The sequence below is a fragment of the Rhinolophus sinicus genome, linkage group LG12 (genome assembly GCF_036562045.2).
Source record: "Rhinolophus sinicus isolate RSC01 linkage group LG12, ASM3656204v1, whole genome shotgun sequence".
Classification (NCBI taxonomy): Eukaryota; Metazoa; Chordata; class Mammalia; order Chiroptera; family Rhinolophidae; genus Rhinolophus; species Rhinolophus sinicus.
In genome coordinates this window covers 6,316,316-6,893,031 of record NC_133761.1, presented here as the reverse complement: position 1 = coordinate 6,893,031, position 576,716 = coordinate 6,316,316, and the positions used below count along the sequence as shown (strand labels likewise).

General features: G+C 44.5%; 6 protein-coding genes and 5 long non-coding RNA genes across 27 annotated transcripts; 5 read left to right on the top strand and 6 right to left on the bottom strand.

Annotated features, from left to right (window-relative positions):
* The first annotated feature begins 67,183 nt into the window (after nt 1-67,183).
* EFR3A (EFR3 homolog A) lies at nt 67,184-146,702 on the top strand. Of its 2 annotated transcripts, none has more exons than XM_019723947.2 (23): nt 67,184-67,421; nt 95,905-95,981; nt 97,792-97,919; nt 99,150-99,300; nt 103,682-103,803; nt 107,678-107,827; nt 108,422-108,559; nt 112,154-112,232; nt 115,966-116,101; nt 117,779-117,946; nt 121,150-121,264; nt 122,251-122,302; nt 124,101-124,273; nt 124,743-124,818; nt 125,480-125,641; nt 126,297-126,428; nt 127,598-127,665; nt 128,594-128,721; nt 133,698-133,789; nt 138,360-138,408; nt 141,870-141,973; nt 142,487-142,536; nt 146,300-146,702. In XM_019723947.2, the coding sequence occupies exons 1-23, from the start codon at nt 67,412-67,414 to the stop codon at nt 146,403-146,405; spliced, it is 2,466 nt and encodes an 821-aa protein (XP_019579506.2). In that variant the 5' UTR covers nt 67,184-67,411; the 3' UTR covers nt 146,406-146,702. The 2 variants fall into 2 exon arrangements, with proteins under 2 accessions (XP_019579506.2, XP_019579515.2); XM_019723956.2 differs by having other exon boundaries at nt 95,905-96,047.
* A 4,187-nt stretch (nt 146,703-150,889) lies between these two features.
* On the bottom strand, nt 150,890-180,132 carry OC90 (otoconin 90). Its single transcript, XM_019723971.2, has 15 exons — nt 179,850-180,132; nt 176,056-176,147; nt 173,068-173,133; nt 171,730-171,786; nt 169,176-169,350; nt 166,406-166,518; nt 164,082-164,210; nt 163,874-163,915; nt 163,085-163,135; nt 161,057-161,131; nt 159,206-159,259; nt 158,050-158,166; nt 156,842-157,013; nt 154,115-154,221; nt 150,890-151,438 (listed from the first exon to the last, which is right to left on the bottom strand). Exons 2-15 carry the CDS (start codon nt 176,099-176,101, stop codon nt 151,137-151,139), a joined length of 1,506 nt encoding a protein of 501 aa, XP_019579530.2. The 5' UTR covers nt 176,102-176,147; nt 179,850-180,132; the 3' UTR covers nt 150,890-151,136.
* Nucleotides 164,138-176,048, top strand: LOC109443507 (uncharacterized). Its single transcript, XR_002136691.2, has 5 exons — nt 164,138-164,266; nt 165,333-165,416; nt 169,183-169,356; nt 170,622-170,676; nt 174,063-176,048. It is a non-coding gene; the product is annotated as an uncharacterized LOC109443507 (long non-coding RNA).
* On the top strand, nt 179,171-182,636 carry LOC141567804 (uncharacterized). The gene is made up of 3 exons (XR_012490649.1): nt 179,171-179,223; nt 180,688-180,819; nt 182,504-182,636. It is a non-coding gene; the product is annotated as an uncharacterized LOC141567804 (long non-coding RNA).
* HHLA1 (HHLA1 neighbor of OC90) lies at nt 181,410-216,065 on the bottom strand. Of its 5 annotated transcripts, XM_074316311.1 has the most exons (18): nt 215,983-216,065; nt 209,717-209,816; nt 208,569-208,625; nt 206,659-206,712; nt 205,373-205,432; nt 202,233-202,313; nt 201,638-201,721; nt 201,449-201,532; nt 199,945-200,028; nt 198,262-198,318; nt 198,075-198,161; nt 195,372-195,614; nt 193,267-193,506; nt 190,443-190,511; nt 190,067-190,147; nt 188,015-188,171; nt 185,447-185,529; nt 181,410-183,874 (listed from the first exon to the last, which is right to left on the bottom strand). In XM_074316311.1, exons 2-18 carry the CDS (start codon nt 209,793-209,795, stop codon nt 183,831-183,833), a joined length of 1,644 nt encoding a protein of 547 aa, XP_074172412.1. In that variant the 5' UTR covers nt 209,796-209,816; nt 215,983-216,065; the 3' UTR covers nt 181,410-183,830. The 5 variants fall into 5 exon arrangements, with proteins under 5 accessions (XP_074172412.1, XP_074172409.1, XP_074172411.1 ...); XM_074316308.1 differs by having other exon boundaries at nt 201,449-201,721; XM_074316310.1 differs by lacking the exon at nt 181,410-183,874 and having other exon boundaries at nt 185,272-185,529.
* Nucleotides 185,550-192,772, top strand: LOC141567802 (uncharacterized). Its single transcript, XR_012490646.1, has 3 exons — nt 185,550-187,401; nt 189,887-190,773; nt 191,680-192,772. It is a non-coding gene; the product is annotated as an uncharacterized LOC141567802 (long non-coding RNA).
* Nucleotides 216,066-218,909: 2,844 nt separating the features above from the next.
* Nucleotides 218,910-437,010, bottom strand: KCNQ3 (potassium voltage-gated channel subfamily Q member 3). Of its 2 annotated transcripts, XM_074316306.1 has the most exons (16): nt 436,212-437,010; nt 260,341-260,431; nt 258,525-258,651; nt 257,077-257,249; nt 253,913-254,068; nt 252,691-252,801; nt 251,315-251,410; nt 249,905-249,999; nt 245,032-245,058; nt 236,347-236,549; nt 235,487-235,589; nt 233,438-233,569; nt 230,932-231,030; nt 229,353-229,437; nt 228,076-228,206; nt 227,383-227,886 (listed from the first exon to the last, which is right to left on the bottom strand). In XM_074316306.1, the coding sequence occupies exons 1-16, from the start codon at nt 436,595-436,597 to the stop codon at nt 227,532-227,534; spliced, it is 2,370 nt and encodes a 789-aa protein (XP_074172407.1). In that variant the 5' UTR covers nt 436,598-437,010; the 3' UTR covers nt 227,383-227,531. The 2 variants fall into 2 exon arrangements, with proteins under 2 accessions (XP_019567247.2, XP_074172407.1); XM_019711688.2 differs by lacking the exon at nt 228,076-228,206 and having other exon boundaries at nt 218,910-227,886; nt 436,212-437,000.
* Nucleotides 437,011-441,560: 4,550 nt separating this feature from the next.
* Nucleotides 441,561-476,170, bottom strand: LOC141567803 (uncharacterized). 2 transcript variants are annotated; one of them, XR_012490647.1, is made up of 5 exons: nt 475,973-476,170; nt 475,437-475,562; nt 473,477-473,653; nt 463,035-463,101; nt 441,561-441,781 (listed from the first exon to the last, which is right to left on the bottom strand). It is a non-coding gene; the product is annotated as an uncharacterized LOC141567803 (long non-coding RNA). The 2 variants fall into 2 exon arrangements; XR_012490648.1 differs by lacking the exon at nt 441,561-441,781 and adding an exon at nt 462,784-462,886.
* Nucleotides 476,171-481,126: 4,956 nt separating this feature from the next.
* On the bottom strand, nt 481,127-529,705 carry DNAAF11 (dynein axonemal assembly factor 11). 4 transcript variants are annotated; one of them, XM_019724001.2, is made up of 12 exons: nt 529,584-529,705; nt 523,905-524,072; nt 520,438-520,515; nt 514,934-515,106; nt 513,077-513,300; nt 507,185-507,376; nt 504,364-504,441; nt 501,636-501,701; nt 500,376-500,445; nt 499,561-499,656; nt 486,860-486,945; nt 481,127-481,480 (listed from the first exon to the last, which is right to left on the bottom strand). In XM_019724001.2, the coding sequence occupies exons 1-12, from the start codon at nt 529,591-529,593 to the stop codon at nt 481,303-481,305; spliced, it is 1,419 nt and encodes a 472-aa protein (XP_019579560.2). In that variant the 5' UTR covers nt 529,594-529,705; the 3' UTR covers nt 481,127-481,302. The 4 variants fall into 4 exon arrangements, with proteins under 4 accessions (XP_019579560.2, XP_074172500.1, XP_074172501.1 ...); XM_074316400.1 differs by lacking the exon at nt 486,860-486,945 and having other exon boundaries at nt 481,318-481,480; XM_074316399.1 differs by lacking the exons at nt 520,438-520,515; nt 523,905-524,072 and having other exon boundaries at nt 529,584-529,674.
* LOC141567821 (uncharacterized) lies at nt 529,703-566,230 on the top strand. The gene is made up of 3 exons (XR_012490664.1): nt 529,703-529,776; nt 535,291-535,431; nt 563,425-566,230. It is a non-coding gene; the product is annotated as an uncharacterized LOC141567821 (long non-coding RNA).
* On the bottom strand, nt 542,777-566,567 carry TMEM71 (transmembrane protein 71). Of its 7 annotated transcripts, none has more exons than XM_019724062.2 (10): nt 566,430-566,567; nt 564,755-564,836; nt 563,439-563,499; nt 561,639-561,845; nt 560,008-560,180; nt 552,725-552,910; nt 549,138-549,213; nt 545,896-545,957; nt 545,746-545,805; nt 542,777-542,954 (listed from the first exon to the last, which is right to left on the bottom strand). In XM_019724062.2, the coding sequence occupies exons 2-10, from the start codon at nt 564,798-564,800 to the stop codon at nt 542,917-542,919; spliced, it is 909 nt and encodes a 302-aa protein (XP_019579621.2). In that variant the 5' UTR covers nt 564,801-564,836; nt 566,430-566,567; the 3' UTR covers nt 542,777-542,916. The 7 variants fall into 7 exon arrangements, with proteins under 7 accessions (XP_019579621.2, XP_074172502.1, XP_019579641.2 ...); XM_074316401.1 differs by having other exon boundaries at nt 564,761-564,836; XM_019724082.2 differs by having other exon boundaries at nt 566,246-566,550.
* Nucleotides 566,568-576,716: the final 10,149 nt, after the last annotated feature.

The following is a 576,716-nucleotide window of genomic DNA, read 5'->3' as shown; positions in this document are numbered from 1 at the left end:
CCTCCTCTGTGAAGGCTCCTCTAACCTCTCACCTCAAAGTTAAGTGCCTCCCTCTCTGAGGTCCCGCTGGACTTCTTTTATGTATTAATTGAATAATATCTTATGCTGAATTACGCATTTGTTTACTTGTCTCCTTTATTGGAGTATGAGCTTCTTGAGGCCAGGACCAGGACTTTACGTTATTTGTCTCTGTGTTAACCAGGGTTATGAGAGGGGTTCAACAGATAGTAGAAAAGCAGGTGCATGCATACATGGACACATGGATATGATATGGAGATGGGTGAGTGAATGCTGTCCCAAGAGAAAAACCAATGGCATATACAGGAGATTCTGAGACTTGAGATTTCAAGTAGGTCGCTGGCATCAGGGAGCTACCTCTCTCAGTGGGGAATCACTCTTGCTTCCTAAATTGGGTTTTAAAGCCAAGTTCCAATGTCTGAGGGTAAGGCTGGCAAGAGTTGGTCAGGTCATAGCACTAAGAGAAGACTGAGGCATAAGTTAGGTCACCAGAGTAACAAAGAAGCAAAAGCAAAGGGTAAGTTCAGGTACAAAACAGAGGTTTGAGTGTGGTGGAGCCCATGCCACCACAGGCCACACATTAGGGAATCTTGAGGCTGCACAGTGGATGCCAGTGGCCTCAGGCTGCTGAGATGCATGGAAGAAAATATATTTTGGTCCTATTTGACACTCACCAACAACTCTGTGCATTTGGAACACAAGGATTATTCTTAATGACATTTTTTCAGAGGAGAAAACTGTGACTCAGAGAAATCTAGTGTTTTTCTTTATGTTACACCAAGGAGATGGGATTTAAATCGTAGGTCTCTGTATTGGGGTCCTAGGGCTTCTGTGACAAAATACCACAGTCTGGGGGGCTTAAACAACAAAATGATTTTCTCACAATGCTGGAGACTAGAAGTCTGAGACCGAGGTGTGTGCAGGTTTAGTTCTTTCTGAGGCCTCTCTCCTTGGCATGTAGATGGCCACATCTCCCTGTGTCATCACCCGGTCTTCCCTCTGTAGAGCTGTGTCCTAATTTCCTCTTCTTATAAGGACACCAGTCATACTGGATCAGGGCCCACCCTCATGACCTCATTTTGATTTAATCACCTCTTTAGAGACGCTTTATCAAAAGCCAGTCACATCCCAAGATACTGGGGGTTAGGGCTTCAACATGTGGATTTCATGGACACCTAATTCAGCCCATGACAGTCTTTAAGGTTCCAGACTTGTGCCTCTATCCAGCATTTCACAGAACGGCACAGTTACCACTCTGCAAGTGACACTGAACAGCAGAAGCCTACCCAGTATTAGCACCACAGAGGTCTGTATTCCTGCTGGCACAGGCCAGCTTCAAGAAGGAGACATGGGCAGAGTCTGGGCTGTCAGAGCCAGAGATTCCTGACTCAAGAAATTCTTACATAACCAGCAGTGAAACCTCCATTGTCTACCAAGCAACCTGAACTCAGAAAACAGATATTCTGCACTGAAATCAAAAGGGACCTACTTTGGTGCTTCCCCAGGAAGGGTTGCTCTCTGCTTCTCTGACAGGTGACCTTTAAGCGAACACAGTGCAGCCAAATTGAGGGGGTTCCCTCCCCACTGGGACAGTGAATGATGTGACAAATTTCCTCCCCACCCACCGTCCCCGTGTGCCAGCACAGACCCTGTCACGGTTGAGGGATAAACAGACAACCCTTTATAAATGTGACCTGGCCTTGTCAAGCAATTTTTCAGTTTGATTACGTTTTCAATTAAATTTTATTCTGAACAATATTTGGAAGTGATACCTGCGGTCCCTGTAAATGAAAAACCAAATTGCTTTGGCGGATTCAGATATTTCCTATGCGGACAAAAAAAGAAAAAGCATTTATGTTCTGGATGTCATAACCATTATGCCTTTAGGCAAAGACATTTTATAGTTCTTTCCACACCCTCCCAGCCCTCGTATTCCCAATATACACACTGATACATGCACACTTTCAATAAACTTAAATTCCTATTTCTGATTGAAGCAAACAATTCTTTCGCTTTCCTGAAAAAAATCAGTCCAAGTCCTTAGGTTGTATGTACTAGCATACAAGGCTAGTACATCTCAAAGACAAGGTCTGGGCTTTTACCAGAAGAAAACGGAAAAGGAGCTTTATTTGGAGAGCTATTCTTCAACCCTCTTTTTGCCCCCCATCCTTCTGACCAAGCCCCATGAAAGCCGAAAAGAGAATCACTTCACAAGAAGTATTAATAATGGTATTATTATTAGCTATAATTTGATGAGCACTTACTATGTGCCACCATTGCACTAAAATCTTCACAAGCACTTTCACATTTAATCTTCACAACAATTCTATGGTGGTGGTGCTGGTGCCATTGTTAGGCTCATTTTTCAAGTAAGAAAACTGAGACTTAGCAGTTTTCTCAGGGGAGCATAGATGGTGATGATACCTGTGGTAGGCAAAGTACTAGTTCTCCAAAGACATCCACTCCTCATCCTCAGAATTTGTGAAGATGTTATCTACAGGGCAGAAGAGACTTTACAGAGACGATCAAACTACAGATCTCAAAATAGGAAGGTTACCCTGGTTTTTCTGGGTGGGCCCAATGTAATCAAAGATCATGAAGGCTTTCCACTTCCATTATCTCCTTTGATCCTCCTTAAAAGAGGGAAAAGGGAGGCAGAAGGATCGGAGAAGACGATTAGACTATAGAAGCAGAGGCCAGAAGAATGGGACTGCTGTCTTAAAGATGGAGGAAGGCGCCACAAGCCAAGGAATACAGGCAGTCTCTAAAAGCTGGACAAGGAAAAGACACAGGTTCTTCCCTAGATACATTGTACTCATTATTTTCCCAAGAAACTCAGTCCTGCTGACACCTTGACATAAGCTCCATGAGGCCCATGTTGTACTTCTGACCTCCAGAACTGCAAAAGAATAAATGTATGTTGTTTTAAGCCACTGCGTTTGTAGTAATTTGTTACAGAAACAAGAAGAAACTAATAAGGTACCTGCCCAGCTCCCTCCTCTCAGGTCTCAAAGTTGAGCAAAGAAGAACAAGCTTCTAGGCTTGTTTGAGGACTGAAGTCATGGAGGCTTTGTACTTGCTTTATCTAATTTGATAGTCCCAACAAGCCTAAGTGTCCGTGGGACAATCTGCTACATCTTCAGACCAGCAGGGGTCATATTACTTAGTTGACACAAAGTAAAATGACGGTTAGCTGAGATGAGGGATGAGAAAGTCTGAAACCGCTAGACTGGGCGTTTTTTAGGGCCGTGGCCTTCTTTAGGTCAGAGTCTATCTAGACCAGGGTCTGACACAGAAGAGACATTCAATTAATGTTGAATGGTTGGATAAATGGATGGATGAATGGAATAATATATGTAAAGCTCTTTGAATATACCTGGTACGCAGAAGGTCCTCAGTAAATAGCTACTATTAGGACATAAAGAGAGAGAGAGAGAGAGAGAGAGAGAGAGAGAGAGAGAGAGAGAGAACATGGGAATCTAAACACTCAGAGCTATACAAATACCTGGAAGCCCAGTTCAGGACTATGGAAAAGACACATGACTTAGGCTCACACAGGACCTATTAGTCTCCTCTTCTTCTCATCACCTCACCACCACCACCACCACTCTCCTACCTGAGAAAGTAAACCTTAGAACCACAGACTCCAGGAAGATAAAGTGGGTGAAGCTAGGACCTGGCCTGTATAATTAGATTCTGGGTTATGTATCCACACAGCCCTCTATGAAATGGAATGGAACAGTAAGGAGCCACGGCTGGGCCAGACCTGAGGCAGGAAGTGGAGCTGAGATACCTTTCCACAGCCTGACTCAGTGCAGTGTAACCACAGACCATTGTGATGTGAACTCTGCCTAATCAGATCAGCTGCTGTTCTACTATTGGAGAGAAAATGCAAAATGCTTGGGAAAAGACAAGTCAGACAGAAGAAAATGGCAGAACTATTACTCTTTTTATCATGATGTTACTAGTTATGATGATGGATGGATGGATGGATGGATGGATGGATGGATGGATGGATCCTCTGATACCCATTGATGGTAATAAAGAGGAAGCAGAAACAGATGAAAAGGTAGCTTCTCTGGGGCAGTCCAAGGTTCTGATGAAAAGTATATACATGGTGTAACAAACTCAAGTGGGGGTCAGATGTATCAATGTAGAAAGAATAGAAGAACTGGCATTACCTGAAAACCTACTACGTGCCAGACACTGAATAACACACAATTTAAGCCTTAAAACAAAGACTGAGTGGAAGGTATTATCATCCCACATTAAAGAAAGGAGTGCCAGGCTCATGGATGTTAAGCAACAGGCCCAATGTCACTCAGCTAAGAAATGACAGAGCAAAGAGTCAAACACGTTTTCGAACTCCAAAACCATACTTTTTACACTGTTCCCAGCAAATTAATTTCAGGGTTCAGTTTAGGTGACAGGAGCCAGTCAAAGCCGGTTGTGCAATAGATAACTACTCTTCTTGTCTCCTCAGCGTTAATTTCCCCTTCCACAGACATGAGCCCCCAGGTTTCGTAAAATGAGAACCTTGAACTAGACCTTTATGGGCCCTTCCGAGATGCAATGTCTGATGCTATTTATGCTCTTGTATCCAGTATATTTCCCCAACCCCGCTTCCTCATAATCTCCTGCTATTTATCATAAAAAAATAACAAGTATGTTAAAATGCAATGAAAAACTTCCAAATGAGATTTTTCAAAATATAATGTTCTACCAGAGAACTCGTCAATAATGCTACCACCTTATTGAATCAGTAGCACAGTTTATCATCCCCTCCCAAAAACCAATCTGAACATGAAAGAGCCGTAGAGTCTTTTGAAATAGCAGATTGGACTGTTTGAAGGTCCTGACCTAATTCACCTCTCCAACTGTCAGAAGACATCTTCAGATGGTCTCTAGGATGGATGCAGCTCTTGCCTAGACCGCTGTGTTCAGTATCGCCCTCTAAGGGACAGAATGTGTCCCTTCTCACAGAGGCCCAGTGGAGGATCTGCCTCTCCGTAAAAATTCACAAGATTTGCAGCTTTCCATTCTTCTTTGTCAGAACCCTCAGTCAAACAATCCAGATTCATTCTGCAATCCATCCTCAACATATTGCTAGCCCAAGCTGACAGTCGGGTAGAGCAGTGCTGTTCAAAGATGGTCCACATGTGCGGGACGGGAATTGAGAGTAAATATTTAGAAACATTTGAAGCCAGTTGATATGTCACAACATCCCAGTGTGCAATCATTTCCGCAGCAATTCATTTTGTATTGTAAAGTACAAAAGTATTGGTCCACAGAAGATGGAAACTTAAAAAACACACAAAAAAGCCTAGTCCTACACTACCAATAGTTTGAAAAAACACTGGGTAGAGGATACCCAGATGGCACTGTAATGTGATGGAACAACTGTTGCAACATGCAGTTCCCTCACTCAGCGTATGTTGATCTGCCATTACATTGGAGGGCATGTCGAGTGACAGGAGCACAGGCTTTCGGGTCAGACTGCATGAGTTCAATCCTGGCGCTCACACTTACCCACTAGGTAACTTGGACAATGTCCCTATCTATTCTCAGGTTCATTTTCTGTATCTATAAAATGGGTATATTAATGGGACGTATGCAGTTGTTGTGAAGACTGGATGAGATAAAGTACGTAAACTTGACTGGGCACATGGCAGGCACTCAATGGTTCATGGTAAGAAGGAGGAAGGAGCATTCTGCCAGATGCTAATTTGGTGATTGAATAAACTGTAGCCCCCAACCTCTGGAGGCAGAAAATGCAAGCAAATAAATGCTATTAGTGGGGACAGGGCTAGGGGAGCACTAAGTGGATGCAGAGGGGATGGGCATGGAGTTGTCATTCTTTTTAGCTCCAATTTACAGATGAGAAAACAAAAGTTTAGTGAATCCAGTGAACCCCTACCCCTTCCACCTGGCTATCTCTCCCTTTCTTCTCCTACTTGCAGATATGCCTTGTCTTCCCTGAGAAAGCCTTATCTGACCCCCAAGCTGGGTTTATTCATTCAGTCACTTAACAGACTTTTGGTGCACCTCTGCTAAGGGCCAGGCACTGCGCTGAGCACACAGGAGGTGCCCCTCCTGGTGACTCTCTCAACACTACATGGTCCCCTGTATCACAGCATTTATCACAGTGTGTTATGATGGCATATTTACTGGTCTGTCTCTTCTAACAGACTGTGAGCTCTTTGAGACTAGAGACTGTTTTATTAAGCCTCTCTAGAACATCACCTGACACATAGTGGGTGTTCACTAAATGTTAGCTGAAATGACTAATGAATGAAGGAGTGAATGAATACGTGAATAATAGACAAGCACACAATCTACCAAAGGACATAAAGGTACACAGCTAACACTGAGATTGACTGAAGTGGGAGAAGGAAAAGAGCAGAAACAGACGTACTGTCACCTGCAGTCTCAAGACTCCAGATTTGAACATCTGTGATGTGGGGCGGGGCCACTTTGACATTCCTCAAATTACTTCAAAGATCCACATAAGCCTGAGTTTCAATATAAAGTAGTCCTCAGTCTGTGGTGTGGGACAAAAGTTCTTGGCTGTGTGTATGTAGTGGAGGAGAGACTGTGTTTGTAAATTGGAACCTTAAAAAAATAAATAACAGGATGTAACAGAAAAAGGAAGCCTTACTGTTGAGGAAGGCTGAACCAGACTCAAATTTTTGCTCTACCCTTTATTACGTGTGTGATCTTGAAGAATTACTTTATCTCTCTGCAGCTCAATTCCCTTCTCTGCAAAAGCAGGACAATAAAGGAACCCAGCAAAGAAGTTTGGCGTGAAGATTAAATGAAATCATGCATGACAGGGCTTGGCTTCGTGCCTGGTTCACAGTTGAGTCCTCGGTATATGGTGGCTGCAACGGTGATGATAAAAATTAAGATGAAAGAGGAGGAAGGAGGAGGGAGAACAGAAAAAGAAAAAGGGGGAGGAAGGAACAAGATTGGAGACGGAGGAGGAGGGCCATCAAGTTGTTCTGTGGATTGAGTAAGGGTCCGTATTTCAATGTGCCTAGCACATGCCCAGCACATAAAAGCACCTCCATACCTGTTAGTCACTTTTTCCTTCCTTCTTTCTTCCACAGGTTACAAGACATCATTCCTGAGACTGAGATCCCCAGAGCAAGGAAAAAAAAAAAATTGTCAAATGGCTCTTCAACCTAGAAAGTTCTGAGACATAGGCAATGGCGCCACCTACTGCACGGTGGGGGCACTTTTCCTGCTCCTCCTTGGGCCATTTCTGAACAAGTCTTGCTTCTTTATGCATGCTGCCTGATTTATCGCCTCTTAATCTGTGAGGCACAAGAGCAGGTGCAGAGGTGTGGATGGGAAGATATCGTGCAAAACATCACCTCCAAAATGCTCTGACTTTTTCCTATCTCACCACCTTTCCTCTTTCCCTAAAACATAAGTGAAGCTGACATCGCTCCACAAATTCAGTGATCTCAACAGATTCCTACTTTCCAGATAAATGTCTGCAAGGGGAGGGCTAGGGAAAGGACAGATGCCACATCCAATGGATGCCTGAGCTATGTCTCCTGTTCTGCCTCCCCGTTTAGTAACCCATGGGTAATCTAACCAGAAGCACCATCAGGTTTTTAGGGGTGGCTGGACTGCTCTCTTTTGCAGGAAAGCACTCCCTCACTCTTTTCCCCTGTCTTTACCTATTGAAATCCCACTCACTTTTCCAGCCCTCACTGGCTTCCCTTCACTTCAGAGACAATGCCTCTATGTCCTAATGTGACTGGCCCAAGGGAACCTAGGAGAACTTTGTACTTGAAGCTTCCTGATTCCTCCCCGCTTTCCTCACTCACCAATCCACTCACTCCCACTCATTTTGAGGGCTTCATTGTAAATGTCACATCTGAAAAACCTTTCTTGGACCAGACCCCCAACAGACTAAGCACCCCTACTCTACTTCCATGATCATCGTGTTTTAGAATTGTTTCTGCTTCCTCCTCTTTCATTAGACTGTGAACATGAGCTGCATGCAGCAGAGTCTATGACCATTCACTCTTCTATGCCACCCAGAGCACAGAGGCCCTTCAACCAATATTTATCGAATTATTATTATCGAATTATTATCGCAGAAGAGTTATTCAATTAATTAAATAATCAGCAAATCAATGAGTAGAATACCTGTGCTAATGAAGTCTCTGGCACTTATCAATGCATGACTTTTGCCCAGTCTCTTTGTATCTCTTGCCCTAGTTTCCTCAACTGTGAAACCGAGGTAGTGATATCTACTACCATAGATAATTGTAATTACAATGTGAGGTAATTTTGCAAGCCCACAGGCGGGGCTTCTAGGCTGCTCTGGTATTAGGGAAGTCTTCCCAGAGGATATGATGGGTAAATATATAAAACACAAATAATGAATGAATGCACAGCAAGAAAACAGAGCAAGGCAGGGGTATGGTGACTGCCACACTGGGAAGGGCTGTCATATCATGTCCAAAGTGGTCTCAACCATAAGGAAGTGAGGATGAAATAATGTCATTAATTGGAGAAAAAACATCATAGGCAGAGGGCATTGCAAGTGCAAAATATTAAACCTGCCCAGGCAATGGTACCCTCTGGAGTCCTTATCTTACGTGCTTTCTTACATTTACTCTCCATGGAGAGAATATAAGAAGGTCCTGTCAAATGCACAAGTTGCATCTGAGAACAACTTCTGTCCTCAGACTCTGGCCACATGCTCAACATGGCCGGCTGGGCTGAAAATCAAGACGATGCCTGCAGGTCCCCTTTGCCTCTTTTCACATCGCCTAGGAACCTGGGCAGCAATTACCTGCTTCTTCTCTTCTGCTCTCCATGGTTTTCATCGCTGACATCCCCTTAAGAAAATGATCTCCTAAGAGACAATGATCCTAGGGCAATGGTCTCCATTGATGAGGGAGAGAGAGCATGAGGTTTTCATCTTATTTTTAAAAATCACTTTGGCTGCAACATGAAAAATAGATTGGGGGGAATACGCTGAGTGTGGGGAAACCAGCTAGAAGGACGTTGCAGTAATCCAGCGAGCAATGACAGTGACCTAAATTCAAGTACCAGCAGTAGAGATAGGGAGACACCAGGGAGATACAATCGATGGGACCTGGTAACTGATTAAATGTGGACCCACGTAGAACAGGAGGGGGTTCAAGGGTGCTTCCTGGCTATTGCTTTCGCAACCAGCAAACTCTGGGCTGGCCACTCAGGGATTAGTGATGCCACTCTCTGAGATGGAGAAGAGGAGCAGAAAGTAGCGTGGAGAAAGAGGACAAATCCTGTGCTCTTTTTACCACATCCTGAACTGTCAGGGTTTGCTCAAGATCAATCGACAAGGCTATGAAGGAATCCATTGCTTACATAGTTGAAAAGCTACAACTTACAAATGTAAGTAATTATAGGACACTTTGAAGCAGGACATGAGTATTTGCAAAAAGGTGTATTTGGGATTGATGACAGGTACAAAGAATGCAAAAAGGCTTGAGGTCATGGGGGCGGGATTTGTAAGAAAAAACAGATGGGAAGATACAGTTGAGTGCAGAAAAGAAGGGACGAGGAAATTCTGACCAGGCTCACTGCCTGAACAAAACCACAGTTGCAGGAATGAGGAGGGTGTGTTTGAGAAGCAGTGACTCAAAGAAATGTATAAAAATCATCCCTAGCTGTAGTCCAGGCTAGCCTGAAGTTGGTGGAGGTATCACAACACTGAATGAACATACATCATATAAGTTGGGCACCATTATTTGTTCTGTGGGGTTTGGTAGAAAGACCATGCGTTTGGAGTCCGATAGGCTTGTTGTTACATCCTGGGACCAATACTGAGGTAGATGGTGTTGGGCAGATGAGTTAACCTCTATGAGTCTCAAATTCCCCATGTAAAAGTGAGAAAAGCAACACTTAACTGGCCATAGTCTAAGGAACAAATGAGACGGTACCCAGTAAACACTCAACATATGTTCATTCTTTTCTGCTATTGATTTTGAGTCTCTTCTCCTCTAACTTATCCAAATGAAATATCTGAACAGGGTCCCTGGATACCGGGCTACATGGAGCTGACACAAGAGGAGTGCTTCAAGTTCCGGGTTGTGAAAAGAAGCAACTATGACCTGATCTGTATATAGGGTTGACAGAGAGAGATCGAATTACAACCTGGAGCGTGAACATACTGAATATGTGGGAAAAATTGCCAATAATGTACCGAGGCCACGGCCACGTGACCATGGTATGAATAGCCTGCTGGTTCCTCCTCACAAGTGCGTAGCCTGTGGAGGCAGGACACGGGCTGCTCCAGCTCCGCGTCCGTTTCTGCAGCTGCTGTCACCCTTCTCCCTCCATGTTCCCAAGTCCAAGCATCAGCACTGACTTCAACTGCCTCAGCTTCAGCTCTGAAATGTACAAGCTTTTGGAATTGTAGAAGCAAATGAAATTCTGTTGTTCTTGTTTAAACTATAATGTGTAAGTGTAATAGCTTGCTTTTCATTAGTACAGTCTTTCTTTTTTAAAAATGTATTACTGTATTTATTTGGTGTATTCCTTTTGATCCCCATACCTACTCATATTCAGCCAAACATGCTTCCGATAGGCCACTATACGTTTTGTTTAAAATTTTTAAAGCACATCTTTTTGCATATCTGTTTGTCATGAAGGGACTAAGTGATAATACACTGGGTCATTTTTTCCTTCTGCCCTCTCCTTGACTCCCATCTCTCAGTGATGGGCCCAGACCTTACTCATCTGTGTCTCTCCAAAATCTAAAACAATATTCACACCGCAATTCTTAAAAATACATAAATGCCTATGGATTCCAATTCTACAATGTTCTAGAGACCTGAAGATTACACACGTGGAATGTTTGTAGCGCCATTCAAGATGATTTCATTATGACTGACTGCTGGCACAATTTGTGACTACGTTACCTGAACTCTAGACACACTGAATATTCAGAACCAGTCTGGGCCCGGAGAGAAGGAAGGCTGAGCAGTAAAAGACAGGGCTTAGCTACAGTGCAGGGGGATAAAGGCTTAGGGCCCCTGGGAGGGTACAGGTTTCGTATTGGTCTGCACAGAACAGATAGTTGTTGTAGGAATTCATTTTTAATTAATTCGTAGGCATTTATCTGAAAGGGGCTAGACCCTAGTGGAGGGCCCATACATCTTTTCTGAGTCTGAGTCTGTGAGAAGCTAGAAGTTAAAGACAGGTTGTACCACACACCACTTGTGACACTGAGCTTGGCAGAGTCTGTGGGCTTCTGGATGTTACACGGCAAAGAAGAGTAGGATTCCTAGTCTGTGGAACTGTTGGGAGACTGAGGTGAGAGATGCTGTGTGTGGGGTGAGGACATCGGGCGTGGGGCCTATCAGACCTGCTCCTCCACTCACTGGCCAGAGGATTGGGGACAAACCACGCAACAGCTTACATCAAACACCTCCCAGAAACTGGAGTTGGGGTTATTGAAAAACTGAAGCAACTCACAGAATCTGAGGCAAGCTCTTATATGGGCTGGACAGGGAGGGACTCTTCAGCTGGACCACCTGTGAAACTTTCTTTCCACAGCAAGGCCATGACATGTGGATTCCCCTTCGGTTTCACATTCCTATCAGGAGGCATCTGATTGGATTAGTTTTGGTCTGTCTTCCTAAACCAATCGTCCATGGTCCAGGGACAGTGGGGTGGGGAGAGAAGGGTTAAGGATCCCCAGCTTCACCACCCGGGCCGTCACTGTGGGTGCAGATCAAATGGCATAAAGAACTTTGCTCACTCCATGACACATAGTAGGCATTCAATATAGTATCACTGTGTGATAGCGTTTTACAAAGTGTGCAAAAAGGAGCTTATTATTTTCCTGTATGCCTATTGTTTTGCTGACCCTGGGCTACGCTCCACAGAGGAGACAGAAGTGTACGAAATGCCCTGCCTTCAGGAATCTTACAGTCTTGATGAGAAAAATGACAATAACAGGTAAGGGCTTGATTTTACGATACAGATCACAAGTGTCGAAAGAGAAAGTGAAACACCCTCGAAAAGAGACAGGGGTGCTGGTGAATGAAAGAAAATTTCAAGACACAAATAAAAGTTTTATAAGAAAAATAATTTGGAAAAAGATTGATTTTGAGGCTGGACTGGAAAGTGATTTTCTGTTTCATTTCCTGAGTAGGTCTCATACCCATAACAAAAGTAGACTTATTTATAAAGCCATTGATTGCCTTGTGTACAGAGCTAAGAATATAAAATAGGAAGGGGTATATTCCATTTTGACCAATGCAGAAATAATAAGGAAAGCATACTGATTATTCCTCCACTGCTCCCTCTGGATCTTTTCTGTTCTCTTCGACTCCCTGCCTTGGCAATCAATTAAGTTTTATCCCCACAAATAAAGCAATTTGCATGATCTGAGTTTGGCTTTGTTTGTGTTTTACTGAGAAATGTCCTATACCTCCACCATCAATTATCTTGAACAATAACATGAGGATATTTGAAAATAAATTTAAGAAAAATGTATCACACACACACACACACACACACACATCCATGATCAGACTATAGTACTAGGAGATAAATGAACGTTCCCCACTAATCTAATTCAGGCTGTTTGCCTATTTATAAAATGGTAATGGAAACATCTCTTAACATGATGAAAGGGCTGCACTCCGATTATGCACCAGCCTGTGGATTTTTGCTGGGGCTGTGCCTCTCACCTCCACTTTGTATTCTTTTTCGTGTGGGCATTTTAATATTGCTACATCCTGATTTCCTGCAGCGAGAGGCAATTTCATAACAAACGGCCATGCACTGCGGCTAGACCAAGGAGATAGGATGGAGATGACATCTGCAAAAGAGGTGGCTGTTCTATAGCTCAGAGGCTGGAGGGTGTGTGTGTGTGTGTGTGTGTGTGTGTGTGCACGCGCGCACGTGCACATGTGTATTACACTGAGGCTGATTTAAGCCTCTTTGTTCAAAGAGCTAGTTGATCCAGGAAGAATAACTCTGCCCCTGTTTTTCCTATACTCTACCAAAAGAAAAAATAGCCAACATTTTCCCTGGTTCATCCCAATATTTTATACCTATTCACTCAGTAAATCCTCAAAACAACTCAAGAAGGTACATATGATTAGTATCACTACTTTATAGATGAGACAACTAAGACGTAGAGAGGGTAAGAAAATCACCCAAATAAAATAGCCAGCACAGTGTGAAGACAGAATTTGAACTCAGGTCATTTGATTCCAGAGCTCATACTGTTAACCCTTTCATTATACTGGCAGACGAGATTTGGGGGACCCATCTACACACACACCAGAACCCAGGCGATTTTTCTTAAAAAGCCAATTTAAAGCAAAACCACCAATTAAAATATTCCATTTCAGATCCCCGGTTCCAGACACGATGGCTACACAGATCAACTTGATCTAGAATTGCAGTTCTGTGCTGTTCTTGCCCCTCTGTCTCACTTCCTATCAGTGAACTTACACTCATTTTCACTAATGAACTCCCCACCATATTGACAGAGGAGCTGTTATCCCACACCATTCTGCAGAGAAGTGACCTCACGGAGGGTATTACGGCCCTTTGTGGACGCTGTGGTTATTATTATTATATCTTTGTGAAGTATGCGGTATGTGCCAGGTCCTGTTCTAAGCGCTTTGCATGCTGTATGCTATTTAAACCATGCCACAGCTCCATGAGGGTTACTATTACTACCCTCATGGAACAGTTGAGAAAACAAAACTCAGCGCTCAAGGAGGAAATGAGGTCTTGCAAGTAAAGGCTACTGCTCAGTGCCTGCTGCATAATAAGCACCCCAAATTGTAGCTGTTGTTATTCCCACCATCGTCATCATTTATCACGGTACTTTCTACTGTTGCCATAACTGGTCTTTACACAGCTCCTAGGAGACGTAGTCCAGATGAGAACTCGGATCTATATGCTTCCCAAACTTTGCTCTTTATCATCCCATAAAGTCTTTCTCCAGAAACCAGCAACCAAGCCGGCGAGAGAGCTGAGAGCTAGCTCTTCTGAAGAGTAGTTAACAGATGCAGTGCGTTCAGCAGAGTATAGACAAGACTCGGGAAAGAGGAAATAAGTTTCTGTATACTCTCTGTTGCAATGGAGGACCTAACTGGGACCAAGAGTCGAACCTTCAGAGTGGCAGATGGTGAAGTCCCCTTAGGGTGCATGGTCACAATCCACACTGACCAGTAAAGCAGTGGCACTTCCTGCACAGAAACCTGTGTTCCTGTCCTTGGCAATCCTGAAGGAGAAGACATACAACCATCGTCAGGGATTCTGGGAAGAATTTCTAACTTCAACTCCCCCTTACAAATCTGAAATGCTATGGTTCATTAAGGCCCCTGTGCACATCCCTGAAACTCTGCAATTCATAAAGACCCCTTTCCGTCTGCACCAGGCACCCGGCCCCAAGTCTTTTCCTTTGTTCATCTTCCATTCCACCCTTTCAAGTCTCAAGACCTCAGCACTTAAGTGATAAATGAATGGTACTAATGTATCTGGTTTTCCGCGGATCCACAGATGTCACTCCTTCTAGTGAAAATGCAGGAAACAACTAAGAATCGTAATTGAACAAATTACATCTGTTTACTAAAGAAAATTAGAAAATATAAGAAGGGGAAAAAGAGACTACACCCATACCTCCTGTTAATATATGGATGCCTGTTCTTTCACATCTTTTTTGAACTTCTGCAATTTAAAATATGAATTCTTAAAATGCAGACATGGCTCTCAAGATAGGAATATTCTATACAGTGACAGGCTGGAAATGTATACATGTGTTTGCTGCAGTACCGCCAAAATTGAGAACTACACTGTGCCCGGCATTGTATCCGTTATCAGCCATGCACAGTTGAGTGAGTCAAGACCCCTTCTGTCACGATGCAAGATGCACACGGTCTGAAGCACAGAAGACCGATAAGTAAACAGAGCCTAAGACATGTGTATACGTGCAGTAACAGTTGGGGGTCACCATAAGCACATTCAGGTTTATTCGGCTCCTAAGAAAAATAATGGCCGTGATCACAGTACCTAGCAGCAATCAGAACGTTTACATTTCTTTCAGCTGATTTCAACCTTAAAACCACCTTGGGAGTTGGTAAGCATTTTTTTATTTTAACTTCATTTTAAAAAGGAAATAGAGAAACATAAGGGAAAGACCGTGGGCTTTGGAGCCAACCAGACTCACCTCCAGCTTTAGATTCAGGCTCTGACTAGCAATGTGGTAGGTCCCAAGCTGGCCATTTAATGTACTTAGTACCTTTCAGGGTTGATCTCAGGTTTATGTAAGTAACATCTGCCATGTGCCTGGTGCGCGGTAAGTACTCCCTAAAAAGCAGCTTGTGTTACTAACCAAAGCTCAGAATACACCCACGTCTTGCCCAAGGTCACCCAAGTAGTGAACAGAGCGGGAACTCTCAAGTCTCTGATTCTAATCCTGTCTTCCCTCTGGACCATGCCAATTATAGTGCTTAGATAATCGTCTATTGTGGGCAAAAATAGAACAGGCACTGCATCTGGACCTATACTTATCTGCTTCCCTATATATATGCACTTTATACATTTTTCTTTCTTTTCTTTTTTTCTCCTTAAGTGTCCAGGTAGGGGGAAAAGATTAAATAAAAGGGGTCTGATATTTTCCCCAACAAAATTCAGCTGCCCCAATCCCAGCTTCACAATCCCAGGGTGTCAACACTAGAGACTACAATCGGAAGAGGGAATTAAAGGGGCTCATTACACCTGTGGAGAAATCCATTCTAAAACTGCAAACCCTGCAAAGTTCCTCTGCTCCTAGGACATGGCCCATGTACCTTCCAGGTGATGACTTTACTCTCCTGTGGACCAAATTGAAGAACCCACCTGAGACCCCTAAAGCCACCAGCTTAGCATCCATTTCTGTTTGCTGGGCAATGAGTCTCTTCTACAGAAGATGCTCAGCTTCCTCAGCCCCTTTTAACACAGAACAGGGCTGAGTAAAGGAAACAAAGGGCAGTGATGGAGAGGAACCTCTTGGCCACCAGGGAACTGCCTGCTGACCGTGAGTCAGCAGGGTAACAGTGCTGCGTAACAGGAAGGCACCGCGCTGAAATGAGCCAGGGCGTCTGAGCGCAGCTGCAGAACCTGCCGCGGCACAAGACTTCACAGTCGTCTTCATCAAAACACCAGTTTTTTAATGCAACCCACAATCAGAAATACATTTTACAGTTGCCACCAACCACCCACATTCATACACAAATAGAATAAAACTTTGATGAGATAATTACTATCTTTAGCACAGGTGATGCATTCTAATATCACCCCTCCTAACCCATTCTATTATTTCCCACTTCCCAGTAAATTAATTTCTCAAGATGTTAATGGAGCATAACGTGTAGTTTGGAGGGAAAAAACCTGCTTTGGAGAATATCTCATTCAATCTCCTATGGAATGCCCAAGCAAATTCAGATTCACGCCACCACACTTTTTAAGAAAATCAAAGTCACGCAAGACAATGGGAGAACAATAACAATGATATTCACTGACCATTCTGAGCACTTACTATATATTAGGCCCCTTGCTTGGACTCCAAACCTACATACTATTTCATCCTCACAACAGCTCTTTATGTGTTTCTATTATGACCTCCATTTTACAGATGAGGAAACTGAGGCCTCTGCCAAAGGCTGGCTTCCTCTCACAGAGGGCAATCTAGTCCATTTGAAGCTCAGTTGTTTGCAGTTGAGAGAATATTAGGAACCAGCTGTTTGCTTTTCTCCTTCAATGTCATTTTCCCCGGGCACTTAAGCGCTTTGAGATCTCACCCTGCTTTCTGGACCAGGAAGTTCATGGGCATGCATACCTAGGTTGGCCTAGATGACCACCCTGATCCCCTGGCCTAGATGACATCCCTGAAACTGTATTCTGATGCCATTCTCTCCTCTAGCTTCCGCCTGCTGGTTTTTATCATCAGGGTCAAAAGTGCTACAGCAGCCCTGGGCATCATAAGCTGACTTGACTTGCATCTAAAGCAGAAAGAGAGGAAAGAGAGGAAAAAGGCTTTCTCTTCATTATTTTTAGGTTGAAAAACATGTCTGAAGGACTTCAAAGTTCTTCCGTTGATATCATTGGTCAGATCCCAGTCACCAATTCACCTTGGACCCACCTCTGCTGCAACTGCTGCAGCCCCTAACGTAGGCATATTGCCACTTGTACAAATCATATTCTGTTCCTAGGGAAAGGGCCATGGATGTTGGGCAGGCAACGAATGGTGTCTGCTAATTGGTTTTTTAGGGTCTGGCTCTTGCTCAGTTTTCCAGTATATCTCTCCCCACCTCTTCCCAAAGTTGAACTCCCATCAAACTTTACCAAACATTTTTTTTTTTTTTTTAGCTCATTCAGGGTACCCTGTACTGCTAATCTTAAATCTAAAACACTAATTCAAAAGAATATATGCACCCCTGTGTTTATTGCAGTGCTAGCCACAATCGCCAAGATACGGAAACAAAAGAAATGCCCATCGGTAGACGACTGGATTAAGAAACTGTGGTACATTTATACAATGGAGTATTACTCGGCCATAAAGAAGAATGAAATCTTACCATTTGCAACGATACGGATGGACCTAGAGAACATTATGCTAAGTGAAATAAGTCAGATGGAGAAAGACAAATACCATATGATCTCACTTACATGTGGAATCTAAAGAACTGAATAAATGAGCAAACTAATCAGAAACAGTCTCAGAGATACAGAGAAAAATCTGACGGTTGCTAGATGGGAGGGCGGTGGGGATGAGGGAGAAGGTGAGGGGATTAGAAAGTCCAAATTAGTAGTCACAGTATTGCCACTGAGATACGAAAGACAGTTTGGGGAATATAATCAATAATGTTGTAAAGATTGCGTAGGGTGTCAGAGGGGCACTTGTCGTAAATCCTTTGTTTTTACTTTTCCCTTTGCCTAGAACATTCCTTATCTCATTCCCACCCTCTCATGCCTTCCTCATCCCTACCCTGCTTCAAGATCTTGGATGAAATGTCCTCTCCTTCAGGAGACCACGCCTGAGTAAGGTGTGAGTTACGTGCTTCTCCTACCTGCTCTCTGCTTGGCTGAAATTTACGGAGTTCAGAGACCTTGTCTGCAATTACCTTTCTTGTGCCCCCACCCCCTACCAAGGTATCTAGCAGTCATTGTTTCTTTTTATAAATATTTATTGAATAAATGAGTAAAAGTCACATTTATTCAGCAGAAAGGGCACTGCATTTTAATATTATCTATTTTGAGTGTGCACCAGAGACTTTATCAAATATGCATAACCCACATAACAAAATGACAGGATGTATTCCTCCCAATTTCACTGCATTGGAAAACAAGATTCAAATGGATCAAGTTATATGTTCAAGGCCACACAGCTTGTGCATGGAAGAGACAGGATTCAACCCTTGTCTGTTTCCAGGGACTTTGCACTCAAGCACTTGGCTACCCAGTAAGCAATACATCAATGTGAAATTCTCCTCTCACCCTGGTTTGAAGGGTGACCTAGGGTAGGGTTGCAAAGACCAAAGAGTAAATATTTGAGGCTTTGAGGGACCTACAGTCTCTGTCGTAACTAATCTACTGTGTTGTTGAAAGCAGCCATAGACAATACGTAAACGAATGAGCATGGCTGTGTCCCAATAAAAATGTATTTACAAAAACAAATACCAGGCTGAATTTGGTTCACAGGCTGTAGTGAACCCTGTGGGAACCCTGACTTTGAGCAATTCAGTTCCCCTTACCCAGCTTTGGATCCTTCACCACTAAAACTGGATGACTTGGATTTAATGCAACTAAGATGACTTTCTACTCTGAAACTCAATTATTAATCATTGTTTTGAAGCCCAGAAAACATTCTGTTATACTCACTGTATTAGCAATAGGAAGAATACAATGTAAGGTTGTAGTCGACTAAAATATAAACATAAAAAATTAATGTGTGTTCTGAAAACAATATTTTAAAAAATAAAGTGAAGAGTTTAACCAATATAAACTTAAAGCACAAAGAAAGGGAAAAAAAATTAGCTACACGTATATTCTCATGTAAGAATTATTTGCTTTAGCATTTGTACTCTAACAACCTAACAAATTCTTTGAAAATACCCTTTCCATTTTCAGCCCCTACCATTTCTTAGAATGTAAGTGCCATAATTCCTCTAGTGCTTTAAATGTTGATTTTTGCTTTTAGAAGTTTATAATTGACACATGTAGAAATCATTGTGAATAGGGCTACTCATTATAAATCTTTAGGAATCCATAAATAAACATTCATTCATATCATAGGACTGTTGTGAGTATTAAATATGATGATGTACCTGGCACGAAACCTAACAGAAAGGAGGTATTTCACACACTGTGGTTGTTGTATTATTGACATTATTAAAATGATTTTTGTTTAATATTTATGTCAGAGTCAACATCTTATTCATTAGAGCAGTAGTCCTTCACTGGGGGCAATATGCCTCTTAGAGGAGATGCAGCAATACCTGGAGACATTTTTTATTGTCACAACTCAGGGTGCTGCTGGCTCCCAGTGAGTAGAGACCAGGGATGCTAAGACATCCTTCAATGCATAGAACAGCCCCTAATAATAAAGAGTTATCACTATGGCCAATCGTGCCAAGGTAGAGAAATCTTGCATCAGAGTAACTCCTGTCCCTGACACAATTCCAAACATAACACAGAGTAGGTTGTCAATTAAGTGTTTATGATTGAATGAATGAATAAATATATGAGTGGCTGGATAAAGACAGTCACTATCATAATATTTTGCGTCTGCCTTATACTTTGCTTAGGAAAGCTGGATCTATTGATTCCATAATATATAATTGATATATACAAGTACACTAGATTATATGCTTCGTGTCAGCTGGGACCCCGTAGGTGTTGCTCAAAGTTAAACCTCCAATGCACAGCACAGTGATGACATATCATAGCTGCTAAACAGATAGTGGCTGAATAAATGAGTAGTCAAGAAATAATTAAAAGTAGTTCCCTTTGCCGATGGTATGAAATTCATTCATTCAATCATTGCGTATTGAGCTCTGCGATGTCCCATCTCTGTCCTTGGTGCTGGAATGATAGGGCTTTCCTGGTCACCTTCTATCCCATCCTCATCCCATCCCCCAAGTGAAGGTTTGCATGTTAATATAAAATTTCATGCCACTCTCAGTTTTTCCACAAAAGGAGGGGGAAAAAAATCTGTAAAGCAAACCCCAGCAGCAAAGTACAGCCCTGCTTGCTCAACGCTGACAGGTTGTATGCATTTTTATGGGGTAGAAATAATATGTGGAGATAATTATGCTGAAGGAGCTGAGGCAGAAAACGCAGGAATGGCTGCTGAACATGTAAGCACACAACAACCAGAGAATTCCACTGAGCACCAAGCCGCAAAGGAGACTTAAACTCCCCCCAGGGGATAAAATGAGTGTTGTTTGTTGATGGAAGAGGCAGTTACTACAGAAGGTTTTTTGTTTTGTTTTGTGCTTTGGTTTTTGTTTTAAGCCATTTCCCTAAAGGAAGAAAGAGAAACATTTAGAGAATCATCAATTATAAAATCTCCCATCTGGGAGGTTCTGTCTTTCCCAGGAACTTTTCACCTTGGGTTTATTAACCGTCAGATGCCTACAGATGTTGGAATAAATCCTTAAATCCTCAGAAATTATGGAAGATTATTTTTCAGATCTCTGTGTTTCTCTGCACACCTGGGATCAGATTCATAAGTTAGTAACCATTGTTCTAGAACCCTTCAATTATATCAATTAATGTTTTTGACTACTTACTATCTGCCAAGTACTGTATTTAAGAATTGTCCACATATTTTCACCTTTAATTGGAAAAATAACCCTTGGAGGTAGGCACTTGTATTGTCCCCATATTGTAGATGAGGAGGCTGAGGCATAAGGAGAATACCAGACTTGACAGTGTGAAGGCCAGACTCTAAGCAGTTATAACTCCCACTTCAGCTCTTAACCACAACTCAACGGTACTACTTCTGACATGGGTGAATTCCACCTAGATAACTATCCATATAGCTTTGCGTTATTTCACCCCTCTCATCCTTGAATTCTACATCTATAAAATGGAGTTAATAATAAACATCTCAGCAGGTGTTCATGGGGATTGCATATAAAAAGTTTAGCACAATGTAGGCCACACATAAAGCAGGCAACCAATGGTAACTCCAAGTATATAGTCCTACTACTTAATTTCCTACTATTTCACTCATTCGACATCAGGGAGAAAGCCCTCTGCCCCACGCTGACAGGGGCCATTGAGAAGTGAGCAAATCCAGCAGTGACAGAAAAACAAACAAACGATCCTTAGTCCAAACATCAACACAGATATTTGTAAACTTTTAAAAATGATATTAAGCAGCTTCACTCCTGTTTTTTGTGTGTGTTTTTTTAATTCATTCAGTGGAGGTTGATCTGAGTGAAATAATACAAGGGAAGCGAAGTTGGTAAGGGAGAAATTGAATTGGTGTTGTCTATTAGAAAAATCCTGACGAAATCACTACCCGAGTCGTTCTCTCAGCAGAACAGGATGAAAAGGCCAAGCAGTCATAGACTGGTTTTGAAATTAGATAAATCCTAGCTCCAAACTTAGCAAGCTGTGTGACCTTGAGCAAGTGTTTTAGCTTCTCTGATGCTCACTGCACTCAAGGGTAGAATCAGGTGAGATGCCCACTTGACAGTTTGCAGAAGAGTCAGAGGAGATCACAACACACTTTGAAAATAGTTAAAGACAGGCTCTGAAGTTCAACAGGCCTGAGTTTGAATCCTGACTCGACCACTTATTAGCTCTGTGACTGAGCGAGGCACTTCACTTCTGTAAACCTCATAATCCTCATCTCTAAAATAGGAAGGATATTAGTATCTACATCACAGAGTTGTTTTAAAGATTGTGAGCTGATACACATGTAGAGAACTTGGTGAATTGCTTGGCAAAACTTTAGGTGTTCAATAAGAGCTAACTAATGAGTATAATAAAGTATTGTCCTTCATATCTTTTTACTGTGCAGAGACTACTGCTGACTACATCTAAATTGATCTGTACATTAATTCATTAAACATACATTGAGTAACTACTCTATGCCAGGTTTTGTGGAAGATTTTATACACCACCTTTAAAAGACTGAAACTAATACTGGAAAAAGAAAACACAGAATTTAGGGGACATAGTATGTGTCTTAAATATATGAAGAATTATCACACAAAGAGAATTTAATTTTCATCTCCCATCTCCAGAAAGGAAAATGAGGGCCAAGTCAAGAAAAATTAGAGAATAGAACATTTTCATTTTGTATAAGAAAGATTTTTCTACTGATAAGATCCATTTAACCAGGGGACAGTTAATCTTGAAACATAGCTTCCTATTATTGGAAACAATGTAGTTTCATAATCTTCCATTCACTGCCAGTGGACATACTGGGTTTCTGAATATGCCATGCCATTTCAGGTCTCTGGGATTTGCATATGCTGTTATCTCTTCCTAGAAAGATCATCTCCCAACACACGTAATTATGGTCATCTCCTAGTCAAGGTTTGAAGCTCTCAGGATCCTTCCCCAAAGTGATCCCATTATCTGGGATCCAATAAGAAGTTGTGCCTGGTCTATGACATCATTTCTATTGTTTCATTTCTTATCATCTGTGCCATCCTCATTTGGCTGCTTTGGGAACCAGATCTGTGTCTCTTTGTGTTCTTTTAGGGCCAACACTCTGTCTGCACATACAATCCTCAATCAGTAAGTGCTGAATGATAGTCACTTTTTGCTATATTCTGAGAATAGCAGAGAAGAAATGCTCTGAATCATATTAGATCGCTTACATAGAGGATCCGTACCAGTCAGCCCTCTGCTGAGAAACATACAGTTCAAAATCTCAAGTGTTAACCCCTAGTTTATTTCTCACTAACAGAGCTAACCCTTGGTCAGGTAAATCTCTGGGGAACTCATGCTCCATGATGTAACTCAGTGATCAAGGATGCTTCATATTGCGACTTCACCACCTCAAATCAAGGTTTTCATGATCACAGCAGCAAAAGAAAGATTGAAAAATCCCAAAGGTGCTTTTTCTTGCCTCATTAGGATGTAACACATTTCACTTCCACTCACATTTCTGGCCAGAACTGGTTCATTCCATGCCCTCACCTAACCTCAAGAAGGACTGGAAAATATATTTTTTTATAGGTCTAGATGGGAGGAATAAGAAACAGGATTTGCTGAATTCATAAGTATCATCTTTGCCACCTGGTCATTGGGAGAGAGTATAAAATATTTTTAGAGTGCTATTAATCAATACCGGCCACTCTTTAAAAGTAATGTCTTAGAGACATTTAAAGCATGTGCTAAATTTTATGAAAATTGCAGTGTTACCTATATACTTAAATTTTATATTATGCAGCAATTAAAAGTTATATAGAAAAAAGGTTTACAAAATATTAACATAAAAGTGTTATAAATTAATATATACAAAATGTCTTTAATTTTGTCAAAGATCAACATATGTGTACATGTGAATAAAAAAGCCTAGAAGGGACTTGAGTTTTCCAGTCAAGATGGTGAAGTAGATAAACACTGTGCTTGATTTCTCTCACAACCACATTATAATAACAACTAAATTACAGAACAACTATCATTGAGAATCACCTGAAGTCTAGCTGAACTGAAGCCCTACAACTAAGGACATGCACAAGAAGCCACCTCAGGACTGGTAGGAGGGGTCGAGACTCAGAACAGGTGAGCCCCACACCTGCATGTGACCATTAAAAATTGGGAGGGATATCTCAGCTGCAGAGGTCACCCCCCACACACACTGGAGCAAGGGGTCCCAGCACCATACCAGGCTCCCCAGCCCAGGGTGTCAGTGCCAGGGAGAGAAGTTCCCATAACTTCTTGCTGTGAAAACCATCAGTGATTGTGGCTGAGTGAGCCCAGGGTGGCTGCCTTCCCAGGCGTTCCTCTTAAAGGGCCCACGCAGAGACTTACTCGCTGATGGACTGACCAGCTTGGAGCTCCAGCACTAGGGCAGCAGCTCAAAAGATTCCAGGGACACACAGGGAGAAACTGAGTTGTCTGGCTTTAGGGTGTGGGCTGGAGGGGCTGCTTTCTCCCCGACAGAGGTGCTGGAGGGAGCCGTTGTTTCTTTGTTAAGCCCTCCTACTTCCCAGCGTGCAGACACAGGCAGGTGCCACATCAATCTGGCTAATACTATTTGTTCGCCCCAGCCTGGAGATTCTGAGACCCTGAGCCAGCCAACTTGCAGGTACACCCAAACCACATCCAGTGGCTTTTCATACAAACCGCCTGTCTTGCTCATGTTGCAGACATTCCTAAAATCTCACAAAGGTTCACAAAAGCTAAACAAGCAGCGTCTGGCTTTAGCATACCTCTGGCTGAGCAGCCCTAAGCGAGGCACTAGCAACAGCTAGCCTTGGTTCGTGGCTAGGCCTCTCAAGCCACCTTCAAAGTACAGCACGGGCAGTGAATTGCTTTATGGCTCATGTGAGGTGGCCTCACACAGGCTGCAGCTGAATTTGGCCCACAGCAGGTTTCTTCCCAGGAAGCCCGGGGCTGGCATGCCCAGTGGCTAGCTTCAGAATGAGCTGGAGCATCACCCTGCCACCTCCAAGAACAACACACCCATAGGGCGGACTGGGCAGGCACCACAAAAGCAAAGCCTTCTCTGTAGGGTTAGCCCCTGCACCACAACTTCTCCACCGTAGTCATAGCCAGTCCTTACAACCAATCAGCCTGAGCGCCAATCCCTCCCATTGATGGGCAAGCAGCAACCAAGGCTCAATTATAACAGGAGGACACACAGCCCACACAAGGGACATACCTTGAGTACATGGCTCAGGTGACCAGAAAGATTGCACCACTGAGCCCACAGCACACCTACCACATAAGGCCACTCTACTAAGACCAGCAGACATAGCAGCCCTACCTAATACATAGACACAAACACAGGGAGGCAGCCAAAATGGGGAGACCAAGAAACATGTCCCAAATAAAAGAACAGAACAATGCTCCAGAAAAAGAACTAAACGAAATGGTGACAAGCCATCTATCAGACAGAGTTCCAAACACTGGTTGTAAGGATGCTCAATGATCTCAGGGAGAACTTCAACAAAGAGATGGGAAACATAAAAATGGAGATAGAAAAATATAAAAAAGAAACAGTCAGAAATAGAGACTACAATAACAGAAGTGAAGAATACATTACAAAGAATCAAAAGTAGATAAGATGAAGCAGAGGATCCAATTAGTGATTTAGAAGATAAGGTAGCAGAAAACACCCAATCAGAACGGCAAAAAGAAAAAGGAATCCAAAAAATGAGAAGCATTTAGGGGGCTTCTAGGACATCAAATGTACCAACAATTGTGTTATGGGGGCACCTGAAAGTAAAGGGATGGAAAAAGATATTGCATGAAAATGGAAACAAACAAACAAAAAAGTTGAGATAGCAATTCTTATACCAGACGAAACAGACTTTAAAACAGACTATAACAAGAGACAAATAAGGACCTAGTAATCCCACTCATGGGTAATTTACCTGAAAAAGAACCAAAACGCTACTTTGAGTGGACATGTGCAACCATACGTTCATCGCGGCATTGTTTACATAAGCCAAAATATGAAGGCAGCCTGGGTGTCCCTGAATGGATGAATGGATAAAGAAGAGGTGGCACATATATACAATGGAATGTTACTCAGCCATAAAAAAGAATGAAATCTTGCCATCTGCAGCAACATGGACGGACCAGAGGGTATTGTGCTGAGTGCAGTAAGTCAGACAGAGAAGGACAAAAGTCATATGATTTCATTTACAAGTGCAATCTAAAGAACAAAATGAACAAACAAACGATATAGAAAAACTCACAGATAGAGAGAACATTTTGATAGTTGCCAGATGAAGGGGGTTGGGATGGGTGAAAAAGGGAAAGGGATTAAAAAGTACAAATTGGTTGTTACACAGTAGTCATGGGGATGTAGGGTATAGCATAGGAATATAGTCAATAATATTGTATAACTATGTATGGTGTCAGATGGGGACTAGATTTATCAGAGTGATAGATGGGAAGGGGGTGGGGGTAGAGTGAAAAAAGTGAAGGGATTAAGAAGTACAAATTTGTAGTTACAAAATAGTCATGGGGGTGTAAAGTAAAGCACAGGGAATATATTATATACGGTAGTAACTATGTACAGTGCCAGATGGGTACTAGCCTAGTCAGGGAGATCACTTCTTAAATTATGTAAATGTCTAACCATTATGCTGTACACCTGAAATTAATATAAAATAATATTGAATGTCTCTGTAATTCAAAAATTTACAAAAGGGGTGGGAGGTAAAGGGGAATAAGAAGTCCAAATCTCTAGGTATAGAACAAGTAAGTCATGGGGATGTAATGTACAACATAGGGAATATAATCAATAATATTGTAATAACGTGGTACAGTGTCAGATGGTTGCTGGACTTACGCTGATCACTTCTTTAGGTATATAGACATTGAATAACTATGATGTACCCCTGAAACTAATATAATATTGTATGTTAGCTATAGTTTAATAAAAATCTTCAAAAATTACTAATAAAAAAATACAAGCACACACACACCAAAAAAAAAAAAAAAAAAAAAAAAGAGTAGGCTAGGCACCAATGAGTTAAGCCTGGTTATCTCTAGAAGGTGCTATTATGTATGTTTCTATTTTCTTCCTTGTGCTATTTTTGTAAAATATATATTACTTTTGTTATCCTGAATTAGCAAAATAATGTACTTGCTGAGCTAAGAAACTATTAAATCACTCAAGAGTGGAATGATCTTTTAGTGCTTTTCATCTGGATACTCCTGGGAATTCATGAAATCTGCCCAAAGGGACCGGGTTTCTTGCCTTCTCCTAAAATGATAGTTCTAAAAATAATACCCTGCAGAGTTCAGACTTCATATGTGAGAAATGCCAACCCTACATTTCAGAAGAAAAATCACCAGGTTGTGTAGACAGTACAAGCACAGTCTGTGCCAGGTTCTGGGTGAAGGGATAGAGACCCAGCAATGGTCGTCAATCCACCCAGGAAGGCATGTCGAGAGCCTTGCAAAAGGTCAGGAGCTCAGGTGCACTTTCAGACAAGGGTAAAGAATACAGGAGAAGGTGGAAGAAAGGTAGGCAAAGGGAAGGAAAAAGACTAGGGAAGACTAGGAAGAGAGAATACGATTTCTGACAAGTTCACAAATTCATTGCAACGATGTTGCTAAACTTTTTTGATATCAGAGGGATCATTCATTATGAATTTGTACCAATTGGACAAACAGTTAATCAAGTTTACTATTTGGAAGTGCTGAAAAGGCTGCGTGAAAAAGTTAGACGACCTGAACTTTTCGCCAACAATTCATGGCTCTTGCATCACGACAATGCACCAGCTCACATGGCACTGTCTGTGAGGGAGTTTTTAGCCAGTAAACAAATAACTGGATTGAAACACCCTCCCTACTCACCTGATCTGGCCCCCAGTGACTTCTTTCTTTACCCTAAGGTAAAGGAAATATTGAAAGGAAGACATTTTGATGACATTCAGGACATCAAGGGCCATAGGATGACAGTTCTGATGGCCATTCCAGAAAAAGAGTTCCAAAATTGCTTTGAAGGGTGGACTAGGCACTGGCATCGGTGCACAGCTTCCCAAGGGGAGTACTTCGCATGTAACCATGGTGATATTCAGCAATGAGGTATGTAGCACTTTTTCTAGGATGAGTTTGCGAACTTAAATATCAGAACTTCATAGGTGACAGAATATGGGAGAAGGGATCAAGGAAAGAGAAGAAAAGAGAGAAGGGGACAACGGGGAAGAAAGAGAGCCAACAGGTGGGTGTTTTTTTAAATCAACTGCACCTCAGTTCAGATCTTGGCTGCCTCTTACTACCTGTGACCTTCATTTTGACACTGAGACTCTCTGCTCCTCATTTTTATTTAAGCTACTTGTTCTTAAACCAAATAATGCATAAACATAAGATGTCGAATAGCCTCACACAGCTAACAACTGCCCATCTTTCCTATTCTGTGCCCATAGTCCTGAACCTTTGGAATCTGAAGTTCAAATTTCATTTCCGCTACTTTCTGGCCATGGCCACATTCCATCACCTCCATCAGCTTCAGTTGTCTTCACGGTAAAATGAGATTAAAACCTGTCTCTACACAAGTCTATGTAGATTAAATCCTTCTATATAGGTGGAGAGGGGTAAAGCAACCAGAGCCTGAACTCAAATTCAATGGACCATCCCCCAGAGAAAGACTGAGCCTATTCCCAGCTGCCAGTTTAGAATCTACCGAGAGAGGGGATTCACAGATCATCTAATACAACTCCCTCAAAATGCGAAAATATAAACTCAGAGAGGTTATGTGAAAAAGTTAGACTACCTGAATCTCTGTTTGTGGGCTCCCTCCTGTTTAATGTTTGTTTCTGTTTCCCATTACATTTTACTACTTTAGAGACCAGTCAGAAGGTAGATGACCTGGTCCTTGTTTAGACTGCCACCAATCACCTGTGTGACATTGGACAAAGGTCCAATCTCTCTTAGCCAGCCGAGGAATAATAACACCTGCCCTACTGTCTCAGGTTTGGTGAAGGTAAATTGATCTAATGGATAAGAAACAAAGTATGTTTGTATTTGAAAGAAGCTAATGACAGCACCATGGCATGGATATGCTAGTAAGCCAAAGAGGTCCATGGGCTGAATTCTACTCAACGCAGCAGGATGCTGCTAAATTGAAACGCTTTTTCACTGTTACTGACTTAGATTCTCATAACTTCTTGCCTCCTGCCATCCCTGTACTCTTCCGCCGATACACACCTTTAGTGCTGGGAGAATGCTCCCTGTGAGTGTGAGGTTGGCCTGCACAAGCTGCCCTGGGGCTGTGGTTCATGGTGACGTTTCTCAGAATGTCCGCTGCCCCTTGCGAAGCACCCCCGTATCTCTCGCCTGGCAGGAGCTTAGCAAAGTTCAGTTCGCTGCGTGAGGGTTAGAATGCAGAATTATGGCTCCTTTCAGGCATCGTTTAGCCAAATACTTATGGTTGTATAACTTTCATTCGTTATTTTTTTATTTTTTCCTCTTCTGAATTCCAGTCCCAAATACTGTTCCATTAACTTTTTCTCTAATGTAATTGTCATGTGCATGCTCCCTCCAATGTGTCTTACCTTCGTGAAATAATGTTTTGTGCAGTCCTTTGGCAATGCAGTTTCAGTGACATCTTAGCAACAATCACAACATAAGTGCAGCCTACTTTAAGCAATATTAAAATGCTGTCCATAATTTAACTGAAGAATATTATCCTATGAGCCAGTGATGTTCTTAAGTCCATGGCCACAAACCCTACAGTTTAAAAGATTAAAATTGAATGTCTAACTCATGAGTGTGTTGGTTGGATCCTCCAGGAAGCAGGGCTGAACCAGAGTTAGGAGAACAAGAAGTTTATTTAGGGGGATACTTGTGAAAGATTAAAAGGGGTGCGCAGGGAGAAGGTCAGATTCATGATGGAGATCAGATAAAGTCTCAGCCAACCCATCGGAAGTCGCAGAACAAAGATCGCCCACTAGAGAAGTCCCACATGAGGCAGGAATGGCCAGGCCCTGGTACCCCCACCATATTCAGTCTTAGGCTGGGGCTGCCTGAGGAGAACGTAGCCTCGGCTGAAAGGTGAAGGCAGATCCCGGAGGTGTTGACAGCTAGGAAGCAACAACGTGTCACAGAGAATACAACGGGACATGTGTTTTAAAATTGCGCAGTTTTAAATACAATCAACTCAACTGGATTTATTAACCAATTAATTTTAGTCGTATAAGTCCTTTCTTATATCACCCCAATACGGAAACTTTGTAAGCCCAGTTTCCTCCTGTCCACCTCAGGGCTCACCTAGGAAACACGATGACCTCAAAGCCCTGAGGAGAAGAAGAAAAGCCCCGAAGTGGTCGTCCCTGGATCAAAGTTCTCAGACCAACTCCTCACCTCAGGCTTGATCTCCTAAGACTGGGTCATCCTCAAGATGGGGATCCAGGACCTGATAATAGGAGACTTCTTGAGAAGAACCAGGTCTTCTTCCCTGGCCAGTATATAATCATGAACCTGTTTCCCTGGGGACTTTACACAACCTGTACCTTTATCATGTTGACTTGTTCTTATATAAAAGTTTGTAGCAGACTGAATGGTATACCCCACCCCCCGCCCCTGAAATATGTGTCCATGCCCCAGAACCTGTGAATATGACTTTATTTGGGAAAAGGGTCCTTGAAGATGTAGTTAAGAATCTTAAGATGAGATCATCCTGGTTTACATGAGTGACCCTAAATCCAGTGATAAATGTCTTTATAAGAGACAGAGGAGGAGAAGGCCATGGGTCAATGGAAATAGAGATTAGAGTGACGCTGTCACAACCAAGCCACAGAAGGCCCAGAGCCTCTGGAAGCCAGAGAAAGCAAGGAGGGATTTTTCCCCAGAGTCTTTGGAGGGAGGGTGGCCTGTTCACACCTTTGACTTTGGACTTCCGCCTTCAGAGCTGTGAGAGAATACATTTCTGTTGTTTTAAGCCACTCAATCTGTAATGATTTGTTATGATAGCCACAGAAAACTAACACAGGGCGAGACCTCAGATCTGGCAGAAAACAGGTTGGGTAGTAAAGTCTTATACCTGACCTAGAAAACTGTGCTTTCTTTCAGCATGAAGTCTGGAAACCCAACAGAAGAAAATGTCTGCTACCTCTGTGTCTGGGGACAGGGGTTTCCTAGCAGGCAGGAGACACAGAGGTTAATATGATGTACGTTTCTGTGAAATTCTTGCAAAAGGTACAATAAAGGTCCACAGATTTGGCTTCGGAACAAGCAGTCAAATGGTAGTTATATTCGGGGCAATGTGTTTTTTTCTCTGGAACAACAGAAAAATAAATCCCTTAGCAAGAGCCCCAGGAAAGCTTATTACTTTCATAAAATATTTTTTTCTTTTCTTTTCAGTGCTTGGTAAAGATTAAAAACAGAAGACAAATTGCACTTCATTGCTTGCTTTTATGTGTGTGAACCAAAAAAAATTCTATAAAGATTCAATTAAAAAAATCAATAAAGTTTCTGAAAGAGCTCTGTAATCTGAAGTTTCCCCTCATAGAATCATAATTTGGGGGGAAACACAGAAGGCTGGCAGAATTGCTAATTAAAGAAATCGGCTAAAATGAAATCATATTTCCCTGAAATCATTCTGAATCATCAAATCTGGGGGCTGGAGAAGAGACCCAAGAGATCATTCTGTCATCACCCAGCTAAAACACTAGACCAGAAAAATCCTTGCCTGTTCTTTTCCATAAACCTCCAGAAAAGAAAAGAATTTTCATTCTCCCTTGATAGTGTTGCCCATAAGCCATGGAGTCGCTATGCAATGAGCTTTTATCTAGCACGCAGTTCAGTACTAATTGGAAAGAATAAAATTATTCTTGGCATAACTTGGGCATGTGGGAGAGACAAGGCATTCTAGAATTTCAGCCTAGTGGGTTCTCAAGCCTTTGTCCTTGTTTCCCTGTTGTATCATTTTATTAGCCTTTCCTTCATTAGAAAAATGGGAATAAACTATTGCTTGCTTCACATGATTGATGAGAGGATTACAAGAAAGAATATGGGCTTTGAAGTTGGACAGCCTTGACCAGGATTTAGATCCTCGCTTTGCTCTTTTATTGTCTGTGTGATATGGTCACGGCTCTTTGCACCTTTCAGCTCAGTTTCTTCATCTGGAAAATTCCTAAGCAAAGTCCCTTGAAGGGCTGTGGTGAAAACCACAGACAATTGACACAGCATAATGGGCACACATTTAAGAAATGAGTAACTGTTGTCGGAAGCATTTCATTGACCGTGAGGGTCTGTTAAATTTTAGGAACCCCTTGCTCCGTCCAAAGCTTCCATTGTAATCCCATGGAATTAATGATGTGAGCTGTCTCAACTTGTTTGGGTATCACCATGAAAGAGTTTTCTTTTTCTTCCATCACTTCCTCTTTCCCCCTCCTCCGCTCCAACCAGCGGTGGTGCAGCTCAGAGGCTCTTACTGCTGGCGTCCTCGTGCCTGGCTGCCAAAGCCTAGGACGGGCTGGCTCCACTCTGGTTATGGCAGAGGAAATCCATACAAATTTGGATGAACCCACTGCCTGACAGTTCTTTCCTGCTCTCTTTCCACCTTCTCAAGTAGGCTCAGGCCAGACCAACAGGCCCACTGCCTAAGCAGATACCAACCAGCACATGAGATGCTACAGTCTTCCTCTCTTGCCAACGCCTCTGCCTCTGCCAGGATTCTCTGGAGCCCTGTACCACTCAGAAGTGGGGAGGCACTGGGCTGTAAACATTACAATCCCTTCGAGGCAAAACTCATTTCACCTTTAGCAGTGTCTTCTGAAAGATGTCTTCCACTTGTACCCCATCTTTATCTAGAGAGTGGGAAGGTGAAGGGGGTTGCAAACACACTGGCTGGTGTGGCAGGTCCCCCTGAGCTACCTCTTACTAAGCCTGAGATAAATGTGTCACCCCAATTTCTGTTGGCTCCTTAGCGCTGCTCCACCTTCATATTTTTGTTGTTGTTGTTCTCCGGTTTGTGTCCTAGCCATCAATCCAGTCAGCTTCCTGTGATACCTGACTCACTCTCGATGCTCTCAAGAGATACCACATATGTTGAACAGACTATGAGACATAACAAGTCCTAAACATTGTGGCAATATTGATATTCTGCTTTGGAAATGGCAGCGGGATGGGCACGAAGGATAATTCCTCTGAGGATGCTTATATCCAACATGGCCATTTTTTAACAAAGCCAGAGCTACGAAGCATTGTTCCTTTCTTCCAGCTAAACATTACATTCAGAGTTAACATAGGCTTGAGTCTAAGTCCCCAAAGAAGTCAGATTCTTTGCCAACATCTACTCTATCTTTGGTCAGTTTCAACAAACTGGGGTTGCGAAGGCATTTGCTGACAGCTCTGATTAGCAGTCAATGGGCAGGACGCTTCAGAGCTAGTCTGTGATTTAGACATTGTTACTCTTCCCTTCTTATGAATAAGGCAACAGAGCCTCTGAGAAATTAGAAAGCTAAGAAATCACAAACCTATTGCATGAAATCCAGCTTTTATGATTCCAACCTCTATGTTCTTTCTACCTCACGACGTGCCTGCTTCATGCTTCCAGATTATTCTCAAAATGTGCCCTCTTGAGACCACAGAGTATAGAGAGGGCAAGGTTATCAGAGCTGCCTTTCGAGGGCTTGTGGCTAATGGGGACTCCACCACCCCCCAACTCAGCCATGGGAAACCGTTTGAGCTCATGTGAAAAATGCTACGTAAACGGCAAAGCACTCTATGAATCCTACCTACTGTTTTCATCTTCCCCAAGGTACCTCTCCCCTCTATATTGTTGTGCCTCTTAAAGCAGTTACTTCTCTCTGCCTGACCCCGTTATTATGTGCTTGTATGTCTGTGACTCTGATGAAACTCTAAGCTCCTTGAAGACAAGCACCTCATTTTTTTTTTATCTCTCCACCCCAGCAGTGCTCAGATTAACACCGTGCACACACTGTGTGGACTTTCAATACAAACACAGCAAATCAGCTAAAGGATGGATGGCTCTCTCATACACGGCTCTATAAATTGCACGCCCATGTTGGAAAACAGTTTAATAGTATCTGTTGACTTTGAACATACATGTGTCCAATTATCTAGCAAGTCCCTTTCTCAGGGTGTATGTGACAGAAACACCTATATAGACTCAGCAAAATATATGCTCAGGTAGCACTGCTTACCATCGCCCCAAACCAACCATGAATTCAATGCCCATCTATAGTGAATGGATAAACGCGGTAGGATGTGTATGCAATGGAATATTACGCAGCAATGAGAATAAGTGAACTAGGATTTCATGCAACAATATGGATAAATCTCCCAAACGTTATGTTAACTGAGAGAAACCAGACTCAAAAGAGTACAGTGTACAATTCCATTTACAAAGAGTTCATAAGCAGTTAAGATTAAGCTATGGTGTTAGAAACCAGGGTCGTAGTTATTTTTTGTGGGAAGTAATAAATAAGAGGTTTCCAAAGAGAGACTCGGGGTGCTTTCCCTGTTCTGCTTCTTCATCTAGCTGCTGTTTACATGGGCCTGTTAACTTGTCCAAATTCATCCAATTTTGCATTTTTCCATGTGTATATCTTATATCAATAGGAAGGTTGAAGATGTGAATAAATCAGTTGATGAATGAATGACGGCATCCAAAAAAAAAAAGGAACACAGTACAAATAAGTTTTGATAAAGGTGAGGAGTTGGGAAGCCCTAGAATGGTATACATGAGACCTCCATAATCTGGCTGTTTCCCACTTTTCTAGCCTCATTTCTGCAATCTCTCCCATAAGTTGTGTCCATAATTATTTAGGGTTTTTTGTTTTTGTCTTTGTTTGCATTCACTGCCAGTTCACTGCAAATGTCTCAATTACCTTACATTTCCTGACTCCTTCGTATATGATGCTGAATCCATCTGGATGTGCCTGCTAAGAAATCAGGTCCAAATTTTGGGTTTAACCTATTTCCTTCCTTTCAGACAATGTGGGTTTACTTTTCCTCTTAGGAGTAAATCAAGAAACGAAAGAATCCTAGGCATTTAAACCTCTTAAACGAAATGAACTTTATTGTTTTTAACTTAAGAGTGTTTTTACACTAAAAATATTAAAATACAGAAAAGATATGTCCCTACTTGTTGGTGTCATACCCCCATCACCTGTTCCAGCCATTACAGTATAGGAGGTACTATGTCTGCCATCTATTTCCCAAAATGCAGCATGAAAGGAAATGCAGAAGCCAGAGCCCTGTGGAGGATGACACCAGCATCCCAACCAATGTCTTTATCTGCACCTTTGATATCCTTTCTGCAAACCCGGATGGCCGTCACACAAGCTGACCCCTGGACGGTTATTCCTTGATCACCTGAAACATGTGCTATCATTTTCTTTCATTTGCCAGCAAGCAAGGAAGGGGTATTCAATCAGTCATGAAAGATGTGTATTGACAGCGACCCTCGGTAGAGTTGATTGATTTCTTACGTGGGCTTGTAAGAACGCCATATTAATCAAATGATCAAAGAGGTCTAGGACAGTGCCCCTTCTTGGTGGGTGGGTTTCTTTGTTTTGTCTTTTACTAACCATCTCGCTTTATTTTCTTGGGCTGAAAACTATGGCCATTTCTCTAGTTACAAAGACCAAATTATTAGGAGCTGGAAGAGAACAACAATGCTCTCCAGGGTGTTTTTTGGCGGCGTTTGCATGTTCGTGTAAGGGTGCCAAGAATTAGAGACAAATGCTTTTCTCCGAACTCTCAAGTCCCGAGCCCTTGCTCTCTGATCAAATTTCTAACTATTGCTCAAGCTTTTCTTTATTTGCAGGAGTTTTCCTAGACCACCTCAGAGAGTTCTAGAAGCTCTAGATTTGTGCTGCCGTAGTACCTTGCACATCATTAGATTAAAGCCTGTTAACCCTGATTTTAGTTGCCCACTTATGTCTTTCTGCCCCCAGAAGAGTCTCTGTCTCTCACACATGGAGAATGGTCATCCCAGCATATATGTTTCCTAGAATATGCACTAGGCATTCCAAAAATATCTGTTGAATTATCCTCTTCATTGAGGGAAATTCTCATCAAGACAAATCAAAAGTCTTAGCAAAGTCCTATACTGTGTGCTTCCATTTTTCTACCACTCTGTCACAGAAAGGAAACAGACTAGTTTGATGATATCGATTCTCCACAAAGCCCTGCTGTTTTTCACCCCAAACCCTGTGCTCTTATGGCTGCTTCGGAATTGATTTCTGGTGAGATATTCGGTTGGTTTATTTGTCTTGCAGTGTGACACATTGATGGATCCGTATCACCCACACTGTCCTCTCTCTCCTTTCAGGAGAATGTTCTTTAATTCGCTCCTTCCATTCACTTTGACCACCTTCCCCAATCTTCACGAGTCATTTATAATCTTTGCTCTTGGTTGTAATGTCCCAGCTGAACCTTGGGTAAATTCAATCTTGTGATGAAAATGCACGCATCCCACTAATTTGAAATGTAACCAAGACTTCCCCAGGCCATACCAGCATTATGGTTAAAAACATGGTTGTCCTAACACTAATAAAATAGTCTATTTCAGCTTCACAGGCTATGATGACACTTTCATGGGATTCAAATTCCTCCCCACAGTGTTCCTGGGAGTCTCATGTTTGCAAACAAATTGTGATTTATTAAAATAAATACATATGGTCTTTGTCTTGTTTCTGGCACAGAGATACTAAAACCCTTGGAATTTCCTAAGTGATGAGAGCATTAAAGTGTCTTTTGTATGTTAATGAGGTGACTTTTGGAAAGCTACTAAGGATGGGGACTGTTGCCATGAGAACCAATCCTAGAATTACAGGATTGGAATTTTCAGGCCAACCCCCACCCCTGACCTTGGAGAGGGGAGAAGGTCTGGAGGTTGAATCTATCACCAATGGCCAATGATTTCATCAATCATGCCTGTGTAATGAAACCTCCCTTAAAACCCAAGAGGAGAGGATTCAGAGAGCTTCCAGGTTGGTGAACACCTGGGGGTTCTGGGAGCGTGGCACCTGGAGAGGGCATGGACGCTTCAAACCCCTCCTCACATTCCTTGCCCTATGCATCTCCTCCATCTGGCTGTTCCTGAGTTACGTCTTTCCATAATCATCCGATAATCTAGTAAGTCAAATATTTCTGAGTTCTCTAACAAATTAGTCAAATCCAAGGAGGAGGTTGTGTGAACCTCTTCACATTGATAATTGAGAACTAGCAGCTACATCTCTATGTTGCGTCTTCTTTTCTCCCATCCTGTAGGTTGTCCTATCCATAGATTACAGGTGACATTTTAAATGGTTCTGTTTCTGGGACTTCTGTTAGCTGGTCAGCTCAGTTAAATTTAACATGAACGTATTGAGCACCTCCAACATGCCAGGCATTTGCCCGCCCTAGGTATGCAGAGATAAACAAAACGGGAACCCTGTCCTCCAGGGTTTCCTAGCCTACTGCAAAGACATAAATAAATACTTCCCAGGCAGACTGATCCTGTTTGTGATAAGGGCTAAGTACAGGTAAGCGCACAAAAGGAAGAGCTCTATGAGTTTGGGAGTCAGAGGAGGCTTTCCAAAGGAGATAATGCCCTTTGGTTTAGTGCTAAAGGACAGAAGGGTGCCACCTGGGTCAGGATGGAGGCTGTTGAGGGCAGGAAGAGCATGATGAACCAGGGGCTGTTGCATGCAGCCTAGGGTGTTCTTGGGAAAACTCTAAGCAATTGGGTATTACTGAGTCACAGGTGAAGGATGAGGGAGGGCTCGTGGTAGGAGGTTGTGTCTATTTGTGGCTGCTAAGTCTTATGACCATATCGTTATATTTAGTTTAATCTCCAGCTCCAGACCATGAGAATTTGCATCTTCTGCACAGGGTTTGCCAAAAGAAAACGTTAACAATCCTAACCACCTGTCACTTACACAAAAGAAGAGGTAGTTCTTTAAATTAGGCAAATGCTTGTAACAAAAGAAAACTAAACATTTAGCAAAGATAGCTTCTGCTGTACTTTCTCCTCTTATTGGTGACTCACCTTCCAAGGTCCTTTACTGTCTGTTTCTGAAGGTCTTTGGTGGTGGAGCACCTACGTCTCAGAATGTTGCCAAGAAGAAAAATTCAGAGGCTGGTACTCTGGGTGAGATGACACGCAAATCTCCCACCTTGAACCCAAGTGGCTCCACTAGCTTTTGTGTTTGGTCAGCTTTTTCATGTACTTAAAATTGGAAGGCTGTCACTCAGTGGAGGGGTGGGTCACTTATTAATCTGTTAGTCCAAATATGTATATAATGTTCCTCCCAATAATACAAACAAGAAGGGTGGCAACATTAAATATATTAGGATTGACTAAATAGTGTAGCAAAAGGCAGGTCAGTGGATTAATATAATAATTACTTTTGTTTGCTCACCTCACAGCCCAATACAGGAGGCAGAAAGCTTGGTTCCACACAGTAATTTACACATCCAGGCTTCGTTCATTTGTGGCGCAACCATCTTCAACAATTGGTTTTTAAAATCTCTGTGAAAGAGAAAGACAGAATAGAAGATTCCATGGACAGGGAAGTATTTGGCTAGGCATGGCCGATGTTAGTTTTGCACACATTGTGATGTACAAAACTCAATCACATACGTAGTAGCCTCAATCTAATTGTAAGGGAAACTTAGAAATATGGTCTTCCTGTGTGCCCAAGAAGAAAATGAAACAAACAGTGGCGGTTGAAAACATAGCACTGTTTCAGACACATTAAGGAAGGGGGGGAAAACTAGGGTTGATCACTGTCTTTTGTAAAATTGATTACAGACACAAAGGAGCTGAGAAAACATGGTTCTATTACTCCGTTACATCTTTGTATTGAACCCCTCCATGTTGACATGTAGGCCACTTCCATGTGATAAAGTCAGGATGGACATACCATTCTGAGAGAATGGTGGATGACAAACTTTTGTACTTTTGCGCCTGGATATTTATGTGTATGAGCTAACCATTGGAAACAGGCCTTGCGAGCTGCTAAAGTAAACTAGAGAATGAAGCATGGAATTTTCTAAGCTCTCAGAGTCTGTGAGTTGACTATCAACTCCTATAGTCTGAGAAATGGTCTTTAATTCATTTTCTTTCTGAGGTTATACTTTTAAGACTGTTGGCAATTTCTTTCCCCATGTAAGAACACTGTCACATTCATTAGATCACTTGGCAACACCCATCTCCAAGGACTATTCCTCACTGGCCATGGCTGCAATAGAATCAAATTAAATTTGGGAGAAAAAAAATGTACCGTTTTATCATCAAGGAGCAAATATCTACCTAATGAGAGCCTATCTAACATTCACACACAGAATCTAAAACACAATCATCTTGGGGAAAATGACAGAAAATGAAGAAGGTCATTTTGGTTCATTATATCCGGTTCTTGCAAAGCTTCACAGACCTTTGAGCTAATTCTACACTTTTTATGTTTACCATTTCACTACTTAGATATATTTTGTGGAGAAATACTTTCTTTAAGACTCATAAAAATAATCACAAAACCTCTTCTTATGAAGCCTTAAATATTATATGGGAATGTAAAGCAATAGAATAATTTGTGGAAAGACCTTATATGCTGGTTTGGGAGTGGTATTAAAACTCTTCTTACAGTCACCATTTTGTGCAGGAATTTTGGGTCTCAACCTTCTTTCCTGCCCTCCTTCTTCCACCCTAGAATAATTATTATCATTCATATTATTATTCTGACAAACAGGATAACAGGTCACTTTCTGACAGTGTGGACATAGGAATCGAATGATGTAACATACACACAAGCATTTTTTTCAGTAGGAAAATGTTCCAGCTATCATATTGCTTGGTCCCAACAGGCAGAAACAGCCCTCTCTCCACCACCCTGTGTGCACTCCTCCATGACAGTCTTATCCTCTGTGATTGTCTGTCATGTAGTCAGGACTCTGTGGCAGAAGTGTATTTGTGGTTGGCTGGGCAAGGGGTGCTGTAATAACGTGGTAGACATACATGATACATGGGTTAGGCATCAACTATGATATTAAGACCAACCCACGCCCCATCTGAAGATAAATAGTTGTCAATGTCTTCCATCCTTAGCCAGGAAGACATTGAATACCTCTCAGCCCACTTCCCTACCTAGGCCCATGGGCCGACATGGAGACTTGCACGTCTCTCTCAGCTCCAGAAGGGTTGAAGAGAATACATCTGATCTGGTTTCTTTACCTTTTGCCCACAGGAGGTCATAAGATTAGGAAGAACATGATGTATTTTAGACCATAGCTACTTATTTTCTAACTTTTTCTTTCACCCTCTTTGTTCTTTGTTCTGCCTAAAAATGGATCGTGAGAAAAATTAACAATTTTTCATATACCCGATGGAATGGTGCAGATCCAATCCAGGGGTAGGTCCCAATGTTTAGAGGGAGGGAGGGAGAGAGGGGGAAAAGGGGTGAGGGAGGGAGAAGGAGAGGGGGAGAGAGAGAGAGAGAGAGAGAGAGAGAGAGAGACTGATTAATTGGTTGATTTAAAGGAACACGATGATAGAGGCTGAGAAGTCCCAAGTTCTGCAGTCAACACACTGGAGATGCAGGAGAGCCGACTGCAGTTCCAGTCTGAGTCTGAAGGCATGTGGAGCAGGACTGAAGACGCTGTAAGTTCCAGCTGAGTCCAGAGGCAGGAGAAGACTCATGTCCCAGCTCAAAGACAGTCAGAGAGAGAGAGGGAATTCTTCCTTACTCTGCCTTTTTGTGCTATTCAGGCCTTCTGCTTTACTCAGCATATGGATTCAAAAGTTAATCGCATCCAGAAACACCCTCACAGATACAACCAGAAAAATATGTAACCAAATATATGGTCACCCCCTGGCCCAGTCAAGTTGATGCATCAAATGAACCATCGAAAGTCACAATCTCTTCATTCTTACTAGGGAGTTCCTTGTCCTATATAATCAGATCAGTATTGTGAAACTTCTCCTTTTTCATCACATCCTTAACATCACCTCCTATAAGCTCATTTTTAATGGATGACCTTGCTTTCCATATTGAGAAAATGAAGGTCATCAGATGAGATTCCCCACACCCTCCCATTCATCTGCATCTTTTTCTTGTGTGTGACCACAGATGGACTTTCCGTTCTCCCATCTAAAGCAAATTGCTCCTCTAGATGTCATATCTCTTACCTGCTCAACACCATTGCTCCAGTTTCTCTCCTACAATTTCTCCCTCTATCCTAGACCACTCCCATCAGCTAACATCCATGACTATGTCTCTCCCATCTTTATTTAATGACCCTTCGCTAGACCCTTTACCCTGATAGCTCTGTTTCTTTGCTTTCTTTCATAGAAAATCTCTTTAAAATGTTCTCTATACTTGCTGCCTCTGTATTCTCCCCTTACATTCTCTCTTAAATCCAGTCCAGCTTTCATATCCATGCCTTCCTCCCCCACTCCCCATCAAAAGTGTTCTTTTCAAGTCTCCATGAAGACACATTACTAATCCATGGTCAGTTCTTAGTCTTCTTACCTGTCCCATCAGCATCATTTGCGACAGGTGGTTACTTCTTCCTGTTTGACTTTGATGCCTCTTTCTGCATTTGGCCTCTAGGACACCACACTCTCCTGGTTTCTGCCTAACTTGCTGATCATTCCCTTTCAATCTTCTTTGCTTATTGCTCCCAACCTCTTCTTACTGAAGTGCCCTTGTGCTTGGACTTTAGTCTACTTCTCTCCTCTATCCACATTCACTCCCATGTGATCCACCCTATCTTGTAGCTTTCAATAACAACTATACGCCAGCAACTCGCAGGTTTCTATGTCTCACCCAAACCTCTCTTCTAAACCCTGGACTTGGAAATCTCCGATGATTTGCATAAAGATTTCTCAAACTCAATATGTCTATAACTCAATTCCTAATCTTTCTTCCCCCCAAAAGACCAGAAGTAGTCAAGTGAACAGTTTTGGACGTCCTCTCTGGGTTTCAGTCCCAACAACTCCCACTTTCTAGCTCAATTGTTGGGCAATTTATTTAACATTTTTGAAACCCTGTTTCCACATCCACAAGTGAGGATTAAAACAGTGGCTATTTTATGGGATTTTTCTGAAGATTATAAGAGTTCACACATGGAAAGCACTTTAAACAGTGCCTGGCACACAGGAATCCCTCAATAAACATTACTTATTCACTTCTTGGGTGAACAAATTCTGCTAAACATCTTCTTAATTTTTTCCTTCCAGCATTATTGAGGTATAATTGATAAACAAAGTTTGTATATATTTAGTGTGTACAATGTAATGATTAATATGCATATACATTATGAAATAATTATCAAATCAAGTTAATAAACACAATGGATAAGTTCTGGGGATCTAATGTACAACATGGTGACTAGAGTGAATGATTTTGCATTGTGTGCTTGCAATTTGCTAAGATAGTAGATCTCAAGTGTTCTCACCACAGTAAAAAAAAAAAAAAGGTGATTTAGTCTAATAATCTTTTCAAATGTGTCCCCTTCTCTCCATCCACACCTTCTTATTTCCTCCCTTTTGTCCTCCTGCAATCCATCCTCCATGATGAGTGTCGTATTCATCTAAAGAATGTCTCTTCACCCAATTTAAAAACCAATGTTTCATTGCCTTAGAATGAGGCCTTCCCACATAGCCCAACATTACCAGTTTTCTCTCCTACCACTCTGATGCCTGTAGCCTTTCTCCTTCTAACGACACTGACTTTTTTCCTACATCTGTGCTTTCCCTGCCAGCAATGCCCTTTGCCCTCACTTCCTCACTCTCTAATGTAGTCATAGGAAGAAATGTTCCTGGCAAGCCATGCTGAAATCTTAATGAGAAGCCACTGACAGAAACCTCATTCTCAGGGTTTTTTCTGCTTCCTTCTGAAGTAAAAGCGGTTGGGGAGAAAGGCGTGGAAGCAAACCCACATCAGGTAAATTGCTTTTAATAAAGTCCTTCTCTACAAGCACTTTACATGGACCAATTTATTAACTCTTACAGGGCTACACTAACCAAGCCCTTTCCTACCTCTACCTGTCACATCAGCTGTGGAGAAAACATCCATCTGCAGCCAAACACCTGCACCGGTTCCTGTCTCCTTCTCTGGAGGACTGAGGATAATAGCAAAAGGCAGGGAAGCAGGTTCACAAAATGAATCATGATAATAAGGGAAATGTGGATATTTCAATTGTTTGTGCACATATTTGTCTCTTCTACACTAGCCTCCTTGACACCTGTTCAGATACACACACACGCACGCACTCACCAGAGAATGACATTGTCACTCCCTGACATACTATGTATTGACTTTTGTTCTACTCTCTGGCCCCTCCCCATCCCACCACTGAAATACAAACCCTCTGGGACTTAGCTGTTTTGCTCACTGTTACATAGCTAGTGCATAGTTTCGCAGCAACATGTAATAAGTTCTCAACAAATAGTTGATGGATAGATGTATGAATGAATGAATGAATGAATGAATGAATGAATGAATGAACGAACGAACACATACATGCATGGTGGGTGGATGACTGAATGGTGAAAACGACTCACTAAACTTACAATAGTAGAAGTGTTGCTACTTACTAATTACACAATCTTGAGTCAGGAGTTAAATCTAATGACCGCGTGAAAGATGGATAGATGGATAGATGGATAGATGGATAGATGGATAGATGGATAGATGGATAGATGGATAGATGGATGGATGGATGGATGGATGGATGGATGGATGGATGGATGGATGGATGGATGACGAAATGGTGGAAGAACTCACTAAACTTATAATCAATTGAAGTTTAGCTGTTTCCTAACTTCACTTAAGTTAGGACTGAAACATCTCTGGGCCTCTGTATTCTCATCTATAAAAATATAAGCACAACAGCATTTTAAAAGAAAATAAATTACAGAAGAATTTACTCTACACATACCACCATGCCCACTTTCACCCCATTGTCTCTGTGGAGCCTTTACTTGTTCCTCTGGGCAGGGTCTGACACTTCTCCAGATCCCCCCCGTACTTGTATGCATAGTTATTAAGAATGATCACTGAGGTTCAAGAATGTACTTTGAAGAACAGAATTTAAAGACTAACTGAAAAGAGACACACCAGAAGATGAATGGGGGACAGTGGCGAACGCTAGAAATGCACCAACGCGCATGAGGACTTTTGGACAAAATTAAGACAATTCACAGGAAGAAAGAAAAATACAGAAGGCAGTAAAGGGAGAAAAGTGGTACAGGCAGCCCCAATATCCATGACATCGGAAAATTATCAGCATGGAATTGGTGAATTTTTTTAGGGACAGGAAGACCCTACAGCCTGAGGACAGCTCAAAGCTCCATGATCATTAGGTCCCCATGGAAAGGATAGGAGGGACGTAGGACTGTCATTTATCACATTGAGGGCACAGGAAGGATGCCCACGTGTCAGTGATTGTCCTGCATCCCAGTAAACATGTCTGTACTTATAAGGTGAACAAATGATAGGACCTTAGAGATGGGTCTCCGGACTCAGCAACGTTGCTGCAGAGGGACTCATTGGTGTCCTAGTTGAAGAGGAACAGTGCCACCCAGTGCTCTGAAGCCTGCACCTGCCTCGCTGTTAGCATTTTTCACAGCTGAAAGAATTTGAGAATCTGTTTCAGCTAAAACATATTTTGGGCTCAAGTATAAGCAGTTGATTTATTGCCACGTATAAATGACCCAGTCGTTCATTTTATGCTTTAAGAGACGGAGAATGGATGAGGAAAGAAAAGCAAGAGGGTAAGAGGGTGTTGAGGGTATCAATTATGGGTCAGGAGACCGCCCTGTGGAGACTGTAAAAAGAGGAAATGAACACAGAGGGCAGCTCTGAAAAGCTAATTTTGCAAAGGCCTGTCATGCATTTGGGGAAAGATAAACAGAAAGTATGTGCGAAGCTATCAGTTGTGCAAAGGCATGGAGGACTCCAGCAGGGAATCTATGTAACAAACCCCACAGTAGAAGTAGATGTCAAGGTCTGTGGGAACAGAGGAGGGAGCAATAAATCTAACATGTGTAGGAGAATAAGATGCTGGCCAACCAGGATTCTAATCCCAGCTCTAACATTTCCTCACCATGGGTCCTAAGACAAGTTATCTTAAAACTCTGTGAGTCTGTTTCCTCTGTGCAAATGGGGGTGGTGATAATGACCACACCATACTGCAAGGATTAAATAACTGAAAGTATTGCAAGAGCCTAACGCAAGGCTTAACTCCTACAAATATTCACTAAAGGTGATTTTCTATCATAGAAGAGACTTCAGGGAAGGTTGTGTTGGAAAGGTGACTTTGGGGCTAGAGGCCAAAGAAGTAAGAGTTCCATTTTCTTAGTTGGAGAACTCATATCCGCCTTAATTGAAGGGATAGCTCATGATGGATATGCATGGATCAGTGAGGACCAAGGCTGCTATCCCTCCACCCAGCCAGATAAATGACTCATTGCAAGAGGTTAGCGAGTGATGGCTGTCACAGGCAGATCACCCAGACATCCCAAAGAATTAGCAGGTTAGCCCCAGGTAGAGAGAGCAAACTCCCAATTCCCAAACAACCCTCTGTGCAGAGCGGCATTTAGAGATTGGAGCCTGCGGTCTGAGGCAGTGTCCCTAAGGCTGTTTCATAGGCTGTGGCTGAAAACTGTGGGCCAGGGAGGTATGTATTACAGACAGCAAGAAAGGTGATTCGTGTACTTTATGAGGGCAATCTGCTGCTTTTCTGCCTCTAAGCGATTCAGAAGGCATTGTTACTGGAGAAGATTAGGCTTATTCTATCCCAAAGATACTGGTTCTCAACACCATTTGTTTTCCTGGCTGGTGGGTAACACACATTTAAATATTTCTCACCTCTAACGCTGGAATTTGCAGATTCTTCCAAGTCCTGCTCAACAATCACAGCAACACTTCAGGTGAGAGGAAATATCTGTTGTGAAAAGGAAAAGGCTTCTTTCCTCCCACGCAGCAGTGTTGTTGGATAACAGTTCTGCCCATCTTTATGCCTCGCTTACAGCGCCACCTACCGTTCGGAAGTAAGTGACTTCCTAAACAGGAGATAACTTGATAACTTTCCCTTTAGGAGCCTTACAAAATTGATGCTGTTTCGCCAGCCAAGAAAAATAGAGATCAACACTGTACAAGGCATCAGAATATGCCAAAAGAAGTGAAAGTGACACATGCAACCAAAGAGATATTTTATTTCAAAGTAGGAGGGCAGGGAGCGACATCAGGGCAAAGAAATAAATTTGTGGATATGTCCAAATTAAATTGAACTCAACATGAAATTAATAATTGAGCCTAGCAATACCAGTATGTGCTTAGCACAGCTAGGTGCTATGCTAAACTAGGTGATACTTCAGTGCTAGAGAGGATACGACTTTTGCCTTCAAAGAACCAACTTTAAAACACAATTAATATACAGAGGAATTAAGTATATGATCAAGTTATAAAGAGTATGGGAAGGGAGCCTAAAGCAGACACACCTTTGAGAGTCTGTGAATGGGGGGGGTGGGAGTGTCTCTGAGTGGAATCTTTAACAAGCTAGCGAAGTAAAGGCAAGAGAGACAGGAAGAAGTGTTCAGTCTGCAGGGCTTAATAGATATACCGGGGGTGCCAAACAATGTACACATTTTAAGAGATGTCATCTATGTATTATTTTTCAAATTTGAATTGAATTATGGTAGCAATACGTAGTATGATGTTCACTCAAAAGATGGCATTAATCAAATGAATGGTAGCGTCCTTCATTGTATGACAATTTTAATAGTTTTATTCTTTCTTAAAATGTGTATACATTTTTTGGCACCCTTTGTATTTAGCTATTTAGTGATGTCAACTAAATCTGGGGGTCATCCAAGAGCTGCCCTAATTCTCTGATGGGGAGGGGCCCTCAGCATTACCAAATTAAAGAGGGCTCATTTGCCTGAGCACATCAAAACCAAATGAGACACGAACAGGGGTTTGCAGCAAAGAAAGTAAGGGTTTATTTCAGGAAATGGCACCACACCCAGAGACACAGGTGAGCTAGCACTCAAAGACCTACTTCCCTGATGGCTTCTAGGGGATGGGTTATATAGGGGGTGTCGTGCAGGGCGTCATGCAGGGTCTCTGCTCCCGCTCCCTGCACAAGAACGCAGGATATGGTGAGGCCAAAAAGGAACACCCACGGAGCCATAAGTAGGGGAGTCACATCATTATATTCTCGCTGGCAGCATCCGCCTCTCTGCAATCCGCTCTTGCTAGCTCAGCCACCATCTTCTTGCTAGCCCCCATTTTCTGTTAGCATAGCCACAGCAGTTATATTAGTGGCTCACTGGTTACAGCTGACAGCCAAGTAGCCACAGCTGATGGCCATCCAATCACAGTTGATTGCCATTTACTACCTGAGCCAGCAGCTTTCTATGTGAGGCTGAGAGCCTGGAAACTGCTTTCTGGGGCTCTGTCCCCCCACACTCCACCCCTACAGGCTCTCGCCTGACAATCTACACCACAAGCGTCTTCCGTGAGTGGCCCTGTGCGAGGAGCCTGGAGGTGAATGCAATATCCTGGACACAGCCAGGCTCTCTGGGCACAGCCAGGGTTTCTCAGGGCACCACCAATGCTTCTGGGTACAGCCAGACTTCCTGGGCTTCTTAGGGTACCACTAGTCTTCCCGGACACAGCCAGGGTTTCTCAGGGTACTGCCACTCTCTCTGGGTACAGCCAGACTTCCTGGGCTCAGCCAGGGCTCTCAGGGCACTGCTGCTCTCTCTGGGCACAGCCAGGGCTCTCAGGGCACTGCCACTCTCTCTGGGCCTCTCAGGGTACCGTGCTGGAACAACAGTGGCTCATAGTCAAGGTCCTCACATATTCTCGATGGTGGCCAGTCAATACACAAAAGCAAACATCCGCCAGTTCCACTACATGGTGGTATGTTCCCAAACAGTCAAGTGGTCCATTAAATTAGGGATGGAACCCATTCCCCATAGTCCACACTCATTCGTCAGGGGTGAGGGACGACCTTGACAACACCCTCATCACCCACGGAGGACTCAGCAAGCGTTTCCTCCTGGGACTACAAGTCCTGCATCCAGGCTGCCTCGGCAAGCACTTCCAAGCCCACAGGGCCACAACAACCTTTGCTTTCTCTGGCCTGTGCTGGTTGGGGAACCGTCCATGTCTTCCCACCCCTCCACAGGGGTCCAACTCTTGAGAACAGTGGCCACCGGACACCATACACTGTGTGGGGGCCACACATCCTCCTGCCCAGAATCAGACTCCATTCCTACCTGGTCAGAATCCTGCTAGCTGCGCCATGTGTCGTGCAGGGTGCCAGGCGGGGTCTCAGCTTCCACTCCCCACATAAGAACGCAGGACACGGTGAGGCTAAAAAGGAACACCCACTGAGCCATAGGCAGGGGAGTCATACTACTATATTCTCACTGGCGGCTAGGTTGGAGAAACAGGAAGCAGGAGCCACACTGTTCGCAACCCTCACTGCACCGCTTGCAGGTCCAGCCACCATCTTCTTGCTAGCCCCCATTTTTTCTGCTAGCGTAGCCACGGCAGTTATCTTAGTGGCCAATGGCTCACTGGTTACAGCTGATGGCCAACTAGCCACAGCTGATGGCCATCCAAGCTGATGGCCAGACTTCCTGGGCTTCTTAGGGTACCACCAGTCTTCCTGGACACAGCCAGGGCTCTCAGGGCACTGCCACTCTCTCTGGGCACCGTGCTGGAACAACAGTGACTCACAGTCAAGGTGCTTACATATTCTCGATGGTGACGAGTCAAGACACAAAAGCAAACATCCGCCAGTTCCACTACATGGTGGTAAGTTCCCAAACAAACCGTCAAGCGGTCCATTAAATTAGGGATGGAAGGCAATTCCCCATAGTCCATAGTCATTCGCCAGGGCTGTCCTGGGGATGAGGAATGACCTTGACCTCACCCTCATCTCCCATGGAGGACTCAGCAGCATTTCCTCCTGGGACTACAAGTCCTGCATCAGGGCTGCCTCAGCAAGAACTTCCCAGCACACTGGGCCGCAACGACCTTCGCTTTCTCCAGCCTGTGCTGGTTGGGGAACTGTCCACATCTTCCCACCCCTCCATGGGGGTCCAGCTCTCCACAGCTGCTCCTCCTGGTCTTCCTGAGACTGAGTGTTCACACACACAAACTGCTCCTCCGTCCTTCGGTGAGCTTCGGCCGGCACCGTACCCTGCTCGCCGCTCCATTTGTTGTGCAGGGTGTCATGCGGGATCTCTGCTCCTGCTCCCCGCACAAGAACGCAGGATATGGTGAGGCCAAAAAGGAACACCCACGGAGCCATAAGTAGGGGAGTCATACCACTATATTCTCGCTGGTGGCATCCGCCTCTCTGCAATCCGCTCTTGCCAGCTCAGCCACCATCTTCTTGCCAGCCCCCATTTTCTGCTAGCGTAGCCACAGCAGTTATATTAGTGGCCAATGGCTCACTGGTTACAGCTGACGGCCAACTAGCCACAGCCGATGGCCATCCAATCACAGTTGTTGGTCATTTACTACTTGAGCCAGCAGCTTTCTATGTGAGGCCGAGAGCCTGGAAACTGCTTTCTGGAGCTCTGTTCCCACAGGGGGACATCATTAGTCATGGTAGCTAAGGGACAGGGTTGTCGGCTCTACTGATTGGTCAGAGCTGGAGTAGGAGGCAGTTGATCGTTGAATCAGGACCTAATGGAGATGTTTGTCTGGTTTTGAGGTGATACGGCAGGTTCGTTCAGCCTTCACAGGTCTGGAGCTGAAACACGACTGAGGTCCAGATGTTATCTTTAGTTTGACTGAAACTCTGTTTCAGTAGTTGACAGACCTGAGGCTTTGTTTCTAAGACTAGAATCTGATGTCTTAAGGGCTTAGTGATGAAGGGAGTGGTCGGTCTTGCAGTCTGTGTAAAAGTGGAAGGATCAGGAAAGCAAAGAAGCGAGCCATGGTGCTATGCGACCAGACAAGGCCAGTTTCGGTCCGGAGAAAGAAAAGAGAAAACGTCATGTGAAAGAAGTGAAGTGTTTGCAGGTTGCACTGGCTGTTCTGCTTGTACTATAGCCCCGTATGCCCCGGGCACAGCTGAGGGCACTCAGGGGCAACACTACACCCAACCTGAGCTGGGAATTTAGACCACAGACCAGCAGTCTCTGGGAAGAAAAGTGACCCCTAACGTCGGGAGGTGCAGAGAAGCCATAATGTGCTGTGGTGATAAAGCAGCAGAGAAATAAAGTCTGCAGGAGAAACAATACAGTTGCATTACTGTTTACCACCTGTCTGTTACTATCATCTCTCTCCTGGATCATTGTGAGAGCTTCCTGGTCAGTGTCCCTGCTTCTGTCATTGCTCCTCTTGTTACTGGTCCAAAGTCCACTGCCCGACGCTTTGAAAGACCAGAACTCAAAACGTCAGAGTCTGGAGTAAGGAAAGCTTTGTTGATTGAGAAGGCATCCACCGAGAAGATGGACGCCCTAGTGGTTCCTCAAACCCATCTTCCGAAAGCAGAGTTCAGGCTTCCTTCCTGTGGAGGAAAGGGAAAATGGGAGGGGCTGTTGTAAAAACTGGAGCCCCAAGCAGACTTCTTCTCATGATAAGCATGTCTAACTATTAGCCTGAAGGCCATGGAACCACGCAGGTCTGACCAAGATGGGGTCAGAGAGATCAAGCATTTCACCCTGTTTGTTACACTCTCAGTCTATTTTACAGCAGTGGGTGATTCCATTCAAACTTGAATGAGATCATATTAGTTTTCTTCTCGATTGTCTAATGACTTTAGATCTCAGAGTAGAAGCCTATGTATTTAAAATAGTTCAAAAAACCCACATGACTTCTCCCAGGTTCACTATCATCTTTCTGATCTAATCTCTTCCTAACTAATCTTCCATTTTTATTACTCTGCTCCAGGCTCCCTAGCCTCCCTGCTGTTGCTCAAATGTGCTGCCTCAGAACCTTTGTATTTGCTTTTTCTTCAGCCTAGAATCTCTTCCTTCAGAGAGCCATGTAACTCACTTATTTACCTCCTTCAGGATTTGCTCAGATATCCCTTCCTTCCTTCCTTCCTTCCTTCCTTCCTTCTTCTCTCCCTGTTTTTGTTATAGCACTCATCAGTTATCTGAAAATGTCTTATTCATTTGCATGCTTAATTATTTATTATTTTTCTCATCCACTATGAGCTCCTTGAGAGCAGAGATCACATCTGTTTTTCTTTATTCTTTCATCTCTAGTACCTAGAACAGTGTGTAGAACATAACTGGTGTTCAATAAACACTTGTCAAAACAGGAATGTAAAAGAATACACATCTCTGAAAAAAATTGACCAGCCTGAATCAGAGGGAGCCACCCATGAGGCCCACAAAATACATGTTTCTGAAAAACTACTAGATTATTGGACATCTATTAAAATCCTGAACATATGCTTTTCTGGAAAATTACTTGACTACTAGGAATATACTAAAAACCAAACTTTTACTATAAGCCATTAATACCACTTCTCGGTGATATGGACACCTTTTTTCCATCAATTTCATTCCCACCAACAAGTCTCCTTCTAGAGAACAGAAAGAAACATTTTAAAAGCATTTCTAAATCCCAACATACTCAGCAAATTCTCTTTATTCTTGTACTAAATTCTGGGAGATTTCCATTGTTGAACCATGGTCAAATTTCATTTTTGTTGTTTATGGTGGAATAGTACTGTAGCAAGATCGATACATACAGAGGATGCCAAAAACAGGTATACACATTTTAAGACAGGAAAAAAAACTGTATTAAAATTGTAATATTCTATATACACTGATAACAAAAGATGAATGCAAGTCATGTGTATACATTTTTTTGGCACCCCTGGTATGTAGACAATCTAAAAACATCTTTGAAAGTGGTTTGGAGATATATCTTCAAGAGTATCCTTTGAGACAGCCTTCAGAGTAAAAATGATATGGGGCTGTTCTTTCATTGTTGTGGTTTTATTCCTTGTTCTTATTCACACAAAGGTGAGAACATACTGATGACAGAGATGTCCTTAGGCTTTTGTATTTCTACAGAGATGCCCCCATGGAGTTCAAGAACTCTCAGTGAATCATATAAGACATTTTGCTGTTTAACTTCCTACAGCATGCTAGGGCAATGCTAGAGATCTTCAACATCTTTTTAATATCCCAACCATCTCTCATAACACATGCCAGCTGTCTTTTAAGAAACACAGAAAAAAAAATAACTCTAATACGTACAAATACTGTTAAGAAGAAAAATATAGTCAATGGCAAGGGGAGATAAAAATTGCTAAAGACAGCCTGTAAAGTTTTAATTAGATCCAATTTTGTTGAATCTGGAATGGGAAGAGAACAATGAGCTTCTATTTTTGGAGGTTACAATAATCAGAAATTCTGACAACATTGATTTACTATAAGGTGCGAGAAAAACGTAGCCTCAGGTGGTGGGGTCAAAGTGCATCCTGTTCCAAAATCTCTATGAGAAAGGGATTAGCGTTTGACTAATACACTAAAACTGTGTATTTGAGATCTAGTGCTTGTTCAGTCTGCAGGGACGCAGGCACAGATTTCTGGTTTTTCCCCCACTTTCTTTGGTGTTTCCAAAAAAAAAAAAAAAAAAAAAATCTACTCGTTCTCACAGTGGAAAAGAATCTCACAGGACATGACGTCCATCTCTGTCTTCCCACCAATGGGAGTATTGAAGCAAAGAAAGGGTTTCTCAAGTTCAACAACCAGGGTCGGCCCACAAAATGACAAGGACCTTTTTCACTTTTAATTGTTGAAACAACAGAATAAATTAGCAAATTATAAAAAAACAACTTAAGAAATCAAATTTTACCACCCTGCTTGGGGAACTAGTTTCATCCATGCATGCGTAAAGATTTTCACAATTGGTGTGAGAAGAATGGGTATTTTCAATGGAGTTGACATGACTTGATCACGAGATTGGATTGGGAGCAGAAGAAAATAGAGGTTGCAGACTTCCAGGAATCTGAGCTGGGCAATCTGACACAAGAGAAGCTCGAGCAGCTCAGGAAAGAAGGTGGGGTCTCGTTTTCACAGCCTCCTTTTCAGCTAGACTCAGTCACGTGACCTACCTATGCTCCACCAATCAGATGCACCGGTACAAGATGTCTATTCAAAAGTGAGTGACGGGAGGAGGCCACGGGCACGTGGAATTTATTTTTCCAGAGAGATTTGTGAGTGGAGTAGTGGGAGTTCAAGCAGTAAGAGGCTGGCATCCTGCGTCTGTGCCCAGGCATGACATCAGTGGGCTCTCCAGGTGAACTTGGCTTTGAGGGTTGGGCACTGTTCTGAATATAGCGCTTCTGTCAAAGTAAGAAACAACCAAATCTGTAGAGAATTTTTATGAGTTTATGTGAGCCAAACTGGCGACAATTGCCAGGAAGCAGAGTCTCAACAGATTGAGAAAATGCTCCAGAGAACAGCAGTTTTGCAGTTGATTTCATATATTTGAATCAAAGGAGGAGACGTGAGGAGGATTACATGAAATCCATGGGTTGTAGATTAAGGGGACAGGAGAAAGCAAAGCCAGGAATCTCTGGGATTGGATAAAAAGTAAAACATGAGTCAGTACAGGATAGTTAATGATGAACATTTACAGCACATAGAGATGGTATGTGACGAACAAGACAACAATGAGGGGTCTGTGCTCTCCTGCGCTGGTGACAGCAGCTGTGCCTTGAGTGGACTGAAAAAGAAGATTACTCTGACATTTCAAAGGTATGTTATCTTAGATACACAAAGACAAGAGACAAGCTCACTAAGGTAAAGACTAACCTTTGTCAAGGAAGCTACAGGCCCAGGACGTGACTACACACCATAACTTGCTTTTAGTTAGGAATTTTTACATTCAGACCCTCCTACCTGGTTGCTTTCGGTCTCTGAGTTTGTAGGGCCTGCCATGCTGGCCTCCCCTGAGCCTGTCAGGTGTAGTGTGTGGCCCCTTTTTCATCCACATTTCCAAGCCTGATTCTTTTGCTTTGCTGGAAGTCTCTAAGTGATCTGCTACTTTAAGCACACTTTTCTCTTCGAACCTAGAGAGCTGGTACAGTAGCTGGTCTCTAAAGATGACTGCCCTCAGAGCCTCCCCTCCTGGTGTGTTTGCTCCCCTGCCTTCTGGGCTAGCCCTGTGACTGTCTCACAACAGAATGTGACGGACTGACTTCCATCTGTGTGACTCCTAAGGCTAAAGTATAGGGATCCTTGCAGTTTCTGCCTGCGTCACGCGGGCAGCTCCCGTTTGGAACACGCGTGCCGTGCTGTGAGAAGTCTAAGCCCCGGGCAGAGGCTATGTAGGGTAAGGACAAATCAAATCTGAAAAAAGAACCTTAATTCTCCCTCTTGAATTTCTCTCCCTTTCTTTTTCTCAGAGCATTTAGTTTAGAAAATGTGGGATTATAAGTATCTCTCTTTGAAATGTATATAAACCCTTTGGAACACTAGAGAGGTCTTTTGTCAGCTTTATGATCCAGGAATGTGTTCCTTTCTCAAGGAGCTACTTCTTTGAAATGTAAACATCAAGATCTCTCTCTCTCTCTCTCTCTCTCTCTCTCTCTCTCTCTCTCTCTCTCTCTCACACACACACACACACACACAGTTTCTGTGACACAGTAGGAGTCTAAATTGAGTGGGTGCCTTGCTCTACGTTGCAAAATAATCCTCTGTCATAAAGATGTCGGAAGTTTGTTGTTTTCCTGGATAAAACCAATTAGCTAACATAGATGGTCGCCCCAGCTACCAGGTGAAGTTAGAATGAACTGTGTGCCACAAATGATGCCATCAGGTCCTCTTACCTGAGGGCTGGTTATTGTTTATCTTGAGAACACGCGTGTAATGGGTCGTATCTGCTGGGCTACAGAAAAGGGTGAGATTTCTTTCTACGTGATCTCTTAGCAGATTGCCTCTAATGTGCTTCACATCCTGGTTTAATGTTCATTCAATAATAAGACTGTTTTGTTTCCCTACTACCTTTGTGGAGAGGTGTTCTGGGTTGAGAGCAGATTTTGTTTTTAATGATTTGTCCCAAGAGGAGGCACTCTGGTTGTCAGCTCCAGCTGAGGTCCCAGATGACAGCCAGCACCAACTACCAGCCATGGAAGTGACTAATCCTAGACATTTAGCCCCGGGAGCCCTCAGGTGACAGCAGCCTGGCCAGAACCTGGCCACACCACACGAAAGACTCAAAAGCCTCCTGGGTGAGCCCAGTGCATTGTAGAATCGTGACAGGTAACCATGAATTATTGTTTTAAGTCACTAAGTTGTGGTGTAGTTTATTACACATTGAGATAACCAAAACAAATGACTTGTGTTCTTTCAACTAAGAACTCTGACTGATCCCCCATGACCTCCTCTCTCCTATGTGGTAAGTATTAGTGACATAAGAAACATCCAAACCTGTAGAGAATTTTGATGAATTTATTTGTGCCAAACTGAGGGCAATTACCAGGAAGCAAATATCTCAACGGATTGAGAAAATGCTCCAGAGAACAGCAGTTTTGCAGCTTATTTTATACATTAGAATCAAAGGAGGAGACATCAGGAGGGTTCCATGAAATCCATTGGTGGTAGATTTAGGGGGTGGGAGAAAGCAAAGCTGGGAAAGCCCTGGAATTGGATAAAAAGTAGAATAGAGAGACACATACTTTTTTTCACACAGGTGAGTACAGGAGAGTTAATAACTAACATTTACAGCACACAGAGGTGGTATGCAGAGAACAAGATAACAACCAGGGTTCTATGGTCTCCGTTCTAATGCAATGGGTCCAGAAAAGGGATGACTCTGACATTCAAAGTGGATGTTATCTCAGATGCAAAAAACAATAGACAGATTCACTTAAGGTACAGATAGACCTTTGTCAAGAAAGTTACAGGCCCAGGACGTGACTACCGGCCATGACCCACTTTCAGTTAGGAATTTTTATGGTTGAACTGTCCTATGTGGTTAATTTCTGTCTCTGAGTTTGCAGGGCCTGCCATGCAGGCCTCCCCTGAGCTTGTCAGGTGTAGTATGCAGCCCCTTTTTTATCCACAGTAACTTGGGAGATGGAAGTACATTCCATCTCTGATCTCCCTTATCAAAACTGGTGTTATTTTTTGCACAAAGGAATTACCAATACATTTTCCTGCTTACATTGTGAGGTGTTTTTTTTGTTTGTTTGTTTTGTTTTTAGGGTTTTGTTTTGTTTTGTTTTTGACAGATTGGGGTTTAAATAAAATAAAAACAAAACTTGGATGTGATACATGTCAGTTGAACTGAATTAAACATTTTTATCTAACAACTGCCTCTAAAAAGCATTTGCTTCTGTTTGTTTACACACTCCACAGATAATTTCCCTACCGTTTAAAGCCAGTACACACACAATTATGCTTAGGGAGCACCAAAACTGTGGCATTATTCCAAAACGATTTCTAAGCTCTGCCCGGGGTTCATTGGACATTTTGCTATTATGTCCACTTCAGGTGACACCATTTTGGGTTCTGTGCCTACCTTCCCTCCACCCCCATTTTAACGGTGTAATTAAAAGCTCTCTGTCTGTGGAACTTAGGGACCTCTTTCATGAACCTCCACAGAATATTGTCAAGACTGAAACTAAACAATAAGGCACAAAAAATGTTATCTGCAGGGACCCATTGTTTCTTTTCTCTGGAGCATCAGCCCATGTGTGCAACAATGATTGTATTATGTTTCTGTAGATACAGGCTGTCTGTTGCAATCTGACTTTCTCATACTTTTGACAGATGACTGACTCCCAGGTTTCAAGAGAAAAGCAATCCAGACATTGTCTTCAAGCTTTTTCCAGGACTGGTAAATGCCTTTTAGTTGCAATTTAAATTGAACTTTGGAAACTTAAAGCTGTTTTCCATACTTGATCTACATCCTTTCTGATGGGATAGTTCTCGAAGGAGAGGCTCAGGAAACAAGGACTGGCAGCATCAATGTCCCGGTCTTCCCCTTACCCATTTTGAAAGGTCTCATGTGGCAGAAGTCAGCAGACCATCCGTGTACAGGAAAAAAGGATTGTCGTAAAGGAGATGTTGTGAATGAAAACAAGACTACTACAAAGTCTGTTCTAGACAAGCACTTCATGTGTGGGTCTGACATGCTAAAACCCCCATCTTCCCTCTGTTTTCCATAGATCCTGGGATAAAGACCTCAACACAGGGAGTAAAAAGTACTTGAGCAATTTGGAAGAGTCCAGTGAGAGAGTGAGGGTTTACTCAGTCTCAGCAACTTCAGCGGTAAAAAGACAAAATGTTGGGATGTACCTCCTGAGGTTGCTGAGAAGCCTGACAATGTAAGGAAGCCTAGAAATGTAGTGTTGTGTCCCCTGAGTGTTGTGTCTGGCTCCTTGCAAAGTGCTCAGTCTGTGTCACCTTCGATCTTTGTCATGTCCAGGGCAACACTGGGAGCAATACATTCTGTTCTAGGCACTATGCTTGAAGAGAGATGCTGCAAAATGTAGAATTACAAAAAGAGAAGGAGGAGGGAAAAGGAGCTGAAGAGAAGGAAAAAGAAAAAGATAGAGGAGGGAGAGGAAGAAGACCAGGAAGATTAAGAGCCCTGACATAACGTCAAATGAGAATTCTGCAGGAAACGAGATATCACGCCTCGAGAACAGAAAGCACAGAAGTCATGAGAACCGAAATGCATCATGGTTAAGGAAACAGACCCTGCTCATTCAACAATGACATGTTTCATGCTTACCTTGTCCCCAGCAGACTTCTTAGCACTGGGGATACAAACGTGGTCCCTGCCCTCATAGAACTTACAGTGTAGCTGAAGTGACAGCTAATTTAAAAGGCCCCCGCTGTCCAGTGTGTTGGGGTACTGTGACAGTGGATATGGTAGAACAGAGCAGGGGCAAGTAAATAGCTTTTGGTGGGTAAGGGGAGGGTGTCATCTGGAAAGGCTTCTACCTACCACGTAGGAGGATGAGGCTACTGAGAAATGACTTAACCATTGTCAAGTCTCAGATGCTCATCTATCCAATGGGAATAATAGCAGTCCTATCTCACAGGGGTGCAGGAAGAATAAATATGACAGTCCTTTACAAGGACTTCCCTTGGACTAGCAAGGAATTCAACCTGGTGGCCTCTGGGGACAAATTACCCCAGCACATGTTTAGTCAGCGATTCAAAAGGAAATGATGTGGCCATACTTAAAAAACTGGGAAATTTGTGTTTCTAGATTCTCGTGAAAAAAATAAGAAAATCTGGCAATTCTGCTCTCACGGTTCCATATGGCAACAGTTGGCTGGAACTGAGTGACAGCTGCTTTTCTGGGCACAGTGTCTGCCCTTCAGTTGTCCAAGGCCCCAATAGCCCCTTTCTTTTTCCTGTGTTACCTGCCTGGCCTCGCCGCCTTCTGAATTGACCACTCTTGAGCTACCAGATACAACTTATGCTCCTTACCCCAGTTGTGCCCCTCTCTCTGCCTTTCCCTCTTTCATTGCAGCAATCCTAAATAGCTTACAATCTCTCCAGGCTCTCTGTGCTTCTGTGCTGTTTTTGTGTTGTTGTTTGTTTTTGTTCCTTCTGTTCTTTCTGCCTGAAAGAGGAAGACTACATTAACTCTTGCTGAGGTGTATTTGAATTATGTTTTCAAGTGCGGAAGGATTTGCCTGAACAAAGCCGTAGGATAAATGGCACATCATTCTTTGGGTAATTTTAAACTATTCATTCAAAAGAGAAAAAAAAAAAAAGGGCTGTTACTGTTAAAGAGGAATATTTCTGCTCTACACCTGTTGTTTCCTTAGTGAAGGGAAATGCATCACAGTAACACACCTGGCTTCTCCCAGCTTCACTCACTCTCCCCAAGGCAAGAGTGCATTTGGTGAGTTTGGAAGAAAGAACTGGAAATGCACAGCCTAGCCCTTTTCTCTATCCATTTGCTAGTTTGCCTACATAAAATGTATGTTTGCTTGGCCTCTGTCATGTGATAAAAAGAACCTGCCTCAGTAATGGATAGTTGTAGGTTTCCAACTCCATCTGTGTCTAGATGAGTAATGAAAATTACTTGAATGGTAATTTATTTGCAAAAATGGCCACAATTATTCCTTGCCCTGAATCCAGCCATTTTAAGTCCAGAGAGCTGCTTCTGGGGTCAGAGAGCTGGGGGTTGGGGGAGGGAAAGTAAACCTGGGGGGGGCAGGAGGGACATCACCTTTCATTTCTAATCTCCTTTATTGTTCAGCCGCTTTACATTTTTAAATTCCTCCTTCTGTAGAGGACAATCTTTAGTCTTAGCAATCCATCATTTGACCTCTCCACACAGGAGATAGGATCCACCTCCCAGTCAGGAATCTGAAAGAAAGACCAGAATTTTTTTTCCCTACCCTCACATGCAGCAAGAGGGCCCTTCCCACTCCAGAAATCTCCTGGAGATTCATTCCAGAATCTGAAAAGAAAGGTTTTTCCTGAACACAAAGGTTCTGCCAGGAGATCCATGAAATTTCTCAATGCCTTATTCGTCATCAGAGTATTATTGCAACATGGCTTCTGAACAAGACCCTCATTTTACAGTGAAAAGAAAAGTAAGCGCTGGAAGACCATGGGACTCACTAATCTTGTCATGGACCCCATCACCCAAAGACTCCTGGCCTTCTGGAACAGTGGACAGGCTTCTTGAAAACTCACTTGTGATGCCAGTTGGACTGCTTTCCAAGGCCAAATTACAATTGTGCATATAAAAATGTAGTATATGCTTGGAGCCAGATAATAACATGGCGGCTATTTCTTCTATAGCCAGAATATACTGCATTCTGCTCCCAGAGCCCGGGACTTGAATGATTTAGAAAATTTCGTGTACATGGGAAGACTGTTTCCTTTGGGATGCATAGCACTGTTTTCTCTGAATGGGGATCTGCCTTGTCAGGCTGCTCCATTAGAGGAACAGGAAAACTCTGCACTGAGGTGTTGGCTGGGCTGATGAATTCTAGACAGTTAGGAGGGGCTGGGTTGCTTATTCCACAATGGCAACATGGAAGGGTATGTCTGAATCCCAGGAGATCTCCTGTGATGACCTTTCAATATGATTGCCTCATCTAGTGGCAAAAGTTAGTGGACAGTAACAGCAACCCCATGCAGGCAGACCACAAAGTACTTCTCCTCAGGAATGGAAAGGTGGGTCACTCCATCAGGTAGAGAACGTCAAACAGGTGAGGAGCTGGCAGGAGTCCAGGGCAACAGGAAACGCTTTAGTAGAGAGGTCATAAGTTCATAAATACCAACTGCAGCCTTAGGAACAATTACAGTAGTTAGCACTTGGCATTGATGGGCATTTTCTTCCTCATTGTCTTGATGTACACAAATCAAATGGATTGACTAATTTTCTTCTTTGTCTTCCTTCTTTTTTTTTTTTTTTTTTTTTGCTGTGTTTGACAAGGTGTTTTGGTGGTTTTTATCATAACAATTTATTTCCATGGGACACAGAATATTGAGATGGGATTGCGACTGGACTAGAAAAAGGATGAAAAACAATCAGATCACCCGGTCCTAGAGCTGGATTTGGGAACTCCAATGACTTTCTGTTGGATTCCTTAAGGGAGGAGATGAAAATATTTTTTATTTTATGAGGTATATTTGCATTATATTAAGTGAGGGTTTTATTGGTGTGTGTGTGTGCGTGCCCGTGTGTGTTTTAATAGTGTAAATGTGGGGAAAACACAATGGACATGTGGATGTTGAGTACCCAAATGGTGGTCATTTGCCATGATTTTTGGCTGCGCAGCATGTAAACCCCCTTCCTTTGTGTGGAAAATGCCCCCCACCCCTGCACTGCTGCTAAGGCCAAACCCTTCTCCCACTACAATCTGAAAATTCCATGTATTTGTTTTCCCATCCCTTCTTGCAGCGGGGTGCCTGACTCACCCTTGCCTACCAGGCACCAAACTTTGAATTGGAGGGTAGTGATGAAAAAGAAAAAAGGGCCAGGACCTCACTGAGTCTATTTTTGGGAAAGGTGGCAGCAGCCCTGAGTGGCCAGAGGCAAAAGTAGGGTTTGTGTGATTTGGGGTGTTGTTGCAGGCTGTCACCTCTGGGCTGAAACCTCAGACTTTCCTGACTATCCTGTGAGCACTCAGTCCTCTTTCAATGAATTCATGTTCTGCTTAGATCATTCAGAGCTAGTTTCCGTTGATTGAAACTTTGAACCCTGACTGATTAATTTTATGCATTCATTGAATATTATTTCAACACTTACCATGTAAAAAACATTGAACTAAGTGCTATTAAATACCATGGATACAATAGTCAGCAAATGCACATATGGTTTCTGCTGATATGGAGCTTACAGTCTAGAGAGGGAGATATTATTCAAATAATAATGAAAATACGTTTGATCTTGATTCTGTTGCCTTTTTATATTTATAGTTTTGAAGTCCATGACATAGCTTTCTCCAGATACTAAAGCAAAATGTTATTTCTGAGCAAGAGTGAGGTGAGTTAGCCATAACTGCTACTTTCTTTGTCAGAATTTCCCAGATTCTCTGTAATTGGCACATATGTCTTTTAAAAACATATGTTTTCCATTAGACAGATTGCATTTTATTCTCCATCTGAAATCATTGGAATCTGCAAAGAGTTTTGGTTAATGCAATAAAAAATATTTTCCATTATTCTGCATTGTTATAACTGCATTTGGAAACTGTACTTGGTGAGATTATACCAAATTTATTAACATAATATGTCTTGATATGATTGGGAAGATGTGCTTTATTTTATTGTTAGCACAATTATAAAACAAGTAAAGCAGGTCAGATTACATTAAGAACAATTTTACTGAATATTAGAATAAATACCCATGGGCAGAAACTATTCTTAAATTAGGCAATTTTAAAATTGACTTATTAAATGCTTAAACTCCAGCACCTGCCTAATTATGTAAAATTGTGTTACTTTACCTTGTTGGTGAATGAGCTGTCATATCAGCAGAAATGGATGACATTTTTTCTCTCTCCTTTTTCCCCACAGCTTATTTTCATGCTGTGTTTGTTTATCTGAGTCATCGGATGGCCCCTTATGTTCAGAACTCTACATCCCACCATGCTTACCCTTTCTGGTACCATTTAAAAGTGTACAAATGTCACTGTAGTTTTGGACCATTAGTTTGAAATTAAATTTAATAGCAAATGGGGAGTTCTATTTGCCATATTTCATGAAGCACTGGGTTTTCCTTTGGCCAACTAATCCTTTCTTTGGGAGAGTAGATTCCTGTTCATTTCACTGCTAAATGTTTATTCCTATAACTTTCTTTCCTCCCCCATTTGTTTCTTCTTCCTTTATTTGTAAACTAGGTACTCAGTTAAAACTGCTCTCTATACTGTTATTAGTTACCATTTATCACCAAACTCAAGAACCTATCCCTTTCTCCACTGAAGACTTCTGTAAATTAGTAAGGTTGCCTTCTTCCTTAAAAAAGCAAACACCAAATCCTCTGAGGTTGACAATTGGAGGGGAAAACTTTACAGGGAAAGGGAAGCTGGACCCAAAAGTCCCCACCTTTGTCCCCACAAACTTTACCTTTCTCTTTGAGAGGTTCTTGTCACAATCACCACAAAACCTGGCAGGATTGCGGGTACAGTAAAAGAGGGGGGACATTACTCAGTACTAAGCTGTAATACAAGATCCTTTCCTTCCCTTCCCCTAGTACAGGGGTGTCCAAACTGCGGCCCACGGGCCAACTGCGGCCCGCAATCCATTGTTAATTGGCCCGCAGCAAATTCCAAAAATATATTTAGTTTACTTAAATAAACCAGGTGAGGCAATACGTACTTCACCTCGAGTGAGTGGCCGGGCTGTTTGTGTGTTTTACCGCATATGGCCCTTGGTGAAAAACGTTGAAAAAAGTTTGGACACCCCTGCCTAGTACCTCACATAGGCTGTTAACTTGTGTTCCAACTTTTGGCTTTCTCTGTATTTCCAGCTCAAATTCTGGGTGAAGAGGTGCACTGATCTGGGATATGGTGTCCCCAGTGTCCTTTTCTAGAGCTGTTGGGCTGCCCACACAGAGACTCCTGTGTGTTGGCCATCTGGGCTGATGTCTAGCCGGTCTTGGCTAGACTCGCTCTTGAATACTTGAGATGCTGAAGGGTCAGCTGGGGCTGGCTGGTTTATGGTGGCCTTAGCTGAGATCATTGGGATGACTGGTGCCTCTCCAAGCCTCTTCACATTCCCTATGTCTCTGCTTGCATAATGTTTGTCCCTGTTCCACTGGCCAAAGCAAGTTGCAAGGCCAGCCCAGATTCAAGACTAGAGCAAGCTTGTAGCTCTTTTGGGAGGAGTTACAGAGTCAACTGCAAGAGTGTGCATACAGCCAGGGAAAGAAAAGGAGGCCAGTTTTTCCAATCTGTCACCAAGAGCCTCTTCCTGTACTTTGATTTACCTATGTTTGCTTCTTGTCTTTATGTCCTTTATCTCTTTCCTCCCTCTCTTCCTCCTTCCTTCCCTGTCTTCCTCTCTCCCTCTCTTCCTCTGATCTTTACTAAACACCTAATATGTTCCATGTATAGACTATATGGCAATAAAAAAAGATTTGATGCCCCTTGTCATAGAAGTCTTGTAAAGGACCTCACTGCCGAGAATGCCACTATATTTAAAAGAGCTTTCCCCCCTCCTTTTAGCAGCTCTACCATACCCCCTGTTAAATGCTAAAGCTAGCTAGCGTTTTAGTAAATAGCAATGAGAGATAATGTTTTTCTCTAATTGTTTAAAATGATAGTGTTTCCAAGGAAGAGTTTCCTGCTGTTTTGTCTGATTTAATCAAGAACACTTAACCTTATTATCTCCGGATTTTGCTCCCTATCCATTTGCAGTTCTCTTTATAAAGCACAGATGACTGTGACATTTGGCTGGTGGGATGATAAGGAATATGTGCCTCGCAGTGTCCTAGTTGGCACAGAAGGGGTGGAGTAATGACCTGGATTAGAGGCTTATTATTTTAATTTGTTCTCATGAGTGTTTCCAACTACTTTGGCCAGCATGCGAGTGAAAAAATTACTCTGGGATTCAGAGTGCAGTGATGTCAAAATACATGAGCTGAGATGGCAACAGAAATGGCCTAATGAGGTGTAGGAGGTTCTGAACTAGAGTCTCCTCTTGATCTAGTTCTTTCCTAAAGCAATGGAGCTTGAGGTCAGCTGCACACAGAAACACCCGAGGAGCTTTCAAACTAAGTCCAGGCCCAGGCCACGCTGCACATCAAATTACATCAGAATCTTAGGAGAAGGATGGGATATTTTTAAAGCTCCTCTAGTGTGATTCGCAGTCCAGTTGGAGAACTGCTGCCTGGAGGAGACTCAGAGAACAGTACAACACAAGGCGATGTCTCTGAATTCTGAAATTGAGGGAAATTAAGTCCAGAGAGGTCAAAGATTGTCAAGAGGCCAGGTAAGGGGGAAAGCAGGATTCAAACCCCGGTTTTCTAAGTCCCACGTTTGTGCTTCTTATGCCTCAGAAGAACTGAAAGTCTCCGTGTCACTATTAAGCAATGGCAGAAATAAAATGGAATGAAATGAAACAAGAAGGGCGTATTACTGACATAAATATTTAGTAAAAAAGAAAACTAAGCAATGAAAGCATCAAATTGCATCATTATGACCTTTTGGAAAAGAAACTTTTGGGAGAAGTAAATATTCTCACAGTTATTTCCTATCATCTGTGGCAATTACCTTTGAACAGTAAAATGTGTACTAATTAAAAGTGAATCATCTCAATGCCTGATTTAGAAATGGGAACAAATACTAGACCGAACTGGAAGCAGAGCTATTTTGGGCAATTTGGGCTAAAAGCTAATGCTCTAATAGGATGTTGACAATGATCTAATATCATCTTAATCGATATTTTTCAGGCAGGCGTCCTTTCTGGAAAAGGGACCTAGTGGCCCATCTCTGTGTGGCCAGACATAGTGTGCTGGGCAGTGTGGGGGCTGCAGAGGTGGATAAAGCCTGGTTCCTACCAGTCCAAATTGGACTTCAAGAGAGGAGCACTGGCAGAGGAGGGGATCGGAATGGTGTTTGCAAGAGGGGACAGAAAAAGTGGTCCAGGAGAGGCAAACACTCTTAGGTCATGGTAAGGTATAAAATCAGCCCTCTCACAACTGTGCACAGGAAGAACTTGATCTAGAGGATTTGATAGGGAAAGGGGGTCCACAGTGTCACCAAACGCCTATGTGTACAGGCTAGGAAAACACTTAGGTGTCATATGTGTGATCCATCAATTATGTTATTATTCCTGACTTTCAGCTGTCCTTCCTCAGACTCTTTGGCTGTAGATTTTATTTCTGGCAACAATACAAAACCAAAAGACCAAGGGGATTTAAAAAAAGAAGAAGAAGAACCAAATCCATTATGGGCCACACTACCTCAGGGCCTTTGGAATTTGCATCTCTTCTGACAAATGTCATATCCGCCCTTGGCTTCCGGGGCACAGTGCCCTCTGGATCTCCTCTATCTCTGACTGTCTCTTTGGCTCCACACTCTCCTCTGCAGGCTTTCTCTGACTCCTGGCTTCAGCTTCTGTCCCTGCGCCAAGGGTTCCCAAATCTCCCACCTTGAGTTCCCTGGTCTGCCTTCAGCCTGGTATGCTCAGCTGTCTTCAGATCTATTCACTTGGATGTCTCCCTTGGGTGTCACCTCAAGCTTCATATGTCAAAGAGAAACTCATCCTCTTTTTGCACTCCCTCTCTAAAGCACCATTCTTTCCAAATTGTCTGCTGCTCTCCCAGCATCATCGATTTCTTTATTCCAACCTTGGCGTTACATAACTAACAGATGCCGCACTTTCGCTCCCAAGTCAGTGGGCAACACTTCTCACTCATTCTTCTTCTGCTAAGATTCAGCTCTTCCCTTTTCTGCAGCCACTACCAAGACTAGGCACCTAAAACTCCTTTCTACACCACTTTTTCTGTCCCCTCTTGCAAACACCCCTCCATGATTTCTCTGCTACACTGTCCACTCTGCAGAGCCCTGCTTCTGATAATTTAATGCTAACTGTCCTGATAAAGAATCTACAATGGTTTCTTAACGGACAGATTCCAGGCTTGTATGTAAAGTCGTTAATTATTTCTGTTTTACCTGTTTTGTTTTCCTACTCATTGGATAAATATGTACTTACATTTATATAGTTATTAAATTAAAATGTGCTAGCCCCTTCCTGTGGGCCAGGCGGATATATAAGTATGAACAGAACATAGTTTTTGCCATTTTCTGAAAAGGATATACAGTCCAGTGATGGATTAGGAGAGTTTGATTAGGATTCAAAGGGAAAAGGACTACTGTGGAGACGAATCAGGAGACCTTGAAAGACCTGAAGACAAAACTGGGAGCAGTAAAGATTTGATTGATAATAAAAATATGCAACAGTGCTTTGGAGGCTACATAAGTGTTGGCCAAGTACTTTGTAGTTTGGCCTTGACAATTAGTGAGACACTCCCCTCTCACCAGCTTCTGTGACTCACTCTGAATTGTCGTGCCTCCCCCCCCTCCCCCAGCCACTTTAAGGGCTCCCCAGGTCTTTGCTAATTTGAATTCTGCTTTCTTCCAGGTCCACCTCACGACAAATTTCCTCCAGGCCCTTCCTGGCTTGTATCTTCATCTTCTTTCTCTTCTCCACGCAGTATTGCACAGTCTCATTTCCTAAACAGGTGAGCAGTACCTTCTAGGACAAAGGTTCTCAAATTTAAATATGAATCATCCTCCAGTGTGAGTCAGTAGGTTTAGCCTGGGCCTGGGAATCTGCTTTTTAACAGGTTCCCAGGCGATTCTGGAAAGGTTTCTGAAGCAGTTTGAGAAACAGTTTCAGACCTCTGTGGCTTCCTTCTAATTTTTGGTACAGGCTGTCCTCAGTGCCTACAAAAGTGCATGTTCATTGCCAAATGCCCCGTGTCCGCTTAGCGGCGTGACTATTTGTTATATCAATTATTAATGACACTCAGGGAGTCGAGAAAAATAGCTCAGCCAAGTGGACAGAACTCTCTCTAGAGGAGGCTAACTCCTGAGTGGTAAAAAATCTCTCTGAAAGTCACCCCGTAGATCAAAAGGAAATGACATTTTCTTTTCTCTCCAAAAATGTGCAGCCATCACCCCAAATGACCTCAGCGCGTCTCAAAAAAAAAACAACAACACAAAATCATGCCAGCCGAGGATACAAAACGCACTGTAAGTTCAATAGGGCATAAAAGACAAAACCTACAGGCATAGGTACTCAATGCCCTGAAAGCAATCCAGCTTACCCTCGCAAACATCATAAAGCGGTGCAACTGTAAGAAACAAATATTGCCAATGCACCTCGAATAAGGATTAATGAAAACGAATATTACTGAAATCACGAGGGTTTAACAACAAGACGCCCTAAGCGGTTCGAGCGTGCGCCGTCCTCCCCAAGCCCTCCCACCCCATCCCCTCTGCCCCGCCCACCTGCCTCCCAGACCCGGAGTTGTCCGCTCCTGGGCGGAGCTCGGCCGCCCGGTGGGGGCGGGGCCTGGTCGGCGTCGACGTGATGACGTCAGGGCGTGGGACGCCCAACGCCTCGTCCGGCGCGGAGCTGGGCCGGCCCTGGCGGCTGTTGCGGGTTTCGTTACGTGAGCCGCGGGGTCCAAGTCCATTCCCTCCGCCCTTCGCCCTTCGCCTCCTCCGGGCATCGGCCCGGCGCCGGCGCGTCATGGTGCCGTCAGCGCGCCCTGCGCGTCCCCGCTGAGCCTCTGCACGGCGGCGAGTGCGGCTCGGGGTCACCATGCCTACCCGTGAGTGGCCGGCAGGGGATCGGGCCGGGCGGGGGGCGTTGGGGCGGCGGCCTGCTGGGCGCCTGCTTGGGGGTCGTCGCCGGGGCGGCGGGGAAGCCGGGAGAGGCTGGGGAGAGCCAGGAAGCGGCCGCGACCGGCCGAGCTAGTTTCCTTTTGGCTGAGCCTTCCGGGGGTGGAGGGGGTGGCGTGAGCCCGTTGCACAGACGGGGAAACTGAGTCCCCGAGCGTTAAGGACGCAGGGTTTACAAGCGGCAGAACTGGTAGTAACCTAGATCTGGGGGACTTCAGAGTCCAAGGTCCTCCCCCAGCCCTCTGCCGAGCTCAGTGGAACTTGATGGAAATGCTGAAAATAACCGCGGGCTCTGGCTTTCTCACTTCCTCGGGGACCAGGCGTCGCCTGGTGGGACGCACCGGCCCGGGGTCCGGGCCCGACCCGGAGTCCCAGCAGCCTTGACTTTCTCGCTCTGTAACACGTCCGGGGTGGGTGAAGCAGGTGATCTTTGGGGAAGTTGTTAGGCTTAGATGCCCCCAAGTGTGGCTGTTGGACCACCTGCTTCCGAGTCACCTGGCAGCTCCTTAAAAATGACGGTTTAGGGCTCCTCCCCAGGCACTTCGAGTAAAATTCCGGAGCTTGGGGTCCCGGAATCTGCATGTGTAATAAGTGTCCCATATGTTATTCAGGGACCCTAAAGTTTGAAAATCACTGGGTGTTGCAGGCATTTTGGACAGACCGGGTGCTACCGTACTCCTCGTGACCCATTTTAAAACGATCCAGAGACTCGCAGTATGACTTTAAACTCAGCGTGGAGTATATTCTTGGAGGCTAAGCAATTGTGTATCTCATGAATGCTACTAGTACCTTAATTGGAGTTATTTTGGGGAGCCGTAGACTCTTTCAGAAAGCACCGTCCAGGATGGACGCCTGACCGGAAGCTGCTGAGACACATTCTGTGGTCCCGTCACTTACATTCGTTCAAGCAGTATTTTTCAACATTCACTCAAGTATGGATTTCAAGATTGCTTCACTAAATGATCTTTTCAAACCTACAAACCTTTAATTTGACACGTTTCTCTAAAACCCTTTTTTATCCTCCCCTTTCAAAGAATCAGTAAGAAGCGTTTTGATTTTCAAAGCCTGAATGAGAATGGAGAGGAAGAAATGTTGAAGTTTATTAATCCCATCGTTTTATTTTATTTTGCGTGTCAGGAGGCTGAGCCTCACTGAGTTTCAGTAATTTGACTAAGGTCACATGTGGAATAGAACCGGGACTTGAACACAAATTTGGGTGCTATAACCCGTGACCACAGTGAGCATAGATAACGTTTACTTTCCCTCGCACACTATTGGTGTGTGAATTAGGTGCTTGGTATATAGACACAGACTTAAACTTTTTAGTAAACTGTGTACATGAAAGGGCTCTTTATTTGACAGGTAACTTGCCTCAAAACAGATCCAGTGAAATGTGCTCTATATGAAAAGTTACTGGGTGTTGGCTAAGGGAAACGGAAACTCTTAACCATTGTTTACTGTTAAACTATGCTTTCGGTAGAAGTACAATTTGTGGTTAATGCTTTGTCTTCTCATTTGGATACTGGCATTGACAGCTGGCCAGGTTTGTTAGGTTGTGATAGTGTGGACACGCCATGTTTGTTCTTTTTCTATTGATGACGCTAATTTTTTTTGACTTTTCAATCCATTCTTAGGAAAGAAGTGTAGAATATAAATCAATTTTGGAGGGAAGGCTGGATGCGGGTTGACATGCTTCTGTTTAGAAACACATGACAAGTAAACTTGACCTACTACAGGCTGTTGAACCTTTTGTGTCTGTTCATTCTCTCTCCCTCTCCCAGCACCCATGTACGCTGCCAGAGTTACAGCTGAAGAATTTTCTTTCTTACAGTGACCTTTGGCTTGACACTGTTTTGGTTGCTACCAGATCTCATTTTTTAATCTGTCCCCACTCTCGGGGCCATAGGTCTGCATTAAAGATGATGTAGGTGGTGGGAGATAAGGCCAGAGAAAGAGATAGGAGCCAGACTTTGAAGGATTTTATATGCCATGCAATTCACTTGACTAAAATTGTGTTCAAGGTGTCACAATCCCATTACAGTGATTCCTGTTTTATAGGCATACTAATAGTTTTTATAGGCTTAGGAACAGTTTCCAACTTACTGGTTACTTTATAAAAACTTAAAATTTGCTATTAGTAATAGGAATTATTAAATACTGATTGTGTGCCAGGCAGTATACTTTGTACTTAACGTGAATTATCTTATTTAATGATCTCCCACTTTGAGAGAGTCCCTATTTGACCTACTGTAGAAGCAGAGATTGAAGTTGAAGGAAGTTAAGTAACATGCTTACTGACAGTGGCAGAGCTGGGATTGCAACTAGATGGGTCTGACTTCAAAGTCCCGCTTTTTATTTTCATACTGCACTGCTCTGAGCCAGGCAGGAGTTGAATGCACAGTCATCAGATACTATCTGTTTCTTTTAACACTGTCACTTTTGCTTGCATTGTGCCTTGTTACATAATAGGTGCTTGGTAAATATTGAATAAGGGATCGATTGAATCTTAACTAGTCAGAGAAGTTATTCTTTAGATACCATAACCGGAAATAACTTTTTCCCCATAAAAACAGTGTTGTAAAATTTTTATAATTTATGATTAGGTTCTCAGCAGGCCTGCCTGTCACGTTTGCAAGGCCTGAGACAGCAGCACAAACGAGGAGGCCTGCAAGTCAGACTAAATCAGGGTTACTCAACCTTTACACTCTCCGTGTCTTGGAGCGGATAATTTTGTGTTTGGGCGGTGAGGGCCCGTCCTGTGCATGGTAGGATGGTCAGCAGCGTCTCTGGCCTCTACTTCATAGAAGCTAGTAGTAATCCTCCCTGTCCTCCAAAGTGGTGACAACCAAAAAATGTCTCCAGACATTGCCAAATGTTCCCCTGGGGGCAGAATTGTCCCTGGGCGGAGAACCAGTGACCTAAATACCTGAATGTTATAGATGAAGCTGTGCCTGCAGCCTGGCCTCTCTCCCACCTGGGGTCCCTGCAGGCTGTTGCCCACAGATTGCCTTCTCCACCTGGCATCCCAAAGAGCTCGCAGGCCTGAACCAGTCAGTCGTGACCTGTTGGGTCAGGGCCTGGTCTTACCTGACCCTGGACTGGCATTGACTCTGTCACGCTCCTTCGGGGAACCAGAGTGGGCAGATGCCCCTCACCCCATACCTCACTTGGTCATCTCAGGAGTTCCAGACAGTCCCAAGCGCCTCCCCACCTGATTAGAGAGGCTGGCGCAAGGAGGAAGCTGGCTTTCTGGGGAACTCCATCTGCCTAGACTTCTGCTTTGAGTGATTTGGAGCGGGCAGCTTGAAACAAAAATAGCTACAAACATCTTTGGTTTTCTGGGCTGTGATTTTCACTCCTGTGTCACTGCCCCCTCCCCAGCCCTTATAGCCCTCTAAAAGGGAAGAAAGACTTTTGTGTTTTGGGAGGCAGAGGCCCTTTTTCCTGAGTCAGATGAAGGTACTAGTTCTTAGGGGAAAGCCACGTTTTCCCCATCACATAGCTCAACTTTGATATGGAATGATCGAGTTGTTTACAGTGTGTCTGCGGTAGTGGGATGGGTGCAGTGGACAAATCTGATGCCCTGCGTTCTGTCATCATCTCCCTCCTGCATCTGTATTTACTGCTGTCCATCTTTAGGTATTATTAGCTAGCAGGATTCCAGTTTTTATTAAAGGAGGAATCGCTATGCGGGTATTTTTATTGTACCTCTGATCTTAACAGTGTTTCTGTGTGAACACTGGTTCCATTACAAACTCCATTTTCGTTAGTAGCTTTGTCTTCTGGAGAGCCCGTGTAGGAAGCGAGTACCCCTTTCTCCTACAGTGGTAGGAGAGAGGTTTTCTCGATGTCATTGAAGGAAACCAGTCCCTGCTATTCTCTGAAATGGAAAGGAGAGCCCAGAAAATCCCAGTTGTGGGTCCCGCTGCTTTTAAGGAGGGAGGGTAGACCAGAAGGTAAGACATGAGCTGTTTTGTCTAAGTTAGGGGTTCTTACATACTTTTGCAGTATGAAACCTGTTGAGAATCTGAAAGCCATGACTATTCTTCCCCAGGAAAAGGCAGATTTTTCACACACAGTTTCACGTAGCGTTTCAACAGTTTCAAAGGCACACTGCAGTGCATCTCCTGGAAAAAATGGAGCTTACCAGAGCGATGGTTGGTTGGTCTTTGACCAAAGGATGCTAATTCAGGCTGTAGAAGAATATCATTGTCTGCCAGATACATCCTGCATTCGAAATGCATCTTTCCCCTGCTTTTTAATTCCCCCCCGAAGTTTTTACATGCTTTTTTTCCCTTACATGTCTGCTAGCCTACTGAAATCTTTAAATTATAATATAGATGAATATTCAGTAAGGCTTTTCTAAAATCTTTATCTATGAAGAGAGTTAATTTAAGAATCTTAGGGTCACCAGCGAAGGAACTTAAGAAAGGGAAAAATGAAATAAAATTGAATTTGGTAGCTGAAAAGAACATTTAGTCCAATCATTGAGAGGAAGGTGACAGTGAGTGGGTCCTGTGCCCTGCAGCTGGGTAATGGTGTGGGGATGGAACCCGGCTCATGTGAATCCTGGCTGGGCCGTCTCACAGCGACACACTTCACACTGCCTTTATGGGGGACAGAAGGAGATGGGCTAGAGTAGTATAAAAATCAGTGGAAGGATTCAAAATTAATATCAAACATCAGAAACATTTGCAGCATTTATACAAGTCAGAAAGCAAAACACCACCAACCCTGCGTGGTTCAAGTACACACTTACACTTTTGTTTTTTATTTTATTTTGTTTTCCCTTCTTCCACCAGCAGCCCCCTCTGGTTCCAGCCGTTGTTTCTCAGTCTAGTTGTGTAGGACCCAGCTCCCTGGCCCAGGCTGGTATTAGGAGGCTTGTGCTCCCCCGGCTGAGGTCGGCAGCTCATGGCAGCTCTTGCTGGCTGCCGGCTGCTCACGCTGGCTTCCGACCACTCACGCTGGCAGCGGGCTACTCCTGGCAGCACACTGCAGCCCACGGCGGCACACAGCAGTCTGTGGCAGCTCACACCAACCTCCGGCTGCTCACGGCAGCCCAGCTCCAGGGAGAGCCATTGTTCACAATCTTAACTGTAAAAGGTGCAGTTCACTGGCCCATGTGGGAATCGAACTGGCGATCTCGGCGTTAGGAGCATGGTGCTCCAACCACCTGAGCCACCGGGGCTGGCTCCTACGCTTTTAAAAGTCTACAAACGCTTGATAAAGATTTAGGGGGAAATGGTTCAATTTCACTAATAAAGAAATACTAATTAAAAGCTGAAATTATGTTTGGATTGTCAGATTCCTGCAGACTTTTTAAAACAATAACAGACAGAGGCAGTGAGATGCAGTAGAAGAGGCAGAAGTTCACATTGGTACAACTTTTTAGGAAAGTGATTTGGCAGTATTTTATCAAGTGCTCTGACAATGCTCCTGCTTATTACCCCAGTAATTCCACTTTGGGAATCTGTCCTTTATGATTAAAAACATGGACTGCTCCAAGATTTCTGCACTGAGATGTCTGTCACAGTACTTTTTAGAAAATAGTGAAAACCCAGAAAAATTCAATATCCAATAATGGGGAAATGGTGCAAATTGAATATAGAACATCGTTACCACAAAATATCTTGTAACCATTTAAAATCATACTTATGAAGGTGCTGGGATTATGAGTTTTTCCGTCTCTATAATTTGTGTTTTCCAGATTGTCTGCAGGTAGCATATATTCTCCAATCAGATGCTTAAGATTTTGCACAGCTTTAATGTAATTTTTTCAAAATTTCCATAGTTCTTTTAAAAACCTGAAATGAAACATTACAAATGTTATCCCGACCTTGTGCTTCCTTTAGCTCATGGAAACTGATGAAACTGATGCAACGGACCTCACATCTGGCTTAGGAAGACAGTGCCTTTGCTGTCTGCCTGCTGTTGCTGCCTTGCCAGGAAGTGTAAAATTCTGTGAATGACTTTGAGCAATAGTCGGTGAAATCTGTTGTTCCTGAGTAAGAAGCAAAGAAATGGGGCGTTTTTCCCTTATCATTGGTATTTTATTCTGAAAGGAGAAAGACATGATTTCTGATTTATTAAGTGATGGTGTCAGTGATGAAAATCTGAAAGGTTGAGGTGAATCATTATGTGTGGGTTCATTTTATTGGGAGTTTGTAGACTTTGGGGTTTTTTTTGGAACGATTGTGTATTGTAGAATGAACACAATTCTGGGGAAGTATGATCACGAAATGAATGTTGGCAGTTCCTCCTGTGATTAATATGTCAGACCTGTCAAAATTCTTATCATTTGTGTTTGCCAGCTTCATTCAGTTCTTGAAATGAACCAGCTCATGTACGCGCTAAAGCAAACGGAGCTACTGGTATTCTCCCTCTTTCCATGTAGGCTGTCTTACTCTCCCTCTTGCATATTAATTAACTGCTCTCTAACTTTAGGTTTTATTAGATAGCATGATTCTAATTTTTATGAAAGAGAGAATCACTACTTAGGTTTTTTTCATGGTACCTGTGAATCAAGAGTTTGGTATTTCGTAGAACTAGGCTTGAAATCTTGGGCTCTACATCTTCAATGGGACTGCTATCCTCCTAAACGCCATTAATTTTTGTTTTTATTTTTAGTTGGTGACTTATTCAATTTTACCATTTTCTTTGCATTACCTGAACTCCACGGTGTTTCTGCTGCAACAGTTTTCTGGATAATACTAAGTGTTCTTCACACCCCTGCTATTTAATTGGCTTTTTCAACAGCCGTCTTGGCAATTTGCTGCAAAGTTCTCTGGGCTGTGCTTGCAATTAACTTTAAGAGGATCGCACTCCTGCTGGGCAGAGAAAATGAAATGTAAGGTGTTCAAATTTGCCCTTGTCAATTCCTGGGACCACTAAACTTTGCAGAAGGTATTCTGCCAGGATAAAGGACTGGCCTGGAAGTTGAAAGGAATGGCCCATTCATGACATCTGACTGAAATTGATTCATGAACTTAGTGATTTTTACTAGCTATTTGGTCTATTAAGTGAAAAATGATAATACTTCTCGGGGATATTGAGGTGTGGTAGCATTTATGTAATTGTGCTTTGGAGGTAGAAATACTGTATGAACGTGTTATTAGAATTAGATGTTGTCAGGACAAGATCGTTGTTTCTTGGATCGTCGCCATCTGCTGCACCTGCTTCCAGAAGACTGGCTGCCAAAAGGACACTCCAGGCAAATGCATAACAGCTGGGGTTTGGGGTCTAAGTCCCTGTGGATTTCTCCTGCGCTCTTAGCTGGGCTGGGCGATGTGAACTTCAGAAGACTAGTTTCTTCTTTAGTTTACAGCCCAGCTTAGAAGGAGACTTAAGTGACTTCTCTATCCAGGCCACCTTTTCCCTTGTCTCCCTCCTGGTTTTCTGCTTGGTCATCCAAGGATGGGAACACCTTTGGGAAACCGTGCCATGTTTGTGTTAGTGCACCAGCTTCATGAAATGGAACAGTCAGGTCTAAGAGCGGTGGAAGAGGCACGGATGTCTGCCCCAGCTCAGTTCTATTCACGTGAGCTTTCCAAAAGCTCCAGTTCCTGGCACAGGGTTCCCGTTGTTACCTCCTGAGAACTCCATGTTCTTGATCCACATTGGAGGGTGGACCAAGGAAGCTGGAGCTGCCTGAGAGCTCACGTTTTAAACATGTCTCCCACGGAAGTATAACGGATTGTCAAACGCGGAGAGCGTGCTGGAGAGACCGAGCAGGTGGGCCCGTCTGCCCCACCCAGCTTCAGCTGGAGTAGCTCTGTTTTTGTCTGTTTTATTTGTTGGTGGGATTCTGCTTCCAATTTCAGTAGGGGAGTAATATTGAGTACTTCTAAAAAGTTTGAAATTTATACTCATAGACATTAGAATATACCCTCTGATGAGAACATAAAACTTTTTAGAATCAAAAGCTTAGGAACCTAGGGGCGAAACCCAAAGCCGTTGAGCTGATGGTGTGTCACCTGTTTTGCTCTAATAATCTCCAGGAATGGGGTCGTGTAATTTGTTTGTAGTCACTTCAGTCATGGGCGCTGTCAATATGCTCTTGGAGTCACAAATGTTCTCTTTCAGCTTTTCTTGTTTTCCTGTTGGATTTCTCATAGGCATTCATTCATTCCACAGATTGTTTAGTGCCTACATGTGCAAAGCACTGCTAGGTGGGGAATACAGAGGTGAGGAAAGCAGCCCCAGCCTTGAAAAGCTTGTATAATGGCTGTAACACAAATAAGTAACTGGCAGGTGCCCCGAGAAGGGTGCTGCAGGGTTCAGAGGAGAGACTGCAAGGGGTGGGTGAGTGGAAGGTGACATTGTAAGCCTCAGTGACCTAAAGATACGAAGTGATCCGAAACGGGGATCATAGGAGAAACGCGGGTTTGGGGAGCATGTTGGAGGTGAGTCATACAGGGGAATGCCCAGCAGCCAGTTGAAGTGAGTCATTGGTGCAGGAAAGTGACCACTTTGTGTATACAGTACACTCTGTGTCACTTATGATGCTGGCCACGGAAGGTGCAGCAGTATCCTCATACTGGACATAACAGGAGTCATCACGGACATCGGACCTGCTCTCGTGAAGCTTAGTCTGGTGGGGAGACAAGTGCTGAGCCCGTAATTCCACTGAGCAGGCAGCGAGCTGTGCAAGAGCCTGCAGCTGTTTTCCTTGGCGCTGTATACACAGCTTTGATACAGTGCTTGGCCCATGGTACACAGTCAGTGTATACTTGTGGGGTGACTCAGATTACGAAAGGGGAAATGGGTTGCTATGGAAACATGAGGGGGGAGCAGTCAGAGGTTATGAAAGTACAGTTGTGGGGGGGGTGGGCCCTGCACTTGGATGGTGGTCGCGGGGCAGATTGAGTGGAGCCTGACTGCTGCTGAGGAAGTACGATTGATAGGATGAGTTGGGTGAAAGCGTGAGGGAGGAGGAGGAGTTAGGCTTCACTGCCAAGTGCAGGCTGATCGCTGCTCTGGAGGAAGAGCAGTTTCGGGGGGATGGAGATGGAAGATGAGTCCACTTTAGGGTATGAGAAGTGTGTAAGCACATTCAGGGTACATTTTCAGGAATAGCAGTGGATGAAATCACTAAAGGATCGCTTGTAAAGAGAATATAGAGGCTTAGGGCAGATTCTGGGCGACCAAGCCCGTTTAAGGATTGAATAGGCAGAGGAAAAAGAGGCAGCCGGGGGACGTCATGCAAACCTCTACCACTGCAACAAATACTGGCCCGGCGAGAACTGTGCCCGGTTCAAATGGAGGTCCATTTACTTAGTCACATTCGAAACATTTCAATGTGGCAAGTAGAAGAGAAACAAAAGCTGGACATTCTTACTGTTTGGTGTTATGTCAATAATGACTTATGAAGCGTTAAGAAAATATCTTATTTGAAAACTTCGGGACTTAAAGGTGATCGGGTGTCCTAACCATGGTGTAGGGTCCTGTACGCAGGTCCTTAACTCTCTTGTCACTGTCTCCAGGCAGAGGGAAGAGAGTGTCAAATGGTACTTGCTTGAGCGGTTGTGTAAACCGTTCATAACTCCTGGGTGGACACGCTTAGCTGTGCAGTTTGCAAGTGGAAATTCGGGCGGCTCCCCATATGGAACCTGAAGTATTTCAGGCAGAAGTAAACTCTTAGTAACTTACCATCCCTCTGCTGTCTTCTTTGAGTCTCATCATTCTGTGTATTTGAAAGAACTGAATGACTTTCTGGCAGCAGATACAGTGCTTATGTAAACTTGCTGAGGAACTGCTTTATTTTAGACAAAGAACGGAGGGGCACGTAGAGACAGGAGCTGTCACCTGAAAGCATCAGTTAGCTCTGAGTTTTCAGCATGACTTGCTTTCCTTGTACAGCTCATCTGCCTCCTTTTCCCCTCCCCAGCCATTGGTTTCTGTGTATTTGGCCCATAGTATTCACTGTAATGCAGTAAACAGGCTCTTTTTTCAGCAACACAGAAATATTGCTGCTCTTTTCGTTGCCGCCCTGATAGGGTACATGCTGGTTAATGGCTGGACAACTTTCAAAGCTCTGTATCCAGCACATTAGGGAGGGTGAGTATGTTGCCGTTGGTTTGGCTGCTGAGCTTTTGCTGGAATGGCAGTCGATTCCACCATTCTTCATTTTTTAAATCTGAAATTGCACTGCTAACCACTTGAGTATTTGCATACAAGTGAGATGCTGTTTTTCATTAATCCTTTAAAATTTTCAAGAGTAAATAAGTTTCCTTTTATAGTTGCAACAATAAAATGAATGTATATAATTGTATACATCTACAAATGTATACAGATTTCCAGGTTCTTTGTATGTAAAGCCAAAGTTGCTGTGGGTTTGTTTTTTCCTTCCAAGCATTAATGCATTAGTAGCGATAAGTCTTAATGTTGAACTTGAGGAAAGTTTAATGATTGAACTTGAGGAAAGTTTAATGCACTGAAATACGGTAGCATCAGATTTTGGTTTATGATTCATTTAAAAATATTGATTAGAAAAGCTGAGATTGCCTTTCTAAACTTTTGATTAACCTAAAAATCAATTGTGTATGCAAACTGTGACCGTGGCATATACTTGTATGATAAATTAAAAGAATACTTGAAAATTTAAAGAGGTCTTAGGCTTATGACTTTGGGTTATCAAAATCTCATGTACGGAGTGAATACAAAATGTTTGGTATCTCTGTGCTTTAGTTAGAAGTTTGGGGAAACTATATCAAGTGATGAACCTTAAAAGTTTAAATTAGTAGCTTAATATTTTTTTAATTAAATTGTTTACTTATCTAGACTTACTCAGCAAGTCCTATGTTATATTTTCCTATCTTCAAACTTTGGGTAGAGAAATACCTTAAAAATATACATTCTGTTTAGATACGTAATTAGAGTGTTACTTATTTTTTCCTTTACTGTTTGATCAGAAAACTTAATCATTTCAATTCAAATGAAAATCTTTAACATATGGCGTAGACACTGTGGGTGTTTTTAAATCTATAAGAAGAATCAATGCTGTTGGTACATTAAATGGATTTGTTCTAAAAATAATTTTGGAAGTTGCAAACACCCCCACAGATTTAACACTTGTTAACTTTATGACTAATGAGGAAATTAAACTTTGCTAAAATTTAAGTAGTTGGGGAATTTTAAAGCTGTTTTGAATTTTGCCTGAAATAACTCATATCCTACTTGTGACATATTTTGAGGATTTTTAAATAAAAACAACTCAAATCAACTTTGTTAACTGAGAAAAGCCACAGTCATTGCTTATACTCATAATGGTGACAAATTAATATCTATAGATTTAAAGGTTTATTTTCCCAGACGGTAGTGCCTTAGTTTGTTTAAGCAGGAATTGCATTTGTGGCCCTTTCTTTTTGAAGAGCTTAACTAAAAAACTGCAAGAACCGCCCCACCCACCCTTATCTTTTTTTCTCATATTAAGGTTTTCATGGTGAACACAGTAGGATAGCAGTGGGGTTTTGAACTTTGACCTTAGTATTACAACCACATATTAAGGTCGCAGTAAGTATAATGAAGGGAAACAATTGATTTTTAAAAACAGCTTCATTGGATATAATTTGTATACCATAAAATTTACCTGTTTCAGTTTATGGAAAATACTAGATTTTTATGTAAAACAAAAACCCTAGGAGTTACCTGAGCATTGATGATAAACATGAATTCCAGATGCCTCACCTTTCCTTCTCCCAGATGGTGACTCAGGAGGACTCACACCTAAGTGACTATTAGGAGACTCGCTAAAATTAAAGATACTGAGTGGTGAGATTGTGAGATTCTGAATTCCAGTTCTTTTTAACCCCTTGATTGTTAAGAAGATATTTTTATCTCTGAATTTTTAAACTTACATGGTGTGTTTTTAAGTTTAAAAATCTGAGATCATCCAGTGTCAGATTACCATAGTAACAATGTAAGTGTTTTAATTTGTGGAGGGGAGAGTCCTTAAAGTATTTCGAACTCATACTCTTTCTGTTCCTTTTGCCTTATATAAACTTCACAGCCTTTTCAGAGGGAGTCTGGAAAATGTCAGCTGGTTTCATTTTTTTACTTTCACAAATTGGAAATGCCACATTCAGGCAACTTCTAGGGGAGGAAGGAGGAATAAAAAGCTGTTCTTGTGAGTCTAGCTTTGAACATCAAACATTCATCTAGTTTTAGTGTGAAGTGTTTACCAAGAATTTCAGTAGACTTTCTTATTACCTGCGTGGCAAGTTCGTTTGGAAGGGAAGTATCAAAGCATGCAAATGAGAAAAAATGGCAAGCTACGTTAGCTACCTGAGGTCCTGGTCCCCTGCTTAACCTTCCTTGCCAGTGTGGGAAGAACTGCTGCTTGCCAACCCCGGCACCTTCAGCTTTCAGTACGAAGCAGCCTCCTTTTACTTAGAAAGAAGTGGGAACTGGGGTAGGTGTGGATGAATGAAATAGACTTCGAAATTGTCATTGGGAGACTTGGTCGGTTTATTCTGTCCTTGAGTGATTCAAAGTCTCAAGCCTGCAGCACAGCGATTTCCATTTTGGACATTAATTTGGGTTCTTAGTCCCTGCTGACTTACTTTACGGCAGTGGGTGTGTCCTGCTAAGAGCTGCTGTTCAGATACCCCTTCTTAGGCCAGAAAAACAATGTTTATTAGACTATTTCTCATGAGAACTAAGCGCCAGTGTAGAGGTTATTCACTACCAAAGGACTAAATTAGCTTTTTTTGCAATAGGAATCATTTTCAAAGACTGCCCTCAATAATTTTATAATACTTAGAAATAACATTATGCATCTAATTAAACTAATTAAATCTATGCAATAGAAATCTGAAGAGCTGATTACATTTTTTAAGACTTTACTCTTTGTGCTGTCTTAGGTACATTAAATGCTTTTAGGCACAGTTGTCTTAAACTAGGTTTTAATCTAAAGATCTCCATACTTTGTCCTTAGCTGTTACTGTGATTATCTGACAGTTTTTCCCCAAGTAATTTTTCACCATTTGACACAGTCAATAGACTAAACTCCTGATTGCATTATTTTCATGATGGCACTGCCCTCCAACATTTCAGGTTGTTCATGTGGCCTCCTGCAAAGTGAAGTCAGAACTTCTCTCTTCTGGGCACCTAAGATCGTCTATCGTTTGAAGGAAACAGAACGACATAGTAGCATATACATTTGTACAGCTACTGCTAATTTACCTTTCCAGTTGTTTTTTTCTCCTAGGTTGAAAGCTGAATTAGCTAGGCTAGTCCAGAACATGCTTTGTTCTCCTCAGCCTTTCTAGAATACCCCATTCGCTCTGTTCATTTTCTTCCTGTTGTTCAAAGGCTAACTCATAGCTCATATCTTTGCCGTGAAAATATTTGCCTAATCAATCCCGCTCACAAAATTCTTCTATCGATCTCTAAGAAATTACCTATTCTACTCATTTTGTGTTCATGCTTGGCCGAGCTCATTTTTCACATCTTCTAAGTAGCTTTTCTAGACTTTTCCAGTTAAGATCATTTCATTTCAAGACTTTCCCAGAAATGAGAGCTTAATTTCTTATTTCTCTTATGTTTTACTAATATTCTTTTGTGTGGATCTTATTCCACCCTTTCAAACATAGGAGTTTTTGTAAACAATGTTTTCCATTGCTGCTCTTTTCTGGTCCTGTCACAGTACCTTGTATATAGTACTTTCCACATAATGGTGTTCATTAATAGTCCTTTGCATTTGAATTGGAACGTCCTGTGCATTTATTTAGAGTTAGAAGGAATCTTAGAGAAATGACTTAATGGAACCTCTCGTTTGAGTCTTCACATTAACTGACAGATGCTCCTGTTGGAAGCTCTCAGGGGATTCCCCATTTGGAGTACTCGTATCCAAGTTCCGTCCTTCAAGGGCGTCACAGACCAGTCCATTTTTTATGTCATGTCCTTTAAATATTTGAGTAATACCTGATGTTTTAACATGTACTATATTACACATTCTACGATAAGCATTTTTTTAAAACCAAAAGAATGAAGATTTTTATTAAGCATTCTGAATTGCATTTACTAGCCTGCAAATATTCTGTATCACAATCCTTCCCCAGTTAGTCAAACCCAATAGCAATTCAGTTTTGCAGAACATGAAGTGGGGCAAAGCTCCCTTCATTTGACAGTAAGAATACGTACTTACTTGTAGGTAGGTAACGCATTGCACTCAGTTTGTGACCGCTAATGTGTGATGAAGAACATCCAGGTAATTCATAAAAATGATTATGAAACATTTAGATTTGATTTCACAGCACGCAAAATATGAAAACACCAAAATGTAAAAATGCTATGAATATACGTGCTGATACAGAAATCTGAATAGAGAAGTTCTCAAGAACAAGTCATTTGTTTCCTGCGGTCAAAGGGAGGAAGTCACTTAAAAAAACAACAAAGGCCTCTGTCCCAAATTTTGCTGTCAATGCATAGAACAGAGAAGAGTAATGTACACAACAGTGAACATACCAGGGTAATGTTGGTACTCAGCAGGACTTGAAATTAGGTCTGCTTTAAAAATTATGAAACATGCGTTCAAATGTTAGTTCTAAGGGCTGCTTCAGGGGCTTCCTGCGTGGTCACAGATGCAACACGTTAGTCGCTAGGTTTCCGAATGTCTTGTGTTGATTTGAAAGGAGCGTTTGTATCGTCTATGATTCAAGTTTATTTAACCTGAAATGTAGTTGTAAACATCTATGATACGCTATATAGTTGAGATCAACACAGACTACAGTACGACCGTTTTTAATGTTAAGGTAGCACGTTTTAAACACAAGGACCACACCAACGAAGAAAAGTTTAAGAAAGTTGTACCTTATGTTTTTGTACAATCGTGAAATCAAAGCCTTAAAGCTTTATTGTGACGCAGTAGAACTTTCCTTTTGCTGTTGTCTCATTCTAATCAGTTATTCTATCCTTCATCATTTGCTCAAAATTCTAAATCATAATCTAGTTCTATATTTTAGATAGAAGACTTGTAGCTTACTAAAAACTGATTAAAATAATAATGAAGTATATTAGTAGATCCTTATAAGGATATATGATATTATCCATTGGTTTATTTTTAATAAGAGCCTATACTCATTGTAAACTATATGATCAGACTCTTTTTCCACATCAAATGTGGAATCTATGGAACAGTGATTTTCAGTCTGGATATTTTGAAACTGCAAACTGCTCTGATTTATTTTTAGTCAAGATAATTCATCTTGAAATTTTAATTTACTATAAAATCTGAGATTTTCACATGTACTTGTTTTTCTAAAAATGCTCTTAATTTCTTTTTCTGATGTTTCTTCATTCTTGGAGTAATTTGTAAAGTTCTTATTTCTTTTATCCATGTAATTGGTACTTTTGTAGAAAGTACAGGATTTGAAAAACTCCTTTTATTGTGTAACATTTTCTTTTATAGTTTTCTTCTTATTTCTTTAGCGGTCTTCTTTTTCACTTCCTCTTCTGATCATCCCGTAAATATTTGCTTTCCCAGGATTCTCTCCCTAGCTCCCTCCTATTTTCCTTGGGTGATCTCAGCTACTCCATCCAGCTAGTTGCTTTTTGCTTATCACTTACATGCTTTTGGTTCTGAAATTTATATTTCTAGTCTAGATCACTTGCCCCGTACAGGATATCCCACTTTCAGTTTGTTACCTCAAGTTTATCATGTGCAAAATAGAATTCATTCTCTCCTTTTTGATACCTTCCCTCCACAACCAAATGTGTCTTCTTTGTTCCTTGGTCCTCTGCAAGCAGCAGTCTGTCCAGCCATTTCGCTCATGTGGCACAGCTTTATGCTGGTTTGCAAATTAAAACCGCACTGTTTAAAGCTCTGAGCTTTCCCCTCTTTGTGTAATCCCTACTTTTCTTTAAGACTTCATTTAGTCATTGCTTCTTGGAGGAAGGTTAGGTTTCATACTGCTGTTCCCCTGTAGCCACCCGTTCTGTCGTAGCTGTTGTCACACAGAGTCCTAGTTCTCTCTGTATGTGATTGTCTTCTCCCTCCAGTCTCTACTGCAGACCAGGGACTGTGGCCGGTGTTGATACTCCCTGCTGTAGCCTCGGGCCTGGGCCATGCTGGTCCTCAGGAAAACGCGCTACAAGAATAAACGGGGTTGGGTGTAAGTGTTTTTCATACATTCTTGACAGGCACCTATTTGTTGCCTTGAAGAGGGTAGTAGTTGCACGCTTGTCCCCCTGTGAGTTTGGCATCAATTGAGAGACATATAAAAATCAATCTGGTACAAGTCACAATACCCGGGTCAGAGAATGTGGCTTGGCTGTTGTCTGTCCTCAGGCTTCCTGCTTACTTTTCCTCCCAGTCGAAGACTTTCCCATGATGCGTCTTAGGGACACTCCAGATTGGCAGAGCCAACACGGTTACCCAGCCTTCTGCAAGGCACTGACTCCAAGTTCTTGGTAATCCCAGAGTGGGCACGCAGGCTTCCAGACCCAGACGTGCTGTCACACAGAAGCAGGAAGACGGAATCACAGAAAGAGAAACGCTTGAGAGTTCCTTCCTTCCTTCCTTCCTTCCTTCCTTCCTGCCTTCCTGCCTTCCTGCCTTCCTGCCTTCCTGCCTTCCTGCCTTCCTGCCTTCCTTCCTTTCTGCCTGCCTTCCTGCCTTCCTGCCTTCCTTCCTTCCTTCCACAAGTACGTATTGAGCTCTCACTGTGTGCCCTCCCCGTGTAGGTAGGTGCGCGGGATGCGCATTTGGAGCGTGTGTTTTAGGACGTGCTCAGTTCCTCCTTCCAGACTCACCAGTACAGTAAGTCACTCTTCCTCTTACACGACAGCAGAAGTCTTCTCTAGGGTGGGGGTGGGTGGGGGCAAGAGAATACACAGTAGTTTCCTCAAAATGTGTAGGTCTTTCTCTAGCCATTGCTGGTAAAATAATTCCCAACAACTGTGGTAATTCTAAGGGCACCTTACATACATGAGACGCGGAGAGGCATACCAGGCAGTCTTCTAGGGAAAGGGAAAATGTCTAAGGTCTGGTCACACTTTAGAAAACGGTGTGAAAAGTCTGATGATGGTAATTTGTTTTCTGTGACTTTCTGCAAATCTTAGGGGTTTAAAGTCCATTTAGTACCTCACCCTGATACCCTGATTGATTTCCAGCATGGGTCTGCCAAGTGTTCATTTATCCGCGTTGCTTACACATTCTAGTCCGCAGGGAGATACGGTGGCAGCATTTCTAAGTGACGGGGAAGTTCTAGAGATCTCAGCCGCAAATTCCAGGGCTTTTATGGCTGGTAGGCCTTTATCACGTCAGCATCTTCTGTGAACTTGTTCCCGAATACCCTAGCGTTTATCATCTCTGTTACTCATTTGGGCTCATATATAGTGCTTTATATGATTCATTTATTGTAATGTATTAGACAATCTTAAGGTACAGCCTGCATTAAACTTTTTTATTTTTTTAACGATTTTATTGGGGAAGGGGAACAGGACTTTATTGGGGAACAGTGTGTACTTCCAGGACTTTTTTTTCCAGTCAGGTTGTCCCCTCAATCCTAGGCGTGGAGGGTGCCATCCAGCTTCAAGTTGTTGTCCTTTCAGTCTTAGTTGTGGAGGGCGCAGCTCAGCTCCAGGTCCAGTTGCCGTTACTAGTTGCAGGGGGCGCAGCCCACCATCCCTTGCGGGACTCGAGGAATTGAACTGGCAACCTTGTGGTTGAGAGCCCATGCTCCAACCAACTGAGTCATCCGGGAAACTCAGCGGCAGCTCAGCTCAAGGTGCCCTGTTCAATCTTAGTTGCGGGGGGGGCAGAGCCCACCATCCCTTGTGGGACTCGAGGAACCAAACCGGCAACCTTGTGGTTGAGAGCCCACTGGCCCATGTGGGAATCGAACTGGCAGCCTTCGGAGTCAGGAGCACGGAGCTCCAACCGCCCGAGCCACCAGGCTGGCCCCTGCATTATAACTTTTTATTCGTCGTATAACTTAGGTATAAGTACAGTGTTCCAAGTACCTAAAGTACACAATAAGAAAAAGGCATGTGCTTGGTTCTTTAAATCCTTATGTAGCGGAGTGGCTCTCCGGAGCTGTGGTTGCAAAACTTGCGTGTGCATGACGGTCATAATAGGAAGGAGGGGTGGATTTAGAAATAGGAATTCTGATATCCTGTCCTGAGAGAGTGACTCAGAAGGTCCTAGGGCGTATTCAGTTTAAAACATACTCCAGGAGATGTTTCTTCAGGTGGCTCGTAGAGTGCCCTAAGAAAGCACGGTACTATGAGAACAATGTTTGCTTAGGGAGGATGTCTTAAGAGGTAACCTTTACCCTAAGAGAATAAACACATTCACACAGAACTGGAAGACTCGTGAGTGGTGATTGTGTTAGGGAAGTGGATGGTGGTAGTTGTTCCCTGGAGATGTGTTGAGTGTGGTGGGGAAATCAGCCTAATTAGGTATATATAATTAGGTATATATAATTCGACATAGAGACCGAGGGTGAATTCAGTCATTTGCCATTGCTATGATTTTGTTTGCGTCAGTCTCGTTTTTAGTAAAGGAATACTTGTTTTCCATAACATGGCTTTCTTCCAATGTGGTTAGATTTTAAGGACCATAATGTCAGGAGCCAGTTGGGTCCCTTATTCATACATGCCACGATGCCCAGCTTAGTACCTTGACTATAGTAGGCATTTTAGAAAACACTTACTTACACACGTCTGGGTGATTTCTCACTTAATGATCTTTCCACAAAAATTGTTGCATTATTTGATATTTTAAGATGGTAGTTGTATACCAGAAAGGTTGAAGCTTAGGTAAACTCTTAAGTTATTATTTCTTTTTACCAGTCTTCATATTTTCTTTTTTTCTCTCCCTTACCTCTCTCTTTATCTGCGCTGGCTGGATTGTTACTGCTTTTCCTCATTTTGTATCTGTAACTGAAAAGTTATTACTTTGTTTGATGCCGTTAGACATATCCCAGTACTCAGTCTAAGAGAATAGTCTAAGTAGGATAATCCTGGGTCCAAGGTTGCCTGGGACCGTCACGGTTGGTGCTGCTGGTCCTGGCATCATTATTAAAGCGCCCTCACTCACTCTGTGATGCTGAGTTATTTACGCACCTCGGACCTCGGCATCATCTAAGTCTTCTAGATCAGTGATTTGCACATTGAGTTCTGGCCTTCACTTGTCCATCAGAGGTCCTTCCGGGGCTCTACCAGCCATCTTTTGTGGGGTTACTGTCAGTGCCTCTTTCTGGGTTTTTATTGCTAAGTGAGGGTTTATACACCCCAGTCTTTGGAATCCTCTAGCAAGTAGCACTAATAGCATCCTTATTTTTTTATTTTTTATTTTTTCCCCTTCTTCCGCCTCCCCCCTCCCACCATTCCAGTTCAAGCCGTTGTTTCTCAGTCTAGTTGTGTAGGACACAGCTCCCTGGCCCGTGCTGGTATGATGACCCTTGCGCTCTCCCCCACCCCCACCCCCCTCCTCTGAGGCTTTTGGTCGCCTGTCATCGGTTGGCTGCTCACAGTAGCTCACACTGGGTGCCAGCCGCTCATGGCAGAACACAGCAGCCAGCGGCAGTCCAGCTCAAGGGAGAGCTGTTGTTCACAATCTTAATTTTAGAGGGTGCAGCTCACTGGACCATGTGGGAATCGAACTAGCAACCTCAGTGTTTGGAGCAGGGGGCTCCAACCATCTAAGCCACTGGGCTGGCCCCGCATCTTTATTTTTAAACAGAAATTTTGCATTTTTTATGTGGAATTTTAAGTTTATTTTAATCTTATTTTTGAACTATAGAAAGTTTTTTCTGTTTCAAGAAATTTTTGCCCTTTCAGAATGGTATAAAAATAGTTGAGACTTCCTGGGCCATTAGAGATCAACCCCTAGGTTATGTCCAGGGATTGATGTTTTTAACAAAAACAGTTTTCAAAAAGACACTTGAAGGCTGCCGGTTCGATTCCCACATGGGCCAGTGGGCTCTCAACCACAAGGTTGCCGGTTCGACTCCTCGAGTCCTGCAAGGGATGGTGGGCTGCGCCCCCTGCAACTAAGACTGAAAGGACAACTTGACTTGGAAAAAAATCCTGGAAGTACACACTGTTCCCCAATAAAGTCCTGGTCCCCTTCCCCAATAAAATCTTAAAAAAGAAAAGACTCTTAAAGAACAATATTCCACGCTGTTTCAAGAAATTTATACTAACAATTCTAACTAAATTCTAACTAAAGAGAGAGTTGTAATTTCAGTTCTTTTTTTTCCAATTCCAAATTAAAGGAGATTGTCACTAATCATTTGGCTATACACTGATGTCAGTTTTTGTTTGTTTTTGAAGAACACCTTTTCTTGAAGTGAGGTACTCCTCACTTTTTGGCTAGCTTTGTTATGCAGGTGACCCTTGAACAGCACAGGTTTGAATTGCACAAGTCGTCTTCTATGTGGATTTTTTTTTCCAATAAATACTGTAAATAAATACTGTATTTTCTCTTCCTTATGATTTTCTTAATATTTTCTTTTCTCTAGCTTACTTTATTATAATAATACAGTCTATAATACGTATAACATACAAAATATGGGTCAATCAACTGTTTTTGTTATTGGCAAGGCTATCAGTAGTTAAGTTTTGGGGGAGTCAGAAGTTATACTCATTTTCGACTGGGGGGGTGGCATACCCAACCCCACTTTGTTCAAGGATCATTTATATTACATATATTTACCAGGATTTGCTCTCGAGAAGTAGAAAATAAGTTTTTATAGAAAACTCCAAAGATTGATTTGTTGAAATATACTCCAGAGATGGAAACTTTCAGAACCGTTACTGACTGCCAGCTGTTTCCCTAGCTGGGCATTAGATCTCTTTCTGAAGATGAGGGAAATTTGTTTTTTTCTCTTGTCACTAGAGTTTTTGTTAGATTATGTTTTAAGTAGGATTTTTATAACATATTATTCCTTAGTGTCTTATTTTCTCAGTTCCGTTGTTAAGTTCTACATAATCTGATTTGCCTTTCGCCCTTCCTCTATTTTTTTCTCTCTTAGTCGTGGTCCTTAAATTTATTTTCCACCGCTGCCTACTTCTCCTCTCCCCCCAGACATACTAATTATGAATTGTGCCAAGTAAATCTCAATATAATCGTACCATGGCTTGGGCTCAAGAGGAAAGTTGTTGCTCACATACTTTTCTAAAAAACAGTTACACCTGGAGAAAATGTGATTTCTTTTTTAATTCTTAATAGTGCTCCTGACAGTATCATAGAGGGCGTTTAGTTAACATTTTATATATTAAATTTAAAAAGCGGATTGCATACGATTTCAATGCCTCATCTAATTACTTACCTCCGGAGCCTGGGACACAAGAGTGCTGTCCTCCCCTTCCAAGACTGCCACCTGGGGGCAGAAGAAGGCGTAGGCACACGGGGTCCAGGTACCGCCTTACAGAGGGGTGAACCTCATGCTGTGTCCTAAAGCTGGTGGGCAGAGGTATGAGGACTTTTCTTACCTGCTTGCTGCTCTGGTTTCTGTGTCATCCACTGGATGGTTTCTTATTTGTTTCGCAAACTAAGCCAACAACATATGAAATGGCTAGATAATGACATATTTTCTGATTTTAATATTTGCAGTATTTTTTTCCCTATGATGTCTCCAGAAGATTTTCATATGCCGTCTTTCAGGATAATATTTTCTAAAAGCCAGGATTATTCTACATTTTACTGCTCTTGTCCTTGGGTAATTCTGCTGAGTAATATTTAATTTTTCTGTTAAGTATGATAGCATGCATTAAAATCGAGGTATAAATCTGTAAGTTGACTTTGTAAGCAGGAGAATATCTGATACATATTTTTCTATTAAAAATTATAAGCGTGGGGGGAGGAAAGGACGTTGAATGTAGACCAAACACTAGTTGCCTGGAAGAAGCTGTTTTTCCCCTACAGACAGGAAGTCAGTAGTTTGGAAAAGTGTAACAGTTTGTCTGTGTCGTGCTGTTTTAGAGCCACGTGTTGCAATGCAGTGGGAAGACCCTCCTTTCGAACAGAATTGGAGCTTCCGTTGTACTTATTGCCTTTGTTGTCCTTCTCTTTTCCATGCTGTTTATGTGCCTGGGAATAAAGAACAAGTAGTGAACTTGATAATGAGAGGAGAGAAGGTATAGAATAACATGTGGAAAGAATCGTGTAATAAAATACCCCTCTAATGGATTAAAATCCTTTTAAAAGAAACACTTTCCTGAAGATAAGTTTATTTCGTTCCTGTTCCTTTGACCCCCCGTCTAATTAGTCACTTGACCCTCTTGATGCTTCCTTTGTGCCACGTATCATTCCTTTCTTGCTGAGCTCTGGGTTATTAGAAAATGCATTTTGGTTTTTCCACGTGCCGTCCTCCCGAGTGATGCTTGTGTTGTTCCATCTGACTGTAATCGTCCTTCAGTACCCTCAATTTATCTTTGTATTAGGTTGGTGAAAAAGTAATGGTGGTTTTTTCAATTATTTTTAACCTTTTAAACCACAATTACTTTTGCACCGACCTAGTATTTCAGTCTATTCATTCTTCAGGGTGGCCCACAGCTCAAGTTCCCTGTCCTTCCTAAACCCTCTCTTCACTTGAGCTTGAAGTGCCCTCTCTCTCTCTCTCTCTGAACTGCTGTGGCTCCTTTGGCCATGTGGTCCATTTGACATTGGATGTCCCTTGTCTTCAGATGTTGTCCAAATGTTATTTTAAAATTCAGTTTTTAAACCTTTGTCTTTTCAGATTGTTTCTTTTTAATCCCCTGTAGTTCTTAGCACAGTCCCCTGTACACATGGCTCAAAGTACAGGAATAACACCCATGTTACAGGCTTTGTATATGACACATGTATATGTAGATGGCATGCATACATTTATATATTCAGTATTTGCTACTTGGGAGGGGGATGTGTAAATGGGACTGTGATGTTATTAAATCTTTTTAATTGTATGTTGTTCTGACACTAACTATATGACTAACTTGACTTTTAGTTTTAACCTTGAAGGGAATATATGTGATGCGAACTCTTAAAGCGTTTTGGATACCACAGAGCCAGAGTTCTTGAAGTGATGAATTTTTTAAATCTTCTAATAGGAAAGCAGTCTGTCTCTTTTCACCTTGATTACTGATGGCCTCCGCTGGGCCTAAAAATAAACCATTAATTGTTTAAAGTGATTCAGTTGACATTGTCATCTATGTGTCGGAGGGTTCATATGGTTCTGGCATTTATTTAATGGACAGTGTACTTTCTTTATCATTATTTGGATTCTTATAGGACATACTAGAGCAGATATGAAGCTCATTTTATCCACCAGTGAACTTTGGGTCTGCATTCATTTAGTGCAGGAACGTTTTTGTAAACGTCTGCTATATGGCAGACATATACAACAATGGGCTTTATGTTGGAGTAACGTATTTTCTCATGGTAACAACAGATGTGTGCATAAGTAAGTACAATAAATTCTTACAGGTGCTATGATAGAAACAAACAGTGAGGGCATAAAGGACCAAAACCCAGTAAGCACAGCCATTCCCATTTTAAAGAATGAAATTTGGTGATCCCTAAATATGCCAGCGAGTTCTTAATCCATTACAATTAAGAATTAATTGAGATACTGTAATTGCATCATAGAAGGTATAGATGCCATTATTTTCTGCCTTTGCAGGTCATGATAGTTGGTTCCCGTATAGGATCTAAGCATTCTTCAACTTCTGTGATGACTGTGTTAGTGATTTTTTTGTTGTTTCTTTTAGAGGATAGTTTTATCCCAAGCACCCAGTGCCATGGTGGTGTTTAATAATACACATTAATAGTTTAATAATGGGGACATTAACATTTCCAGTTAGGTTCAAATTATCATTGGGTAATATAGTTAGTTGGAACTCCAAGTGGCCTATTTTAAAGGAGTCTTTATTACTTATCCAGACGCCCAAACTTACAGAGCTGCATCGCAAAGCAAATGTCATCCCAAACTAGGAATACTTAGAATTAAGCGGAATTCTCCCAGGACCCCTGTGTGCCCAAGCGCCTGCGCCATGCTACCCTCAGCTCAGCGTGAGGTTTCCTGTGCCGCTATTCAAGTCCTTCTATGAGTGGGTCAGGACGGGTTGGAAATTAATTCTAAACCTGGCCACGAAAGAAGGAGGATGCTGGAGTCCATGCAGCTGACCCCTGTGGGAGGTGAGGACGAGGGGACGTTGGTGAATCCACAGGAGAATGATGTCGGGGGCGCTAAGGAGAAGCAGTTGTCTCGGGGAGTCTTTAAAGAAATGGTTAATGAGAAGGATGTAAAACTTCCTCAAGTACATTCGTGTTTTTAAGATTCCGGGTGATTTTTATATTAATTTAGCACTCCTACCGAACCCTGAGAGGTAGGGGGAAGGATTTTCCTGTTTACTGACTAAGGCTCAGAAAGCCTTATTGAACATGCTGCCCCATGAGCCCAGCCCTTTTTTTTTTTTTTTCAGTATAATTTATCTTTCCAACTCTGCCCCAGTTCCGTTTTCCCATAGTTGAGTGATCCCACTTGAGACGGGGCGTTTCTCCTCCAAAGTGTATCATACGCAGGGTTCTGAATCCCACGTGCTGTGGAGGAGGACAGTGGGTTGCTTTATGTGCTAGAATTCAATTTAAAGGAAGAAATCATGTTGCTCAGACTTGCCAGTTGCTTGAGGCTTTTGGTGATATGCTTAGCGTTTCTTCCCTTGGAAAGGAAAAGGTTGGGAGGAGACGGAAAAGTGAGGAGTGTGTTGGAAGGAATCAGGAGCTAGGATGAGGTGGAATCCAAGGAATGCTTTAAGGAAAAAAGTGTAAGGAGGTTTATTTCCTTATGTAGACTTTATGAAAATCTACTCTTACTAAATTAGCAATACTCGAATACTTTATAGGGTCTTGTGTAAGCGATTTGACCTTGCCAGCAGAATTCGATATGGATATTATCAAGTTCTTATCAAGCTCTTGGTAGCTTTATATTTGATGTCAGCAGCGCCTTGGGTAAGTTACAGTACATTAGTGCCCTGTGCTAATGATTACAAGCGCAGCGAACTCGGCACTTCCTGCACACTAGGCAACAGGATGTAGACGCAGGACGATCCCCTGGAGAAGAGTTCCTGACACCATGAAAGAGTACGTGCAGGTACCCGCCGCCGAACCCCAGGAGCCCTACGCACTGACTGCCACGAGGGAGTCAGCCACGCTGCTGTGCCTCAGTAGGTCCACTGATTCCATGTCGCTTGTTCTCCTGCTGTCCCTAAGTACAACGTTCTCTTATTTAACATAGTCGGTAGCTATTTCTTTTGTCGTTACTGTTGTCACAGTCATTTTAACCTTATAGTATCTTCAGTGTTCTCATTTTATAGAAACCTGAGTAAATTGAACTTTCCAAGCTTGATTTCATGTGTCCTCTCTGTGGTTGGTAGCTTTTTGTTTGTAGTGAGTGGTTTCCTTTGGGGGCTTCTGGAGAACCGCGCGGGGATCATTTATTTTCCTGTGTGAGAGAGCACTCCGCATCTGTGAGACTCCTTCCTGCAGTCCTGTGCCTTGGTCACGGTGTGTGGGCCTCCAACATGTTTAGTCATTTAGAAATTGTCCGGTACTTGAATTTGGTGTGGCAGCTACCCTTTGGGGTCATCAGATCTGCTTGGCATCTGAGCCTTCTCCTTACCGGCCTGGGATGGGACAAATGAGCCTCTCTGAGCCTCTGTTTCCTCATTTCTCAGAGAGGATAATACCACCTCCGCGAGCTGCCGTAGGAGTGAGCGAGCACTGCTGGGAAGTGTCTAGTATAGCGCTCGTGTTCAGACCGTGGCAGCTGTGCCCACTGCTGCTGATACTGGTACTGAAAGCTTCCGCTGAACCATCTGTAAAATCGGTTGTGATATTTAGAAGATTAGTTTACAGCAAAGGTGTTCACATTGTTGGGAATATTATCTCAAGAGCCCTCAAGCACCTTGGTTGTCCGTTACGGCACTTCTTTCTCTTGCTTTGCTAATCAGAGCTACCTTTTATGGAATGTTTACGGTATGTTACACCCTTAATAAGAACTCTATGTACAATTTTATTTAATTGTCCCAATTAATATGAAAAAGACATGATTACACCCATTCAATCGATGAGGAGACAGGTGAAGTGAGAGAGCGTAACCTGCCCACCCAGCTGGACAGAGAGGAAGCGTGGGTTGACCCCAGGTCTGTCTGACGCCCGAGTCCCTACCCCTTACACCATGCTGTCTGCTCGGCATTTGGCCTTTTTACTCAGCTGTCCCCACGAGCAGACCTACACTTTCTGAAAGTAGGAGCTGGATATCAGGTGTATTCCAAGTTCACGTGTTTTTGAAGCCTCTTTAAACTAAAAGCCATATAGGAGTATAACATCAGAAAGTGTCAATGTAAATGAAACTTAATAGCTTAATTAAGAATCCTTTCTTTATATTGAAAATAGCACAATTTCCCATTCTCATGGGAAACTTGAAACTCAGACTTGTTTCAAGTGCCGTCGCCAGTCTCTTTGCCACCACAGCAATTTGAATGTACTATTTGGCCTTGTAGTGTTGGCAAACTGTTCATCTTCATCTTCTCAGCAGATTACAAGCTTCTTTCATCGTTGCAGTACCTAGCTCAGGGCCCTGTATAAGTTAATCACTCAGTACATATTTGATTTTAATTTATTTCACTGGGTTCATATTTATCTGAAGTATAGTTATATAAGGTATAGGAGAAACAGAAATAGGACTTTTGCTTATTTGGCTGTTACTCTTGTTTTTCTTTCTCATAATCAGACCTGTGTTTCACTTTTAGACTCTGAAAAGAATTCAGGTATGTTGGTGTTAATCTGAAAAAAAAAAAAAAAAATCCTCTGATCGACTCTTTGGAGTTTTTTGCTTCTATTAAAGTAGAAAACACCCTAAACAACGGGTAGCATTTTATGTTATCAGCATATAGTGCCTAAGTATATACTGCTGAATTATCCACTGTTTTTTATACCAGTTTGTAAACTTCGCAAGGGTAAACATCCTGTGTCTTTTATGCTTTCTTGCATCTGTGGTAGCTAGCATGATACCACACAGTGGGTGCAAATGCAGCAGTTGGGTGTTGATCGATTTGACCACTGACACCTGTGGCGTTGCACAGCGAGACCTTGGAGTCTCACCCAGTCATTGCTGTTGTGTAAGTAAGTTATGTGGTCAGTTCTATTGCAGATTCCACTCTTGTAAAGTGGTAAAGATAATAGTACCTCACTCGTTTGCAAGAAATGGTTCAATAATTGATGCATCATTTATGTAAGTTTCTGTATGTATACATGCATGTATGTTTTGTGATCACTGAAGATGCTGTACGAATCTTAACTGCCTTGTTTTTTTTATCATGAATGGCTCCACTGTACTGCAAGTCCGGACTCAGTCTTTGCTGTTTAGGCCTGTGCTGGCACTCCCTTCCCCTGTGGTGTATGACTGCATGCGTGAAGGAAGCATAACTTCCTGCGCAAAGTGAGACCCGGAGCGCTTGGCTCCTGCATAACGTTCCTCGATAAGATAGTAGCAGATGTCTGCTTAGATCGGAGTCCTCTTAACTTCCTGCTCAAGTGTTCTCTTATCCCATAGTTTTGTTTCTAAATACGTGCAAATCACACTTACACAGAGACATGCAAACCCCGGTTTCGTAAATCATGAGAACAGCTTTATAATGGCTCCAGACCAGCACTCCTGTGCAGGTGGGACTTTGCAGGACAAGAAAACGATCCCCCCACTTAACAAAGCTTTTCAGATGGCTCATGTGCCGTACCTCGGGCTCCTGGAGCCACTCAAGTGAAAGAGCTGGAATGAGCCCAGGTCTTCCGGATCCAAATCCATTGCTTTTTCCAAAACACCAGCAACGGAAAATATACAGAGCAGCCCTTCAGCAGCTTTTGAAATTTCTGAACTTTCCTTTGAGCTTGGTTCCACTTCATTATGTAAATACGTGTATTATCTGTTTTTACCAGCTATGCTAGGAGTGAGCTGTCATTCTAAGACCATTGTGGCTGGAGCTGAGTGGATTGGGTCAGGCTGGGGGAATGGGCCATGGGGGTGCAGCAGGGATGGGGCATACAGAGAGTAGTATGAGATGAGATGAGAAAGGGGGTAAAGGGGGGTGCCAATTATGTGTTTGCCTCATAGGATGAATTCGGTAGGGGTGTGTGTGTGTGTGTGTGTGTGTGTGTGTACACACATGCCCCCAAACAATTTGGTTTGGAACTTCGGAATAATTCGTTAGTGTATTCATTTTGACCTGGTGTCTTTGGGGAGGGGAGAAGAAATTTAACTTTTTCGTTTCTTAATCAGTAATTGAATTTGCGTGACTTTTTCTGTTTGGCAGTTTGAGTTTTTACCCTGTACTTTAAATAACCCATTGAAGTTTAGAAACTTGAATTTCTAGGTCAGTTTACAATATGAATAACCTCTGTCCTTTGTGATCTTCTCTTTTGAACAGGAGTGTGTTGCTGCTGCTCTGCTTTGCGTCCTCGCTACAAACGTCTGGTGGACAACATATTCCCTGAGGATCCAAAAGTAATTTGATCTCCATCTGATCCTTCTCTTTGCTGACCCATCCTCCCCCCCGCTGACCTCCCGAAGGTTTCCCTAATTTCATTTCTCTACTTTTACCCCACTCTCACTGTGCCCACCACTATTTTTATACTTCTCTTTTACGTCTAAATGGTCCATGTTTGCCTGTCTAATTTTCATATCCTTTTCATAGATAAAGCATAAACTTGGAATGACGGACAGGTGACATTCTTTTATCCAAATAGTTCCTAAATTTAAGTAATACTCATCAAAACTTATGGACTAGTGCCAGCTTATTTGTACGTAATGCTAAGAAGACAACTGTGAACGCAGCCATGAGCTGTCACCAAGCTCATAGACAAGTAAATTGGCAATTACGGTATTGTGTAAGAATGCTGTGACAGAGAAACGAAAGACAGGATGCTGCTAGCGTTGGGATGATGTCTAATTCGGGTTTGGAAGAAGAAAGGCTTGAAGGAAATGAAATCTCAGCTACGAGTCAAAGAATAAATAGGGCTGGCCACACAGTTTTTAGAAGAGAATTGAGGTGTAAAGTAAGAATATTCCAGGCAGAGTTTGTTCTGTTTTTACTAACATTCTTTCATTTATTTTTTTTTATAAAAGTTACTTTACTGTAGAAGATTACTGGTTTCAAAGCAACTGGGTTTAAATGGTTTTGTTTGACACTCTTTAAATTTTCTAAGATTCCTTTAGTCTAGTGTTACATGGATATGAACCAAAATTGTTACATGGGTTTGATTCCCAGAATATTCTTTATTTTAAAATGTAGCCAACTATAGAAACCTTTTGGTTATCTTAACATTAATTTATATGTCTCATGACATGAGCTATATCTCATTTTTACTCAAATCTGATTTAAACAGCTATTTAGAGGAGGATAAGTAGTAATTAAATACTGTTTGCTGTCAGATATCCTGCATAATTTGTGGCATAGGGAAAAAAAACAACCCTAAGATGTTTCCTGCCCTTAAGGAGCTTCCCATCCATTGACTGATATAAAGCAAAAGTATATTAAATATTAAATCACAGTGCCTACATCAGTAAGTGAAACGTTACGTAAAACAGGTGGTAAAGTTTTTCCTTTAAATCACGGGGGGTATCACTGTAGGTTGGCAGTGTCTGGGAAACATTCTCAGAGGAAAATGAGATTTGCTGAGCTTTGAAGGATGTACACCACCTGCAGAAGTAAAGATTAGTCTGTTTGTTGCAAATGAGGGGCCAGGCAAGAGAAAAGGCATGGCAAAGCAAGAGGTACATTTGAGATCAGACCCTTGAAATTGTAGCGTGTGATGGGTGTGATGGGTGGTAATCGTGTTGACCACAGTTTCAGAAGGATTAGTTAATAGACTGAATATTCACATTGTTACCCTCGGTAGTCTGCAGCGTCTGGTCACTGAAGATGAGGTAGGGGCCATGTGAAGGAGGAATATGAACGACAGACCAGGTGTCTACTTTACCCGCTTTGCCTTGTAGGCAGTGAGGGAGCGGTGAAAGCTTTTGTTGGGAATCTTTTCTCTATGTAGGAGGGTGTTAGAATAATTCATTGCTTATGAAGGTATATTTAAATATTTTGCCTAAATGGGTCATTTTCAACTTTTAAAAAATTCTGTCTGTCCACAGTGGTGAATATTAGTACTAAGGGAGCTACATCCAGAAAGATTCAGCATAAAAATGGATTAATCACCAAGCCAAAAAGGGGAAATGGGAAGCAAGCAACACTCAGAAATACAAAAAAAAAAAAAAAGCATGAAAATATAGATAACCTGTTTATCTTGTTGTTATTGTGTTTTAGGATGGCCTTGTCAAAGCTGATATGGAGAAATTGACGTTTTATGCAGTATCTGCTCCAGAGAAACTAGATCGAATTGGTTCTTACCTGGCAGAAAGGTTGAGCAGGGATGTTGTCAGACATCGTTCTGGGTAAGGAAACTAATTGCTGGTCATATTGTATCATTGGAAACTTCTTCAGGCTCAGTCATCCTGTAAGTTAGTTTGCCATCTAGTCAGGCAAAAGTGATATGTGAGGGTGAAGCATTGTAATATTATACAAGGAAATGTGTAATACTAGATAGATGCTGCAGCTTTCACTTTCCTTGTGGTCAGATTTTAAGAATAGGCTCATGTTAGTTAATGCAGTTGCCTTTAGCTTAAGCGTCCCTTCGTTTTTGAAACTTCTCTAATGGAAATAGTGAAAATGGACTCCCTTAGTCTATTAGTGCGGTGCTGTAATTTAAAAACCAGTCTCTAAATTGAAAACAAAGAGGAAGATTCTGTTAACCAATTGATTTGTAACACGACTTCAATTTTACCTGTCGGAGTAATAGAATAGAACTATTGTTAGGCTTAGATATTAAGGTTCGGAAGGTGTAAGCATGCTGGTTGGGGATGGTGCTAGCTGCACAACTACCTGTGAATAAAAGTCTACTGTCTCAATCCATTCTCTGTGCTTCAAAGGTAATGATTTGGAAAATTTGGATTACAAATTGCCATATTGTCATTTTATGATCCTACTTTCTTAGAGTACTCCATTCTACAAGTGAAATATTGGCTTTCTCCACGTCTCTGTTGTTAAGCACTTAGAACATTTTAGTGAGTCTTGATACACATAGTTTTTTAGTTCATTGTTGAAGCAAAGTTAACTAAAGTCTTATTTTCAATTTTTTGTATGAGCTTTAAAATCTGATGAGTTGTAAGGTAACATTTACGAGACCCTTTCTTAGGATAATAGTCTGTTGTTGCTGATAATGTTTATATATTGATGTTTACAAATAGATTATGTTGGAAATTTAGGCATGTTGCTTATAACTATTTGGGGTCAGGTACAAAGAAATGTTAAAAGTTTGGAAAACAGAAAATGTCCATGTTTACAAAGAAAAACACACACAAAGCTCATGTTAAGGAAGCTCTGAAAGAGCTTTTGGTGAGAAGGAGAAAGTGGAGTAGTCCAGTACAGTTTTTGTGTACTTCAGTTGAGAATTATTTTATAATGTAGATCATCACTGCTTGTGAGAATTAAGAGTCTACTGAGAAACCACTAAATTTGCCTTCCTGTGTTTTGTTCATTTTAATAAACTTACTTTAATCCAGTAAAAAGCACTTAGAGTTAAGAGAGCTAGAAATGCTTTGACATTATTTTCCTCTTACACTCAGGTATGTTTTAATTGCTATGGAGGCGCTGGACCAGCTTCTTATGGCTTGCCATTCCCAAAGCATCAAGCCATTTGTAGAAAGCTTCCTTCATATGGTAGCAAAGCTGCTGGAATCAGGCGAACCAAAGCTTCAAGTTCTTGGAACAAATTCTGTGAGTAAACAATTCTCTTAACTAACTTTGAGTTTCATTAGCATGTACAGAAGAGGCATTCTGAGAATATCGTGACCTTGTAAAGGCAAATGCTCTGGTGAGGGCATTTGGACAACCAGTATAGACACAGGTGGTTAGAACACTTTGTCTCTAGCTTTTGCATCCTTGTGAAGTCTGTGCTATTAACCAACCACAAGGAGCAACAGAAAGTCATTGGCCATCAAAGTCGGGGTTATTTCCCCATGCCTTCTCACACTACTTCTGAACTATTTGTGCGGGCCACACACATTCTCTCCTATCCTGAACCATAGTTCGTTAAACATATGTGGGGTTGGGGAAGGCAAATCTGCAAAGGAAAATAAAATACAGGGGCAACCTTTTTTCTCTTGTCTTTAGTTTTATTGTACAGCTTCGCCTCTGAGGAAGCTTTCAGGCATTCAGCCAATCCATAGGTTCCCATCCAGATTTTTATCAGCAACTGACAGAGTCACATATCGCCTGCTGTTGTTTGTGGGCAGTTCTTTTATAGTATAGGGGAGAAAGTATAGGTGGTGACCGAACATGAATTGCAGGATCCCACTGCCCTGGTTTGAATGATGCCTGTACCACTTTCTGGCTGTCTACTGTGGGCAAGTTAGTTAACCTCTCCTTGCTCAGCTTTACATCTGTGAAATGAGAATACAGTAGTACCAACCTTATAGGCGTGTTGTGTAATATGAGTTAATATGTATGAAGCTGTTAAAATAGTACGTGACACTGGTAGTCATTATTGGTAGTAGTAGCATGTTTAAGAACAAAGCAAGAGTATGTAAAATCCTCTATGATTTCAAGGGGGAAACTGTTGCATATTTGCAAATGCAGTTAGTGGTGTGATGGGCTCAGTTTCAGGCAGTGTAGCTACTGAGGCTTCTCCTATTTCCTTTATAATTAGTGATAAAACTTGAGGGAAAATGGTTTCCTGGTTGGGGTGGAAGTTTTAGTGCACACTCCCAGAAGTTTCTCTACTTGCAGCCAGCAATGCCATTAGGATTTCTTTAATGAGTCATTTGGGCAAAAGACCAAATTCTTCAATTACCTACTTTGATTTGAGTGAATTGTAGTAAATGAAATTCTGTGTAATCTTGACCAACATTGTTTATCTAGTATTCCTGGGAAATCTAATTTTAGTTTTTAGTGGTGCTGAGTTGTCAAACATTGAAAATTGATACATTGAAAATTAAACATTGAAAAAATATTGTCAAACATGACTGGTACTGATTAATACATTTGTATTTATTAATGATTTTTGTACATTTTATTTTAATTTATTGACATTTGCCTCTGTGCTGATGCTGACCCAGTGTGACAGTGCGTGATTTATTCAGTTTCTCTTTCGTTTTAGCAATTGTGCTAGGTACTTTTCCTTAGTACCCCGTTTTTATTGTGAACTATTATTTGAAATACAGAAAAGTATAGAGCATAATACAGTGTATCTGTTTGTACCCTGATTCAGGAGAGAAAATTGCTAGGTAATTAATTTATCAATAAGTGGTAATATATAATCATTGTTATAAATAATAATACATAATGGTAATAAATATTAATATTATATGCAACACTGGTTCAGATTTTTTTAAGGAAATATAGTTGACCCTTGAACAACAAATGTTTGAAGTACACGGGCCCAGTTATACATGGATTTTTTTTTTTCAATAAATATGTATAGTATTTTCTCTTCTGTATGATTTTCTTAATAACATTTGTTTTCTCTACCTTACATTATTGTAAGAATACAGTGTATAATACATATAACATACCAAATATGTGTTAATTGACTATATATTTTATCTGTAAGGCTTTTGGTCAACAGTGGGCTATTAGTAGTTAAGTTTTTAGGGAGCCAAAAATTATACACAAATTTTCTATTACGTGGGGGTCAGTACCCCTAACCCCTGCGTTTTTCAAGGGTCAACTGTGATACAGTATTTACTAGATGCTTCACATTTATTATGTCGTTATATTCTCACAACACCCTTCAAGCTCAGAAATATTATTCCCATTTTATAGATGAAGACTTGAAGCTAACGTGTCCCAAGACACAGTGAAGTAATGCTGTATCTAGGGGATTCAGTGCTAGGTCTTCCCTACTCCAAAGCTTGCATTTTTGCATATAAATACGCCATCATTATTGTGGATTAAGATCTAGGAAAGCATACATTATTTTCCTTTTTTGTTCCTCCTGAGTTCAGTTGATCCATCTCACTTTTTTTAAGCCTCATTGCTTTTCTTAACCTTTTCCTTTAAATATTTTTTACCAGTTGTCCACATGGGCCAGTGCTTGAAACCATTCACTACACTGAAGCAATGATTCTCATTGGGGGGCACTTGTCCCCCCACTTCCTGAGCGTTTGGCAATGTCGGGAGGGTGTTTTGATTTTTCACAGTGCAGGATGGGAGTGTTAGCGGTATCAAGGCTGCTGCTAAACATCCACATGTAATACGGCCCCCACAACAAAGAACTTACCAGGCCCAACATTTTAACAGTGACCAGTGGGAGAAGCTTACATCTAAGGATTACATTGCTGCTTCCCTTTGTTGTACCTTTTGAAACATATCTAATTCTCCACTTAAATTTTTCAGTGACAAAGAAGTAGGACGTATTTTTTATTGAGTGCATACCATGTATGAGGCCTTGTGCCACCTTTTATTGGGTTCTCGTTTGAATCTGTTTACAACCCTGTGAGTTAAGTATCCCATTTCACAGGCCACACATTTTGCTAGTAAATTCAAGATCCAAATCTAGGTCCATCTAGCAGTCTGTCCATAATCCCTGCACTCTGCTGTGTCTCATTTCCCCCATTTTTTTATCCTGTTCTTTATGCTCGTGGACAATATGAGATGCTTCTGGAAATGATCATTTTCATCTATACTCATATTTGTCACTCTCAACAGATGAAAAGAGAATTAAGTTTCTCCTCCTGGAAATTTTTCCAGAACCTTTAACATTTTAATGGCCAAATTTTTATTTCTGATTAATTTTTTTCTGCTTTTAAAATACACGTTTATTGTAGCAAATTTGGAAAACGTTAGAACATGTGAAAGAATAAACAGGTTAAAGACATCTGTAATACCAATATTTAAAAGTTAATGCTTTAATATTTTTATTTCTTTTTAATATATATTTAATATTTTCTGAAACTATACAGTTTGTACTCAGAGAATCTTGAAAATTAGACTCTATCCCCTGGACTGTAATGCCAATTTCACCATTTACTGACTGTGTCACTTTGGGCAAATGATTTAACCTCTGAATTTCAGTGTTCCGATCTGAAAACGGGGAGAAATGACAAAGTCTTTAGAGGGTTATTGGGATGATTAAATAAGAACTGATGTGAAAATACCTAGTACAGTGTATGGTGTAGATTGGTAATTAATGCCACTTTAATCTCAGCGAGGTACAGTATATGTGGCCCTTTTCTAGATAATGTGAATCATATAAAATTTAAAAACAGATGACTTGGCTCTGGCTGAGTTAAAGTCTTTTTGGCATCATAATTTCATTTTTTCAAATTTATTCTATGATATTTCAGTTTTATTTCCAGGTGAGTATCAGAAAATTTGATTGAATAATTATTTTGGGTATAGCCTTTTAAAGCCATCAGCCTGTGTCCTGACGGGTATATATATGTATTTAATCTGCAAGGAAACGAACAGCTGATTACTTTAGGCTACTTGGTATACAGAACTAATAAATCACCAAATGAATAAGAAAGCTAATGAGAAAAGATAGTGCATGTTAAGGACTCTTAGGGCCAAGTCTGTGATTCATGTAGGATATTTAAAATTTCCTAGACATATGGATAGTTTTTTTTTTTTTTAATCTTTTGAAAGGAGGTAGAGTGATTTTACCCATCTCGGTATTTTTCTTCTCTGCTAAGTTTGTTATGTTTCTTTCAGTTTATGTCCCCTTTTCTTATACAATCTTATTTGTATAAATATTATTCATTCATGTGTTATGTAACAGCTGTCAAGGAAGATTTCCTGTTTATAATTAAGAAATAAAATTGCCTGTAAGTTTGGGCCTGAGGTCATCACTGAAGCCAGCATCCAGGAAACGAGCTTTAGAGTAAGACCTTTCCTTCTAGACAGCCAGCTCACTCACTCAACAGGAATTGCGTTAACAAGTTATATTTAATATTTATAATGCTGTGTCCTTGGTTTTCTAAAGTTCATTATTCAAAGATTCCTACTGTATATATGTGGTATTTATGATATTTCATATGTCTCATTTGCTTCTTTCAATATGTCTTGTTAATATAACAAGTAATAAATGAAAGTACATATGTTTGGTCCCCACTTTCAAAAAGGCAGTAATACAGTTATATTGTGTGTTTTTTTCCAGTTTGTCAAATTTGCAAATATTGAAGAAGACACACCATCCTATCACAGACGTTATGACTTTTTTGTATCTCGCTTCAGTGCCATGTGTCATTCCTGTCACAGCGATCCAGAAATACGAACAGAGTAGGTATTATTTAACATTATGATTTAAAGTCATAGTGATTTATTGGTGAATATCTTGCTTGCATATTGCATAATAATTACCAACGGAAATGTGCAAATGTATGTGTTATTCCTGAACTACCACTTTTCATTGCTGTTAGAAGAACCAACTGCAGTGGCAAAATTGGGAGTGGTTTCCCAGCTCACTCGGTAAATTCAGTCTTTACTGTAACTCAATGCCACATTGTGCACCCCTACCGTACCGTCAGGGCCTGTCATCTCACCATTTCCTCTCCTTCCGCTCTACTGCAGCCATGGGGGTCTCCTTGCTGTTTCTTAAACACATCAGGCTCACGTCTCCCATGGCCTTTGGACTAAGGGGTCCCTCTGCCTAGAATAACTCCCCGGACACCCACATGGCTTCTTTCCTTACTTGGTTCAGATTTCTGCAAATGTCAGCTTTTCGCGAGAGTCTCCCGGGCCACCTTTTAGTCGGTAATGTCAGTCCTGCCATCCCATCCCCAGTTGTTCATCTTCTTCTCATAGCTCTTACCTGTTCTCTCACTCTTCTGTGGAATATGAGCTCCAGGGGGACAAAGGCTTTCTTCTGAGGTAGCACAGGCACTGAGTAGTGCTGGGCACGTAGTAGGCTCTTTGAAGGAATACACAGATCATTTGAATAAAGGAATGTATATTACAGAATCATTGTCAGTCTCAGGTTACCATGACAACTTATTTGGGCAGTTTTCAACATTTCTTTCAGATACATTGTAGTAGTAATCTGGAATCAAATACTTACTTGTAAGCACAATCTGTAGATTGAGCTCTACATGGAGATGAGAACCTTTAAAGTTAAGTAAAGTCATGCTAGCTTTTAGTATGCAAGTTACAGTGTTGGTTTACAAAAACAAAAACCAGTGCAAAAGTTGTTTTTAACTTGGAGAAAGAAAGCTGAGAGGTGATTTAATAGTTGTTTTCAGATATAGGATTTGTGTCTGAGATGTAGGTAGTGTAATTTTTCCTCAAGGCCATTTAGACTCCTGATGTTATTCCTTTATGATGAGGGTTAAAGCCTTACAAAGGTAAAGATAATTGTAACTATCTTATAATACTTAATTTTCTGTTTCTCCCAGTTGCCACTAAAATCTTTTTTTCTCCCTAAAGGACATTAAAAAATGTTTTATGAAACTGTTCCCTGTTCTCAGGAGCTGACATTAACTTGTTAATGGAGCACAAAATCGTAAAGACTAGCTAAAGAAAATGGCAATTTTTTTTCAAGATTATAACAGTTTTGTTTTAAAATGCAGAAAATATCCTAAAGGTACTATTTTTTTTCCAGTTTATTATTATGAGGATTACTAAACTACACCTAGAAATTTCTCAAATTTAGGTTGAAGTGAGTTTCACATATAAACCAGTGTAGGTGAAAAATGGTGGTATCCATATTATTTATGAAAGGATGCATTTTAGAAATTCAGAATTTTATTACATCTTATTTTTAGGTATTTAGCGCCCCCTAATGAAAGGTCTTATCTTTTGAACATATCTTCATGTAACATTAATGTTTATGCAAAAACAAACTTGAAATTTTCTGTACACAAATGAAAGGCCTTATAATAGTTTTTACCTGAATTCCAGGTCTTTACAATGTCATATGCTATTTGAAATTCCAAAATAATAATATTTTATTTGAATTATTGTAAAACAAATGTGTTAACTAAAATGCTTGAAGATCTTTATAGAGGACTTGATTTTTTTTCCTGCTTTGCCTGAAGTAAAAGCCCGTTTGGTTTTCTTCAGGCATGTTTATATTCCCTTTTAGGTTCTAATTTAGATGCTTATTATCTGTCCCTTTATTTTTAGCGAAACCCTACAAATAGAAATCAGGGCATGGGCAATAGGAAATGGGGCTGATCACTGTTGAGATTTTTTAAAATATTTGCCTTGCAGCAACAGTTCCCACTTTTAAAGTTACACATCACATTGTTTAAGCTGTAACTGTAAGTTTCTGAGCAACCTTCATCTATGGTGGAAATCATCATCACCATCGTCACTGTCACCACCATCATCATCACCATGTCACCATCATTATCACCACCATCACCACCATCATCATCATCATCATTGTCATGATAAACAGCATGAGCCACTAATGCTTATTGAGTGCTTACTCTGTTTAGCACTTTGTTGGCTAAACACTTTACATGAATTAACTCACTTAAATCCTTACAATATTCCTGTGTGTCAGGTAAGATCATTGTTCTATTTTATTGATAAGGAAACTGAAATTCCTTTGAGGTCATGGCTGAAATATGCTGGTTAGGCCAGATACTAGATCTGAATTGGATGCTACCTGTGTAGCTGTAGTAGCTATCGGTAGTCGCCACCTGCCCTGAGCAAGGGGGTCACCAGCTGCTGGCCTCTATTTGGGCTTCTGTATCATGAGGCATGAGCCACTGTTCTCGTGTCATCTTGTTTATTCATGTGTTCTGTGTCACCCGCGCTTGGCCTTCTCATCACCCAGGGAGTAGCAGCAGGTCCGTAAAGCAGACACCTTTGTGCTGACGCTAGGCTTGCCCATTTGTGATGGCTGCACCGAGTCTCTTGGCATTTTGTAGTTTAGAAAGCAGCATGTGTAGACACAACTTTGAAATACCAAGTTTCCCCGAAAATAAGATGTAGCTGGACCATCAACTCTAACGCGTCTTTTGGAGCAAAAATTAATACCCAGTCTTATTTTAACATAAGACTGGGTCTTATATTAACTTTTAGAGCTGATGGTCCAGCTACATCTTATTTTCAGGGAAACGTGGTAGGCAAGCTTTGTGGCTATGTCTTCCAGTTCCCTTTCTCACCTGCCCGGTATCATGTTATCACCACACCCCGTTTTCCATCTGCTCCTCCCAAATGCCTGCGTCATGTCCCCCTTGGTTTGTAAAGCAGTACCACCCCCTTCCCCGTATCTTCCGTTCTCTAAACCTATTTATGGGTTGGGCAAACCGAATAAACCTTGAAAGGTGAGTATTTCCTGTAGTAGCGAAAAAGGAAGTAAATAACAATCAAATTTGGCCAGAGGGAACGTGTTTTAGGGCAAATGGGTGACCAGGTTAACTCTGCTTGTGAAGTTGTTCTTTCCCATCTTTTGTATGCTGTTTTCTAGTCACTTTCTTTCTCATTCTTGAATGTATAGTTTTTGTTTGTTTTGTTTTTTAAGAAGAGAGGAAGAGCTTGAGGAATTTGGGGACATGGATTGTGAGGGAGGGTAGGCTAGCACTCACTGTGGTTACGTCTTAAGTCACAGAGCCACGTGATAATGTATGTGTCATTACACACAGACGTATAGGGCTGAGATTATCTGTACTCCATTTGGATTGTTCTTATTCGTCACCGTTAAGGAGCCAGCTTAGTCTTCCCTGTAGGTGGACTAGCGGAGGCGAGAAGCCCCGGGAGCAGCAGTGGACGCAGTCTGAGGAAGCACTGACGCGTGTGCAGAGTGAAACCGTCTTGGCTCAGCTGCTGAGACTTCTGGGCAAGCAATGGAGATAGCTAGTTCACATTAGTTGGAATATTGTCATCCTCTTAGGAAAGCCGAATGCTTTTGATTAAATTTTCTTTTATTGAAAAATAATATAGACTAGATAGTACTACATTTTTACAGTCCTTTTAAACTTTAAATGCTGATTTTAAAAAGATGGTATTGAAGGTGAGTCTCTTTTGGAACTGCCTTATCTCTTTGTCCGTCTTAGATTTTTGAGATTTTAATTTGACTTATTGTTGTGTTATTTTTATTTTATTGACTTGAGATGATATTTACTTGGCATTCATTCTCTTAGCTAAGCAAGCAGACTTGATCAAATAACTTTTTTTCGTGACTCAGTTTTTTTCTTTTTTATAGAATTCGAATTGCCGGGATCAGGGGTATTCAAGGCGTGGTTCGCAAGACAGTTAATGATGAGCTTCGGGCTACTATTTGGGAACCCCAGCATATGGATAAAATTGTTCCATCCCTGCTGTTTAACATGCAGAAGACAGAAGACATCGACAGGTACTGATACAGATGTTAGGCTTGAGGCTGCCTCATGTTTGTAAGTGTTTGTGTGCTTGCTAGGGTAAGAAAGTGTTGTCTTTACTATTATGTAAATAGTGGTCTCTCAGTAAACTCGAGTAAGTTTAAATATGTGCCCTTTCTGAAAAGTTACTCGTCTTTAGTATAATCACATTAGGCTTACCAGACCACAGATTTTTTACGCATACACTTAAGGAGTTATTTGTTTTAGAATAATTTTATACTTTTATTGCTGCTTATTATTCAGCATCCAAGTTGCTGTTTGAATTAACATTACTTAGCTGCAAGTGTAAGAAATAGAAATTATAACTGGACTTCTGTTATTCTTTAGAGATCCAGCATGCTTTTTCAGAGGAAGTTAGAAGTAACCAAAATAACAATAATAACAACAATAACGGCAACTATTCACTTTATAATTATTTTCAACAAAAAGAGTTTGACTGTGTTTATTTCTTCTAAGATATTTTGGGATAAAAAGAAAACGTCATTTTAACATTTCTAGAAGTAAAATCTGTTTAACTGTTAGAACTAGCGTTAGAATTCTTGCGTTCCTTTTTTATTTCCCCTCTTCAGTCGCATAGGCCCTCCTTCTTCCCCTTCCACCACTGACAAAGAGGAGAATCCCGGTGTGCTGGCTGAAAACTGTTTCAGAGAGCTGCTGGGTCGAGCCACTTACGGGAATATGAATAATGCTGTTAGACCAGTCTTTGCGTAAGTAGTTGGTATTTTCCTGGTTATTTGTGACTGTGCTATATTAATTCTGTGTTAATTTACTTACAGAGGACAAGGGCTTTCTTCTTATATGAGGGAGTTATTAATGGAACAGTGGAACATTGTGGGCAGAGTACAGGATTGAGTCAGATAGACGTTTGAGCGCTGGTTCACCCACTTCATCAGCTTTTCCCTTTCAAAGTGAAATGCGGGCCTGTGCGTGGCATCACGGGCTTCATGTACCTTGCCTTTCCCCCACAGACCTGGAAATGCATATGCACAGTAAATAGTAAGACAGTGTCTGAGCGTGTTGTGACGTAGCTGGGTTTTTTAACTTCTGTGGTCACTTCCTCCTAGTCCCCGGCTTCTACTTCCTGGCTTTCTTTTTGCCCTGGCTGGACTACTTTAGAGCATGTTCGGTTCTCTGAGTAAATTTCTTCTTGTACCTAGTGAGTAAGTAGAGCAGGAATAGTGAATATCTCATTGGTACTTACATTCTCCCTCCGGCAAAACATATTTGTGAGCTTTGAGTTTCTCCACATAGACATTAGCTTTCCAGCCTTGTCAGGCCTTTGTGTTCCAGCTCAATCATCAGATGATAGATCCACTGTATAATATTCTGTGTAATTCTGGTACATTTTTGCCAGTCTGTCTTTTGTTAATCATTTGCCTTTGCCTTTTCCTTCCTGACTATAATATCGCTATAGCATGTATAAAGTAGTCTAGATGTAACATCCAGAAGTCTTTATTTTTAGGGCAAATGTTTGGGTTCAAAGTTGAACTTTAGTTATATCGTAGACTGTGTAGATGCCTGACCACTGCACTTTACACCTGAAGCTGAAGTAGAATAGTATTGAATGTCAACTATAATTACACACACACACACACACACACACACACACACACAAACCGGGGGTGCCAAAAAATGTATCCAAGTGGACACTTTGGTCAACGTTGCTCAAGCAGTAGTTCGCCGTCATCAGAAGTGTCTGGATGCTGATGGTAACCACTTTGAGCACCTCTTGTAACTGCAGACGTCAAACGGGACTTGTATTCATCTTTTGTTATTGGTCTATATTGAGTATTACAGTTTAATACAGTTTTCCTTTCTTAAAATGTGTATACATTTTTTGGCACCTCCATATATATGGTCACAGGATGGAAAGTACAGCATGGGAATGTGGTCAATGGAATTGTAACAGCCAGAGGGGTAGGACATGGGTGGGTTATGAGGGGTGTAAATGTCGATTACGTTGTTTTGTACACCTGAAACTAATAAAAAAATAATAAATAAAAAATCTGTGAGCCACAAAATTACATTAAAAATCAGAGAATCATCAGATTTTCAAAAGGATCTGTGATTTTCACCACCCACCCTGAAAAACTATCTACTGTTTAAAGACTCTAAGGGCTTATGAAAATGCTGCCGAGAAATAATCAAAATTATATCTAATATAATTAAAGGCAGATCTGTCTTTTAATGTCCAGACATGTTGATTTAATACCAGAATTCCAGTTTTTATCTTAATACTCTTATTAACTGAGAGGTAATCTACAGGGCCTTAAAAAATCTGAGAGCTAGTATGGAAGAAACAAGTTCCCCAATTAACTGCACATGAGTGAGCTACGTTCTTAATGAGCTTAAATCTGGATCACGTGTTAATTACATTATATGTTAATTAAATACTAAATGCCCTCTGCAAGTAATGTACCAGGTATTTTGGGGAATATATACATGAATAAAACGGATCTGGTCCTTAACAAACTTGGTGGTTAATTGACATGCACTTGTTATTATTAGTATAATACAATGCATAGGTAATGAGAAAAGGCCAAAAACGTGCTATAGCAGTTCCATGCAAAGACTTCAGGTTGAATTTGGGGCACTGGAGGCGATTTCCTTTGAGGGACACTCAGGTGGATAAGTAGGCTCAGCTGGTTGAGATGCGTGAGCAGAGGTGGAGATCAGTGTGGACTGAGTGAGGGGCAGAGATTGGTTGATACATTGGCTGGAGGGTCGGACATAGTGAAAGGGTTATAAGATAAGAAGAAGATGGTTCCAGCTACACCGTAGAGATCTTAATGTTTTTGTAATTCAATCTGTAGGTACTGACTTTGTTATTCGTGAGTTTCTTGTGAATCTAGTTATATTCCTTTTAGTCTGTTTATCTTCTCTTTATTGGACTCCGAAGCCTGAAGATTAGGGTTCTTCTTGGTCTTTGGTCGTTTTTAATTAGGAAAATCCTCAGTCATTGGCTCCTCAAATATAGCTCACTCTCATTGTATGATTTCCTCCTGACGCTCTCATCAAAAGTGTTTGTCAGGGCTTCTCCCTTTTCACTTCATGTCCCTGGAGCTCTCTTACATAGTGTTTGTTCCTTTTCTTCTCTGTGCTACATTCTAGGCAATTTCTCTCTTTATGTCTAATTTGCTGTGTAAGTAAACGTAGTGTTTCTAGTTTCAGTACTGTATCTTTCATTGGTGAAAGTTGGATTTAGTTATTTTTCAAATCTACTTGTCATCTTTGATCGACTTTTATTCAGTTGTCGAATTTTAACACTTTTTTCCCGTTTAAGCATAAAAATAAACTTATTTTAAATTTGAATCCATTCATTCCAATAATATCTCTCGTTCTTAGTAGCTCTTCACCTGTGTGTTCTAGGAATTTTAATTTTGAGCTCTCGTTGATTGTAACTTTATTTGTGGGAATCCTTGAGGCCTGGATTTATGGTGTGTTCTCCATAGGAGGCTCTATTTTGCCTCTGCTGAAGGCATGGGTGGTGCAGTGTTATTCAGGCACCACTTTGAACTACATTCTTATCTTCAGTTGTTTGAGCCACAAAGATTCTGTGAATTCTGTCAAACCAAGGGAAGAGCCTGGTTGGATGCCATGCAGAGACTGCCATTTTTTGTGGTTCCTCTCAGAGCCAAGACCAACACAGGCTAGCCTTTTATTTTTCTTTTCTTTTTTTTAAGGAGGGCGCAGCGCACAGTGGCCCATGTGGGGATCGAGCCTCGGTGTTATTAGCACCACGCTCTAACCAACTGAGCTGACCCGCCACCCCCACAGGCTAGCTTTTGACAGTCTTCTGCAACAGAACATTGCCCCGGATTCACTGAGGGTGTCATCTTTTGGGAGTTCCTGAATTGATGCCAGGATTTCTGGTCTGATAGCCTGCCTTTCCTGGGTGCGCTCTAAGCTTCATCTCTAGTCTCCTGTGTATACAGCCCTTTACACCACTACCTGTCGGCCAGCAGAGAGCCTGCGACATGCCTGGGACAGCTGCCGGCTTCAGTGGCCACGTACCTCTCTCCAGACTCTTGCCTTCTTGTGGAGTTTGGACTGAGGGGCTTTGCTTTCTTGCCAGCTCATTAAGTATGTCAAAGTCTTGTATGTATTCTAGCCTTTTATTCTTGTTTTATGAGAGGAGATGGCAATTGGAAATATGTATCATATTTCTGAGAACGAAAACACTGACTTTTGGTAATATTCTTCTGCTTGCTAAGCTTTACATATTGTTGAGGGTTCTAGAGGAAGAAAGCACCATAAAAATAAGGAATTATTAAAAGTGATTTTCTTATTATTAATTACAGGCATTTAGATCATCACAAACTATGGGATCCCAATGAGTTTGCAGTTCACTGCTTTAAAATTATAATGTATTCCATTCAGGTAAGTCATTTTGGTTCCATATTGATACGCATGTCATCAGAGATACAGAACACTGTAAGATATAAAACACGTTCTTAATTTAGTTGTCTCATTTGTTTTTATTTACTACTTATTTTCTTATTTGCCAAGATGCAGCGATATCTAATAAAAACTAAATGATTTTACAATAGTGCTGTTATTATGTATTTATTTAGTACATTTATTGTGTATATTTCCCTGATAAACTGGTATTGGCATTGATATTTCTTACCAATCAGCATATAGCTGATGATAATAACTACCACTTATTGAGTATTTACTATGTGATAGTGCATGTTTCAACTCCTTTAGTTTTTATGGAACCGTATAATGAGACACTTTTATCTCCTACAGAAGACCATGTTGGTTTACATCGAAACCTGAACAGACCCGATTAGCTCTTAATTCATGTGGGATTTTAGGTCTTTTTATACCGTGTATATTTTTAAAGCCCTAAGAATTTATAATTAATTTGAAGGAGATAAGGAAGCAAAAAGGTGCCCAGCTTTTAGTATAAATCATATCACTATCTTTATCCTAGATGTGCTGTTCACTACTTGTTGTATGAACTTGGGCAAATGATTCAGCCTCTGTGAGCTCCAGTTTCCTCATTTCTGAAAAGAGAACTTGGATGGCATCCATCACATGGTTCATTTATATGTTACAGTGGGAGCTACCATTTTTCAAGTGCTGGCTGTGCCTGTGGCTATGCTAATAGCCTCACATGCTCTATCTCATTTCATCCCCTTATTTTATGAACTAGATACTCTTATTACACCCATTTTTACACCTTGGGAAGCTGACCTTTAGAGAGGTCAGAAGGGGAAGTAACCTTCAGAGGTCAGAAAGGGAAGCTGACCTTTAGAGAGGCAGAAAGGGAAGTCAGGATTCAAATTCTGGTCATTCTATTCCAGAACTTTTGAACTAAATTAACCATTAAGCTAAGGTTAGTATAGCATGCCTAGCATGATGTAGGTTTTCAGCAAATGGCAGTAGTATAAAGCGGGTGTAGATGTAGAAGGATAAAAAAACATTGTTTTTTCCAGTGTTATTGAGGTGTACCTGCCATGTATAAACCTAAGATGTACAGCATAATGATTTGAGACATGTGTGTATTGCAAAACGGTCATCACAGTAAGGTCACTGAAGCTCCATTACCACACAGTTACCTTTTTTTTTTCCCCTCATGATGAGAATTTTTAAGATCTTTTAGTTGAATTTTGATTTAGTAGATGAGCAGTTGATCTGGTAATCTCTGGGCATAACTAATGCTGTTCGTCTCGTCTTGTGTAGCCTTGTCTTTCTTCATTTGCCTTCGTTTAGATTTAGCTACTTGATGAAATTGTGTTTTGCAAGACGTAAATTAATAAAATAAATTACAATGTTAAGGAATCAATAAATATTTGTTTATTAAATATTTCAACTTCTCCATAAAACATTAAATTAGCTGGTCCTGACCAGGATTTTATCCCTAAGGGATTGTGTAGATATCATTTCAGATGGTTGTAAATATAGTAGGACATTTGTGGTAAAGGCAAAATATTTGGTTTAAAGCTTATTTTTTTGTGCTAAATTGACTTGTTGAAGGTAATAAGTGTGGGATTAAGAGCTAGGCTCTGAGTTCAGACTCACAGCTAGGCCCTCCCTTAGTGTTTCTGCATGACCTTGGGCAAGTTACTTCACTTTTTAGAACCTACCTCAGTTGCACTGTGAATTGCAGTGTGATTGAGTTTAGCCTCCATCCTAGAACGGTTTGTGTGGATCACATGTGATAATACATGTGAAATGCTTAGAACAGTGCCTGGCACCTGGTTACTTTTGGATGAAAGGTGTTTTTGTTTCATTTACTTTTTTATCATCATTACTATTATGTTCAATGTTGTAGGAATGTTCCAGGAGTCAGCAGTTAAGGATTAATAGTAATAGCTAGTTATCGAGCATGTTTCATTGGATAGACCCAGTTTTAGATGCTGTACACAAATTAATTTAATTGCCACAACAATCCTATGAAATAACTATTGGTATTTTCTAAATATTGTAGATGAGGAAAACTGAGGTACAGAGAGGTTAAGTAACTCTCTTAAGCTGAAAGCTATCAAGTGATGGAGCCAGAATTTGAATTTGGGCAAATCTGACTCCAGGGCTTACATACTTAACCACTATATTACGTTGCTTCTTAAAGCTGTTCATCCATTAATATTACTTTAACCTTCAGTAGTATTAGGGTGAATTTTAACTAAGGTGAATGATACTAGGTTGGTGCAAAAGTAATTGCGGTTTAAAAGATTAAAAATAATAGCAAAAACCGCAATTACTTTTGCACCAACCTAATACCTCAATAAAGCCGAATTAAAAACCATGCAGTGTTAAAGTATGACATCTTGGCAGTTTCATTCCTTTCTTTTTCCTACATGGCGCTGTCCTCGACTTGCTGTGAACATGTGCTGTGTTTGCTTAGGATAGCCCTTGTTATATGTCATTGTTAACAACACTCGTCCACTCCTGAAGTGTCCTGGTGTGGACAGTCATTCAAATTGCCATCCTATTTACAAGACAGGCTCTATTTGCGTCAACTTCACACATCAAAAGCGTATGGTTTCCTGGGCAAGAAGTTCAGTTTCAGATGCGTGTCTGTCTGTCTGGCATTCCTCTCTTCTAACATAGCTTTAAGTGAATAAATGAAATGAAAAGTAAAGAGGAAAATGCAAACTTAGTTTACTCTGGGTTGTCATAAAAGTGATGTATTTGACAGAAATGCTAGAAATACCTGGAGATGAAGTTGGTTATGTTGATAGAAGTGGAGGCAATTTTGTGCTTTTGAGCAGAATAGCCGTTACATGTTGGACACTGCGTATTTATATAAAACCACCCATTCCACAGCAGAGAAAGGCAACCAGCCTGAAAACGGGGTCGTGGGTCCTGTCCCAAGGCAGACGGGGATCAGTGCCACGGGCCCTTTTTTCCACTGGCTTATAAAGACAAACTTTGCTACTCTGTTGCAAAAATCAAAGAATAGTCACTGGAGTTGAACATTTTTCTAGTTAGGCTTTTTAAGATTTAGTGGCTGGTAGTGGGATATCATTCACTATGAGTGATCAAATTTATTTATATATGATAAAATTGCCTTATAAATTGCAAATTTCATATATTCTAGATTTGAATTTCATCAGGCACACGTTGGTAAGATTTTTATTTTGATAGTCGATCTTGATTAGATGAACATTTTGACTGTTTAGCATTGTTAGGTGTTCATAATAAGAAATAGTATTTATCTAATTTGGGTAGGAGAGAAGTACTGTGAATGTCATAAGCTGTTTATTTTTAACATTTTGTCCTATTATCAAATTATTAGACTATGTAAATGTTCTTTGTGAAATTACAGAAAAGTATAAGGAAAATAAAAATTTCTCATAAATCTCCCTCTCAGAGTTGGCCAGTGTTAGTATTTATTAGGTATATATAATTCTAGTCCAGATTGAATTGTATTAAACATAGCATTTTGCAGCTTGCTTTTTTCACTCAGAGTATCATAAATATTTTCCAGTGTCCTTATTTATTCTTTATAAGAATGGTTTTTAATGGCTACATGTTGTTCTGTAACATAAGTACCAGTCTCCTGTAATTGGACATGTGTCACGTGGTTTTTCATTCTTATGAATTCTGCTAGGATGCATATAATTGTTCATACCTCTTTGTGCTGTTTTGTTTGTTTTAGGCTCAGTATTCTCACCATGTGATCCAGGAGATTCTAGGACACCTTGATGCTCGTAAAAAGGATTCTCCACGGGTTAGAGCAGGTATTATTCAGGTTCTGTTAGAGGCTGTCGCCATTGCTGCTAAAGGTTCCATAGGTGAGTACCAGGAAAAAAAAAAAAATTAATGCCTAAATCTATTTCTGAATGTTTTGTTCAGTAGGTATAGCAGCATATGGGAACTCTTCAGAAGTATTTCTAACATTTTTAAATGTGCTGTAATTTCTCTTGAAATTTTGGGTTCACGTGATTATTCTCAGACTTCAGTGTACAGTTAGCATTTTCCTCCCAATCAGTCTCTTCTTCCCTTCTTCCTTTTTTCTAATAAAGATTTTTGAATAGCAACTATATGCTAAACATTTGGGATGATACAGACATAAGACACATAGTTTACTTGGTGTTAGACAGCTCTACTTAATACTGTAATATAAGGGTGAATTTGGTTACATGTAAGAAAATCAGAGTTCAGGGAAAGGAGGGAAAATGGATTAGCAAGAGCAAAATACGTAGCGTGTTCAGCTGCAGTGTCTGGTAGAAGTGTGGAGGAAGTCACAGAAGTGGCTTTCAAGTTGTGGCCGGATTGTGGATTAATTTTACAGCTGATTGACAGTCTTTAGATTTACTGTGATCTTTATGGGAGATGTGCTATAGAATGATCCATATGGCTGCAGAACACAGGACACAGTAGAAATACCAGGTGGTCAGCACGAGGGAAGGGACTTAACGTTTGATGGCTGCAGGAGAAATGGGAATAAAGTCATCATTACTTGACAGCAGACTGACTGTAGCACTAATAAGGAGAAGGGACAGAGCAGAGATCGTAGTTTTTTTACCTACATATGATTAGAAGAATGAAAGGGTCCGTAACAGACTTACTGAAGTTGGGAGGAGAATCTGGTTATAGTTATTTTTCTTCAAAATCAAAGTGGCAATATATCAGCTACTGAAATAGTCTCACATTGAATGAATGTCAACTAAAAGGGCATTTTGGATATGGACTTTTTATTACTTATCTCAGAGATGGAAGCAGGTGATATAATTGGAAAGTTATTTAATTTGAAATATGAAATAGAACATAGATGATACATTGAATCACTATACTTACTGTCTATTATGTGTGAGGTACTATGTGCTAGACTCTGTACATTCCGAGAAATGTTTGAACAGCCCTGCTTGTCCTGGAAAAGGGTTGTAATCGAGAATAGGAGGCAGAAATAAAAAAATACTGATTCAAATAGTGTGCGATAGATGCTGTGACAGAAACACGTGCAGAGAATTTAGAGAACTTAAAGCAGACAATTTGGTTTACTGGAATCTGCTAGTTTCTGTCTAATAATTGAAGCATTCTTCCTTCTTCAGCCTCAAAAGATGCAAATACATTTCCTATGCTACAATGTGTGTATTATGATAATTCTATGGATTCTGACCCAACAGTCAAATTAAATGTTGTCCCAGTATACATTGAGTCACAAGATTAGGTAGGTGGAAAGTTTTTGGTAATCTTTGTATGCACACACACATCGTGTGCGGTTTCGACCAGAGATTCAAACAACGAGTTATTCAGAGATGCCAATAAATGTTTGCTGGAATAACTAGGAGACTTTCTTTTGTAGGTAGTTCTCATTTACTTTTTTAATGAACGGGTTAGTTCATAAATTATTAAGTATTTCCGGCTACTTGGAACATGCCCAGAAATCTCTGTTGAGGGAGATGAGGATTGTTGTGCGGGCCTCGTGCTGGGAAAGTGCCTCTGCTCATCTCAGTGACCTTTCACAGGGCCCACGGTGCTGGAAGTCTTTAACACTCTGCTGAAGCACCTGCGACTCAGTGTTGAGTTTGAAGCAAGTGACATAGAGGGGGGATCTACAGGCAGTGCCAACCTCAACACAAGTGCCAAAGACAGCGATGAGAAGATTGTGCAGAACGCCATCATCCAAACAATCGGTGAGTGCGTTTCACTTTTGAAATCTATTATGTAATAAAACGGTGGTTAAAACAGCTCTCACAGAAGGTGCTTGTCTTACAGTACATTCGTCAAAGGTGAAGGATAGCTTAGACTTTTGAAAACCTTTATATTAGGAAAATAGAAAAATATAGGAACAGGGCAAAGAACACTGTATACCCTCCACCCAGATTCACCTATTAATATTTTATGCCATTTATCCATCATTTACTTTCTCCGTCTTTCTCCCTCCCTCTGTGTTGCATGCATGTGTGTATGTATATGTATATATACATACAGAAGGCGCCAAAAAATGTATACACATTTCAAGAAAGAAAAAACTTTTAAAATTGTAATATATGTACCAATAACAAAAGATGAATACAAGTCATGTGTATACATTTTATTGGTACCCCCGGTATATAAATACTTATATACACAGTGATAGATTTTTATTTTTTTATTTTTTGGTGTTTCTAAATGTGTTTTATTTAACTGACAGTAACTTTGTGTTGTATTCCTGGAGTTTGTACCAAATTTCTAATGGTAACTAATAGTTTCTGCTAACAATAGAGTTATATATCATATTTTTTCTGGAGCTCAGCTTATGCCTTTCATCTGGGTAATTTTCCTACTTATTTGTAATAGTCCTTTGGAATATTTAATACAAAGTTTCTCTTTGTCATCTTATTTCTAACGTTTCATAGATATGCACATATGCATTATGCATGAACACCTATTTACTGAACATATATGTACCCCAGGCCCTGTGCTAGGGCTTCATGGCTCCCATCTCGTGGAGGCATTTGGTTGAGCTGCTTGGTGCAGTACCTCTGTTTTACCCAGTTACAACTCCATCATGTGCATAGAAATTGTCCTCATGAGGGTAAAGTCCCAGCTGTGTCTTACTCAACACACATAGTAGGTGCTCAAGATTTTGGGAGTGACTGAAAAGGCAAAATGTGATAAAGTTCAATATTACCCTGGAATCTCAATAAAGCGAGACATTCTAGCTATTGCTTAAAATAATTAGTATTAATGTATGGTAGTACACTAGCTTTTATGGTGACTCTTAAATTTATTTGGATTATTGATGGATTTTCTTTGATATTTTAAGATGGTATATCAAATCAACTCATCTTGTTTTCACAGTTACTACAAATTGCTTTAGTGACATCTAATAAATTCAGTATTACTGTTTCACTTTAGAATGTTTAATTTTTTTCTCAAGTATTTTATTATAAAATATATACGCATATACAGCAGACTCGAGCAATGTTTCTTTGACAACACATTCAGGAATAACGTGAAAATTTAAAAATGTCAGAAAAGAAATGCAGTGTGGCAAAGTGAGTAAGATTTGTGTTTCAGTCACACCTGATTTCCTCAGTATTTTCTTTTGGAAATTCACGGTAATCTGGTCGCTGTCAGGTCAGATGGCTATTGCTGTTGGTGGGCCACGGAGTAGGGCTGCTGTCGCATTTTCACTGAAAGTTAGGAAGCTGTTGGCCAAGTTCTTTCTATAAAAATCATTAAAAGTATATAAAATAGAATAATCACAGCATCTTTCCCCACTGTGTGTTTGGGGATGGGCTCATTAGCACTTTCATTCAGCAAATACAGAGGTTGGGTGTAGAGGAGTTACTTTCAGGACGGTCCTCATGGCCCATCCTGCTGGAGACGGTCTTGTGGTAATGACTGACTTGCTCGGAACAGAAAAGTCAGTGTTCGGTTTTGTACCGCGGTTACCCTGTTTCCCCGAAAATAAGACCTAGCCGGACAGTCAGCTCTAATGCGTCTTTTGGAGCAAAACTTAGTAAAAGACCCGGTATTGTATTGTATTATATTATATTATATTATAATTATATTAAATAATTGGCTATACTATATTATAATTATAATTATATTAAATACCTGGTATTAAAGTAAAATAAGACCCGGTCTTATATTAATCTTTGCTCCAAAAGACGCATTAGAGATGATTGTCCGGCTAGGTCTTATTTTCGGGGAAACACACTAGTAATATTTCTAATTGAGTTCTTCAAAAGTTAAAAAGTGCCATAGAATGAGTAGAGAGTAATTATAGCGTAGGTTTTGGAAAAGAGTAACCCTCACCTCAGGCTCTAATATTAGCTGTGTAGTTTCTTGTATGAGTTCTTAACCTTCCACGAGAGGAAACTGAGGCCAATAATAGTACCTAGTCTCCTCAGGTTGTTGTGAGGTCCAAATACAAAGTAGTTTCTTACCCAGAAATATGTGCTCCTTAAATGGTAGCTAGAATAATACACTTTATGTGGATTGAGTCATATTAAGATCATGAGATTTTTTTATTGCTAAGGTTTGTGATGATGGGAAATGATTTTTAACCCCATGTCCAAACAAAATGATTAGAACAATTTGAGTTTGTGTAAATACATTATTAACTCCAATAATAGAAGCTAAAGAGTTAAATTGAAAAGCTAATTTATTCTTAAATATTAAGTCAGAAGGTTTCTGTAATGATTATGTTACATTTTAAGAAATGAACAAAAACAACCATGATTTGATATCTGTTCTGCTCTTTCAAAGAAACAACAAAGTGTGAAGTTTGAGTAAGTGATAATTAAATGTAAATCTTTTATGACCAGAAAGTAAACCTTCAAACACTGTAGCAGATAAATTTAAAGTATCCACAAAACCCAAGAGTGCATGAGAAAAATGACAAATAAATAAGTTATTCTTTTTTAACATCAGTTGAATTATGCATGTTGAATGAACTACAATGACATTCTAAAACGTTTAACAAACCTAGGAAACCAAAGGAGTGACCTAATTATTGACTTCTTTACCAAAATGTGGTCTCGTTACTGACTCCCTTACCAGAATAAGAATTTAGGCCCACAATATGTGAACAAGAATATCATCAGAAATACTACCAAAAGGTTTCTTTTTCTTCCTTTTTCTAAAACTCCTGTCAACTCAGATTGATGATGGTTTGTCACTGTTAACTATACACAAAAGACTTTCAGATTATTTTATCTGAGTCCATTGTATGAATCTTATATTGTATATGATTAAATGATTTTATAACGTCATTAGCGTTATATGTAGCTTAAAGATACTGGTTTACCACATATTGAAAACTTTGGTTAAAAATACGTTAAAATTTTGTATTACATGGAAAAATAAACTTCAATTTGTAAAACTTATCTTAACATTTTCATAGGATTTTTCGGAAGTAACCTACCAGATTATCAGAGGTCAGAAATCATGATGTTCATTATGGGGAAAGTACCTGTTTTTGGAACATCCACCCATACTTTGGATATCAGTCAACTAGGGTATGCATGTGTAGTTTTCCTAACTTTTCAAACTGTAAAGTTGAACTTAATCTTGGGTTAAATTTTATTTTAAAGAAATCTAGAAAATGTTCTATTGTATTTTTAATCACTAATAATACAGGTCCTATGGAAAGCAGTATTGTTCTGGTATTAGATTGCTAAACAGTTAAATTAGCATTGCATGCTTTTAGAATCAGCTTGCAGTACATCATAAATTCTCTAACTTTCTTTTTTGAATTAAAATTTATTGGGGTGACAATGATTTAAATTCTCTAATTTTCTATATCTTATATTGACCAGGTAGAAGGTTTGTTTAGCCTGGGCATTGTCTATGTACATACGTATTTAGGGTAAAACTTCAAGTTTCCTGTAAAAATGTAATAATTAATGTCGTGTAGCAGGAATGTTGGTTTATTCCTAAAATTCTAGAACTGAAAGTGATTTTAAAGATCATATGTTTTTGTGCCCTCATTCTATAGATTTGATTTGATTTTACAACATGCTAAAGCTTAAGTTTGTGAATGTTTTGATTTTTGTTACTTTAATAAGGAAATAATAGTCTTATTTGATATATATTTCTTTAACCATTAGGTAGATAACCCTTTTTGCATTTGCTAATTCTTTTTGAATCATCTGTTTTTACATAAATAGACATTATATTAGTCAATTATATTTACAGTTAAATATAGTCTTCACCTATAGTGTCTTTTAATTTGTGTTGTTTTGTTGTGTATTCAAATGATTTAATTTTCATGTCATTACATTCATAGGTCTGTTTTATTGTTTGTTTGAATTTGAGTTTTTTTTATGTATAACTAATTTGTATGAAATTTAGAGTATGAAGTGAGCCATGACCTTAGTTATTATGAAAATGAAATTAGTCAATATGAATAGAATTTTCAGATCAGTAAATGATAAGTAAAGGGAGTGATATAAATGCTCATTACATTAAAAAGATAATGCTAATAATATGTTATATATTTTAGGGATTTGGGAACCAGGCGGATTCAGATAATGCTGCTGAGATCCTTACTTATGGTAAGACCTCTAAGACAGGTGCAGAACACACTTAACCGTAAATTATTGAAGAATGTAAATGAACAGCCTGGTGTTATGAGCTTTTTTTTCTTATATAGTCAGATACTATTTATGTTTAGTTTTTTTCTTTGGTTTATATACTTTAGTATTATGCTTTCATGTTCTTTTATTATACTATTACTGCTTATTCCTCACTTCTCCTGTCATCTTATTTGACCTTCATAATGATGAAACATACAGGGGGCACAAAGTATTGCTGTTTTATAGATGAAGATGCCTGGGCTCAGAGACTTTCAGCCGAAGGAGTGGGCGAGGTTCACTAAGGTCACGACGGAGCTAAGCAGTAGATCTTGGACTTGAAATCCAATGTTCTTTCTACCTATCGTACTGTTTCTTTCACATACTGACCAAATAGTGGCTTCTTATTTGGAAAATAATTTAGCTATAAATAGCTGAAAAGGAAAAGCGTCCCTAAAATGTGAGGGCTCCTGTGTTTATTTTATAGTAATTATGTCCATCTTTGATTGAACTACACCTAGCATAATGCCAAAACAGAGAAGAGGTGCGCTGTTGGGAGTGTGTTCTTTCCAAATTAGTATCTTTAGAATTTATTCTGGAAATCTTGATTGTACATGATCCCATTTTTTAAAAGAAATATTTCATACCTAGGGAGAAGTGCAGAAATATCTTAGGTCATTTCATATTTAATCCTGTTTATGGTGCTTGTCATAAAGAAATTTTAAATTCTAATACAGCCAGATTTATCAAACCATTCCTATGTGTTTTGTTCTTTTTTAATTTGTATCTTAAGAACTCCTTGCGTCTTCTGATGATGTAAACATATTTATTGATATTTTCTTACAAAAGTTTCTAAAATTTGGCTTTCTACATTTAGAACTTTGATCTGAAGGTTATTTTTGTATGTGGTGTGAGACATACTTTACATTTTTAGGTGGGTAGCAGTTGTCTCACCGATTTCTCTGCTCACTTATAAAATCACCTCCATCCTATAATAAGTGCCCAAATATAAATATTAGATGGTCCACATGTGCTTGCAAATATAAATACAAATTGACGTTACCCACCTGAAATTTCATTTGGTCCTAAACTTTTTGTTAAACAAATTCCCTGAAAAAATCATCTGAAGGAATGCCTGTGTGGTATGATTAAAATGTTTAATAGCTGGTAAGTATACGCTGTTTAAAAGCTTTAAATGTAGAATATGGGGATGCACTCATAAATGTCAGGTCAAGTACCTAATTACCTAATAAAGTACAGCTTTCCAAACCGAAAATGTATTCCAATTAACCAAAACTACTTAATTTAAAATAAAAGAATAGTTTACAAATTCAGATTAAACCTTTTCAGCTCTTGTTTTACTATTTGCCACCTGATCGCCTTATATTTGTTTAGTACTGACTACCTATCCCATATATTCTTAACCTCTCTGAGCCTCAGTTTTCTTTATAAAATAGGGATATACTAATGCCTATTTCACAGGGACGCGGTGAGGGGGAAGTTAACACTCAGTCTCAGATTTGGGTCTGGCACATGGTAAATGTGTCCTACTATATGAAGTTTATTCTCCTTATGAATGATGCTTTTGGAAATTCAGTAAAATCTTGATCACCTTACAAAATTCTTTTTTGTTTTTCCTTCAGGTTTATGTCCATACTTTCTGTTTCCCTTAGTTTATGGTTCCTGTGAAACAGTTTGAGAATTTCACCAAAGAAGGACTCACGACAAAGGTGTTTTTATTTGTTTCTTGTTTTTTGCTTTTCTTTCCCCCTATAATCAGGTCACCTCTGGCTATAAAGCGAAGACAATTGTGACCGCACTGCCTACATCTTTTCTGGATCCTCTGTTATCACCGTCCCTCATGGAAGACTATGAACTGAGACAGTTGGTCTTGGAAGTAATGCATAACCTCATGGATCGCCATGACAATCGGGCAAAGCTTCGAGGGATCAGGTAATGTGCATTTTGAAATAGGCTTAATGGTCACGTTTTTAAATTTCTACATTCACGTATGTAACTATTGTGATTTTTTTAATCTAGGGTTTTCAGGTTATACTCATCCATAGTTTTACTTAATTGGTATTGAGACAATTTAATTATTAATATAGTTTAAGACATTTGGAAGTCTTTTAATGTACTTTCGGAGGTCTCAACTACTAGTGATCACTAGTTACGTGAATTTTATTTTGGTTTTGTTTTAAACTTAGGAATGGCTTGAAGAGTCAGGATTACTTTATGCAATTCTTCTTAATTAAACTTGGTAATTCAGTAGTATCATTACATATAGACTTATTTTAAATGCTCTTTAAATTGAATGTTGCATAGTTCAAAGTCCTAAGTATAACAATTGATTTGCCATATATGACATGATGTTCTAACTAAATGTACTATTCATTAAAGATGATATATTGATTATCTCTAGAATAATACCTGATGTAGCTGACCTAAAGATCAAAAGAGAAAAAATTTGTAGACAAGACACAAGTTTCATGAAAAAGGTAAGATTATCTTCTTCTAAAAATTAATGCATACTATAAGTGATAGCCATTTAAATTGTTAGGTAGTTTTATTTTGATATATGACCTTGAAGTGATGCCAGACTTTATTAATACAGTTAGATTGGTTTGGTTGAGGGGGAAACCTCAGTACAATCCCTGGGGTGTTTCTGTAACCTCTCCCCTATTTGTAGGCTTCAGATTAGCCTTTGGGGTCTTCATGCCAGAGTATAGCAGAACCTACAGATGCTCTTCCCTGGACGAGCCCTAGCATGTCTCCCCTCACCCAGATGTCCTTTATCGTGGCCAAGGCTCCCATTGTCCAGCCATCCATTTCATTTTTTCTCCTATCAATCTATCACTTGCTTTTGTCTTTTCAAATTATTACTAAAAACATTTACATTGTTGACACTAGAACTATTACTTGCTGTTTTTATGTAAGGTTTGTTCTTCAACTTTCATGTTAGTTTGTAGTTGTATATTGGTATTTGTTGATGTTAATAGTTGGAATGCAATTTGACCATCTGATTATTAACTTAAATTTCTCATCTCTGGTAAGTTATATAAGGCAGATAGCCACTTTGTAGGCGGTTATATGCGTGTGAAATCTGCTTCTACTACATTTTAAGCAAAATTATTTTTTTCTTCTCATTACCCATTTCAGAACGGGCAGCAACTCTATCGGCACATATATTTGGGCTGTAAAGAGGAAGACAATGTTCAAAAAAACTATGAGCTACTTTATACTTCTCTTGCTCTTATAACTATTGAATTGGCCAATGAAGAAGTGGTTATTGATCTCATTCGACTAGCCATTGCTTTGCAGGTACGCTTCATTGAAGAAAACATTTTTGTGTGAATCCAGCACCATCTGTAAAGTGTTGTCACGTTTATCCAAGGACATGGATTTTAAACGGGAAGTGTCTAGTTTAAATCTGAAATACTCAGAACAACGATCCCTGTCATTTATTTCTCTAAGAAATGTTGACTGAGCATTGACTGTGCTAAATATCATTCATGTCATAATAATACTGTGATGAAAAAGACAGCATAATCTCTGTGCCCACACTTTGAGCTTAGTGGACAAGATAACTGTTAAATAATAATTACATATACATAGTTGTTTGATTGGAATGTAAGTGTTATGTAATAAAAAGGACAGTATGCAGTGTGAATATATATATGTATATGTATATATATACACACACACAGGTACATATATATATATATACACATATATCAGAGAGCTATATCTTTGTTACGTGTATATACTTCTTTTTCTTTAAGAAAAGCTTCCCTGAGGAAGAGCTATTTGAGTTGAGAGGTTTAATGTTCCTGTAAATGGGCATTTTTTCTCCTTTCAGAATTAAAAAATCATAACTTTGTTAGCCTTCCAGACTACCCGTAGTTTTTCAGTGCAGTCATAGAGAATACACTGGTGGAGCGTGCGACCTTTTGCTGTGCTTGACTTTGTATCACAGGACAGTGCCATCATCAATGAGGACCACTTGCCGATGTTCCACCGCTGTGGGATCATGGCGCTGGTGGCCGCGTACCTCAACTTTGTCAGTCAGATGATAGCCGTCCCTGCCCTTTGCCAGCACGTCACCAAGGTACGGTATTCAGGAAAGTTCTTCAACCTGGTTTTTATACTACAAAAATGGCTCATTTCCTTTCAGTGATGGTTAGTTTTAATTTTGATGTTTGTGTATCAAATGAAGATAACTCTATAAAAGTAGGCAGTGACTAAATTGAAACTAAAGCTCAAACGACAGCTAGTGTTTATATTTTCTTTGATGCCTGTTGTTTTGTTAGAATTTTTGTTTTATTAGATTTTATTTTTCAGCTTGTTAGAATTTTTTGTTTTAAATATTTTGGTTACAGTTTTCTTCTAGAATACTTCATGCAATTTTTTATTTAATTTTTTTTCCTTTAAAACCATTATGAATCTTAGTACCTAACGTTTCTGAAATTATGCGGTTTTTGTTGTTGTTTTAAACCAATCTTCTTGAGCTGGATCTCAGAAGTTGAATAATTAATGTGCCTCTCAGAGATTTCTCCTGTGTCATTCAACTGTATTTACATTTTTCAGCAGTAACTTGTTAAGTAGTTACTTTTATGATTTAGTATGCATTTCAGAGCCTTTAACTTACCTGGCAGAAAAAGGCTCCTGTAATTTATATTCTTTAAAGATATTTGTCAGGGAGAACCTCATTTTTATGAAATTGGAAGCACATCCCTCAGTTTTTGCTAAAATGGAGGTTTTTAGTGCATTTTAAGAACTAAAACTCATTCATTCACTAAACAAGCATTGGAGTGAGTATTTGAGCCTGCCATCATAGATAGACATATTATGGAAGCGGCTCAGAGCTGAGTGGAGGGTTCAGACCCCGCAAGGGCACTGAGGCCGGTGTGCGTGCTGCAGAGGGGAGTGCAGGAGGGAGTGCTGAGAGCCCAGTGCTTCCAAGTAGTGGCATCTGCGAAAGTAAGTGTCCCTCTCCTTTGGTCATAGGTTTACTCAGATGTAATATGTCATCATTTTTCACTACATGTATTGTTTTGTTGTCATGATTCTGATTCCTGCTGAAATTTGAAAATAATCAATGTGAAAATGAACTCTGCCTTTGGTCTGTAAGCGTAGCTTAAATTCTAAAATAAAGTAATGGTAATTCTTACAAATGTTTAGGTTTTGTTTCTGCTTTCTTTGGTTTTCCACATTTTCATAGCAAGGTCCCAAGAAGTGAGGTTTTTGATTTTTGTTTTGTTTTTGGATATTTTTCAGGTTATTGAAATTCGAACTATGGAAGCCCCTTATTTTCTGCCAGAGCATATTTTCAGAGATAAGTGCATGTATGTTAATTCTTTACATTTTAGGGGCACTGACTTGAGAAAACAATCAGTGATAAAGGAGTAAACTATTGTTAGAATAATTTTCTGGTGTTTTATAATAATCACCTTTGTGTTTCTGTCATTTAATTCATTTAACTTCTTTCCCTTGCTATACAAGTTCTTGTTCATTATAAATTTAGGCTCTTGACACATAAAGTCAATCTTTGATGAATAACATATTTATCTTATTTTTTTAATATGGAGATATATCTCTTAAATATAGCATGTTCTCATATATAAATAAACACTCCTTTAAGAGAATATAATATCCTGTTTAAGACTTTTAATAATAGATAGCAATACTCATAAAATTATGAAAGAAAAAATATAATAAGGAAAATTAATGTTATACCCTTCATTTTCCTTGCTGTCCAAACAAGAAATGTATATATGAACAATATTTTATTCACACTTTTGGACTCTAAAAGCAGTTTAGTACTGAAAGCATCAGCCTAAGATAGTATCAGGCAGTTTGAAAGGGAAGTGAAACCTTACGTGATTGGGCAAGGGTTTCTTATCACTTAGCCGGCTAATATGTTTTTCATTAACTATCAGTCAGCTGCATTTTTATTTTCTTCTCTAAGTAGAGTTTTGATTAGTGTGGAAGTTAAAGCTGGGCGTAGTGTGAATACCAACAGAATGATGTAAGACTGCCTTCCCCATTGGAACGTTATTGGGGAATCACAGAAGCATGGTTCATATAAGGGACTGCATACCTTGTGTTTTTAAAGAGCTCGAATTAGTCCCCTAAAGTATACTGTGTCTACTACTAATTACAATTTAAGTTGTGTTTATAATATTTAGGTTTTGATCTAGAATGTTTGCATGTTAATTTATTTTTGCTCAGTAATTTACACACTAAACAACTTTTGTTTGATCAACCTGACAGGCTTCCAAAGTCTTTAGAGAAGCATGACAAAAATTTGTACTTCTTGACCAACAAGATTGCAGAGTCACTAGGTGGAAGTGGCTATAGTGTTGAGAGATTGTCAGTACCGTATGTACCACAAGTAACAGGTAAGCAGAGGATAATTAGCACTCTTTCTCTAGTGATATGTTTCAATAATTTTACATACCCAATTAGCAATGAAAATTAATTCTGTTTGTGTACTTATTGTATCACAGCTTTTTCAAATGCTTCAGAGGGTTTATTTCTATTTTAAAATTTTACTCTTGAAAACTGTTGGTAAATCTCTAAAGATACATATAGTGGGGATGCCAAAAAAATGTATACACATTTTAAGCGATGTTAACACTTTGGTCAACGTTGCTCAAGCAGTAGTTCGCCATCATCACAAGTGTCTGGACACTGGTGGTAACCACTCTGAGCACCTCTTGTAATTGCAGAAATCAAACGTGACTTGTATTCATCTTTTGTTATTGGTATATATTAATACAGTTTTTTCCTTTCTTCAAACGTGTATACATATTTTTGGCACCGTGTGTGTGTGTGTGTGTGTGTGTGTGTGTGTGATTTTATCATGAATAAATTGAGTCCTTGAGCGATTATTATTGTTATACTAAATAATGATAATATATTTTAAACAAAGAAGCGAAGTGAGGTCTTTTCTCATTGACTAATATTGTATTTAAGTTATGGAAGTTGATGAAAATTATTTAATTAGTGATTTGTATTTATTGAGTTTAATGAATTAGGCAACTTTTGTTATTTGAAAGCGTACAGACCATGTGCTATGTAAAGAAATCTGCAAACTTTTTAAGTTAAGAATATGTTTTCCTCTACACTATACTTTTCCTTCTGTTCTTTTCATTGACTGAAATAATTCTGTTGTGTTTCAAGACAACTGGTGTCTTGCATTCAACTTTTACTTTTAAAACTAAAATCAAAGAATTTCTGTCTTCTGTCTTCATTTTCATTTGATGATTGTGTAAGTATTAAATTTGGTGGAAGAACTAGTTCTTCCTTTGGGGATCAATGGGGATACCTTTGTTCTATAAGAGAACTATTTGATTTCAGTTGGGTGGTTTTCTGGATGAATCACATTATCTTTCTTTATAATGTGAATCCAAAATACGTACATATATTACAGTGATAGTTGTTCACAGTAGTCTGAGATGTTAATGAATTCTTTTACATTTTCTTTTCAGTTCCATCCTATGAAAGATTTTATTCCTCATGAATTCTTGGGGGAACAAAAGTGCTAAGAATAAAGTATTAGTAGAGCTTTGTAATTTAAAAGAATTTTTTTAAAAAGACTTAAAATATTTTAATCTTATTATTTGGATTTAGCTCTTTTTCCTTCAGGCAAAAAACCTCATAAACCCAGGCACAAGTACAAAGGTAAATCCAAGTGTCAGTTCGGCCTGCCCTTTCCCTCGCCTGTCCTCTAGGAAAATAGCCTAATAAAACGTGCCTTTTAGAAAATGGAGCCAGTGCCTGTATATTTTATATACTTACAAGTTCAATTGTAATTTTGCGCTGCCTTTCCCATAGCTATAGTTTTTTTTTTCACCCCTTGTTATTTCCTTTTACCCTGTTCCTTTAACTCTTAACAATTTTAAATGGAAATTCTGGGACTTTTTTTATTTATTTAACGGGTGGCTTGCTCTTCCCCATTTTCCCCCACCCCTGAAAAAGATGTGTTCTCTTTCTAAATGCCTCTTGATCACTGACTGGAAGAATTCTGAACATTTCAATACTTAATTCTATAATTGCAGAGAAATCCCTTAGTCAGAATAAGATTCTTCTGATTTTAGAGACCCTGGTAGTTTAGAACAGTCTATTCACACGTGTCCTGCCTTAAAGCAGAAAGACGCAGAGGTACTGTGACACTTCATGGGGTCACTTCAGGCGGCGAGTTCTTCTTTATATAACCATCAGATACTCATTTTACAAAATCAAGAATTTAAGAGCAATATGTCAAAAGAAAAAGCAAAACATTTCGTTTATTGTGTATCATGCATATCCCCGTCGTCGTCAGAATAGGAGCTGCCACTTACTATGCACTAGCTGTGTGCCAGGTCCTGTAATGAGCACTTTGTATTCATTTTCTCATTTAATCCTTAAAATTGTTTGGTGAGGAAAGTAGCATTATCTCTGTTTACAAATGAGGATAGTGAGCCTGAAATGAAATACCTTGGTTATTACTTTATATTGCATGGTGGCTATGATTTTTGGTTTGTTTTTATTCTGTAAATATGCATTAACTCTAGACAGAATTTTGTGTTTTCTATAGGACCAAAAAATGTATATCTGTATGAGTAGCATCAGCATTAAACTATGACATTTTGAAATTTGTGTCGCTAGATAATTTGTGATATTTCATTTTGCCCCCAGTTCGCTTTTTAATTGAATCTGAGTAGTATAGAAGCTCTAATCACATTTATGATTCATTATGTACAGTTGAGTCCGTTCCTGTATCTCATTTTTACATAGCCGTAGGAAATTCTATGAAGAGTAATTTGATGTCGTTCTGTGCCATACTTGTACTCAGACTGTTGTCTCTGTTCCTTAGCCATCTGAGTGCCATTATGTATGTGATATGTAGCTACACCAGGTGGCAGCAAAACATCACTGAAGGAGGTTAGGCATAGCTCTCTCTAAGTGTTGCTTCTGAAATTCAGGTTCTAGTTAAAAACAAAAATAAGAACCAAGGATTACCGTTGCGGGCAGCAGGTATAGGAAGCTGAGGGGGAGGTGGGATGGACCATGGGGGGGGCACAGTAAGTAGTGGCTGGGACTCCCCAGCCCGACTTGGGGAGCAGGACTCTCCCCAGGGAGTGTGCCCATCAGACACTGAGGTGGTGGCAGTGCAGTCCACTCGGGCTGCAGTGACGCTGCGTGTCAGTCGGCTGGCAAAGCAGGCCAGGCACAGACGGAGACAGCCCACGGGAATAGGGGCGTTCTCTTCCCTGAGCTCCATTTTAGAAGCCTGACGTTTGTGTAGATTTGTAAGATCTGATTACAGCTGTCCCTTGGCTTTCCTGTAGTCACCTGTTACTATAAGCAGGTGATTATATAGGGCAAGAGAAAAAAAGTTCTGAGAATATAGTGTTCGAGTTTCCCATTAAATTTCATTTTCTTCCCTTTTAAAATTTCACGTCTTGCTTCTCTCTCTCTCCTCTGCACTTCCCTTCTATTCGCATTGATTTTTGCCACTCAGTGACCCCTGTTCTGCCCCATACCTCTCTTTTCCTTTTTGTTCTTATCCTAGGCTTCAACTTGATGCTTCTGCAACCCATCAGCCTTTGTATGTGAACCTAGAGATTCTTTTGTGATGTTCTTTGTGAAGGAGGCTATTATGTATTCCTCGTTTAGAGTTTGACGAGACCTTGGGAGTTGGCCTGTTTGGAGGGTAAAAGCGAGTCAGCAGTGATGACTGTGCTATTTTGTAGCGCGTCTATTAATGTCATTATGTTGGATAATTTATATGATTATGAAGGAAGAACAAAGAATACAGTGTGTTAGGTTAGCTCAGGAATAGCCACATGCAGGAGATAAAATATTCCGACCTGAAACTAGAGCAAAGCAATATGTAGTGATTTGTCACAGTTGAGTATGTGTTAGTTCTATACAACCAGCCTTCACAGAACCTGAGTGATTTCTGTAGGATGGATGCAAAGCGCAGAGTCTGTCACTGAAATGCTGCTGTGGTTGGGCGGATAAGGCATTAATTCAAGTGTCTGTAGCACAGGGCCCAGTAAATGATTGAAGGGGGATAATGTTTGAAGGGCGATAAGGGAAGGTCAGTCATAACTGATAGCAAATTTTTATAGCTAGAAGAAAAATGGGTAAGTAGAAATAATTGGAGTAATATTAAGATTTTTAAGGAAGTCATATAATATTCAACCAATCTTCGAAAGATAAGAATGTTTATAGTGGGGAGGACGTAACGAAGGGCAGGTAGTAAGGTGTTTCCAGTAAGGGTTTCTGTTTGTAGAAATGCGTGGAAGGCAGATATGCCAAAGCATGCGCAGAGTTGGAGAACAGGTACACGTGACTTGAACACTATGTAAATTAGGGAGCAGTTGAAGTTACTGCTGTCAAGACCTGACTCGAGAACCCAGAGTGCCTTTCCAGTTCAAGAAGCAGTAGGTAGGATTGTTGGGGGCATGATGTGGTTGGTTAGTGTGTTAAGAAGCTTATAACACGATGGTGGCATGTAGGGAAAATTGTAGGAAGGCCTACCACCAGTCAGGATGGACTGGGTCTGTGGTTCTCAGCCAAGGGTGGTTTTGCCCATCCCAGGGAACATTTGCCAGTCCCAGAGACATTTTTACTTACCATCACGGGCAGGCAGAGGTGGGCTAGGCCTACTGCATCTAATGGTAGAAGCTAGGGATGCTGCTAAACATCCTGCAATGCACGGAACGGTCCCCACAGTAAGAATTATCTGGCCCAAAATGTCAGTGATGCCAGGGCTTAGAAACGCTGGCTGTTATGTTGTGCTCACCAGCGCAGGTTCTCGGTGGCCTAAAACAGGAACGGCTTATTTGGTGCTCAGACTAACTGGGCAGAACTTGTATCATCCATATCTGGAATCCAAACTGATGGAACTGCTCCTCTGTGGAACATTGCTCATTCTTTATTGGCCACATAGTCCCTCTTACTCACAGAGAGGCCAGGACTTGCTGTCCTACCATGTACCCAAGAAGAGGGTAAACGACCAAGTACAGTTTACAGCATCTGTTGCCACCCCTAAGGCTACCTGAGAGTGGAGGAGGACTCACCAAGAGAGAAACCGGTTCCTTTATGCTGGCCGCCTTCTGGGTCTTCATTCTTTACCCTTCGCTAGAATAAAATCCCAGTATGTACACAATGGGATTAGAAAGGGGGAGTGTTGCCAGATCATGAAGTGACTGCTTCACGAAATTTAGAAATCTGAGAACGCAGTGCTTTGTGTATTTAGAAAGAGCAAAAAAGGACAAGTTGTTGTAATTTTCTCACATTTTTTGAAATCTGAAATATGTAGAGCGTATAAGTGACATACCATTTCTAACTAGCATGTAATGGAGAAAACATTTTATTTTAGATGAAGACCGGCTTTCTAGAAGAAAAAGTATTGTGGACACCGTATCCATCCAGGTGGACATTTTATCCAACAGTGTTCCTTCCGATGACGTGGTACGTTGCCGCACGTTTATGGCAGTGTTCTGTCTTGAGATAGACATCAATTTAACAGAATTCTCGCCCCTCCACAGTTTCAAATAGCAAATGCAACTGTAAATTTCCCCAAGTCGACAGAATTGTTCATAGAAATTAATCTGATTTAGTCTTGAACTTACTTATAATTTATTTTACTGAACGCTTGTCAGCTATCTATAAAGACATAAATTTAACGTGTGATGCTATCGTTAGATTTCACATTGTAATTTAGTGTGATAAAAGGAAACGTAAAACATATTCAAATAAGATTTTTGTGTGAGAAATGTACATAAGGCCTGTTACTAAATTTGGAGGACCTCGAGATCTTATTTTTAAAGATTTATGAAACATAAATTTCGAGAATAAATAGAATTATATGCTGTAATGTGAAGGCAAATGCTCACAACTTTTAGAAAGTTTCAAAACTTCATCTATGAGGGAAAACTTTTTTTTATCATTTTAGGTAGTAAATATAATGAATTTAATGCAGATTCAGCTGTGTCTTTCACCTGTGTACTCTAAGGACTGTGATTTATTTGAAACAGCATAGATTTAATGCTCTCCTCTTATTTCAATAGAGCACAAGCGTGTACCCTCCTGAGTATAGGAAGAAAAAGCAGCCCGTACTCTCTAGGACTCACTCCACACAAATCACCAGAGAATTTTTTGATAGTCAAGTAAAAATGCCGAAATACCAGCATGTCAAGTCAGCCTCCTCGTGATTTATTCATTGTTTGCCTTCCTAGGTATTTCATTATTCTCATTTGGTGCGATATAAATAATTAAAAGAATATCTACCTAAGTAAAGAGGAAGGAAGTTGTCTGACTTCGTGCTTTCTCAGCCTCCTCACTCCTCCTCCCTCCCGATTCTGCTCAGTTAATTTGTCTTCAGGAATTAAAATTATTTGGTGGCCAGGGTACATCGACTAACTTATAGTATCTTCCTTGCTATTCAACTCATTATGTAGAATTAATCAGTTTTATTGAGAAATTAACAGTAGAGCATCAACAGTAGTTGAAGAGGCTTTTAGTGTTCATTTTGAAACTGAGAGCGTTAAGGTTGGTTTAAAGTTTCTTGCCAATTTAAGGCTCAAGAAAAATCATCTTTCCAAAATTCACCACCTCAAAGCCATTGTAATTTCTATACTCATTATTGGTAAGCAGGGTATCTTGCTAGCTCTCTCTTTTAATGATTGTGAATTTTGTGCTGTTACCTTTTGAGGGAATAAATTCATCTAAAGCCTTAGTTTATATACTTTATTTTGTCAAGAGTGCAGTATATTTTATTGACTGGTATTATTCCATTCTCCTCTTGTTAATAATTTTTATTTATTTTAAAGCACTTCAAACTATTGCAAAGAATCAGTCTATTTTAATAAAATGAACTGAAAAGACACTTGCATAAAGACAATGTAGGAGGGTGATTGTTGAACATGAACTTTACATTAAAAGTCCATTAATGCATTTGTTAACTTGTTAAAGATCCTGTTTTTCTCTTTGCTATAAGTCCTAAGTCAGGTGTGCCTTACACTGAGCATTTGAAAATTTAAGTAAATAGTTTAGTATAAGATTTCCTTGAGCACGTTGGACTTTCAAACCCATTTCCCATTTCCAAATTAGGAATTATTGTTCTGATACCAGAAGACAGAATAACATTACCTTCTAGGCTAGAACTAATTAATTTCATGGTATGAACAGGAAAAATTCACAGTTAGATATTCACCAGTTAATGGAGACGAAATATCAAACTATGAATAAGTATATTAGCTAACAATCAGATAAAAAAATTGCTCATTTCAAAAACATTACTCTTGTATTTGATCAAAATTAATTGAAACTTTACATACATAATCCCAGTCTTCAGAAATATCTGATACCTGTTTTTAGAGCTTATAACTTAAAAAGTCAGAAGATCGTTTAGATGGAGATCAAACTTGTGTATTCCCTAGACCCAACTCAAATTGTTACTACAGTCTGTTAAAATACCTGGTCCACTTGAGGTACGTCAGGAACAACATTTGTGGTTCAAACCTTCGCCCACTGGGAATCACTTAGTGAACTTTTTCTAAAAATCGCCCTGTCTACATATGAAGATAACTAACTTAAGGTATTCAAGGAGATGAATGGCTGACATAGAATAGAGGCGTCTGCCTCCTGAGATAAAATGGTCACCTTGACTAACAGAGGCACACACTGTGGGTGAGCCTTTGACTTCTGGTGCTCTCTGAGCGTCATAGGTGTGATTGAGGTGCATAATGGATGTGAGTGAAATCTGAAATCACCACGCAGTTCTTCTCTCTGAAAGGTGATAGTCAGTGTTTGTTCATTTGGGGGAAGAGATGGGAGGTTATGTACATCCAGTTTTGAATACATACTAAATTTTTCTTTGTACAAAATTAAGTCACTGAAAAGGCTGAAAAGGATAGTTGTTTGTTCTAGGACAAATAACAGGTCTTTGTTTTACACGTATGTACACTTGCCTTTTTCCCAAATATAGCTGAAGGAACCTGCATTTATGTGCTAACGAAACAGTAATTCTAGCATCAAGTCAATATTAGTCAGAAGCTGTTATGCTGTCAAATCACTAAAGTATCAGTGGAAGTAACGTAGCAGCTAGTCTGATTGGAGAAAGAGGAAGAGCAGATTTGATGCAGGCCCAAGGATGTTGTGCAGTCGAGGTTAGAGTCCTACATCCACGAATAAGGCCAAAGTCATAAGGAGGAAAGGAATGTTGAAACTCTAGGATGGTGCCTTGCACCATTTCTCCAGAACTCCGACACGACCAGTGTTTCCTCTAGAGTTGGAACAGTTCTAGTTTAGTCGAGCACTGAATTGCAGTAGGTGGCTTGTGTCTAACAGCCACACTGTATGAAAAAGATGAATCATTAAATACTAATGTAAAGCAATCGGTCTTTTTAAAAAAAAAATAGGATTCACAAAAAGGAATCTTAGGAAACAAGATTGAAGCCAAATTATAGAAATTCGGTAGTGTCATTATCAGAGCTTTGCTTTCATAAAGTGAATACCAGGAGTGTGACTAGGCTGAACTGGAAAGAAGAGACTGGAGGTAGAGAGGCCGGCGAGGCGATCCTTATAATAGCCTGCACTGAGGTCACAAGGGCCCAGAGTCGTCAGGCTGGAGATGAGGCAGGGGCAGGAGGGCAGGAGCAGCCTGTTCTAAAGGCAGCATGGGGAGGACCCGCAGGGGACTGAGAGTGGTTTAGCGAAGGGAGGTTAAAAAAGGAAAGGACGAGCCCGTTGACGTGGTGGTTTGATGCTGGGAGACTGTATCATAACTCTCTGAATTAAAGAGAACAAGAACAAACAGGGGTGAAGAGTTATTAGGTAACGCACTTTATTTAGCTTTTCACTTATCCAGATTGGACAGGTAATAAGTAATAATTATATGTAACAAGAATATCGGCCTTCTGTCTTTCCCAGTGGTCTTTCTCATGCACTACAGTTGTTTCTCAAAAGTCTCAAAGCTCTTAATCAGTTATAAAAACAACAGTGGAGTTTTTCACTGACGTACTAGATTGTTAGTAGATACAAACAATTAACCAGCCAGAGCCTAATCTTGTGTATCTGCTCCAAATATCTAGAACAAAGCAACGGAAGACTCCCAAGTTTAATCTGACTTCAACTAGAAATGTGAACCCTCAGTAGAAAAGCTGAGGTAGTGGAACCCTTGCTGCTTGATTTCCAGCTCAAGCCTTTGTATTGCAGAGAAGCTAAGGTGCAAAGCATGAAGTCTTGCTTTCGTTAGTCTTGCTGCCCTAGACTTAGCAAAAGAAGCTCATGAGCTAAAATTAGGGATGACCAGAGTCCCAGGCAAGTACTCATGTATCATTTCTTAATTTTTATTCAGAGATGCTGTAGTAACTGGGTATGTTATTCCTACCTTGTACATATCTCAAAGCAAGAGAGAGGGCTGCAAACGCCAAGTGAAAGGGTATTTCTGGAGAATAAGACTTGGTGGTTGACCTTAGAAGATCCACAGTGTGATTATTTTAAGCTGTTGATTAACTGTTGAACACTTCCCAAAGTAGTGATTGTTTTAAACCATTTTAAGTTTTAGATTATTTCATTTTTGATGTGTAAACTGTATGTGGTGCCAAAATTATAGAGGCTATCGAGTACTTAGTTTTCTTTTGTTACATGGCTGAAACTATATTTATGTGTAGTCTCTGCCTTGCATATTTCCCAGCGTTGTTCACTTAGGAAGCATAGTTCCCCCGGAGGGACTCAACTCTTGTTGCACGTGACATGACTGGTAGGTGACTGAGTTCTGTAGCTCAGTCGTGTTGGGTCGCTTAGAGGATGCTAATTCTGCCAGCCTAAGTAAGGGTAGCCTGTAGATTGTTTGGGAGCCACTGCAGTAGGCCATTGTCACAACCAATGAAAACACAGAATATTGGACACTGTGGAGTATGATCACAAATCAAGCCAACACAAAGAAGAAAAAAATGTGTAAAAATTCTTCAGATGACTTGTAACTGGGTGAAAGTGTTCTTAACTCTGTATTTTACTTCACATCACTTTTTTCTAGGTTAGTAACACTGAAGAAATCACCTTTGAAGCATTAAAGAAGGCAATTGGTGAGATTTTTGTACTTGTTAACTCTCCTGTTTTTCTCCATTGTCTTAGTACTTGTTTAGATGCCACGTAAATAGAAGCAGCATGACAGAACACACACATAGTGTTGATTTCTGTATGAATGTGTAACTGATTTATTGAGCTACATTCTATTTCTGTATGAATATGTAATTGATTTATTTAGCTACATTCTATAGGCTTTTACAATTATCCTGTCTTGTCACAGATACTTCTTTTCCTTGATATAGACTGACTTTCTGGAGTTATGCGAGCAAATCACAGTGTATTTCAATGCCATCCTATTGGGTGGCCAGCATGCAGGCTGCATGAACTTATGAGAAATAGTCAGTGTATTTCCTAGGAGATGTGGAGATGAAAATTCTGAGAAAACTAAACTGAGTGATTTTTAACAGGTATAATGGGGTGTGTGTGTGATGGGGTAGGAGAAGAGAGCCGGCCAAGATTATCAGCAGGCATGATGGAGTGTCACGTTAATCCTTACTGTTTTATCAATGAAAACACGGAGGCAGAGAAATTAACAAATTCTGCTGAGCTCACATGGCTAGGAAGTAAACACTGGAGCCACAGTTCTTACCCAGGTCGGACTGTGTAGTCTTCACTTCTCTTTGTATAAAATATTAATCTGATTTTTTTCTCCTTACGCCTTTATGGAAATAAATTTTACCTTACTTACTTTGTCTCTTTTCTATTTTAAAATGGTTCTTTCAATTAAGTATTAATTACTACTAGAGTAATGATGTCCTGATCCCAATTCATTTCTAATTGGTAAAGCAATTTAGGGTGGAAATTGGCTCTCATGTTTTCAGGGATATTACAGTAAGAAAATCATTATCAAAGGACGTGAAGCACTCCAGCACCCATTGTACATGAAACAAAATCTGACCCCTTTTGGCTTAATCCATTAGAGGATTGTTTTTCCCTTACTGTAATGTAATAGCGAATTTGCCAAAATAAAATTAAGTGAATTTAGTAAGCAATTTTTGAATGCCCATTATGTGCAAGATACTTTGAGACATTTAAAGATTAATAAGACGTGTTGAGGAATGTACAGTCTGGGGCATTGGTTCTTACAGTATGTCTGTGGGCCCCTGGAGGCCCTGGAGCAGACGCCTTCAAGGATCCATGAAGTCAAAAGGATTTTCTTCCTAATCCTAAAACACCGTTAGCCCCTCTGATTAACACGAACGAGGGCAGAGGCATCAAACCACCCTACAGGTCATCATATTCTCTAGCATCACAACCCGCAGTTATTTTAAAAGCAAAATTTACCTAAGAATGCCCTTGGTGAGTTAGTATACATTATTAATTTTATTCATCTCAACCCATGAGTACATGTGTCTTTGGGAAGTACATATAAACACTTCTTTGATTGCCTTGATTTGCAAGCTGAAATCGTTGTTTTTTACAAGAAGCACCATTTTTACTTAAAAAAAAAAAAAAGACTGACAAAAACTGTAGTATTTGGCATACATTTTCTGGAAAATAAATGAAGTGAGGCTGTCGCTTCAAGAGAACAAAACAAAACACACTGACAGTATTTACTTGCAGTGATAAAATTAGCACTTTTGAACAAAATTAGAATTTTGAAACAGTCTGCCACTGTGAGTTTGACAGCTCCCCAGTATTTAAAGACGTTTTTTAATGAGATCAGTGGTAATAACTAACGTGTGTGATTTTTTAAAAAATGTTTTATAATGAAATGTGTCTATGTTTAGAGGCTCTGCGTAAGTCAGTGGACCAATATTCCAAATGACCATTGCATGATGTTACAAAATCATGCGTGAGTAAAGATCTATTCAAAGTGTAAAATAGATCAGTAGATTTTAACATAACCAATCATAAAAGGTTTATCAGTAAAGTTTTAAATTCCATATTGCAACTAACTTTTAAGAAACTACCACTTTCTGAGTTTTGCTGTGGGGTCCAAGAAGAAATATCCACAATTCTGTGAAAAGACTATTAAAATACTCTTTCCTTTATCAATCCCTGTCTGTGCAGGCCTGGGTTTTCTTTATATACTTTCCCCAAAATAACATTCTGCAGTGGGTCGAACACATTTGCAGATAGAATCCAGCTGCCTTCGATTAAGCCACAATTAAAGAGACTGGCAAACTTATAAAACAATGCCACTCTCTTCACTAATTTTGCTTGTTTTGGAAAATATAGTTATTTTTTTCATTAAGCATGTTATTTATGTTAGCATACTATGGTATCATTGTTTTTAAATGAATTAATAAATATCTTCAAAGTTTCTCAAGTTAAGGTACTAATACAGAAAATATCAATAGATATAACATACATTTAAAAGGCTATTTGGTTTTCTCAATAATTTTTAAGAGTGTCAAGGAGTCTTAAAACCAAAATTCAGGAAGTGCTGGATTAATAATGCATGGAAAGCAAACATGCTGCCTGCAGGCCAAATTTAGGTGGAAGTATAGTTTTCATAAATTGAATTTGAATCCTTAAGACCTGATTGGCTTGGCTTGCCCCAGTCCCTTATTTCCTACTGCTTTACCTGACCTGATTGAACCATTTCTGTGTCCTGCCTGGGCCCTGGCACATGGGAGCCTGTGCCCCTGGTCTAGTGAACAGTAGAGAGGTGGTCATAATTATTATAGTCATTCAGAAGGACACAAATTCTTCCACTTCGTTAATAATTTCAAAGGAAAAAAAATATAATGCTTATTTCCACTTCTTAACACTAGCTAATTGTCACTTACAGTCTAGGCAGCTTTGCATAAGGGACCTGGGACTAGTGCATTTCATCCTGTGACATTCTCAACCAGGAGAAATGAAACCCTGAGGGGTCCCTGCGTTGTTGCAGTAGACCATCAATAGAGAAGCCACAGATTAGCCTTCTTTTCATGTTCTTACGCAAACAGTTCTGTTATCAGTAGCTCAAAACAGAGACATTTATCATTTTACTATCTCGCAAACTTTAGCTAGAGCACGCATCATCTTAAGATTAAAAAATCCCTTTTCAAATTGTGGAAAATCAATGGAAAAGACTAAGCCAGTGTGGTTCCAAAGGACGCTCTCTGTTACGCCCTTCAGTGCCAACGTTTAGCAGCCTTTTAGTGTAGCTCCTTGTCTGTGCAAGGGCCTGGTGACTAATAGAACAGTCCTCCTTCAGGAAGGGCCTGGAAGTTGTTGGACTTGTAGGAAGTTATGCTGTGCTGATAAGAGAGAGAGGTAGTCTGTGAAAAGCGGTCTTGTGTAGTTTTAACCCTTAGATAAAAACAAAAAAACTTTTTACATATGTGCTTTCTAGCCTTAACTAAGACATTTCAAGGATGTTATGTTTGTTGCTTTTTTTCTTATAAAAGTAGTCCTATGAATTACCTTTGTTTTTGGTTTAGAGATCATTTGCTCTTACGGTCTTTGGCAAGGTTCTCTGAAATTCTGTATTCCTTTTAACGGGTCTTCATACACATTTCTATAGACACCAATGGAATGGAAGAACAGGAGAAGGAGAAGAGACGGCTCGTGATAGAGAAATTCCAGAAAGCGCCTTTTGAAGAAATAGCAGCACAGTGTGAATCCAAAGTAAGTGAACAGATGGTGAAGGGGGTGGGCGTGGAGTGCGATTTGGTGGAAACTTTCTTGGTAATCGGTTGGTTGGTAGGTTCTGAGCTTCAGGCAAGTGAGCAGAACACAACGCCCTGCATCAGATAGGGACCGGAAACTTGGAAGGTACAGCTGTGAAGCCTCAGCCGTTTCTTTGTGTAATATAAGCTGCTGGAAACAGCACGTCCCAAACTACATGTTAGTGATATTGTTGCTTTGGTCATTTTTTGCAGTGGTTTTCAGTGATTTTGTTGTGGGTATTTTGTTTTGTGTGTCTATCGGTTTGTTTTTACCATCGACACTAGGAAAGGAATGAGAGAGAAACTTTATATTAAATTCCAGTATGAGGCAGATTAAACTCAAACATGAAAGCATTCTGTACCGTTGGCTTCATAGATACAGTGATGCTTTGTCTTTAAATTGCATTCACGTTACTACATATGGGTATTTGGGAAATACATCCGTTCTTAACATTTTTTTTCTCCTTCATAGGCAAATTTGCTTCATGATAGACTTGCTCAAATATTGGAACTCACCATCCGGTAAGGGTTTTCTTACTGCACTAGCAATAAAATGATGACAAAATAGAGACTGTTAGACCCCTATAAATCTGTGGCTGGTTATAAGTAATTGTGCTTTTCATTGAAGGTAAACACAGGTCATGAAGGTCTTAGTTACTTAGGTCTTTGTCTTAGTCACTCGTTTCCTAGGTACAGTCTGATACCATTTCTCGTATAGGTGTCTTCCAGTTTTTCTAGCTCTCCTTTTTAGATCATTCATTTGTTCTGAGTGATTCTACAAGGACATCTGGGAAATTTGGAAGACTTGCATTCTAATGATATGTTTAACCAGGTAATTTCTCATACTTAACCATTTTGACCTGCAAAAGCTGCAGTTTTTGATGGTTCAACCTCATGGTTCTTTCCAGGGCAGTCGCAATTCGGCTGTGCAGACGGCTGTCTTGAATTATTAAACTTCCCTTGAGCTTTCCTAAATCATACCCACTTGAGTCCCGTTCTGAGTTGTTTTATGCTCTAAAGTATACGGTATCTAACACATTTTAGCTATTCTGTGTCTGTCAGTTATTAAGTAATGAAGCGCATGAGACAGGGATTGGCAGACTCCAGTTCCATCTAAGAAAAGCAGGCTTCTGTTCTCCGTGTGGAAGCTTTCCTTTGTGTGAGGCGGCAGAGTGCAGAGTGCAGGAGCCGTAGATGGAAGCCATGCTTTTGGGATTCTTTTCTACATCAGCTCTGTCTTTTATACTTTTAACTCGATTATGAAAAAGTTTTGTTTCAACCCCAGTGTCCTATAAATAGAAGAGGCAGGTGCATACTCTTTCTCGTCCACTTCCTTTTTTATTTCAGCCTTTCTTCTGCCTTCATAAGCAAAGAATGTTTTTCATCAGTCTCACACCTTACTCTAGGCCTTTCCCGAACATTCCTGCCGCCCCTCCACCTCCCGCCTGCGTAAATGAAGAATCACTTATTTACAAAATTTCCGAACAGAGACTCAGACTAAACTAAGCAATGCGATGTACGTTAGGTTCAGAGAAAGCTGCTGGGTGTGGGCATTTACTTCTTTGATGCTTATTCGTTATAACAGGAAGTGTCTACTGTGTACTTGCTCTGATGCTGCTGCTTAAATGTGGTATTTTTCCTAATCCTCACCATAGCCCTGAAAAGTTAGGGAGATGCTATTTTGCTTTTCATTTTCCAGGGAAAGACACTGAAGCTTAGAGAAGTAAAGTAACTTGCTGAAGGCAGGTCATCCAGCTAGCTAGTGAGTGGAAAAATCAAAGCTCGAATTCCTAACCCATGTTCTCTTAAAGTGAATATTTCAGGGGACTGCCACGGCATGTGTAGCCATGCCATCATACTGTAGACTTAGCATTTTAGAGTAAGTGTTCGGACTCATTCTGTTTTGGTGGTATCGCATCTACTACCACTAGTTAGCGTCTGTTGAATATTTACTTGTAATAGTTATTTATTGAACACTTACGGTATTTTAGGCGCTGTGCAAAGAGCATTAGTTCATTTAATATTTACAATAGACCTTAAAAATGAGTAATGATTATTTTTATTCTACAGGTGTAGAAACAGAGGCACATGGAAATTAAGGAACTTACCCAAGGTCACGTGGTTAGGAAGTAGCCATTCTGGATAGGTTACATGGCACAGAGGAATTAGACAGACTTCTTGGTGCCCCTTCAGTGTTCAGTTCTTGTTGGATATATTTCCTCTTGTTAATTTGCCTCACTCTAACCACCAGCCAGCGCAGTTTGTATTTTCGAGAAAAGAAACAAAACAAGCAATCTTATACTTCAGTCTCCATCATTGTTTCATTCACTTAGTACAATTTAAAAAAAAAATTACAGGAAATCAAAGAAGCAGGAAAATACAGTAGAATAAGCAGCTGCACAGACGATCCAATTAATGGAATTAGTAGATGAGGACCTTAACAAACATACACACACAACCCACCATCCCAAATAATGTAAAGGAAAAGACACGTGTATTTTAAGAGAGAAATGGAAACTCTGAAAAAGAACCAAATGGTGGTTCAAGAATTGAATAATACCGGAAAGAAAAAAATTTCATTGCACGGCCTTAACAGTATATTGGACCTTATGGAAGAACTTGCATACATTGCTCACGAGAGTTTTCAATGGTACAAACACTTTGTAAAACTTGAGCCGTTAAAGTTAAACATGTACCTGTTCTTGATCCTGTAATCCCACTTTTCAGTTGTATATCAGGAAAATATAAGACAACCAGCTGGAATAACTTAATTGAGAACCGTTTACAGTTAGATAATTATATTTATACATAATTCATGGAAATCCATTGCTAAGTGAATTACATTCATGACATGACTCTAACATACTAACAAACTCAGAGAACTATATGACTTATATGAAATAACCACAAGTCTGAAATATACATAAGAATACTTAAATAAATGGAAAACTCACACCTTGTTATTGAATAGGAAGTTAGTGTCTTACATACGTAAGTTCTCTGCATAGTAATTTATAGTTTTACTCAAAATCTTCACAATTATTATTATTTTTACCTCTGAACAAATGATGCTAAAGGACAGCGTGGAAGAATCCACATATAAAGCAGTCAGGAAAATGCTGTGGAAGGAAAAAGCAAGGGAAAAAGAACAAATGTTGACTCACTCTTGTTTGGTCAACTGCTAAAGACTGTCCACCCGCAAAGGAGGGACAGAAGGAGGACTCTCCACTTCTTTTACCAAAATAGAAAATTTTAACTGTTTAGAAAAATACATATAAATACTAGAATTTATACGAGAATATTTTTTGTAATCTTGATTTGGGGAAAGTTTTCCTTAGCATAACATGAAAACTAGAAATCATAAGAAATGAGTTGAGTTTTTGTAAGGTTTTTAAGCGTTTGGCAAAAAACAAAACAACAACAAAACCCTAACGTTGAGAATTAAATAATGAATTGTGGAAAAGCATTTGTATCATATGACAAAAGATTAATTTCCTAAATCGATAAGAAAAAAGCATCTGAGTAGAAATATAGGCAATGGACTCAAATAGACAATTCATTTTAAAAGAAACATAAAATGGATATTAAATCTACAAAGATATTTAGCATCAATGGTATCCAAAAATTGAAAATAAGAATGAATTCTCATTTGCTTGTCAGATTGGCAAAGATTTAAAACACAAAAAGATTGATTATATCCAAGATTTATAATGGTATTAGAAAATAGGTACACTCAAATGTTAAATTACTGGTATTCTGGCAATGTGGTCCAAAGTCAAAATTGTAAGTACACTTTGATCCAGAAATTCTGTTGGTAAGACTATAAATCAACAAGAGAGGATAAAATTACGTATATGTAAGACCAGGGAGCATTATATATAATTTTGAAAAATCGAAATGAATCCACTGAATTAAATCAATTATGATATATCTATAAAATGAAATACTATGCTGTCATCAAAAAAAGAATAATATGTATATATGAAAGATTTTTTACAAGTGAAACAGCAAGCTTACAAGAATGGGTATATATTATAAACCCGTTACAAAAAATTGTGTATATAAATTCAAAGGAAAATGTCTGGTTTAGACTTAAAAACAACTCGATACCGCCATGATTTATTTTCCGTGCATCCATCTAGCTAGCTGTCCAGTAACATACATCACGTGGATCCCTGCAATGAAGGCATCGCATTCAGCTGTTGGCAGGTAGTCATTAGAATGCTTTGTGGAATGAACAGCTTTTCAATACACCTGTTGACAACGCCTCCTTCCTCTTTTCCAGCCCTCCTCCCAGTCCGTCGGGAACACTGACCATTACTTCTGGGCATGCCCAGTACCAGTCTGTCCCGGTCTATGAGATGAAGTTCCCAGACCTTTGTGTGTACTGAGTGCTCAGCAAGACTCAGCATAGGATTTCACAGCCTACAAATGAAGGTCAGGCCGTGTTCAGGGTGTGCTTAGTTTGTTGTAACTACTTCTTGAAAATAACGAGGGCACTTAACCTTGAACCAAATGCTTGGCATACCGAATGAGAAATTGTGAAACTGTATTTGATTTGAAGATAGATTTATGCCACGTTAATTTCATTTGAGGTTCCTGTTGGCTTTTAAAGGTGAACATGTGTTGGTCTTGCATTATTTCATTGTTAAACAGTATATTTTAAACTTTTCACAAACATGTAATTTTTTTAAAAAAATGAAGCTTTATAAGGGTTGAAGATGTTTGAAGTATGTGCTGTATTTCTACACATCTACACAAGTGCTTAGAAGTAAACTTGCTTTTGATGCTGGTTATCTGCAAAAGCAAAAACACACAAATATATTCTAACCCTGGGGCTGCAAAACTGCTCTGGCTTTTTCTGTGTTTTTGACGTTGTGATGGCATCTGTGTGTTTATGTACCGTGATAGTATGTGATAGGCAGTCAGCTTGTTATGGTGACAGTTGCTGAATGATAGTCCTAGAGTGTGACCCTACAGTCGCCATACTGTAAAGTGTCTGGTCCTTGTAATACTGTATTTTCTGCCGAGAGTTTGGCCGTTCTTCTTAGGAGGCCTGGAGCTTACTCTCGGAACACCGAACTGTGCAATATTTTTTACGTCATGAGATGTATTGGTCTACAGACTACGCTTTGAATTTATAGTAGTATTTTGCTGTGGCTCCATTAATTAAATGAGCTATATATTTAGTATAGAAAAAGAAAAGACATTTAAAACAGCGAGTAGTTCACCTGTGAAGACTGTACATTTTGATTTTTATTAAGAACATGTTAATTTACCTTTTTATACTCTACATTGTCTTAAATCCTCACAGTCAGAAAACGACCAAAATATACTTTTAATTTGTAAGATTTGAACTGTAGCTTGTGTGCATCTGGTTAGCATTTGTGATACTACATTTGAAAAGGGTGCCGATGGTTTTAGCAGTCAAGTGTGCTGAGGCTCATTAGTGTAAGCTTCTGTTGATTTAAGCGCCTAAGATTACACATACTGACGCTCTACGCGTGTGCCGGCAAACCTTTGGTGTTTTCTTAAAGCTGTGTCTTTTAGTGAATTCCATTACACAGCAAAATGAACAACTTTCTTTGTAACTCATAACATTCTCTTAGGACATTTTTATAAAATAAACCTGTTTATAGTTCTGCCTTTTCAGATTTCATTTCTTTTTAGATAAAAATATACCTATCAAAAATTGTAGCTCAAAAACAATTCAGTGTTTAGATTTTGTTCTTGTTTGAGAAATTGCAGTGAAGAAAGACATGTTATAACTTTCTGTTTATGATGAGTTGGGCACCTGTAGTGGAAACAGAAAAAAGTAAGGAAGCATACTCGAAATGTTTTGAATATTTAAACCAAAGTACAGCATCTTAAAACATGTTGCAAACGATCCTAGTCATTTGAACCTATAAAATGATACTCAGACATCCTGGGCGCTTTATCAAACGTAGGTGAAAGAAGACCTTGTTTTCAGAGTAACAGTGCAGTGGCTACGGGGGGACAGGGGGGGTGTTAAGTCGCCATATTGCAGCTGTCACTGTAACTTTGCCTCTTGATCAGCTAAAATGTTTCACCATTTAATAGGCCAAATATTATCTTTTTTATTTTCCTTTTTGTCTTCTGTGTATTTAAAGAAGAATTTAATTTTTGACTGCATTTAAAAAAAAAATCAAAGCAGGGGGACATGCAAAAACAATCATCATCCACTTGGATGCCATTTTATAGATTAACACTGTGTGCTTTTGTATGAAAAAATATATATAATTTAATAGTATACGAAAAGGAAATATATATTCGTTTGCACTCATGCAGAAAAACTTTGCTCTACAAAATTTTATGTTTCTCTGTGATTTATAAATGCATGTATTGCATGCAAAGGAAAACCATTTCAATTAATGTTTATCATGCCTTTCTCTTGGTCTGTTTGTAAACTGTTGATTTGGGTTTTGTGGGTTTTTTTCTTGTTGTTTTTAAATCACAGTAGACTTCTATATGTCCTGTGTTACTAAACTGGTCTTGTTAACAGTGATTCCCTAGAAATGGATCTTTGCTTTGGCTAGTCCCTTCCAGGAGATTGCAGGAGACCCCCCAGGTAATAGGTGTCATACTGGATCCCAGCCAGTGTAGAGACTGAAAGTTTAGGATTTATTGAAGTTTACTGTATTGCTATATTTTTATAGCTATTTAAAACTCTTAGTAAACTGTTGGTCACTCTCTTTTCGATGTATACAGTTGCTTAAATCATTCTTGTTTTGTTGACATTTAAATGGTTCTCCTGTACTTGTGTTGTCTTTGCTTATAGTTTGTCATTGGCGTTAACCTGAACACACACACACACTCACACACACACACACTTCGTTAATCCTTCACTCATTATCTTTAGAATAATACTATACTTTACCAGCAGTTTACTTCCCCTCCTCAAAATACGTCTCTTCTTCCTGTCTGAAAATGGAACTAATTTTCATATTCATGCCAATATATGTAATAAATGTAATGAAGTGAGTTTTTTTGAAATGTAAAAATTCACTGTGCAATTCATATGTAAGCAATAAAACAAAATCAAAATACTTCTGTATAAGTATGTTTCTATAATAGTTATTATTACGTTTATTAAGGTAACTTTATTCAATATTCTGCTTTAGTTCCAAACGGAAAGTTTTAGTGACAATCAGCTTGCCAGGAGGGTTCCATCCTCACAGACTGGAAGTTTCCGGCCTGTGACTGCCGGTCATGCTGAGACAGGCAGAGGTAAAGCTCACGGCGAGAGCCATCTCTGCCCTGCTCTTACGTTCCAACCCTCTCTCCTCACTGTATAAATTACACAGGGAAGCCTTGCTCTAAAATAATAGCGACTCTGGTTTGCCTGCAGCACTCACATCGCAGCCTGCTGGGCTCCAGGACCCTTGAGGCAGCTCAGCAAAGTGGTTCCAACCCAGCCTCCCACTTCCTGGCCGAGTGGCCTTAGGCAGGTGACTGGACTGTGAGCTTTGAAGCCATCGTCTGGAACCCAAGGGAGAGGTCTGCGAGGAGTGAGTAAGTCACTGACATGCCTACATGGCACAGGGTCAGCATTCAGTATATGCTCGGTGCTGTTCACAACCCTCCTTGGGTTCCCTCTGCTGGGACCTAAGCAGCCTGGGTGGCTGTCTCAGTTCTGTGGGCTGAGGCCGGTCACGCCATGTTTCGGAACCCTTCCTTTAGGTATAAAAGGAGCAGTCTGTAGCATTTGCCATCTCATGCTTTCCTTCCAACTCTGATGACATGTTGGATCCTGTGACCTATTCTCTCATCTGATAAATTATTGATCTCTAGTAGCAAGTTCCAATGAATGAAAAAGGAAGACCAAACCACCTCTTCATTTTGCTGTATTTGCCTTTTACTGACACTTTGAGTCAGAGGCAGACGATGACGAGGGTACTATCTTAGCCTGGGTTTTCTAAAGCAGAGCCGAAGACCAAAGCTCACATTCAGGTGTTACTCTGGGACGTGATCCCGGGGAACCCCTGAAATGGAAGGAGGAAAAGCTCATTAAGCGGATTCAGGTAGGGCTTGGCCATCACGGGGTGACAGGACCGCCCTACGGGCCGTCTAAGGCTTCTCACGATAATCAGAGCTGTGCCCCAGGTGACAGAAGTCAGTGAAGCACGGATCCTTCAGCTTCCGCTCATGGTCAAAGCCCTGTTATCACGAACTCCCCCGCATTTCTGGATTGTGTGTGCCTGAGTGCTAAGCAGTCTCCCAAGTGGTCACCTCTTTCTGAGAAGTCCTGTGTCAGAACGCAGGAAGCGTGGAAGCACGGAAGGCAGGCCGGTCAGCCTGCATGGAATGGTGATCACAGCGGTGTCTGGGGAAAAGGTGGGACTAGCGGATGTGGGGCCAAGCAAACGACGTCCAGTGCAGCATGGCCCAATCTGATGCTTACGGACAGGACCAAACCTAGACGCATCAGATCAGTGTCACATTTCTGCCATCTTGCTTAATGAGTCAAGGAAGGGGTTTTTAAAGATGGGGTAAAGCCAAAAAAAATAAAATAAAATAACGTCCAGGACCCAAGACATGGTGGGTAGTGGTTCCTTATTTGGTGGCCATAGCACATGACCGCTCTCTTATCTAGAATGGCAAGTGTATTTTTAGGGCACATCCCAAAAAAGCTGTCATCTCAGTTCTTGGCATACATTTTGGTGGGTTATTGGTGACCCATAGGTCATCTCATAAGATTAACTAAAGATATTCCCTTCTATTTTTTTTTTTAATAGGAGAAATTAGCTTTCCGTGTTTAGGGAGTGGAGATATTTTTTCCCTCTGTTGTTGCTGCTATGTCACTTTTGCAGTCTATTCACCGATATCCACAACGTTTCTTAAAAACAAAACAAAGTAAAAGTTGATCGGAATATTTATTGAACTTCCACAGTGCACGACGAAGTGTGGAACCACAGCTCGTCCGCCTTCTCCAAATGCACCTTTGAATATGAGCTCACAAACAGATCGCCGTGTGCAAGCGTCTCGCCACCTCTCTTTCCTTTGAGCCTCTGCTCAGAGGACAGACGAGGAGACTGAAACCCGAAGAGGTTACCATAACGGGAGGAACAGGGCAGGATGTGCCTGTCGTTTTCTCGGGGGATCTATTTGGGGCCCTGTGGTAGCCTGGTCCCCATGGGACCAAGTGACTGCCCCAGAAATCTTCTGGTCCTTCTCAGGTGCACCGTCCGAGGCATGGCCTCCTCGCTGTTCTCCTCAGAGCTGGAGCTGAGGGAGGAGGCCGCAGGCCCTGCGTGCATGCCGTCCTCGCAGGGTAGCATGTTGCCCTGGCACTGTTGGCTCCCTGATGATTTGAGACTCTGGTTAAAGGCAGCCGAAGCCATGCACTCGGCTGCTGTGTGGTCACAGGCACAAAGCAGCTTCATGCACAGGCTCTGCCCCGCACCTAAGAGGGTAGGAACAGAGTAGCAGACATGAGACGGGGGAGGGTGGCAGGTGAAGGCCTCGTGGTGGCCCTTCCACCCCCCATCTTGAACTTCTTGGCGTCCAGCACACACTGAACGTGCAACTGGAAATACAAACTTTCTCCTGATGAACTCATATGTCAATACAGTGGTACCTCGGTTTTTGAACGTAATCCGTTCCGGAAGACTGAGTTCTGAAACGTTGGAAAACAGCCGAGAGCTAGGCCTCAGGATCTTGCACTCAGCGGAAGCTGTGTGACATGTTTGACTTCCAAGGCGTGTTCGAAAACCAAAGCATTTCTGGGTTTACTGTGTTCGTAAACCGAAATGTTCGTCAAGAGAGGTGTTTGAAAACTGAGGTACTACTGTACTCCCCTTAGCGTCACCTCCAGAAAGTTTCCCTGAGCCCCAGTTACAATGGAGTATCTTTCCTGCAGGTTCCCATCCAGTCTTAACCTATGGTTCTATGACAGCAGATTTTTTAAAATTTTCTATTTGTATTTTTATTTGCTAGATCTGGCCACCCTGCCCTATTTCCTTAACGTTTCAGTTGTACACAATGGGGGTGGCCATCGATAGCATCTGTGTGGCTCGAATGAAATAATGTGTTTCAAGGTGCTTAGACACAGATAAGCATTCTGCAAATATTATCCTTGTTATCTGTAGTTTTCAAAGACCTTTCCGGTCTGTTGAATTTTTTCATCTTGATCCTACCACCAGGAAGTATTCATCCAGCAGATCAGATTTTTCTCATTACACTGACCCTCCAAGTCTCCCACACTGGCCTTCACGTCAGCCCCAGACACACTCGTATTTCAACAGCAAAGAGAGGAGAGGAGAAGCAGAGCAGAGGGGACACATACGTCGGCCAGCTCCCCCCAGAGCAGCGCAGGCTCCGGGATGGCCTCGTGTCTTGTCACCTGACAGCTGTGCCTGGTACAGGGCTCCGAGCTCCGAGCTCACGGGGTAGGAACTGGTCACTGGAACTCTGTGGGAGCTCAAGCTGCAAATGCAGTGCCCTGGATTCTGTGACCCAGAAGGAATGGGGGAGCCCTCAGCTGAGCAGGTGACACCTCTGGCATCATTACATCATGTGACAGCCATAATCTGATCCTGCCAGCCATGGGTTCTAAGCCCATCCCTGCCCCTCGTCCCCTGTAAATGTGACGGAATGTGAATGTGTCCATCTTGGGTTCATGATCTGGTACCTGTCTATCTCCCCAGCCTGCCCCGGAAGCACTGCAGCCTCCCCCCCTCAGCCGCCCTCCCAATGCCCACTTTCTCTTCCGGCAATACAGAACCACATGTTGCTCCTAAACTGCCAGGAGACCCCAAAAGGCCACAACTTTTAATCTTTTCTTGGCACACCCATACCCAGCATGGCCATCTGGAAACCTGCTAATGTCTTGTAAGAGCTCACCTCACTGCCTCTTCTGACTTCTCCCAAGTTCCCCTGTCCTCACTGCTGTGCTCTGCAGGCTCCAAACCCCCCCCCCCCCCCAAGCTCCCAGGACACCTGTCTGCTCCATGAGATTAGAAAAGTCCTGGTTTTTCTCTGGCTGCGAGGGACTTGAGGCAGGGATCCGGCATGCTCACTGCTTTCCTAGTTCCCGGTGGAGGTTTGTTGTATAAGTGGGTAAGTGAGTGAAGGAGTGAATGAATGAGTGACACATAAGCACAGAGCTCCTGGGAAGGGAGCGGCCCACATGATCCCACAGGACAGGACAGCCTGGAGGTGCATGAGACCTGCTGAAGGACTGCAGAGGAAGGAGGGGGGACTGATGGAAGGACCAGCGGCTTCCCCAGATGAAATACGAGGATGAGAACAAACCCTCGCTGAGCTCTTGTGAAATGCTGCAGTGCAGGGAGCATTTCCCTTTAAATTGCAAAGCGTTTAAACTGGAAATGCAGCCACTGGTGTGGGGGAGGAAGTGGAGCCAGAGGAGGCCCATAAGGCCAGTGCTAAAAGCAAGCCTGGATTTGCCTTAAGACTGACGCTTGGGACCTGTGCCCATTTCAGGCAGGCGTCCCCGCCTGAGGCCCCGAGTGGTCAGAGAGGAGCCTCCAGCTTCCAGGGTAGGGGAGAGTAGAGCTGCAGCCCCATCTCTCCCTCCAGCCAGAGCCACTCTCCTTTATGGGGTCCCTGGGAATCTCTCACTTGGGAAAACATTTGCTGCTTAGGAAAAGACATGCACGGGCGCAGACTCTTGGGTCTAGGTCTGAGGCTGTGTGGTTTTACAGTCGCAATCCCAGCTCTGTCACTTGACTTCTGCCTCGGTGGCCTCGGGCCCCGGCCACCAGCTCTGCATGATGGGGAGACTCCCTGTGCTCTGTCCCAGGGTGGCTGTGAGGATACATTCTGCTAATACATAGCGAGAACTTAGAGCAGCACCCAGTGAGCACTCAACAAGCACGGCCTCTGTTGTGTCGGGCCTGCTTCTAACCAGCTCTGGGACTTTAGGCAGCTGACTTAGCCTCTCAAACTTGAGTCTCCTCCCCCGTGGAACGGGGGTCCTAACAGGCACCTGAAAGTTCAGAAGAATATTAGGTCACAGGAGAGACGAAAAGTGCTGGGGACAGCAGCTGTAGGCAAGAGCTGTGGTCCCGAGGCTGACCTGAAGAAAGACTAACTCACTGTGCAGGCCCTCAGCACTTACACTTGGGTACACCGTCCACGCACACCACCGCTGACTGAGGAAGCCTCTCGAGCAGGCAGCCCAGCCTTCTCACCTGCTCCAGGCAGCAGTGATGGGACAAACAGCACCTAAGACCAAGGAAAACCCTTTACTGCCCAGAGTTCCCAGCTGCCCCAGGCTCTCCCTCAAGGCCTGCTTCTCCCACACGCTCTTGCAGTGAGAGAAGCCAGTGCCTTGTTTCCAGTGCACACAGCACTGATTTATATGCACGCCGAGAGCCACTACGTACGGTTGTTCAGGTTGTGGACTGCACAAAGGTACCACAGCAAAGGCAGTATCAGTGACACTGTGCACAGCTTATAACTCAAATACTTTGTTTATATTTTCATTATTATTCTGTTGACTGCAAAGATGAAAGAGTATCACAGTCATTGACAGGAATTTTCCAACCAATGGAAATAAAGGGTCTTGAGGATGGGGTAACTGTTTTTAGTTTACAGCAAGGTATGAATTAGCGGTGCCCTCACTCCCTCCAACCTTTTACATAATAGAACCATTAATCGCACATCCACAGGGCACCACCCTTGGTCCCCAGCCTTGAAAGAGTGGGAGCGGAGTAACTATCTTGAACATCAATACAGAACTGTGTCTACAAATGTGCCCGGCATGACCTCAGTAAACATATGGGGATGAGTCAGGGTCTTGCTTTGTAGACCCAGCCATCTGGCCTGACAAAGCCTCACAATCTCCAGTGTCCCTCCAGCCAGAGGGAGGGATCTTGTGATGGCCCCAGCCAATCAAGGGGCTGCCATTGCTCCTTAAATCCTCGCTTTTCAACTCTTGCCTGTCCCTTAATAACTCTCAGTCCATCATGGAGACTACAGCCAGGGCAAGGATTAGTCATAGATTCTTGCATCTTTTTGATAGAGCTTGTACTCAGCTAAGTACCAGCTTTACCAAACTTTCCATGTTGCCAGCAATGGGGGAGAACCACCCCACATCACGTGTCACATTAGCCAATGGCTGCAGGTTGGTGTCAACTGCGAACGGCAGCCCTCATTCAGCTGTCATTGCAGCAGAGCCACACTCTTGTGTGCATTTGGCTGGGGTGCGTGGCGGTGGATCGTTAATACAATAGGTTAAAGTCTGAGTGAATCAGAAATCACATATGATCAAAAATATAATTGAAAAAATCACTCGAATTGCCCAGAATGTAGTGTATGCATGGTTTTGAAAAGACACCCTTGCAGAAAATGATTACCAGTTTGACTCACTCTTGCTTAGTGTTTTTAGTGTTTTAATCCACAAGGCTGTGGATTTTAGTGTTTCAGTTTCTTATGGATCTCAGGGGAAGCCATATTGTAACTGACTCGATTGCCTGGTCAAATCTCATCGTTTTGTGAAAGATGGTCTGTGGTCAGAAAACCTTTTAAAAAGCATCCCCACTCTCTTTTCTAGGAGTGCAGCAGAACACAGTGACTGCTGCTGCCTAAATTTCTATGCCTTGTCTTATCTCACTGAGGGCTGTGGACTCAGGGATGATAAATTGCTCCTGTCGTGGAGAGTGAAGAACAAGAAATTGTTCTCTGTGTTATCGAATTTCACAGTGTAAACATGCTATGATTCCACAGTGTGGTACACACTTTGCTAGAATAAAAACTTGTTTCGTGTCACTCAGTGGAAGGTACATTTTGAAGGGGCAAGTATGACTGCAGTAGAATAGGAGGAAAACCTGTGGTGGCGATGGTGGGTGGGTGCATGGTGAGTCCTGCAGCCACCAGACGCCATCTGACCTGCGGATGACACATTCCACACGCCCACCATGACTGCATCCTTGGCGTTAACTACAATAGTCTTTGTCTCTCCTTTTTTTTTAAATTTCAGCAATAGTTGTTGATTTTTCTTTGGGAATCACACCCTCTGAGAGGGGCATACCCTTCAATGCATGGCTCGCAGTTGACCGGGGCTGTCTCCACGTGCAATCCGTCTTTCAACATTATCAGCTCTACTCTCAGAATATTCCTCAAACTCATCTCCAGGTCGACTTCTCCATCACTTTCTCTGGTTTTTTTTTTTTTTTTTTTTCCCCACTGCATTGATTATATTGGGTGGGATTTTTGTTTAGCTGTCCACCTCTTTCACTCTGCAATCTCCTATTGGGCACAGGTCATTGCTTTTGATCTGCTTTGTTTGGGTTTCATAATTTTTGTGTCTTTACCAGCGTAGTGGCTGGCACAGAGCAAAAGCTCAAGAAATGTGGGTTGAATGCATATCTAAATGAATGAATGAATGAAATCAGTGAAAATTCTCCCGAGAGTGGTAAATATAAAATTTAGCAGTTACGCTTCAAAGTTGTGGTGGCCTCTTACAGAACAAATCAATTGCGCACCCTCATTCTATGTTGTTCATTGCAAAATAGGCAGATTTGGGGTCCTCTGAAGTGTCTTTGCAGGTTTGCCCTCTTCAGGGAGCGGGGAGGTATTTGTGATGGGGCTCTAGACCCCCAAATCAAAAGATGTGGGGCTGTCTGACTCTGTCCCTGGGTAGCTGAATGACCTCAGACAAGTCGGAGCCTCGGAGGCTCATCAGGAAAATGGGCCTATAATGGTGATGGGCCATCCTGGGTGAGACCGTGCAAGCAACAAGCTCTTTGTGAAACCTAAAGTGATGTCCGAGGTCGGGGAAGGCTATGACCTCTTTTTGCAGGCCGCCTCCGTGCTGCAGGCCTGACACTGTCGCCGGCTATACCTGTCCAGGGCGTCCCTGGGTTCGCCCCGTCCTTCTTGCCCGCAGTAACAGCCGTAAGACTCGAACTCCTCCGGGCATCGGGACGTCAGACAGAAGAGCATCTCTCCAAGCTGGGTCATCACCTGTGCGTTGTCCCCATTCCCCAGGTGCAGGAAGGTGAACCTGTCACAGGCTGATGAGAAGCAAGGACTCAGGGTAGTGAGGAGTGTCAGAACATGCCTCAGAAGGACGGCAGTGTCCCCTGTGGCACTGCCCTGGTCACACCAGGAGCGTGTCCTCCATCTCCCGTCGCCAGCTGTCTGGGCAACTGTGCTGCGGCTCGCCTCCGTCTGGGATGAGCTGTCGTTCAGAGAGCAGGCCTGTGCTCTGCGCAGACTCCTGGCTAAATCCCCCCAAGCATGGGGACTCAGTCAGGACCAAAGATGCCCTTCGGGCCACACTTTTTATTACTGAGAAGAGTGACTGTGTCCCACTCAGACTGCTGGGGGACTCCTGGCTGTCCTCAGGCTTTCTGGCTCCATCACCTAAGCACACGCTGGCAGGGATTGCCTTTCAGAACCTTGATTTTCTTTCTCTGCCTCTGTCTCTGTTTCTCTCTCTGTCTCTGTCTCTGTCTCTCTCTCTCTCTGTCTCTCTGTCTCTCTCTCTCTCTCTCCCCCCCTCCTTCCCTCCCTCCGTCCCTCCCTCTCTCTCTCTCCACTTCCAGCCCACCCCCAACCCCCCCGCCTGAAACTTTGGGTAAGTTAGGCTAAAGTCTGCTCAGATGCAGCTGTCTCCGTAGCATCACACACTGTGGGAAGCTGGCATGGCGGTGCCAAAGCCCTCCTCTGTGTGCAGCCACCCGTGTGTCCTTGCTAAGGCAGCCCAAGGGAGGAGAGCCATGGAAGGATGAAACCCATGTGTGTTATTCTTTCCAAGAAACCACGGGGTGGACAATGCCAGGCCCTTTCCTTCTGGGCCCATGAGAGTGGGGAGGTCAGGGGTTTCCTTCCCCTGGCCCAGCCTCCCGGCAGCTGCATGCCTACAGTCAAGACACATCCTCTCCAAGTCTCTCATCTGCAAGGGGGATGGCACCGTCTAGTCGCACCAGCACCAACGTGACAAGGTCACTGTGATAAGTGGCCTAAGGGTCTTTGCTGACGACCTAACCAAAGGATCTCAAGGCTGGGAGAGGACAGACATTTCTCAGCCCGCCTGCTTCTGCTCACCTTTTCCAGTTGTTTCCTCAGGACCACTTTTGATGGATGACACGGCCAACCCCAAAGATTGAATGCCAGAGGGGACAACAGTTGCACTTCTATCTGCGGCACCGATCTCTGCAGATCCTGAAAACGCACAACCTTATGGTCCCTACTTAAAAGGTGGTTCAAGAGGGGACTTGCAGGTGAGCATATGGTCAAGGCCAAGTGCAGGCCAATATTTCAGAGCAACAGCATCAGGAGGGGGCCTCAAACTGGGGTCGCAGACATCAGGGCAGAGTCTCAGGGATCCATGAATGCTACATGGATCCCACGTTTTCTGTAACCTTCACACGGGCAGGAGTCTGTGCTAGACTGCGGATGATGCCTGGATGAGAACGGTCACAACCACCCAGGCCCATGTTTGGGTCACATTCACTGTTGTGCCTCTGCCCAGTGCAGGCCCATCATGGTGAAGAGCTCAGAACGGTGGAGAAATTAAGCCGACTCCTGGCCCACAACAGTGTAGGCCAGCGAAGCATCTCAGACCCCTCAAAACACTGCAACAGCGTCTCATCACACTCAGAATTAAGTGCAGCGTCCTCACCATGGCCAGCAAGGCTGCCGGTGAGCTGGCCCTGCCTTCTCACGCAGGCTCCCAGCCAGGTTCTATCTCCCTTTGCTCTCGTGTGTCCGTCCCATCTGCCCTCTTAGCTGCAGGCAGCCAGGTCGCCAGCCCACAGGCCAAATCTCCAGCCCAGACCCGTCCAGACAAAGGAAGCAGCACTTGACCCTACCCCACCCATCTGCTGACTCAGGCCCAGTTCAGAGCACTGGGTGAACCCTGGCCATCTTCATAGAAATGCTTGGGGGGGAGATGATAAGAAAGCATCTTCAAGTACTAAAAGTGTCTTTATAATGTGGAATTGTGGGTGGTTGGCATAGAAAACAAAATACGGCTTTCTGTATTTTTCTAAATGCATCTCTTTAGCAGGTAACCTTCCATGTCTTCCTCCTAACAGATCTAAGTTTTAATTTCATTTGTCTGCTTTTGGGGTGTGGGAAAGCAAACTGGCTTCCTGAGTTTGGGGTCTTTTCCCCAAGGCTCCTTTGGAACACACCTGATGTCATAAATGTATAGGGGACAATGATATATACAAAGGTGGGAGAAACTGAGCACGCTTACCTGGCGGGGCTGTGGTCCTCGCTGCTTCTCTGCCTTCCTGCTCTTGGCTTGCTTCTGCCCCCCAGAAAGAGAAGCAGGTGAACATCAACCCCAGCCTGTCCCACCTTGTTTTCCAGAGGCAGCTCCATCCCATAGGGCGCAGGAAGCAGCATGGGCTCTGCCCCTGGTCACCTCCCAGGACAGCTGGTGATGGCAGGGTCACTGCTGAGCCAGAAAGAGACCCCCTCCCCCTCCTCTGCACACAGGCAGGCTTGCTGACAAACTCAGCTGTGTGTGCGTCTGTTGAAATACTTTGGAGAAACAGATTTCTGCAGAACTTAAACGAGAAAAATGTCTTCGAATCCTATGCTTTTGAACAGAGAAGGAAGCAGTAGAGTTGTGTGATTCCAGTTGCTTGCTGTGTCCTGGCTGCAGGAAGGTTGCTGAGCCTGTTTTTCTATGAAATTTGTTTGTTGTTTAACCGTAATTAAGCTCATTCTGTGCTATAGCCTGAGTATTTGTGTCCCCTCAGACTCCCATGTTGGAATGCTAACCCCTAATGTGACGATAGTGGGGGTGGGGGCATTAGGAGGTGGTGAGGTGATGAAGGTGGAACCCTCATAAGTTGGTTTAATGCCCTATAGAGACCCCGGAGAGTGCCCTGACCCCTTCCTCCATGTGACGCCACAGGGAGAAGACAGCTATGACCCAGGAAGCGGGCTCTCACCAGACACCGAATCTGTTGGTGCCTTGATCTCAGACTTCCAGCCTCTAGAACCATGAGAAATACATTTCCGTTGTTTATAAGCCACCCGGTGGGAGGTACTTTGTTGTAGTACCTTTAGTACTTTGTTACAGTACCGAACTGACTAAGGCTTCCTACATGCCACATACAGCGCTTATATTAACTTAGTGACAACCTGGTGAGCTAGGACTATGTTTGCTCTCACTGAGAGATGAGAACGGGGACACACTTGTTCAAGGTCAAGAGCTAGGCACTGGCAGAATGCAAACGCAGATCACCTGGCTAAAGCTGACCCTCCGAACCATGACCCCACGTTACTCTCTCACTCTGGCTCTACCACCAAGAGCTGGAGAAGGTAACTTCACCATGTCTGGGAAAGGAAGGGGACTGCCTGAAATGCAGTGTGTCACAGACCCAGATTATGATGATGTGACATGAAAATCAGGCTTTGACACTGACTGAGGGACACAAGTGCTCCAGCACAGGGAGCAGCTGAGCCGTTCTGAGCTGGGGCACCAGGTTCTCCTCAAAGGCAAAATGCATAGATTCAAAGGAAAGGAACGCGAAGCTGTGCTACGCCTGGCACATGACCCCACCTCTGGCAGCTTCTCCTTTATCTGTAAAATGGGATAACAATGGACCTCCCAGGCCAGGGAAGGGCAGCCCAGACAACACAGAGTGTAGGGGCTTGGACACATCTGGTACAGTGAGGCCTTCACAAGGTCACTGCCCTCAACCATTCTTAATAATTAGTAGTAATTATCAGTGATTCACACTTACTAATAAAGGAACCATGATCATTCATCACCACAGGCAGAGTATCTGGTTAGGTTCATGCTTCCAACGACTTCTCAGCCTAGATATTTTTAGGGAAGGGGCTGTTCTCCATGAGTCACTATTGTGTAATAGAAAGAAAACAAGTCTTGCAGCCTCAAGGCTGTGGTTAGAGACCAGCCCAACAAGTCAGTCCCTTGGTGAATGACGTGGAACTTTTAACCTCCCAGAGCCTCAGTTTCCTATTTCCTCTGGGCCCTGCCAAAAAGTGGTCACCAAACTGAACACAACTATTTAGGTGACGTTTCTCCACTGGATTCCATGCTGTCCCTTGTGAAGTCCCCTATTCTTACTTGTCCTGGAGAGAGTGGTTCCGTGATGTGTCCTGGAAAGAGTGGTCAGTTGGTCAGCTCTGGTCTCAGCAGCCACTGTGAAAAGAAACCACCCAACTTCAATCGTCCGTTCAGCACCTTAGCCAGGCCTGGGTCACCTGCAAACCAAACGGGTTTCGGGGCGGAGGGACTAAGGAGAGTAGGCCCATGGAAATCCGACCGGGGAGTCTGCACATTGGTGCTCAATTCAGTCTGGATTCAGTGGACAAGGGGCCAGATGAGGGTCAGTCCTGTGTTCAGGCAAAGAAACCAGCAAATGGGAGAAAGGGCCATTATCTCCCCTGGCTGGATCAGGCACCTTAAAAAGGGAGTTTAATCTAGCAGTAAGGACGAACCCTCAAATCTCAGCCTTACTACTCAGGTCTGTACCTGGGACGACTTCTCTCATCTCAATCTACCACCTCTATGTGGAGGTTATAGCAATTATTTCATAGGGTTGTGTGAGCATTAAATGAGATTACATATTTTAAGCAAGTTGTCCAGTATCCTGTATATGATTTGATGGTACGTGCTGTTTTTATAGTCACGCTAGAATTCCTGGAAGAAGATGCTGGTCCAGAATCTTCCCATGCTCTCTCTCCTTTAGTCCTTCTGCCACCTTAAAAGACAGGTATAATCATCCCTTTCCAGGGGCTGGTATCAATGGCCTGGCTCTTGGCCTGTTTCTGTATATAAAGCTTTATTGGCCCACAGTCACACTTACCCAGGTATGAATTGTCTACGGCTGCTTCCCTGCTACAATGGCAGAGTTGAGTCGTTACACCAGAGAGCCTGTGTCTAAAATATTTGCTCTCTGGCTCTTTATAGCAAGTTTTCCAACTGCTGCTTTATGCAAATAAGACATGGAAGCTTATTTGCTTCAGTGTGGTAAGCCACTTTCCCAAAGTCACACAGCCGAAACATGGGAGAGCCAGGATTCCGTCCCCAATCGGTCTGACTCTAAAACATAATTGTTCTAGGACATGATGGTGGCAGCATTTACGAGCCCGATGGCTTTTCCTCACAGAGTGTCCCACCTGTACCTGTGTGGTTGGTTTCTGACCTGCATTCAGGCCACCGCCGCCTCTGAAGGGCATTGGTGTGCGTGAGTGCGTGTGTGGGGGGGTGAAGGTGTGAGTGAATCCACTCCCTTTCTCCAGTCAGTCTCTAGACTCCTGGAAGACCCTTATTTCCTTGGCGTGTTTCCCACAGTCATGCCACAATGGAAAATGTACCGATTTGGGATTATTCTGTGGTTGTCTGACGGGGCCATGACGTCCACAGTGTATCCTCAATTTAGAAAGGAAGTGGCGCTGCCAATCGTGCTGGGAGTGGTTGTTTGGTGGAGCTTTGGTTTGGTGTAGGTGCCATTTCCTCTTTTCTCTAGACCTGGGCCCCAAGGCACGGGCTGTCTTGGAGCTGTTGGGAGTGAGACACCCTTGGACATGGACATGGCCGGGGGTAAGACATACGAACCATGAGCCTCTGCTTCTATCATCATAGTAGCAGCAGCAGCAGAGAGAAATAGATAAACTTCTGAGGAGATGGTTGTGCACAGTGGTCTTCCTGAGGCCACTCAGAGAGGCGTAGAGTTGCCAGAGTTAGCAAATAAAAATACAGGATGCCCAGTTAGATTTAGATTTCAGATGCACAACAAATACTTTTAAAGTAACGTATAAGTATGTCCCAGAATGGGCATGGGACATACTTACACTCGAAAGTTATTTGTTGTCCATCTGAAGTTCAGCTTCAGATGGTGGAGGGTGAGCGTCCTGCATTTTATCTGACAGGTCTACTGAGTCGGGAGTAGGGGTGTGGGAGAAAGCTGAGCAAGCGAAGAGATTTGGGGTCAGGAGGAACAAAGAGTGGCTCTGGAAAGTCCTTGAGGCCATTCCAGGGAAGGCCCAGCAGGGGCTGTTTTAGGGGAGTTCATTCTATAGCAAGTAGGTGATGGTACAATTAAAATGTGGGCCTTTGGGTCGCATGCCAGTTCCCCAACCCCGTGCTCACCTTCTCCTGAGAGGGCCGTCAGGCTGCTTTCTGTGGGCTCCACAGGATCCACTGGAAAAAGAGAGCCCCCAACAGCAATGACTGATGGATGCAGTGTCAACAGCAAGTGCCGAAGGTCTCAAATGAGAACAGGCTGGGGACCGTAGGACCCAGGAGGAGCAGGCTGTAGAAGACGCTATGAGGAAAGGGCTCTCCCTCCTGCCTTAGGAGCCCCAGCCTCTCGTGCATACACCTCCCATAATGCAGGGGTGCCCAGCAAGGCCCCAGCTCAAGAGGGACTCCAGCTGGCTCTGGGTTCTGGTGACAGTATCGGACACGGCCTGTGACAATGAAAGGGCTGCAAACCCCAAAGGTTTGTGGCCGTGGAGTATGGTATCTCGACTTGAGAAGACCTCTGTTCAAAGGGAGAGGCAGAAGGCAGAGAAAAAAAGAACGCGGGACTCAGAGGATACATGGAAATACAACGTGTGTACACCCCCCATACACACATGTATACATGTGCCCCCACACACATACCCACAGCCACACACACACATCAGCTTCTTCTTTACCAAAAACTGCAGGACTCATTCTGAGAAGGAGATCCCAGTCCCAGGAAAGGAGGGGTGCTCTGCCAAGGTGTACCTCTGAACTTCCCAGCCCAGGTACCCATGGTATTGGGGCTGAGAGATCCTGGGAACTTTGGTGAACAAGGAATGACAGGCATGAATTGTATGTGTGTCCACTGGCTCCCATCAGGCGTCTGGCCCCTGTGGTCTAAGTAAGAGAAGCTTCCCGAGGAGGCTTTACCTCTGGGCAGAAGGGTCGTCGGCTCCTTCCTGCTGGTTGTCTCTGAAAAACAAAACAAAAACAAAAATGGAAAGTCTCTTCAGAGCCGTGGGCTTGGGGATGTTGGAAGGTGCTGGACGTGGCACCTGAAGATACACAGCGCCCCCTTGAGGTCCCCCACCAGCTCCTGCCCCTGATCCTCAGACATGCAGGGTCCCGTCCTTCCTACCCGGAGGCTGAACCAGACAGAAGGAGGCGTCCAGGAGGTTCAGCGAGGAGTTGATACTGGACTCGGCCAGGCACTGGATGGCAGCCTTGTCGCAGGTGCACAGCAGGCGCTCGCAAGGGTCTCTGGACGCTGTGCACAGAACAAGGGCACAGCCGGTTGGACGATGTCACTGGGAATCGTAAGAGGTAACTAACACAGACTCCCAAACTGAACTCCCCATCAGCCCCTCCCAAGCCCCAGGCCTCTTGCAGGCGTCTCTTCTCTTGTGTCAGCTCCATGTCCTGTGTCAGCCCCATGTCCTGTGTCAGCCTCATGTCCTGTGTCAGCCCCATGTCCTGTGTCAGCTCCATGTCCTGTGTCAGCCCCATGTCCTGTGTCAGCCCCATGTCCTGTGTCAGCCCCATGTCCTGTGTCAGCCCCATGTCCTGTGTCAGCCCCATGTCCTGTGTCAGCCCCATGTCCTGTGTCAGCCCCATGTCCTGTGTCAGCCACATGTCCTATGTCAGCCCCATGTCCTGTGTCAGCCCCATGTCCTGTGTCAGCCCCATGTCCTGTATCAGCCTCATGTCCTGTGTCAGCCTCATGTCCTGTGTCAGCTCCATCTCTTCAGTTGCGTGGGTCCAGTCGGGGAGCCGACACACTCCTTTTCTGTCACACTCACACCCAGGCCATCTTACTGGCTCTCCTTTCAACCTATTAACAGACTGACACGTCTCCGCTCTCCATTTCACTGCCCTGGGCCACCCCCATCATCTCTTGCTTGGGTTATGAGAGTGGCCCCCAAACTAGTCTCCCCGCTTCTTCCCCTGATGCCTGTCCAGGGGGGCAGAGCAGTTCTTTGAAAACCCAGGTCACACTATCACACCATGTCTTTTCTTGTGTTCAGAATCCCCCAGCCACTCCCCAACTCAAAGTTCCTTCTCAGATCTGCCTCTGTTCCTTCTCAGAGATCATCTCCTTCCCCCTCATCCCTCCATTTTTGACTCACAGACCCCCTGTTTCTCAAACACCTCAGGCACCTCGAGCCTTGGGGTTTATCACGTGCTGCCTCCTCCCTCAGCACTGCTCTTGTCCGGGATATGCCTCGTCTCTGTCTTTGCTCACTGTCACCTTCTCAGAGAGGCTCCTCTTGACCTTCCTGTTTAAATGGACACCCACCCCAGCCTCCCTATGCCTTTTCCCTGATTTATTGTCTGACACAGCTCTTGCCATTACCTAGCATACTCTAGCATTTGTTTTTGGTATTTTCAGTGTCAGACAACCATGAGAAAATTCCGGAAGGTCAGGATATCGCCGGCACCTTGATGCTTATCTTGCAGTTGGTGTAGGTGCTCAGTAAGTATCTGTCGCATGAATGAATAAATGAATGAATGAATGGTGCTTTGAGTGTTCACTGTGTACCTCGCCTAGTGATTCACGCCCAGGCCTCAGCTCATGCTGCTCCTAATGCTCCAAACTCCAGCCAATCCGTGTCACCTGGACTGTGGAGTCATTCTCACCTGGGTTCACACCCTGGCTCTGTGACCTAGCAGCGCTGTGACTTTGGGCAAGTTATTCAACTCCTCTGAGCTTTCTTCTCCTTGTCTGCACACTGGGAACAATGACCCCCATCTACCAGGGTTGTTCGGAAGATCAGAGTTGCTTTGTGAAAAGCCTATGGCACATAATAGGCACTTTATTGAAAAGGGTAGCTCCAACATGGTACCCCCAATGCGCCATGCTTTTTTCCTCTAGCCTTTGCCTGTGCTTCTTCTGCCAGGGTTGCCCAGAGACCTGGAATAAAATTCCTGCAGTCACACAGCGAGTCAGGTGGGGCCGGTGTCTGATTCTTACAAACAACCACTATAGCCTTGTTCATCCATCACAGGTTCCGCCTCCACTTCCTCATCGACTCCTTAATGCACACCAGTCACTGTGCTAACTGTTTTATGAGCATCAGTGCATTTTCCTAACAAATCTCTGAAGCAGGTGTTCGCCTCCCCATTTTGTGGTGCAGCAGAGATAACTGCCCCAATGTCACACGATGCATGAGTAGCAAACGATTTGCCCTTCCCAAGCTCCCACGGTTGCTACAAGTATAAAATTAGAGAGACAATAATCTGCTGATCAATATTTCTCCAATTCAAAAAGCATCTATTGTGCCTCAGCCGTGCAGGGTGTAGGTGCCATAGAACCGGCCCTCGTGGGGCTCCTCGTACAGAGGACGGCATTGCCAGTGGCGGTGGCCATGAGCGTGGACCCCAGGAGCCTTCGGCCTGGTCCAGCCTGGCATCTCTGAACTGTCATTTCTCCGCCCAGCCCCCAGGACACCTGGGGATGCTCACCACACGTGATCTTCTTGCTGACGCAGTTGACCTCTGTGCTGAGCTTGGCAGGGTCCTGGAAACAGTCCATCTCAGCGGCCTCCTCGTAGCACCGGCGGTGCTGGAAACAGCAACTGTGCAGGGTGGGGAAGGGTCAGGAGACAGGGAGGCAGCCTGTGATCACGCGTGTCTCTGGATGGTTCCTGGCAGTGGTCTGTTTGTAATACTCAGTACACACAAACGGTTTGAATGATATTATCTAGGCAGCGGGTTCTGTTATTATTACGAGCCTTTCCATATGTGGGACTGAAACACACAGGGCTCTGTAACTTGCCAAGGTCGAGGCTGATCACAGAGCGTGGCTGACACTCAATATGGGAGGTCAGGCGGCACCTGCACACAGGACATCAGTGGAGAACAATGGAAAGAAGAAAAAAAATACACAGGCAGCTGGTGACCTTGGGCAACTTACTGAGTTTCTCCTACTACGTAGCTCATAAGAATTTTGGGCATTCAAGAACATGTCTGTAGATTCTGCCACGTGGTGGGCACTCAGGAAATGGTAGCAATTATTTCTGCAATCTGGTGTACCAGTTCCAGGTGGCAATAACCTGTCCTCCAGGAATTTGGAAATCCCCATCTCCATCAACTGAACTGTATAAAGTAATTGAAATTGGGTGTGACCCACAATTCTGCCAGTTTCTTGCCATCAGTGCTTTGATCATTCTTTTTGGGTTGGGGACAGTGATGAATTGCTGCTTCATTTCTTTGACTTCTAGGTTTGCAAGGGGTTTGAATAATTACAGGAGGTGACAAGGGAGGGCCTGACAGGAGAACTTGTTCCCAGAAATGGCTATAGCACCAGGCCCCATACAGGACCAGCCTCTCCCTTTCTGAATCTCAATGAGCTGGCTCCAGGGGTCGGTTTGCTCTTGGTCCCAGAAATGCGAAGCTGCCCTGTAGGTCCAGAAGTGACTTACAGCCTGTCTTAGAGATTTTGAGATGGGACAGATCTATTGTCTCAGTCCAAAGCTATTATTCCTTATCAGTCAGGGAGATACCACTTTTTGATTGATTCATTTATTTATTTTTCATCTCTAAGAAGCAATTGGAGGCTGACCACCTAGTCCATCAGTTAGTTTACTGAGCTTTATGTGCCAGAGGCTGTGGTCCAGGCTGGGGGTGCAAAAAAATAATACTGTGCAGACCTTCCTTAGAGGCCGTGGATTGGAGCGGGAGACAGGCCGTGCGCGCAGACTCTCCCAGGTGGTAGTAGATGCAAGAAACGGAAGCACAGGTATTTGGGAGCCCAGAGGTTGCCCTGTGCCTATGAGGCAAGGCGTTCACAGAGTGTCCTAGAGGAGAAATGCCAGGGGAGACAATGGGCTGCCCGCTGGATGACAAAGGGGAGTCCTTCCGTCCCTTCTAGGAGTCTGTGTAGCTGACAGCACACACGCCATCACACTAGATAGAGGCACCAGCCGGAGGGGGACATGGTTCCTGGAGTAGAACTGAGACCAGGGTTCAATTTTCTGCTTTCATACGATTGCTGCTGCTGTTGCTATGGTTACAACTACTGGTACTGGTACTAGTACTGCTACTACTGCTAGTGGTATTGAGCTGTTGCGCTATTACCACGCTTACTACTATTACTACTGCTGATACTGTGACTACTGTTACTACTAGTACTGTTACTCCTACCCTACGGCCCTACAGGGACTGTTACTATCGCGCCTACGACCCTACCTACTACTATCGTTACAATCACTGCTCCTACTAGAGCCCTCCTACAACTATTACTGTTGCTTAATCACTAATACTCTTGAATACTTAATGCACCAGGCAGAATCCCAACCAATGTAACTTGTATTTGGTCATGTAATCCTAAATAATAACTCTAGGAGGCAGGCATTGTTATTACCTCCATTTTAGAGACGAAGAAACTGGAGCACGAAAAAAATGGCCTAAGGCCACGGAGCCCATAGAAACAGAGAACTGGAATTACTGGGTCGTAGGCGATATGTGTTAAAACGCTGACAGATTCCCCCAAATCTTCCTGACTGGTCTCCCTGCGGCCAGTGTCAGTTTGGCATGTCCTTGCTAACACTTGCTGCTTCTAAGGTTTAAAATTTGAGTGCCAATCTGATGGGTAAAATTGGTATCTGGTTTTAATTTACTTCCCTTGTATGTAGGGAGGGAGCACATCTTTACTGGCCACGTGTATTTTCTCCATGTTCCCTGCTAGGCATTTACCTCTTTGAAGCAGGGACTGGTTATATCGAGTACAGTGTTCACATATTATTGGACTTGGTGCGTGTTTGTTGAAAATCAAACAGAAACCTCCATAGTCACGTTGAAGCAGCCATGGTAGTCCTAGTGTGTAGGACTATCCTGAATAAAAATAATTCTCAGATATTGTTATGCTTAATGGTCACTCAGAGAGCTTGTTGAAAATCCAGACTTCCAGGTTCTACCTAAAGGTATTCCAAGTCCATAGGTCTGGGAGGGGCCTTTGGAATCTGCACTTTTAGCAAGCGTTCCGGTGGGTCTGACAGGTGGACCCAAACTTTGAGAAACGAAAATGAAGATTTGCGTGTCAGACATAACATAGGATCATGATAACTTCCCAGAACATGAGAAGATCACAGATCGCTCTGCAATTTAAAGATGAGGAGAGCAGTCACCCAGCGGGTAAGTCGTAGAATTCAGACGCCTCGAGGCCCCAGTCCAGGGAGCTCTCTGTGTCCCATGCCAGCCAGGCCGCCACAGCCTCCCTTTTGGTCTTTCTCACCTGTCAGACTCGTCCACGGGCAGCCCTTCCATCTCAAACCTGCAGGCACAGCCGTAGTCTTCCAAGTCTCGGGGGCAGAGCCCAGCCACACACCTGAGACCACTGACAAACTGGAGCAGCGCCGGGAAGTTGGTGAAGATGGCCTGCAGCCATGTGAAATGGGAGCCCAGGCAGTCTGCAGGTGGGACAGCAGGGAGGGCGCTGGGGCCAGGTCGAGGAGGGAGCCCCGTCCCCAGGACTCCCTACAGCATGAGCTGATGGTACCTCGTCAACCTACTAAACACCTCCTGAGGACTCAGGACTGTGTTAAGCAATTAAAGTGAAGTAGGTTTGTAAAATGGGGTCCCTGGTGATTGCCCACCTAGCAGCCAATATCCCGTCTTCCTTACCAACAAACCTGAAAAGGCCTCCAGAAAGGTGGGCCTTCTCCCCAAATCCCTGGGGTGTCACATGATCATTCTCAGCTGAGCATGGTATTCCCATGTTTCCGTGATGGGCTAGGGCTGAGCGGGGACCCAGATCTAGCCAAAACAACTTGAGGGGGCGTCCATTAGAGGCTCTGGGGAAATATTTATTTCCTAATAAAGAACAAAGGCGTGAAGACGATCCTTTAGATCTACCATTCTCCTCCCTTTAATGTGGGTGAGGATACCCTGGCTGGAACTGCAGCAACCCCCTGGCAACCTTGAGGCCCCAAGCCTACAGATGAAAACCAGTGGGGCGAGATAGAATGAGCCTGCTGGCTCTCAGATACCCGTGTTGAGCTACTGCACCAGTCCTGGTGACTTCAGACAGCTTGTGTGAGATAATTTAATGTCTTTATTATTTAAGTCACTCTTAGTTTGCTGAATGGATCCCAAATGATACAGTACCGGCACTAGAGAACTGTAAGTCAGTGCAGGGAGAGAAGAGCTATAGACATTAATGATTTGGGGGCACCTTCTATGTGCCAGAAACTGTACTATGAGCTTTAAATAACACCACAGTGACAATGGATAGAGCGACTAATGCTTTAGAAAGCATTCGCTTTGTCTCTTATCCCATAAATCCCATGTTAATCCTGCAAGGTAGATGCTATTCTGTCACCTCCATTTCACAGGTAAAGAAACTGAAGGTCAGAGACATGTCCAAGGTACCCGCCAGCAATGACGATTTATATAGATATATAACCCTAAACAAAAATGCTCTTGCAAACAAAATTGGCAAGAAGACAGTATCCAGATTTTGGGGCTGCTTTGTGCACACTTTTCCATTCTCTGCCTTTCTGACTGGGAGACCACGAGGAGCCACGTGGGCTGGTCTCACAGCCCTGATTTAAATGCACAGGGTCATGAGAGGGAGCTTGGGGGCATCTCAAGTTGCCTGTAAGGACCAGTTCCACCTCTGACGGTTCTAGCTTCTTTCTACCTCAAGCAAACTTCCTTCTCATGTTTTGTTTCCACACAGCGTAATCAGAAACATGAAGAAATGATTCTATGCTGATGGAAAAAGCCACTCTGAGGTATGGGTGTGTCTATGTGCACGTGTGTGTGTGTGCAAACATGCATTTTTGTTCAAAAACTTACAGGGACCCTGTACTTAGTCATATATACATTATACGTGTACACACACACACGCACACATAGAGGGGGGCCAAAAAAACGGATACACATTTTAAGAAAGAAAAAAACTGTATTAAAATTGTAATATTCAATATATACTGATAACAAAAGATGAATACAAGTCTCGTTTGACTTCTGCAATTGCAAGAGGTGCTCAAAGTGGTTACCATCTGTGTAATTTTAATACAATTTTTTCCTTTCTTAAAATGTGTATACTTTTTTTTTTGCATCCTGTGTGTGTGTGTGTGTGTGTGTGATATATATATATATATATATATATATATATATATATATATATATATATATATATATACACATTTAAGTATTATATCCACCATTGTCTAATCCAGTAGCAATTCAGAGTCTCTTCACTCATGTCAATCATATTATAAACTTATTTTTTGGGCACTTTTAGTAATCACTGATAAGATCCATTGTGGTGTCCTGCAATCGATAGTTGCATGATAGATATATAACTGATAAATGGCATATGATTGCACAATCGATACATAACTGATAAATGGGATACTTGACACTCTGAAATTCTTCGGCTTCATGTATATTTACTAGTCAAAGAGGAAAAATAAAATTGTTTTCGTGTAGGGCGACTGAGCTCTGGTCTCAGAGGAAAATTTCTCCCTTCTAGTTGTGTGGCTTTGGGCAAGTCACTTAACTCCCTTAGGCTCAGTTTCCTCATCTGTAAAATGGGGATGCCATTTCCCTCTTGCCAGGTTGTGGTCAGGACTAATTAGTGAAGTCACCCTGCAACTCAGGGAGGCACCCTGCATTGAAGGCAGCACTGCTCTCATCAGGGTCACATTGACTGGGGCTTGCTGGGGAGGCCATGGGTGCGCAGAGGGCAGACACCCCGGCCCGGTGATTTCCTTAGATTTCCCACACACACTCCATGTCCTCACACCGGGTGGATAACAGCAATTTCAGATTTAACTTACCAAAAATTTCTGTCGCACTTTCCACATTTTTAAACACCCCGTTGAAGAACGTGATATCTAAGTGGAAGGAAGAGAAAACAAATTACAGCGCTCTGGTCTCTCCCCTGCCCCCTCCCCATCCACTGGCTGGGTAAAGAGTAAGTAAAACCCTTTCTCTTTCTCTAAGGATAGATTTGACCTTGGGCTAAGTGTCTAGTAACACAGGTTACCATGGAGACCTGATAAGATGAAATAGGACTTGTGTTACCAGGCAACATTGCTCCATGGTTAAAAAAAAAAATAAAGTAGACCCCTGGATGGTAAGTTGTCTCTGGACTGGCAAGAAGTATGGATGAACTATAAATACCAGGTGGGAAGTTATTGTTTTGGGTCTCGCTCAGTGTGATGACTCCAGCAACTGGGCATGTCCCTTCTGGGCTTCCTAGAAATTATAGCTATGAACTTGGTATTAGAGGTACTGATTCCTGTGGAGAATGAGGCTGCGAGGCCAGGCAGGTGCTGTGGCTGCCCCACGTGAGCCCCGCTCTCTTGCACCTGACTCATTACGTAGGGCTTCTGGGCCACTGTTTTGTCACTGCCAAGGCCACTCTCCCTGCCTGGCACACTGTGTTTCCTGGCCTGGATCCTTCTAAGTGCCAAGCGTGGCCTGTAAGTCTGAAAGTCTAACACCTCCCGGTGGTCATCGGACTTCCCAGGGAGATTATACGTTTTGGAGAGAGGCCGCTTGTCGTTTGGACCTAGATGGGGCCGATCACTTTGCTTACAGGGGCTCGTGCACAAATAATGTGGTTGACTCAACTCACCTCCCTGAAAGGTCGAAAATGAACCTTTAATTCATGAGCTAGTTCACTGTGTATTAAGTTCTTCAGCGATACCCATAGAAGAACCCACTTGAGAAATCTTTATCATCCATCACTAGGAAAATGTTCCCTTCCCCAAGGAACATTATACATCCTTCTTTTTAATAACTAGAGCCCAGCAATCAATCATCTATCTCTCTTTGTTCTGCCCTAGGAAGCTCAGAACTCATTTGAAGCTAAAATACAGTTACCGTATAATCATTATGATCAGCCCATTTGCTTCCTTCTCCTGGTTTCCCCTTCCAGCTGACATTTAGCTTTTGACGGGAATTTCTAGTACTTTGTCTCAAAGGAGAGACCCGTGGTGGGTCAGACACCAGGGGAGAGGCTTTTGAATCTCACCTGAGTCCCTTTACCTATCAGTATCATAGAGTAAGTGGCTCTAGGGTATATTCAGAAGGGCTCATTTTCTCTGCCAATATCCCAGACAACTTTCTACCTGGCTAGGTCTCCGAAGAAAAGTTCAACGAATACATACTGAGATTTGTTGAGAGTCCCGGAGGCAGCACCTGTGGGCGGTGTGGGGTGTCCAGAGGGTGGCCCCCTATAAGGAGGAATGCAGGATTAGTACAAATGCTGTCACAGCCCACTTGCTGGGCTGAGGCTGGAAGGTGGCAGACAGGACATCAACATGGAAACACGCAAATTCAGGTCTGTGCATATTTTTCTAGCACCTGCTATGTGTCAGGTCTCTGTGCGAGCTTCTGAACAAAATAATGCAGACTTTCCAATGAGGAGGGAAACTCAGGACTTCCATTCCACCTGAAACCTTATCCCAGAGCCCACGTAATTTCTCTGGCACGTCTTACGTTTGACATGACTGCCTCAGAAACTATTTAATAGCATGCCAGCCAACAGCTAAGAATACTTAAGCAGCTATTGAAAACCTTGCCTGCTCCTTGGGAATTATTTCCATGATAATTCCTTTACAGAGGTGAGAATGAAGTTCCTGTCCTGGAGGAGGGAGGTGCCCCTATTAGTGATATGTGCTCATAGGGGGTGTTTGCTCCCCCACACTCCTGCCTACTCTCAGGATGTCACCACCCACACATTTTCATTACCGTGTTTCCCCGAAAATAAGACCTAGCTGGACCATCAGCTCTAATGCGTCTTTTGGAGCAAAAATAAATATAAGATCCAGTATTATATTATATTATCCGGTCTTATATTATATTAAAATAAGATCGGGTCATATATTAATTTTTACTCCAAAAGACGCATTGGAGCTGATGGGCCGGCTAGGTCTTATTTTGGGGGGAAACACTATAGCAACCAAAAAAGTCACCCTGGATTTTAAATTGCTTTTCCCAGGGGACTGAGTTAGTTCATTGTCACGGTCCAGAGGGGTGGGGTTGGGCGAGAGAGTGACAGGCAGAGGAAATATAAGGCCAAAATTCAGCAGAATAAAACTGATTCTGACTCAGCTAGAGTGTCGTCGTGAGCAGAAGGTGACTAGCATCCATCTCGTTCCAGGCTCACTTTGCATCACCTATCTCATCCTCTGCCCGGTGCTGTGAGGCACGTATGGTCATTACCTTTTCATAGACAACGAAACTGAGACTCACTGATGAAGCTCTAGCATCTTCTGACCAGGTACCTAGACTTTTCTTGATCTGGCCCTTGACTGGCTCTGACAAACCATCTCTTACCTTGAACCTTATGCTCCTGCGATGCTGAAAAGCCTATCATTTTCTAGACACCAAACTGCTTCTTGCCATCCTGCCTTTGCTTGTGCTGTGCCCTAGGCCTGGGGTGTCCTCCTGTTTGTCTGTTCCCCTTTGCATTACTGACTCTCACTGACATTTTAGGGCACCCCTCTAAGTTTAAGGAGCCCTACCTCACCCCCAAACTGGGCTGATAGGGATAACTTTCCTGTGCTCCCCTCTTGCCAGACAGACTTCTCTCATTGTACTTATGATCCCAGGTTGCAATGATCTGTTTCTGTAACTGTGTCCTCAACTAAACGAGGCACTCGTTGTGTGCAAGCGCTATGACAGATTAAAGCGCACGTTCAATGGACCGTTTAGTGAATGAACGAGCATTCCCATGGTTGAACTATGCCAATGACCAACTTACGAGCCAATGAGTGATGCCCCACTAGAACCATAGAAACCCTCGTCTAGTACAACTTGAAGCAAATTTACGAGATGTCATCTCTAGAAAGTAGAAGGAGATTTCATAGTGAGTGAGATTTCATAGTGTTAAGTATTCTACCCTGGAGATCAACCAGCATTGTCTTAACTTCTGACTCAGATTGTCCTGGGGGCAGCCATGAGAAAGCACTGAAAAACTGTAGACTATTTCAGAATTTTGTCACCCCAAATGAGGCGAGTCAAGATCGTAGTTGCAATTTGATCAAGTTGAGTTGAGGTCTTGGTAAAGGTTTAGCAGCTGACCTACCAGTCCCAGTCACACTAATGATGGGGACCCCAGTCATGACAAAAATGTTTTAATAAGGAGGAAAATCATATATGGAAGAAGTAATGAATCAGTAGAAACCCAGCCACTTCTGGAGGTGGTTGATCCACTCTGCCTTGGAAAGAAGGTCTGGGATGGTGTTTGGAAGGGTCTGGACCTGAGGGAAGACTTTGTGTCTTATGTAAAGTGGTTATACTCTAATTTCAACATACAAGTTTCTGGGTGACATGTTAATTTCTTGCATTATCTACTAGCTTGGGTCATGGTCAAGATAAATTATCCATAATAGTTGTGGATTCACTTTGCCTCACTTTACTGCTGTGTTTAGAAGAAAACCTTACTTAGAGAGGGGAGGATAAGTGTGTTGATCCAGAGTTTACCTGAATATGAGAAGGGAAGGAGAAGAATGTCTAGATAAATGAGTGATATCAATTACTAGTGGTGCCCAATCCATTGTAGGAAGGAAAGAAGTGGGTTGGGGTGTTTGATAGCTGCACAAACATGCAAACAAGAAAGAAAAGAGGATGGGGCAAGAAGTCTCAGATTTGAAACCAAGACTCTTGGGAACTTGAAATTATTATCCCAGGCTACCAAGAAGTTTGCTTTGATGACCAGGTTTTGGTAGCATGAGACCCAGCTTTAGAGTGTGGGGGTGGAAGAGTTTTTCCTTTCTAATCCACGTGCCTGCAAAAGGGGAAAGGGGGCAGCTGCACATCTGTAAGGTCAACCCACTCCAAGGACATCAGCAAAACCAGGTACCGCGGCCAGTGAGCCAACGGGGAGGGAGGTTACTCACCCGCCACCTTGTCTTTTGCTCTCCCGGTTCTCCACCTCATCTCCCTTCTCACATTTTCATGCACTCTACAACTTGCTCAAAAATATCAGTTGAACTAAACCTATTAATTATCATTAATGTTTGATTTCCATCAGTCATTAAGCAAGGGGATAAAGTACTAATAAGTGCATCAGATGAAATTTGACAAGGCATCCCAGTGTTCATGTAATTATATCCTGAGACAGAAATACGGTGTAAAGTACCCATACTCACCGACATGGGGGGCCATCAGCATCCCTATGAGAAGAAGCACAACCATAGCAAGAGAGCACAGGGTGGGAATGCAGCCTCAACAGGAACAGCTCCTGGGAGAGAAGTCCGCGGAATATGATGAGTGTGTTTTCAGGAATAAGAACCCACAGGAGCCCTTCATCCCATGAAGCAGTGAGGTAAAAGGAGAAAGCCTTGAAAGGGTTTCTGTCCAGCTTTGCCACTAACTAGCAGTATGACATTGAAGAGACCACGTGCCCTCTGTGAGACTCAGTTTATCCATCTGTAACATGGAAGCTTAGCTGCGTGCTCCTTGAGGACACCTCTGTGGTCTCCTTTATTTATTCATTAAGTCCATGGCCATGTATTGTGTGTCAGGCATGTTGTAGGGGTGGGTCCAGGGATGCAAGGTGAGGAAAGCACACTCCTTACCTGTGGGCTGTTTGGAGATTACTAGGGAAGGGAGGCAATCGAAAAAGTGCTATAGTTTGACTTTTGCGAATTAATATTTGATTTCCATCACTCATTAGGCAAGGGGATAAAGTAATAATAAGCAAATCCGATGAAAAGTGACAATATGTCCCAGTGTTCATGTAATTATATACTAAGACAGAAATACAAATTGAATTTTAAATAACCCGTAAGTTATGATACGCCAGCATTCCGAGTAACTACTGAGTAGGCTGACTTTGCACCCTCTTACCTACATCTCTTGATATGAATACATTTGGTGATCACACAGAGTGCTGCCTGCCAGCAAACTATGCTTTTCCCGCAGCAGCAGCTCCCTCTTTCTTCTTTTCCTTAGTTTGTAAGCCATTTGAATACTTTGCTGCTGCCCTAGGAGTTTGAGAGATGTATCTCAGGGGCTGCCGTGGGGGGAAGAGGCAAGGCGGGCAGGGTCCGGGAACCTACCACATTCCATTGGTGGCTGCCTTGTGCTCTGACGAGCAAACATTTAACTTCCTGCATTCAAGCAGGTCAACCATGTGTTTGGCAGGGAAGGGAAAAACCTGAGGGATTTAGCTCCCTGGGAATATAACTCCCTAAAGAATGTTAGATGGATAGTTGGTTTGTGCTTATGCTGCGTTAGGGCATGATTTTTAGGACAAAGTATGAAAGATAATACAATGTGATCAAGCTTCCCCATGGCTCACACAAGGCTGCTGTCGGGTTGTACATGTTTGCACTGTGCAAAGGTGTTGCACTGAAAGGGGCAGGGAGGGGCTGAAAGGCAACCAGTGCTCAGCTCCCAAGCTTGGCCTCTGCAGGGCTGCAGCAACCTGGAGGGAGGAATACTTTCCACAATTTGTCCTCCCAGAGCCCAGTGCGGCCCCATGTCCTGATGGCCCTGTGTATGTACCCAGGGCCGTGGTGGGCCACTCTACCTTGTACGTAGGGCTTGGTATTGGGGAATGTGTCCCAGAGGAGAAGACAGTTGTAGGCTGTTGGATCACTACTCTATGAACCTGTCTCAGGGCCTCGCACAGCTGCTGGTGGCTGTAAAATAAATGTTTGTTGAATGAATGAGAAAGAGTAGGGCATGAGTGCCTTGGGAATCTCACTCGGCTCAGACATTCTCTAATCCTCTAATTATTTCCTGATTTTGCTCAGGCATAATGCTCTGCTTATAACCTTTTGTTAGCCACATGCATTCTTAGAGCAGGTTAAAGGTCAAGGTTAGACAGGCTTTCTGATTCTCCTGTGGAGATTCAGATCTGAATGACTCCTTGTCAAGGCCATGAAGCCAGACTGACAGTTAAGGCCGAGGCCTGGGACATCCCCAGATGGAAAGTGGCATGCCCTGGGAGCCCCATGAGTGAGCAGCTGGCAGCGGTTCAGAGGACCCCACTGAAGTGCCCACACGACTGTGGCCAGTGTCACCACCTGGCAGTAAGTCAGGGGTTTTATTGTTGCCATCATGTAAATGAGAGAATGCCAGAATGTTCGAACTCAGGTGAGGCACTGAGATCATCTAGTCCAAACTCTCACGTCACAGATGAGATCATGGAGACTCAGAGACTGGCAATTTATAGCAAAAATGCCCCACTTCCCAGCTCCAGGGCTCGTTATAATGGCAGTGCCTGCCTATTAGGTGGTTGTGAGGAGTGAAGGAGCTAATCCATGCAGGACACTTACAACAGAACCTGGTGGAGAGAAAAGCCTCAGAAACCTTAGTCATTACAACCACTGTGTCTGACACTCAATAAATAACAGGTACTACAAGAAAGACCCCGATTCCCTGTTTGAGGAAAAGCCTCTGTCTGGTGCATGAGGGAGGATGGACCGTTAGCTCAGTGGATGTTTTTTGTGTTTTCATGTGACACTCCTGTCAGGGAGACGCTCCCCTGGGTTGAACTGACGCTCAGAGAAGAGAAGCTGATGGTGACGTTCATTGAAATTGCAAATATGTGTATTGGATTTTCAAGCATATATTTATTAGAATGCAAATAAGCAAAAGTGACCTTATTACAGACATAATATATATATATATTACGTCTAATATACATATATATATATATATACACACACACCTAATGTGTGTGTGTGTGTGTGTGTGTGTGTGTGTATTTTTAAGAAGGTTAGAGGGAGGAGGAATGGAGAGTTCGTGTTTAATGGGTTCAGAGTTTCAGTCGGAGAAGATGAAAAAGCTGTGGAGGTGGATGGTGGTGATGGTTGCACAACACCGTGAGTGGGCTTCATGCTGCTGAACTGCACACTTAAAAATGATTAAAATGGTAAAGTTTACATTAGTGTATTTTACCACCGCTAGACACAGAGGAGTTCAGAACCTCATTCCTTTAAACACCCCCTTTCTTGGTTGGGTTGTCCTTCATGCCCAGTGCTACCCCGGGCATTCTCCATGTACCAGCTTGTAAAGAAATCCTGGACTTTTACTGTCACATGCCTCCGCTTCTAGGTGGGGGCCTGAGGCTCAGAGATGTCCAGTGACTTGCCAAAGCTGCCTTCCCCATGATGTGCCAGACGCAGGATTCAAACTGAGGTCAGCCAGCCTGACTTAAGTCTTTGCTCCCTAAACCGCCATGCTGGCCATGAAATTCATAACAAGCTGTAATTGTTCACTGTGTCACAATCATGATTTTTGGCAATTCTTTCTCAGGAGTCCCCCCCAAAGCTGCCAGCTCGTCGCTGCAAGCAAGGCCTTTCCAGGTGGGCAGACCTGGGGTGGGGTGGGGTGGGGTGGGGGGGCTCAGGTTCTGCCTTTCATATGAGCGAGTGCCCTGAACCAGGCACTTGAAGCTGCCTGGAACCGTTTTGTGGCCAGTAAAATGCCCATATGGTGGTTCTTCACCAGGTCACCATGAGGATTTAACGAATAATCCTTGTAAACTTGGGGCACTGTGCCTGGCATGTACTGAGCAGTCAGTAAGGTCGGCACATAATTAGTGATTATTATATTTGCACACCAGGTGCCCTGGGGAGTACTCACTGGCCCACACAGCTTTGCAGGACCCTCACTGATGTGGTGTGGTGGTTTTGTCCCCAGATAAACCCACCAGGTGAGGTGTGTCCCTCTGGAATTGCAGCGCCTTGTACAGGGCTGAGTGCCTTTGGGTTCCTAGCGACATCCTGGAGTAGCATCCAGGTCTCAGACACCCCTTGAGAGCAGCCCCCTCCCTCCCTCCCTCGCTCTGTCCTCCCCGTTATTTATTTTTCCCTCCATCCTGTCATCCTCCCCTCCTTTTTCTCCCTTACCCCCCCCCGCCCCTTCCTTCTCCCATCCTTACCTGCCTCCCTCTTTGGGTCCCCACCCCATCAGGAGAATGGGTACCTACCGTGCAGGTCCCACTCTAAGGCAGTTGGATGAACGATGCTCGGCTTTGAACAAGATGGGAACCTAGTCCTTTATACCCCAAGGAAAGACCCTTGGTCACATGACCCCCCTCCCTCCTCACATCAAGACAACAGCCTTTCATGAAGTCGGCAGGTGGGCTGCCTCTGAGGGGGAGGAGGCATCTTAATGCTATGTGACCTGCTCCATGGTGAGAGGCCCCATCTTGAACCTCAGAGGACACCCAGGCTCTCATTAGAGAACAAAGGCTCCCCTGTGCGACTCTCCCACCTCACCTCAAAGGCTTAGAGGCCCAGGGATTAGGTCTCAGGGTCCTGAGGGGAACTCTGAGGGATGAAAGACCGATGAAAGTCACACGGGCTCTCCTGCTAAGAAGAGGGGTGGCTTTGTCTGCTCGAGTTAATTCTTCAGCAAGAGGATCTCTGGGGTGATTCTTCCTACACGTTTCTGGCCTCAGGCCTAGGAATGTGATGCCTCTTTCCTTGCGGGGTTTTCTGCCCAAGCTGTGTGGCAGGGCGAGATGCACCTTTGTATTCAGACGTCCTAGATTCCGGTGCCAGCCATGCTTCCCCATGACCTACGGGACCTTGAGCCTGTCCCCAATCAGTGTCAGCTCCCGCGTCCATTAACTGGGAGTCATCCCACGAGGGTTGTGAGAATGAAGTGAGCCAAGTCGTGTGTGGGATGGTGGTGGGGCTAATAAATCCTGGTTCCTTCATTCCCCCGCCCAGCCCCCTTGAGAACTGTGTCCTTTCCACATTTTCACAAGGAGCGCTAACATTCATTGAGCACCCATTTTGTACCACAAATATGTTTTACAGGATGTCGTCCGTGTGATCCCTACAGTAGGGGGATGGGACATTAGTTCCATCTTGCAGACAGGGCCAGTGGGGTCCTCGAGGTGGAGGCGTGTGTCCCAGCTCCCATGTGATGGGACCATTTCTGGGTCACAGGTGAGTCTGGCTGCGAACCCTGTGAGATGTTCACTGTAGCGCTGCATCCTGGCGATTACACTGGGGGAGAGCTGAGCCTTTACAGACTCTGCTGAAGGGTTTCTTCAAGTACTTAGCTGTGCTTGTGCATGGAGGCTTTCGTGTCTAGGGCCTGAATTATGGTTCAGTAGCTCACGTACGTTGCGGAATGAAGCTACGTGCACCCACCCTTTCTGACCAGCACAGAAGAGGCACCATATCTGAAACCATGAGGTCCGTGGGGCAAAACTCATCCCTCCAGCATCTCCACAGCATAAACCCTGCTCACTGCCTGATACCACGCTGGTTAGGCATGTTGTTCTGGACAGTTCACAGGATAAGAAGCTTCATTTTCTCTCCAGAGCCCACAGCAGGGTAGCTCAGCCTTACCTCTACTGACATTTTGGGCCAAATGCTTTGTGGTTGTGGGAGTGTCCTGTGCATTGTAGGCTGTTAAATGGTCCTAGGCCTTTACCCACTAGATACCGGTAGCAGACCCTGTCCCCAAGCTGTGACAAATAAAAATGTCTCTCTCCATTGCCAGATGCCCCTTGGGGTGGGGGGTGGTCCAAATCACCCCTGATGGAGAACCGCTGGCCTACAATATCCACGGAACTCGGGCTTTTCACTTCTCTGTTGGTGGAGTAGGGTGATAGTGGCACTTTCTCAAGAACTCAGGCAGAAGAGAAATGGCTGTTGTATTAGAGTTCAAAATTACAGGTGGCGTCATGTAATCTCCCTCCCACCCCGTCTCCCTCTCCCTCTCCCTCTCTTTCTCATGCGCTGTCTTTTGGGCATGAATGAAACAGACAGAAATGCACCTGTGCCTTTGTTTCCAGGGAGAATCCTGTTTAATGATGATACCCGTGCAACTCCACAGTCGCCTTCATCAGCTGGTGGACAATACTATCCCATCTCTTTCAGCTCATCACTGAGCACTGGTGGCCACACATGCACAAATAAGTAGGAACTCCAGTGTGGGAGCACCCTGAGGCCTCCCCATTGCCCTAAGCACCCCCAATCAGGACTTATTCAGTCAAAGGGGCAGGAAGCCCCCCTTAAACTCCAGGAGACTGTGGATTTCAGGCTCTGATCTGTTGGCTCTCAGGCCCATTTTCCTCCTGCCAGACCTGCTGGCATGACCCTAGAAAACCAGTCCCGTATGATCCTCTGAGCCTTTGTCCCTGCTGCGAGGTCAGAGCCCTGCACGGGCCTCCGAGGTCCTCCACATCTGGGCTCTTACAAGTTATAGTTGTGCTCAGTGATTATCCCCAAAGTATGAGGAGGCTGGGTGCACACAGGCCGTCCCCCAAGCGGACAGCTGGGTATTGGGGCCAAGGCATCAGCCCGCACTGTCTGCTGATAAATTACTCTTTGGGGAACATCCAGAATCCTTTCCTGCTAGAGGCCTTTGATTAATATCAACTTCATCCGTCAGATTAACCCACACACCTGATGAATGGTGCTGTTTTCTTGATTCCCATCCAGATATGCGTCCCTGGTGCCCCAGCAAATTTCCTGTACTTTCTGCAGCTTTGCAAACTAGAGGGCCCATTGTTGGGCCCCCAAATCATGACAACAGGTCTTTATGTGCTTGATATTTGCATAACTCTAAAGTTCTCTCAAGTGCTGGAGACTAAAAAGAAATCTTTCTGTGTTTGACCAGACAGGGAAGCGGCTGGCTGTTTCTCTCTCCAGAGTTCAAGCTCTACTTCCTCAAGAACCTACGTTCCCAGTTCAAAGACACTGCAGCGTCTCCCGATGGGGGAACTGTTTTGACTTTTCTCACAAAAAGGCAGGCACAGATCACAAAGGGGTGGAACCTGGTGGCCTGGCAGCACTAAGGTGAGAGATTGCACCAAAAACTCCGGGCCATCTGGAGGGAAGCTATCACCATAGTGAGGAACTGAGGGGTCCTTGCAGGGCCCCCGGCGAGAGCAAACCTGGGGCTTTGGGCCACGGCATAGTCTAAGCTAACAGTGTGACTTATGGGGGGGAAGGGGTCTTGAATCACGCAATGTCAGTCTGACCTCTGGAGTCCCTGAAAGTTGACTAACTAAGGTCATCCAGGGGGGTATTTAATGCGTACATGGCCGACCCCTAGTAAAAACCCCCGACAACGTGGCTTGGGTAAGTCTTCTGGTTGACGATCCTCCATACGTGTTGTCACGCATTGTTGCTGGGAGGATAAATGCTGTCCATGCGACTCCACGTGGAGAGGACAACTGGGTTGTCCTGGACCCTGCCCTCTGCACCTTTTACCTTTTACTTTTTACCTTTGCTGGTCTTAATCTGTACCCTTTTGCTATAATGAGTGGCAAATGTGAATATAGCCACTTTTCTGAGTTCTGTGAATCCTATTAGTGAATCATTGCAGGTGGGGGTCCTCTTGGGGACCCCCAAATACAGTGGGACACACTGATGAGAAATCTAGGGAAGGTTCTCTTCCCCTCTGACTCTGGGGGCTTGGAAGATTATCTCGCTGCCGCAAGTCTGATCAGCTGCACAGACCAAGTTCAAGTTAACTGTGTAGAGAAATCATATGTGCGTGTCTGCAGAGTATGGGGTCAGTTTTCTTCTGAAAGTCCCAAGTTGAAGTCACTTAAGCCAGGTACTATGTCAGTCCCAGTGCCCAGACTGGTTTGTTGTTCACGCTAGTGTGTCTCCCTCCCCTCCGTTTCTACATTCTTATGATTGCTGCATTCATCCTGGATGTTTCTTGAGCATAGATATTAAGTTTCTGTGACCTTGGAGCAGGCAGGGGAGTTAGCATTCCTGCATTCATTGTGATGCTTCTAACATGTGGCCTTCCACCTTCCATTGCTTCCACAGATTCACAGGACAGAAAGAAAGGCTATTTTCAAAAAGAACCACTTTCAATTAATAGATGATCTAACTGGAGCCTAGGTGAATTCTGCAAATGCCGCCCTCTTGGGCCTGGGTGAGGTGATGTCATCCAATCGACTGTTAGGTCCCATTGTTTTTTCAAGGCCTCACACAGACTTGCAGATATTCTCAAGGCATATTTGTTTTAAGGCTGAAAAAAAAAAAAAAAAAAAAAGGAAGAGGGAGCTCAAGTTGTGAGAAGGAAATGCTACAGAGACATCAATTCTGACAGCACCAGTGGGCCAGACTCTTCTCGAGAACAAATGCGTGGCAATGCACCACCCCGGGGGCTACCAGTCAGTTCCTTCCACTTGCATACTTAGAAAGAACTTGTTCTTAGAAAGAACCTGGGCAAGACCACCTTGCTAGGGAGCAGCAAAGTCAAGTTGGAAGCATTGCTCCCCCTCCATTCTCTGCCCAGTGATGTTTACCTAATACCGAGCTGTGTCTACTTCATCGCCCCAGTTTGCACCAAGCTAATCTAAACTCATTATTATATTGCTCAGTTAATGTAATATGTTGTTTCTGTGGCAATTTTAATGTGGTAAGGGAGAAGAAGAGCTATTCAGTTATAAGTAGTTTGTAAGATTTCCTATTCCTTCTGCCCACACTTGGTAGAGGGACTGCTGTATTTGATGCTGAGCCCCTCACGCCCCACTTCCAATGCCTGGCTTTTGTGTGGCAGATTAAAAATGATAACGGAAAGAGAAGACAGGATAAGTGGGGTGATGGATTTGCGTAAGTCAGAAGGGAATGCATTGGAGAGAGAAGAAAGTATTGAGGCAAAACGAAATGGAAATAAATGGAGGAAGTATAAGGAAACCAAGTAGGGAACCAGAAAGCTTGATTTTAGGAGAGTTATTGAGTGATAAGTTGGAAAATACAGCCTAGATAGATAGAGGCTTTGAGATGGTGGCTTGTGGGAAGTGAGGGATACTGGAGGGTAACAGAATAAGAACAGTTTCTAGGAAGTGTTATGATTTCCATTTGCTGTTCTTTACATACTATAAGGAAGGACAGAGTGGCTAAGCTTTTTTTTTTTAACTTTTTTTTTTAAAGAAAAAAAAATGGACCATATGATCTCCTACCCTATATTTGGGTTACATTAAAAAGGCGTTTTTCACACTGTTCAAAATAGTCGCATGATTTTGAGAAGGCCAGACTATCCTTGATCAGATATGTAGTCTAGGTAGATATATAATAAAATGGCCAAACGGACTGACCAGCTGCTTTTGTCTGCAGGACTGGGAGAAAAACAAAGACATCTGATGTCCCTGAGATCAAATGGGGTGCTGATGCCATCGGGAGGAGCAGAGAGGTACCATACACCCACCTCTAGCACCTCACACTGCCTTCCTTTTCTTGATTTATTTGTGTACATTTGCTTTGGTCAGGAATTTGAATGGATATGTAGGGTCTGTCTTCTGTTTAATCTGTCTTTGTTTGTTTGTATTTTTAGCTTGCGGGGGTGCTCCGCAAGGGAAAGGTCACACAGAAAGCTACAGCACTTGGTCCATCTGACTGCTGCTTTTTTTTTAATAAATACTACATTGCCAACATCAAGCTGTTAGGTGAAGAGGAATCAGACTCTTTGTCTAGAATTAGTGACGACTAGATAAGTTCATGGCCCCCTGCTGAGGCACTAGAACCTCTCAGAGTTCTAGAACCTTTTCATAGAATGCATTTATTGCCAAGTTACCACATAGTCGAGCTGTATACTCACTGTGTGAGTGGGACACCCTTTTCACCCTCTGACAGATGTATGTCGCATTCTTCAGAAACCAGGAATAGTATTCAAGACAGTACCTAAAAATTTAAGTCACAGTTGAGAGCAATCACTATCTTTTGTGGCTGTTGGAAGGCAACCAGAATTTTAAGAAGTGATAATGGCCAATTATTCACAGCAAGGAACCCCCTCACCATCTTTATAGAGTGTGGGAGGAAAGGTACAGAATGAGGCTGAGTTGGAAAGTGCTCAGACGTTAGAGTCAGAAAGGCTTACTTTTGGTCCTAGCATCATTACTTACTAAAATGTGTGACTTCAGGCTGATTACTTAATTCTCTGGGCCTTAGCTTTTTTATTTACAAAGGAGAGGCAATAATAGAACCTGTGATAACTCATAGGTTATCATGAGGGTTAAATGAGATAGCATTTGCAAAGCTCCTGAGCAGTGCCTGGTTTATAATAGGTGCTCGATAAATGATGATGTCCGTTTTTCTATTTCGTGTGTGAGATGGAGTGAGAGTACAATGCTGTTATAGTTTACAATGCAGCAAATACTTTGCACAATAATATCCTGCTCTTGGCTGGTGACTGCGCAGATTGCTGCAAGGGGCTGCAGTAAAAGGAGCCCTGATCATATTATTGGGAAGAAGAGGAGTTTTCAGGGCAGGCTGTGTCACTAACTCATGGTAGGACTCTGAGGATTCACTTTCCTTTCAATGCCTCACTTCGGGGAGAGGGCCCTCAACATTCTCTAATTTCTATTCCATCTCTATTATTCTGTGATTCTAACATACTCTGGGGAGCTAGCTGTAAAGATTTCCCAGGTTTTATCACCCTCAGTTTATGAGATACTGTCAACCTGAGGAAACAGGCACAGAGATGAATGGATTTGCCCAAGGATACGCTGCTTTCAAATGGCAGTACTGGATTTTAACCCAGGTTCTCCTCTCCATATGCTGCCATTCTAACAGGCAATAAGACCGATATGAGTCAGGACCCAGCCAGAAAAAACAGAACCCAGGTGGTTCTGGAGAGGGACTTTCATACTGGGAGTTAGTTATAAAAAGGGTTAGAAGAATTCTAACCTATAAAAAGGTTAGAAAGAACCAACAAGGGAAATTCCATTCAAAGTAGAACTAAAAGGGGAGAAACCCCCTCGCTTCTCCCCTCTGCTGCCCTGTGATTTCCTGCAGGCATCTCTCATTGGATAAACTTACAGGAAGCTGGCTGGCCAAGTATTCTGGGAAGTGCAGCGTGTACCAGTCAGACCCCCACATTGCAGCGCAGACTAGAGAAATAACAGAGAGTGGATCTGACAGTTGAGTGGAATGATGACGACCACCAGAGCTACTTTTGCTGTGAGGCTGTGACCTCCTGCTCTCAAGGTGACATCTCAAAACCCTGGTCAACAACTGACATATCAAGCTTGGTCAGCAGCTAACCTGACCTCCAGGTATTTCATCACCACAGCTACAACATGTCAGGGATTCTGGAGACAGGTTTCAGACTTAGCTATGAGAGTGGAAACGAGAGCAAGTCACCGACGACCACAAACACATTCATCCATCAGCCACCACTGAGTGCAGCTGTCCAGGCACGGTGCAGGAACACGTAAGTACATTATTCCATTTCATTTCATTCTCACCACAGTCTGGAAATATAGGCAGGAATGTTGCTATCTTTCTACCTGAATGAATGCCACCACCTTGCTTGCTAACACCCTCAGGTCTATGGACATTGCTCATTTCCCTCTCTGGGTAGAGGAAATATCCATACCCATCGAGGGATCGAAGACCAGGGCCAGAAAGGCATGATGGGAATGGCTGAGAACCTGAACTCGGGGCTCAAAGCCAATGGATAAGGGAGATTTGAAAAGCTGAAGGATCTTATGAGTAGACCTGGAAAATAACATTAAAGATCTGAGAGACGGGCCTCGAGCCACTGGAGCAGAGGTATTTATCTACGTTGCTTGGTTCTGGGTGTATAGCCAAGAATAAATTCCAGAAGAAAAGATAGTATGCCAGCATTCCAGAGCAGGAAAATGTCCACATCGAGACTTTCTTACTATAAGATGGAGTCTGCCCTCTAATTTTCTTTTTACAGCCTTCTCATGTGTCCTGCAAATGACTGCTAGGGATTTATGAAAGAACTGGAATTTAGATGGACACATCCTCTGATTATTATTAATACTTTCTAGCAAATCTCACCAGGCTGACAGCATTTGAGCTGGGGGACAACTCAATATCCTCTGTAATCATTCCATCAGATATGACATAGTTCAATTCAACTCAACTTGACTTGACTCAACTGGACTCAACTCAGCTTGACTCAATGGCACTTATTATATCAGGCTCTGCCCTTGGTTCTGGGGACCCAGAAATGAATGAGCTTCCATCCTGGTTCTCAAGAAGGTGACAATCTAGTAGACGACTCACCAGAGAGTCCACCCCATTGAGGTACCCTGTCACCTCTCTGTGGATTATGTAATGCCCGGGTGGCCTGCAGAGAAGCCAGGCAGAATAAAAGGCTCTAAATACTGGCAAGGCAGCAACTGGCCCAGGTTACCACATGGCCTCCATCCTCGGGTCCCTCCTGTGGCTCACGCAGAGGCATTGCTGGAAAAAGCGGCAGAGCTCCATCAGGCAAGGGTTGAGCTTCTGATTGGCCAGGGTGAGCGGAGCAGCTGTCATGGCCCCCTCTTTGAAGAGCCTCTGAGGACACCCTACAAGACACAATCCCAGACCATTCAAGTCAATAAGAATTTACCAAGTATCTTTCCTTTGTTAGGTACCGTGCTAGGTGAACACAGGCCTGCCCTGATCTCAGGTTGCTCTGAGACAGACAGGTGAACATGGTGTTGCTTCACCATTGCCCGGTAGAGCTGCTGTGAGAGTTCTGAGAGAGATGGAGGGGATCCGGATCCTGGAGGAAATCAAAGATGATTTCACTGAGCAGGAAATATTAAACAAGGCTTTGGAATTAGACAGATCTGGGCCTCAAACGTAGTCACTTTTGATCTGTAGGACTCACTAAAATTGCTTAATGAACATAACATTACCTACCCTGCAGAATTATTACAAAGAAAAGTAAAAATAGGCATAGCACAGTGCCTGACACACAGTAGGTGCTCAATAAATATTTAGTGAGTGGATGAAGGAGTGAATGTCAAGACTTTGTAGTATATATTTTTTATAGATGGGCAGAATCATTTATTGGAAGATGCCACACCCCTTTATTTTATACTTATATTTCTCATTACAGGGATGGATGGATGGATGGATGGATGGATGGATGGATGGATGGATGGACAGATAGAGCTATATAGGTAGATACAGATAGATAAATATAGATTCAGATAAAGATATATAGATACAGGTAGATGTAGAAAGCGGGGTTCTTTGGAAAGACAGAATGCTGGGGAAAATTGAAGGAAGCAGGAAAAGCAGAAGACCAAATATGAGATGGATTGACTCCATAAAAGAAGCCGTAGGCTGAGTCTCCAGGAGCTGAGCAGGAGTGTGAGGACAGGGCATGTGGATGTCACCCATTCATAGGGTCTCCAGGAGTCCGAGCTGACAATGTCACAAACCACAAAAACATATAGTCAACTTGTTTTCTAAAACGCAGCCTGACGTTAGTCTGTTTCTTTGGAACCCCTGGGGGGAAGGGAAGGGCTATAATTTCCGATGGGAGCAGAATCCCGTCTTTGTGTCTGAAAAGCCCATTCACCATTCACTGCAGGTTGAGGGTGGGGCTGAGGCAGATGTGAGGTGATGTGAAAAAGGAGACTGCTGATTCCTGCGATTTAATAATGCCCCGTTGACAGACGACTGGATGCACCGGGGACATGCGGGAAAACTAGTATAGAAAGGCCTTCAGGACTGGGAGGGGCCTGTGGGCTCAACCAGCTTTGAAGGACTCGCTTTGTATCCATTTCTCCCTTACGGAAACTGGCTCAACACAAAAGAGGAGAGTGAGACACCCACAACCTGGGAGGATGCAGCACAAACCACAGAAACTCGAAGCCCTGAGTCTCTGCAGACGTCCTGAGAACCCAGGTCTAAACCCAGGACAGGGTTTCCTGCAGAATCCCATAGCAGTAGTATGCAGGGACGGGGAAGGCCGGCTGTTCTTTAAAACGGAACAAAAGTAATGCACCTGGTGAAGGAGGGTTGAATTTTGGAGTCACACTTTACTCCTCTCCCTCTGCTGACATCATGCCCATTATAAAAACATGGTAAAAACTTCCAGTTGCAAGTAAGTGCATGGCACATGCTCAATAAATGGTCACTCAATAAAAGTTGACTGAATTAAATTATACGGAGCTCTAGAGTTCCAAATCACTTCCACACACATTATCTTACTTAATACAAAACCCCGTGGGGGGAAAGGACCTTTTCAGTGCCCATACTAATTGTTATTATTCTTGCTCTACAGCAGAGGACACTGAATTCTGGAAGTTGAGTGCCGGAGGTGACCTTACCAGTAAATGGTAGAGCTAAGGTTTGAATCCCAGCTGTGCGAATCTACATTTATCAAACGAACCTTTTTATTATGCTGCACCACCTCGTCCAAAACAAATAAAAGCAATAGGAGTGACAGGGCAATGGTACATACTTGAAACTTGAACTTGGTGGGGTCCTGGGACCAGGGCTGGCTCTTCTCCAGGGGTAAATGGCCATGCTGCGGGGAGGTCACCTGCAAGGAGCAAGAATAGCCTCAAAAAATCAAAATGAAATCGCCTAGGGTTATACAGACGAGCTGAGAATCATGACACCTTAAGGATAAGAGTTCTCGAAACCTACGGGGAAGTTGTGGCCGAGAAGGAGGAAGCGATTTATCCAAGATCACAGGGCAGTTTAACAGAAGAGCAAGGCTTAGTTTTCCTGCCTCTTTTCCTGCTAGAAACAAAGTATAATAACCAGCTTAGCCCTGCCCCTAAGCTACATTTCTTGTCTGTGGTATTAGGTTCCTCTTTCCAGCACATTCTTACCTGTCTGTGGATATTTGGGGGCTGGTGCCTTGGTTGGACTTGGAGTCTGTGTGCCAGGGGTGAACGTTCCTGGGATAAGATGAGAGAGAGGTGAGCCTGTGTTTCTTCTCAGGATGCCTAATTGGAAGAAGAGGTCCCATGCCATCAGTCCTGTCCTATTCAGCCAATGTTGCTTTTTAAGCCAGGTACCAGGCAGGGTGTTGAGGATTCAGAAATGCATAAGAAATAGAGCCCACAGTGGAGGCACTCTCAGTGTTGAGGAGGAAATGGGCAAGTCGCATTAGTAACTGTGAGACCGTGTGTTGGTGCCCTTGGAATAATGTTAATACCGGTAACTACATGGGAGCGTAATGGTGCTACTCAGGCAGTGAGTGTCTGAACACGGCTACTCCTGGGCAGAGAGAAAATGATACGCTTCTCATTCGTGGAGTCTGAGTGCACACATTTACCCCACGCCCACCCCTGTGAATTGCCTGTCCATTTCATGATAGAGCATTTCTTTGGATCATGTTCACAAGCCCTGGTTTGAGGACCACTTCAGGATGTGCTCCTTGCTCTCAAGATTCTGGCCTCCGGCAAGACCAGCAAAGTATCCTCCTTAGAGGCAATGAGAGGGAGGACGATAAAACAGGTCATTGCACACATGTGGCTAAGTGGAAGGAAAGGGGTGAGGCTGGCGTGCAATGTGAGCAAGGACAGCGGGCACCCAATTCAGCTGGGGCGGGGTCCTGAGGGACAGGTGACATTGTCTCTTTGTCTCTGAAACAGAAGAACCACAGAGAATTGAGAGGGAGATAGTTTGCCATGGCTGGAGTCTAGAGGATGACGTGGAGGGGTGAGGGGAGGTGGTGAGAAGCAAGCAGGGCCTCAGAATGTAGGACACTGGTGTTGTCACACTGCTCGTTCCTTATTATGCTCCCAGTAACATGATTATGTTACTAGGACTGTGGCTCGCAGTGTCACTTTAGCATGGCTTTTACTCTACGAGGACCACTGCGTTAACACCAGAGATGGGCAGTGTAACACATTTACAGACAGACGACCATGGGCCTCTTGTTGTTTCCTTAGAGTGGGTCAGCATTTGCTGTTGCTTCCTTTTCAGGCACTGGACTGTGAGCCCATAAACACAGAAGGAGGCGCCCGTAGACCCTTGCTGCCTGGGTGTGTTTTTAGAAACTGAGCAGCCTTAACTACAACCCAAACCCAGAGTTTACTTCTCTGTCATTGTTATTTACAGTTTACCTAAGTCACTACAGAATCACAGAGGAGCAAAGCTGAAAGGGACCTAGGTGGAAGCAGACCTGTGCTCTCCTCTCACGGGCGTCCTGTTTGTCACTACCCTTCCCAAAGCGTGTTTCCTGAAGCTGGCCACGCTGCTCTGCTGTGAGTGCAATGGGACAGGTTGGTAGGGGGTGCCACTGATGGATTGATTCCAAGATGCTACGTGCTGAGCTGAACACTTTACAGACGTCACCTAATTTAATCATCACCGCCACTCTGAAAAGCAAGTATCATCATCCCCATTTCAAAGATAAGAAACCTGGGACACAGAGAGGTCAAGAAAACTGCCTAGGGACACACAGCCATGGGAGAATCAGGATTTCAGCCCTGCTGTGTCTGAAATAAAGACCAGAGCTCATTGCCTCAGGGCTGTGCTGGTTGCTGCTGTCCAGCTGGCCAAACCCAAGCATATTAGCCTTCATTTTCCCCCATGCAATTATGTCAGGTGTTTTGCTGATTAAAGCTATCAACGCTGTATTTCCAGATCTGTTTGTGCAACTGAGATTTTGCTCCTAAAGTCAAGACTTTACATTTAAGCTCATTAAAATTCACCTACTCCTCTCCCCCCCCCCCCCCATTTCTTAAGAAATTCAGGTAATTCAACAAACTTTTAACTGAAAGCCTACTGTGTTTCACGGGAACACAGGCCCTTGAGGAGAGCCTGGCCCACAGGGGAGGAAGGTCAAGTTCATGGACCTGAACAGTAAAGCGATGATGCATTGACTGTGCTGAGCATGGAAGAAGGGCCTCTGGCTGCAGGTATCAGATGAAATGATTAAGATAAATAAGCCGTTTTTGTTTGATTATAAGAGTAGAGAACATGGAAAATTCATAATGCTGAGTGAAGAAAAATAAAAATCTTATCTGCTTCCCAGAAATAGTCAGGGTGAATATGTTGTGAATTTCTTTCCAGTCTTATTTTGTTTTACCTTCTATTTCTATGTATATTTGTTACACACATGCACACACACATAAGTACATGTACATACAAAATTGGGATCACAACTCGACAATTTTTCTCCTGCCTTTTAGAATTCAGGCCTTACTCATATTACAATCATGTATATACTATAATTATATTTATATATGTAATTGATATATGTGTTACATTACATTGCATATACTTAATGTATATGTAAGTAATATAATAATATTCATACATATTAGCACTATGTCAAAAGGCAGTTGAATTATCTGGGGTGAACAATGTCAGCTTCTTGTGGTCACTTGTTTAATGAACAGTGAAAAGGGGGAAAGGAGAAAAAATAGTTAGGAGGGTACATAAAAGAGAGAGGAGGTGAGAGATTCCGGTGAAGAGAGAGTTTTCATTCATTCATTCATTCATTCATTCATTCATTCAAAGGTGGGAAAAGGGAAGGGGGTAAAGAAAAGGAGGCCAGATGTTTAATTATGTTGCTAACTTATGTTTTATGACATTTCTATACATGTATTATATTTTGAAAATTTGGAAAAGGTTTTAAAAACAGACAACGCTACATTTAGTTGAAAAGTGGGGGTGATGGGAGAGCACATTCTGTCTTACCTGAGGTTGGGCTGGTCTGGGATGGGCTGCCATGAGTGGCCAGTGTCCTAGCAGGAGGCCCAGAAGGGCCGCTTGTGGTCATGGCCTTCGCAGGCAATGTTGACATAGAGGAAAGTATTCCCCAAGGAGGCCCTCCAGCTGTTTTCTCACCGTCGGTCTGAGTCCAGGGCACTGGAGCAGTAGAAGCCCAGGCCTGCCTGTTGGCTGTCACCCATGGAGTTCCGGCAACTCTCCTGGTAGCTGCGCAAGTGATGGGAACAGGGTGTTTTATGCTCGACTCAGATATAAAATGGATTCAGATATGAAATTGACAAGACATTGAAATGCAGTCAAAAGATAAATGCAACGGGCATGCATAATGTAGGTAATGCGGGAATTGCAACTCTACCCTGAACTGGAATGAATGGCCAAACTAAACTTTATTTTCCTCACTACCAATTAAAAAAATTTCTCCAAATCTCTTGGACACTCAAACAATCAGCTGGGGTGTGTGTTTGGGGGACAGTAGGTTCTCTCAATATTAAGAAATACATTTCTAACCATGCGACACAGTGGAAAGGTTATGGGGTTTGTGGTAAGGTGACCTGAAGAGGTAAATCCTGCTTCTGTCTTTTCCATGCTGTGAACTTTGGGGCAAGTTACCGAACTCTTTTTAGTTGTATCATTAAAATGGAGATGATGATGATGATAATTAATAATAAAAAATAATAATAATAATACCCTACAATATCACAGGATTCTTATTAAGACAAATCTTCCCTCATTGGTCTCTTAAACAACTACTAGATATTCTTACTTATTTATTCTCAAGGTAGGAATTAAAATCCATTTTTCTCAAGCTTTACAAAACGAGTCCCCTTGAAAGACTTTAAATCTCTAAGATAAGTTGGGAACAATTGCCATCTTTAAAATATTCAGGTTTCTCATCCAGAACACAATATACCACTTCGTTTATTTGAATATGCTTTTATTACTTTCAGTAAAGGTTTGTAGTTTTTCTTACACAAAACCATCACTTTTTCTGTTAGGTATATAGTTAGGCATTTTATTAATTTTCTTGCCACTGGCAATCACATCTTTGTGTGTTTTTTTATTTTCCTATTATACTGGAAAGCTTTCTAATTTTGTGTCATTTTCATAATGCGGCTATTGTGCTAAGGACTTTTCTAGATTGCCTTTCTCCATTCTGTCTCCCTGCCTACCTGCCTCCTATCACTTCTTGCCTCCTCGGGGAAACCCCCTCCCTGGGCGCTCCAGGACAATAACGCTTTGTAGGCTTGGTCATAACTATCAGTTTACTTGCCTCTGTCTCCCTCCCTGGTCTGTGAGCTCAGGAAAGAAAGAGAACATTGGCAGAGCTGTATTGTTAACAGCTCGCCTGGTGTCTGGTATTAAATACATGTTTTGATGAGTGAATGAATGAATGAATGAATGAATTCTGATGACTGGTCCATTGTTGGAACTCGCTGAGACAGGACTGACTCTGAATGAAAGACTTATCCCAATTGTATCTTATTTCCAAATATAAGCACACTGTTTGTGTCTTTAGGGACCACTGATCGTGTCCACAAATCATGGGGAAGGGGGATCCTCTTGGCACACCACCAGCTTTTCATCCTGGCATTAAGTCATTAACATATTCGTGGCGTCATTATTCAGCCAGCTACAAAGTAACCTAATCCTGCCATGAAGTGACTGCATTTCAGCATTTAGTGTGAATTTCAGGAGAGATACTGGTAAATGCTTTGCTGAAATAAAACACCTTATGCTATAATATACTTCAAGTACGTAAGATATTCTCAGTGGGGGACGCTGGATGGAATACCAGGGAGCCCTCTGTACTGTAAGTGCAATGTCCTGTGAGTCTGAAGCTATTTCAAAATAAAAAATTATACAAACGAATGTTAGAAGAACATATACCAGTGGCATGTGTTGTCTTTGTGCGGAACCCATGCTGCTCCCAGTGATCTCTTGCTTAAGGGAGGCTGAAGAAGAAAGGGGTTGGGAGAGCAGGGTTAAAGGAGGATTTCGCTTACTTACGTGAGCCTGGAGGGAACAGGAGGGAGAAACGGGGCAGGAGAGGGAAGGGTGAGAAAGCGTCTTACCCAAGGCTGGGTGCGTGGTCCCGGCGCTGCCTGGCACGGCCGTGGTCCCGGCGAGAAGCTCAGGCAGCCTGTCTGTGCTCACGGTCTGCTGTCCTTCCTCTGAAGGATGAGTTGGTTCTGTCCAGGGCGAGGTTCTCAGAACAGACACACTGGTGCTCTGGGCTCGGCGTGCAGGGCTCGTCCGTGGTGGTGTCTCCTGGCTGGCGGGTGTGAGCTTCGAAGCCACGGCTGTCCCCCTGGTCGCTGCCCATTCAGGGAGACATCAGTGACAGCTTTAATATGCTGAACAACGCTTTGGACACAAACAACTGCTGTGCCCCTGAAAAGTCGCCACACAGCAAATATTCAGAATGCAGAGATTCAAACCTTTCTCGGACCAGCACCCTATGTTCCTACAGTAAGGTTTCTCCTTCACTGGCAAATGAGTCTAAAATATCAGTCCCCAAAAAAGCTATGTGAAGAAGCACTGTGAACAGAATGCAAAGCTGTCAGACCGAAAACTATCAGGCATATGACGTGATTCCTGGACAGGACCTGAATCCTCAGAGTTCTTGGCCCACTTTTCTGCCCTCAGCCCCTCCGTGGCTCTGCCACTTGTCCCTGGAAATAGTATAGGGTGGCTTCATGTGCCTTGCCATTGCGACTGGGGACCAGAGGTGGAATTTAGGGGCATCAGGGGCTGCTAGGTGGCAACCACTTCAAAGACAGCCCCACAGAGACAGCAGGAAGGCTTAATTCAGAGGAAGCTCTACCCAGTGCCCGTGGATGATCCATGAAGAAATGGAAGAAGAGGGTCAAGTGTTCATTTTACCTCTATCTCCCTTCAGGAAGGCTTAAGAGATGGGGGCTGGATATCAGGATGACAGGCTCTCCCTAGCCCATCGGGTCCCTTCCTCTGGGCGGTCGAACGTTGGCCTGCAGACCAGGGTGATTTCGGCCCCCACCTGCCCTTTCTGCAGGTAACAGTGTGTAGGGCACAGCCCGTACAATTGTAGATGGCTCCATAGCCTTATTTCCTCTCTCCTGCTTTACTGCTGGGCTCAGTAACACTCCCATGCAGTGGAAGCCTGGTCCTTGCGCCAAGATTGATTGCACCTGGGACTAAGAGCCTCCCAATCAAACAGTCACTCCGCCAGGTGACTGACTATCAGGCACAGAAACCTGAGTGTCCCCTTGTTCTCTCTTCCCAAGCGTTTGCTGCTTGGAGAGCTTTACTGAAGAAACACCCAAGAGGAGACAGAATTGAGTTTGGGGGAGGGAAGGTCATGGAAGGAATCCCTTAGAAGTGAGATTGATTCAACCATCAGGTTTGTCCTCAGAATTAGATAGGTGAAGAGAGCCCACAAATGCCCATTTCATCGCCTTATCAAGCAGCCTCGTTCCACACAAACTGAGGTTCTTTCCTCAGCATAACTAAGAGAGCCCTACAATAAAAACAGATCGAGGTAGCCCACAGCAATGCGATTGGAGATTTATCATAAACATTACTTTGCTCCAAAACATTCATAAAGAACCTACAGTGTATAAGGTACTATGCAAAGCACTGAGGGGGAAGGCCGACTTAGTCTCTGCCTTCAAGTACCAGTCAGTGAGGAGACACACATATACGGTCAACTGTGATGTAATCTGGGGTAACACAGAGTCCCGACGACAGACAAGTGCTATGATGTCGGATCATAGAAGATTCATTTTGATTCGGGTGGGTTTTTACGAAACAGGAGGCGGCAGCTGACAAATTAGAGACCACTTTAGGTTCTGAAATATGGCGAAGTAAAGAAGGAGCTTGAGACTAAGATAATAGCATGAGCACAGCTGCAGGGGCAGGGAGATGTAGGAAGGAATGTCAGTGTAGTTTTAACAGAAGATTCATGGAAAACGAGAGCAGGAGATGAGGGTGGGCTTGATGACAGTAAAGGTGTACTCCACGCAAAGGACTTTGGACCCTCTGCTGCTGACGGGAGTTCTGAGCAGTGAAGAGTCAACCCAATTGTATTTTAAGACAACCCCTCTCTGGCAATGGATGGGTACTTTGGAGAAATAAGAGACTGGGTCAAGAGGGGCTGGTTAGGAGGCTACTGCAGTCAGTCCAAAGGGAGATGGCGAGGGCCTGAACTTGGATAATCACAGCACCGGCAGAGAATCTTGGAGGACCACCCAGATTCCAGAAACTTCACTCAGCTAGAAATGACAGTTCAATGTAGGGGAGAAAGAGGGCTTACAAGTGATTCCAAAAATGCCAACTGGTGCCATGGAAAAGACAGGAAGAGTAGGTGAGTGTGTGGAGGGGCAGAGAATGGTTGAGCAGGGGCTGATTATTCTAGAGGGTCCCACATGCAAATACAAACAAAGCCAGGTAGTTAATATGAGACAAAAGTTCAAGGTAGTAGGGAGCCGAAATGACTATGGAAAATGGGAGACAGCTGACCCTCCTCATGGCGGGAGGGGAGCAGTAGTTAGTAAACTCCAGTTGCTTGATGCCATGTGTGTGTGTGTGTGTGGGGGGGGGGTGGTGGCATCCAACATTGCCAGGTCTTCTTTTGCAAAACAATCTAGAAATTTAAAACATTTTAAAACTGACAGAATCCTCTGATTTTAACACAGTATAGCTAAATAAGATACCTGCAGGCCACATTTACTCTTCAGGTTGCTAGATGGGACCCTGGTCTGGAGAATTTAGAGCAGGGTTTGGGAGGAGACACTCACCCAGAACACCAGACAGGCTGCTGGTAAAGGTGTAATTGATGACAGGAGATTTCTCCGCCATCTCCCAGAAGTCAGAAAGGTTCCTTCCTGCAAAAGTCCCACCAACAGGATGAAATCTCGGGCTTGCCTGCTGGAAGGCTGTGTTTAATTCTCCAGAGAGTTGGTCAAAGAACGGCTGAGGGCTCACCTGCCTTTCCTGTCATCACACAGATGAAGGTGCAGTCGGATTCATTCGTCTGACTCACTGTAGACAAAGGAGCACGCAAGCCTTAGCAATGGGTCTGCAGCAGAGAAGTCTTTGGTCGAAATGAAAATTAAGCTGGAAATCCCTACCTTAGGATGCTCTAGGAAAATGGGGCTAACTCCTTACTTTTGAGGCAACCCTGATTTCCTGGAGTTTCTGGGGGAGGTGGGATGCAGTACAATGTAATGGCTAAGGACACAGCCTCTGGGGTCAGCTTTCCTGATGACATCAGCTCTGTCACCTACTATCTCTATGAACATAAGTGAACTGCTGACTTCTCTAAGACTCAGTTTACCCATCTTTAAAATGGTCAAGATTTGAATACCACAGTCCTTTATTTGCCATTTCCAAATCCCCAGATCTCTGTAACTTGGAAGGTTTCAGGTGAGTTTGGTACCCAAACTATTTGGTGGCCAAACCTGACTTAACAGAGGTGAGGCTGTTTATCTATCCCACTTGATGTAAAGGGTCAACCATTCCGCTAAATGACTATGAATGTGTGTGATGACAGCACCCTGTCCTGGATGCTGCTGAAGGTGTTATATCACGTACGGTGCGGACACCCTGTCAGACCTCCAAAAGTCGGACAACTTCTGAATTCCTAAACATACTCCTCCCTGAAGATGCTGCCTAAAGGATGGTGGACAGGTGGCCATACATCCCTGATAAGACGGCTATGACGGTCCAATGAGATCATGTGTGTGAAGACTACGGATGGTGCCTGGCAGATAGATGATCTTAGTAAATAGTCATAATAATACTATTGTTACTGCGAATGTGCTGCTATTATTATATGTCACTATCAACGTAGTGACCAAGACCATGGACTTCAGACCCGGATCCCCTGGGGTAGAAGTCTGTCTCTGCAGAGTGATCGCAGGCGGGTTACTTAACCTCTCTGTGCCACAGTTTCCTCACCTGTAAAGTGGGGGATAAATAGAGTAGCTACCCAGTGAGGTTGTAGTGAGGCTCCAAGGAGAGAATTCATGGAAAGCCCTTAGAAGAGGCCCTGCCACTTAAGAGCATCTACTCAGATTCCTCTCGGTCCCTATCTCCTTGCTTCTAAAACAGTAGTTACTCTACAGTGTAGCCGATGACACCAAGTGTTGGGCTGCTGACTAGATCTGTGCTTTGTAAAGTGGGTCCTCAGGGGAATGTGAATTGCCTGGAAGTTGTACGAAGCCATCTTAGAAAGGAGGCATGTCTGTCTCAATTGTCCATCAGACATGGGCATAGTCTGGCTCCATGTAAATCTAAAGCTGAATGCTGAACGATGTTGAGCAAAAAGCCAACCCTTCTGAACCTCAGCTTTGTCACACTCAAAATGGGAGCACAACTGTCCATCAGAAACTGTTTTCTTGAGTCTGCCTGGATTTCCCCCAACATTGAGCCTTGGACTCTCCCTCCAATATTCTGGACACCAGGAATAGCTCTGCTGGGAAGAAGGAACCTTCAAATACTGGTGGTTGAGACTGGACCATATTGATGTCTGAATAAAACTTACACTAACGTTCCTGGCAGCCTGGTCTATGGCAGGGATTGGAGTGGGGGGTGTCTACTGGTTTGGTAATCTTCCCCAACGGATGCCAAATAGCAAATAGCCAAGCGTTTTAAAGATAAACATACCTGAAAGGATAGAGGTTGACTTAAAAATCTCTGTGAGGTAGCTGGTAGAATTTCCAATGATGTCCACCAGTAGGGCTGTGAAATCTGCAAGACAGAATGAGGAGGCTTAAATTTCTGAGACTTGGTAGAGGGGGAAAGTATATTGCATTTGGATTTTTCAGAGTAGATTTTACAAGTTTGATTCAGTTCGGTGAATGGAGGAAAATTAACAGTCGTATACAGAAATATCACTACTTATAAAAACAGTCTTAACTTCAGGCAGGCAGAAAACTTTTGGGCCCCCTACTATCATCCCCTTTCTTTTTCCATCACCGAAGAGCCGTGCCAGACCATATTATGGAATATTGGTTTTTCTGATTTGTTTTCCTGTTATCCTGTAAACTTCTACATGATCTGCAACACCCTTCCTGCCTCACCCCACAATTCTGAGCTCATTTTCCAGGACGCTCTGCCCTGGCTCACCTGCACCAGCGCACTGGCCTCTGCAGTTCTCAGTCTGCTGACTGGGCTTTGGCCTGGAACACTCTGCCTCCAGGTACCACAGGGCTGTCTCCCCACTTCCTGCAGGTTGCCCCTCAATCGTCATTTCATTAGAGAAGACTTCCCTGAGTATCGTACACACGGCAGCTCTTCCCACCATCACTTCCCTCCTCACTCTTTCCCCTGCTTTGTTGTTCTCACTGTCACACTATTAGTCAACATACTGTGTGTGTTCACTTTATTTATTTACTTGCTGTCCCTTCCCACGGAATCGAAGTTTCATGAGAGCAGGGGGGAGGGGTGTCCCCTTTGCTCAGTGTGGTAACCCCCCACAGAAGCATGTCTGGCGACTCGTATTTGCTCAGTAAAGAATTGCTGAATGAGGAATTAGTGGTGAGAGTAATTTTCATTTTGATTCCCTCAGTATAAGGAACATGTAATATTTTTAATTTTTAAATTATAACTAATACACAAATATACTCTCATTGAAAAGAAATCAGATAACACGAGCCCCCCTTAACCAACCCTCCAAAACCCCAATCTCCTCGGAGGTAATCATCCATCCAGTGCCCACATACGCATGTGTTTTTCATCAGTGACGTTGTACAATTCTACATATTATTTTGTAACTTTGTTTTTCTAATTAAAAATATGGACATTTTTCCATACGTAGACCAACTCTGGCCACATCCATTCACTAATATTGTCTATGGCTGTTTTTTCTGAAGCCTGTTTATATGGTAGACTATTGAACCATGTTCCCAAAGATGGATATTTTAGCGTGTTCTCAGATCTTGCTATTAAAATAGAGCTGCATACACATTTTGTTCTTACCCCTCTGTCTCTAGCGTAAAAACCAAGAAAAGAATTCTTTCTCTCGGACGATGAAATGTGTACACATTTAAGCATACTAGAGTTTGCATTTTCCTATCTTTGCTCTGAGGAGAAAAAATTGATTCCAACTTATTTAAAAGAGCACCGGCAACATCAGAAGAGTGTCAAAGTCACGGTTACTTCCACCCACCTGACAGATCGTTGGTCCGATTGTTTAAACAGTAGCAGTACCGTGTAGGGAATTTGGCTGGGTCCACCGTCTTCAGGTTAGAAACTGGGAAGAGAAACAGTCCACACAGCAACCTGGACTTGGTGGAGGGGGAACGTATATTGCACCACTCACCGTTAGCGCCACCAAGAAGAGCCGGGTAGCACTTACTGTTGTAGACAGTCACAGAAAGCTTGTGGAAAGCGAAGGAACTGTAGGAAGTGATACTCAGCAAGGAGAAAAATTTCTGGCTGGCTGCCAATGAGATCAGATAAAGAAACAGGCAAATTTGTATTATGAACGATAATGTAAATGAGTACATGGGTGACAGAAATTCATAATACAATAAACAAATCATAAAAATCAATAACAAAAATAAACAATACAACAATAGAAACTGAAAATAATAAACACAAGCAAAACAAAACCAAAAAAAAGCAAAAATACATGGATATCACTTGGCTATGTTTCCCGATCGGTCCTTAAGCTCTGGCTGTTCTCTCACAATATCGTTATGATTAGAAACACCAGCAAATATGCCATATTTGGAATCTAGCTTGCTCTCAAAATGCTGGCAAAGCTCCTGCTTCACTTGGGTGTTTTCAGTCTCATCCTGATTTAGGTAGGACAAACCACCCTCCACTCTGAACACGGAGAAGCTGGGACACAGTGGTGTGAGGTGTCTCACTCAGGTCACAGAGCGTACAGAAGCGAAACTGCTACAAGACAAAAATGGGCCTGGGTTGTGATTTTCAGAAAAAGTTACCTTTCAAGGCCCTGCTCAGCATCCCGTTCACCAGCTCTGTCAGGTTCAGTTCTGACAGATCGACCGACCTTGCAGGCAGCTCTGAAAGAGATTCGAAGATAATGTCCCCAGCTGGCTTTTGTTGGTAACAGAAAAAGTTCCTCGTTTCCAACATCCAGGCAGACGAGCCACCTCTTTGGGCATTTACTGAACTCACAGCCTATTCCAGGCACACGGAGATTGAAGATAAAAGGCAGTCCCTGCTCTCAGCGGGAGGCGGCCAACGGCATACATCGTGACAAGACAGAGCAGAGGGAAGAAGTCCGGGTGCAGCACAAGGACCCCCTATATTAGGGAATATTGGATCTCTGTGCACATATAACGGGGAGCCCAAGGAAAGGGTAGGATTCTCGACACGCTGTGTTTGGGAATAAGCACCTTGTCTGACAGGCGCTCACACCTGGCTGGGCACTGGCGTGACTGGAAAGATCATTTTAATAGCATAATTCTGGTGACTGGGCTCCAACCTCAGAGACTCAGATTTAGTTCAGGTCTGGGATGTGGCCCAGACATCAGGACCCAAATCAATCATCAATTAATCAGCCATCGTCCAGATATGGGTAATGTGCAGACAAGTGGCAAGACACTGCTTGGTTAAAATCCACCCTTATGAAAATACCTTGACATAATAAAGGCCATACATGACAAACCCTCAGCTAATCTCATAATTAACGGTGAAAAACTGAAGCCCTTTGCTCTACATTCAGGAACATGACAGGGCTGTCCCCTATCACCTCTGCTTTTCAACGTAGTGTTGGAAGTCCTTGCCAGAGCAGTCAGGCAAGAGAAAGAAATCAAAGGCATCTCAATTGGGAATGAAGAAGTTAAATTGTCACTCTTTGCAGATGACATGATGCTATATATAGAAAATCCTAAAGACTCCACCAAAAAGCTATTAGAAACAATCAATGAATACAGTAAAGTTGCTGGCTACAAAATCAACGTACGAAAGTCCATTGCATTCCTATATACTAACAATGAAATCTCAGAAAAAGAAATACAAAAAACAATTCCTTTTGCAATTGCAGCAAAAAGACTAAAATACCCAGGAATAAACTTAACCAAGGATGTGAAGGACCTTTATGCTGAAAACTATAAGACATTTTTGAAAGAAATTGAAGAAGACACAAAGAGATGGAAAGAGATTCCATGCTCATGGATTGGAAGAATCAACATAGTTAAAATGGCCGTATTACCCAAAGCAATATACAGAGTTAATGAAATCCCCATCAAAATCCCAATGGCATTTTTTAAAGAAATAGAACAAAAAATCATCAGATTTTTTAGGAACCACAAAAGACCCCGAATAACCAAAGCAATCCTAAGAAAAAGAACAATGCTGGAGGTATCACACTCCCTGATTTTGGCTTGTACTAAAGGTCAACAATAATCAAAACGGCATGGTATTGGCAGAAAAACAGACACATAGACCAATGGAATAGAATTGAGAACCCAGAAATAAAACCACATAAAATATGGACAGTTAATTTTCGACATAGAAGCAAAAAACATACAATGGAAAAAAGACAGCCTCTTCAATAAATGCTGCTGGGAGAATTGGATAGCCACGTGCAAAAGAATGAAATTGGACTGCTATCTGTCACCATGTACCAAAATTAATTCAAAATGCATCAAAGACTTAAGCATAAGACCTGAAACAATAAATTGCATAGAAGAAAACATAGGTACTAAACTTATGGACCCTGAGTTCAAAGAGCATTTTATGAATTTGACTCCAAAGGCAAGGGAAGTAAAAGCTAAAATAAATGAATGGGACTATTATCAAACTTAAAAGCTTCTGCACAGCAAAAGAAACCATAGACAAAATAAAGAGGCAAACAACTGAATGGGAGAAGATTTTTGCAAACAGTGCCTCCAATAAGGGACTAATATCCAAAACATACAAGGAACTCATACAACTTAACAACAAAAAAAACAAACAACCCAATTGAAAAATGGGCAGAGGACCTGAAGAGACATTTCTCCAAAAAGGACATACAAATGGCAAATAGACATATGAAAAAATGCTCAACATCACTAATCATCAGAGAAATGCAAATAAAAACCACAATGAGATATCACCTCACCCCAGTCAGAATGGCTATCATCAACAAGACAAATAGTAACAAGTGTTGGAGAGGCTGTGGAGAAAAAGGAACCCTCATACACTGTTGGTGGGAATGCAGACTGGTGCAGCCTCTATGGAAGGCAGTGTGGAGGTTCCTCAAAAAACTACAAATAGAATTACCATATGACCCAGCAATCCCTCTCGTGGGTATCTACCCAAAAAATCTGAAAACATTTATCCATAAAGACACGTGTGCTCTAATGTTCATTGCAGCTTTATTTACAGTGGCCAAGACATGAAAACAACCAAAACGTCCTTCGATAGATGAATGGATACAGAAGTTGTGGTATGTATACACAATGGAATACTATTCAGCGGTCAGAAAAGATGATATAGGAACATTTGTGACAACATGGATGGATCTTGAGATTATAATGCTAAGTGAAATAAGTCAGAAAGAAAAGGCAGAGAACCATATGATTTCACTGATATGTGGCATATAAACCAAAAACAATGAAAGAACAAGACAAGCAAATGAGAAACAAAAACTCATAGACACAGACAATAGTTTAGTGTTTACCAGAGGGTAAGGAGGGAGGGAGGTGGTAGATGAGGGTAAGGGGGATCAAATATATGGTGATGGAAGGAGAACTGGCTCTGGGTGGTGAACACACAATGGGATTTATAGATGATGCATTACAGAATTGTACCTGAAATCTATGTAGCTTTACTAACAATTGTCACCCCAATAAACTAATTTAAAAAAAATCTGCCCTTCTTCCAGCTATTACCTGAAGCTTGCAAACAACAGTTGACATGGTGGAAATAGCAGTGGATGCTCTTTATATTTTTACAAACAGTGGCTTTCACAACTTTTACTTAATGTTCAGATCATTGTGTGAGTAAGGTATTCAGAAGACTGGAAAGATGCTTTTGTCTCGCTGTGGGGGTTTCGAGTGGGGTCCACAGAAGTGGGAGAATTTGCTCAGCACCCGAAGCCCACCCACGGAGCCCCAGGAGGGCAGGGACTCACCTGTGGTGTCCAGAAATGCCACCCCCTTTTCCTTCCTCTCCTCTCCTCCAAGGTCAGACACTGGGAAGAGAAAAGACTTCAGGGGAGAAGTGGGGGGCTCCACCTCCAGCTACACGTTGTTGGAGAAGCCTCAGAGGTCTCTACTGCAGTGACCCCGAGAATCACTTAATAATTAGGTCAGGGGATTTGGAAGCAGCGGGGTTAATCTAGCCCACCCCTTTACTGGGTAGGAAAACTGAGGCTCAGTGAGAAGAAGAAACTTGCACAACTGCGTCCTGGTAATGAAGGGATCAGAACCTACTTCCTAGAGCGGCAGAGCATGGGCCCTTCCAAAACAGCAGGCCACTTGCCCACTCGGCAAAGTTTGTGGTACCAATGAAGAAAATGACAAAGGAAAATTTGAAATGCCAAAGGTGTTCATTCATCCTTTATCATTCAACAAATACTCAGTGAGGGCCAAGCAATACGCTAGGTGTTGGGTTTAAAGAAGTCAGGGGAAAGTACCAGGTGTTCTCGCACCTCCGTGGAGCTTACTGCCTGTGGCTCAGGTAGGAGGAGGGAGATTTACATGTAATTGCACCTGAGGAGCGTCAAACAAGGAAGACTGGGATGCTGTGAGCACCTGTCTCAGGGCACCTGACATGGCCTGGGGGATACAGAAGCCCCCTGTGGAAGGGATGTAAAGCTGAGACCTGAAAGACCCACTGTTTTGGATGAGATGCCGTTTAATCACTCAACCTTTGTTACTATTATTCTTATTGCAATGATTCTTTTTCAGGTTACGTTCCAATGGAGGAGATGCTTGTCATGTGGGGTCTCAGCTCCCGCTCCCCGCACAAGAACGCAGGATATAGTGAGGCCAAAAAGGAACACCCACAGAGCCATAGATGGGGGTTCATACCACTATCTTCTCTCTGGTGGCTGGGTTGGAGACACAGGAAGCAGGAGCCACACAATCTGCAATCCGCAGTCTCCTTCTCAGCCAACCAACCAACCCCTTGCTAACTGCACTCCACGCTTGCTAGCTCAGCCATGGCAGTTATATCATTGGCGAATGGCTAACTGGTTACAGCTGATGGCCAACTAGTTACAGCGGGTGGCCATCTACTACCCGCTCCTTTCCACATGAAGCCGAGAGCCTGGAAACTGCTCTCTGGGATTCTTTCCCCACAGTGCTTTATGCCCATTTTACAGATGGAAAAAACCAAGTCACAAAGAGGCTGAAAAATGCATTCCCGAGTCACAGTGTTACAGAGTCAGCCAGGATTTAAGGCTGGCCTAGTTACCTGTTGCACTAAGGAGCGCTCCAGCTTTCTCCTTCTTAACTTCATTTCCAGACACTGAAATAAAAGTTTTCATGAATAAAGTAGTATTGTGGAACCACAGCTTCACACAATTTATAACATCCTTACACGTCACCTTGTACACCACTCCCTTTGAAGGATGAGGAACTTGAGGCCCAGAAAAGGGAAGTGGTCCTGTTTCCCATCCCCACAACCCCTCACAACCACCTTTCTTCTTTCTGTTTCTGTGAGTCTGACGATTTTAGATTCCTCATAGAAATGGCATCAGGTAGTATTTGTTCTTCTGCTGGCTTATTTCGCTCAGCATAATGTCTTCCAGATGTACCCATGTTGTTGCAGTTGGCAGGATTGTCTTCTATTTCAAAGCTGAGTAATATTCCCCAGTATATGACTACAACACTTTCCACCCACTCACCTGTGGATGGACACTTAGGTTGTTCCCTGCTTGTCAAGTACACTGTTGGAACTCAAATCCAATTAACTGTTGTCAGCTAATTTGGCCTTTCACTGATTATCAAGCTTTCTGGTTAAATATCAGAGCTTTGGGGTTAGAGGTAGATGGGGGGCTATGGATTCCCTTCCCAACAATATGGCTGCGAGGGGTGGTGGTTATGTTATGACAAAAGGAAGTCTGGCTTGGGAGAGTCTGGCTCTCTACCCTCAGGTGCTCTGAGTGACACTCTGCCTGAACGGTCCACCCTGACATGGCCGCAGGGAGATCGGAGATGGACCTTGCCTGTTACCTTGCCAGGAATCAGAGTCTCCATACAGGTGAGGAACTAGGACAATTGGGTTCAAATCTCCAGGCCACAGGGATGCTGAGCTCACAGGACGCCTATACCTGCCAAGCCAGAATGATGGGCCCTGTGCCATCTTCTTAACTAAGAACGTATCTTGAACACCACTCCTTTCACGAAGAAAAAACGATTTCTGCCACTCCTTTTTATAGTTACAAACCCATGGATGGGTTTTGAAAACAATATTTGACGTGTGAACTAAACACACCTGAAGCAGGACTTTCTGAATAGGACACTACACAGAAGCGTTTTTCAAATAAATTGACAGATCATATAAAACGATTGTTCTCTTTTTGGATAAAAAGACCACCATCGAAGTATTGTTAAAATAGAAGGTATTGGTACTTTCCATACTCATTTATGCTTCGTATTTTATCATCTTTTATCCTTTATGACGACCTGTAGAGCAGGAATTGCCGTTCCCATTTAAAGAGGAGAAAATTGGAGGCTCAATTACGGGAAATAGTGATTGAAACGTACTCTCCTTAGACTCAAGAAATTGGTACAACTGGTTTCTGGTGGGGAAGGAAGTGGGGGAGCATTTCAACTTTGCATCCTTTTGTACCATTTGCATTTTGAACCACATGCAACTACTAATTATAAATAAATAAAATGTTTAAAAAATAAAGAGTAATCCTCATCTCCCTTCCCAAAATGAAAAACACACCAAAAAAAACTATTCAGTGTGTTTACCAAAAAGTTAGGAACAGAAACACAAGCCCCTGACTCCTATGTCCTTCATGTTGCAATGCATTCCCCATGTCGCTGCACAGCCAGTTTTAGACCATCAGAAAAGAAACAAAAAGGCAAAGAAAGATGGCATTATTACAAAAGTGATGATGGCACACAACAATACCTCCCATTATGAAATCTTCTGTTGCTAATAGAATGTCACAGTCTTTGGATTTAATAAGATTACGAAAATCCAGGTGTTCCATGAACCATAAAGCAGTGAGAGACTCATAGGAACTATGATTGTCAGAGCTTGAAAGACAAACACAATCTCCATTTTACAGATAGAGAAAGTAAGGCTCAGAAAAGCCGAGGAATTTGCCCGAGACAGAGTGAGCCAGAGAGGAGCACCTACCCATTTACCTGTTGCAGGTAGGAAGGTCATGACCTTTTCCTTTTTTGCTTCTTTAATAGCAGACACTAAAATAAAAAAGTTTTCATCAGAACGATTATAATCCAGACATGACTCCGAGAGAATTTATCCAATATACTCATTTAAAAGATGAGAAAATTATGATCTGGAATGGTGAAGTAACTTGCTTAAAATCCCACATGTGGTTTGTTCATTCATTCGATCATTTAGTCATCAAATATTTGTTGACCAACAGTAATAATACTGATAATCGATAACGTTATTCAGCATTGGGCTTTAATAGACAAGTGTGTTAGATGCTGGGATAGTATGATGAATAAATGGATACAGACTCCATCCTTTTGGAGCATATAGTCTAGTTGGAAAAGCAGACATCAAGGAAGTGAAGACTCAGGATATTATTACAAACAATATTAGATACTTAGAGGGGCATGTTGAGGGTGTGTAACAGGGAGTTTGAAGTAATCTCAATGATCCAAAAGCTTTCCCTGGGATGACATTCAGCTGAGATCTGAAGGATGAATGGCATTTGCGTAGGTCAACTGGCTGAGGGGTTATTCAGCACACAGATAAGAGGATGTGTCCAGGAACTGAGATGCGCAGGAGTATTACTTTGAAGAACTGAAAGAGGCAACAGTGGTGGAACAGGAGCATGCAGGTGATGGGGGATTGTAGGAACTGGAAGAGGCAAGGTGAGCAGGGTCATGTAGATCGTGTAAAGGACTTTGGATAGGACCCAAAAACAAGTAGGGCCTCATTGAATACTTTTTTTGAGGTGGGGAGAGGTGAGGGAAGAACTTGGAAGGTGATGTAATGAGACTTACAAAAAGATCCCTCGGGCTGGTGAGCAGAGAATGGATGATGGAGAGACAAGAGGAGAAGCCAGGGAGCTGATTTAGAGGTCCAGGAAAGAGAAGACAACGGTTTGCACAAGAGTTGTAACAGTGGAGGATGCAGATAATTCTGTTGCATAAATGGGACTCACACTCAACAAGTCAAAGGACAAAACCAGAAATCGGGAATTTATTATTGCCATTTCAATCAAACTCATTTAGGATTCTGGCCTGAGACGTTGGCTGCCGCCAGTCTCTAAAGCACAATGAATACCCAAGCTTAGAACAGCCACTTCTTGACCCACCTGTGTTCCAAAGGGACAGGACACATGCTACGCCCATGCATAGCCTCACCGGAGGACCGTGTACCAGGAAGCCTGGCATATTCGTGATATTCTGGACCACCTGGAACAAGCAAACAAGCACTTGGAGGAAACAGGCTGGATTACTCTCCACGTGAATGCAGAATATCCTTGAGAACACTCACGGGTGTCATTAGAAATACAATCTATAAAAGGCTTTGTATAGTTGGGATAGGTTAGGTTATGCTGAGGTAACAAGTTAACTCCACAAGCTCATTGACTTAATTCAACAACAAAAGGTGATTTCTTGTTTGTCGACCACAGTCGCTGCAAATTGGTGGGGAACTATGCTCCAACAGTCACTTGGGGACCCCAGTAAATGGAGGCTCCACTGTCTGAGAGTTTTCCATCTGGTCCCTATAGCCTCCTTAGTCGCTGATTCACTGTGCAGTGGAAGGGAGAGAGCTGGAGGATTATGCACCAACTCTTAAATGCTCTGGCAAGAAGTGACACACTCACTTTTATTTACAGCCCATGCCAGAATTACTCATGCGGCCCTACATAACTGCAGGAGATCTGGGAATATGAGAGAAGCATGCGTGCATATTCAGGGAGAATCAATGTCTTTTCCATGGTTTTTCTGGTTGTGTAGAAAGGAAATGCCCTCCAAATACAACATCGCTGCTGCTTATAAATAGGAAAAAATTAATATACGAGTGTATGTGAGTGTTCACACCTTCTTTCCTTCTCTGCAGCAATGTGTCCCAGCAATTCTCCTGAGAATTTGCTGTGCAGAATCAGCATGACAGCTAAAGCTGTAAAGCTGAGACTAATAAGAGTAATGGTGACAATTTCCCGAGTGCTTTCTGTGTGACAGACACCACACAGAATGCTGTCTGACGTACAATGTCACTTAATAACTACAAAATCTCTATGTGTTGGTATTAATGTAATGCTCATTTAACATGCGGGCTGCACAGACTTGATTTGAAAAAGAGCTGAAAGTTGCCATTGGTAGAGAATGAAATAGATCTGGAAGGTGAACTGGGGAGGGGATAAAAAGTCAAGAGAAAGTGGGGTTGAGGATAATGTCTTAGGAACTAAGCATCTTCATGGTAAATTAAATTTTAAGAAGTTCTGCTGTCCATTTGCGATGGACCCACCTTTGGAATTTTATTGAAAGATACTTCAATAAACACTTAAAATGCTTTTTAATTATTGGTAGATAGTCAATGGTGTTTCTTCTGGACAGAGACAGGACTTACAAGGGAACTAGAGTCTTAAACATTTTCTTCTGTAAATCTGTATTTTGTCAGTTGAATCTGCAGGACCCCAGTCCCTAAACCTCAGAGGGTACAGGAAACTCTGTTTTTCCTCTCCAACAGTATAACGCATAGCCTTCAATTTGGAGTGTCATCTCTGTTATTTCTTCTTCTGCTTTTTGATTCTTCTCTGTTATTTTACCATCTCAATCATCCTGTGAAATGATTATTCTATTATACAAGAGAAGGACCTGGGGAGCAGAGGCGAAGTACCCTGTCATGGTCACACAGCTTCTAAGCGGGACATCTGGGACTTGAACTGTGGTCCCTCAGATACAAAAGTCTGTGTTCTTTTTCACCATGTTCTACTCTACTCCCCTGCCCTTCAAAATACCATCCTGGATGGCCACGGACAGGTTTGATGTGGAAAACAAACAGAATGGATCATCTCAAAGCATTTTGGTGGATGGAAGGGGTTAGAGAGCCAGTCCCACTCCTGGAAGAAGGGCTGAGAAGTGCTGTTGTGATCGATAAGCCAGGATTCTGCTCAACAGTCGGAAATAAATTCGCAATACGTGTGTGTGTTTTATTGGCAATAGCCCTGGAGCTGGGAATGTGAATGGTAAGAACAAAGCTGTGAGACCCTTAATTCAACATTGTGTTCCTTCCAGGTAACAAGGATCACCAATCAACCAAGGTTAGGTTAGCCTGCCAAGTAAACTTACCTTCCACACTGTACTTTGCAGCTGAAGGATGCCCAGTCAGACACAGAGTACAACACTCAGTAGAGAGGTGGACACTCACGGAAGTTCTATCTCATTTGGGCCACTCACAGGAAATGCTACGCCTTATGTACAGTATGGTGGTCCATTCACTCAGCAACCCTCAGCATCAGTATCAGCTCCCTCTTCCTGAGAAGGACTCAGAGGCTTGGGGATGACAGACAACTTGCCCAAGTCCTCAAACAGCTGAGTGGCAGCCAGACTTCACACTCAGGCAGTCAGCTCCAAGGCCTTTCCAAGGATAGTTAATGCAGAAAAAGGGGTGCAAAACCTAATATTTGTTGACCATCTGCCGTATAAGGAATTTTCCATGGGATAATCCACTGGTCCCTGAAGAGACCCTACTTAGTTGTGATTATCCTTATTTCATAGTTTGAGGAAACCAAGGTGTCATGCAGGGTCTCTGGTCCCGCTCCCCGCACAAGAACGCAGGACATGATGAGGCCAAAAAGGAACAACATGGATACAGAGCCATGGATAGGGGAGTCATACCACTATATTCTCCCTGGCAGCTGGTTGAGACACAAAAGCAAACATCGGCCAGTACCCCAACAGGGGGGTCTTCCTGCACCCCAGTCTCGCTGGCGGCCGGGCAAGACACAGGAAGTAGGATCCATACAATCCGCAATCCACCATCCGCACTTGCTAACCCCACTTGCTAGCCGCAATCCGCAGTCCGCTTCTCTGCCAACCAACCAAACAACCAAACAATCCCCTTGCCAGTGTAGCTATGGCAGTTATATTAGTGGCTAATGGCTAACTGGTTATAGCTAATGGCCAACTAGTTACAGCTGATGGCCATTTACTACCTGAGCCAGCACCTTTCCACGTGAGGTCGAGAGCCTGGAAACTGCTCTGCTGGCTCTGTCCCCACACAAAGTTCAGACAAACAACTGGCCCAAGGGAACACAGCTGGAGAGCTCAGATTGGGACCCCCATCTGCTGGCAGCCCAAATCCCTGATTGGTTGGCCACTGACTAAGAAAGTATGACTTTTTAGCTGCTGCCTTGCTGCCAGCCATTTTTTAGGGCATTTCTCAATCCTCATTCCAAGTCTTGGGATTAAAGATCATGTTTCCTTTATCACAGATGTGAGGACAAGCCATCCTCCCAGCTGATGACTATATATTAAGATTCTAATCAATAGCTTAAGAGGAAAAAAGTAAATAAAAGAAACAGACTGTGGACTTGATAACAAGATGGTGCAGTAGGTAAATACTGCTTACCTTCTCTCACGACCACATCAAAATTACAACTAAACTACAAAACAACCATCATTGAGAATCACCTAAAATCTTGCTGAACTGAAGCCCTACAACTAAGGACGTGCAGAAGAAGCCACCTCAAGACTGGTAGGAGGGGCAGAGACGTGGAACGGGCTGGCCCCGCACCTGCATGTGACCATTAAAGATCAGGAGGGATATTATCTCTGTGGAAGTCCCCCCGACCCCCCAGAGGAGCAAGAGGTCCCAGCCCCACCCCAACTGCGGGTTCCGGTGCCAGGGAGAGAAGTCCCCATAATTTCTGGTTGTGAATACCAGCGGAGATCGTGACTGAGGAGACTGAGGGCAGTAGTATTCCCAGGCACTGCCCTTAAAGGGACCGTGTGCTGACTTACCCACCAATGGAATCACTCGCTCTGAGCTCCAGCACTGGGGCAGCAGCTGGAAAGGTGGCAGGGACAAATGGTGGGGAACTGAGTTGTCTGGCTTGGGACGGGGGCTGGAGAGGCGGCTTTCTCCTAAACAGAGGTGCTGGAGGAGGCCATTTTTCTTTGCTGAGCGGTCCCCCTTCCCAGCGTGTGGACACAGATGGCCACCATATCTGGGTCTCCGCCGTTTGTTGACCACACCCTGTCGATTCGAGACTCTGCCCCACCCAACTTTCAGGCACACCCAAGCCACTTCTAGTGGCTTTTTCGTATAAACTGCCTGCCTTGGCTCATGCTGCAGACTTTCCTAGGGTCTCTCAATGGTTTGCAGAACCCAGACAAGTAGCATCTGGCTTGAGCGTGTCCTGTACGTCTGGCTGAGCAGCCCTAGGCCAGCACTAGTGGCAGCCGGCCTTGGTTCGAGTCTTGGCCTCTCAAAGTGCTTCCAACAGCACGGTGGCAGCCATCTGTAGATTCCTTTGTGGCTCCTGCTGGGTGGCCTTGGGTGGGGCACAGGCTGTAGCTGAACTTGACCTATAGCAGCAGATCCCCTCCAAGGTGGTCTTGGGGCTGGTGCCCCCAGTGGCCCGCTTCAAAAGAGCTGGAGCATTACCCAGCCACTTTCAAGAATGACACACTCAAGGGGCGGATTGGTCAGGCACCAGGGTCCTGCTGAGGCAGATCCTGCTCCATAAGGTCAGCCCCTGCACAACAACTCTTCCACTGTAGTCAAGGCCAGTCCTCATAACCAGTGAGCCCAAGGGTCAGTCCCTCACATTGATGTGCAGTTATCAACCAAGGCTCACCTACAAGAGGAGGGCACACACAACCCACAGAAGGGACACACCTGAAATGCCTGGCTCAGGTGACCACGAAGACAGCACCACTGAGCCCCACAGCACACCTACTACATAAGGCCACTCTACTAAGACCGGAAGACATAGCAGCCCTACCTAATACATAGACACAAACACAGGGAGGCAGCCAAAATGGGGAGACAAAGAAACATGCCTGAAATAAAAGAGCAGAACAAAGCTCCATAAAAAGAACTAAACAAAATGGTAACAAGCAATCTACCAGATGCAGAGCTCCAACTGGTTATACGGAGGCTCAGTGATCTCAGGGAGAACATTAACAAAGAGATAGGAAACATAAAAATGGAGATAGAAAACATGAAAAAAAACAGTCAGAAATAAAGAATACAATAACAGACGTGAAGAATATATTACAGGGAATCAACAGTAGATAAGATGAAGCACAGGATCGAACCAGCGATACAGAAAATAAGGGAGCAGAAAACACCCAACAAGAACAGCAAAAATAAAAAAGAATCCAAAGAATTGAGGAGAGTTTCTCCTTCTGGGACAACATCAAGCGTACCAACATTCGCATTATAGAGGTACCAGGAGAAAAGAGAGAGAGCAAGGAATTGAAAACCTATTTGAAGAAATAATGACAGAAAATGTCCCTCACCTGGCAAAGGAAATAGACATACAAGCCCAGGAAGTGCAGAGAGTCCCAAACAAGATGAACCAAAGAGGCCCACACCAAAACACATCAAAATAAAAATGCCAAAGGTTAAAGCCAAAGAGAGAATCTTAAAAGCAGCAAGAGAAAAACAGTTAGTTACCTACAAGGGAGCCCCGTAAGACTGTCAGCTGATTTCTCAACAGAAACTTTGCGGGCCAGAAGGGATTGGCAGAAAATATTCAAAATGATGAAAACCCAGGACCTACAACCAAGACTACTTTACCCAGCAAAGCTGTCATTTAGAATTGAAGGACAGATAAAGAGCTTCCCAGACAAGCAAAAGCTCAAGGAGTTCATCACCACCAAACCAGTATTAGGAGGAATCTTAGAGGGACTTCCTTAAAATGGGAGGGGGTTAGGGATGGGTGACAGGGGAAGGGGTTAAGAAGTACAAGTTGGTTGTTACACAGTAGTCATGGGGATGTAGGTTATAGCACAAGGAATATAGTCAATAATATGGTAATAACTGTGTATAGTGCCCGGTGGTACTAGTCGGGGGATCACTCCCTAAATTATATAAATGTCTAACCATATGCTGTACCCTTGAAACTAATATAAAATAATATTGAATGTCAACTCTAATTGAAAAATTTAAAAGGGGGAAAAAAGATCAATAATATTGTGACAGTGTGGTCCAGTGTCAGATGGTTGCTGGGCTTACAGTGATCATTTCTTTAGCACAGGGAATAAAACCAATAACGTGGTAATGACACTGCATAGAGCTAGGTGGGTACTGTTGAATAACTTACGATGCATACTTGAAACTCATATAATATTGTATGTTAACTGTATTTTAATTTAAAAAATCTTAAACAACGAAATAAAAAAATGAAAAGAAACAGACTGTGACTGAGGCGTGGAGTTCAGTTTAAGTGCAATGTAGATATTGGGTGGTAGAAATGCCCAGATTCCTCCTACTCACCTCCTTCTGCACCCAGGAACCCAAAGCTTGGGAATGCTAGCGGATGCATTCCTCAGCTGGCTTCCTTCTTTGGGGAGGAGAGGAAAGCAAAGGGTTTAAAAATATCACCAATATAGGACTTACCTGTCTCCTGAGCAGGATAAATGACTTCAGAGAATTTAGCAACCAGAAAGATTAATAGCAAAGTCAGAGCTGTGAGGTTTATATGAGTTTTTAGTGAAAGATACAGAGGGTGGGGGTGGGAAAAGACGTGATAACTTTGCTTTAAATCCTCTGGGGGGAAAAAATGGAATAATAATCCTACCAAGAACTCAGGGCAGTGAAATAGGATCAACATCACTGGAGAAACATGCCTGGGCTATGGGCTGAATAGAAACTGTGAGCCGCATGACAAAGCAGCGATTCAGCGTGGGATGGGAAATCTCTTCTGACAGTAATTATGTGTATTGAAGGAACAGAACAGGATCCCTAGGTGATGATTTCCCCTTCCCGTTGGAAAGGTCTGTGAGCCAAGCATCACCGGGCATGTGGGTCAGCGGAAGTCTTCTGAACAAACGGTGAGGCACTGCCTGTCACTTTTAGCAGGTGCCCAGAGCAGGGTGGGCAAGTCCGGCCCTGCTGCCTCTTTTTATAAGGACTGAAATCAGTTTACATTTTTAAAGGGTTGAAAACAATCCAAAGAATAAGAAGAGAATTTCGTGACATATAAATGTAACAGGCCATTTCAACGTCCACAAATCAAGTTTTATCTGAACACTGCCAGGCTCATTCCTTTATGTACCCTGCAAGGCTGGGTAGAGGCTACCGGGGCAAGGTTGAGGAACTGTGACATGGGGACCCCAAAGCCTGAAATATTTACTCTCTGGCTCTTCACAGAAAACGTTTGCCAATCCCTGGCCTAGAAACAGTCAAATTCCTTCTGCTTGTACCACCCAAGTTCAAGGTTGCTCGTTCTTGTCTGAGCGACTGGAATTCTTGCTACCTTGTCACCGGCTATCCATCACTATTGCTTCCGTGAATAAATTTCCCGTGTATCAGGCATAGAGATCTTTTTCTAAACAACTTTGTTGAGGTGTAATTTATAGACTATTAAACTCATCCATTTTAAGTGTACAATTCAATAACTTGTAATAAATTTAACACGTTGTACAACCACCACCACAATCTAGTTTTAGAACATGTTTGCCACCCAGTAAGATTCTTGGGGAGACACCTTACACGTCTTCAGTGTGGGGAAGCGACTGGGTCCCAGGTTAACCGGATGCCCTAGGCTCATTGTTGGAAGCTGACATTATTAGGAACAATAACTGTTCCCAGGAGTAATTGGGATGTGAGGCTATGAATGGGCTTTTGCTCTATTTGTGCAGATGGAAAGGGATTTTCTCAGGGATATAATTTTTAGGCTCTTTGTCATGCAGAGACTGGGGAGGGTACGTTTTGTTGGGGGAGGGGTGCACGGTTGCAGAACTGATGGTCTCCTAACTGCCAAGTCAGCTTCAGGCCTTTGCGATGATAGATGTGACCTTGGAGCTGGATGATGACCTTGTATCAGCAGAGCAGTTGTCCCCTCTGGTTCCTACAGGCTACAGGCACTGTTTTAACAATGAATTATGTCCATGGGCATCATAACCAGCCTGCCCCGTGTTGGCCAACGTTGTCCTTTGACTTACAGAGTGAATAGCGGCAACTTGCATGGGTTGTTGCTTCCCTTTGTGCACGTAGGGTTTTCCAATGCGCTCGTGTGTCAGATGATGCCCCACCCTGTATGCTCTCTGCCCACCTCTGAGTTCACCTGCAGTTGTAGCAGGCAGGTCCCCGCACACTGGCAGTTCCCCACTCCCACTGGCCATAGCTTTCTGCTCCTCTGCCTTAGGGCTTTGGCACCTGGGAGCTTGTTTAGCTGTAGCACAGGGAAACCTGATAGAGTAGGGCATTTCAAGCCCCAGGGGCAACCCTCAACCTAAGAAGAGCAGGAATCAGTGGATGAATGGCTGACTCCTGTCCCAACGTAGAACAATTCTTTGGTGCATTCACGTGGGTGCTTAGAGGGTTCCTGGTGTAACTGAGCCCCGTCACCCACAAGGGTCAGCTCACTCTTTATTGGCTTTCCTCCCTCCTCATGCCACTCTCCTGCTCTCTCAGTTGTATTTCCGGGGATCGTTTTCCAAACAAACTATCTGTACCCAACACCTTGTCTCTATTCTTCTGGAAACCGAATTAAGGCAGTTTGGCATGTGGGCACAGCATAGAGTCAAAGCCGTCACTCACTGAACATCTGCTGTGTGCTAGATACCTTGCTAAGTTCTCTGCATCAATCCAGATAAGCACCTTTCAAGGTTGATATTATCCTCCCCACACGACAGATGATAAGTTAAGGCACAAGAAAAGGCTAGGTGATTCTCGGAGTTTCCCCATCCCACCTCCCTCTTTCTCATGACAAAACATGCCTTCCTCCTATACTGGTGATAGAGAGAGGCAATTGGATGAGCTTTACCAATTTCCTTCCCATTGACTCACAGTCCCTCCGAGTCGTCCATTCTTTCTTCCTCTCACAGGGTTTAGGATGTGAAGCTTCTCCAAAGGAAATAACAGGAGGCTTGAGGGCAGGTGGTCCTGAGTTCTATTTATAACTTCCACTTAAGAGTTTCTGACATTGCGCAGGTCTTTTTATGTTTCTGGGCCTTGATTTCCTCATTTATAAAGTGGGAGTGATGATGTCTTATCACTGTAATGATTGGATAATGTTTTAATAACTGTACTTCCACAGCCTGTATAGTGATGGTTTCTAAGGAAACGTGCAATCAACACCAAGCTTTCTTCATGGCTACGAGCTTTACTTTTGCGTTTGGTTCTTTTCTTCCTCTGGGTCGTAAGGTCATCAATTATTTTTCTTTCTCGTGTCTTTATTCTCTCCCTCCCAACTGCTTCCTTTCTCACATCTTACAAATATACTCAAGTCTCCTCTATCCCCCCCTCCAGCAACCAAAAACAAACTCTCTTTACTTGTCACTCCATGTCATCAATGAAGCAAATAACATTCTGCCACATAATCACAGAAATGTCTATTTATTAATAAGTGGTACAGTATTTACTTTTTAAAGATAGAACATAAAAAAATCAGGTAAGAATTATTTGCATAAGATATATGGAAATCAAACTATTAAAGTTCAAATAGTGGACAGAGCCAGAATATAAATTACACATACAGTTTAAAAATTACAGGAGATGATATTATAAAGAGCACTAAAGGCCACTTGTGGAATAGTTGTGTTCCCGTGTAAGCCAGGACGTGAAGAAAGCCTACTTGTAGCATGGAGACAAATTCAAGGAGCAAGGCACCAGAATTCTATGCCATAAGAGGGGGTTAAAGAAAATACCGTCCAAAATCAAATACAATGGATTCGTGTCATTGGAAATTTGCTCTTTAGAGGTTGGTGTTTTCCATCATCGTTACGTTAGAAAGAGAAAAAAGAAAAAGAAGAATAGCATATCCGATTGGAAGCAATGTAGAGAGCACTTTTCTCTTTTAAACAGGGAATGATCGACAAATCTGGTGAAGCTGGCTCATCTTTCTAAGGAGATTTTCAAGATGGAGCCTGCCTCACGTTTCCAGCAGCAAAATCTCTGATGCTTGACAAAATATCTGCCACCAATCTTGAAACTTCGCCTTCCAGGAACTTAACTCTTCTCCTAGGAACTTGGGGGGTGGAGCTACTCTTCCTTGCTCCGTTGAAAAATTATTCAGAGGGGAAAGAAGGGCTCCATTACTAGATCAGGATGGTTTCCACTGGGAACCTTGATCTTTTAATACCAAGAGAAACACAAGTGTTCTGCATATTTGGCTTCCCAAAGAGTGTTTCTGAAGACTCACCTGTTTCTGCAGGATTTCAAAGACCTGAAACAAAGGTACAGTCTAGAGACAAAAGACCAGAGTCAGGAGAGACGTTATTTGAACTTGTTCGGTTAAAACAATGACAGGACATCCTTGGGGGCCAAGAACAAGGGGCTCTTATGGGATTATCTGCAGCCACACTGAACCCCCAGAGCTAAGGGATCCCAGTATGAGCCAGATGAATCATTTATGTGGCATATATTCTGCCACTGACAGCTGGATTGCGAAACCACTCAAAGGAAAGGCAGGACGCACCAAATAGCTAACTGAAGCAGTCGGTGCAAAAATCACTCTTTTCTCCAGGGACCCAAAGGGTCAGTGATTATTTTTCTATAAAGCTGACTGGGCAGAGGTGGGCAGAGCATGGTGGAGGACCACAGGGCACAATTTGAGGGCATTTCCATTGACCTGGGAAACTTGGGGGTGGGGGCAGAATGAGCTTTGGAGGTACATGTGCTTTGGTTATGATCCCCGCTCTACCTCTGATAATGAGTGACCTTTGCAAGACATTTTCCCTCTCTGCTTGTTTCCTCATCTAGAAGATGGAGACAATACACTCCCTCGTGGAATTGCGATGAGGACTGCATCAAGTCAAGAGACAGAACTATTATGTCACATGCAACTCATAAAGAGAGCTGAGAGTCAGTTTCTCCCCCCTCCCCTGGCCTCCATCTTGTGGGCAGAGGAGGGGACTGGAACATTGAAAGAAAACACTCTCCCAGTTTTCGTTTCTCTTAGGCATCACATTGTAGTTCATCTGACAAGTCTAAGAGGAATCACAAATATATTCATAATCACTGGGCTAGGCTTTTCACCAACATTCAGGTTACTCTTCAAGAGACCCTATTTTGATTTATTTCCCCAAAACTTATTTTAAGAACAGTGCTAACATGGGGGCTAAGAAGACGTAGGTGGAATGATAGTCTTTAAAATCAGTGGGTCAACTATTGCCATCCAAGAACTCGAACACCTTTATATGTCTTAGGAGCTTCTGGTTCAGTCAGATTCAGGAGCACTGAGCTTCCTGCTACTGGGTTTAAAAAGGGCTGTTGGGGAACCTGCTAGATTCTGGCAATTCTACCCTAAGAGGAACATAAGTAGAAACCCACTGTGGAAATCCACATTGGAGCCAACAGAGGCCTCTTTACTTCCTAAAATAATTTCCTAGTTACACAAACGTAAAATGTCTTCTGAGTGGGTTGAATCCTGTTTGCTTCTTTGTAGCTTTTGGTGAAGGACTTAGCGAGCTGGTTGTGACCTGGCCAAAACGGGCATTCTCTGGAACAAAGCCGGAGGAACCAGGCTGTGCTCAGGAGAGACCCAGAGATTACAGCACCAAGGGACACCTTTAGTAGAACTGGCAACGTGGGGTCATATAGATCTCAACAGAAATCACATCCTAGTTCCTAAAATCAAACCCATAAACTTTTTTTTTCAAAGAAAAGTTCTGCTAAATTGACTTATAGATGCGAGGACAATATGAAGCATGATTCTGGAACTCAGTGAGTCCAAGTAACGGACTAAAGAGCTGAACCAGTCCAAGCTTGGCAGGACAGGGAGGAGACAAAAACAGAAGAAGTCAGAGGAGGGGAGGGGAGGGGAGGGGAAGAAGAAACGTTGTCATCTTTCAAAGCATGGGGTCCCCACTCACATTCCAGAGAACAAGTCCCAACCAATGTGTGTAGTTTCACAGTTCTTGAGTGGCCAGGAAGTTTTCCTTCATCTCCTGGTCTCAACAACAATACTTTGTTCTCATTGGTTATTTGGCTTTTAGTTTTTGATCCTCAACATCTGGACCAGGATTTGGGGGCCTTGGGTTCTCAACTCACTCTGCTAACCGATCACTCACTCCGTCATTGAATATGATTCTCTTCTCTTGAGCCTCTGCTTCCTGATCGAAAAAGAGAGGTGGGTGCTCTGGGCGAGTAAGGTTAACTAAGGTCTCTTCTTGCTCTGAGCATCTAGGAATCTATGAGTTTGTATCTCCCTGCATCTACGCTAATAAAGCAAAATCCTAGTCACAATTTGCCGACATGGATGCTGAACTTGAGGCTGTTAAAAGGCCAGGAAGTAATTCCCTAGGGAAGGTTTGGGCAAGCTTGAATCTTTCTTCTGGAAGTTCTCCATTCACCATCAGGATGTTGTCTGACAGACGTCACGGCACGGTGGCTTTTCCTCGTTGGAACCCCTAGCTCCTTTGGACTTAATTATTCCTATTATTTGGCTTTGCCTCCCACAGAGGGTCCTTTGAGAGAATGGTGCAATGTCTGGTATTGTATGTCCAATGCAACTGCCACAGCCCAGTCCCTGGGATCCAACATTCCTGCTTTTCCTCATTTTAATACAAAGGTAAGCATTCTAATTTGTAGAGATGTATTTACTTAAAAAGCAATTGCAAAAGCGCCTGACTTTGTTACGTAATAATTGGGATTGTCTCCACCACCCTTTTTCTGCAAAAATATATTTTTCCAGTGTAAAATTAGGGATCATAAGTAATACCAAAGAGCGTGACAATGGAGTCCACACATACTGTAACAAGGAGTATGTTTAACAGCTCCCAGTACGTGGCCATCACTGTACTAGGAACTTTATATGTATTGATTGTCTCATTGAAAAATGAAAACAGGCCAGAAGCGTCAAGCACTTTTGAATGTTCTGAAACTCAAATTCATCCAGGTCACCTCTATGGCCATCTTTTCTGACATTTCCATTGTTGGTTTCCAAAACCACTAACGCTATGCAGGTAGCTTGGTTCCTAACGTCTTCTAACCTGGGCATCGGCGAGGTGAGACCTGCTGCCTTGTTTAGAGTACTACTGACTTAGTTTTGAATAGTGTAATACCAGTAACACAAGAAATATGGGTTGATTTGGATACAAAAAAAAAAAAAAAGAAAAGAAAGGAAGAAAGGACTTACAGTCTTTTTAAAAGTTCATCCTGAAATAAACAAGCCTTCAAGGACAAGTGAAGACCTGGGGGAAATTCCTAAGGTGCCTGGGGTTCAGAAAGCAAGGAAAGCCCTTGTGGTCCTAGGTGCCTTGGAGACATATGCATGGAAAACAAAGAGCAGCTCTGTAGCGTCTCCGGGGGAAAGCCTGGTGCGCTCGGCCACACTGCATAGTCAACTTCGTAGAGCCCTGGACAGACGTCTTCTCTTGCCCCCGAAGAATCGGATCAGCAGATCCCCGCAGGCAGACTCATGCCTCCCTCTTGAAATAGATGCTGTGGCCTGGCCTGCACCATACGCTGCTCTGAGTCCACGTGACGAAAGGGAAGTAGCTCAGCTCCTTGCCTGAACTCAAGCCTGCAGGAGTTTAGGGAGAAGTCGGGTGTGTTCAAGAACCTTCCCAGAAACTCGAGAACTTCCTTCTTACACAGCTTATCTGGAGCCATAAAGTCCAAAGCATTGAACCCAAACTCAGAGTCCCCATTCAACCCACTCAGTCTTCCCTGGGCTGATGGGGTTTTGATGCAGAATTTTTGCTCTCACATTACTCCACGTTCAGTCTCTTGATGACGCCAAGCTAAGAAGCACTGCAGTCAGTATAGTTGTTTTCATGGATGAAATCAGATACTGGTCACTCCTCGGGAGACTAGTTGAAGGGACCTCTCATATTTGAGGCCACTAGATTCCTAGCTTTTTGAAAGCAGGAACTGTGGTTTTCTTAACTGAATTTTTCATGCATTGTACAATACCTAGCAGACAGCTTAATAAACTTGTAAATGAATAAACACATGTTTTTATTACACTGTCATTAGAGTGGAGTTGAATTATGAGAATAGTCTTGGCAAATTATGAGTCGATCCTATTATATTAGAATTTTCTACAAGTAATTATTTCTCCAACTTACAGTGTTCAGGAACTGCCCTACATAAAACAGGGAAGTCATAATACATAATTCTTGATTAATTAGCTAATTTTGAACTATAGTATACCTTGGGGTTTTCTAGATACATTTTTATGAAAACTAGAGCTTCATAACATCAATGTCATGTCTAATCAGTCTAAGCTCTCAGTTCCCAGAAAAAGTACAGTTAATGAATAGAACTGTCTCAATTTGATGATTTTTTTTTTTCTTTTTCTCTTACAATTTTTTTTTCTTAAACTTTTTGTGTTTGCTTGTGTGCTGGTATTTGATAGTCAGAACTCACACTTGATCTCAAGTACTTTCTTCTCAGCCCAATAAGGATCACCTTTCACCTAACATTTCAAAAGTAGATTTCTCATTCATTTTGATCCTGCTGACACATGACCTCTCAAAATTTTCATCGATCCCATTATGATGCACAGATGCTGAATACGTATGAGGGGATCATAGCTTCCCTTGGAAAAATCATGCCCAGTTTTTATGATGGAATCGATTTTAAGGGAGTCTGTCAAAACTGCAATTTCCCGGCCAAGCTTCCTGGTATCTCTGAAGGAGTATAATCTTGGGCCACATTATTAACCAATTCTGTTGGATTATTCCATTATGCTGTTCTTTTGTCTGACAAAAAGATCTTTGTAGAAGCATACATTGCTTCTCCCCATAACTTATGTTTAATCCTAGACCTTGAATTTCTGTCTCATCAGTGCTAACCGTGTGGGTGATACTGTCTATGGTCTGATTTGCTTTTCTGGAACGTATGTTTTTATTTTTTTGAATGTATTTTTTTAAAGGGGGATATCAAAGCAAAATATTCCAGAAGACCATGTTTCTCTTTTCTTAGATGGAAAAGAATAGACCTTAAGTTCTATCATTTATTCATTCATGAAAAATGGATTTTGTCTTTGTACGGATGATGACAACTTACCACACATTGGACACATGGTGGCAATGAACAGAAACACCGTCCCTGCCATCGTGGCCCGTGACCCAGCAGGGAAACGAGCCTGCCCTCCTATGGTTTGGGAAATAACACAAGCTCCAACCCTTTGGAGGTTATTAAAAGAACCTAAGGCAGCCCTCTCACTTTGGATCTGTGGTGACTAATTTTAACCTGAGGATGAAAGTCTCACTGTTCAGCTGAGAACTACACTGAGTTCTGGGCAAACACCTCTATTAAGATGCGGAGACCAGTAGGTTCGGTAAGAATTTTAACAAGTTAAAAAAGTAATCGATGCATATGCGGAGAGTTTGATTCATTCTTCATCTTTTTTGTTTTAAATAATCCATATACATATAATAGAACAGAGTAAGATGTCAGATGGTGGGTGGCTTAATCATTTCTGGTGAAAGATTCCAGGAATGTCAGAATTAAGAACCAATCCCTACACAAGGGGCATAGGGATTCTTAGGTCATGAACTCCAGTGGCACTTTCTGGGACATTGAAGGACCAAATGATCCATGCCTTTTGCTCTTCATTGCTGGAAGGTCAAACGGACAACCATAGGACAGGGGGCTTTATGTCTGATGTGTGCGATCATTCTTGTGTATTCCCCTCCTCAGACTTCAAGGTCAACACCCATCCATTTGTGGCACTGTCCACCTAAAACTCCCTTTCTACCTCTTGCGGTGCCTGCCCTTGGCCAGGGACTTCAGATTTTGGTTGTAAGTTCCTAAAGTCAGGGACCAACCATCCATTATTACTGTACTCTAAGCCTTTTGCACGGTACGTGTTGACGAGGAGGTTGAAAGGAACCAAACTCTGAGGCAGTAGTTCCACTCTCCAATATAGTTAAATGCAAGACCACTGCATTAGATAACAATGAAACCATCAACCAGATGTCTGCCACACATATGATGGCTCTTGACAAGACTGTGAGAGAGAACTTGTACGTAGACATTCGTTTAGGTCATTTCGATCACCTTGATGGTTACCATGGCGACCATTCACAACTAGAGCTCAGATGTGTAAAAAGGTGTGACAATAACACTATGGAATAGTCACTTAGCTAATTCAACCCAAACCTAACAGAAACTTTTAACATCAAACTGTTTCAGAGAGTAGCGGTGTCCCATATGAGATCACAGCTTATTAAGCTTGTCCTTAATATATAATACTTAGACAGTTGGGCAGTGTTCTCCCGGCTGTGTGCTTACACTTCATCTAGTCTTATTAGTTACGGGCGGTTTAAAAACTCTGAAGGAGTGAAAACGGATGGTTCTGGAAATTTTGCCCATTTGCATATGAATACACGTTATAGCTTACTTGTATTATTATTTTTTTTTTTCCTAGATCCAAAACGCAATGCATCAGTAAGCATAGTTTGCAATGAAAGCAGACATCCTTCTCCTGCTGGATAAACTGTGTGGTAAGTGATTTCCACACGACACAGAGTACTGGTATCTTGGCACACTTTCTGGGTCCCATCGTGTAAAGGGCAGAGTAGTGAGCTCAGGGGAAACCAGCTAAGGAAGCAAGTCAGCTGACTGGGCTTTGAGTCCCAGCTCTCCAGGAGACAATGGAAGGACCCCGGCCGGACATGTCTCTTTACTTGAGCCAAAGGTTTCTCATTTTTACAAAGAAGGATGTAGACCAGATAGTTGCTGTGCCCTCTTGACTTTAATTTCTATTTGAGATGGATATTTTGTACAAGTATCATGGGGAGGAATGGGACTTGGAACTGCATTTTGAAGGCACTGCACTTAGCTGCTGCCCAGTGGGACACCTTACTTCTGATAAATTTCACAATCTTTGGCTACATCAATTGGGAACTACTTTAACTTGTATAAGTGTGTGTGTGTGTGTGTGTGTGTGTGTGTTTTCTCCCCATCAATTCATAACTCATCTGAAATGCTACACTTGGGACTACCACCATTTTTTCCAGATGAGGAAACTGAGGCATGCTATTAGACAATGGCAGACTAAGGGGGCTGGTTCCCTTTAAGAGCTTTTAGAAGATTTTGCCAGTTTTTCTAATTAATAATTTTTAAAATTCTTGGTTTTGGCGATGTGGTGACCCTCTCATTCCTTTCCTGACATTATAGCTCAGAAGGCCACCTTCTAGGTACGCAATGCGTTTTTGTGGAGAAAATGATTTCTTTGCTTTAGAAAATAGTTAATCGATCAGTGGAGTGTTTTACATAAAAGGGCGGTGATCTGAGAAATAAACTACTTTCCCTGCTTACCAAACCAAAACTCAAAGCGACCGACCAAACAGACAAAGAGCACAACTCATCAATAATTTCTCCCTGTACTGGTCCAGCCGTGATGAAAAGTAAGAAGAGCAGGTAAATGTGCATCCTAGAGAAGATTAGCAGTACCATTTATATAGTGTCAAGTCATGCAAACCATGCTGCAAAGGAAGCGGCTTCGTTGTGGTGACATGGGGAAGACGAGGCTATGACAAGCCCCTGTCTGGGTGTGGGTCCACTGCACACATGCATGCGTGGGGTGCAGCCACTGGTGATCTCACTGCTAAGTGTCGGGCGTGAGAGCAAGTGAGCTATACAAAGTCTGTCTACAGTACAAGGAGGGTCAGCCCATGGCCCCTTTCAAATGGGCTTGTTGGAAGGGGTCCATATGGAATCAGAAATCCCGTCCCCTGTAGATGACAGAGGCATGGAGCCACTGGGGGTGAAGGGGTCTGTGTCTGTGTCTGTCTCACCCTCGGCGAGATACCGTTTCTCCCTCATCCAGCTGGATCCCCCATTGGGGCCAAACACGTCGTCTCTGTCCTGGGAGATGCTGAAGCCACTCAGAGACCGTTCCAGCTCCTCGTGGTTGACGGACATCAGGGACAGGGGTGTGTCACTGTCCCTTGTGATGCTTCGTCTCTGCCGGGGGGAGGCCCAGTCTGAGTAGGGCCCATGCAGTTCCACCTGGGACTGGTAGCTCACTTGGGAGTCGAGAAGAGTCAAGATAGGCAGGACCGTGGGCCTTTCCATATATGGTGCTGCCGTGGACAAAACGGTCGCTTGAACCTTTCCAGAACTGGGTCCCCCTCGGGGCGGGTTTGCTGGGTCATGGGCAAAGAACCCATAGGGGCCCACTTTGTCCACGGGCACCGGGTGGAAGCTGTAGGGGGGGTTGGGGGCTCCTGTCTCAGAATAGTTGCAAACGATGGTTTGCAAGTTCTCTTTCTCATCTGCCTCGGCTGGTGAGGGGGTCCCCTTGGGCGGGAAGTCCTCCGTGACGGGCACCCACATTCGTTCCATGTGCTGTGTATGCATGTCCACGAGGAAGTCCAGTTTCTTCCCCATGTCATGGACCTGGAAAACACAAGGAAGCGGGAATCACTGCTTTCTCGGGGAGGGGGGGTAGTTGTTGGCAGCGTTTACTTCTCAGAAGGCAAGAGGGCTCTGACATGTCCTCGTAACGACCACAGCTAATGATCTCGTGCCTCCTAATTTCGAGCCCTGTGCGTATATTAGTGAGAATCTAGAAACAACTTAGGCTACCTGAGCCCAGGCTGGAAGCAGAGAGACAGTCCGAGGAGAAGGGCTAGCAGCCTTCCTTGTTCTGGAGGACGAGATGGCCTCGTTGCTGGCTGTGGGTTAAGGAGCGGAAGTTCTTGATTTGCATGTGTCCCCTTAGACAGAAGCATGTGGACTGTTAGTGTCCGTTTCTCCTATGTGGTGATGGAAGCCCCAAAGATGCAGGGCAGTGGTTAGCAAGAATCGAGCTTCTCAGAACGGGACACCCTACCTAGCAGCCTTGGAGGCCAGTGGGAGTCCCACTGAGACAGGCTGCGATGTAGTCCTACAGATCAAACTGGGAACTTATTTAGTACTTGTGAGTGTATATACACAAGTGTGCGGGTGTACACATGTGTGCCCAAGCATTAATAGCAACTAACACTTACATAGCAGTTAGGAAGTGTCTGACTCTGTTTTATGCACTTTAAAGATATACCTCATTTAATTTTCACAACGACCCTACGAGGTGAACACTATTATTCTCTACTTTGTAGGTGAGGAAACAGATGCACCAAGCGATGAAGTAACTTGTCAAAAGTCCCAGAGCTGGTAAACGGAAGAGCTGAGATTTTTTTTTAAAAAAATACGCAAATTAAACTTTAAAAATGAAAAACGATGTTCTTGATAAGGCAAAAGAGAACAATCATTCAAATTTTCTCTCGCTTCTCCTGCATAGATCCAATTTTGGGTTATGAATAAAATACAAGGATGGATAGCAACCCTAAAGGAAACTGACAGTGCCATTTATCTAGGGTAATGTTAGGCAAACTAGGCCAAAGGATAAGCTTTCTTTACCACGGAAACGAGAGGTGAGCGACCATTCGCTGCGAGTGAATGGCCTTCAGGCCTCTTCACACAGGCCACACACTAACCTGGACTTGGACGGAAGGAGGGCTAAGGACACAGGAAATGGCGGGAATGGAACTAATGTTTCTTAAGCACGTGAGAATAGTAGCTACCATCTTCCCAGTGCTTCCTCTGTGCCAGCTACTCTGCTAGGTCATTTACATGTATCAACTCATTTGATTGGCACAGCTCCCTGATGAGGCATTAAAATCTCCCATTTTACAGATGAGGACACTGAGGCTAGGACGAGTCATTAACCTTAATCACCCTGCCAGGAAGTGCTAAATCAGGGATTCAATTTCTACCTCCTTTCTGGAATGGTAGATACTCCATATCTCCCTATGGAAAAAACAATGACATTTGAAAATAAATTTGATATACTTGTTTGTGGTTGAGGGAAAGGACAGACCTACCTGTCTTTCGACTTTCACAAACTTTCCCATCATGCTTTGGTCTTCAATTTCTGAGGTGGATGCTCTGGCGACAAATGGTTCATTCCTAGGACAGAGCCAACAGTGCTGTAAGACTGTTGTTATCTATTCCCGCTTTGCAAAGTCACTGCAGCTCAGCGGGCCAGGGTCCCAGGAGCCATCACACTCATACACGGTCTTCAGTCTCAGACGACGGGTTGAGCATGCATGGGGGGGGGGGCATGGGGAAGAGGCTGCCTCATCTCTGAAACGCTATACAGTGGGTATCAGTAGTTCATCTGTTCCGTTTTGTTAATAGTGGAATGCAGATGCTGAATCCAGAACATGATACGAGAGGCACGCGGGTGAGAATGGGATTGAGATGTGTGCTGGCCTTTGACCTTCAGCTATCCTCACAGGTGACATCTGCCTAAATTCCCGTTAGTTTCAGTACTGTCACAGTCTGTGCAGAAAGGCACTTTCAGGGGAGCCCAGCTAGTACTGCAAACCACGAACGTTAACCACTTCCTAGGTACTTGATGTTCTGTGCTAAGTCCTACTGGCTCCTGCTAAGTCCCGCAGTCTGTCTTTGGGTGAACAGTCTTGAATCAAAGCAGATGCCAAAAACACTGGTGGCCCATGTGTTCAGTCCAGCCCAGCAGTGTTTTCCTTATCCTGCACAGGGTTTTAAAAACAATGACACCATCTCAAAAATGGGGGCTTCACCTAAAATCTGGATCTTCAGCTTTTCTTGAAAAATTAGACTGTCTGGAAACACAATCTTCATTCCTAAAATCAGCTACAGCAGAACAGACCTCCTTTATATGGGGCACGTGCCTTCCAGGTCCCCAAAGACCACCACTCCCTATCCCGAATCCAGGACTGATGCTGAAGATTGATTAGATGCCTTTACCATCTTGCTTCTACCCTTGTTTTCTTTATAATAAGAAACCTGATTGTTAGAAGGTGCATAGTATTTCTCGTGCCTGACTTCCTTTGCTCATTTACATAGTCGCCTTGAAGGCATTTGGGAATAAAGCAGCATCAATTCAGGCAGTGCACGTTCTAAAGGCTGCTCCTCGTTCATCAGGACCTATAAAAGGAACATTTCCCAACATTTTGGGGGGCAGAGGGAAGGTCGAGCAGAGCTGCTCTGCTGAGGGACAGAGTTCTACCTGTTACCATGTTTGGGGGCCCTGACATCTGATTTCTTTCTCCAGTTTTGTTCTGGAAGAATCAGTCAATCATGGTGACTATACAGGATAAAGCCAAAACAGCTGACCACGAAGGTCTTGGGTCCTGCTGACCGGAAGTATTCTTTCAGTTCCAATACAACTCAGAAACCTTCTCTTATTTTATAAAAAGGAAACTATTATTTTCATTTTTCAATAACCATAAAAATGTGTCACCCACGTGATCTGGGTAGAGGGGCAGTAAGTCTTTTGCACAGAAACCCTTCAAACGGCCACAAACCAGAACAGGCTTCAAACTCTTTCTCTCCATTTCATCTAGGGGACTGGCCACCTCCCCCAACCATAACGGAACCACACTGAGCCTGTCAGCCGATGTCCACAGGCCCCACCTGGGAGACTGCTGGGATGGGTAGGTGAATGCTGCCCCTTTCTGAGACTTCTTATGTTTTGGAGTAGATGGCGGTCCGGGGGTGAAAATCATGTCTATTCTGGAAGAGAACACACAAAGAGGGGGATTACATCGCAATGAGCTTTACATGTGCAGAGAGGAAAGCAATTTATTCTCTTCCCTCGTTAGTCAGGAATGGGTTTGGAATATATAAGAGAAGGGGAAAAAGAGAGAGGGGGAGGAAAAGGGGGAGGGAGAGACAGAGAGAAAGAATTTAGAATCTCAATACATTATTATCTTATTTCTTTGGTCTGGTGGTACCGAGGGCATCTCCCCATTCCAGGGAGAAAGAGGGAATCAGATCACTGAGCCTGGAGAGGGTCAAGTCTCCTTATTTCTTACAGGAAATGTCGTATGTGCTGCACGCCTGTCTGGTCTTCCAGCTCTCTTAGTCCTCTCCACAGCATCTAGTTAGGCAGGTAAACCCTGCTAAACCACAGGCTCTGTGCTTCTGTGGCCACTGGAGGCCTGGTTAGATGTGACACTAGCTCCCACACCCCCTTCCTTTCCTGCGTGAGGCCCCAGCTCCCCATCCCTGCAGCTCTGAGCACAATAGGTGACAAATGTCCCCCCACGGAGCTGCAGGGCTGGGGCCGGGGCGGGACATGGAGCAGCCTGAAGGCTCACCACAGGCCCAGGTAAGACCAGGCTCCCAGAAGTAGCCATGGGTCCCCCAGTTTCGACAAAGCTGGCTGCTCCTCCACTGACACCACCATGGACCAGGTCGCCCCTCCTTTGTCTCTGGCCCACTCTAATATGAGCGTAGTCGGGGATATGCCATGAGTCATCCCAGCCGTCAGCCTTCAGCCATGGCTCATGGAAACACATTTGCCGGCTAAACATCAAAAATGACGGCAGTGTAAAGGTTCACTACATTCAGACAGGCCAGTATGTTGGAGTTGTGTATGTCCTAGACACCACGCGTCCTCCGTCTCTCAGACAGCCGTAGCCACATAAATAACAGCATGTGAGGTTCAGAAATCGTCCACACGTCCTTTGTTAAGCAGGCAGTGGGCATGGACTGATTGCCTGCCCCTATGCTAGGCAGCCGCACTTGACATTCCAGTTACAGATAAAGCAAGGTCACAAATAAGCTTTCCTCTCACCCAACAGCATCGTTCCAACTCATGGAGTGTGGTGGTCCTAGTACCTTTGCAGGACACCCCAGTGGGGAAATAGTCAGATGAGGAGACCGAGGTCCAGAGAGGACCTGACTCACGTCCATGTGAAATTTCACACAGGTCAGAGAAGGAGCTTCAAATAGGACTTCGGTTTCCTGACACCTGTTCTATGACTTCCTGACAGCACGTTTTCCTTTACTTTCTAAATGGTTTTTGTTTTGAAAAAGATATTACAATTCAGTAAAGAGTCAATAACTTTAATAAAAAGTCACACATGGACTCGTCATCTCAGTATAGCGACAGTAATTGTTTGGGGCAGGCCTATTCCTTTTCTCTAGGTCCCCTATATGGGAGAGTGTGTGTGTTGTGGGCATTTCTGAGCACACACATGTGCGTATGTCTCTGTGGTCATATTGTGCATATATATTAGTCAATATCATCACAAGATCTAGGCAGAATATATATATATTATATAATTCTAATTATATATATGTGTATGTATATACATGTATATATCTGAGTATTATTAGTAATCATATTATGGATATAGTCATAGGTCATACAGTTTTTTTATATTATATACATTTTTTAAATATCATTTGATGGATACGTAACTTTTTAAGAGAGCAGGTACCATTCTTTTCTTGATCACATTTTATAAGTGAGGAGGTGTGCTTACTAGAGAGAACAGGAACTTTGTAACCAGTGGGACCTGTTTGACGCCCAGCTCTGCCACCTCCTAGCTGGGTAATTTGGGGAAGTCCTTTGCCCTTTGAACTTTGGTTTCCTCATTGATAAAACGGCTCCTATAACACACTACCTTTACAGGGTTATCAGGGACTAGACGCATATAGGAAGAGTACCCAGGTGGTCAACAAAAATGGTGGCAATTATGAGTTGAACGCTGATGCTGCCTCCATATTTTTGTTATGATAAACAATAATGAACTTTTTTTAACACGGTGAAAAATTTATATTTAGAATTAGCCAGCTGGACTCAGTTTAGATGATTCCAGTTTTGTTGGCAACGTCCAAAGCCTCGCAGCCAGCGGCCAGTTGGACTTGTGCCTGCCTGCCTGCCATGAGGCCTGATGAGGGTGTTGACCTTGGCCACGTCAATGTCACGGAGCTTTCTCCCAGCCGGTTTGATCTGGAGCCAGTTGGCCTCGATATCCATCATGTCTGATGAACGTGATTTGTTCTTAAAATTCCTCCCCTGCATTTTGGATGATTTCTGAATGCCTTTCCCCCTCAGCTCTAAGGTTCACCTGGCTCTGATTCCTTAGCGGTGAGGCGAGCGTCGCCCTTCCAGATGTGACGGTCTTACCTCGTCTGAAGGTACTTTATCCTGGAAAGCATGTCGAGATGGCCTGCGGAATACTGCTCAATGACATCCTTCACGTCATAAGGCCTCAAAGTCTCCTTGAATTTTTTTTTATAGAGACGGAATTGTAGAATTCTGTGAAACAGAGATATTGGTGGGTCACGAATAGAGAGTGAAAGAAGCTATAATACAAGGCTAACAAACTCAGGGGTGGGAGGAGGTAACAACCAAAATAGAAAAGAACTTGATGGGGAGAAGTTCCAACTCTGGGTCGTGGGTCTAGCCCTCCGAAACACACAGAATAGGCTGCTTAGAACCTCTCCCTCACGACCACCTCCCTTCACTCATGTGAATAACAATAACATCATAGTAACAATAAGAGCTAACATGTACTGAATATTCATTACAGACATTGAGCTAAGTATTTTATGAACCATCTGCTAATATACAGCACATTCTCCCAGGGCCATTTGTTAATAAAGTCAGAACTTTCCTCAGACCCCAGGTCTGTATGCTGCTGACAACGGTCGTGCTCTCCATTACTGTGTCTAGATGAGGACAGCTCTTCCGGAATAGCCTCTCTAAATCTTTGGCTTGTGAGCTCCTAGAAATGAGAAACTATTTCTGTTCCTCGAGTTTTCTCAGATTCTTAGTAAAGGGGGACACTCAGAATCACAGATGTCAAACCCCCACTTCCACCTTCCTTCTTGGGAACCAATAAAGTCACCCCAGATGACTAATGCTCCTTGAAAACCCCATCCCGAGGTCCACTCCCGCTGAGCACGGCCTTAATTAAAACCCCTAATCACAGGTCAGAGAACTTTCGAAGTTCCTTTTGTTTGTCATCACCCATGGCTCCAGCCTCTAAACACTACTTTGGCGTATTGCTTCCACCATCCAATTGACTTGCCACCCTTTTCTAACTTTGTGTCATTTTATAAGCCTGCCCGTTGCATAACTCCCTCTGAGGTAGGTGCCAGCAAATGATGGCTCGAAGGCCAGATCTGGCCCACTGCCTGTTTTTGAGAGTAAACTTAGGTTAGAACACAGCCACAGCCATTCATTTATGTATTGTCTACGGCGCTGCAAAACTCAGAGTTGAACACTTGCAACAGAGACCCATGGAGCACAAAGCCTCAAATATTTACTATCTGGCTCTTCATGGAAAAAGCTGTCCCACCCTCAACTAAGACATCAATGAAAATGCTCAAATGGACAGGGCAGGAGCCAGACAACGGAACGTCCCAGCAGAGACCTCCTTCCAGGCTGACACAGGTTCAGCCACGGGTTTTCTCTGAGTAAGATCATTCAACCAGTTATGAATGCAGGTCGGTGTGCTTTATCCAGGTGTATTTCTGTCCACACATTGTAACAGTCGTGTGCTTCCCTGATCTCTTGGACTGGGGACCTTGCTGAAAACATCATGACCAGTTCTTGGAGAATCCAACTTATTTTCTAGAATTCACTGCCACCATTGTGGAGTGCTTTTAACTCCATGACCTGCTCAGCACTTGTTTGAAGTGGTAGCAAATTTTCATTTCCTTATAGAATTCTAAAGCAAACTAGAACTAGTCAGGGTAGATTATAATCTCATCTGATATAGACAAAAAAATCCTATAATTGATTATCTTGTTAAAAAATGCTAATTAAAAAGAATGAGATGTATGAAGGCAGAGGAAAAGCTACTGTGAGTAGGAGCTTATACAGGAAGAAAACTTCATGTTAATAGATCCCCTGTCCCACTACCCTGTAAAAGAAATGGTGGCCAAAGCCAGACAAGAGCCTGACAGTTGGAAATATTGTCAGGAGCCTGTGAGAGCATTTGTATAAACAGGACAGCAAGAGTCACCCGTGATGACTTGTAGGACTCATTCTTCTCAGGCAGCATCCCACACAGAGTACTGACACACTCTTTGGATCTGACTCAGGGGTTCCTCGAGGGGCTTCCAGCCCACCTTCCCAAAGCCAAGAGCACTTTTCACAGGCATGTCCTGTGGAGTTGAGCTGGGGCCTGGGGAAGCCCACAGGTAGGGGGTGGGCAGGGGGCCTTACCTGACGGCTCGGATGGCGGCCTTCAGGGTGGGGATCATGTCTTCAATGAGGAAGTCATTCCCATAGCCCCTGTCTTCCGCCAGGGGGTCGCCTGTCCCGGCATCTGGGAGGGAGACACGCATCTCAGTGGCATAGCCACAGTGCTTGGAAAGGCTCGGGACCTCGTTCAGTCCCAGCCGTCCCAGCTCCACCTCCAGGGACTCTGTTCCACCTCCAGAAACCCTGCAGCGTCCTCCAGTTGTGACGTCACCCAGCCTTTCTTAGCATTCCCCTTCTATTACCCAGGCGTCTGCACCAGAGGTGCCTGCTGTTCAGGACTGTTGGTCCGGGCAGGGAGCTAGAAGGGAAGTGCCATGAGTTCCAGGGCTCCCGAGTGGCCCTTTGGAGGCAGCACAGGGCACACATGTGGGCGCTAGACAGACCTGAGTTCAGATTCTTGCTCTATCAGTCATTATGCTCGTGACCTTGGTTTGGCGGGGGGAGAGGGGTCACTTTCTGAGCCCTGCTTGTGCCCAGCTCACTCTGCACCTGGTCCCTCTCCATCTTTCAAGTTGACCTCCAAGAGAATACACTGATCACGGCCACCCTTAGGAAGGATGGAGATATGTCCCAAAGGTCTCTGAGGCATCTGCCCACATAAATGTGGTGGTTATGGCCCAGGAGAACAGCTGACTTGGTGGGGACATATCACAGAAGCCTCCAGACCAGGGGATCTGGACCAGATGAAACGAGAAGTTGGTTCAGGGAGGGTAGGGAGTGGGCTACTTTGCAGACTGTGAAGGGAGGGAGGAGAGGGAGGAAGAGGGCCTGGGAGAAGCAGAAGTGGGGGGACTCAGGGTGAGGGAGAAGAAAGGCCTTACCTTCAGAACTCTGCCAGAAAGCGTAGGCTTTCATGCGGAAGGCGGTGCGAAAACGCTCTTTATTGTTTAAGACAACAGGCTTTGGCTCTTTAGAAGGACTTTCTTCTATGGCATCTACATTCAGAGGGGTAAATAGCTTTCCTTTAGTATTGCTACCACGAGGATTAGAAAGACGAACCCGATCCAAGAGACCCAGCTTTTGGCTACAAAATAAGCAAAAGTGAACAATTTTCCTCCTTGAGTGCAGGCTTTCGTATCTCCCCGTCCCTCTCCATAAAGACTCACACATTCTCCGTGAATGGGACAGGCGTGCCCTCAATGCTAAGTCTGATGTAGCCGCTTGGATGGGCGGGGCTTGGTTCTGATCCTAGCTCGACAATTTACTAGCTATGACACCTCGGGGACGTTTCTTAACTTCTCTGGACTTCATTTTCCTCTTACACTGAAGAGGAGCTCACACGAGATGCAGGATGTAAAATGCACAGCTCGTAGTACATGCAGCAAAGCTTCGTTCCTTCTCAGTCCCATTTCCTTGGTATCAGTGCCTTTGTACCACTCTGTGATGCCCAGATAGCAACTTACACACACAAAAAGCCTGATCAAATGTTCCCTGAGCAGAATTAAATGACATAAGTTACATAAAGCAGGTATCCTAACCTGGTGCCCACAGACACCTCCCCTCAATCGGTAGAATTTAGGGGGCGTCCGTGAGCCTGGTTGGGAATAAAGCATTACTCCTTTAATTTACTAACCTCTAACTGAAACTTAGCATGTCTTTCTATGAAGAATGTAGGTAATAAACCCCAGGAATATCGTGAGTGCCCGAGTCATAATCTGGGCTTTCCACAACAGAAATCGTAGATTATTTTATGTGCTATTATCTCCAGGTATTGCGATGCCGGTCACTGCCTCAAAGTTAGGGTGGTGTTCAACCTGCCATGAGGTCTCATCATCAGATTCATCACAGAGAAGCACACACATGACCGCCTCTCAAATGCTTAAAAGTTCTGACGATTATGTTTCAATGCAGTGTTGGCACAGGTTTTCGACTGTGAGGTCTACTAATAGACGGATTGTTTTCTCAATAAATATGCAGTTAGCTCTCTGTTTCCCCGAGTTCTGTACCCTCAGATTCAACCAACAGTGGATCAAAAAAATATTTTGCCTTTGTGGTGGGGAGTCCTCAGAGGTGGGGGGCAACTGTATGCACCGATCTTTGCCATTTTGAGTATCCGTGGATTTTGGTATCCAAGGAAGTCCTAAAACTAATCCCCCACAGATATTGAGGAATGACTGAAGGTACATTTGGGGGAGGTCAAAAGTTACATGGGGATGTTTGAGTGCCCCTAACCCCCGTGTTGTTCAAGAGTCAACTGTAATAGTTTCTTCTGTAATTGGATGCATTCTATTTGATGCATCAGACCACCAAAAGTGTCCTTGGCACAAAAAACAATTACGAAGTCCAACATAAAGTCACCCTGAGGCAAAAACCAACTGCAACTGCACCTGAAGTCCAGCTGTACCCGTCACCATCTGTGACCTTTCTGAGCCTCAGCTACCGCGTCTTTAAAATAGGGAGAAGCACTCCCCGCTTCATCTGATTGCTAGGAGATGGTGTTGGTCAAGGATTTGGCATAGAGCTGGCACACAGCAGGTGCTCTATACATATTAATCTCTTCCCTCTAGTTCTCAGCTTCCACCCCTCACCCTAGTGGGACACGAGGCACGAAGGCCTTTTTGTGTGGTATAGAAAGAAGCCACGTTGCATGTTTTTGCACGTACCGGGGGTGCCAAAAAAATGTATACACATGACATGTATTCATCTTTTGTTATTGGGCTATACTGAATATTACCATTTTAATACCGTTTTTTTCCCTTTCTTCATATGTGTATACATTTTGGGGGGCACGCTCTGTAAAATATATTCACGTCAGTGGCTTTCTCTCCATCATCCCACACAGGGCTTTACACTCACTCAGTAGGTGCACCATGTACTGGTGAAATAAATGCATGAGCGAATGTATATGGGTTTTCAAATCAGCTCTGCAGTGAACTGAGACAATTTAGAGTTTCTAAAGAGCATGTCTGGTTATGACAGCCATGCGCTTGGCGCCTAAAGCAGCTGACGTCTGCGGTGTAGTGTGGTGTGGTGTCGTGAGGGGGTCACGGGTGGTGGAGGCTGAAACATCCCCCCGGCCAAGAAGTGGCTGGGACCCTCCTCCCCACAAGTTGAGCAGGTGCCCTATGCCCTCTGAGCAGCAGGTCTTTCTGGGTTCAATGAGTCTAACACCACCTGCTTCCTAGAGATTTGGGGAGCATTACACTCTATAATATCGGTCATGTTTCTTGCCTTCACCCTGGCAATGAGAAGACACTAGGTTTCTTCGGTTAACAAATAAAGGAGTGAACATATGGCCGAACAATCATCCTTCCTGACTCCTCCGGACTGTTCTCGCTCACCCAGAACCGCTACATTAATAAGCTGCCCAGGGTAAATTCAGAGAAACTCCAGTACTTAGATCGCTCCATTTTCCCTGACCTGAAGTCACAATTTTCAGAACTGCTTTCCTCACCAGTACTAGATAAATGACTAATAGGACAGAGAATCTATCAGGGTCCGCGGGCTAAAAATACTAGACAAGGCAGGAAGGGCTAAAAATATTGGACAGGGCAGGAAGCTGACTGAACACACACAAAAGACTTTCCTCCCTAGGAGCTACATAAAAGGGGGACTTTAGGCCAGACTCTCAGGCCCCTCGTCTTAGTCTGTCTTGCAGATCTGTCCTTCTCTCCACACCAAACCCCCTGCCCATCCCCACGTCTCCTGCATGTCCAGGCCTCCATCTGGCCATGCCTTTTCCTGCCTTCTCAGCTGACCTCAGTCCCAGCTACCCTTTAAAACGCCCCCTATGCCCCAGACACACCTGTGGTTTTCTGTCACAGTGTTTATCACACTGCACGGAGACCATGCATTTCCATGCCTGCCCACCCCACTGGATTGTGCAGTCCTAGCGACGCAAACACTCTGCCTGCTTATCTTTGAGCCTAGCACACACGCTGCTCAGCACCTCCCCCGTTCATGGTAGCGGCAAAAGTCATGGATTTGGGGGCAACCCCAGCCTGGGTGGAAACGTCCTGAGAAAGATGTGCCCTAGGACACGGGACTCATTCTCTCTGGCCCCCAGCTTCTTCTCTTGCACAGTGATGACAACCAGCCCTCGTGACACATGGTGGTTGAAGGGTTCAATGAAGGAATGCACGGCCGCTGTCTGTGAGACAGAAGCCTTCGATAAATGCTGACTGTCATCATTACCTCGGTAAATGAGCCTCTTCCCACAGAAGCACCAGAAAGCTAATGATGTGTGAAAAGCATGGATAAAATTTCCACGGACACAGGAAACTTTTTTTTTCAAATGAACTGAAAGGAGTTCTTGGGATTTGTATATTATTTTACAGTATAATTAAATTTTTTTTCAGTTACAGTTGACATTCAATATTATACTATTTTACAGTACTTCTGAATGCTAGTCTCGAACACTCCCCTTTGTCCCTAAACTTGACCTTGGCAGGAGATAAGCAGACAGGGAGCTCAATTCCAGATCAACTAAGCAAAAGTAATGGCAGCCCCTCTGTGCTGACTTGAAATCTCAGCGTAACTGCTGCCTATTAGAAAGATAATGAGAGAACTCTCAGGGCTCTCTGTGTGCTGGATTTAGGCTTTGCTTGTTTGGCATGTAAGTGGTGCGTTTCCACCGCTAACAGTCTGGCTGGCTTTGGCTATGTTCACTTAATACCCCTTTGGTCACAGAGGATGGTTTCTAAGAGATGGATTCTGCCAGCATTAGGAACCTAGATGGGCCAGACGCAAGTCAGAAGCCTCAGCTCTGAATTCCTCACAGCCATTGCACCTAAGAGGCTTATGGAATTCTTCCTCTAGTAAAGTGGGTGATCAGCTTATTTCTTAATTGTATTACCTGAAAGCCAAGACCCCACAGGATAATCAAACGCAAGGCCAAGTGCACCCCTGAAACCTGAAACCCATCTCTGCTCTTCTCTGTATGGATTTCTAGTGCGTAATTCAGGCCTTGTGCTTGGAGGTGCCGTAGATCTAACAAGATAAACCCTACTTGCAGCTGATACAAAACCTCCTTGGAAAGCTGGGGTCCCTGAATGTTTAAGTGCAGATAATTTTCAAACATGAACTGGAAAAACTAGAAATAGCTGGACTAGGGACGGGAAAGTGAAATTAAGGTTGATTTTTCCTGGCAGAAGCAGACCTTGCCCTGAGCTTCTGCCTCAAGGAACCCCAACCATATTAAACTCCATGTAATTCCCCAACGTTCACACTCACCAGCCTTTGCACATTCTGTGGCCTGTACCTGGGAAAACCTGCGTCCCTTTTTTTTTTTAACTAAATGACTGACTTAATTGTCTGAAACTTGGTCCAAGCATTAGCCCCGAGGCTCACTTCCACTCTTGGTCCAATTAGATATCTGTTCACTGTGCTTTGTTTAGGCTTTTCTCAACCATGACTCTTAGCCACCATAACGAAACACTTGACTTATTCGGGACTCTCTCACTAGCCGCCCCCATCCAGACACAGAATGAGATGGGGTGAGTGGGGATGTTGGGGAATCTGTCAATGGGGATGTGACATCATAGAGAAGTTGGAAGGGAGGACACCCAACAGGTGAGAGGAAAACCCAATAGGTGGAGGAATGGGTGATGGAGACAGGTCAGAGTCTGCAATGCATTCTGTTTGCTAAGGGATGATGTGCTCCTAGCTAGAGAGGAGGCTACACGAAGGGGAGGAACAGCCTTTTTCACAATTTTGCAAAGTCATAAAAACGGAACTTCCACCCTCTTAGAAGCATTAAGAAGAAACCTCTAGCCCTTTACTGGCTTCTCCCCAAGTGAGGAGGTGAATTGTCTGACTGGCCTATGGTACGTGTGCAATAGCTATTGGCTCATTTTCTTGGTTGGGGGGGGAGGGCTCCATATTAAAAGCCAATTATGTGTACAACGTCACACATGGTTTCTCTCTGGCTATCAGTGCCCCTTGGGGTCAGACAGGTCATGACCCCGTGTGGCTGGCTGGGACAGTGTGTGCTCTGTCCATGTGCTGGTCCCAAGGCAATCTTAGAAGCGCTATGAAGCTCACGGTTGCCTCCAGAGTCAATTCTGCTTTCCCCACCAAATGTAGCCTATATTTGGATCCTTCTCTGAAACCCCTATGTCCCTTGTCAATTGGTTCAAAAATCAGAGGGAAAGCGGTGCTGTGCATTAGCTCGCCCCCAGAGTCCAAAAGGAAAATTGAAACCAAGCCCATAGGACATGGCGGGGATCACCCTGAGGTTAAACACAATTGGTCCAAATCTCATCTCTGCATCTCAGTTACTCTGCAGCCTGGCACCAGCCTTGCAGGGTCTGGATGGCAGGAGAAAATATGAGCAACAATGGCATTGTGTCCAAGGCTCTTATTTTGCTCTGGGTAACAATTTTCTCATCAGTAAAATTAGGGGATTGGCTTAATTGAGCTTTCAATTCCTGCATGCCATTACCAGTCATTGATTTTATGGCACGGAAGGAGATTTACTGCCAACATCATCCATCACCCTGTGAGGTGGATTTCACGTGGCTGATGTAACAGGGAGAAGGCGAAGTGTGAATTACAGCGTCTGACCAATGCTCCTTCACTTCCCTGCCTCCACTGCCCCCCTCTCACGGCAGGGACTCCAGCTATGTGAGCTAAGAAAGCGTAGAGGAAAACAAAACAACTGATTAGTAACTGTTCCCAGCAAACATGAGACCAGCATGGTGGTCGGGACCATGAACTACGGAGCTCGAAGCCATTGGATCCATGTCCTGTTCTTGCTACTTTCTTAGCTGTATGACTTCGTGCAAGTCACTTGCCTCTTTGAACCTCAGTTTTCTCATCTGTAAAATGGGGATTAAAATAGTTTCGACTTCGTGGGGCAGCGATCTGGGCTAGATGTGCTTAGAACTATACCTGGCAAACAGGAAGCATTCTTTATACATTATTGTTATCCTACCTGAACTCTTTGATACAAAGAACGACCGTCTACTAAATTTGACAGCTCTGTAACGGGAAGGGCAAAATACAAGACAGGAGAGAAAGAAGATGCCTGGAACCAATTTCTTCTCTCTCCAAAGAGGAGACGAGTCCCAAGGGCCGCTGTTCAGATTGAATTGTTTGAAAATATAAAGTGGACAACTGAGCTCAAGCGAGCAGTTATCATCAACAGCAACCTGTCTTGAAAATTCTAAAAACGCTAGCTTCTACCGCACAAATGCCCCTACCTATCAGCACTGCTGCATGTCCACTGTGTAGCTATAACTGACGTGCAGGATGATGACCCTAACACAAAATGCCAATCTTCTCTGATTAATCGATAGAACAAACAAGGCTCGGCATGGTTTATTGTTGATGTTCTGTGATGCAACATTATGTTTAGGGATTTGCAAATGTATGGGTGGAGTTTATGCTTGTCATGGGCAACTCTGTTTTTTATCCACTCTGTGTTTCTTCAGGAAAAAGAACCCAGTTCTGTTGGGGAGCTGACTCCTCCAATGTCACCCAGGTGACTGTAATGGGGGCTGCCAATCATAGCATCCTGACCTGACTCATGCCGACAGGTGGACGCACGACCCAGAGTTGGGCTGGTCGTAGCCTCTTACTCTCGGAGCCATGGAGATTGTCCAAGACGTGACCCAACGGGGCCAATCTAAGTGCTTCCCTGGGATTTTTCAGGCTGGAGTTGGGTGAAGGATAGGTGGACAGAAGACAGAGGGAAAAACTATGATCCTGGGGCTGCTTGCATCCACACTTCATCAGTGTGGAGACAGTCAGGAGAGAGTGAGAGTGAGAGAAAGGGAGGAAAGAGAAGCAGAGACAAGAGAAGAAGAGAGAAATCCTAGAAGGTCCCATTTCTTATTTCCGAGGGTTCCCATTTGCTCTGATGGGTGACTATTGGGACACGGCATTTTCGTCCTAGTCCAAGGTAGTTTAAGTTGGGTTTATGACATTTGTCATAAAAAGTTTTTTGTTTTCTTTCTTTTTTTTTTTTTTTTTTGCCATAAAGAGTTTATCCATCCACCCATCCATCCACTCACTATTTCAGTTAGCCTTAAAATGCATCTACCTGGGCCCTAATTAAACCGGAAGTGCCTAATCCAATGCATGATGATAATTTGCTTGTAGGTTCCAACTTGGCTGAATACTGTTTATGTCTGTATAGAAAATGCTCTACAGGTAGACTTAGTACCTAACCTGCAGTATCAGTACCTGCATGAGTATAAACCCTGTTGGTCATGAGAGGGGGAGGGGAGAGAGCTCCCCACTGGGAGCCCTGAGACCTGGGCCTTGTAACCCCTGGAGCTCATGGGCTGTGTAACTTGGGGTGAGCCTGCACTCTTGGGAAGGAGACTTGGTGTCTGTAAAAGTACCTGGGAAAGAATCTCTGAGGTGTCTTCCCACTCTGCCTCTGTGAACTATGAGCTGCTGCAGGTTCTGTAGCAAATGACACTGTCCTTGGGAATTGTCCAGCCCTTCTCTGCAATCTCCCCAAACACCCACTACCATCCAAACTGGGTCCGTGAAGAAATGCTAGGTCCATTTGAAAACATGCACAGGAGAGGCAGAAAGGCTGTATGTGTTTCTGCACAGGAGCTAACTGGCGCTGTCTTTAACTGTTTCTTCAAGCTGGCACTACGTAGGGGATGGGGCATCATGGCCCCCATTCAGGAAGGTTTGCCCAGCTTCCCAAAAGCCCCTGTCCTCAAGTGCTTCCACTACAAGGCGGACCAGGGTCCCATCCCCTCCTCTGCCCCAACTCTGTCAGCTCTACAAGAACAGCAGCTGAGCGTAATGTATAGGAGATGGACTGCAAGGCTTCCCAAGTGGTTTGCCCACCACCATAGATTAAATATGCATTTGATATATATATTATATATTTATACTTCTAAATGTATAAATAGTTTAAGCTGACATTTGCGAGAGAGGGCCTTTCTTGACAATCTTGAGCAGGGTCCATAGGCTCCCTCCTATTGTGGCATCTTCTCGACAGGGAGGGGTAGAGAAATGCTCATAATCCAGAAGCTCCACGTGCTTCTGCAGCAGTCTGTAGTGAGCAGGCTTTACTGGGGAAACCTCTGCAATTGTGGGGATCATGAAGTATAGTCTTGATTCGCTTTGGGAAGAACCATCTGTGAGCCCAAGAAGCAAATGAAGTGACATGTAGTAGAAGTAATATGGTCTTAATATTTGGATCTGAGTTCGACTTTTGGTTTTCCTATTCAGTAGCTGTGTGACCCAGGGGGAATTACTCAACCTCTCTGAGCCTCAATCTCTTCTATCCACAAATGGGGCTATGAGGGCCTGTCTTACATTGTGGTTGTGAGGACCAAATGAGATAACATACATGGACTCTAGGCACAGAATCCAGCCCTAAGGAGAAACTCAGTAAGTGCCAGTTGCTATCATCACTATTAAGGTGTCCTTCAGCAAATTACCATGAAGATGACAGAGAGCTATGGTGTCCCCAACCTCTATCTGTGAGCAGCATGGCTGCCTAGGGGCCTTTATCGGGCTTTATACCATGTAGACCTGGACCCTGTGTCCCCACACAGTGGTGAAAGGAAGGGAATTCATAATCAGAAACATACCTGGCTGCTGCCTCCAGCTGTTCTTTCCTATAAGGAGATGAGGGAGAAAAAAGTGAACATAGTGTAAATTATATGGAACAGCTTCCCCTCTCCCCAACATTGGCCCCCAAACTTCCGTTTGATGAAGAGAAAGGAGCAGAGTGGAACTCTAGGACAAGATGGTGAGTATGGAGGGAAACCACTGAATGAGATCTGGGTTCCTTCAGCCAGACCCCAGCCTCCACTGCGGCGATGGTTCGCCTCTGCGCTCTCAAGGTTCTCCTCAGCCATTCATTCATGTACTCATCCAGAAAATGGTTGCCGAATACCTACTCTGCCCCAGGCCTCGCGTGGGCTCAGGGGATTTATTTAGCAGTAGGGACAGACCAGAGAACCAGGAATTCCATAATTTAGCAACCACACACCCCGTAACCCTGTCACGACCACCACCATCATCATCATCTTCGCAAATATTACTGAGCAATAATTAATGGGCAGATACTATTTTAAGTGGTTTTTATGGATCAACTCATTTAATCCTCATAACAACCCTATGAAGTATTACCATCCCATTTTCCTGATGAGAAAATTAAGGCACAGAGAGGTTAAGGACATTGCTCAAGTTCTCACAGCTAGGAAGCAGCATGGTCAGGATTCAAACCCGAGCGACCTAGCTCCTGAGCCCACACTATACAATCGGGGTTATGAAAAATGGAGTCATCCATCCTACGTGTCTTCCAGGACATTCTAAAGATGAAATGAAACAGCATGTATGAAAGCAGATCCAATGGTGCTTGCCCATAGGGGAAGATAACTGCCTGTGGTCCCCACTCTCCATTTCTAAGCACTCAATAATCTTGACCCTGGTCACACAAGGAACAAGACCTGGTTACACAAGGAATTAACTGGGACATTTCGGTCAAGTAACTTCTGCTTCTTGGGCCCAAGTCTTCCCATCTCCATTTTAGTTCCAATAGCGAATGATTCCAGAGCTTCACTGTCCAATATGGTAATCACGAGTCCCACACGGCTACTAAGATTAAAATTAAATACAATTAAAAATTCAGTTCCTCAGTTGCACTAGTAACAGTCAGATACTGAGTAGCCATGGGAGGCCAGCGGTTACCGTTGGACAGCACAGCTGTACCCCATTCCACATTCCACCACCACTTTTAGGGAACCAATCGGTATGCATGCTCTTGTTGATGGAAAGTAACATCTGGTTTCTAACATCTGCCCTTGTCTCTGCTTGCATAGAGGAATCCATCGATCGTCCCCACTATCTTCTGGCACCTCCTCAGACTCCTGCCACGTAATTGCACCAAGAAGACACAGTCCACGCTGGCCAGCAAATCAGAAGACCTGGGTTTGGGTCTCAGCTTTGCCCAATGTGATGTGCGGTCTTGAGCAAGTTCCTGAACTCCTGGGGACCTCCGTTTCTTTTCATACAAAATTGACTTTGGACTTGAAACTGAGTTCTTTGCAATTCAAAAATGAACTGATCAATTTAAGTCATAAGAAAGGAAAAATAAACAGGGAACACCGTCAGCCACCACAGCTTGGCCCGAACACATAGATACTTGCAAACTGACAAAGGACGACCCTGAGCTGGAAGCTTTCACAGGGCGCCACTCCTAGGAGTGGGCTATACAACTTCATTCTTCAAAATCTTCCGGAGGAATGTAAAATGGTGCCGCCACCATGGAAAACAATCTGGAAGGTTCTCAAAAAGTGAAAAACAGAGTTGCCAACTCGACTCCTAGGTATATACCTGTGAGAACTGAAAACGTATGTCTATACAACATAAACCCAAATGCTCATGGCAGCACAACAGCCAAAAAGTGAAACAACCCAAGTGTCCATCAATAGCTGATAAAGAGATAAACAAAATGGGGCATAGAAGACAGAATATCAGTCAGCCATAAAAAAGGGATAAAGATCTGATACACATGATGAGACAGGATGGTTAGCATGTCCCTAGGTAGACAGGGAGGTCCCTGGTGGAATAAACAAAGACAGCCATATCCTAAAACTCTAGGTTTTGAAATCTCTCCAGGATAAACTGTAACAAGGTTAATCATAAAATTCCTTTTGGCCTGACAAACGGAACAGATCTGATAGATAAAGTGGGTTACTTTGCTAATTCCTCCAGGATGGGCAAGCAGAACAAACCTGGTAGATGAATTTCTACTATTATGTGATTCTGTTTTCATATGAAACGTCCAGAATAGGCAGAATAGAGACAGAAAATAGATTAGCGGTTGCAGGGGCTGGAGGAAAGAACCTGAGAGAAACTGCTACATGTATATGGGAACGTAACTAGGAACACTACTGAATTGTCTACTTGAAAAAAACGAATTTTATGGTATGTGAAATCCTCTTATGGTATGTGGAACGTATCTCAATAAAGTTATTTTTTTTAAGCATAAATAAAAAACAAAAACACTCAGGAGGCAGGTGAGGCCACGCCAGTGTATTATCAACCATGTCTTTGCTATGAAACATAGGGAGGGGGCTGGAATTCAGAGACTTTCTTTTTCCAAGGGCCTGCCCTGTTTCAGAATGTTTGCTAAGTGCATTTCTCTAGTGACTTGACACGTTTGCCCTTGAAAAGAAGTAAGCCAGAAAGAAATGTCCTCTCTTAAGTTTCAAAGCCATTGTCAAGTCCCAGCAGCAGTCTGCAGCACAATGCATTCCTTCAAGCCTCTGACAGCTAGGACAATAGCTTGTTTACAACAAATCAACCCCACAGAATGGGCCCATTGCCAAGACCTTGGGATGCAAAGCAAACGGAAATCATCTTGGTTCTGCATTCAATGGCATTGCACATTCCTGTTTCTGAGTTCGAGGTCACTCTGTTCTCTTAAGGGGAAGTCACTTGCTACCCAAACGAAGACTGATTCCATCCAAAACCCAAAACAGTTATAGCAATGACAGAATTTTACAATCCATCGGAACCACAGAGGTCATCTTCTGAGCATTTGAGTCTAATGAGGAGTAAGACACAAGCAGTAAACCACACATTATCATTTACTGAAGCCTGGCTTCTTCTCATCTCAACTCTTCACAAGTCCTCACTCCCTAAGTTGTTCTCCCTCTTTGCTTACCCCCTTTCAGTTCCTCTCTCTCCTCCTACTTCTTGCTGATATTACCTTGGTCCAAGACCCCATGGCCTCTTATCCTGAGTCCTGCAATCATCTGCTGGCCAGTCTCCTCGCCTAGAACCTTGAGTCTGTGCAGTCCACCCTCCACATGCCTTCCTGTCACCTTCCTGAAACACAGATCTGAACATGTTGTTCCGTGGTCACATGGCTTCCCTTTGCCTTCAGGACCCAGGTGACATTCCTTCACAAGTCACCTGCGACCTCCCATGGTCTGGCCCAGCGCTTAGCACAGACAAGGGGCTCAAAAATATTAGTGGACTGAGTGCCCTGAACAGAAAGAGGCGCACGCCTCCAGAACCTCTGGAGAGTGACAGCACGGCAGGAGGGAGGTGGGAGCAGTAAGCATGGGCCGGGGCTTTCAGGCCGTGTGGGTCATGGTCAGCGTCTGGATCTCATTGTTTATCATGATCACTGATACGTAGGGTTTACGCAGGAAAATGAGTTAGTAGAACCCAGATCTCTTGGATTTCCTTCAGTCTTTACTATTATCTGTTGCTGGGAATATTGGGGTAATTGAGGCCACATTCAGATACGGGTCTCAGGTCCCATAATGAGCATGTGGGAGATGCGATGGAGACTGAGGGAGCCGTCTGTCTAGTACTGGGTCCTGCTCCAGTCCATGAAACCAAAGACACGTGGCAGACACACACTTCGGAGCAGCCCCCAGCTGCAGGCCTGATGCGGGGGTCCCTCTGCTTTCCTCCCGACTCAGGAATTTCAGCAGTCCAGCTTTCTATGCACACGCTTACAAATCTGAGCTCAGGACGGCAGTATGAAAACCTGCAGAGGAGCAGCCTGTTCCTGCAGCCCCAGGAGTGAAAAGACCGAGGGCCTGGCAGCCTGTGGATGCGGCTGACACTGGCCAAGATGTCTCCCAGTTCTGAGCCACGGTCCTCTAGTCTGTGAGAGGAGAGAGGTGATGGCGGCGTGTCCCCCGGGCACACCGTGGCCTTTGTGTTAGATGCACACCGGGTGTCTGTGTAAGAGGCTTTTCCCAGTGTGACGCCACCTGGGTCTGCACACCACCCACTGAGTTTAATGCACCTGGACCTTTGGAAACCTCTGCTTTATTTCGTAGGGTGCCTGTGAGGATTAAAAGACCCTGCGCTTGGATACCTGGGACGTATTGGACATCTAACAAATACTAACTTCTCTCTCCCTTTCATAGGTGCTGGTCCTGGAAAGAGGGTTTTTCTTGTTTGTTTGTTTTTTGTTTTTCCTGAGGCTTTTCATTTCATCTCCCTTCTCTGAGAACACAAAACAACACAGGGGCCCTGGAGGACTCCTCTTGTTGCTTCCTCTGCCTGCCTGTTCCTAGCATCCAAAGTGGTCTGGGGCATCCAGGATTGCTAGGGTGGCCCATTGCCCTGGCTCCCCACTTCCTGGGCCACTGATCTGGCTCAAACATGGATGGGACTGTCCCTTATCAGCCACTCTACATTGTCTAGCTGGTAACCCCTGGTGGTACCCTGGGGTCATCTGGAGAGCTTTAAAAAATACTGATGCCTGGGCCCCCTCTCTGGGATTCTGATTTAATCAGCCCGGGGTGTGGCCCGGGAACCGGGATTTTTAAAGCTCCCAGGTGATTCTAATGTGCAGCTCAGAGGGGACCCACTGCCCTGAAGGATGACCTTCAGCGAGCCATGAAGGCCACAGGCACCGGGACAGACCCACAGAAGGGATGGTCACTCACGCCCGGAGCACTCCAGTTGCCTGAAGTCACCACTTGCCTGAAGAACGGAAAAGAGACGACCGATTCATAGAACCTCCATGTTGCCACAAGGTCCATCCTGCTGGGGTTGGTGGCATAGTACCTCCAGGCGGCCTGACGGGGAGAGGAGACGGCAGGAATGAGCCGGCATCGCCCCAAACGGTCACACCGAATCCTGTTAGACACTGTTTGAGCCCTTGACTCCTGAATGTTCGAATGTGCATTGAAGCCGGGATTCTTGGCTTTTTGTAGCACCTTTGAGAGAAAAAACTTCCGTACCCCATCATGTCAGAGCTGAAATGGGAAGGGGTGAACTGTAGTGCAGGGAGAGCGGGTGCTCCGTACAAAATCCCTGAGAGGGGCGAGGATGACTTTTGCTGCAAGTTCCCTGAGACTTTGCCAATAGGTAGGAAGACAAACATCGTTTCTGTGCCACTTCTGGGCACAAGAGAGAGCCCGGAGATGAGGTTTTGATTCTGAAATACTGCAACTGCTAGGATAGTCTGATGGCTGGGGATTTAGGGTTTGGGGCAGCCTCTGAGAGTGGGAATGACCTAAAAGCTATGCTATGTAGGATAACATCCCATACCGCCCAGTATCAGACCCACAGAGACACTCACGACAACTGGCAACACGTTCACAAGTGGGTGGTCGTGCAGACATTCAGTCCCACGTAGCTATAGCCAGAAAGCTCTACTTTCCTAATCTCTGTGCTCCCAGAGGCCCAGAAAACCACGAAGCAGGATGTCCCTCTGAGGTGTAGGAGGGGACACCTCTGCTGGTCTCACCACCTCTCACTACTGTCCCCAGCCCCAGTCCATGGTGGGGGGAGTGATGGGAGGGATGCAGAGTTGGCAGCCACCCAACTGCTGTATGACTGTCTCCTGGGCAGGGCAAAGGGGCAAACCCTTCATCATTCTGCACACAGAAGACATCTCTTCCTCTCTTGGCTAGTGGGCCCCTAGCCGTGGCAGATGTGAGGGGCCACATCTCCTGGTCGCTGAATGGCCAAGGGGCCGGATTCCAGGTAGACTCTTCCTCCTGGGCCCCTCAGCCAAGACTGGGGTGGGAAGCAGCAGGAGAAGCCTCGTATAGACCCATATTCTCCACTCCAACACAATTAGAAAAACAGCAGGTGGGCCGGTCCCTGTCCGAGTTCTGTGTCTATTTCTTGATTGGCTTAGAACCAGAATGGGAGAGTGATAGGATTGTCACTTTCAGTACCCAGAGACAGGCCATATAGACGGTCACAGAAACACCCAAGCCACCCACAAGCAAGCATGGTCCTGGCTCCCGTCCCAGTTCATGGCTATGACCATGCGTGCACACACACACACACACACACACACACTCACACTCACAGATACACACACACTCACACACACGTGGGGATCTTAGTCCCTTGCAGTTCACCCCCAGGCAGGCAGACCTGAATGAGCTCAGCAGCCGGCTTCCTCCTTTTCTCAAAGTGCTTCTGACGATGTTGTTCCTGCACCTTGAGCGCCAGCCCGGACCCCAGGATGCCCTGGAGGGAGAAGTCAGGCTCTGAAGTCAGCCCCACCCAGGCTTTCCCGGCACCCCACCCCACCCCAGGAGCACAGTGACAACACCGAGCAAAGGGCAGATGGGGGGAAGGACCTCTCCCTTCTCTTCCAGGGAGTAGCTTACTGGGGTAAGTGGAGCCCTGAAGTCAGGGGGGCCTGACTCTGCCACTTGGGCAGCACGTTGCTTGGCCACTTCTGTTACTCTGCCATTTCCTGACTCTGCCTCTTTCAAGCCGTGATATCCTGGGCAACCCTTGTATCTGCTATAGCTCAGTTTCTTCCACACGGAAGTGGGATAATAGTGCACACCTCATAATGGGGTGAAGGAAAAAGTAAACTATAGGAACTGCCCAGTAAGGGGTAGGACAGAACGGAATTTTAAAAACATCACCTGTTTGAACTGGCATTTGAGACTTGGACCATACCTGGAATTGCCCAGAATTGTAATCTGTTTTGATTTACAGGTCAGACCTGCATGTGGATTAAATGGGTAGACGTATATATACCCTTTTCAACTTGAGAGACCTTAAGAGACCATGTCGCACTCCCACAACCCCTCACCTGTTACAGAGGAAACTGAGATTCAGAAAGGTCACATGCCCAAGGTCAAACAGCATAGAAAACAATAGACAAGGTAGGGTGTGCAATGGAAAAAGAACACCCCAACTTCAGGATGGCAGGTGAAGTGGGTAGAAGTGGATTGTTATATCAGAAGGGGTTTTCCAAGCTTCACCAGTAAGCGCCAGGCTACAGAACCAGCAGACCCTGGGTTTTGGGGGTACTTATTATCTATCAGGGGTTAAGACTCACTCTTGAGGGAAATACAGTTTTTTTTTTACACAAGCCAGGAAATGACAGGGCAAGGGGAGAGACTCACATACACGAAGGATCTACCACGTGCAAGACACACGTGGGTAAAAGACAGCATCCATCCTTGAGGAGCTCACAGTTTCCCATGGAGGTAGATATGGAACCATGCAATCCCAGCACGGTGTCAGAGATGCACAGAGGAGGGAGGGAAAACTCAGCCTAAAGAAGGCAGCACTGAAACGGGGTCTCGGAGGAGGAGATGTGTGGAGGAATCACTCCTGGCAAAGGGACGGCACAGCCCATGGTGGGGAGGCAGGATGCTGTGCTTAAGGGGGGGGGCTAGTGCACTGACAGGGCTGGAATTCAGGGTATGGGAGGAGGGACGGTGAGGCGGGGGCCAGGCAGCGAGGGTCCTGCATGTCCCACGAGGGAAAACACTGAAGGTACTTACCGCTGGAAGGGCAAAAAAGGAGACGCCGATTAAGGAAAAGGTGGCTGCAATCAGACGGCCTTCCCATGTTTTGGGAGTCTTGTCTCCGTAGCCAATGGTGGCCAGTGTGATCTGAAGAGAGAAGAGTTCAGATGTGAACTCTCCCAGGGAGAGGGAAATCGGGGTGTGTCCACGGAGCTCCACCTATCAGCCTTTGTACTAACATGGGGGCTGCTCCCATTTAGAACAAGATTCCCATGGGAGGAAAGGCACCAAGTCAAGGAACGTATACGGGAGCCTTCAAACCACACCTGTTTCTGAGTTAAGGATTTCCTACTTATTGTCGATCACTCAGCAAATATTTCAATAATTGCAAATGTGTATGTGCATGTATGCACACTCGTGTGTATTTGCATGTGTGCTATCCATGATCCATGTTTCCGAATATATGTGTTTCCGAATACAGCCATGGTTCCAAATACATGTATGCCCTCATTTATATGTATTGTGTGCATACGTGTGCATGCTTAATGGCTGGTGTGTGTTGTATATTCCTGTGTGTGTTTACATGTGCAGGCTATCAGTACACATGTACTTATGAACATGGAAGGCAGGATATCAGAGCAGTTAACAGTGTGGCCTCTGGAGCCCAACAGCCTGAGTTAAAGTCCCAGGTCAACCACTAAGTGGCTCAGCAGTCTTCCTTGAATTAGTTACTTAATCTCTTCATGCCTCAGTTTCCCCATTTTTAAAAAGGGTCTAATAATAGGAGTTACTTGAATTTAAAATATGTTAACAAATGGGAAGTGCTTAGAACAATGCCTTAGAGCCAAGTAAGCCTTCAATAAGTGCTAATTTTAGTACCACGTATCCTGTGGGTGTGGAGATGTGTGTTTGCAGGTGCATTTGAGGTCTGTATGCACATGTGTGCATCTGCCACTGTGTCTATTTGTATGTGCATGGCTTGGCTGGTAACAGCACACAGCTAAAGAGGTAAGGTCCCCTGGGACCAGCCTATTCAGAGCCATGATTTCTCATAAACACTATGGAAAAGCCTGTTCCAAGTGCACCTTCTGTGGGGGGAGTCTCCCAGTGGCATGTTCAGAAATGGAAGAGGCCCAGCTCTCTCCTGTGACTGCAGAATGCAGCTGCCCAGCTGAGCTGCCCATAACTCCCCCCCTTTCTCTCTCAATCACAACAGTCAGTCCCCATGGGGATGGGGGTCTTCAAGGTGGTGACTCACCAGGCCCCACCAAAGGGCATCTGCATAGGTCTCAAACTCCTCTTTCATCTCTCCTCCTTGTGCGTCTACCTCCGGCACATCTTTCTCAACCAGGTAGACAAGAAATGAAGAAAGGATGAGCGTCAGAAACCCAATGTACCAGGCGGTGATGAGCTCCTAGGAAAGCAAGGAATGGACAAGGAAAGTGGTCATTGGAAGCTCATTGGGAGGCAGGAATCCAGGTTTACCAGCTGTGTGACCATGGGCAAGTTGCTCACCTTCTCTGGTCCTCACCTCCCATCACTGTAAAATGGGGTTAGTAACATAGTCATTATTTTCATCACTAACAGAAAGAGTCTAGGAGGAGAAGACGATTTCTGCCTTAGGGTGATCTTGCTATTACAGCTCAAGAGGCTTCACAGGAAGGCGAGAAGGCAGGAGGACCTGTCTGCGGCCTCTGAGACAAGGCTCTGGACTCAGGAGACTTGGTTCTGTGCAGGACTGGGCAGAGCAAGGGTAAAGCTCAGCTCGACTGGAAAACCGAGCACGTGTGGGGCAGTGGACAGAGCTGTGGACCCTGCTCCAGCCCTGCCACCGACTGACTGTGTGACCCTGGGCAAATGACCCCTCCTCCTCAGCCTTGGTTTCCTCATTTTTAAAATGAAGGAACTGACCCACAGAGTTCCAGAAAGTGCCACATGTACAACGGGTGAAATGCTCATAGATCGCTTTTATGTTAGTCACGTATTGATTTAAACCATATGAAAAATGAGCACAAATCACGCGTAAAACCCACTGTGTCATGGAGACTACCACTCGGTAGACTAGGACATATAAGTAAGTAAGTAAGAAAAAGACGACTGGAAGGAAAGTGTGAAGGAATGGTAAGGATGGCGCCGAGATATGGCAACGATCGGCATCGCTGAAGTTTCAGGTGTCCTGACCACGACAGCCCCTCAGGTTCCATTTATCTCCCTCCTTCCATTTATCTTCCAGTTTCAAGGTTTAGCATGGTATGTCGGGGAAGAAGAGTCACGGCTATTGGTGCACACGATCTGGAGATGAGGCCTGTCGGGCCTGCTGAGTCATCATAGAGAACAGAGTTGTTCACGTGGATACACTTCATCTATCTGACTGTCTGGCCCGTCAGTTGGTCTTAGGTTAGCAGGGTCTCGCTGACACGTGGCCTCCTGCCTCCCTCTGCACCTTGGCTGACAAACGTCTTGCTGCCTGAACTGCCCTTCTGCATGGGACCAACCAGAGCCTTAGCGAGTCATCTTCAGACGCATGTCACCTCCATTATGAAACTTTCCTGGATGTTCGCTCCCCCATCTAGAGACACGGTTCATCGCTCGTTCTTTTCTGCCGCTGCTCCTTTCTAATCAGACTTCTCTAAATCTCTAACACTTCATTATGTTCACGTGCTTATAGGTCTGGCTTCCCCACAGCCTCGTATGCACAATGCATTTGTGTGAGTTCACTCTACAGCAGAGAGAGACAGGTTAGCTTCGACGGCGCAGGTAATCCAGCCAGCCATTCCCCTGCAGCGGGTTTGAGAAGGGAACCGGGAATTGGATTCGTCCCTCCCCAGTGGCTGTCTGAGCAGCAGCCTCCTGCCTTGTTGAGTGTGGTTCTAGCCTTCCCATGTTTTCTCCTAACCCCTGGTCCTCACATGCGAAACAGCTGTCTGTTCATGTGTACACAGGAAAACGGGCTGTGTTGGATTATGAAGAGGAGATAAATGGTCACCAATGAGGAGTGAAAATGTGTCCCAATTCTGGGCTCTGCAGTCATTTAAAAGGCTATCCAAGGTAATTCTGACTTTACCCAATTTTCGCCAGCAGCTCTGTGGCTGCACCCTGATATCCACAGGCTCCTGCACACGCCTGAGCCCCACTGCCGTCAGGTTGGGGATGGGGGACTTGGGGTCCACCTAATGTGGGGGAGCGATGGAAGCAACTTCCTGACTGTTCCTTAAATCCATTCTGCAGGATGCTGCAGGCCCCTCTGCCTTTGCCTTGGTGACTCAAGACTCATTTTCAACACAGACAAGGGCCACCCAGGACACATCAGTGAACAAGAAGATGGCAGTATTTTTGTGTTAGGTCACAGAGATCCCAGGGCTTTGTTCTGGGAGCAGAGCTGGGCCTATCCTAACCCTCCCACGCTTCACCCCTGGGCTCCCCTGAACGACGCCCACCCTGGAGGTCCTTCATTCTGATTTCTCCTGCACTGGCCTCCGAGGGGTTTGTCCTGCCCGAGCTGAGGCACAAGGTTCTCCTTCATGGTCCAGAGTTCAGCTAAGCCAGGGATGTCAAAACAAAGGGGTCCCAATGGTCCAGGCTAACAACAGGGAGTAGCATCACGGCTCCAGATACACTGGACCCTGCCTGGCTCAGGTGCCACACCTGCTCAAGCCCATGGGAGGGGATCAGACAGAGTCCCACCTGCCCTAGCTTCTGACCTCCCGTCGTGCGCTGAGCTTCACCATGGCCCGCAGCAAACTACTAAACACAGACTCTGGCGCCCGGCTGCCTGTGTGTTGTTCCACTGTGTGACCTTGGGAAGGTTACTTCCTCTTTCTGTATCTGCTTCCTGGTCAGTGTAATGGGGAAACGACAGTGCCCCTGTCCTGGGGTGAGCCAATCCACGTTCTAGGCTCTGATCAATAGTAATTGAACAATCGCTATGACTTGGGTGTATTCCAAGTGCTTTTCTCCTACGAGGTGAGTGCATTCTTCTTATTTCATAAACGCAGGAACCAAGACCCAGAGAGGTTACAGAACGTCTCCAAAGTCAGAGCAGTGAAGTGTGGATCCACACGGTCTGCGTGACTCCAGAACCTTCGCCTCCCACCCCACGCTGCCTTGCATTAGCGCGTTTCATTCTCTCAGTAACCGAGGTATAGGCAGCATTATACCTGTTTTAAAAATGAGGCAACTGAAGGTCAAACAGGGTTGAGCGACAGGTCATTTGCATCGGGTGGAGCTGAGACTTGAGCCCAGGTGCAGCCATTTCTGCTCACTGCAGCACACCTGCTTAGGCCCCGCCCCCTCTCCCTGCTCCTCTTGCTGTCATCAGTGGTGGCAGAACGACCACCCTTTGGGGACACCACATGGGAGGGGACAAAGGGCACAGGTGGGTGAGAAGCCCACGTGGTCTCGTGGCTTCTCCATGGCACCTACTTTGCTGTGGGCGCAGATGGCGGAGCCCAGGAGCTTCCAGGTGCCGCCCCTGCGGTCCATCCGGAGCATGCGCAGAATCTGCAGGAAGCGCAGGCTCCGCAGGGAGGTGGCCAGGACATTGCCCTGGTTGCCCACGGCGACCACAGGCACAGAGGCAATCAGCACGAAGATGTCTGGGGAAGAGAACAGACAGAGGGCCGGTGACCAGTGCTGTCCGGACCTGCAGTGGAGCCATCGCAGGCACCGTCTGCCAGCACCTGAGCGCGAGCCAAGCACCGTTGTGTTAAATCGTGCCATCAGCCGCACACACGTGGTGAGTAGGCTTATTCTCCTGTGACAGAGGAGGAAACGTGGGATATAAGGTGTCGTTGAAGCCACTAAGGACATTTTTTCTGATTAAAGGGGAATCTGCTGGAATGGAGAGGAGGAACAGAATGGCTGGACTCAAATATTTGGAGAGCAGTCAGAGAAGATGAAACAAATAAAAACCTTGAGAGGTAGTGAGTGCCGCATGACTGGAGGTATGCAAGCAGAAAGGTGACTGACTGAAGTCTGCTGTGAAGGGAACTGGAGCATCAGACAGGAGGGCGTGTTGGACTAAACTCTTTAGGAGGGCCCTTCCAACCCTGACATTTTATCATCCTGCAACTTGAACCATTCCTAGAGATTTGACACTCTATAAGTCCCCTAAGCATCACTCACTGAAGGCAGGTTTTGTCGTGTCACTATGATTTTAGGAGGATCTTCAGATGGGAACATGTGGATTCATGCTGTACCAATAGGAGTGAGAGCTTCCACCTTCTCTGCTATCAGAATGCCTGCCCCCGAATGGAGGGGCTCAGTGATACCTCTCCACATCAACTTTTGGGTCAGGACATGGCAACACGGTGGGGTTGTGCACAGGTGCTAGGTTCTTCCAGACCTGGGTGTTAGGATGGACTATGCTGCTTATTATCTGTGTGACTGGAACATGATTCAGCTCAGTGAGCCTCAGTTTCCACCTCTAGAAAATGGGCATAACATGGTTCTCTAGAGGTAATTCTCAACCTGCAATGGTGTCACGCCTCCCACCCTTACCACAGCCAGTCTGGAAATGTATGGGCAATTTGGCTTGTCACAATGACTGGCGTGCTACTAGTCTAGTGACCCGAGATGCTCAACATCCTGCAACGAGCTGGCTCCTTCACAGTCCAAATGCCAGAGTGACCCAGTCCCCCTTAAGATTCATGGTTTTGTGGAGTCATGATGAGAAGGCACAGAAGGGAGAACTCAGCACCTGGAAGATGCAAGCTGTTCTTCCTCACGGAGGGATGGTGAGAGGCTGGGCTGGCCTCTGTAGGGGCCCATGAGTTCCCAGAAGAACAGTGTCTGTTTAAAATTTCCACCGAAATTTTAATGCACCAAAAGAAGGAGACACAGGCCTCCCTGGACTCGGGGACAGGGCTTACCCAGCATGCACAGCGGCTTCCTGGCAAACTTCAGCCGTCCCCGCCAGCCTTTGTATCGGCAGCAACATCCGGCAGCCCAGACCCTCAAAGCAAACTCGGCTCCAAAGATGAAAATAGCAAATGTTTCCTGCATTAAAGAACATATGGAGAAACACTGATTAACCGGGGCCCAGTTGTCCGGAACCAGCAGTTTCTGTTCTGCAGTTTGGAAGAACTGGAATTCTGTCGTTCTTCTGGGCGTCGAGGGGAGAGAACAGGTAGATATCTCCACTCAGGTCGGATGGCTCCCGTCTTCATTCTGATGCACTAAGTGTCCTGAACATGAAGCCTTGCAAAGTGATTACTTGTTCTTTTTCTCTGTGTTTCTGTTTCAAAGGATCATTAAAAAAAAGAGAGACAGAGAGAGAAAATCCCTTTCATGTACTAAAAGCTCCTAAGAAATGCAGTTGGGTTGAAAAGAGAGGGAGGTACCAATGAAATCATCTGCTTACCAGTCCCCCCTCCCCCCACTCTGTGCCTGGCCCCTGGTATTGCTAACAGTGGCCAATGGTTACTGAGCACGGCTCTTGGGCCAAGGTACCACCCGGACAGAGGGTTTCATGATATTATCTTCATTTTATGTTTTGAGAAACCGAGGCAAGGAATGGTTAAACAAATTTCTCAAGGCTACCAAGTGGCAAAGAAAGAATCCCAGGCTGGGACTCTGGCGCAGTGCCCACATCTTCCTCGTAAGCACCATGCTGCCTCCTGGGACACCAGGGCCGCTGCTTCCTTCCTGTGCCTCCTGATAGGTCAGACACTGACACCTCTGCCTCCCTCTCTCTTTGGTGATCTCCCTGGGACTCTGGGAGAGTCCACAGTAATCCTGGAAACTTGGTTCCTAAAACTGCATGTCTTTCCAGGATGCACCCGCTCAGGTCTCAGCTCAGGGTCAGGGCAGATAGATTATACACTCTTGGCCTCAGAAGGCACTTGCTGATTCTGGCACCAAGGATGGCATGTCAGTGTGAGTCAAAGATTCTGTTCTTTTGTGAAACCTAACTGGTGGGCTGGCACCCTTTCGCTGTGTGAAGGGCGGGACCGCACCCTAAAAAGGTGGGCTAACTGCTATTGCAGCAAGGATGCATCACTTAAAGGGCCAGTGGCCAGTGCTGTCCGGGTTGCAGAAGGAACCAGCCCTTCCTAGGGGCCCCCTCTCTGCCTGGCGCAGAAGAGGCTGCACCCAGCCCATCAGCATTCGCTCCTCACTACATTTTTCACATATTTTAGTCACTTTACATTTTTCACATATTTTAGAAGATGTGAGGAAACCAAGAGTCAGGGGTGTTAGGTAACTTTCCCAAGAATGCTAGGTAGCCCCACTCTCTCTCTACCCCACTGGAGGCAGAATGGAGTGAAAGCAGGCAGAGGCCCTGGGAAGGAAAAATTAAGAGTTTTATGTAGAAATGGGATTTTGTACCTGGCCTTGAACGAAGTGAGAGATCCTCGGGGTTCAGGGAGAAAAGGTTTTAGAATGGAACATGCCTTTGTTAACGTTCAGAGGATTGGGAAGCTGTATTTTATCATTAACATGTATTGGTTTTTGCTCTGACTTTGTTTACGTCTCTCTTTAATCTGAAATAACAGTGGAATAACAATGTGTCCAGGGAAGACCTGACCAGTTGATCCAGACACTGCTTTCTCATAGGCCTGGACTTGGTCAGAGACTCCAGGAAGCCGAAACCAGTTGGGCAGAACCACACCCAAAGGCAGACTCCTGACCTTGGCCGCGAAAGTCCAACCAGAGGCTTTACCCAGAAATGCACCACCATCTTACCAGTAACAGCAGCCAGTCTCCCGAAACGGTCTCGTACTCCTTGAACGTGGTCAGGACGGCAAGAATCAAGCACCCCAGGACGATCAGGAACCTGGAGGGGAAGAAAGAAGGAGACTAAGGAAGAGTCGAGGCCTGACTTGCTCCAAGGCTAGACAGGGAAAGGCGACAGCGGATGAAGCTACAACCTCCATCAGACATGGGCAAGCACTGTCTTATCCCATTTAACCTGATAACAAACCTGTAAGGCAGGTAGGGGTTAATAACCCAGTTAAAGAAAACACGGCTGAGAGAGGTTAGGCACTGGGCATACTTCTGCTTTCGCAGCCAGTTAGTTGATTCAGTCAGAATTCAAACTAATCATTTGGTCCCAGCCCTGGGGACTGCAGACGCTCAGAAGACCGGAAGTTGTCACAAGCTTTAGGACATCAACAGGAATGTGAATACATTAATAATGTGCCCTGCACATATAGGACGGTGATTTTCAAATATATGAAAATGTTCTCAATGTAAAGAAAACACAAACTCGTTCCAAAGATTAATAAATTCAGCAAAGGCCTCCAGCACCGTTTCTTAAGACATTTTTTTTACAGCCAACAGCTCCTCAAGGAAACAACCTCTTTCAATTGGGAATCTTCAGAACTGTTTTTGAAATTACAAAGCATTTTTCACGCTAGAAAGAAGAGAAACCACCATGCTGAATGCCAGTCCTTGGAAAGTCACAGGGGTCAGCTGGTCTGTGCCCCTGCCTCGGGCAGGAGCAAACTGCAAACGATCCTTTGAGACTGTTACCTTTATAAACTTGGTAGGGGGAGTGTGTGTGTGTATATTTGTGCGCATGCTGTATTGTTTCAACAAAGAAACATGGTTCTCCTTCTCTCTTGGTGGAGCGTGTGTGGTTCAATGGTCAGCATCAGGTTCCCTGGGTGCCTAAGAGGGAATTTATAAGCCAGGGTCCATGGGTGAGGCTTGGTACCATATACCCAAGCTCTCCTACTCTATGTAATCTGGCTCTTTGACCTACTAGGTTCTAATCCATGCTTTTTTGGCTTGCTTGTGTGAGTACCTACTTGTTCATTTGTCCGTCCATCCATCTATCCAATATTTATGTGGCAGACATTGGGCACACACAACTGGACTTCAACAGTGAATAAGCTGGGTCTGTCCCAAAATGTTAAGTTTGTGGTCCTGCAATGCAAACCATCAACCACAGCCTTGTATGAGTGGCTTTGTCTTTAGTTGGCATTGACCAAGGGAGCTGAAGCCCATGGCTGGGGCAATGTGTGGGGAGGGAGAATAGCTTGGTGTCCCATTGCCGAACTGATTCAGTGAAAACTGGAACCAGGCTCTGAAACTCTACCTACGCTCTGTACTTGGAATACATAAATCTTGGGAAGATTCTACAAGGCGTGTGTATGTTGGGCATGCCCTAAGGAGGGAGAGATTATCCTGCTGGCCTTGGAGCGAATGGCTCTGTTGTGAAGGGTCTATGAAAGCCACAAGGCAGGAAACTCTAGTGGCTTCTAGGACCTGAAAGCAGCCCCCAGCTCACAGCCAGCATGTAAGTGAGACCTCAACCCTACAACCATCATGTGAACTTGGAGGAGAAAGGAACACAGCCCGGCCCACACCTTGACTGCTGCATTGTGGGACCCCGAGCAGAGGACTCAGGTAAGTTGTGCCCAGACTCCCAGCCCACAGAAACTGTGAGACAATAAATGCATATTTTTATAAGCCACTGAGTCAGTGGCTATTTGTTATGCAGCAATAGAAAACAAGTGCAGTGTGTCATGGGAATCTGTGCCACGTGCACCCAGTTTTTACAGAGCGGGTTAACCCCCCTCCCCCAACCCCATTCATCAGATAATATCCGGGCTGCACTTGTGTTTGGTCTGTGAGACTCCATTCCTTGAGGGCAGAGCCTGTCTTGTTTCTCTTTGTGCCCCAGTGAGTATCTCAAAGCCTGGAAATGAATAAGTAGCCACAAGTGTTTATAAAATAAAGAAAAACAATCAAAGAGATGAGCAATTGCCCTGTTGTTGGAATAAAAAGCAAAGGATATAAGGTGAGCCTGGAAAGACAGGCCAGAGTAGCATATGAAGCGCTTTGTAGGCCAGGGGAAGAAGATTTAAAAAACTATACAGCTCCATATGATATCTGCATCACCTATATCTGTATCTATATATCCATCTACATCATCTTTACATATCCATACCTATACCCACATTCATCTCTCTCTATAGCCATATCTATAGGGACAAAGACTGCCCTCTGACAGGGCGGGAAGCTGCTGTCACAGGCTGAGGAGAAAGGATGAGGGCTGAACTGGAAAGATGACCGGGGTCCCGCGAGAGAGTCTTCCCGGTGGCCTCAGCAGGATTTGTAACTAACGGGATGCAGAGGCTGAGCAAGAGAGCTTCTGCAGCATCTCAGGGTGGGTGACAGGGTGGACAGTGCGCTGGTCACACACGTCGGAGGATGTGCACGGAACCAGCAGACCACAGCGATAAACTAGGCTGTGGGCCTGCTGAGTTTGAGGTCCAAGTGGAAACAGCCAGCAGGCGGCTCGAAATTCAAGTCTAAAGCTTAAGGGAGAGGTGGCAGCGGGAGAGCTCAATCCCGTCCAGCTCTAATAACCTGTGATTCTAGAGCCAGGAGAGGGAGTAATTCAGGTTTAACCAATCACCTAAATGCAGTGTTAGCCTAGTTCCCATCTGTGGGGAGCATGCAGAACCAGCCTGTAGCCAGCAGGGGGCAGCAAATGCACAGCGGAGCCCCGCACTTGCAAACCCATCAAAGAATTACAAGCACCAGCAACCTCAGGAATTTACTTTCTGAGATTTGAGAACAATCATTCATTTATAAAGCTAAAATCATTAAGGAAGGTCCTTTACCTAAGAAGGGGAAATGCTCTTTGGTCTCTCGCACATTTCAAGGTGTACTTAAAACATGAATTTGGTTTCAGACAGTGTCAAGGATGGAAGCCAGATATGGGTGGCTGGACACCGTTTTCCCTTTTCCCCGTTTTGGCTGCCTCGCTCTCTATGCCAGAGCAATTATTATTTTCCTTCTCCTGTTACGTCGGTTTCCTGCTCCGTGGCAGTTTCCTTCATCCCACTTTCCTCTCACTGTCCCGCCTTCCCTGACTTCGTTCTCTCTCCTCCCCACCCTCTCCCTCCCTCCACTCTTCCTTTCTCCCTCTTCCTCCCACTCCTTCCTCTGCTCCCACCGAGTAGTACCTCTGCCTCCCTTCTGCAGGTGTGAGCCAGGGTTCATGGTGGGAGTCTTGGGGACAGCCAAGAGCTACGCTTCTATCTGCACTGTCACGGCTGTCTTTGCAGATGAGGCCAGAGTCAAGGGCCTCAGACCTGCCCTCCAACCAGGTACTTCGCCTTCAGGCTTCCACCCTCCTCCTTCGCCATCTTCCACCCAAGCCAGGGGAGCAGAGGGTGAAAGGTAACCGACGCAGGAGCAGCCGCTCTGTAGCTACACTTGGTGTCTTAAGTGTAAGGTCCAGGGGGCCAGGACAAACCATTGCGTCCTGTCCAGGACCATCTGACACTTAACCTGGGTCGGGCAGCAGCCAAGAAGGTGAGGGGCTTTGCACAGGTGACAGTGAGATAGAATCCGCAGTGGCACCTGAAATTCCCCATCACTCTCGTCTCCCCCAACCTGGCCTCCCTTTAGAGCTGGGCCCACTGGAAATGTGAGACCAGGCTTCCCAGCCAATATGCCCTCACAGGCTTCACACGGCGAGACAAAGAGGACGGGGAAAACCCCAGCATTTGTCTCATAACATCTTTTGCACACGGTTTTCTCTTTTACTCCTGAGAGCCACACTGTGAGGCAGGGGAATTGTCAACATTACGCCGCCTCCCCATTTTACAGGTGCAGAACCAGCTCAGGCAGCAGGGTGACAAAGGGAGTGAGGGGGTAGCACTGCGGGGACTGTGCCCCAAGGCTGAGGGCGGCCACAGGGTGCTGAGTGAGAGGCTGTAGACAACAGGGCAGGTCAGACCCAGTCGGAGAAGAGGGAGGGTGGATGGCTCTCAATTCAGCTCTGAGAGGTCACTCCCTTCCCTTCTCCTGGACTCGCAGGTTGGGGGAGAAAAGCTCACTTCCATTTCTGGGTAGTTCCCTGAGACCCCGCTGGCTCCTGCTCTAACTACAGCTTCTCCTGGGCAGCTTTCAGAGCTCCTGCAGCTCCTAAAGGTCCTAGACCGAGGGAGGAAGGCAGCAGCTGACGCCACTGGACTCTCCTCCTTATGCTCCGTGTCATTAAATAGGGATGTGCAGAAACACCCTCCCTCGCCAGGCGAAGGCAGAACTGAACCCTCTAATAGAGCAGGTGTGACTGACGTCATAGGGAGCCCACCTGTCCTGATCTTAGCCACCATCACCGGTCCTTGCTCTCGAGCACAAGATGAAACGTCAGGACCCTACTACTCCCCATCCAAAATGCCTCAGAAGTAAAACACCTACGGTGTGCTAGGGATTTCCTTATTTCCTAGGAGTCAGCCCAAAGGCCTCTGGGAATCATGGTGCCCAGCACAGGGGATTCGCTGAAGAAGCTGCACAGCTCAGTTCTACTTCCAGCTGTTGTTTACTCGTGGAGGAGCCTGGAGACGGTCCTTCCTCATCCCAGGCCTCACTGGAACACTGGGCTTGACACAGCACAGAGGTCAATACCTCTTAGTTACTGTGGGAGTGAGTTTTAACTGGATGAGTCAGGTCTGTGACTGAGTCCCACCTGGCTGATGGAACGTTTTGCCATTTCTTCAGATCTGGGATTCCTTACTTAGAATGGGCGCATCAACTAGGATTTGGAAGAAGCCCTAGCAAGATGCTGCCTGGGTCCCATGATGCACTGCACCATGATCACCAGTCTGAGTCACCACGTGGCTACCTCTGCAGGTCAGTGTTCTCAGGTCCATCCAGCCTCCAAAAGAAGATCATAGTTATTATTATTATTATTTTTTTTGGTGGGGGGAGGTAGGAAGGATAGAGGCTTCTGCCTGAAGACACAGTTATCGGCTTCTCCAGACCAAGTAGGTCTGTTCCACACTAAGAATATCGTCAGATGAGACATATAACAGCCCCACTAACACTGCCGCCCTCTCCAGTACCCCGTCTTCATGTGACTATCCAAGCACTGGCAGGTCACATTCTTTTCTCCCACCAGGACAGAGACAGGAGCCATTAGCTCTGCACTTCCGGCTTCAGCAGGACGCCTGGGCCAGGCTGAGTGGCAGACATAGTGGGGAATCTGGGAAAAGCACGTGGGGTGCCACAGGCAATCTCTGGCAGATTCCTGTTTTATTCCGCAGAACAAGCCACATCTCCGATACATCCTGAGATGTGAAGGCCAATCTGGCCGCCAACCCCCTCACCCCGCCCAGTGGCATTCATCACGTGTGCTGTGATTCTGATGTGTCAGGACTGTGTAGAGGCTGCAAAGCCTGGGCACCAACAAAGAATTTTTATTCAACTTCTTAAAGCTGCATTCCGGGAGAGGAGATGCCACAAAGTGACGTGAGGTTGTATTATAAGCACCTTCTTCACGTTGCAAGCATCTGCCATAATAACCAGTAGAAAAAGGAAAACAAGCAAAGGTTTTGGAGTCCAGTGGTGGCTAGCGGACTTGAAGATGGCCTCCAGTGATCCTTGCCTCTTGCTGTTCACACACGTGGTAAAGTCCCTCTGCTGAAAGGGACCTGGGACCTGTGTCGCATTTGTGATCGTGTCTGCCGTCTTGCTAGTAGGTTCTCTCTTGCAGGCTTTGGTGAAGCAAGCTGCCATACTGGAGAGGCCCACGTGGTATGGAATGAAACGTGGCCTTCAGCCAACAGCCAGCAAGGAACCGAGATTCAGTCCAACAGCCCTCAAGGAACTGAATTCTCCCAACAACCACAAAAGGGAGCCTGGAGAAGGATCCTTCCTCACTTGTGCCTTCAGATGAGACCACAGCCCTGGCTGACACCTTCCTTGTAGCCTCTGTGTGAAACCTTGTGCACGAGAACCAGGTAAGCTGTGCCTGGATTCCTGACACACAGAAACTGAGATAATGAATGCAAGTTGTGTTAAGCTGCTAAGTTTATGGTAGTTTTTTAATGCAGTAATAAATAACTAATACTAGTTAGCCAGGATCTGAATCTTGGCTCACCACCTGGAAACCAGATGACCTAAGGTTTATTTTTCTGAACCTTAATTTCTCATCTATAATACAGGAGTGACAAATCAAGGAGGTTGTTGCTATCTTATTTTTTATCCCAGTTTTGTGACTAAGAGATTGCACAGAGCAGCAAAAAGCCTCATAACCAAAGACCACTTCTCTAGCGAGGTGTCCATGAAAACGTCCTTGATGGTGTAACATCAGCCAATATCCTCAGCATGCACGGTTTCACAGGTCAGTCTCTGCCTCCCCATCTATTAGAGTATCCAATAGCACAAGGGGAACTGTTTGCAAAGTCAAAAGGCAAAGCTTACAATAGATTCAGGATTTCATGAAGTTGGTGGATATGATGATGGACAGCTGTTCTAAATACAGCAAACCATTAACAAGCGACAATCTTACCAGAACAATTAAAGACAAATCAATTGATACCACAAAGGATTAAAAGTCTCATACCATCCTTCCCCAAGATGTTGAGAAAATAAAACGTGAAGTCATATTGTATTATCATATAATTTTGGCATGGAAAATATACCCCCAAATTAACACTTGATTCAGTCTTTGTTCATTCTAACCATTAGAGCATAGTTGCAATTAGAACCTAAATTTTGTTGACTGTGAGATACAATAAACATATGTTTGTATTTTCATTATTTTTTTGTGATACAGTACTATTAAGGTATTTTTCTTCACTGCTTGGTATGAAGTTTTGGTTCCCATTTTCAGCAGATTCCCCTTGAGTGGATAGTCTGTGGAATAAAGGGACCTTCTAAACCTACCTCATGGGATAGTCATGTGGATTAAAAGAGAACCAAGTGTGTAAACTGCCAGAATTCTGGCAAATAGTAGGCACTCATCAGATGCTAGTTTCTTATCTCTTTCCTTCTCACCTTCTGCTCACAGAAGAGAGTACAAAAAAAAAAATATGCCCTCAATGGTACAGTTGGCCCTTTGTGGCCCCATCTGTGGATTCAACCAACCACAGATTGAAAATATTTGAAAAAAAAAGCTACATTGTTGCTGACGTGTACTATGTAGTTAGGCCTACAATGGTTACGTCTCTACTTTTGTTTTCTTGTCATTACTCCCTAAATGATATAGCCTAACAACCATTTACACAGCATTTACATCGTATGAGGTATTATAAGTAATCTAGAGATGATTTAAAGTACACAGCAGGATGTGTGTAGATTATATGCAAATACTGTGCCATTTTATGTAAGAGACTTGAGGATCCTTGGATTTTGGTGTCTGCAGAGAGTCCTGGAATCAGTCCCCTGCAGGTATAGATGTATATATCATATCTCTAGAGATATACATATATGTGTGTGTGTGTGTGTGTCTTTATATATACATATATAGTCTTTATATACATATATATACATATACGTATATATGTGTATATACAGTCTTTAAAAACTCCATGTTCTTGAAATTAGGCAAGAAAATCATACTGATAAATAAGCACACACAAATCTGTATCTTTATCTTTCATTATGTCCTATCCATGTCAATTTATAGATACACAGGTGTAATGGAAATGCAGGTTTTGACCATCTACACCAGGAGTTAGCAAACTACGGCCTGAGGGCCAACCAGCCAGCTGCCTGCTTCTGTAAGTAAATTTTCTTATGCCACAGCTACACTCCTTTGTTTATATACCATCTGTGGCTGCTTTCGTGGTCTGAGTAGAGTAGCTGCAACGGAGACCATCTGGCCCAGGAGCCTAAAATATTTACAACCGGCTCTTTAAGAAAAAGTATCCTAACTCCTGACCTCAACTAATAGCCAAGGGCAATTTAACTCAATCAGCATCACTAAAGACGCGTTACATGTCCAATGTAGTACAGAAAAAAAATATTTAAGACTTAAAAGGGACTTCATCTCAAAAACACCTATGTTGAGTTGGATTCCAGAATATTTAACACAAAAAAAAGGAATAAGATAGGGGCATAGCAATGCTTGTGGAGGAAAAGAAATGAAAATTTAGGGAAAATATAAAATATGAATAAAAATTAGTATAGGGCCCGCAGTTTAAGCTTTTTTACTTTCACAGTAAATATGCCTCTGGAAACATCTATTTAAGTTTCATGGTGTGTTACCATGCATTTCTTCTGATTGATGTTTTTTAAACAAGTCAACAAGTTTGAACTCACTGTTGCTGCCCCAGGAGCATATCTGTGGATGGTACTGTGTTACTTTAAGCTGTGAGGAAAACTGGTCCATGACCTGACCACGGGTCAAGGGGACCTCCAGTCAGGGAACAGCCAGGGCCCTGGGGCCGGACACATGAGGGTCTCAAGTCCAGCCTCATCACTGGGCTTCTGATTCCTCATCTGTAGAGTGGGAATGAATGCCTACATCCTAAGAGGATTCAATGAGATAAGAGATATAAAATGCTTACAGGCGGGCAGTAGGCACTCAGTACTTGGTACTTTCCTTCTAAGTCTGCTGCTATACATATCCAGTTACAAAATATTTATAATTGGGAGCATAAATTTGGGAATCGGACATGGAATAAGTTAAACTTTTGACTACACTATTTACTGCTGTGTGGCTTTGGGTAAGTAACTTAACCTCTCTGATCCTCCAATCCCTTGCATTCACTGTGGGGATAATTATTCAACTTCACAGAACTGTTGTGAGGATTATGTGTGTCTAAGTTTCTCCATCTGTAAAATGGGGATAATAAAATGCTTAGGCTAATGCTTGATAAATGTTAACATTATTAGTAACATGACTTACTTTTTATTATTCTATGTAACACAGTGCCTGGGAAATTTGTAACTTCTTAATAACTGGAAGCAACTGTCATTATTACAATACATTTGGAATTCATACAACACATATCATCTTTGGGTAACTCTCCCAAGAAATACTATACTATTTTATTAGCTCTCAACACCATTGTCAGACATTATAACTGTATAAACTAAGAAAGGGAAACTGCCAATTAAATTATTATAGTCATTGATTGTATGTCACATTCATTCTCATTTTAGAGATGTTAAAAAGGGGAAACTATGCATTTAGCACTGATGAAACAGAGGTAGGTAAAGCTGCCTTGTGACCAGGTCTTTTAGGACAAACGCTTTAATGGGACGAGGCGTTAGAACAGGACTCTGGGCGTGTTGGGGGACTGGAGGCAGATCCTAGGTCCCCAGCACCAGCAGGGCACACGCATGAAAGTGGGGCTCCACAGTTTATTTGGCCCCAGCTTTCTATTTTTATCAGAACTGTTACAGCTCCCAGTTTGAATCGCCACACATTTCACATCTTTCGTTTCACAGGAACGAAAGCTCCCCTATTTTCCTGGAACTAAACTTCCCTAGGCTCCCTGAAGCTAGCAGACAGATGAGAGCCACACGCTGGGAGCTGGGCATCCCAAACAGGCTCCTCAGAGCTACAGGTTTTCCTTCTTTCCTGGATTGATCCTACTAGGCACCCCTACTTATAAGGACCTGGGTTTGAATCTGAATTCTCCTTCTTGTGAGCTATATGACTTCCAGGAAGATACTCCATCTTTCTGAACTTCAGCGCTTCCACTTAAAGAGTTTGAAACGATGATGCAAAGGGCTGCCCACAGACTTGTGATGAGGACCCAATGAGATCAAGTTTGTCAGGTGCCCACCCCGCTCCGCAGCCAAAATGCAGAGAGCCCTTCTGATTCCTCCCATCCCCCACCACAGCTGTGCCCCCTGCCCGTCCAGGCATACCTAGTCCTTCAGCAAATGAGTTCCATCTTCCTCTGAAATAACACCATACATCTGGTCTACCTCTCTCTGTCTCTACACTAACGCCCTAGTCAAGCCACGTCCTTCTCTTGGTTTGCTCCACTGGCCTCCTGATGGTCCCCTATAGCCTTCCACGCTATCCTGGAAAGTCCAGAGCAACATTTCCCCAGCCTCATTTCTGTCACTGCCTACCCTCTCTGCCTCCCTAACCCCTTGCTTCAACTCTACAGAAAGGCTTTTTTTGGCTCCCCATTTCCTCTCTCACCCTTCTCCTTCTGACCCATCATCACCCCACCTCCACACACACAGAGCCAAGCGTCCCCTGGACAACTTGGTTTATTAGAAAGAGAAGGGTCTTCAGAGGTAGGCACATCTGGGTTCGAATTCTGGATCATATTTCTAGCCATGTACACTTGATCACACTGTTTTGCTTCTGGGAACCCCAGTCTCTCTCTTTATAAAATGAGGCTAACAGGACGCCACCGTAAGCACATACCAGAGGCTGCTGTACCAGTGCAGGTGAGGCTAGAGCGTCAATCAGAGTGAGGAACTTTCAACTCCCTTCCCACCACTCCCGATGCCAGGAGTGCACACTCCCACCCATTTTATCAAATTTCAACCATGTTGACAGGGTTGTATCACCTTACAGAACTTTCCCATGTGCACAGTACACTCCCGGGGAAAAGCATGAAGGTATTTCTTTTACACCCAACTAGGAAAGCTGGTCCTGGAAGGCTGGACAAAATACAAAGCTACACCTTCACTCAGCCCACTCTCACCAGGACCATTTTTATGGACTTTTTCATACTTGCAAGGCCTTGGCACAGGACGCATTGTATTCGAGAGCTGGATGGGGTGAAGGATTTGTGCTCATCATCAAAAGAGATAGAAAGTAAACCTTGAAAAACCAGAAGAGAGAAACAGCAGGTGCTTACTTGCCTTTGTTGCAGAAGTCTGCATGATATTATAGGGTCAGAAAAACAAAGGCATCATTGAAAATTCATAAGCCTCAACGGAAAGTCCAGTCAGCTTTGTACACAAAATATTCCTTGTTTCACACTAGGGCTGGTATTGTTGAGGTCTGAATCCATTCTTCCATGGACACCCACTCTGCACTGAAATGAACTTCAAGAGGGCGTTTCATTTAACAAACACTTGCACAGCACCTACAATGCAGTGATACTGTGATTTATAATAAGAAATATATATGTGATCTTTTTCCCTGTTTCTGGCATGGAGCTCCTAAAACCCTTGGAATTTTATAACAGAGGAGAGTCATAAAGGTGTCTTTTGTTATGTTAATGAGGTGACTTTTGGAAAGCACCAGATGGATGGGGGCTGGTTGCCAGGAGAACCAACCATATAATTAGAGGGTTGGAACTTCCAGCCCTACCCCCTTTGCCCCCCACCTTTGAGGAAGACAAGAGGGGCTGGAGATTGAGTTCAAGCAACAAATGGCCAATGATTTAATCAGTCATGCCTCTATAATGAAGCCCCCATAAAAACCCAAAAGGATGGGGTTCAGAGAGCTTCCAGGTTGGTGACCACCTGGAAATGTGGGGCGAGTGGTACCTGGGGGGGCACAGAAGCTCCGTGCCCTTTCCCAACCCCATGTCATGTACATCACTTCTATTTGGCTGTTTCTGAGTTATATTCTGTTATAATAAACTTGTGATCTAGTAAGTCAAATGTGTCTCGGGGAGCCGTTCTAGCAAATGAGTGGAACCAGAGGAGGAGCTTGCTGGAACCTCCACAGTCAGTTGGTCAGCAGCCCAGGTGACAACCTGGACATTCCACGGGTGTCTGAAGTGGGGCTGGCAGGGTAGTCTTGTGGGACCGAGCCCCTAACCTGTGGGATCTGATGCTATCTCCAGGCAGACAGTGTCAGAACGGAGTTACATTGTAGGACACCCAGTTGGTGTCAAAGAATTGTTTGGTCCTGTGAGAAAACCTTCCCACCCCCCAAATCAGAATTTGGTGCAGAATTCTTATATGCACATTTTGAAGCACCTACTGTGTACAAAGCACTAAACAAGAGGCAGTACACAGTCGTGCAAAGAGCATGCACTTCCGAATCAGACACTGTATCTGACCCTCAGCCCCTCCTGTTCACATTTCTGTGACTCAGATGAAGTGATTTCATTTCTCTTAGCTTCCTTCTTTGAGCATTGGTAATTCCACGGTCCACTTTGCGAGACTGCCCTGGACGGGCAGCAAAGGAGGCCAAGTCCCCGGATACACACTCTGGTAGGTGGGAGGTGTTCCATTGGGGTCCCTGGTAATGTCGCTGTGGCTGCAGGAACTGGGCACAGCACCTGCTTCCAGCAAGGCCAGAGCAGAACCTGTCTAAGTGGCCATATTTACAGAGGTCCTCAGGTGGAGGGTTACCTCTCTCTCCTCCAGAGGGATGGGAAGTTCCAGCAGAGGCTCCGCAGCCGCCCTTCCCTAGGCCTGCGTGGAGAGGGACTTTGGCCTATGAAGGTGGATGGTGGGAAGGTGATGAAAAATCGTGAGAAGGCTGCATGGTTCCCCGTGACCCTGCCCACCTTCCGGAAGGAGAGAGGCCATTTTCTCTCCAGTGTGCCACCTGTCTCTCCCACCGAGGCACCGTCTCCTGAGAGGACTTGGGGCTTGTTGTCCAGAGTCTAGAGTCTGGACACAGGTATCCCTTTCCTTCCACCCCAGGTCACCTGTGCTCCCATGCTCCTCCTGCCCTCTACTGCTGCCCTGACCGCCTTTTCTTCTGCAAGTCTCACTGTAGGTCCAAGGGGTTCCAGCTTCGCACTGGTTCCTGGTCACGTTGCACGCCGACAGATTTCTCAATCCTATGCACGTTCAGTCCTCTTGGTTTAAAAGACCCAATTCACAAAAAAAGACATTCTAAAGCAGACAATGGCAACCAAAATAAAAGAACCATCGTATTTAATTTGAAACCTAATGAATCAACTACTTTCATTTTCCCCTGCCTCCTTCCCAGCACAAGGACACAGGACATAGAATTTTTACATATTTGCTTTGTCACGGCATCATGTCCCACATTTTCTTATTAAAGCATAAATGTTCTCCCACTTCGCTGTAAAATATTCAAAAACAATCTCGTTTAATGAAAGATGAGCATTCTGTGACATCAGTGCCCTGAAATATAGACAGCCATTCTCTTGTGGCTAGATATCTAGGTTTAGGTGGCTTCCAATTCTGTTATTACAAATCATGTTGTACGGTAAATATCTTTCTGCATATAATTTTTCCTTGTTTACGATTAACTCCCTATAATAAATCTCTGGAATATCTGGGCTTTAAATGTATGGAAGGATTCCTGATACATTCTGCCAGACTACTGTTCTAAAGGGTTGTAGGACTTGAACCTGTCCCCAGGAACATATGAGGACCCCATTTTCACCCAATTTCACCAGTATTGGCAATTAACATTTGCTAATTGACTTGCTAGTTTAATTAATAGGAATAAAATGGCCCCTGGGGTTTGCATTTTAAAAGGGAATAAAGCTTTGCACCAAAGGACTAAGGTACTTTTTATGGGACCACCAGCGGAGTCACAGAGCTCCTAGGAGAAAAAGGGAGCAAGTCTTCCCAGCAGCTGTGAAATGGCCCCAAGTGGCATTCACCTTCTCCACCCACGTGGTAGCCAAATCAGAGAGCAGCCTTTTCAGCCGCCTTCAGGCTGAAGACAGTGGGAAAACCGTCAGTGTATAATTGGTGTATTACTTACTTTTCTTAGCATGCCTTGGAGACTTTTCACATTCAGATATAAAAATTAGTTTTCTCAGACCCAAACCAAAAGGTGTAAACATCTTATATTTTTCTTACCCCATTAGCACCTCCCTACAAATGGCTTTACTGTTTCTTTTGAGGGCCAAACACCATCACAAAGTAAGGTCTGGGTTCCATGCCTGTTTTCCCCTCAGATGTTTTCTTTTTCTCTCCTTTTGGAAATCTCATTAGAATGGAAACATTTAGTGGCTTCAAGTTTCAAAAATGAGAGAGATTCAAAAAAAAAGAGTGTGTGCCTCATGCTAGCGCTAGCATGATGGAGACACATCTGTTTGCCCAGCTGCTCTTGTCGACACAATAGCCATCACGGCTGATTGTTTTTCGCAATTTCCTAGCCTCCCTATGCTCCATGTTTATCTTTAAATGCTCCTGGAAATTTTATAGTCACTCACTCCATCCTTCATCCAATACACATTTACTGAGCAATTACTCTGTACTGAGAGCCCTTTGTCAAGGTACAGAGGACCCAAGACTCAGTTCTGCTCCCAAGATACTTGGTCTCATAAAGAAACCAATGATTCCAGTGGAGAGCGCCCAGCATTTAGGTGGACATGGCAGAGATGGTCAAGAGCAACTTACTCAGCTCACAGGGCTTATCGGCTCTTAGTTATAATTCCAAAAATGCACAGAATCCTGGGGCTCAGAGACCCCTTTCCTCTCACCTACTTCTAAAGTCAGTCACTCAGGGGAAAAAATGCAAGATCATTCACTGGCCACGGGTATTCGGAGTTACCTCAAGTTTGGGCTCCCCTGGCTCTATTGTCCCCACTCCTAGCACCAGTGTCAAACTTAGTGAATCGAGACACCAGATTTATCTGGGGGGAAGGGGCTGAGAAAGTGAGGCACAGGTTGCATGTGTTTTGATATGTAGGAAAAGAGGGATGGGGGAGGGAGGAAATACTAGGGTCAGGAAATCAGATTAAGTCTTGCCACCAACTACCTGGGCGGTCTTGGGCAAGTTGACTCTGTGTCTCAGTTTCCTCAGTTGCAAAATGGGTCTAACCATTTTGGAAGATGGCACCAGCCATCTTCTCCAAGTGCTCTGACAAATGCTGCTGGACTGGAAAAAGAAAAAGCAGAGAGGGATGGTGAGAGGTCAGAGAATGAGGAGGACACTTCACAGAGAGGTCAGAGAGTGACTGATGAGTGAGGCAGACAGGGCCAATGAATGTGAAACCCTACTGCCTTTCACCCTCACAAGGAATGGGGCCTGACAGAATTACTCCCAGTGTGTCTAACAGCCAAAACACCCACAAGGGGCCCATCTCTGTGCCCACACAGGTAAATGGTTCCCCAGGAAGGGCCTGCCTCCTCCTGCTCATCACCATTCCCCCATAATTGAACCCCACAATTGAAGGCCTGTTCTGAGCTATATACTCTGTCCTGTCCGCCTTCTCTCCAACAGCCTGAAGCCCAGAATGTTCCCTCCTAGACCCCGAAGCAAATAAGTCACAAACTTGTTCTGGTCTCCAGAAGGGAAAGCCACGGAATGAACCTGAGCTGAAGACCTACTATGCGCTGGGCAATGTGCTAGAGCAGTGCACGCGTGCTCTCTTGACTTTCCCACCCGGTGCCCTAAATCTCTCTTTCACAATCATGTTCTTTAAACCCGCCTCCTAGGACAGACCTTCAAGTGTCTTTGCCATCCTGATCATTCTCTTTTGGACATGTTCTACTCTCCTTGTACACTTACTAAGTGGTCCTTGGATCTACACATAGGGCTGCTCTTATGTAACGTGAAAGGCCCCCCATCTGTATGTCCAGGCACGGTCCCTTTTAGAAGAAGACTCTTCTTGTGTGAAGACTCACTCTGGGTACCTTCTCAGGCTTTGGTCTTCAGGCTGCAGACCACGTGCTCCTCCTGGAGACAAGTCCTCCTCTCCTCACTCTGCTCGTCTCCACCGATGTCACCTCCCATCCCCCTGGGCTGTGATGCTGGCCTTTCCCTACCTAGGTACGAACTACCTGGGGTAACGCCCTCCAGGTGAGCCCGCCCTGGCCTGCTCCTGTCCATACACAGCCCCACAGGTAGCCACCGCCCAACTGCCCGGTGCTGCAGACAGAGGTGGCCTGCTCGGACAGCCTCTGAAGTCACTGGGCCCCATGGGGGCACGTACATGGCACTGCTGACTTTTCAAAGTGAAGTGATGGCAAACCGAAACACAGCCTTCTTCTCACGTGTGTCATGAAATCATGAATCATGTATCAGTGCTTGTGTAACTGACTTCTGGCTGGGCCTACGCACAGGCCTTCACGTGAACCTTTGTCCAATTTCATCTCCTTAGACCCAGCCCGGCTCTCTCGCCGTTGCCGCCATTTTGGAAACTCAGTGCTGCTGCCGGATCATTAACTGTCCCTTCCAGCCTTCCCATCTGAACGTCTGATCGTCCTCCCAGGGGCTCCATGGTCTCCACCGATGAAGCAGCCACTCCCCTCCACACCTTCCCATGACTTCCCCCTCTTCCTACCCAACCCCTGCCCAGGGGGAAGAAGGATTCCAGCTTAGGTTTCCCACTCCCCTCCGCCCCTCCCCCAGCCCCAGTCCATCTCCCAGAAAGACGGGCTGGCAAGCCACTGCCAGTTTGCCAGTTTGGCAGAACTGGCCTTTCCATCTTTCTCTCTGAGAGCAGCTGCTGGTAATGCGCCAGGATCAGGGCTCAAACCAACACCACTTACACTCAGCCCCTGCAAGGCGCATATCATCCATCCCCTTCACCCTGAGATGGCGGTAGAGCTTGGCCTTGGTCTCTGCCTTACTCAGGCACAGGCCTCAGGCTCAGAGGATGTGGAGAGAGCTTTCTGAGTAGACCCATCTGAAGGCCAGCCACTGATGTGGGAGGCCATTGCAAGCTCTGGTTTGAAAACCATCCTCACCACGGTAATGAAGACCCCAGATCCATTTATCAAGGTCCCCATGACCTCACGGGGCTCTAATGGGAACAGAGTGATCAATGCTTCTTGGACGCTGAGGTATGGGGCTGCATGGGAAATGTGTCATGAGGAAAGCATTTCAAACGGGATTTTTTTTCTCTTTGTCTTTAGAGATGAGGACGCTAAGTTTTCTCCTTGAAAAGAGGGCAAGGGAAAAAAAAGAAAAAGAAAACCAGACACAGAGAAGGAAAATACGCAGAATGACTCAGAACTAAGGAGTCTAGCTAATGCCTTGTACGTAGGTACACGTGTCTTCACTATAAAGATAAAGCAAGGTGCGCAGGGAGAGGTCTCCAGACCCCTCTATTGTCCCAAGGACTGGGGCTAGAGACCTGAGTTCTAGTCCTGGCTCTGCCCCCAACTACCTGGGTGGCCCAGGGCAAGTCACTTTACCTGTCTGAATTGTAATTTCCTCCTAGGAACTAGATAATTTCTTTAGATCCTTTCCAGCTCTAATACTAATACAAAGACCACAATTTATGTAATAGATGTGCTCCTGAAAATATGTGGGTAAACTTTTTACCCCACAACAGAAGTAGATTTTAAATAAACCAGGCTAATACTTCTTTCTCTTTTTTCCTTTTCTCCCTCCCTCCCTCCTTTCTTCCCTGTCTGCTTTACATCCTTCTTTTAGAAGCAGAATCCTTTCTTCAAGAACAACCTTATGCAGAAGTCAAACAACCATAACAGGAAAAACGGGCGGTGGCTTTATGGGAGGGATGATACCTGTTCGCCTCCCACTTCCCCTCTCCTTACTCCGTCCTTCCACACACACAAGCAGTCACACCATTTGTGAAGCACTGAATTAGACTATTTCCTTATTTGAAAGAGTCTTTGTTTTGATGAATGTTCTACCTGGAAAAACAAAATGGACTCTGTCAAATGTGGGCTAACAAAATACTTTCATGCCATTTTCTGGTTTGCTTTTCTCTAGAAACCCACCAGGCTGGGTGATTTGAGCCATGCCACAGGTGAGGAGACTTGGGCCTAGATGGATGACACGTGGGACGTGTCATTCTTGATCACCTGGGGGCAGTGTCTAGGGCACAGCCGGTGCTCGAGGAATAGATGTTGAATGAATGGCAGAGGAGTTGCTGACCCCCCTCAGTCAATCCCTGCCCAGGCCAAGAGGCTCCAAGTGCTTTTCACCTCTGCTGGTTCAGAGGCACTGAGAGTCTCGTGAAACATAAGACCGGTTCCAAATATCACCCTATAAGTTTGGATTGTCGGTGGGGCATGGCTATCCCCACTCTCACCCCCAAACAACAGCGACATAGAATCTAATGGGCTGTACCATCATTTATAGCAGAGGGAAATAAATCGCTATCCTAATTTCTTCTCTTTGTAAAGATGATTAAGGAAAAAAAGAGAAAGACAGGTATTCCAAAGCCTTGAGCAGGTCTGTTTTGCCCTGAAAGATTGTGCTTGTGCTTTGCCCAGGTGCCCTAGCCAAGGATCTTTAACTGTTCCCCAAACTTCTGCCTCCCATGAGCTTTACCTCCTATTCTGCTTTGGAGGAAGTAGCCCCTGGGCTGCTGCAACTGTTTTATTGGTGATCAGGAGCACAGGGCAGGAAGTGCCTGCCAGGCGGGGGTGGAGCTTAGCCAATGACTGATGGGTGGGGTGGGCTAGGTGAAGGCTCTGCTTCCTGTCTGGAGTCAGGACAGCTCTGAGCTGTAACCCAAAGGCTAGAGCTCTCTGTGGGATAAGGTGGAAGCTACCCTCTATGGGACTTTGCTGAAATTGTCCCTTGGTTTATATTCTGTACCTTAGAGTTGGGTTTGGGGGAACCTGATATAAGATAAAGAGGCGACTTGGAACTGAGGGTCCATCATTCAGTAAATGTAATGATTCTGAGAATATGCAAAAAAAACATAAATAGCCACATTTCTCTGTATAATGAACTCCTCTGATGATCCATGGAGAGGAGTTGCATTTCGTGGAAGAGTTGTAGAGGCCAGAGAAAGGGAAAATGGGGAAGAGAAAAGAGGGCCGAACCACATGGGAATGTAAAACGATGACAACAACAAAAATAGCAATAACATGACACAACCTGCAATAGCCTTGAAGCTCAGGAAAGTTTGCTGCTTGCCCAACTGCCTTATGGACGTGACATTCTGAGGGACGTCAGGGGAACGGGTCGTGTTCTAGTTCTGGGACGTCACATGCATCAGTGAGGAAGCGCTGCTCCTGTCACAGGATGGTATCTGTGCAGGACTTCTCGGCTAAAGGACAACAGGCAAACGTGTCCATGTTCCAGCCCGGGCCATGAGGAGCAGGCTCCCACCAGTGGTGCCAACAGGCTGGAACCAATTCCACTTGGCTCCCAAAGGACAGGGAACTCCTGTTGACATCTGGGGTTCACGATTTTAATTGCAAAGACCCCAGTGGAAGGGACAAGTACACACACAGCTCTTAACATGCACGCAAGAAAGTGAAAAGTGCCACTCAAGGCATGCAAACAGAGTGATTGTGGAGCTTCTTGGAGGGAGAATATAGATTCCATCATTTGGTTATTTGCATCTTAGGAAATGCTTATTAGCTCACAGTCCTCTAGACAGCACAGAGAGGGAAGACTGAGAGCGGGAGAGGGTGTTACTCCAGAGCAGGCAGGTGTCAAACGGAAAGAAACAGTGGTGTGCTGGAGCCAGTTCTCAGGACTCCCGAGAGCTGACTGTTAGACCCTCAGGAAATTTTCAGGCCACAGTTAAACACAGCTGGTATTAAAAAACAAATTACATAAACTGACAATAAAATAAATTATATTAAAAACAAAGGTGAGAAAGGCTCAAAATGCATCACTATCTAATTATTTTGCATTTCACTGTTCTCTATGCCCTTGAGGTTACGTCTTTGGTTATTTGTACAGTAGAAATATAATGGTGCATATTTCTTTCCTGTGTTCAGTGGTGTCACGCTGGTAGTTTGAAATTGACCATGGTGGGATTATTTACACCACAGAAATCAGCGCACACTGCAATTTGGGGTTCTTCCTTTCCCCTGCTCAGAGCTGGTTATTAATCATTTAGCAGCACACCACTGGAGCAGAATTCTAAAAGAATGTGCAGGGAGTATGCAGAGGAAATGAATGACTTCATCCAACACACCTTATTGATCACCTACTATGTGCAATGTACATGTAGTCACAACTTCTTCGTGGCTGGCTGTATGTACCTCAGTCAAAACTGAGTGAATGAGCCAATTGGGGCAGAAGCCCATGTAAAACACTGGACGTCCCAACGATCGGGCATCTTCAATAAGTGTGTTTTGATGACTATCCAACTCATGTACAACAATGGCTCCAACTAATGGCTGATGAAGAGCTGCCAAGGAGGGGTTTGGAGAGGCTTGCTTCAATAAATAGATAAGGATCATTTAAAAGCAGCCCATTAAGTGTTTGCATGCAAATGGCTCTTTGAGAAACAGTTTGTTCTCCTAAGGAGGTTAAATATTTTCAGTCTTGTTTGTGTTATTAATTTGCTTAGCCAAGTGTGTGGTTCTTGATGCCTTTTGAGTAGGGGATGCAAAGACCTTGCAAACTGGGCCTTACCCTTGAAACCTAGATGAGGGAAGTTTTATGTATCCCATCAAAATGACCACAGACTTTGCGGGTATCCCAAGGAGAATACATCTCTGCCCCATTCAGGTCAGGGAGCCCTGGTGTAACCTACAGGATGGGGAATGAAACGGAAAAATGAATAAACACGAGGCGTGCTGCACCTGGGAAGCACCTAGCACAGGTGTAACCCATAGGATGGGGCACATAATACGAAAAGGAACAAACCCAGCCATGGGCATCCCTAGTATCTGAAACAGTACCTGGCACATGCTGGGTGCCTGGCTAATTTGGTTAAATAAATGAATGCCCCTATGCCATCATTTTAACCACAGTTTTGACCAAAAAGGGTCTTCGAATTATGGTAGACGGAAAACAGCCATAGAAGAAAAGGAGGGAGGAAGGGGGATTCATAAAAAGAGTTAGACACTTTTCATACTATAGCTCATTGAATCCTAACAAACATCTGGAAGCTTTTATTTTCCCATTTTTACATGTGATAAAAACTAAGGTTAACCAGCCTACCCAGCCTCCCACAGGTAGGAAGGGCAGAGGGTGGTCAAAATCTGGTCTGTTTCAATTCAAAATCCATGAACCACGAAATAGTGACAATCTTCCTGGAAATAGTCAATTTCAAAAGAAAATCTTTCTCCACCCTCCGGAAAGTATGCATTTCCCTTCCTGGAGAGGACAGAATATTGAAAAGTGAAAACTCACACCAGAAACACAATGGTGGCCCAGCAACCCCTCCTCACTTCCTTTCCTCTTTCCTTGACCACGGTGTGTGTTTGTGTGTGTGTGTGTGTGTGTGTGTGTGTGTGTGTGTGTGTGTGTGAGATTGTTGATCTTTATTTTCTTGAACACTGACTTTTCCTTCATAGTGATCTTGGTTCTAAACTCTACTTGCAGCACCTCTGTCCCACAAAACTCTCTGTAAGGTAACATGGCCTCCACAGGGTGGATGAGAGAAGTCAGAAGAGGAAAGCGATTGGGCCAAGCTCAGTGCCAGCAAATGGAATATCTGGGAATCTAGCACAGACTTATCTGTCTCAAAGCAATTTTCCTCGAACAGTTTTCTGGAACTGCAATGTACACAGCAATCACATGGGAACCTTACAAAACGCAGATTTGATTTGGCAGCTCTGGGGTGGGGCCTGACAAGTTGCCAACTGATGCCAAGGTCCCAGGTTGCATTTGATGAGCAGGTCCCTGCAAATTCTGCCTTATTCACGTCCAGGTCAACTGATTTGTTAGTTTCCTAGAACTCATCCCATTTAACCTCATTTAATGCGGGGTCAGTTCTCACTTCATCCTCTTGGTGAAGTCTCCTGCTCACCAATCATACCGGGGACCTGACAGGGCCAGGAGGGCGGCCGTCTGTCCCCACTGGAGTCTGGCTGTCTGTCTTCCCCTACCTCCTCTCTGTTGCTGGGCCAGCCTGCCCACACACAGCAACTACCGCTATGAATAAATGGTCTCCGAGCCTGTAGCCTCATGAATCAAGTTTTCATAAAACAGTCATTGTGAGCTTTAAAAACGTAAATCTAAGGATGTCACTCTCGTTCTCAGACTCCTTAGAAAGGGAATGGGACCGAGCCCCTTGCCCTGCACCAAATCCACCGGAGTTTTTATCTGCTGTGGACAGGGTAGCTCAACCCAAGGTTTAATTTAAAAGAAAATAAAAGGTTTTGCTGCTAAAGAAAAGGAAGACTGTCTCTGACCACCCCAATCTATTTCTTCCGTTTTACAGATGAGGAAAACGTGTCCCAGGAGGTCCAACGCCATTCATGAGGTGCCTAGGAAGGTAACTGTGGAACTAGCGTACATCCCAAGACCCTGCCAATGTTTTCTTTGGGTTCTGCTTACCTCTCCACTGCACCTCGCTCTTCCTCACAGACCACCTTCTTTCCATTTCCTCTCAGTATTGTTTTCCTCAGATCCACTAAGTGAGTTCCTTTATTGGCGGAGAGTAAAATACTCACGCCTGCATATTTCTTCAAATCTGCCCCCTGCAATTCCAAGCATGAAGCAAAGCAGAAAGACGTGCAGACTCTGGGTTTGTTTTCATAAGCAGCCGTCGCGGACTAGACTGATTGCTTGGCCAGGAGATCCTAAGCTCGGGGACAGTTAGGACCAAATACGCAACAGTGACCACAGCCACCACTTTAGAATCTTTAAAAGCTTTTCTGAGGTACCATGGCCCAGGAAAACTGAAGCTCTTTCAGCTTCAATAAAGTGAAGCAAAAGCTGATAGAAATGAGTACTTCCGGCCCCGGAGCTGATGGACATTTCCCCCTAAAGTACTATACTTTTTAAAAATATCAAGAATATTTTGTGATGAGGGAAATCCTTCCTTTAATCACAAAGTTCACCCAAAAAGCTTCTGTTTTCCAATTTCATACAAGCAAACAAGGATCCCTAAAATTGGTGAATTGCCACATCAGCCTATTGCTCTCAAAACCATCCAGGACAAGAAGCTGAAAAGCATATTCACAGTGGCTTCACAAATAATATTCCTGGAGTGAATGCGTATGTAGTGAAGCCTACTGTTGGCAGGAAAAACAAGTACTCGGCATATAATTGCTTGCTAAGTTAAATGGTCTACTTAAGTCCAGAGGAGAGCGGGGGGTGGGCTGAGAGCAAGGGAAGGTACTCGAATTAGGCTCTGGGTTGATGGTAAAGAGAAGACCCCCCCCCCCCCAACAGGAGCAAAGTCTGGAGGTGGAGAGGTGTGTCTCCTGCACTCGATACAGAAAGAGGGCATCCTGCCGGAGGAGAAAACCAAGAGCCACGAGGATAGCTTCAGATCTGAGCCAAGAACTCGAATGTCTTGTGCAGTCAGCCACGGAAGGCTTAGGGCAGCGTCTTTCACACGGTGTGGGATGTACACGCGGGTGGTATATGAGGGAACGTTTAGTAGGGTTAAGATTGTTATCTGTTTAGTGTGGACCTTGAAAAAACATGTAATTTAGCACATCAGATACACGACTTCACAGACAGTATTGCTTCCGACTGGGCTAAATTTATGGGAGTAAGAAGCAACGAATGGACGTAGAGAAAAACAATAAATCAATACCAGGTTGGATGTGACAAAAATCATGCAGGAGCACAGGAGTGATTGGTAATGACAGACACTTGGCTTTTGTTTAGTCCCTTTTGCCAGGTGGGACTGCCATTTGTATTGATTATAATTAAGGTGTTTAAGGAATTTTAGTGCACGATTCTCAAGAGCCTGTGACCGCTTCAAAAACATAAAAGCAACCTATGACTATGTTTTCTGCAATGAATGGCATCAAACTTTAGTGTGCGTGAGAATCTCCTGTAGCTCTTATTTTAAAAATGCACATTTGGGGACTCGTCCCTGTAGACTCTAATACTGTATGCATGGAATGTGGTTGGGCTAATCTGAAATTTTAATAAATTCCGGGAGAATCTGATGTGGTAGGTACACATTTTGAGAGACTAACTTATAGAAAGAAGGAATCTTAATTACTTTTGACATCTCAGTATGGAGCACAACACGTGACATACAGCAGGTGATGAAGACATGTTTGGTAAACACAGAAATAATTAATATCCAATAACAAATCTAACCCCCCCATGCATTTAATTTATTGATTTAAAATGTACACTTGCAACCTTCCAGAAAGCAATGGAGATAGCCCATAATTAAAATTCAGACCCACACAAATATAGGCAGGATGATGAATTGCTTTTTAAAATTTAATTTTATGGATTGATTAGCCCAGGCACAAGCTTACGGCTGGTGGCCCTCCCTTCTGGTCGTGGAGACTGTGAGTGTCTATATGCCCTTGAAAGTGAGGAAATGTTCTGAAGAACATTCTGCCTTGCTCCTCTCTCAATTCTGACCTGCCTCCCTCGCCTCAGTTAAGTGTGGTCAGATGCACCAACTTGTTCATCAGCAAGAACATATCGTACCCTTAAGTACCAAGCCCAAAGCGTGCCTTCTCAGTTTGCCATTCTATCTCCAAAAAGTGTTAAAATTAGATTCATTGTGGTTAATTGAGTCAGAGAGAACAGGACGATCCTTTTTCTAAGTGGCTGAAAAAGCAAGCCAATCTCCAGTCCGTGCTCAACTCAACTATCTCGATTCCAAGACTTCTTTTAGCTCTCAAGGATGCTCGGTCCTAACTTTCCATTCTGTTCGTTGGACTCTGCTTTGCCGAGCATCAGCTATTAATGGTAATTCAATTAACTGGAAGAACGAATGCATGGATGAATAAATGAACGAATGAATGAATGCCTGAGAATGGTCAGGTTTCATTATTGAGTATCTACTGTGTTCCAAGCATTATGTGAGGCACTAATAGGATGATGGAGAGAGTAGACATGGTCTCTGCCCTCCCTGGGCTTACAGCTTACAGGTTGCATTAGGCAGGTATTTATGGTAACGATGGAAACAGAATGGACCCTCCAGTTTGTCCTCTGTTTGCCAATCAGGATGTGATCTGAATGTGATTCTCAGCAGATCTTGTTCTGTGTGAGCCCCTAGAGGAAAAACTGTTCTCTGTTGACAGAAGCAATCGTGAGGAATATTGTGCCTAAATGAAAAGAACTTGAAAAGTATCTTCACACTTCATATAGGGATGGGATAAGACAAACATAAAAGTAGCTAGTGCTGAGTGCCTGTGGTGGGAGTATTTACACCATAGGAAGTGGCAAATGCTATCCATCACGGCTTTTCTTTGAGCGAAATTATTAAATATTTCCTGGCACGCCGCTGGTTATGGAGTCCAGGCTAACAGCCGAAAGGACCTGCATGGAACCAGGAGTTAGACCAGAGCTGTACTCAGGCAGCACTGGCTGCCTTGGAGGCCATGCATTTCCCCTCACTTGACATCAGCATGGAGATTCAACTATCTCCTGGGGGCATGGAATGGATGACCTTGAAGGCTGCTTGTTACCCTGACAGTCTGCATTCCTAGGCTAGAAATAGTCATGAAGGATTTTATGACTATTTCATGAGGTGGCAATAACAATACACATGAGAATGAGATACCATACGGTGGAATATTTTCATCCACTGTTGGTGGAAAAGGGTGTGTGTGTGTGTGTGTGTGTGTAGGAGTGTGGAGGCAGGTCAGCGGAATCATGGTTTATTACATGGTGGTGTATCTAAAATAAACAAAGAAACTGACTAGTGGCCAAGACCCAAATTGGAATAACTTCCAAGAACTACAGAGCCAGAATGCCACGATTTCACACAGTAGGCACGGTGTCTTTAACGATACACCCGAGTTTACTGTAGCTATGAAGGATTGTACCATTTTGCAGACGTGTAAAGAGAGGCAGACTGAGGCTAGCGCAAGGTCATCCTAGGAAGACAGCAGGGTATCAAGTATCCGTGAGCTCCTAGAGCTGCAGTCTACGAGCCAGCGGAGGAAAACGGGTTTCACTGCAGGGCCTGCCAAGACCAAAGCAATTGATACAAACTAGGTGAGGAAAATATCATTATGTGCCCACATTTTGGCAACACTCTGAACAATAAAAATAAAAATAACTAACATTTATGCAAGGGTGTTGAGAATTTCACATCCATTATCCTACTGAGCCATCACTGCATCCTTGCAGGAAAGTATCACTGACTTCAATTTTCAGACGACAAAACCAAACCTCAGAGAGGTGACGTCCCTTGACCATGGTGGCAGAGAAGGAAGTGGCACACACAAGTCGGTATATAACCAAGGACTGAATACATACCTCACTCCCACCAGACCTACGTATGGCTCTTATTCCTTCCACTGAGAAGGAGCCGTAGTCCTCACACCTTTACTCAGAACCAAGGATGTGTAAGGCCCGTCACCACTGGGCCTCCAGGTACCAGCCCCACTCTGCCCACAGCTCTCCAGGGAGAGCAGCTCCCGTCACACTGTGCTCTCATTTCTAAGATGTTTTCTAAATACTATGACTTGTACAAGCTCTTCAGCCTGGTCCATATCCCCTCTTCCCAGTCTCTGCTCTTCAAAACTTTAATCACAAAACATTCAAAATTTAGCTCCACTGTCCCCTCCTCTATGAAGCCTTCCTTAGAATTCCCAAGAGAATGTTATTCTTTTCTTCCCCTCTGTCCTTCACTTCACTGTGATCCCATTTTGACAACTGGGGACAGAGCTGCTCGGGGTGTTATGAGCTGAAGTATGTGTTCCTCCAATTCACACGTCAAAGCCCTAACCCCTAGCACCTCAGGATGTGACTGAGTTGGAGACAGGATCTTTACAGTGGGATTCCGTTAAAATGAGGCCCTTAGTGTAACCCTCATGCAATCTGCTGGTGTCCTTCTAAGAAGGGGGGATCTCGTACACAGAGGAATGTTCATGTGAGGACACAGAGAAGGTGGCCAACTACAAGCCCAGGAGAGAGGACTCAGGAGAAATCTGCTAACACCTTGAACTTGGATGTCTAGACTCCAGAACTGTGAGAAAATAAATGCCTGTTGTTTAAGCAACCCGGTCTACGGCCTTCTGTTACAGCAGCCCTAGCAAACTAATGCAGGGGGCCTACTTGACTGGATTTTGTGGGACCCTGCACCCATCGCAGGCTGGTAATTATCAGGGCCCCGTGCTGAAGGGCATCTCTGGCATATTGGCTTGGTCAGTGGCAGCTGACACTTTTCCAGCATTCTCGGAGGAAGCTATAGTTTATCTCTATTTTTCATTTATCTCTCCTATACTTGGTGGTTCTTCCATATCTTTTTCTATATTTGGGTTACAAGAAACACGCCCTCATCCTAACTGCTGGGCTCCCTGGCCTCTCCGTACCTCCGCTGCCGTGGACTTGCTTTGTTCTTGTATAGAGTCTGACTACTCTCCTTCTGTACTTTGATGTTTATCGCTCATCAAAAGGCATCAACCCTGTTAAGAGAAGTAGACCTTTTTCTAACCTTTCAAGTCCATAGCACTTACCACTTTACATACATTCAGTATTTGAGAACATACATTGAAGTCTGTTTTTTCTACCTCTGTACATTGTGCTGGGCATGTAACAGGTACTCAATAAATAAATGAGTGATTTTTTTTTTTTTTTTTTTAATGAGATCACTGGCCCAAAGTCCCCAGCCCAATGTTTATTATACGGGAAGTAGCCAATAAATGTCAGATTTCTCCTCTTGATCATGATGACTGATACTGAAACCTTGGTCTTCCATGATATTAGAAGGGAGTTCCTCTTTAGCCCAACCCCACTGCCAGTGGTTTTGTGGGAGACTTTAATATTACGTGTAGGAGATTGTATACCATTCCTATGTGGCCATTTGCCCTGAAGAAGATTCCATACTGACCCCCCATTGCCTGTATCTTGCAGTTACCTTCCTTGCCCCATGAACTTCAGATTATTGTTCAGACTCAGAGAAGTTCAGCAGAAGCCTGATCAAGTTCACACAGAAGTTAAAAACAACCACAAGACAAAACGCAACGGGATTCTGTTTCGTTCCTTCAACAGTGAATAAACTGCATTTGATGAAAACTCCTCTCTGCTCTCACAAAATCAAGTTGACAACATCAAATCTACCGCAATTAGCCAGAGGGGGCCCCTATGAACTCATCATACATTTAGCAAAGACCCAGGCAGTTTTGCCTCCGGGTAAACTTTTTTGATTTACACAAATGAAATTCACATGATTTCTCAACTAACGGAGACTTCTCTTGTCAGTGTAATATGGACACCATATTACACTGAATAAATTCACTTATATATCCATCTGGTCATTGACTTATAAAGGCAAAATATTTATTGAGCACCTACTATGTGTCTGGTATAGAATTAGCCACAACAGATACATAATTACAAGAGAAAAAGTCCTTTCTTTCAAGGAGATGGAGGCCAAGTCCTAAAGAGTTTGGGAAGTCCTGTTAAGGAGTTGAGCACTTATCTGGCAGATAACAGGGAGCCATTGAAGGTGAAGGCATCCAGAATATATCACTGTGGCATTAAAAATTATTTTGAGCTGAAGTCATTTGAGAATCAAAAGATGGAGAAAAAGGCGTTGTCTGAACTCTCCCCAACCCCCAATATCCACCTGCCTATAAGCAGAGCCTTCCCAACTGCCATAAATCCCCCTTTAAGAGAGGCTTCCTATTTGGGGTAAAGACTGGTTCCAATCGAGTCAGCATTGGGATAAGAACTCACATGAACAAACATTGCCACAAAACCATCACCCCCACCTCGAGTCTCCTAAGGGCCCACTTATCTTTCCCCAAAGTCATTCCTTTTTCCATAAGTGCTTTTTCTCCCCCTCCCCTTCTCCTATTAAAATTCTATTATAAGCCCCAAATGTTCTTTGAGCCACATTTTCTGCAAGCTTTCACATACACACATGGATAAAGTTTGTCTTTTCTCCTATGAATCTGTCTTTTCTCAGTTTAATTTGCAGATCCCAGTCATAGAACCTAAGAGGGTAGAGGGAAAGTTCTTCCTTCCTGACAAAGCATTTTAAACAGAGAGAGGGAGGGGAATTATGGTCATATTTGTGTTTCATAAAGACCTTTCTGGATGTGGGTGAAGAACGGCATGAAAGGTGCTCCCAGTGTAGCTTTTCCCCGGGCGATGGTTGATGAGGGACTCAACCAAGCCAGTGGCAATGGACGGTAGCAGGGGGAGGCTGACTCAGAACACACCGAGCACTTGAAGTTTCCGTGGCTTCTCCACTTCAGTGGGATGGATGGGGAGTCAAAGACGACAGGGATTGGAGGATGGTGCAGCTAGCAGTTGCCCTTTGCTGAGTTTTGGTACAGAAGCAGGTTTGGAAGAAAGCTGATGAGTTTAATCGTGAAGGTTGTGTTCAAGGTGCCTGTGGGGTGATCTGCAGGTGGTGATGGCTAGTCAGCAAACACAGGCTGAACTCCTGAGAGAGGATGACCCAGAGCTAGAAATGCTAGAAATCCAGAGCTAGCTTCCACTCTAAGCTAACAGGTGGTCAGTAAACCATGGCAATGGAGCAGACCATGCAGGGCATTCCAGGAGAGCAGAGGTGGGACACTCCCAGGCCTTCCAAGAGGTGAGTTCTTGTCACTAAAGGGAGCAAATACAGCATTGCCCCAGGGCAAAACATGGCAAGGAGAGAGGAGCCTTTGGCAGAATGCATTAAGACTTAGAATATGCCACAAGGAGACTTGCAGTGGGGGAGCTGGTAACCACATCAACTCACATAATTGGCACCTTTCACAGAACATGGTGAAGAAGAGCTGCTGTCTCTGGGTGGGCAGGATGGGGTCTGATCCACCTGGGAAGCCAGCTCTGTCAGTCACATGTTTGTTTCTCTGCCTCAGGGCTATGTTGGAACTAGCTCACCTGTTTACAGGTAACAGGACCAAACACCCCTCCCAGCTTCTCCCCAAGGCTGCTTCCCCAGGGAGAGATCAATCTGCATTCAAATCGGCCCCCTTCTAGTGCTTCCAGCAGGAAGTGCCCCTGGAGGATGCAGTCCTCATTAGTGCCCCAACAGCTGCTCCCTCAGTTTCCCAGGCCAGGATAAAAACAGCTCCATACCTTCCTGGATGAAGCCCCTGAGAGAGAAAAGAGAAATCACACCCACGCCCAGCTGAAATACATCTTCCATTTTCTCAGCCTGTCACTGCTGAGAAAGAAAGAGACAGCTGCTGCTGCCAACACAGGCAGAAAGGAAAGGGGGGAAAAAACCCTCCAACCTCTCACCATATTAAGTCATAGGAATTTTCTTACAATGTGTCTTCCTGCCACTCACTCTGGAAGGTCCCTGCAACATTATTTTGAAAGTTTCTACAGCGAGCAGGGAGATGAGAGTTTATCCCAAACCATAGGCAACAGAGCAATGGGAAGACATAATTCTGAAAAGCCATGCCCACACTAGTTTTTGGAAAGAAAGCACTGTAATTCACCATTTGTTTCCAACCTGTCTTTTTTTTTTTTTCCTTTTTCCTTAACATTTTGCTGTGGCCATATATACAGCATTAGGGTTTTCCCCTGTAGCTTCAGGCACCCCATCCTCTCCAGAATTATATCCATTTCTCACCAAGAACCCTTGTTTAGTATTCTGAGTGTAATGTTGTTCCCTTTCCCTTAAGGTATGTTGAAGGTTTAAACCCACTACCTCAATTGGTGACCCTCTTTGGAAATAGGGTCTTCATAGACTTAATCAGGTTAAAATGAGGTCCTTAATGTAATATGACTGGTGTCCTTAGAAAAAGGGGGAATTGGGACACAAGAGACACGCAGGCACAGAAGGAAGACCATGTAAAGACACACAGGGAAATGATGGCATCTACAAGCTAAGGAAGGCCAAGGCTGGCCAGTAAATGCCAGGGCCTGGAAGAGGCAAGGAAGGAGTCTTCCCTAGAGCCTTCACAGAGAGCACGGCCCTGCCCGCACCTCGATTTCCGACTCCTGGCCTCTAGAACTGAGAGAGAATACATTTGTTGTTTTATACCCAGTTGATGGTACTTTGTTAGGCCGCCCTAGGAAACTAAGGCACTTAGATAGGGGGGTCTCCTTGCAGATGCCTTTAAGCCTTTCCTTTGACTTGTGATATCCACCCCAGTTCTCTACCGCATTCCAGGCCATGGCACGTTTTGCGTGATGGCCCGAAATCATAACGCCCTTTAGCTCTTTCCTCCAATCCTTACCAAGGTGATCCTGACAGTTGCACTTCAGTTCTAATCTTGAATATTCTTAGAAAGGAAATTCACATTGACTGAGCTCCCATAACATACCAGGCAAGGTGCTCAACACTTCAGATGTCCTGTCCCGCACAATGTCCCGTTAGGAAACAGCCACAACCATCCCAAAAATTTCCAGCAGAGGTGACTGAGCATCAGAGACCAGGTAGTTGATGAAAGTGGCCCCACTGGGAAATGCAGAGACCTCCATTTAAATCATAGACAAACGACTCCTTAGCATATGCTCATTCCCCTGTATCTTGGGAAGATGTCCATTTTTCTTGTCCAAGTCTGTGTTCCTGTTCCTGCAGATGTGGTCAAGCCACTTCAAGCATCACTGTAACACCAAAGCTTCTCAATATTCACTGTGCACACAGATCACTGGGCAGGGCGGGGAGAGGGGTCTCGTTAAACAGCAGATTCTGATTCAGTAGTCCTGGGAAAGGGCCTAAAGAGATGGCATTTCTGACAAGCTCCCAGACGATGCTAGACTACGGACCACACTTTGGTGAGGATCTATATCACAGGACTCAATAGCCAGGAGGCCCATGCTTTCTCATCTCATTGTCATGTGCATAAATTCTTCAGGGTTTGCTATGCTTCTAGTACTATGCTAGGTAATATGGACACGCACCAAAATTAAGAACTTTAAAATTCCTTAAGGGCATTGGCTACTATTTGACTTATTTTCCTTTGAACAGCCAATACAGTGGGCATATGGTAAGCACTTGGTCAATACATGTTTACATCTCGACCTCCTAAAATACAGCACTCAAGTCATAAAATCATGCTGAAATTTACCCCTGTGGCAAACGTTCTTAGTCAACTATTAGCATTCATCTTCCCTTCTCTTTATTCCTAATGGATACCCATTTTCATTAAGAACTGCCCAAAGCACTAACTCCCATGCTTTCCCTTGTACGTTGCATTGTCATGTGATATTGTTCTGGCCAATGAGATGTGTCAGGAAGGCTTTTAGCTTTTCCTTATAAAAGGCTTCCTGTATCTTCCTTCTTCTGTCTTGTACATTGGTTTAATGCACTGTAGATGCAGTGTTTTACCACAATGAGGCAACTAACACAATAATCATTTAGACATCAGCTCTGGCATTGTTGAGCGGCTGAACAAATGTCAGCAACTGCCTGCCTCATATATCTTGTTATGGGAGAAAAATAAAATGCTCTCCTTTAAGCCAATCTTTTTGGTGACCTGCACTGCTGCCCAAAGCATTTCTAACTAAACCTCTCTTACCCAGGAGAGGACATGCCACTCATAGCACCAGCTGAGGCTCAACATTAGTGTTGACTCAGAGCTAATAAATCACCTGGACAGCCTACTTTAAAAGCATCAATGGAAGTTTGGTTTCCCTCTTAGATTTTTGATACTATTGGGAGGAAAGAGCAGAGACCTACATCCTGCTTTCTTCCTTTCATCTCACACATGAATACATCATTCTTCTTTACTGCTTAAGAGAGATTCTAATTTACACAGGCCCCTTTGTTTACCTGTTTCAGCCTAAGGACGCAGAAAAAAATGTTTGCTTTTGTTAATATTTTATAGAGACCAAATATAGATATATAAGATGAATTAGGCACTCAGGCATATACGATGGAATTACATCTTATATTCTAAAGGCAGAAAAGCAGGCAAAAATTCCTTTAATAATAATAATAAACCACCCTTGAAGATCTCCAAAATTGCTCTTAAACTGTCAAGACCTGGCACTTTCAGTATTTCAGCTGAAGCAATAAAGGAAAAGGTCTACTTTGACCTGTGGGAAAAGTGATGAAGTGAATAAATTGAGTGACTACATAATGTATTGTCCAAACCAGACCACTTTTGACAGTAAAAGGTGGAGCTCTAACAATTATGCTGGGACAGCAGGTGTAAATGAAAGCAGACCTGGCCAGACCAGGACATGTGGTCACACTATAAATAAGGACTGTCATCTGTGGCTTTTCCCTAAGTGTACACAACTGAATGCTGATCGTGGACGTGCACAGAGCAGGTGAATCCACTTTACACTTGCAGATATGAAAGAATGCAAGTGTGTCATTGCATTTGTACAGCCCCTTGTAATTCCTACGGCATCGCATAACCAGGTTTCACAGGGTCTTCACTTCCTAAGGTGGGTGTTAACATCCCCCTTTCGTAAATGGAGAAACTGAATCTCAGAAGGGTTGTGATTTGCCCAAGACCACATAGCTTGGTGGCGAGAGCGTCAGAACTGTGCACAATTCTCCCATCCCCACAAAAAGTGGTTTTTCCTTGGTAGGTGGAAGTCCAAGCAGCTCCTCCATTCCAGGTTTGGGAAATTAACTCTATGTAATAACAGGGAAAACCCTGAACAGTGTTCTTGAGAGCCAACCTTAAGGTGAAGCTTCCATCTGAGGGTGGGTGGGGGTAGGGGGCAGAGAGACAGGAAGATTCAATCTGGGAGATTTGAAAACAAGAAAAATGACACTTACAGAATACATATTGCATCCTGGGCACTGAGATAGGACATATATGTGTTTTATTTTGTTTGGGTTTTACAACAAACACATGAGGTAATTATTCATGTTCCCATTTTTCAGATTGGGAAACTCAGGCTCGGCTCAATTGAGTGATTTGCCCATGGTTAGGCAGGTAGCAAGTGGCAGATCCAAAGCTAGGTTGTCCAACCCCACACTTGTGCTCTTGTCACCACATCAGGTTGCCCAATTTGGAAAATGGGAAGCCTCAAGACCATCTGCTTCTCTTCATCACCACCACTGCCCTGGTCCAGCCACCATCCAATCTGACCTGGACCACTGTCAGAACGTCTTTACCTTGCCTCATGCAGTCCATTCTCCACACAGCGACCAGAACCATCATTTAAAAAAGTAACTTAGATCTAATGGTGATGGTTGCACAATCTTGTGAATACGAGATTGAACAATTAAGTTTGCGAACTCATCCTAGAAAAAGTGCTACATACCTCACTGCTGAATACCACTACAGTCACCTTCGAAGTACTCCCCTTGGGAAGCTATGCACCAACGCCAGTGCCTACCTAGTCCACCCTTCAAAGCAATTTTGGAATTCTTTTTCTGGAATGGCCATCAGAGCTGTTGGCGTATTACCCTTGATTTCCTGAATGTCATTTAAGTGTCTTCCTTTCAATATTTCCTTTATCTTCAGGTTGCAACAAGTTCACGAACTTAATTGTCACACCTCGTACACTAAAACCACTAAATGGTACACTTGAACATGGGGAATTTTGTGGTGAATGAATTATATCTTGAAAAAAATAATAGATGCTGGGCAGCCATAAAAACAACAAACTGTATTTTGAAAGCTAGTCAGATCGCACCATTCTCCTGCGTAACATTCTCTAGTACCTTCCCATCGCACTGCATTTGGAGAAACACTCGGTGTCTGGATGTCCGACGAAGCCCTACGTAATGGGGCCCTGCCCAGTCATCCACAGCCTCGACTGGCCTCCTCCTGTTCACTCACTGTGCCGGCCAGTTCTTCATCACAGGTTCAGGATGTCTGCATTTACTCCAATGGTGGCTGCGGTGCTCCACTAGGCTCTGTAGGGCTAGCTTCTTTGCGTCTTGGCCAAATGTCATCCCTTGGACTGGCCTCCTTCCTGCTCCATCTAATACATGCTAGCATCTGCCTAAGACACTTGCAATGGCATCACCACGTTCATTTCTTGATGGCACGTACGCCTGTCTGAAATCATCCGACGTATGGGTTTACGTGTCATCGTCAGCTCACCCAACTTGGCAGGTTGCCCAAGGCCTGGCAGGAAACAGAGGATGAATGGAATTCTTTTCTGGAAAAATCCATTGAAAAAACACGATTCTACTGTGTACGGCCACCTGCACTAACGTGGCAGTGGGACTGGACAAAACCAGAAAGAGGGTAATTATCTATGTGGCTCTTCTTAACTCCATTACTACTGGCAAGAGTTTTCAGAGCTCAGTTAGAGAATCACAATTGCAAAGGGCAAACCGTTTTCATTTGGAAAATATCTGATTCTGCCTGAGAGTGAACATTTTGAAAATTATTTCTTAAGGGACAACTGTTTCCCAAATGATTTCAGCTTAACTACGACCTCCATCAACTTATTCAATCCAAACAGACAAAAGAACTGACAAATCTTTGACACTTGCAGAGATTAAATGCCTTCTTGTAACAGAAAATAAAAGGCAATACTGACACTGAGAAAGCAGAGGCCTGATTGAGAATAAGACTGAGATCAATGCTAATAATAAAAACAACAAAACAACAATGGCTGCCACTCAGTGAGTATCTACCCTGCGCTAAGAAGCAGGCTAAGAGGTTTAGTCACATCATCTCTTTATATGCCCATGATGGCAGGTAGAGCTCTAGGTGGCATCTAAGATACCTGGCTCCTGCATAATTCCAAGGACTGCAATATGATGGCTTTCACCCCTGTGATAGCGTTATCTTATATGGTACAGTTGACTTCGAGAATGGGAGCTTATCTGGGTGGGGCTGACCTAATCACATGAGCCCTTTAAATCTTGGGACTAGAGGTCAGAGGAAGTCAGAGATTTGAAGCATGAGAAGGATTCAGCACGAGTGAGATTCTCCATTGTTAGCTTTGAAGATGAAGGGGACCATGTGGCAAGGAATGTGGGTGGCCCTGAGAGCTGAGAATGGCCCCTGGCTGAAAGCCAGCAAGGGGACAGTGACCTCCACCCTACAGCCACAGAAAATGAATTCTGCCAACCACCTGAATGGGCTTTGAAGAAGACTTTGAGATCCAGGTGAGAGTGAAACTTGTTCACACCTCGATTGCAGCCTTGTGATTCCAGCCACACTATGTGCGGACTTCTGACCCTGAGAACTATGTGCTAATAAATGGATCTCATTTAAGCCACTGAGTGTATGGTCATTAGTTACATAGCAATGGAAAACTAATACACTCACAGTAACCTTACAAAGTACATTCAGTCAGATGACACAAGGGTGAATGGATGATGATGATGGTGATGGTGATGATGGTGGTGGTGATGATGAAAGTGACGATGGTGACGGTGATGGCAACATCTACTGAGTAGTTACTATGTGCTCGGTGCTGAGCACATATGATCTCAGTTGATCCTAACACTGAACTTTATAAGACTTTGAAAATGCTAGAAAATCTAAGGGTGCCCATGCCCTACTCTAGCCCTCCCTCCTATTTAGTTTGATTCCATGGACTGATTGCTCTTCCAAACACACTCTGCTCTCGACAAATTGCTAAATCCAAGAAGATAGAATCAGCCACATTCTAACCCATGTATACATAAAAGCCATGTAAGAGACTGAGGGAATTTAACACCTCTGTAAGTACCTCTAAGGTTAATGCTTGGAGAATTAAGGCACATTTCATGTCATCCACTGGTTTAGGAAACCGATAATGTTGGGGATGACAAAATGACACCCAAAGCAATTTGAGAAAGGAGGCGGCTTTGCTAGTCCCCCAGGAAGCCTTGGATATTATTACAGAAACTGACAGAGTGCAAAAACTAAAGACCACGCCAGGGCTGCAAAGTGCCAACCAATGTCATTAGTGACCCCAGCAATGATTTCCAGTGAAATGTGATATTTCACACAGGCTCAAATGATTGAGCCAGATCCTACAGAAGGCCAATTATAAATCAATTATAGAAAAACTCTCAGTTAAAGATAATACAGCAATTCCTGTACTTGAATTTTAGCTCTATACCATAATTGATGAGTGATCTTGGCCAAGTCATTTAAGTTTTCTGAGCCTGTTTCTACGTTGAGAAAATAATACCTGAGTTGTGACTATTTAAAGTTCCAATGTCATGACACAAAGAACAATCTTTGGCACAAGGTAAGTTAACAAATATGTACCAGCTTTCCCATCTCCCATTTCCCTTCAAATCATGGCCTCTGAGGCCCTCAGACAGGCATTTAGATCCTGGCTCTGTCACTAATTTTATTGCCCTGGAAATGACTTAGGTCTCAAGGAAATTTTAAGGTTTAAGTATAACATACCATTTCCAGCTGTGCTGGGAAATGCTGCCTTTATGACCAACTCTTCATGTTACAAAATCATGACACAGATTCAGAGAAGGAAACCAGTAGCCACACCCCGTGATATTTAATTCCAGTCACCTCCCTCCTCTACTATGCTCACCTCCTCTGTGTACTAATCCCAGAAAATAAAGCAGACTTTCCTCCAAACAGGCAACCAACACCTGCTTCATGCCAAGGCCATCAAAGACAGCCCACGGGCCCGTGATTAGTAAGTGTCCTGGCACGACCTTCTCATGAGGGCAGAGACTTTTGTGGGTTTTCTCCACCGATGTATCCTCAGCACCTAGCGTTGTGCCTGGCACGTGATGAGCTCTCCATAAAAAATTGTTGAATAAATGAATTAGTTGATGAGAGTCTACAAAGTGCCAGATGCTGTAATAGAGATTTTACATATAGTAACTTCTTTAACTCTCACAACACTCCTGTGGAATAGCTGTACTTGTTATAATCATTTTATAAATGAGGAAATAGACTTAGTAACGTGAAATTAGTTGCCCAAGGTCACAGAGCTGGAAAACTGCCAGAGCTCACCTCGCTGTATTTATCTGCTTCTAAGTATAACGTAAGATTCTTCTTACTTTATAAAGACGCCATGAAATGATATTATTTCAAATAGTCATTTTATTATGATAGTTATTATCCATTGCCTTTCTTTGTCCTTAGAAAAACACGGAGTGGTAGAAAGGAAAACGATTATTCTCATGCTTTACAGAGGTAGGAGCGGATGAGGGATTTGAACGAACTTTACCAAGACTACGTCCAACACTGTACTATCCAAGGCATCTGCATAGAGCAAAGATATTTTTACATGCATAGGAACTTAGTCTGCTCTACACAACCACTTAACAGCAACACCAAATTTCTTCTGAGGCAGGAAGTGAACTCAGCTCATTTCTTTTTATGCATTAGTGGGAAAGAAACACCTATCTAGGCCGTGGAGAATGGCAAATACCTCGTATGTGGGTGAGTCAGAGCAGCTGACCTCAGATGGAGTGAATGCATTTGCTTGCTTCTGTCCAGTAACTTTTTACTAGTCAATCAACAGGCATTCACAGGACACCTACTATGTACAGGATGCTGTGTAGGGAATTACGGGGTGGGTGGTGGAAGGTACTCCCACCCTGTGTAGGAACTGGGAGGGGTGCTGATATCCATGGACCACCTACGATGTGCTGGCAACTTGCACAGCTTGTCTCATCTGACCACCAAAATGACCTCAGGATACTGGCCCTGTTTCTGCTTAGAGATGTCAACGGACCTACCCAAGGCCCCACAGCAGGTAAGTGGAAGAACTGGGATTTGAACCCAGAACTTGTTGATGCCAGAGCTGCAAGTTTAATTTGTGTACTACACTACCTTCAACAGCATAACATCTAGCTGATAATGATGTGTTTCCTTGTTCATTTTCCTCACCAGATAGACGGTAGAAAAACTAGATAAATATGCTAAAATTGTAAACTCCATGTCTATTTCATTCACTGCTGGATCGCCAGCACCTGGCAATGCAACACACTGTAGATACAAAAGAAACGTTTACTGAAATGAATGAATATTTGAATTATTTTTAGTATTAGAATCTCCCAGGGCTTAGCATACCTCCTGACATTGTATTTGGGGGGGGGGGGGCAAAACAATGTTTACTTATTTATAGGCACTTTGTTTACCCAAATCCTATGGAATACACCTCACTGTTCTAGTTTTAGAGATGAGAACATAAGTCTCAGAGAGGAGTTTGCTCGGGGACAAACGACGTTGCAGCAGAGGCTGGCATGCCACCTCTGTTCTACCATGATGTTTTACACAAGGAAACTGGCAGTCTTTAAATGCTTTTGAGGAGGAATTAGATAATCAAATCTGTGTTGCAGAAGAAACTCTGGCAGGAGTGGATAAAAAGTGTCAGGATGGGAAGATACTAGATAGGAGAAATAGAAGAGTCATCTCACCAACGTGCCTGTTCAATTCTGATATGTGCTACGAGATTTAACTCTCACGGTATTGAGCCCATTCTACAGATGAGCAACCCGAGGCTCAGAAACATAAAGTGACTTGTCTAAACTTACAAAGCTGGTATGTGGTAGAGCTAGGATTTGAACCCCCACATGTGAGAGAAGATACAACCTCACACATCTGACACTTGTCTCTAGTCTCACAATGTCACTTCCCAAGAGGAAAGAACAATGTGATCTGGAATTGTGCCCCACGGCTCTCTGGAGGAGGCGGCTGGTTTGGGAAGCAAAGCAAGTGAAAAGGGAGTAGGGAGGGAATTCTAGGTAGAGGAACTGCAAAGGATTGGGGGCCAGAAAGGAAACACGTGTGGGGTCCTGAGGGGTTTCAGCCTGATGAGAACGCAGTAAAAAGTAGTCAATAAAAAGTGAGGATTTTTCTTACTCAGATATGAAGACTGTATCAGACTCCCCATCAAGTGAGCCAAGAGTTACTTCATGAAAAGAGCAATAGCTTTGGAGTCAGACATTTGGTGTTGGGTCCTGATCTCCGACTTAACAGCTGTATATTCCTGGCTAAATTACTTGACCTTCCTGAGCCTCAATTTCAAAGCAAGATCCAGTTACTACTGGTTCACTGTGTACAGTAAGTGCTCAATAACTGCTCATTTCCTTTTATCCCTTCCCTTCACTGATGAACCTGTAAAGGTAGAAATGCCCAGCAATTCTTCCTGTATCCAGATTCTAAGCTCTTAGGGTAATATGCTGATTTCATAATCTAGGTATTATCGTTTTCATAACATACATGCGTGCCCGTTCTTTACTGAACACCTGATGGAGACCAATGGCAAAAGCATTTACTGAGCGTTCAGATGCCGGCTGCTGAAAGGAAAGCCACAGCCTGGCAGAGAAGGCAGGTGTCCTGGATGTCACCGTGCAGATTCAAGCACTGCTGGGGACCTAGGTTCTTGGTTTTCCTACACCCCCTGGAATCTGAGAACTGGACAGAACCCGAGATATCAGCAGGTGCAGGAGTCTCAAACTTTAGTGATGATTTCTCCATATTTCCTCACTACCGGCACCATCAACTACTTATTTTTCTTGAGCTTGAATTTTTAACGTGAAATATATTTTCATATGTATTTTTCAAAGCGAAAATTTATATTATTACCTTCCATAAATAGAAGGAAGCTGTGAAGCTAAATACAATGGGGGGAAAAAAGACTGACTAAATAGCCACATACTGCTGCCTGGCTAATGCTCTTTTTTTGGTGTTGTTGTTTAAGAAAACAGAGGGAGGGAGGAAAAAGGGAAGGAGGAAGGAAACAAGAAGAGAGGGAGGAAAGGTAACTAGTAAGTGATAGCGAGATGTTAAAAATATACTACAGTAGATGCCCCTTATCTGCCATTTTGCTTTCCATGGTTTCCGTTACTTGTGGTCAATTGTGGTCCAAAAATCTTAAATGGAAAATTCCAGAAATAAACAATTCATAAGTTTTACATTACAGCCATTCTGAGTAGTGTGATGAAATCTCACACTGTCCCGCTCCATCCCACCCTCGACGTGACTCAGCCCTTTGTCCAGTGTCTCCACGCTCCTGTCCCTTAGTCACCGTCTCGGTTATCAGATCGATACACTGTCAGGGTATTGCAGCGCTTATGTTCAAGTCACCCTGATTTTACTTAGTAACAGCCCTGAAGTGCAAGAGTAGTGATGCCGGCAATTCAGATGTGCCAAAGAGAAGTGTGAAGTGCTGCCTTGAAGTGAAATGGTATGTACACAGAAGGGAAAAGATACTATATATAGGGTTCGGTACTATCAGTGGTTTCAGGCGTCCACTGGTGGTCTTGGCACGTACTCTCTGTAGGTAAGGGGAGAAGACTGTATCATTACAATGAGACTTTCTCTTTTTAACCAGAAAAATTCAAAGACCAAAAAGGTAAAATCTCTTCTACTATGTGATTCTATGTCATCTAGTGTCCTGTTTCTCCATTTACTTTTTTAAAACATCTCATGGACTGAATCCGTATTTGGGAAAACACGGAACCAGTTGCTCATTGTGCAACTGGGAGGCTGGGGTCTGGTGTGAGGACGCTGACATCCAGTCCCATGGCACAGAAATGAGGCTGGCATCCTCTCTGCTCCCTTCTGCACAGAAGCTCGGGATTCGGTGCTTCTCTCATTTCTGCCTGTGTCATCCCATAATCATTTATTGGAAACTCCAGAGCCTTGAGATAAAAATCTTTTCATCATTTAGAGAAGGATGGTTTTATTATAAAAGCAGATTGGGGGGGGTTATCACTTTGTGAGGGGTGTAAATGTCTAACATTGTTTTGAACACCTAAAACTGAAAAAAAATAAAAAAAGATAACATAACCACAGCACCTAACTTAACCGATGAAAAGATGAAAAACCTACCCATAATCCCACTGCCCTATAACTTTGGTATCTTTTTGGTCAGCATTCCTTTTATGTATTTATTCACATAATTGCAATCACAATATGCATACATTTATTCTTTAGCATCTCGAATGGGCCTGTCTTATCTCCTGAGGGACGTAAGGTGTCACCTCAAGCTATATAACTTGTGCCTGTCCATATCAGAAGCCGTGGGAAAGAATTGACTTTCCTTTGATTATTTTTCAGTGTCGTCTGTCCTTCAGTTACCTCATTTGCAAAGTGGGGATAATATTAGCATACTTAGTCACAGGATGGGTGTGAGGATTCAATGAGATCACGTATGTAAAACACTTAGAACTGGGACGTGCATGCAGAAAGAGCTGTATGTAAGTTTCTCCTGTATCACTCTTACTCAGTTTACCTTATCCAGGCCAAAGTTGGAACCGACCCCACTTCGGAGCTCTCTGCCAGGACGTAGGGCTGACTTCTGGAAGCTGAGATGAGTTCAGGTCCTGCCTAAGCCCTTCAGCACTGCTTTCTACTGTGCCCCTAATCTTGGCACCCCTGGTCCTCCAGGATCTAATCCATGCCCTCTTTTCTCATGCCATCCCCTGCAGTCTGTTCCTACTTGTAAGCATGTTGTTCAGTTTCATCATTCTGGAAATCTCCCATGCATTTGTCAAAGATGTGTTCTCCTATAGGAAAACCTCCCTTCTTTAAACTCTCTCTTTTATATTATGACTGCAGCCTATATATGCATCTAATGTTGCATTTAGCAGTTGAACTCTAAATATACAAGTGCTATATGAATCGATGTATTGGTTTAAAAAATTACAGATCAAGTTGAAAATTTTTGAAGTGTTTTAACCACCTCTATTCATGCCCACCAAGAAAATAACTCAGTTGCTTGCTTTCACCACTCACCTTCCAAGTGAATCATGAATGTGGCCATGGTTTATATATGTCTCTGATATAACTGTTATCATACTTGATGTATTATTTTCCTACCCAGCATGTCTCAGAAATTTAAGATAGTAGAACATATAGATGACCCCGTTCTTTGTAACTACTGCATAGTACTTCATGGAATAAACTTGTCACATTTGTTTAGCTATTTCCCAACATACACATTCCTCCATCCTTGTACACGTTTTCCTGGGCAGATACCATTTATTTGCTTGTCTAGTCTACAATTTTATTTATCTCAGTAATCCTTTAACCTAGTAGAGTGTCTTATTATAAAATGTGCAATGACTCGTTGAATGAATGTAGGGATGAACGGATGAATGAATGGAGAGAAAACTCTTAAGGATCACTCCAGAATCTTATCTGCAGACGAGAATTCAGAGCATGGGCAGTTTCCACAGAGGATATGGTCAGGGGCCCTCAATTATTTTAGGGGAGGTCAATGGCTTACAGGAAACAGACTGCCTGGCCCATTTTTTGATTCTTGTACAAATGCCCAGAGCCCTTTGGGCAAAGGCAAAGGGGATTTAAATAAACCTAGGAAATAAATGTCATTGCTTCAAAAGAGCCAAATGGGATATTTCCAATAAACTATTTCTCTATAGGAGAGAAGGAACCGGGGGAGAGGGGGAGATGCGCAAAGCAGCAAATTTATGCAGAAGCTTTAAAGTTAACAGAAATAGGAAGTTTTAGGGAGTTTGCAAAGAGAAATGTGCTGCTTTAGCATTCCATCTTCAGGGGATTGCTGGGGTGCTGGTTTCTTTTATGAGGCAGTCATGGAGTTGGAAATATCAACATTTTAAATCATTGTTTAGCGAAGGGGAGAGTAATTGCGAAGGGGAGAGTAATTTCTTTGCTTAGGCAAGCCTGATCACTGCCTTGATAATGTCCCTTGCTCATTTGTTCTCTCTCTCCAAGAAGCTGGAAGTATTTGATAGATTGTTACAGTCTGTGCATTTCCTATGGCAAGCCATTACGTCAGATTATTTAACAGATTGTTCCATTTCAGAGTTTTGGTTTTTTTTATATTTAACTTTTTAATTTATTTTAAGTGTGTTTTTCCGGGACCCATCAGCTCCAAGTCAAGTAGTTGTTTCAATCTAGTTGTGGAGGGCGCAGCCCACAGTGGCCCATGTGGGGATCGAACCGGCAACCCTGGTGTTACAAGCATCGTGCTCTAACTAACTGAGCTAACTGGCCCCCCGCCCTCCCATTTCAGAGTTGAGCATGTTCCCTCTCCTTTCCTGCCTTTACTCATGCTGGCCCTCCTACCTGGAATTCCTTTCATCAATGCCCTTTTCTAACCAACTCTACTGAGCCGTCGGACCTCAGCCCAAACACCACTTCCTCCAGAAAGTACTCAGCACCTTGGAGAAATGCATTGTAGGGCTGTATGGAATACATACAGGCTCTATATGTACGTGACTCTGTGCCCATGCTTTAAACTCTCTGAGTCTCACTTTCATAATTCATAAAAGGAGGAGGTTATCGGTACCTGCCTCATCAAGTTCAGGTAGGCAAGGAGATGCTTAGAAAGTACTTGCCAATAGCCACTGTCTAAGAAATGACAGGCATTGTAATAATAACTGCTTAGACTTCTTATCAGGTGGTGTTCGCTCCTTCAAGGCTGAGGTGGGGTCTTCCTCTCTACTCCCTCAGCACCCGGGGATCCCCCCATGGTGGCTCCTGCCACACTGTCCTGCGGTCATCTGTTGAGCTTTCTTTCCCCTCGCTGTGATCGCCTGCAGAGTTCAGGTTCTCTATGAATTCCAACAATATTCTAACCTTAACCAATGGATATGTATTGTCTCTCCCCTATCTTATTACATAGATGAGGGACCTAGAGATTAAACTGGGCAAGTTCTCTATTTCCTTGAGAGAGAAGAGAAATGAGGTGCAAAGAGGCTGACTGTCTTCACCAGGGTCCTCCAGGTAAGACAATCTCCAAGACCATGGCCCAACCGTATCACCACCTGCTAACTCCCATTAGCCACCCCAACTCCCAGTTTGCTACAAGGCAAGGGAAATGCCCACGAATGGCTGAAAATGCCCTGTTCAATGGGACTGGAACAAGGAGGGAGAAATGAAAATAACAGCAGCAAACACTCCCATACCGCTTACCAGGTGCCAGACACGGTGCAAGCGCTACACAAACACAACCTCACTTGGTTCTAACCCAAACCCTGGAGTAGGTACTGTTATCCCTACGCCACAGAGGTGGAAACGGAGACCGAAAAAGGCTGGACAGTTAGTAAATGTCAGCTTTTCCTACTCTTCCGATACCAGACTCTACTTTAGTTGCTCCTAAAAGCTAATCCACAGACCTCTTTCAGTCTATATATTTCCATATATAGATACAGATATATAATTGATAGTGTTCTTTTTCCAAGTAAACCCACGACTCAGTAAATGAGTATATGTATATATGTGCTATATATTCATGAATATGTATTAATATATATTCATGTGCTTGTCCATGTACTTGGAGAAAGAGAACACTGTCAATACTGTTAATGTTAATTCACAAACATCACCTGCCCAATTAAAAACAGGAGACGAGCTAGAGCACCGATTCCTTCTTATCAGCCTCTAGGGGGAGCTCGAGACCCACTCTGTCCGGTTCAGATCTCACTCATCCAACACCATGGGCAAAGCGAAAGCTCAGATTCCAACAAGATTTGTGGGGTCGTTTCTTCTAATAGTGGTGCCCGGATATTCTTTCCATGTCCTTCCACTGCCATCTTCTTGGCCCAAATGAGTCACATGGAGCTGCCCCTTCTCCTACCAGGCGTGGGCACAGGCCCCAATTTAGGCAACCAGCAGATTCCCTCGGCTCCTGCCATGGTGATTGCAAATTAGTTCCGTCATAGGTATGCAGGGATGGGGTTTGCTGGATCTATTGGGGAAGAGGAATTTCTCTTCTCTGGGATGGCTCATTGCTAAGACATCACCCTGGAGCTGCTGGTTGTGGTCTTGCTTCCACGTGAGAGAGTCTAAGAGAGAACGGAGCCTCCATAGAGAAAATCAGGGCCAAGAAACAGAGAAACAAAGAGGTCCCTGACAACACCATTTGAGCCCCTGGGCTCTGCCTGGCTGGCTCTTCAGCAATTCATGCATGGAGAGAAAGAGAAAGGCCGACACCATGGGATATGACATATGAAGGTGACCTGCATTTAGGCGGAAGTTAACTACTCAGTAAATAGTCAGTGGTTATCCTTTTATATGGTTGGGGGCATATGTTTTTAAATATTTCACGAAGTTGCTGAGGTGGGCTTAAGTATGGTTACACCTACTTTAAAATACAGAGTAGAGGTTTGGGGCCTCAATGGCCTCGTCACGTGTTCATGAACAGAGTATAAAAACAATCTCTAAGGACCACTGGCACATCTGTGGGCCATTTCGCCATCTCCGAGAGGATCCCTGGACCTCAAGTCAGGCCCAGGCGCTTTGAGACACTTGCCATCTCACAGAAGGGCACCAGCTCCTCCTAAGTGGTGAAATGCCATAGCTGCCCTCCCAGCATTCAGGGAGGAGACCCCAAACTCATCCCTACCCACTATCTACAAAAGTTTCAGCAGAGGAAAACTTTAGTAAGGGAGGATTTTGTGAAGAACAGTTCATCAATGGCCCCAGGTGTTTTAAAATCAACCCCTGGACCGGATGACATCAGTAGAAAGACCCCTGTCGGTGTTGTGCTCCCCAAACCTGCTTTCACGGGATGGTGTGGGGATGAACAGCAGACAGGGCTTTGCTCCTGATCGGAGGCCCACGGCTGCCACACAGGAGCCAGCTGCTATTGTCTCTGTCGCCAGGTCCCCGGGGATGCTCTCGAGTGTGCTCTCATATGACAGATCCCAATGGCCCGCTTTTGATCACAGCTTATAGGAACACCGGGGGTGACACTGCTCCAGGTACAACACTGTTCTCTCACTTTGGCCTTTGCCTCTGGTTTTGAAGAGGGCAGCCATTCCATGTCACCGTCCTCATCAATGGAATATTTAGACCATCTCTGGAAAAGCTCCTTTCTACTTCTTCACAGAAAGATTTTAGAAAGGCTCCGACACATCTCTTTCTGGAATTCACACACACACACACACACCTTTTCAGGCAGGAGCACATATTTATGGAGGGTGTTCTGTGTGTTAGACGCTGTTCTGGGGGATAAGACCTCCCGCCTCCACCCCCCAGAAGTTTGCATTCAAGCAGAACGTGGGGTTCACTCCCAAAAGTAAAGAGAGCAAAACTCGGAAGTTAGATGTGGGCACCACTCCTGGCTTTGATCCCAGCTGCCGACCTTGCACAGGTCACCTTCTCTGGTAGTTTGTGACCTAGTCTATAAACTGGGGTCACCATGGCTCCCTGACAGAGTTAAGAGAATTAAATGACATAATGGATGACAAGGGCCTAGCAAAGTGCCCCGTGATAAAAAGAACATAACAAAGCATCTACTGTGTGGCAGGGCATTGCCTGTAGGTACTAATGTTATCCCCAACTTACAAAATAAGAAACTGAGGCACAGAGGAACTAGGCCCAAAGTCACACCACCAATAAAGGCGAGCTCTTGGGTTGGGACATCGGCTGTGTGACTCTGGACACAAAATGTGTTCGCACAGCTCCTGAAACGTAGTGGCCCTCAAGTGTTTGCATTCTCGTTGCCTCTCTGTACTCTGCTTCACTCACTTTTTCTCTTCTTTCCTTCTCTCCTCAGTGGGCTTAGAGAAAAGGTATCTAAGAGACACCTGGCATGTTTTGCAACCATTTAGTTTCTCCTGGCTCCCCCTTCACCAGGTCTAAGCATGCACAGCGCTCAGAAACCAACCACGATTGATTTTACAGTGACTTGGACATCTCCTCCATCTATTCCTGGCCTTTGAGCAGAACTTCACAAAAATTCACTTACAGGATGAACTTTTCCACTCTAAAGGCCCCCAAGAAAATCCCACAGGCTTCCTCGATGACCTACATTCTAAAGTTCAAGTTCATAAACAGCCCAGGTGGAGAAAGCAGATGGGAGCTTTTTTTTTTTTTCCCATCAAGGAGATGCAGGAGGTGGTGGGCTTTGGGAAGCCAAAGCTGCTGAATCTTTAGGACCTTGCTACCCAAAGTGTGGTCCACAGACAAGCATTACCTGAGAACTTATTAAAATCAAGACTCTCAAGGCTCACCCCAGAGCTACTGAATCCGAATCTGCATTTTAATCAGGCCCAGGTGCCCAGTGACATGTAGGGCTATGGCATTAGGGAGAGGGGACAGGGATGCATGGACGGAGCAGGAGAATGGATGTCCCCTGCACTCCTGCTGACGGGGAGTGCATGCACTTCCTGTTAAGCAAACCAGTGACTGGTAAGCAAGTAATACAGAAATGACAGTGGCCTTTAAGGAACAAATGAACAATTAAAAAACAAAAAAACACTTGCTTAGACAAACTAGGATTGCAGAGAATGCATACAGTGAGATGCGCTGGCCTGTCTCCCAAGGATGCTGCCGTGATCACAGAACTATTGGACATATCATCAAAGTATATACTTCTATTAATGCCTCACAATGTCACATTATATTATCATTACATGTTATTATCATTACATACCATCCTCTAGACTGTGAGCTTCTGAGGAAAAGGAGAACATAGTACGTCTCTCTGCATTCCCAAAGGCTGACAGTAACGGTTTTAAGACTAAAAGAACAGAAAAGACTGTTCAGGAATAGCAAATAAGGACCTCCCCCCTCCCCCGGCCCCAGCTCAAATCCTCTCCCAATAAAGGTAGTGAAAACTGAAGTCAACTTTTTAAGAGCTCTGGAAATTAACCAAAGGCTTAGAACAATCCAGGAGTATTTATTCAAGGAAAATGGCTGACTCGCAGCAGTTTTGATGTAGCTTTGTTGCATTGTGTTGCATTTTAACTTGCCTTAGTCCCATTTCCCTTCCCCAGTCCCATGATAGCCTTAAAAACCAACAGCCCCACAAATCAGAGTGAAAAACAGCAGTCTAGGAGTCTCTAGAGGGGACAGAATGGGGTTGCAGTGCCTTCAAAGCCCAATTCCCAGATAGCTGTCATGACTCGATCTGTCTAGAAGTTCCCTGGAAAATACCATCTGCGGGGCTTGTCTTTATTTGACCTAACTCAGAGCGTGGCTGTGAGAGCAGCTTTTTTTCAAGAGGATTTTTTTTTTTTTTTTTTAGATAATCAGTGGGAATTGTTAAACGCTGCAGCTGACCGAGGTGGCAATAACCATTGGGGAAAACAAGAAGCTAACAAAAACCTTAAGGGAAAATCTAGGGGGCCGCCTGGGCTCCTGAACAGTCCTGGGAATCCAGAAGACCTAGCACGCACATAGGCCAATGCACGTGGCCAGGAAAGGCCTAAGAAGGCTCTACGCTCTCACTTCTGGCTGGTTTTGAGGTTCTCGATAAGCATAAAGTGAAGACTAAGGTGGAGTGATAAACTGCCTCCCTGGGCATTAAACGTATGTCCGAGCACACACAGAGAACCCCCCAGCAAAGACAGGGAGATCTACTGGTCCCAGAATTGAAGGAAATCCTTGCCCAATCAGTAGATGACCACTAAGCTCATGGAAGACTTAACTAGCCATCCATGAAAAAGAATAGATTTTATAGAATTTAGGAAACTCACTAAACAAACACCAGCAAAAAACAATAAATAGCAGCAACACAACAAACCCTGGTGTTATCTCATTTCTAGAGTTGCCACATTTTATTATTTAAAATGTCCAGTGTCCAATTAAAAAAATAGGAGCCACAAAAAGAAAAACGAAAGTATTGCTCGTCCACAAAAAAACAAACAAAAACAGTCAATAGAAACTGTCCCTGAGGAAGGACAGGTATAAGACTTACTGGACAAAGACATTAGGTTTGCTATTTTAAGTTCAAAGAACTAACAAAAACCATGTATAAAGAAATAAAGGAAATTATGAGAACAATGTCTCACCAAATAGAGAATATCAATAGAGATTTTACACACACATACACACACACACACGTGTGCATGCACACACATGCACATTTATCCAAACCAGATAAAGAAACCACATGAAAACTACAGATCAATATCCATTATGGATATAGATATAAAATACCTCAACAAAGCAGTAGGAGACCGAACCCAGTAACAAATGACAAGGATTATATACTGTGACCTAACGGGATTTATCTCAGCAATAAAAAGTTGGTTCAACATATGTAATCAGTTAATGGGATATACTATATTAATAAAATGAAGAACAAAAAAATACCATATGATCATCTCAATAAACATAGAAAAAACATTTGACAAAGTCTAACACCTTTCAGAAAAAAACAGCGAAAAAAAAACAGTCAACAGAACTACAAATAAAAGGGAACTGCCTCAATCTGATAAAAGGCATTTACAAGAAACCCTACAGCTAACAACGTACTGAATGTACGGTGAAAGATGAATGCCTCCCCACCCAACAAAATCAGGAACACAACAAGGATGGCTTCCTTCCCCACTTCCATCAACATTGTACTGGAAAAGTTCTACTCAGGACACTTAGGTAAAGGGGGAAAAGAGGCATCTGAATTGGAACAAAAAAAATAAGCTATTTTCAAATGACATGACCTTGTATGTAGGAAGTCCCAGGGAGTCCACGAAGAAACTATTAGAACTAACAAATGAGTTCAGCAAAGCTACGGGATACAAGATCAATACCCCCAAAAACAACTGTATTTCTATACACAAAAATCAATGAACAATCTGAAAATTAAGTTAAAAAAATAATTCTACTTGCAGCAGCATCCAAAAGAATAACATACTTAGGAACAAATTTAATAAAAGAAGTGCGACCCTTGAACACTGAAAACCACAAAACAACATTGAAATTTTTTTTTTTAATTTAAATAAATGTTAAGATACTCATGTCCACGGACGAGGGGGCTTAACATTATTATGATAAACATAGTCCCCAAAACTGATTTACAGACCCAATGCAATCCCTATCAAACTCCTGGCCACATTTTTATAGACATTGGCAAGGTGAGACCATCTGGTTCCCAATTGACCTGTATTCCCAGTTTTCTTCTCCAATTACTCAGGTGGGTTCCAAATATACAGAGGAGGCTGCACCAAATGCACGTTTGTTCATTTCTATGCTCTATGTTCTCTCTCCTATCGGGACTGTGGGGACAGAGAGCTGTGTCATCCTTTCCCACAAGGGACAACAATATTCATTCGCTTAGCAATTATTTGCTGAACACACACTATATGTCAACCATTGTTCCAGGAGCTACACATCCATACAGCCATGAAGAGAGCAGGGAAAACTTCTCTCCTCTCAAGGAGCTTTCATTCCAGTAGGAGTACAAGCAATTAAAAAATGAACAATAAATGCATATGATGTCAGATTGTGATAAGCGCAACAGAGAATAACTAGACTGGATCAAAGAGAAAGGGGGGGACTATCTGGTGGGGGGCATGAAGACAGTGGGTGGCTGGGATAAGCACTGTCTGGAAAATTGCTTCCAATAATGTGGGAGACTTTTAATCCGTAATATTTTCTTGCTTCTCACGATGGAATCCTCCCCAACATGCTCCCACCTTTGGTGAAACAGCAGCTAAAATGAGGTGCTACCTGCTTGGAGCTTCCACCGTGGTTCACTTGTCCATTTTTGCTTTCACCCATATCCATCCATCCATCCATTATCCATCCATTCAACCCCCAACCCTCCATCCATCTAATTATATACCCATCGTCTCATTCATATATTCTTTCATTCTTTTATTACTGAGATATAATTCACATACCATAAAAGTCACTTTTTTAAAGTATACACGTTGTTGGCTTTTAATATATTCTCAAAGTGGGGCAACCATCACCACTATCTATTTTGAGAACACTTCACTACCCCCAAAAGAAGCCCCATATGAGCTCATCATTCCCCAAAGCCCTAAGATGTACATCTTTGCTAACAGGTCAGAGGCAGCAGAGGGACTTGGGTCTAGGGATATGCATGCAACTCAGCTCTGTATCAGGAGTGGGTTGAGAAAACGAGGGGGTGGGTAGGGTGCTCTGAAGCCATGAATCCGTGCTGCTGGATCGGTTTTCTCCCTGAAGACTGAGTTGCCTTGTTCTTGTCCTGCGTGCTCCCTAGTGCAGCCAGCTTCACCCACGCCTGCCTCTCTGGCCCACTGCATCACCCAGCAGGGCTCCGCTTCGCTAAATGGACTGCACGGGCCCTCGGACCCAGCTGTCATTCTCATGGTGCACACACGGTCCGCGCCCCCAGCCTGCTCCACGTCCTCCTCCTCAGCTCTGCAGCGGGCTTCCCAAAGGGTGGGCCATGTTTGGAAGCTTGGAAGAGGAAGGCAAGACCCAGTCTTCCCTCTGTTTTCGGCAGAGCAGACTGGCAGGATGTGTGGGTGGCGAGCACAGTGGGGACCCAGCTGGCAGCAGCAGATGTGACCTGCAGAATGGGGAACAGTGCAGTGGTGACAGTCTCCGGTGGAGGTGTAGGGGATGAGGGTCACTGTTGACCTCGCTGCTCGCTCTGAGTGGCCCCTTCCTGTTTGCAACCTTCACCTGCACAGTCCCTGGGTGGTAACGTCACGCTGCTCTACTGGTTTGCACCGCAGCCACAGAATAAAATCCTTCACGTGTTGTAACGGGGCTGGAACTCGGGCGGAGGGGAGGGAGGCACCTTCTCTACGCCAGGCCCTGTGCGCCCGACTGTGGATTCATGGACGAGCTGGCAAGGCTCCGGCCCTCAAGGAGCTCACTGTCTCACCTGGCATACAGGTAAAGGGATGAATACACTGTGGTTTATGGCCTGATAGGGCTACGTCCTCAGTGGGGGTGTCAGCTAGGGCTTCTGTGGGGAAGTAACCTCTGAGCTGAGGGGTTCGGGATGACCAGGTGTGGGCAGGCACGCAGGCAGCGGGAATCACGAAGATAAAGGGACCAGCAAGGGGGTGGGGCGTCTTGCAACCGTCTTGTACCATGACCTGCTCTTGGGGACAGAGACGTGTGCTAAGGAGGGTGGAGGCAAAATATAAGGCGGTTTGCGTCCCATTTAACACCATGGAGCTGCCACACCAGAGGCTATGTTCAGCCTTCATGTACACAAGGGGACAAGAAAATCTCTGTTTTGTCACTTAGGTCTTCTTTCATACATCAGAACCTAAACGTAACTGAAACACCGACACTCAGTTTACGGAGTTCTCACTGTGGATAACCAGTGAGTCCTCTGGATGAACTGACTCGTTTAATTCAGCCAGTGACCCTCTGAGTGGGTACAATCACTGCCCCCATTGTAGTCCAGGGACCTGAGATACTGAGACTGAGTAACTTGCTCCCCAGGTTCTGCACTTTCTAGGAGGTGGAGCTGGGATTCATCTCCTATCTGACCCCAAAGCTGATGTCCCTGGCATTCTCCTGTGTCCCACTGAGACTGAGCTGAGCTGACACATGCCCTTCTCCTGCTGGTGTGGTGCTGACCTCATGGCTGGTTTACATGGTGACCGAGGGCCCCTTGGCCTGGCTGCTCCAACCCTCACAGCTCAGTCCTGGGCCTGGCATCCGCCTGGTAACTCATGCAAGTGCAGGCCACGATATCAGATCTCAGTGTGCTCTCACGGGGCTCGCCCAAGGGCGGGCTTCCTGGGGCTGGGATCCCCGCTTCGGGCCTCAGGCCCTGGTTTCCATAGAAGGAGTGATGTGACACTGATTGCTGGAGCCTGCGTCCCCTCTGCTCTCCAGGTCCCTGCACAGAGGAGGAGCTGCCCCAGGGGCACTGACCCAGCAGGTTGCTGCTAATGTGCCTCCCAGGGCTGGGGCTGGTGGAGAGGACCATTAGCTCAAATAGCCAGAGGCAGATGGAGGGAGCCACAGGGCCACCTCAGTAGACTGCAAATGTGAACTCGGCCATCAGGTCCCAAGAAGACCATGTTGATCAAACCAAGGTAGACAAATGACTGCAGAAAGCCAAGAATAGAGAGAGAAGTGAATTCAGAAAGGAGGAAAGAGGCCCCAGGGATTCTGCTGGGAGCGGGGCTGGAGCTCCCTTGTATTGGGTGCTGGCATGTGGTGGCTTTCTGTCTCTGTTAATGGCTCAGGTGACAGCAGCAGGCTCGGTGCTCAGCTGGCCTGCGGGGACCCCTGTGACTTCATCTTGGCCTCCAGTGCTGACCCCTCACTTTGCCTGTGCCAGAGACGGCCTCATGGCATGGACACTGGGCGCTGTGTCCACACTGGGCACGCCCACCAGGCTGGGGGCCACCCCTGGCACCCCATGTCTCACTCTAGTGGCTCCAAGGCAGATCCCAGCCCCTTTACTCCACCCACCTCTCCCTCTGCAACCTGAGAGTTTACCATGTGTTACACGCAAAGCCCAGCACCTTAAGGTACTAATATAACCGTCACTCTGACCTTCTGGGGGAAATATGATCAACCCCAGTCTGGGCCCTAAAGCTCAGAGAGGCTGAGTGACTTGCCAAGTTGACACAGCGCGCAAGTGGTGAAACTGGGATTCCAGTCCAGGCCCGTGTGCCTCCCAAACCCACACCCTTGACTCTTAAGCTGTGCTTGCGCTTCATGTTCAAATTCCCCCTCGGCCAGCCATGGCATGACACACCTAGTACCTGTCCACAGGTGTCCAACGGGCTGAGCTGGGCTGCCTCCAGGTAACTATTAAGTACTGAGCTGCCCACAAAAGAGTCAGCGCCCACCTCCACTGCCCCTAACAATCAGGAGTGGCTGTGTATGGGTCCCATCTTCCCGGTCGTCGCTGGTTGTGATAACATCTGGGTCCCTGAGACTCGTGTACAGTGCGTCCAGTGAGCTGGCCAGAGACGGCCCGTTAGGGGAGCTCATGTCGAGGGGAAGACTGGAACGCCGGGCACAGGGCTTACTCCCACTCTGATCGGAATCTCCTGTGGGACTTCATAAAACACGGCATGTGCCAGAGTCCCACCCCAGAGAAGCAGATGCCATGCAGGTCTGGGGGGCAGCGTGCTAACGTGCGTCGGCCCTGGGGTCCCCTTGTCTAGGCTCAGATCCATGCTGCACCCCTTACTAGTTGTGTGACCCTGGGGAAGGCATCTCACTTCTCTGTGCTCAGGTTTTCACCTACATGTCAGGATAATGACTACCTACCTGACAGCATTGCTGTAAAAGTTAAAGGAATATAGCCTGACCTTCAGTAAGCATTCAATGAGGGTGAGCAGTAATAACTGCTTACTAGCTATTGCTTTAAAAAGCCCCAGAGGTTAGAGTTGGCAGAGGTTAGAGAGGTTGGCAAAAGGAAAAAGCTGACATAGTAGAAAGAACCCAGGCTGGGTCTTAAACAGACCTGTGAGCTGTCTGACCTTGAGCAAGACACTTAACCTCTCTGAGCCATAATTCTCCCATTTGGAAAAATGGGAATAGTTCCCTTGTTGGAGACTGAAAGGATTGGTAGTCATAGAGGTACAGGGCCCAGCACAGTGCCTGGCACATAGTAGGTGCTCAACAAATCACAGTTGTTGTTGCTGTTACGGCATTCTAAAATAAGAGGGCTTCACTAATTTCTACTGGATCTGGGGGCTTGCGGATGTGAGTGGCCATTTATCCTCCTTTGCCGTGAAACAGGTCCTCAGCATTTCCAAACAGGAAATTCGTATTTGCTCGCAGCAAATAGCGAGGCCACTCTGCATCAACCGGTGTGCTTAGCACCTCAGGGGTGTTAATGGCGCAGCGTCAATTCTTTGGCAACGAGTCCCCCCATCACCTCCCCGCTCTCCCAGACACTCAACTGCTGGGGAAAGGAAACGGAGCATTGCAGTCGGCACAGGCCCCACTGCTCCCGGGGGGTTTGCTGTCTCCGACGCCTCTAGCTGTCCTTCCTCACCCCCAGACAATGTCTGAGACACACAGCCCATCGCCATGGAGACGGGCTTTCCCCACTGAGGCTTGTGTGTCACACACTGCGCATCAGTGCGGCAGATTAGAGCTGTGACACACGCAAATTGTTCAAACTGACGTCAGAGCACATCACACCCTCTGTGCTTATGGCTTCTCTGGCTGTTTAATGGTGTTGTGTGAGTCAGTTTGCCTTAAACCTCTGGCATTGTCTTGTCTTATTAGAACAATGTGAGCAATGAAGCACACACATACATATCAGTGTCTCTCTGTCTCGGTCCACTGTCATCATTGAGACTTTGAGCTCCTTGGGCTTTGAGGCCTCACTTCTCATTTGTCTGTCTCTCCTACAGCCCAAGGTGGCCAGCCATGGAGAACAGTCAGGCAGCCTGCCTCAGCTGTCACATACCAGCTGGGGACCTGTGCGTGGCAATTTATCCCTCAGAGCCCTGGGTTTCTCCTCTGCAAACAGGGGGCTAGATGCCGACTCCCACAGTGGAGGTAGGAATGGATGACACCATTTATGTAAAGTCCTTTCAGACAGTAGGTCCTCATTCAATGCTCCCTTTGAGTCGTTCTGTACAGTCAAAGCATCACTGGATGGAAGTGATTGGTGGACAGATCTCTCTGGAAGCGTTCTTTGCAAAGGCAGCATAAATGATGGAAGACCAGTCATCTTCTGACCCTCTTGGGGGCTTGGGGCAGGATGAGTAGGGGACTGGTTTACTGAGCATCTCTTCTGAGCCAGGAGCTGAGATTATATTTATCAAATAATCCTCAGAGTCACTCTGAGAATGAAGCATTATTGTACCCATTTTACAGAGAGGAAAATGGGGGGCCATTTATCACAATCTGTTTTTTATTCCTTTTGGACACTTGGACTCCAAATCCCAGCCTGCCTTGCAGTAGGTACAGCCAATGGAATGGGAAGGAAAGTGACCTGTATCCATCAGGACGTGGCGCACCAAAGCTGCTAGACACATCTCCCCACCTTTCCTCTTCAGGCAGGAAGCAGAGGGCTCAGGGGCCTATAACAGTGGTTCTCACATGTGATCTGCTCCAGAAACCCTGGAGGGTGTGTGAAAGCCCAGATTTCTGCGTCCCATTCAAGCAGGCCTGGGGCCAAGCCTGAGAATTTGCCTTTCTAACAATCTCCCAGGGGATGCTGCTGGCCCAGGACCACACACTGAAAGGCTCTGTTCTAGGGACAGCAGCGCTACAAGATGAAAAGTGCCTGGGGCCCTGAATCACCATATGGAGGAAAGCATCCCTCTGTATTTAATATTTGAAATGTTGTGTTCCGGGTCTGCAATTTGAGGGTTAATTTATGCCAGCTGCTAGAGGGACACTAGGTGGTTTTGTAGAAAACAGAAGCCACTGGCTGGGTCCTGAGGACCCCTGAGTTTCATATTCAGACAACACTTGCTCAGATCCATCAGTAAACTCCAATATGATTTCTGTGACTACAGTCCTGATATCAAGAGCCACCTTCAAATGCCACTGAATATAAAGAAGTGGCGACAATCCACTGTGAGGGAAACAAAGAAAACAGCCCCCTTAACCCAAGGTCCCTGATTATGTTCACTCCTTACGACTGGAATTCAGCCGTACCCCTTCTTCTCGCTCCTCACTGCTCAGGAGTAAACACTACAACAAAAATGTGGTTCCTACTTATTCTGTGCCAGGCACCATTTAACCTCTTTGCATGTATCGTCACACCGCATCCTAGCATGTATTCCCCGGACGTGTGCACTGGACGTGTGTAACTCACAGCTGGTAGGTTAATCTTCTCAAGGCAACGCTTAGAACATTCTCCTGATCAAAACCTTCGGGGCCTCTTTACAGCCTACAGACCAAAGTCTAAACTCCCCAGCATGCCCTGAAATGCTCTCTAAAAGCTCACGTATAGCTGCTTGTCAAGCCAAACCTTTATGACAGCCTGCACCAGTCACTCCTGCATGTTAGCGTATGTCAGGATTACTGGGAAAATTATTATTGACCCTCCTTAAAAAGCAGCCGGTGATGGAGCCCAGGGATCTGCATTTTGGACAAGCTCTCTCCGTGATTCTGGTGCAATTGTTCTACGGGCCACGCTTTGAAAAACACTGGTTTTTACACAAGAATTTACTGTTCCCCACAAGCAAGGACACGACCAAGTCCCTACTCTCTATTGCCAATTGGACTTTATATCAGAGAGAAATTACCTTTTAAGTTAAAGCCCTACTAAGTAGCCAACATTTCCTTAAGTAATGCACACATTTTGTCTTCCCCACTAGACTAGAAACCTGTGGAATACAAGGGCCTGATCCAGGTACCTCTTGCATATTTCTTTCCTCCTCGCTCCATCCCAGCCAGACCCTGATGCAGAGCAGGGCTCAGTAAATACTCATTGAAATGAGCAAAAGGACAGTCTCCCTATGCAGGCCACACACGTCCAAATACAGAACTTACAGTTTGATGGCCACCTCTGAAGTGGATGATTTATCAAGCAGTTTCCATGGGGCCCATTATCGGAGACCACGTTCTCTAACCTTTCCACGTTCTTATTGAACACCTTGCAGCTTCCCTAGGACTTCTAAGCTTTATGAATTTTCTGGGGGAAAAAAAAATTGGGCAGACTTTATCACTCAGCTTTGCTAAAGTAATCAGAGAACACTAACTCAGTGTTTCAATTAAAACTCTGGCAGTGGGTACTGATATTGCCAGATTGAAAACTGATGGTTGGGAAAAGGCCGTTTTTCTAAAAATACCAAGTCAAGAATTCTCCAGTTTCCAACTACTTGAAAGAGAATCTCCATATGCAGGGAGTCCTGGTCGCAGGCATTTCAATGCAGAAACGGGCACATTTTGTTTTCCAAACAGCTCCTCTGAGGCTGTCCTTCCAAGAGCTGTGGGCAACAGAAGGCGAAACCTACACCACCTCCCTTTTCACTCTCCCCCTGGGCCAGATTTGGGGCCTCTCTGGCTCTCAGTGTCCTCATTTCTAGAATAAGGAGGTCTGGACACAGTGATCGGAAACTACAGCCAGTGGGCCAAATCCAGATGTTGTCTGTTTTTTTTTTTTTTTTTTCCTTCTTAAAGTATTTTTTTTTTTAATTAAATTTATTGGGGTGACAATTGTTAGTAAAATTACATAGATTTCAGGTGTACAATTCTGTATTACATCATCTATAAATCCCATTGTGTGTTCACCACCCAGAGTCAGTTCTCTTTCCATCACCATATATTCGATCCCCCTTACCCTCATCTCCCACCCCCCACCCCCCACCCCCGTTACCCTCTGGCAACCACTAAACTATTGTCTGTGTCTGAGTTTCTGTTTCTCATTTGTTTGTCTTGTTCTTTTGTTGTTCTTGGTTTATATACCACATATCAGTGAAATCACATGGTTCTCTGCTTTTTCTGTCTGACTTGTTTCGCTCAGGTTGTCTGTTTTTATAAATAAAGTTTTATTGGAACACAGACACGCCCATTTGTACTGTCCCCGACTGCTTTCACAACACAAAGTCAGAGCTGAGCAGCTGCAACAGACACCCCCTATGTCTGAAGTATTTAATATGTGTATATTTTTATAGAAATATTCGCCAAAGTGTTCTCTTACAGAATATTTTTCACGGAAGAATATTTTTACAGACTATTTCTTTGCAGAAGAGATTTGCCAGGTCATGGAGTAGACGATCAGTCTGCATCCTTTCCGTTATAAAAGATTAAGAGAACGTCCATTTATTCATTCATCCTGAATGTGACATCTGGGGTAGAGCCCAGGACTATTCTTTTTAACAAGCTCTCTGAGAGATTCGTCTGCACGTTCAAGTTGGAGAAACTCTGGTCCCGACAATTTTGTGGCGGTGATTTGGAAGCCATTCATTGTGAAAGAGTGACCAGGTGAAAACAAGAAGGGGCGGCTTGATTGCACACGTCAACATGCCTTGTGCCCTGGTTATGTATAAGCCCAACGCTTTTTGGCACTGGAGCTACAGAAAGAATATCCTGAACCACCCGCCTGCTGTCGGGAAGCTTATGCTGTATGTGGGAGCCTCTGGGGGTCTGTTACTCTAAGAAAGAACCGTGTCCCAGGGCCTGGTCCCGGGCCTGACTTGGAGATGGCACTGACGTGGGTTTGTGGAATGAACCAAAGTATTCAAAGGTCACACTTTGTCACTGACATTGCTATCTAAGCCTGGCTCTGCGCCATGGCCTAAAGAAGGAAGCAGGTAAGCCCTATGGAGTGCAGGGTAGAGAGGTAGGGGGCTGAGGGCTGTCCCTGCACAGAAGCCCTGAAGCCCAAGAGAAAAGTGTGGGGCTGGTTAAGAAAATGAAAAGAGGCCCATTCAGTTGGAGCCAACGCCTGTGAGAGCAGAGCAGGAAACAAAGAGGTGGAGAGGAGGCAGGGCTCACACCACGCAGGGGACTGCAGGCTAAGGTAAGAGGTGTAAGTGTAACTGAGTGTGCAAGGAGGGAGAGGGTCACTGGAGGTTTTAAGTAGAGTCAGGACATGAGCCATTTCATTTCAATGAGACCACTTTGGAATGGCATGTGTTGAGGTCAGGGTAAGGATCCAATTTTTCTTTGCCTCCCCAGGGCTGGCACAATTCCTAACACATAGTAGTCACTCAGTAAATAGCTGCGGACTGAGTGAACCAAGGAAAAGACGAAAGGGCATATGGGAAATGCTTTCTAAACTACAAAGCCTTGGGAACACAAATGGATGACTGCTACTGTTGAAAAATTATTTACATGCTCTTTCAAATCAAAGAAAAACACACTCAATGAATTCACTGTGTGATCTCTCGGGGGGGGGGGGGGAAGGGAGGGGGAAAGCTAGGACAGGGCACCAGAGCAGTTCTACGCACAGTCGGTTTTCCCCAAGCAGCCTGCTGGAGCTGGAAGGAACTGTGAAGGCTGATGACTGCATCCTACAGGCCCAGCCCCTGCCTCACACGCTCCTTACAGCGTCAAGGAATGCCCTACACGTGCACTCACTGTCACTGGTGACATCCAGAGGCCCCCATGAGAACCACCTACTGAAGCCAAAGAATAAAACTAAACTACTACGACGACCACGCTGACAACCACTGTCTACTGAGCACCCAGGAGCCCTCGGTGCTGCCACTGCACTGAGCCCGTGTGGAAATGACCTTGTCTCGTCTACACAATAGCCCCATCAGGGGCCACGGGTGTACTTATCTAATAGGCTTCCATTCCAGGGCTGCTCTTTAGGCAAATGAGCCAAATCCTAAAAGGACTCCAGTTTTATTTTTATAAGCTTATTTGTCGCGGTGACAGTAATGCTAGCAGCTACATTTATTGTACCTCGCCACACGTCAGAAATGGTTCTTGGCACTTTACAGGGATGATCTCACTTACTGCTCACAGCCACTCCAGGAGGCGGGTGCCCTTTGTCCGTTTTACAGAAGAGGAAATGGAGGTGCTGGGGTGTAAGGAACTCGGCAAAGGTCACACGAGGAGGAATGGCAGAGCCGTCAACGGAACTTCAGGAAAGTCCAGTCACAGACTCTCTCCTTCCCAGGGAACCCAGAGGTCTCTGGCTTTCCCTGCCCCGCCTGGCTTCCTGCTTTAGCACTCAGTGGTGGGGAGCCCATGATGCCCCAATAAGGCAGCCTGTTCTGATTCCAGGAGCGATGGATGTTTACATGTCCTTATATTGGCTCTATTTCCTATATTGGCTCAAAATGGGTGTCGTCTCTTGCTTTCTGAGCTGGGGCCACACCTGCATTATTGGGGAATGTCAAAACACCTTTCCACAGTCAGCATCACCAAGGCCAAGACCAAGACCATGAAAGTAGTGAGGAGTACGTGGGCCAGAGAAAATCAGACCGGACCAGGCTCAAGTCTGAGACGCGCCACTCAGAGCTGGGTGACTGCAGGAAATGACTTAACTCCCACGGGTCTGTACAACCGGGATAATAACCCCGACAATAATGCACTGCTCAGAGCAGCGCTGTGACACCGAGATGCCATCTGTCTACACAATGGTTGGCACAGGGTAGGTGTTCAATCAATGACGTTTCCACTTTCTCATTTTCTGAGCACAGAATGAGCATGCCACATCAGCGTGAGACAAAAACTTTGAAGAAAAATGCAACAGAACTGGCTTAACGATGGCAAACATGAGTCAAGCAGACAATATTTTTAAAAAGTGAAAAGAAAAGAAACTTACTATGAGCTAGGCAATATGCTCACTGCTTTTATGTTTTCTATTCAATGTCTGCAACCTATAAGGTAAATGTCATCAGCCTCCTTTCAAAAAAAACCCAAACATCTCTGGGACTCAGAGATGTCGTGCAATTTGCCTGAAGTTGCACAGCTTTTAAGTAGCAGATGCAAACTCAGGACTCTTGACCAAATCCTTTCCTGTTTCCACTCCCAGTCTTCTTCCTACTCCAACATCTGTTCAAGCCAACGTTACTATCAGTGTTTGCTCAACCCTGGAACTGACATGGACCCGGCTGAACGCTGCACATTCCCTGAGGAGCTAGATGTCCGAGTTTGCAAAGTGAATCCTGAAAAGTCTTAGAGAAGGAATTGCAAGGCTGCCAAATGAATCCAAAGGAGGACTCAGTAGAGAAGAAGGGAAGGGGAAGACCGGCTGGGGAGACAGATTTGTGAGCGTCTTTTCGCGAAATCTAAAAATTACTAACCTTCTACATGTTAAAAGATTTTTTTTTTTGATTTTTTTTTGTCAACACATGCAAGAACGCCCTGCTGAGAAGAAGCCCAAATGAGCAGATGGGTGAGTTCGCAGACTCACAGATGCTGGAGTTGGAAAAGTCCCTGCTGAGAATCTCCAAAGGACAGTTCCAGAAACCCCACCCCCGCCAGGACCCCCTGTGAGCTGGGCTGGGTTACCTACCCTCCTGGGAGCAGGCTCTCTGAAAACCTGGGTGGACAAAGGTCTTGTTGCTTCTTCAAATGATACTCCTGCCCCTGCACATATCTTACTATTGCAAAACTGGTTTGTTTTGACGTAGGTAACTATTTTTTCAGTATAACTGGCTTCTTTTGGAATCCTATTAGTTTTATTTTACGCATTTAAATGCCACAGGCCGACTGCCTAAAGGGTCCATCTCAGGGACAACAGATAAGAATGCTGATTGAAAGAGAATGGCTTCCTAAGATCATACTGTGGAAATGGTGTTTTCCTTGAGATTTTTCTTCACTTCCCCAAGCCCTGGGGATTTCGAGTAGAGACGTGTGGAATCTGAAATCGGACCCATAACTGACAATCTCAATTTGGATGGGAAGATGAGCATCGTTCTCACGGAATCAATGTCATGACCACGTCTGCACTTTCCCTCTCAGCACCTCTGCAGTCATCAGGAAGGTGATTGTACAGATGAGGAAATGGATCCCTGAGGCTCTTATTGGCCCTTGGCCATTTCTGGTCAACAGGGGCTGTGGCCACCACAGTGTGAGGTCAACTACAGCTCCTTCCAAGGCCAGGGAGCGGCCATGACCCACCCCTCTCAGCTCTCATCTCATGCCTCTCACTGATGGTCCTGCAGCTCTGAGAACTTCCCTTTGACCTCTCCTCCCTGGGTGCTCACACACGTCTGCCCTCTGTCTCAATCATCCTTCTTAAACTCTTCATCTATCTCACTCCAACTGCTCCTTCAAGATATGGCTCCAATGTACCTGCATTGCAAGGTTTTTTTCTGATGACGCCAGGTCGTGGCAATATGTCCCCACGCACACTATATCCAACGCACCCTGTAAGACTCACCAGGAACACCCAATCTGTCAGCACAGGAGATCAGGGACTGGGTCTGTCTCGCCAGCTTCTAGCGGAGTTTCAAAACAACCCATCTGCCTACGTGAATCGAATGGTGATTTCCTAAATAACGGCATGAGAACAAGGCCCACTGAAGGTTTATCGTGCCGCCCTTCATTCTGTTCTCAAGCAGGCTGAGCAGGGCCACGTCCTTCTTCTGAACTGTAACAGGATGAGAACCTACAGCCCTCGCTCAGAAGGGAACCAGAGGAACGGAGCAGGCCACCATCTTCTTCCCGGCCCAGTTTTAAAGGACTGAACACAATTTTGTTCTTGGCACACTCCCGGCATCTCCGGGGCTCCCCCTCTCAGGAGTGCAGTACTTGGGGTATCTTTCTTCTCTTGTCTCCCACAAGACTTATTCCTCCTTGCTCCCTGCCAACCATCTGTTGCTGTGTGCATTTCCCCCTTCTGCTCCCCTCCACGAGAAGAATTCCATTTCTAAGATTTATGCTTTGGCAGGGCTGCTTGGCACAGGGTTGCCATCTCCCCGAGATGTCTGCCAGGCCACCTCAGGCACTGAGCTAGGCGCCACCAAGCCTTCCTTTCCCCTTGGCGTCAGCTGTCAAGGGCTCTGCTGGTCTGAAGCTTCCAAGAAAGAACTGTGCCATGACTTCCCCTTAACAAGTTGCTCTCCTGGTGGGCAAGCCTGCCTGTTAAATGCCAGTGGTCTGGCCCGATGGCCGTAAGGCTGCTCAGAGGCCAACAGGGCCCCAGCAGAGTGTGGGTGGGAGGAGGGAGCCAGGATGGGCAGAGAGGAAGCTAAGGGGAGCCTGGGCAGAGCGGGGAGAAAGGGAGGCAAAGGCTTGGAGGCAGTCCCAGATGGGAAATAGAACATAAGAAGGAATGAGGGAGAAAAGACGCAAGCAGAGCTCTCTGAAATTATTTTTCTTGGTGGAAGACGGCTATAGAAATTCTTAGTGAAGATCTGCTCTCATTGTCTGCCTGGGGCTTCTTTCCAGCGAGGCATAATCATTAATTCCCATTTCCCAGAGGAGGAAACAGAGGCTCAGACAGACAAAAAAAAACAGTATTTATCTATGACTCTCCAGCATACAGTCCAGTGTCAGGGTAAGAAGCAAGTTCTATCTAGAGAAGTGTTTATTGCATTAAAAAAAAAAAAAAATACATGAATGGATTTAGTATATCTGACTTCAAATCATGTTCTTTTACTCTGATGTCTTCCTGCATTTCTCTCAACAGGAAACACATATATGGAGGAAAGACCAGCTTAGTTCAGTGAATAAAAGTGTTTGGTTCCTTTCCACATGGGTCTGCATTTTGCTGGCAGGAACTCTGGGCTGGGCAGAAGAGTCTCTTCCTGGTCTCATGTGAGTCATCAGCAGGGCAGGTCAGTGTGGCAGGTGGGCTCCCCAAGGCTCCTCAGGTGGCCTCTGCCACCCCCTGTCTTCCTCACCCTCTGCCAGGTAGAGTGATGGTGGATAAGTCGGGGATACATCAGGCTGGATTTGAAAGGGCTCTGACAACACTGAGAAATATACCCGTGTGGAAGGTGTAATATACACCTGTGACATGTGAAATATACGCCTGTGACATGTTCAGTTCTATGAAGGAGGAGCTGGGGCCTGTCTGGGGCCATCATCCTTTTGCAAACTGGTTCCTTCTAACATGAAGAAAACGAGGGCACAGGAGCACACGATGAGTAGGATCAGGGCTGGAATTCCAATCCTTTGATTTCTAGTCATTATTCAAATATCTGTCAGGCATCTACTTTTGTGCCAGAAAGTAGCCATCCAGATGGGGCCCCTATCTTCACGGAGCCCCGAGTCAGAGGAGGAGAGGTACGTTAAACAAGAGGGCAAACGAGAATTACAAACTAGACTGTGTGCCATGAAGAAGAGGCCAGATGTTAGGAGATCCGCTCTGCTGGTGGCAAGAGGCCCAGGGTGGGTCTCTCTAAGGAAATGGGTCTGCGAGTTTTCAGGTGAGGAGGCACAGGGAGACCTTCCTTGTCCAGTGATGGGGCAGTAAACACACCTAGTATTGGAAGTTATACCTCCAAAATAAGAAAATGCCAGGTCTACTGTACCTCAGTACTAACAACCATTAACACCTACTATGGATGAGGCGCTGTCCAGGGTGACACAGCGAGGGAGTGGTCACCATGGTCTGTCTGCTTCTGAAGCTCCACAGATTTCTTTACGTTCTCTGTTGAGATGAGTGCCTTAACCCCTGTAAATGTGAGCTCTTCTCCAGTCTCCAGACCACCTGTTTTCCCCTAACTCCATAAGTCAACCTCATGGCCTCTGCCCATGCTTTTGCTTAAAATACTTTCCTTCCTCCTTCACCTGGTAAGTACCTACAAATTAATCGAGACCCAGTTTGCCCACTTCACTACAGCACTCTGACTTTCGCATTGTATTGTTTCCATGTCTCTACTCACAAAGTATGCTGCCCTTACCTCTTTCACAGGACAGGACATTCATTGCATGAGAGCTCTTTTCTTAGGCATCTATTTTGCTCTCTGGGTTTTGAGATCCTTCCCTAGATGTGTAAGTCTTACACGAAAGCAAGAATGTGACCTCCGATGTCTTTTATTCAATCTGTGACGACATCCTTGGTAGCAAGCAGAAAAATGCCAACGTCTCCAAGTAGGGGTAAGTCCCAAGGACATGACCCTCCTCTCTGTATCTTTTTCATAGACTCCTCCTCGCTTGCTTAGAAGCAGCCTCAGTTTCCATGATCTGTTGAAAAATGGGTTTGTATAAAGGTGGTCGGGGAGGGACGGCATTCAGGAGGGCAGTTGTCCAGACTTGAGACTATGGTAGTTTGAACCAAGGGTGACATGGAAGATGGAGAAGTGGGGACTTCAGGAGACATTTGGAGGTGGGGCCATGATGGGTCGCAGTGGTCAATCAGACATAGACGACGAGAAAGACGAAGGCTTCCAGGATGTTTTGTAAGTTTCTGGCGGGGAAATGGATGGAAATGCCACCCACAGGGTTAGAAAATACTGAAAGTACCAGATTTTAGAGAAAAAATGAAGTTATCTAAGTGGCGTAACAAGAAGGCAAGATAAGACGAAGGTATTTGCTCCCTTCAGACCGAGAGCAAATGCACAGATACAAAGCTGGGGGTGACATGTCCATGGAAGAGAATTGGAATCCTCAGCAGGGATGAGATTTCTTAGGGACAATATTCTGCTTGGGAACGACGGGTACCTCCAAGATGACAGAAAACCAGCAGAGAGAGAGAGAGAGAGAGAGAGAGAGAGAGAGAATATGAATCCAGGATATGTAACATCATGGAAGACAAAGAGAGAAAAAATTTCCAGAAGTGCTGAATGAGACTGAGGTGTCAAATAGGTCAAAGACTAGAAAACGTCCACTGAATTTACTGTCATGTACTAGGGAGCTTGGCAAGAACTATTTCAGTGGATGGTGGTGGAAAGAAGCCAGAGTGGGGTGAGCGAGAGGGGAGGAAGTAGAGGCAGCCAATCCAGACAATAGTTTTGAGGACACATCGGAGCTCATCACGTACCTCATGCCTCAGCACAATGCGAACACCCGAGAGGAGCACGAGGAACGATCTTTTCTTTGCCTCCCTCGTCTTGAACACAAATAGACTTTCCCTTTTGGATACTGAGCGAGATGAACACAAATGTTCCTTTCACAACTTGGGAAAGTACCAATAAAAATGATTCTCCATCGCCCAAATATACCCTGCTCCTGTGAAACGTGCATAGAAGGACCATTTACTATTCTTGTTTTCCAGGACGTTCCCAATGGCAAGTCATCGAAATCTGTACCATAATAAAGGTAATTTGTTCATTATGGCGAATTCATGCTTATACCTCTGCTCAAGTTTTCAGACATGTTTCTTGATCACATGCAACCACCCTTAGTTCGGATAATACTGCTGCCAATGTATTAATACACTGATGATTGCATATAAGAGTCACGTTATCTATTTTACTTATTAAAAATCCACATGAGATTCACTTGGGGAAAATGAAGGCTTTCACTTCTTGAATACAAGGTATGAAAAATACCATCCATACATAACTGGATGCAGAGTGATGCATGCCGTCTATAACCGAGTATTGGAAGCTAGATGAGTACCCTAAAGGAAAAATCATTTAAAAAAGAAAACGAATGAAGCCTGTCTTAGAAGATAAAAATTTAAAACAATCACTTGGCTTCCATGGGTTGCAGACAACAGAAGACAGATAATAAAGGAAGCAGTGGAGACAGTCCAGAGCCCAAGTGACCCAGACAGAGCAGGGGCTGCTCCTTGGGGCACGTTTAAGACCTTTTGTCCCCACAACAGCCCCACGCCACCCTGGCCCTGTCCTAATGCCTGAAATTGTTCATTACTCACCTATTAAGAGTTCTAGGCTATCCTTTACCCATATTGAGTTCGAATTCCCAAATGATATGCTGGACTGATCTGTTGTTACTTTGAGGGTTAAATGTTGATATCATCAACTACAGAAAAAGCAGAAAGGGTTTTTCTCACCGGGGCACAGAGCTCGCTGCAGGTGGCTAGACCCTGCACGTCTCGGTTTCCTCAGTGTCTACAGTGGGTGAGTAGTAACAGCAGCTGATTATCACGATACATCAGGAAGTGTTGCTGAGACTTTATATGCATTATCTCAGGTAATTCTCACTCAATTCGAGGAGTATGAGGTAAACATTATTAGCCATCCCCACCACGCAGATGAGAAAAAGGAGGCTCAAAGAGACCAAGTCACAAGGTAGTAATTCATAGAGCTGGAATCCAAACCAGGCAATTTGACTCTCGAGAGTAAGCTCTGATCACCACATTACAAATGTTCGTGAATGGGTAGGTGGATGTATGGGAGGAAGAAAGGGAAGAGGGAAGGAAAGAAGGACAAACAGACAGAGAGGACAGGTGGAAAGATGGTTGAACAGACATGTGCGAATGAATGAATAGTGAGATGGAAAAACAAAGAGATGGATGGATGGATGGATGGATGGATGGATGGATGGATGGATGGATGGACACATGCATATTCATTTGTCTTAAGCTCAGTACAGACCATGAACTTCCTAGGTGACCAGCGACAGTGATTTAACACTGACTCTCACATTGTTTTAATCTGGTTTCATGTGAGAGAGTGATTCATCAGTTACTGCAGTGCTGTACCTCTTCTTACATGGTGGCTGGGTTCTGTGGAAACACATTCACATGGCACAGAGTCCAATAGGGTATAGAATAAAGTCTCCCTCCTGCTCTGCTATTTAGACAACTGTTCCCATTTCCACTGGCAAACAATGCGTCTAGTTTCTTAAAGATTCTTCCAGGCATGTTCTGTGCAGACACAAGAAAACATGCACATGTTTTTCCTCCTCAAACTATTTCCCACACAAATGTTACCTACCAGTCTACACACCGTTTATCATTTTGCTTTCATCCCTTAAAAACCTATGCTGGAAACGGTTCCAGAGTGTTTGTATCCCTATGGAAGCTAGATCCTGAGAGATTCTGATGGGCGTCCAGACCCACGAGAAAGTCGGTTATTTATTCTGTGTGTCCCTTGTATTCATGGCAAATTCTGATTGGGTGGATCAGGAGAATGAATGAATAAATAAATGAGGTGAAAAAAGGGAAAATGCATTTTAAAATGTGATAAGGATGAAACAGAGGAAAGAAGGGGCCTATTACTATTTAATCCCTGGAGGCACCTTGCTCTAAGATCTGAGAAATGGCACGTCCTTGTTTTGGAAAAAGGAGTTGTTGGGGTGGGGGGTGCCCACGGCTTTATCCTGCAGGTCCCATTACCTCTTCCAGAATCGGGCACACGACTTTTTAAAAGTCTCGACCGAACAATACTTTCCTGCCTCTCTGAAAAATGAAGCAATTTGAATTCTGTGATAAGGTCACACAGAATTGAGCCCAAGGCCAGGCAATAGTGGAAATGCTTTCGCTTTTGGCAGAGAGAACGTTGCCTTATAAAGAGGCTAGGAGCCCCCTTTTTTTTTGCCATCTCAGAACTCCCTAGACATCCGTCTGTCCCAACACTTATGAGCCCTGGGTTGTCTACTTCTGTGTCTGTTTCCCTTACTAGTGGGAAGCCCTCTGTGAGCAGGGACTGCATCTCATCCATCATCTCCTGATACATGCCTGTGACGTATTAACACATGATAACCTGAGTCCTATTGCAACGGGGTTGGGGGGGGGGGGCGCAAATGGAAAGACAGTGTCTATTAAGGGAAGGAAAGAAAAGGAAAGACACAAATAGAGTGCAGATTCCAGAAGGTGACAGTTTTTGCATTTCCCCTTCCCGACAGGGAAAGCCCTTTGCTGCCATTTCACGTGGCAGAATGTTGGAAGTGACGGGTACCCATATGACAGGAGGGCCCTGTACAGAGATAAGAATGCATGGACTTCTGCCATGACTTCTATTTTTGTTCCCAGCAGGAAGGGCTATTTCTGAATCAACTTTAAGGGTTTGCTGAAGGCAGGCACACAGCAGGCGCTCGGGCTATCAGAAAGTAGCAGGTTTTAAAAATGGGTACCTGCGGAGAGACGCCCCAAAGGCCTTTCAGGGACATGAGATAACATGGGGGAGTCCGGAACTCTGGGACACATCAGCGCTTGGCGCCATGACCCCAGAACCAAAACTTCAGAGCCAGGCGGGTCTTCTGTCCAGGCTGGGCAGGGGAGCTCTATGGTTTACAAAACTACCTGGACAAGTGAGCCCCACCCACCATGCGCTAAAACAGAAATGCGGGGAACTCCCCCCCCCCCCCGCAGAAACTCTGTTTTAAATTGAAAGTCAAGTAACGGTCATGTAAAGGGGCTCCCTGCCTGCCTGACCTCTGGTATGTTACTCCTCCAGGACCCGGTGGCCATATCCGAAGGGGATCAGGACAGGCCACACCAATGATGACCCGGTATGGGCATCAGAGAAGATGCTGGAGAAGCACTGTCGTCTGGAAAGCGCGAACCGGGCTTCACTAGCGTCCGGATGGTGGTAATGAATGTTATCAACTGGCTGCCATAGCTAGAGATTAAGCGCGCCAACGAAGAGTGAGAAATACTGCCAGCTTAGCCATTTTTTTTTTCTTCCAACTTTGCTAGAGAGAAAGCTCATAGTCAGCCAGTGCTTCGCAGTTCAGACTGCAAGGCGATGGGCTGCACTGGTCTCGCTCCTTCTTTCCATATACTTCATGCCCCGTGGATCTCCAAACTCTCCCTCCAAACACTGCTCCCACCTGGATGTACGCCGGTGACCAGGTGCCTTGTGGGTGCCCAGTTTCTAATGAACCTCAAGCCCATAGCCCGTGATCTGAGCCTTGTGCCCCCTCACCCTTTGCCTTTCTTACACCCCGTTCCTTCCTACCTGGGGCAAGTAAACACAGATCTCCTGCTCAAGAACCAGCCAAGGCGCCCTATTTCTTGTTGCATAAACTCTAAATATCTTCTCCAGCTTGCAAGCCCTCCGCACTGACCCTGACTCATGCATCACACCTCATCCCCTCGACCTCCCCATCCCATAATGCTCCACTTGGGTCGGGCTAGCACGTCCTTCTTGCTGTGAAATGGTCTCTGCTCACACCAGCCACCACGCCACCCTCCCTGCCTGTCACACCTTCTTTTGCCCTCTACATGGCCCCCAGCTACTCAGCCCATAAGGCCCCGCTCGACCCCATTTGCTCAGTTCCATTTTCCTCGGGGAGTCTTCCTTGATTGCTGTAGTCCTCACCATGCAACGTGCTCTGAAGTCCCACATGACAACAAGCCCCTAATTAAACAGTTCTCTAAAAAAGCATTTACTGGCCACCTCCTAAGTGACAGGAAGGGCCAACTGAGAGAGCCGGTGAGTAAACGGCAAGATGGAAAGGGAGTCTTGCTTGGTGATTAATAGGATTAGGAAGGTGAGGAAAAGGAAGGACTCTCAGAGGACGCCCTCGATTTCTGGCCTGATAACTGGGTGAAGGTGCTGCCATTCACTGAGATGGTGACCTATGGGATGGGAGGGGGACACAAATCGGCTCCAATGGGGACACGAGTCTGGGCTGCTGTGGAGCACTCAAGGAGGGGCGTCAGCACAAAGCTGGCCATGTGAATGGTACCGCCCCAGAGCTCAAGAGCTCTCCAATCATGGAAACCCACAGTGAGCCCATGAAGTAGGATATGGGCGTAGTGACTGCAACAGACCAGATGGAAACAGAGCTCAGAGAGCCCGAAAGAAGGCACAAATGCCTTCAGATTTCTAGATGTGACACTTGCGCTGGTCTCTGAAGGACGAGTCTGGGCTTAATATATAAGTGGGAGGGAAAAGGATTCTGGGATGAAGGAAACTCATATGCAAATGTACCGAGGGGCGAATGAGGATGGAGTATTCCAGAAGCAGCAAACTGTTCAAAATGGCGGAAGAGTAGAGTATGTGAAGGAATCTGGGGCAATGGAGTTGGAGCAGGTGAAAGGGGACAGCCCTGGGACCAAATCTGACCTACAGAGATGCTTGATGAGGTCTACAGAGTAAGAAAATAGCTCTTTGCACCAAAATCCAGATTTCCCTCTTCTATTGAAAGAATAAGGAGGGGATCAGTTGTCACATTCGCATGTGACAATGGCCTGGTGCAGTGGCTCCCTGTGAATAGCCACGGGCTTTCTAGTTTGCCAAATCCCCCGAACGGCTACTTTATACTCTTGATATCACCTGCCTGGCCCTTGTTGGCATTGGAGACTTGACCTGTCACCATGGCTGCAAAACAATGCTAAGGAGTTTGGACTTATCTCTGAGGGCAATGCAAAGCTGCTGAAGGCAAGAATGGTCAAGCGGACAAAATCATGAAGACATAAGGACAAGGTCATTTCCTTTGAGTCCCTTCTCCTGGAAGGGTTGACTGCAAACTAGTTCTGAATAGATACCATTAGAACATTCTCTGGTCTTCAGAATCAGTTTCCCAGGACACAGCTTTTCCTCTCTCTCCTGCCCTCTCAAATCCATTTGTAGCATTGCTTTGTCCCCAGTATTGAGTCAGAATGCCTCGATCCAATTTGACCAGGGAATTCACCCACCCCCTAACCCCTCAGCATGGTGGTCCTTTGGCCCGTGGCTTCCCTGGACATCTAGAGACGTCTGTGTCTGTCCAGAAGGTAAGCGAGCCATTTTTGCATGCTGTTCAGGCGAACCTATTGAATTCTAATGCGATCTCCAGGCACCGCTGGTCTACCACCCTGGTGGGAAATCATGCTGGGAAATGTACGAAGGCTGGAAGAAGAAAGACTCAAGTCAAAAGGACAGCAGGCTTAAAATACTCCAAGCCAGAGCTATCGATCACCCAAGAACAGGAGTGTGGAAGGAGCCCAAGAGGGAGGCAGGCAAGCCAGAATTTTATCTCAGCAAAGATCTTGTTGATTTCCAGAATTCAAACTTATGAAGGAAAAAGATGAGATCAGCCCCAGCTCCAGCATGGCCACTTCCGTGCTTCCGGAACCCATGAAGGCCATAAGGATGATAAAAGCACTCACTGATTCAACTTTTCTTCGTACCCAGTATGTGTCCCCTCCAGTGGTCCGGCTCCCATCCTCAAAGACCTCACTCTCTGTTCAGAAGTGAAACAAATCAATGTCATACGACGTGACAGTGCACTGGTTGGGATATTTACTAAGTACAATGTTGACATGTACGCAAAACTGTGCTTGAAGATTCTAGACTTCCTGGAGGAAGAGACAGTTGAAGTGGATCTTGGAGGAGGAATAGAGAGAGGGTATCCAGGCAGAGGGAGCAGTTGTGTTATCCAGCTGCGTGTCTCTGGGCCCACTGAGAACTGGGTTCCTGACCTGGCTCCATCACTTACCAGCTGGGTGACCATAAGTTGGACTCAGCTTCTGATATCCAAAATGCAGATAGTAAGAGCAGCCCTTACAGGGCTATGTAGAGCGGCGCTGTCCCAAACAGTGGCCCTAGCCTCCTATGGTTATTTAAATGTCAATTGACTAAAATTAAATAAAATGAAAAAAATCCAGCGTGTTACAACACCCACAGTACAAATGCTCAGTAGTTGCATGCGGCAAGTGGCTACCACATTAGACAACACAGATTATGAAACTTTTCCAGAAAGTTCTGCTGGACAGTGCTGATTTAGAGGATGAAACTTCTGGGTCTAAAAGACATTTTGCATAGTGATGGCACACAAAAATGTTCAATAACATAAGTATACTGTATTAAATATTATGTGACATGATATCGTATTGTGTTTACCCAATATATATATATATAAATATAATGTGCAAAGGCCAAGAAAAGTATTTCTAGAAGTGCGCAATGAATCGAGAGTGATAGGTTGTAGTGACACAGATGAGGAAGAATTTACATCCGTTGGGAAATGAAGCAATGGGGGGAGGCAGTGAAGAGAGGAAAGGAAGCAGGAAGGCAGAAAAGGGCGCAGGCAGGTAAGGCTTCTTCTGCATTTGCTCCCCAGAGCCATTTCTCCTTTTACTGTCTTCCTCAGTGCCTGGGAGGCTGACCCCCACAGACCAGACATTCTCATCTGGGCTCCCTCACTCCTTGCCTTCCGGTAGGGTTTGGCTAATGGGAGTGAGAAATAAAACAGAAACCAATTTGCACAATGAACGATGCCCTGAAGAAGGGATACACTGAACCAGCCATGACATGTAACACAGATTAAACTCAAAGTGTTTTAAACACAAGCTCCTTCAGTCCCCTATGTTCCAAGATAAGACCACAAACTGATGTAACAATAACTCCACATGTTCCTGAGATAAGACCGCTGACCTAGTTCACAAATTCTGCCCCATCTCTGTCCAGATTACGTTTCCTAACTTTGGCCCTAAAACCCTCCTATGACTGAGCTCAGCACCACAACTTTACGAGTACCTTCCCTAACAGCTCTCCTTGGAGCTATTTGTGAAATTCTGTGTCAGTGCTGCTCTTCCTTGCTCATCACCTTTAATAAACCCAGCTTGGTTTATTAAGCCAGTTTTCCCTGGGGGTGGGGGCTTCAACTGGAGGCAATGGCTGGAGTCAGGAAGGCAGAAAGGTGGGTCATAACATCCCCATTCCCCACCCAGTCTCAGCACTGACTTTGGCAGTAGCTGTACCCCTAACCCAACTATAACTTATGCTTGGTGGCCCGTACTTTAGGAGCTCCAGTAACACACTCTCTTCCTTCTGTGCCCTCAACCTGGGGGTGGTAATGGCTTTCAAAGTTGCTAGCCTCTGGGTGACTTACTATCCCTTATTTGTCCTCTTAACCCTGCTCATGATCTACACAATATCCCTTCATTATTTGGGGGCTAATTGAGTTTCCTGATGACAGTGCAGTGTACTGTGCAGGGTATTTATTGTCAAACGATGTGCTAAGCTCCCTTCCCTGGGTTGTCGCCTTACACCTGCACAACAGGCACTCAGCCCTATTTTACAGATGAGGAAATTGACTCATAGGGTTGAGTGACTCACCCAAGGCCACGCCAATCAAAGGAACACGCACCTTTCAAATTCCAACGTCTGTGTTCTTTCAACGACTCTGCACTGAACCCAAATCTGGGCAATTGAAAAATGGATCTCTCCTTCCCTCAGATGAATGTTTTGTTGGTTCCTGGAGTTGTTCTCAGCGTGACGGTTTTTGTTTCTGTTTTTTCCTCCCGCTCCCAATCCTGGTGATACTTTCCATTAAGCTTTCATAGCTTCCCCTCAGGAGCTGACATATTTCCTTTACTTCCTCTAAGAAACAGCCAGCCAAAAGAATCATTTATTTTCCTTGCAGATCCCTGACCATCCATCTCAAAGTCGGCGTCAGCCTTGGCAGATGCCAGATGCCAGTACTCAGAGCCACAGAAACCATATGATGACTTTTAAGGAGGGCAGGGTGCCACCAGGGAGTCTCAAATTGGTCTTTCTATCCAATACACAAATCTGTCCCCAGCTGAGTGTGCGTGCATAGTCCTGACACAGCTAAATCACAACGACCTATGCACATCAGAATTTATACCAAAGAGAAATTACTACAGGAATCAGACAAGCTAGGAATCGTGTGCATTTGAAGTTAGCGTAGAAGATAACAACCTTTTCCTAGATAGACGGAACAGGTAACCTTAGAAAGACTGGCACTTAGGGGAGAGTCTAATGAGTGATACCCTGAGTAATACACACACACAAATTGCTCTGGGAGACGAGGATAATGGGATATGAGCTGGCTTCACAAAGGCAACCCCCTGACACCCTCCCTTTATATCTTGAGCCTGGGAGATGGTGAAAGAACCTGCAAAAAGAGTCTATGGGATTCTAGACGGGAATAGCCCAAGACAGGACACAAAGTGACTCAGAGATTGTGGGACTCTTAGTCAGTGACATTGATTTACTACATGGGCCACAGAATCTGTGGGGGGAGGGTGGTTCCAGACTTACAGGTAGCTAAAGCTGATCCAGCCACCTTATCATGGAATTGATTTTTATCGATCAGTGGCTGAGCATACAAGCATGGAATTAAAGAGGTGAAAGCTTCGAAGCCAAGTTGGTGGCACCTTGGAAGCAAGGGTAAGATTTGGGCCCGGCAACAGCTCCTATGCAGGGTAAACAAGCAGTCACTGGACTGTGCCAGACCTGTGTTCAACAGTGACACCAAGTGGCAGTGAGAAGTTACTACAAGAGTGGCCTGATGAGATGTTGCAATTATTCTCACAGGGAGCATTAAAAGCAGGACTGGCTCCTTTTTGAACTACAAAAGCCACTTGAGATTGTGGTGAATTCAAGAGGGCGCTGTGGTCTTCCTGCTAATAAGTAAGAAACTGGGAAAATAGAAGTGAAGTACGTTAGAGCAATCACTTTGGGAAATCCAGGGTTCTGTTCTAGGAATATCACTTGCTGTGTGACTTAGACCAAATCCCGTTACTTGTCTGGGTTTAACCACCTCATGTTTAAAACATCTTCTCCAGATCTAAGACTCCTCAGAGGGCTGCGAGCTCCATAACAACAAGGCCAATGTTTTGTTCAGGGCAGAATCCCCAGAGCCCAGTGGATGGCACAACGCACTCACTTACAGATACTTGTTTAATTGAATTGAATTAATGACCTCAAGCATGATATAGCATTCCTCAACAGGCTTAGCCTTGAGGTAAATGCAAAAAAAAAAAAAAAAAGGAAAATCAGCTTCAGGCCAGGATGCTGGGCACTCAAGGATTCATAACAGTGATGAGTGTCAGGAAGATGGACGATAAATGTCCATCCGTTCATCTTCTTCTCTTTTCTGTCTTTGTAAACTTTAGTGTGATTTTTAGTGTCAGACATTCTTGGTCATGGAAAGAGACATAGAAATGTCTCTTCAGAGGCATTGAAAACTATTTAAAAGCCACATAATCCTATAATATAAAAAAAGTATAGAGGAAATCTTAATATGTACAACATTTGAGTCAGAGCTATTCTGACTGGCAGTACAAGAAGGGAGAAACCTCTGTGATGAGCTGAGAGGCATGAGAAGGGGAGGGGTCTCCGTGATTGGCAGTGTGAGAAGGAGAAGGGGCCTCTGGGATAGGCAGGGTAAGAAGGGAGGGGCCTCTGATCTGGAGAATTCGCCTGGAGAATGCTTTGGACTCTGCTGAGCACAGTTGGACCACTGCTTATCTAATGCAAGTCTGAAGTCTTCCAGCTGAGGAAACAGAAGCTCAGACTTGCTATGTGGCTCTCAGGGAGTCACAACACCCCCTCAGGGTTCTCTTCACTCTCCCGGATGACAGAAATGCACTGGCCAGCTTTTCTTCCTGGGCTGGCTGCTTCCTCCCATGAGAGCCTGTTTCCTCTGGCCCCCTGAGGATAGCGACACTCGCGTCCTGTCCCAGGAACAAGCACTGAGTCTTTCTAGGGCTTCCTAAGAGTTTCCAGACCTCCAGGGAGCCATCCACAGGGAGGAAGATGAGAGAATGAGGAAAGGCAAGGCTTCTCTACGGGACTCACATCACCAGCAGGCCCAGGTTTTTTTGTTGAATAAAAATAGGGCCCTGCTCTGTGGCTCCAGAGGCTCTAAGCAAGGTCCCCCCTTTCCTCTATGGTCTCCTGGGTCCCTGGGCTTTCATTTTCTTCAGGACCTCCAAGTTCAATCCTGCCCTTGACAAACATTCCCATGAGAAGGCGAGCAGAGGTGACTCAGCATCCACAGCGACAAGCCCCACTGGAGGGAGGGCTGCAGGAGCAGAGAGAAAGGTGTGACGTCCTCAGCCTGGGGAAGGGCTGGACGAAGGACCTGGTTCTGGAGGGAGAGTGAACACGGAGAGGTGAGGAGGCATTTTTGTGGAGAACACAGTAATGGAGGAAAGCAAAGTTCCCAAAGCTACTCCCTGAGATATGTGGGGGGCACACGAGGCATCAGGCACTGTAATTTGGGGAGTGCCTGTGTATATTTTTATGATCATTATTACCATCAATGAGAGTCATAAGAACCAAAGAGGTAACATTAATGGGGAGGCATGGTGATTGACATGGTTTCCTTGATCACGTAAGTCACAGAAGTCTCACAATACCTCTATGACATTAGAATGTTATTGTCCCCACTTTACAGATAGAGAAACTGAGGCCCAGAGAGGGGAAGTTAATTGCTTAAGATCTCACAGTTAGTAAGTGGCAGAACCAGGATTCTAGACCAGGTCAACCTGACTCCAGCGTCTCAACCGTTAGCTATTATCGTCTGCTGCTGCACACCCATTCATTCCACAAATACTTATTAAGTGCCCCCTCTATGCCAGGCATTGTTCTAGATTTTCTTATGTTGATACCTGATACTTAATTTAAAGGCAAATTGCCAGGGCCTGGTTACTGCATGGAGCAGTGTGCACGCTGGCAGAGCTGTGGAGCTAAAGAATGACTCGGCCCCCCTCAGGGCTGGCACCCCGAACACACTGGCCTGCCTCATAGGTGTGCCTCAGAAAATGCAGCCAGCTTCCGGCATCCATGCCAAGCAAACTGCAAGACCAACCAGCAAGGATCATGCACAGGAAATCCAACGACCACCACATTCCAGCTAAAGGAATGAATTGGTAACTAGGAAAAGGATTTTGCAAATGAAGAAGTGAAGTAAAGAAGCATAAGGAGTCAGGAGAACTCCACATCCTCCTGATCACCGAGTCTGGAAACACGTCCCTCTGTCTCAAAGAGCACGCGGAGCCGTGAAACACTGAACTTGGACGGGCCCCAGAAACCTCCCAGACTTTCCTAAACGCCAATGGTCACCGTCTTCGGCTTATCCATACTATTAATGTATATAATATAATCCCCGTATTATTAATGACTTTATATTTTTAAAATCAACTTTCTTTCCCACTGAAATGCAATTACAGCATAAGAAAAGGAAACTCTCTATCATGACCTTTACTAGGCGAGCCAGATCCCCTCACATAAATGAGTTACTATAAGAAAACGCTGTGCCGGCCCCAGAATATTAGGTTCAAAGCAATTTGAAAACTGAGGTAATGAATCCACGTGTCCCGTGTTTGGGGGGAGGACGCTGAGCAGCACAGCAGGAACAGACCCTGCTCAGGCCACCGCACGGCCGCTGCCTCGCCCGCCCTGACTCGCCATGTGGACCTTGTGTCCTCAGAGGGTTCCTGCCACTGCCACCGGCCTGCTGGGTGGCTGCTCTTGCTCATGTATCAGCTGTTTGTCTAAATAGCTGTGCGCCCTCAGGCTGGTCACCATTTAACATAACCTGCCCCCGCCCCTCCACCCCAGCTTCCATTTCCATTGCAGGCTTCTCCCTCTCTGAGCTTGACTCTGTTACCCAGGCGTCCTTTCACTCTGGTCTCCATGGGGAGTGCAGGGTGGGGCGCAACATGCCCCCCCCAGGAATCACCATGGTGAGGGCCCGGGAAACAGGCGTTTGTACGAGGAGCAGGAGTGATAGGGTGTCAGGAGGTGAACCCCACTGCCTGGGTGGGACGTTTGCTCCTGTAGCTGACGGATAGAATGGTCGCATCCCTCCACCCCCAGCTCAGTCAAGTGTGGGGTCAGACAGCACAGCCGCTTCTCAAGGTGGGGTTGGGCTTCACAGGCAGCACAGCTGAACATCCTCATTAGGTGGTGAGGACGTGTTTGCATTAATGGCGTTGGGGTGACTCAGGCAGGGGAACCTGGAAGGTGAGTCCAGAAAACCCATCCAAAGGCAAGACCCAGCGATAAGGTGTCTGACCCCAGGCACAAGCAAGAGCCCAAGGATGGAAGACCAAGGCCAAGGGTGGAAGGGCTCCGGGGTGTCTGAGGTTCAACTGAATGTGTTTAAATCAAACTCATCTCTCTACACAATACGTAATCTACAGTCTTACAAGTGGCGTATGAGCTGAGCGGCATCCATGTTTAAAAAAGGGTTAGAAGTGAACATCTGAATAAGTCTTGAAATTGATTCTTTGACAACTTCTCCATGGTTTGTTTAAGTGATTGGTTTTAGACAATGGGGGGAATCACCCATCACTGGGAACTAGCAAAGGTTCACGATGAACATTTGACCCTAGGTCTGTCTAACATTTTCTATTAGCTATTTTTCTCCTCGATCCTTAGAAACTAAAAATATGAAACCATAAGTATGGCTCCCCTCACCAGGGAGATTCGTGGGCGTCCTGGAACTCAACTGAGCAGGGAGGCGACTTCTTCATGTTCTAGCCGCGAGGTCATGGCCGGCAGGGTGAGGCCTGTCTGTCGGTGGGCCTGCTTTTATCCTGCATTCATGGACTCCCCGAGGAGGGACCTGGTTCGCATTCATCTTGTCTCCCAGCACCCAGCAGGCTCAGTCCTTATTTGTTAAGTGAGTTGAAAGAATAAATCAACACGCAGGCGCCCTCAGAGCAGAGAACAGGCAGATTTCTCACACTGAGCTGAGGCAGGCTGCCTAGGATGGCAGGACCCCATGGTTGGTCTGCCCCTGGCCTGATGGCCCGCTGAGCACACACCATGAAGCAGCTGCACTGCCCGGAGGTGACAGATGACAGCTACACGTCCCTCTGGACTCCAGCATTCTCTCGCGCTCATCTGTAATCCTTGGATCATTGACGCAGCATGATGTAATGGGCTTTCCATTGCTCTAATGGTCTGGCCTGTCAGTGTGGATTTATCACAACATACACAGGGACACACGGGCCTGGTCAGGACTCTGTGATGGAAGACTCTTAGCAAATGAAGAGTTTACTTAGGCCCCTCTCAAGCTTACCTCCTCCGTTCCCCAGAAACGACAACCCCCCCGACAACCCCCACCTCCCCCTCCCCACAGCGCCTATGGTGCCCCCACTCCTGGACAAATTTAGCTCCCTTCTTGGTCTACATGTTGAATGAACAAAATAAAAATGAATACATGCCTGTTATGATTTCTAATGAACCCACAAGATTTTACTTCCAACAAATAGGAAAGCTGTCAATGTTGATCGTACAAGCCTTAAAAGAATGAATATAGGATTTGATTTGTTTAGTTCCCAGGTTCAGTCATTAGGAGTGGACTCTGAAGTCTGAATGCTACAGTTATATTCCTAGTTCTATCATCACTATCAGACATGGGACCTTGGACAAGTCACTGAATTCTCAGACCTCAGTTTATCCATCTGTTAAAATGGGGATGATAAGGCCGAGAGGCACAAAGCTGATGCATGGAAAGACTGAGACGAACACGGGTCAAGAGCGTCATCATCACGTCTCACTGGAATGCTGACCTTGTGTTGTGGGAATGGCATTACCTGCCTATTTTACAGATGAAGCAACTGAGGCTCAGGGAGATGACATGACCTGCCCAAGGTCCCAGTGGCACGGAAACGTGGGACAGCTAGGTTCTCACAGTACACGGGGCAGAGCCTCTTCCCAGTCTGGAATTTACCCAAATTGTTTGCGACCCCAGGTATTCTCTCTGACCCTCTTCACCTATCTGATTGTCAGGGCAAAAAGCAACCCCCACTGTACTTGGAGGAGGCGCTGGGACTTGATCTTCCAGAAAGCGATCTAATATAGACTGACAGCCCCACTTGCCCAGACGCAGAGCCCCTGAAATTCCATTCAGTACCGAGCAGAAGAGGGAAGCCACAGAGAATCCATGGGCTGCTGTCACTTACAAGCAGATGAGGAAACAAATTAACTCTGGTGGCCGGTGAAGCTTCAAAACCTGCACAATTTACTGGTACCTCCATCCACACCTTCTGAAGCCCCTCTATCCTCTTGCAACTGTCAGAACCACCTCTTTAACCCACATTCCCTCTCATAAGTGGTTCAAAACCATGGCCGCACAATAGAATTACCTGGGTAACCTTTGAAAAATAAATAAATAAGTAGACCTACATGAGCCCTACCTACAGGGAGGTCAGATTCAAGTGGTCTAAAATAGAATCTGGTCTTGGAGTTTGGAAAGCTCCCACATGATTTAAACATGCAACCTGGGTTGAGAAGCACTGGTAGGTCACAGCTATTGAGTGGTCAGTTGGCTTGAGACATAAATTCATCCCATTTGGTAGTGTGCAGATATACTCAGGAGTCAGTCACAGACACTCAGGATGCCCGATACATAATTTATCATCGCCCAAACTGGTCCCCACCCACTTCTAGGTCTTGCCAGGTTCTTACCACCCTACGAAGACCTGGTAGAGCCCTCCATTTTGCCCTGCTAAAAACTGGCTTTGGCACCACTATGTCACCCTGTTAAAAATCTGCCTAGGTACCACCATCTTTCTCTGCTAAAATGCCATCCATTGTGTCCTGCAAACACCCGGCTTTGGAGCCGCCATCACCCTGCTCAGACTTGGCCATGGCACCACCCTCTTGTAGGAGCCCCAGGTTTGCCATGAACACCAACTACCTTCTCTCTGGGGCCCTCGTCACCCCTTCCCTGGGCCATTGTGTGTCTCCTTGCTTCCATCTGCTCTCCCTCCACACAGACACAGAAAGATGCAGAAAATCTGTGCCACTTCCAGGCTGGACTCTGACTCCTACAGGATAAAACGCAAACTTCTCAGTCTGTATGTGTGTTGTGTGTGTGTGTGTGTGTGTGTGTGTGTGTGTGTGTGTGCATGTGTGGCTTTTCCACATGATTTACACGCGAGACAGACTCATCTACATCATCTATGTTCCGTTTCTAGAACACACCGTTCGTCACCATACCTCTGTGCTGTGGCCCAGCTTACTCTGCTCACCAACAATGGCCCCCCACACCACAGAAATCCTACTTGTACTCTAAGATCTATTGCACATGCAGGAAGAATGCAGCAGCATGAAAAGTGCCCTGGGTGGGCATCCCCAGCATGGCCCTGTGCCAGCCAAACCCTGGGCCACGTCTCTTTAAGCATTTTTGCTTGAAGTCCCCCTACAGCCCTAAGGAGCCGGTGTTCTTATTATGTCCGCATTACAGGTGGGGAGAGAGGCCGGAAGAGGTTTTTTGTTTTGTTTTTAAGCACATTTGCTGGACAATGGCTTGGATGTGGTCTCCGGGCATGGTTTGGTAGGAGTGAGAGACCTGAGAGGGGAGAGAGAAGACTACAAATCAGAGTCACGTGATAGGCGTTGGGAGGGAGGCGCTGACGAAGGTAGTTGGCCATTGAGACATTCTTGGGGATGTATTAACGAAATAACAGGTTTCCAACACTCAGCTTTCCTTGAATGTGTTCTACAGTCACGTGCTCAGCTCAGATATGGCTGCACAGGAATCAGGGGCAGACAACGTCCACATCCCTTAGATGCCCTCTCTGACCTGGGCAGGTTTCCAGGCCTCCCCATCAGCAATTAAAAACAGGCCCGTGGGGAAGGCCCTTGGACGCAGGTGGCGATGACCCATCTGAGAGAATGGAACGTCCCCACATAATTACACTCCTCAGTGCAGCCCACGGACAAGCCCAGACCACGCCACGTGGGAGGCTATTAGGTTGGCACCAAATCAAGTGCCTCGGGGGACCTCTGTTTCAGAGAGCAGTGATTATGGTTGCAGGAGACCCCATGCTCTCACGGACCCTCTCACAGATCGGTGAGGTTCCATCTGCCCCCAGGAAGCAAGGAGGCCACTTTCCATTTACACCAGACCCCATACTCGGTACAGAGGCACACCGTCTTAGCCAACTACTCAGACACCTGCCTCCTTCCTCCCAAACTGAAACCTGATTTTGGTCACTTAAAGATGGAAAGAAGACAAAGAAGAGAGCCTGTGGCCTCAGGAAAGGGGGCATTAGGTGGACGTCCTAGTCAGGGGTCAGTAAACTATAGCCCACGGGCCGAATCCAGCAAACCCAGCCTGCCATGTGTGTTTGTAAATAAAGATGCACCCGAAGTCAGCCACGTCCATTCACTTCTGGACCTTCTATGGCTACTTTCATGCTCCAATGGCAGAGTTGAGAAGCTGTGACAGAGATCGGCTGTGGCCCAGAAAGCCTACAATACTTATTTACTACCTGGGCCTTTACAAAAACAAAAATGGCTGATTGCTGGTCATCTGAAAGCGTCCTAATATAGGCACTTACAGCTGCTTCTCATGAAGCCTCACAACCTACGTTGAGCATTATTGTTCCCATGACAGAGTTCAAGTTACGTAACTTGCCCAAAGTCACATGGTTACCAGGAGTTGAAGCCAGGATTTAAGCTCGGAGAAGCACTGGAGTTACAAAGATCCCCCAGACTGCCCTCCAGGCAATCCCAACCTCCTTAGGAAAAAGAGAAGAGAGAGTCTATTGAAAGTTGGGGCTGCAAGAGGCCGCTGACTGAAACAGCTGGACATGACAGATGTCCAGCCTTCCCTGGTGTCTTTCCCCATCCGCGTGATCAATTCACTTACTCTCCACCTCCACAGTTTGCACATGCTTCACTTTTCACACCTTTATAATATCTTTCATTGCATTCTCTCTTGTTGGCAAAAACTATACAATTCTTGAGAGCAGGGACCTGATTTACTTAACTCTGTATCCCTAATCGCTAAACACAAGGTCTCTAAGTCCATAGATGTCTGTTAGTTGGATTAAGTGAATAAATGCGTGAATGAACAAATGGATGAATGTAGACACAATCTCAGGATCTCCTGTCTAAGGGAAGTCTGTCCCCTCTTACTCCTTCCTGACCCCCGTAACTGTGTCTCTAAAGAAGGACCACATTTGAGGAAAAGGAGAGTGAACACAGTTTTGTGTGAGGACTTGGGATAATTACCAAACAGAAATTCCCTTTTTACTGAGGAGCTATTTATTGAGCACCTACCACATGCCAATATTGTGCCAAGTTCTTTACATATATATTGTCTCAAACTACCACACCAGCAGGATAAGGACAGTGGGTTACCAGCTCCATTGTTACAGGACAAGAAAACTGAGGCCGGGTGCTGACCTTCCCAGGTTCTCCCACCTGGTAAGTAATGGCACAGAGGGTGGTCCCCAGCTCGCCTGGCCCCAGAGCCCAGATATTGTCATGATGACATGCCACCTTCCTGAGCTTTCCTGTAATTGAGCTCCACTGTCATTTCATTGTTTTGTGAAGCAAAGTTAGAGGCTTCCCTGCCTGAGCAAACCCAGAATAATGTATTCACTGTCCTACTTACATTTTTTTTTTTAAGAAAAAAATAAAGCAGGGCAGCGTGTTCCCTGGCCACTCTCCCACTGTTTCTAGGATCACCACACACCACAGCTCGCTAGGAGCTCGGGAGTGGGCAGAGCTGACACCCACACAGTGACAGGCTGGCTTTCTCCAGCCTTTTCCTGAGGCCTTGGAGGGACGGATGGGGGAAGACGGGTACTCAGGCAGTAAACGGAGAAGACACCAGCTAATTGGGAGAACAGTAGATGGGATTCAGGAAACATCGGTCATGAGGACGGACAGGGGAGAACAGTGTGCTGGAGGTGAGAGGACTGAGTCTCTCCTCAGCTCCAACACAGACGTGGGGCCTTGGTTAGGACCCTTCCCTACTTGGGGCCTCAGTTTCCGCATCTGACAAAGGAGATGGTGGGCTGGTGCTATGGGCTGAATTGTGCCGCCTCCCCGCATTCATATGTTGAAGCCCTAACCCCCAGGACCTAAGGATATGGTCATATTTGGTGAAAGGGTCTTTACAGTGGTAATTAAATTAAAATGAGGTCCCTAGGGTGGGTCCTAATCCAATAGGACCAGTGTCCTTACAAGAAGAGGAGATTAGGACATAGACACATACACAGAGGAAAGACCACGTGTACACACAGGGAGAAGATGACCCTCTATAAACCAAGGAGAGCGGCCTCGGAAAGAACCAACCCTGGTTCTTTCAATACATCAGAAATGTATTGTCTCATGATTCTGGAGGCTAGAAGTTTGAGGTCAACCCACCTTGATCTCGAACTTCTCGCCTCCAGAATCATGAGACAATACACTTCGGATGTTTAAGCCTCCCAGTCTGTGGTGCTTTGTTAAGGCAGCCTGAGCTGACTGGAACAGCTGGACAGGACAGATGTCCAGTTTCTGCTCCAGTTGTGACTCGCGGTGGCTGTGTCCCAGCTGAAGAGAACAGGGTTACGAGAGGCCCGGACAAACTGTAAGACAATACATACGTGTTGTTATCAGCTGCTAAACCTTGGGAATAGTAGTTAAGCGGCAATAGGTGACCTAGATAACGAATGCAGGTCAGAAGGCATGGATGTAATGATCCCAGGCTGGGGAAAAGCACTCCCTCGGACCCACCTTCAGAAAGTCACCGATCTGTACGCCCGTCATTCTGATTGCCCACCGCACATCTGGCTGATGCTGTGAAGTAATTTTCTCAACACACGTTGAGGTCAAGGTCGGAACGGGAGATTAGGCAGGAAGACGAAAAGGAAATTCTCTCCAACTGTTACTTGGCTGTGAAATTTGGGCAAGTCACTTAACTTTTCTGAGCCTCTGTTTCCACATCTGTAGAACTGAAATGGTGCCAGGACCCATCCCGGGATTATTTTAAGTTTCAGTGAGATTGGGACTATGACGATACCTCACAGTCTATCTCCCGAGCTCTGCAAGGCTGCTCAAGGGTCAGGGGCTGAGGTCAGAGGTTCACGGGGCCTGCCCAAGATCACGCAGGGGAAGCGCCAGGATCTCAGGCCAGAAACCTAGAGAACCCCATCAGAGAGGTCAGCCAGCTCTGTGTCACTGTGTTAGGAGGTGACAGGCTCCTGCCTTCCTAGGTACCTGGCCCACAGCTGGACAGCTATGATGTGGGAAGTGTGCCATCTCCCACCCCAAGCTCTACTTCTACCTGCTGGGGACACACAGAGAAAAGGAACCAACCCCTCTGCCACGTGAGAGCCCTTCACCCGTCTGAGCTGGTGATCTAGTAGTCGGTTCCCTTATTCCACTTATGTTTTTCCAGCTGGTTCCTGAATCCTTTTCTCTCCTTGTCTTTCCCCACTCCAGCATTCACTTAGGTTCTTATAACACTAAGAAACATAGATTGTCCTGCTTCTGGCCACCGAGCCGCTGTTCAAGTTGTACCCTCCCCCTGGAATTCCCTCCATCCTCCTGGTCTGACCCTCGTCGCCATGGCTTGTCCGGGAAGCTATGCTGTGATCCTGAAGTCAGAAGCTACTTTCATATCATGACTCCTTTCCACATGGAAATGGCCAGGTCCTCGGCAGTGACTTGCCCTCTTGGGGCGTCAGTGTCCCCGTCAGTTCATCTCAGGTACAAGGTGAAAATGTGATCTGATGGGGAGGCAAGGACGGGGTTGGAGGCTAATACTAGGGAGCTCTAGGTAGGGAGAGGCAGAAAACACATCCATTTGAGGACCTTCCACTCCTTGCCAGGTACTGGCAGACCCCACTCAGAGAGCGTCGAGCCCTGACAGGGGATCCAGGAGGAAGGAGGCCATTTTGGTAACAGATCTGCCCCGACAGGAGGCTCCTTTTACAATTTTTTCTCCTGAAAATGTTGGGGGTCACCTTTTTCTAGTTTGTATAAATGTCCCCTATGAACTAGTATCGGCCATGGCACTGACACATAACTCAAGGAGAGCAGAAGCCCCGGAAGCCATCCATGGACCAACCAGGGGCATCACGGTTCCTCAGGCCAAGTTCCCGCCTATGAAGGTCAGGCTGGTACCGACAAGCCCCGTGATGGTCAGCTTGGGACTCAGAACACATTTCTACACACACGGAGTTCACGGTGGGTCGAGAGCTCAGCACAACCCTGGTGGGTGCTGACTTTGCAGTTCAGGAATCTCAGTGCAGACGTCATGGCTCCAGATAAATGCGTTTGGGGTCAGTGTGAGGATTAAAACCGACGTGCCTAGGCCCGTGCCTGGTACATAATAAATACTCCATTCACACAGCCGCCCCCACCCTTCTGATGGTTGATGCTGGGCCAGAAAGCTGAACGTAGAAGTCTCTGACAGTATAGAAATAAGCTTCGCAAAAACTCTCACCAAGAGAGAAACCTCATAAAACGCACATCGTGTTCTTAGCATCCAAGTATTTTTCCAAATCAGCCTAACAACAGGGAAGATGGGACCATCTCTTCCCAGGACCATCTCAGGGCTCTGGAGGGATGCCAGCTAAGGGGACAAGCGTAGTGGCAAACTTCAGAGGGTCGATGGGTTAGAGAAACAAACGGTGTATGTCATTCTCTTTCTTTGCAAACTTACTGAGAGCCTTTGGCGTGCTGCGCAGAGCACAGGGCAGCACTGTGCACGTGTCATCCCTTCTCACTCACACAACGACGCTGGGAGAGCGGGGATGATCACGCTGAGGAGACCCTGAAGGTTGAGGGGTGGGTAAGTCATGGCCCCGAGGTCACTCACCAATGTGTGAGGCAGAACCGACCTTGACCCCAGATGCTTGGCTCCCTAGTTCCCCTGCCCGGCGGGGGGCACAGATCCAGGAGTCAGACCACCTGGATTTAAACCCCAGCTCTGCCATTTCCTCACTATTGGACAAGCCCCATGGCCTCTTTGAGGACAATAAAATGTAGATAATCATGGCACCTACAGCAGAGGGTTGCTGGATGATGATTGAGTCCCTGCTAGCACTTCAAAGAACGCCTGGCACTTCCGCACTGTTCATTTCACTAGCATTGCTGTTATTTGTATCACAGCTCTTTGAAAGTCGGTGGTTTCTCAGTGGTGTGCGGAGGGAAGCCGAGGGGGTGAGGGAACATGTGCACACATCAGCCTGGATGGGGCCTGCCTGTCCAGAATTCCCATCTGTGCTACGAGGAACATGCCGCCTGTTTGTCAGCAAATGCCCTTTCCTGTGGAGGGGAGGTTGACACAGAAAATGGAGCTACTTCTGGCAGGAAACAGCCAGGCAGAGAACGGCTCTGGGGCTGGGTGATGGCCCAAGGGGGATCGGTGGTGATGGAGACCTCACGGAGATGTGGGCCCCAAAGCCTCCTTCATCCCATCCATGAGGAGCTTTCTCCTGGTGGGGCTTCTGTGAGGCTGTGGGGAGGCTCGCTGGGCAAAGCTCAGGAGAAGGCAGTGGAGGCCATGAGGAGGGGCCATGGGGCCAACCCATTAAAGGAGCTGCGTACCAAAAAACCCCATTCCCAACATTCCAAGCGCGCCTGGAATACGATGGAAAGGTCGGAGAACCAGAGTTGAAGCATCTAGACTCCAGCTCTTCTCCTACCACCAGTCAGGCAGCCGTGTGGGCTCGGGCCAGTCTCCTCCCTTCTCTGGGTTTCAGGTGCCTCCTCTAAACAACGTTGGAGCTGGACCAGAGCCCAGACCAGACCCTTCCAGATACGAAATGATGAATTTGTCAAGAGAACGAAAATCTATGTTTCATATTATCTTTTAACTCTTTGCCTTCCTTCATCCATTCGCTCATTTATCCATTCATTCCACCAAGTCAAACTGGGCAACCCAGAGGACCCTCCACCCCTTAAAAATCCAAACTGAACGAGCTTGCCCTCGGCAATTCCAGATGCCTGGGAATCCCACACATTCCCTCCGAGACCTGCTGCTGTGGTCTGAACGTGTGTGTCCCCCTCCAATCCACGTATTGGAATCCTAACCTCTAAAGGTGACGGTGTTAGGAGGCGGGGCCTTTGGGAGGTGATGAGATCATGAGGGTGGATCCCTCAGGAATGGGATTCATGTCCTTATAAAAGGAACCCCACAGAGCTCCCTTGTCCCTTCGGCCATGTGAGGACACAGCGAGAAGTCTTCCACCTGGAAGAGAGCCCAGCCACGCTGGCACTTTGCTCACGGACTTCCAGCCTCCAAACTGTGAGAAATACATTTCTGTTGTTTCAAAGCCTCCCAGTCTGTGGTATTTTGTTAGAGCAGCCTGAACGGACAGAGACACCTGCCAATCCCCGGGGCTTCCTGCTGGGTGGGGGTCTCTGCTTCGCTCTGCACCCCGGTACAATGGTCAGCCCCTTCACTGGTTTCTTCAACAACAACAAAATCCACCCCCATGAAACATTTGATCAGTTTGCATCTGGAAGATGTGGAGGAGGAAGGACTTATGGGGAGGGTTAGATGACAAGCAAATGACCCTGTGTCCTGGCTACACGCTGTCCCTTTGTCCAGTGCTTTCTCATCACCACACAGCCCCGTTTTTCTCCCCTTCCCCCAAAGCCTGGGCCTCTGGCTGCACCCAGACCTTGGGAATATGGATGGGGCACCTTCTACTGCAAAGAGTGGAGACAAATACGCAGTGGCACAAGGTCTTCTCTGTAAAGACATTCACTCTGAAGAAGCAGCTTAGATTGTGGGCAGCGACTAAAGTTTCCCTCATCACACCTTTACTGAGGACCCACCCAGCACAGGAACTGAGCTGGATGCTGCTACGTGAAGAGCGCCGCCAGGAGTTCTCAGCCTAGGGCCATGCTGTCCTGTACGGGAGCCGCTAGCCACACGTGGTGATCTAAATGTAAAGCACCTACGATTCAATCCAATTTAAAATTCCGTCCCTCCGTCGCACTAGCCACATTTCAAGTGCTCGGTAGTGGCTAAGGCTCCCATATTGGAGAGTGCTAATATGCAACATTGCCATCACGGCAGAAAGTTCTACTGGACAGCTCTGGTCTAGAAGGAGCAAAGAGAAAGGAGAGGGGAAGCTATGCCAGCCAGGAGGCAAAGCATCCAGCATGGACGCAGGGGTCTCCTTCCCCTGAGCTCAGCACTAGTAGCTAATTGCCTGTAGGCGGGAGCCACTGACAAACCTCAAAGGAAGACGTATTGGGAGAGTTGGCACGTTCAGTCTTTTTCAGCCTTAAAGTAAGATGGGGTTGCCATCTCTGCAGCTGAAGGCAAGTTCTCTCCTTCTCGAGAGTTCAACTCAAATGCCTCCTCTTCCCAGCTGCTCCTCCCCTCAGCTCCTGAGTTCCTCACCCTGTGGCTCCTGCCCGAGCCATAGACAGTTGCCTTTGGGTCACAATCACGTATGTACATGTCTTAAGGTCCCTTCCAGCTGTGAGCGCCTTCTCTAGTCTCAGTTCCTAACACAGAAAATGTGATAACTGAATGAACGAATGAGTCAGTGAAAAATGAGTGAACGTGTGAATGACTGAAGCAATGAATGAAAGCACACAGAATCGACTGGGGGCTTAATCCAGACCTGGTTTCTCTGCTGCGAACTCACTGTTGAACTCGGAGAGTCTAAGGTTTTATGTCAGCTGCCTGGGTCCCATCTCTCTAATTTTAGAAATCTGTGCACAAAGAGAGACACTGGGCTTCGCCACCTCCAATCATCCTGAGAAAAGCCTGTACAACTCTCACATCACCATGCAGTTTTTACTAGACAAAAATAACTCCATGAGTCACATCTTTCCCTCTAATATACGAGATGGTTTTGCACGGACAGAAATATCCCAACTCTTTTACCCAGTCCTTCCTATTCCGGTTCCTTCCAGACTTGGAGGAGAGTGTCCCTTTTTGCTTGTTGAAGCAAAACCCTCCGTGTCCTGATCCACTCGATCACCTCCTCCTGCAGGTGGCCATCAGCCCATCGATCACTGTCACCTCCCCTGCCCCGTCTCTCCTCCACCATCGCCCATGCACAGTTGGTTTTCCATAAATTCAGAAGGAGGTGCTGACCTCTTCGCATCTTCCTAACATGCCCTAAACTCATTCGACAGCCCCTGGCTCAGACCCAAACATGTCCCTTTCTTTTCACCATCAAATCTCTCAAAAGAGGTGTCGTGCCTCCACCTCCCGCTCACCCTGAAATCTGACTCGATTCCCCCACCCGCTGACACTTCTTTTAGAAGGAATCATGCTCCCCATTCTCATTACCCAAACCCCCATCTAATTTCCCAAATCCTCTTCTTCTCAAGGGTTGTTTCAGAGTGGAAAGGGGGACAAATAGGGCAAAGGTGGCCAACAAGCAGCCTGCAGGCAGAATTTGGCCTGTGAATGGGTATGTTTGGTTTGGTCCACAAGGTATTTTAGAATAAAGAACATTAACATAAAAATCCAGATTTGCCCCCTTTCGTGACAGGTAAGTTCTGGTGACACTGGACTTTCATTCCCACCTGGCAGCAGTGATGTCTCCCTTTAGAGACACTGGAGCTTTCAAATTCTCCACAAGCCCCACTACTCCCTATTACCTCACATTAATCATGCCACTCACCTGCAGTGTTTGCTGGGTACCTGCAATTTTTTTTTCCCCTTGTGGTCATTTTATCATAAACGTGTTTCGATACTTTTGAAGGCATAGTCATGAAAATCTAAACATCACTGAACAAACTGAGCATGGAAATTGTATATATCTCATTCTTGCTCACGAGATAGGGCTTTTCTTCTCCCATCAGCTCCAGCTCTATCGCCAAGTTTTCTTACACACGTTAACCTTTTTTTTTTTTTCAATCTTTTCTCTTTTTTTTTTTTTTTTTTTTTTTGGTGTGTCAAAGAAAGCCCAGAGCCATGTTTTCAAGGCCACCGTGCTGAGCCTTGTGAGCTTTTCCTAGAAGCTGGCGCCCCGCCTGAGTGCGTGAAACGTCAGTAACGCGCAGGACCACCTCCCATCCTGCTCTAACACGGGACCCGGTGTGCCTGCCGCTTGCACCGCCACCTCTCCTTTCCTGAAGCTCACTCAATCCTCATGCTGGGTACTGGGTTCAGTGGATTTGACTGCTCACCCCACTTCTTTCATCCATTCATTCATTCACTCATTCAGTCACATCACTTATTCATTTGTTCATGCATTACCCTTTTATTGAGAGTACACTGTTCCAGCCTGTGTGCTAGGCACAGAGAAGACACATCTTTACTTATACCTTCTTATGGCGTGTACCTTACGCGGCCTGCACTGCCCATATCTGTATTCAGGTCTTGGCACCATAGTTTGGAACCGAAGCCCAGGCCGAATCTGTCTATGTCTCAAGCACCAAGCTGGGAAAATATGCCCAGGAAGGCTCCATAAATGCTTGTGCAGTTGGCCTGGGCCTGTGGATACAAAGCTGGCAGAGGATGAAAAAGATGAAAGCCTACTAATCTACGAATTAAGCACAAGGTTCCAGCCTGAGGCACCATGGGTCATTTCCGGAAGGTAGGAGGAAGCAGCCACCAAAGTGCCACTTGGGGCTTTCTCAGGGACTTGCCACCAAAAGGTCGGTTTTCTACCACCCAAGAGACACTTCCGCCATGACTTCCCAAGTCAGGTGACATTCCTGTGGGGACCACCAGGTGATGTACTGGATGACGCTGCCTGTGCTTCTCCCAAACTTTAGTGCGTGGCTCTCAGCTCCTTATTTTCTTTCCACCCGGGGATGAAAGGCATATCTGTGCCAAATCTGCTCAATGAAGAGGGCAGGAAATGAAATGAGATTTGCAGCCAAGATGCGACTCTCATTTTTCCATTTTGAAGACGATGGCTGAACAGAGGACAGATATTCTGAGACGAGGCGCATGTACTCTGTGCTTAAATCAAGCTTGTTGCTGGGCGATAATTGGCCTGTGCATACGGTGCTTTGGGTGGGATATCCAGGCCTCTCTGGGGGGCATGATCTGATTAAGTGGGCAAGTATATTACGGGAGGTACCCAAGGAAGGAGGGATCCTCTTATAATGCACGGCAACCCTCCCAGTGATACCCAGGTAGTGAGGAAATCTCCACTTTTCAGAGTTGTATAGCATCAGCATCCTACTCACCAACAATGTACATTTAGAATTAGCCCTCACATTTGCTGAACACTTACTAGCCTTCCCAGTAATTTCAGGAACGCATCATGTTCAAACACATTGCCAAAGCTAGCTCCACGCACGGGTTAAGTGGGAATTTTCAACCAGAGATTCTCTCTTGAAAGGTCTTCCTAAAGAGAGACATTGACGAGTCCATTGTCTCATAGGCTCATAACATTACACAGAGGAAGAAACAGGTGTCCTAAAAGAATGAATAAATTAATTACTGCATATAATGAAAAAGGCATGGGTACTGGAAGGAGACAGACCTAGATTTGAATACAGATAATTATGACTCTCTCATGGAGCTGTCACGAGGACTAAATGAGATTGCGTGCACAAAGCACTCATCAGATATTTAGAGCTGAATTCAGCAGCCATTTACTGAGTTTGCTGTAGGTGCAAACACTGTCCTGAGCACTTATTATGATACATACTGACTCAAAGACCCCTCGGGAAAGCCCTCTGAAGGGGTGCAGTTATGCACCCTGCATGCATCCCACCATGCAGGTGAGGAAACTGAGGCCCAAAGGAGTCAAGAAATGTACCCAGCATCACACAGCTCATCAGAGGTGGAACCAGAATTTGAGTCTCCAGAGCCCAGGTAATCAACACACAGCAAGTGACTTTGTTAAATTCCTGGGGGGACCACAGCATAAGCTACAGGTGCAGGGAATCGATAACTGATGGGGTCACCTACATGGAAGTGATGGGCAAAGTTAAGTTCAGTGTAGTAGAAGCAGGGGGACTGGGGAAGGAGGAGTTGGTGGAGTCCAGTGGTGAGGAGGGCGCTGTGCGCTTTGGGGGTGGGGGGAGTCGTGATAGCAGTGGGTTCCTGGAGGCTTAGGAGAAGGGGAAGAGGAGATGCCAAGAGACAAAGGATGCGAGGTAACCCAAAGAAGGGGACAAGGAGCTGAGATAAAGCGATCAGTTTCTCAAGGTCAGCCTAGCCGGCAGCATACAGCTCCACGTGGTCGGTGGTGCAGCTCTGCTGAACCATGTTCCCATTCAGTGGACTGAGCAAGAGGCACAGCATGGTGACTAACTTGCTGAGGGACTTGGGGTGAATCACTGCTCCTCTCTGCTGCTCAGGACACTGACATTTATAACCCCGATGAAATTTACAAGAGCACTGAGTCCGAGCTCAGAAGTGAAACTTGGGGTTCTGGCTGAATCCCAGGGTGGCTCCATTCACCTAGCTTCTCTCCTATGTTGACTAGAGTCATTCATATCCACACTGCTTCCCTGCCTTAAGGATTTTTTCTTTTTTAATGAAGGTAAATACATTCAGAACCTTGGAAAGAATACATGAAACCGAAGAAGCGTGACGTTCCAGGAATTTGTTCAAGCAACTAGTAGACACTGAGCATCTATGTTGTGCCAGGTCTGGTAGGCACTGAAGATGCACCAGTGAACAGGATGGTCCTTACCCACTAAACTCACAACAGACCAGGAAGACTGCTACTCCACCAATAATGACCCGAATGTAGTAGTGATCGATGCTCTGAAGGAAAAATCCAGTGTACACTGAGAGCACACGCTTTGGAGCAATTCACAGTCTGGGTCAAATACGGTCAGGACATGTTCAAATTGAGGGATATGTATTTTGTCCATTACATAAATCGCTATAATATTGACAATGGCAATGATGATGGTGATGATGATGATGGTGGTGATAATGATGGTGAGGGTGGCGGTGGTGCTGGTGGCGGTGGTGATAATGGTGATTATGATGGCGATGGTAACAGTGATGATGATGGTGGTGATGGTGGTGGTGGTGGTGACATTAATCATGGTAATAATGATGATGACAATGATGGTGATGGTGACGATGATGGTGATGATGGTGGTGACAGTAATGCTGAGCATGGTGGTGTAGTGGTGCTTATTATCAGAGCAAAACCATACCTGGTCCCACTCTCCCCACGACAGAGGACCCATTGGAGCTTCTCCACAAGTGAGTCTGGAACTTGAGACCACGTGGGTACCTTGCTCTGGCTGTCAGGTTCCAAATAGAGCAAATTGGCATGTCCACATTGACTTTCTCCAGCTACATTTCTTTTTCTGGCCTCTGCTCATGGAAGCATCACCTCACTGAGAAAATGCCAGCCTCTTTGAGGTGAGCTGGAGACAGGGTGGCAGGGGCGGGAGCATCTCCAAAGGTCAGGATGACTCAGCTGTCCTCTGAGAAGCCTCGGGTGCTAGGAGGTGGTGATGCTGGCAGCACAAGGAGACTAGAGCTCTCTACCATCATGGTTCAGAAGCTCGACTCAGTTTCTGTCACTTCTCCTGCAAGTCTAATGAGAGAATGTACATGGTTCCTATAGTTCAGCTTCAACTGATGGTTCAACTCCAAAACCCTGGAGCAAATTGCTCAATGTTTGCCTGGAGAAATCTCCCAGGAGGTCCAGGCTGGAAGCCAGACAGGTGCCTGAGAAGCTGCACAGTCTCCCATCAGCCAGCCTTCGCAAGCTGCAGGCTAGAGCCTGGGAAATGAGAACAGGATGCTTCTCCCTCCAGCGTGATGCTCTCTAGGGCGATGGGCTGAGCACAGAGCGGCCCCAAATACCAAACAGCTTCTTCTTGAGGAGGGGAAGCTGGTAATGCTGTAGAGATGCTGGGGACGGGGGTGGTCTAGAGCTGAACGGGCCGGGCTAAGATGGAGGTCAGCAGTTCAGGTCAACCGGCCAGTCTTGATTTTACATAGTTGGACTGAACCCCCTCTAGATGGGTGTGCTGGTGGTTTTGCCATCCTCCTCTACTGTCCTGTACTGGCTGAGTCACACATTGGTGGCACCCTGTAGCCATGTGAGTTTGTAGCCCCTGGGTGGGCTGATTTCAGAGATCCCTTCTGTCTTTAGTCTGCGGTTCTCAGAAACAAGGTGTAGTGGGGAAGGCACCTGCCAATCAATAGGTCTAGACTCTAATCCTGACTTGAACAGCAACCAGCAGTGCAATCCTGCCAAGTCCCTGCCCCTCCCTCTTTCCATCTAATTTCAAGAGCCTGGTCAATCCCCTTTGTTGACGTTCCAGGCTCCCTTATAGTATTGCAATCCTGCAAGAGCATGTCTGTTTGCTTTGCTCTTTGTCCCTACGACAGCTAATGTTCTCATGCTGGAAATACAACCGTGAACAATATGGCTGAGTTCTGTTATCTTGTGGAATTCTCTGCTGGTGGGGGAGGGCAGCAGACACAGGCAGACACAAACACTGGAGCCAGAATACAAGGTACTGGTCAGTGGTGACAAGGGCTTTGAGGTGAAAGGACAGGGCCCTCAGAGTGAAGGACCTGTCAAAGATGGCCACATCAAAAAAGATCTCTTTTTTTTAAAGAAATGATGCTTGAACGGAGACAGGAAGGATAGGGTAAGAGTCAGCCACTTAAAAAGACAGGGAAAATATTCCACCAAACGGGAACAGCAAATGAGGATGCTCAGAGGCAGGAAGGAGCGTGAAGCTTCCCTGAACTTGTACTTCACCTCCTGCATTGTAATGTACATGAAAGCACTATATCATAGAGGCCGTGATCTGCTCCTACAAGTTAGCTCTCATTCACTCCCTAGGGGAAGTGCATTACTATTTACAGCTTCTCATCAGGAACCCTGGCTTTGGGGATGAAAAGCCAGGGTGTGAACTGCCCTGATTTGAAATCAACACTTTGAGAGGTGGTTACTTAGCACTTAAACTAGCTCTGTGTAAATTTGCACCAGAGGATTTGCTGGTTTGCATAAGGGGCTGTGAGAAATAATTTTTCATGGGTGGTGTTTACTAATTAGAATCTGGCAAGCCCTACAATCTAGGGTCTCCACGCTGCATGGGAAATTCAGTGCTACATCATCCGACAGAACCTCCTGTGATGAGGAAAACGTCTTATAGCTGTGCTGCCAATGTGGCATCACTTGCTGTGGGAGACTTTAGAACACATCGCGGAGAAATGAAATTTTTAATTGTATTCAATTTTAGCTCATTGAAATGTGAACAGCCACATGTCGCTCGTGGCTATCCTACTGGGCAGCACAGGTCCAGATTCTGGCTGATCCATCTTTCCCCCCTTCATGGAAGGCCCCGCCATCTGATTGGACCACAAGGCTGGCAGGTCCTGCTTCAAAATGTCATTATGTCCACGTCAAAGTAACCTTTTCTTGACTTTACAGGCTACACAACAGTTTGCAGTGCTGTCCATTTGTCTGCTTTACTTTATGTGTGTGATACAGGTAATGGTCCCACGTTGGCAGAATTTTGTCCTCGGCTGGCTTTCACAGTGACACACCATGTGTTAGAGAGGTTGGAGGGAGGGGACATGTAGCCACCCCTGCCACCGGGTCATACCTCGCTCTGACCACAAGAGGCTATGAATATTCACCAAAGGAATCTGACCCTTGTGGAACAGCCACATTGGACTGGGTCTGTCTGCAATGGCCTCAGTTTTCTCACCTGTAAAACCAGCAAGGTGAGCTACATGGTCTCTGAGAACCCTTCCGTTCTCCCACCTTGGGCGCCTGCCACACAAACTTAGATGGACAGAGCAGGAAGAGACTCTGGAAGAGACCTTATCTGATGATAAGCTGATGCCCAGTGAAGTGAACTGGCCGACCAGGGTCAGCAAATTAGGGACTCAGGTGGCATGAGAGGCCAAGTTGCCTGGTTCCCATTTCCCTTTAATGGGGGAGATTGTGAAGACGGTTTTACGTTAAATTAGCATCTAGTGAGGGGACTTCCAAGTGGGGGCAACCCATTAAATCGCAAGCATAGACAGATGAGGTATACCTCTCCTTGCCTCATAGAAGGTAGGCTGGGGGACTAGAAAGGGCAGAGAGAAAGAAGTCAGTCATACGTGAGGCCCTGTCATGGACAAAATAGATTGTTCTGTCCCTTGAATCTGGGATTGTCATATGACTTTGCTTTTGACCAATAGCTAATAGGAGAGGTGACAAATACGGAGGCTTGCAATATGCATGCATGTGTTGACGTGCCCTCTTATGTCTCTGCCATAAGCTGAAAAGAACACGCCCTAACAAGTCTACAGGTCGGAAGAGGATGAGAGACCTGTGAAGCACATCCACCCCAGCATCCTGCAGACACGCAATTGGAAGGGGAGCCACCCAGCCAATCCCAGCCTTCATAACTCAACCTGCAGACACGTGTGCAAGGCCAGCTGAGGTCAGTGGAGCCCCCCAGCCACCTGTAGATCCATGAGAAAAAGGTTGCCTTGAACCACTGGAGGTTGAGGACTTCTTGTTATGTGGCATTTGTGTGGCAACAGCTGACTGATGTAGTCCAGAGGTGAAGCGGCTTGCCCACGGCTACGCCACTTGTCAGTCTGCAGCTGGAATTCTCACCTGCCTGAAATGAGACCATGCTCCCTGGATGGGGCGGCCATACAATGAATCCTCCGAGTGGAGCCTCTTTGGAGAGGCAGAGTGGGCACTGAGCATCGCATCAGACCTGTGAAATGATTCTGGAGTGGCGGACGCCTTCCCCCTGCCAAACCTCACACTGAGTGGGTGTCCTCAAATGTTTTTGGTAGTCTGGGTTTGTCTTGCAGCCACCAAATGTTCAACTCATGTGATATCTGCACCATCTGACGGGCCACAACCAACCCATGATGCAAGAAAGTTCCAACAGAAAATGCCAGGATTTCAGAATTTCCTGGTGGGTCCATAGAGGCAGGCCCTGCTCTGTCTTAACGCTACCTGGATTGTTCCACTGCCAAGCATGTTAACTCTTCTTGGTAACAGTTTTCCCAACAACCCCAGGAAACGATGTGCCTTCATTCCCATTTTACAGATGAGGCCCTGAAGTCCCGTGCGGCCAAATGGCCTGCTATAGTCACCCAGCAAATGAGTAGCCAGATGGGACTGATTTCAAAGCAGGGGCCACAGGCCGCTCCCATGTGGGGGCATCAGCTCATCCACCCCAGTCATGGGCAGGCACTGCCACCTTCTACCCACTGACCAGGCACGCAGAACTCGCCAAGGGCACCAGAGAGCAAAGGAGGACAGGATTTTCCTTCTCTTTTTCCTCACCCTCCCCATCCCCAGACAGTCTAGGGGGCTTGCTCAGCATGGCTAATACATACACGAGTCCCAACCCTTTCCCACGTGCCCATCTTCCAATGGCACCAATCTTTTCTTTAGGAATTTTAATTCCTACCAAATCTAATTTTTTGAAAGAAAAACTCAAGAAGGAGAAATCATTTTTAACAAAGCAACTTACTTTGCTCATGACGGGAGGCCGAGGGGCCGTCCTCAAGCCCTAGGCAGGGGCTGTTCAGCCATCTGATCTACTCCCAGCCCACGAGGAACAGCTACTGGCCCAGTTCCTTCCCCCCTCCTCCCACTCTCACTCACTCTGGCTTCCCCCGGACTGACCGAGCCGACAACGTAACTTTAATATTCAGCAAGCATTGAAATGATCTCATTGAATCCTCAATCCCCGAGGCTGGGATGTCTCTGCCCTGCCTATGGGTGGCGCTGTGACCAGCCAGGTTACCTGGAGGCAGGGGAACTATCTATCCTGGGCTGTGGCCTGAGCAGCATCAAGCTCAACTCCTGCCTCAGTGTCCCTTCTTACTCCAAGAGGCGCTGGTTATAATGGGTAAGAAAAGCACTGTGGATTCTAACAGCTGTGGATTTAAACGCTGGATCTGTCCGCTGGCCATGGACACACAGCTTCCACTGCAATCCTTCATTTCTATCTCGACTGAGTTCCAAGCGACCTGAACCGCACCCCCTCTCAACAGAGGAAGGAGGTCAGCAGTTTTAGAGACATCAGAATAGTCAGTATTTATTCAGAACATACCATTTGCCATGCAATGATTTTGATTTATTTTATAAATTAAGTCATTGAATCCTAATAAAACTCTCATCACTGTGAGGGTAGCACTGCTAGTAACCCAGTTTTAAATGACGAAGTTCAGAAAGGTTAAGGTACATGCCCAAAATTGCAGAGCAAGGAAGCAGCTGATCTGGGATTCACTCCCAAAGAGTGCTTTAAAGCATTGGTGGTTCTCAGCAGGGGCGGGGGTGATGGGAGTGGGGGTACAGGATGAAGGGATCATTTTGCCCCATCTAAATGACATTTAGCAAGGTCTGGAAACATTTTGGTGGGGGGTGCTACTGGCATCCAGTGGGTAGAGGCCAGGGATTCCGCTAAACATCGTACAATGCACAGCACAGCCCCCACGACAAAGAATGATCAAGCCCAAAGTATCAGTACTGCTGAGGTTGAAAAACCCTGGCAATTTAAGGAACATAGAGCGAGATTCACGAAGATGCCCAAGTCTGCTGCGACGATTAGGTCAGATGCTTCCCATGGGCCCAGGGGCACCATCATGTTTGGGGGACGGAAACCGGCGGGGGTGTTACTTAGCTCTGGGAGTGACAGATCTAACCACTAGATGGCGCTAGGAGTAACAGCAACAGTTACATTTTACCTTATGCCAAGGGGCTCATCTTTTTTCTTTGATTTTATTTTTCATTTTGTTGGAGATTACGCTATTTTAACCTGTTAGGGCAAAAATACTCGGTGACTCATGTGTCATGATTTGCATAGCTGAGTTCATGAGTTTTTGACAGCTCTAGCACGGCTCCTAGAGTCAGGGTCATTTTCTTTCCTTGGGGAGTTCGGGATCTGTGCCGGCTCCTCCTGGTCCTAACCCGTTCCACACTTGGCAAGATGTCTGAAAAATGCTGGTTTGGACTCATGGAAGGGATGGACTCATGGAAGGGAGAGCAGAGTACAAAAAGGAGGATTTTGATTGGCAGACCTGGAGGATGCAGAGGGCAGAAAGGAAAGGCAGAGCAGGGGGAGGGGAGGGAGGGAGAGGGAGGGAGGGAGGGAGGGGGGAGGGAGGAGGGAGGGAGGGAGGGAGGAGGGAGGGAGGGAGGGAGGGAGGGAGGAGGGAGGAGGAGGAGGAGGAGGAGGGAGGGGGAGGAGAGGAGAAGGGAGTCCTGTGGCTTGGGAGAAAATGAAGGCAATCTAAAACAATGTAATTACAAATAATACTAATAAAAAGCCCTGAGATTCTGGGAGTTGAGTCACTTACTCAGGGAGCACCAAGAACATCTAGAAAGCTACCCCTCTTTTAAAATCAGCCAGAGAATACTGTGTTACTCACCCAGTCAGACCATCTGGCATTAGATTCACTTGACTTAAAACAAAAACAACACCCACTTTGTAAATGTCCCTGTCTTAGTTTGGGTTTCCCCCAAAGGAGAGCCTGAGGAAAGGGCCTGAGTGGGTGGTTCCTTTGGGAAGTAGCTCCAGGAAGCAAAAGTGAGGGAGCGCGTGGGGAGAGGAAAGCAGGGAGGAAAGCCCATGTTAGCCTGTGTTGTGGGGAGCAGGGGATCCAGTGTGCCAAGGCAGACACTTAGAGATTCTCCCAGAATTAAGTACAGGAAGGACAGGAGGCTGGAGCATTCAGCCACGTCTCCTCTCCCCCGTGGGTCAGGTAGCCCCCGACTCGTTCACTGCCCTACACTGTGGCCTGAGCTGGCAGGCACGCAGGCCACGTAAGGTCCGTCTGTAAGTCTGAGCTCGCGCTGGGCTGCCCTGGCAGCCGCAGCTGCAGGACTTCTGAGATAGAGGATGAGGGGTAGCCACAGCCCCAACTCACTTCTTAGGTCGAGCCTCTGACTAGTCTCCAGAGCTCCAAACTCACAGGCCTGCATCCTTATTGAGCTAAATTGTCATTTGTGCAAGTGTCAGTGTCCTGGGGAGAAATCAGCTACCCCCGTGTGACAAGGGGAAAGAGTTCATTCGTGCTTCTTAGTCTTATAAGAGCTCATCAGAGAAACAAGTGATGATGACATAATTATTGAAGGGGAGCTTACAAAGCACCTTTATAGGTATTTCATTCTTTTGATTCTCCTTGGCCAACCAAAGTCAAGGCACCCACCTGGCAGGTGAACAAGGTCTGAATTCCCCCTAGTCCTTTCACATCTGTCCGATGCCCCAAGATGGACCACTTCACATCCCACACCTGTAACACCTCTCTTGCATTAATAGTCTCCATGGTAGAAGAAGGTCTACTGACTAACCCACTGGTTATGAAAGCACTTAGGACCTGGTTGTGAAATTTGGTGATAGAACAGTAAAGTCTTTCCCAATCCTGTAATCCCAAGGGCAGAGTGAAGGAACACACATCCATCCATCCAACAAATAATTACTGAATACCTCCGATGCCCTTTCACATGGACTAGCCCATTTAGTCTCCTGATAGGTATCTTCATTTAGTATGGATTGTTTCATCGAATGCATATTGACCACTGTGCTAGAAAAAAATAGGAGAAAAAAAAAAACATGACACTAACGTCAAAAGGATGGAAAAGGACATGCAGAAAAGGACCCAACCTATCTGGGGGGTTTGGAGACGACTCCACAGAAGAAAGGTACTGAATCTGGGTCCTGACAGCACAAGTCTGGATTAAAGGGCAGGAACTAAGGCTCCAGAGAAACGGTGCCAGTCCCAAGGTCACATAGCTAGAAAAAGCAAGAACAAGAATTAAAGGTGATGACGATGGCACTAGCCTTAAAAATTAGTGTGAAGACTGAATAAAACAACAGATATGAAAGTATTTTGCAACCTGTAAAGCCCTTCAAAAATGTAAAAGTTTACTCCAAGACCATCAAGGGAATTAGGGGTTATTTGTGAGAGGTACCCTTAACCAAAAGATTGCTCAAGAAGAACAAGTCAGTTCTGAAAGCAAGTCAGGAAACAACTAGGGTAAGTTCATGTTTAGAGATTGTCTACTGCATTCTGGACACTTTTGCTGTAACTACTTTAAAGCTCACCACCAGCCTCTCTCAGCCCATTTTGCAGATAAGAAAGCTGAGGCACTGAGTACTGTCACTGCTCTATGACACACAACTAATAAGCTGAGATGCTGGACTCCAAAATCCAGGCCCCTGACCACTCTCCAAGGGCCTCTCTGAAGACAAGTGGTCTGGTGAGAAATGAAATTGTACCCAAGAACACCCCCCTCAAAGCAGAACTCTTGGCCTCACTTTGTATTTGTGCTGCATAAACCTCTCCAGCCCTTCATTCCCAGATTCCCTTACCAAAACTCCCCAAATGTCCATCATCTAGGAGCCCCAAAGCAGAAGTCTTTTATTTCTATTATGTTTTTTTCAGTATTACTCTTTTTAAAATCAATAGAATATTTTTATCTTCTGAATTTCTCAGGGTGTTGACTTTCTGATCATTGTTGTTTTAACTGTATCTTAGAATAGCAACTCTGTTTATTAAACTGTGAAATTTCTGTTTGTGGGAAATCTCTCTAATACATAATAAGTAAGGAGACTTAAACAGTAAACAAAATATCTCAAATAGTCAACATTAATAGTCATCGAAGATATAAAATGAAATAAACTTCCTTTTTTGCTCATAAAAATTAGAAAAATCAAGAGGGCAATAAAACAAGGATTCCCAAGTATGGATTAAGGAAGAGTATACTGCTAATTATATTTTGTAAATTAATTCAGGCAAAACATATTTAGACCTTTAAACTGCCCATTTGTATGTCTAAAACTAAGACAGAGCTATAGGCCCAGTAAAATCCTTCAGTATTATTTATAATAATGTAATAGTAGAAAACGGTATCCTCAGAAGGAATATTATACAGCCATTAAAATTACATTAACAAAATTATGTTAGCAAACATTAAGTAATAACTGTAAAATACTTCAGTTTTATGTAAATGAAATGAGCAGGATTTGAAATTACATGATGAAAACTTGAGGAAAGAAAAAAACCGCAGAAGACCCTGTAAAATGTTAACAGTGCTTTATCTTTTGAGTGAGCGTGGCTTGAGTGCTTTGCTTTATTAATCTTTTATCCACTATGTATTTTCCAATATTTCAAAAGAGACCACTATTCATTTCACACTGGAAAAATATCTTTTTAAAACCCTCAAAATGTCCTTGCAAACCACATAACAAGATCCTTCTACCTTTTAGTTCAGGTCTACCAGAAGATTCCAAACACAGGATCGGTTCTTTTCTCAGAATGTCACATTTGCAACTATGGAAACACTTTCATTCTTACCACTTATCCAAATTCATATCACGCTTTAAGGACCTGCCAAAATCCCACTTTGCCAAGTCATTTGCAAATACCTACTGAGCACCTATAACTTCTTGTGGAAACAGAATGGAATAAGCCGTGACCTTGGGAAGTTCCAGACAGTTGGGGAAATCAGTGCTTAAAAAAATAAACAAGAAATGAGGATGTGCTGGGGCAAGTGGTCCGCCAGGGGTCTGCAGCATGCACTTACTTCTGACTAAGCCACAGAAAGCACTGCCGGACGCAACAGTCACTGAGGTACCCAGATGCCGGAGAGCAGACCACGTGAGCTAGGTGATGAGAGGGGCCTGTGATTAGCCAGGCAAAGAGGGGACAGCACGACAGAGAAGGCTCCAAGCAAGTGTAAAGGTGAGCAGGCTTGAAGGACATGGGGTCTGCAGACACACAGCCGCAGGAGAGCACATGTCCTGAGTTGGGAAATGACAAGAGGAGCTGAGGGCTTACAAGTGTGACCATGCTAATGGGACCTGCAATGAGGAGCGTGTAAGCAAGGTGGGGACACAGTGTTGTGTGGGGTTTAGAGACTAGAGCAGAGAGGATGTAAGAGTTAGGGAATCCCATCAGGCAAAGACTTGAATAGATAAGGGGAGGTTGCAAACACATGGCCCGAGGCACCACCGCAGAGGAGCGCCTGGCAGCTAGGAGACTCAGTAAGTACTATGAACAAGTCAGACAACGCATTCGGAAGCAAGCCCTTCATTCGGCAAAACCTGGCCACCGGCAGGAGAGCGAACAGGATGTGTTGAGCATCTGATTCAAATCTCTCGCCGGGTACCAAGTAGTACACTACTTCTGAAGGGTATCAGTATTAGGTTGGTGCCAAAGTCATTGCAGATTTCCCAATTATTGTTAACCTTTTAACTGCAATGATTTTGGCACCAACCTCATAGATAAAACCCCAAAACACAAAAGGGTTCCATGTGGCAAATGACGTGGGCAAAGGCTAGATGCAAGGCTAAAAGTTGCTGGGCTTCTCAGAGTCTTTACTAAGCCACTGTGCAGCATGACTGTCCAAACGATGGAGAAGTGTTTCCCATCTTATTTTGCTATCAAACCCTCATGTCCATAATTGATTAGTGTCCTTTGGAACACATTTCGGAAAACGGTACCAGGCCATGTTGTGTGTGTGCTGCAGCATGTCAAAGAGGGTTCACCAATGCAGGCAGCCCCTCTCTTCCTAAAATTCCGCACCTGAAAAGGTGCTGACCCAGGGTGACCGTCTGATTCCACGGCACTCTGTCCCCATCTACAGCCTGGTGGCTCCTTGTAGCCTGCAGACTCAGCCCGGCGCCAACAGCAGCACCTCCAACGAAGGGCTCAGCATGCTTCCGTCATTCACTGCTGCCCCTTCCAAACCAACTTCCGTGTCTGACCCATTTCAGCCTCCATATCCCACTGGCTCCCACTTCTGTCTGTCTTCCTCTCTCCTACCCTTTTGCTGGGGACCGGTGAATCAGTCCCTGGGCTGTCCTACTTTATCCCTAGTTGACCTTATACTTAAAACTGGAATCTCTCAAAGAATCTAAAGTCAGATGTAATTCACTGTCTTCTTTTAAAAGTTGGCGGGTATCAATGAAGTTTGTGTACTGCTCTTGGCTGCAACGTTATCTTACCTCTTCATTTGTGACTCTGATAGTTGCGGGAAAATACTGTCCCCGAATGCCATTAGTTTCAACTCTTCAATCCATCTTTCCTGACACTTAGTCAATGAGTCCCTGGCTCTAATTCATCACATCGGACATAATGCAAAAATTGAATTAAAACATTTCAGGGCAGGTAGAATATAGATTATGACACAGGATGTGGCTAACATTGTGAAAGGCAATGCCAAGCAAATATAATTTGAAAACATTTAAGGAGGAAATTACTTTAGGAGGAAAAGAAAAAAAAAACACCCCCGTGTAGGTCTCTCAGTGTTGGCAACACATCTTTATAACAGAGAACTTCTCTTTCTAGGCTGAGGAGTTCACATTATATGGCCACAATAGATATCCTAAGCGTTCTCTGTTGAATCTGTCTTTTCACTATGAAAAAATTCTCTGTCATCCCAGTGGGGAGACAACTGCATTTATTATCCTGGGAGGGCTCAGGAAGGAAAATGGTGACAGCCCAGGCTGGAGGGAGTGTCACTGCTGCTTGATTGTACGTAAATACCAGGAAGGAAGATACAGGTGTGTTGGATTTACCATTGTGTGTCCAGGACCTAGCACAGGCTTGGTACATAGCAGGTACTTAATACCTATTTTATAGATGGATCCAGTAAACGGACGGGTAGGTGGCTGGCTGGATGGATGGATGAACGGCATGCCAAGGTCAGCAGGAGCTCATGACAACACTACAGCGATGACAACAAATCACCATATAATAGTGAACATTGAAAAAATGTACTTCTTTTGTGTATAGATTATGCCATTGTGTAGTAGGTACAATTATCCTCCGACTTGACAGACAAAGAAAGCAAGGCTGGGAGGAGTAACTTGGTAACGATCACAGAGCTCGTAAGTGATTATCTCCTCTCCACCTTTTTCTGGTGACAAAGAATATCAATTGATGACAATGTCAGTATCGATATGGTGACAAAGAATGTCAATGGGAAAACGATGAAGGTTATTCTCATAGGCCTGCTACTGATTTTGTTTTTTTGCTCTTGGTTTGTTTCTTTTCTGAACGCATTCATTTACTATTTATTCCTTTTGACATTCAGAGCCAAGTATAAGAACGGCACACAGTAAGAGCATAATAAATCATGTTGAACACATTAATGGGTGAATGTTAAACCTATTCTCTGTTGGGCTCCATCCTAGGTGAAAAAGGATTAACATTTATTGGCCAGCGACTCTGCACGCGGCACGATGCCCGCTGCATTACACGGGTGAAATCATTTAATTCTTACAATAATCCCATGAGACAGGCATTTTTCCTACATTTACCCATAAAAAAAAGGCAAAAAGTTGGGTGCCTAAGCGTGTTTTCCCTATCACAATATCTGGGTTTGATTATTTTACAAGGTAGCACCCTGGAGTTCACTGGAGGTGAACTCCCTGGGGTTTCAGGCTGGTTCTGCCATTTCCCAGCTGTGTGTGCAACCTTGAGCAAGTTACTCAACTTCTGTGTGCTTCATTTCCGCAGCTGTAAAATAGATATGAGATATTAATGGTGCCTCATGGTTTGTTATTGGATTAAATAAGGGAATGCTGGTGAAGAATGTAAACAGAATCTGGAACAAAATAAGCCTTCCATGTATGAATCCACTTGTCTAGCTAAACAAGTACCAGTATGTCTACCTTGGAATTGATTTTTATAGATGTATACAAGTAGAATCAATATCTTTATGTAAAGGCTTTTTCATTCAAGAACATGTCAAACACTCCCATTTCTTTTGGGTTTTGTCAACTACCTCCAGAGTATTCTAAAGTTCTTTCCATATAACTCTAGCACATTTCTTGTTAAGTCTATCCTTAGGTATTTTATCTTTTTGTTACTATAGTAAATAGGCTTGTGGTCTCATTTGAATGTGTATGTTATTTCTGTGTATTACACTTTTGCCTTGCGACCTTACTGAATCTCTTAGTATATTTGACTTAATTCTTTCAAGGTTTCCAGGTGTTAGTCATGTTATCTGAATAACAGCAAACATTTTACCTCCTCTCTTCTAAATTTCATACTTCCAATTCTTTACTCTTGTATAATCGCATTGGCTAGTATCTCTAGTACAATATTAAATAATAGCCTTTCACAGATCTTTCTTCTAAAATGCTTCCGGTGTTTTCTCAGTAGGCATGATGCTGGCTTTTGAATTAAAATAACCTATTTTACCAGGCAAAAAAAAGTATGCATCAATTCTAATTTTACTAAGAAAAATTTTAAGAACTATATGTTGAGTTTTGCCCAAAAGCCTTTTCAGCATCAACATGATAACATACTAGCCGTCCTTAGATCAGTTTACTAAGATGGAAAATGTTATATCCCAGAACAAATCCCAGTTGATTGTGGAATATCCTTTTAATGTACTGCTGAACTCTGCTAATATTTTTTTGGATATTTGCCCTGATATCCGTAAGTGAGACTGGATTGCAGCTTCCTATTTGCGTACAGTCCTCCTTGAGATTTGGCATCATTGTCATGATTGCATTTTAAAAAGAATTTGGAAGTTTTGCTTCTTTTTCTTTCTGAGCCACACATCCTAAAAGATAAGTACAAATTAGCCAAGGGGAGGATGCTGTGGGGATAAAAGAAGGAGATTACATCGAAGGCACAAACATACCAAAGATGGGTATGAGAGGAGAACGCTGAGCCTGCGGCCACGTCACACCAAGCCTGGGACCCTCTCCTCCCAAACAAGTCCTCATGACTGCTCAAAGGCAGCTGACTATAATTATTTCTCCTGTATATTGATCATGAGTATTTCCTATATTAGTATATTTTTTTTCCTTTTTCAGCAAAGTGATGAGACCCTTTGCTCCCAGGAAATAAGTTCTTAAACTCCAGCAATGCACTGGTGTATTAAGAGCTGGATTACGGTATGCCACAAATAAATGAAGTCATTCACATGTGCATTCAGTCCCTCATTTGCCCAAAATTTATTAAGCCCGGTGGCAAGACTTGGAAAAATAAGATGTTATAGCTCCTGCACTCAAGATCTCAGAGTCCAGAACAAAAGAATGAGGGTGATCGAGTCCCGATCTCCATGACACATTAAGCTACCGAATGGATTTATTTTTCACCTACAAAACAATTTTCCCCACAGATATTTCTCAAACCTCTAGTGCCTGGCAGCCAAAACTCAAAGATAAAATCAAACAAATAGGAAGCATCACTGAGATTAGTTGGAGGCTGGAGCCCTGAGCTTCACAACTACTTCTGGTAGACCTCTTGCTTCAAGGTCATGTTGTACCTTCTGTGGATACCTTCTCCTCAGATCACTTGTCAGAATGAAACATACTCATATGTCACTGTGCTCCACCAGAACAACATGGTTCCCAGGAGCTCTGCCCCTCCCACACATACTTGAGAATGAAAACTCCCAGAGAAAGCGAGCATACTCCTGGGTACAGAGTAGGTGCATACTCACAGGCTCACTCTTTGACATTCAGCTATGTGAACCCTGAGTTTGCATAAAGAACATACTAAAAAGGAAGTATATTTCTAAAAGGGAAGAGAGCAACCCCTTCCTCAACTGATGTCATGAGGTAACAGCCCCTTCCATAGAGGATTTGTGGGAACAAAGGGACCGTAACGATGGTAAGAATCAACATGAATTGAGTGGACTTACTCGGTTCACACACTATGTTTGGCATCTAATGTCTCATTTCTTCTTCACAAGAACTTATTTGGTAATAATAGTACTCCCTACATCTTACAATGAACTTTTCAGTTGAGCATAGTTTTAGATTTACAGAAAACTTGTGAAGACAGCGGCAGAGAGCTCTCATATACCTACAGCCAGGTCCCTAATGGTGACTTCTGACATTACTAGGGCACCTTTATCACAAGTAATGAATTCACTTTGATACGTTACGATTAACTAAAGTCATATTCTATTTAGATTTCACCATTTTTTCCATTACTTTCCTTTTTTTTTTTCTGTTCCAGGGTCCCATTCAGAATACATCACATTTAGGTGTCGTGTCCCTCAGGCTTCTTTAGACTGTGGTAGTTTCTCAGACTTTACTTGTTTTTGATGACCTTGACGTTTTTGAGGGGTCAGTTATTTTATTGACTGTCTCTCATTAGGGGTTTGTATGGTGTTCTTCTCATTAGACTGGGATTATGGGTTTGGGGTTGGGGGAGGCAAATTCTGTTCTCATCACATCATATAGAGCATACATTCTATCAATGCTCCACCACTGTTGATGTTGACCTTGACCATCAGGTTGAGGTCGTGTTCATCAGCTTTTCCACTGAAAAGCTACTCCTATATCTCTCTCTACATGCTGTACTAATTGGAAGGAAATCACCATATGCAACCCGCACTTCAGGGCTGGGGACGTGTGCCCCATCTCTTTAAAGGGGATGCTACATAAATCATTTGGAATTACTCTATACTGGAGATTTGTCTAGAAACAATGATATTCCAATAGCAATAAGCATACCCACTATCCAGGTCTTGAACTCTAGTACCATTGTCCAGTAAAAGGAACCAGGGATCCCTAGAAAAAGGGCAGATTCTGGGACCGATGCCAGGATTATCCAAGATGAGCCTGGCACATCACATGGTACCTAGGAAGTAAGGACATACTCAAACACAGGCCTGTGTACACACACACACACACACACACACACACACACACACACACACCAACAGAGGTTACGTCAAAGGGACACAGGAGACAACTGAAAGAGTTCTCAATGGCCAAAACTGGAACAAAACTAAATAATGTAGAATTAGACTATAACCCAAAGTATAAAACAAGTATCCATGAGTCCACGCTGACATAAACAAATGATTGCATTACCAGTTTTTAAAGATGAGACTATGGCTCAGCAAGGTTCAGAAACTTGTCCATGATCACACAGCAGATGGGGTGGAGCCAGGACTGAAATCCAGACATTCTGAGCCTGGAAACAAGTTCTTATAAGCTTATGCCACACACTTGGCAATGGAGGCTCCTCGAGAGGACGTGTGCACAGTGTTTAGGAAGGCATGAGGTACGACTAGGCTCTCAAGAAATGCCTGTTGTTGTAAGCATCACAGCTATTATCTCCCCCCACCCCGGTGGGGCTCCTTAACTGCACGTCCCCGACCCCAGGCCTTCCCCGCGCTGCTCTGTTCCCTCTGCCCATTCCTCTCATTTTCTTTCCCTTGAATCCCTCCTCTTTCAAGGCTGGGCTGACGTGTCTTCTGACTCCTGCCCAGGCTGACTCTGTCATGACTCTCAGCACTCCACCTGGGTACCCACTTCACCTGTTCATGGTGTCAGAACCCCCAGTGTACCAAAGTGCAGGAGGGCAGAGACAATGAAGCACACACAGTAAGCACTTAATAAACATCCACTGCATGCATGCATGGGTGGGTGAATGAATGAATGAACAGATGAATGGATGCATTTGTGTTTGTGTCTGTTGGTGTCCAGGGCAATGTTTAAGCAAGGGCACACACTTAAGGCATGCATGCATGAATGAATGAATGAATGAATGAATGAATGAATGTTACTGCAGAAACGGGGTGTCTTACAATGCCGTCTGATGCCTGCCTAGAGCAGTGAGTCCCCAGTGCCACCGGAGGGCCAGGGGCTGGAAGGGGCATCCCTCTGCGAACCGCTAGCCTGCTCCCTCTGGCAGGCTCTCTGTGCCATTAGAGCCCATATGTTCTCTCTGGTCTGAGATGGCCCCGATCAACCAGAGGACAGCAAAGGTGCTTGGCCGAATTAGCAGCAGCGCAATAGGGGATCTAGTTCCACAGCTGGCAAGGTTGGGAACCACCCACCCCAAACCGGGGCAGGCGCCAAGGAGCAGAGCCCACTGCTGGTAATGCCGTCTTACTGGCACTGCTGGAGATAATGACTCTGAATAACGAGAGACAGAGTTTCCGGAAGACTTCACGACGTTCTGGTCCCGCTGACTCCCCACCAATGCCCACCAAGGTCAGAGTCACTGTCTCCATTTTGCAGACCAGGAAACTGAGGCACAGAGAGATCATGTTACTTCCCCAAGATCACAGAGCTAGCAATTTACTAAGCAGAGTCCAAGCCCTTAAACCTCTCCTCCAGATATCTCTGCCCCTCCCATTCTGCAAATCCTCGGTGCGGCCCCAGGTTTCCCAGAGGCAGACCTGACCACTGTCTGCACGTCAGACTTCCAGCCACAGAAAGATTTGTGCTGACAGTAACCTTACAACCACAACTTACCTACCTGCTCCCCCATCTTATTTTAATTGTGGATACACCATAATGGACAGAAAACACCTATGGACCAATTAATTAATTATAGTGTGTCCACAATTCATATAACTATTTTTCTACTAGTATACAAGTATTTAAGTTATTTTTAGGTCCTCCCAATAACAAACAATTACAAAACGTGTATCCTTGTTTCTACCTCTGCGTCCTTGAGTATTTGTACAGGGGACATCATACAGAACTTACTTCCACGGAGACAGCTGCAGCCGTGGAAGGTCTGGGGAGTTCAAGCTGGACCTTAGTGCAGGCTGGATGTGCTGTCAGGGGCAAATTTTGTCCTCCTCAGCTTGATGGTTTTAACTAGCTCCACTTTGAAAGTTCACTGAATCAGCTAGCAAAAGCATTTTCACACACGCGAGGAATGGGGGTGGGGGTAGAGAACGGAAAGACCTACACCAACAGCACCACACAACACGAAGCAGACCCCTGCCCGCCTTCCAGCACAGTGTTACTCAGCCTGCCAGGGAGGGAGGTTTCTGGAAAGTCCTGGACAAGTGCCCGAAGCTCACAGTAGCTTTCTGCGTGCCAGTCCTGAGAAGAAACTCTCCGTGCTTCATAGATGAAGCAGATAAAAATGTGAAACTTTGGGGATTTCATAGATGAAGAAGCAGGTAAACATGAAACTCTGGGGATTTCCAAAAGGAAAGCAACATCACAGAATCAGGACGGAGACAACAGGACGTGGACCAATGGCTTTTCCATCTTCCCCTAACCCAGGGGTGTCCAAGCTTTTTTCAACAAGGGCCATATGCGGTAAAATACACAAACAGCTGGGCCACTCACTCGAGGTGAAGTACGTATTGCCTCACCTGGTTTATTTAAGTAAAATATATTTTTGGAATTTGCTGCGGGCCAATTAACAATGGATCACAGCCGCAGTTGGCCCACGGGCCGCAGTTTGGCCGCCCCTGCCCTAACCTGACTCTCCTTGAGGGCAGGAACTGGGGTTTCTTATCTCCCTCAGCAGGACCTGGTGCACTTCTGCTGATGGGTCTTTTCCCTGGGCCCTTGTCATTTCCTGCGCCTCTGAGTCTTGAGCCACTGTGTGGAGCTGCAATGTGAGCTACTGGAAATGACACTGAATCCCATAGCAGGTACTTAATCATCTGGGGAAGTGATGTATTCCCTCAGAAATAATATCCTACCTACCTCTTAGGATTGTCGAATTTAGGCCACAAATATTGACTGAGAACTGAGTCCATGGAGCCTGCGGCCCAGTGCAGGAGACAGATACGTAAGCCAAAGGTTTCAATAAAGTATGGTGAGGGCAAAACTTCAGGCATGCAGGGTGCAATGAAATGCAGGAGGGAGGCACTCTCTTCCACCTCTCTCAGCCTCAAGTTCCCCATCTGTAAAATGGACACCTACTGGTACCTACACCCTGAGGTGAATGGAATGAATGAAAACATAAAAGCAGTTAGAACAGAGCCCAGCACAGTGGGTTCAGGTGAGCACAGGTCACGCCCCTTAGTACGACCGCATGGATCCTTGTGCATATTAGAGGCAGAAATGCACACAAACAGGGGAGCCCTGCTCCTGGAAGAAAGTGCCCCCTGAATGTTAGCTGTGGTTATTAAAGAGCGGGGAGAGAAAAGAGACAATGAAAGAAAGCACAGGAAAATGAGCCAAGATGTCAATCTCACAAAATTGCCATGGCCACGGTGTCTGGCTGGGATCCTGGCTCTGTCTGTGAGGGGAAGGACCCCTATGCTGTCCTTTCTCATTTCCGAGATGAGTTCAGCAAATACCCTCTTTTCCCTGGCTTCCCAGCCCCACTTCAAGCCTCTTCCACCAAAGGCGTTCCTCTTAATGCAAGTGGAAAAACGTGAGTTCAGAATCACATCAACCTCCAGGGCCTCCAGCCTCAGAAGTGGGCATGGAAACGTCAGCTCCCTGCAGTCTGAACAGATAGGGGAGAGAGCCCTGGAGACCTACAGCCCGAGTAAAGGCACGTAACCTCCCTGAGCCTCCACTGATTTATCAAAACCCATTGGGGCAAAAACAAAACACCTCACATGCAGGGCTGCGCCTTTCGGAGGGTTTTCCAGCTCAGGAATCAATCTCGCTTGCCGACTGTGGGCTCCTGGAGGGCAGGGGTGTGACAGAGCCCAGGGTCCCTCTCCTGTTAGACCCTCACAGACCGTCCAATGTGTTGCACTTGCCTGGCCTGCCGAATGCATTTTCTCTCTACTTATAAGTCATTTCACCTGTCCAAATTCCCATGCCCACAGTTACTATCCTAATTCTTTAACTCTAAGAGATGTGGACCCTGCTTTCCCCTCACATTAGTTTAGTTCAGAAATCAGAATGTCTTCAACTGATGTGTCCATTGAACGTGCCTGATTTCTCATCTCGAAAAGTTGTAGCTAAATTGCTGGTCTACCGTACAATCAGCAGCATTTTATTTTATAATGAATGTAATTACCCTATTGCAAATACGATGCTGGTAATTCGTAAGTGGGCATTTAAGTGCTGCCTACCCTTGTCACATCGTTCTCCTGATAATCCACCCAGGCCTGGGCACCGAACAAAGTCTCCCTGACTGGAGTGGGGAAGAAGGGGTTCTTGGCAGGGAGAAAGGAATGGAAAAAATGTAGGCGATGAAGCCTCAATGCTGAGAATTGAGAGAGAGAGAAGGTACCATCTAGCCTCAAGTCACTTGATCTAGAAAAACTACTGCTTTTGTACATGGGACTGTACAGAGACAGCAGAGAGGTTGGTCCCAATACTTTTGGGCTTTTTTCGAGGGGTTTATTGTTTTAGAATTCTTTTTTTTTGGGGGGGGGGTGTCCCTACTTACGTCTGTTTGTTTTTAAATTTTATTTTATTGTGGTAAGAACACTTAATATGCGATCTACCCTCTTAACAAAGCTTAAGTGTCAAATACAGTATTACTGACTACAGGTAACCTTGTTTAATTCAAACTTCATGCTCATTGATTAGTAACTCTTCACTTCCCCCGCCCCAGGCCCCTGGCAACCACCATTCCACCATCTGATTCTCTGAGTTTGACTATTTTAGATACTTCATACACCTGTAGCAGGTACTATTTCTGCTTGGTTTGTGTGTTTATTTTTCACCTTGTCTACAGTGTGTGGACATCTCTACACATCAATGAAGAGAATCATAAAAATCCATGCCTACTACAGGCGTACTACTTGCGGGTACTTTAGGAACGGAAGCATCTGATGCGTAGCGTCTCATTTTTAATTGCACAACAAATCTAGGTGGTCAAAAAGAGTAGCCTTGTTTTTCAGATGAGAAGGAAACCAAAGCTGGGAAGGGAAAAAGAACACAACTGAATGGAGGGGCCAGCGTGTGAACCCAGGTCATGCTGAGTTTTCTCCACCGCTACCGCACCTGGCACTCACCCCGTCATCCACAATGGCTGTGAGGTACCCTGTTCTCTGCAGGTAACCCAACTGCCCCCTAGGGATGGCCCTGCTCCCCTCTCCACATCCTTTCCAGCCCTCAGTGTTTGCCATCTTCTCATTACCCTGATTCCTAAATATGTGAAGCAGTAATATTTTCCGATTGCTTCCTCCTATAATTTCACGTAACAGATTCCCTCAAATAGAAAGTCCTTAATTTTAATTGCATATTACGCTCCCTTGCAGAGGGCAGACAGTTATTTTTTCATCCAGCTAATTGTTCGAGAGACAAAGACCGGGAACATATTGTACCAAATTGAGTATTTGCTAGTTGCTGTTACTACTGGGGCTACATTCCAGTCCCTTGATTTGTTTTATAGGAGGTCCTGAGGAAATCTTGGCATCTTTTAAATCTTTTTTATTTTTTGGTTCAGCCTACCTATGATTATAGAAAGGCCAACAAATCCTGGAGTTGTATTATTACCGGCAATGATAATAGTAATTATGACAATGTAAAGATGTACAGCCATATGTTTTACTTGATAAAAGGAAAAAAAGAATGCAAATAGTGTGTATTGAATACCTACTGTGTGCCAAGCATTGGGCTGGGCCTAAGAAAAGATTCACCCATTTCCTCTTTCTCGGTCAAGAACTACTTGAGAGGGCTGGCCCAGTGGCCCGGTGGCTCAGGTGGTTAGAGCTCCATGCTCCTAACTCCAAAGGCTGCCGGTTCGAGTCCCTCATGGGCCAGTGGGCTCTCAACCACAAGGTTGCCGGTTCAACTCCTCGAGTCCTGCAAGGGATCGTGGGCAGTGCCCCCTGCAACTAAGATTGAACTTGGCACCTTGAGCTGAGCTGCGCCCTCCACAACTAAGACTGAAAGGACAACAACTTGAAGCTGAACAGCACCCTCCACAACTAAGACTGAAAGGACAACAACTTGACTTGGGGGGGAAAAAAAAAAAGCCCTGGAAGTACACACTGTTCCTCAATAAATACCTGTTCCCCTTCCCCAATAAAAAAAAGAAGAAGAAAAAAGAACTACTTAAGAGATGATTGTCTCCACTCTTGCTTCCATTAGAAATGAAGAGCAGAGAAGGAAAACTCCTGCCTGGCAGCAGGCACACAGCCGGCGCCCAGGCCCACGGCTGGCTGTGACAAGGCAGTGGGCCCTTCCAGCCTCATAAGTCACTCCACGAGGAGACACGCACCTCAATCCCTCCTTTGTGCCTGTGGTGACCTTCATAGACAGGACGTGATTTTCCCGACTTTGGTGGTCAAGCTATGTATCAGAAGCTGAAGAAGGCGCCAGAACTCGCACAAAACAGCCCTGAGACTAAGAGGGCTGCCTGCCTCTCGGCCTGGCCCACTTTCCATGCTGCCCATGCCAGCGAGCTGCTGTGCCCTGTCCCTGGCCTGCCCACCCTGCATACACACACACACACCCATGGCTGTAGGAACCCAGGCACATTTACCAGACTTAAGACTTCTGGCTTTTCCTGGGAATCAGTTCTACAGCTGAGTGAGAAAAAAATGTTCAGAGGGGAACCATCAGCTCATTTAATCCATAGTCACTGAACACCCACCTGGTCCCAGGCAGGCCCCGTGCACACAGCTGGCACAAACACAGCTCTGCCCTCGTGGATCTCCCAGCCCCAGGGGCGCGGGGGGGATGACGGAGTCCCAGCTCATCACCGCGTGTGGCCAAAGCATGGCTATCAGGAAAAATGGGCAGAAACAATGTCCTTCTACAACAAAAACGAATGAAAGCAGACAGACTTGGAGGAGGGAAAGGGTGCTGTGTGTCTGGATAGAGGCTTGATTAGATTTCCACCGAGAAGTGACAGCCCTTCCCATAGAGGTGCCGTCACATCTAGTGTCGCATCCTATAGAGGGTGCTAGGGCTCCTAGACCACAGAACCCCAAAATATTTAAAGGGAGCCAGGAGAGTCATGCCACACACAGGAAGAGGAGAGGACTTTCCTACAGATGGAAAATTCCGTGAGGCTAACTCGTACTTACACCCCTGTCAGCCTACAACGCGTTCACTCCTTCAACCAACAGTCATTAAGTGTCTGCTCTGTGCTCAGTACTGGTCCAGGTGCTTGGGATTCACCAGTGAACAGAACAAGAAATGCTGGCTTTGGGGTGCAGAATGGTCCCGAGTTGGGGCAAGGGGATTGGGACTCTGTCCCCGTGCTGGTCAGTTGTTAGCTGGAAGCCACCTCTGGAAAGAGGTATGATTCTGGGGTGAGGAGTTTTCTTCAGCCAAGGCAGTCCTCTAAGGGCTGTTTGTCGAGGTGTTCTCATAACATTCCAGCACCTGGAGGTGGAGGTGGGGGGCCCTTTGTTCCTGAAGGGGCGAAGGCTACCAGTGTCCACCTCCAACCCCGGCCGAGGGCCAGCAGCCTGACACTCACGGGGACACTGTCCCTGTGCTTTAGCTCAGCCCCTCTGTGTACCACGGAGGCTCAGAGACGCTGGCGGGTGGAGGTTTGTCTGCGATCAGGCTGAGCCAGGACCGGACCTGGGCTGAGAACACTTCTGACCGTGAGTGGAAGCCTGCAGGCTGGGCAGCCACGTCCTCCTTCACCACAAGCCTGGAGGCCCCGCTGGGTGAGTTCCCGCCTCACCACGGCCTCCGCTGCATTAGCCAGGCAGAGGCTCGTCCCCATCGCACTGGAGAACAGCCAACGCAGGCAGTACGTCTCAAGGAAGAAGTACCAGGGGCAGCTGACCGTGAGGCACTGTTTTGAATATTGGCCAGTTGTTTTTTGTTTTTAAATAACAGCTTTACCGAGATATAATTCACATACCATACGACATTACAGGCTTCTGACCGTGTCACAGTGAAGGTCAGGCTTGTGAAGCAAGCTGGGGCGACAGGAGGGAAGGCCCCAGGGGGAAGACATGCTTTAGCCCCCAGAAAGTAGGTGCAGACTCAAGCTCTGAGCTGCTGAGGGCCTGGGGACAGGGTGGAAGGAGGGTGGCAAGGGCATGCCATCCTTGGCAGGGTGCTACTGTGGAAAGCTAGGGCCAAGGGGTCACGGGACTGCAGCCAGATTCTGGCTCTGCCACTTCTCTGCTCTGTTCACCTGGGTACGTTACGGACCCTCTCTGAACCCTGTGCTCCCATCTATCACAGGGAGCCACGGCAGGGACCTGCCCCAGAGGGCTCTTGGGGGCGTTAAATAAGATGGGGTTTCTAAGTGCCGAGCGTGGCTCCAGGAACAGCGTCACCATTAGAAGCATCCAGTTCTTAAAACTCTCGTTCGAAAGAGACAAAAAGCCAACCCCTTGTCTTCTAAGAGAGCCCAGTTGAAAACACCCCATCCCCAGAACATTCTTGCCTTCTTTGCCCACAGATCTGGCAACTTTCCTTTGAAGACCAGCTGTAGACCTGTTCCAAGAGGATACAAGACAGGTGGGGTGGGGAGGGAACGGGGGTGTTCTGGAGAAATGCCTCCAGCTGCTGTGGAGGCAACACGGCACGTAGGGGCTGGGAAATACACACATTTTCTAATAAAAATGACTTGTGCACTGTGTTTTATTTGCAGAGTGCATGCCATGGGCTCATGCTGACAGGATCAAGGCAGGGAGGGAAATGGGGCCACTGCCAGCCTGCAGGAAGCAGGGGGTGGGTATTGGGTAGACAGCAGAGGTCAGAGAGCCTCGGGCTGCCAGAGGGGCAATGAGGCAAAGAGATGGGAACAGTGATTACAGTCCAGCGCTCGGGTCCACTCGCTCAGCGCTGAGATGGCATGGTGCCCCTGCTTTCATACATTCAACAGACCTTGCTGAGCCCCACGTCATGCGACATCAACCAGTGACAAAGACTCTCTCCTTGACTAGACTACAGTCAGGCTCTTCTGAGCCCTGTTGCCAACTAGGCCTCGACCTAGGCCCTGTCCTGTTTTTGGCCTGACCAGCCAATCTTAGCAAAGAATCCTGTTGAGTCCATTTAGCAAGAGGCCCCCACATTTGATATCTGACCAAGTCCCTCATTCCCCACCTTTGGTGCCTAAGTGTTTGGTCCGCCTTTAGGAAGAATCATGTTGGGTCCATTTAACACGAATCCCCTCCCCTTGATGTCTCTTCTTAGTAATTTTCCATCCACTGACCAACCCCCACTCTTTGGCTATAAACCCCCACTTGTCTCCGTATTCATTCAGAGCTGGGCCTGATCTCGCTCCCCTATTGCAATAGTCTGGAATAAAGTTTTCCCCCACTGTTTTAACAAGTATTGGAAGGGACCGCACTTTATAGCTCACAGCACCTAAGAGGTGCTGACACAGAACATATGCGGGCTATGCAGAGAGGGTGGATGCGGTCGGCGGAGGGCAAGGAAGGGCTTCTTGGTGGAAGAACCACCGATGGGTGGCTCTTCTCTATTTACCAACGTAGGCCAGGTCAGCCTCTGACGATTTGGCTCTGCCTTTCCCTTTGGGAACCAAACTGCCTCTGCTACTTCCTGGCTGTGTGACTCTAGGCACACCGCATAACCTCTCTGGGCCTCAGCTTCTCCTCTGAAAAACAAGGATGAAGTGAGTGAACAGAGGAAAAGCATCTGGAGAGTTTCTGAGTTAAGCATTAGCTGCAATTAGGTGTGATGAACTTTGTCAAGCCTCCATGACTGAGATAAAGCCCACTGGAGAGACTGGGAGTCACGGCAAGAGCTTCAGTCTGTCATCTGACAAACTCCTACGCATCCTTCAAATCCCAAATCAGAGCTCACCTTCTATAACATGGCTTCTCTTCCCTGAGGCTGGATTCCCACCCAGACTCAGTGAGTCTTTGCTAGGTCTGTATCCCAGCACACTGTGTTTTACTTTCTTGTCTGCCTCCTGTCCCTGCGGGCTGCTGTGACAGCCTTATCTCTGTGTACCCATCACCCAGTACAGTGATTGACAGGGACTGCACACCGACGCATTTCGGAAAATGAATAAACGAAAGGCTGAATGAGTGATTCCCCCCAAGTGGAGAGCAATCAGAAAGAAGGTAAACACCTTGAAGGAATGAGGTGGCATTTTTGAGACTACAGGATGGAGACAGACTCCTACAAGCATATAAAGAGAAACAAAGAGGTTGCGTAAGATGGAAAAGAAAAGAATTGGGGCCCTAGGACTGCCTGGCACAATGCATTAAACCTCAGAAGGCAGTAGAACATCTATGCAGAAGCTTAATGGAAAAAGGTTGCAACCCCAGAATTCTACAGCTGTCAGCTGGTCATTCATGTGTAAGAGCAACACAGAGGCATAACCCCATGAGTCACTGCAGAAGTACAGGTTCAGGAATTTTTTTAATACTTAAAAGTGATCATTAGGAAAGTAGAGAGCAGGGTGTATACCTTCCAAATCAATAAAGGCATTATATTATAGTTAGACTGAGTTTTAGTACCAATTCTGCTGCTCTGTGATGAGGGTCAAGTTCTTTCACCTCTTGATGCCTCACTTTCCCATCCATGAAATGGGAACACTGACTATGCCTGCTTCATAGGGTGTCTGTGAAAGTTGAACAGGATAATCCATATACAGTGTTTGGTCCAGTGACTGGCACTGATAAGCTGCAGTGGGTGCTGTGATGTGCCACCCAGATGCCCCTTCAGGAACAAAGGACCTCCTGACTCCTCCTCCAGGTGCTGGAACGTTACTAGAACACCTCGGCAAATAGCCCTTAGAGAACTGCCTTGGCTGAAGAAAACTCCTCACCCTAGAATCATACCTCTTTCCAGAGATGGCTCCCAGCTAACAACTGACCAGCACGGGGACAGAGTCGCAATCCCCTTGCCCCAACTTGGTACTATTCTGAAAGGTCATCCCAACTTCAAAGATCCCGGTGGTATTGGCTAAGGCCTTGGTAGAGACTGCATGGCAGCTCCCTTCTCCCTCTGTTCCATGCTGCTTCCTTTTTTTCCTTTCCCCAGGTACCAATTTCAAGAGCAGTACCTAACAAACAGGCTAATGTCGTTCTTCTCAGAGTTTACTTTCTGGGAAACCCAACCTTCCAGCAAAGAGACCAACACTGAGACTCCCATACACCACCATCACTTTAGAAGACCAACCAGCCACTGGGAACCAAGGTGGAGACACTGTAGCCTGTCCACCGAGAATGGGCAGCAGTTCCATTTGACACACATTCTGAGTATGGGAATTTCTTTCCTGCCTTCAAGACCTAGGTCAGCACCATTATCTAAGAACCTGTAGTGTGTCTGGTTGACCAGCATCAGATCCCACATAACATCAAGTCAGACCAAGAATCTCCTCCTTTGAGCAAAAGAGGTATAGCAAAAAATAGAATACTAAGGAAACAGCAAGGAAATGCAATATATTGAAAGCATAAAATAAAACAAGATGGTGATGAAGACAGATGATCAAATATATAATAAATGCAAATAGATTAAAATTATCATAGAATATTCTTAGAGGGGAGAAAAACACATCTAACAATTTGCTATCTATTAGAAACACACCTAAAACAAAGTGACAAAGAAGAAGGAAAAATAAAATAAAGGATTCAGGGATGGGGGTGTGGGCAGGGAAGATATCAATCAGACTTCCAGGGATTGCTATGTTGTTTGGAAAGATCCTTTTAGTGATTTTGGTCTATATCTTCCTAGGGAAGCATACTCTCCTCCTTGAAATGAAAATGACAATGAGCACATCTCATATCAGAATTTAAGGGTGGTATCCAAAGCTATTTTTAGAGGAAAATGTATAGCCTTCATGCCATGATATTGAAGGAGGTTAGATTAAAATAGATTGAGTGAGCTTTTAATACAATATAAGTTTTGAAAATATAAGGAACAGCTTAATGGAATTAAAAATATAAAAGCACAAATTAAGAGTAAAATTGAAAAGTAAATTCTAGAGCTGGTTAAACATAGACAAATAACATTTTAATAGAAAGTTTTTATAACCACAGATATACATTTTTTAATCATGAAAATATGCTTTATAGCTAGTTCTGTGCTAGAACTTTAAAAAGTTGATAAATAAATCTTTTTTTAAAAGATTTTATTGGGGAAGGGGAACAGGACTTTATTGGGGAACAGTGCATACCTCCAGGACATTTTTCCAAGTCAAGTTGTTGTCCTTTCCATCTTAGTTGTGGAGGGCACAGCTCAGCTCCAGGTCCAGTTGCCGTTTTTAGTTGCAGGGGGCACAGCCCACCGTCCCTTGCGGGAGTCGAACCAGCAACTTTGTGGTTGAGAGGACGCACTCCAACCAACTGAACCATCCGGGAGCTCAGCGGCAGCTCAGCTCAAGGTGCCACGTTCAATCTTAGTTGCAGGGGGTGCTGCCCACCATCCCTTGCAGGACTCGAGGAATTGAACTGGCAACCTTGTGGTTGAGAGCCCACTGGCCCATGTGGGAATCGAACCAGCAGCCCCCGGAGCTAGGAGCACGGAGCTCTTAGCGCCTGAGCCACTGGGCCGGCCCGATAAATAAATCATTTTAAAGGAAAATATGAATTACCAAAATTAGTTCAAGCAAAAAGACAAAACAAAACAAAACTCAATACAGCAGAGAGATGCGATAAAAAATTAAAAGTTCTTTAAAACCATCAAGAAATGGATCATGAATCATATCTCTGGCTCTCAGAAAAAAACAAAAGTTCTCCCAATCCATTTTGGGGGGCATAGCAACATGTGAAGAAGCTAACAAAAATACGATTTAAAAAAACAAAAAGAGCATTCAATCAAATACTTACAGAAGCAAAAATCCTAAATAAAATCCTAGGAGGAGAATTGAGCAGCATATTAAAAGAACAAAACTCGTTATGTCCAAATGGGACACTATGTCCAATAAAGCCAGAAATAGTAAGGTCTTTATGCCAGAAACATAAAAGATAGTGTAACATTAGAAAAGTTATTAATGGGAGCCATCACATTAATAAGTCAAAGGAAAAAACTCCATATAATCATCTGAATAGGTGACCAATGGCAATATCTGTTCCTGATATTTTTAAATCAGTAGCATTGAAAGAATTTCTTAATATGGTAAAATTGTTTCAGACCAACAGGAAACCTCTTAATGTTGAAAACCTAGAGACGGTCCCATTAAAACAATATAGGGGAGACTTCAGGAAGCAGAAACTCAAAGATAAAACTACAAAAAAAAATAAAAAATAAAAAAATGCATGGGGTAGACTTTGTACCTAACAATGAGAAATTTTTGAAGAAGAAAAAGACAACGTACTTTAAAGACAGGTGACAATTTTGGGAAATCTCAATATATTTGCAATATATCTGATAATCAAAAGGTTGCTGTTCTTAATGCATAAGAACTCTTTACAAGATCATAGTAAGTTTAGAAAGAAGAAACAGAAAGAGTTATATAGATAACATGTTCAGATTCACTTGAAATATATAAATTGAAAATTAAAATAAACATGCGGTATGAGGGTTTTTTTAATCCATCAAATTAGCCCAGATTTTTAAAATATATTTTTAAATGCAAGTATTTTTGAAGATTCTGGGAAAGAGGTACAGTCATCATTTGCTTAGAGAACTTTACATTGATTCAAAATTTTGGAAAAGCAATTTGGTAATAAGTTTAAACATACATATTCATACCTTCAGCTACTTCTAGGAATGCATTCTGAATAAATAAACTGAAAAGTATATGAGGACCTCGAGACAGATGTTATCTATACTAGTTAAAAATTGGAAATAATGTAGAAGTTCAGCAACAGGGCACTGGTTAGAAACATTTAACCTAAGATGGAATATCAGATAACCATTTTTCAATGGATTGGAAAAAAACATTTAACGATTTTTAAATTAGAAAAAAATAATATTAGGAAATAGGCAAGAACTCTTGTTAAGTGAATAAATTATGTTGCCCATAGCATGCATAGCATCATTTGAATTTGTATAAATATTAAAAAACCAGTGGTTTTCATGTTCTTTGAAATTTTATACTTTTTCCATATGTCCTACATGAAACAATTTTAAGCATAGTGCAATTCTCAGTCGAGGCTATAACTTGGGCTTTGCTGGGAAGCTGAAACAAATTCTAATACATAAACTGATAAAACAGATTTTCCCAAAAAATGTTTTTGAGAAAACTGGGTATCAACTAGAGGAAAAAAAAGTGAAACTAACCTCTACCTCAAACTATATACAAAAATCAATTCCAGGTTGATGGTAGACCGCAATATAAAATATAAGACAATGAAGCTTCTAGAAGAAAATAATGGTTTTGATCTGTGTGATATTTTCCTAACGGAAATAATTTCACTGCATTAAAATTAAGAACCTTCATTCATAAAACAGTAGCAAGAAAGCAAGAGAAATGTGAAACCACAGAGTGAGAAAAGGTATTTGCTACATATCTAACTAATAAAAGGCTTTTACCCAGAATATGTAAGGAAAACTCAGGCAACCTAATGGAAATGTGATGTAGAGGCTGGAGTACCCACTTCTCAAATTTGGATAGCCAAATGGCTTTTAACCTAATGAAAAGGGAGCAGCCTCGTAAGACATCAGGGAAATGCAAATTAAAGCCACAACGACATATGTCCACAGGCCCATCAGAATGGCTAGGATTAAAACGGTTGACGGTATGAAGGGCTGATGAGATGTGGTGTAGGGAGAGCTCTCCTACACTATGGCTAGGAGTACAAAGTGGTACAACTACAAGGAAAAACACATCAGGCACTGTACCTGAAGATAAACACCTCCTTGACCCAACCATTGTACTCCCAGGTATAGACCTTGCAAAAACACGTACATATATGCACCAAAAAGCACATACAAGAAAGTTCCTAACAGCTTTATTATTTGTAATACTCCAACACAGGAACCAACTCAAATGTCCATCAATGATGACTGACGGTGTGGTCACACAATGGGATTCTGCACGGCGATGACAATGAATGAGCTACACCGACATGCAATAACATGGCTACATCTCACAAAACCAAGGCTGAATGAAAGAAACTCCGAGCAAAGTAACACCTCCGTGGTTCCAATCCCATTAAGGCCCTAAACAAAGGATAAATATAGCGTCTGGGAATGAATACAGACAGTGGTTACTTCTGGGGGAAAGTCTGCATTGTGAACAGACCAGGGCAGGGCAGGAGCTCCACACTGCTGGCAATGCTTCTTTCCTGGTGGTGGTGACACAGCTGTCCCCTTTACATGCATGCATTCAGCTGTATATTTGTTATGCATTTTTCTTCATGGAGTGACAGCATCACAATAGCAAAGATATTAAAGCAACAACAAAAGTACTGATGCTTGGGCCCCACCCCAGACCAATGAAGGGTTTAGAGTGCTGCCTGGTACATTTTAAGTCCCCTATAAGCATTAGGTTGGCATCTTTATAAAAATAAAGTAGCAATGCGTAATATTTTTTAATGAGATAATGTGAACGAAGGGTCAGCATAATTTCAAACACTTAGTAGGCTCTTTAAAAAGTGTTATTACGGTTAAATATTTGGTTTTCACAATCTCTGGACAAATTAAGATCATCCTGGGCTGTGGAAAATCTTTATTCTTTGGGCAGGGGTCTGAGTCGGGGCAGGGGGTAGAGTCAACTTCAGAAAATTTAAATTTGAAATTCAAATTCGGCAAATGTCATTCAGAATCCAGAGATGACGTAGTTGTGGGAGTAACTGGATCTTTCCACCTGGGATACACCCTCTGGTTTTGTAAGTTCCCCTGAGACAAAGCCCTGATCCTTCTTTTCAGGACTCGGGCACCAGTGGGGCTGCAGCATACCCTGTGAGTGGTGACAGGCTCCCATGCCTGGCTGAGCGGAGGCTCAGCTGTTCTGTAGCTCAGAAACCTGTCCTGCGGACGACTAGGACTACGGATCAGAAGGCCAGATCTGAAATACTCCCTCCACCCTTTACAGTCTGGGCGACTTCAGGCTGGGCACAGGCCCTCTGCAAAGCCTCAGTGACCGCGTCTGCAAGATGCAGAGGAAGGCAAAGGCGGCTCTGTCACTTTTCCTACATGTTTTGGCGAGGCTGTGCTGAGATCAGGGATAAAAAGCCCGGAACACAATATGTGCTCAGCTAAAAAGTGCTTTCCGCCCCCACGCCTAGCAGGTGGCTGGGGAATGACACTGGTAAAACAAATTCTGTAGGCTGCTCAGGATTTTTTGGAGCCTGTGGACCTACAACAAACATCACCTGACCACTTGGCAAGGCTGCACTTGGCTACGCAGGACTCACTGAGGGAAAACAGAGTTAGAAACATCCTTCCCTGAGGGTCTACAGCAATCAGAAGAGAAAACATCTTCCCCTCCCTACAGCAGGAGACTCAAAACAGCTGCCCCATTTCTCTGCTTTCTAAGCCCCTGGAGACTTATTGTCATGTAAATGCCAGGCAGCCTCCTGCACCATATTTGACGGGGAGCAGCCTTCTGTAGCCACCAGTCTTGCAGATGATTTTAACTGCTTCCCATACAGATGCTTTGGGCTGTCTTGGAAACTGCCTCCTGTGCTAGGAGAGGGTGAGTGTGCCTTTTCTGGAGCCAGAAAAAGGAAAATAATAATCCATTCTAAAGCCTCCACCAAATACATACTCTGACACTGACCTGTGAACAGTAAGGTATATGTGTCCAAGTACCGCACCTGTGTGGGTGTACACGTGCACTCGTGTGTGTGCGCATACGTCCTGCTGTCACAGACCACCGTGGACTGTCATTACCCAGCAGTTCCAAGCCAGAGCCTCTATCCCAGTCTTCTAGACCGGAGTTCAGCAAAATTTTTCTTTACATTGAAAAAGCAGAGAGTAAATATCTTAGGCTTTGCAAGCGATAACGCTTTTGTTTCAATTACGCAACTCTGCCTTGCAACACAAAATCTGCCATGGGCAGTATCTGAATCAATGAGCATGGCTGCATTCCAAAGCAAAGCTTTATTTACAAAAACAACTCCGTGGGCCAGATTTGGCCTGCAAGCCATAGTCTGCTGACCTCTGATCTAGAACGATGCCTGGCACACAGTAGGTGTTCAATAAGCATTTGCTGAATGGATGAATGGACTGGATGACTGATCAAGTGCCTACCCTGTGTCAGGCACCAGGCTTGGGCTTTCTTTCAAACATCTCATTTTAGCCACAGAACCACCTATTAAAGAAGGACTGTTATCCCTGATTTAGAGGTCAAAGGACAGAGGCTAAGGGAGGTCCTGTGATTTTTTTCCTAAGGCCATCACGATGAAGTGACAAAGTGGGGACTGCCATCTAAGTCTCCAGGCCCCTGCTCGTCCCACCACTGGACATGTGTCTTCCATTCTTACATGTATTCCATTCTTGTTACACATTCCATGAAAATGCCGAGTCCTGCTGAAGATGATGGCTACCATTCTTCCTCCTTCACTTTGTCCTAGAACTTGGTTCTGTTACCTTCTGACAGTCGAGCCCATTTAGTTCCCAAGTGGTTTATTATTATTACTGCACTTTTCATAAAAAGCCCCACTGCCAAAGACACACATCAGATTCAGTTGATCTAGTTTGATGGTGGCTTAATGGGCTGAAATCTCATTTTATCAAATCACTATCTGAAACTGTACTACTCGGTGTGGAGGCCGAGTCAGGCTCCCCGTGTCCACGTGACCGTCCTGCGTGACGTTCGCCATCATCCTGCCTGACTTCAACGCTCCCTTTTCAATGCACAAGGAGCTGGAAGGGGGCCAGGTCTGACAGCAAGCACAGTACAGACTTACCATGAGAGAGGCAAGGAACCTCCTTGGCTCACAGAACATTTAGCTTGAAAGGTCCTTTCTACCCACTTAATAATTACAATGTTTAATTTTCATATACTTTTATTATTAATTAAAATTTTAATTATTTTAGAATGATTATGTAAATTATATATTTTTTATAATAATTATTTTTAAAAGGTTAAAGAAATAATCCCCAAAGAAGTAACTTGTTCAAGGGCCCAGAGAAGATACCGGACTCAAAATCATTACAATTTAAGTCCAAGTTCAAGAATTTGTTTTCCTTACATTTAGCTAACTGCCAATTCTCTACCCATCTGCTTGCCTATCTATCGAAAGTCCTAGGACTGCCTTTTAAGTAAAAGTATATCTATTATGAAAAAACATCAAACATAAAATATTTACTCTTTATGCAGTAGCTTCACAAGGTTGTGTGTGTGTGTGTGTGTGTGTGTGTGTGTGTGTGTGTGTGTGTGTGTGTGTTTGTATTTGGGTGGCTACTTGGGGACAGCACTCAGAGGCAAACACTGAGAACCAAACTCTAGAGTTATACCAAATTCCCCATCAGTTAAAAAAAAAAAAATCATCAAGTTTGCCGGGTAATCAATTGTCTTCAAATGCAAGCACAAGTTCACAAATCCAGCCTCGACTTCTGCAAGCAGTCCCAGCTGAACCAAAACCCAAGCAATGGGTTTGGAGCAATGGGCTTCAGGTTGCTGCCTTTCTTTCACTTGTTGGTTCATTTTCATTTCCTTTTTGTGTGTGTGTAGTACAGGCCGCCCCCCCAAATTTTGAAAGACTTGGGTTTGCTTTTGCATTTTATGCATTTTTTTTGAAAATGTATTCAAATCTAATAGAATGGGAGGAAATCAAATTATAGTGGCTTTTATTTTTAAGTGGTATTCTCTACACTTATGTGCTCATTATTCACATTTTTTAAATTTTTTATGTACTTTCCTCTTCCCCCCCTCAAAAAAAAGTCTCAAATGTCATAATCTTATTTGGGGAGCCTCAAGAACTCAACATTTTATTAAAGGTTACTTGCATAAGACTTTTCCCCTATTAAAATGCTATTTTAATTTTGCTAGCGATGTGTAAATAGTATAAATAGCACAGGTTAAGTGGCTGGATACAGAGAGACAGGCAGAGACTGGGTGACGCTGAGAACGCAGAGGTGGGAGAGGCAGAGAGAGGGGAGAAAGGGAGGAAGAGAGGCTGAGAAGATGAACCAGAAGCAAAAGGAGAGAAGGAAGGAAGTAAACAAACTACACAGCTTATGTGAAGGATCGAATGGGCTGCCTCAGAATCCCAGGTGATGCTGGCCTCTGCCCCAAAGGGAAGGAAGCGGACATCAGCCTGCATGCCCCAGGCTGCTGTTGGCCTGGCGGATACCACCTCCCACCACAGGGTAGAGCCACTATGCCTGCAACTCCTGAAGACATTCAGTGCAGCCATTTGTCAAGTGCCCTTTGAGCCCGGCCCTCTTAGAAATCTACCAACAGAATTCAAAGGCCTCCCCAGCTCCCTGCCCCATGCATGGCAGATGCCCACAAGATGCTGGAGCATACGTGCCAAAGGCATAATATGACTTACATGTTTATTCATAAGGTATTTCTCTGTACATGCAGTAGACTCAACCTGCTTCATAGGTTTTTATTAACAACCTTGCAATAAAAACTGTTTTAATGAGCTACAGAAATAGCTCTCACCTCTGCGCACCCACAGAGCAGCCCGAGCCCCAGCTTTTTCTTGGCATGTTTTTCTTCCAGCACATTTGGACACTTTTGCGGCTTTTATAGGAGGCTGTGTATTAGCAGGCAAGCAAGAAAGACTCTCCTGATGCACCCAGTTCCCATTTTCCACGTTCTCTCATCCTACCCCTCACCAGCCTGGCCTTCAGAAGCTATTTTACCTCTGTGGCGCACTGAGCTAGGAGAAGGGAGAGAAAAGGCGTCCAAAACCTCTAAAATCTCAATAAGCTCTTACACTTGGTCCAAAATACCAAGTGTCCATCAAGTTGGAAGAATCTTCCAGGCACTTCCGTCGGGGTCATCATTAAATGCACTATCATACCCGCACCGTATCTCAAGTGAGATACCTGAGGACAGAATTTCCTGCCCATCCCCGATCTCCGGTGTCTGCCCGATTATCAACTATTTGACCTCAGATAAATATTCTCTCTGAGCCTCAATTTTCTCTTCTGTAAAATGGAAGCAATTCCCATCTATGGTTTGTTTTCAACATAGGAGCCAGAGAGATGCTATTAAACCTAAGTCAGCTTATATCACACCTCAAAACTCTCTGGAAGCTCCCCAAATTCCCCAGAGTGAAGGTCCAGGCCTTATGGCATCCCCCAAGGCCCTGGTGATCTCCCCACTCTAGATTGCAGCTAATTAGGGCAGAATATCCTCCGTCTTGTCTGGTGCTGCATTTCCAACCCAGCATCTAATAGGTGCTCAATAAATATTTGCTAGAGAAGAAATAAATAAAGATCGCAATTTCAGAGCTAGTGTCAAGGGAGAGAGAGCAGAACGCACAGGCTGCCCCTGGACTGTATCATGTAATTGAGCGCTTGATTCTCTTTTGTTTTGTACGGTTCTTAATTCTTCTCCTTCGTAAGTCATCATGGATCCACAACTAAATCAGGTCTTCCATCTCTCTTAGGTCCTCTGAAAAAAATCATCCTAGCTTCAAGAGATGTAGTTGCTCAGCCCACTTTGGCTTTAACCACCCAATCATTCATTTGTTCATTCATTCATTCATGCATTAATTCACTCCATTGGCGAACAGTTTGAGGTCCACACTATGAGCCAGGCACTGGAGACAGAATAAATAAGCATGGCCCCTGCCTTACTGCCTCGCGGAGGAGACAAACAGGTGAGCAGGCAGAGTCAACATGAAAAGCTACGTGCTGAGGAGAGGTACATGCAGAAGAACCCAACCTGGCAATCAGGTAAGGCTTCCCAGAGGCAGTGACATCTAGCTGAAACCTGAATGGTGAGTTGGAATTGGGCAGGTAAGGGGGAGAGGCATATGCAGGGCTCAAGACAAACACATGTGTCCTTCAGCCATTCATTTAGTAGCACATTCAGCACACATTTACTTGGCATTAGCCTCCAGGTCAGGAGAGGCAACCGCGAACTGAGCGTTGAGAACAAGAAACCAGGCAGCGATGTCCCAGGTGGGTGGCGGTGTGTGGGTGACTGAAATTCTCTGGGCAACATTTTATCATCTGCAAATTGGGAGCAATGATGCCAAATTTTCTAATGTCACAAGGACATGGTGAGGATTAAACCCTTTAATTGAAGGAAGGGTGCTGTTTCAAAATATTTAACCACAGGTACTGCCTAGGTACTGATTAATCAGAACAGACGGTGGCCTGGCGGGGGTGGGGGGTGCCATGAGTGCCAACCGTCCACACTTTCTTTACTGGATCAAGTGGTGCTTGGGAAAGGAGGATTCTAGGGTGAGAGAAAGCGCTGGGGACTCACGAGCTTGGGGCAACAAATACTCCCAAAACCACACAGAAGGACTTCAGGTTTGTCCCTTGACTATCAGCTCTGTTCCAAAGGCTTCCCCTGGCTCTAATGACAAAGGGTGGAAAAAACACTAACAATTTTTATATGGCCACAAAGATCTGGCCCTGCCTGCTTTTTAAGTGTCATTTCCTCCACAATTCTGTTCCTGAGCCCCATTCACCCAACACACACACACACACACACACACACACACACACACACGCATAGATACACACAGAGTTACACAGAGACACACAAACACATACACACATGCACACACAGACACACACACCAGCAATACTCAGCTGGCCTCTTGCCTCAGCTCAGGACACAGTAAGTCTAAGAAACACCATCAATTTAACAATTGCAGCAGGGCACAGGGGCTGGGGGCGGGAAAGTAGCCGCTACATGAAATATACAAGTTGATTTCAGGAGTCTACTTGGATTCAGAAATTAGGCCGATGCTTCTCAACTCTATCTAGGAGGCTTAAAGTTTTGTTTTTTTTAAAAAAAGTGTATGTATGGTGAGAGAAAAGGAACCAGATAATCTGACGTGCATGGGAAGATCACTGAATGAGGTGACTTCTGAGGAGACAGAGAGAATGAGGGCTTGTTTTCCGTCCCCTTTTACAAACCAAGCCAGTGCCCTGTGTCCCCAGGCTGGGCACTTAGCTTCCTACACCAGGTGTACACAAGCCGTGAAGGCTTCCCCCAGGCCTCCGTGCAGAAGACAGGCCCGTTCACAGAGTGGGGTGCTGAGCGACAGGAAGGAGATGCATGGGTGAGGGCAGGGTGAGTTCCACAGGAAGCAGGGACCTTCCCAGTCTCACCCCAGAAGGTAACAAGCCTCCCATGGAACCAGAGACACAGCAAAACACCTCCCTCCAAGCTCAGAAGACTGACTCCCCCTCTCAAATGGACCAGTGGCCTCATTCATTTGGCCTCTCGGTGTCCGAGGACGTCCCCTCCTGAACACTCAGGTTCCAGGACTATCCGTGACGGAGAAGGAGAATGGACTCCCCAAACAAATCATGGATTGATTTTTCTCTTCACCCTGGAAAGTAGGGGCTTAGAGCTAGATTCAAGAGAAATTAGCTAGGTTAAACTGGATTCAGAACAAATCAATGTGTGAAGCATTTCTCAGAACCGGTGACGCTTTCTGACGGGCTCGCTTCAGTCCCAGAATCAAAGCAGCACAGACCTCCCATTTCCTGACTGTCTCCATTTCCTCTCTCTCCTGGCTTTCTCTGCTGCTGTGCCTTCTCCCTAGAACAATGTCCCATCTCCTGTCCCCCAACTGCCTTCCTCCATCCCAGCAATGAATGCACATAATGAAAGTGCCTGCTTGCTTGTCTGTCTCCCACCCACCACCACCACCAGGCTAGCAGGACTCAAATTTCCACAGTCCTCAACCACCTGGAAAGCTTGTAAAAAACAATAATAATAATAATACACGTTCCTGGTGCCACCCCCAGACAGTCTGTAGCAGAGAGCAGCAATCTGCATTTTTTCACATGCTCCTCAGATAAAGTACAAACAGCCCCCAGAGCACAAACTCTGGGCTACAGGAGGGGTCCAGGACTGTCCGGTTTCCTCGTGGGGCCCATCACAGCACACGCAGTGGGCTTTCAACGAAGAAGTACTGGATGACTGGCTGGGTGGAGAGGTGAAGAAATGAATGAGTAAATCACTTAATTTAGAAATAAGCAACCTATTCACTCACCCACCCACCCACTTAATTAATGACGCTCCATACCAAAGACTATGAAAAGTATTGTGCAGACTACAACTGCCAGGTAACTTTTTTTTTTTTTTTTTTTTATTATCATGGACTCAATTCAGCGGCCCATCTCTTAAATTCTCAAAGTGGAATGGTTTCCCCAAAATTCTCCCTAGAAAGCTTTGGCATAATACTCTATGGTGATATTTTCCAGACTCCAACAACATCTCAAGGCTATTTGCCAAATAGTGGGGCAGTGCATTTGAGTCTTCTGCTTCTCCTGCCTGGGGGTGTACGTCTGGGTATGTGGGGATCCTCTCCATGCCCTGACCTGGTCCCCCAGGCACCTCCCTTACATTCAGTAAAGATGGTACCTGGCCCTGCACCCTGTGCCGGTACTGAGGACGCAGAGATGGAGTAAACATGGGCCCCGTGGTAGGCGGACTTCCAAGGTGGCCCCAAGTCCTCAGTCTGTGGTATGCACCCTATGTATCATTCTCACCCGAGTGTCAGCAGCATTTGTGAATACGATGGGATGGCACTCCTGGGCTTATGTCACCACCTTAAAGGGCAGAAAGGATTCTGAAGATGTAATTAAGGTCCCAGTTGATTTGGAGTTCATCAAAGTAAACATGACATGGGTGATCTGCCCTAATCTGGTGAGCCCATAAAAGAGGTGAGAGAGGAGCAAGTCACCGGGTAAACGGAGAGGGCTCAGTGGTAGGGAAAGTGGCTGGCATCTAGGAGCTGAAAAAGGACCCGGGATGACAACCAGCAAGAGAGCGGGACCTCAGTCCTACAAACACGAGGAGCTGAATTCTGCCAAAGACCGGTGAGCTTGGAAGAGAACCCCGAGCCTCAGATGGGAACACAGCCCTGGCCAACACCTTGATTTCTGCACTGAGATCCACAAAGAACAGTCACACCGTGCTGGGGCCTCTGACCTACAGTATGTGTAAGATAATAAACGGGTGTTTTGAGCTGCTAAATTTTGGTAACTCGTTATGCAGCAATAAAAAACGTAACAGAATCTCTTCGCCCAAGGCACGTAGACACCATGGACGACAAACTCGAGCGAGTACTGTGCTATATTACTTGCCAGGTTAGAGACATTCTTAGCTTTATTACTTTTCAAAAAGTTGAGCCCTGCCGTGCCTTCAGAAAATGTTTCCACTTATTTCTAATCCCATCTCTATGCCCATTTAGTTCACAACCTCCCATTCTGTGCTAGACCCCAGGGACCCAAGATGACCCAGGGACCGTTTCTTGTCCTCTGGCTTCCAGGTTCTGGCCTGAATTGTCGTCCCTCGGTGTCATGCAATCTCCGATGACACCCAACACCCAGCTTAAAGGCTGCCTCCTAGATCTGACATCCTAGATGTCCCGTCAAAACGAGTGGCTGTGTCCTCAGCGTTTCCACGGCGAGTTTCTTGCCTCTCTGCTCATCACTTCCAGTTCCACTGTGCGTCTGACCTGAATGAAGGTGTGTACAGCGCACTGGAAGGTGAGCTCCCTGCGGCGGCCGCTCACCTTCTCATTCTCTCTCTCCAGGGCCTGAGATGCAGAAGAGGCTCAGGGAACACTGGCTGCATAAATGAGCGTCTCATCTAATTCTCGCACGCATCCCCCAGCCACGGCGCCCTCAGGCCTCCCTATTTTAGGGTCGGTACATATTGAAGTGAGGGGAGACACTTGACAGAAGAGACAGAAGCAGTTGACTATGCAGCCACTTATACGACGGGTCATGCCTGACGACCGTCATCCACCAGACCGCTTCCCATCATGCTCCCCGGTCGTGACTACAGGCACCCTCTGCTTATACAGAAGGTCAGTTTCAGAAATGTACGTATATGCGAAATTTTGGTAAGTCAAGGCACATTTTAAAAGCACGGAGGCTGCCGTGCCCTGAAGGGATTACCACACTGAGTCTCATTTTAAAGCGAGGAGTCCCAATTTTTTGTTGATACCACCACTCATTTTAAAAGGATATAAAGTAGGTTATAATACATAGAGAACCTGATGGTGAAATGAAAGGTTTTCAAAAAGGGAGAGTTTAAATTGGGAAGAAGGAGAAAGCTAGGCCAAGAATCCGGACTAACTTCATCCCTGAGCTTCTTGACAGCCAAGACAAGAGTTCCGACTTTACGCTTTCTCCCTGTTGCTGTCAGATGTCAAGAGGCAAACACACCCACCCGAAAAGAGGGACGCCTGTCCTCGGGGCTTGGTTAGGAGAGGCTCACGGGAGAATTCCATGGGAAAATGCACTGCGGGTAGAGGAATAAGTGCCTGGCACACAATACGTACCAGGAACTACCAGTCAGCAGAGGCATCGCTCTCTGTTAACGGAGGTCCTTAAAAAGAAAAGCGGACAGTCTGTGACACGTGAGCTTTAACTGCAGCTCCGCAGAAATTCAGAGTCATATGCTTCTAAGAAGTGGAGCTCGGGATACACTGAGCCTCATGGAGGTCAAGGTCAGGTCACTGCCTGGTAGCTCGAAGAGATATTTTTGGAGACTGCTTCACTAATTGATAGCTAGGGTGACAGATGGCAAAGTGGGACTTTTTGCCTCGGTTTCGGCTAGGTCCTCATCACACAACTACCACCTGCCCCTACTTTTCAAAGTGAGCCGCCGACCTGTGTTTCTCTGAGCTTGCTGTGTGCACAAAGCACCTGGCCTCTTGTTCTAGCAGCTTCTGACTCTTAGGGCCGGGATGGGCCTGACCTAAGAGGACACAGGCGCTGCTGCGGCTGCTGGAGGGGCGGCCACTGCCAGGGGCAGGGGCTAGACAGCTGAGCAGGGCTGCGTAAACTAGGCTGCTGAAAATCGATGGTGCGAGCTGAGCCCACCGCCTCCTGTAAACGGATTTCACCTGCAAAGGGGAAAAGGAGAGGGAGCATTTTCTCTTAAAGAAATTGCTTGGCATCCTGTGAGTCCATTATCCCGGGGAGTGGGGAAAATGGGGAGCCCTTCAGCCACCATCACCTCAGACCTAGTGAGAGGGACTTTAGGAGACCACCTGGCATGTGTGTGTGTCCCCTGACCTTGGGGACACAGGATGCAAGGGCACTGCAAAGGGGCTTGCTGAAGAGGGGGCAGTTGCCAAGTAACTGCGTTGGCTCCAACAATAGCAAGTGGTCCAGCTGGAGCCCCAGGGGCGGGCGACGTGCGGCTGGGAAAGGAAGAATGTCTGACCACAGATGTTGACGGGCCTGCTGTCAGCTGAGAGGGTCTCCTGGCAGGAAGAAGCTGGACGTGGCCCTGGGGTGTAGCCGCTGAGGGCACAGCCCTGGAGAGGCACTGAGGGAGGTGAAGGGACCGAAGGAATGGAGTTGGTGAAGGACACGCCCAGGAACCTGTGAAAGGCCTACAGGAGGAGGTGGCCGCTCCGAATATCTGCCAGGGCCAGAGGAAAAGAAACAGAAACATCAGGGCCACACACAGGAGGCCTCCTGCTTTCCCCTTCCTTCCTCTCCACGTCCCCACCCACCTGAGCCAGAGGCAGCCCCTGGGCTGGGCACACTGCTTTCTAAAATGAGATCATTCTGAGACTGCAAACCCCTGGCGGACTTTTGATTCTTGACGCATACAGATTAGCCGTGGGGCTGCCGAGGTCGCATGGCGGGATGGAGCCCCGGCTCCCATGCGTAGGATGGAATGCGCAACTGGGGGGCGAAAAGTGGCTGTGTGTCTGCCCCAGGCTCCCAGCCTGTTCCATGAACCATTTCATCAGCCGCTTTGTGCACCGATTCAGCGCCAGCATCCGATTAAGCCTTTGTAGGCCTTAGACGACTGGGGTCTGAACCCCAGCTTCACTCCTTACTGTGAAAATAGAGGAGCCCCTCCACCCTCCTCCAGGGAGGGAGTGAGAATGAAATACATCTACTGTGTGCGACGAGGCACACGCCTGGCATGAGTGGCAGGCGTCCCACAGAGTCCCTTGCGGATCCCAGAAAAAAGCTTTGTGCTTTAAAATGGTGTTTCTCAGACATGAAAGAGCTTCAGAATTACCAGGGGTGGTGGTTAAACATGCAAACTCCCTGTCTTCCCCCCCAGGAAATTTTGATCAGTCTGTGTGGGGCTCAGGAACCTGCTGTCTCACCCTCACCCCAGGGATTCTGCTTCAGGTGAACCACAAAGTACAACCTCGGGACGGATATCAGGAGAGGAAGAGGCAGATTGGACATTTCTGTCCCAATGGAGTACCGAGGCATCTCCAGCCCGGCTTCAAAGAGGACCTCGGGGTTCTGGAAATGTTCTAGGCACAGAACAAAACCCTTTTGCAAACGTTGCAGGCCACCTGAGCTATCTGAAGGTAAAAGGAGTTTACATTTATGCATCGCACATTCCAGCCCTTAGCCAACAGCCATGCCACCAGGAAAGAAACGCACCAAGCTCTCAGAAAAAGGTGGGAAGCCATGAGGCTGCCCCACGGGGGACTCAGAACAAAGGGAGGACAGCGGGGCCCCCTCCCCTGCCCCAGGACAGCATGGAGAGGACCACCAGCCGTTGTCCAGCAGCACCCCCGGAGCGGCGTGCAATGTTTATGGGTGGACCCAACTGCAAACAGGGTCCTAATGCCGGTTCTGATTGGACCAAGAGCTTAGTCCTGTCTGCCTCATTCATTTAAAGCCAAGCGATACCGACTGACCGACAGGCGGCCTGGCTTCCCCATCCCTCAGCTCTCAGCACATCAGCTCTGTGGTCCCCTCTCCCCACTGAACACCTCACAGTGTAGCACACACTAGTCACTCAATAAATATTTGCTGCATACATAAAAGGATGAGTGGCTGAATTAGTGAATGAGTGAGTGAATGAAAGCACAAACATTATCTCCCAATCTCCAAATGTCCTCTGCTCAACTCAGTCTGCACAGGGAAGCCAGAGTACTGTGGCGATAATACGAATAATTTCAAGTTCCGCTCCTACCCGATACCCGTCAGTGGCTGCCACCGGGTCATCTGCAGACTTATGGAGGCATGCCAGGACTTCTCCAACCTGGTTCATGCCTATTCTTCAGACGTTCATCTATTTTAGAGTTTCCAGAATTCTCATGTGTTCCTCAAAATCTTCCTTCATCTAGAAACTCTAGGTCACCCTCCAAACTATAGTTGAATTACCACCTACTCCAGGAAGCCTTCCCTGACTGCCACACATTGGGTTAAGTAGCTTTCAGTCAGTCTTTTTTGATTAATTCAGTAGAGGGTTATTAAATACCTACACTATGTCAGCAAACCCCTTCTTCGAGTTTCCATGACACTCTATATGGATCTCCATTTATCTGTGTTCTCCCAAGTCTAACACAAGGCTTGGAACCCAGCAGGAATGAAATGCATTGACTGTGGAATTAGTTAAATAAATTGCTCCCACGATTCCCAGAAGACGTGTGTGCTCCAACGCTTAACAAACATTGTCAGACATTGTTAAGGATGCGGCAGAATGGAAAATACCCCCTTTCTTCCAGAACAGAACAAAGCTTCTGCTGCATATGGCACAGGCAGCAGACTCTCCACATCCATTTTCAGAAGCTGAGGTTCCTGCTTGTCTCCTCCAAGAAGCAGGGCTTCCTCCGTGTGTGTCACGCTGTCTGCAGGAGCACGTGACTGGGGAATCCCATCTGTTCTCTCGCACGCCCACCCATGACAAGTGAATTCGTCTGCAGTGTTTGCCAGGAGCTGCTGCCTCAGGAGCAAAGGAGACTGGCCATGAATTATTCATCTGGAGGAGACGCTGGCTCGACCCAGCCTCCCAGAGCGGGTGCAGCCGGGGGAAGCACCCCCTGTGATTACTGGGCTCGGGTCCCATTACGCAAAATAATAATTAATAATAACAGTAGCATCTACCTCGTATTGAGTTCCTACAATGCATCCTGTTGGGAGCTTAGCCTGTATGATTTCATTTAATTTTCACAACAGCCCTGCAGGGTATGAAATAGCATCATCCCCACTTACAGATAAAGGATTAGCACTGCAGAGGGGTAGGCAATCCGCCCCAGGTACTGCAGGTTTCTAGAAGGTCTGCTTTCCCTTGCAAGGGGGAGGTGTATGAGGGAGGGAGCAGGGAAGCCCGGAAAGCCCAGGGAGGGATCCTCTCAGGCAGAGCTGGGAAATGCCTGGCCTCCCCTCCCCCCTCTGGATTTTGCATTCTCAGCAGCACTTGCAGGCTGGGCGACTCCAGCCCTCACCAGCCTGTCAAAGGCAGCAGCTATTTCCAGCAGCTTCTCTACCACAGAAGCCCTGTCGCATTTGATACGGCCCAATCGATGATTTTGGAGGACATACAGTTAAATACTGCGGAGCTGGGGAACAAGGAGAGGGAGGGGGCCCTCTCTCTCTCGGTGCTCAAGGCCTTGACACAGTTATTCACGTCCAACCACACAGACCAATTATAGGGACAGAGAAGGGACAACTGACATGCTCCTTTCAGGAGAGGCATAAAAATGAAAGCGGGCGTGAAGCAAAAGATTCTGTCAAGGGAGCAAACAGACATTTTGCTTGTTATGAATGTATGACCCTCCTCGCTTCACAAAGGATGTGGAGTCACAAGATTCCATCCTCATGGCAAAACGAAAATACATACGCAAAGGAGAAATGAGAGGAATGCTAAATCATGAGCAATGAACAGTGAGTCTGGAAGAAGTGGGGATGGGCCGGCTTGGGGCTCCCCGCCCCAAACCACTGCTGGGAGAGGCTGCAGCAGTTCTGTGAAAGACACTCATTCCGGTGTTCTCTGGGAGGAGTGCGTCAGTCACCTCACCAGGAAATGAAATGAACGGCCCCCAGGAGAGAGCAGGTGCCCAGGTCTATGGGTGGGGGCCTCCCCTGAGCCATATCCCGCCCAGCCTGGACTGCAGGCTGCTTCCCTCGGCCCTTCCTTTCCACTCCCACAGCCTGAGTTTCCGAGCAGCCCTGCTCCTCAGCCTGAGCTCTGCCCCCCTGAGACGAGCAGGATTCCGCAGCCTCCAGTGCACTGGCCCAGTGCAGTGAGCATGAGGTCCACCCCCAGAGGACCTGACACCCCCAAAAGGTGAGCCCTGCCCAGGGCATTCCTCTACCAGGCCCTGCGGCTCGCCCCGCTGTCCCCCCACGAGTCTGAGAGTCCCTGAGGGTGGCGAGGGCTGAGTCTTGTCATGCTCTGGATTCCTGGGGCCTGGTTCCCAGCTGCTGAACCAACAGCAGACTCCATGTGGTTGGGGCAGGGGGCGTTCACCCCTTAGCAGTGGTCATGTCACTCAGACCTCAGCAAACTTCATTCATTCATTCATTCATTCATTCATTCATTCATTCATTCCAGGCACTGTACAGAATAAGACCACCTCTGTGAACAAACCCCACTTGCTTCCTAGTGGAACCAAGGCCTCGTGGCATGCAGACGAGGCAGGCCATTCAGAAACTCAGTTCTGGAACCTCTGTGGATGACAACAGGAAAGAGAAGTTCTCCTTTTGTCACCTTGGAGTAGCGAGGATGGAGACTCGAGAGCCAGCCAGGAAGGAAGCCCAGTAAGGACTAGAGGCGCAGGGATGGTCCACAACACCCCTCCCCCGTAGGTCAGTGATATAAAAACACTCCTGGTTCATGGTCCAAAGGACTATTTCTCCCCTGAGCCATCCTGCCTCCCCCTTCCAGGGCCAGAGACTTCCTGCAAAAACCCGGGATGGGGACAGGCATCCTGGTCGTGAAGAATTTCCATGAAGCCAGTGACACTGAGCCTTTCCGGCAGCTAGCTGTGGTTCAGAATAACAAAGCTGATGTCGGGTTTTGTCTGAACCAGAGCAGCATTGCCCACGTCGAGGGTCCCACAGGAAAATGAAGAGAAAATGATTACTTTGAGGCCCGAGGACAAGATTAAATAGGAGCTCAGATCCCAGCCTTTCCAGAGAAGACTGGCGTTAACTGGCAGCCAGAAGGACAGGACCCTTGATGGAGCAGAGGAAACATCTCCCGCTTCTGTGTGGGTTTAATGAGGCGTGCTCGGGGTAGGCGAGACACAGAGCAGGGAAAAAGCAATCATCAGGTCAGGAGTTCTGGATTCTAACGTGGGTCTGCTTCTAACTGCCTGCAAGGTTAGGCTAAGTCATTTATTCCCCACTCAGAGTTTTCGCCTCCTCATTTGCTAAATTAAAAAAGTAAATAGCTGTAAGGGGGCCAGGTGAGGAAAGTGGCAGCACCATGGAGAAGGAGGCTTGGAAATCAGATCTCCAGTTCAAGCCCAAATTCAACCTTTAATAGCCGTGTGACATAAGGCCAGTCAGCCTTTAAGCCTCTGTTTTCCCATCTGTAAAATGGGTATGACAGCACCCACCTTAGAGCATCTTTGTGGCGATTAAGAGAGATAAGCAAAGACCAGATGTAACAGAAACACAAGAAGAGAAGTCAGCATAACTTAGAGGGGATGGGTCTAGAAAGGTCTGTAAGATGTTTCCTCTTCTATCCAAAATCCTAACGCTGAGGGAGCTAAGGCATGATGGCACTCTTCGGATAAGGAGGAAATTCCTTCTCAGCCCTCCCAAGCTCGTTGCTGGACAACAGCTAGCTCTCTCACCCTCAACAAGGCTCAACAAGTCATCTTTCATCTCAATTTTCAGCTGTTGAAAAAAACACCCTTGAAAAGTATTAGAATTTTTGCCTTAATTTCAGAACTTACTGGTCACAGTCACAGTTAAAGAGAAAGCCACCTGAGTAAAATTTAATTATATGTATAATAGTTTCCATTTGACTATTGCTTTTCAAGAGCATTATTTCCCTCTGTATTACCACTGCGATTTCCCTGATGCCAAAAGTCACACAGGAAATCCAGCACCTCGAGTTCCTGAATCCTGGGACCAGACTGAGCTCTTCTCAGCCTCAAAGTACTTGCCAAAAAAACCATCGTGGAGGCCAGAGAAAAGATGGTCTGGACCACACCCACCACCTACAGAGGCCCCCGTGGCCTCAGAGAGGGACTTAGAAAGCAGTGCTCCTCTGTATTATCAGCTAGTATGTGCAGGGGACTATTTTAGTTGTTGTACCAGCTTCCTTGTTACTCCTCAAAACAAACCCACGATGGTCAATATGATTAGCCCATTTTACAGATGAGAAAACTGAAGCTCAAACATCCTTCGGTGGCTTGCCCAAGACAATACAGTAACACAGCATCGGTAACAATAACTGCTGAGGCCTGCTTTTGAGCTCAGCTAAAGTCTGACTGAGAGAGCCTGTGTTCTCCCAAACATGTTCTTCTCTCTTCAAAGAAAAAAAGCAAACAAAAGAAACAGCTGACATCTTGGATGGAATATGTGGGTATCCACCCACGGGGGGGGACACATATTTGGCTGATAATTCTGATGTGTCTAACTAAGAAAACATCAGTCTTGTCACTGCAGTGTCATAGGCACAGATGATGGGTGGCCCGACAGCCCTCGGAGCTGTCACAGTCAGGAGACCAACCTGGGGACACCTGCAGCTTGGCCCTTTCCCTTGAACCGGAAGCATGCAGCGTCAGGACTGGCTGTCTCCTGGGCTGACACCCAGCAGTGTGTGGGCTGTGTGTTCTTTCCTCAAGAAGACAGAGATTCACCAGGTCCCAGGCAGCCCGGAAGGGGTCACAGTGGTCAGAACGGACTCACGGAGGGAAGAATTCTCTGGGCAAGCATGAGTGTTTATTTCACTGCTTTATGCCTCAACAAATAACTAATTTGTACGAAACCACAGTGTTCTTGAGATGTGCTGATCAGCGATGCCTCAGAAGCAATCTTGTTTCTGGGCTTTCCATGTGCTTTACACTCCGAGGCTGCGGGGAGAATGCCCGCTTCTCTGACTGTGGCGTCAGGGCTTCAGACACTTGCCAGCATAGCACCCAAGGTGCCTGTGTTTCTCCAGGGCCAGAACCAAGCCTCATTTCCCTCTGTAACTCCAGCCCTCTGGCTAGTGGCTAGCGCCTAGTAGGTGCTCAAAGAAAATACTGCTTGGGTTCACATGGAATAAATTTACATTTGAAACCAAATGGTAAATATGATGCTTGAAAGGTAAATGAGAAGGCAGGACTGCTACATTCCAAGGGGAGGTTTGAGCGGAAGGGGACACGGGAATGTTTCAAACGCTTATTATACCAGTCAATGTGTATATTGAGGAGGGTCTCGCTGTATTTTCTAAATTTTCTGATTAAGTTTATGAATACTCATGGATATAATATTCTGTATTGTGCTCACTGTATCTGTAGATAGGCATAACAATCTATTTGAAAGTATCTGATGAATAAATACATGCATGCCCGTGATTGACACATGGATGCTCTCGGTAAAATGGTAGCTTTGCTCTGGTCCAAGAAAAGCTGTACAAAAATGAAATTGCGACAGTTTTGTCATAGATCGTTCAAGGAGGAGTCTCTAGAAACCAAGGGTGGGAATTGGCAAATGCTTCCCCCGGTGACCACCGATTACCAGGGGCAAGTGGGCAAAAGGAACAGCAGACGCGAGACGCGGGAGACATACTGAAGTGTTTCGAATCTGTAGGAAGAGCAAGAGGAAACTGCAAACCCACAAGGGGCAGAAGAAAAACAGCAAAGATGCCAAAATTGGGTTGCATAATCTTGTGGAGGAGGATGGAAAACAAAATGGGGGTTCGCTTGGGCAGATGGTGGACCTGTCACAGATGAAAGAGAGAAAGTGGCCTTTTTCACCTCAATTGGTGCTTCTGTCTTCAGCCACAAGAATGTTTTCCAAGCTGGAAAATGAGGACTAAACCTGAGGCAGCAGGAACAGATTGGAACAGAGGAGAGAGAACACCGCATGGGAAACCCTGGCCTAGACACACCCTAGATCGGACAGCAGAATCTCAAAGGAAATTTGATTTTTAAAACAAGGAATGGAGGAGATGGTCAAATGCTGGCCGCACTTCCCAAAGGGAAGGAGGCGGATTTCAGATGGAAGGAACAGCACAAGCAGTCAATGAACAGTACATCCTGGGAAGAGCGGGTCCTGGAGGAGGGTGGGGAGAGCTGGGACTGGATATGTAGGCAGGGGCTCAGGACAAACGGGGAGCCCCTCCCCAGGACTCTCATGCTCTAACCACCCCACGATTAAGGTGCCAGCCCCTTCTCCAGGGCAGGGAGAAGCCAGAATTCTCTGTTGGTTGTGATCTGACAAGATGATGTATTACCATGTCTCACCTCTCTGCTGCCTGTGGGGAGGAAGAAAACAGCACACGCGCCCTCGGGAGGACACAGAAGCTGCCAGAACAGGTCACCACCTTCATTTCTGGGAAAGGATGGTCAAGCTGCCCACTTGGCATGCACTGGCCTTCCAGGACTTCAGCCCAGTTCCACTGAATCACGTCCCCGTCCCAGCGACCTCTCTCCCCTCTGCACCTGCAGAGCGTGCGAGGTTTAGCTTCTCTTATCAAATAGCAATCTCATGACCAAACACCCACTAGGAAAGGCAGGGAGGGGAAGTGGTTAAGAGCGTGGACTTGGGCCAGACTCGTGACGTGGAGACGTGACCAGGAGACAGTTACCTGACCTGTCCATGGTTCCAAGTCTTCATCTGTAACACGAGGTCACCAACAGCTCTACCTCACAGGGCTGGTGTGAGGGTCAAATGCAAAGGCCTTGGAGAAGGCAAATTGATACCCATTTTGCAGCTGGGTAAACTGGGGCTCAGCGAGGTTAGTAACTTACCCATAGTCACACAGCTACAAGTGGCAGGGCCACAGAGTCTCATTCCACAGCCCATGTCCCTGACCTGTGGACCACACTGACCTGCTCGGGTTTCAGCTGGAGCCAAGCCCCGACTCATCCCGTCCACCCACCACTGAGACCTGAGCAGACAGACAAGCAGATCTGAAGGTGACTCGGGGACACTGAAGAAAAGAACGCATTGTATTTCAGCTCGGTTAACTATAACCACATCCTGAGCACAACTAAAACTAGGTCAAAAGAATTATTTCTGGGATTTCAAAAAAAAAAAAGCAAAGAAAAACCTGCAGGAATATCCTAAATGTGTCTGTCATCATTTGCAGCCAGAAGATCGCGAACGGAGGGCTTGTTATTACTCTTTTTCTTTTCCCCATGTTCCTGAGTGGAACAAGGCGGTTCCAATTAGCAGCTCACACCCAACCCCCACCGCCCCCACCCCGCCTCAGCCAAGTGGGAATGGGCAGGAATAGCTGCTGACGCAGATGGGCGCAACTCCAGGGGCACATCCGAAAGGGGCAGCCGTGCCCCTTGGCCCCACACCAAGCCTCCCCCTGTCCACTGAGCACCAGCCTCTATCCCCTTCTGAATGCTAGAGACATGAAGGTTCAAGTCCCTGCCAATACGTCCAAGGATTCTAACCCCCCGCCTCATTTTGCAGATGAGGAAACTGAAACCCAGAAAGCAAAACAGATTGTCCCAAGGCCCACAGCCCGTTAGTGGCAGACCAGGGCAAGATCCAAAGGCTCCTGGCACCAGGACTGGTCATCTTTCTGCCCCACCAGTGGACGAGGGTCTTGAGACACCGTGGGTATACGGTAGTTGTCTCCCCTTATTTGCAGGGGTGCGTTCCAAGACCCCCAGTGGGTGCCTAAAACCGTGGATCGTACCGAACCCTATGCATACACATGATAAAGTTTAGTTGATAAATTAGGCACAATAAGAAATTAACAACTAATAGAACAGAACAATTTAGCAATATACTATAATAAAAGCTGTGTGAATGTGGTCTCTCTCTCTCACACACAAAATAGCTGGGATTTTCCAATTAATATTTTCAGATTGAGGTTGACCGCGGGTGACTGAAACCACAGAAAGGAAAACAGTGGATAACAGGGGTCTACTGTGTTAGTTTCCTGGGGCTGCTGTAACAAATTACCACCAACATATTGGCTTAAAGCAACAGAAACGTATCTCTCCCAATTCTGGAGGCCAGAAGTCCAAAATCAAGGTGTTAGCAGGGCCCGCTTCCCTCTGAAGGCTCTAGGGGAAACTCCTTCCTTGCCTTTTCCAGCTTCTGGCGACTCCAGGGGTTCCCTGCCTGTGGCCATCCCATCCCAGTCTCTGCCTCCATCCTCACGTGGCCTTTTCCTCATTTCTCCATGTGTCTTTCCTCTGAGTATCTCTTATAAGGACACCTGTCAATGGCTTTACAGCTCACCCAGGTAATCCAGGATGATCTCATCTCAAGATCCTTAACTTCATTACATCTTCAAAGGCCCTTTTTCCAAATAAGGTCATATTCACAGGCTCTGGAGATTAGGATGTATCTTTCTGGCACCACCATTCAACCCACTACAGTGAACTACTAAATGAGGATTCTAAGGACCTTTGAAACTCAGGAGTTGTGGGCACAGCTGTAGGTGAAGATGCTGCCATCCAAGTCACATCTGCCCACAATGCCGAACAGCACGTGGGTGTGCAGCAAGGACCTGCCCTCCGCTGGACACCAGTGCACCTGCCTTACAGCCATGAGAGAGACATAAAACACAGTGCCAGGATAAAGACTTCAGCTTACTGCATCCCAGGCACTGTGCTAAGTCATTACACACATTTTCTTTCATCCTACAGCCACCCTACAAGGGAAGCAGTACGTAAACTCCATCACTTGCTAGCTGGGTGACTTTAGACACTTAAATTCTCTAGGCTTCCATTTCCTTGTCTTAAAAGTGGTAATAATAATATCTGCTTTGAGATGTCCTTAGGAAGGGAAAGGAGAAAATGGAAGGGAAGTAAATGCTTAGCACTGAGGCAGACACACTCCGTGGAAGCTTTTATCACCGTTATCATCATCCTCATCATTACTCCTATCTGTAGTCCATGTCTGCAACTTTTTTTTTTTTTTTTTTTTTTTTTTTAACAAACAAGTGCTGTATCTCCTTTCCTACTAGCTGTGACCCCAGGACCTCCATAGTGTGTAAACAGTAGTTATGTACATGGAGTGTTATTATACTTTAAATGCACCAGGGAGTTTGTTGTTGAAAGGAACCCCAGGGGGGCCCCATGTGTAAAGGTGTAACATCCCCAGGCTGTATGAATATTAGTCTGCTAAGGTGTCTGTTCTAGCTTGTGTGTGCGTGGTCGTGTTCTAATGATTTAAGCCGGGCACAAGCCCTGTCAGCTCCATGAATCTATGGTTTCCACCCTCGGTTGTATTCAGCCCTGCTGACTGCTTACCTCCCCTTCTCTGGTTCTTAGACAAGGCCAGAATTCATTTAGACGATTTGGTTCTCCCAACCACCACCATCTGACAAACACAAAGATAAACTGAGAAGGCGGTGAATTCTGTCATTAAACAATGCCCAGGCATGATGAAATGCAAACACAGAAGCAGCCCCGAGAATGACTGACAGGACTACAAGAACCATTAATTCAGTACTGGCCGCCATAACAAGCTCTTGGCAAGAGCCCACGAGGGGATGGGAAAGATCACGGAGCATCATTCCTGGGCTCCAATCCCAGCTCTGCCGGTCCCAGCTGTGGTGGAAGGAAGGCCTCAAGTTAAGGCCCAGTATCATGTGCTGCCTTGACACGTAAGGAAATCAGAGAGCCTGGAACGGCCTAACCTCACGTTCCCCTCCCTACTCTGTTCCTGCACATAAGGTCCCCCAGACAAACAGCCCTACTTGTCAGGGGACCGGCCACCGTCCCCGCTTATCCCTGAATAATGGGTTTCCATTCTCCGCCAGCCCACAGTTAGACTCAAATGAGCCAATCACATCCTCCTGCGGGAACAGGAGCATGCACCCCACATTACAGAGCCTGCCTCCCACAGCCCCTGCTTGTTCACAGATGCAGTTTCCATGTGGTCCTGCAGGGCATGTGGTGTCCTCGTCCCCGGGCTGTGAGCAGGTAGGAATAATAAACTCCTGTAATCTCATCCGTCCACTGTTGGGGGTTTGTTCAGCCATTCCCGTGACCCTAGGTCCAGACTCCCGACTTCACCAATGGGGTGGTTAAAACACCGGCTGTGTGACCTTGGCAATGGTTTCCTCATCTTCCACAGGATAATAGAATCAAACCTTCCTTGCAAATTCCTATAGCCTAACTATCGGGGCCCTCTTGACACCCCCTCAAACAAAATAAAATAAACAGAAAGCGAGGACATAAATAACCACTGAGACTGGACTCTACACTTCCTCTTGCGCCCCCACTTTCACACATAAACCACACTTGGATTCCTGAAAAGGATGAACTAGATCCCTTCTAACTCGAACATTGTATGTGTTGTTATTAATCAGTGGAGAGTGGGCCACAGAGTAAAACTGTAAAGCTATCTACACAAGGAAAAGAAACACTCTAGGAAGAGAGCACCAGATAGTGCAGAATCTAAATGATTGTGGGTGCTCCCCAAGCTCTGCTTGCGAAGGCTCTGGAGGCAGCGGATCATGATTGATTAATGATGCCTGTGACCGACTAGTGATGTCTGCCACGGGAAAGGCAGTGAGTCAGGCGGCAGGTGAAAGAGCACCTGTGTCACACACGAGCCCTGGGCTGCTAGTCAGGCCCCTTTGCAGGGCCTCAGCCTCTATCTGGAAAATGAAAAGGACTGATGGTCTGTGAGGTCCCACCTCCTCTTCCTTGTTCTGTCTCTTTTAATCTAATTCATCACATCGTGGTGAGGGGCCAGGATGGGGTCACTGATCTCAGAAGGGACAGAAGGAAACCATTCTGACAATCCTCTTGATGGTTGTACTATTTTCTGATTAACGCTTAAAATCCTACCAGGTCTGATCCCAAAGGAAGCCTTGGAAGTAAAGGAATTTCTGCGAACCCTACTTGCTCTCTGCAACAGCAATTTAAAATGTAAAAATAACACCCTTGTTCCAGCAAAACTTGGGATCTGAGCAGCAAAACCAAAGAAACCAAGGCCCTTGCTGGGCCCTGTGCACACTCCTTCCGAGTTACCTGGGGAGGGGCAACCCCATGCCCCCAGCCCAGCCACAGGCAGGAGGAAAAGAGAGGAGCAAAGCCTCATCCCACCTGGCCCTCACACACCATCAGTTGAAGCAGCAGCTGAGCACAGGGAAGAAAATGATCCAGGATGGTCTCTCTTTACCAAAGAGGCCCAGATCTCTTTTCAATAAAATGGCCTTTAATTGCTTTAAAGATTTTATTAAAAATTCCCCATGGGCCAATTACAGTCAATGCTTCCCGGCCACGATCTATCCAGCAAGCACGTGTCAGCTTGTGACGCTCCCTGGGCCTGGCTCCTTCCGTCTCTGTGTCCCTCACCCCAGGGTGTGTGTCCCACCTATGCCTCCGTCCCTCTGTAGCTCAGCCTCTCCCTGCATCTGTCCCCATCCCTGCAGCTCTCAATGTCTACCTCCCCTCCCATGCTTTCCTTCGCTTTTCCTCCATCTGCCTCTCTCTCTCCTCATGCCATTTCCGCTCCACCCCTTCCTCCTCTCCGTGATCCTTTCTCCTTCTCTCAAACAGAGTCTCTCTGCTATCTAGGCTCTCCTTTCATTCTTTCTGCCTTCAGAGAAGTCTTTTCCAACTCGGAATGACTGTCACAGCCAGTCCAACATTCCTTGGAAACACACCCTCTAAGCTACTTTTGCATAAGGCGACCTATTTACAAAACATCATTGTAATAATGAACACAAACAATTTAAAATAGCAACCACAGCCTCTGGTCCTTGGAAACCAGTACCTAGAAATTAGTCAGCATTCCCTTCTTGCCCACCACCCCAGACAAAAATACACACGCGCGCGCACACACACACACACACACACACACACACATACTGCATAGTTCTCCATAGTTCACTAAAAATGATTAACCCTTAAAATACTACCAAATTTGTGATTTCCTTTCATCTATCTTAAAAATGGAAGCTACAGCAAGGCACACCCATCTTAAATTATATCTATAAGTTTAGAAAACTATTTAGCAGGTGCCTCACCAGGAGCATTACTTCAATGCGTTTTAGAACATCTTTCCCAGCAGCACAGAACTCCATCCATGCAGTGAAACAAGCAGAGAGGAAGCACCCTGTGTTCTGGGGGGTGACATATATAAAGGAGACCATCCTTCTACCACAAAGGCACTCACGCACTGATGAAGGAAACAGACATCCAAACAGAACATTCTATGATACGGGCGAAAACAGAAGGCACACCTGAGGGAGGTCAGAGGACGGAGGTGGAGAATTCTTAGCTTATTTCCTGAAGGATGGGTTAGCCATTTCGGGCCATAAAACGGGATGACCTGGGCATTTGGATTCATGCTTCCTATTTTTAAAACATTATGTGAAAGCACTTCCCCCCAGATCTGTCTGTTTTGATCCTCACACGCAGTGCCAGGCACACAGCGGGCAAACGATGCATGCTCGTCCATGAGGGATGCAGGAGTGGCCGGTATGAACATCTCTGGGTGAACAGGCATCTTGCCTGATAATCTTAGCAGCCTAAGCGCAGAGCCCACGCTGGGCTCCCAGCAGACGTCCCCTACATGGGTACTGAACAAATATCTGGGTGAGGCAGGAAGTGGAGACATCCTCTCCTTATTTGATAGATGATGAAACTAAGACAAAAAAAACATAACCTCACGGCCACAGTTACCCAGCTAATTAGGAGAACTGCTGAGAATAGGAGAACCGCCGTCTACTATGCAATGCCATCCACCCAATAGACGCCCTATCCTCTTAAACACTGATTTTTTTTTCTTATTCCAAAGAACAAGTTTCTCTAGATCTACTCTCCAAGGTTTTGTCTCAGTGTCATATCATGAAATAGAAGCAGAAATCTGAGTCCTATGAATGGGGAGTTCTCTAATCACTCAGCCCAAAGGGCTCCTCTGCTCACTGCCTCAGCGTGTTTCCAGAATCAAGCGCTTCATTCATTCATTCATTCATTCAGTGAGTGGTGACTGATGCTCAAACACCTAGTCCCTGCCATGTCCAGTGCCAAGAACTGGACACGGAGTGTAAGGGACTCACTTAGCCCTGAACAGTCAACTGTTGTTCAGAAACCATCTCAATCGGAGAGTCTTCTTGCTTCTTTCATGAGCTGTTTCTTCTTAGAAATCATATTCGTTGTATGCTTTGGTTAGATGTCCACTCAGACTTTACTTTATAAGCAAAATCTGGAATTATTTTAACTGAGCCCATGGTTCTCAGCCCCGGCTACACAATAGAATCACCCAAAAAGATTAAAAATAAACACTAAGCTCAGTCTTTATCCCAGAACAAATAAACCAGAACCTCAAAAGTGGAGCAGGATACAGCCACAGAAATTATAAAAGTGCCCAAGCAATTCCAGTGACAGGCCCATGAGGAACTTTCGATAGAATCCCCTCAACACACAGCACAGAAAGGTCACTGCATCGAGTCAAAAGACCCAGTGCCAGCCCTGGGTCTTCAACCAACCTGCCATGTGACTTAGGGCAGGTCACTTCCCATCCCTGGACATGGTGGGTTTGTCTTGCATGAAGTCAAGGAGCTGAATGAACTAGCGGCTCTGCCGAGGGCCTTTCCAACTGTCACGGTCTGTGTGCCTGTGCAAAGTGCTCCCTGGGTTAGCACCCAGTCCATTCCAGAACACCTACGGCAGCGAGGAATCAGTGGGAAAACCAACCGCCGCCAAGAGCTCCTCCCTGTGCTTTCAGAACAATTCGTTTTGGAGAGAGAGAGACAATTCGCTCGTGGTGGTGTACCTCTCTCCAGATGCTGCCATTTATACTCTCAAAGGCTAACAGATGATACATCTCAAGGCGGTTCCACTGCCCACCGCTCCCCATCCCCGGCCATTCCAAAGTGCCCACAGCGGCTGCCCGCTGGGCATCATGAAAAGGGCTCAGCAGGGGCCTCACTGCGCCTCACATGCCCACATACTCTCCTGGCTGCTGACCTCAGGGCTCTCTCGCCACTTCCACTCCCACTTACTTACCCCATGATTATGTGGCTCAGTGGTCACCTCCCTCTGCCTGGCAACAAGTGCTCATGCTCCACCCCATTGGATCAGGCCCCAAAACCTTCTTTCCTCAGACTGACCCCAGCTGGCGCCCAATCCAGCTCGTCCCAGAGGCCACTCACATCCCTTGAAACCCCAAATACCACACATTGGGATTCTTCCATCCAACATCCCCTAAAAGAATTGTGTCCTTATCACTTACGTGGACCATTTTCAGGCATCACTGGACAGAAGAGCAGCTGCTGTCACTCACACCAGAATCACATTCTCCCAGAATCCAAAGCGACTGGAGGTGGTAAGGGTCAGACACTTATGTCCACGGTTTCGATTCTGCTATAATGTTCCTGCCAAACACCCATCTAGGCTCCGCCTCCTTGGGGTCAGGGGACACAGCCCTCCCTGGCCAGCTCTGGTCCCCAGGGAATCCACAGTCACCCCTGCATCTCCTGGCCCGGCTCCCCTCAGGGCTCCCGGGGGGCACATCCAACAAAGCCGGGCCTGGGCTCTTTGTCTCCCTGAGGATGGAGCCTGCATTGCCTGAGAGCATCTCCACGTAATCAGATGTGTGTATTGAGGCATGTTGGCTGTCGTCCTTACCAGGTGGCCTCAGTCCCCAGCCTGGGAGGAGAGGGGAGTAAGTTATGTTTGGAGGGCGCATCTAGGGGTGCCTCATTTTCATGGCCTTATTGAGAAAGTTCCATCATTCCTGCTGGGGCCCAGACAGATAACAGACTGGGTTGTGTGCCTCGCCGCACACAGAGATCCAAGACGGAGGACCACGTGAGGCCAGCCCGGTATTCTCCAACCAGGCACGTGCTGAGTCCTTTCCATCTCTGGTCTTTGACTAGATCCAGGGGCCTGGGTTTACGTCTCAGCTATTTTTCCCTCACTGACTGTCCAACTGTGGGCAAGTGGCTTTGCATGTCTAGCATCAGTCTCGCCTTCTCCAAAGTGATTTTCACAAAATCTACCTCATGGGGTTGTTGTGAAGCATCCCTGAGAACCCAGGTAAAACACTTATTGATTTCATGTACCTTGATTCATGCCCAAAGTTGTCCTGTTAATTCACTATTGACCCAAAACAGAAATTCACGTTCCCAAGGGACCACCCTCTATCATTATATCTGCAGCTCCTGAGACGGGATGGGGGCACTTGGCAGGCCCGCGGTGCGTGTTGGTAGAATGAACTGGAATTGAATTAATCCGGTTTGGGTGAGAATCCATGGTAACCCAGCTTTCCAGGGGTAGAGAGATGACCTGCTAAGACACCTAGGGCCTAAAGTAGAAATTGAATAAACATGGCAAAAACCCAAGACATAATGAAACTGCCTTCTGTCAAAATACTGGACTGGATGCTGTTTTCAAGTGGGGAGTTTAAATCAATCAAGAATTTATTTAAATACATTCAAGTCGAACACTTGCACGAGGGTGAACAGCACGCTCCCTTTCTCACACCCTAACGTACCGTGCCAATAATGTCTTCCCCAGCGTCCTGACTGGTCTCCTTCCTTCCAAGACCCGCCCCTCCGTCTTCCCCACTAGACTAAAGGCTCCAGGAGGGCAAGAATCCGAGTCTCTCTTGCTTGAACCCCCAGTGGCTGTCACAGTGCCAGGGGCAGGTAAAGTGCTCAGGGAGTATTTGTTGAACAAATGGCCCAGTTCCTCTAAGAATAACTTGACACCACTTGTAAAGAAGAGACTACACACAACAGGTATAGCAACTACACGACCCCAAGTTCTGGGTAATGGAAAACGAGAAATAGTCTTCGCTAAGAGTCCCCAGTAAGGGTTACGACAGGTATTGGCTTCTTCGATGCCCGAAGTACGTGGTCAGAGTGTTATCGCGTTGGAGGGGGATGCGAACAGGTACCCTGAACTCCCCACGAGGTTATTTCACGTTTCCATCTGGATGGGGACGTCATAAAAGTCAACGCCATTCCTCTGGGTCCTCAGCTCCTACCACTTTCCAGTTCAATGAAAAGCTCCTAGCAGCCATCTGTTTATGGAAACCACCCCCTTACGGCGTGTGAGCTAGTTCTGACCCCACAGAGAAGCCCCTTCCCCCACACCAGGGAGGCAGCCAGGCTTGAGAAGAAAAGGCATCCTCTTTAAGCTGCCTCAGGTGGGTGCACACCCACCCCTGCCACTTCCCAACAGCAGGACCTGGGGGGTCACCCAACCTCCCCTGCTTCTGTGACACAGGACACCACGAATGTGCCTCAAGGTACACTAACGTGGGCAGGAGCCTGTAAACCATAGGGCCCAGCCCTACCAAGCCCCACGTCAAAGGTGACTGATTTTTGGGGGACCATGAATGACGTGCTCAGGGTGATACCACATTGCCGTGAGGAAATCGGAAAGCTGCGCCTCACTTGGTAAAGATCCCCATGGGCTCCTCCCTCTTCGTCCCACTGCTGCCACCACAGGCAGGTGTGATCAGCCCCATTTTCCAGATGAGACAATTGAGGCTCCCAGAGGGGAAGTGACCTGCCAAAAGTCCCAAGTACCACGTGTTATAGCCAAGGCTGGTAGCCAGGATCTCTGCCTAGCAGCCTCTTTCCCACTTCCAACATCTAAATACCTCAAAAAGGGAACCAAAAGCTTTCTCTGGATCTCAGTTCCAAAGTCTGCAAAGCCCACTGAGTTCTCCAAGGAGCTTTATGCACTAGGCATTGCTCTCCCAAAGCACTTATGGTGGTGACTTTGCATTTATTTTTGTGGTTCTTTGAATGACGTCTGTCTTCCCACTAGCTATAAGCTCCATGGAGTCGGAGAACCATTGGGTTTGCTTCACCATTGGCTCCCCTATCTGAGAGTCTGGCACATAGTAGGTTCACAAATATATTGGTAGAATGAACAAATGGCTGCAATCTCCAAAACCAAACTTCTCGAATGCTGGTTTCAATCAAGATGGGCCAGATTCTCTCTCCATTCATTCCCACAACAAGCTACCTGGAAAGCCTGCTCCATCTCTTAGCCTGGCAAGCCACACCTGCTCCTAACTGGACCTGCAAGTCTGAAATGAAAACCATATGAAATCAAAGCATTCTCCTTCCCCAAATAAATATCCAGGGCAGGAAGACCACTCCACGGTGCGTGAAAGCATTTCAGTCTTTGAACCGTCACTGTCCTTCTCCCAACTGTACTCATAACCAGGTCACCTGCTGCTTAGCAGGGTACGTTTTTCCTTCCTCTATACTTAGAGTAAAAACACATTTGAGATATTTTTAACTGAGAACACCCAGCCCCCACCCCACCCCTTCTTCTGAATCTGTGCTCAGATATGGCACTCTGCCCCAGAGACAGGCTTCTGCCTTGGGCGGCGGAAGCAGCTCAGGCCATAAATCTCGTCTGTGGCTCAAACCATAAATCCTCATCTGTGGCTGGTAATCGACAAGGAGAGGAATGACAAATGCTCTATTTAGCACTATTTCCAAGGAAATTAGAATTACAAATTGGAGCTATCTCTGAGACCTGCTTGAGCATAACCTTTGGAAATAAAGGTGGGGAGGGGGTGGGAGAGGACTGGCATTTGACTAACCCGATTCATTGTCAGGTTAGCTGGTGTAGGAATCTTCCCCACAATGGAAATCACTCCCCCTCCGCCCCAGCCCGCCAATTAAGAGCTGGTGGCCCTGGAGTATTCACTCAGCTTTGTTCACTGCGAAAGGCACCACCAAACCAGGTAAGCAATCACTTGCAGGGAAAGTACAGAAAATTGCTTCTTTAATTGGATAGATTCTAGGGCTAAGAATAATTTAATTGAAAAACAGCGTTAATGAGAATCAAAGGGATTTGGAAAGGGGCTGGGACAGAGATGCCCACATGTCAGCGACGGGTGAGACCCTGGGTCCTCGAGGGGCATGTGGAGAAAAGACTTGATCAAAAACCCATCAGCATCACACCCACGAGTACCACTCTCCCCTCCCCCAAGGCCCGGAACCCCAGCTCCCAGGCACAGACACCCGGGGACAGGTTGGGGTGCTCATCTCAAACCACAGACAGCCCGGGGTGGGGAGATGGGTTTTGTTTCATTTTGTTTTGCAGCAAGTAGTGAGATGTAAGCAAAGCAGTATGGATCTATATGGGGTGGTTCCAAAGTCCTGGGTTCAGGTCCTGCTCCTGTTGGAATCCCGGTGGAGTCTTCCAGCCCCTCTGAGACCCTCTTCCCCAGCTGTGTGTTTTCATTGTTCCCTTAACACCTACTTTCATAGCTAAGTGCCAGATAATATTCTCAGTGCTTTCTAAATACCAAGAAATGTAATCCTCAGACCAAGTGCGATTTCTGTCCCCTTTCTTCAGATCAGAAACCTGAGAGGCACAGAGAGGTAAAGTGACTCGCCCCAAGTGGCACAGCTGGTAAGTTTCGGAGCTGGGATTAGAACCCAGGCAGTTTGACTGCAGAGCCTACCCTCCGATTACAACATGTAGATGACACTATCACTCCATCAATCTCTATTTCTTGTGGGGTGTGAGAGCCGAGAAGGTGTAGGCAAGGTACGAAGCCAGCAATTCTCCACTTGGTTTAGTCTGTGCCCCTTCAGGGGTTTCTCCTTCTTCTCTTGTGTCCTCCTTTCTGCCCTCACCAGCCACCACACACGACCCACTCCTCACATTAAGCTCTGTTTCCGTGCTGGGAATGCTGAGTGTCTTCATGCTATGATGGGATGTGCACCCTGCCCCTGCTGGAGAATCTCTACACCAAATATAATAGAATCGTTAATATTATTCCAAACAGTTAGGCATAGATTCATAACAAACAGCCACCACTGTGTACAGGCGAAGAGCAAGGACCCTGCAGGCCAACAGCATGGGCTTGAACTTGGGCAAGTCACATCCCTTTTCTGGGCCTTGGTTTCCTTACTGGTAAAATGAAGAAATGAAACAGTACAACCTACTTCATTGGGCTGTATCAATTGAGAGAGAGTTCAAATCTGGAGGGCTCTAAAGAATGCTACTGGCAGCAGGGCGAGTGTGAGATAAACACAAGGTGTATTGTCAGCCCAATTCCTGTTGGTGAAACCAGCTGATGCTAGGGCATCCTTCCGCCAACCTTCCACCCCTGTCAAGTAATGCTATAACTGTGGGCAGTGAGGTTAGTGCCCAATTAATTCGTAATTTGGGAAGTGCTGTGCGAAACGGCTTGGCACACTACACCAGGCCACACATTAGCTGGACCCCAGGGCAGCTTGACTGGGAACGGACAGAGCCAAGCGCAGACAGAGCTCTGGAGACCCAGGTACTGATCTCCTTTGCCACTAGTAAACTAGGTGTCCTTAGGCAAACCTCCTCCCCTCCCTGGGTTCAAGGGCTTCATCCCAAAGCCTTCTTCCAGCTCCAAAAGTCTATCGCCCTGGGATACCCGTAAAGCCATGTGTCCACGTGTCAGCAGAAATTCCCAGGGAATGTAATTACTGGCACTTAACCAACCCGTAGTTAACTCCAGGTAATTTCCGGAGGATTTACTGCAACTCTGAAAGCTATTTTGTGAGGGGAGCAATGCGTATGCAATATTGACAGGGCAAGAGGCAAGTTCTCTAGCTCCAAACCCATGAATTATCCAGGACGTCAGGAGGACAAAAACCACCGACGGCTTGTTACAAGCAGGCTGCCTCCCAAACAGAAGTCAGGATTTATAGTAAGCGCTAAAAAATATGTGGGCGATGAGCTGAAAGCCAGAGTCATATGAGTGGTGTGTGTGAGAATATGTGCACATGTGTGACCCTGCGCATGGCCTCAAGAAATCAGAATATAAGGGAAACGTCCAATGCAGCTAATTACGATGAATGGGACTTTCTGTCTGATCCCATTCAACCAATTTCCTGAGCTCCTCCTAGGATGAGGTACCCTGCTGGGGGGAAATGAAGGTGATGGGACCTGGCCCTGAACAAGCTCACACATGTGGCCCTCACTCTCTCCTGTGTGACACTAAGTTCACCTTAGACTCCTTCTGATGCTGTTCTCTCATCCACAAAATGAGAACCCCAAAATGTATGTCATGGAGTGTTCTGAAGGCTTTATAAAGTAGCACATGCGAGAAAAAGAATTTAAAAAATTAGTGATAACATAGCTATAAATAACTAATACAGGGCAGAATGAGCAGGAAAAGGTCCTAATAAACATACAAAAGACAAAAAGAAAGAAAAGGATGCTAAAAGTTTCTGGGAGAGGAATGTGGAGAAGACATTGTAAGAAAACAGGAGAGAGTGGAGAGGAGGTGATGGTGGAGGAGGAAGGGGTGATTGGAGGGATGTGAGGAAAGGAGAGATTGCAAGAGAACGGAGGAAAAAGAAGTCGCTGAGGCTAAAGAAACAGAGGGAGCAGAGTAATGGGAGAAGAGAGAAGATTTAAAAAGAACATAAACCGCAAGGAGCAGAGATAGAAAAGGGAACCAAGGAAAAATGCCTAAAGTTGATTCATCAACAGACAGCACAAGCGTGTGATTTAGCCGGGGGGAGAGAACCACCAGGAAATCTAAGGAGAGACAGAGAGATGTTGCCTCTGGGCGTGGGGCTGGGGAGGGCACAGGATGACGCAGGGCTGTGGCTTTTCATTTTAAACCTGTGAGCAGACGTGGGGCTTGAATTACTTGCACATTCCTTTGCTAAACGTAAATATAATTGAAAACTTTTTGAAAGGATGGCAAAGGAAGTTAACGGTGAGTAAATGCTACAAGCTGGACACTGCTTTCAGCTACTTACAAATAAATGCTACCTCGTTTGTCATCCCAGTAACCCCACAGGGTAATCCAGTCCTCTTTGGATTTTTGGTGCCATTTAATGGCACCTATTGTGCAGTTGTGAGGAGTAAGAGAGTTAACACAGGTAAAGCGTGTGGGGAAGTGCCTGGTGAAATGTGAAGGCTTAATGCCTGTCAGTTTCTCTTGTCAGAGATTTTGAGAAGCACTCCCCCATTTCGGGGGAGCTACTGTTCTCTGTTTTGCAGTAGCTGTCACGCTGTCTCCCGATCCCTGCCCCCCACGGCCACAAGTTGGGAAGGGGCATCCACCTGTGGGCACCTGGGTCCCTAACTTGAGAACCAAAGAAGGAAGGTCAGTCCCTCTCCAGGGACAGAGGATGTAAGCCAAAAGGAGCAGAGATAGAATAGGAAATCAGAGAGAGGTAAAGCTCAGACGCTGTAGGTGTCCCACGGGACCCACCATGTGGGGGGATTCTGCAGACAGAAGCAGAGACGACATCTTGTGTCGGAGCAGTGTCCCAGTGCCCGGCTCCAGGTGAGCTTGGGCCCAGGTAAAGCCACACTCCTTCATCGGTCCTGTTGTTGGTCTCCCTTGGGATCCATGAACCCACAAGCTCCCTCACATGCTGGCGTGAGTAGGGCTGCCTTCACTGGCTTCCAAAAGTGCCAAGAAGGTTCCAAAACCAACACCAGTTAGGTCTTTCCAGAGGGTACCAAGAACAGGTTGCTGAGCCCTGGGCTCCTGATGTGGAAGGAGAAAGATGCAAAGACAAAAAAAAAAAAAGGAGGAAGAGTAAGCATTCAGAAGATCCTGCCTTTGGGATGCAGCTATTTTAGAGCTAAGGAGAAGCAAAGCAACCTTTGGTCACAGCTAGCAAACTACTCTTAGCATTTCCATCTTGTCAACCCACGATCAGTGCCATTTGGATTTCATGGCCTAAAAATATCCCTCAAACTTCCAAGTATGCTGGCATGAGCTGGTGGACTCAAATTTTTAATCCATTTGCAAATGTTTCCACACAGCTCTTTTTTTTCCCCCTCCAATGCGATTTTGTGCTGAATCACTTCCATCATTCAGGCTGACATTTATTGTGAGCAGGAAGGAAATCATCGTGAACACAAATGTCAACCCTGGCCCTGAAGGCTCCTGAAGGCAGCAGAGAGAGTGAGAGAGATAGAGAGGCCCCCACTGGTTGGAGAATGACGTGTGTTGCCACCAGTGCAGTGGGAACATCAGAGGCTTTGGGACTGGCCACTCCTGGCTTCCTCTGGCTGTGACACCCTGAACAAGACCCTGGACCTCTCGGAGCATGTCCCTCAACTATAATGTGGGGATGATGAGATTCAGTTAAGCAGAGTTGTTGCCGAGATTCGGCGGGTTAGCGTACCATGGGTACCTCCCAGCCCAAGGTGGGAGCTTCATAAACGGCCCCATTCTGAGTTGCAGCCGCCATCTTGGAACAGCTAACCACCACATATACCTCTGCACTCCCATCCCTTCTCCACCCAGTCGCAACGTCACCCTTACAAAACACAGATCTGATCATGCCACTCCCTTCTGGGAAACCCAGTGGCCTTATGGTCAGACTGAAATGTTCACTGTGGTCTATACAGCCGCGTCCAATTCCCCAACCTCACCAGCCTGCAAGCAGAATAGTCCAAGCCCCACCTCACATGCTTCTGCCTTTGATGTCAGGCCCTGCACAGCACTCACTGCTTCCCACGCCCCCTCCCCCCTTTCTCCACCTCTCCAGACCCCCACTCATGTTAGCAAAATGACTGCTGGTGCTCCAGATTTCACACCCTCACACCATGCCACCCACAGGAGGAGACAGCTCGTCTGGTATTCCCTCCCAAGCCCTCAGTTCACTCCCTCCACCCACGGGCTCTGCCTGGGTGGCGTGTTCTTTCCTGTACCCACCACTGGGGCCAGGGAAGCTAGGCTGACCTGCTGATTCCAGATGGAGCAAAAGAACATAGTTAAGAATCCGGGGAGAGAAGGTTCCCGAAGGAAATTCTGGGTATGGTGGTCAGTGAGAGAAATGGAGGCTTGATGTGGGAAACAAATGATCAACGGTCAACACGAGTTTGCATGGGTTAAGTAAGGGGCGGGGCCAGAATCACAGAGGGTCAGAGCCAGCGGAGGACTTCAAGTTTTACAAGTAGGAAAATTAAGGACGGACATGGGTGTAAGACAAACCCAAGTTCAGCCTAGGGCCATTGCTAAGGGTCCAGACCCCCATCCCGATGCTCTTCCCACTGAATTATGACAATACCCCCGCCCCCCAGGGAAACATCTTCAAGATTCAATCCATGTCATGCTCAGAAAGTCCAGCCACGGGCTTCGTAACAGAAGATGTGAGAAATGCCTTGTGAATATGAATTCTGAGGACCCTGGGGCTCAGAGGGGTTAACCCTGCACTGTCTCCTCCAAGCAGAGACCCATGGAGTCAGGCACAGAGCAGGTGACAGGCTGTACGCTGAGGAGGGAGAAGGAACCGGTGTGATCTCTCTCCTTCAAGAGCAGTCTCCCCACCCCAGCTTTCCCGCCATTCCTAGTCACCTTCCTTTCCTCTCTGCCCCGCCATCGGTGAGGAACAAGAAATGGGGAGGGAGAAAGACGGTAAGCTGAGTTGCAAAGGGTGGGTAAAGCATGGAAGAAGGCTTTGATTTAGGAAGTTCCTTCCAGAGAGGGATGGAATTAAACCCTCTAGAAACAATCTGAGTGATGCCTTTTGGTGTTGGCCTTTCTGAAGAACCCCTCCTCTCTCAAGCTATGGCTCCAGAATCCCGCCTTTTGGGAAGACTTCGTTGACCCCACCCCCACCCCAGTCAGACTTCATCTATCCCTCCTGTGTGTCCACTGGGCTGGGGACACACTGCGTTCTCTTGTGTGACTGTCCCCACAGCTCAACTCCTTGGGAGAGGAAATCAGTACATGCTCGATAAATGTTGAATGAATTAGTTAATGGAGTAGAAGGCCACAGCCATTACCAGAGTTCAGGGACGAATTAGATTTTGTCATGAAACAAACAGCACCATAGGACAGATGCATCTATGTGCACAGGGCTCCTGGAGCATTGAGGAACAGGACTTTGCAGAGAGTCAGGCAGGCGTCTAAAGATGGTAATTGTTGCAAATATTTAACCCATGTCATTTTCTCCAGTGAACCGATGACGTGAAATCAGATGTCCCCAGGCCTTCCAAAAAGCCAAGTACAGCAGGAAGGCAGTGAAAACAGGACAAGCACGGGGTCTGGATGGCTGGGAATGTCAAGGGGCTCAGCTGGCTCAGGGAAACAGGACAATGGGACACTTTCAAATGAAGTTCACTTCTCATAAAATGAAACATTCTGTAGGTGGAGGGGACCTCTTAAACCACACGGTCCAAACACCCAGCACTGTACCTCGTTTCTCACCCCACAGCCGAGTTCTGTCCTTTTTGGAGTGTGGAGAGGTATGCAGAACAAAATTTACCACTTCAACCATTATTAAGTGTACAATTCAGTGGCACTAAGTACCTTCACATTATTGTGAAACCATCACCACCACCCATCTCCAGAACTCTCTCATCTCCCCAAACCGAGACACTGTCCCCCTTAAACACTCCCCATTAAACACTCACTGCTCACCCTCTCTCCCCCAGCCCCTGGTTACCACCATTCTACTTTCGGTCTCTCTGATTCTGACTATTCTAGGAACCTCGTAAAAGTGGAATCACACAAACTTGTCCTTTCATATCTGGCTTTGGCAAAATGCGTTCAAGGTTCATCCACGTGGTAGCGTATGTCAGAATGTCCTTCCTTTTTAAGGCTCAGCAGTATTCCCTGCAGGTGGTGTTCTGCCACATCCACTGGGACTTTCCGTGGAGTCACTCCCTCCCTTCCACGACAGCCAGCCCCCTACAGTCAAGCCTGACTGGTACCAAGTTCTCGGGTTCGTCAGCAGATAGGCCTGTTGTTCCCTCTCCCCACTGCTCCTTGCGCGGGCCGTGAAACCACAGAAAGACAGCCCTCCCCCTGCATGGGACTTGGGATATGCGGAAGGGAGGCTCGCAGCCCTCCCTCCATCCTTCCTCCTTCCTAGATCAACCTCGATCTATAAGCAAGATGGGGCTTTCGGTCGTCCTCTGGCCATCCTGCTCACCCTCCTCTAGACACATTCTAGGGAGTCTGTCTGGGCCATTCTACCAGTCAACAAACATACACGACGGGCAGACCCCAAGCTGGGAGCAGGAACAAGCGAACCTGACCTGGTCTTTGCTCACCTGGAGCTCGTAATTGAGTGACGGGAGACACATGAACACATACCTTACGGCCTGTGGTCCTCACCGCTTATGACGCGGTGTTTTGAAGGATATAAGCAATGATGAAGACGGACCTGGAAGCAGCTGATCACAGAGCCCCCAACAAAAACTAAGGAAGGTATTTTATATGGGTGGAGGGAGAGGCTTCCAGGCCGAGAAAATGGTAAGAGCTGAGGCCCTTCCTGAGGGGAAGCAGGACTTGGGGTGCCCTGGGAAGGGCTGTGTGAGCTGGAACCCGGAAAGCCCGGCCACGGCGGTGGGGAGCAGGGGCTGGATCCCTCGGGCCTATGAGTGTGAGCAAGGAGAATGGGTTTTGTGCCACGGTCAGCAGACAGCCAATGAAGGGCTTAGAACTACAGAAACATGATCTAATTCACACCGGAAAATGACAACCCTGGCTTCCAGGTGGAAAACAGATGGAGGTGGGCAAGAGGGGAGGCCAGAAGTTAGGATACTGCAGGAGATAAGGCCAGAGGGGTCGGGCTGCCCAAAACCATGAGATGGGGCTCCTAGAGGCCAGAGCCCACTGACACAGCCATCTTTGTATCCTTGGGTCTTCTTACCACACAGTCTGGGGCTCACCGCCAGGGGCTGGAGGGGCCTGAGCCCCTTTGAGGCTGGCAGAGTTCCCAAGCCCCTGGGCTCAGAGGCCAGTAGCTCCTTCCTGGTTCCCCTCTATCTTGGTCACTCCCTCCCTTCCAGAAGGCTAGATAGTAAATGGTCAATTCCTATCCATCCGTTTAGTGCCATCTCCGAGCACAGACAACCACCGACTTCAAACCTGGACCAGAGTCCACACAAAACAGACTCTGGCTAAATTCCGCTCATTGGCTGGGATGGTTGTGAGGAAATGGCAGTAGAGCTGACCTGGCCCAACAGAGCACAGAACCCTCTTCGCAGGCCGCCAGGTTCCTGGTGTGCTTGTGGAGTTCCCACGGAAATCAGCCGCGGTCAGCGTTCCAACAGCAGTTTTCCATGCCCATGTTCAGATCTGGGTTTTGTTTGGAACGCAGCTTGGATGCTGCAAGGCCAAGGGATTAGTCAACAGTGTTTGTTAAACACGGACTGCGTGCCCAGCATCATGCCTGGCGCTGTCGATTAAAAGAAAACATACCATGCGTGGCTCTTGCCTGCAACACAGCCATGATCTGGGCTACTCACGGCAAATCCTGCCAAGGCAGAGCTTCCTGCAGGACGAATCGGGGTGCCAGGTCTGCTGGAGCTCAAGGAGAAGGGCCCAGGAGAGGACGGGGAGGTGAAGCACTAGCGTATACTCAGGCCCATCCCGTCCGTGCAGCTCTACAGCCTAACAGCTGTGTGCCCCTGGGCAAGTCACCTAACCTCTCTGAGCCTTCACTTCCTTATGTTCACACGTGAGGTGGGTACCACTAATATCCCCATTTTATTGATGAGGAAACTAAGATCCAGATAAGTGAAGTGTAGTTTGCCTGAGGTCACACAGCTGGGATTTAGCTGCAGCCTCGCGAAGACGCCCTGCTCCAACACACCTTTCTCATCTGAAACATAAGTCGCGTTTCCATCCACACACACCACCTCCCCATCCAGCCACAGGGCCCAGGCTCCTGGAACAGCGACCTCTGCAGCCTGTGGAGGCTGAGTGTGTTGCTGATATCCCAGTCATGAGTGTGCTGCTCTGCCGTTTCCGACGTCAGCATTTCCCAGTGCTATTTTTTTCCAGATGCAAGCAATGAGGTCCCCAAGTTAATTTGTTTCATGCAGTGACACTAATTAATGTTCCAAACACTGGGGCTTAGGGATTGAGGGGTGTGTGTGTGTGTGTGTGTGTGTGTGTACAGGCACACACTGCATGTGGTTTGTGTTTGGGTAACTTTCATGTTCCCCAACTTTTGAAATGATGTATCTGGGTGTCTTACCTGAGTCAAAAAGCAGGTTAGGCTTTCATGAAAACACTGTACTCACCTCACGAGTGCAGTAAACCCTCCAATCCACTACATATGTGTCTTTGCTTCAACTCATCACTGGCAGTGAGAACACTGGGGAGCTGAGGCCAAAGACGTCAACCGGAGTCCCGGCCACTAGGGGCCAGTGGCTCTCAGCCGAGGTTACTGCCACCCCCTTTAGAACCTTTGCAAAAGCCTGGGAGTGGTTTGGTTTATTGTAACTCATTGGCTCTAATAGCATCTTGTAGGCAGGGCCCAGGATGCTGAAAATCCTACAAAACGTGGGACATTCCTGCCCATTGAGGAGCAGTCCCCTCTGTAATGCAAGGAGCTTCTCCACTAAGAAACCTTAAAAAGCATCCCACTACCTAATTCTTCAGGAAAGAAAGAAAGGCACAGAGGCATGGGGTTTCTTGTCCAAGGCTGCACAGCAATTCCATAGTTAAAAAAGGTCTGACCCCTCCAACTACATCTCCTATTTCATCCTGTCACCACCCAGCTACCCACCCCCCCATTCACCCAAACAGCCTCTAGCTTCAGCCACTGGGAATGGTCACACCTGACTCACCTGCCCATTTCTGACTTCCAAGCCTTTGCCAAAGCTACTCCTTTGGCCTCCAGCCCTAACCCTGATCCCGACACCACTGCATCTTTCTATGCCTGGATCAAAGGCTGCCTCCTCCAGGCAGCCTGCCAGAGTCCCCTCTCAGAACCAACCCACAGCAGTCTGTCTGTATGCTGACTTCTAGCCTGTGTGCCAATCTGCCTCTGTATGCGAGTCATCTGTTACCATTACCATCAACAGTATGGGCCAGCCGCTTTACAGCCACGATGCCATCCTATGGTCTCAGCAGTCGGCTGAGGCAGGTCATCTGATCCCATTTACAACTTGCTGGAGGTCACACAGGTGGTAAAATGAGGATTTGCTCCCATGTCTGACAGCAGAGCCCACATCACGGCTACGAGGCCACCCTGTCTCCCGGCGCCTCCTGTCTAAACAGTGGGGTCTTTGAAGGAGGAGGCCATGTCTAATCCATCCATCCACACTTACCTTATGCCAAACTCCATAAAAGATGTCTAAGAGCCCAGGACGAGAACTCCGCTATTCTGCCTCCTGGTCCAGGACCTGTTCATTCCATGAGGCCCCCTCTGGCCCAATGACCTCCCTCCAGGTACTTGGTGAGTGAGTCAGGGGCAAGACCACACAGTGGGAACTTTCCCAAGGTTACCTGCCTCCCACCCCCACCTCAAGAACCCACTGTAGTTAATTACAGTAGCTTCAATCGCACAGTAAAGGACGCCCAGTCATTGCTTCCTGGCTCAGCAGACTGCCTGGGGTATCACAATGGGACAAGGCTCATCAGGGTGTCCAGGGCTTCCAGAACCTTCTGTCACACTCTCAACCAGTCTGGGTGGGAAGGCAGTGGGCACACAACTCAGAACCCCTCTCCGCAGAGGGCCAGGCCTGGCAGCCACGCAAGCAGGGCCTATGGACTGATTGATGGGGAAAGAAAACACAGGGGGACGTCACTCATCCCTCCCAACCTCTGACATGGGCTCCGGGTGACAACATGGCAGACATGTTGGGTGTCTATGCAGAAGTCACTCCTCCATCTTTCTCCTTCTAATAAAACCCCGTTTTGTCTAGCTGGTGTACCTGGTGTCATATTAGGACTGCAAAGAATGAATATTTGCATCTATGAAAGGTACAGCCAAGAAACAAATCTTCAGTCTCTTTAAACAGCTCAACTCAAGGTTCACCCAACTCTAGGTTTTATGACCCCACTTTCTCTTACTTCAATTCCAGCACCTTTCCTTGAGTGTGACAATAAAGCAGATCTTTGGGTTGTAAACGTGTGACACAGTCACGGTCACGTTTGTACATTAGAAAATGAAGGAAGAAACGATCTTCACGTTAGCCCTGTATATATGATGAAATCCACTTCTTGTTGATGGAAATCTTTCCTGACTCATTTAAATAGCATTGACAACTTTACGGGAGTCCCAAGTAGACGCATTATATACAGTAAGTCCTCACTTAACGTCAGCAATAGGTTCTTGGAACTGTGGTGAAACAACGTGTAACGTTATTTTTTTACCACAGGCTAATGATATAAATAAGAGTTAAGTTCCAACGGCATCTCATCAACGTTGCAATGAAAGGATGCTATTCGAGGACCTGCTGTACATATATTAAAGTGAGTATCACACCACTAAGCAATTATTTATTTACCTACTCTACCGTGAGCCCATCAAGGCAGAGACTGACTTATTCATCCCTGTAGCCCCTATTCCTAGCCCAAGGCCTGGCATCCAGTAGACTGCAGAAATCAATGTCTGCAGAATGATCATACTTTGAGTTTAAACAGCAGATATTGGGGGGGCATGTATAGTAAACCTAAAAAAAAAAAAATTAAAATTGCCCCATGAGATTTCTTCCCGGCCAAATAAGGTATTGAAATCTTGGCACAAAAGAAGATTTGAGAAATCTCAATATTCCCTTTTCCATTCCAGAATCCTGAAAGTCAATGTTAATTACTTCCTCAGGAAAACAGAACTGAGGCAAAGGGGAGAAATCAGGGCACCCCACTTCAGAACCAAGATCCTGCCATTTTTCTCAACCAAGGATGTGTTTGTAAGAACGACCGGAATTTCTATTTTAATCTTGTTTTGAAAATGCTAATGTTTCTCACGTTGTAAATTTGTACGGTTCTTCATTCTTTGAAAGCGACCCAGAAGTACTAGTGTCAACAGGACTGAGGTTCTCCATGCTTATGTAAAATAACTCTCCTGTTTTATTTGGTGAGAATTACTAATATGTGAGTGGACCATACTTCCAACAGGCTGATGCAGACCACGGCCAAGTTCCACGGTGCTTTTGAGAACTCTACAATCCTGGCCCACAGAAGAGCTCAAAACGATGAGCAATCGTTAGCTACCAGGCACTGAATCAATCGACCTATTTACAAATACTTTTAATTCAGTTTTTTTCTTTTTTTTTCCTGAGTGACATCCTTAATAAAAAATTAATGAGGGGTGAAAACACTAGAGAATTACCATGAGCTTTAGGCCACAAGGCTGCCTTTACTTAAGAACCCCTGGGAAAACACAGAAACGCGTGCGAACCTCAAGTCACAATATTTCCTTCGCTGTAGAACTTGACAATGGGTAGCAGTGCTATTGGTGCCCTCCTGGACCACCTCAGTACCCTCTCCCAGCACCTGCCAAGGTGGCCTTTTGCAGACAAATGCCTTTGGCCAATATCCCCCATTTTGTCTCTGAGAGGAATACTCCTGGGAGCAGCCCTGAGCCAGTGATGGATGGGGTTTAAGGAGAATTCTATGCTGTCCACACTGCACCTCAGGGCTCCCCACGAGGACTGAGGGTCACCTGTCCTCCTGCTAACCTGCCTGAGGCTGCAGTCTTCCAGTCTGCTTTCCCTCTCCTGTCTCATCTCCCCACGTTTCTCCACAGTCCCCGATTTTACTGATTTGTCCAATTTTTCTTGGAATCACTTCCTCAGTCGTGCACTCTCACTGGGTAACACTGCTTCCGAGGGGGCAAACTCCGTTCTGGTGGGGGACAGGTGTGAAAAAAACTTACTCTTTTTATGTATCGAGCCCAGATATACACATAGTCCATAAAGAGACACACAGGACATCTATGGTATTAAAATGTCATGGGTGGGGGCATTTAGGGGGAAAGACTGAGCAAAGGGGAGAAAAATGAAAATAAGATGGCGCAACCCTGTGTTAAATAAACCACACGTACTGAGAGCCTTGCCTCGGGGAGCTTCTACCAATGTTACCACTCCACTGAGAGATGCGTGTCTGACCTCATTTAACCCTTCCAACTACCTGGAAGGCAAGGAATATTAGGTCCATTTATCAGATGAGAAACTGAGGCAATTCAAAGTAAAATGACGTGTTGGCGGCTGCAGGGCATATCAGTGAGATTCGGAGTTAAAAACCCGGTGGCGGGCCTCTCAGCCACACCTTAGGAGAACCATCCAGAATGAGTAGCCCAACATGGCCCAGGGAAATAACTCTATACATGTCAGCTAATGTTATTAATGAAAATAAATCAGGTTTCCATGAATGGAACCGATGGTGGTGCTGCCCCATCGGTGACATTATAAACAACGCCAATGGATCCAGACGTTTTTTTATCATTATTAGGAATACCTTTCAGCTGAGTGGCGATCAGGGACGATTTTATATGATCTTGGTAGACGACCGGAAGTGAGGATGGGGTGTGGAGCAAAGGGGGTCTGGACACTGGACACTTCAACAGGAGGAGAAGCCCTTCTTGGCAAGAGGCTGGCTGGAGCCTGCGTGTAAATACCTGACCAGCCCGCACCTGACTTTATTCTTGTCTGTTCATTTGGTCAGATCCTAAGCGGCAGGTAAGAATGCACTGCTGGGAAGCAGTTGCTGCAGGACCACAAAGGGAAAACAATGAGGCCAGATGGAAGCCAACCTTGGAAGCAGCAGCCCTGAGTTTGCGTCCTCCCTTTGTCAGCAGAGTGACCTTTGGCAAGTTCCTCACTGCCCTGGGCCTCACTTTCCTCTTCTCTACAGTTCCCTCCAGCTCTGGTTTTTGTAATCTGTCCAGTGACTCTCTGTGCCGGGTCCATCAAAATCCCATAAACTGCTGTTAAGTAACTTATCTGCTGGTAGGTTTGATCAGACTTGCTGATTAGTAAGTCCTGCTGGTTTCATTTTTTTGGACGGACATCAGTAGGCGGAGAAGCATCCGTAACCCATATACGTGGATGAGATAAAGCAAAGCTGGGATTTTAGGAAAGGGCAGGAGTAGGGAGATAAAGCGTGTGATAGTGCTAAGTGACTTTGCATTAGTACAGAGGGCAGCGACTGGATGGGCATATTCCCCCGGCTCAGTATTCTCAAGCCGTGTTAGGTAATTAGTTCACCCCACCCTCCCCCAAAAGACATTCGTAAAGGTACAGACGGGCTTAAGCTGCTGTGACAAGTTTACAGAGACTCTCAGGGGTCAATGCCAAAGAAACTATGTTACAGGCTGCCTGCTCGTCGGACACAACACCGGCTCACGAAAACCAGACTTGGTGATTTGTCAGTAGGGACTTGCTGTGACGGCTACTGTCACTAATATATGTAAAGCATGTCCCGTGATGGTGTTGCCCAAAAGGGGGCTATCATAAACTATGAAATGATGTCAAAATGTAGGTTATTATTGGTAAGTTGCTATTATAGGCCCCAACTCCACTGTAAACTCTTACAGGGTTCAGGTGACTTTATACTTGTATGTCTCATAAAGGAGGGGAGGATGGAGAGGAGGAAAGGAGATCTCACCCTGAGGTCTTCAGCCTGGAGGGAAGCCCACCTCAGGAGGACGCCAATCAGAGACTGTGTGTGGGACGCTCCATGAGCCAACTGCATAAGTATTTACTCTTTTTCATTCGTAAACTACGTGCAAGAAGCCATCTTGTGCCTGAGTTATAACCCCATTTGTTTTCTCAGGAAACCAGTTTACAAAAACTTCTCTATTCCTTCTGTGGCAGCATAAAAAGTCCCACCCAACAAGGCCACAACTTGGATGGGATCTGATTTGCACCCTGTGACACCTACAAGACTACAGGTGGCCCCAACCTTGGTACTGACTTCAGTGTGGTCATCTCCAAACCTTTTTCCTTAGCACAACACAGGAGGCTTAACAACAGTGCCCTCCCCTTTCTGGGGGCCCTAGGTCCTCCTGTGCATTCTATTGTTGCATTTGGTAGACTATTTAAAGTTACTTCTTTTCAGTCTCTCTCTCTCCATAGGGAAAGAATTATGGCTCATCTCTCTCAACCGCCCGGCACGAGGCTTGGCACTTGACTCTGCGTGGCCTTGAAATAAATGCACCTTTTTAGCGTATAATTGTCATTAGCTAGACAAAGCCCGGGGTGGAGAGGAACCCTGACACATGGTCTATGTAGAATCCACGAATGTAAGAAACTGTGTTCTGACATATATCACATCTTCTTTATCGGATCGTCTACTGAGAGGCACTGAGGTTGCTTCCATAGCTTGGCTATGGTACGTACGGCTACAATCAAACTAGGGGTAGGTCTATCTTTTTGAATTAGTATTTTGGATTTCTTCGGATCAATCGTAGGTAAACTTGCTGGGTTTTCGTTCTGTCTTTGCCCGCAGAGTGACCTTTGGCAAGTTCCTAACTTCTTAAAATCCTTGATTCTCAATAATGAGAAGGAAAGTGACACAACTGAGGAAGGAGATGTAAAGAGGAAGATTAGTGGGGTGAACAAAAGTGGGGATGGACTGAGCTGGCTAAGACAACTAACATCAAGTGAGAAATGAGAAAGAATAAGATACATGGGGAGCAGAAAAGGGGGGCAGTGGCCTAGAGTCAGAGAAATAGGACAGCTGAGAGAATTGAAGCCAGCTTTGTCTAGAAAAGAAAAATAATGTCGCTTCAGTAATGAATTACAAGTTGTCACACTGGATGAGATGCTATTGAAGGGATTCCTTCTGCCTGAGGGCCGAGGTTGACCAGATGTCAAAACTCTGAGATTCCTGTTAATATTAACGATGTTATTATTAGATTACACATATATTCCATCAGGGCAGATATTAGATTGCATTATTTTTGTTTTCTTTACTGCTCTAGCCTTAATGAAGAGTGCCTGGCCCAGACAAGGCACTCAAGAAATACCTACTGACTGAGAAACATTAATACACAAATAACTACTATTGCTCATTTCTTCTATGCAAGGTATTCTTAGTTTCACAAGAGCCTATGCTGATAACATTTTTCAGATGAAGAAACAGAAGCTCTTCTCTGTTTTCTCATCATAAAAGGGGATCCCAGTAGGGTTGTCACAGAGTCACAAGGTTGTCAAGAGATTAAATACATGAATACATAGAATTACAGCAACAACTAATATTCTTTGAATGTTTTCCATGTACCAGGTATACAACTTGTCCAAGACCATACCAGCTGTAAGAGGCAAAGCGACTTTGGGAAACCTAATTTCTCTCATCCCAAACTTGCCAAGACTCTGCCTGACTGAGGAGTCTGAGTGGGAGTCAAGTGTCTCTCCCCCACGTTCGGGACCATAGATGGTTTAGTTAACATGCTAAGTCCACCAGCTGGGTCTCTTATATTCCAGAGCAGCTGATGGGTGCTTGGGTTCTCCTCTCAGTCTCACCTGCCAGATGTCCCTGAGGCCAGTCCACCTCCGAATATAACCAATAGGCATTCCCTGTGCTCATTTCCCCTTGGTCTGTCAACAGGTGAGTGACTGAGGATACCCAGCTGACCACGGAGAAGTGGTCAGGGCAGCGGGATGCTTGTGCAGTGCCAACCCAGCAACAAGGCCAACAGGAAGCCAGCGTCTCACCACTCACAACAGGCTAGGAAGGGGGAGTCCCTAGACAAAGGGCAGCACAGTGGCTGGTGTGTATGACTTTTAAGGAGACCCCTATTCAGAAACGACTAATGAATACTGAGTGCCTGATATGGGGAGAATGTCATTTACATGCACTATTCCCTTTACATCTAAAATCCACCCTCTGACCGGTCAGTGTTATCGTCTGCAATGACAGGTCATTTCCAATTTAGCTCATGCAAAGTCACAGACGTAAGGTAGAATCCAGATGTGAACTCCAAGATCATGGCCAAATCTCTGCCCACATTTTCTATAACATCAAAATGCTTTTCAGTCATAAGGCTAAAAAAGCAGAGAAATGATCAGCCTTACTGGGCTCAAAGGATGGTCTCCCACCTTTTCCCCCTCCCCCCATAGTCCATTTTAAGACTTCTGAGAGCCATTCTCATCATTCAAATCCTACAAGGCTGACCTTGGCTACTTAGTGTTGTTGTGATAACAGTAAAGCCGTACAGAACAGTCTTGGTGAAGCCAGGCATATTCTTTCGCGCATCCTTTCAGCAAATGCTCACTGAGTCATTTCCAGGGTCCGGCATCCTGCTGGGGACTGAGAATGCTAAAGAACAACAGAACCCCTGCTCTCAAGGAGCTCTCCATTCAATGGGCAAGATGAAGGGGCCAATCAACCCAATGCAAAGTGCAAAATCCTACGATTGGGGACGCTGCAGAGGAGGGGCAATTCTAGCTCAGTCTGGAGGGTCAGGGAAAAGCTTCTCCCAGAGGAGGTGACACTGTAGCTGGGCCAAGTGAGTGGCCAGGAGAAAGTAGGGAAGGGACACTTAAGGCAAAGTGAGGAGGGCGTGTGGGGGGGGGGGGTGCAGGGGGGGGTCTTTGATTTCCACTTTTGCTGTATTCTATCTTTAGGATATAGGGAGGAAATTACATCTCATGGGTCAGGTTCATTTTTTTTTTCTTTTTTTAAAGCATGTACGAAACTGCGAGCCCATGGTCAGCCCAATTTCTTGGCACCCTTATGCCATTAGCCACAGCCCAGAACAGGAGAATGGATGCTCTGAAACATGGATTTCAGTGTCTTGTAAAATCCTGAATCATCAATGAAAGGTTCAATTTTGTTTGCTTGACTGGACTTCCTCCTAAGGTGGAGAGAGGATGTACAATGCATCCATTAACTAGGTAGCTTCAAAATCAGGATCTCAAGCCCAGCCCAACATGGGTTTTCCTGTAGGACTCCCAATGAATCACAATCCACATTCCCACCAGCTCCACAGCTTATCCCACATTTCCCTAACACTGCAGTTCCCGGGGTTCTGATCATCTGTTTAGATCCCGAATTCCATTTCTAGCCATTTGCCAACTGTGAGTAGGAAGAGGAAAAAGGCATTACTAAGAGCCTTGTGTTTACCAATAGGGTCGGGCACCCAGTGACCCGTAGTGAAATACCCAGAGTCCTGCGATTGTTGGCAAGGGTCAGAACTGGGATCTGGGCTCAGAAACGCTGACCCACTGCACTCAGATGTGTGCTCCATAAACATCAGCTGCGGACTCTTGGACAAGTGGTTTTATCTCTGGAAATTTTCATATCCTCATCTACAAAACGTAGATAATGATTCCCACCTCCTAGGACCATGGTGACAATCAAATGATTTGCATGTGTGAAAGTACCGGGCTCTGTATTCAACTCCTCCCCCCTCACTGTCTTACATTTTTCCTGGATCCTCTCTGGGAAACTGAGGCTGCAGGTTCTGGCATTCTCAAACTTGCGTCTGGGCGATGGAATAATTCTAGAGAAGGATAACTGTGGCTCTGGCATCTTAGCTATCCCTTCCCCAGACTGGGCAACACAGGGCTGGGGTGCTGTCTGGAAAACGTGGGCGAAGTAAGAGGGAGCCCACAAGCTCTGGTGGGACCCCAGGTTCGAACGTCAGCCAATACATGCTGACTGCCATTTATGTGCAAAAGGACATGTGAGTCTGTGTATGTTTGTGTGCATGCAGATAATTTGTGTGTCTTTTTTCATTATCACATAGTCCAATATTAATTTCAGTTCAATTTAACTAAATACAGCAGACGAATGTATTTTGCATCTTTTTTCCACCTGAAAAAAGCAAATGGAAAAGCAACAATTGCTAATCCTTTTCTCCAGCTACTAATACCTGCAAATACACGCGGTCGCCAAAGGCTGGCTCCCCCAAATCCATGTTCCTGGCTGGATGCTCCCTCCCTCCTGCTGGTTCCTCAGTTTAAGGGGAGGCACCCTCTCCAAGCGACCATAACCTCTCTGAAGAAACCTGTTGCCTACTCAGAGGTTCTGTGTGGATGCCCCCACCTGGTGGCCAAATCTGGAAAAGCTTTCCAACCAAGGAAGATTGGCAGGTAGTCCAAAGCTCCCAGAACTCCCTCAGACCCCATCAGTCATGGGTCAATTGGAGGAGGACAGAGAGGAATATCTACTAGTAAAGTCACAAGAGGGGTCAAGGTCATGGCCAATTTTCTGCCCAAACCCTCGTAAAGAGACAGCCTCCTGAAAAGCAGCCATCAGAATGACTAAGCCACAGACAGGAGGCAAGGGGTAACTGGAAGTGCCCTGCCTGCTCTGAGATCGGTGCTGACAGCCCTGATGTTCCCTCCTGGGTGAGGAGCCAACGCTGCCATCCCTGTCCTCTCCCCAAATTTAGGAGGATGTTCTATGCAGAGTGGCCGGTGCAGAAGGGAGTTCCATCTTCCTTCTGGCCACGTATTTACATCCTGATTAGCAAGGAGACACTTTCTAGGGGAAAGGTGCCTGTGGGCAAACCTCCAGCCCAGGCCCCTTCACAGACCCCATCCCCTGCCCAGCCAAAGTGAGAGAAGGGGCAGCAGTGAGGCCGAAGGGATATCAGTACCAAATCATGGAGATGTTTCAACCAAAATAAGCCCCTGAGGCCCTCACCTCCCGGCACTAAGCTCCAGCCTCTCAGTCTAGGCTTAGAGCCTGAGACACACACTCTCTCTTCCTCTCTCTCATTAACTTCCCCCTAAAGCACCCAAAGACATGCTTTTTGACCAGACCAAGCCACCAATTAGAGCAACCAGGATCTTTCCTATACCAGGATGGAGCCCTAAGAAGGGTAGGTACAAGCAAGCAATCTACACACACACACACACACACACACACACACACACCACTGTAACTCCCATCCCCAACTCCAGGATGTATCATTTAAACTCTGCAGCGATCCCAAGAGAAAGGACCCGCCCCAAGCAGAAACACAGCGCGCAAGGGAGGGTCCGCTTTACCCTGCTCAACCTCCACATTAATTGGAAAAAAAACCACAGAATTCTTTTAAGCTGGGCTACCAATATCCGGAGAAGATGCCGTACATGCGCACCCGCGCGCACACAGACACGCCAATTTAATCTCCGAAACAGCCGAGGAACCGCGCTTGGACCTTTCACGCCTTGGGGCCCAACACCCAGAGACCCATCCAGCAGAGACGCACACACTGAGGGCGGGCTGGTCTCCTCCTCCGCTCCAACCCTCCACCCGAACCCCCGTCTGCGCCGCCGAGGGGCGCCAGGTACTCACACGAGCGCGTGGTAGAGCAGCGCCCAGCCCCGCGGTCTCTCCAGGGCGTCGTAGATCAAAGTTTGGATGCGCCGGCACTTGGCGTTGTTCCTCTTGACAGGGCGGCTCAGGGGGGTCTTGGCCAGGAGCCCGAGGCCCTGCGGGGTCCTCCGCAGCCCCTCGTCACGGCCGCCGCCTTCCAGTAACAGGGTCCCGTCTTTGTCAGCGCCGGCCCCGAGCGCCAAGGTGACTTGCTCCGCCTCGCCGGGCGCCAGCCCCACTTTCCGCTCCTCGTCGCCGGCCGCCGCTGCGTCCCCTCCGGCCGGGTTAGCGGCCCCGCCACCTCCGCCGGCCCCGTCGCCGCCGCTGCCAGCCGCCCCCGCCGCTCTGCGCGCCTTGAGCCCCATCTACCTCGCCCCCGCCGGCCGCTCCGCCTTCTCCGCTGCTGCTCCGGGAAGAAGGGGCGCTCGGGGTGCGTGGACGAGGTGGCGGCGGCGGCTGCAAACCCGGGAACTCCAATGCCATGATCCGCGCGCCCCTCCCCACCCACAGCCCCCAAAGCAGGCAAAGGCGGGCCCCCCGAGGGGCAGGGGAGGCCAGGCGGGGCGAAAGGGGGTCACATCCCGAGCGGGTCAGCCGCGGGACCCCGAGGGGCGCGGGCGGGGGGTTGCGGGGAGCGGGCGATGGCGCGCGAAGCTGGCGCGGAGGCGGCACCCGGGCCGGCGAGCCCGAGACAGCATCGCAGTGTATTTACAAGCCCGGTGCCCGCCCGCCTCCTCCCTCCTCCGCGCTCCCACCGCGCCCCTCCCGCCCGCTCCAGCCTCAGCCCAGCACCAGCAGCCGCCTGTCAGCGAGCGAGCGAGAGCCGCGGGCCGAGCGCTCGCCGCCTCCCTCCCCGCTCGCCGGGGTGGGGCCGTATCGCCCGCCCCGCCCCGCCCCGCCCCGCCCCGCCCCGCCCCGCCGGCGCCCCGCCCCTCGCCGCGGGCGTTGGGCTTCCCCTGGGTGGGGCGTGGCGGGCGGGTAAAGGGGAGGAGCGCGGGGGGATTTCGTCTTCCTCTCCGCCTTCTGGCCGCTGCAGCTTGACGTTTTCTTGTCACCTCCAACCTGGCTTCTCGGCTTCGGAAGTCAAACCCAACTTGCGGGGTGGGCCCAGGCCGAGAGTACCTAGAACCCACCGGCTCCTGGGTGGCAACGTGGCTCCCCAGGCCGTTGGGTTCAACGTTCGCGGTCGGCAGTGCCGCTCTCACCTCTCTTGGCCCTCGAGGAGCACCTCCGCCGGCTTGGCTGAGCAGAGGGCTGAAGAGCCGGAAAGAGCACGGGAATCCGAATCCTCGTTTCTCCCTTCGCTCCTAACCTGTGCTCTAGGCCAGTCGTGCCCTCTCTTGCCTGAGTTTCTGTTCACTGGCTCATAGAATCGATTACTGCACCCACAGGAGTGAGCTTCCACCGAGAGGGCGATGTTCTCAGACCAGGCCACCCTAGGTCCCTCACTCATTAAGCTTGCATTCTAGGGAGACGTGGAAGACGATTCCGGAAAAACAAACATAAACCGTATAATTGCTAATACTGCTAAATGCAGTGAGGAAATGAAATGGGGTGTGCCAAAAGTGGGGAGCTTTTTTATATGGGCTGGTCCTGGAAGGCCTCGTTGTGGAGGTGACATTTTGAGGTGAAACCTACACGACAAGCTGCTTCAACTACGGACGTAAATGTGCAGAAGAGGCTTCCAGGCAGCAGGAATGCGAGTGCCCAGGTGAGGTGTGGCTCCAGGTAATTGCACAGGGGAGAGCAGAGGAGGTGGGGCCACAGTTAGGCAGGGGCTGGGCCTTGTAAACCTTTGGCAGAGGACATTGGCGGTCCTGCACTTCTAACTCCTCTGCTCCCTCCCACCATTGCCACCAAGGTGGGTTAGAGAAACCCTCCGTTCCTGTGGTACCAGGTAGCTTCTTCACTTCCCACTCGCTCCCCTCCTGTCTGCTGGCTTGGGAGGAAGAGAGGGGCTGTGAGCAAAGCCAAGCCTAGAATCTTTCCTTAGTGTATAAGACAAGAGTCGTCAGAAGGCCTGCAATGCAATGCCAGCTCTGGACATGGCATGGGTTGCCTGGCCAAGGAGAGCGGGAGAGAGAAAGCAAGGGAGGGAAAGAAGAGATGGAGGACGAAAGAAGGGATGGGTGAGGGGAGGAGAGGAAGAAGTGTGAGTGAATGAGGTGGGGACGAGAGGCGTGTCAGAGGAGGATCTGTATGAAAAACCATCTGAGGGGAGAACCTTAGCAATTTCGGAACCAAGAAGGATGGAGTTTCAAGAAGGGAGTTAAATGATACTACAAGGCGGAATCATTAAGATGGTATCATATTGGCATGAAAATAAACTTCTTGATCCAACAGAATAGTTTGCTCTGAACGTGGCTTTAGTCGTGTGACAACCCGATGGAGAAAGGTTACGCATGGGTCAGGGGGCTGAAGGGTGGGTTTTTAGGGCTACATGAACTAGCAGTGCTCCCTGTACAGTAGGACCCCATCAATGTTTATGAATAGATTAGTGCTCAGCAGTGAGTGGGAGCTTGGTAAGTCAGTGCAAACTCTGGAATGGAGAAAAAGCCCAGAGAAGGGGCATCACCTGGGTTTGAAAAGCTCCCCATGGACGCTGGGCATCCAAAGCACACCCCAGAACTTTCGTTATTCCTTCACCCCAACACACCAACACATCCTGTACTTTCTGTCCCAGCCAATCCCAACTACCTAGGGAGTAATTCTGCCCTTCATATTTGAGCATCTTTTCTAAAGTTGTCCTTTGCCCTCAATCTATTCCTGACTCACTTATTTGTTATATGTGTCCTGCCTAAAATGACCATATTTGCATTTTGCTTACAGGTGTCCTATTATCTCAGTAAGCTAGAGCAGGGACTCGGCATCCTACCCTGAAGCCTAGAAGAATGCCAGTTACATTGCAGTCTTTCCATCCTTGTTTACAGCATGAGTGAACGGTGAAGAAATGATTGCAGACTGGAAAACCCCCCAAACGGTGCCCAGTGTACAATGAAGCATTCACTGTATGTTTGTGTACGACATGTTTTGTTTTTGTCTTTTACCACTGTGACAGTTTTTATTCTTAGGAAGTCTTAATACTCACTGTAACTTAGGTAACATGGTGACAAAAACATTTTGACAGTGCTTAAAAGAAAAAGCCTCACTAGATAAGCATAGAAGGAGACTAGTCAAGGACCACAGTGAAAGAAGACAGGAAAATTCATCACTATGCAATTAATCAAACATTCAGATTTCCAGAACGACAGTTTGGACACTTGAGGACATAAAGAGGCTTCTATTTTCATGATAGCCCCACACTGTCAAATATTAATGTTTTACGATCAAGTGCAAGGGCTATTTTCATGCCTCCCATAAAAGGTGAGGTAAAGTGAATATCAAATTCATAACCTTGATCCAATTAAATCCAATGATAGAGAAACTGCCAGGTAATTTAGAAATTGATTTGCTTTAATAGTTTTATAATCCAATGGAGAGTGTTTTTCAGATAGGGGGCTTGGAAATGTCATGAAAAACGGGATACACTCTGAGTGACATTTGGGGAACTATGTGATTTCAACTGATAGCACAGATTCCAGCTAAAAGAAATCAAACATCCTATATCCCCTTGGAAGGAATCTTCTTTGAGTCCTAAAGTCCCTGAGAATCTCAGATACCAAACTGGGCATGGTCCCAAGACAGAGTTCAGTGACAGGATATCTGCCGGGGCCAGGCTGGGGACGAGGTACAGGCAAAGGCCTTCCCCTCCTGGCTTTGCATCCCAGCTCCACACAACCTCAACGTGTGACCTTGAAAACTCAACCACCACTTCCTCATTCTCCAATTTGCCACCTGTTGCCCCTGCTCTGTGCCTTTGTTTCTGTTTTCCCCATTCTCAGTCTTCATCTTATTGCACCTTAGGGCAGATGAACTCTTTCTCCCTTGCAGGAGGGAGCCTTCTTAGGAAAGAGTAAGGGGACAGAGATCAAAAGACTTGCTGGGAGCCTCAGTTCCTGCCTCCTACTTCCCAGGGTTGTAAGCATCTAGTGATGCGATGAAGAGCAGGGCAGAATCTCAGGTTCACAGGCACATACTAATGAGGCCTCTGCCTACCTTCTCACCTTGTTCCCCAAGCACATTAAATATAACTGCTTTAGACCATTTTAAAATTTACTTTTATTACTTGTTGCACAAGAAACGTGTAGGAGTTTTAGAGAAATTATTAAAATATAAATCAGCAAACAGGCAACAATACTAATTTGTCATTACCTAGAAGTACCGTCTGTTAAATCTTCTGTTGATAACTAAGGCTTCTGCAACATGTCTGATCTGCAAAGAGCAGAAACCAAAGGTGAACCCCCAGTGTCCAACCTTCCCCCGTGGTCCAGCCAGCCACCAGGTGGCAGGTGGATCACACTGGACCTTCCCATCGTGGGTGAGGGGAGATGTGTCTTCATTGGAACAGACACGTCTCCTAGATACAGAGTTGCCTTCCTTGGCCATGATGCTTCTGTCAACATCACCATCCATGGACTTGAGAATAGCTTATTCACCATCTTAGAATTCCACATAAAACTGCTTCTGATGAAGTAATGGATCCTCCCCAAAATGCTTGCTCTGTACCTGGTTACAGGTCTGCCTGTAAGAGAAGCCAGTCAGACAGGTCTTGGCAGCTTTGCTGTTTTGGATGAGAGAAGGCTCCAATTTTGAGGCTTGTAACAATGGAAGCCAAAAGGAAATACAAGTATGTTTGGAAAGGGAGGACCCCAAGCCTCCCCTATATGTATTTTTTACTCTTGAAAACCCAGCGACAGCAAGTCCTCAAATGTGCCGCCCTCTTCCCTTCCAACATGCCTTTGTTTTCTCTTTCCTAGACTTCAGCTCACTCTACATTAGGACAGATGAACAATGCTCCGTGCAGGTGAGAAGCCTTCCGGGAATGAATAAGAAGAGAGAGGCAAATGTCACCCAGGGGATGCGGGCACCTTCAAGTCTGGAAGTTAGACCCCAACCCCAATTCTAGTCCCAGCCTGGTGACTTTGAGCTTCGTGACCGTGGGCCATTTGCTGGACTCGTATCCAACCTCAGTTTCCTCATCTATAAAATGAGACAGTGTTTCCTACCTTCCCTGCTTCAGACCTGGTCCGAGCACCACTCAGAGATCCACGATGATGGACAGCTTTGCAGACTGGAACATTTACTACATTACTCGAAGGCGTCTGGACATATGACTGTGGAAGGCAGCTCAAGTCGGGCATGACGGGGAACGCATGCGCTCCGAGCCACATGGCGCTCACCTTCACTCCAGATGGCAATAATTAAAGGACTCAGCTTCCACTGTTCTCCATTGAGAAAACTGTTTCTTTTCCCTGCTTTGCATTGTGCAATTCTTGTATTAACCTTTAAATTTATTTTGTGTTTCTTAATGTAATTTTTGTCTTTCTCTCTTAAATGATTATATTAGGTAAAATATTCACTTCATCTGTTTAATGAATTCATTCCTTCAGCCTTCCGGTGAGCATTATTGAATGCCTGTTTCATGCACTGCTCGCGCTCGCGCTCTCTCTCTATGGGAAACAGGAGGAATAAAAGAAAATTGAGTAATTAATCCCATATTTACTTGAAGAGATGAGATAAACAAAAGCAAAACAATTTACTCCTCTCCCTATTGTCTTTGCATTTCAGTGACCTGGCTCATGACAGATGCTCATTCATCGTCATCACCGTTACTTACTTTTATTGAGTGCTTACTGTATGCCTGGCACTGGGCTGATTGCTTCCTATTTATACATTTAATCCTAGCCACAAAGTTACGAGGTAGGCATTGTGGTTATTGCTATGTTAACCATGATAAAATGACATAGAGAAGGTTAAGTTCAAGGTTACATGGCCAAGAAATGATGGTCTCGGATTCAGACGCAGGTTACCTAACTCTGGAGTCTATATTTTTTTAACTGCTGAGTCATATTACTTGCTGAGAATCCTGTGCCAGGTGGAAAGTTCAGGATATGCAAAGGCTCAGAGTCAAGGCAGAGCATGCGGTTTGCAGGGCAAGAAGTTCAGAAGGCAGGAGGCAGCATGAACGCAGCAGGGGCCATGTAGGGCGGGCTCCCCTGTGTACCAGGCTTACAAACCTGGGGACTGACCACCAGGCGCTTTGATGCAATCCCAGGAGGTTTTAGAAAGGGCCTTCTGATGACTCTGGAGCAGAGGGGGCTAGTGGCAAGAACCAATTCAATGAGAGCAGTGGCCAGACTGTTGGTGGAGCCCAGCGGAGAGATGCTTAAGTCCAGAAGGGAAGTGGTGGCAGGTCCCGGAGGAATGGCTGCAAAAGGTACTCAGGGAGGAGAGTCCCCAAGGACTGGTATCTGGAAGGGGAGGGCTGGATCAAGGGTCACTTGGCATTGGGGAGGCAGAAACAAATCCACCCAACGTCCCAGCCTCCCTCCAGCGTGACTGGGTTCCCTGCTAAGCTGAGCGTCCCTCCTCTGGGTCCAGTAATTGGCTCCTGGGCAGTCTGTTCTTTCTTTCCATCAAATTAAGCTCCTTCTCTTCGGGGTCTTGGTTGTTCAAACACCCTGTTTGCCCGTGCCATTTCCATATTCCAATTACCCACTGCCATTTCCTAGCTAATGAGCCCATGTGCCTGCATTCAAGAGCAGCTGGCCCGGAGCCCGCTCGTGGCACAGGGCTGAATGTTCCAGGCAGACACTGCTCACAGCATCTTCAGACAAGGAGGGCCGGGCCATTTGCTCACCTCCTCATCCGGATGGACTAGACCTTTGTTACTCATTACCTGCCCCCACAGATATCCTGATGCTCCGTTTACCTTGGAGACAAGAGGAAAAGCTCCCTGCACAATGGAGAATGCTCCATGTTCTTACGGCCATCCTAACAGGCCCACTGGACCCTTCGTGAATGACCATGCACAGAGCCTGTTAAGTCCGAGGTCTCCCTCATTTCCATCACTGATTCTTTGCAGAGGGGAAGCCGGTGCCTGGGTTAAGTAACCAGATGGAGGATTATGGGTAGCTGCCCACTGATGCTAAGGAGGGAGAACCCTGGCCTCTGACAGGCAGCTGTGGGCTCAGTGTCTGACCCTGGACAGGTCACATAACCAGCCTCAGCCTCACCTGGAAAACAGGAAGAATTAGCTTGAGGGGATGTTTCAGGAGTAAGAGAGTCAACAGCACTTGGATGCACTTACTATGTATTAACTGGTATGCTACGAATATTAACGTATTCATTATAATAATTACATTACTATGATATCCAAATTAGGAGAGAATTTTGGGGTGTCAAGGTCAGTGTTTGTCTCCCTTCAGTGACAGCGACCCACATTTTAAATCACAACCCCGTCCACATAATACAATATACTCATAACTAACTAAAACAGTGCCACGCTAACTAAGGTGATACCTTCTGATGTTTGCTGTTCCATATTTTATAAGGTGATTTCAACCTATATCATTTGCTACCGATGCCAAAAACAAACAAAAAACAAGAAAAACCAAAAAACCCCACCACAGACTGGGTGGCTTAAACAACAGAAATTTATTTTCTCACAAATGTAAAGTTCAAGATCAAGGTGTGGGCAGGGTTGGTTTCTCCTGAGGCCTCTCTCTGCAATGAGCTGCCTTCTCACTATGTCCTCTCAGGGTCTTTTGTCTGTGTGTGCCCACTCCTGGAGTCTCTTTGTGTGTCCAAATTTCCTCTTCTCACATGTGCACCTGTCAGATTGGAACAGGGCCCATCCTAGAGGCCTCATTTTAACCTAATCACCTCTTTGAAGGCCCTACCTCCAAAATAAGTCACATCATGAGTTACTGGAGGTTGGGGCATCAACATATGAATTGGGAGGGTGGGGGGGGCACACAATGGAGCCCATAGCATGAACCCTCTACAGTGACTTCACACCCCACTAAGGGGTCATGAACCTGGCCTATAGAATGCTAATTCAGTTCAATTATTTGCTGAGTCCTTTGGTTTCCACTTTGCATCTGCAACAAGTTGCCTCCAGAGGAATCCTATTGTTGAGGACGGAAGACATTCACCACTTACTGAGTGCATGCTGTGCGGACAAGGCCTACACCTTTCCTTTCTTACCTCATTTGTTCATTGGGCAGGTGGTTGTCACACCTGCCCAAGGAAGTGGTTATTACACAAATGTACTTTTAAGAATATATACAGATGGCCCAAAGTCAAGGAACAATGGCTGAGCAGAGATTCAAGCCCAGATTTTTCTCCAAGGCCCAGAAGATGTTGTCCTCATTACCAGAATGTTCTTCTTCATGATGGGATAAAAATTTCCCCAGATAACGTGCATATAACACAAGGTGCTACGATTCAGGCGTTTCATAGGAGAACAGTGATAATAGCACAGCTTTGAGTTTGTGAAAACCTGGGTTTCAGGCTCAACTTGGCGCTTTCAAGCTCAGTGGCCTTGGAAGCGTTGTGAGTTCTCTCATACTCTGTTTCCTCTTTGGGAAAATGGAGATATGAATAACATCTACCTCATATGGTTGTGGTGAGGTTCAAGCTAACTAGAGAGGCCCAGAGGACTTATTGCTGCATTACAGATGGACCACATTTTTATCGCCATCTGATCCACTGTTAGTCTTTCTGAACCTCATTTTCCATTATTATTATCCACCATGTTATATATTAAGTATTAGATCCATGGCAACTTACTCAGAGACTATTGAAAGGTGAGATGATTTAACACAGGGGTGTCTAAACTGCGTGCGGCCCGCGGGCCAACTGCGGCCCGCAATCCATTGTTAATTGGCCCGCAGCAAATTCTAAAACTATATTTGGTTGACTTAAATAAACCAGGTGAGGCAATCCATACTTCACCTCGAGTGCTGTTTGTGTATTTTACCGCATATGGCCCTTGGTGAGAAACGTTGAAAAAAGTTTGGACACCCCTGATTTAACACATGTATGACATCGCATTATTTAGAATTTAATTGTCTTGACTTTTCTTTGCACGCTACTAATTGATCCAGAATAAAATGGAAAAGAATACGTCATTTTTCTTCCTCAAAGGAAGAACAGCCAAGTTGGTATGTGTATGTGTGTGTGTGTGTTTATCTTGAGTTAAGGCTCCCTTTTATGGGCGTTAGTTTGTAAATTTTCTGAGACCACCTCAAACAGGCTTCGTGAGTGGAAATCCTGGCCAGGGTTTGCAAACCCCTGTGTCAGTAGGGACCAGGAGGGTGACATAAAGTCACAGAGCTGCTGTAAAGTGTAGTTCACAGCACCGAACACAAGAGGGAGCAATTCATAAGTGGTAGTGGCAGGTCTGATTGTGAGGATGGCCATACCCAGGTGAGGGAGAACAAAAGGATTTAGGGCAGGAGGGGATGACACTTGGGCCCCCAATTCTGGGGAATCAGTGCTCCCCCAATCTGTTCCCTGTCTCCTAGACCATAAAGGGTCCCACTTGGACATAGCCCTATTCACAGGGAGGTTCCCTGTTCTGTGACTTTATATATACTTCCCACCCTGGGACGATGCCCCAAGTAGTTATCAAACTGGGAGCCCTCTTTCTTCATCTTTGGTTGTTTACCAGAAAGTTTTCCTATTAGTTATTTGTGGCAAAATAAGAATGAAATAACACATGAAAACAATCCATTAAATATTGTACACCATTTATTGTTTGTATGCACCATACTATATGTATCTTCTTTTCATTTAAAATATTTCTCGAAATTCTTTACATAAAATGATCCCTCAGGATGGTGTGCAATGAGTATTCTGTTATTTTGTACCCCCTGCCCCCCCCACATAGTCCTGTAAATCCAAAGGACTAGATCTGCCCTATTTAAAAAACACATTCCTCAACTGACTTTTAGGGGCCAGCATCCATGGAACACTCCATCCAGTGAGAGTAAGCTCTCTCCATGACAGTCCTCCCATAATTGGAAGATTCTGTCATGGGGCCGAGCATCACAGTGAGCTCATTTCCAAACGTCACCTTTGGCTGGCCGGCCATTTCCTCTTTCACTTCTGGAAAGGGGGGCACAATAGGACCAAGTTCAACAGGGACCAAGGACTATATATTTTGGGAGCCCATTTATCAGCTGAAAAGACCAGAATTATGATGAAAGAGCCTCTGCTTAATCAAGAAATTGCATAAACCCTGACTTCAAAAACTGTTACTGGGAAGTATTATATATTTATATGCAGTTCTGAGAGATTTATGCCAGTCTTAATGGCTGGAAATGTCCTTCAAATTTTCCATCTGCCTTAGAATAGGTCTAATGTGATAACAAACAGGAAATCGACTGGGCTAAGGGACATGCAGTTCTGTTTTGAACCATAAAATATACAAGGCTGCTGACACTGCATATTAATTAGCTGATCCTTTCCTTTCCAAATTAAGAGCTCAGTTTTGTATTACTTGCACGGATATAAAACTTGGCTCTGCGGTTTGGGATGCATGGAGATCTCATTCACTAGATATTTTTGGAGCACCTAAGAGTTTCTAGGATCTTCCAGGCTTGGCAAGGAACAAGGTAAGACATAACCTAAACCATGGAAAATTTCTCACTATCTAGGAAGATGATGGAGTAAGATACGGCAAGAGTAAAAAAATGATTGCAGTAAATCGTTCCAGAAGTATCTGGGCTTTTCCAAAGCATCCAGTATGATTTTATCTTGCAGTCATTGGGAATCTTGTGAACCTCCTGTTTCTCTTTGGCTTTGGCCAAAAGAAGGCTAAGATGTGATTTTTTTTTCCTGCTCCCCGATTTCCGTGTATATGTTTAAAAACCCATTCATGCATTCATTCATTTCATAAATAGTCATTGAGCAACGATGATATGCCATGTACTCTACCAGCTGCTGGAAATACAGCTATGAACAAAACAGGCAAAGATTCCTGCATTCAGGAAGTCTATATTCAGGTAAGGGAGATCGCAGGATACATATGGAAAGAAACAGTAAACACGACAAATAGGTAAAAACGAGAATAAGATTTGCTTCATAGTCAGTGATCTATTGCTATGTAACCAACCACCCCAAACTTGCTGGTGCAAAGCAACAGCCCTGTTCTCCTGGATTCTGTGGCTCAGGAATTCCTGACCCACATTCAGTGGGGACGCCCTGTGTCTGCTCCGTAAGGTTTGGGCCTCTGCTGGGAGACTAGGATGAGTAGGGCCGGACCAGGTGGGACAAGAAGATCCACTTCCGAGATTGCTTCCTCACCGGGGATGGTTGGAAGCTGGGGGACATTCTGCCGGAACACCTACACACGACCCCTCTGGTACGGTCCTGTCCGGTCCCCTTTTTACATGGTGGCAGGGGTTCCAATGAATGAGGCAGAAGCCACGTGGCCTCCTGTGGCCTAGCCTCAGAAGTCACACAGTGTCACTGACAACATACTCCAGTGGTTGGAGGAGTCAGAAGCCCCTCAGATTTGGACACTGACCCCATGGAAAGAGTGTTAAAGAATGTGTGACTGTTTTTTCAAACCACCACATTGCTGTAGAGCCAATACATGATCAGGGTGAAGGACTTCAGAATTTGAACTCTGGATCGGGCCTGTATTCATTGATTTAGCACATGTTACTGGATGCCCATGGTGGGCTCGGCACTGTGCTAGGTGCTCCGGTGCTGAGGGCTCCATGGTAAACGAGAAGAGGCAGCCCCTCCCCTCCCAGAGCTCATAGCCTACCAGGAAATTCAGGTGACAAAACATGCAATCATGAGACCATTGGATAGGTGCGGTGACAGACTGTGGACAGAGCTCTGTGGAAACACACGGAAGGAGGGACTAGCTGAGTGAGCTCGGGCAAATTATTCAAACTCTTTCTGCCGTTAGTTTCTTTATTTGTACAATGAGGCCACTCAGACCCACCTTCTAAGTCTGGTACACGGATTAGCTGCAGTAAATAATCCAAAGTATTGCCCCCAGCCAGTCTCTTCACCTCGTTCTATTCCAGGTCTGTGTAAACCATTGATCACACTCTGACCTTTTCCCAGTTTCTTGTTTGCTTGTTACTTGCTTATTGCCTGAACTTCAGAAACTAGGATGTAAGATATGCAGTATATTTTTATGGCTGCTGTCTAGAAAATGGATATCCTCTGCCTAGAAAGTGCTTCCCCTCAGATACCTCTATAGCTCACTCCTCTGCTTTTTCCAAAAATTTGCTGAAATATTTCCCAGTCAATAATCATTGTCATATCTTCCTATAGCTCCTGGCTCTCCCCTTATTCTGTTCTACTTTTCTAGTCCCCAAAGCACGTACCACCCCTAACGTTTTCTATAAAGTTTACATTTATCAAGTGGATTGTCTCTCCTGGTAAAAATGTAAATTTCATGAGAAGGGATCTTTGTTTTTTTTCTGACGGATGCATTACAAGTGCCTGTCATTAGGTCTCTCATGTGATGGAATAAATGAATGCATTGAGAGAAGAGGTAGAAGGAGATGCATGTGGGCAGGAGGGTGGGCAGGGGTGATCCCCACTTTGTGAGCCAAGGTAAAGAGCTTTTCAACCTCTATGATAAACATTGTAGAATTTTATGAGGCACTATAACAGGAACTTACGTTTTTATATCATTCTGGCTGCCGTATAGAGAAAGGAATATGAGGTCACGACCGGATGGGAGGCGATGACTCAGGCGCTCTCTCAGGTGTCAGGACACATGTTGGGGGCTGGATCAAGGTGTCGATAATGGAGATGATGTGATAGAGACAGATTCAGGATGTACATGGAAGGAAGGACTGACAGGCCATGCTAATGGGCTAATGAAAGGGTGCATAAAAGGAAACTGAGGATACCAAGTAGGTTTCTGCTTTAAGTAATTGGGTACAATGTGGCGTCACCTACGGATGTGTAAGACTAAGGAAGAAGCAGATGGTATGTGTTGGCGGGGAGTAAGCCAAGGTGATACATCGGCCTTGTGAAATGTATATGAAACATTCTGGTACAGTATTCTCCATCCGGAATCTCTCCAAAGGAGACAATCAGCGATGCCCACCCAGATTCAAAGAGGTTCTTCGTGGCATTATTTGTAAGTCAAAAACTGGGAGCTGCTGTATTCTGAGATTGGAGGACCAGACGTCCTTCAAAGGGCTGCTTATGAAGATTATAACGAGACCGGGACATTCTCATCAAATAAACGAATGAACGGGTGCGTGTGTACTGCATGGTGTGCAAAGCATTTGTAGAGAAATACCCACAAAGTTCTCTTGTGGAAAACCCTATAAATCATGGAAATTTAAAACTCAAAGACACCTTGGCGGGTGCATCATCTCAGGATATGTGCTGAGTTGAGAGAAAGAAAACATCTGCGGAGGTTAGAGGGGCTAACGAGGTCCTCGTTTCGGCCGTGAGATGTGAACTTGACCCTAGCAGTGGGAAAAGACTCGCACTGGGGAGGACTCAGAACGGCCCCTGGTTTTGTTGCTGCTATTTAGCTGGGTGACCTCGGGCACAGCACTGCACGTCTCTGAGCTCAGTTTCTTCCTTGTTACATGAGACACTTGGTAATCCTTCAGCGTCCTTACTTCTCAGAGTTTCCATGGTTTGGGTGCCACGGACTCTTCCCACAGTGAAGAGCATTTCAGCTGGAAAGAGGCTTTAGGTTCATCCCTTTTCAACCCACTCATAATTCAGCTCAGATGCAGAATGCACCTTAAAGAGACCTTCCCAGGGACACCCAACCATTCTCTAAATATCAGTGTATAGACTTCAGTAGGAGACGCAGACGCAAACACAGGAAGTAAAAAATGTGGCCGCTAGAAGAAAAACTGATGAAAGAAAACAAATAATCAGTCAGCCTTGGCCTTAAAATAGTCAACTGCCACTTTAATTGATTTCAAAGCAAATATTGCCAGCTTTATTTATGAGGTATATGAGACAGTTGAAAGTTATATTTGCATCGACCATTAGGGCTTACTAAGAAAAACTAGGCTTCTACACAGATTTCGCTTCCCACTACTCATCTGGTCCCCACTGCTCGTCCGTCTTACACAGAATGTCCCCAAAGCAATCTTCAAAAATGCAAAGGTCATTATGTTCTCACACACACACACACACACACACACACACACACACACACACACACCTGCCACCTGAAACATCTGTGCTTGAACCTGTTCGACGGGCCACCGTTTCCTGTGGGATAAAGACTAGGGCCCCCAGGCCTGGCCCCCACTGAACTCCACCAGCTTCTCCTGAGTCGTCTCCCATCCCGCTGCCCATGCCCGTCCTACCCTGAGTATGTTCGGTTGCTTCGAAACCTTCCTCTCGTGGCTGATGCTCTTCTTTCGTCCTTGAGCGGCTTTTGTCACCTGGGTAAACATCTCATGCTCACCAGGCAAACATCTCATCTTTCCAGAGTCAGCTGAGCGGCATCTTCACTCTGAAGTCTTTTCTGACCTCTCTCGCCCGTTGGATTGCTTGCCTTTCTCCTTTGCGGCTGTTGAAACTCTGTGCGCTACACAGGCTGCTATCCTACCCAACAGGGCAATGTGCTTCTTTACTTGTCTAAGCCCCAATCTACACTAAAAGCTCCTTCGAAACAGAAGGTATGTTATTTCATCTTGGAATCCCCAGCACTTATGACGATATTTTCATTAACTCACAATATAAATGGATTGAGTCCCTTCTAAGTTCCCTGCACTTTACTAGGCCCTGAGCATATAGATTTTGTTTGCCAAACTCCCCTTCTTCCATAGTGGTAGGTGTGTTATTTGGGTGCATGGACACCCATCTAAAGAGTACACTTGTCAGCTACTGTTGCAGGTATGTGGTCATGGGAACAGGGTCTAGCGAACGGGATGGGAATGGAAGCTATGTGTTCACCTTCTGGGTCAGGATAAGGGAGCCCTCCCACCACCTTTTCCTGCTGGTTTGAATGTAGACATGACAGCAGGAGCTGGAGCCGTTATTTTAGATCATGGAATGGAAACGATGTGTTGAGGATGGCAGAACAAGTTAGAAGGAGGCTCATTTCCCTTCACCATCAGGCCCTCACACCGTCTCTGAACTGACTCTCAACTTACAGAAGAAAGAGTAATCAATGTGTGGCTTGTTCAAACCAACACATTTTGTGGGCCTGCTTGTCCATTCAGCCTGCCATGATAAAATAACAGACTGGGTGACCTATAAGCAGCAGATATTTATTTCTCACAGTCACAGAGGCTGGGAAATCTGAGATCAATGCACCAGCAGAGTTGGTGTGGGCTAAGCGCCCGCTTCCTGGTTCAAAGATGGCCGTCCTCTCACTGTGTTGTCAGATGGAGGAAGGGGTGAGGGAGCTCTGTGCTCTGTGGGATCTCTTTTATCAGGGCACTCATCCCATTCATGAGGGCTCCACCCTCATGACATAACCACTTCCCAAAGGCCCTGCCTCCTAATACCATCACATTGAGGATTAGGTTTCAACATAGATGTGTGACAGTCAAGTTCACGAACTTATCCTAGAAAAAGTGCTACACACCTCATTGCTGAATATCACTACGGTTACATCTGAAGTCCTCCCCTTGGGAAGCTATGCACTGACACCAGTGCCTAGTCCACCCTTCAAAGCAGTTTTGGAACTCTTTTTCTGGAATGGCCATCAGAGCTGTCGTCGTATTACCCTTGATGTCCTGAATGTCATCAAAATGTCTTCCTTTCAATATTTCCTTTATCTCCGGGTAAAGAAAGACGTCATTGGGGGCCAGATCAGGTGAGTAGGGAGGGTGTTCCAATACAGGTATTTGTTTCCTGGCTAAAAACTCCCTCACAGACAGTGCTGTGTGAGCTGGTGAATTGTCGTGATGCAAGAGCCATGAATTGTTGGTGAAAAGTTCAGGTTGTCTAACTTTTTCACGCAGCCTTTTCAGCACTTCCAAATAGTAAACTTGGTGAACTGTTTGTCCAGATGGTACAAATTCATCATGAATAATCCCTCTGATATCAAAAACGGTTAGCAACATCGTTGCAACGAGTTTGTGAACTTAATTGTCAAGCCTCATATGTATTTTGGCGGGACACAATTATTCAGTCTATAGCGGGCCTCTTTGTTACTGCAGCCGACCGTATGCCTTGCTAACACAAATGGTTGTCTGAACCAGACATGACCTCTTTACTGATTAAACTTGCTTAAGGTAGACTCCGAGCACATGGCTTTTAACAAATGAACAAGTGAGTGAGTGAAGAACAGTTCAAGGTCTAACCAAAGCCAGCCAAAAAATAAAAAAAATAAAAAGAAATAATGTAGCAATGTGTCACAACAGGCAGATAGTATCACATGCTGCAAGGCTTAAATTACTTGGAGCCTGTGCTTCAGACAGTGGGCTGATACATTCCAGTGTCACGGTTCCATCCGCCTTTCCCTCTGTACCAAAGCTACTGTGATCCTTTAATTCTCCCCCCATGCTGTCCTTATTCAGTTCCCTCCTAGCCTTTCCCAAAGCCAGAGCCCAATTCAGATGCTCGTTACTGCTTACCTAAACCATTGCACTAGTTACTAAGCTGGCCTCTCCACCCTCCAGTCTTTCCCCAGAGCTGTTGCCATGGCAATCTGCCCCTGGCACAGTGCTGATCAAAACCTTGGAGGGCTCCCCACTGCCTTCAGGTAAAAGGCCAACCTCCTTAAATTAGCTCCGTGCTTTGGCACACCCCACCTTCCCTGCCTCGTCTCCCACTCATTTGCCTCACCTCCACTGTTTCACGGCCCGGTGACACACTTGCCATTTCCGTCCTCAATGCCTTTTCCAACCTGATCCCTCTCCTTGGAATGCTTCCTTCATCCAGCCTCACTCCTGCTTCTGCCTGTTAAAATCCTACCCTTCTTTCCAAGTCCAGCACATTCTTTTCCTTTCTTTATGAGGCTTTTTTATGTTGTACCATCGAAAGGATTCTACCCACTTGGTAGACGTTCCCAGCCTTCTATATTCCCAATCTAGCATTTATCACCCTTGGACTGGGATTGGATGCGGAGTGTAAAGGTAACACTAGTGCTAATCCCAATGACAATAATATGAATAACAGCCGTAAGAACGTCTAACCATTTGCGGAGGCTTTTCTACAGGCCAAGTCGTCTCCCAACTTCATGAGCGATGTCAAAGCCCCCAGAGCCTGCAGCAGGAGGAAGTCACAGGCACAGAGAAGTTAAGTAACCGGCCTAGGGTCACAGTGCTGGGATGGAATCTCGAAGTGACCACTTACTAGGTGCATAGACTTCACCGAGTCATGTCACCTGTTTGAGCCTTGGTGTCCCCACCTCTCAACTGCTGTGTTGAGACAGCTGACGACTTGATGACTGGGGAGTGTCCAGGCCAGCTCCAGGCACTAAGCAGGTACTCGATTCACGCCATCCTCTCGCCTGCAGGGCTCAAGCTCGGAAGTCCTATACCCACGGCTTCTCATCTATTTCCCTGTCCCTGGTCGGTGCCTGCAAAATGTTTGTTTAGGCTGCGGCTAATGTGTTGTCGTAGACGTCCAAGTCCTAATCGTATACTGCCAGTACCTCTCCATGTGACATCGAGTAACAGAGTGGCTGTCCACTCATACTCCCTTCTTGCTACTATTAATACATGAACCACAGGAACAATAAATTTCACCTTAACACAGGCATCCACACGCCCCTCACGCTGCTAGACAGGACTTAGTAACTCAGTTCGGGCCAATGGTATGTGAGCAGCAGGGATGGGGGTAAAGTGTCTCTCCTCCTCCCTTACCCCTTCCTGACACCTGACATAAGCAGGTGACCGTGAGTCCTCAGGGACCATGCAGATGGGGCAACACCCTAGAGATGGCTGAGTGACAGGATCGAAGGAGCCTGGCCCCCGACAGCTGACATTAAGATTGACACATGAGAAAAGTTAACTGCTGACTTGTTTAAGCCGCTGTACTTGAACCTCTGTTACAGTCACAAATGCAATGCCTTAACTGGTATTGTCACGTGACCCCAGGTGAGCACGATGGCACTGCCTGCTAGCGGAGTGACCTGAGGGAAGAGCCCTCCACTCTCAGAGCCCCAATTCCTTCATCTGCAGGGTGAGATGACCGTGGCATCTCCGCTGTAGGGTTGTTGTGAGGATAAAGGAGGTCACGCATGTAAGTTGCTTAGCACAGTACCTGGCACATACCGAGGGCTCCGTGGGTTTTAGTGGTTATTGTTCTCACAAGTCAGCCTTGCAGGTACCTACAGCTACATCCCGCTGGGCTGCTGCTTCTGCCCCTGAACCAGATGATACCATGATCTCATCCTCCCATGTGGACAGAATTGGCTGCACACACGTCTCTCTCCGCTCCCTCCTACTGCTGTCACCCCTGCCCTCCCTGCCTTTGCCATGTGCAGAGTGTGGAAGGGCTCATCTGAATCCCAGCGGGAAAGCAGACAGGAAAGTAACGCCGCTGTCACCGTAACACAGTTCTCACACGGCTATGGACGGTCAGGTCGCACACTTTGCTTGATGGGAGGTCGGGGGAGAAAGCACATGTTTACTGAGAATCTCCCATGGCCTGGAACTCCCAGGGGTGCTATGCATGTCACAAAATCCTCATTCTCCCCTCTGTGGCCAGCGCTCTTGATAAAATGGCACCGATTTTAACTAAGCATGAGAGACATGAGATGACGGGTCCAAGGTCACAGAGCTAAACAGTGAAGTGCCAGCACGGCAAAGAACGCTACAAGAGGTCTCTAACTTTCATGAGACCAGCTGGCCATCCGAGGATGACAAGCCCCCAGGGTGTAACACCGATTCATTTGGGCTTTGGGAGTAATCCCTTTCTGAATAATACCTCTGGTCTCTGCCACCTGCTTTTGGCAATGAAGCCCCAAGAGACTCCATTGCCACTGGGACTCTCTGTTTTCATACCTCTCGGGTCCTCTAACTGCCATCCCACAACAGCTGCTGCCTTTCTAAGCAACCTGCTCTCCCATTCGCCGGGCTGTGTTTTGCACTCAGGTTACATTTAGGTTTCAGTAAAGGAGAATCCAGATTTTAGGAATGGGAATTTTCTTAACTAAATAAAAATGGAGGGTTATATACATTGTGCCTCTGTGTTCAGGGCCTCTGAGGAACAGGGCTGGACCCCGTGGTTTGCAAGCTCTTGTCCCAGGGCCCAGGGGCGGGTCACAGGCCCTCAGCAGGTGAAACAGGAGGACACCTGGGATCCGAGCGGTCACACAGGCCGCAGTTCCACCCTAGCTTCCTGACTATGATGTGTTTCATACACTGGAATTTGACTGAAGACTTCATCTTGGAGAAAGAAGGCCTCTGCTACCAAAACTTAAAAACAAAGAAGTGTCCAAACCATGAGTATATTAGAAAAATCATCGATAGGGGATAGGACAATCCTAAGCCCCGATCCTCTGTCGTGAGTTCCTGAGCAAATTTCCTTACCTCCTTTCCTCACCTCTTTCTTTTTTTTTAACCTCCCCTCAGAATCTTAATGACCCTACTGGCAACATGGGAAACCCAGGTCTCAGTTCGGAGGACTGGTTTGAAAATGGAGATAACAGGTGGTTCTTATCGTTATTCCACACTTAGAAATCTGGGAGCTGACCTGAGTTCTCACCCTCTCTCCTGGCAGGATGCAAACTAAAGAAAGGCAAGCACAACAGAAACCCATAGATTACACAGTAAAGGATTGTTCCATCAGCATTTCACAGAATCCTTCCTTAGTAATAAAGTGTGCTTGTTCATGGTACAGATTTCTGAGCTCAACCCAGAACCACTAAATCAAAACCTTCTGGGGCTGAGCTGGGATCCCTGAATCCACATTTTAAATGAGCAACCCAGGTAATTCTAATGCACATGGAAGAAGAAAAATTCCTGACTTAGAGTGATAACAACAGACGGTCCCTGCACAACCCACGGATGGCTCAAATTACGGACTGACACCACCCAATGCTGGCAAGGAGACAGACCAACTGGAATTATACATATCTTAGTGGGGGGGCGGGGACAGAGGGGGGCAGGGACAGGGTTGAAAATGCTACAAGAATTTTGGAAAACTGTTCAGCAGTATCTACTAAAGCTAAATGTGCAATTTTTCTATGAACCAGCAATTTCACTCCTAGGTATTTATCAAGAGAAGTAAGTGCATATGTCCACAGGAAGACATGTACAAAAAATGCCCAAGGTAGCTTTACTCATGATAACTTCAAACTGTGAGTAACTCAAACGCGCATCGACAAGCAAATGGATAAATACATTGAGGTACGTTCATATTGTCAGGAAATCGTTTCTAATATTTGGAAAAGAGCCAAAGAGCTCCCTGGGTGTCCTTCTAGTGCAATGCTGGGTTTTGTCTAGAAAACTCTCCAGGGGGTTTTCGACTATATAGAGGATACGTCTTTCTTTCTATGGACTATATGAGTTTACAACTCTGGAGGGAAAGAAGTTATGGAAAACAGACAGCAATGCAAATGTTTCCTGTTCGTAGCAATTAAAGTGATTCCTGTTCATGGCAAGGCCAACAGATTCTCTCTCGTAGAGAAGATACATCTCAGGAAGTCAAATTCACACTGGGACCTGTTTTTAATGTTTTACTCAGTCACCCATAAATTAATGAGTTGAACGAAATCTTTGATACATGGTAAAGTAACATTTGTAGAAGAGTCACATTTTTAACTTTGGAAAATTATAATTTAGATGTATAACTGGTGACTACACAGTAATGCAAAAGAACAAACCATTGACATACGCTAAAACATGTGTGAATCTCACAGATCATATGTTAATAAAAAGAAGCTAGACACAAAAGAGTACAGACTGTGCCTCTGTATTGATACAAAGAACAAGAATGGGAAAAGTAATGGACGGTTTTAGAGGTCCAAATAGTGGTTACCTATGGTGGGCGGGTGGGTGTCCTGACTGGGGAAGGGCACGGGTGTCTGTGAGGTGAAGAAAATGTTCTATACCTTGATCTCGGCAGTGCTTACATGGGGGGGATACACCTATAAAGAAATCATCAAGATGTACATTAAAGACGTGTTCACTTTTCTGTAGGGAAGCGATACCTCCATTTGTTAAATGCCAAACATTGAGAAGAAATGAAAAGCTGGTCCTTTATCCTCTCGGCCATGGTTCTGGCCTGAAACCGTACTGTCACTAAGCTGCCCCAGCCTCCCTGACGCTGGGTCAGGTGGGAGGTGGGGGAGACAGAAGACCCCGGGGGCTGACGGCTCCATCCCAGCCGGGGCTACTGCTGAAAAGCATCTTCCTGACCCGAGCCTCCCCCAAGCTATGGCCGGGAACACACTTTGTCACTCTAACAACTTCATTAAAGTGGCTGAGGGCAGAAACAACCCCAGGTCCAGGCAGCTGGGAGGAGATAGATGCTTCTCATTTTAAAGCTCAGTGAAGTGTATTTTAAGGAAACCCCAAAGAGCTTTATAAGGAAGGTCTGTCAAAAATGATCGCAAGCATCCGTCTCTGCAATGGCCCTATCAGCAACATCTTTTACGAAATCAAATCAAAATGGAATCTTTGCCCAGGAAGAAAATTTCAGTGGGGCCCTCCTTGTTGGCGGCATCAGTCCTTGGATGCTCCTAGAGCACCTGTGCCAAGGGACTGTGCAGCCTAGTGACGAACAAAGGAGCTCCTTGCCTCTCGGTAATTATACCTGGAACTTACTAAGGACTTAGCTTCATTTCCTTTAAGCTTCACAACAGCAAGGGAAGTAGGTGCTGGTGTTACCACCATTTCACAGATGAGGAAGCAGGATTAGAGAGATTTCACTGATGTGTCCAAACCACACAGCCGGTGAGAGACAGAGCCAGGGTGCACAGCCAGCTCTGCCATCCAGGCCCAGACCACGTGACCCCTCTGCTGGGTTCCCTTCCATGACAAGCCAATTCCACCCTTGGACAGTTTTGATATTAGAAAAAAGGTGCTTAGAATGAAGACAATCCGCCTTTCAGTATTCTCACCTCCACAGTCTCCACTGAGTTATTCTGCCTCTGCTCCTTGGAGCCACACGGGACCACCTGCTTTTCTCTTACACGCGAGACACTTCAGATATTTGAAAACAGCTCCTATGATCCCCTTAGTCTTCTCTTCTGCAGTAAACACGGACAGATGTTCACCTGATGGTAACCAACCACCCACATCTTCCGGGGACAAAAAATTCCTGGGAGGGATGCTGACACGGGACAGTCCCCGTGAACCGGGCCCCAGAGGATCCAGCCCAGAGTATAAGTTTTGGCCTCTGACAAATGAATGAAAGAATATGTGAATGAGTAAAAGAATGACTGAATAAGTGAACTGTGGGGAAAGACAGAAAAATAAAAGGTGACTTGTCACCAAATTAAGCATATCCGATGCCAGTTCCTCGGCTTCCTACAAGGAAAATCGTTTTCCCATCCTGGAGGCCTGGAGGAGAAGCATAAGCACAGCTGTTCTTTACTGAGCACCTACTCTGTGATGGCCCTGGTGTGAACCTGCTCTGCAACCCACAAGGAAGGTTTGATCACCTTCATTTACAAGCAAGAGAATGGACACCAGAGGTCACAATTACCAGAGGCCACCTGGGGAGAGTGTGACAGACCTGGGATTCAACCTAGCTGTCAGTCAGGAATCTGGTGGGCTGGCAATGCAGTCAGAAAGGCAGAGTGCTCTGGGAAGGGGCAGCGCCTCCTGTCTGCTGAGCGCCAGTTGTGTGCGGCCACTGCGGTCAGCGGTCTTAGCTCTGCAACAGCCCTGGTGGGTCAGTGGAATGGGTCCCACTTTAGTAGCAGGAAACTGGAGCCAGAGGTATTAGATAGACTGCTCAACGTTGAGCAGATGGGGAAGGACAGAACCAGATTGGAGCCCAAGCTGATTCCAAAGCTGTGTTCTTAGTTAGGAGAGGGTGCCGGGCCTGGGCTGAGAAGGAGGCCCCTGGGGAAGGAGAGGCACTCTCTGTAGTAGCAGTTACCTTTCTCTTAGAAGGAGACTTAGAAGACTTGATTAAACACAATCAAACCCTAGCTCCCTAGATGGATGCAAAGGAGACCTTTTACTCCAGGGGCAATGCCAGGTTGCATGGCCTGCTCTAGCCCCGCACCCCAGGACAAGTAAGGGACTGCATGATGTGACTGAGGGACATGCTAGATCAGACAGGATGAACCAACCCTATCTGCCTCAGGGCTTGGAGGGGCAGACGGAGTTTGCATTTGGGAACAACGTTCCTATTTCACCAAGGATGTAAAGAAGACACCCAGCAGGACCTGCTGGGGAGGGCAAAGTCAGGGACAGAAGAGGCAAGTCAGCCCTCCCTGTGAGGCTGGGGTGCTGTGTGACCTGAGACAACTTCCTTCCCCTCTCTGGACCTCAGCACTCTTTAATGTACCTACCATTCTGAGTTTTTGCAGCACTGACAGTCTGGGACTGCCAGAAATAAAACTAGCGTCTGGTCCTGGGGAACAAAGACAATATAAGGGAAATTTTGTGTGTGTGTCCTTGTAAGAGCATTTGGTTATTCAACAAGATTGCTCAGGAGCCTACAATGTCCACAGATGTGGGGAGAAATTCACTCTGGCCCATGTATGTGGGTCTCAACTTTGAGCTGCTCTTGGCTTTTGCAGAGCTCATAATCTGCTGATTTCAGAGTCACACCCCCTCGGACACCAGTTCTGATTGGCTAGCAGTGTGTATTTTTTCAAGGAATTAATGATTTTATATAGGGCATGCACTCACTGCCCTGTCACAGGCCCATGCCCACCTCGGTCTTGGCTCTGGACGCCATTTGAGTTTGTGCCTACAAATTAGACTCCTAATTTGCATTCGAGGATGCTGGTCCAAGCCTCCGTCTCTTCTCATCCCTCCCCACCCCAGGCAGGCGGAGTAGCGAGCTGTAATTTGTGGGCCAACCTTTCACTGAAGCAGGAGGAAAACCCACACTATAATCCTCCTTGCCCTGTGGGGCTCTGCCCAGAGCCAGGCCCCCGCAGAACCTGGAGGCCAGCATGAGCGGGATTCTCTCCTATGCATTATTCACACCAGTGCTTCCCTTTCTATTTTTAATGTTTAGTGTGTAGCAAGCGGTTCCCTCTGCCAGCTATTTTTAGCAACGCTGCTGCCAGCTGACGGCAGAGACAAAGGCACCAAGGCACCTTGAGAATGACAAATGGCGATTTCAATGATGAAAATAGAATGGCTATTTTTCTTTCTGGAAAGAAAGAGAAGAAAACGTCTCCAGTGGCGAAGTTGCTGTGGCTTGAATTGAATTTATAATTTGGAGCACAGAGTTTGCCACGCACATAAAGGATTTCCTCTCTCTCTCGTTCTCTCTCTCCCTTTGTCCCAGATCAAATATACCCTCCTTTGTGAAGCATTCCCTGGTGCCCACCTCTGTGTCTCCTCAGCTCTCCTCTCTAGATCTAACACCTCCATTATTGCAATAATAATAATTGCATTGTTCTCATGTAGTATTGTAAATGTTTGCTTCCCTCCAGGCTGTGAGCATCTCAAAGGCAGGGACTTTTGTTAGATCTCCATTTTCTAGTCCTAACAAAGAAAAACAAGCAGCCCCTGCCATCCAGAAGCCAGCTGGGCACGCACAGCTGGGCCATATCATTCTCTTGGGGTCCATAAACAATCGCACAAAATCCTAACATCAGACAAGGCTACTCTGAGACTGTGGGTAAGTGAGACAAAACAAGGCCACTTCATCACTTGGGCTGAGCACAGATGGAAAACGAGGTCCCTATGTCACCCAAAAATATCAAACATCACTGTCTCTTGGCTAAAATGAGGGACCGTGACTTCTTTTCCAACCACAGAGTTATCTGTGCTCCAATCTGTGTTCCCCAGGTAAGATTTACTGAGATACCCAATCATATAATTGTCCCCTCTTTCTCACAGCACCCAACTCGAGCGGACCCCTGCTTCTTTAGAAACCCCCACCCCAAATCTCCAAACAAAGCCTGAATCCTAGGATGGGTTCTTTCCAGCACCCACCCTTTCACTGAGACTCAAACAGTACCTGGCACATAAGAGGCACCCAAAGAATGTTTGTGCAATAAATGAACAAGAGCTAGGATGTTTATGTAGAAATGGGGGCAGTCGGGAAGAGTGGGAGGAAGGAAATGGAAATTTCCAGGGCACTGTATTCTCACAAATCCTTTCCTCAGAACTAAGGGAGTCACATGCCAGCTCAAAAGTCATGTGTTTCATTACTGAAGAAAACAGTAAAAATGGAAATGGGCTGCATGCGTGTGGTGGGGGTGTGGGTGTACACGCACAGGCATGTGATTTTATAAATAGAGAATCATATGTGAGAACATGTTTGAGAAAACCTTGAGATTGCACGAGGAGGTCCTCAATAATAACTGCTTGTAGGTCTGGTAGTTTTCATATCAGTGCTTTTCCCACGACATTGAGATATTATTTCAGGAATTTACTTGCACCTAAGTTTGGCCAACGTAAGCCCCTGGGTGAATAAATTCTTCACCATGATCATATCAGCCTGGAATTACTGGGACCCAGTCAGCTTTGGGGTTTCCATCTCTCTGCTTCCTAACGGGCACCTCAGGCTCCTGGCTTGTATTCTTCTATCCCCCTGAGACCAGTGGCACTCAGTGGGCCCCCTGAGCACAGTTATAATTCTCTTAAACATGACAGCCCCTGTTAAGGGGGCACTTGTGCTCTCCACCCTCAATAGGGTCAGGCGGAAGTTTGGTACTTCCCAAGATGGATCTATGGCAAACCCTCTTATCTTTCCACTCCGACAGCTTTTATCCTCACAGCAGCCTCCTCTGGGCCCACTTCCATCTGACCCTATTGAGGGTGGAGAGCACAAGTGCCCCCTTAAGAGGGGCTGTCATGTTTAAGAGAATTATAACTGTGCTCAGTGAGCCCATAGGGTGAAAACCAGAGAGACAGATTCCAGCTCAATAGGAGGAAGAAGCATCATATTAGGAAGAGCAGCTCAAGGATACAGTGGAGTTCTTTATGAAGTAGTGAGGTAGTGAGGTGCCCACCACAGGGAGCATACAAGCAGATGCCAGAACGACTTGGAAGAAATGTTCTAGAGCACTAGCGTGGGTTGTGCGAGCCTGGGGGAGGGGGCTGCCCATGGAAAAGAAGGATAGATAAAGTAATTACAGAGCCTTTGACTCTGTAGTCGTCCTCCCGCTGCCCCCCTCATGAATACATATCGTTACACGTCCGAAAATGCTGTTATGATTCATAACATCAAACTTTGTTTTAAAAGGTTACTGACTGTACTAGCATAATTTCTCAATCAATGGATACTAAAAATAGAGCTACTATTATACAGGGATCTGTGAAATTTTTTGATCCCAAACATGACTTCTTATTCTTGAAAAAGTTGAGAACTTTGTTTAGTAGAGTAGCTCCCCCCCTTTTCCTTGGGCCCCCAGTGAACGCCTGAAACCTTGGATACTACCAAACACTATATATAGGGTGTGTTTTTTCCTATATATACATACCTATGATGAAGTATAATTTATAAATTAGGCATAGTAAGATATTACCAATAACTAACAATAAAATAGAACAATTATAACAATATACTGTTATAAAAACTATGTGAATGTCATCTTTCCTCTCTCTCTCTCTCTCTCTCAATCATATTGTACTGTACTCACCTCTTCAGTTAAAGGAAGCACTTTTTACAGCATCTCTTTGGCATGTCCAACGAATTGCCAGCATCACTACTCTTGCACTTTGGGGCCATTATGAAGTGAAATCAGGGTGACTTGAACACAAGCACTGTGACAGCAAGATGGTGACTAATGAGCGGGGGCGTCTACAGCGCAGAGACGCTGGACAAAGGGAAGAGTCACGTCCTGGGCGGGACGTAGAGGGACTCGCGAGATTTCATCATGCTACTAAGAACAGCACAAAATTTCAAACTTACCAATTGTTTGTTTCTGGGATTATCCGTTTAATATTTTTCGACCTCAGTTGACCATGGGTAACTGAAGCTGGCACAGGGAAACAGAGAATAAGGGGGTATTACTGTAGGTTCAAACATAAGATTGGAGAAATGAGATTCAATGACATTTACTTCCCTTCCAGACCAGTTCTCAGATCAAAAGTAAGCATTCACCTTGAAGATAACATTAGCCCACAAAAGAAAGATGAGAAATAAATAAGCTGTTAGCAACCATGAGATGTCTATGTGTGTGATTTGTTTTGTCACTAAGAAATGGATTATTAAAAAAATATGTAAGAGGCATGCCCATTTAAAAAAAAAAGGAAATTGTACTTAATAGTTCAATTGTCCATATATGTGTCACTGCCATGAAGACATTTTTTCTTAAAAATCCATTTGGAAAGGCTACTCAAAGTTCCCTTTACCTGGTTCTGGACTTTAGGCATCAACTAGAGTGAAGCACGCATCATGTTTAAGGCTGCAGGAATAGAACAATTCCTTAGGGAGACAGGCACTCAGCCATTTTTCAACCCTGCTAAAGAGCTGAAAGAAACAGAGGCAACCACAGAAGTTATTTCAATCAGCCACAAAGTAGGACTTTCTGAGAGCAAGTGTCAAATTCCACAGCTCTTGCTGGATGGGCTAAAGGCTTTCCTAAAAGAAGGGCATGAATCTTCATTTTTGTGAGAGAGAGGACAGAGCGTGCCACACAGGGTCACTCAGGGATTGCCCTGGGGTTAGTCACAAGGCAGAGAGAGACAGAGAGAAAACTGGACGAGCACCTTTAGTGTGGCTTCCTTGGGAAGGAATCAGTCTGTCAGGGAGAACAGGTTCAGGATTGGCTCGTTCGAATAATTGCCGTGAGCTCTGGGTGGTCAGGGCTGTCCCTGGTTGCCTGGGACCTGGCCCTGAGGCAATTAGGGTGGGTGTATCGGCCCAGAGTGTGAGATGTCAGTAAGGAAAATAGGTGGGCTGTGGATTTAATCAGTTGCTCAGGAGGGGAACTAACTAGCCACCAGCTAGGGCCTCAAAATTAGGTCGAGACAGCATTTATAAAACTATATTACACAGCTCTTGAACAAACCACCTCCTTTTTCTGGGTCTGCATTTCCTCATCTTTAATATGGAGGATGGGTTAAAAGTTCTTTCAATTCCCTTCAATTCAGAAGTTAGTCACTCGGTGAGAGTGCTTTGCAACATCTCCAAGAAATTCGGTGCTTGCCACCTCAATCAAGCTGGGATTCTAATTTAATGTTAACAATAACTTTCAAAATATTGCCAGCATTGTCTAGAATGCAAAACACGCCATAGAAGAAATGTGAAATTCAGATTTGATTTTTAATATAGTATTTGAAGCCCTGAAGCACTGTTCCCACCTAAAGTACAGCTTTCAGTTCCCAGAGCTGCGCCCTTGGTTTACTTCACTTTCCACCTTTCTCTCCAAGGATGCTCTTTCCTCTGTGCAACGTATTGCAATCTTCTTGAGGATAATAAATGTCATTGTCTATTCATCCATCCATTCAATCATTGAATAGACATTTACTGACTCAAAAATTCGATTTACCAGGCACCATCTAAGCTCCAAGGATACAAAAATCAGTATGCCATTGCCCAGCCCCCTCAATGATTTCAACATCCAGGTCAGGAAGCTATTTGTTTCAACGAACATGTTAGGGAAAGTGAGAGATAAAGAGTGGCGCCCAACAAACTGTCACAATTGTCATTCTGCCCTAAAAGAAGGATCACACAAACTTCTGTGTGTATAGAAAGTGGGGGGAAAGTGTTAGCCTTCTTTTGAAAAAATAAGTGTGAAAGACGTGATGTGTAACTTCCTTTTTCTGGGCCACCTTCTTCTTTTCAGCATCTCTTTATGAACCCCCACAGGCTAATCCTATTTAAATGTGCCTTTCCCAAGGAAGACCTGTCTTCTGAAGTCCCCCTCACTTCCTCCAGCCACCCAATAATTTACCAGCCCACATGCCATCAGCAAAGTCATGTTGGGTGAACAACTCAATTAAATGTTCATACTTGAAGCATTACTATCGTCTTCGTAACCCTACTCTTTTCCTCTAAACGTTCCTTTTTTTTTTTTTTTTTTTTTTAATTACAAGAAGTGCATATATGTGAGTGTATGACAGGACGTTCTTGAGTGCACAGGTGTGTCAGCTAGTGACATTTTATGGACATGTATTGTGTACACAGCATTATGAGGAATCCATACGTTCACGGCGTGGGACGTTGGACAGATGGGGAGCTTGGGAAGCAAGGAGATGCGGTGGGAGGAGAGTTTGGGTGTGAGTAGGTTTGCTCACGGGGCATCCAGTGGAAACCCTTGCCACGGTGACCCAGAGGAGGGAAGCGCTGGGCACAGAGGCAGTGTGTGAGCTAAGGATATGTCGCGTCCAGCACAACGTGGGCAGTGAGGGTGCGAGAAGGGGCGGCTTTGGGTTAAGTTTTAAGAAAGAAACATACAGAGACTTAATGCAGTTAAATCTCAGGAGGCCAGGGGCCTCACAGTTCTGAAAGACTGGAGCCCAGATTTGAGCCGACTGGAGGTTTTTATTGATAAGTATACAAGGAAGTAGCAGTGTTTTTGGCACGGTCTGTGGGACTCATTTATTACGTTATAGAAACAACCCAAACCAATTATGTTGATCTTCAAACGGCCGGAGCAGAAAGTCCTTGAGGTGAGGTGTGCAACTCTTTTGAGGGACATACATCACATGTCGAAATTATTTCACAGAGCTGAGCAGAGCGAGCTTAATCTTATCACTCTCAAGACTTTTCTCCCAATTAGGTGAGAGGGAAAAGTCAGAGCCAGCAGCTGCTTTTCCCAGTCAGGGGGAAGGGGAGACAAGGCCCTTTCCCAAATCTTTCTAAGGCAGCTCATCGGGGGTCTCCATGGGGTTCCGCCTGGCTTGGGTTGTCCCCCTCCCCCGTGGGAAATCTTACTCATCATTGGCCACAAACCCTCTTTTGGAGACTGAATAGAGAGAAATATACAGTCCCAGAGATGCACAGTCTCACAGACTCTTCTTTCCTTAAGGAAAGACACGGGACAGTCTGCTAGGCTGCTGTGTGACAACAAGCATGCTAAGTACATGGACCTGGTCTACAAAAACTGTTAAGAGAGCAAGTACGAAAGCCCAAAGGAGAGGAAACACACAGGAGCTGCAGGAAAATAAAAACCAGGCGTAACCAACCAGAACTCTGAATTCCACAAACAAAAAGTCCTTCCCAATGACTTCTGATTCGTCTGCTCCACCCGTGAATCTGAAACACCTTTCCCCTAGTTGAACTGCTGTTCTCTTTTGAAATGAACATTATTTTAATCTGTTATAGCTGCCCATTCATAAAATTTTCCTGTTGCCTCTTCACTGCCAGGAGCCTCCTTTTTCACACCTTTAAAATGAGAGTGCCCACCTCGAGGGGTCTTGATGACCATCAATGAGACCCTTCTTGTAAACCGACAAAGAGCAATCCCTAAAAATATCGACGTTTGCTTCCTAAAACACAACAAAGGCTTGATCCACCACATAGAGTGTTTGCTACAACGTACCAATAACGCCAAGTGCTTAGGGGATGCGCACAGTAGGTCTCTGGTGAGGCGAAGGAGCTGTGGGCAATGGAGTAGCTAGGAGGTTCATTTTCAGAACCACGAGAGGCATCAGCCTCAGAGACAGGCTACTGACGCCAGAGGGATCTTGAATAGAACACACATTCTGCTTCCACACGTTTGGCCAAAACGGCCTTGAACGCAGCCTGTGCTCCCATCAGACCGAGAACGGATGTGAGAAAGAGAACGAATCACCTGCCACGGCTCGCTCCTGCCCTCCCAGCCGCCCCGCCTTTGAGAAACCTCGTGGACAGCCCTGCTCTGCTCTTAAAATACATCTCCTTCCCGGGGCCAACACCAGCAGCACCGTTTCATGCCAGTTCTCCCAGATGAACTCTCTGCTCCAGGCATGTGGAGTTCAGTTATGTCCCCAGACCCAGAACTTCACACATGCCGTTCCCTCTGCACAGATATGCTTCTCCCAGCCTTCATTGGTTATTCCTACTTACCTTCAAAGAGCAGCCTGGCTGCCAGCTCCTGGGAGGCAGTGCAGCCTGGTGGTTACAGATGAAAGCTCTAGAAACAGACTGGGCTGTATCCCAGCTCTGCTCCTCCCCAAGTAAGAACTCAAAAATAACTGTGATTCTTCAAGAGGCGACTGCTGTCATGGCATCCACGCGGGTCTGAAACCCCAGTCTCGTAACAGATGAAGAGCACGTGACTCAGACAGACCCAGCCGTGGTGGACTCTAGCACTACCAGTTCATGGCTGTGTGGTCTTAAGGCAGGATTTCATCTCTGCGATTGAAACTCTCATTTGTAAAGCAGGGACTATGACTCATACCTTGTTTCCCCGAAAAAAAGGCCTCGCCAGACAATCAGCTCTAATGCGTCTTTTGGAGCAAGAGACAGTTTCATATTATATCATATCATATCATATCATATCATATCATATCATATCAAATCACATTATACCCGGTCTTATAGCAAAATAAGATCAGGTCTTATTTTGTCTGGCTAGGTCTTATTTTTGGGGAAACACGGTATCTCCCCAGGTCTTGGGAAGACTAAGACACAAAGCATCTGAATACAAGACGTGGCAGCCACCCAAGGTCATATCCCTGTGTCTGCCATGTCAACTATGGGCTGGGTGCTGCTTGAGGATCCAGGATAATTTTAAAGTCTCAAACATTCACAGACCTGGGAACTTAGTCTCACCTCTGAAATTAGCTCTTAAGTGTGAAAGAAGCTAGCTAGCTGGTTTTGCAGCATGAGGTCTGAGATGTTACTTTATTATGTCAATCAATAGATAATTTTAGCAGACACATTAACAACATTTAAATAGAAATTTGGGGTAATTAATGAATAAATGAGAAATAGCAGATAAAAGAAGTCTCCATTTTCTAGGCTTCCTTTTCCAAAACACCTTAAGAAATTCTTTTACATAGATAGTTCTCAATAGTTAGTATTTAGAGTTTCCTTTTGACCCCCTCGACGCACTTATGTTGATTTAATATAGGTATATATTCAATAAAGTACATCTAATAAAAGGCCTACCATGTAAGGAAGCATCACTGACCTCCCACTCATGCATTTACTCTGTTTCACTCATTCACTGAACAAACGCTATTGAACACCTGCTGTCATGTTCGGCTTATACCTGATGCGTATAAGACTGTGCCAGGCTGTTAGGGCGGAAGGAAATAAAAGATTCTGCTTTTGTAAAGCTTATAATTTAGAAAAGGAAAGAGATTAAGACCTGCATGAAAATATCAACAATCTTAATATTGAAAGTGATGCAGAGAAATACAGAAAAGGGATAAGATAATTCAGAAAAGGGGAGAAATTGCTTCTATGTTGAGTCATCCAACAGCACTTAATGTTCTTTGGAAGAAATACGCTGGGTCCCTTTGCCAGCACTGTGCTCCGTTCCAGTGGGACGAGGAGAAAAGCAGAGGTTTCTGACACATAGGAAGGCCTCGCACTGCCCCCACTGTCCTGGCTATTGTGCCAACTCTTGTTCAGATGTTCCTACTTGCCACACCCCAGACCCTTTTCTGGTTCCCATCTGTGTGATCACTCATACCACTGGCCGTCTTCTCCATGAAGCTAGTCTTTCCTCAGTTTCTCCTCTTTCACCCCCCACCCTTTTCTCTGTCTCGTGGGTTCTTCACTGAATCATTCTCTTGGGATCATGCCTACAGGTAAGGGTCTCTTGGACCTTCTTTGTCCTCAGGAAAGAGAAATCTCCAAGGTTACACAAAATACTGCCTCATCCATAGAATCATTTACTTCATTAGTACCAACAGTATTAAGAGTATTCGTAAGACAATAAATATAGTAAGACTAGGGGCACTGAATAAGGTATAAATGGTTCGTTTATGATTTGAAGACAGGATGGAAACCTAGCCATCATTTTCCGCCTGAAGCCAGAGAGTATGCATGGGAGTGGATTCTAAGGGTGCTTGATCAAGGGGGCAGAACATGAAACGGGATAGAGTTTATTGACTCAGGTGCACTTCCTGAGTTACAGCGTCAAACATCCTGCCAAGGACCCAAGGAGATGGTGTGAATTCATGATCCTGGAAGCACAGGAAAGGCAGTGCCTTAAGCTGAGCAAAGGTGAACAGCTAGAAGAAGTGCCTTGGCAGGTGGTGGAGGGAGGGAGTGAATGAATGACTCAGGGAAGGGGGCATGCTGGGATTGATTTACCATTTCTACACTGGGGGAGAGCCATCAGGTGATTCATGGGAAGGCTTGGAGGACAAACCACTTCCCCACACGTAAGGAATCCTCTGTTGAGAGGGCATCAGCATCACAGAGAGCGGTGGATCTCCTCTGTGGGCCAGGCCTGACGCAGGAGAGGCTGCTAAAGACCTTGGCTTGCAGATAGCAATGGGGACAATAAGGCCCTAAGACAACAGAGGCCAGGGGATAGGCTTACCTGCCAGAAACCAAGGGGTGGCAACTACTACGATCGTCAGACAACGGAGCCTGACTGTGTACACAGCGGACTGTGGAAATGGTTCACATAATGGGCATCCTCAGGGGCAAAACAGATGGGCAGGGGGAGGAGGGTAATACCCCGTGTGTACCAGCAGATGAAGTCAAGGACGAATGACCACCAAAGTGGTAGCTGCAGGTGAGTAGTTTGTCCCGCTCAGTTTCCCTTCTAAATTTCCCCTTCGGAAGAGAAGCCCACCAGTATCCTGCGGGATTGACTCCCCGGATATACGTGGAGAAGTGGATCCAAACAGGGCAAGGGGGACTGGATAGACGTGTGGATGGGCTGCCCAGGTGCTTTGCCCAGGAAGAACCTGCTGCCAGTGACAGGGAGGGTGATCCACACACACCTTCCCGTAGTGACTGAGCTGCCTTACGCAAGATCATACCCTCCATGGGGCAGCTGGTGGCCAAACGCAATGATAACAGTCCCACTATTACCAATAAAAGTCCTCTTAAATAGTCCTCTTAATATACTCTCCTCACATTATCCACCTTCGAGAGCGCCTTGACTGACTGATGCAGGGCCCAGCGAGCCTGGTTCACCTATGGAGACCCCCAGAAACAAATGATCTGGGGGTGGGGCAACATGTTAAAGATCTACTTTATTGAGCAGGTCTGTGTAAAACTCGTACAACTCGGGTTACAAATATAAACACTGCCTTGTAATATGTATCCCCCTCTAAGTTTTCTGAAAGATTTTGCACGTGTTCTCATTAGCCTATGGCTGAGGCATTTTGTTCGCTTTCCAAGCTGCCAACTGTCTTAGATGTCACCCACCGAACATGGCACCGACTGGCCACCATCAATCAGCCAGGAGTCAGTCTCTTCAACACGGCAGATCCTGCCAGGTTCAAGCACACATTTGTTCTCTGGGGGCTTCCAAAAATATTGACAGTTCTTGGAAGGGATTCAACACTAATTTGGGGGACTTTCTCTTTCTCTTTTCCATGGTGACAGCTTTCCTGACAGCATGAGGCCACGCATTTTCTGCTGTTTAAATGGTGATTTAAAAAAAAAAAAAAAATGAGGCTGATGATCTCATCTCTGTCGTTCTGTCTGGGTGGGGTGAGTGGCAGAGCCTCTCACGTGCCAGGCTGTGTAATGAGCTCTCGAGACGGCGATGAGCTCATCCGATTGCTAGCATGCGTGTGGCCTTGGGGTTGGACTGCTGTCTGTGTATCCCTGGCATCTGGGTTCTTGCATATGGGCACCTTTGCTTCTGAAAATGGCACTGCTGGCGTTTTATTTTCCAGCTGGCCATTGGAAGCTCCACCCTGTAGGGATGCTATTTGCAACAGATGCCTTCTTCTCAAGCTACACGAGCTATGGCATTACTCACATGTGCCCTTGACTGTACTCTCTCCAGACCTTTGTTGTTCCCTCCACCTGGAAGGCCTGCTCTACCATTTCCACATGTCGAAGTTCTCACTGTCTTACAATCGCCATTACCTGCCACGAAGTCTTCCCCTGCTCCCTCGTGTTGGATTTATTTCCTTTGTGTGCACATCCATACATTTTACTTCCATGACAAGTTTTAAATAATCTTTGTGTAGCATTTCACAGTTTTCTAAGCACTTTATACATGTGTTATTTAATCCTTACAACTTATGACATTATCCCATTAGTTGTTGCAAGACTTATTCATGTGGCAGTCACTGGTAGTCTGCACCCCAAATTCCCAGTTCTCCTCTTGGCACATCATAGTGTTGCATGTCCCTGCCCCTGTGAAGTTAAGTGCAGCCACGTGACTTTCTTTGGCCAAGAAAACAGAACTGATATGTCATTTCTGGGCTAGGCTGCAGCTGGCCACACTCTCTTTTTCTGTATACCATGGTGACCAGCAATATTTGAGGCTGTGACTATTCTGACAGCCTGGATTCTCTGCCAGGTGCTAAGTATACAAGGTGGGTAAGAGTTGGTCCACTTGGTCTTAGAGAGGATTTTACGAATTTGACCTCAAAGGCAAGGAAATTAAAAGCAAAAATAAATGAATGGGACTATATCAAACTAAAAAGCTTCTGCACAGCAAAAGGAATCATCAACAAAACAAAGAGGCAATCAACCAAATGGGAGAAGATATTTGCAAACAACACCCCCAATAAGGGGCTAATATCCAAGATATATAAAGAACTCATACAACTCAACAACAAAAAAACAAACAATCCAATTAAAAAATGGGCAGAGGACCTGAACTGACACTTCTCCCAAGAAGACATACAAACGGGCCAACAGATACATGAGAAGATGCTCAAGGTCACTAGCTATTAGGGAAATGCAAATCAAAATCACAATGAGATACAACATCACACCTCTTAGAATGACTATCATCAACAAGACAATAACAAGTGTTGGAGAGGCTGTGGAGAAAAAGGAACCCTCATACACTGTTGGTGGGAATGCAGACTGGTGCAGCCATTACAGAAGACAGTGTGGAGGTTCCTCAAAAAATTAAGAATAGAATTACCATATGACCCAGCAATCCCTCTTCTATCTACCCCAAACATCTGAAAACATTTATCCATAAAGATATATGTACCCTAATGTTCATTGCAGCATTATTCACAGTGACCAAGACATGGAAACAACCAAAATGTCCTTCGATAGATAAATAGATAAAGAAGATGTGGTATATATACACAACGGAATATTACTCTGCCATAAGAAAGGATGAAATACTGCCATTTGCAACAGCATGGATGGATCCTGAGATTATCATGCTAAGCAAAATAAGTCAGACAGAAAAAGCTGAAAACCATAGGACTTCACTCATATGTGGGATACAAAACTGAAAACAACAAAAGAATAAGACAGACAAATGAGAAACAAAAACTCATAGGCACAGGCAACAGTCTAGTGGTTACCAGAGGGTAAAGGGGGAGGCGGGTGGGAGATGACAGTAAGGGGGCTCAAATATATGGTGATGGAAGGAGAACTGACTCTGGGTGGTGAACACACAATGCAATATGTAGATGATGTATTACAGAACTATACACTCGAAACCTATATAATTTTATTAACCAATGTCACTCCAATAAATTTAATAATAATAATAAAAAAAAGAGTTGGTCCAGCCTTGGCGGAGCTCATGGGCCAGGGCAGAATTACCAGTGCTGGTGTGAGTGCATTAGCACTAGCACAGAGATTACTGCGATAAAATGAAATCATTGCTATAATGGAAATATTTTCAAAATAATGAAGTTATGTAGGAGAAAGGCCCTAAAGTTGCCTAGAGAGTTCATGGAAATAGTTATATTTAAACTAATACTTGAAGGATGGATAAATGTTAGCCAGGTCAAAAAGTTGGAGTGGGCTGTTTCAAGTAGCATGTGAAAGCTGCAGAAGAGGTGGAGGAAATGAACAGCCTCCCAAAGAGATGGTGATGCAAGATGCACTCTTGTGTCTTTGTAAACACTTATTATGGTCCCATTTTTACTGATAGCACAAAGTTAGCACTGAGGAAATGACTGTTCCCGAATGCCTCTCTTCCCACGTGAAACTCTATATTGTTTCTGAGGTCAGGGATGAGAAACATTTCATCTTCTCTATAGAAATGTTGTATTAGAGACCTAGCTCTCTGTTCCCCAATGTCCGTCTCTTGATCCTTTCTTCAGTTCTCTAGGAGCAGGCCAGCAAGTATGGGGACCAAGCAGAGGCCAATGGAGGAGCCAGTTTCTCCTTCTTGCTGGCTTGCACCAGCTATTCTGAGCAATTCTCTTGGCCCCTCTTTCCCTTGGCTTTGACAAGGGTGGAAACCTTCCACACATCCTCCATTCGCTAACCGATGGGTGAGGACAGAGTAGGAAAGGAGAACTAGAACTTCTCTGTGGCGTTCCTGTATTTCCCAAGCAGGTATCTTCACCTACCTTTCAGGATTCCACTGATACTGTCAGATGGTGCTGATGGAGATGGGACTTGGAGGTGGTGGTGGTAGGTGCTGTTGTGCTGCCATGGCACCTCTCAGTGAGCCCTGAGGAAGTGGCCAGGTAGCATGCGAGCCGCCTAAGGTCTTCTGTTTTCAGTTGTGCCCTTAGTTTTCTATTCTAGGGAGAGAAAGCGAGGTCCCGTTCAACTCTTAACAGCATCCTTTCACATATATGACATTTTCTGTCCATTCTATGAGTTACCAATTATTTTAAAAAATAACTGCAATATAGATGAAGACTATACCAAAATACAACACTGCACCCTGCCTTTTCAGCCTAACATTTCAATAGAACCACTTCCATGATTTTTCAACTTCTTTCTAAAAATAATCTCTCACATCTATAGTTTACTCCACCGTTGCTCCACTGGATATTAGATGCTTGAAAAAAATTCCAGCACCATAAATAGGGTTGGGATGAATGTCACTGAGCCAAAGATATTTTTATGTGATTCTGATTATTTCCTAAGATTAGGTGACCAGAATTAAAACTTTGAGGTCGTAGGATATAAACATTTTTAATATTCTTGCTACATCTTGAGACTGGTCTTTCCAAAAATGCTGTACCACTTTACACTGCTGCCAGCAACAGGTGTGAGAAGCCAGCTGTGATGGATTTGAAGGGGAATCAAAGACACACAGGCTTTCCCTGTCCTCAGACAATGACATCATCTCTTTGTGTCGCTGCCAAAAACAAGTCTCTGTCGGGTGGACTGTGAAGCGTGACTGCTTTTCAAGCCAACGGAAGGCTCTCAAAAGTGAGATTCTACTTTTTTTTTCAAGTGAGCGGGTGGCCAGCTGGCTCTGGATCTGAGCTTAGACAGAGGAACGTTTGAGCTGAGATACAAAGATTTGTTTGTTTGTTTTTAAATTGAGAGATTCGCGCGAGGGTTTTCTTTTTTAACATCTAAAACCTTCTTCAACAGAACAGGAATTCAGCATAAAAGAGGGGTTTCCGAACTGAGTTCAAATTCTGACTCATTAGCTGCGTGGTCTTGAACGTCATAGGTAACCTCTGTAATTGAACTTCCTTCACTGTATACCGAGATTACTAAGCCTCACCTCTACATGTCGCTGAAACATGTCCCTGCCCAGTCCTCTCCTGAATTCCTGACCCCATCTGCCTACAGGACAGCCCCTCACTGGCTACCCAGGAGGAGTTTGCAATTCAGCATGGCCCCGGCTGAAGCCCAGCTTCCACTGCCCCAGACGAAGACTCCGTCGCATTCTTCCAGGCCTCTGTTCACGCTGACTCAGACAAACACTTCACTGTCACCCTCAAACCCCCCCCCCTCAAAAAACATACACTCCGTGTGCAAATCCTAAGGCGTTTCTCCTAAAAATAGATGGAGAATCATCACTTCTCCCAACCTTTGCCACTACCCCCTAATCCAAGCCAGCACTGTCTCTCTCTGGATTGTCACCCCCGCTTCTAACAGGTCCCTGGCTTTTCCCCTCGGCCCGTGGGAGCAGCCAGAGCGGCCCTTTGCCACAGTCGCACACAGGCTCCCACCCTTCGCTGTCCTCCCCCACTCACTGCGAGCTGACAGAGCTCCGTGAGGTCCCTCATAATCCGGCCTCATTAACTCCCAGACCACATGTCCCTCACCTGGCTTGCCCCTCCCCCTCCAGCCATGTGGCCTCCTGGTCACTCTTCCAAGGAACTAGGTCATTCCCACCACAGTGCCCTCACATCTATCTATTCCTTCATCTTCCCTTGGAACCCTCTTCCCCAAGAAGTCCATTCTGAGCCTGACAACTCACTGACTTCTTGTCTTAAATGCCGCCCTCCCTGATCACATCATGTAATATTCCAGCCCCGGTGGTATTATTCTCTGTCCCTTTCTCTTGCTTGTTTTTCTCCATACGTTTTACACGACAGGGGTGGCTTGTTTACTTACTTGTTTGTCTGTTTATTTATATTCCATCTCCCTTCAGTAGAATGGAAACTCCATAAGTCAGAGCTTTTTGTCTGTTTTGTTGATTGCTGTATCCTCAGCCTGGAACACGCCAAGTGCTCAATCCAACTTTGCCAGAAAAAAATGAAGGGCACAGAGTAGATGTTTCATCAGTGTTATCATGATCATTTTCGGAATATTAGATTAACCTCACTTAACTAAGGATGTGCTGAAAAGCTCGATTTTCTGGTTTATCATGCATTATGCCATTGTTGATGAAAGAACCCATTTTAAGTTGTATTTTTGAAAGTAATTCTTCCTTAAAAATGATGATTGATTAAAATGACTCTTACTTGCTCACTTAACACCCGAAGCTCATGGAATGGGCTTCATCGGGCCTAATGGTAACACAAGGGCAGGTCTGCAGGCTCTAGGCAGCAAGCACCACCTCTGCCTGTCTCCTCTGTGGAGCTCTGGCCAAATCTTAGACAGGAATGGAACAGTGGCGAGGACAGGCCCAGCAAGCCCTGCTCACTCACCTGCTAGGAAGTCGGAGGTCTTCCCTTTCGATACAGGCAGAAGCTGGCAGTGTTCTCGCTTGTGCTGTGATGGCTGAGCTCCTTTCTCACTGACTTCATGGTGTAGCCTGTGTACTGAGCGGGGTTCAGGCCTGGGCTTAGATCCTGGCTCTTCTGCTAAGGAGCTGTGTAATCCTGGGGAAGTAACTTCCCTGCAAAATCTGCTTACCTGTAAAAGAAGAACCTCATGGCATTGCTCCCCGGATTAGAGGTGAGGTTTGCACGCTCCTCGTCCCATGCCTACTGCACAGCTGGCTCTCAGGGTTCAGTTCCAACACCACATGGTTTTAATTACTCAGTACTTTGTATACATTATTCCTCTCTGTCATCAAAATAATCACCACCATCATCATCCCATCATCACCATCATCACCATCATCACCATCACCACCATCATCACCACCACCATCACCACCATCACCATCACTATCGTCTTGATAACAGTTACTGACGTGACTACTATATGCCAGTACCAACATATGCATTTAACCCTCACACCAACTCTCTGAGATCAGCATTATTAAAAAAACTTCTTTTACAGACGAGGAAGCAGGCTCAAAGGGGGTATGTAGCATTCCAAGATCACACAGCTAGTAAGTGACAAACAAGGATGTGTTCAATCCTTGTGGGAACACATATTTTCTAGGACTTTCTATGTTACCACACTGCTTCCCTCAGCTACAACCCTCCCTTCCACTACCTGGCCCCTCTGCAGTGTAGGGGAGGCTAGTCCAGGTCCTGGGACAGACAGCCCTGGCCTGAGTTTGCTCTATTTTGTGAACAGCTGAATGAGTCCATTTAATTTCAAATAAGATTGTTAGTCCTTGTACATAAAGCTTTTAAACACTGAGACTTGTCGCTTTGGGAATCCCTGGTGTTCACACTAGGGAGAAAATTCACAGGCGGGGCTGAGCACAGGTTGGGCTGCCTGAAGATCTACTTGGAGGAAGCGCCACTAGGGGGCTTCCACTGAGCTCCCCTTTATTCTAACAGCACCCCCCCAGCTCCTCTCCCACCCAGCGTGGGGGGCCCCACAAGTTAGATCCAGCCCTGGAGGCAGGGGTAGGGTTATCACAGTGCCTGAGAGTTTCCCCGACCCGGTCCCATTAGCACAACTCACAATTAATCTATCTGGTTGCCTGGAGACATAATGGGCTCTATTTATGGGGTGAGCCGTGTACAGAACAGTTCTGATTGGGAACAACCAGCTCAGGAAGCCATGGGCCCTGAGTTGTGTCTGGCTGGAGGTGCAGGGCAGAGAGCAACCAAAGGGAGCCGAGTGCTCAGGCCGCTGGTGGGCAAGGACGACTTCACCTTCTCTGACCTTCGGATTCTGCTGATGGCTAACGCAGACCTGCTGATATTTCTGCTGAGTTTCCATTCCTGTCTGCAGTCAGCAGCTGAGGGGGTGCTAACTGCATTCAGGTAACACTTCAGAAGGTAATTTCACACACTGCCTCAGTGCTGATGAGGCACTATTAATTTGGGGACACTTTAACACACTTCACTGTGCCAGCTTAGCAACCAGGATAATTAACGGGGGGGAAAAAAGAGTTAGGGGTTGATTTAAAGAGACATCGCAATGAAAAAAATCAAGAGTCACTGCAAATGTTTTGATACAAAGAAAGAGTTTAGGATTCTTTATATGTCAGTGGAGGTAAGGGGGCAATCTTGTTGCTATATGTATATGGAATTTTGTATATTTTCCTTACAAATCAGTATGGTGTAGTATAAAACTCACGTGCATAGTAGGAAGTGCATGGGTTTAAAATAAGATAGATTTGAGTTTCGATCCAGACTGTGTTCTTAGTTAAACAATGTGAAGTCACTCAATTTCAGCAAACCCCACATTCCTTGTCTCTACAATGGGGCTATTACGCCCAACAACACAGGGTTATTCTGATCGGGGATTCCTATAGATGGCATTGTGTTGGCCCCGCGGTACATACTTTATGAAGGGTTTATAAATGTTAGTCAAGTAGGAGAACTTTCCAGACTAGAAAAGCATTTTTGAAGTGCATTCTGTGAATCCAGGGTTTTTTGGTTATAAATAAATATCACCAGAGTTGGGGGGGAAGTGGGAGTGGCAGAAGAGGGTAAAGAGGGTCAAATATACGGTGATGGAAGAACTGACCCAGGGTGGTGAACACACCATGTGATATACAGATGATGTCTTACAGAATTGTACACTTAAAACCTATAAAATTTTACTAACCAATGTCACCCCAATAAATGTAATTTAAAAAAGAAAAGAAAAGAAATGGCATTACCTTCCTGTGCAAGGACTTGGCAAACAGGAGTCCCGGAGCCCGGGTCTAGGTAAAGGGATGTTGTCCAGTGCCGGCTCACCTGGGCATCTGGAGCCAGGCCACGGGCAGCAACGCTGATGCATAAAGGGAACCCGGCTTTCAAGTGCAGAACATTCAGCTTCTGGAGGTTCCGAGTAGGGCGGTGACGTGAAAGACAGAAACTGTGTGGTCAACGTGGGCGCGTCCTTTGAATTGTGCAGCACGGGCACGCCCCACGCAGGCTCTCGGGAGCCACTCATGATTCAGACACATGTAGCCCGGCTCCTGGGGAGACAGGGAAGAAATAAAGGGGAATAATCCAGAGGCTGTGGCAATGAGCAACAACCTAGATGGGTAAGTCATGAAAATGCATGGTGTTAAGACGTGTGGGGGTACAATAAATAGCACCCCTGTTTTACTGCCCCAGTTCTGATTCACTGAGACAAAATCAAGGAGTATGATACTAAGGATATTCCTTCTCGTGGACGAGGAGGGTGGCACCACCACCCTACTCCCACCCAACCCTGAGAAGGCTCACTGGGCTCTGGGACCCAGCACAGATGCCACTGACATAGGATCACGTATACTCTCAGGGATGGTGACAACTTTGGTGTAGTGGGCAGGGTGGGTGCCCAGTGGCCTCACAACAGGTGGGGCCCAGATCTCGTCTTCTGGCCACCGTCAAGGGTGGCATTCATATCGAGGAGGGGTGGGGGTCGCGTTGATATAACAGATGATGGGAGATGAGTGCAGACAGCGGATGTGGGTTTGGAGGAGACCAAAGAAGCAGTTTTGGAGGCAGAATTGACAGGATTTAGTTACCAATTGAATGTGGGACACAGGAAGCAGTGATGGTGTCTTCTAATCTGGGTGAATAGAAACTGAATCCATAAGATGAAAGCCAGAAGGCAAGAAGCAGAAGAAGGTGACGTGGCAAGACAAGGTGAGTGAGGATGATGAAGGGAACGTGGGACCAGGAGAAGAGAGTCACTTCAGGAATGTGTCTAAAACCTCAAATGGAGATTTCAGGGGCATCAGCCCAGAGCTGGCGGTAGAAGCCATGGGAACGGACCCAGGTATTTAAGGAGAGGGAGACCGTGCACATGGAGACAAGAACGGGCTGAAGGGATGGCCCTAGGACGGCATGGTGTGATGGCTGCAGGGAGCGGTCACTCAGCAGAAAGAGGATGGGAACTGGAGAGTGGCCCTCAGAAGACAATCTCCCTGGTACCTGATGTGGCTCCTTGCACCTAGTAGGGTGCTCAGCAGGGGTGTGCTGAGTGAGGGACCCATCGGCAGGGCAAACTGCAGCTTATCTCTAACACCCAGGAAACACCAGACCACGCGAAAGGAGCAAAACTTAGGGAGTAGATGTCTGGAAGAACAGCGAGTCTGAGCTGAGGTCTGCTACAACCGTGACAGACACACTGGCCTGTCCTGTGTCCACTGGAGACGAGGTAGCACTTTCCATCCATGGTGTCAGGCAAGCTGTGACAGACTGCCAGCAGTGACAGATACACACGGCGTGTGGCAGCCCCAGCGGTAGAGTGGAGGGCAATTCTCCCATGGCAAGGATGAGGGTGGACTGCACTCAGGCCCTGGGGCTTGGGCGACAAACACACCTCCCCTAGTGGTCACTGCCCGTGGTGTCCTATTGACATTCACAGGCCACTCCCATGGGGGCGGGTCCTGCTGCGGGGCTCATCCCGGTAGCTGGGAGCAGGATGCGGAGAGATGAATGACTGTGCCGGGGACAGTGGGACATGATGGGCCATCGTGCTGCTCAAGAAAAACTTGAAAAGCAGGAGAAAAAATGCCCAGACTGGAGAGCGTTTGGGCATTGGGAACAGAAGATGACATCACAGCCCGTGAGATTTCCTCTCTCCCAGGGACTAGGGGATTAAGTGTCTCCTGCCCCTGATGGTGCCGACGTGGGGGCGTGAGCAAGGAGCCTTCTCCACGTCCGAAATGAGCGAAGGCAGAGTGCAAAGGCTCAGTGACGCAGGGGACATCTGGAAAACACAGACAGCACCAGCTTCCAAGGTCACAGACTATTATTGGTGTAAATTTAATATTGAATGTTCATCTTGCAGCCAGAATCAAAGCACAACATTTCTTCGTCTCCCACTCTGATTTTGCTCTTCCTTCATCATGGGTGACCCTTCCCAGCATCTGGGTGAGGGTTTAGGCCGATCCCACAACGTTTAGGTGTGACTCCTCCAGAAGAGGAATAACCATCACCCAAACACAGATAAGGTGACACGTAGGACTCAGCGTATCCTGTCTGAGGAGTGGATCGTGTCTTAGCCAGCTCAGGCTGCTCTAACAAAATACCACAGACTTGGGAGCTGAAACAACAGACATTTCTTTCTCACAGTTCTGGAGGCTGGAAGTCCAAGGTCCAGTTCTGGCCGATTTGGTTCCTAGTGAGGGCCTCTTCCTGGCTTGCAGATGGCCGCGTTCTTGCTGAGTCCTCACATGGGTTGGGGGCGGGGGAGAAGAGGGGGGAGGGAGGGGGAAGGAAGGACGGGCGCTGTGGTCTCTCTTCCTCTTCTAAGGACGCTAATCCCTCCATGGGGGCCCCATCCTCATGAGCTCATCTAAAACCTTATCACCTCCCGAAGTCCTCACCTCCTAATACCATCACATTCAGGGTTAGGGCTTCAGCACGTGAATTGGGGCTGAAGGGGGACACAAACAATCATTCCCCAACAGCATTGTGTTTGCTTGTTTAAGGGAGAACTGCATGAGGTGAGTCCTACGATTTACTGACCATTTCACGAGCCAACCCTTTATTCTAGACAAATGATGAGTTACGGTGTACTTAAGGCACACTTTTTTATTTTAAAGTAGCTTAAGCATATTACTGGAGAGAGTAAGAGCTAACACACTGCAGTGGTGCTACTGACAAATAACTCGGTGTTTACCCCCTAAATGATATGCACACACTCTCTGCACTGAGCAAAGCTGGGCCTGGCGGGTCAGTCACTGCCGCCCCACGTTTCAGATCAGTGGGGGGACTTCGGGGTTATCTTCAAAGTCGGGATCGCCCTCACTCGGTGTAATTGTGGGTTCAGATCGGACTCTTCTGGGCACGTGTTTCTCCCCCTGAACTATGTGAGCCACATCAGGGAAGGAATGCTTGCTAGGGTCCACTTCCAGTCTCTCAACTTGCTGGCTTCTGTAGCAGTGAAAAAGGGAAAAGGCAAATGATGTGTCATTTAAACTTAAATTTCAAACAGGTTCAACTCACTCGCGCATCTATTCAGCAACCATTGGCAAGTGCTATCCCTGGAACATAGGAGGGACTGCCCCTGGTTTCAAGGAGCTTAGAGCCTTGGAGAAGCAAGAATCTGCCTCTGGGAGTAATAGTCACAAGGTGCTAAAAGGTGCTACCGGGCTGTGCGAATGCACGGCAGCTGGAGGACAGGTCACCTGGGCAATTCTGCTCACTTCCAAGCCCACAGCCAGGGGCGTCAGAGAATCACTCCCGCAGGCCTTCCTCCTGAGTGGAGGTAATCAGGCTCACGGACCCTGTGTCAGACAATCCCACCTGCCATGCTTTGGCAGGGGCATTTCTGGGCCAATTCAGGTGCATAGCAGAGCTCCGCCCACCAATTTCCCCTCCCACAAAACCCTGCTGCTACTGTTCCCACCTAGTCCTTTTGGCAATGGCTGCCATGAACCGAACACGGAAGGGCCAACGGTTCCCATTATCGTAGTTGTAGACACTCTGGATAATACAGGCCACTGGGCTGCTTTTCTGGCAATTTCGATTCCAAAGACCTGGAGCTTGGCCCACTAATTGGTATTTATATAGCGTTCCCCAGTGATTCTGATGACCAAATTATTTTGCCATTGCTACGCTACTTATTCAGTCAGTTATTCAGCAGATATATAGTAAGTGCCTGCTATACTCCAGACACCAGCAATCCCAGGGGGTGTGCAAACAGATGAGCTTCCAGGTGACATCTAATAGGGCAGTACGGTGCTCCGATATAAAATTTATCCCATTGCCATGTAATTGTCCATCATTGGTCCATTTCTCTACTAGACTAACATCATTGAAGCAGAGGGTTTGTCTTTTTCATCTTGTATCTGTGACATACAGCCTTACTGAATAAATCCTTGTTGAATACATGAAAAAAATCAGTATACTATTGTTGGAAAATGAAATTCAATAAGCCATTATCTGTGACCTAAAGAAAATCACAGTCAGTCTAACCCTGGAGTTCCAAACTGATGTCCTCAGACAAAATTCATGCAGGGGACACGATTGGTCGGTGGGAGGGAGGTTGGATTATCTTTGGAAAGTATTCACTCTGTGTTGTTCTCGCAGCTTGTCCCACTCCCCCCACCCCATCCTGTAATCTGCTCAGCCCTTGAAGGCATTTGAGTCTTTGATTCCTCTTAGCATTTTGACTAATCCACACAGACCTGCTGACGAAAATGACAAAGTAGACAAAGAGTATAAAGGAGTATATTCTCACTCAGATGGTCCACTATAAACTATGCAGCAAATTATAGTTTTCAAAAGCTGAACAGTACCGTCATTATTTAATACAGCTGTGCTTTTTAATTACTATGTTCTTATCTAAAAGGCTATGATATCAGTGGCTTAATTAAGGAAATGTCTAAATTCAGCTGTTATAATTATGCTGCCCTTGACTTTGTGGAGTTCAAAGAAGAACTAAATAAATGGGGAGAAATCCCATGTTTATGGGTAGAAAGATTCAATATTGTCAAGATGTCAGATCTTCTCAAATTTATCTATACAGTCAATGCAATCCCAATCAAAATCCCCGTAAGTTATTTGGTGGATATGGACAAACTGATTGTAAAGTTTGTATGCAGAGGCAAAAGACTCAGAAGGCCCAGCACAATATCGGAGGAGAAGAACGAAGCTGGAGGACTGTTACTCAAAGACTCACTATGCACCGACAGTAATCAAGACAGAGTGTGGTACTGGCAAAAGAATAAAAAAATAGATAAACGGAACAGAAGAGAGCCCAGAAATAGACCTCCATAAATACAGTCAACTGATCTTTGACATAGCAGCAAAGACAGCACACTGGAGCAAAGATAGTCTCTAACAAATGGTACTAGAAATACTGGACTTCCACATCCAAAAACAAAAAAAATCGAGACACAGACCTTACAACCTTCACAAAATTAACTCAAAATGGATCATTGACCTAAACCCAAAATGCAAAACTATAAAACTCCTAGAAGGTAACATGGGGGGGAAAAAACCCTAGAAAACCTTGGGTATGGTGATGATACACCAAAGGCATGATCCTTGAAAGAAATAATTGACAAGTTGGACGTCGTCAAAATGAAAAACTTCTGCTCTGTGAAAGATAATTTTGGGAGAATGACAAGACAAGCCACAGATTGGGAGAAAATATTTACAAAAGACATCTGATAAAAGACTATTACCCCAAATATACAAAGGACTCTTAAAACTCGACAATAGGAAAACAAACGCAATTGAACCATAGGCCAAAGACCTTCCACAGACACCTCACCAGTTTAGTTAGATGTGCAGTTGGCAAGAAATGTATGAAAAGATGCTTCATACTATGTCATCAGGGAAATGCAAATTGAAACACCGAGATACCACTACGGAACGGAATGGCCAAAATCCAAACACAGACAACAGCAAATGCTGGCAAGGATGTGGAGCAACAGGAACGCTCATACCTTATTGGCGGGGATTAAAAACGGTGCAGCCAGTTTGGAATACTGTCCGGCAGTGTCCTATGTAACAAAACATACTCTCACCATATGACCCAGCAACCGCACTCCTTGCTATTTACCCAAAGGGGTTGAAAACATACCCACATAAAAACCTGCACACAATGTTTACAGCAGCTTTACTCATGATTGCCAAAAACAAGAAGCAAGCAGGACGTCCTCCAGCAGGTAAGTGGATAAATAGACTGGTGCCTTCAGGCAATGGAATACTGTTCAGCGCCTAAAAAAATGCACTCTCAAGCCATGAGAAGACATGGAGGAACCTTAAATGCATGTTACTAAGTGAAAGAAGCCAATCTGAAAAGGCTACATACTGTGTGATTCCAGTTGTATCACAGTTTGGAAAAGGCAGAACGATGGTGACAGTAAATAGATCAATAGTTACCAGGGGTTGAGGGGAGCGAAGGATGAATGGGCAGAGCACAGAGGATATTTAGGGCAGTGAGGCTATCCTGTGTGATACTATGATGGTGGGTACACGTCATTATACATTTGTCCAAACCCAGAGAATGAATGACCCCAAGTTTGAACCCTAATGTAAACTCTGGACTTTGGGTGACAATGATGTATCTATGTAGGGTCATCATGGTAACAAATGTACCACTCAGATGGGGGACGTTGACCATGGGGGAGGCTGTGCATGAATGGGGGCCATGGGTGTATGGGAAATCTCTGTGCCTTCTGCTCAATGTTGCTGTGAACCTAAGACTGCTCTAGAGATGAAAATCTGTTTAAAAAAAAAAAAAAGTTACCATGAAGAGAGTAAGAAGGCAAGCCCAAGAGTGGACCACGTTTTATAATCCTGGTTCCACCACTCACTTAGCAACTTTGTGACTTTGGACAAAGTAATCCCTCTGGTCTTCAGTACATTAGGAATAACAGGATTTCTCTTGCAGTTATTTTGAATACTAAAGATAAGACGGTACACAGCATCCTACAACACTGAGTGCAGGGACGGCACGCAATACTCAACAGATCCATTTTTGAGGAAGTTGGCTGTCATCGTGTCCAGTGCCACTGGATCACAAGAGGTTGCCAAATCTGTTACCTCCCCCCAAAACGTGACCCATCCCGTGTTGATGAACAAAACCCTCCTCCATGTGTTCTGCTTCCATCCACTCGGCTTCCACAGCGCGAGGAAAGGACCACTCTGGCTGTGACAGGCTCGAGGGGCCCATCCCGCCCTCCCAGCGTACTGGTGCATCTGCAGTCCTTCTTCCCCTTAAACTACGACCTGCCCGACCTCATTTCCACGTGCAGCCTTAGTGGGCAGCTGTTTGGCTAACGGGTTTGCCCAGCCAGAGGCTGAGGTCATGTGGATAACGAAGCTTGTCAACGATTCGGGAGCACCACAAACAACCCTCACATAGACATACTATGGATGGTTGTGAGGTGATCATTCCTCAGGAGTAACGATGAAAAAGAAAGACTTCTCGAAAATAACATGAGAGGTATTACTAGGAAGGGTGGTGCGAAGACATCCCTAGTCATCACATGTAATCACAGTGATGGTAGTTTTCCTGGGGTCCGCAAGCTCCCCACTGTTTGGCTTCCCATCCCTACAATTCCTCCCAAATTAGATTCAGACTCTTTACATGTGCTGATGCTGCTGGGGGTTAATTATGACCATGAATATTCATGATGACTGTATATTACACATGTATCTGGAATGGAAATCACTAAGTTAGGAAATACATGAGTGGACTTCCAAGGTTAAAAACAGCTCCCCACTTTGCAGTAGGAATTCAATTCTATACCTGTTCAAATCAATCCTACGTTTGAAAATCCCTACCAAACTTCAACAGTTGTCTTTGAATATACAGCTGCCCGATTGCTTGTATTATGCAAGACATAAATATAGCTCTTGTTCAGGTATTTTTATAATGATAATTCTAGCACATACATTTGTATCACAAAGATAGTTTGCCTTGGTTCAAAATAGATTTTGCCATCTGGATGGTTAAGAGTCTGGAAATCATGACGAGTGGAAGGAAAGCTTGAACGAACATTCTAAGGAAGAATTGAGAAATAACGAGAGCTTTGTCTAAAATACCGTAAGGGATGTCAGTGCTTACGGGAGGTGGGCTGTGTTCCGAGGGCCTCAGGGGGCAGAGCTAGAATCTTCAGTTAGGAATCACGAGAGGCTTCCTAACATTGGGAAATACTCAGAATGGGGTGAATATTCTCTCAAGAGGGTGACGACCCTCGTAGAAAAGAAGCTTAAGCAAAGGCTCAGTGATGACCTATGATTAGGAGGTTGACAGGAGGGCACGTGACGGGGCCCCTTGGCCCCTGACGCCTTGAGAGTTTTATAATCTATGAAGTGACAGGTGGGTCATAAAAGGGACGCAGTGTGAGCAGCATTACAAGCAGGGCACGGCAGTTTTGTCCCAACATGCCATGGCTACACGACCTTTGAATATTCTACACCTCTGTCTCCCTCCGTTTCCCCATCTGTGAACAGCGGGTAAAAGAGTCTGTGGGTTAAATGTGTTACTATGGGTAGCGCGCACAGAAGAATGACTGACACAACGCAAGTGACCAGTAAATGTCATTCGTGCTGATATCACCACCCTTGTTGTCATGATCAAGAAGGCGGGACCCGTAAGTACACAGATTTGTCTTTTAGGGATCAAGAGCCCTGCAAATCAAGAGTCTAAGTTTTGGGAAGAAACATTAACATTCATGGTAGCCATCATTTCAAAACTTGAAATAATTGTATCTTTTTGGGAGGTGCATTCTAGCCACCAAATGACAATGAAGAGAACAACATAAAGCGAAAGACAGACGGGGGAGGTGGTACCTCTTGTTTGCTTGCTCCACGCTGCTGTCCGAAGTACTTTTCACAGGCTTGGATGCTCGTTGGCCACCTGTGATTATTTCTCCGACCTAAACAAAAACGCAGCACGCATTAAGTGGTATACTCCTCTTTGGTATGTCTTCAAAATTTATATATATATATATATATATATATATATATATACACACACACACACGTGTATATGTATATAAGCATGTATGTATGTATATATATAGTGCTAAAATGTTTTAATTCTAATTTTCACCACATAGTCCACGGCAGAGACAAACTTGAAGCCACTCTACATGGTGCAACAAGGTTAGATCACAAATTGTGCTGGTTCACAATAGCCTTGGCAAAGCCACGATTTAGCATTTGACTGCCAAGGGCCGGGCAGGGGGAGGTGGTGAATGAATTTATTTGACAATGAATTTCCTAACAGCCAGCAACACACCAGGCACTTTTTAGGGTGCTGGGGATACAGATGTGCTGGGGACGCTCACTGCCTTTGAGGAGCCCCCAGTGAATGTGCTGTGGAGGAAAGCACTCTGAGCTGGGAGCTGCGGGAGCCTGCTCTCCAACTCTGTAAAATGAAGGCGTTAGATAGGATCTCGAAGGTCCCTCCTCGGTCTGAAAAGCATCTTTCATTCTTACACTTCTTTTAAACTAAATAAGCTCAGGCCTAGGCATGTGAGGTCTCAATAAATGAAACCGATTGATTCAATTCAACAAACATCCAGGCCAGATTATTCAGACCCGGTACTTTCCCTTAGGAAGCTGCAACATGGAAGAGTGTGGGCGAAGAAGAGAACAAGGAGGGTACATGCCTACTGATGTGATGCTAGCTGGCATGTTACATACTTTATTTATTTAACCCCCACCTCCCAATAGTCCTATGAGGTGGGCATCACTTGCAGGTGAAAAGAAGGAATTTTAAAACTCCTCATGTTGCCTTGGCTCACTGACCAAGGTGGGGGCTTCTGTTCTTTCGTTGCAAGGGAGAGAGATCGGGAGTGGGTGTACTTTCCTCTCCGCCCCATCAGCGCCTCCTTTTTGGTGAGAAGGTGCCTCATTACTGCTTACCTGCCCCCAAGAGGACTGACCCTTCCTCCGCCCTGCCTGAGACTGGATGTGTTTCACAGCAGTGATCAGACCCATACACCTGATTACGGACAAAGACCCGGCTTGGGCTTTGACGGCCCAGTCACAGCCCCTGTTCCCATCTGCTGGCTCAGGCAAGCACGCTGAACTGGCCATCTGTATTTGGGGAGGGAGTTAGGAGGCCCCACTTGGCCTCAATCCCAAAGAAGATTGTCTGATCCAGTCTTTATGAGACCTTTGCATTGCAGTCTGGGCACTTCATCAAATGGATAGATAATCTCCCGTTTAACTAGCCATTCTTGGTTGTATGCTCCCCAGGTCAGAACCCCCAAAGCCTAGCCCATTATTTATCCCATGTGTGCTTCAGGAAATGAATGATGAAGGAACAAACGAAGGAATGTGTCCTAGTCTGGAAGACGGTAGCATTCAACTGGTTTGTGTGTGTGTGGGGGGGTGTGCTCTTAAGGCTCAGCGCCCCACCATGGCAATCCTTCTACTATGCGGTGGTGCAAGGACCAGTGTTTTTGGATAGCGAACTTGTGTATTTTCTTTCATATTTTTAAAAATTCAATCTGAGTATGTCTGTGTGCTTTAGTTTAGCTCCTGACCCCGAAGAACAGGAATATAGGTTTGCCTTTCTTTTCCCATAGACCTCATAGACAGGCCTGTGTGCAATGCAGAAAGAAAGGTCTTTTCTACAGAGAGAAAGACCACCTCTTCTACATGTGTATCAAACAGCAACTGGGAAAAATACCTGTAAGCATCACAAATGGTTTGTGCCATGGCCAGACGTTTGCTCAGTCTCCAGAAGAAGAAGAAAAAAACCAAAAAACAATGAATACTGCATGTACTAAAGACGACCTATTTCAAGTCTGGAAGAGTTTGTTCAGAAGTGTTTTCAAAGGGGTACAGCGTGCATAACAAAAACTTTGGGGAGAATACTATGGAAGAATCAGCGAGTGAAGACACCAATGCTACGTTTACCGGAGAATTAAACACAATACTTCATGGGAAGGCTCACCCAACAAAGCAGGTCTTTATTACCTTCATCACATACAGTTTATTTTGGAGGAGGCTAATTCTAAAATGTTTTATTTGTTATGTTTTAAAATATACTTCATGCCATAAGTTTATTGTTTCCCATTAATTTCTTGCTGGCCGATGACGTTACGTTTTTGGACATTACTATGGCAGCGTATAGATGATTACACTATTTTAACATGAAAACTTGAACTGGTTTTCTTGCTAGTCTCTCACTGAACTAGTCCATTGAATACAAATACTGCCCCCACCTCTCTGGCCTTAAGGTGGGGGCCTTAAGCCTTAAGGAAATGGAAATATTTTTCAGTTGCTATTGATTCCAGTGCTGGTTTATTAAGCCATATTAATGTCAAATGGGAAAGAAAGATGGAATTTTGGGGAGACCACACAGAGATGCCTCCACAAGGAGGGGAGTGCAGAGCAGTCATTACGGTAATGAGAAGTGGCACCACCCTCTTGCAGGGTCTCAGGGGGCAGCGGGACCTCTGAGACATGGGCCTGCATGGTATGTGTGGAGCAGCCCTGTCCACGAGAATGTCCTACGATGATGGAAATGTTCTGTGCTGTCCAACATGGCTACTGAGCATTAGAAATGTAGTTGGTGCAGCTGAGACACTGAAATTGCATTTAATTTTAAGTCATTTTAATTTGTGTTGACCAAGCCAGAGAGCCGGAAACGTGACCAGAGTGAGCCCCAAACCCCTGCGTGGGCTGCCCGGTGCTTCTTCGGGAGTGAAGGACATCCCATCCATACCAATTACCCCTAATGCATTTGTCCTCCTTGACCGCGTGGCCTTTTCCGTTCTGGAACTCTCTGCTCCTTCCCTGACATGCCTGGGGCCTGGAGTCTACCTGTCCTAATCTCTCTGTTCAGTGGGGGATCTAAGGCTGCTCCCAGCCCCTCAGGACAAGTCTGAACCCCATCTGCCCAGAGCTCCACGAGGAGATGGCTGAGGCGTCTGCTGGGCCTGCATTGCAGCTCAGCTTCTAGTGCCTTCCCTCCCCCCCTCACCATTCATCCCTAGGCCCCTCCCTAACAAATATTTTACATGCTCATCTTCATCTCAGAATCTGCTTCCCAGGGAGAAGAGGCACCTTAGCACCTTTTTAAAATTGTTTTTTTCTTTTTAAATATTTTAATTACCTCAATGAGGCCAATGTTAGTTAAAATTCGTTAAAATATCGACTTGAAGAAAAAAGCCCTTAAGCCCAAAGTACAAGTTTTGTATTGCTTCATGTTGTCAATGCACGAAAGAGAACGGGAACATAGGCATAATTAGAGTCTAAAAACACCCCCTTTCTAACACTTATTTGTCACATAATAAGCTCAGACAAAGATTCTCTGTGTTGATGGAAATGCAAATAGAATCACAAATTTGGAACTTTCTTCACAGAGAATTTGCTATGCACCAGAATCTAAATGTGTTTCTTATTTTTAAAAGATATTTTCAGCTCAGTGAGTTTCAAAGGTTCTCTTAAGTTGAAAAGTTAGGAGGAATTAAAAATTAGCAGTGAGAAAAATATTATTAGACTGGTACAAAAGTAATTGCGGTTTCAAAGGTTAAAAATAATTGTAAAAACCGCAATTAGTTTTGCAGCAATCTAATAACACCCAACATTCGCATTCACAGCAGGTGAAACTCTTCTGACAAGAGATCTCATTTTCCCAAGTAGAGGGCCATAGTTTCAGCCTTCCGAGGCACCGAGATACCGACCTTTGGTTTCCTACTACACCTGCCACTCTTCCTCTAGGAAGTGAAGTTCATTAACGTCAAGCGTCTTGTTCATTTGTGCTACGCGTGTTGAGGGATGCCTAATGGAAACGTTGTAAGGACCAAAATATGGTTAATAAATGAGATACTGTGGGACTAATGGTTTCCTGAATCCATAGAGAGAAATGTAAGCAACTACGTGAAAATTCAATTGTGGGGCAGGCATAAAGGGACAAATTAATGCTGTAATGATAGGCAGCATTATTTTAACTTTTATGGAGTGCTGCAGTTGAAAGCTGGAAATGAACATGGAGGCCGTAATCAAATCCACTTTGCTACAGAACGCAACAGGCCCCTCTGAGGCTTTCCTGACAGACAACTGTCCAGCCTTTGCTTAAATAGCACCCCGGGCTGGCCAGGGTCTCTTACTTCCTCAGGCAGTACCCTGCACTGAGACAATCTACACTGACTTTAACAACATGTATGTGGTTGCTTCGACAACTATAAAAGTTCCTAATACAAGAAACCTGGATTATGTGAGCCTAGTAAAACTACAGTAAACAGATGCAAGGGAGGGAGACCTAGTTCTCAGGCTTCTGTTTAGGTTGAAACATAGAAACGACCAACATCTGACTATTTTTGACCTATGAATCCTGATTTCCCATAGTTCCACTTAGCAGTTATTTACATGAAGTTAAATAAGAATGAACAATCAGTCACGCCATTTCAGATGAAGGTTTATTGGTGGCCAATTAAAAGAGTAAAGGGACAAAGAAAATGAAATATAATCAGAGACACTTGTTGAGAAAGGAAATATAAAACAATCAGTCTTTTAACTTTTTCCTGCAAATTTATCTTAAATAAAAGTATTCACGCATATTGGAAGTAAATTTCTCCTTCTCTTAGGTTTTTACCTCGTACCATAGTTTCAACTGTTAGTTACCTCCATTAAATCTGTTCAAAGAAGTATTTACTGAGCACAGACTCTACGCCAAGCACAGGGCTAAGTGGCAGATATAGAATGATAGATTAAAAAATTGTCCCCGATTATCTCATGACGAATAAAGACGCATAAGCAATTAAAATACATTGAAGTGCAATTGATAGATATATGCATGGACTGTTACGGAAGCCCAAGGAAGGGACACATCCTGGGTGGAACAGGGACCAAAGAAGGCTAACTGCAGGGTGTGAGGTTCGATGCGAATTTTTAAAAATAGGTAGGAATTTGCCAGAAGATAGAAGTCATGCAGGGAATGAAGAACATTCCAGGGCAAGAAAAAAGCATGAACAAAAACGGGAAAGTACATGACCACATAAGCTAGCGGAGGATATTAGGCAGATAATCGCTGGAAATAAGGCTGAAGAGTTCACTGGGCAAAAGTCAGCTCTTGGGAGACTTCATTTTAAGGTACTTGGACTTTGCACAAGAGGTGATGGGATCCTTTGCAGTACTTCTCCTGCCCCCGGCTCCCCTCCAATGATAGTTATTCATTCATCTCAGTTGAAAGAGCAATATTTTAAATGTTCTTTCTTATTTTCACTAACCAATGTGTGTGATGTTAACAAAAATGCTAAGTCCATTGGAGGGATGGCTTTTGAAAGAAGTATTTCTTTCCTCGCTAGATAAAAATACACTTTTCTTTCATTTTAGACTATGACAGTCAGGTTTCTGCAGCCGCCCCCACCTCCCCAGCCAACTCTACTCTGCAAATACTAATGACATACAATCCTGTTGGGAAAATGTATAAAAGTGTGCAATGGCCATCAACTTGATTGTAAGAATACTCGCATGGAAATTGCTGGCTAATTAACTATTCTGGGCTTCAGTCTGCCTATAGACTACAGATATGTCCACCTTTTTCTAGTTTCCCACAATGCACTTTGGACTCTCCATTCAAGGTCATGTAGTACTTATCCATCCTCTTAAAAGGGGCCATTTGCATGCAGTACAATCCATTAGGCACAATTTCCCCAAAGAACACGAAAGTTAAATGGATATTGTCCTTAAAAAGAATTTAATATTAACAACTGACTTTTATACTCTTCAGTCCAGGTCTCTGTGGTATTTTAAAGAGGGTATGACATGCCATCCTAACTCATAATATCGGTACTGAGCTTGTTTACCATCATATCCCAATTTTATTTGTTGCTTTACTCTACATTTTATGCTCAGTTACATTTCTATGGACTTATAATTAAATGTAGTTTCTCTATATTTTTTCTTTTCAAAATGAAAATGAGGTTTTCGTAGGGTTTTATCTATTATGAACTTTTAAAACGATCTCAATTACATTATTCAAAAATAAATGGTTCTACTTTTTGTTGATGTCTATCAAAGACGGAAATTGGTCATAAATCTTCTAATATAATTGATTCAGTTGATTTTTTCCTTATGTTTGTAAGACTTTAAATACTGTACAATCTAGTGAATAAAAGGCAGTTGGCTCTTTATATTATTTTTTGTTACTACAGAATAATCCTGTTCCATTTAATGCTTTAAATTCTATCATGTCTGATACTAATTTTGCCGTAACTATTCTCATTTTGCTTGCATTAACTTAATATAGCTTTAGACATTTTTTTCTGTATATATTTCCTGTGTCCTTTAGATGCAGGTGTGTTCTTGTAAGCTGCATAGCATAAGTGATTTTACAACTATTACTTTCCTTACAGATTTTCTGCTATTTGTGTTTCCTTCCTCAGGTTTTTCTATTTTGTATAATTATACTGGCTTTTGTTTGCATTTCTTTTCTGTAATGCTTTGTAATGTATACATTTCTATTTAATTCTATTCATTTTCTCTGAAAATATTTATATTAAATATCAACATAAATAAAGTGCAAATTATATATTTGGAGATTTTGAAACAGAAAGTGTTTATATGGTTGTTCTCCTCACTCACAATTTCCATATTTCAATCTAAGTTTTATAAATCACATAACTTTCTTTTCATATCACCTTCACTACTCTTCCAAAGGAAATAACTTTCTGTATCTTTTGAAACCTTATTCAAAAAAAGTACAACTATTTCCATAAGACTGTTGAAATACTTTAGAAAGATGACAGCGTCTCAGTAGCAGAGAGCTCATGGGTGAGGAAGATATTGTGACCTCAACCCTAACCCTGCAAGAAGACATCCCTGGGGTGTCTAATTCAGTGCAAGTCTTCCTTTCTCTTTGCATTTCCAAGAATTTCACAAAGATGCCCAGTACACAGGAGGCATTCGTTAAAAGGTATACAACATCTGAATGAGTAATGGCACCAGACTAGAACTAAGAGAAGATCCCGTGAGACGCCTATTGCTGCCTCTTCTGTCTACAAATGGGGAAGGAATGGTTTTATGGGCTGCAGCTTCAGGCGGGCTGGGCCCTGTTGGTGCTGAGTGTATTTGGGGGAAAAGGAACTTGGGAGCCGTAGAAGATCCCACAGTTATGACTGTGACACTAGTCTCTGAGCCAATAGCATAATTTCAAGCTTAAGGGAAGACTACTACAACTGGGACGTCTAAACTCGGTCAAGGACAGACCTGGGTCTCTGGGGGTGATGGGCAGGGAGTCAGCAAGGAGAAAACAGGAAGAAGGACCTGAGAGACCCAGATCATTTTTTTCCTCTTCCACAGTAATTCACACAATGCTTTATGCATACTACGTGCTTAATAAGTCTTTGATGAACAAATATTTGAATTGATTAATTAATAATTCATTAATTGTCTAAAGTTTTTCATAATTTTGCAGCAAGTCTTCTATTTCTGACTTCTGGCACCTTACTTCCATGCGGTGACAACCCAGACATGCTAACTAATTCCCTCATCTGATATTAATAACTTCCATATAAGTTATTTATGGGCACACCATCAGTTTTGCTTAAGTGACACACTGAACACCCTCACCCAGGCCTCAGAAGTGATTTCTAAAAATGTCTCCACGTTTTTCTTCGTAGAACTTCCAAACTGTCTAAGTCCATTAGATACCAGCCTGCCTTGATGTACGCCAATGATGTGATTTGGAGAACGGCAAGTGGGCTCGGTTACTTGAGGCACAGACTCAGCAAGGAGCCCAGCCTGACAACTGACACAGAAGGCCACTTTCTAACAATCCCGATATCAGCTGCAGAGGAATCGGGTCACTTGTAAATTAGCCATCTTCTTACATATCTCTGACGTTTATATTGATTAATTATCCATAATTGTGGTACTGAACATTTGAATATGCAAAGCTCAGATTCCCGTAAAGGAATATTATGAATACAAAACTTCAGAATCAATAAGACTTTTTTACTTTCCTCTGGAGAGAGTATATATCTATCTCCAGCCTTATTGTTGATATTTTAGTAACTTCATTATTTCTTAACTGTGTTCTTATTGACTTTACTAAGAAAAGCACATAATTCACTGAGCCTATTAAGAAAGTTTTCTTTAAAGAGAACAAGATCTAATATATGGTGATGGAAAGAGAACTGACTCTGAGTGGTGAACACACAATGGGATATATAGATGATGTATTACAGAATTGTACACCTGAAATCTATGTAATTTGACTAATAATTGTCACCCCAATAAACTTTAATTAAATAAAAAAAGAAAACCAGATCTTTTTTCTATTTAAAAGAAGGTCATTAATCAACAATATTAGAAAAATATATAAATTACCATTGGCGCATTATTTAAAAATCTTTGAACAGATAAAAATATCTGTATAAGTCAAACATTTTTGAAGTATATTCTATCTCAAATAAATACCGTGTTTCCCCCAAAATAAGACCTAGCTAGACAATCAGCTCTAATGCGTCTTTTGGAGCAAAAATTAATATAAGACCATAATAAATATTAATCATAATAAAATAAGACAGGTATAATATAATATAATATAATATAATATAATATAATATAATATAATATAATATAATATAATATAATACCTGGCCTTATTTTAGTATAGTATAAGACTGGGTATAATATAATATAATACCAGGTCTAACATTAATTTTTGCTCCAAAAGACACATTAGAGCTGATTGTCCGGCTAGGACTTATTTTCGGGGCAACAGGGTACATATTTGGCAGCAAAGACAATTTAAATTTTGAAAAACTGATCAAAAAAATAAGAAGGATAAGAACTGGCTTGAATTTCAAAATTACCCAAGTTGTCTGAGGAAAATTTTAAAAGGTACCATTACTGATATCTATAAGTGAAATCAACGTTGAGTTACATAAGACAGTTATGTGGTTTTGAAATAAAAGTAGAACAAACCTAATGAACAATGGGTCCTTCAAAATTCTCTTGTACTTGTGAAGCACAATCTTATCTGACAGTTCCTCACAGAGGGTCATCCACACAACAGAGCCTCAAACGGAAAACACTTCATTACGTTAGGACAAACATCAAGGATGACACTGACATTTAAAAAGACAACTATCCTTTTACCATCTTGCTCAGGACAGTCTCAGTTGGAAATAGCCTCCTTTCACATGAGAAAGGTCAGGCTTATCTTGCTTGGTCTATGCCAGCAGTAGTTCAGAAGGGCTGGGGCACTTATGCCACCCCATCCCCCACACCCTCCCCACACCAGGGAGCAGCCAAAACCAGAGTCTCAGGGGCTGGTATACTACCTTCTGACCCAATTCCATCACCCCTGAGGCAGAGATACCCTGGTTGCCTTCCCTTTCCTGCTTCCCAACCAGCACTGCCTTACTTCCCAAATAAACTCCTGTACTCATATCCCTGCATTAGGTTCCACTTCTGGGAGACCTCAAATTAAAACAGTGTTTGACAGTCTGTGTCTCACAATTTAATATCTACAATAACCGTGGGACTCTCAGGAGGAAGAGAAGCAACCTGGCATAACCAGATTCCAAAACACTGACTAGGTTTCTACTGGGTCCCACTCAGGTCTCTGTGAGTGCCAAGTTTAAGTTGTACTGTGTGTCAGGTACTTAACTGAAACAAAAATCTATCCATCCACCTATCTATAATTTGAGTCCATGGATTGAGTTTAAATAGAGGAGAGAAGGGGTCCCAGAACTGAATGACTAGACATGCCAACTTTTGGAGGAAGAACCAGCAAGCAAATGCAAATGTCTGTTTTAAGAGTTTTGCTGTAAAGCAGATCAGGGCAATACATAGAGAGGGATGTTTCTATTTTGTTCTTAAGAAGAGAGATGATTCAGCATGTTTTAAAATATAAGATGCAGACAGGGGAAATTGGATGAAGCAGTGGCGAGAACAGAGAACTGTCAGAGGGGGGAGGGAAAATGGCCTTTCGAAGGCAAGTGGAAATGGGATCCAACACACATCTGGGGAGTCTGGACAGATCGCAGACAGTTCATTCGTAGAATCAGGAAGGTAGGCCAAGCAAGGGGAGAGATGACAGTTGAACTATGTGGAAATCAACCTTTGATGCTTCTAGTTTTGCAGTTGGAAGTTTTAGGAATGAGCTGAGGATGAGAAACAATGCACTAAAGGAGGAGAAGTACAAATGGAACAAGAGCATCTAAATCCAGCAAGACGCCCAGGCAGCCCTCACTGCAGACCCACTTGAAATGAACCACCAGAGACTAAAAGTGAATTTCTGATGGACACATGGCAAGTATATCTGAACAGAAAGTACTGAGAAATAGACGTCCAACTAATAAGAAAGGGAACCTGAGACTGTGTTTTTTAGAATCATGGTCTGCAATATTGACCTTAATCGTGACCTTTACCTCCGTGCTCAAGAGAGAAGAATCCAGCAAGAGGTTCACCAAGTCAAGCTGTAAATATATTTTGTTCTTCAGTTCACATGGCAACTTCCTTAATCTCAGTTAATTATTCTGAAAGAACCCCCAAAGGAAATCATGAAGCATATTCCTGGAGTGTTCCTGTAACTTGTCAATTGAGAATCTAGATGGGAGTTTAATTTAATGACTTGATGCAAGCTTCACAAGGAATGCAAAATTTCAGTTAAGTCTTGTTAACTTGGATTGTGATGAGCTCATGTGCTAAAAATTCCCGGGCTGGTGATGATAAGACTGTTTATGTAGATACAACTCATCTGACCACACACTTAAGAGAATATACTGCAGGCCAAACCTAAACTCTTAGAAAATGCGAAGGGGGAATAATCCACTTGAAATGAGAACTAAAATCATACATGTGGTGCCTGTAAGGAAACTTTAGAAAATATGTGGCACTTATAGAGAAAAAGTACCCCCCCCCAAAAAAAAAAAGTCCGAGCGACATAAGATATGCGTAATAAACGGAAAAACATACATTATTAGATATACAATGTTTATACTTTTCATGTGTATTTCACATGAAAAATTTAGACAGATAGAAAAACAAAAAAGATAATGGAAAAAGAATGCTGTGTTTATTTAAAAGATTCTTAAGTAGTGATAGCAAAGGCTTTCTGATCAATTCGCCAGGCACCCAGCAAAGGGTACACAAATCGTGTCTTGATTTCCTTTTAGGAAATACCAGCTACCATTTACACTTTGGCTTTTCTGTTAGAATGAGAGTTTCTAAAAACAAACAAACAAACAAACAAACAAAAAAACCACCTGCCGATTACAGTGTCTGTCATACAAACTCTCTATCAAAGCACTAAGGTAATTAAGTTATCTCTTAGATTTCCCTATAGGCGATTCTAATTAGCATGGAAGCATTTCCTCAATTTGTTGTAGTCACCAAGGACAACCGTATCTTACAGTTGTGTTTGTTATTTCTTTTTTGCTTGACGACAAATCTTATTTGTTGTTTTACTGCCTCCGAATAAAAATACATAATTGATTCCCCATAATCAATCTGTTGTACCACTGGCTCCGGGAAAATGCAGGATTATTAAATTATTATAGAAATCTTACTGGTTCATCAAGTTTACCCTCTGTGGCAGACACGCCTGCCCCATCCTCCGTTTCCTCCTCACAGGCAGCACCCCATTTTGACCGGCTTATCTAGTCTTCCCCTTTGAAACCGGAGTGACTTGGGCAAAGGTGGCCACACCCCTAGATCATGACATGACATAAAGTAACCAAATACCAAATAATAAAAACTAAACCAAGTCCTACCATCTCTTTGGCCAGAGATTGGGTCGACTGTCCAGAGATAAGTTAATCAAGGCCTGTTGGGCTCTTCAGCTAAACTGGCTTAATCAATCCCTGGGAACTTTTATTCCCTGGTGATAGGAGATCTCTCTATGTCTCTTTCTCTGATTCAGATCAGAAGTAATCTATACCCCTCCAGCCCCCCAAAAATAGACAAAAAAAGAGTTTTCCTTAAAATAGTATCTTGTCCGTATCATAAAAATACTATGAGAAATAATACCAGCGATATGTATCGAGTGCTCACTATGCTATGAATTTTTATGAGTATTATCTCCCTATCTTAGGACACAGAGGCCTAGAAAGGTTCATAATTTGTCCAAAGTCACAAAACTAGTAAGCTCCATATTTGGAATTCAAACATATGCGTATTCTTAGATACCCAAGGCTGCCTACATCTATCTCCTCTCACAGTTATTTGTAAGGAAAGTAGCTATCACCGTGTGATAAATATGTACAAAGGTACATATCTGCTCCACTTGGAAGAACCGTGTGATGTATGAAACCCAACTCCCACCACACTCGGGTCTGCAGAGGTAGGAGAAGGCTGCAGAGACAAGTACCCCTGGTAGGACGTGGCCCCGACCATATCTGAGTCTCGGCTCTGTTCTCACAGGTCTGTGTTCTATTACCTAAGCTGGTGTGAGTAGATTTTCTGGCTTTCTCAACCAAAGGAACCGTGATCAGAAGTCATAATTAGCCCCGTCAGGTCAAGTACCTTCAGGAACCAACATGTCCAGGCTTGAAATTGATCCAAATGACATTACCTACCTTGGGCATGCAGATTAGCAAATGCCCAGTTGTCTGAGATCTTTTCACAGAGCTGCTGTCAGGTTTCACTTCCGCAGGAAGGACAAGCTGAAATGGCTGGAAATGAACAGGAAGTGTCATGGAGAGAGAGTGAATGTTTCATGAGAGAGAAGTTACTTCAAGAAGTATCTTCATTATAAATTCAAGATTCACCATTCAATTAGAAAATGTGCTTGGACTTATTAGAAAAAAATAATATATGGGCTATGCTTGATATGCACGAACTAGTTTACATATTTTAATGAATAGTCTAAAAAAACTGTTACCCATCACAAACAATGAAACACTCATTGGTCCATTTATGTTGACATGGCCGATAAAGAATTGGTAGATAAAAATTCTTGTCACAAAACATCAACCGATCTCCATTGTAAAGTCGTCAAGCTACCTCATACGCTCAGATTTAGCAAAAACTATTTCAAAAATGATCAAATTACAGTACATGAATAAAATCATTGACAATTTTAAATGGGGGTAGTATTTAAATATAATTTCAAGCATTGGCTACCACATATATAGTCATCAGCTTCGGGAAAAGTACCAATGCAATAGATACACATTTAAAAACTACTAGTTTTATCAAACTACAGAATGGTCAGCAACCATTACTGCTGAATACTGTTCCCCTGGTATAAAATCATGTGCCTAAAAAATAGCTCTCTGCTTGGGTTTCTCTTTTTCTATTTTAATATTGCTTAAATATTTTTTCAGGCAACCTACCTTACTTAGCCCACGGCTTGGCTTTTGAAATTGCAAGTCTAAAGCGTTATGCTCACCTTTCCTTTGACCATCACTCGCACATACGTTGGCTGCACATCAACATCAATTAAAGAGGTATCCATATACCTTGCAAATTAAACATAATAAACTTACTACATCTTGTGATTTTCAAAAACGTGAAGTTTGCAAATGAATTTCCAAGTACAAATTCCCACTTCTGGGACCATTTTCAATGAAGAGAGTTTCAAATTCCCATGCTAACCAGGTCTTTAAAACTTACCCTTGAAATAATCCCCAACCAAAGGAAATGCAATATATCAGCAATTTCATTTTTAGACCCACAAATACACTTGGCATTGATTGCCCCTCACCCAAAAATATCTGAGGCCTGAAACATCAGAGGTTTGCAAAAAAAAAAACACAAAAAAAACAGCTTGGCATGTTTTTTCGTGAATATTTTATTTGAAGCCCCGAAAACCGACTTGAATAGCCAGGAATGCTGCATCCACTATGCTTGGGGGCTGCCACCGCCAGCTTCTGCTTTGTTAGCTGCTCTCCATCCCCTGCAGCAGCTGCCCTGATACCATCTCCCCTGGACTGGCTTTGCTTCTCTGTGAAGGCACATCCCGCTGAGCAAGCAAAGCCTTCCATCTAGGGCAGTGACCCCAGGATCAGGTGGCAATTGTTCTCCTTGACTCTCAGAACAAATGAAAGATGTACATTTCATCTTGCTTGGTTAGCCACATAATTATTTTTATATGTTTTAAGATATTGATTGTGAACATCAGAAAACGCAGTGATGATTCAAAAATCACAGACACCTCCTGGGTAATTCCAGGATAATAATCCCTCTCACTTCACTGGGTTACAAGAAATTCAATAAAATAGAGTATATAAAACAGCCCTTAAAAAGAGAAAAGCCTTTATTATAATCCATGCATGTAAATGTTTCATGATTCCCTCATCAGTATTCATTCATTCATTCATTCATTCATTCATTCATTCATTCATTCCTATACTTATTAAGCACCTACTAGGTGCCAGGCACTGTTTTAGGTGCTGGAGATATAAGGAGGAAGGAACAAATAAATATAAAACAAAGTTCCTGCCTTGACCACAAATTTTTAAAAATACAAGTTAATTTATAGTTTTTCAGGTAGAAACAAAGGGAGAGGTAGAAAGAAGTGCTGGGAGAGGAGTTGGTGCTGTTTGTCATCAAACCAAGTTTCCTTTCAAAGTGTTTCACAACTCTAGAGATTGCAGAATGAAAACAGATAGAAATGCCGTTAATTAAGTGCATAATGAAGTGTCTTTACCTATACACAGCAAGGTCCAGGATGATCTGGTTACGTTTTTCATCATCTTTCAAAGAGAAGTCAAGTCTAAGGAATAATCCATTTTGGGGGGAAAAAACAATGTCGTTAGCAATATTTTACAGACAGCCTCATCCCTTTATCAAAAGTAAGTTTCATAATAATTACCTAATGATTTCCAATGACAAACTTATTTTGGTAATTGGACAAAAAAATGTCTATGTTAATTCAAAATTTTCAGCAGAAAACAATATATTCATAAATTATTTCTGTTTACATTGTTTAAATGTGACATTTTTAAGGTAAGTTGCATACAAAAAAAAAATTATCATTGGTGCGGAGCTAGAGACATCTGGTGGTTAAAGTTTTCCTTTCCATTTCTTTCGCGTTTGCTAGAAGCAAACCAGAAAACACTGGAATTATGTATGGAGAACTAAACGCTATCTTTGTCTCTCTTTATCCAACATCTTATTCCTTAAGTTTTAAACAGTCTTGTTTCCTTTTTCCTTGCCATCTTTACTTCTTCTCCTTTCATAGTTGGCCTTTCCATTGCCTTCATAAATGCTGACACACTGCCCATGATATCATCTCCATTTTTTAGATGAAGAAACAGAGGCCCAGAGAGGTGGTCGTGGCTGGGAGAGAAGCCATATGAGCCTGGAGAGGCAGGATTTCAAAGCGCTAAGCCTTTTAACTCTACCTGGAGGCTGAGTCCTACGTATAACTTCCATAGTCAACATACTGTTCAGCATTACTTAGTCATTTCTAGTTTGAACAGTTCATTTATATTATTCTATAAAACACATAACCCAACAATATTAAAGAATATTAGCTAAGTTGTTTGGAGAAATATAAAATTAGCCATTGATCTGGCTTTGAGCTGCAGCATGTCCAGCTGTGAGGGGCTTCAGTTGCTTAAATGACCCATGCATTCTTTATCTCGTGTCAGGAGCTTTTTCATATACTGTCCCCTCTGCCTTGATGGCTACTCCTCAATTTTCCAGCCAGCCAACTTAAACTCTCCCTTCATATATTGCTTGAAAGGAATTTCAGACAGGTTTTCTATGGCGGAGATTGCTATCATTCCTCACTATTTGCTCCCCTTTTTCTGTAGTAACAGGACCCCTGATTTTTAACTAGGAACAGGGCTCTGCAGGACAAAGACTGTATTTTCTAGCCTCCCTTGCAGCTAGATGAGGTCACGTGGTTTAGTTCTGTGGAGGCAAGTGTTTTATGGCACTTTCCAGGAATTTTCCTAAGAGAGGGAGTGTGTGCCCTTCCCTCCTGTCCTCCTCCTTTATTCAGCAGAGTAGAAGAGATTACAGGAGGCTAAGAGCTGAACCATAGAGACCAGTTAACAAGCTACTGCCATTGTCCAGGTTTTGTTGACAAAGCATAAGCTGCAGAGGGCATAGTGGCAGGGATGGGGGTCAGGCAGGTGGACGAGAATGAGTTAGATTAGATGGTGTACAGAGCCACATGGGAATAGGATTCTGGATGATGACAGATGACCCAGAAAGGTAAGGAAGGGTGACCACGTGTCATAGTGGGAGATGGTGGTAGGGGTGGTGATGGGAAATCGGTTCTTCATAGAATCCCCCTGAACAGAATTAGTCTTAGAGGCAGGCAAAGTGGTTAGTGTGATGAGAGGAGTGGGGCACAGAGAGCGCTGGGGGTCTCCCCTAAGCTCTGTTGTAGGCTAAAGAAAGATGTTTTCCCACTATATTTTTAATATCCAAGAAGGCAGAAACCTGTCATATTCACTGCGGTATCCCCAGTACCCAGCATCGTGTGTTTTGCTGCATTCATGCTTGTTGGATAAAGAAGGTACGTGTGTGTATGAAGTGGTGGGGAGGGTGAGATTGTAAACTTGATCACGGAACTCACTAGAATTGGGTTACCATGCACAAGTCAGACACACCAGCTATTAGCTACACGACTTTAGGCAAGTCACTCCACCTGGCTCAGGTTCTGGACCTATGAACAAGAAATACTGCCTATCACACAAGATTGCCGTGCAGATGAAATGAAGGATGCGTGGCTATGATTCAGGATGGTACCTTTACCACGGTAATGGCCTAGCAAACAAAATGATGAAAATAAGTAGATTTTGAGTAATGAAAGGAAGCAAACAAGATTTAGACCATAGGCTTTTTGGTCTGTATTTCGGCTACAAAAGGCCTTTTTAGGCTGCTTTCTAGTTTTACATTTTAAGACAGCCAGCTAGAGTACATCAGATATTATTTATACTTGAGGATTTCCAGTTTGAATATTTTTCCTCTCATTAACTTCATGGAGGTATTTATATCAATTTCCTTCCTTAGCTCTCGAATGCTCTGTAGATGTGTTCCAGGGTATGGAGCAGAGGGACAGGAGAAGTCGCAGTATTCTCAGCCAGCTTGTTCATGGCAGAGTTTTAAAAATTCATAAACACAACAATAATACACTGGCAATTTTCAGGCATAAAATTGTAGATGGTCCAAAGTTTCAGGGGATGTATAAATAACTGAGATTTCCATATGTCAAGATCATTTTCTGGATGCCAAGAAAGTGAAATATAACATTATGCACTTGAAAACATAATTTGCTTTCAAATATGCACAAATGTCATTCTTATTAGAGTCATCGAGCTTGTCAAGAGCGGTCAGATATACTCTCTGCAGAGCGAACCTGGAATTGTAACAATCAACCCACACATTTTGCTTCCAAGTCCCCATGTGGCCCCACGTACTTGGCCTCGTTGACGTTCAGAGCTTTCCCATCTTCAGTGATCAGTGTCCTGGGTAGTTTCACTTTCTTCTTTTTTCCCCTTAAGATGAGGGGGTGGATGGGAACAAGGGGCAGCAGGAAGAGGGAAGAAATAAACAAAGAGAAGAGGAAAGTAATTAATATTTCTGAGAAACAGTTTAAGAAAAATTAATCAGATATTTGTGAATATCTGTTCACTGTTACGAAGTCCATTCCGTTGCTGGGAATTGACAATCAAGCCAGACTTTTGCCGCGTTGTATCGATGTCTGTAAAGCAAAAATGTGACCAAGACAATTTGCCAGATAATTCAAATGGGGGAAAAAAAGACTCCTTTTCATGAAATAGCCATTAATATTTAAATAAGTCCATCTTATGCATGATTTAGCCAGACCATTGTCAATTCTCCATTTGTGTATACAGCTTCTGCTCTAGTTACAGTTTTTTTTTTTTAAATGCCAAGTAGAATGTATTTTGCAGAAATAAAAATACCAGTACATAAAAGGATGACTATCACAGCATTATCTGTAGTGGCAAAACCCTGGGACTGTCACGTATGCCCACCAATGGAGGAATAATTGGATTAATTGTGGTATATTCATGCTATGAAATATTCTACAGCTCTTAAAAAAATGTGTTCACTCTTTATTTACTGATCTAAAAAGTGACAGAAAAGTGCTGATGATGTATTTAGTGAGAACAAGAATATAAAATATAAGTCCTTTTTTTTTTTTAAAGAGCCCATATCCTACACTTGCAGAAATGACTCATCCAGTTGTAGAGGGTAGAGGGAGTTCTGGTGAGATCAACTCAAGCCTTTTAACACTCATTACGTTGAAGGGGTAGGAATAGGAGGAAAAGAGATGGAGCAAAAAGGGAAAGATTCATGGATTTACATGAAGGAAAATGTAGAATGTAAGTTCTATTTATTTAAAACATTACTGAGAATACATAAAAACTTAAATAGGCATATATATGGATAAGCTCTAGAAGATCAGATGGATAAATTTGTTTAGATGGTGGAATTGTAGGCAATGCTTTGAATGCTTTGCCTTGGATTTCTATTGTTCTTTTCACATATTTTATGTCAGTTAACTTTATTTTCAAATAGATAAATTTATTCACACTTTTGTATATTTTTAACTGGACCCCCAGCTCCAATAAGTTAATGTTTCTGTAGACTACATTATTTTCCATGAGCCAGGACAACTAAGGGGTACCAGGAGAGGGAAACAGCTCGGGGACCCACTGGTTTGGGCAAATTCCAGCACACTGAACAGAATGGGGGGACTTTCATCCAAGTCAGCAGTACTTTAGTAGGCTGTCAGGGAAAGAAAAAGTTAGTCTGATTTCCGGCTCAATATAATGTAATTTACATATACTATAAATATGTATTATATACGAGTATACGTTTACCTATATAAATGTAATACGTGTGTATGTATATGTGTGTGTGCATATGTATCAGATATAGAGCACATATGATACAAACATGTAGAATTTCCATTTCAAAGGGTTTTTGAGCCTGCAAAACCCTTTTACATTTCTGGCCCATCTGATTCTCTTAACAATACCGTGGGGAGGTGAGGCAGGTACACTAGTCCCTGTTTAACAGATGAGGAAACAGGCGAGAAGAAGTTAGGTACTTGCCCATATTACACAGAGTAAAATCAGAGTCGCAACATGAATCCCCATTTTCCAATGTTAGTTCAGTGCTCTTCCCAAACTGGCCTCACAGTGTACAAATCACCAAATTTTATAAACAAGCATTTTAGAAAAAAATTCCATTTTCATTTTTGTACTTTCCTATCTAGCTAAGTAATAAGGAAAAGTTTATGAAAGCACCAGAAATTGCTGCTTGTTTTTCTCCTCGTAGGGAGAGATACGGGTTTCCACTTGTGTCACTGCCCCACATTAACCGTAGTTCAGAGCTAACTGATCACGTGCCAAGCTCATGAATTCTAAGTATTCCCATCAGTGATACATTTTACATACTACACCTAAGCAATGACATGAAATGGAATGACACAGAGCCTGTCTTTAAGAAAGCTACTCTGAAAACAATAGCTTAAGCATTGTAGCTTCCAACAAATCATCAGATTATATCTAAATAAATCAAAAGTGAAAAGCATACTGTTAAATGTCCAAGAGAGTTGTATTAGAAAAATATAGTGCCTAATAAAACCGATTTCTAATTATTAATTTTGCAAATTAAAAGACATAGAGTGGCCATTCACCCCACAAAGTGGACTTTTTCTTGGTACCGTGACAACTAGTATCTCTAAGCCAGGGCACTATTACTCGACATGTTTAAAGTGATTACGAAACTACCGTGTTTCCCCGAAAATAGGACCTAACTGGAAAATAAGCCATAGCATGATTTTTCACGGTACTCGTAATATAAAATAAGCCCTAATGCGTCTTTTGGAGCAAAAAATAATATAAGACCCAGTCTTATTTTGGGGGAAATAACTGTAGGGCTTATTTTATATTACGAGCATCCTGAAAAATCATGCTAGGGCTTATCTTCCGGTTAGGTCTTATTTTGGGGGAAACATGGTAAAGATATACAAACAAAACCCTCCCTAAAATGCCATCACTTATGATATTCCAAAGAAAGTAGCTTGATGTTAATAAATGTTAGCAGATACAACCCAACACGAGGCTGAACTTCAACAAGAGCAAAGTTTGTGTGACGGCTAGCAAAGGTTGAACACAGATAATGAGTAAAATAATGTGCAACCACGCCACAGTGTCCATAAGAGAGTGTTACTGCACTCTCAATGATAGGGAAAAACTGGAATACCTTAATTTTTCTTGGTCTTCCCGTTGTTTTTCAATATGTCTAAGAGTTTCCAATCTAGATTCCGGAGTAAACAAAGAGGGTTTGTTCCAGAATTCCAGGTCGTCTTCGCAGTCATCTAATTTCTTTTTGGTATATTCCCCTTCTTGTCTTTCTGGTGCCTGGGGGTGGTCTTTGCTTTCTACAGAAGACGGGCTAGGTAAAAACAAAAGGATGTCTGAGTTTCATCCTTAAACTGCTGCTCCTTAAATATCTTCTACATTTTTCTTATGCTATCCTCTTACTTTGACAAAATGTGTCTGAAACAGAGCTTATCTGAGCCAAGCTGGAGGAAAGTAGAGCTACAGCATCAGGACAGGCCCTCATCATATAGCATCACCAAGACTACTGCAGATTCCAGGGATCACATACCTAGCTGACGTGAGTCACCTGGGAGCTTTATAACAAGTACAGATTCCTGGACTCCCACCAGAGTCTATTCAGCAGATTTGGGGTGAGGCCCTGGAATCTGTATTTTACAGTATTTTGCAGGGGATTCTGATGATCAGACAAACTCAGGGACCACTGACACTTAGCAACCATCCCATCTCCTCAAGCCCACACTCCACACTGCTCCCAGGGATCTAACAGGAAAATTAGATCATATTATTTCCAGGTTCTCTAGCTCCAAAATTCTCCAGTGGGACATATGAGAATTTCCATGGTAAGGCTTCTGCCTACTCTATGTTTCATGGATAACTCCTGATTTGGTAGCTTTATTTGGTAACAGTGCTGTGTTCTCCTTTTTATTCATGTTCTGTGGACTGTCAGCAAACTAAATGTCTCTATACGGCATCAAATCGGTACTTTATGAGATATTCAACATTCATTCAATGTGGATTCAAGAAATATTTATTGAGCATCTTCTGTGTGCCAGACACCAGACACGGCCCTGGTCAAGACAGACAATGACACCACCCGTAGGAGATTCTATTCTAGCAGACAGAAAATGTCACCATAGAGAATAGCCTCTCTGCTCTCACCACGCCCTAGAATATACACTGTGCCGCAAAATGATATTAAATGAAAAAATCCACATGAAGCCTTTAGTACCAAGTATCGCAAATAGTAAATACTCATTAAATGTTAGGTTTTGTTGTTATTGTTACTGAAATGAGATTATACACAAGTCTCATTTAGTTGACCTTCAAATTAGGTGCTTTTTGAAGGGATGGAGCAAAAATACTAGAACATGAAATTGAAATAGTATAAACAGGACACAGTGTAAAATTCTGCTAAGAGTCTTTATTTATTATAAAATGCGACTAAATAGTTTAATAAACTAAGTAATGCAAATTACTGAAAATGCTTTGCCATATAACTATAGTTCTTTATGGTATTAAAAAACAATCTATTAAGGGAATCTACGATATTCTATAACATTCTAGCTAATTGTCACTGAAATAATCAGTTCCATTCTCACTTAAAAGAATTTGTTTTGTGCTGGAAATTGACTAATTGGTACACATTTACCTTTTGCAATATAAAAATACAATAAAAACCAAAAACTGTACTTAAGAAAAACTATAGAAATATCAGCTAAACAACATAAGTCTCCAAAGGTAAAATGTGTATAGCTGGTTGATGAAATAGATTGAGCTTAAGATATGAATCAAAAAAAAATTGCTCTTCAACCACTTCCTTCAAATCTGCTCCCTCGGAAGGAACTCTTTTCCCACGTGTGAGCAGATTTTAAAGAACAGTCTCATCTCAGCTAACACTCACTTTCAGGGCTTGAAAGGCCTACAGTTTAAATAAAACTTGGCATCCAAATTGAAGCCCTTCCCCTCCCTCTCCAAACCCTCCTCCCCTCTCCCAGTTCGAGACGGGCATGGGGAGAGGGGTTCCTTCCTGCTGTACCCCATCCCACTAGGCAGCTACAGGTGCCTCCCGACTTCAGAAATGTGGGCCCAGGAGGATGGGTGGGGGGCAGTCAGCAAACATCTCTCGTGAGAATGAGGCTCTTCTACCTTGGCTGTTGGTACCCTCTCTGGGGCTGATGCCCAGTTACTGTTTTTTCTCCTGTGAGCACAATTGTTGGTTCTTGGAGACACGACAAGAGCCTTCCAAGTATACTGTGGGATCCACATACTACCTGGCTTGTCATTTGTGATAACTCCTCAGTTTCTGCCATTGATGATAGAGCCCACAGTCTCTCATGGCTGCCACTCTCTTAGGCAGCATCCACTCAAGACAGCTCAAGTGCAGCTCCTGCTACCACATGTACTCGGCCTATGGGACATTCACAAGTCCTTGCCATGCCAAATGCTTGAAGTGTAAGCTGCATCCATTAATGCCCTCTTTCCTGACCCTTCTGCTCCAGGCTATTCCAGGCCACAGTTCTCCAGGCTGGAAGCAGGCAGGCTCTGTCTAGTCAAGAGATGAAATGCTCATCTCCCCTTCTTACAAGCCCTGACTCTCTATGGTGTTTCTTCTTGCAGCCTTGAAAGGAAAGTAGCCGCCTACTCCTCCCCAACTATGTCAGTGAGTCTCCTCCAGAACGCCTGGGTTTCTGTTCCTATAGGCTAACTGGAGTGATGGGGTGATAGCTGAGGGACAGCCAGTCCTGTGGGAGAAGCAAGGAGGCACCTGCAAGGAACTCAACTGTGTGCCTCTGCTAACATGCAAGGGACGGGTCGTTTGAAACGTTTGTCAGCACTCAGAAACCAAGACTAGGACGTGATCCCCAACACATTTTATGGCCCTATTATAACTTTGATGCAAAACGCCAGGAAAAAATACAATGGAAAAAGGATATTACAGCATAAAGTCATTTACAAATGCAGGTTAATATTATTCAAAAGTAGTAGCAAAATGAATGGAGCGGTGCATTAAAATACATCATATGGACAATGTGAGTTTATTCTAGAAATTCGAGGATGGTTTAATATTGGAAACCCTATTAATGGGACTCAGCACATTAATAGAAAAACACGATTATCTCAATAGATGCAGAAAAAACATTTAATAAAAATCCAGGATGTGTGATGATAAAAGCTCTTCATCAACTTGGAGTAAAAGGAAATTTGCTTAACTGTACTGAAACTTCACAGCAAATATTATATTAATGATGCAAAATTAGAAACATTCTTCTTAAAATCAGGAACAAGATGCATAAACCCCCCTCTTCCTGTGCTGCTCCACCCCACATTGAAGGTCTTAGCGAGCACCATCAAGAAAGTAGAAAGCAGAAAGCAGAGCCAGGAGGATTGGGAAAAAAATTTAAGTTGCTGTTTATAAAAATTGTTTTTCTACCTACCTAGAAATGACTGGATAATCTACAGACTAACAATTGCGTCTTTTTAAAAATTTCAGCAAGATTGATTAATATAGTATCAGTACACAGAAATCATTTGTCTCCTTATACATCAGCAAGAATAAATTGCAAATCTATTTTTTAAATCCCATTCTACAAGATACTTGGAAATAAATCTAATAAAAGATGATGGGAGACCTTTATAGAGAGAGAATTACAAAAACTTGTTGGAGGACTCAGAAGGTCTAACTAGAGAGAGCTATTCTAAAGTTCAGCAAGGAAAGAATCAATGTCATGAAGATGTCAACTTCCCAATTAACATATAAATTAAATGCAATTTCAATCAAAATGACACTGGGGATTTGGGGGGAATTTGAATAGTGGATTCTAAAATCCTTACAGAAGAGTAAAAAACTAAGAAGAGCCAAGGTAATTTTGAAAAAAACGAGAATACCTCCTACTAAATATCAAGATTGAGCATAAATCTGCAGGAATTAACACCATGGGGCAATCTAGTGAACCCCGAAATGGACCCATAAATGCAGGAGTAGAGGGTACACGGTAAGGGTGGCCTTACAAGCCAGTGGGAGGACAGACAGACAGCACCTGCATCAATGGTGCAGAGGCGATCAGCTACCCACGTGGGAAATGATTAGAACCCCACCCTGCACCACAGTCAAAAGTTAGTTCCAGATAAATGTGACACTGGGGTAATGCAACTTTTCACAAACAAGCCCAGAGACAACAAAAATAAGTATAACTACATGAATATCTCTGAATTCTATAAAACAGAAGCACTTATTAAAATTAAAGACAAGTCACAGACTGGGAGTAGATATGTGCAAAGCACACAACTACAAAAGAATTTTCTTCCAGAATGTAAAAGAACTATAAGTCAATAAAGAAAAATTCATAACTCATTTAAAAGAGGCAGAGGACCTGAAGAGAACCAAGATGGAAGAAATCTGAATAGCCAATAAACAGATGAGAAGATATTCAAACTCACTGGTAATTCTAGAAGTGCAAATTAAATATTAGGTGCTATTCAACAACCCACTTGATTGGCCGATGCTTGAAAATATATTCTCCAGGACCACTGTGTTTCCCGGAAAACAAGACCTAACCAGAAAATAAGCCCTAGCATGATTTTTCAGGATGACTTCCCCTGAACATAAGCCCTAATGCGTCTTTTGGAGCAAAACTTAATATAAGACCCGGTCTTATTTTCAGGGAACCATGGTAGCAATGATTAGGAACTCTCCTATATTGTTGATACATGAAACAATTGGGTAATTAAAGCATACACAGTTGAAAACTGTTCATTAATTGATGATGTGGCAATGTCACTGCTGAATACCCTAGAGAAATTTCATACCTGCACAAGAAGACATGTGCAGACATCTCTGAAAAAAAAAAAAAGAAAAGGAAAACAACCTAAATGGTCACCCAAGGAGAATGGCTGCCCCGGGGCTGATATGCAGCTGGCAGCCACTAGGAGAGCCCTGCAGGTTGTTACAGCCCGTGCACACCTGACCGATCAGGTGAGTCCCTACTGTTAGACATTTTGAACATCACTTCTAGGACACATTGTGATTTATTCATCCAATAGATTTCCACAGCTGGAATGAATGAACTAGTTCTCCCTTTTTCATATGCATGAATCTCAAAAATATAATGAATGGAAAGCAAAGCGGTAGAAAGATAATCATTCATGCTAAAAAATTACACCTAAGTACTCTTGTTTAGGAGGCATAATTGCATAGTGAATATATTAACAATGCGGATGGGATGAACAGATAGGAAAGGCATACTCACTGTAGGATGGTAGACACCACTGCGGATGAAAGGAGGGATGGGATGGAGGAAGGACACTTAGGGAACTTCTGCTCTACAGGCGATATTTTATTTCTTGGTTTAAAAGTGATCCAGAGCCAAGCAAATTATTGATATTTATTAAGTCTGGATGGTGGAATTATAACTGCTGGCTGACTTATTTTTTTAACATGTATGTATGTCTGAAAATTTTATAATTATGATTTTTGCAAGGTTAAGAGATTCTGTTATCAAAATATTTACAGCTTTTACCACATGGAATCAAGCCAACTGACTATAGATGCAATGCACTTAAACAAGCATAAAAAATTCATGTTTGTAAAAAAAAAGACCAATTAGAAGCTTATTAATCACATTAAAAAAATGTATTCATTACATAATTGAACATTATATGATGCAACAAAAAGAATTCAATTTATAATAATGTGATTTGCATTCAACTTTTCTAAAATATTCCTACTTGACAAATCAAAGTATACACCTGTTAATTCATCTTTACTGTGCACCTATTAGAGAGATTGCTGTCTGAGAAGTTCAGATGCAAATGAAAGTTACAAATTTGGAAAGGTATTTTTTCCCTAAGGGAAGAAACCCTCACTACTGTCACAGACAATGAACCTCCCCCACGCCCAAAATTCACATAAAAACATATTCTTCAAATTAATCTTCTGGAATATTAGTGATACTGTAAACACCTTAGGAGAAGAACACAGTTTGCTGCTTCTAACAAACGTTAACTCAAAAGGAAACTCGAATGATTTACGTACAGAGTAGCAGCGATGTCGGTGTACCAACGTCCATCAAAGCCTGGGCGACTTTTCTTTTCTCTGCTTTCCTGCTCTTCCTGCAGTTTCCTCTGAGCCTCTTTCTTGTCTTTGGCTCGTCTGAGGCAGTAAGCTTTCTCCTGCTCTCTGATCTGCCGTTCAATTACTGGAAAGTTCTGTAACGCCTGAATCCTTTCTGAGCGTTCTATTTCTTTACCGTCCAACCACTTGAATAAAACACAACCAATACAGAGTCATTGTTCAAAAGTTGCCATTTGAATCAGCCCCAAGTTGACTTTGATTGGAATGTTTCAAACTTAGAAATGATAAATAATACACCATATGATATGGAATTAAAAGCAAAGTACTTAACGGGGTACATCAGAAACTCGGACCTTAGTCACTATTTATTTCATACAATTAACACAGTTTACAAACTGTCTTTACTAGTAATAATAAGTAGGTCTTCTGTTAAAACCAATTACTAATGGCAAGCTCTCAACTATATTAATTTTATAACTACTCACTATATCAAGGATTTCAATGCCCCAAGTCAAACCGTAGCGCTAAAGTATAACAATGACCCTTCCCAAATGTCCTCTACAAGAAAGGGCCTCGTAGATCACACAGAATTGAGCCCAGTACCTGCGAGCCCATGTTCTACGCGTCACCATACAGACAAGAAACAGGAAAGCTCATACCGAGAGCGCCTAACAAATTTGGGACTTTGCCATGTATCTGTCAGTACCTGCTCTAGGGGGGTCTTCTTACTGGATCTAATTTATTTGATGACTTCTGTTTGGTAGTCTCTGAAATTGGCCCAAGTTTCCTTCGAGCCAAAAGCACACCTGAGTGTAGAAGGCCTAATGAACTGAGAGACGAAGTTTTCAACTGTGCGTTATAATATTCCTTGGTCTTTACTTAGGATTCTTGCATCACAGAGGTAGGGTGTCCACGCTACCTATATCACTGCACAGGTGGTGGAGCAAAGAGAAAGAGAAACTAAAATTCATTGACAGCCTCATAGAACGCCTTTAAAGTAGAAACGATCATCCCATTACAGATCGGAAAAATGAGGCATGCAACTCATAGGCAGTGGAGACGTGAGTCCCACCTGGTGTGCCTGCGACCAGACTTCTCCCACTGCACTACTGTGTCTTCTCACTGCCTGGACTGGCTCAGACACCGGGGAGAGGCTACTTGGAAAGGGCTGACTCTCCTCACACCTCTTCTATGTGTCTGTCTAAATAACTACCCTGTTGTTGTGCGTTAAATTGTATCTCCTTCCAAAAAAAGTTATGTTGAAGCTCTAACCCCAGAGCCTCAGAATGGGACCTTATTTGGAAACAGGGTCATTGCAGATGTCTTTAGTTAAGATGAGGTCATGCTAGGACCCAGAAAACACCATCCAAGTATTTCAATACATACCAAAGTCTGAGAACCGCTAACACAGAGAACAAGTTAATAGGAAACAATAACATAATAATAATTACAAAAGCACAGTAGTTTAAGACTATGGAATACAAAGGTATTTATAACTGTTAACTAACTGCATTGCTGTTAGTAACGATGAATGCTCTTCGTAACAATGATTTGAACGCATCAAGAAATCGTTCAATTAAGCTCTGTGTATTCCGAGTGAGAAAGGAGAAAAGTACGCAATTTATTTTTCAGGGATTTATTAAAGCACTTAAAACAATTTTAAAGGCTCAGTAAGTCAAAAAATTGGTTTTGATTTTCTGGACTATTTCATTCTCTGAAACAACTCACGTTCCTGACAATGCTGTGAATAACTCAGGACTTACTGCAGTTGCTTGTTTTTATTTTTCTGAGATTTCTGCATCATCGAAATAAGCATACCTTTAATTGTTGAAGAGTGGCCACCACAAATGGCCGGTAGCCCTCAAAGTCCGCACATGGGTTCCCCATGAGAAAGATCTCCTTCAGGTGGATATTGTGCTGAAGGGTTTTAATGCTGCTCAGCTCGCCAATGAAATTTACAGTCAAGTCAAGTTTCGTCAGCCCTTCGCATCCTGTTGAGAGAAGTGAAAAGAAAACAAAGCAAAAACAAACAAACAAAAATATCACACTGGTAACAAAATGTGTGCAATAAACAGCACGTAATAGAAGCAACAGTTGCCATATATTAAGTCTGCTGATGGATTGCATTGCTAATTCTGTCGCATCCTTGCTGTGTGACCTGGGAAAAGTTACAAGCCTCAGCCTTCTCGTCTGTAGAATTTTCACGGTATTGGTACCCAGCTCAGGGGTTGTGAAGACAATAAGAGGATTCATGGAAAACTCTTAGCACACTGCCTCACACCCAGACAGCTTCCGTAAATATTAGCCAGGGTTAGAAGTAGCCCAATGAGCACTCCTGTGACTATCACGTGGCCTCTGGGACAATGTGCCTACCGGGCAAGAAGGATGCTTGCTGTCACATAAGCGGAGAGTTTACAGTGTCTTAAGGAAGAGGTGACCTGGTTTACAGAGCAGCCTCTGTGGGCTAGGTTCAGGGTGAGGCTCTCTCCCTGTGATTGGCTCACGCTTGTTGGATTGACATGGCCGATTTTGCAACCTTCAGCATCTAGATAGTCGTGTCCAGCTGACAACCCAGCTCTATCTTGTTCTGTACTCATTTCTTCAAACTTCTGCAAAATTCTACCCTCCCCATGTGCTTCCTGACTATATACAGCTTTTCTGTCATTGTTTTGTGGCTGTATATGAGTAACTTGGGGTGAACTCAAGTTCCTGATATCTCATAGTAAGCTCACCAAAATGAACTTGATTCCGATTAATTCATAGCTCTGTAGCCATGCCACCTTTGGCAAAGTTTTTCTCATTGCTGAACCAATTTCACTAAGTGCAGTGTCCTCTCCCCCTCACCCGGTCTTGATTCTAGCACCTGACTTCACCTTGTCCAGAATTCCACGTTTTCCTCCTATCTAGTCACATCCCAAGCCAGTCTCTTCCAAATGGCTTAGTTCTACCTTCGTGCTTCCAGATATAGCAGAATAGGAAAGGCAGTCACAGGAGGTGTCAGAATCTGAGTACAGTCAGAGTGGTGTCATCATGGAGTCAGAGCCCAGGGAGGGCAGGGAGGCACCCTCACGTGACACCCTGGAAGAGGTATCAGAGAGCAAGCAGAGCGAAGAGGGAATCCCCGTGGGCGGGGGATCAAAAGCAAAGTGTCAGAGCTTGAGCAGGGCAAGGAGGACATGCAGGCAGGGGCTGCCCAGCAGGGGAGCAGGGCCGCAAACCAGGTGAAGAAGGCACCCACGTGGGGCTCAGCCTACTGCAGGGTGTCGGAGACTGAGCAGGGGGAGCAGCACATCCCATGGCGGGGCTGCTGGCTGGGGCGGCGGTGGGGGGGGGGGTCACAGCGCAAATTAGAGAAGGTAGTGAAGAAGGCCTCCTGGAAGTGGGCCTTCTAACAACATCTTCCCCAGCTGATGCGATGGATCAGAGAGGAACCATCCGAACAGACTCTTCCTGAATCCTGACCCACAAAGCTGGGGGAGGGGAGGGCAGGGAGGAAGTTGCTATAATGCACTGAGCTTTGGGATAGTTTTTCCCACTGCAATAGATAACGGGAACTGTAAGGGAAATGAGCTAAGAAATGAACAATCTCGCACGGCTACTAAACGGGGAATTGGGAACTGAATCCCGGTCTGCCCCGCTGAAAAGCCTCTGAGTTGGTGCACTAGGGAATATCTTTGCCAATGTCAGCTATTTATTACCAACATGTCATCAGCAGCCTCATCATCATCACCACCTTAAAATTCTTGAGCCAAAGCTTTGTGGCATCCAATTTTGAGGTCTGTAAGTACCAGCAGTTGTAGTCCCACCCATCTGACCGGTGGGCCCAGGGCTGGACTTGCCTGCTATTCACAGCAAGGCCAGCGAGAGCCAGACCAGCCTGTTGGAAGGTGGGAGGAGGAAGGGGGAGGAAGAAAGGTCAGAGGTCAGATGTGGGTCCTACCAATAAGGTGTCAGTTCGCAACACCAGTCACCATGAATGGGTCCATATCCCATATTTTATTATGGTGCCCCATTACCGTGTTGCCCCGAAAATAAGACCTATCCAGACCATCAGCTCTAATGCGTCTTTTGGAGCAAAAATTAATATAATACCCAGTCTTAGATTATATTATATTAGACCCAGTATTACGTAATATTATATTATATTAATTAAATTATATTATATTAGACCCCGTATTATATAATATTATATTATATTATACTATACCCAGTTTTATGTTATAGTAAAATAAGACCAGATCGTATGTTAATTTTTCCTCCAAAAGATGCATTAGAGCTGATGGTCCAGCTAGGTCTTATTTTCAGGGAAACATGGTATGTGATATAAAACTGCAAGCAGGGTCGGCAGAAGAGAACAGTGGACCTTGGGGCAGTGTGGGGACACGATCTGCCTCTTCCGTATCAGGGAGCCAACAGACAAAGCCTAAAAGGAGAATAACAAGGAACAGCCCAGAAAGCACACAGTGAGCACACCAGGTAAAAACTTGGAGAAGAAGGAAGGAGACTTGAGAGGAGCCGGTCACCTCTAGGGGGCGGGATTTAGGGGTCCGAGGGCGTTGACAACATATGTACAGCTAGCACTCCAACTTTTTAAGTTGTGTATTGTATTACTATAGAAAATGTATTAATCATTAAAAAGATGACTCTCCAAAATGCACAAGAACAAATAAACACTTTTATATATTCTAGATTCTACTACATTGGCGAAGGACATTCATTACTTCACATTTTCAAAAACAATCACATAAATGAAAAAAAGGACAACAAAATCACTACTTCTATTAAATTAGTAAAAACAGAGACAAATTTTTTTAAACTGTTGTCAAGTCTAAAAGATCACAATTATTCTTTTTAGCATCAATCTGACAATACATGAAATAAATTTTTAAATGTTTTCCCACCCGGATCCTGAATTTCATTTGGGTACATCAACTCAAAACAGGTAATTTGTACAAAGCTGTTTACAACAGTTCTGTTCACAAAATCAATCACAATTAAAAACAATCCAAGCACCAAACAATAAGGAGTTATTTACAACATATCAATGTACTTGGTAATTCAGTCATTAAATTATAAATATGTGGGCTCAGCCACTATATGAAGAATGAATATGAAACTACATATGTATATAAATATAATTAAGTTTCTATCTCTACGTCAATATGTTCTACACTTACAAAAAAGTGTTAGATGGATTTTATGAAGTGTGAAAGATATATTTGGCATAATCTAATTTAAGATACAGGTTACCAGGTATTTCTTAGTTTACTTTGAGATATTCTGGGAGACATTTTTACTATGTTTTTCTTTCATCTGAGTACAGGTTGACATTTGAAAGACGCCAAGTTCAAAAATTCATGTATTTTTGGAATTTACTGTAATTTTATAGATGAAGGACCCTCCAAATGTTCATCATAGTTTTCACCGTGATGAGTCTTAATTTTTCTTCTAGTCAGCCTACATAAAAGGAAACTACATTTGCCATCCTGAAGAACAATTCTGGCTGAACTAGCCGGGCTTGAGAAGTTCCCCCGCCCCGCAGTTAGGCACTGCTTTCTTCACCTGAGTTCCACCCTCTACCTCCTGGTCTGCGAAGACCCAGCCCAATGACGCACGGGGGTCTGAAGGTCACTGAAACCAACAGCACTGGCTCCCCAAGGGGGGCAGCTCACACTATTAGAAACCCTACCTCTCCTTCCACGTTAGGGAGGGTGAGGAGTAGGGAATGAAAAAGAAGCTACTTTATTCTTTCCAGGTAAATCCACAACGGGGAAAAAGGAAAAAGGATACTAGCTATTTTTTGCCATCCAGCAAAACAAACAAAAATGCAACTCACGTTTAAAATTATATTGAGATAATTTACATAAGTAGGTGAGCTGCATCTGTCTAGCCATCTTCCTCCTCTTTCACTTCAAACCCTTAAAATGAAACAAAAAGTGCGTCTCTGCCAGCAGACGCCATCCACCCAAACATATCCTCAAACTGCCCTGAGCCGGGCGCGCCCACGTGAGAGCTGGGAAGTGGATCCGCCCAAGGAAGGAGCGTCCAGGTAACGCCTGAGGTGGGCTGCGGGTTGTGATGCCCAAAGCGCAAAAAGACAATAGTGACGACGCTGCCCTCTAGTGGTGATGACCAAAACAGACCGCAGAAATAGAACTTCCCCATCCTTTCACATACTTGCATCAAAATAACAAGTCCCGGACAAGCCAACCAAGAGTGAGCGTTTTAATGATTCCTCTGACATTTTATATTGGCATTTTACTACCGCAAAACATGGATACTGAGTAAATTTTGTTATTCCATTTGTTCACACGAGAACATAGTCACAGGGCTGTAGAGTGGTAGCTCAGAGAGCAATGACTCCATTTCTAACGTGGAAAAATGCCAACCATGGGAAGAATCATCTCAATTCCAGCACTGATGATGGGTCTGGGGCTTTGATAGTGATGATATTTTAGGCTTTGAGGATGAAAATTTTAAATGTATGATGAATATTTATGTCTTGGTTGATATATGACTTTGATAGTCGCTGAAATATCAATTTCTAAGGAGGTAAACAGGATAAAATCTCCCATAACCTAAGTAACATCCTCCAAACTTCAGCTGTTGGCAGATGGGAGTGGGGTGGGGAGAGCAGCTTGCCTGCCTCTGCTCCCTGCCCCTGCGCTCCGAGGGAATGCCTGCCGGTCCTCATGTTCTGCCCACTCCCACAGATCCCACAGCAGCCCTGCCAGCCAGGCGGGAGGCTGGAGGTGCAAACACAACACAACCTCACAACTGCACACGAGCCCACACCAGCCACCTAACCAACCAAACCCTTTGTGATTATGAAAAGACACCAAGTGTTACCAGACATTTAGAAAAGCAATAATGTTACAAAATAGAAGCCTGCCAAGGAAAACAGGAAAGCTTCCAGAATGTAGCACAGCACAAAGAGGTTTAAATAGGATGCGGGTTGAGGGGCATGGAAGATCAACCTAATGCAATCAAAATATACATTTAAAAGAAGTCTGAGGGGAGAGCAGAGAAAATAGAGGGGATGGATATGTCTATTACGTTGATTGTGGTGATGGTTTCACAGGTGTGTGCATATGTCCAAACTCATCCAATATATGCATTAAATACATACAGGTCTTTGTACATCAATTATACCCAACAAAGCTATTATTAAAAAGGAGAATAGCTGTACTCCAAAGGATACCGTCAAGGAAACTGACAAGAAAACCAACAGAATGGGAGAATATATTGTTTAAGCAATACAGTTTAAATCTAATTTTAAACCTCAATTTTAATTCACAGTAAAATTAGAAAAAAATTCTTACCTTCCAAATTTTCAATTTTTTCAATGTTGTTTAAAGCTAAATTCAAGTATTCAAGTTTCTTGAGTTTGCTAACATTTTCTGAAATATACAAATAATGTAATTAACCTTCAAGACAAAAGACATTTTTACAGAATCTATTGTGATGACAAAGAGTCTAAATATTATTATGGTTCTCAAATCCATGCTGCTTTTTCAAATCTATACCTGCACATCACACTGTTGATTGCCCATGCGACATCCATTTCTCCCTCCATCCTTCCTAATAGAAGCCACTTCAGCCCCAACTCCAGGGGTAAGGCTTAACCACGCTGCGCCAGTGCATGGCAATCCCATGTCCCTTGCTCGTGACAGCTCAGCAACACAGTCTTAGGTCACCCAGCCCTTGTGAAGCAGGAGAGGGCATGCACATCAAATGCTCCCAACCAGATGAAAAGGCAAGATCTCAATCCCATGTTTGGTTTGGGGATTTCCTTTCTCTTTTTTCCCTGCTGGATGTTAAAAAGGAAGGAAGTGTTGTCCCTATTGATACCCAGTCCTCTTGCAACCAGAAGGGGACCAGCTCTAAGATGAAGCCCATTGTGGCTGGTGGAACAGACCAAATGAATCAACCAACCAAGAGATGAAGCTTGTCCTATCTCTAGACTAATAGGTGGGTAAGATATTGGTTTCCTTCCTGGGAAGCCACTTTGAGTTGGCTTCTCCTTGACTCGAAGCCCACAGCATCCTGACACAGGGTTATCATTTTTAATAAATATGAAAGCCCATAAAGGCAAAACGACAGTGTGAGTAAGTCAAGGAATTACTGTTGGATGGGGCCCTTTAAAAACAGCTCATGCTACCATAGCTAACGTCACTGAATGCTCTTTGTACGCCACGTGATTTTCTAAGCCTTTTGTATATATAATGTCATTAATCCTCATAACAACCCTATGAGGTAAAAACTCTATTACTGTCTTCCTTTTACAAGTGAGAATACCAAGGTGCGAAGAATGAAGCCACTTGTTCAAGGTTTAGTGGTAGAGGCAGAAAATTTGACTCCAGAGCTTGGCAGTAAATCATTACACTAGACCTTGAAAGAATAGTCCTTCCTGAGACGACATGAATGTAAAAAGCCATGCTAAGGAATGTGCGTTTGGGCAGCCCCACTTAAATAATGCTTCTTCTACTCAGGGATATTATGAAGATCAAATATGATGATTTACAATCATCACCCTTATCATCACTGCATTTCATTTAAAATTTATAAAATATCATGTACTTGCTCTCACAGACCTGAGAGTAAGTTTTCCTTTCCGAGCCTCAGTTTACTCATTTTTCAAAATGAGGATTTTAGAAAAAATTACTCAAGTGTCTCTCAGCAGTTAGATTATCCTAAGTGATACTGATGTTAGTAAAGGTTCTCTAGGCAGCATCTGAATGTTTGAGAGTCAACAGATTTGTAGAGGTCTTTGTGCCAAGGATTGTGATGACAAGAGTGTCTCGTCTGTGTTCTGAACAAAAATACCTGAAGTTATCATGGTTAAAATTGCCAGCCCTCAATCAAATACCTTTTCCTTCCCCACATTTGTTATATGTATAATAACAGTCTAAATGCTAAAAGAGTCATCTAGTGGAAAAACAAAGGTAAGTTTTGTTCAGGAAGTATGTCCCTAAATTAACTCCTCAAGGACAAATGGGCCAAGTGGGTCAGAAAGAGAAAAGGACTCTGTAAGTAGACGCTATAGAGCCTCTGAGCCGCAGGAAGGGAGTCAGAGCATTGGAGCCCAAACCATCCTGGAAGCAGCTGCTCTTCCATAACCAGAGTCCTGGGCCAAACCCTCCCCAATTCGAGCAGCTCTGGGGCTGTCAGCTTTGCCCAGGCTGGAGGTTCAGGGCAAAGTCATTACAAATGCAGATTCTGCGAGCCCACCTCCACAGATACTGGGTCAGTAGGTGTGGGATGGGCTCTGAGCCCCCCTTTCACAGGACCCCAGAGAGTCCTCAGCTCACACCTGGACCGACACTAAATAGAGCCTTCCCCCCACCCCCCAACCCCCTTCCTTGTAGCCCATCTGCATCTCCCAGAGAGGAACAGAACTTCAGGGAGGGCAACTGTTTTTGCAAAGTGTTATTTCAATGGCACATGAGTTAAGTCTCAATCCAAGAGGAATACTAGCTAAATAAATGCCTAAATGCCTATGGGTGGGGTAGCACTGAAAAATCCCATTATTAAAATTTAAAAGGGTGTTTAATTTAAGAATACTTTGGAAGCAAAAATGTAAGCCTCCTCACAGCTCTGAAAAGGACTGAAATGTGATGCTACTAATGAGTCATTGTGATGGGCCCAGCTGTGGAGATGAAAATTGCGAGAACTCTTTTAGATCAGTACAATGAGGCCGGCTCTTCAATGACCCCATGCGTGAAAGCTGGTGGTTGTCTGTAACCGCCTTTTAATTGAACAATGTGCCAGAGTTTCAAATTCCTGGTAGAGTAAAAGATGCCGAAAATAATTATCTGAAGAAAGAACTCTAATACATCTTCAGAAAAGAGGATGCAAATTTTAGGCTTTTTGCAACCGTAGGGCCAATTTTGAATGATCCACCAAACTAGAGGCAACCACACCGCCAGGGTTTCTCAAGCCCAGCAATCCCTACATGTGAGGCTGGGTAACTCTTCCTTCTGTGGGGAGTCCTGGGCATTGCAGGGTGGTCAGCAGCATCCCTGGCCCATGCACACTACATGCTATTAGTAGCCCTAACACACACACACACACACACACACACACACACATACACACACACACACAGCAATCAAAAATGTCTCCAGACATTACCACATGCCCCTATTGAGAACCCCTGCACATCAGCTTGGATAGTTAAAATATAACCTTAAAAGCTGACCTCTGGGTTCCAGCGCCAGAACCCACAGGGGCTGGCGCTCACTGTGCTCACTGTGCTTCGTCAAACCTGACGCCATGCCTCTTCCTCTAACTCTGTTCAGTTCTCCTTTCATTCAGCTAGTTTGGGGCACCCTGGGGTACGTGACAAGATGAATATTAATAACAGCAGCAGCCATCGTGCCATGAGTGAGGTGCTATGCACATCGTTTCCTGTCGTCCTCATACCGCTTCTGTGTGTCAGCTCTTATCCCCATTTTACAGATAGCAACACTAAGACTTGGACAACCTCACTGACTGGCCTCACTTGACACATGTGCTAAGTGGTAGAGGGGGGGCTCAGACCCCGGTCCGCCTGACGTCAGGGCCTGCGCCTGCTCTTCCCATGAAACCACACTATGCTCTTCTGAGTGTGGGGGACACTCCTCCTGTTTCCACGTGGCAGCTGCTGAGCGAAGCTGTGTCCACTTCCCCATGTAATTCTGTCTCCCTCTAACAATAACACTGCCTTCTCCAAAGTTCTCCCATCCACAATGTTAAAAAACAAACACACACACACACAAAACCATAGACTAAAGTCCTGACCACTTACCAATTTTCCCAATTAGATTGTTTTGAAGGTAGAGGATCTTTAACTCCCGGCACCATTTGTCAATATGTTCTAGTTTTTCTATTTCTTGCTGATGCAAGGAGAGCTCCTCCAGGGAAAAAATTACACACTCGTTGTGCTCAGCGTTCCGTCTAATGAGGTCTTCTGTGACTGAAAGAACATTTGTCACATATCACACTTCCGTCCTTGGGCGCATCAGCAGGTTAACACATTACTGACGCATTGGGTTTTTCTTTGCAGTTAAGGGCCCATTCTCCAGGCCAAAGTGAGTTTCAAAAGGAAAGCGACCAGAGGCTGCTGCCCCCTGCTGGACGATTTGTGACGCCACGATGCGTCAGAGGGAAGAAAGATACCATATGTGTTGTCTCTTCAGTGCAGGGTGTACACACATTTTGGTGCATGGATGGAGACAGAGTTGATGTGTAATGACTACAAGAATGTTGATATGGAGGTATTGTGGTGGTATCACGTCCAACTGGATGAGACCCACAAAGTAAACGCAGAGCAAGCAACTTGCTACTGAGGCAGAGTTGGGCTGACAGGGCACAAATATGAAAGCACCTCCCACCGAGCGATAAGGAAAGGCTCATCCACACGTTCATTCAACTGGTATTACGTTGAAGAGAAAGGAGAGGAAGGCCCCAGATTCTACACTGCAATCGTATAAAGCAACCACCACTTGGTCTGTTTCCAGCAGAACTGAAAGAAGCTTCTCACAGGAGGAGCGGTAATGAGTCTCCTCCCCAGTGATACGCAGGACTGGGTTGGCCTGATGGTGGCACCAAGGGACTGGAGACAACACCCTGGTCCACAGTTGGAGCCAAGAACAAGACAAAAAGCACCTTCATAAGATGCAGTAAAATCAAGGCGGTAACGACAGTGGAGAAACCCTGCATCTCCAGTGCTATTGGGAAACTATTAATCCACTTGAACCCCCACGTTTTAGGAATGTGGCGCTCTCGCATGTCCACCCCAAGAGATGATATTCATTCACTGCCCGTTTACAAGGTGCCAGGCGCTGTCCTAAACGCTTTGCATGTAGTAACATATGCGTAGGGACAATACCTATTTACATTTGTCAGATGAGAAGTGGAGACCAGACAGTTTTTAAATTTGCCTAAGGTCTTGGTAGGACGTGCTAGAGCCCCCTTTTAAATGCACGAGCCTGGCGCCTGACCCTGTGCCTTTAACCGCTGGGCTACTCTGTCCCCAGCACGAGCAAATAAGAGCTTCTGGAGATGTCTCGGGCTTCCTCCATGTGCACGCTCCTCGAGCTGAAGCCAAGTTCTTCACAGCACCTTCAGCAGCCCCGCATCCGTGCCACACCCTCCAAGTGGAGTTTGCCTTTATCAAAAAATGCGAAAACATGTATGAACCTTATCATTTGTGTGCAGTTGGCTGAACCCTCTGCTACTTCTCGTGTTAGGAGATTGGATAACTTGCAATGACAGTTCTTTGGAAGGAAGACGAGGGAAATGTAGAGGGTGAGAGATTCAAATACCACACGGGGAATGTCCCCACTGCTATAAGCTTTGACTCAACCAACAGGCAGAGATGGCTGCAAAGCAGGTCCTGGGGAGGGGCAGGCCAAAGTGGCCCCAGAAGGGAGGGCGCTGGCTCACTGGGGTCCTGACTGCCTGCTGCATTCTACTGTCTCTGGCTGCCACTGCTAGAAGGCAAACCAGCTCAAATACAGGGCTCTATTCAGGAAAAAAAAACCAAAAACCTTTCTGAGGACCAGACCTATATAAAAAAGGGCATCAAGATTACTCTCCAAGAGTCCCACCACCAAAGTTGATCCTAACAGCAAATCAACGGATAACGAATAAATGGTACAGCCCAGCTGAGAATAGAGAAGCCGCTGTGTAAGGTAGCTACAAGGATTCTCTCAGCAAGGATGCGACATGGCTTAAGGGGCTGAGATGGCACACCCGATGTTATTGCAGCTAACTTACTGAAATGTGGGAATTACTCACCAGGTGGGGAATTTCCTCAATGACTAATGGTGCATATAGGATGTAAACTACACAAAGCCACGGGGGAGGGGGATTTTGGGAGGCCTTGCTATCATTAGACCTGGAGTCAATGGGGCCAGAAGGACCTGCCCATCCAGAGCCCATGGCTGTCCCTGTAGACCATGCCCCAGGTAGGGGAGCAATGGAATCCCCTGCCCATGTTGCCCCAAGCCCAGCTCCAAGTCCCGCTCTGGCAGCCTCTCCAAGGCTCATTCCTGAAGAAACCCTCTACCATCAGGTAAGCCTCCCTACACCCAGGAGTGTCCAAGGAGCAGCTGTTTCCAGGAATGTGGAGAGCTTGGTGCATAGGTAGTATATACCTTCACACATGGGCATGAGGGAGGGACCAAGATAGAGCCAGGCATGGGAAGAGGAGGGAGGGGCGGCCAGGGAGCCAGCTCTCCCCAGCCACCAGCTCTGGCACAAAACCCAAGGAGTTTGAGAAACTTATATTAAATATAGCCTCCTGGGTTATTATGAAGGTACCCTTTTAGGGAGAAAAATGTATTTTATTTGGCAGTTTGATCACGACCTGATACATGGCCCTCCACTTATATTCTTTCCCGGATCCCCGGTTGCCCCAGAAGGCTTAGTGGGACGTCCCTATGGAAGATAGAAACCTAACTTGAACTCCATCAGAGCCGTAACCTAGAGGCATGGTTAAGTTGAATGTGTTCAGGGGAATTCTGAAAGCATCTTTTCTTTTTTTAATTTTTTTATTAGTTTCAGGTGCACAAAACAATGTAATAGCTAGTTAGACATTTATCATTTATATCCCTCACACAGTGACAAACCCCCCCATCCACTATCCCTCTGACATCACACACAGCCATTACATTTCCACTGTCTCTATTCCTAATGCTGTACTCCGCTTCTTGTAACTACATATATATATATAATTGTGGTTGACATAGATTATTCTTCAGCTTCAGGTGTACAGTGCAGTGATCAGGCATCTACATCTTCCCTGAGGTGGGCTCCCTAACGAGACAAGTGTCCATCGGATACCCTACAAAATCTTTACAACATTATTGATGTTTATTGTGGCACTGTACACAATAGCCAAGACATGGAAACAACCGAAATGCCCATCGGTAGATGACTGGATTAAGAAACTGTGGTACATTTATACAATGGAGTATTACGCAGCCATAAAGAAAAAAAGAAATCTTACCATTTGCAACAATATGGATGGACCTGAAGAACATTATGTTAAGTGAAATAAGTCAGACAGAGAAAGACAAATACCGTAAGACCTGAAAGCATCTTAAGCATCATCACTTCATCTCTGGCCTGGGACAGCTGTCTCAGCGTCTGCACCGCCCACAGAGGGAGGGCTTCCCGGATCTCACACCCTATCACAGGTTCCTCCAGCTCTACAGACTTAGAAGCTTTCCTGATTTGTTCAAACCTGGAGACTTGCAGGTTCCTCCAACTGTTGACAAAGTTCCTACTGGTACCAAACACTCTTCCTATGCTCCCTTGCTACCCCCAAAATAAGACCTAACCAGAAAATAAGTCCTAGCATGTCTTTTAATAAGACATCTCCTGAAAATAAGCCCTAATGCATCTTTTGGAGCAAAACTTAATATAAGACCCAGTCTTATTTTGGAGGACACATGGTTTAGGGCTTATTTTCAGGGGATGTCTTATTAAAAACCATGCTAAGGCTTATTTTCCGGTTAGGTCTTATTTTTGGGGAAACACGGTACAACTTCCTTAAAATTAACAACAACAACAACAACAACCTCTTTCTATTATGCTACTACGTGTGTGAATTGATCATTTCCGTGCAATTGTCAAAGCTTGGCTTTCAGGGGCGTGTAGATAATAGGAAGGAATTATGTTGATCCCGATCTCCTAATCATGAGAATTCAGATGATAAAAAACCACTATTAGTTGAAAACGGAGAGGAGCAGGGGAACCTCTCTCAGCCTAAATAACCAGTTTACACACACACGCACACAAGGGAGTTCATGCAGCACAATAACAATAATTAGACACAATTAGGACTGATTAAAAGAAAATGGAGAGTCACAGAAGAAAGTAGAGCTGTGAAAGTCTCGAATATTTCCCTTTTCTGAAAACCACCTTAATAAAAAAAATTCACAATTTCTTGCCCAGTTTCTTAAACGTAGCCCGTTTTGGGACTTGCAGCTGGGGTTGCCAGAGTTAGCAAATGAAAATACTGTTTGTCCTGTATTTTATCTGACACCCCACCGACTATAAGAAAGGCTGGATCCCCAAGGGGAAGGCCTCTGCAACAGCATAGCAAGAGTACATGGCAATGATTCTTTCAATCCTTTCCGAAAGAACTGATTGGTCATTACTTGAAGAACGACACACTGGGAAAAGGGGCATTCCAGAACATTTTGAGGCCTGTTTGGACACAGTATGTTAGCTGACATGAACACCTAGAAACACAAAGCATTATCAAGGCATGTTTTGTTTTTTTTTTAGAGTGGGGACACGTGGGGGCCAGGTAATAAACGGAACTACACCGGTGTCTAGAGATCAGTGAGCCCACAATTTGTTAATCCATTAACAGATGTTGGAGAATACTTGGGTTGTTTCCATGTTTTATAGCTCCTATAAAAGTAGGTGCTATAAATATTCATACACAACTCTTTGTGTGGATGAAGGTTTTCATTTTTCCATTGGTAATATCTGGGAGTAAAATGGGTGGGTTACAATACCGAAACAAAATTTTCATTTAATTTTTTAAGACTGCCTAATTTTCTTGTCTATTGCTTTATGAAAGAGGGTGAGAGGAAATATCAGTACCTGGTTAAGCTATGGGGGGTGGGGGAGGTCACATTTACAAATCACCTGCCTTCTCCACTGCCAGGCTGTCAACTCTTCCAAGGCAGAAACACCATCATCTAGCAGAGTCTCTTAATTAAAAAAACATTAATTATGACACTTGTACACGTGATCAGTTAGGTTGAACTGTACCAAATGCCATTTGAGCAGGTCCAAAACGGTGCTGGGATCAAAAGGGTTCAAGGACCTAACATAAGTGGCTCAATCTAATATAAACAACTGTTCATCCCATCACTTTGCACATTCTCTTGGTATTTTTAAAGGAATGCTTTTACAACACTTACTATGCCCGTAAAGCAATACTATTATTGCCTTCGTTTTGGAGATGAGGTCGCTTAGGACCAAAGGGGTGAAGTCATGCGCTCCAAGTCATAGGTAGCAGGTGGAGGAGGTTTCCCAGCACCCCCACCCCCAGCAGGTCTCTAACCACTAGGCGACACCACCCTCCCGAGTGAGTCCGAAGGCTGAGGCTCCCAGGCAGTTGACCAGGCCAGGACCACACAGCAAGCAAGGAGCCGCGCGGGCCGGATCCCGGTGTGCCAAACCCCTGCACTTCCACTGTCCCCTTTCCTGAAGCCCAGGGCCTTTCCCACCCACCCCCACGCCCACCCCACTTTCACAGAAGGGGAACGTGGGCCTCTCAAAGGCCAGGCTGCCAGGCGGGTCGAAGGAGGGCCAAGGGACAGGCTTCCCTGAGTTGGGCCGGGTCCTCCGGCGGGAAGGGCAGGGGCGGTGGTCTGGGGCCGCACCGAGGGTCCCAAGGGACTTGGGACGATGCCTGGAAGGGGGACGATCGAGGGCAGGAGGTGGGAGGGGTGCTTACTCCGGCCCATGGCGCCTGTCCAGTGCGTGGCCCTCGGAAGCCGAACTCACACCCTCCAGGACGCCCCTCGCGCGTCCCAGTTAGGTCTCCGCGCGTCCACCGCAGCTCTCGGGAGCCATGGCAACGGCGTCGCTACGGAGGCCGCGCGGGACCAGGCGGCGCCGCGTTTCCTGCGCTCGGGGGGAGCCGGGAGGTAAGACTCCGCGGTGCAGGGGCGGCGGGGAGGAGACAGGGCCCCCCAAGCCCAGACCTCGCCCTCGTCTACGTCTGCACCTCCACCTTCCTCAGGCTGCTTCCCTGTCGCCAAACCAACCGGCCAGACTGAAGCGAGTCGCCGCAGGGCGTTCTTGTTTCCTGATGGGACTGCCTGCTACGCCTGCCTCTGAGCGTCCCTGCACCTTTGTTTTTTCTCTTTGTATTTTATTTAACACCTTCCAGAGCCAGGAGACCTGGATGTGGCCCCTGCTCCATTTACTAGCGATGTGACCTCAAACTTCCTTAGCCTCCCTGTCCCCCGCCCCCGTAAGATGATGAATAATAATAATAACCTCAAAGATCATTGTAGCGCTTTAATGAGATCATCTGAGTGAATGAGAGACATTTTTAAAAAAAAACAGCGGGCCCAGTATAAAGGTTAGTGGTCATCTCTTTAAAGTCGCCGCCCAAAGTCAGTCAATTTTCTGCTAAAAAGTTTTAGAAACACCACCGACTATTCCCTCCCTCAACCTCCCCTACCCACCACTTTCTTAATTGTAAAGTATAGGAAGTGTATCTCCTGTAGCTCCCACTACTCCCCTGACATTTCTGCAAAAGTGTGCCACGTGCATTAACCCAGTTCTGAACTCGAAAGCACATCAGTAACCTCACTGGTTCTCAGATGTTCAGATCTTAGCGCTTTAATGTATTACACCTCCCAAGAGTTGTTTATTTTTAATGTCTTATTATAAAATCATTACTGTCTACCCTATTTTTTTAAAAAAGCAATATATAAAAGATTTAAAATAAAAAACAAAAACTACCCCCCCATCCCAGTCATAGTAAGCTGTGTGGAGTGCATGCTTCTTATCTTGATATGTGTATTATGTTTACATTTTAAGGAACATTCATAGAGCAATGTTGAGTACCAAAGAAATGTAATCTTTGAGCAGACACCTGATAATTGGTGATCATGGGTAGTTATTAGGATTTGCCGGGTGAAGAGCGTAGACTGAGATGGAGAGGCAGAAAAGCCAAGTAAGTTAGAAGTAAGGACCAATCGGTGTGACAATGTAGACACTGCATAGAGGGGATTTTTGAACAGTAAGCCCGAAAAATTAGATCAGGGTAATGGAGACCTTCGAGGCCAGGCCAAAGGAACTAACTGGAATGGTGGGATTTCAGGCACTATGTCCCCACAGTGGGAGAAATAGTTGGAGTTCTAAGGACAGTCCCAAAAGCACTCAAACTATACATTTGGGTGACATCCCCTGCTCCTGCCAAAAAGCCGAGTTCCCATCACTTCACTGTTTTTCGTAAGTAGGGCTGTGTGGGGTGAAGAGTATGGCCTTGGGTGTTGGAGAGCCAGTTCATATCCACAGATTTATGGTTGTGTGGCATCGGACTCATGATTCCACCTTCCAGAGTTAAAACTTGCCCATTTCCACATGAAGGTGACAATACAGGCAGTCATCTATAGCTGTGTCACTGAGAGGTCTGCGTGCTGGTGTCTGACTCCTCATGGAAGAGATGGCAGCCATGAGCAGCAGGCCTGTGCTTGAACTTGAGCATTTTGACAGCAAGGGGTTCCATCAAGGCTAGAAAGGATCTAGCTTCTGGCAGGAAGCTGGTACTAGGACATATTCCAGGTAGATTCTAATCTGACAGAGGCATGAAGTCAGGTCCAGTATAAAGGATCTCAGCCTGTGGGTCAGAAGAGGAAAATAGTCCGGGACTCTAGAAAATTCTCAAGAGCAATTGTGACCCAGGTGGCTGCCATATTGGCTCTGAGCTTCTATCCTCACCTTCAGACAAACTTGTTCTTGAATTTTCTACCTCATTCTTAAGCTCTCTAACGGTTAAATGGGCCTTGAATGTTTCCTAGGAAACTTAATGCCTATGAAACTGGGGTATTCGATTCATTAATACACAAGTTAACAAACAATGGAACTGCGTCTGTACTCTACTCAAGTGCTTTGGAGTGTGTATTAATTCTAACCCTTGGAGGTAGACAATGCTACCATTACAGATATGGAAACTGAAGCCCAGTATTACTAGGATAGTGGATCCAGTGTTTTGTGCCCAAACCTGCACTCTATACTGCATCATTTTCAAGACTGAGAGCTAGTTAAGGGCAGGGAGTTTGTTTTTCATCTCCGAATCTTGGCTTTCATCACAATTCCCAACACTCCATAGATGCCCAATATATATTAATTGACTGAATAAATGAGTCAGTGAGCCAGTCTCCCCAAGAGCCTGGCTGTTCTGGATGCAAGGACCACATCTCATGGCTTAAGCAGGATCATCGCAGTGGTGTCCATGTTTGAAAGGGATCTAGAAGGCTACCCAGGAAGGGTGCCCCATTCTTCTGTTCACTAGACACTTTCTTGTCTTGGGACCTTTCCACCACAATCTAGGATAAGAGCTACTTCTGGAAGCAGTCTTAACAGATTGTTTCATCACTTTGGTGGAACAGAGAAGTGCCTTGGCTAAGAAATCAGGGGAACCAGGAATTCTACTTAATGATTTGTCGTGGGCCAGGCTGGGCTGGTTATGCTGTGTCCTTCCTCAAATCAACATCACAGTCACTGTGTTTCTCAGAAACAGCACCCATGGGGCATGAAGGACAGGTGTACAAATGAGCTGCGATTGCTACAGTCCACTAACAGGAGGGGGAATTGGGCAATAAATCACAGTGTGACAGCTCCAAGTAAAGTCAAGTTCGTTTCACTCAAACCAAATAGGATAGTTTAAAGAGTCATGGTGTGTGTCTGTTTATGTGAGTCATTATTCAAAGTAGACTCATTTCTTTGACTCCTGGAAATATAACGAGATACGTGGTGCTTCCTGAGGAAACGGCTACAACATTTTTGTGTCCATAAGCAGTAGAAATAAATCTTGAACAGGGTGTTTTGAAATTCCAGTAACAACCAAATAGCCTTCTTACTGCTTTTGTGTCTGCTATTGACCTAGAAAGCTATTTGGTTCTTATTATTTTCATTATTATATATAATTTAGTATTTTTATGTTGAGTAACTAATGCTGTGTCTATAATTCCATTGTACTTTCCTTTAATTTTCCTTCAGGAGAGTTTCCTCATTGCAACTTTATGGCAAGTAAACAAGCTCTCATGTTTACCAGCACCTCTAGAATTTCAACTCCTTCCTTCCTTTTCTTCCTTCCTTCCTTCCTTCCTTCCTTTCTTCCATCCTTCCTTCCTTCCTTCCTTCCATCAGCAAATATTTATCAAGGGCCATCCATACACCAGGCATAATTGAGACAAATTAAAACTGCCTTAAGCATTAATCCTGCCTTAATATAATCTGCAAGGATAAACTTGAAATGAGGCCCCCGGGGAAATTGCAAGTAACTGCCAATTTTGTTAATGATAATAAGTTTATTTTAATTGCTAATATATTCCTAATTACTCTGGTTCTAAAATGTTTACTTCACTGTCAGTCATCTTGTTTGATTTATGTTCTTTGTGAAAAGATTTTGTCATATCAGTCAACCCTTTTCAAGTTCAGTGGCAGCTGCTGAAAACGATTTCACCTTCCTTGTCACACAGCTCAGCTGGGCACCATTTGTCCAAAGGCGGAGACAGGCCTTCCCCACACAATCTTCTAGAATTCATGGCTTCCCATTTCAGTAGTATTTTCAAGGCTTTGGTTACATGAACAAAGAGGCCTGACACTGTCTATCCTAAACTCTGTTTTTAATCTAATCTTCTACCTGTTCTGGCTCCTCTCATCTCCCTGAACGTGTGCGCGTGCGCCCAAATTATTGTTTCAAGTGCAGGACGTAGTTGATGTAAAATCCCTAATCTGGGTGGGCATTAGAGGGTTCCATTAATCCATTTATTCATTTTTTCCTTTCTGCAAACATGTATTGAAACCCTAAGGCTAGGGACAGAGTAGTGACCAAGAATGAAAAGGTTTTGACTATCCCGGCACTTGTATACTCATAGAAGGAGGCAGACAGTGAGCAAGTAAACAATGCAGATGCTGGTAGGTGTCATGAAAGAAAAATGGGGTGATTCGATTGAGTTTGGAGGAGGGCTACTTTGGGTAGTCAGAGTAGGTCACATTTGGGGTGAAACCTGAACATGAGAAGGAGCCAGTGATGTGAGAAGCTAAGGGAACATTTTTCCCAGGGAGAGAGAAAAGCAAAAGCTCAGACTGGGGAGTGCCTGGCCTGTGACAGGAACAGAGAAAGACGGCTGGTATGATGGGCAGATGAGCAAAGAGGAAACGCTAAGAGGTAGGTAGGAGGCACATAATCATGGAGGACCTTGTAAGGAGACAGGGTGTGGTTCCCAACGTGACACACACAGACACCTACAGAGGGAAGACCCTGTGAAGACACAGGGAAAAGACCGCCACCCATGAGCCAGGGACAGCTCCTCTCACGGCGCTCACAAGCGGCCAAGTCTCCCCATACGTTGATCTCAGACTTCGAGCCTCCAGAACTATGAGAAAATAAATTTCTGACATTTAAGCCACCCCATTTGTGGCACTGTGTTACGGCAGCTCTAGCAAACTAATAGAAGAGTCAAGGATGACTCCTGAATTTTTAATTGGAAAACTGAAAAAAAAGGTCATTTCTGTTAACGAAGATGGTAAAGACAGTGGATTTAGAGAAGGTAGGAATTAGGAGCTCCGCCTTGGCCGTGTTCAATTTGAGATACATTCTGGACATGCGGTAGAAATTTTGAGAGAGCAACTGGGTTTATGAACATGGAGCAGAGGTCCAGGCTGGAGTGTCGCCGGGGTGGTCATGGTTTCCAGGGGTGTTTACACGCATGTGTGTGGCTGGGACCACTCCAGGAGTGAGTTTAGACAGGGAAGAGGCCCAAGGACTAAGCCTGAGGACACTCTACAACGTAAAAGTCGGCAAATGGGGAAAAATTAGCAAAGGAGACATAAAACCAGCGAGGTAGGAGGAAATGTGAGAAAAGTGCTTTACGGAAGAGAGAGGGACTAATTCTGAGACCTCAGATGCTGCTGTAGGTCACGTTGGAAGAGGCTTAACAATTGTCACCGACTAGCAACCTTGAAGGTCGTTGTAGCTTTTACAAGAGCTGTTATGGTGGACAGTAGGGGTGAAATCCTGATTGGGGTGGGTTCAAGAAAGACTTGGAGGAGGAGAATTAGGGACGAAAAGAGTACAGAAGGCACATCTACCAAGGACTGTTGCTGCTACTGGGAGCAGAGAAATGGAGGATGGGAGTAGCTATGGGGATGTGGCCCCCAAAGAGGGCTTGGTTGAGACAGGTGGTGACAGCCTGTTGGCACGCTGCTGCTGTAGAAGAGAGGACAATTCCTGGCGTCATTTCCATGAATAGATTAGAGGGGGTGGTTGCAGTGCATGAGTAGTGAGTTGGCCTTAGATGGCGGTGAGGACTTTCCATCCATAGAACAGGAAGGAATGAGAGTAGGAGCAGATGCCTGTGGGTGTGTAGATATGGTGCCAATGGCTAGTTGTGTCTTCATAATTGTTTCTATTTTCCCAGCGAAATAGGAAGCACAGACATCAGCTAAGACGGAGACTCGGAGAGCATATCCTGAAGGTTTGAGGAGAAAGGACAAGGTATGAAATAATCACCCGGAGAATGGGAGACTGAGTCCATCGGATTGGATAAGTCGATTGCCAGGTACCACCCAACACACCTTGAAGTTTGTGGTCATGAATTTAAAGAAAGGCCTGTGTGTGTGTGCGTGTACGTGTGCGTGTGTGTGTGTTTCCTCAAGCCATGTTCAATGTGTGGGTGAAGTTGCATAATAGATGTAGCGTTGGATACAACCAGAGGTGTGGTTTAACCAGGAAACCACAATGCACAGAGGGAGGTGCAGGGAATGACAGCCCATAGCATCTAAGGTGAAGAAACACAAAGGGAAAGGCATGATGGAGGCTGAGAGAAAGTGGAAAGTTGTCAGGATCATAGAATTGGATCCCAAGAATGTTGAAAAATGGTTGAAGATGGAGATGTAGTGAGCTAGAAAGATGGTGATGGTTAAGGGCAGAATGTCCAAAACTGAAATTATGAGGGAGGGAATGACAAGGTCCAGGGTTTGACTGTGGAAGTGTGTGACTGACGTCAGGTGGAACAGAAGGTTCTAAGCGCAGAGGCGATAAAGGGTCCGGCAAGAAGCCCATGAAAGATGCTCAAAATCATGAGCCACTAGTGGAATGCAAATTCAGACAACTGTGGGTACTACTTCAATCCCATTAGGGCACAGCTAGGATAAAAATGACGGAAACTGCCAAGTGTTGGTGAGGATGTGGAGAAAACGGAACCCTCGGAAGCTGATGATGGGAATAGAAAATGGCGAAGCTACTTTGGAAAAAATAATTGGCAGTTTCTTAAAATGTCAACTATAAATTTACCACATGACCTAGCAGCTCCATTCTTAGGTATCTATCCAGGAGAATTTAAGGCGTTTGTCCCCACAAAGACATGTATATGAATTTCATAGCGTCGTTATTTACCATAGCCAAAGAATGGAAACAACCCAAATGTCTATCAATGGGTGAATGGGTAAACAAAATGTAGTGTCCTGAGGGTTACACAAGAGTATTTACAAACCTGTCTCACATTTCATAATAAGAGACCACAGAGAGTTTTTATCCTTGTATATTCTCCATTTTTACTGATGAGAAAACTGAACTTCAGAGAGGTTAGGGTATTTGTCTAAATCCACACAGCACTTACACAGAACACAGTGGACACCTGGGAAGGTTCTCTGTCTGGCTCTCTATAACCCAGGCAGAGGTGGGAGAGTCACACCCTCTTCAGGGTTCCATGGCTAGCGGGACTGCCTCTCAATCTTACTGCTCTTTGTTAACCTCGTTAATTAGATTATAAATGTTACTGCCTCTTTGTTGCCCTCCTTCATTACATTGTGAGCCCTGAGCTGCATGGAGCTCAGAACTGACACATGGGCAAGAGTTGAAAAAAGGGAGGGAGGGAGGGAGGGAGGGAGGGAAGGAGGGAGGGAGGGAGGGCAGAGGAGAGAAGGAGGGCACACTGACACACTGGATACATTACATTTAAGTTTATGTCCTGCCTCCCTTTTGATAAAAGGTCTTTAAAACTAACTTGTGTGGTCATCTTGACTTCCACGTTGCGGACGGGGACTGAGATGACTTTCCTGCAGGGTGACAGCTGATGGCACTGCCCTGACAATAAATCATAGCGGGGGGCTGAGCCTGTCATCTGCTGGAGCCCTCTGCTCCAACTGGGCAACATCCACACGATTGACCCCAGATGGTGGCTGCCTCCATGTCCAAAGTCTTTCTCTCTAGGTGGCCTGTTTTCATATCTCATCAACCTTGCAACCAAGATAGTTTTTCTGGATAAACACCAGGACGTTGGCAGTGCCCTCTTTGAGTTGAACGATAACGAGTAACTTTTTCTCCTTTGCTTATTCAAATGTTCTCATTTTTATTTAAATCAAATGGCGGGGAATCAGACTCAGAATCAAGAAAATCAAATTAGTCCGTATTAATAGTGAATCTGTTTTCATGCCACTGTATCAGCTCACTCTCTCTTGCTTGGTTTTTTCCGTGACAATAAAGTGATATTCCCAGAGAGAATCACAAGATACGAACTTAGGCTGAGTGATAGGCGCCATAGCACAAAGCTGCAAATGACAGAGCAGCCGGGTCAAACCTAAGTCTGTCTGACTTCAACACCCACGTTGACCTTCTACCACTCTGCCTTGTGTGAAATCGTGGAAGAAGTATTTATTCAGCTAAGCTGACACAGCCTCGGCCAAGCCTCAACCCACTTGCTTGTCACTTCTTCCTACCGTCTCACCTAGTAACTGAAAAAGTCCCAGGATCCCAGAAGTCAGAAAAATGACTTCCACTACTGCTAATGTTACCAGTACTGCTAATACTAATAACAGTAAGAATGGCAGCTCCCACTTTGGAAGAGCTTGCTATGTATCTAGCACTGGGTTAAGCTTTCAGTATTTGGCTCATGGACTCGTTTGAATACTCATAAAAATGCCACGACTTGGGCAATATTTTTATCCCATTGTATGGATGAGGAAGTAAAGGTGTAGAGAGGTGAAATACCTTGTCCAAAGTGACACAGCAGTTAAGCGGCAGGGTCAGAGCCCAGCCCGAGCTCTAGTCTGACTCCAGAACAGGCGCACACTGCGCTGTTCTAGTGTTCAAAGGATGTGGTCAGCCGGGAAGAATCAAGGAAGATGCTGAAGGTAGAAAGTTCTGGAAAGGGGTCCTAGATTTTTTTTCCTTTTACTGAAAAAAAGACGGAGAGAAAAATGGAGCTGCTGGCCCTGAGCTCCAGCTGTCTCCCCCACAGCAGATCGCTTGCAGCTGAACTTGAGTTTCACCCACACGAAAAGCATGCTGTTTCGATTTGGGTTGGGGTGGAGGGTGGGTCACCATCTCTTCCCACACTGCAAATGCAAAATGACATTTTGCATTGAAAATTTAAGTCCGGATGCACCAGTCTTTGTTTCCACCCACCCCCATCCCTGCAGTTCATTTCCTTTGCTTTTATTTCCGTGAGTGAAGTCTACAAAAGGATAAGAAAATTTTGCAAAGTGGTTGCCAGCTTTTTGCATCCACCTGCTAACTCGCCCCCGACCCCCAAGGTACAAGTCTGGCTCTCTAGCAGGTGTAGCTTGCAGCTGTAGCAGATTTCACCCAGCATGGGACAGATGGAGGGGATACAGCCATCACAGCAGGGTAGATTAAAAAAAAAAATACATGATCAGACCTTCATCAGGGCCTGATAGGGATTTGTGGCATTGATGCAGAGTTTGCCAAGTTAGCAGGTGTCTGCTCTGCTGTATTGTCTGGGATTCCTTTTGGTGGTGGGGGGAGGGGATTGGCACCCCCTGTAATAAGGGCTGACCATTTTGTATCTGAGTTGCTTTGAAGTAACTACAGTACATTTTACTTGGGGAAGCATTGCAGGGTGGAGTGGGTGGGAGAAATGGCACAGAAGCCCTAATGATCTGGGGTGCCCAAGTCACGCACCCCAGCTGAGGTTTGCCTGCTTCATCTTTAAAATGACGGTGTGGCTAGAGCTCACCAAAGATCCCCATGCTTCCCTGTATGTCCCAGCTAGGATAAAAATGACAGATATTGCCAAGTGTTGGTGAGGATGTGGAGAAAATGGAACCCTCGGACAACTGTGGCCTTTACCTTCTCCCCCCCCCATGTGTAGGTGGGGTCATGTGACTCATCCTCATAGGTGGCATGTGCAGGAAGGGATATGTCACTCCCTGACCTGGGGCAGTTAAGCCGGCAAACTTGGAGGCCATAGATGGCCAATGGCATGGCTACAGGATGCAGGAGGGTGCCTGGCCCACACCAGGCATTATTACATGCGTTTGCCTGTTGGGGCAGCTAAGACCAGAAGTATCCTTGGCAGGGCTGTGGTGCAGATTATACATAAGGCAGATAAAGCATCTGGCACATAGTAGGTGCTCCATCAAAATGGCAGCTCTTTCCATGCGCCAGTTACAGCTATAGAGGCTTCTCTACAAGCAGAGGTCCTAAAGTGGACCAGACCAGATTTCTCTCATATTGCATCTCATTCATGTCAGTCCCTGAAGGTCCAGATTTGAGATACAAGGAAAAAGGTAAAGGCCACGGTTGTCCCTAAAAGACGCTCCTCTTCATCTAATCTCTTGCCCCATGGAAAACTTTTTCCTGCGTTAGTATTTCCAAGAGTGACTCAGGCAATGATTGATTTTCACAGTCACACCCCTTTCCTGGAACGCTTCTCAGCCACAGTCAATAGCGGAAGGGCTGTGAGGTCACACAGGCCAGAGTTTGACAGATTCTCCTCCTTACCCTCTGGGTCCTGGGGAACGTTATCAAACGTCTCTAAAGTTATCTATAAAACGGTGATTATAGTACCTGCTGTATTAGTCAGGGTTTTCCAGAGAAACAGAACCAATAGGATATATGATATATACATAGACACACTTGACCCTTGAACAAGATGGGGCATTGGGGCCCAAACCACTGGCAAAGTTGGAAATCCGCCTATAACTTTAGTCGGTATCTGCATAGGTAGATTCCCAACCATGGATCAAAAACACAGCTGACACTTGAATAATGCGGGTTTGAAGTGTGCGGGTCCACTTAAATGTAGATTTTTTAAATCCTCATTTTCATCCATCATTAAAATTTGCTTCTCCATATAAACTTGAGAATCAGTGTGCCCAAACATATAGAATGAACAACACCAAGAATGAACCCTACGATAAACTATGGACTTTGGGTAATAATGTTTCAATGTAGGTTCATTTTTAGTAAAAAGAAAATATACCATTCTGGTAAGTGAAATTGATCCTGGGGGAGGCTGAGCATGTGTGGGGACAGGAGGTGGATGGGAAATCTCTGTACTTTCTTCTCAATTTTTGTTGTAAACCTAACACTGCTGTAAAAACGGAGTCTTTATAACTCCACTATATGTATATAGTATCCTGGTCATTTTCGAAAGATGCTAAGGAGCTAACTCTTTGTTTTGAAAATGAATAAATGAAATTAACAGACTCAAGCATGCATCCTTCCTGTAAAAACTGAACCACTGTATAATCAGAAGGCAGAAGTTGTCCGTACAGACATATCCCAACAGTTAAATGAAGACGTGATCAGATGGGAATACCATCAGTTTTCAACCCCTAATAAATGAAGGATCTAAGCATTGAACAGAAATGGCTGCTAACAGCACAAGAAGGTATTTGTGCCTCTTCATGAGAAATATGACACTACCTATGAAATAGTTGTAGCCCAAAAAACCTCAAAATTGCAACTGATTAAGCCTCTACGATCAACTATCCATCGGCAGGAACTACAGAAGACGGAGGGAGACACTGATTTTTACCACAGGGATGCGATCAGCAAAATTCCAATTGAGGAAAGCTACAGGACAGGCGATCCAACTTCCACAAGAAACAAACTTCAAAGGTGGGAGGATAGTTGGAGGGAAAACCTATACATTAAAAAAGACCCAAAAGACATATTTTTTTTAGAAAACAGGCAGAGCTATACTATAACATTTAGGAAGAAACACTGGTGATAAACTCCAAAGAGAAGTACAGAAGTGAGTGATTGCCGTTAAAAAGCAGGCTAGTGCTTACTGGAGGGTGAGGGTGACGGGAGGGGCTGCTAGAGGGTTCCCGGCACGGCTGGCAAGGTTCTGTCTCTTTTCATGTTTGGTTCTTACAAGGGCATTTGCCATATAATAATGTATTTAATTACACATTTGTTTTACACTGTCTTCTGTATTTGTGTTTTTTTTCATACTTAAAAAATATTTTTTAATGGCTCCTTTGCCTATTTCACAGAGTGATTGCAGCTTTGCATGGGACCCAACTAAGCTGTGTCCAGACTGTTGATCCACAGACACTGTAAAATAATAAGTGGGTGCTGTTTTAAACTGCTAAGTCTGTGCTAACATTGTTACGCAGAAACAGATAACTAATACAGACGTAATGGGGAGGGGATTAAAGCCACCCCTCCTGAAAACCACATTATTAATAATTCTCAGAACAATCCTGAAAAGTAGGAAGTATGATCTCTATTTTATAGATAAAGCCACCAAGACGCAAAGAGATTAAGCAACTTCACGAAATACGTAAGTGTGGGAGCAGGATTCGATTTCAGCTCTGGGTCCCTCCGAAGCCCGTGCTCTTTTTACCTCTTCAGTGCTTTGAATGAAGTTGAAAAATTAGTTGCTCTGTCCACCTTCATGTTGACTTTAAACAGCAGAGTAGAAATAGTCAATCTGCATTTATATATGTATATACCGGAGGTGCCAAAAAAATGTATGCAAGTGGACACTTTGGTCAGCGTTGCTCAAGCAGTAGTTCACCGTAATCAGAAGTGTCTGGAGGCTGATGGTAACCACTTTGAGCACCTCCTGTAATTGCAGAAGTCAGATGGGACTTGTATTCATCTTTTGTTGTCAGTATATATTGAGGATTACAATTGTGATAGTTTTTTCCTTTCTTAAAATGTGTAAACATTTTTTGGCACCCTCTGCATACCTATATAATAGCTATATACTACATAGTAAGATAGATAGATAGATAGATAGATAGATAGATAGATAGATAGATAGATAGATAGATAGATAGATACTTTGCTGATGACTCCATTTATTATTATCATAATACTTTTTTTCAACCAAAAGCCACTAAATACAAATAATATAAAAAAGTGATATTTTGACATTGCCATTTTAAGCAAAGACAAATTTCTCCACACAAATTTCTAGACAGAGAATATCATATAGTACAAATCTGAATTGGGAGGCATGTTTGGAACGTATCCCAAGCGAGAGGGATGAAGAAGGAGCATCTTCTACCACCCTTCGGTCGGTTAAGCAGGGCACCATTTTTACGGGTTTCAAAGCACTCCCGTGTTTTGCCTTTATTTTGCCCTTAAGGAATTTTTTTTCTGTTGTATATTTATTTTAATTGCAGTTTTAGTGAATGGTAATAATGAGCCCCAAGAAGTTTGAAAACTTGGTTTAAAAAGAAAGAGTTCAAGAGAATATACCTTCCAAAAAATGGCTCTCTCCTGTCCTTGATCCATCAACCATTATCTACTGTCACCACCAAATACTGAGCCACTCCTTTGGGGAAAATGATGACTTTTTCTGTATTATTTTAAAAATATAAACAGCATTTATTTACTTTTGAGATGCTATTATATATATATAATATAATTTGCTTTCATCATTCAATTAAAGCAGTTTAGCAAAGGATAGGTCCATGTCGGTAGGCCCAGGAATCTGCCCACATATAATTCTCTAATGAAAATGCATGTGTGAGAACCACTGCCTTAAGGAATAATCTGGCAACATTTACCCAGGTGGTTTGTTCTCTATGACATTTCACAGTCCTTTCCCTTTCACCTGCTAATGTTTGCAAAGGAAAGATGAATTAATCTCATTTTTATGAGCATATTATAATTATGAGGGCAAAAATTGGGATTTTTTTTTTTTTTTTTTAAGAAATCACAGAACCAAATTAAAATGTGTTTCTTAAGTATCCGGTCGTTCACTCCCTTCCAGTAAAGCAGTTGTTGCAAGCAGGCTGCAAATGGGACAGTTTCCGGATATTGAGATTGAAGACATCCGTCAGAGACACTCTTGATGCTCGTCAAATTTTAGCAAACCTGGGTCAGAGAAAGGAGAAAAGAAACGCACAATTCATCCCCATACACAGGAAATGCGGTATCTACTCCAATCACTGCACGAGATATAGTGCCCGGTGCACACACACTGACAAATGAGCTCGAGTTATCGTAACTGTGAAAGTGGAGCTTCAACTTTGAGCTCCCTTCCCCCCTCCCCTGCCCCCAGCAGTTCTCAGTTTCCTCCCTTTCCCCTGTGGAGGTTTCTGCCCCTAATCTCAGCTTGGTACTTAGTTCACTACCATTTCATATTGTTTTCTCTTCTCTACAGCCCCTCTAGAACAGAAATGCCTGGAGGGTAACAAGTGGCTCCCCCCGCCCCCGCCATTTCTACTCCCTAAAGCTTATTCATTCATTCACCAACTATAGAAAGATACATTTCTGCATGTAAGAGTAGAGAGAACACATGGTATATGTGTTCATGAATATGCAAAAGGTAGAGTGCTCATGCTAACCCATTGGCAGTGTGGGATACCTGTGAGGACCTTCATTTGAAAGGGACACTCGGGCCAATGGTGAACAATGCAGACAGTCCCCTAACTTGCAGATTTTACAGTTAACCAAGATGGTAGATGAATAAGAATCGCATTATGGTATGAAAAGGGATGTGACTTGAGATGTGTAAAGTGCTAAAGAATTGGCACTAATAATCTAACTGCACCATGCACGACATGCGTGGGAGGGCTACTCTATCGATGTTTGTGAAAGTGGATTTGGACCTTGCCCTGCACGCCCTTGACTTCATCCTTGACTGTTGGAACAGACTTATGAGGCATTCTTGACTCTCGATAGTAATAACCATGACTTTGGCTCATTCATTTCTGGGTATGTTTGTATGTGAGGGAGAGGCTTGCAAAATCTTTACTATACAGAGCTCTTGGCTATAAAGGAAGTACTTTAAGAAATGATGCAGCAAATACATTCCATGAATATTTAATGATGTATCTACTATTTTCGAGGCATTGAGATGGATACAAAAATGAAATCAATAGTCCTTGTTTTCATAGGTCCTAAATGTAAGACTGTGTGTATTTGAGGCCTGGTGGGAAGAAATAGGAAAAAATGGAGGGGGAACAACAGAACACGTTAAAGCATGTATACAAATAATCCAAGAAGGGATTTTATTCCATAAATGAGGCGGTAGATGAGAGTATTTCGGGTGGAATTGTCATCCTGGTGCTGACCTAATTTCTTTTCGGAGAGAACAAACAAGGAGCTCAGAACAGTAGGAGGTGCCCCCAAAGCCATAGGTGACACAACCCCTGCAGGTCTGACTCTGAAATCTTGAGGCCTTGGCACTACAACCCTGGCACCAAGTGACAGTGTTTGGCTCTTGGTGGAGACTCCATAAGCATCTGCTGAGGAAAACTGGGCTCCCAGTGCTGCACAGAACATGTAAGTTCTCAATAAAGATTTATTTAGTAGGTTAAGTGATGCCACTTTAGAAATCAAACCATCTTCCCAAGATATTCATAGCTAATGTGCAAAAAAATTACCTGGAGGAGTTATTGGAAAGGAATACCCCTCAGGAATTTAGGTTCAGAAGGTCTGGAATCAGGTTCTATAAATCTGTGTAAGGACACAAGCTCCCCAGTGGACTCTAGAGAGGTTGTCGCCATGCCACTCTTGGAGAAACTCTGCCCTCATCCCAGTGCTTCCTACCAAGATTATCCTCGTCTTTCTGATGAATTTTCACATGGTCATCTTAAAACCCACAGAGAACCCGATGTATACAATTCACACCATGTATACAATTCACAGCATCTGACAAATAATAGTAACGTTTTGTAAAACTGAGCACACATACAGACCTGTAGTTAATGCCGAGTGGGGCAGAGAGCAGCCTGTAGCCAGAGGGAGGGGAGTAGGTATCTTAGAAGAGCTTGAAGCAAATGTCATTCATTTGCAAGGGCTAAGGAGTAAGGATTTCTCGGGTGTCCTCAGGGCCCAATTTTCTAACTATCAGATTAAACAAAATTTAGCTGTATCAATGCCTGCACCCAGAAACCTGGAGTGCCAGGAAACTAAAGGAAGCATCACTCAAAGTGTCAGTAAATCAATACTGGCTGGAGTCGTAAACAAAACAAATCTTCACTCGGCCCCGTTGTGACTTCAGAATTAACCCAAAGACTTCACAAATAGGGCAACTAGTGTCAAGAACAAAGACCAGTAAACTAATTTGAATTACAGTCTTTAGTCTCCAAGCTATGGGAGTGGGCCTCTGGCAGCCATGTTGAAGTGAAGGTAATTAACACAATCCATCTTGCAATGGATGGGGCTTTGCAGGCTGCTTGAAATTCTGGGAGCCTCTCACCTAGACCCCAGTAACCCTTTGAAATATGCTGAACCATGGCAGTCAGTATACAGGGGATCATTAAGTGAGGAGAGAGGGCAGAGAAATCACAGTTTGCAACAGAGATCATTTCATGGGCAGTTTGCTAGTTATTTGGGAAACTCTAAGATAAAGAAAGGCCTCTTAATATGAAGTATTTTTTAAAGTGCATTGCTATGAATCTATAAAAGCCCTTTAAAACTGTTTAAGAATTTTAAATTCATATTATTTCCTGAGTCCTGCTCCCTTACAAATCAATTCTATTCTGTTTTGGGGTAAGAATTTAGGAGACAGGATGATGATACTATTAGCAGTAACAGAAAGTATTTTTCAGGACAAAGACCTTTCCTATATGTAGGCATTGCCATCATTACTCAGCATTCTGGGATATCAGATTATGGTCATCTTTATCCAGACGATGATAACGCAAGCAATACTTACGAGCACAGGCGGTGCCTTTCAAGTAGCTGGCAAGGCTGAGACACAGTGACTTGACAAGATCTTGGATGAGAAAGAGAAAATACTTTGAAATGACCAAAATTGGAATGAAATACAGGAATCAGAGCAGTCATTTGAGAAACAGTTACTTACAAGCAATAGTTATCATCAAGGAGCATGTGAAGACAATGGCTAACATTCCTCCCAGAAACCATCTGAAACAACAGAATTGCTCAGGTTCAGCAAACTAATTATGCATTTCCATTACATGAGATATGCTTTTCTGTGGACTATAGATTTTAGATTTTAAGATTTACTAAATACTTCATTTTAAGATTTACTAGAAAACTAATAAAGATAAAGATAGTACGGTATTGGCAAAAGGACAGAAATACAGATCAATGGAAGAGACAACCCAGAAAAAGAGCCATATAGAGACAGTTAACTAATTTTTAGCAGAGATGCAAAAGCAATTCAATGGAGAAAGGATAGTCATATCAACAAATAGTGTTGAGACAATTGTATATCCACATGCAAAAAATGAACCCCCACGTGTTTTCCTTAACACAAAATTTAACTCCAATTGGGTCATAGACTGAAATATTAACCACAAACGTATAAAATTTCTAGAAAAAAAAGAGGAGAAGATCTGTATGCCTAATATTTCAAAACCTTGCCCAAATAGTGTGTTAAACTTTTGGGGTTTTACCAATCTGATGAGTGATTGTATTACAGGGTGGATTTTTAGAAAAAGAATAATGTCTTTATTGTTTTTGTGTTCAAAATACGAATTATGGAAAGAGAGTACAAATAAAAACAAAGGAGAAAAGAAAAATATAAAAATCCCACCACCCTGAAGCAGCCATTATGAAAATCTGATGAATATCCTTTCAGATATCTCTTTATATGCATTTTTAATTGAGCATTTTAATTTTAAATTATTTCATTTATTTAATATTTATTTATAATTTAATATAATTTAAATCATTTAATATTTTATATTTAATTTAATTTTAAACTATGTGTTTAACTTGAGCTTTAACAAATGTATACTAAAGCATATAAAGTGCACATCTTGGTTTTTTGTGTTTTTGCTTTTTTTTTTACATAGGCCCCTGCAATCACTACTGAAATCAAGATGTAGGATATTTTCAGCACCCTATAAGGTTTCCTTTGTTGTCCCTTCCCAGTGTATCCCCCTGAATTAACCACCAATCTTACATCTATAATAACTGATTCGTTTTGCCTTTTCTTGAATTTTATATGTATATGCAATCATACAGACTCTTGAGCCGTCATCTTTCACTTACATCATATCTAAGAGATTCATCTGTGCTGTTGCCCATGTGAGTAGTTTTTTAACAAATTATTTACTTAAATAACCTTTTGATCTTAGAATAACTTCAGATATACAGAAAAGTTGCAGAAAAAGAGTACAGAGAGTTCTCATATACCACCCATCCAGTTTCTTCTATTATTAACATCTTGCAATTCATGGTACATTTGTCATAATTAAGGAACTGACATTGGGGCATCACTGTTAACTCAGCTCCACACTTCATTTGGACTTTACAGTTTTCCCTAGTTTATCCATGTCCCAGAATTCCATCCTGGACACTGCATTGCATGGAGTCATCCTGTTTCCTCAGGATCCTCGGGACTGTGACAATTTCTCAGACTCTCCTTGGTTTGGATGACCTTGACAGTTGTGAGGACGACTGGTAAAATCTAATTATAGAATGCCCCTCAATTTGTTTTTTTCTCACGGTTAGACTGGGGCTTGGAAGGTCATGGAGCTGAAGGACCATTCTCATCACACGGGATCAAGGGTACCTGCTGTCAACATAACTGACCCCTGTCGATGTTACTATTGATTATCAGAGGTCATGTTTGCCAGGTTTCTCGGCTGTAAAGTTACCTTTCCCTTCTCGCCATCGTCTACTCTCTGGAAGCAAGTTTCCCCATGCAGCTCACACTCAGGGATGGGGAGTGAAGCTCCCCTCTTAACGGGGAGTGTTTACAGAAATTAGTCTAAGAGGAATATTACGTTCACAGTCCTGTGAAATAAAGGAAAGGGTTCCATGATCAACTAAGTTTGGGAAATGCCACGTTAACTAAAACGTGTTTCTTCACCACATTATTTCACTGCGCCTTTATCATGCTAAAGCACATTGTGATCCTCCAACATGGGAAATACAACGCAGAATTTTGCAGATTTATTTTTAACTGTAGGACCTCCACCCCCTGCCCCCGTTTTTGTTTTTCTGGTCCCCCTGTGATATAAAAGTACTTCTCAAACCTCATACTTATCTGGGAAGCGTGTTTTAAAAAATTGATTTTCAGTAGATCTAAATTAGTATCTCCAGGGATAGGAACCAGGACTTTGTATTTTAAAACACACCTCCCTTAAGTGGCATGAGGGGTTAGACCCTCGGGAGGTGGGGCTTGAGAGCAAGCGGCACTGGCTGACCGGAGTACAGGAAGGACCGCAAAGACCCAGGACTGGACCGTTCCTCCCTGTTTCACTGATTCAACAAATATCGATGAGCCGCTGGCACTGGGGATACAGTAGCAAAGGAGACTCACAATTCTTATATATATAGAGAGAGATTTAACAATTAAACACATGAACTTATAATAGGGCAGGGAGTGGTAAGTGCTCTGAAGAAAAGTAGAGTGAGGTGTGTGTGACAGAGTGAGTGGTATGCTATTTATACAGGGTTGTCAGGACAGGGCTCTCTGATGATATGACCTTGGAACAGATTCCAGAAAGAAGGACACGCATACATGATGAGGCTTTCTGGAGAAGACTGTACTAGGCAGCGTAAACAGCATGTGCAAAGGCCCTGAGGCATGAGTGGGCTTAGCACAGAAGGGATGTGATCCCTGACCTGGAGGTCCCGGCAAGAAAAAGACATGCTGGACAGAGGGTAGAACAGATACATGCCCGTAATTAGGCAAGAGCATTATGTGCTCTGAGATGCTGAGTGGGCATCCCTGGAGCAGACACTTTATGTTAGGATATAAAAGTATAATGGGAAAGGTGGAGTCCCAGCAGGACTCCAAGTCCCCTAGTGGGAACTTTAAGTGCCCTTGAAGTCTAGGCAGGGGTACTTAGACTATCTGTAACAGAGAGTCACTGGGGATTTAAACAAAGGAGGATCCATGGTAAATTCCAATTTCTAGCAAGATACACTGGCTTTTGTATGCTTTGTGAGATGATGGGAGGAAGGAGGTGACAGATAAAAGAATACTTATCATGGACAGGCAAATGAGTAAATCTTAACCACAGAGCTACCTAAATATACTTTGCAGAATAAGGCAAGTAAATCATCGATCAATTACAATTTCATTAATTATGAAACACAACTGCATGAAAACAAAATCTGAATTACCTTGCACATGCAGAAAGGATCAAACAAACAGTAAGCAGAATTGTTTGAAAGGAGACCTCTCCCAATAAACTGGTTTCTAATAGGAAAAATAAAATTAATGAATTAGAACATTAATGATTAAATCCTCTTGGAACAGCAAAATCATACTAAAACTTTTCTTCTTCATACTAAAACAAAAGTTTACAGATGTCCGTCGGCTCAAACAATTTGTCAGAAGTAACAAGAAAAAATTATCAAATGTTAGAAAATTTTTACAAATAGATTTTCTATCATTAAAAGATAAATGATTACGCTACATAAACAGTTTTGGGCTTGCCTTTACTTTATTGTTGGGGAAAGGCTTTGTAGAGTTTTTGCTAATGTCATATCTAACTCTGATGATGATAATAATAATTGGAATGCTTACGTCTATGGAGCTTTCATATGTCAGTTCATTTAATCAACACAACCTGTGAGGTAGGAACCATTATCATAATTCTGCAAACGAGAAGACCAAGGCTGAGAAGAATGATGAAATTTGTCCAAGGTCATACAGCTATGAGGGGCCAGAGCCAAGATCTAAAAACCTCATCTAGCCAGAACGTGAGCAATGTTTTGCCTGAAATGGGGCAGGGAAAGAGAATTGCAACTTTGCATACTGGGAGTCTGTAAAGGGGGAAAAAAAAAAAAAAAAGAACGAAAATCATGAACTGATTGGCCTTGCAAAACTCTTTGCTCTCAGTAAACTATTGCAGTGCTATTGAGCCACAGTGGGAATGATTGCAAATTCTCCAGCAGTGCTAAACTTCAGTTAAACCAGTCGTGACACTATTATTCTAATCGCCTAAAAGAAATCAGAGCTGGTCTGAGGATGACCTCAGAAAGATTTAAAGGCAAGTAGGAACAGGCCTCAACTTAACGTTTGCCAAATGCTGCCCAGAAGAAACTCAATTTTGCAACAGTTGTTTAAAACTTGGAATGACTTTGTGCTATGAATGTATTTATTTTTGCTATTTGTGCTCTGAATGAAGATTGAGTCAGCACACAAGACCTACTTACTCCACCATGTGGGCGGAATACTGGTGATTGGCAACACAAAATATAGCAGCCGTGAATGACGTCACCGCGAACGTACAGTATTTCATGTACACTGTGAATTAAATACGTTATTGTGGGCTCAATTGAACTCTCAACCATCCTTCCAAAGTGCGTTTCTATTGATAGTCTCCTCCGATTTCATGTGGAATTTGGGAAACATTTTCTCACAGAAACAAGTCTAGCTTGACAAACCGCAAAGATCACTAGCCTTGAATATTGAAGGATTATTGGATTTCAATTTAAGTTCTGCAAAGATAGAACTTATATGATTTTGGGCGAGGTGTTCATTGAGTGAATTCATCAGTGGCCATTTATTTAGCACCTGTTTGGGTTTTGCTCAAGTGTAACCTTCTGAAAGCTTTCCTTGAATCCTTCGACTCCCCCTCAGCCCTTAGTCAAGACCCATGGCTCATGCATGCCCCCCTGTGTGCTCTTTTCACAATGAATTGACATCGCTGTTTTAATTTCTCTGTATTTCCCCACTAGACTGCAAGTTCACTGAGACTAGCTGACATCTATTGGCTGGGCTTTGGTGGCAGTGCCCAGGATTTCCTTGGGGAATCACTTCTCCCTTTTTGTTCATGGCTCAGGTGGGGAGACCGATTTCCCTCCCAGCATCTGGTCCACTCCAAGCCATGTGGAACTTCACAGCCTCATTGACAAAGTGATTGGTTTTGTCATGTCAATGGGACCCTTCCAGAACCAACAAAACTGAGCTCTTCTCATAACTCAGAAGGCTCTTCTCTCTTTCTGCTGGACTGGAAACGGGGAAGTTGTAGGCACCAAGCCACCATGGAGTAATAGCCTTTTAAAGTGTAAAGCTGGCACAGAAGAGAAGAGACAACAAAAATAGATGGACAGAAAACTGACATCTGTGTCTGGAATTGTCATTAATAAATCCTGTTACTGATTAATCCCCTTTGAGTTGGGTTTCCATCCACTGGAACTCACAAAGCCCCAATAGATGATGGCGTGTGTGCCTCTATTGTCAGCACGTGGAACCTTGCCTGGAACAGAATGCACACTCAAAACCTACATGTAAAGGAGATAAAACAGAATCAGATGGAGACCTTGTCCACCGAGGACTTCACAGCCAGGTGAAGAAGAGGAAAGTAGGTCCCATAGAGATAGATGCAGAGCACAAGGGGATTATGGGAAAGCAAAGTGCTACTTCCACCAGCCAGAGGGGGCAGAGGAAGCCTCACAGAAATGGTCTTGTTGGGTGTGGACCTTGAAGGAGTTGGGGTCTTCTGGGAATAGCAAGTGGGAGACACATTCCAGACACAGCGAAGAACCTGTACAAAGGCTTACTTGACCCCTCTGAACTTGAGTATTCTTGTCTGTAAGCCATGCTCTGTATCAGGTACCATGTGGGCAGTGTGGAATAAACAGATGATTAAACCATAGTGCCATCCTCTAGGAGCGCGTGGCCCAGCCAGGTGGGCAAGATGCAGAAGTAAACGTGCCACAGCAGTGCAGGAAATGGGCATGGGAGAGGGGAACCCTGTGAGCAAGGGAGCACAGAGAGTGGTCATTTCACACCCTCTCCCTAGAAACACAGGGTGGGCTCCCAGAGGAGGTGGCTATGGACCCTTACTTAGTAGGTGTTGATTACCTGGAAACTGTCTAAACAGTAAAAGCTGCTTTCCCTGCCATCCCAACACCTGGAAAGGGAACTTAAAAACCCTTGTTAATATTTGTTTAATAGCTACCCTGGGGACAAAATGAAGCAGGACTTACTGGTCTTTGGCAGAAGAAGAAGAGATGGTCAGTGGAGTGACTATGCATGACGTTGTGAAGACAAAGCGAAGATATTATTTTTCCATTTAACCTCAATCTTATGTACTCATAGCTTTGCTTTTTTATTTTTTATTTTTTGGTATTTAGTATACATGACACATGACACTAAAGGTTTTACCTGAATTATTTTGATCATTACAAGGTAGGAACTCTGATTATCTCCAATAACAGAGGAAAATGTTAAGTTTTAGAGGGTTAGGTGAACTGTTTCTGAGTTATAGATAACAAGTGCGGGGAGATTAAGGGACGTGCTTGCTGAATTTATTTCATATTTACTCCTGACAGGAAATCCCAATACCTTTATATCTTTTCACTTTTCCTTGCCACGGGCATAGCATTAAAGGATGTTTTATTCTTCTTTCTTTTCTTTTCAAATCCACAGCTAAGTACAAAGAGTGAAATAACAGGCACCTGTGTATATACTACCCAGATTTAGCAAAGCTTAACATTTTACCAAATATATTCAGGGCTTTTCAAAAACAAACAAAACACTGCAAATTCAGCCCTTCAGATGCCTCCAAGGTGACACCCCAAAGGCAGTCACCTCCTCTGTGAATGTGTCACACGGGTGCTGCAGCACCCCAGGTCCTAACCACCTCCTACAGGTTGAGTCCAGTTCCTAAGTGTACGTTCGTCATCTCTGAGTCATTCTCCAGCCCTGAAAGCAAGAATTCTTTGGGTGTGGCAAAGAGTTAGAAAAAGAAACTCACTTGAATGATCCAAAATGTTTCCTGGGAGATATTCAGAAGCCATCCACTGGTGCTGAAGGGGTACATCCTGAGAGTGATTTCTGGGAGTATGAGATGTGATATGGCCCGAAGAGGAGGCTTTGACAGAGTCTGCATTTGGCTTCTCTGACTCCAGGTCGTCTGTCAGAGAGCAGTCAAAATCTCCTCCTGGAAAAGCAAACAGCGTTTAATGTGTGTGCGTACGTGTTCATGTGTGTGCGCACATGTGAGTGCATACGTGTGTGTGTTGTGACTCTCAAGGCACGGTAGCTAGTGATCATAACACTGGTGACGCCACTGGAGTAGGATGGGAGTGGCTCTCTCGATGGCATGGCACCTCCGTTAGTCCTCATTCCTGAAAGTTCTAGAGGAAAAGGGCCTTCCGTACAGAGATGAGCAAAGGCCAGAGGCATGACCGTTTGGTGAAGGAAGCCAGGGCCTGTGGGGTTAGAACAGAGTGCCCAGGAGAGCCCTGTGAAACATGAAGCTGGAAAACTAGATAGAAGGTGGGTCACAGAAGGCATTGGCTTCCTGGGCTAAAGAGTTTAGAACATATGCTGCAGGCAGTGGTGTGATGGCGTGTCCCCAAGTGAGGGTGGCACTGTATGCAAGCTTCTGCCACATTTTTATGTCAATAATATAATGTGTGGTTTTGAAATATGACAAAATCCAGGTGGTTCTGAAAGAAGTCATGAAAAAAAAAGATCAGACAGGCTTTTCTTGTTTTGATTGCTGTCATGGGATGTCTGGAGCAGAAAGTGACTAAGGAAGGACTGAGGCTGCCCACAAGTGACATCCGCAGAGAAGACCCCAAGCCAGAGGAGACTGGGAGGTGGAGCAAGGGGAGAGGAGAATGCAAAGCTTTCGGGGCACGGGCAGGCACTTCTCTTCTTCCATTCGGTGCACAGTTATTGTATAACGGCTCACATGGCTCTCGATGGGAGCTGCGAGTGAGAAGTCCAGGGATTTACAGCTGTGCCTGCTCATGGCCTGAGAGGGACAGACATGCAAGCCAACAGTTAGGATGCAATGAGGTAATTGCAACAGTGAAGCCTCGCCGTGGGCATTCCAGTGGGAATCTAGGAAGGAGTATCTGCGTCTGCCTGGGGGAATCAAGGGAGGCTTCACAGGTGAGGCAGTCCCGATGTGGAAACTTGAGGGATGAGTAGGAGTTCCTCCAGAGAGAGGGCAGGCCAGGCAAAGACGGGGGAAAGACATCAATCTGTGAGAGAACATGGTGGGTTCCCAGAAGAGCAAGCTCTCCTGTGTGTCTGGACGGGGGTCCGTGAGTGTAGACAGTCCTCGGAGATGTTTCTGGCTGGGCTGCTAAGCAGGGGCCTGATCACGGAAGGGGCTCATGGGTCACACTTGAGACCCAGCATTTATTCTGGGGCAGTTTGGAACAGGAGTGTAACCGGAGAAGCTTTGTGTGTTGAAATGCTCACTCAGGAGGGAGACCTTTGAGAGAGCCCAGCGCCATTACAGGAGCTGGAAGTGATTATGGAACTCCAAGAGATTCCCGGGGTCCTCACTCAGTGCTTCTAAACAGGGTGATTTCTCCCCTCACCCCCAGGGGGCATTCGGCAATGCCTGGAGACATTTTTGGTTATAATGCACAGGACCGGCCTCGAAACAAAGAATCGTTCAGCCCCAAATGTCGGTAACGCTGAAACCCTGTCAAAGAGAGAGCAGACCTAAATGTAGAAGGAGTCTTCATGGTTATAGCTCTTTCAACAATCCCGCTAAGCGCTTACCAGGGGAGAACAACTGTACTTTCCTGCATTTTCTGTATCTTCCTGATTGCCCTTACTTTTGTCACAGCCCCTACATTCTGCTTTCATAGGGCATATGATAATTGCCAATTTTACAATTATTGTAGAAACACATACTACCTAATATGTCATTTGTGTGATTTTTACTTAATGTCTGGAAAAGGTCCCCTGATCTGTCCCAGACATCAGCATTTGACACCTTGCTTATGGTCAGCCCTCGATAAGATATATGCATAAATGGAGAGTTATAGTGGGGCGCAGGGAGATTGAGACATTGAGGTTTCTATACCCCAGATCTAACCTGGACCTGCTGTAACAGGACTACAGTAACCATGGCGATGGTGGCTCAGTTCTCACCGTCCAGGAAGCTAAAGCCAACCTGAGCTTGCGGCTTCACTCAAGGAGAACGGCCTCCTGGCCCAGGCTGGTTGGCTGAGTGTACCTGTGGCGCTGTCCTCCTGCTCAGCCTGGTTACTGAACCAATTAACAGGTGCTTTTGCACAGGGGAATTCCTGCCAACCTGCAGGCTCCTCCCACTGTTCCTCCCACAACTTGGGGCCACTGGACTGCAGAAGCTTCCCTGCTAGTTGCCTTGGAGAAATGAAGCAGCAGGAAGTGAAACACGCTGATCCTCTAGCAATGACCGCGCTGGCAGGGGAGGGCCTGGATGTTGTTCATCGCAGCTCCAGTCACAGTAGCCAAGATGCACAAACAACCAAGGGTTCATGGACAGATGAACAAGGAAAGAAAATCCTGCCGTTTGTAACACTACGGACGAGCCTGCGGGACAGCATGTTCAGTGAAATAAGCCAATCACAGGACACACGCTGAGTGATCCCACCTACAGGAGGTGTCTAAAATCACCAGACTCCTAGAAGCAGAGGATAAACCGGTGGTTGCTAGGGGCTGGGGGCTGGGAGAAATGGGGAAGTGACCAATGGGTAGAGTTTCAGTTGCGCTACATGAGTAAGTTCTAGAGGTCGGCCCAATAGTATAGTGGCTAATACTTAACAGTATGGAATTTTATGCACTTCAAAATGTGTGAACAGGGTAGATCTTATGTTAAATGCTCTTGCTACAAAAAACGAAGACACCAAAACAAGCCACAAAGGGACACAAGAAAACTCTGGAGGTGTTGGATGTCTGTTACCTTGATTGTGCTCATGGGATCATGGGTATTTGCAACTATCTAAACGCATCGAATTGTACATATTAACTATCAATTATACCTCAATAAGGCTGTTTTAAAAAAAAGAGGAGGCCGTGTGGTCAAATTAATGTGGAGGTGAGCAGGAACTGGGAACTTTTAGGGCTGATTCATGAGTGGCACTTAATTAAGATCTGGGAAGATGTGGAGAAGGCTGTGACAATAGTAAAAAGACCCCTGTGCTATTGCCCAAGGCTGCCTTGTTGAACTTACAACATTGCCACTGAGAATTAGATGACTTTTTTTTTTTAAATGTATATTGTGTGGAATACTGGAAATATTACACCAAGTTTTCTAAAACGGAGGTGATGGCATTAAAGACGGAAATTGCAAAAAATAATGTTAACATTAAAAATCATCAAGGATGTTTCATCTCTGAAGCGACATGATTTGCCCCCCTCACCTACACTTCCTAACTGACATTTTTTTTTTCTCCAACCTTAATAATGAATGGAAGGATCAGAATGCAGAAAACACTTCACCAAATAGCTCTTCTGTATCAGATTTGAAGATATTAATTTCATCCTGGTTTATTTACATTCAGTGGAGTTGACTTCTGTTTTAAAAGGATGAATCCATTTTTGCAAGCACATTTCCAGATCCTTGCATGTAAAGCGAGCATTACTGTTGGCTGCAGAGGGAAACACAATGCCACATGCAGATGTTGCCATCAAAGATATTTATGGGCGAGGCACTAATTAGCTGTAGAGAAAATCGCAGACCTCCAGCTGGCGTTCCTTGCCAGAGGTCATCTGGTCCTCTCATTCTTAGGACTGGGGGAAATAGAGCGGGGAAGTCCTGATCAGTTCTCCCTGCACGAATCCTCCATCCATTTTCAGTGTGACTCATGAGGCTCTGGGAACACATCCTCAATTGCAGTATTGGGGCCTGGGGAATTGCGAGGTGCCATGGCTAAAGAATGAATTCCAACTCATGAGGAAAGGTGTCTCAACACAGCAGTGGAAGGGGTGAACTCAGGATAAACCAAATAGGCAACCAAAAAAAAAAAAAAAAAAAAAGTGCTTTTTAGCCTGAAAAATGAAGCAAGAGAAAATCAGGGGAAGTGAGTTTGATTGCATCCATTGCCCAGAGAGAAAACAGCAAAACAACTTAATTTTGAATGCTTGAGTCTTCTAACGAGGCGACAGTTCCAGAGAAAAAATAAATTGCTGAGAAAAGTCACGGGGCTTTGGGCAAATCCGGAAAAGAAAAAGTCTGGGGAAGATTTGATTACGGTTTACAGCCGAGAAGAGAGATTTCAAAGTCCTGCGTGCACCCGGGTTGACTAATTACTGATTTTGGAGGGGGTGGATGGTGGTTTGATTTGTTGTATTTAGCAGATACCTGGAAACCATGAGAATTTTAACAAGATACCTCAGGCACGTGCAGCACTGCTCTAGTCCAGTTGCTTTCAAATTGTTTGGGCATATTTCGAAGCGGCAACTATGGGAAAACTAGATGTGAATTTCCAAATATGTGAAACTGCCTTTGGAACTGGGAAACTGCGGTTCCCAAACTTAAGTCATCCAAGCAACATTTTCCTGATTTTTGCCATATCCTGGAGCCTGCTTACCCTGAACCATTTAATGCATTTCTCAAATTGTCCCATTTGAGTCTTTTACGTACTTTATAGGAAACTGTTATCAATCATTTAAATGCCCTAAAGAGAAAGTAAATATAAGAGTAGGTATAGTGAAAATAAGACTTTATTTCATTTGCACTAAACACCATTGTAGCAGAAAGCTCTGAGCTTATTCTTTGTTAAACGAACTTTGCTAAAACAAGAGAGAGTAGCAAGTGTTCAAGAGTCTTGAACCTATCGAGGCTCTAAACTGAGCAGTGTCTGAGGCTCTAAACTGAGCCCTGTCCTTGGTTTTAGCAGGATAGTGAGGAAGATTGGAAGAGGGGATCCCAGCTTCTCTCCCTGCGAGATCCAGTGTTCATTACTACTGTGTTCTAGAGGCATCTGCTGTCCCACCCCACACTTTGGAAAATGTTGATTTACAATTGAGAAGAGGCTTGCCCCCCCTCCCCTCCCCCCCCTCCCCCCCGAAAGCCAGCCTAGAACCAAGGGATGGAAACTTTCAAAAGGCACGTGACAGGTCAGCAAAAGAAAGCCACTTCTGCAGCAGTGAGAGAAAGACGTAGCTTAAAGAGTCACAAGAGTCCAAAAGTGGCAAATCCACAGAGACAGAAAGTAGACTAATGGTTGTCAAGGGCTGGGAGGGAGTGGGGGGATGGATAATAGGGAGTGACTGGTAATGAGGGTGAGGTTTCTCTTTGGGGTGATGAAAATGTTCTGGAATTAGAAAGTGGTCAGTGTTGCATAAGCTGTCTTGTGACTATATTTTTTCATCACCTAATTCTACACATTCAAATAGTAAATTTTATGATACGTGCACTATATCTCAATTAAAAAGTAATGAGTGCTTCTTATTGCTATAAGTGTTTGTGCCAGCCTGTCAGGGATGTGGAGACTACGATTACCTCACCCTTCTGGTGGAAGTTTGCATACAGAACTTACTTATCAGAGATTTCTTTGAGGTTGCAGAGCACTTGAACTAACCTCTGTTAAACTGTACATCATTAGCCATTTCTTTTTTTTTCAAATACCTACATGAGGCTGAAAACTGATCTCTTTTAAAAAATATATTAAATTTATTGGGGTAGCATTGTTTAATAACATTATATAAATTTCATGTGTGCAGCTTGATAATACGACATCTGTATGCTCTGCTGTGTTCTCACCACCAGAAGTCTAATCTTCTTTCACTATGTATTTCACCCCCTTTACCCTCTTCGTCCTCCCTCCACCTTGCTTACCCTCTGGTAACCACCATTCTGTTGTCTGAGTCTGTGGGTTTGGGTTTTTGTTTGTATGTTTGTGTGTTCCTTTGTTGCTTTTTGTTTTGAGTGAAATCAGATTGTTCTTGTCCTTTTCTGTCTGACTTATTTCGCTTGGCATGAAACTCTCCCGATCCATCCATGTTAAAGAAGATACATGTGGTACATATACACAATGGAATACTACCCTGACATGAGAAAAGATGAAATAGTGCCATTTGTGATAACATGGATGGATCTTGATATTATCATGCTAAGTGAAAGAAGTCAGAAAAACTCGAGAATCATATGACTTCACTGATATGTGGGATGTAAAACTGAAAGCAACAAAGGAACAAGACAGACAAAGAAACAAAAACTCATAGACACAGACAATAGTTTAGTGGTTTCCAGAGGGTAAGGGGGGTGGGGGGTGGGAGATGAGGGTAAAGGGATCAAATATATGGTGATGGAAGGAGAACTGGCTCTGGGTGGTGAGCACACAATGTGATATATAGACGATGTAATACAGAATTGTACACTTGAAACCTATGTCATGCACACACACACATATGCATATATGAGTGGACAATCAAGTTCACGAACTTTCCACCCTGCACTTACACGGTGGGAAGTTTGCGAACTTAATTGTCAGATATTGGCATATTTACATATATTATTACAAAATGTATATTACATAATACATATATATGATATATCTAATATATACATATAGCATATTTCAACAGGAATATTTCATGTTATTATCATATATTATGATATAATACCACGCTTCCCCGAAAATAAGACCTAGCCAGACCATCAGCTCTAATGTGTCTTTTGGAGCAAAAATTAATATAAGACCCGGTCTTATTTAACTATAATATAAGACCTGTCTAATATAATATAATATAATATAATATAATATAATATAATATAATATATAATTCCGGGTCTTATATTAATTTATATTAATTTTTGCTCCAAAAGATGCATTAGAACTGATGGTCTGGCTAGATCTTATTTTCGGGGAAACACGGTAATGCATAAATATATTATTATCATACTATATATACACATCTTGTTTTAAAAATGAGAAAATTGAGAGTTAGTTAAGTAACTATCACAATGTGCCCAAATTAGGACTTGAACCCTGACTCCAGTATCCTTTTTCCACCCGTATGTAGTACAGAAAAGATACATTGAACATATACAAATGTTTTCCAGGTTTTGTCAATGTGATAATTCATATATTTAAATTAGGCTATTTTGCATCACATGGAAACATGTATTTGGATCCCATAGGAGTGTGGAGAGAACTTTAGATTAATTTTTTTATACGTGGCTCATTATCTCTATCAAAATGACTGTTGTCTCTGGATTTTACATTGGTCCAGGACCAAATGTTGCTGCTGACCACTTGGAAATGGTATTTTGTTATGGAAAAGGAGATTCAAACTCACCATTTTCATTGCAATGGTGCGTGTCCACCCTGCTGACTCCCTCCAACGAGATGTCCTCATTTGGGGAAAAGTCAACATCATCAAAGATACTTCCATGCAGCCAGGATTTAGAGGCACTGAGGTTGAAGAAAGCAGAAAAGGAACGGCGGATTCTCTTTTTCTTTCTAAATATTCTGGAGAGAAATGTAAGTAGCATGGTGATTAATGAATAGCGGTCAGGTTCAGTTTTTCAAAACAGAATTTAGTGAAAGTGATTTAATGAACAGAGTTCATCTCTACAGTTCAGGTCCATGGAGCTCATTTTATTTGTTCCCTCTATTAATTCCACAGAAGTTTCTTAAATTTCTGTGTGTGCCAGGTGCTTGGTCAATGCCAAGGCTACTGAGATAAAAGACAAAACCTTGGGTACACAAAGCTCACAGTCAGTATTAGAGACAGACAAACATAATGCAGGTATTGCTAATGCTTTCATAGAGCTTATTTTGTGTCAGGTGTCTTTCTTAGTGGTTCAGATATAGTAACTCACATCCTCAGAACAGCCCTGTGAGGTACCATTGTTACCCCATTTCTCAAATTAGGAAACTGAGGCACAAAGAGGTTAAGTAACTTGTCTGAGGTCATACAGCTAGTAAGTGACATAGCTGAGATGCAAACCCGGGCAGTCTGGCTCCATAGTCTCTGCTCAATTGCCCGGCTATGGAGGGATGTGTGCTCTGACAGAATTAACTAGAACACCAAGAGGGGCATTGCTAAGGGAGGCTTTCTGGCCGAAGAGAACTTTGAGCTGCATAGGATCATCTGACCTATTCACTGAAACACAAGTGGGTCCCATATTGGATGGTACTAGGAAATTAGGCTAGGAAGGCAAAAAGAAGGCCAGTAATGGAGAACCTTGGATGTTATGAGAAGGAATTGGAATTTAATGTTAGAACAAAGGGAGAACATTGACGTATGTCAAGGGGAAGAGGGTGGTAGTGATGTGATTTGGTTTGCATTTCTGAAAGATTTTCACCACGCACACATCCACAGTCCCAACAATCCCCTACATTGTAATCAGTATTGTCCTGATAAGGAGAAATTCGACAATTTGTCAGTGACCCCTCTTTACCTGCAGAATAAAGCCCAACCTCCTTAGCCGGGACTTTAACCCCCTCCATCCAGCCTTGCTTCGGTGCTCAGTCTTCTCTCTTGCAGGACATCCTTTCCCACCCAAAGTTGTATTTCTACCAAACTATTTGCCATTCCCAAAGTTGTGTCAGGGTCTCTCAGAACTCTCTCCAGAAGTCGCCTTTCTTCCATTTGTTTTAACTCATGTTGCACATCTCTAAAGACTCAAATCAATCATCGTCATCTCTAGGCAGCTCGTTTTAACCCATTCCTCCAAGAAAAATTGGCCTCCCATTTCCCTTCCACTGTACTCTGTTCAGACTTCTACCCCAGGACATGCATCACTTCATTCCTTTCGTTTTCATGTCAGCTATTCCCGCCCCTCATTAGCCTTTGTGTTTCCATGGTCTGAAGCAGTCATGGGCTCCTTAGAAATGAATGTTGAATGAACAAATGAATGAATGAATAATTAATGGATGGATTGGACTTCTGATTCTTTTACGTAATATCCTCCCTCTACTTACCTAACTAAGTTCTCCTTGTACGTAACACTGGTCTGGGGTGGACTGAGAGTTACGTTGCCATCTTTGTCGCAGAGGAAACTATCTTCCGTCCAAAGATAGTAGCCGTTGGTGAGCAGTCTGGGACTTCGGCGACAGGGAAGTCCTGTCAGGGAGTCTACGGAGCAGCAGTCAAAGGACACATCCCCATCCAGAAAATCACAGGCAAAACTAAAGAGGGAAGAAGGAAAGTCCTTTCAATCTTCGTGCAGAACATCCAGTCACACAAAATCCACATTTCTAGTCACCATGAAGGAAAACACCTCTTGACATTCATGGCTGCCAGTTACTTCTGCATCTCTAAGAATGTCCCTCTTAATCTTCTGGGCTTCATCTCCTCCCCTGTGAGAGCATCGAACATTTGGTGTTTCTTTCTGTTGTAAACACGTTGGTGAAACATTATGGCTCGTTGGTTTCTTGACCATATGATGTAACTGCACCCTTGACATTAGTCCATTTTTTTGGGTGGAAAAATTGCAAAACAGTCTCTCTGGGGTGTTGGAAGCTCATTGTTTCCTTCACCCCTTACTCTAAATATCCTTCTAATTGCTACGTATATCCTTAATCTTGGCACTGTAATAGATAACGTAACTACGCAGCCACCAGACACGTACGAGTTATAGGGTGAACGTGCAGACAAAGAGATCTTTCTAGCCATTGCCAACGTCCCTTTAGGTCAGCTGCACAAATGTCTGTGCAGTGACCATGCCTGGTTTGCTTCAGGGAAGTCTCCGATTTAGTTAGGTAAATCTGTATGTGTCTTAGGTTTGGAAAACAATCACACACCTGTATGATTAAAAGGCAACCTCATGCTCTACTGAAATTCTGGTACGTGTTTAAATTTAAAAGTCTAATTGCAATTAATACATTCTCTAAAGTTAGTCAAGTGCTATTTTAAATGAATATTATTTAGTATTGAAAACTTATGGGCCTGGCCCATACTTTATGCTTTATCTGCTTTGGGCAAACCTCCATAAAAGCTAAGTATCATTATCTTCATGGTGCAACAGTGAAAAAAAAAGAGGTTGCAGAAGGGCAAATAACTTGTATATTTTACAGAGCTAGTAAGTGGCAGAGCTAGGGTTTGAACCGTGGTCGCTCTGAATCTAAAGTGCGTGCCCTTTCCACACGGCCTGCTTGTTCATCCTTGGCTAATTCAGTGATAGTAGTTGGAGGCCTAGAGTTTACAAAAAGGGGCAGGTTCTAGTATCGGTGCGTGATCCCTTTGTACAATCGGCACATTTCACAGAATACTAGAGGAAACATCAGCAGATGCCTGCACAGGGAATAAAAGACGGACAGAGGAACAGAAAACACAGAAAGGAAGCGGAAAGAGATTTCATTGCAGAAACTAAACAAAATGGTAGCCCCTACATGTTTTTAGTGCAGCACGAAATCGGGCCAGCTTGAGCTTTGGCGTAGACTCTTGTTGCTCTTGTAAAGTGAAATAGTAAAGGCATATTGAAGAGAATATAAATTTGAAAAAAAGTAATGAAACATCAGTATTCCGTAGTTTTCTCCACTCACCAAACAAACAATTTACATTTGCCAACATGTTTACACCCCCCTCCAAAAAAAAAAATCCATTATTATGTTAGGCAAGTTTTCAGTTTGTATGTGCATGGAACTGAAAGTATATACCTATCCCCAAACTGGATGATATTTAAAACTAATATTTTTAAACCAGGAATGCAACAATATAATGCATACACAGGAGGAGAATTTGATTGATTTTTTTTTCTTGTAAAAGCCCCATGGAAATACCTTGGGAAAATGCATGTGGAAGACAGCTCTCCAGCTCCTTTAATCTGAGACCGGGAAGAACCTGCATAAGCAAATGAGAGAGAAGTACAAATTGATCACACCTCACCAACGGGCGTGATGGCAAACAGTGGAAGCTGTAAAGAAGGTGCAAATAGCTGACGTCCCAGCCTCAGCAGAGACGCCAACTGGTACAGCCATCCAATGAATCAGTAATAACACAACTTGTCAGCAGGCCTCTCCAGGAAGCCAGAAATCATCCAGGGGCTTCTATCTTCTGGTTCTTCTCCCGTTCAACACTCCTTTAGAGGTCCTTTATTATTATTCTTACCCACAGGATGAGGCAATAATAAATCATCAGCATCACTGACTCATGAAAAGGAGGAAGAAAACATCTTGTGTGAAGCTATAGAAAACCAAAGTCAATTAATTACCCAATGTGCTGGTTATTTTAGCTTACTCAGTAATCTGAGGAATTCAATCATCTGCCCAGAATCTCTCTCATTAGTGCATTTTACGGCACTTCTATGGTAAAATAATGAGCAAAAGGCATTTGTGGAGGGAAAAAGTAAAGTTTTGTTTCCTATAAATGATTTTCTAATGTATGAAGCATGTCAGTATTCTTAACTTAAAAAATTAAATAGCACCCATTCATTCATTCCAGTTTAACCAAAGATGTGGCAACAGATTTCAATCAGGGAAAGTTATAGTTGCTTAATATTTTAAACTCTAAAGCAGAATTTTATGTTGTACATTAATGGTAGAAATACTTGTACTAGACAGGCTCTGCGAGACTTGATTCCATTTCTGACAATATCTAAGCAAAGAAAGGAATGTAGATGTTCAGATTGGGCTGGTTGATTTGTAAGGAGAAAATTGTAGGTGCCTGAGGGAGGGCTAGAAGCAGGGTTTGGGGAGACAAATGACAAGAGGAAGGAAGAAACTTGAAACCACTACCGTTTTAACAACGCCCTTGTTTTCTGCAAGTAACTATCAAAATCATTCAGTATTTTTTTATAGACAGTTTTGCATCTTAATAGCTGATAAACAATCTCCTTTCACATTTATGCACAGGAATCTAAAAAAGAAAACGGTGATTTTTTTTTTTTTTTTTTAAATTTCTACTAAAAGAAAAATACCACATTTCTCTCAAGGAAAGAAATGAAGTCAAAATCATTGCCAAAGTGAACACTGGCATTTAAGAAGCACAAGCTACTGACAGATGGTTAATGGTATGAGTATCAGCAAAATCAAAGCAAGGAAATTGCTAAGAGAAGTCTAATCATTCAAAAGATAATTGCGTATAGCAGTTCGCCCACATTTACTTGCCACTGGTGTTGACATCAGTTGAGATATTCGGTACATCTTGGGAAGGCTGCTTGTTCAAACTTCACAGATTTTCTGCAAAAGACGTTAAAAAAAAAAAAGGTGGATTGTATATTAAAAATAGAAAAGTGATGCCAAAACAGGTGGCATCGACTAATTGCACTAGTCAGATTTGTTTACTGAAATAATACAGAAATACAGGATGGAAGGCAGGAGATATAGGACAAAGGGCCACTGAGGTGGTGTCTGCTGCTATCATTTTGTTGTTACATTTTTCAGTGTCTTGATCAGTGCATGCAAATAATCTTTTTCTGTAAATAAGATCAACATTTAATTGGGAAAGCTAGACTTGCAAAGGTTGACTTGTAGTCAAAATAACACAATAAAAATGACTTACTTGATTAAGAAATCTGAAAAAAGATTGGGTCTAGAGCCCTCTAAATAAACTTATTTACATTTTCATCATCCAGCAGCCATCAGCCTCATTATCAAGTTTCAAATAATGCTTGGGATTGGTGTCTGTCTTTTGTCCAACACCTTGAGCCACTGACAGGTAGTCACAGAGAGGGTCTTTTGTACATGGTATCAGCCTGCTTTGCACTAAAAATAGAACATCTCTGGGCAGATTTCAAAACTCAGTTCTCACAAACGTATTATTTACTTTCTCAATTACAAATTAAAAAATTACGTGAATGAAGACCATTTACTGCTCACCACATACATCTACCTTTTGTTGACTATTAAACTTTGTAGGTATCACCATCCTAATAGCTTTATAAGATAGGATGAGATGCTTTTCTGATTCCCCACCTCTATCCACGTTTTTTTACATGTGATAACCAGTAATGGATTGTTGTTGTAGCTGTCATGCATGAAATTAAACCAGGATAATTCTATAGCTCTAGATTGATTCTTCCAATAAAGTACATACAAAACCTGTTAGAAAATTTTGTTCCTGGCTCATCTATACCTTTAGATAAGTCAGGAGAACTTTCTGGCAGTCTTTGGATAATCTCTAAATCAAAGCATGCGTTCAATTGATTTCATTTGTTTGGAATATAAAATAATTGTTGTTTCACTATAACATATTAGGTTGGTGCAAAAGTAATTGTGGTTTTTTGCAATTATTTTTAACCTTTTAAACTGCAGTTACTTTTGCACCAACCTAATAATAATATGTCATTTGTCCTTTTGAGTTTTGATCAATATAATATGAGTATGCCCAGCCCAGATTACCCTAGGTTAGTTTTCCCCAAGCATTCAGTATAGTTTTAAGCCAAGTCCTGCAGCAAAAAGTAAGGTCTTGTGGCCATGTAATACAAATTCTTGTAGCAGGGTACAGGCAGTACACTAAGAGTTAACTGAGTATTAGTAACACTAAAAACGACTTCAGTTACAGTTCTAAAACTTTACAAGAAACAGATACTATGTACCACTTCCATCCAAGCAACAAATCTGTTTGGAAAAATAATTTGCCCACACACGTTCTTTCCAAAGGGAGTTCCCAGTCTCTTCTTCCAGTTGATAGATGACAAAATAATTACTGAAATACGAAGCTTCCTGCGTTTGACAGTCAGCGGAGAAATCCAGGACTTAGCAGTTCTTCAGCTGATAATACTGTCAGAATGTCAACAGGTACCGGAGTCTCTTAATCAAGGGGAACCCCACCTTTCTCTCCTAATAGATGCCTGCACACATCACCGTGTGCAGACATTTGCAGAGAAGTTTTGTCTTCAGCAGCCTCTTGTTCTTTTGGTTGTTTCCTAGAATAGAAGAGCATGTCGTTCTTGGGAAAGGCAGCCTTAAAACCACCCTTGTTTCCTTTCAAAACCAGCCTGCGCAACCAGAGGCTGAGGCAGAATGAGGTCACACTTCCTGTGGGGCTCACATCAGTGGCATTCAGGCTGAGGGGCACTGTTAAGACTCAAGATTGGCTCCTGGACCAGCTATGGGGGGTGTACTGCCCATGAGTCAGGCCACGGATATATCATGGTCACTGGAGGGATGCTTTTCTGAGCTGACTCGGCACCCCTAGCTTCGAGAGCGTAAGAAAAACTTTCAAAGAAGCAACACTCACACTTCTTGCTTATCAGCTTCTGGCCATTTTCAGTGTGAGTAGTGCATAGTTGTGCTTTGTCCAAATCAATTAAATTTATTGGTGATAATGCACGGGTGCTGTTAAACTCAGAATGCTATTGAATACCAGGAACTTGAGCTTCGAAAATGTCTGCAGTGACAGTATGTTAATCCACCAAAGGTTGGGCTTTACAGGAAACTCTGTGAGTGGCATTTTACATTTTATATTTTAGTAAAGCTCCAAAAACTTGATGTTGGTGGGTTCCTACAAATCCCTGCGACTGTAAGTGATAAAAGAAATACACATTCTAGCAACACTGAGGAGTACTGGGTTGTAGAAAGAGTGTGCGTTGCGTTTTGGAGTCATCCTGAACTTCAGACTGTCTGCCATCCTAGCTGTGTGTCCTCAGATGTGTGGCAACCTGTTTGAGCTTCACTTTTTTCAGTTATCATCATAAAAATATATATTACAAAGCATGGCTTGGAGAATTCAATGAGATAAAAGAAATGAGACCTAGTGAACCCTCAGCTCAGAGGTGCAAGATGTGTTCCTTATTTGTTTCCTGCAAACCAACTTGTCTTCTGAGGCTCCAGTTGGTCAAGTTGGCATAAAGGTTAATCTCATTCTTTCCTGGGGTTCCCTTTCCCCCTGAGAATATGCCACAGGCAGGGTCTTCTGTAGAACATGCCCCAGACAGCAGAAGCTGTTAGGAGCCGAGCCTGTCTAGTCTGTGGGAGGCAGCTTTCAAAGATAGCCTGCAAGGATCTTTGTGTAATCCCCGCCCCTTGAGGGTGCGCCGAAAGGACTGACTTCTGAATAGAATAAGACCAAAGTGACAGGTTGTCACCACCACGATTAGGTGACTAAAGTCTTCGGCTTCTGTCTCGCTGGACTTTCTGCTACCTTCCCGGTTTGTACACTTTGATGAAGCCAGCTGCCATGTTGGAGAAGGCCACATAGCAAGCATCTAAAGGTTGTCTCAAATGCCAGGGAGGAACTGAGGCCTTCAGTTCAGCCAGAAGTCCGGCCAACAGGCACATGAGTGAGCCTTCTCCAGTGGGGCCTGCAGATGACTGTGTCCCAGCTAATGCTTTGATTGCAGCCTGTGAAACAGACAGAAGTGGAGGGGCCAGCTTAGCCCTACCCGGTGACACTGTGCGATAAGAAGCCGTGTTTGAAGCCATCGAGTTTTAAGGTAACTTGACAGAACAACAGATAACTAATACATAGTCCTAACAAATGTTGTCTTCTGAGCCATCCATTATTCCGTGCTACATAATAACAGTCCGTGTCTCTCTGCTACGTTAGTGTCATCCTCAGAATATGGACACATTTATTCAAGATGGTGTCCAGGCCCACCTGTCTAGGTTTACCAGATGGCCATTCTGCTTTGTGGCTGTCCTGGGAGTCCAGGACCCTCTTTCTTGTCATTCATAGTTCTCCTGTTTCTCACCCTCTTCAGGTTCCTCCCATTCTTCCTTTCTCTCATCTTCCTCCTTCCGGCCTTAGCTACTGTATTCTAGAGGAGGAGAAAGTCCTTCTGACTTCTTCAAGACCCTCTGCTCTGCCTATGCCCATAAATCTCAGCCAACTTTCTGTTCCTAGAAGTTGGAACGTGGTCCTTTTTTTTTTTTTTTTTTTTTAAAGATTTTATTGGGGAAGGGGAACAGGACTTTATTGGGGAACAATGGTCAAATTGTTGTCCTTTCAATCTTAGTTGTGGAGGGTTTTGTTCAGCTTCAAGTTGTTGTTCTTTCAGTCTTAGTTGTGGAGGGCACAGCTCAGCTCCAGGTCCAGTTGCCGTTGCTAGTTGCAGGGGGCACAGCCCACCATCCCTTGCGGGAGTCGAACCGGCAACCTTGTGGTTGAGAGGACGCACTCCAACCAACTGAGCCATCCGGGAGCTCAGCGGCAGCTCAGCTCAAGGTGCCGTGTTCAATTTTAGTTGCAGGGGGCGCTGCCCACCATCCCTTGCGGGACTCGAGGAATTGAACTGGCAACCTTGTGGTTGAGAGGATGCGCTCCAACCAACAACTGAGCCATCCGGGAGGCAGCTCAGCTCAAGGTGCCGTGTTCAATCTTAGTTGCAGGGGGCAGAGCCCACCATCCCTTGCGGGACTCGAGGAATTGAACTGGCAACCTTGTGGTTGAGAGCCCACTGGCCCATGTGGGAATCGAACCGGCAGCCTTCGGAGTTAGGAGCACGGAGCTCTAACCGCCTGAGCCACCGGGCCGGCCCGGAACGTGGTCCTTTGAAGCCTTGAATGGTCACAGTCTCTTTGAAACTAAGCCATCACCTCTTTGGCTATACATTCGATCAAAAACAGTCGATAACTTTTTATCTATTTGATCCCAGGCACCTCTCTGGGCCAATATTCATACCTCTAATTCTTATGAAGCATATTGCTGGCTCCATGACCTTGTCATACGCTCCATTTCTTGGGTATTTGTCATGTGTCATGTGAGTAATTCATGGGCACTGTCTTGGAAGGTCTTTATAAAATGTGTGATTTTATGAGAACTAGATTATATTACCAATATGAGTTGTGACCAGACTGTACGATGAGACTGCCATGAGGGCAGGGTATTATGAGTGTTGGGATGGGGGCTGGTATATAATATGGAGAACATGATATTTCAGTTGTGATATACTAAGAAAGTATGAAATAAATCAGAAAAATGGCAAACCAGGATAGATACGGATTTATTTAAACTGGCCCACGTCAGTTCCCTTGTAACAATACTGGAGTATCTCAGATTCAGATGGTGATAGAAGATTGAAATCTCTAATGGTTTCTTTTGATTTTTAGAATCCACAGTTAGATTCATTGCAATACTTTTATTATTTGCCTTCCGTTTGATTTTCTTATCATTGATGACCTCAAACTTCCTTTGTTGCTAGTGTGTCTTTTTAGGATTTATACAGTATTTACTGCAACTGCAATCTCTGTCTCTCAAAAATGCTCTAGATATGTCCTTACTGTTTGCTCAGTGTTCATATTTGAATTACAGTGGGAATAATTTTCTTTTGAGGGAGGGCGAGAGAGGAGAGAAGAGAAGAGGAAAAGAGGGGAGGGGAGGGGGGAGGGGAGAGGAGGGAGGAGGGGGAGGGAGGAGGAGGGAGGAGGGAGGGAGGAGAGGAGAAGAGAAGAGAAGAGAAGAGAAGAGAAGAGAAGAGAAGAGAAAGCGACAGACTGAAAAATAAGAGGTGGGACAGAGAGAGACTGATTACCTAGTGAAAACCCTGTAATAAAGTCAGTAAGAGCTTGTATTCTTGGTGGTAAGAACAGTGTCTTTTTCATCTCTAATCCCCAGCAGCAAATACAGGGCTTGATGCAAACCAAGTCCTGAGAATGTGTGTGTTTTCATGGAATCAGTAAAGAATGAGACTGGGACTACCCTCAGATTCAACAGTAACTAGATATATAGATCCCTGTGAAAGGTGAGAAAGAAACATTAGGAAACATCTTGCATTTGCATATCAATTATCATGTACAAAACATGAAAGCCTTGCTCAAAACAATTCTGTGAAGTAGATTTAAAATTCTCATGTACATGCGAGGAAAGGAGAATCAGAAGTGTCTAGTCCCGGAACATTCTGGTAACAGTGTCCCATCTAACACTTGGTCTTGTTCCAAATCCCTGGCTCTAACATACTTCCTTATTTTAAGTGGCTATTGAAACACAATAGCAAGAATCAAGTAAATGTCTTGATTCCCTTCAAATTTATTGTCTCCTATGATCTTCATGAAACCTATAGATCTCAAAAAAAAAAAAAAAACACACAGAAAAACAAGGAAAGAAAATCAAAGGGTGTTGACCCTCATCATGGTGAAATGGGCTCCATTGAATGTCTTGTAACAATGTAGAAAAAAGGAAGTAATCCAATACCTGACCACAAGGTTGTGTTGCCTCAATAGTTTTGGCTGAGGCAAACCTGTGGACTGTGGCAACGCCTGTGCTAACATGTTCTCTGCCCCTGCCCAACCCTCTGCCCTCCGCCACAGGAGGAACTGTTTCATCTGAATGTCAGGCAGTTACCTTGAAGATATTGGTATTGTTTTCTGATCCTGACCAAGAGGACAGACATTTAGACAAATAGCAAGTGACCAGTTAGAGCACATGTTCTGACTCTGCTCATCCTGCCTGCTGACACTTGCACCGTATCGAAATTACCTGTTGATATGTTGGTTTACTTGACTCCACTGTTAAGTGCCTTCTGATCAGGAATTAAGCTTATTCATTCGTTATGCTCCATAGGCCTAGCACTTATTAGGCCCACAAGCATTTATTAAACGTCTGCTTGGCACGTTGCAGATGTTTAATAAATGCTTGTGGGAAAGAAATGGAAGTAGAATGATGTTTTTTGATTTGTCAGAGCTTGAATCAAAACTTTAGAACTATAGGGCAATACTAATTTTGGAGTCTGCGTAGAACGCTTATTTGAAGCTGACTCATCCTTCAAAACATATTGCAAATGCCACTTCCTTTATGCAGTCTTCCTTGATTTGCTGAGTCAGAATGAGCACACTCCTACAATACAGTATCTCTGCTTCAAATTGATCAGTATTTCGCTTCCTGTTGAACTTGCTTGTTTCTGTATCCATCTCCCCATCATGGCAAGTCACCTTAGAATTGGATGCCTAGTTTTAATTTTCGTTCTGTTCTCTCACTCTGCATCACCCATTTTCTGGCATTAGGTAGAACCTCAATACAAGCTTGTTGAATGATTAATTAAACAAACAAATGAATCAGGAAACAATACGTGCAGACCTGCTGTCTGCTACATTTGAGTATGGCACTGAATTGCAGCTAGCTCCATTCTCAAGGAAAATAATGATCACTAAGAGATTAAAAGTATTGACTGTTTGGTTACTGTTTATTATAAACTGGCTATGTTCTGTTGCCCATCCTCTTCTCCCCCAGTTTTAGCAATCCTCTGCAATGTGTTTCATATTATAGAGCCTGCCTCTAAAAGCAAACACCTAAGGAATCAGGACTATGAATGGTAGGTCAATCTGTCACTAGATTTGTCTCTTATTTGGTTTGCCTTTATAGCTTTGCAAACCAAGAAGAGTATTCTCAGCTTTGTTGGATGGCTGTTTGGAATTACAGTCAGTATAAGACAGTTGTAGTGAATCTTGGTTGTTTTTGCTGTCTGGTTTCCATTCTCTTTCAAGTAACAGCACCCCAATTTTATTTAAAGGACGACTCATTCCCATCTCTCAGTCCATGAGGTTTGGGCCAGTCTCCACACTCACCTGCCTGACTCGGGATTGGACCCGGGTCCGTGACAAATTAGTACAAGTCATTGCTGTGATCACCAGGCTTGCTTCAGAGTTGGACACCTGACTTAATATAGGCCAATGAGACTATGACTTCTCAGACTTGTTTTTATGTTCATCAGGCTTTGAAATGACAAGTCTGAAGCTGTTGGGGGCCGGGATGTAGATTCCAAGAATCAAGCCAACCCATTGGAAGCAGAGTGAAAGATGTTATAATTTGGTCCCTGAATCAAACTGCCCCAGAAGGCACACTCATCCCTTTTCCCTTCTTAGTTCCACAAGCGTAAGTTCCTCTGTGATTAAGCCTGTTTGCATTGAATTTCTACCACATGCAACCAACCAGAAGACTCCCAACACATGTCCTGAAACTTTCCTGTACGTAATAATCATTTAGGATGGCTTTTAAAATGCAGATTCCCAGTCTCCAAACCCAAGATCAGGTGAGGGTCCAGGAACTTGCATTTTAACAAACAGACTAAGTGGGTTTAATACAGAGGATTGGTGGACCAACACTTGAGAAATATTGACGTAGTTCATGGAAGTGATAATAATGAACAACAACCAAAGTCAGAGGTGCAAACTACCAACAGAGTGGCTGAAAGAACCCATCCTTTGTCCTGGTATCACAAAGGGGAAAATCCATTGAACAATCAAGAGCTGATTCCATATTCGGTGCTTTTCCTTTTAGGAAATCTTTACCTGATTTCTCTTTATTATTTATTCCTGCTTTAGGTAGCAAGGTCATACGTCTCAGTTTGTATGGGACTATCCAGGAACCCACCTGTCGTTCTGGTATAATTATTAGTAGCACTTATTTCCACTCTTAAAAGTATCGAGGCTTAGAGGAGGCATTGTGTGGCTGCTCCATTGCTTCAGGGCAATTTACACAAAAAGGAGTTATTGGACCTTCAGGCCTCTTGCTACACTAACAAGCTTTTGCTGAGCCAAACATATTTTTTTGTTCTGTTTTATGACTGTTACTAGCAAAGACTTTTATTTATTTACTTTTTTAAAAAAATATTTTTAAGGATTATTTTTGAAATTTATTTTTCAGTTATAGTTGACATACAATATTGTATTAGCTTCAGTTGTACAACATAGTGACTAGAGATTTATATACCTTACAAAGTGATCAACACATCTGATACCATATATAGGTATTACAATATTTTTGACTATATTTCCTATGCTGCACTTTAAATCCCCATGACTATTTTTACGACTTCCAATTTGTACTTCTTAATCCTTTCACGTTTTTCACCCAACCCCTCAAACCCCCTGCCACCTGATAACCATGTCTGTTCTCTGCATCTATGAGTTTTTCTCTGTTTTGTTTGCCTATTTTGTTTTTTAGATTCCAGATATCAGTGAAATGATATGGTATTTGTCTTTCTTCATCTGACTTATTTCACTTAGCACAATATCCTCTAGGTCCATCCATGTTGCAAAGTCTGATATTTTAAAATCATTACTGCCAAGTCGAAAATTCTTTAAAATCTCAGAAACTCAGGTAGCTTCTGAACAGCATATGAACTACTAGTTAAAAAATAAAATAAAATAAAGTTGTCTAGAATGTCCCATCATCCTTAAAATTAACTCATTCTAAGAAAGCAGTATGTTAACCCAGAAAGTACAATGGGAAATATATTAGAAATGCTGTGCGCACATATGGCAGAGATGGCATCTCCCCATCACGTTCTTACATGGCTTAGAGGTCGAACAACCAGAGATTAATTCTGGAACAACTATCACTTCTGGTCAGTTGATTAAGGGATATGGTGACAGAGACAAGTAAGCTCTTTGGCAGGTGAAGGAAGTGATGTTAGTGCCATTTTTTGAAGATTTTTAAGCCCCTGGAATAGAGAGATATGCCAAAGATATCTATTACAGCAATTTGCGTCTCTACTAAACTAGTCCACAAACACCAAAACTTTGAATTGCTTTGATTTTCTTCACTGATGCTAATTATAAATATTACAGAAACACAGAAAAATAGCTTTCTTGTGTTTTATGTATAATCAAGGAATATCTGGTATATTTAGTCGTGACTTTTCCCTTCCTTAGAATAGGTATATACAATTGTTAAATATTCCAGGAGACATTATGGTTCCATTTCATATTTTCAATATTTATTTAAATATTAAATAAATGCCCACATATTTATTTGGCGGAATTTAGTTCAGTGATTTCTGCCTAAGGACCGTTGTTTCAAGATAATTTGCCCAAACTGCTTGGTTCTGCTCATACACAGCTGTAAGTTCTTTCTTTCTATATTTGGAGATGGAGTGACTGATGGCTAACATCAGCCATCTGGATGAGGGGTGCGTTGGGTGGGAGAGCGGAGAGGGGACACAGCAATGCATAGCTTCACTGCATGGTGAGGGATCATCTCCAGACTCTTTTACGTCCTGTATCCCTGCCCTGATCCTGACCTTTGACTCTACATGGTCAAAAGAGGCAATGACAGCCTAAATGAGTTTTCTGTCAGTTTTATCAGACTTAATGCCCCCTTTTTAGAGTTAATATTATTTAACACCCTTTGCACTTTTCTGAAATTAAATTCATATATATAACTAAGCTACACATAAATCTTTTTTTAAATCAATATAATGACATAACGATAATATACAAACAAACTTCATGGAAATAATTCATAATAAAAATAACATATTTCAATACATACCGAGTGTCCCCGAAAATAAGACCATCCCCGAAAATAAGACCTACCCTGAAAGCCCCAGTTAACAACGTCAGCCAGATGGACGCAGTTAGTATGTTATGACGATGTTCCAGAAGAAGATGACATGACTATTTGAATAAATGTAGGTTGTTGTACATGAAAAAAATAAGACGTCCCTGGAAAAGAAGCCCTAAAGTGTTTTTTGGAGCAAAAATTAATACGACCCAGTCTTATGTTCGGGGAAATATGGTACCTGTTCAGCCATGACTCACAGACATAATGAAGTCAAGTGCTGACACCTAAATTTAGATTTACCCTGAATATAACAGCTACAAATGCAGAGCTTTGTGCCTAGAAAATTGAATGTATATAACCTTGTGAAAATACTTTGTGTTTATGTGTAAAACCACGTTCTAGACTCAGACAATTATAAACAGGCTTTTTTTTTTTTTTTTTTTTTTCCTACATGAACGTCTGGAGGGACCTTCAAAAGTCATGCATGACCTGGGGCAATTCTTGAAGGTCTGGAACTGCACTGTGAATTTCAAGATGTCTAGCAGCCTGGTCCCTCCTCACTAAATTGAGGCATGGTGCTACCCCAATCACATTTAAGTAAAAGTACACACACACACACACACACACACACACACACACACCCATCCCTATTCTCAAAGTGTCCTCTAGGGGATGGCATTAACTATGTTCAGAACACTCACCTATACAATCCACTCAAGCCAGGAATCATTTATATGAGGATTTCCATTTTTTCCTTTTAAGTTGCATATTGGAGAGGTCCCTTGTTAAGTTCCAATTAAAATGGTAGAATCACCTTTTCAAGAATGATTAGTGGAGTCTCAACAAACAGTGGAACATGGATAGAATCTGCGTTATCCTTTTTGTATGTATTTTACTTAAATTATAAATAACCCTAACTTCAGTGATGTATAACAACAGATATTTAATTTTTCTCAATTAATGGATTGTGAGTCAGTAGGGTTTCTGCCAGGGTTCAGTTAGTTAACTTTCAAAGGTTGAAAGTCAGAAATTTGATCACTGGTACTGCGAAGTTGCTGAAGAAAACTTAACCTTACTTTGAGCATCACTAGCAGCTTCTGATGCAGTCCTTAGTGACAGTCTAACTAGCATCACTGAAAACAGCACTTCAGCCGCAAAGGAGGCTGGGAACTTGAGTTTCTGACATTTTCGTCTTATTTAGTGTGAAGTTGCCTCCGCCTCCAAGATTCATAATGGGTGCATCTGTCAGTTGGGTTAGGTTATGTTGTGTATATAACAAACAAACCCCAAATCTCGATTGCTTCAAACAACAAATATTTATTTTTTTTCCTTATACTATCTACCAGTTGTAGATTAGCAGTTGGTTCTGGGCTCATCATAATCTGTCTAGACCTTGGGTTGCTAGGGCAGCCACCATGTCACAAATTGTTTTGTACTGTGCCAGAGACGGAAAGCTTGGTGAACTGGCTTTTTAAATTACTGGCTGGCCATGACAAAGCTCACTTCTAATTTCATTTTATAAGCCAAAGCAAATCAAATGGCTCCATATAATTCTAAAGAGGGTGGAAAGTATAATTCTGCCATGTGTCCGGAAGATCCTGGAAATACATGGTGTACTACACTAATGACAACCATGATGGGAAATTTCCCAGACATGGAAAGGGAGTTCAGATGCGGGGCAACCAAAATACAAGAGGACAAATGTCCACTAGAGACTGTCTTATTTATATCTTTTCTATATATTGCCAAGCTCAGTCTAGCTCCTGAGCTATTAGTAACATTGTGATGAATGAATGTTGAATAAAAGGATGTGAACATGGTTGCTTAAATTTCCAAATCTTACTATAATTGAAGTTTATAGAGATTCTTTGCTATTTTAACTCCACTCTGTACAGCAT

Coding starts and splice junctions, on each gene's coding strand:
- HHLA1 (XM_074316307.1), bottom strand. CDS start 209,795: ATGCCAGGCTTCCTGGTACACGGTCCTCCGGTGAGGCTATGCATGGGC. Junction 195,615..198,074: donor CAGCCTGTCTGGTGTTCTGG/GTGAGTGTCTCC, acceptor CTGAATGGGCAG/CGACCAGGGGGACAGCCGTG. Junction 190,148..190,442: donor CCCCAAATATCCACAGACAG/GTAAGAATGTGC, acceptor TGCTCCTTGCAG/GTGACCTCCCCGCAGCATGG.
- KCNQ3 (XM_019711688.2), bottom strand. CDS start 436,597: ATGGGGCTCAAGGCGCGCAGAGCGGCGGGGGCGGCTGGCAGCGGCGGC. Junction 260,432..436,211: donor CTGCTCTACCACGCGCTCGT/GTGAGTACCTGG, acceptor CTTCCCCTCCAG/GTTCCTGATCGTCCTGGGGT. Junction 231,031..233,437: donor ATAAAGTACCTTCAGACGAG/GTAAGACCGTCA, acceptor GTTCTCTTCCAG/AATAGACATGATTTTCACCC.
- DNAAF11 (XM_019724001.2), bottom strand. Junction 513,301..514,933: donor CCACTCTTCAACAATTAAAG/GTATGCTTATTT, acceptor GTTTTATTCAAG/TGGTTGGACGGTAAAGAAAT. Junction 501,702..504,363: donor CTGAACGTCAACGAGGCCAA/GTACGTGGGGCC, acceptor ATTATTCCTTAG/ACTTGACTTCTCTTTGAAAG.
- TMEM71 (XM_019724062.2), bottom strand. CDS start 564,800: ATGTACCGAATATCTCAACTGATGTCAACACCAGTGGCAAGTAAAT. Junction 563,500..564,754: donor AACACCAGTGGCAAGTAAAT/GTGGGCGAACTG, acceptor TTGCTTATGCAG/GTTCTTCCCGGTCTCAGATT. Junction 545,806..545,895: donor CTTGATGATAACTATTGCTT/GTAAGTAACTGT, acceptor TTCTCATCCAAG/ATCTTGTCAAGTCACTGTGT.
- EFR3A (XM_019723947.2), top strand. Junction 126,429..127,597: donor TTTGCCAGCACGTCACCAAG/GTACGGTATTCA, acceptor GATATTTTTCAG/GTTATTGAAATTCGAACTAT. Junction 141,974..142,486: donor CAGCACAGTGTGAATCCAAA/GTAAGTGAACAG, acceptor TCTCCTTCATAG/GCAAATTTGCTTCATGATAG.
- OC90 (XM_019723971.2), bottom strand. CDS start 176,101: ATGGTTGTGCTTCTTCTCATAGGGATGCTGATGGCCCCCCATGTCG. Junction 163,136..163,873: donor GACGACCCTTCTGCCCAGAG/GTAAAGCCTCCT, acceptor CTCTTTTTCCAG/TGGATCCTGTGGAGCCCACA. Junction 151,439..154,114: donor CGTGGACGGTGTACCCAAGT/GTAAGTGCTGAG, acceptor CTACCCTCTTAG/GTGCGGGGCAGAGCCTGTGC.